The sequence below is a fragment of the Gavia stellata genome, chromosome Z, assembly GCF_030936135.1.
Source record: "Gavia stellata isolate bGavSte3 chromosome Z, bGavSte3.hap2, whole genome shotgun sequence".
Taxonomy (NCBI): Eukaryota; Metazoa; Chordata; class Aves; order Gaviiformes; family Gaviidae; genus Gavia; species Gavia stellata.
In genome coordinates, this window is record NC_082637.1 from 52,337,220 (window position 1) to 52,756,459 (window position 419,240).

Genomic DNA, 419,240 nt, shown 5'->3' on the forward strand with positions numbered 1-419,240 from the left:
TGCTAAGAATTCTCAGCATGTTTACCAGATTTTTTAGCAAGGGGTGAAAAAGCAACAAAACACACTTGACTAAGCCACAGCTATATATTTTAAATGGTCATTTTTTTAGTAGAAGTATTGGAGAAACCAAAAACTTTTGAGTCACCAACAGAGATTGTGATAGTGAGCAGTACATGGGAGCTGCAGAAAAGTGATCTGGATCCAGAATGAGTCATTTCTTCATTCCCCAGTAGCAGAGCAAACCCAGATCCAGACTAAAGCACTGACTGTAGATCCTCAGACCCACGTACTAGACATAAATAAAATAACTCTTGCTTGCAAAGAAGAAAATTTAATGGTGGGGAAAACCTCTGAATACAAATGTGTAGTTGAAAAAACAGTATCTTATCTCCATTCGGTAGGACTCTCTATTTAGTTGTTCCATATTTATTTATAACATCCAGAAATAGGCACTCCCAGTACAAGGGCTGAATACAGCCTCTTTATAGAAGAAAAGATGCTTTTCCTTTTCTAGGGCAACAGCACAAATTCATCACAGAACCTAGAAAATTTTTAGACTAGTTGTTCTGTATAAAATTAGGCGAAAGGAGTAGGGGAAAAGTTTGTACCATTAGGAGCACTAATAAAGCTACCACTTCCATGATAATTTCAGGTAGACTAAAGAATACTTAAATCACATGAAGAATCACTGCTTTGCTTTTTGCTGTACATTCTTTCAGTCATTGATACATTAGCTCCAAGCTTAAGAACTGGAAAAGAAAGAAAATATACTTTTTAGAAATTACAAAACCCATAGGGAGTGGGATGTATTAAGAATAGCATACACAAGACATGGAAGCATATAACATTTTATGGCAACATTATGCAGAATTGTATGCTGTGCTAACAGCCCTTAAATGGTGTGAATTATCTTGTAACTATTCAGGAAAACATCATTTGATTAGCTTACAGTGTATTCACTAATTTGGGCTGATTAGGCTGCTAAGTGCAAAGCAATTAGTAAAAACATTCCATACACTACTTGTTTTCCACAGCCAACAAGTAAATTAGTGCTATTAATCCTTTCAAATATAGCTGTATTTATTATATACAAATTCTAGTTTTTAAAGGCATGTACTACATTATCATATATACTCATATGTCTTGCATACTACAATCTATAAGACATGTTTAGGGATTTATAAGAGCTGATGTCAGTATTTTCCTTGAATTAGAATTCTGTAACTTAATACACCTGTCTTCATAGAGAAAATTTTAAGAGAGCTCAAATACTGGCTTTGTTTCAGAAGCAACCAAAAGTTCAGCTTTTATCCTTGCTTAATTTCCTGTGTTAGAGTGCAAGAAATACCGGGGTAAGGTACAGTGAAAACATCTGTGTATCTTAAGGAGTGGTTCCTTGTGAGGGCTATTCACCCCCAAATTTATTAGTTAAAACAAATCATTACACTGCAGAGGAAGTGCAATGGAAGAATTGTTTTGACTAATGTTTTATCTAAGACTGATGTGTGAAAGCTAGTAACAAAGCAATCCTGCACTATGCTAATTTAAGGTTTCATCAGCTTTAAAACAAGAGGCACATTCTGGTTTTTAAGTTTGATATTTAATATTAATTAATATAAACCAAAAGTGTTCTATGACATGTATTATTCAGGATTTAGCATTAACTAGTTTCGTTAAATACTCTGCTGCTAGAATTTCTTGAGAAATAGAATCTCAATTCACATATGTAGTAAGGGAGAATGTAGATTATTGGTAAACCAATGAGGTAAGCATTGAGGCTCCAAAGTGCTGTAAAATGTGTGTAAATAACTGGATATACAAAGGTAAATAGTTGAGATTAAACTAAATACTCATTGTAAACTTGCTATTTGAACCCCAGATTACAACTTCTTTTAAGCTCTCCTTCCTGGGAAAAGTTGCAATTACAAAAAACATTGTTGACTGCATTTCATCCCAGACTTTCTCTCTGAGAGGTGTGACAAATAAATTTAATTTAATAAGATCAGATTATCAAATTATATAAATTGCTACCATTCCTATCATTAACTTTAAAGACAACAGGGGAATTTACACAAGTCAAGAATCCATTCTTTTCACTGAGCTGTAAGACTATCTCAAGTGCTTTAGTTCACCATATCTCTAAAGCATATCTTCAGGCCTATGCAATATGTAGTCCCACATCCTAAATCTGCTTGTCTTGTAAATTAAACTCCAACACTTGTCTAAAATGTTTATTGAATAATATAAACAAGTAGCAAATTTGGGGATTTTCAGTGAAGCCTTTATTAATATTTCTGAAGAATTTTGCATGTAAGAAGTAGAAAGTTAGTTTGAAGATGTACTCAGAGGTTCAAAATTGTTATTCGTTAGTCAAGAAAAAAGTTAATTATGGACTGCTGCTCCAAGTAGAGATTCTGGATCGGCACTGGAATTGTTACTCAATCATGTTTAGTTTTCATGGTGTTTACCTTCCTCTTAGTGCTGTCTGTTTGCTGAATCACTGCAAAGTACTAAGAAAACATGGGGATTTTATTTACATTCTTTCCCCTTTCTTTCTTATTTTTTAATTCTATCTGTAACAAAGTTAAAGCAAGATTGTCTCCCCCGGTTTCACAGTTGATATCACCAGTCAGTTCCAAACCTTACTGAATCAATATTCTCTCTCCAAGACAACACCATCTGCTCTCCCATAGATGAGTTTTTCCCCAGTCCTGCAAGGTTGCTACAAGATCTGTGAAAACAAAGCACCTTTAAGTGGAAGATGGAAGTTTAAGTCCTATAATGCCAGTAGGATAATTTAGTAATACCTAGTGATCTAACCTTGGGAATGAAAAACAGCTCCTTTGAAAGAGACAACTATATATACACACAATTACTTAGAAGTCTGTCTTTTCTACTAACTTGCATTATGGCACACTACAGAATTGCCCATTCAGAGGGAAATAAGTACTTATAAAAGGTATTGCACATATGTTTTCAAACCTAATTTTTGATGCATGAAATATATCTTCAACATTACACACTATTTTTGTTTTAAGAGGGAACTTAACCTTTTAAATCTTTAATATGAGGAGATTGTTTAATATAAGGAGATTTTTTTAATATTAGACATTCTTAAAAAGACAGATTTGGAATTCTGAACTTGTTTTCTAGAATATTTGAGAAATTACCTCAAATATTTTATATGACAGGCAAACAACACACACTTGTGTCATCCATGTTGTTCATCAATCCTGTTTTTGATCAATATAAGTTGCAGTATCGGGAAATTGTTCATGCGAGTCCATACTTGCTGAAGTGGCTAAGTAGTGTACAACTGTGTTTTCATGTAGTTAGTGAAGTAATACCTAGTCCTGCATGTGAAATAGAACACATTGGCAAATAGCGTAAAAACGTCTAAGGTGATTTGCTGAAGATATTGTGAGGTTTGTAGATGCTTCCATTGCATTCATAATCTTTTTTTTTTTATTAGCTCTCCTTTCAAAAAAGCAATTCCAGCCATAAAAATCTAACAATTGTGTCTAAGCTGGTTATTTTCACTCTGAGAAAAAAAAAGATCTGGATCTAGAGAGCTCTGAAGATATATACTCATTTCTTTAGAGTGATCAAAGGCAAATGAAATAGTAAGAATTAAGAGGAAAAGACCATATAGCAAAACAATTATACTACCATTTACATTTCAGTTACACCTGCATCTTAAATTCTGCATGTGGATCTGGTTATTTAATGTCAAAAAGAAACATTAGAAATTAAAAGGAACAAAGGAGAGCAACCACAATTGTAAGAGCTGTGGAAAAATTTCCATATAAAGTCAAATTAATAGACAAAGACTTCTTATCCTGAAGAAAAGGTAGTTGGGGAAGACTATGACAGAGGCCTACAAATTCCTGAAAGAGAGAAGAAAGAATGATTAATGTTCTTTTTCAGAAAATATATGGTTAACACATGAAACTCAAGATGCTTAGGGTATCAGAATATAAGTAGGCTAATTATCAGTTAGGTAAGCGAATGGTAGAAAAACACAGAGGTATTAAATTGATCGAATGTTGCTACAACTCCCAGCTCAGGGAGTGCTGAAATAGAGAATGCTGGAAGCTAGAATTTTGCTCCAGAAATACTGTGTTAGCTCTCATTTTATCATTTTTCCTCTGTGAGCAGTGAGAAGTAGAGAGTTCAGGTACTGATGCTCCTGAGGTTTGACCTCACATAGTCTTTCTTAATTTGGTGTTGGTAGTGAGCCCACACACAGATTCCTTTGATAAATCTGCTCCTCACTTTGAACAGAAAGTTAGACTGCCTTGGGAAAAATGTGATCTGACAGAGGCATCTAAAGAGGATGATACCTGAAAAAGTACCTCTCACAACAAATTTGGTGACATTTGAATCATTAGAAGTTGGGGCTTTTTAGTAGGATTTCAGGAAAAAATAGCAAACATGCCTTTATTTGAAAAGCCACCTGAATTCAACATGCCTGGCTGTAATTAGAGAAATTATTGTTGTTCATGCTGAGTAACACTGCTGAGTAACACTGTACAAAATCCCTGCTATGCCCTGTATTTATAAAAAAAAATATGGGATCGTCATGGTAGGTTTTGTTCAGCAGTGCTTAAATCACTTAACACTTGCTTTTCTCAATTATTTTTTTTTAGTGAAACCAAGCTAAAAGGAATGAAATTACTAGATTTTGACCACTCAGTGTGAGAACAGAACACAGAAACACTCTTGAGTCCCAAACAAAGAAACATTATGTATATTCCTGGTCACCAATTTAGAAAATTACTTAGAAATTAAATATTGTCAGTTTATGGCTGGTTGCCCAAAACTCAAGAAAAATTAAAAATTAAATTTGCAATGTAGGTACCTAATGTCTTCATAAGCAGTCAAAACCTGTTATGGGGTCCAACTGGAATCTCAAGTGCTACTCACAGCCTTCACAAGGGTGAGAGATCCAGTATCATGCTGGAGTCAGAAGACTGTTTTTCAGAAGTCATTCCTGTCAGTACCAGTCTCATAAGGACAGGAAGTTACAAAATGACAGATACATTTGGCAGCAGTGGGAAGAGATTTTAAAACAAAGCATTAAAATATGATCGGGGAAAAGTTACAAGAAATTAGCTGCCAATTGCATACCTAGAAATGTAGATAGGTTCTTAACTCATTTGAAGAAGCATCATATTGGTTAGGCTGGAGAGCTAACCTACAAAATCATTTAGTTAGGAGACTGAGGGGTTTTATTTTATCTCCTTGTAGAAACTAGCACTTAAAATTAGATTCTTTCATGGAGAATCTTTCTCATCTTATTGTTGTTATCCAAAAGTATAGAGAGAGGAAAATACGAAGACTTTTCTGAGCTTTGTTTCCCTCTGTAGAGGAGTTCTTCAGTGACAAATGACCTGTCAGATGAGATTGGTAGAAAGGTCGTTTTTGCACTGATTGCTTCAACCCTATGAGAGTCTAAACTTCTTATTAACAAACTGACTTCATCCTGTAAAGCAATAAGGGGTTGTAAAGTAGTTAGATAATTATAGCTATTTGAGCTCTCTGACTCACAGGAAGATCAGGTAACAACAAAGTGGCGCTTCTTAAATTATGCCCTTGCGTAAGGGCAGGTAGACTAGGTAATGAGCAATATGCAGGAACTGTTGAGATTTCTCTTATTTTGATGTCATCTGAAAATAAGAATGAAAACCACAGTTTTACGGAAGTTATTTCTGTGAAAACAGTAGGTGCCATTGGAAGTGAAAATAAAATTTTAAAAGACTGGCCAGCAGAAACAAGAAAAACAAATCCAAATTCACAAACAATGGACACAAAGGAAATAAACTGTAAGGCAGGTCTGTCTGCCCTGTCTTTACCTATGGAAATCTCTTGTCTCTAGGTCTGCTGGGTTCTCCACCTCCACCCTCCCCAGCCTTCTTGAGTTCCCTCAGATCCCTCTTGACCATCACTCCTTTGTCTGTCATTACTTGAAACCAAATAGAAGTTTACAGTCCCTAACTCTAAAACCTCTAAGTATCTCTGCAAAGGTCCTACTACACTTTGGGGCCCTATAAAACACTACACTTACTAACAAAAAGAAGATTTAGAAAAAGTTTAAAGAAGGGCAAAACCAATATTTATCGTGATGAACACTGATATCCAGTAACTGCAGAGCTTTCCATCTCTTTTAATTCCTTTTTCAATATGTCTTTCCCTTCAGTATCCTCTTGTTTGAACTCAGAATACCACTGAATCAGCTTCAGCTTCACAGAGGGAGCATGAACAAACTCAAATTGGAAAGAAAGGCAGTTACACAAATAGATAAACCTCATAGACTTGGGCAATGTCTGTGCCCAAGTGACAAAGAACTATTTAATGGTATTTTTTAGAACTAAAGCTCAGAACTATTTTTATAGCAACTAGGAATTGAGTCTATAAATCACATATTCCACTGTTTACTTCTTTTTTTTTTAATTGCTGTTAAAAATATAGCATTAAAAAGTAATTCAAAAGTTGGAGAAGCAAATGACTGAATTCTTTAACAACATGCTGATTATTACTGTGCTGCATTTGAGAGCTGTTAATAAGAGGCTGATTTCTTTGGAACATCATCCTATTTTACTACAGCTGTAGACTTCAAGGATTTTTAAAGATTGTTCTTGTCAGCTGCTTGCCACACGTGAAGCATTGTGCATTGAAAACAGATTATAATTAATTTGGTATCAGAGGTGAGTTTTGCAGGAGCGTTTTAAACAGGTATATTGATCCCCCTTTTTATGTCAAAGAGGAAGAAGTATGATTTCTAGAGGCCTTGACTTTTGAGATTTGAAAAAAATCCTTATCGTAATTCACATGAAGGAGAGGAGTCATGGTGTCACTGGTGCAACAGAACAATGTCTGAAGTCTCCATCTTTATAAATGTTGCTGTTTAAGAGGGGAAGAGAAGGAAAAAGAATTGCTGATGACTTAAGGCTGTTTTTGGATGATATTTTTAAAGCCACATTAATAACTCCCTGAATTCTTCAGCAGTATGATTTCCAAAGGTGCTTGGCCAAGAAAGCTGCCTTGACTGCTATGTCATTCTGAAAATCCTCTCAAGAGCTTAAGGCAAGTTTTGATTAATTATTCTAGTCTTCTGTTTGAAGCCTCTACAGTCCCCCCTACAAAAGCTGTGCAAACTGTAATACCAAACTTCTGACAAAGTGAAAACATGGAACACCTCTAGGAGTAAGTCACTCCTCTCCATGGCTGGTTCTCTTCTTAAAAGGGAATATCAGCCAGCTTGTCCACACTACTCTCAGCAGAAAAAGACTTATTCCTCAGCATATCAAAGACCTTTTAGAGAAAGTGCACGCACAATTCACCACCCACTGCAAAGGTGCTGATATTATGCATGATTGGGTGGCATAACTAATTAATTTCTGTGCTGTGCTTCTCTGCCTGAATTCCTTTTAGTCTGTAAGGCATTTATAATATGGGATTTCATACTTTAAAAAAAAAAAAAGTCCTGTGACAGTTTAGATCTTATCATTTGGGTTAAATGTCTTAATGATGTCATCCATGGAAGTGAGACAGGACTTCATGGGCAAAGCCCAGCAAAGAAATCCATGGACTCCATGGGTACTGGCACCTGGTAGATAAAACATGTATGTATCAGCTCTTCCGCCCTAACTTTCCTAGGTCAGAGGCAGTCCATCACAACCACTTGAACAAAATGATCGTCAGTATCTCATAATATCCTGACTTTCTAAATGTGGCTTGGTTTCCAACATAGCAATCCAAGTTTTTAAGCCTTCTTAGGATGTGAAAAGAAAATTCATATGACAAGAAAGCAGTGGTAAGACTGAAGGGACCTTACTAATGTCAGATTCATTAAGGATTTTGGCTGGGAACCTTAATTCTCAACATTTTCCATTATTTAGACTTTGTGGTAGGTGAGCACTTAAATGATGATAATAAGAAACAGGAAAGAAGTAATTTACTGTGCTGTTTTCAATGTATATTATTAGGTAAAAAGACTTAAGATTTCAAATTTGTTAAAAGTCTGCTGATCATCTTGAGGAAATCTCCTTTTCCTGTGGCTTACCCAAGAAGTGTTAGGACAGATGTTCTTTTGGTTTTGTTTGTTTCATCTGAACATGTGAAATAAGCTGTAATGGATGTAGTTGAATTGCCTTGAAGTGCTTCAGGGCCATACTGGGTTTGTGGTTTATAGATGTGAAGATGTAGAGAATATGAGTTGACCAAGTTTTCTGAACATACTGCCACTTTGGCATCCTCTTAGGACTGTTTTGTTTGAGGCTGAGAATGGACAATAGCTGTTCAAATGGATACCTTGATGGCAAGCTGAAATGAAAACAGAAAGTCCATTAGTGTCATGTGTTTCATTTTTCTTCAAATATGACCAGACAAGGATTTAGAAATCCAGGATGCAGGTCCTTTTTCTTCCCTTGCAAAGACAACAACAAGTAGAGTTTAATGGCCAAGATGACACTTTAAATGGAGCAAATGGAATGCTTTTGCAGGCTTTTTTTGACGTTATTGCAGTTTCTGATCTTTGGACGAGACATTGACATTTCAGAATAAAGAGTAAACATTTTCACAGATCTAGAGGCACAGCTCTCATGCATCTTGACAGATCTTCATGTTCATTTGAATTGGAGAGTAATTTAAACAGGGGTTTTTTTTGTTATTTTGGTGGAAAGAGATCTTTATAGACCTTGGTAGAGCAATCAACACCAGCCAGGTTGCAATCACTTCCTATGGGCTTTGGCTGCTGCAAGGAACTTGAGAAAGATTTATCCTCTCAACCTCTCACTCTGCCTTCTCCGACTGCTCAAATTCCACACAAAAAGGGAAGCTTTAAAATTTTGCTTTTCAACCTAGACTGTTAATTCATCTCTATCTGTGGCACCATAGAAGATTCTGCGTAAGCCTCTACATTCTGTTTCATCACATTAAAATATGGATATTCTGAGAAAGGAGAAGTTCAGAACAACTTTCTTTTTTTCTTTTGTCCAGCACTTCAATTTACTAATGTCATTATATATATGTTCCAGATCAAGAAGTGATAGCCATCTCTGTAACCTGTGCTTTGCACCATTTACTATTTTTTTTCTGTGTTGGTATTTATTTCGTTATTGACAGTTTGCTTACATTAGTCTTGATACTGTTTGAGCATTTGTTTATCATAATTTTTAAACACAACATAAGAAAGAATATTTCATAAATGTGCACAGGAGATGCATAGGAGATGAAAGCATTCTTTTGGGTGTATTGTACTTAGTTTTAAAAAGACATATCCAAAAAGATTTTAATACATGCGTTACATAACCAAATGCTGAAGAAATCTTTATTCTGATCCCAAACAGGTGTAACCTGTTGACAAGCTCAGAGTAAGCATTTGTTTTGTGTATACACTAATGATTAGGCAATAAAAGTAATTTCTGAACTGCTCACTGTTTCAGTATTATTCCATTCTCCATCATGTATGTTGTAGTTGTTTTAAGTTTTTAAGACCACATTCAGATAGATAGATTGCTATTGAAATGTAAAGCTGACATTTAAATAAGCTCATAAAGAGTTTAAAGCCCATCTATTTTAGGAATATATTCAATAGGTGAATCAAGAAACACAGAATTTGATTACTATTTGTAAAATGGTTGGACAAACATAACAGGAATCAAAAGCTAACCAACCATCACTGTTATCATTATCTCAGACTGAATTGCAGTAATTTGGAGACTGGATGTTTCTATGATTAATATAATTTGTACTGCCTGTTTTTCCTAAGTAATTTCTCTGCAAAAACGATCACAGCAATGACATCTCCTAGTAATTTAATGAGCAAGAGGAGGTCCCCATGCAAATTGCTACTACATATATAAAATTATGATGCCTCCTGGCTTGACACATATGGTTGTCTGATGATTTGAAATAATAATAAGGGTCGTCTTCTGCTTCTTACACAGTATGAGTGGCAATCATAATGGTTCCCCGATTACTCTATAAATGCTAATAAAATGCCAGACTCTCTTCAGAGGGAGCACTACTGATTTGCAGTATATTATGGATACTTCCTGGCAGCAAGTCTGCTCAGAAAACTGTGATGACACAAAACAAGCCTATCTTCTGGCATGCACAGAAGAAGAAACCAGGTACATCCTGATTAGGGTACGCCCTTCAGATAGGGTAGATGATGGACTGTTTAGGACTTGATGAACCTCGGAAAAATAGATATAATGTCCCAATAAGGAATGGTTTGTTCTAGTTATTTTGGTGAATATAGGTTATCCCTTCTTATCTACAGACCATGATTATGCAAATGAAGGGTAAAATCTTCCCCATCCTACTCAGAGCACAATAGCTTTGAGAAGAAAAGTGAAAGAAACTGAAAGGACCAGAGTTTCCCAGGTGGAGATCCTACTTGATTGAGGAGAACCTACGAGCATTTTCCTATGCATCAGTCTTTCTTGCTGTTTGAAAGAGGAGAGATTTATATATAGATATTAACATAATGTTAATTGTTGACTTTATGATGTTTGGCGAGGAAACCAGAATGTTTCTTTGACATTGTATTGGGAGAGCACTGCCCCACAGAAGTGCATGTTAATAGCTGGATGGACCTCCCAGCTCAACATCTGAAGGAGAAGAACGTTTTGCATAAATGTGAAAGAGGTAGGTTAAAACAGAAACCTTGACAATACCACCAAAACCAAATTCAGAATTCTGAAAATTATTTCACTCCTTTGTATGCAATAGTAGTGCAGCCATGCAGAATGGAAATGTGTTGGGTTCCATTCCACTCAGAGATAACTGAGTGAGTTGCAGTGATCATGCTTTTATACTGAAATATCTGATTTTTTCAAGGTTTAGTTGAAATACTAATTAATAATCATACAAATTATGAGAGTTTTTGAGTGCATTCATGTAGGTAGTAAAGCTGAAATAAAATTAAACACTATTTCCAACTGAGCCAGTAGGCTGCTTCACCTGAAATTAAACTTTAATAAACTTACTGAAAATTAATTATTTTAATGTGTCATTTACAGCTTTTAACATATATTACAAATTTGAGGCTAAATACTGTTTTTATTCCAATTGGTGTAAATTTTCCATTGCCTGCTGTTGAACACAAGAACTAGTGTAAGAGAAAGAATGAGAACCTTTGTGTGGGGTACAGAGTTTACCACTTTGGAAGCAACGAGCTGTTTATTTGGTTTAGCTGCCTGTGGAACTGTATCTCATGAAAATATGCAATATTCTCTTACCACTGGCACAAAATTTTTTGATGGCTAAGAGTTAAGTATTTTTTTTTTACAATTATTTTTTGATTCAGACTTACTTTGAGCCACTGCTTTCCCTTTTTCTTTTTGTTTTCCTTTTGACAATACTTTTATGAAAATAACTATACATACTAGTACAAATAACAACAAGATCAACATGCACTATTCATTAACTGTTGCAGAGTAATAATTCCATCATTATACATACATTAGGAATTCCATCAAAGACTTAATTTATCACATAAAAGAATGGAGTAAAACTTTTGTCTTGTTTTAAAGTTGGGACTACTAATTCCGAAGCCATCAGTATCTATAAAATATTCAACATTTAGATTCTCCACTGTTTTATGTCATCCTTCAGCAAATTATGTTAGACCAGAACAATTGTTACCTTTGTCCAAAACTTAATTTAAAGAAATGAAATTGCTTAAAAAATAAAGAGAATTCCTGGAAAATACTTTTTTAAAATAATAACTGCAATCTACATGACTCTCCAATGTTTAAGTTTATGAAAGGTAAGTTGATAAATGAGTTGAGAGGAGGCTATGTTCTCGAATTATAGTTAATAGCTGAGCTTCAAACCCCTAAGCTAAAATACTTTGAATGGAAAAGCTGGTAGAGCCATCAGCACGCAGGACAAGATGTTTCCACTGCAACAAAGCATATTTCAAGTACATAGAAAGTAACAAACTGCATTCCTCTGGGAAAAGTACCCCAGAGAGTAAGTCCAAGATTAGTGAGTCAAATAGAACAGTAATGGAACATGAAACTTCAATCTTACAGATTGTCATTAAATCTGTGTTCAGCTACCATATTGCCAGCTCTTTTCTGCAGAGAAAAGAATATGCAGAACTAAGAGGCATGAAAGGGAAGGCTTAAAGAATTAAGCTGAACTTAGCAATTAAAAAAAAATACTAAACAAAGCAGCCTAGAAAAAATGTAGCTCAAGAAGTGCATAAACCCTCCAGGTGACTTTCACTTATGTAACAGGCATTTTCTTAGGATGTAATCTAGGAACTAAGTGTGGCAGAACGCTAATATGTTGCGAAGAAAAGCATATCTAATAAACATGGTAGATACTATATACAAAGAGCTTGCTTCAGGGGCACATGTTTTCTTGATGAAAACGTCTATTCAGTTGAACCTATGCAATGTGACATCTGTTTACAATAAGCCTTTTTTTCCCTCTCTATGCACATATAGTTAAGAACTGAAATTCAGCACTTTGCTACTGGATTGATTGTGCTTTAACAAGACCACCATTTAAGACCAGTTTGAGAGTGAGAATTACAATGTTGAATTAACAGAAAGAAAACAACAACAACAAAAAAGTTTTTCTTTCAAGTATGATATCTTTTTTAGGTCTATAGGGATGAAACACCAATTTGCTTCACAGCTCACATGCAAAGTTCTTCTGGATTCCCTGGTTTAAAAGTTGCAGCTGCGATACGAAATGCTTGGCATGTCACATCTGCAAGATTTTCTGTGTAAAATTCCTGTGGAGTGGTAGTGACTTGCTTGGGGAAATAAAATTGAATTTTAACTTGTCATTTTGAAAGTTCTTGGGAGCACTTATTGTCCTGTCAAGTTAGGAGAGGTGTTAACATCACCAGCCAAAAGGCAGAATGCAGCATTTTAAAGTTATTTAAAAGGGCAGAATTAGCAACAGCAGTACAGAGCTTACTGCTATATCTCTTCCAACCCATTAAAGTAGTAGATGTCACATTATTAGATCTTGCTTCTGATGCTAACTGTTGTTGTCAGCCTGTTGACCAGAGCATTATCAAGACCAGCCAATTCCCTTGCCAGTGCCTGAAACCTGAACTCGGGTACTTATCAGAGAACATGCCCACTAAAGTGATAGGTGAACTAAGTGCAACTGAAACACCATTCAGATCTTTGGGGTGTCACATGTTTGGTTGTAGCATGAGGGGTTTTGTCAATTATTTATATGTCATAATGATTCTCAGAGTGGAAAAGAAAGTGCAGCTGTAAATTGCAACAGTTTTCATCACTTCACAGAATCACAGAATCACTACAGTTGGAAAAGACCTGTAAGATCATCAAGTTCAACCATCAACCAACACCACCATGCCAACTAAACCATGTCCCACAATGCCACGTCCACACGTTCCTTGAACACCTCCAGAGATGGTGACTCCACCACTCCCCTGGGCAGTCTGTTCCAATGCTTCACCACTCTCTCAGTAAAGAATTTTTTCCTCATATCCGACCTGAACGTCCCCTGGCGCAACTTGAGGCCATTTCTTCTTGTCCTGTTGCTAGTCACTTGGGAGAAGAGACCAACACCCACCTCTCTGCAACCCCCTTTCAGGTAGTTGTAGAGAGCGATGAGGTCTCCCCTCAGCCTCCTCTTCTCCAGACTGAACAACCCCAGCTCCCTCAGCCGCTCCTCATAAGACTTGTGCTCCAGGCCCCTCACCAGCTTTGTCGCCCTTCTCTGGACACGCTCCAGCACCTCCATGTCTTTCTTGTAGTGAGGGGCTGAAAACTGAACACAGGATTCGAGGTGCGGCCTCACCAGAGCCGAGTACAGGGGCACGATCACCTCCCTACTCCTGCTGGCCACACTGTTTCTGACACAGGCCAGGATGCCGTTGGCCTTCTTGGCCACCTGGGCACACTGCTGGCTCATATTCAGCCGGCTGTCAATCAACAGGGGATTTCTGCAGGGGAGCTTTCCAGCCACTCTTGTCCAAGTCTGTAGCGTGGCATCGGGATGTTGTGACCAAAGTGCAGGACCCGGCAATCAGCCTTGTTGAACCTCATACAATTGGCCTCAGCCCATGGATTCAGCCTGTCCAGATCCCTCTGTAGAGTCTTCCTACCCTCGAGCAGATCAACACTGCTGCCCAACTTGGTGTCATCTGCAAACTTACTGAGGGTACACTCAATCCCCTCATTTAGATCTCTGAAGCACTTCTAGTGCTTCAAATTAAAATGCCAGTAGCAGACAAGAAAATGACTGAAGGTCCACCTTTGTGGAAGCGGATACCCTAAATGCAAGAAAAGCTACAGTTGTGCCCTTGGTTAAGCACTAGTGTCCATACATGCCTGCACATTTCATGGGATCTTTATCCTGGACATTCTACAGCCAAGAGTTGGTGAGAAGGTGTAAAGAGGAAAAACACCTTCATAGACTAGCAGAAAATATTAAGTTCTAACTGGATATAAAAAATAATAATGATGCCCCTGCAGTTTTCTCAGTCATTTACTGAGTTGTAGCAACAATCAGAATTTACCAGAGTTGAACTGAGTAATTAATTAAATTAGTTACATTAAAGTAATATAGTACTTGCTTCCCACTACTACCCTGACTGCCTCTGTTAAGGCCATAGAAGAAGACATTGCAAGCATGAAATTGTGAGATGAGAGGTCTTGAGTTTTAGTTATGCATTGCATAGGAAAAGGTCACACCTTAAAATGTTCTGAATAAAGTACAAGATTCAGATACAGCCCGTATGAGATGATGAAGAAAGAGATAAACAAATGTGATATTCAGTGTTCAGTGGTGACACAAAATGGTGGTATTTTCAGCATAATGGCAAACATAGACAAGTAGGAGGGAAAATCAAAAGTGATTATCTGCCAGGATGATCTTGAACCAATATTCAAGAGAGATATCAGAGACGCTGTAATTTAGAAAGCAAAGCACGGACTTTTCAGAGTTGCAAATGTGAGTAAGAAAGTTAAATCCCGGGCAACATAACCTGAAGAATGAAAGAAGTTTTTGCCCTACTGCAATTTTTCTATTGAAAGAATCAACCTTGTTGGCAGTTGTTACAAAATAAACCCTTTGATTTCTTTACCTAAATACACAATATAGTATTTCACATTTCTTAATGTGGGGGAGATACCAAACGCCCAGTGTTTCTCTCGGCATATAAACAGTTACTATAGTCTATAATAAAGAAGCAATAGAAGTAACTTCCAGTTAAAGATTTTAAATTTTCTGAGATATTTAATTATCTATCTCTTTTTAAAACTAGTATATGACAGATAGAATTCAGCTTATTTTTACCCAGAAGCTTTAGTCCACCTGTGTAAGCTGTAACATAAGCTAAGACTCAGCAGATGAGCAGATCTGCTATTAAATTAATCTGGAATACAGAGATGTGACCAAAATTTAGTGATGCTGACAAATCACTCAGAAGCCCTAGTGGGTTTTTGTGTTATTGATTTGCTTAAGAATGAGAACATGACACAAACAGTAAGCAATACTATAGGAATTAAGCAATACAGTAAAATAGTGTTTGGACTGCTGTTTTAAGATGCTTGTTAATATTCATTGTCTTACACATTACCTTTTATAGGAATGGGATTTAACAAGAATAGAAAAAATGTAAATTTCCTCAAGACTGTCAGCCCTCTCAGCTCTGAGATCAATGGGCTTGAATTAAGATAACCAATCAAAAAAGTATTACCACTTCCAGGAATGACTCGTTGATTTTATTTTTTAAAATATACTTGAAAAAGTACATGCTTCTACAGCAAAGTGCTTGCTAATAAATATTATACAGCACTACCTTTGTTTGGGAAAATTTAGAAGTAAAAAAAAAAAGGAAAGGAAATAGACCAAATTATAGACCAAATTAGACCAAATTTTTACTTATTTAATATATAGAGATATACGTATAGAGATGTATAGTTATAATTGAACACACAGGTTGCCTTCAGAATACTCTTTCTGGACACAGCACTGTATTTCAGACATTTCACATTATTTGAAGGGCATCAACAGCAAAATGATCATTGCTAGAACAAGTTTTGCATTTCACTCATCTTGATGGGCAGGTAAAAAACTCAACCCAAACTAAAGTGAACAAAAAACCTCAGGCTGCAAAAGCATTGACTCTTCTAGCATATACAGAGTGCAGTGGAGACGGAGGGCAACAAAGAGGACGAAAGGACTAGAGGGCACGACTTATGAAGAGTGGATGAGAATATGAGATTTGTTCAGCTCAGAGGAGACTGACAGGTGACCTCATTGCTGTCTAGAACTTCCTCAAGAGGGGTGGTGGAGAGGTAAGTGCTGATCTCCTGGTGTCCAGTGATAAGACACAAGGGAAAGGCTTAAAGCTGTGTCATAAGAAATTTGGATTGGATATTAGCAAAAAATTCTTTACTGAGAGGGTTCTCAAGCACTGGAACAAGATCCCCGAGGAAGTGGTCACAGCCCCAGGCCTGTCTGTGTTTAAGAAGAGTTTGGATAATGGTCTTAGATATAAGGTTTAGCTTTTAGGTTGCCCTGTGTGGAGTCGGGAGTTGGACTCAATGATCCTCACAAGTCCCTTCCAACTTGGGATATTCTATGATTCTAAGAGGAAGCTTTCTGCTTGTTAGCATAAATCTCAGCTATTTGTAATCAAGTTTTATTTCATGTAAAAACATAAATAATTCTCTTTCTTTCTCTCTGTGACTTTTGCATTTTATTAATTACAAAACGTGATTCTTCCTTGAATGTATGCTTCAAGTTATTTTGTGGACTTATGTTTAACATCTTTAAATAACAAAAATTAAGATGATTATGAATAAAATACCATGATGTTTAAAGGCAAGCTTTATCCTAGAGGATGGACTTACCCAGTATTCCTCTGGCCTTATTTCCCAGAAGTTTTTGATATCAAAGTAAACATGAAATGTCTCCTCTGGTGTCATATAATGTATTTAATATGGAAGTAGATAAGCTTTCATTTTAAAAGTTGTAGTAAAGTGGTGTTTATAGAGACAGAGATGTTATTCCTTGGGTTTATAGTTTCCTTAAATTTCTTCTGACATTGGTAAGAACTAGTTATTCATACACTCATCAGCAAGCATCTGGAAAATGTCAGCAAATCAGACACTGACAACAGAAGAAGTAGCTGTATTAATGGAATTATCTTTTTGTTGGATTATTCATATCTCTGTTAAGCTACCCCTAAAGTAATTAAAGAGGAAGGCATTCATCTAGGGGATAAATTGTCCCTGCAAAATAGCAAGATGAGAGCAGAAGGAGAAAGGAAGGGGTGAATGCTATATCACTAGATAAGTTGTTTGAATTTTTTTTTTTTTTTCTATTATGCATTAGGTATTAAAAAGGATTATGGAAATGAGATGGGATAGAGATGAGTGCTCTGTTCTTGTGTTGAATGACTTTCAGGACAGCAGTTAATTGAACTGTTTAGCACATTGAAAGGTCACATGAAACATGGCTGTTAGAAGAATTCAGAATAAAGTGCATTTCATGCTAAAAATAAAAACAGACCCCCACATTCATGTACGTTTTTTAAAATTCTAATGTTGTTATTTAATCTCAGAGGAGAAGTCCTTACCATGATCATGGCAGTGCTGCTGAAATCAGCAAGTCATCCACTACCTGCAACATTTCTCTGCTAGCAGTTTATAAGTTTAACAGGGTTTTGTATAAAATAGTCTTGGGGTAAAAGTTAGGTCAAGTGATTTTGGGTAGGGAGAAGAAAGTATGGCAAAATAACAGTATACTTAATTTAAATTTCCAAGATTATGTCTACACTGTAACAACTAATACTGATAGAAGGTGTTATTCCAAAGGATTCACCGTAGGACCTTTACACACACAAAGATGGACCATCTGGTAATGTGTGAGATAGATCAAGCTGGAGTTCCTCTGTTGCTGTCATGAGCAGGCTCCACATGCCTGTTGTGGCTTCTCTATATTATGCATCTACAATTCCCCTGCAGAGGCAGAACTACATTTCAGACCTTGCACTCATTCAGATTTCAGCGCTGGAGCTTCCAAGAGGGACAACCATGGAGCTAACAGGATATTACCGATAGGGTCACCTGGCCAGGGGGAACCAGGGCAAAATCCATTTCATGCATCAACAGAAGATGTAACTTTTGACTCCATGAATCATGTTACACTGAATCCAACAGAGCTCCTAGAAACTTATTGAGTACTCAGAAAGATGGTAAGGCCTTGCACCAAATGCACAGAGCTGATTGCCAACTCCTAAGGCAGAAAGCTGTCAATAAAAGAAGGTGTACCCTTTTATTTTCTTAGCCTTTTCTCAATGTGCTACCAATGCCAAGATCACCATGGCAAGTATCCTGCAGGTGGGACACGCTGAATAAGGACAAGAAATAATTAGATTTCAGCTTTGCCTTTCCCTCACCTAAGTGATTTCTAACTACAGTGTCTTCTCAGGTACTTTGTGTCAATGAAGATCTTCTGCAAAGTTTTCTCTGTGATTGACGGTACTAAGAGTTGGATTTGTGGGAAAGGAAATACATTGACAAAGATCCCAGGCTGAAAAGTTTCTCTTGGGAAGAAAAAACTTGCTGGCAAATATCAAACTGTTGGTGCCTGTTCTCCGTCACCAACATGTCCAGTCAATTTTTTGTCAGAAAATGAGAACTTTTTTTACTCATTTTTAAATGCATAGCCAGTTTTGCCTACAAAGAATACACACACACATTTCTAAAATAAGGTCTTTTTGCAGTTAAAGTAGTTTTATTTCCAAAGAAATTAATTCAGTCTTGGCATGCATTTAAACTTAAGATATTTTTTTCCCCTAAGAATATTCCAATTTTTTTTTAACAAAACTGATTGCTTTCATCTGTTCCTAGTGTACTTTCTGCTGAATGTATGTGAAATTCTGCAGGTCTATAGTTGAAGCCCTAAACATATTGAATTAAAGGACGATAACGTTCTGTTGTACCTGACCTAGTCTTTTTCACAGGAAGTTACATTTCATTGAGATTGTCCTCAGAGGTCATCTCCTAGAGATTTATTGTGTTTTAATTAGATTAACCTATGCTTGCAATTATCTTCTTTTTTGTAACATAACAGTCTATCTTCTGCTTTCTGCTTCTGGTTTCCAAATAGCAGATAATACCATGAGCCTGGAAACAGTCAGCACCCTGCTTTATGACTGCTTACAAATTTAGGGACAGTCTTTGCCATGGATCTAAGAAACTAGAAGTCAGAAGGAGTCGCAAAATCCTGCTTATGTCCAGAAGCCTCAGCAAAAAACCTTTTTGCTTGCTACAGACAAGTCCTGTCACTTTTCAAATGCAGTGCCCCATTAAAGACCTAATCAACACAAAAACCTAGTCAGAGAAAGAACCATTAACCCCCTGGGCCTTTACTAACTTCATCACCTTTTTTACCTGAAACACTATCCCTTTCTAAGTTATTTAATGATGGACCTTAATTGTGGTGCCTGTGAAATTGCTCAGTCAGCTCTCTGGGGAAAGGTTAGGGGAATGTTAACTAGGCATTCCATCAGGGTGAGAAAGAGAAATTTCACCCCCCAAACCAGCATACAACCTTTGCCACTTCCTAAATCTTTGTGTTGATTGGTAATAAACTTTGGATCTGGTGTCCAACTTAAAGCTCAAATGTGCTTTCATAAAAAGACTTCACAAAGAAAGATGTTTTAATCTTTCTGCTGTAAACAGTAACCCACCTGCTTCCTGCGTGTATTCATCTGTCTTAGTTATTGCTCAGCAAAAGACAGCCTCCATCAGACACAGTTGGTTGGGGGTTTTTTTGTATTGACGTTTTCTTTATAATCTAGCCAATACTTTTAATCTAGTCAATACAGTGAAAAGTAACTGTCACTTCTCTCAGTTGAAGACATTAGGTTTATGATCACATTTAAAATGGTATAGAACAACCCAGGGAGGAAGTGGCTTTTAGCTACTAAATCAGAAGCATAGCATTTTTAGTGTGCTACTGAGAAGTAAAGATTCAGCTCAACTCGAATTAATCAATTCCTATTTTAATCACATCAGTTTTTCTATGCATCTGTCACATTTTGCAGTAAATCCTTTCTTCTCTAGAAAATTCTGCAAAACTTCTAGGTTAGCTAACAAGTACTGAATGCCTTGCACTTCCACAGAGCTCAAATGTCTTCCTTGAAGACTGTGTTCTTACCTATGAAAACCAGCTGTTGAACACCAGGCTGCTATGTTGGGCCTGTGCCACTGCAGATGTGATACTCAAATTTAAACAGAGGAGACCCTAGGTCCTCCTTTTGAGGTACTGTATCCTCTCGCTCCATTTCCAAAAGGGCCTGTGTCCATGCAAGAAACAGATCTGATACCTGGAATTTCACAATGCAAGGACATAGGATATCCACATTTTCCTGGGATTTGCTGATTTGGGGGGCTGTTTCCAGTGCCTTTGGAAATTCCATACAAAGCTTAACTGAACCCTTTGGTCATGGCAACAATTACTAGCAAGGTACATGCAGAATCATCTAACATTGAATGAATTGAATACTGTCAAGAAAACTTCTCCATCTATTTTATAATAATGGAATTCCTGTTACTTTTCCTCCTATCACTCATATTATACATATCCTCTACCTTATATTAAGTGTGAACTATAATTTTAATTTCTTTTTCATTTATAACTTGTGCTATTGCATGAAAATTTTCATGGGGAAGATTTTTTTCTTTATTACACAAGAATGGGTTTCTATAATGTTATTATAGTATATTGATTAAGCAATTATGTCTTAGTCATAGAAAAATTGGGGGGAAAAAAAGGCACAAGCCCCCGAGGATTAAAGCATGCAAGATACTGTGGGGAAGGTAAATATTTGAAAGTCAATCATTTTAAAGTACTGCCTACTGCCTCTAGACCTCTGGAGGCCTTCCCAGTCCTTGTTAACCTCAGCTTTGATTCCTGCCTTCCTCCTCCAGTTACCGCATCACTGTCTCAGGGTGCAAATCCAAGAGCTTTGTGCCTGACATTGAGCCAGCAGTGCCACAAAAAGCCCTGGAGCCTCTTGGGAACCCGGAGGCTGCCAAAACACCAGCAGCATTTCCTCTCCATAGTGAAAAATCCAGCAGAGCTGCAGTGACCTGATTTTACAATCCCTCATCTAAATGAAAGCATAATATGTTGAACGAGATAGAGAACAGCTGGTACTCGGAGGCTTTGTTATGCCTGTACTGGTGCTGTATTAGGGCCATGATGGAATGGCTTTGCTAGCAGTGTTTCTTAGCTGTCTATATCTAAAATTTAGGAGAAGTATATTACCCCTCAACAGAGCCCAATTCTTGTCAGCATTACAAGTGCCTTACAAAAGCCTAGCACCCTCGTGCTATAATAGCTGGCTGGAAAGGACATGATCTGAAGTGGTGTCAACATTGCTCACAAAGAGGCCAAGCAGGGCCAGTCTTCCATCTGAAACTCCATTATGTGCACAGTTTAATTTAACAAGTCGCAGTATTTCTGCTGCATGCTTTCTGTCCCTCAGTGCTATGTTGTTTGTCTCCAGACTGAATTGCTTTTATTGATTTTGTACTGTTTTGTCTAATGATTTTTCTTATAAACCCCACTTAATAGGATTTATAACCTTCACTCTTCTGCTCCAAATCCAGTTTCAGGATGCTTACTCTACCAGTAAAAACAATTATTTTAAAAATTTCCTCAAAGGGTCTTCTCAGCAACTTTCTCCATCGCAACTTAGAGATGTCCTCTGCCTTTTCTTCCTCCTGTCACTTCCTATTTAACCTCTTTATCTCTTCATGTGCACACACTCCCCTTTGTAACACACTTCTTACAAATATCTTTTGAGGATAAGATATCTGGGGGGACTCCACTAGGCTACTTATTTTAACATTTACCATGTAGCTGACACAGTTTACTTATCCATAGCCCTGATGGTTACAAAAGCAATCTGTGGATGGTTTAAGCCTTTAAGTGTCAGAAGCGAATGTCAATCTGGTTTGACTTACCATCCACATAATTAGAAACAAACAAACAAACCAAACCCTGGCAAGGCTGTGATTTGAACCAGCATCTCCCTCATGAGCCTAGTAAATTCAGTCTACAATATAGATTACCTTATTTCTGTGGTATAAAACTACAGAGATTATAAATTTCCTTGAAATCAGCAAGCAGGTAACTCATCTTCTCATTTCCACTTCCCAAGTTTTAAAGCTAAAATGTCAAAAGAGTAAAAGAGTAACCTGTGTCGAAGGCAAAGGGATTTTTGTGGCTTTAGTCCAGGGAAGCTCCCATTTTTGGCTTACATATTAAAAGCTACAGCAAGGAAAAGAATCCTAGTGTCTCCTGGTCGTGACGTATTATTGCATAAAACAAAAAAACCTTATGACACACTAAACCTTATGGCACACTAAAAATAAGCTTTTTTCTCCCCTTTTCATATTAACGAATGCTAAGAAGAAAATATAACAAAAGGCAGAAATAACTGGTACCTTTTTACTTTACTTAATGACCAGCTGTAAACCCATCTTTGGTCTAAAACCTCTGCTAGAAATAAAATATTGTTATTAAGTCAGATTGCATAAAAGAATTAACAAGTCTTCTCCTCCATTCAGCTTAGAAGAGTGTATATCAAAAACTTAAAATAAGTAAAAGCATTAACCTCAAGATTCAATCAAGACTTACCTTTTTTAACTGCAAAAGTGTTAGTGGAGCTAAAAGAGATATACGGAATATACCAGAACAAGGACAGGTGAACCTTTTTTCCTGTTAGTATGATGAAGCAGAGGTGGTAAGAGATACTAGATAAAATGGATTGTGCCAAAATAGCCTGACTTGACAAGACTTACCTGTAAGATACTGCCATTACAACTGTTTTTCAATTTTCTGTAGTCTTTAACACTGACAATTGACTCAGTTTTTCACAGTTTATACCTGAGGAGCCAAATGTAGACTATGGACTTGGAAGCATGTAGGCAGTAATTTCCTTTTAACTAGATCCAGATGACATAATTTCTGGTTGCAAAATTTATTTTGTCAGTCAACTTTATATGCTGCATGGCATGTGTTAAAGAAACAGATGTGCGTAAAGTCACTGAATTTGTTTTATTCCTTTGGCTTGTACGTGGATGGATTTATTATCCTCTGTTCAGTAACAGTTCAGCAAGTGTCTGGTGCAGACTACAGAGGCTAGTACGAGCCTGTGCATTGCATACTTAGTTATCTTTTACCTGAAAGGGCATAACATAACCCTGCCCTTGGACTGTGCAGGAAGGACAATGTGATAGACAACACCAAGAAACCTACTGAGCCCTAGTCTGATAGGTTATTTAAAATTAAACAAACACTTTGCTTCTACTTGGCTATGGAAGCATGAAGTATTTTACATTTGAGTTTAAGTGATTACATTTGTTCAGATACATATTTTAGCTGTGTTTTCTTTTTGGTGTCAGTTCATCCTGACAAGCTGAAGAACAGACATACCATGCAGTTCATTTTCACAGAACCATTTCTGCTATGCCTCATATTTCCTCAGGTCTTAACCCCAAAACAATTATTTGATTTTGCTTTACACTATATAAACATGCAAAGCTGAGACATAATCTCACATGGTGCCAACAAAACAAAAAACAAAAACAAAAAAAAAGACCACTGGTGCTTAACTCCTGAACATATATTGTAAAGTGAATTGTTCATTCAGAAGAAGTGCCCTACTGTTCACCACCTGGTATGTGCAGTATAACTTCACAGCCATCTTGTTGAAAGTACGTTTGAGCTAATACAAACTGTTTTTATGTAAGACTAGAAAACAAAAAGAGAAGCACACTCAACATCCTCCATCCATAGCATCTAGGCAAAAGATCATGCTGTTTTGTTCAGTACATGTTCTAGTCTTAGTCTCAGCAATGTTATTTCAAGACGTACTATGTAGAGAAAATAATAAGGTTCATAGACCGACGATGTAATGTGTGTCTACTGTGTCCTTAAGGAAAAGAGGGGTTAATGTTAATAAATGCCTTAATTAACCCTAATAGGGGTTAATAAATCTGTAATAGTATAATTTTATAGAATGATTTTTGCTCTCAAATTCAGAATATTGTACAAGTTTGGCATAAGGACTCTGAAGCCACCAAACAGTTTTTATCTCTTATGCAAAATCCTAATACAGAGGGTGAATTTTTCTCACATCAAATTCCTTTTGACTATTATCAACTCAGAATGACAGCAGTTAAAAAATACAATACCATTGGTTGCATTACATGGGTAATATCTCTAGCAGATTAATTATTCTTGAATAATTCATCCATTGATTGTGTCAAACAGAAGTATGTCTTCAGGAGCAGGGAAGCAAAACTCTTTTCCCAACTATACTTTTGCCTTCTTTGCTGTTCTTCTCCTGTCCTGTGTACACAGCAGAAGGAGGCATATGCCTGGTTCTTTTGTAGGACAGATGCACAATCAGGATGGCTTCTCCTAAAAGCTGTCCAGCTGCACCTTACACAGCAGGCCTACTGGTGTCCTCACTGAAGGCAAACTTTGTGGTTCTGGCAGGTTGCAGCCTGAGGATCACAGAAACTCCATGCTGAAATTTGGCATCTAATTTGCACAGAGGTTCAAGCTTTTAGAAGGCTATCCATGAATACTTTTTGATACATCAAGAAGATGTATAAATGTAATAATCTTACATGAGTTGGACCTTCACCATGACAGTTGACCAATTCCTACAAGAATGAACTGCAAAATAGAGACCTGTTGTGAGAGCTGAGTACCTCTGTCCCCAATGGGACAAAGCCAAGAAATCCCCGAATATTAACAATTTCTAACAGGAAACCCTTTTCTTTAGAAACTATGCCTTTCTAACCCACTGTAATACAGAAGTAAATTAATACTAGTAAGTTGATGGTTTTATAATAAAAGTATTATCACCTCTCCTGCAACTATGATTCCCTACAGTATTCACGTACAGTGGTTATTACAGATTTGCTATGGGATACATCAATTTTAAATGTTAATCTGCTAATATCCTTGAAGCATCTCAATCTCTAGTGAGTATAGTATGACCACATCAGGAGAGACAACATGCATCATTGTGAGATTACAAGCACTTCTAATTTAGTTGTGTAGACCTTCCAGCATTGAGCTTAAAAACAGCTGAAAAATGAATCTTTGAGTGATAAGACTGACTGCCATTGAAATTTAATTGTCCCTGGTGTTCATGTGACTAAGGGCCTCACCTTGTCAATGCTTACACTGTTTTTTGTAGCACCAGTAAACAGAATGCTTTATCAGCTTTGACAGTTATGCCTGAGAGCAAGGTTTTAAAATGAACTAGTTAAAAGAACCAAAATATCCCAGCTGCTATTTTAAAAAAAGAAGTATTTGATATTTCTTACCCAGACATGTATTTTCTAGGACGTGCAGCTTATTTGTTCCCAGTACTTTTAGGGTCTTGAAAACACAGTAACTAATTTGTGAACTGAACTTGAATTAAATTTGCACTAAACACCATCCTGCCCTCCCCTCCTCCACCAAAAAAAAAAAAAAAGGAAACAAAACAGGGTGTCAAGAGTTATTATGGATGACAAATAAACATCACAGGTGGAAACTGACCCACCTGTCTTGTTGGTGGGCATCTTTCTGCTAGAAACTATGGAAACATACAGTGATACACTCTGCTTAGCTCTTAAGTCTAAGATATATTTGCGCTTCAAAAATGTTAGCCATGCAGTGAAGTTAACTACGTAATTATGAATTCAATTAATTAAATGAAAAAAGTTGAAGTCAGTGACAGACTAAATTAACTTAATCTCTAACAATAAAGCTGGAAATGCAGGAAATCTTTGCAGAAAACTATTGTGGATAGGTGCACTCTGCATGTTATATGGTTTTTGGTTTTTCATGTTAAAGCAAAAATTCTGTTTTAAATCATGCTAATATTCATGTTAATTTCAGTTAATAACTTGAGGCCAAGATTATAATGGGTAGGAAAAGAGGAGTATGAAGTTTCAGAAAACTAATGCAAATACAGCATTTTTATGATCACTATGTCACACATGAGGTGCATGGAGAGCAAATGGCAAGGTAGACATTGTCAATTTAGTAAGATACAAATCTGGTGAATCTCTCCCATGATTTATAAAGTGTTGGAACAATCTTGAAAATACTGTTGGCAGTAGAAAGGGTTTTTAAGCTAGAAGGAACTTGCTGAGTGATGCTCATGGGAGAACGAAGGTGAACTTCTAGAGTAGATGGAAAGTGGGCTTTGCCTCCTGCTACAGTCACTTTGCCCATCAGTAACATCAGGAGCTCTGTGGAAGGAGGCATGAGAGAGAAAAAAAGAGTTTCCACCACAAATACAGGAAGGATAAAAAAAGGTAGTTTTTCACCACACTTTCTACCCCCACACCCTGCCAGACAGTTTGTGCCCTATTCCATCTAAGGGGGGATCTCACTGTAAAAGAACTTAATACTTTTTTATATGAAACAGTTTCCAAATCTATAGTCATTAATTTAACCCTCTTTTTTGCTAGATACATAGCAACTTTTAAAATAAGAAATTAGCTTAATCTGAACTCAGCCAAATACAACAAGTATTGCTGTCATTCTTTGCAGTGTTGCAGATAATCCCTTTGGGTCGCTACCTGCCAAAGCAATTTTGGGAAGTCTGGAAGGCTGAGTTTCTTTTCCAATATTGCAGGTCAGTTCGGGGATTAGTGGAAATGCAGTCTATAATGGATGCAAGAGGAAAGCTCCTGAATCTAGATGTGCTTAGCAAACAAATAATCCTGAATTATTAGTCGTCTACTGACTCCATCAAATTTCAACTGAAAAGCTTTCAAAAATATGAGCTTATCTATCATTCAAAAAGAAAGAAAAGCTTCTGGATTGATTTGTAACACTACTTCTCCTTAAAGAAATGACAAAAGAAAACAACCCACACCCCATGAAATATTGACAAATGCACATTATCAAAGCAGAACTTTATATTCTTCCAAAAATGTGTTTTTATATCTGAGAAGAAAAAGAGAGACCTGAAAAGGTACACCTGACTTGCCTTTAGAGTTCTACCAGAAGGGGCCAAAACCAGCAGAAAGACATATACAAAATGAAAGACAAAAATAAAAATAATAGAGACCAGATCATGACTATTACTAGGTGAACCAGCTTTCCGGTGAGACATACCTGTCAGTGCCTAAACAATTGGTAAGTATCTTTGAAAGAGAGCTGAATTAATTTATATTTTTTTCTTAAAAAAGAAAGTAAAATTATATCTGATCACAGCCGTCACATGAGGTTTAACTCCCGTACTGATAGCTCCTGACCTTTCTTGTTTTGTGGGCTCCCCAGCAACTCCAACAGGGTGTAAAACGGAGAGTGAAGGCAAGACTACAGGTAGACTGGTTTTCTCCTCTTTCATAAAGATCCCAAAAATAGCCTGTGGAGCCTGTGTTTTCTGTCCCTCGTTGTCTATTATCTGGACCTAAAGCTCTCTGGAATACTAGGCTTTCTAAGTCATCATCTCATTTACCTAACAGAAAGCTATAACCTACATTTTCAGCAGTGCTTGTCTAATGAGAAAAGCACGCAGAGCCATTGCAGTTCTAGGTGGTGTCAGCTGAACAAGGTGAGCTGGAAACCCCCAACTCGAACAGAAACACTGTGTAGGGTAACAGAAAAACATTCTAAATCACTGCCAAAGACACCACCCAGGCGAGCATACCAATTATTTTCCCAATGTAAGATGCCTCTGTACAAAAGATTCTGCCGTAATAGCACTTTCTTATGAGTGTGCCTTCAACCTAAAATAAAAAGTTTTGCCTTTAAAGCGATACTATTTTGATCTTAAGAGCCACTGAGCAACACAAAGCAAAGCAATGTGCAACGCGGATTATGCATTCATGCAAAGATATTTTGATAATTTGATTGAAATGATAAAATGTAACTTCCTTACTATCTAAAATGTATTTATATTTTTTCCAGAGTTATATCAGATCTGACTTTTTAAATTATAAAGTCATAGTCATTTTATGATTTAAAAAACCATGAAATAATAGAATTTCAGATCAAGTCACAAAACTGCTAATGCATTATGTCTTTTCATATTCATTTAATCCAAACCCTCCAATGTGATTAACATAAACCAATCTGCAGAGGGGCATATTTATTTACTAACTCCATGGAAATGAGAAAGGAATTATTAATAAGAGCTCAGGACTGCAGTTTGCCCATCCTTCTACATACAAGAACACTGACTCAAGCTCACATTTTAGAAAGAAAAATTCCACATCTGGGTCCAATTTTATGGTCCTATTTATAAAGCAGTTGCCATCTTTGCAAAGTCAGGCACTAAAACCATATAAAGAAAGAGTCTAAACCCATTCATAGTTATTTTCTAAATTGTAGGTTTGATTCTGTCTCATTTATATGAAATATTTCTCTTTTTATATATATATCCATGTATCTATACCTGTCTATCTATATAAATAATATAGCCCCACCATCTTTAAATGGTAATAGCCAAGAACACAAGAATAAATTTCAATTGTTGATTAAAGAGTATTTAATACTTTAAACTAAGCAATATTTTTACAAAAAAGTTTTTAAGACTCCCTAATAAATGCATGTCCTGAGCAAGCAGGATGTGCTGGATGTGTTTTACCCCGCAACATATTTCCTGCGATGTACTTATGAATCTTCTATAACTGTTCTTTCAGGTTCATAAATATCAGTATATCATCAAGGGACAAAACAAGGATATGCCTTAACTCCTCCACAGTCTTTGATAGTAACTGAACTTGCTGCTGTAAATGTAGTTAATACACTGAGTCTGTGATGTCTGTAGGTGATGTTTTATGACTAACATGCCTAGGAAAACAGTAAGAGACATGACACGCAGGAATAAATATGGAAAACTCACTCCAAAACCATACTGTGAAGAACAATCCATTCTCCATAACATATTGGTTTGACCCATCCCTTCTCTCACCATTAGAAAAAAGTCATGATTTGCTTTATTCAGCTGTTACAAATTTATGATTTGGTATCCCAAGTATTTCTCTTACTTACCCTTCAGACATCAAAAACAAGTTAGATTAATAATTCTTTTCGAAGATGGTGTTCTTCATCTTAATTAGATACCATAACAAATGAAGCCCATTGATTGAAAATAAATAAAAACAAAAAACAAAAAAAACCACTCCACACCAAAACCACATTTTATTTAGAAATGCCATTTGTTAACTGGTATCATAACTGTTACCAGTTGAAGAATTGAGTGCCAGTAGCAATTATAATGTTATTAATACTGTTCAAATGTTATTACTCCTCACCTGAAGAAATGCTAATCACCTGTTTAGATTTTGCTATGGGAGCAGCGTGGCTCCCCTATCTCACCTATGCACTCTTCTAAATGTGTGCCATGCTCTTTGGGAAGAGCATGAGACAATTAAGCCAGTTTTTCTTTTGAAGTTTTTGGCTACAAGAACATTTAACTACTTTTTTATGAGTTGTAGTATTCCTACTGATATTTTATAAAGATCATCCTTTGGCAAAAAGCTCTCCCCACCCCCTTACTCAAGACAATTCTGAATTTATAATCCTGTTCCCTGATCACACAGGAAAATAAATGAGGACAGGGCTCAGCTTAGCCACTGAACTGCCCTGTGGTTTTCAAGTGCACTGTGCTTTGCAAGCGCCCACCTACAGCACACTCCTCTTACCAGAAGGAAGAATAAGGGAGAAGGAAAACCCTCTTACCAAACCTGGGAGAGGCAGGAGAAGTTATATTTTACTTCTATTTGTGTTTTCCTCCAGCATGTCTTCGTCATCTTCAGCCTGTATCCAAAAGCACACATTGCACACTTTATGGCTTTTGCTGCACACTACAGACTTGGTTTACTCAAGCACTAGTTCCTAGAGGAGTGAAAGATACTTTATGCCACTTCTCCTAACCCACATTGCCCAACCCAAATCGCTCCTATCCCACTTCTCCTAATCTCGATGAGCTCTCAGACGAATATGCTGCAACCCACACAACCATACAAAAGCAAAGAGGAGAAGTGGTACCAGACCTACAGCCTCCCACACCCTGCTCCAGCCCTCTTCTCCAACTGCAGCTTGGCAGTTTCCACTCCTGGCTTCCACCCACCCAGCCTAATTAAGTCACCAGCTGCCAGCATGGTCCAGCTGGCCACCCCTGCTCCCAAAAAGGGGTGGTGAGTTGACAAGCATGATGTAGGGGACGCTGATGGGGAAAGGAGGCAAGTGATCTCCCAAGCTGTGTTTGCACCATGTTTGGGCATGCAGTGTCCACCTCCACCAGCAATGTGGCAGCTGCCATGCTGCAAGCACTCCCAGAGGCCGGGTCCCATCACCCAAGCATTTCCATCCACTCCAAATCACCAAAAATGCAAGCTGGGGTATCTCAATTAACTTTGCATCCATTAAAAGCCCCAGGAGTAGTTACTGCTTGCTGCCCATTATCACTTTGGCCATGCCTCCGATGGGCCACCAGTAGTTTTTGCAAGATCACACAGTCACCCAGATTATTTCAAAGAATACCAAGCCTTAAAAAAAAAAAAGAAGAAAATTAAAAAACAGGGGGACTTTTCCGGTCAAACAGTTTGCTGGATTTTAAGTCAACCAGCTTCTCATACACATTTCTGAATAGGAATGGAAGTAAGCCAGGGGCAAAAGTATTTCCTTGTCAAGGCTCCTGAGTCCCAGTTAGATCCTAATTTTCAAAGCACTGCTGTTATACAACTACATAATAAAGCATTTAACATTAATAGGAATTCTAAGCAAGCAAAATACACTTCATGCTATAGCACATAAAATGAGATTGCAGAGATTAAGAATATTTGTCCCTATTTGCCATACACAGATAATGCTTTTATACATGGAGAATCATTAGTCAGCATATCTACTATTTTAAAAATTTAAAGAACTAAAAAATATACTTAAAATTTATAGGAAATTTTTCTTAAATCCAAAGGCAGTGTCTAAAATCAGAAATATACACAAAACAATCAGTAACCATTAAGACACATTTTTACTGCAAATTGTGCCAAGAAAACTATAATATAAAGAGAATCAGAGCAATTATCCTCACACATTTTTCACATATATACATTGACATATGTGTATGTGCAATGTACATTTGTGTACAATGTGTACAAATACAGATATATAAATCAGCTTCTTAAAGGCAGAATGGCATCTAATTTCTCTTGCAGAAATAAGGTACTTCAGTTTAAAGATTGGACCAGGTTAGAAAATCAAAGTTGTGGCCTTGAAAATGCCAGATGCCTCTTGGGATGTGCTCATTTTGGCAGAAGGGAGGACATTGAACACTCAGCTGGAAACTTCTGCAGATGTCATAGGCTTTCATTACGGTATCGTAGATAACACAGTGTAGCTGAGAGTTAATACTGATTTGTTGTTATGCTAATCTTCTGTTACTTAAGATTTTAATCCTCAAAGACAGGTAAAATATAATGTTCTCCACTTCCAATATTGTATATTGGTTTTCAACATTGCAGTTCTGGGCATTCATAATAAAAAACAAAAATCAAAGATCAGTCAGTGCAAAGCTTTGACTGAATTTTGTATGGTTATGCAATGTTGCAGAAGACAGCTGATGCTTGATATTAAATCAAACATTTCTTCCTAGAAGAGTTTCAGAAGTTGAGTGGTGTTCCAGTGGCAGGTTACATGTTGAGTTGTAACATGGCCTGGACTAGTATTTCGTGTTAAATAAATGTCTACCTGAGAAAACAAACTGAAGGGGAAGAAGACAAATTCCTCATTTTACCCTGTTGTTCTGAATGCTGACAGAAATTTTGCTGTCAATGTAGATGGGTCAGGCCTCTGATCTACAGTGGATTTTTTTCTACTTTGTTTTAAGGAAAACATCTCTTTCTTTTCCACTTTCATAAGGAAATGTTAAATCCATATATCTTCCTTTCATTATATTTGGCATAATTGGCCCAAATCTGAATTCTTTTCTCTCTGAGGTTTACATTCTATCAAATTGTATTCATCTTCCAGGTAAACGGCCAAAGGATAATTTTAAAAATGTTACCTAGGGACCCCACATAAAACAAATCAAATGGTAAAAAATTAATGTTTTGCATAAAATTAATCATCTTAAAATGAAAACCAAGCCTTAGCCTACTGCCTTTTAGGATAGTTCAAGGACGCCATTAAAATACCTTTGTATCTATGACTGCAATCATTAACTATCTGTTCTCTTATTTTGCATATCTAATAAATACAAAGACATTAATCAAACTTTTGTTTAGGTGATATTGGTTGGTAAAGAAGTTAAAAAATCTCCCCTGCTTTTCTTTTTTTAATTTCTTTTTTATTATATATGCACATTAGTACCATCTGGTAGAACGATAAAGATCTCTCAGTCTCCACATCACTCCTGGTTTAAATATGATTACTGTTGAAAAGTTAGCAGAGGTTTCAGAGGGAAATGAAAGAAAAGACAAAACCCAAACAACAGACACCAAATCAAAATGCTTGAAAAAGGTGTCGATCATGCCTGCCAATTAAACAGCATTATTTGGTGTCCCATTCACCTCCACATGCAGGTATATATAGCAACCCCTTTTACATAAATAGAAGAAATAGAAGATATTTCATCCTGAATTTTCTTTCTTACTGAAAATGCCAAAGAACTATAATCTCCATACAGTCATCAACTTGATCTAAATTTACATCTTGTTTACATTTGAAATGGCTTAATTTTTTCTTTTCTTCTTTTTTTTTTTCCTGAGAAAGCTGTTACTTTCACTTTCAAGAGGTGTGATCTACTCCTTTTATCTAAACATTTTCTTAGTCTTCTGTAGAAATACATTTGGTAGATTTGCAAAATTCAGATAGACTTTGTTTTAAACTTTAGAGCTTGGTGCACGCTAATGCTACCTAATACGATTTTTTTTTTAATTTAAAATTAAAATTAAAATGTAATTAAAATTAAAATGTAATTAAAATTAATTTTTTAAATTAATTTTATTAGGCTAAAGATAGATGCTTTGTGAAAGGTGGGAAATATTAGAGTGAAGATTGATTAAAACATATTGTCACTGGGTGACACCTCTGACCTGAGAACTGCAGCCTAATGATATCATCTCATCCATGGATTTATTTTTTCATATTTATCAAGGCACCATCATAATACTATTTCTGTGTATTAACTTGAGGGACGTGTTCTTTGCTTGGTGCTATCGCAAGTTAGTAACGATACATAAAAATGTAGATTCTTCAGTTCTTTAACTCCATACAGGGAGTGTGCCATTCCTACCTATGTCAAATGCCACCCTATTGTATGAGAGCTTTATTTGCTTCTTGGGAGCTCCAGAAACAATCAAGGCCAAAATGAAAAAGAAAGGCAGAAGCTCTGCGTGCCAGGCATCTGTTTCATGTCCTATGAACTGTAACATAAAAACAGTTTGTTTTTTCTGTAATAATGATATCTTCTTTCTCTTTTGGCAACTCTATTAAAACAGAGCTCCTCTACATCAATTGCTTGAATATATCTTACATGAAATAATGGACAACTTTCCCTGGAAGTGTCCCCTGCAGTTTATTTAAGTGGGAAGTAGCTCTCAGAAACACAGCTTATAGCAGAACATCGAATGCATACACACACACTCAGGTAAGCACTGTAGCAAGATTAATCTTCAAATAGCTGTTTAAGTATTTGCTTCACCTTCAAATTAAGATGTGTGGAGTTAAATCCTAAGTAGCTGCCTTTAGTGAGAGCTAGCTTTGTCAGAGATAACAACTAAATAGATTTCTTCCCCACATGACTTACTTTACTACAAGGGATGCAAAAAGGAAATATTTGCTAACATTCTTGTCATTTTGAATTTTCTAACAGTCTTTCTAATACAAAATCTGATGCTTAAGATCTTAATAGTTTCTGCCCTTTTTGCATCTGTTAACTGTGTATTACAATGTATAACCCTGTTAGACCAAATAAAATACCAGAAGAGAACAGCAAAAGGTGACTAGAAGGGCAGATGCTCATGCAGAGGGACAGCAGGGTCATAGCATAGCAGAGTGCTACCCGTACATGATCAGTCCCCACTGCTGCTCCAAAATGAGCAGTGTATGGCCTCTGGTTTGTTGTTCACTCACTGTGCAGTAGGAAGGAGGAGCGGAGGCTGTAAGTGAGATTACTGGTCACAAATCCTTCATGATGCAGGATGCTTTGCCCACCTTCCTCATCAGCAGCTACAAGTACAAAATAAGAACATACCATGTTTTGGGTTTGGGCATCTTGTGTGGTGAAAGAGAAAAGGAAACTTGTTCCTTGCTCTGCTCCCAAATCACTGCAATGTAATGGTTGGGTTTTGCCCAAGCTGGGCAAAAAAAACATGGATGTAATTTATTACAATATTTTCTAGCTGTCCTGAGCTAGCCATGTGAAGATTTGACATAATTCTCAGACCTAACACTCTCTTTCAAACAGTAACAAATATACAGGTGTACAAACAAGGATGTCTGAAGCACTGTCATTGATTATTCCTTGTAATAATTTCTTCACCACAAATGGAGCCCTCTGATTTTAATTAAAATACATGATCTCATTTCCCTCTCTGGGACTGGTCAGACTCTTGAGACAAAAGGTCTTTTTTTGGTCACTGTCATTATTTGCTGCAGGTACTCTTGCTCTTCCATTGGAAAATGACTTGTTTGCTCTGCCAGTTTGAAAACGGAAAAAACAAAGGATTGGTAGAATGACCCTAATTCTCCCTAAAATCCAAGGTGTCTTAAACATTCATAATATTGTGTTGCTACTAAGCTGTTAGATTTAGGTCAATGTGCTATTCCTTTTAAGATTATAAAACCATTCTGACCTGGATTTTGATAATACAGGGATTTTTCACAGCAGTTCCTGTAGCCGGCAAGCTATAATGTGCTAATATGAACATGCCTGTTTTTTGGATATTAGATGGAACTTGGGGAAATTATTTGGAAATTATTTGCAATGTGCTTTCAAACAGTATAAATCATCCTCATCACACACATAACAATTTACCCTAACTGCTTTGAGGTATATGATAGGGATGATAAAAAGTCTCTAGCAATTACCTGTTTGACTCTGATTTACTATATGTGTATACAAATAAGGAGAAATCCAATATAGTAGTAAGAAGGAAATCAATATTGTATTACTTTAGACACTTGACTGGTGAACACATCAGTACTGTAATACACTGCAGCTATTGTTTTACTTCATATAGAAACCAAACTGTGATAAAGTTCCTCCTTAAATAGAACAAAATACTCGGTTTCAGGTTTTGAACAGCCCCACTGAGCCAGGAGAGAATTTGCTTTGTTATATTATGGTATGGAAGCTATAATTCACAAAGCTTTATGAGGCAAAAATAACAATAAGAAGGGAAGGGTAGAGTTATAAAGGGTATTTGCTAGATAAGGAAGACTGCATCAGTGGAGTACAAATTTCAGGCCTTTTGATGCTTGCTCTAGCCTTGTTAAACCTTCATGCTCCAGCCACTGCTTTGTTTTCTGTGAAAACTAGGAGTACCTTTTTCACAGCATTAAGCACCACTGAAACGTATGATGATGATTAACTACTATTTGTCATAAACAGGTGACTGTATAAACTATTCTCTATGTTTACCAAATGTGAGCTGAATATTACAGCAAGATCTGTTTCTTATGGAACATTGAACATACAACTTAGGACGAAGCAGAAGAAAAAGTGGCACAACATAGTGCACTAATGAAGACGAGAAATGAAACCCAACTTTTCACATACGTTCACTTTTCTCATTTCACTAGGAGTGGGAACAATTTCACAAAGATTTCACTGAGAACTGATGATTGATATAGCAAAAGATCTGATCCAGCATTAGAAGGCAGGATTGTCAAACTCAGCATTTCATGTATATTTGTGGTTCTTTTTGTTGGCTGCAAACCTAATTTCTCATTAATTTGTTGCCAAGCCTCTCATATTTGCGAATCAATGAATGGCAGCTGAAGGCAGAAAACCCATCAAATGCGGTGAAACTCACAATAAATTGGCCCAGGTTGGCATTACTCTAAGGGTCTCAAAACAGTAACACTTTTTCCCAGGTGTAAGAATTTACAATACTTTAAAGGTCCAAGTTTTTCACTAGGAAGACAGCCAAGTGCTATACACTACATTTGTGTATCTTTTATATTATTTTGTTTGGCAAAATTGTAGACAGGAACTGCTACTGCACTTGAACACTTCAGTCTTTATGAAACTGCACATAACTAATCTGTATAATTTTGTCTTCTAAATCAATGTTAAGACTAGATCTCCAGCATCTGTCCCTTTCTTACAACTGAAGAATTTTTCAGCTGTAGAGTTGGCATCTTCCTAAATTTTTTTTCTCAGTTAAGTTTTATTTATTCACATGTAACACTAACCACAGTGCTTCAGGGAGTTTTGCTTTATTTCCAGCTTGATAAATTTCAGTATCTCTGTTATCAGGCTACTGCTGCAAATACAGCCAAGTGTAACTGCAGGTATAGAAAATGACCTGATTGCATGTGCAGAAACCAATCTCTTTTCTAACTGTGTGAAATAGTGCTGCTTACTCTACATGCTAAGATTCTTAAAAGTGAGCGCACTGTCTGCCCGGGTGGATTAGCATCCTGCTGCAAAGCTCAGGGGGGGCAGAGCCACTTGTTTCAGAGGGTTATTGGCAATTGCGCACAAAGCCATTACATATGGGATGCAGCTCATCACAGGACATAACGTGAGTTATAACCTGGATTTCTAAAGGGTTAGAGCCTCAGAAAATTTGTAGTGAATCTACCCTCAGCACATCTTTTATTTTCACTAGGCTTTGCCTTTAAAATGCTCAGGATGTACTCCCATGAGATTCCCCAGTGCAGATGCCCCAAAAGCATAGATGGTGTGAAGGAGTAATACATATGCTAACTAAGTGGGACTTTCCTTTACAGAGAAGAATGACAGTTTCCTGGGGACAAAATTTTGCTCTAAGAGGCATCCATATGCAGTGCATAACTTTGGGGTAAAAAGAACATGAAACACAAAATGAGTGCTTTGCCAAGAAAATGCATTTTAAAAGAACTTCAGAGTGTTAAGGGTTTTGGTAGCAGTATTTGGGGATTTTTCTGTCCTTTACATATTGCAAAGGCTATGTATTATAGAACTTGTTTTTCATTTCTTAAGACTGTTTAGTGCAAAACAGGAATGAAATATCAAAATGCCAGCAAGGGCACCACAAACATGGGAAACTGCAATTGTTTTACTTATTTTCACTACACTTTTGCTCTAATTTACTAAGCAGTTGTTAATCCTTCTGGTTATTATTCACCCAGAGCTACACTTTAAAGAATTTAAAAAATCGTTCCCTCTGAAAGGCCTGCTGCATTTGAAGAGCCATTTTGCCATTTCCTTTGCACAATAATCACTTAGATGTTGTATTGTATTAAGTAATCTAATGCCCCCACAAAGCGTACTTTTGTTTTTGTTTTTCAGACGAGGAGGTCGGAAAATTACTTCTTTAATTATCACTTTTAAATCTTCATTGAAGCAGATCGAGTCTTCATTTGCTGTATGGCACTCAATCCATACAATTTTAATAGAAATCTGTATTGCAGAACATTGCAAGCATGGTATTATATTCAAAATACCAATAACTTCCATAGACAACATTAGCAGTCAGGTGCACTCACAAAGGTTCTTTTTTTTTTTAATTCATGGTTTTACTCCATGGCTGATTAAATTATGCAGAATCACAGTACATCAAAAGATGTAATGACCTTAAATTAAGAACTCTACCATAATACAGAAAAAACCCAACCAGACAATGTATTACATCAAAGCCACTTCAGAAAGAAATGTGACATTTTAGGGAAGGAATTTGTAAAATAACAACTTGGAAGCCACAGAGGAAATGGCCTTTCCAAATAAAAATGCTTGAAATCTCATCTTTTTGTTGTCACAAGAATCAGCTAAAGTGATAATAGACATTTTCTTCATATGTTCTTCATTATATACAGTTGATGTACTGTTTTATGTTTTGCTGCACTTTCTAAACTTATTCCCCTTCCTCTTTCATCTGCAGAAAAAAGGAGTTATTCAGAGTTCCTGACTTCAGAGTCCCCAGACTTCTAGTCCCTCACCTCATTTTTGACAGAATGAAGAGGGCAAGTGTATCTGTCGCTGCAGGGCAACCTACAGACCTTGTATCTTGGAAGAGGAGAAAAAGTGGATTAATAATGTGGCATCTGGCCTTGTGTTGATTGAGAAGAGAAGATAATACTGAATTTCCCACTTTGGTATGTGAGGTAAAATATTACTGGAAATATTATGAATAGGAACACATGAACTGTTTTATTGTAGTCTGCCTCTGACGACCATGACTTTTGGGAAAAAGCCTAAGAAAATGTGGCGTAAGTGGCATAAGGTATATTTTCCAAGGCTCTAACAGTTGGGAAATTACAGATACATCCAGACACTTAATACTTAACAAAGCTGGCCTCCAGTACTTTGCATAAGTGCTATTCCAAACTCTTCTGTACTCTTCCCCTCCACAGCCTGATGACTGAAGATTTTTGTCCTAGGCTTGTAGGACCCGTAGGCGTATACAGCACCACTTAATAATTCTCTTCTCCTTTCCCAAGAAAGCCCTATGGTCTCTTCAGCCTTTTAACCATCTCTGCAACTGATCCTTAGAAAACCATTCATAATGGACCCATGATTTTTTTCTTAAAGGTAACAAGTAATTAGAGTGCCTTATGAAGTGAAGATAAGGTTAGTTTTTCCTGCATGTACTAGTTTGCACTTACTGATACTGAATGATATTTGCCCACTCATTTGCAGTCATGCAGCATTAAAGGAACTTTCTGTAGCTCTTCCTGGGAGCTTTCAATGCAACTATTTTGGGTAATTTAGTACCACCTTCAAAGAACTAGTGCAGAAGGTATCTAGTTGTTTTCCCGGCATCTCAGGTTTCTCTACCCAAGCACAAACCTGGGGTTTCATGGCATACACTGAACTTGGTTGAGAAATCTTATTATATTATAAGGCCCTGAAAAAGATGTCTCCAAGGAATTTGTAAATCTAGGTCTGTTCTGTTCTTAGCTGTGCTGAAATGATGGTGGTTTTGTCTCTGACTTCAGATTTTTATTTCAAAGACGTATATTGTGCCTTTTGTATCATGAGTTTACACTCATATTTTTCATTTTCCTTACAGCTTGATTTATAATAAATTCCAGATGAAAAAATTTCCTATGTTTCTATCACTCCAGTTAGATACATAAGTTTCATAACCATTTGTTACCAAATCTGTATTTTGTATTTGCTATAGCTCCTGGATCTCCTGGATATGAAGATCTTGAACCCAGCAGATGAAGGATTTTCATGAATCTGAGGGAACTTCTACAGAAGTCACTGGAAAATCATTCTTTGTCTAAGGTATTCATTGTCTATGCTCTTTACTGTCTTTTTTATTCTTCAGGGAATCATGATGTACTTTCTTCCATTCCTGCAATAAGGAAGGACATTACTCAGGAAAAATCAGAGACACAAGTTAAATCCACCAGCAGTCTGGGTGACATTTTGTGTAAACCACTTTATACAAAGATACTATTCCTGTTTCTATCATTATCCTAATGATTTGTTTCCCTAATGTTGCTAGTAGATTTTCTGTAGAACAAGAATTTTAGTCTTAATCTGCTCAAGTGCTTTCATTCCTAACCACTCATTTCTCCAATTTAAATGCAATAGCCAGGTAAGTAGCTTCATCAGAAGCCAGAACAAAGATATATAAATATTTTTATGTGTATATAGCTCTAGGTTCCTATGCTTGAGCAGGAGATTGGAGCAGGTGACCTCCAGAGGTTCCTTCCAACCTCAACGATTCTGGGATTCTGTGACATGTGTGTGTGTGTTATGGATAAAAATATACGTATATACATATATATATAAAATTATCAAAATTGGTTTCCCCTGAAGACTGCAAGAAGGCACAGTTACTTCTGTTACGATTTACTGAATATCGTCTGTCTAGACGAAGAGAAAGCTTAATTAATTTCCATGAAATAACTTGCATGACTTTCAAAGCATCATTTGGAATACATACCAGGAAGTAAAATCCAAGAGTGATCCTCTAGACTAAATTAAAAGCAAAACAGTTTTTAATTTGTTTCACTATTTTCACAGTAATTATGAAGCGTCGTGAAGGAAGCTCTCACACTTAATCTGAGAAATCATCATGACCAGCTCCCACTCTGCAGTGCCTGCACACTAATGCAGCCAGGATGGGGAACAAACGGGAGAAATTGGAGGTCTGTGTGCAACTGCAGGCCTACAGTCTCACTTGGATCACAGAAGCACAGTGGAAAAACTGACATGTCTGTAGTGCTGCAATGGATGGGTACAGGCCCTTTGTAAAGGACAGGCTGCGACTGTGAGAAGGGGGAGTTGCCCTGAATGTGGGAGAGCAGCAGGAACACGTGGAGCTCTGCCTGGGACAGGTGGTCAGCTGGCTGGGAGTTTATGGGTCAGGATCAGAGGGCAAACCAGTGTGGGCAGCATTGTGGTGGGTGTTTGCTACGGAGTGACTGATCAGGAGAAATAGATAAGGCTTATTCAGCCAGCTGGAAGAAGCCTCACACTTCGAGACTCTGGTTCTCATGGGACTTGAACAACTCGGATAATCTGCTGCAGGGACAACACAGCAGGACACAAGCAATCCTGGAGGTATCCGAAGTTAATTGATTAATAACTTCATGAGACAGGTGACTGAGGAGTGGATGAGGGAAGGTGCTCTGTTGGACCTGACACTTGCAAACAAGGAGAACCATTCAGGGATGCAAGGGCAGCATGGACTGCAGCAACCAAGGGAGGTTCAGGAACCTGAGAGAAGGGAACAAGGCAAATATCAGGATCATGACCCTGGACTTTAAGGGAACAATCTTTGGCCTGTTCAGGGACCTGCTTAGAAGAATCCCATGGGAGGTGGTCATGGAGAACAGAGGGTTCAGAAGAACTAGCTGGTTTTCAAGGGTCACTTTATCCAAGTTCAAGAGCCCCATAGGCAAGAAATCAAACAAAGTGTCAGGAGGATGAATGAGGAGTTCCTGACTATACTCAAACGTAACAAGGAGGCATACAGGAGCTAGAAGCAGAGACAGGTGACCCAGGAGAAATAAGTAGACACAGTCTAAAAGTGCAGGGATAGGGATAGGAAAACTAAAGCCACCTGGGCTTTACCCTGACAAGTGATGTGAAAGGCAACAAGGGTTTCTGCAGGTATATCAGCAGCATAAGGAAGATGAAGGAAAATGTGGGCTCATTGCTGAATGGGGCAGGGGATCTGGTGACAGAGGATATGGAAAAGCTCAAGGTACTCAATGCTTTCTTTGACTACACTTTCACATATCAGATTTGCTTTCAGGAATCCCAGGCCTAAGACCAGTGGGGAAGTCTAGAGCAAGGAAGACTTACTTTCAATGTAGGAGGATCAGGTTAGGGAACATACAAACAAATTAGACATTTTTATATATAAGCCCATGAATGGGATGCACCCATGACTGCTTGGGGAGGTGGCTGATGTTATTATGAAGCCAGTCTTGATTCTCTTTGAAAGGTGATAGTGATCGGGGGAACAGAGGAGGGAGATGGTTCTTGAGGACTGGAAGAATGCAAGTATCATTCCCATCTTCAAAAAGAGCAAGAAGGAGGACCCAGGGAACCTTGATCCCTGGGAAGTGCTGGGACTAGTCAGCATGCATTTAAAAAAAGATAAATCATCCCTGACCAACCTAATAGCCTTCTACAATGAGATGACTGGCTTGGTGGACAACAGGAGAGCAGTGGATGCTCTTTATCTGAACTTTAGTAAGGCTTCTGACAGTGTCTCCCATAACACCCTCATAGATCAACTTATGAAGCACAAACTAGACAAGGGGCTGAACTGCTAAGAGTCCAGTGAAGGGCCATGAATATGATTAAGATTCTGGAGCATCTTCCATATGAGGAGAAGCTGAAAGTGCTGGAACTATTCAGCCTAGAGAAGAGAAGGCTCAGGAGGATCTTATACGTGTGTATAAATATCTCACGGAAGGAATGAAAATGAGGGAGCCAGAATCTTCTCAGTGGTACCCACTGTCCAGAAAAGAGGCAATGGACACACAAATTGAAATACAGGAAAAGCTGTTTAAACATGAGAAAACACTTTTTTACTGTGAGTAAAAAGTGGTTGAACACTGGCACAGGTTGACCAGAGAGGTTGTGGAGTTTGTACCTATGGAGATATGAAACAACTGACAGGACACAGCCCTGAGCAACCTGTTGTAGCAGACCCTGCTTTAAGCAGGGAATTGGACTACATGATCTCCAGAGGTTTCTTCCAACCTCAACCACACTATGTTTCTGTAATTACTGTTTTGAAGCAGTCTATGCACTTCTAAATCATCATTTTCACCTCATTTTAATACTTTGAACAAGAACAGTGTCAAGAACTATTCCTCAAGAACAGCACATAACACAAGAAATTTTAATAAAGACAAAGACAATGCACATAGCAGCACTTTGACTGAAGATAATACACTTGTCAGAATGCATTATAATCTTATAACACACTTTGAACCACACAACGTGACTTTATGCAATATTAAATGTAATCTGAAAAGAAAAAAAAACAGCTCATCATATTAAGTTTTCTTCATTTTAAGTTAATCACAGTGTATGTCCTCAGACCTGGGAGGCTGATGCTGTTCCAGTTTCTGTTTACTGCAGGTGAAAACCCCATAGCCACATAGCAATTAAAACCGTAATCACACAGGTCTTCTTCATCTTTTTGATCGCAATACCTCTGATTCCATGACAGTAACAGTTATTGTTCTTTGTTATACAGTGAAATGCATTGACATAAAGTACAATAGCCTGTACAGTAGCTCTCCTTTGAATAAATGAAAAATACATATTTGTTGTTCTTTCATGCACATCATTATACTGCTCTAAAGCTGATCACAGCAAACAAGGCTGAAGTGATACTCTCATTCTAGCTGTCCCTTTTCAGTTTCTCCTCGTTTTCCCAAATGTCTTTGAGATCAACATGTCCCATACTCGGTCTCTATTTAAAACATGAATGTTCTTCTACAGTATGAGCAAATGTAGTTGGTTTTTAGGTATGTGGCAGTGAAAACATTTCTTCCCGTGTATATTCCAAACAGAAATGTCATGCTCAGACAAACCCATAACTCAAAAAATAGAAACTCCAATAAAAAGGAAGGTAATTTATTTCATAGAAACCGCTGTTAAGAAGGATGTAGTATTTTCAGCATAATAATTGTTTAAATTATCTGCTTCGCCATGGACAAAACTTTTCTTCTGTGATTCAAAGCATTTTCAGGCTCAATTCTCACTGGTTGGAGAAGCAGGAGGTGTTCAGTTTCATGAAGCAAACCCAGCCTAACAAAATTCAGCGGAAAGACCATAGTTTTATGGGAGCTGGAAAGGTATAAGTCTGCCAATGACCTGGAGTCTCCAGCTTTTACAAATTCTGACAGTACAGCTATGAGATCAAAGAGACTTTAGCAAGCAGGAGGATTATTAAAAAAACCACAAACCACCAATGGATTTCAAAACAAAACATAGCAAAATAATTTCCTCTCATTTTCTTTTTATCCCCCCCCCCCCCCCCATTAATTTTAAAAACCTCAGAGATGTAGAGCTCAGGGACAATTCATATATTGCTACTCTGCTGCAATGTCAAGCACTCCACGTAGGCTTCCACTAGGGTTTTCAGGAAATTTGTTTTGGACAAAGAGTGATGATGTAGGTAAACCAGATTAATTACTTCCAGGTCAGCTATTTGGCTTCAGAAGTGTTGTAGGGAAAGAAAAACCCCCCAAACCAAAACCCAGTACAACTGAATAGAAGTTAGGGAAGCAGCAGTCAGACCAGTAGGCTGTATGGCTTACTATAGCCTCCAAGTTAAGGTGTGACAGCCACAGGGGAGGGAGATTTGGAGATAATAATTCACTGAGAAGTCTTCATCCTACAGTTTGAGATTGTTTAAAGTCCTTAACTGCAAGAGGGAGAGAGGGATTTTATTCCTCGCTTGTGTTATAAGTGTTCAGCCAAGACTTCCAATGGGGAAGGATTCCCCCCTGTGATAATGTCTGGTGAATGCACACTGGTGTTCTGAGGAAATGTCAAAATGTGATTTATGTTTTTTTAGTGCTCCCACTTCCTTGTTTGGCCTGACTTTTAGTTTATTGTTATCAGCTTAGTTCATACCTCCCAGCTTTATGACATGTTCTCAGATGATACACTTTCTGACACTTATTTGGGAAACCTCTGTAATTATCTGTCAGGCAGAATTAGGAACCACAGTGTGAAAGGTTAGATTTGTTTCTTATGAACTTTGTTTACACCAAAATGCCAATGTGACATCAAGGGAAGGAAATGATTGGTTTTGAAGAAAAATAAGGCAAAACAAAAAAAATTTATTATCCCATCTCACTGAGTCTTAGATGATTCAGTGGAATTTCTGAAAAGATTGTGTTAGTAAAAAAATAGAAATAGAAATGTTTTTTGGACATTTTAGACATGATTTTGCTTAAAAACAGACTGCATAGTCCTTGGCCCTTTGCATTAACAGTGTGCCAGCAGGCCTCTCTTGTTTGATGAAGGACTGCAAAAGCTGCCTGAAAGCAAGTCAAGGGAATAATTATATCACTCTATGAATTAAACCTCACCAATGCTATTCCTGGAAAATCTGACAAGGAACAAGAGCAAGAGGAGCTGCACTGAATTTTCAATGAAAGAGCATGTTCACTTTTGGAACAAGTATTTTCAGCACATTTGGTTTAACCCATTGTCACAGCCCCAAGAAATAAAGGCTGACAACGAAGATAAGAAAGTTGCAATAGAAGTTAACTAAGAAAAATATCAAGATGCTTTAAGACATTGTCCAAACCAAACATGGGTATTCAATTGCTATGTAGGGTTCAGTTTCATGTTTTCAGACCTCTGCTGTAAACTCGTTGAAATGAGGTTGGAAAAATGAAACTCATTGATGTTTTAATTTACATATTCCAAAATACTGCAAGGTGGTAAGACAAAAAGAACCATGCTGAAATTAAATGTTAGTGTGCAGAACCTAAGGCGGTTTTAATAGCTACAGCTGAGTCACTAAGGCAGCTGGGCCACTCTGTGAAATTAAACATAGTAAATTAAAGGCACATGTAATTGGCTCCTCTGTATTTATTGCTCTCCCACTTTTCAGTGCATCTATTTATGGTCAGGATTGATTTCATAAAATCTCTTTTGGCAGAATTCCACTGCTGTCTTTTTTCTACTTTCCTGTAAAAAGGATCTTAATAAACATCAGAAAACAGATTACGACTTGTATTAAATGAGGTCTATATGCAAAATGGTTCTTCAGGGGCTCTCAGGTCCCTATGTTATTTGTTTGCTTTTCTCCACAGGGGTCTCAGAGGATAACAGACTGATCATTATGACCTGAACTGAGTCTCTGTATTCTGTTTCACAGGTTTGAAGCAATAATATTTTTTTTTTAACTCCCTCAGTAGAAGTCGATAATGAAAACAAATACGTACAAATGAAGGCTGTCTTTCCCATACCCAGACATTTCTTTGACTTTAATAACCTGCCAAAATCCGTCATCAGTGCCGTAATTACAATAGCAAGTTAGAAGTGCTCGTCTTCCATTCACTTCCATCTGACACGTCCATTACTGGTATAATCACTGTTCCCTTGCACTGCCCAATTATCTCCTAAGTGGCAAGGTAAATCTTAAAAAGTTAACTGAATGTTGATGCAGCAAGAGCCCAGAAAAAATGAAGGACCAGTTTTCACCATTAGGATCTTCACAATTGTGTATGATCAAGTGCAACTACAGCCAACCTGCCATCCCAGGAAGGGCTATGCCGTTATGGTCCTTTTGTTCCCCCCCTTCTTGGCCAGCACCAATCGTTCAGCAGCAAACTCAGATGCAAATTAAAATCCCCAAAATTATCAGCTCCAGTGATGCCTCCCCTGCACTTGTGCTGTCCCGGCAGCACTCAGTTTGTTTGAAAGAAAGGGCAACCAAGAGACTGGCAATGCAGTATTAGTGCCACCATGACATACTTATCTCAGGGAGGGAAGCTTCGTTTAGGATTTGGGTCTGCAAGGAGCTGTTTTGAACTGCAGTGGACACAGTTTAACAGGCTTGTGTGCAGGGAGGTGGTGTGAACTCCTTCCCAGCAGCTTGGCTAGCTCCTCATTTAGTTATTTGTAATTTATACAGAAAGAGATACTGAAGGGAAAGTACTCAGGCTCTAAGAGCATTTCATGTCACAATAAGCATGTCTCTGAAAGTGGACACAGCTCGAATAGAGTGGCATAAATACTAACTTAAGACAAGCCTCAAAAAAAACCCAGCAAAAATAAATAAATCATCAGACAAAAGAATATAGAATCAGAACAGAATCATAGAATCGTTTAGGTTGGAAAAGACCTGTAAGACCATCAAGTCCAACCATTAACCTAACACTGCCAAGTCCAGCACTAAACCATGTCCCTAAGAGCCTCATCCACACCTCTTTTAAATACCTCCAGGGATAGTGGATAGCCCACATCTCTGCGCAACCTCTTCCAATGTCTGACAACCCTTTTGGTGAAGAAATTTTTCCTAATATCCAGTCCAAACCTCTCCTGGTGCAGCTTGAGGCCATTTCCTCTTGTCCTATCACTTGTCACTTGGGAGAAGAGACCAGCACCCACCTCTCTACAACCTCCTTTCAGGTAGTTGTCGAGAGCGGTAAGGTCTCCCCTCAGCCTCCTCTTCTCCAGGCTAAACAACACCAGTTGCCTCAGCCGCTCCTCATAAGACTTGTGCTCCAGACCCCTTACCAGCTTCATTGCCCTTCTCTGGACATGCTGCAGCACCTCAATGTCCTTCTTGTAGTGAGGGGCCGAACACTGAACACAGTATTCAAGGTGCGGTCACACCAGTGCCGAGTACAAGGGTAAAATCACTTCCCTAGTCCTGATTGCCACACTGTTTCTGATACAAGACAGGATGCCATTGGCCACCTTGGCCACTTGGGCACACTGCTGGCTCATATTCAGCCAGCTGTCAACTGGCACCCCCAGGTCCTTTTCTGCAGGGGAGCTTTCCAGCCACTTGTCCCCAAGCCTGTAGCATTGCATGGGGTTGTTGCATCCCAAGTGTAGGACCCGGCACTTGGCCTTGTTGAACCTCATACAACTGGCCTCAGCCCATGGATCCAACCTGTCCAGATCCCTCTGCAGAGCCTTCCTACCCTCAAGCGGATCAACACTCCTGCCCAACATGTTGTTGTCCACAAACTTACTGAGGGTGCACTTGGTCGCCTCAACCAGATCATTGATAAAGATATTAAACAGCATTGGCCCCAATACTTAGACCTGGGGAACACCAGCTGTGACTGGCCACCAACTGGATTTAACTCCATTCACCACGACTCTCTGGGTTTGGCCATCCAGCCAGTTTTTTACCCATTAAAGAATATGCCCACCCAAGCCATGAGAAGCCAGTTTCTCCAGAAGAATGCCATGGGAAATGGTATCAAAACTTTACTAAAGTCTAGATAGACAACATCCACACTCTTTCCCTCATCCACTAAACAGATCCCCTGCTTTTCTTCTTTTCCCTTCTGTTCCTGCATTTGCCTAGATTTCCACTCCTTCCATGGCCACTCATAAAACAATTAAAACACAAGGATTTAAAAACTGCTTTGTTTTTCCTAGGCTGTACAGCAGTGGTGGTGGATGCTGCAGCTTTTGGTGAGGAAGCATTTGTTAACCTCTAGTAAAAGTAATTCTGTGGCACCTCAGCAAAATGTTGCCAAAATATTGCCAAATGTTACCAAAATATTGCCAGATGTTACCAAAACCCCCAGACTGTCAAATACAGCATGGCCTGAGGGGATTATATCCTGGACTTTATCATTCAGCATTGTAAGGACAAGGCAGAGCACTGAAGCTTTCACTACGTGAAAGTTAAAAGAAGACAGCACCAGAACCTCACCTCTGGACAGCTTTGGTTGCGAACAAGAAGTACAGAGCCTTCTCTCTCTTTCCAATTTTTAACAGGACTGTTAAAATACATCAGTTATTCCATATTACCCTGCCTTACTCCCACAAAGCCATTTCCTTCCCACTGCAAAGCTTAACGCATAAGGTGGCCAGCTTTGAGTACAAAGTCTACACTGATCCTCCTTGTTAATGCTGTTCAGCACCACACTAGTTCTTTGCCTTTCAAGGAGAAAAGAAGGCTTTACATCATTAACACTGGACTAATTACTCCAAACAACCTCACCACACTTCACAAAGGAAGGAAGTTCTTGACATTTATAAAATAAATAGATTGAGCTGATACCAAAGTGAATCAATCAACACGTAAAAAGCATGCAGAAAGTAAAAGGCACACATATATAACAGATTTTAAAGCCCTTTTGTAAACAAGAAGGATCTTCATTATATTTAACTTAATGGAATATCAAACATTACCAAAACCACAGTGTTTCTGACAGATTCGCATTCGTTTCCCCAGTACGTGCTGGCAAGCAATTAGCCATTAAAAGGGTTTCTTTTTCCCTTCCCTTCCCTTCCCTTCCCTTCCCTTCCCTTCCCTTCCCTTCCCTTCCCTTCCCTTCCCTTCCCTTCCCTTCCCTTCCCTTCCCTTCCCTTCCCTTCCCTTCCCTTCCCTTCCCTTCCCTTCCCTTCCCTTCCCTTCCCTTCCCTTCCCTTCCCTTCCCTTCCCTTCCCTTCCCTTCCCTTCCCTTCCCTTCCCTTCATGTAATTTAAAGTAATTAAAAAACTACCAAAAGTGCATGGAGAAATGTAGAAAGGGCTCCAGTGGGAAAAAAAGTAACATGTAACCATGTCAGGAAGACAGCACTTCAAAGCAAGGCAGAGTTGCTGAATCAATTATACTGCCAACTTCAAATCTCATAGTTCATAATTTCCAAGAGATTGACTTAGCAATCTTTCTGATATTTTGAAACACAATGACTCGATGTTACATTTCCAGTGCTGCCCTCAGGTCATTGCAGAGGAGGCAAAATGCTTCCTGGGCATCCCTGGTTGACTCTCAAATTGTGGTCCCGCACAGCTGCGCCCCTCCATGCTTCTCTTCCGAGGGTAACCACAGGCTCCTGAGCCGTCAGAGAGACTGACACCTTGAATTATCAATGAATTCCCTCTCTCTCTTCTTACTCCCCCTCCTCCTTTCTTCAAGAGCTGCTCAGTTGACCTGACAGGATGTTTCTCTTATTCCTAGGGGAAAAGGATCTGGTTTATTTTCATATGAATCTGAGAGCCACAATTCATCTTCTTACTACAGTGCAAGTAATTTGGTGCACTTATTTCAAAGAAAGACATGAAGCCAATTTAACTAACTCAACACATTTCCCCAGAGGAGGACAACAGATATGCAGACGAAAAGCCCTGTCCCCTTCACTGTCCTTCTCTGGCAGACTGGTTTGCTGGAGACAGGGGGAAGACCATGTATAGTTTTGGGGCAGGGGCTAGAGCTGCATGATCACTTTTCCATCTCACTTGATCCTGAGCTGGGCCAAAGCGGTCAAGTCCTCCCTTCACAAACAAGACCATGTCTAGACCTGAAGAGGACAATTCCAGTCTGCTAGCAGATTAAAGTTATTTCAAAGCTACTGGGTACAGCCACCTCTCATAAATCAGCTGTTACAATCTTTTGAAGCTAACACATTAAACAAGAGTGCTTTTTCATGTGGAGAAGTGTGGGAAAGGCTGGAGGAGGATTCTTTTCAGCCGTGCTGCAGCACTAGAAACCTCTGAGGTCTGTGTAGCCAAAAGGCAAGGCAATTCAAGGAGTGACAAGAAAGAATTCCCTTGTCAACCTGGCAGAATAAAGAAAGTACCTGGGTACGTAACCTCAGTGAGAACTGTTGCAGACTTTCTGAACTGTGTTATTCCCAGAGTATGCCCTCAATACAGTGACTGTAATTTATAATTCTGAACACATAAGGAAAAAAAGATCAGATGCGTTTATCATGGAGTTGTCTAGTAGCATTAGAGATGTCTTACTAGTGCTCTTACGTTCTCTCCCCCAACTCAACCACATGCATGGATTTATAACAGTGAAGGCTGATTCAGAACTGAATTAAAATGGGAGTTTCCTTTACTGGGAACTAAGCATACCCTAAACTTAACAATATCAATTCCAGCTCCACCCTTTATTTTGATTCTGGTCATATGTGCTTTTCCCAATTCCTGACCAGGTTAGAGTGGAAATTTTTCCTGGCTGCAAAAATTCTGATGAAATCTTACCCCCCCCCCCCCCCCCCCCCCCCCCCCCCCCCCCAGTTTTCTGCCATCTTGCCTGACTCATCTGGGGGCAACCTGCAATAAATCCTGTCTGTGTGGATTCCAGACTCTTATTTCAGCACATGGTGCTTTATTATATTTACTTTCAAATATTTTGAGAAGGAACAGTAAGAAAATGGAGAAAATGGTGGGGAACGGAGTTTTGGGGAAAGACGGACATAATGGGATTATTTAAGGGAACATCTTATATTATAAAATCTCTATTTCAGTCTATGTATATACTATGCACCATACAGTCAGTAAATTCGATGAAAATTATTCTGGCAAGAAAAGTCACGCCTTTGAAAGCTGAACAGTTTTTAGTAAACATATATCTGGTGGAATAAAAAAGAAGAGAATGGGGTTAGCTGACAGGGACAGAATAGAGTGGGTATTTGGAAGGAGCAAAAAAGAATGATTTGAGGACAGGGATGTCAGAGTGTTGTTGCTGTTGTGACAAGAGAGAGAAGTAAGCAATGTGTGATCTTACAAGGATTTTCTGCCCATTGTACCTTCAATGGCTACTTTATTTTTTTTTTCATACAGACACTCTCAGCATGTGCCTGCTGAATGATTATGCCTTAAATCAGTACATGACTGTTACAGCTATTTCAGGATAAGTTACCAAATGATCATACTAAAAAGTAAAAAAGTCATGGAAGTTGCTTTTTTAAAATATAAAAACCCCAATACATAACTGCATGAAAAATAACATTTTCCCACTCAGTGCTGAGGGCTGGCCTGTGAACTGCAACAATAAGGGATAATTCCAAACATGTCCTTTGTAAGCCAAATTTCGTTTCACAGTCAGTTTCACATAACTTTTCTCATCTGATTTGGTTTTTCATACGGACACAGTTTTTGTTGAGATCCCACTAGCCTTTCAGAAGTTGATATTCAAGAATCACGTCCTCCAAGCTCAAAAATGGTCCATCCCATCAAGTAGGAAATCAAGCAAAAGTGGCAGGAGGCCTGCATGGATGAGCAAGGAGCTCTTGACTGAATTTGGACATAAAAAGGAAGTGTACCAGAAGTGGAAGCAGCAGCAGGTGGCCCAGGAGGAGTACAGAGCTGCTGTCCCATCTTGCAGGGATGGGGTTAGGAAAGTCAAAGCCAACCTGGAGTTGCTGCAGGGAGCAGGGAATGTGAAGGAAAACAAGAAAGGCTTCCACAAATACATAAACAGCAAAAGGAAGACTAGGGAAAACATGGGCTCACTGCTGAATGGGGCAGGGGAGCTGATGACAAAGAACATGAAAAAGGCCAAGGTATTCAATATCTTCTTTATCTCAGTCTTTACCAGTAAAAACCACCTTCATGAATCTCAGGCCCTTGAAACCACAGGGAAAGTCTGGAGCAAGGAAGACTTAGCCTTCATAGAGAAAGACCAGGTTGGGGAGCACTTAAAAAAACCAGACGTACATAAGTCCATGGGGCCTGACGGGATGCACACATGGGTGCTGAGGGAGCTGTCTGATTTCATTGCAAGGCCACTCTTGACAGTCTTTAAATAATCATGTTAACTGGTTTAGGTGCCCGAGAACTGGAAGAAAGCAAATGTCACTCCCATCTTCAAAAAGGGCAAGAAGAAAGAGCTGGGGAACTACAGGCTGGTCAGCCCCACCTTTATCCCTAGATCCCCTTAGAAACAACTAATTCTGGAGACCATTTCCAGGCACATGAAGGGTAAGAATGAAATTGCGATTAGTCAGCAGGGATTTACAAGAAGGAAATTATTCTTAATAAAATAGCCTTTTACAATGAGGTGACCAGCTTGGTGGATGAGAGGAGACCAGTAGATATTGTTTACTTTGACTTTAGTAAGATTTTTTACAGTCTCCCATAACACTGTCATAGACACCATGACAAACTGTGAGTTAGATAAAAGGACAGTGAGGTGGATTGAAAACTGGCTGAACGTCTGGGCCTAGGGGTGGTGATCAGTGCACAAAAGTCCGGTCTCTGGTATACTAGTGGTGTAGCTCAGGGGTTAATACTGGGATCAACACTGTTTAACATCTTCATTAATGACCTGGGCAATGGGTCCGAGTATATTCTCAGCAAGTTTGCAAGTGATACAAAACCAGGAGGAATAGTTAATGTGCCGTTGCTGCCATTCAGAGGGACCTTCACAGGCGGGAGAAATGGACAAACAAGGACCTCATGAAGTTCAAAAAAGGGAAATGCAAAGTTCTGCTCAGGGGCAAGGATAGTCCCAAGCAACAATATACACTGGGAGCTGACCAGGACTGGAAAGCAACTTTGCAGAGGAGGACCTCAGGTCCTGGTAGACAACAAGCTGACCATGAGCCAGCAATGCGCCTAGGCAGCAAGGAAGGCCAACAGCTTTCTGTGCTGCATTAGGAAGACCATTGCCAGTAGGAAGAGGGAGGTGATCCTTCCCCTCTACTCAGCACTGGTGAGAAACCTCCGGAGCTCTGGGTCCGGTTCTGGGTTCCGAAGGGCAGGGAGACATGGACATACTGGAGTGAGTCCAGTGAAGGGCCACAAAGATGATTAAGGGACTGGATATACAAGAGGCTGAGAGAATTGGGAGCGTTCAGCCTGGAGATGAGAAGGCTTATGGGGATCTTATCCATGTGTATAAATACCTCATGGGGGTTAATAAAGAAGACAGAGACAGACTCTTCTGAGTGGTTCCCACTGACAGGACAGGAGGTAATGGGCAAAAACAGAAAAACCAACTAAACAAACCATAAAATTCGACTCAAATACAAGAAAAAACTTTTTTTACTGTTAGGGTGGTGAAACACTGGAACAGGTGCCCATGGAGTTTGTGGACTCTCTGTCTTTGGAGATATTCAAAATCCGACTGGACAGGGCCCTGAGCTACCTGCTCTAGGCAACTCTGCTTTGAGCACATAGCGCGTAGACTAGACAATCTCCAGAGGTTCCTTCCAGCATCAACCACTATGTGATTCTGTGAAACTGCAAGTCTAAGACTGTAATTGTAGGACTGACAGTTTATATGATTCACATCAGATTCATCCATCAACTTAGCCACATTCAATATCATTAACTATCAGCATCACATAACCAACAATTTGGAGATCTCAGATCATTAATAATGCAAGTCTAGGTTTAGTCATTCTCATGCAATAACAAAAATCTGAAATAAACTGTGTTAAAAGATATATGGAATTAAGGCAGAGAATACACTTTTCTCTGTGAAGTGAATAGGAGTTTGGCTTTTCATTTCAGCAACGACAAGATGTGTACACTGATAGTGAATAATGTCAGACCCCCAGAATCTTCATGGAACATACAAAGGTGCAGTTTCAGGATGGAGTAGCAGCCTTTGTGTGAATTTTATTTCTTGGCTTGCTGAAATTGAAATATTAATGCCATCTGGGGATCGTTTTGATTTTTTTTTTTTAATTTATAGGGATAATTGCTTTAGCAGCAGTATCTCTAATTGTAGCAATTAGCAATGCCACTTTTTTCCTCTTTAAAAAAAGTTCCAGCTGAGAGTGTGGAAAGAAATTATAAAAGAAATGAGATTAAAGGTACTGAAGACTTCCCTTGATGGCATATTTCATTTATACTCACACTAAATAAAGAGACAGCAGGATGATTTTCATTTTTAAGCTTAACATGCGGTTCTGAGAAGAAAAAAAACATGACCACATGAACAAATTTTACAGACCACAAAAAATTCTGTCTACCCTCAGAGACCATCTGTGTTTCACCTGAACAAAACCTCAGTTTTCCATTTCATAATTCCCTTTGTCCTGATGTGGTGTTTACCCAGAGACAGATGAGCGACAACGAAAGTTTAGAGACTAGCCAAACAATACATTACTAAACCAACTCCTGATATCCTGATATCTGTGCTACATTTTGTATCCTTTCTCTTCTTGTGCCCTTACTCTGTATTGGTAAAGCTAATCAGCTCACTGACTGCTGCATCTGCTGTTCATTCATCTCAGTGCTTGTGTAACTGGGAGAAGAAAAGACTAAAGGTCGTTTACATTTCCAAAGAGCTTCCTGAAATTTTTCTAGAAATATGTTGTACGCCCAGCCTCTCCCAATTTTGCAAGCTAAACTATCCCATCAACAGTTTCATCCTCTTGGGAGGCAGGTAATGACAGAAGAGCTCGGTAGTTCCTCCTCTTGCCCCATCCTCCATTTTCATAAAGCAAGCACTAGCAGTGCCCGGTAAGGCCAAGCTGCACAGAGATGCTCCACCTCTGCTACCCAAGTGAAATGCCATGGGCAGACAGTAAATTGCTTACAGAAGCACGCTGTTGGTCAGAGATGGAGCCCAATGGCATGGGCATTATCTTTTTACATTGCTTTTTATCATCAGTCTCTACCCAGCAAATGAGTATCTCAGCATCCTCAAAGTCATATCAGCTGCTTTTGACTCTTTCTTGCAAATCCATCTCAAACTGCTCTCAATCAATTACAGGACCATTTTACACAGATTCTGGGCATGCAGCTGAAATTAAGGCACGCCAGCTGTATCAGCCAAACTGAAAGAGGAATACATTTTTAAAGGAAGGATAAAGACACAAGGCATTTGGGTGGCCTTTAGATGAATAGCTATTGTAATCCTAGTGCTGTTCAAGAGCTCTGTTTCAGATGCCATTAATATACTAAACAGCTGCATATTTAAGCTACTTTTAAACCATTCTCCCAGGCATACAGGCTGCACCTCTCTAGCAGCCTAAGTGCAATTTCTTCTTTTCAGCCAGCGCGTAGCATATTTAATAGTCTATTATATATGCTGAGGTAGTCCAACGTGATACACACTAGTTATCTTATGAAACACTGTTTTGCAGCTCTGTTTAATTTCCTGGCACATCACATCACATATTAACATAACACAAGATGGCCACTGACTGCATGCCTTTTGAGAAGAATATTGTTGTAAGGGAAAAAAAGGCAGAAATATGTATCTGCTTGAGTATATATCGTGAATAAAAGGCTTTAGTGCATTAGAATATAGAGACTTTCACGATATTCCCAATTTTTCACTTTATGCTCCATCAAGCAGGACATGCAACATGAATTTAACTCTGGATAGTTGCCTAGGTACTCTTGTGACAGTACTTTGTAGGAGGAAAGAAGGGAAGGGTGAAAGAGCGAGGTCTTGCTGTTACATGTAGAATATATATATCTTCCTTGCAATAAGGCAGAAAGTCAGTGATTGGAGGCCAAATCATTGTCTGAAGAAAAGACAAAAGGAGGAAGGAAAGAAGAAAGGAAATCAAAGCAATGGGAAATAGGAAACTGGCAGATAACTTGACAGAATAACTGATCGGGAAAAAGAACAAATGAAACATGTATCTTCAAAAACAAGCATATATGAAAAGGTTAACAGAAGTTTAAATATGTACCAGTTAAGTTCTTTGGATATTTTGAGTTTTGATAGCCCTGTAGAGAAGGTCTATTATCATCAAGCTTTCAAACTAGAAGTTGTGTATGTAGATTAAATCCAGTGATAAACTACAACCTAGAAAAACTTCTGTAGAAATTGAATTTTGGCTGTGAAATGAATATAGGATCAGGCTGTGTTTCAATTAGCGGAATTTGTTCTTAGCCATCAGTTCCACATCTTGAATTAATATTAGAGCCTTCCCTGGAGTGGTTTCAGAGTCTTAAATAATTCTGCTTCAAGAAAACAGCCAGAACAACGAACAGGTGGGATTGGCGCTGATCAACATGAGTGATGTCCAAAGGCATTGCTCTGGGTAGCAGCAGCAGGAGTATCTGACAATGTCTCTTCTGCAAACACACTGCACATTAGGTTGTATGGATGCCGGGGTTGTAAAGAGAAGAAAAACAGGTTATTATTGCCTTCTGACATCACTGCAAATGTACAAAGGCAGCAGGGGGGAAGGGAGGGGTAGGGAAACATATTAATTTTAATGGCTTTTTCTGGTAAATGATTTATTATTGTTACAGAGAAAATTCAGCTAGCTGACCAAATATCATTTATTCTTTGCAAGTTTTCATTTTAGGATCTTTTCAAAGGGAAACATTTAAAAAATTCCATTGCATACATTTAACTTTTATGATCAGGCATTCATTTCTGTGCATAAGATCCCCGAGAGAGCTCCTCCAGTCCCCCTCTATGACTTTCCAGATACCCTCCAAGTGGTCTCAGTCATTTGTTCAGCCCTGGCCACCGGATCCTCAATGGAAACCATAGAAGCATAGCCTAGAGCATACCTCAGTTATGAATTCAGTGTACTGCCAACTTCAGTAATAATGTAGAGGTCAACATCCAGTCCCCTTGTGGCAGGTTGTCCCCTCATTAGAGGAACGATGCTGTTTAAGTGAGGACTGCATGGTGACACTTCCCTCACTCATGGGGGTTTCAGTCTGTGCTGAACTTTGTAAAGTTTCCTGGAGCTTTGAACAATGATGTGAAGATGGGCAAATACGGGATAGTTATTTTCTGTATTCCTTCCGAAGGCTGTTCATCACGTTGTACCACTTTTTTAAATATTAGGTGAATGAATACTGTGAATAACTAACATCTTGTCCTTTTACACTTAATGATCAGCTGTAGCATCTTTCCTCTGCTCTACTTTACCTTAACTCAGAGTTTGCCTTTGTAAAATCATTGTTTTTATATTCATTTTTTCCGAATTGTTTCCCTGAGTCATCCTTCCCTTTCAGAGAGCATTAAGAACCATCCATGGCTTAATAGTCAGGCCTGTGAATCCCACAGTTCACCTCCTAAATTCAATAGGATCTTAGCTCCTTGGCAGCCTGGGAGTCGTTAAGTTGTTAATGGCCAGGAACTGAGGCTATAGTGGTAATGAGAATGTGCTGGACTTAGGCACTGAATTGGTGTGAATCCACCAATAGCTGGGGCTGATTTGTCTTATTCCTGTTTGTCTATGTTTTACATAGTGGATTTTATTCCAGTGTGTGAATGCAGATGAAACAAGGTGTAAAAGCCAGTGCCTTCCTTGCCCTGCCAAGATACTGCCTTACAATACGAGGCATCACTCATTCCACATCAATCAATCTGCAGGAGAATCACAACTGCCTTTTGCAGAGTGGGGCACACCAAAAGAAGAGTTTCCCTTTCTCTGGTCCAGAATATTGTCCCCAGGACGCCACAGAATTTGACTGGAATTTGCTCATTGCTGAGCAGGTACATGTTGTAGGACTGATGTGGGATTCTGAGCTGTCCCTCCTTTTTTTTTCTCTTTAACTCTGCAGTTGCTTTCAACCTAGCTCTCTTCTCTGCCTCTCTGCTGGAGATGGTTGTATGATTACCTCAAATATTCAAAGCTGCACAAGCTGTTTGCCTGAAAATTATTTCCTTTGGATTATATGGGAAAGGCTTGCAAGCCCAGCTGCTGTTCAAGTGAGGGAACATGAAGGTAAACCAGACAGAAAATCTTTGTATGCACAAAATAATTCCTCTAGATCATGCATATGCCCAGTGTTTCACAGGTGAATCCCAAAATTGTCATTCTCACTGTATAAGGAGAGTAACTAAGGACAGTTAGGAAAGTTTTGGATTCTTTACATATCTTTTAGTAGGTCTAAGCTTTAACATTAGACTGCTTTACCTCACTGTAGCCTCACAGCAGTGAATGATGTCAGCAAAGAGTATTAATTTATACTTCTTAGGCATCTGGGCCAAAATTTTGTTTCAATATGAATCTCTTCCAGTAATTTCACTGCTTTCTCTTCCTTATGATTACATATTATATGAAACCATGACTGTGAAAATAATTAATTTATCTGGAAATCCTGTGTGGGATCTCTGGTCAGAGCAGCTGCAGAACAACTTAAAATTTACTCATATCAGACTGGAATAAATTTTGACAGATTTGGAGAGTTTTTTAATATCATATCTTCATAAGACTATCTTATCATCAGTGATACATACAAACAGCCTCTGATGCATACCCAGAAGAATATGGTAACTTTTTAATGAAGGCTGAATCTGCTAAGATGCTGCATTCAAAAATACAGAATACTTCTCATCCAGTCCTTGCTGCTCTTCCTCATGGGACTGTTCTATTTAAATAATACAAACCCTGCAGAGCATTGGGGGCACAAGGGCTTAAGCTACTTATACTTCCAAGAAACATACCTGAAGAGTACCTGGGAACACCACTTTGCAAAGGTCTGGCAGATATTTGAATCATCACTTTTCTGGCACATTTCTTCTTACACTGAAGAGCTAAAACTAAGGGATATTATAGAACTTTTACCATTTTGCTTCAGTGCTTATTCAGTGAATTTCATAAGGTTGTCTTCAGAAATTATTCAGTTCCTTTGCCATTTGACCGAATCTTTTACACTGAGAAAGAAAAATGCTTTAAAACATAAGAAATTACAGTCTTAGAAAAAAAAAGTCACAGGAACACACATGATCTTTTGCATGATTCAAAGACAATAATACAGCATCTGAACTAAGCCACTTGTCATCTTTTAAGCCTAAATGGAATTCTGAATTAATGTTACTCCTCCTCGCCACATTCACAGTGGTCATTTCAGAGCTATTGAACTACAGAGCACCTCACAATCACCTGTCTGCTTGCTCCAGCAGCGGGTGTTGGCTGTGATGCAGTGCTTCATGGCAGCATAACCTGGAGACTACACCACTTTATCTTATTGAACATTGTTGGTGACTTGGGAATTTAGAGTATTGTCACAGAATAATAAATGTTTCAGATTTCTCTTAACAAATTGGCAGGGCTAACAAATGGTGCATATGATATTTTGGATTAAAAGTTCTTCAGCTATTGCAGAGCAGGACACTATGACTGTCAAAAGCTCTAGAAAGTAATTCTGACATACAGTATAAGGCCTCTGAGTAAACTCTGTTACTATTTTTCTCCTGCTGTGTTTACTTCAAAAGTCACATGTGGTAATGAATTATTTAATGAAAAGTATTGATAAGCTGCATTCAAAGGGGCTGGCATTTGCCAGAATGCTAACAGACTTCCCCACCAAAAAATGCCTTTAAAAAGCAGACTTTTTTATTATTGTTGCAATGTTCAAATAATTGTACTTCTAGCGCAAATCATTAGGATGAATGGGTGACATCTCCCTCCTTCAACAAAAATGACTGGAGCAGATTAGCACTTGTGTAGTAACACCATAAAATTTTTTACTCTCTGTGTAGTTAGAGTAGAAATGTTTTCCCTCCAATGATTTTAAAGACTCAAGCTGGTCTTTCACAAACACAAAGCTTTCAAAGCTGTGTCTGTAGATTCGACAAATATTATTTATAAAGCAACACACAATTTAATCAAAGCAAGATATGCAATCTTTGAGGACTGAAATTAACTACAAATGACTAATTCAATGACAGAAATAAATTTGGTTTTTTGGTAATATTCTTCTTTAGGATTCTGATGATGTTTCCTAATTGCAAAGATACAGCCAGCAGCTGAGGCATAGCTTTTACGTAATTGTGTGTCAGAGGAGTTTTACACTTGACCTTATACTGGTATAAAGAACTTAAACAATGGAAACATGCAGTTTTAAAATCATTGTCATCACAATATTGTCATATTATTTTTACGTGGCACATCTTTTATCTGGGGCTTTTATTTGCTATATTTCATTATTCACTTTTTCCAAAAGATGGCTTTAATATAGTTTATGTGTAATATAATACATCCTAGTATTTTGAATTGAGATTGGCTTATTAATCAACAGCCCATAATGACTACAAAGGAAAAACACAGGAAGCATCACTTCAGGTCCAGCTGTCCTGTAAGCTGAGACCATACATTGGCAAACACTCTTTTCTTTGTTCCCATTTCCATTCCTCTTAATTTTAATTTTGTTTATAGCACAAGAAAATCTGCACGCAAGGAAAACCAATGTGTGTCACATCTTAAAGAGAAATAAATCAGTACTCAGGCAACGCATTTCTAAGCAAATATAACAAGCCTGCAGCAGCACTGAAAGGCAGTGGAGCATAAGCAAAATGGGTCAGAAACATGCTACCTGAAGAGCCTTATGAAAATGACCTTATACATAAAAAGATGTGCAGCAGTCAAACTTGGCTGTGAGCTTAGGAGGTCTTATTGACACACATACAAGATCACCAGCAGCTAATGCAAAAACTTCATGTCTGTCACACACCTCTAACTATTCCACACTTTACTGTACTTCCTTACATAGAAAGTAATTAATGATTAACCAATGTAAATTACTAAAAGTATGTGAGAGAAAGGACAGCAAACCCCATTTCCACAAAAGACTGTTGTAGAGTTTTCTTATGAGGGGAAACACATGCTAGTGCCACCTTGGTTTTGCGTCCCCAGCTAGTTCTGGTGCTGAGGAAGCCAAACCTGGAGTAACCTGTATTTAATCTGTAGCTAGTGAGAGTTTGTGTATGAAAATCTACCATGATAATTTCCTCTTATACTTTAAACATCATAAGCACAGGTCTTCACTGTCTGACCCAGAGCAATTAAAGTTAAACATTTTCCTTTGTAATTTCTACACCTTCAGGAAAATCAGGATCTGTTCTTTGCCAGACAGTAGTTTCGGTGTTGTCCTACTTAAAACGTTATATGGACTGTAGAATATGTTGAGCTTGAGAAATTGAAGAAACCAAATTAATTGACAGTAATTACATTATTGGACTACATTACTTATAGTTTATTTTTCTACCAACCGTAATAGAGCAAGTGGGTTAATGCCTTGGTTTTCAGCTATGTACTATAGAAATAATAAGTCCTATTGGTTTCAGGGTCTGTGGTTTGAAGAAGCTATACATGTGCTGATATATTCTTCTAATCTTTTCTTTTGTAATATTCTTCCATTGAATTTGGAAATTCAGCTTTTCCTGCTCTGGAGAGAGTGGTGCTCTCCATGGCCCAAACATGTGCACCCTCACGATACAGCCTGAGGCAGAAAAAAACTGATGGAGAGCAGGAGTATCCCAGCAATTCTAAGACTTTATGTTGAGCCCCTCTAATATGTACACAGCATCTTAGTACAAAGCCACTTTTACAGTACAATCAATCCAGAGTACACAGTTAGGAAAATAGAAATATGAAAGCAAGATAAATTGTTGTGAAGGCAACACATAAAAAGGAAAGCAACATTAGTCCTTCCACAGGTAGTCTTTATTGCATGGCATGCCATAATTCATTATAATTAAACAATGGAGATTAATTTCAAATTCTTTCATAATGTGTTAGATTTTCTCAAAATTTCCTAATGTGGCAAAATTGAAATTAACATATACAGTCCCTGCCTGCATAATACATGTCATAAGCCTCTGTTTGTTAGTAGTCAGAGTTTAAGCCCACTGTAGCAGGCTCCTGCTGGCTTGATCACAAATTCTTCCTGCAGTTGCTCTTTTTTATGAGCTGACAGAAAGATGATTTATTTACCTTTAACTCTCTCATAGATCCATTCCCTCCAGGAAAAAGGCATAAAGATTGTTGAGCACTCAAAACCAGTGGTGAGTAACCCCCTCACTTTTTTGCCTACATTTTCTTACTTGAACTCAAGTTAGCATCTGTAAGTTTTTTCTTCTTTTTTTGGTCAATGGAATTGCAAATATATATAGCTTGCATTATGTTGATTTATCTAATTTTTAAATCTGTTTACTGTTTTCTCCAGAATTACTTAAGCTGGGGTTTCAAGTGTTAAAAGGATGACTATGAATTCTGAGTCAAATTATCTAGCTCTTTTCGAGTCCTAAAAATGAACCCAGCATTGTTTAGAAGTGTGACCATCACTCAGTTCAGTAAGACTATGCACCGCATGTAGGACAGCCCAAAAGTCTTTTATGTTACATTTTATCTTCAGGAAATCTAGCATTCTGGCAGTTCAATACAGTGAAAAGCACGAAAGCTGAGCCATGAATACAAAGAATTGTGCTGATGAGTACTGGAGGGCTCATCCTCTTCAAGCCATTTTTATTTAAAATGAAGAGGGACTGTGGACTTTAGCAACAAGGGCAACTTTGGAAGCGCATGTTTCTGTCATCCTTTGTCCTTCCAATTTCAAGCTACATGTTTTTATCCTTCCTGTGGAAATACTTCATTTCTCCCAGACCCTCTAGTATGTGCTGACTGCTAAAGGCATTGCTCCATGACAAAACAATTGCATAGGCTTTGTGACAGCATTCCTGTCAAAGTAGAAAAGCAGGGATATATCAATCTAGTTTGCAAATGAATGCTCTTGACACATTTTCATATGTTGTTATTAACTAGAAAATTACATATTCAAAGGCGCTAATATAATTACAGTTAAATTCCTAAAATGGAAAAACGTAACTTTAAATTTGTCAGACCGTAAGGATTGTCAGAACATTCTGAATTTTAAAGAGACAATTATGTCTCTATTTTTTCCCTAGTTCCCATTACAAGGAGCTCTGAACCATCCCCTTAAGGAGATCTGTTGAGGTACTGCACTGGAAATGCTGCGTGCCTGAGTCAGTATGGTAGTTCCTACTCACTTTGTGAGCAAAATATGACACAGCATTATCCCTTAGGACCAGCATATGAACGTACAAGCATAAATAAGTTCAGAATTAGTTACAAGTCATCACAGAAAAAATATGCTGAAGGTGTCCCCTCCACACTTACCCCTCTGAGGGCCTATTTTATAACTAACTCTGTCAAATGCTATCAATCAGACACTGCCAGCCAGCTGACACTGTGTTGCTGCATACAATCATAGAATCATTTAGGTTGGAAAAGACCTGTAAGACCATCAAGTCCAACCATTAACCTAACATTGCCAAGTCCAGCACTAAACCATGTCCCCAGGTGCCTCATCCACACCTCTTTTAAATACCTCCAAGGATAGTGACTTCAGCCACATCTCTGGGCAACCTCTTCCAATGTCTGAACAACCCTTTCGGTGAAGAAATTTTTCCTAATATCCAGTCCAAACCTCCCCTGGTGCAACTTGAGGCCATTTCCTCTTGTCCTATCACTTGTCACTTGGGAGAAGAGACCAGCACCCACCTCTCTACAACCTCCTTTCAGGTAGTTGTCGAGAGCAATAAGGTCTCCCCTCAGCCTCCTCTTCTCCAGGCTAAACAACACCAGTTGCCTCAGCCGCTCCTCATAAGACTTGTGCTCCAGACCCCTCACCAGCTTTATTGCCCTTCTCTGGACACGCTCCAGCACCTCAATGTCCTTCTTGTAGTGAGGGGCCGAACACTGAACACAGTATTCAAGGTGCGGTCACACCAGTGCCGAGTACAAGGGTAAAATCACTTCCCTAGTCCTGATTGCCACACTATTTCTGATAAAGGCCAGGATGCCATTGGCCACCTTGGCCACCTGGGCACACTACTGGCTCATATTCAGCCAGCTGTCAATCAACATCCCCAGGTCCTTTTCTGCCAGGCATCTTTCCAGCCACTCATCCCCAAGCCTGTAGCATTGCATGGGGTTGTTGTGACCCAAGTGTAGGACCCGGCATGTGGCCTTGTTGAACCTCACACAATTGGCCTCAGTCCATCAATCCAGCCTGTCCAGATCCCTCTGCAGAGCCTTCCTACCCTCAAGTGGATCAACACACTCACCCAACTTGGTGTTGTCTGCAAACTTACTGAGGATGCACTCGACCCCCTCGTCCAGATCATTGATAAAGATACTAAACCAGACCGGCCCCCGTACCGAGCCCTGGGGAACACCACTTGTGACCAGACGCCAGCTGGATTTAACTCCATTCACTACAACTCTCTGGGCCTGGCCATACTGCCAGATTATACCCAGCAAAGAGTACACCCATCCAAGCCAGGAGCAGCCACTTTTCTCCAGGAGAATGCTGTGGGAAATTGTGTCAAAGGCTTTACTAAAGTCCAGGTAAACAACATCCATAGCCTTTCCCTCATCCACTAGGCAGGTCACCTTGTCATAGGAGATCAGGTTAGTCAGGCAGGACCTGCCTTTCATAAACCCATGTTAACTGGTCCTGGTTGCCTGGTTGTCCGGTACATGCCATGTGATGGCACTCAAGATGATCTGCTCCATAATCTTCACCAGCACCCAGGTCAGGCTGATAGGCCTGTAGTTCCCCAGATCCTCCTGCAGCCTTTCTTGAAGATGGGCATCACATTTGCTAACCTCCAGCTAACTGGGACCACCCTCTTTAGCTAGGACTGCTGACAAAAGATGGGAAGTTGCTTGGCAAGCACTTCCTCCAGCTCCTTCAGTACACTTGGGTGGATCCCATCCGGTCCCATAGACTTGGGCGTGTCTAAGTGGTGTAGCAGGACACTAACCATTTCCCCTTGGATTGTGGGGGCTTCATTCTGCTCCCCGTCCCTATCTTCCAGCTCAGGGGGCTGGGGACCTGGAGGACAGCTCGTCTTACTATTAAAGACTGAGGCAAAGAAGGCATTAAGTACCTCAGCCTTTTCCTCATCCTTTGTCTCTATGTTTCCCCCCGTGTCCAGTAAAGGATGAAGATGCTCCATATCCCTCCTTTTGTTATTAATGTATTTATGGAAATATTTTTTTTCTGTCCTTTACAGCAGTTGCCAGGTTAAGTTCTAGCTGGGCTTTGGCCCTTCTGATTTTCTCCCTGCAAAACCTCACAGAATCTGTGTAGTCCTCCTGAGTTGCCTGCCCCTTCTTCCAAAGGTCATAAACTCTCTTTTTTTTCCTGAGTTCCATCCAAAGCTCTCTGTTCAGCCAGGCCAGTCTTCTCTCCTGCCAGCTCGTCTTCCAGCACATGGGGACAGCCTGCTCCTGCGCCTTTAAGACTTCCTTCTTGAGGAGTGTCTAGCCTTCCTGGACTCCTTTGCCTTTCAGGACTGAAAATCCTCTGTGCCGTATTGTATTTCCAGCAAACAACTGGTAAGTTGAAGTCCCCCACGAGAACAAGGGCTAGTGATCGTGAGACTTCTCCCAACTGCTTATAGAATATTTTGTCTGTCTCCTCATCCTGGTTGGGTGGTCTATAACAGACTCCCATCATGATATCACAGAATCACAGAATGATAGGGGTTGGAAGGGACCTCTGGAAATCCTCTAGTCCAATCCCCCCGCCTGAGCAGGGTCACCTACAGCAGGTTGCACAGGAATGCGTCCAGGAGAGTTTTGGAATATCTCCAGAGAAGGAGACTCCACAACCTCTCTGGGCAGCCTGTTTCAGTGCTCTGCCACCTTCAAAGTAAAGAAGTTCCTCCTCATGTTTAGATGGAACTTCCTATGACCAAGTTGGTGCTCGTTACCTCTTGTCCTGTCACTGAGCACCACCGAAAAAAGACTGGCCCCATCCTCCTGGCACCCACCCCTTAAGTATTTAGAAGCATTCATAAGATCCCCCCTCAGTCTTCTCTTCTCCAGACTAAAAAGACCCAAGTCCCTCAGCCTTTCCTCATAAGAAAGATGTTCCAGTCCCCTAATCGTCTTTGTAGCCCTTTGCTGTACCCTCTCCAGCAGGTCCCTGACCTTCTTGAACTAGGGAGCCCAGAACTGGGCACAGTACTCCAGATGCGGCCTCACGAGAGTAGAGGGGGCAGAGTAGAGGGGGAGGATAACCTTCCTCGATCTGCTTCCCACACTCGTCTTGATGCACCCCAGGATGCCATTGGCCTTCTTGGCCACAAGGGCACACTGCTGGCTCATGGTCATCCTGTTGTCCACCAGGACTCCCTGGGCCCTTTCCACAGAGCTGCTCTCCAGCAGGTCAGCCCCTAACCTGTGCTGATGCATGGCATTATTCCTCCCCAGGTGCAGTACCCTACACTTGCCTTTGTTGAAGTTCATAAGGTTCCTTTTTGCCCAGCTCTCCAGCCTGTCAAGCTGAATGGCAGCACAGTCTTCGGTGTGTCAGCCACTCCTCCCAGTTTTGTGTCATCAGCCAACTTGCTGAGGGCACACTCTATCCCTTCTTCCAGGTCATTGATGAATATATTGAACAGGACTAGACCCAGTACTGACCCCTGGGCAACACCACTTGGTACAGGCCTCCAACTAGACTCTGTGCCACTAATCACAACCCTCTGAGCTCTATCTATCAGCCAGTTTTCAATCCACGCCACTGTCCATTCATCTAACCCACACTTCCTAAGCTTGCCTATGAGGATGATGTGGGAGACGGTGTCGAAAGCCTTGCTGAAGTCGAGGTAGACAACACCCACTGCCCTCCCCTCATCTATCCATGCAGTCATGCCATTGTAGAAGGCAATCAGATTGGTCACACATGACTTCCCTCCCGTTGGTGAATCCATGTTGACTACTTCTGATAACCTTCTTTTCCTCCAGATGCTTTGAGGTGATGCCCAGAACGAGCTGTTCCATCATCTTTGCAGGGGTGGAGGTGAGGCTGACTGGCCTGTAGTTTCCTGGCTCTTCCTTCTTGCCCTTTTTGAAGACTGGAGTGACATTGGCTTTCCTCCAGTGCTCAGGCACCTCGCCTGTTCTCCAGGACCTTTCAAAGATGATGGAGAGTGGCCCAGCAATGACTTCTGCCAGCTCCCTCAGCACTCGCGGGTGCATCCCATCAGGACCCATGGACTTGTGGATGTCCAGTTTACTTACTTGGTCTCTAACTTGATCCTCCTCAACCAAGGGAAAGCCTTCCTTCCTCCAGACTTTCTCGGTTACCTCCAAAGTCTGTGACTCCTGAGGGCTGGCTGGAGCAGTAAAGACTGAAGCAAAGAAGGCATTCAGTAGCTCCGCCTTCTCTGCATCATCTGTCACCATGGCACCTGTCTCATTCAGCAGCTGGCCCACATTTTCTCTAGTTTTCCTTTTGCCTCTGAGGTACTTGAAGAGACCCTTCCTGTTGACCTTGACATCCCTTGCCAGGTGTAATACCAAGGAGGCCTTGGCTTTCCTTGTTTCAACCCTGCATACTCTGATGACCTTCTTGTAATCTTCCCAAGTGGTCGGTCCCTTCTTCCATGTGCTGTAAACTTCCTTCTCCCACTTGAGCTTTTTCAGAAGGTCCCTGCTCAACCATGCAGGTCTCCTGCTTCCCTTGCCTCATTTCTTGCTCTCAGAGAGCTGAGCTTGAGGAGGAAGTGGGATCCTAAGCTTGGAGGAAGTGGGACTTGAATATCACCCAGCTCTCTTGAGCTCCCCTACCCTCTAGAGCCCTAACCCATGGGATTTCTCCAAGCAGTTTCTTGAGGAGATCAAAGTTAGCCCTCCTGAAGTCCAAGGTTGCAATCCCACTTGTTGTTTTGTGCATACTGCACATGATCCTAAACTCTGTCTTCTTATGATTGCGGCAGCCAAGGCTGCCCCCAACCTTAATGTCCTCCCCCCATCCCTCTTTGTTTGTCGGTACTAGGTCCAGAAGTACACCTCCCCTTGTTGGCGCTTCCACCACCTGAGTCAAAAAGTTATCATCAATACACTGGAGGAACCTCCTGGACTGTACGTGCCTGGCTGTGTAGCCTTCCCAGCAGATATCAGGGTGATTGAAGTCCCCCATGAGAGCCAAGGCCTGTGATTGTGAGGCAACTCTCAGCTGTCTGTAGAAGGCCTCATCAGCTTCCCCATCCTGATCAGGTGGCCTGTAATAAACACCCACAACAGTGTCTCTGATACTAGCCTGCCCCTTAATCCTTACCCACAAGCTCTCAACTTGCTCTTCATCCACCCCCAGGGAGAGCTCGAAACATTCCAGTTGCTCTCTCACATAAAGAGCGACTCCACCACCTCGCCTTGCTGGCCTGTTTTTCCTAAAAAGAACATAGACATCCATGACAGCGTTCCAGTCATGCGAGCTATCCCACCATGTCTCAGTAACTGCAACGAGATCATGGTCCTGCGACCGCACACAGATCTCCCATTCTTCCTGTTTATTCCCCATTTATGCTGTGTGCATTGGAGTATAAGCATTTCAGAGAGGGAGCTGAGCATGTACGTTTTGCCCTTGAGGGGTGGTAGGCCTTCTGGTTCTCAAAAATACTAGCACGCTGCCCCACAAGTGCTGGGCTACTACATCCGGGCGCCTCTCTAGCAAGCTCTCTGTCTGCCTTGTTGGCCTTCCCCCTGATTCTTACCCACAGACACTCAACCCTGTCATCACCATTGTTAACCTCTAGACAATCAAAACAGTCCTTGACATACAGGACTACCCCACCACCTCTCCTTCCTTGCCTGTCCCTGTAACGACATTTCTTTTCAGGAGTCACTTCTTGTAAACACAGAGGCTGTCATATTGAAGCGGAATATGAGAACACTAAAAATGCTAGTATTAATTACTCTGGCAACTCTGAAAATTCTGATGTTAAAATTAGGCACTTTGGTTCACATTTCCCCTTTTCTCTGGAGGAAAAACCCAACTTAGTAACATTTCATATATCTTACTTATAATGAAAGTATTTAAACATATATATATATTCTTTTCATAGAAAATCTTTAAATCCAAACTGGAATCCCAAACGCAAACTGATTCAGATCTGAAATCCATGAAAGATCGTAAATATGAAGTGAAAACACTCTACAGATATGTTTTGTAGGTAGAATTGAGCAATGTGGTTTGGAAAGCAGACAGCAATTATCTTCAACTTATGCTTATCTCTCCAGTTATTAAGGTGCTTTATTTCTAAGTTAGCAAAAAGCAACATGTGGAGAAGTAAAAGTTTGTAAAATGTCATCCATTGAAACAACAGAGGAATGTCAAGGGTGCATTTAAGAGGCACAGAACATGTTCTTTGAATGCCTACAGTTAAAAAATTTATTTTAAGAATGATTTACCTGGGGAATGGGGCAATAAAAATTTAAAATCAAATGGAAGAACATAAACCAAGATACCCACCTTGATATCAAGACTTCAGCTGAAGCTGCCATGGCTTAAACTAAACCCCTGGTTTATTCTAATATATAAGAGGAGATGTAAAAATAATAGAATTATAAAACCTTACAGATTTTCACTGCTACCCACTTTTGGATAGCCTTCCCCACTGCTTTAAATGAATGCTGAAATGAAGACTGATAAAGTTTAAAGGCATGCGGGGTAGCGCAGAGGGCACCAGTGCTGCTGCCAGCTGTAACTGCTGTATTCACAGAGGTGGTAAGGTGACCAGAGGAAAGGGCAGCCCTGAACTCAGTGTTTGCTTTTCCACGCACACATCACAGCCTGAGCTAGTCCCTGGATGGACCCTCTCAGACTGCCCCATGGCTTCCCCCGCGCCCACCCCCCCCGCCCCTGCTAGGGGAAGGGGAATCACTGCATGCATAGATCTTGTTTGCGCTGGGTTCTGAGCGAGGGCTTGACTGTCCTTCCAGAGCTAAGAGATGCTCCAAAGGCCCAGAGTGTAAGGTCTGTCAGAATCAAACCTAAAATAAATATTGAAGACCACTGACTTCAATAGAAATCAGCTCTGCTTCAGCTGGTCTAGGTACCTGATTCAAGTCTCAATACTATATGGTTAGCTTTCAGACATACTCCTCCCATATGTGAATGTCTCTTAGTAAGGCCAAACAATACACATCTCTTGACAAAGACAGAGAATCTCTGACAAAAAAAGATGAACATGAGAGACAAGAAAAGAGCTTCCTCATTTTCATGTAGTCAGATACTGCTCAAAGAACAGTTAACTTCAGTGCTAAAATGGTGAGAGATTTTATGCCTTTGTTCTCTTAAAACTAACCAGAAATCAAATGCAACTACATTTTTACTGGCTTCAAAAACCACTGCAAGAGCAGTAAGAAAGCTGGGGCAAAGTTACTGGTTCATGCAAACAAAGATGAACACAGCAGTCCATCAATTTTTATAAAGAAAATCCATCAGAGTTTCTGGTTGCTTACAGTGGCCCAGAAATACAACACAACGGTGATATGTTTCTCTGCCTTATCTGTGCGGTTTCTTCACTTTACAAAGCATGGAAAATGTGTGGAAGATGAGACAAAGATGGGACTCGTGATAGAGCAGGGAGCTGTGCTCTTTAAAAGGTTTCCCCTTCCCCCTCTCACTTTGTCACTGTTGTCAGCTCGTCTCAGATTATGGAAGTGCTTTCAATCTGCCTTTCTGCATTAGCCTGTCATTAGTTTTACACTTTGTTCTTCTGTCAGTTGCTCTTAATTACTGTAATTTTGTTCTACAGTCTTTGATAAACTCATGCAGTGTCCCTTTTTCACGTTTTCATCCTATTGAATTGAAGGCAATGACTCCAGAAGTTGTGAATGGACTTAATGCAGGACTAAAATACCCCACCACACACAAACAGTTAGGTACCCACATCATGGCTCCTGCTTTCATGCAGTTATTTCAGGCAATAAGGCTTTGATGTGAGTTAAAGAAAGGCCCATGTCTGGCATGTGTGCAATCTGGACCTGGTTGTGGCTTCAGTCCAGTAAACCTGGATGGTTCTCTGCTGCCTGCTTCTGAGTAGGCATCAGATGTCCCTGCCTGCTTGCCAGTGCCAGCGGCTGGCAGGAGTAGACTTTAGCTGTATAACACTTATAGGGATGGACTAGGCGGGATACACTTGCTCACTCCCAGCTGACAAAAGCAAAACGCTGAACAGAGTTACAAACACAAATATTGTTCTGAGGATAACTTCCAGCTGACAGCTTCAGAATGAGTATGTTCAAAGGTAGGGTGACCCTATCTAAAGACAAGCTTTATAAGACAACTGTGTTTTTGGTTTTGAGGGTTTTTTTTTCACTAATCCATAAAGACAAATTCCCTCTTACTGGCACTGTTTCTCTCCCTTCTTTTTCAGCAAGAGACATCAAAGACAGAAGTGCATAAACTTTTTATATGACCAGACTAATTGCACTCTTGAGCCTAATAGAGGAGCACTTGAAGTGGAAGATAAACACAGTGGTAGAGGTAAGCCTCTATAAGCATACACAGAGAACAGTTTTCTGGAACATCCATTTTCTGCCATTGAATGCTCTAGCTATAAACTTCTAAATCCAGAACCATTCAATTGAACTTGGAGTTGCAAAGGGACGTAGCTGCAGAACTCATTGATTTTAATGTGAATTACATGGCTATAAACCATAAGTTTCTTTGCATACATATGTAGAGCGGTTCAGTCATTTTTTGTTATTTAGTATTTCTATGACTGAAGCATTTATACATGAAGTAAAGCTATTGGAAGTTACCATAACAAAAATTTCTGTCATGTTCAAGTTCATATTTCTTCGATCAGTTTTTCCATAACTTGCAAGATATTGTATGCTGTCATGTTACAGATAAAAGCATTATCTCTGCAAAGCTGGCCTCAAGAGATCCTAAATCAGTATATAATTTTATTAAAGGGTGAAGCATAAATACAATATAAGGCAAAAATCACATAAGGCTTTTTTGTTACTGGGGTGCACTGAAGCCCACAAACAGACTTGGTGGCCTATTGTACACTGTACAAACACAGGCCAAGAAGTAGAATGGACCTCAGAGGCCTACTAGCCATGTGTCAAGTAAGAAAGGAAGGGAGCAAAATGAAGATGTATTAGTCAGCAATAGCAAGCAGAATCCACTCCAGATATCTGTATAAGATGCTTGTTTAAAAATGAGTAACAGAATTTGGCAGTGGTATCTGCCAAAAGGTGGTGTGTATGGAGGTGACCTCAGCTCCAGCAGTGCAGAAAAGCAGCATTCATTTTAGGGAATACAGAAGATGGTTGGCAGGCATGGTGCTGAGTTGCTAACCTATGTTTACTCAAAGTACATAACGAAAAAAATGTTATTGCATACTCTGTTTTGGATCTGTCTGGGTTTCTAATGGTTCTCATCCTAACTTCGAGTTCTAGCATGCCTTCCACTGAATTTATTAAGCTTGTCAAGTTAAAAATAGTGACATTACCAAATTCTTCCTTACACAATAAGTATAATTGCACTTGTCAAAAATATACACTTCATGTGAGTTACAATCTCTTTAATAAAACTTCAGGAAACTACATTATGCAAAATGGAGCATGTGTTGTCAATCAGTCAAAGGTTACTCAAGCCAGACAAGGTACCCTCCACAAACCATTATTGTTAATTGAAACTGATAATGCTGAAACTGGGAGGATTTCTAAAGGGTCAGTGGTGATGGTGATGATGATGTTTAATGGCATCCTATCTCTAGGACAGGCATCTTGATCTTATAGGTTTTAGCAGGTTGTCAAATTGCATTGCTTTGATTAAACTTTGAGCTACAAACCGATTGTACCCATGATCAAAAATATACTACTTGACGAAGTTAGTCACATTTGATTCCTTTGGCATTTGTTCAAGAACAACTCCTGTGACTGGAGAAGTTTTCCACCAGCTTCTGCCAGCAAGGTCCTCTGAGCCATTTCAGCTCTGACAGCATGGGCTTTCTCAAACAGTTCCCTAGCTTCAGTGATGTTTCACATCCTCACCTTTTCCTGTGAACAAGTTAACAACTTATTTTCCAGGGTAAGCAGTAAATTTCTTCCTGATTTCTCTTTCTTATGTATATAACCATGGCATGCAGGGGCTCTGCGGATGGACCCCACGAAGATAGGCATTGTGTGCACCCTGCCATTATGTGTCTCCAGCCACTGGAAATTTAATCTCAAAACTCACCTCCAGCATCTTTTCTACTCTCCTTTTTTGCTTACACTCCCTGATGTGCAAGCTTGAAAGCTAGACCATCCTGTCTTCTTGTGACAATTGGCCATATCAAATAATCCTTTTCTTCTCTAGGTAAAGGAAGAGGTGGCACAATACCTCCACAGCACTTATTTCTCTCTGTCATCCTGTGCTTCCTCAAGATGTCCTGTATTTCTCTCCAGGCCTGAAAGCACTAGTTGCCTATTTGCAAATGTAGTGCCATAGTTGCTTGTGGGATATCAACAGCACAAGTAGTGACTGTCAGTTAATCTCACATGACCCATCCAGTCCTGGCATAAATTAGAGCAGGTATAGGCTTGCTCCAGCATGTGCTCACCAGCTGTGTGAGACTAGCACAGCAACCCTTTGTCAATGTCTTCATAGGGTTTTGCTAACTTCATCCTAGAAAAAAATGAAGATAGGCCCTAACAACCTCTCACAGCCCTGTTGTGGACTGTTGTTAGCCATAATTTCTGTTCTGTCGCGCTATAGACACATGCACTGTCAATCTTGCTTTCTCCTTCTCAAAACTTTTAAGGTGTGGATTGTAGGCCCAGCAATGAAGCTTACCTGAATGGATAGTTCACAGACCTTCTCTTCCAACAGCTGCAGGAATCCTGCTGCCTCCAAACCTGTTCAGTTCAAGCAACCTGGCTCTCCCTTTCCTGAAGATAGGTGCAGCCTTTTGTAACCTCAGCAATCACCACCCCCTTACCAGGGCTGAAACTTTATAAAGAGTGATAGAGCTCGTAAGAAAATTGGCTTTAAACTTATTTCAGCTTTCAGTATAATTTTGTCCAGTAAGCCCTATCTTTTGCATTCGTCATTATCTGCTTTCTTCTAGATGATGTTTTTACACTACTTTTCCAAAACCTTCCCCTTACCACAACAGCAAAGATGCTGCAAAGCTTCTGAGACAATTTAAGAGTTTCAAATGATGTCTGATGTTAATCAGCCAAATAATGTCATCCAAATGACATTCATCCTTCACTCTATTCCCCTTCCCTTCAGAATTCCATTTGAATAAAAAACTCCCTGCAGAAAATCTTTAAAATCCTCCATCAAAGCCTTCTGTAAAGATGGCTTCATCTATAAATGGCCCATGAAATAATAGAAATTCCTTGTCTTACTCTCAAAGTGAGGGCAGACGAAGATGCAACTATGATTCACTCATATGGCTGAATGAAAGAGGTACAGATTTCAAAAACACTTTCTAAAAGTTAATTTATCAAAAAAATGGATATATTACATAACAAAAATATGGTTTCTGTAGAATATGGCCTACTGCAATCTGTCTATCATCAGTCTGATTTATGAATCCTATCTGGCTGCAAAAAGCACTTTCTGAATCGTTTCACTTTGATACAGTCCTTCTTTGATACAGAAGTGAACTTCTATATCAAAAGAGGATAAACATACCCTGTTCTGAAGGACTGTTTTTCAGTTTCTCAGGAACTGAAGGAGTCTTTAGAAAAGGCAAGTAGTTCAGCTAGCTTGTGTCTCTCTACCCCCCACCAATCTTATCCACTCAAGGTGGGTGAGAAAGAACAGGAAACTCTGGTTCACATCAAGATTTGTTGGAGGACAAGATGGCAGCAAAATACTAAATAATAATGAGTTATTGTTTAAAAATATTAAAAAAAAAGAAAAGAAAGAAAATATTTTGAAAGAATAAGACAGGCAGAACTTCTAAACATGTTTTGTTGTCAGTGTTGAAAAACTTGCTTCCTAAGCAAAGTTTTATTTCATTAGAAGGTAGATACAGAACCAGATGCTGAGTGTTGTCCAAATGTGATCTTAGTGAGTGGCTGCCTTGACATTGTTTACAAGTGTCAAGCCATTCTCAACCCATCCAATTGGCTTATTTTCTGAGCAAGCTCAAAACTACTGTGATGCCACTTGAGCTCCTATGTCAAGTAGCAGAAACTGTGTGCCACATTCTCTGATGCTGCATGTTGGGCAGGAATCATACTAGCTTTATGCTCCTCTTTTAGTGCTGGCCTGCTCTCAAAGACTGTTTGGAAGTTAGGTTACAGCTTTATGTGGTCTGACTCATGCCAAAATTAGGTAAGTGAACTAGCCAGAAAGATGGTGTGAATATGCCAGAGAGTATATTTATAGGGAAAAGCCCTCTAATTCCAGAGACATGTAAAACACACAATCTGTATTACTGGTATTACTCTGTAAATTCTGAAATTACTACAGTAATCTGGAGTGTACAGCTTGCCATTACAAGATCAGTTGCCTTTTAGTTACAGGAAACCTTAGAGCATTTCTATTACTGAGTTCTAACAGATGCTGCAGGACAAGGTGGATCAGGATAGAAGCTTGTAGTAGCTGTTTTGCACCTATGTATTCACTGCACAGATATTTTCGAATTAACAATCCACTGGAGTTTTTAGCAGTACGAATTACATCTGAAAACACATTCAGGCCACTAACTCAGAGAAATCAATGGTTTCTACTGGAAGGCTGCCTGAATACCATCATCTGAAAAACAAGATTACATGGATGAACAAAACTAAACATAAAACATACAGGAGGTGATAGCACGGACAAGTAACCCGTAAGAAATAGGGAGACACTGTCCCAGGATGCAGAGGTGGATTAGGAAACCCAAAACCACCAGGAGCTGACCCTGGCAAGTGGCATAAGGTAACAAAAAGGGCTGCTAAAGATGCATCATCAGCAAATGGAAGAGAAGGGAAAATGTGGGTCCAGTGTTGAATTGGGCAAGGGACATCATGACAAAAGACATGGAAAAAGTCAAGTTACTCAATGACTTATTTGTCTACATCTCACTATTGAGATTTGCCTTCAGGAATCTTCAGGTTTCTGTTAAGATTTGCCTCCAGGAATTTGCCTTCATAGACAAGCTGTTGATGTGTGGGCTGGATAAGCAGACAGTGAGGTGGGTTGAAAACTGTCTGAATGGCCAGGCCCAGAGGCTGATTATCAGTGGCACAAAGTCTAGTTGGAGGCCAGTAACCAGTGGTCTACCTCAGGTGTCTATACTGGGTCCAGCCCTGTATATCTTAATATGTACATCTTTAATAAAGGTCTCGATGACAGACCAGAGTGTATCCGCAGCAAGTTTGCTGACAACACAAAACTGGGAGGAGTGGCTGATACACCAGAAGGTCATGATGCCATCCAGAGGGACCTGGACAGGCTGGAGAAATGGGCTGACAGGACCCTCATGAAGTTCAACATGGTGAAGTGCAAATTTTGGCCTCTGGAAAGGATGAACTCCTATGCACCAATGTATGTTGGGAGCCACTCAGCTGGAAATCAGCTTTGCAGAAAAGGCCTGCAAAAGGGCCCTAGCGGACACAAAATTGAACACAGGTCAGCACTGTGCCTTTGTGGCAAAGAAAGCTAATGGTATCCTGGTCTGTGTTAAGAGGAGTGTTGCCAGCAGGTCAAGGGAGGCGAACCTTCCCCTCTCCTCAGCATTGGTGAGACCACATCTACAGTACTGTGTCCAATTTCGGACCCTCCAGTACAAGAGAGAGATGGAGCTACTGGAGAGAGTCCAATAAAGGGCCACAAAGATGATGAAGAGAGTGGAGTAATTATCCTGTGAGGAAAAGGTGAAAGAGCTGGGACTGTTTAGCCTAGAGAAAGCTTGGGGGGATCCTATTAATGTACATAAATACCTGAAGGGAGGATGCAAAGAGGATGGAGCCAGGGTCTCTCCAGTTGTGCCTAGTGACAGGGCAAGAGGCAGTGGGCACAAACTGAAACACAGGAGGTTCGATATAGACATCAGGAATCACTTTCTACTGTGAGGGTGACTGCACACTGGTACCAGTTGCCCAGGGAGGTGATGGAGTCTCCATTCTTGGAGATATTCAAAGGTCTTATGGACATAGTTCTGGGCAATCAACTCTAGGTGTCTCTGCTTAAGCTGAGCAGGGGGTTTGGACCAGATGACCTCCAGAGGCCCCTTCCAACTTCAATCAGTTCTGTGATTTTGTGAATCCCAGGCCTCTGACACCAGTGGGACAGTCTGGAGCAAGAAAAACTTACCCTAGGTGGAGGAGGACCAGGTTAAGGAGTATTTGAACAAGCTGGATATACGCAAGTCCATAGGAACAGATAGGATACACTCATGAGAGCTTGGGGAGCTGTCTGATGTCACTGCAAGGCCACTCTTGATCATCTTTGAAAGGTGGTGACACTCAAGGAAGGTTCTTGAGAATTAGAAGAAAGCAAATCCACTCCATCTAGCAAGATGGAGGATCCAGGGAAGTACAGGCTGGTTGGCTTCTGCTTGATCCTGGGGGCGTAGATGGAGCAAATAAAGCTGGAAAACATTTCCAAACATATAAAGGACAAGCAGGTGACTGGGACTAGTCAGCATGGATTGTCGAAGAAGGAAATGCCTGACCAGCCTGATTTCTACAATGAAATGACTGACTTGTTGGCTAAGGGGAGGGCAGTGGATGTTGTTTATTTGGACCTTAGCGAGGCTTTCAACTCTTCCATAACATCCCCATAGGCAAACTGAAGATCTACATACTAGATAAATGGACAGGGAGGTGGACTGAAAACTATCTGAATGGCCAGACCCAAGACCAGATCCAGGCCAGTCACTAGTGGTGTACCTCAGTAGTCAATACCGAGGACAATATTGTTTCACATCTTCGTTAATGACCAGGATGATGGGACTGAGCGCACTCTCAGAAACTTTGCAGGTGATACAAAACTGGGAGGAATCATTAATATAGCAGGTGGGTGCTACCATTCAGAGGGACCTTGACAAGTTGGAGAAATGCACAAACAGGAACCTTATGAAGTTCAGCAAGCATAAATGCAAAGTTCTGCTCATGAGCAAGGATAGTCCCAAACAACAATACACACTAGGAGCTGACCAGGACTGGAAAGCAACTTTGCAGAGGAGGACCTCAGGTCCTGGTGGACAACAAGCTGACCATGAGCCAGCAATGTGCCCATGCAGCAAAGAAGGCCAACAGCTTTCTGTGCTGCATTAGGAAGACCATTCCCCTCTACTCAGCACTGGTGTGACACCTCTGAGTCCAGTTCTGGGTTCCTCAGTACAGGGAGACATGGACACACTGGAGTGAGTCCAGTGAAGGGCCACAAAGATGATTAAGGGACTGGACCATCTGTCATACAAGGAGAGGCTGAGAGTTGGGAGTCTAGAGAAGAGACGGCTCATGGGGATCTGATCCATATGTATAAATACCTGATGGGGGTGAATAAAGAAGACAAGAGCTAGACTCTTCTCAGTAGTGCCCAGAGGGTCTGATTAAACAGGCACAGGTTGTCCTTGGAGGCTGTGGACTCTCTAGCTGTGGAGATATTAAAAACCCAACTGGACACAGTCGTGTGTAACCTGCACTAGGTTATTCTGCTTTGAGCAGGGGTTTGGACTAGGTGATCTCCAGAGGTACCTTCCAATCTCAGCCATTCTGTGATTGTGTGCGATTCTGTAACTTATGTGCACTATACAAGCATAAGAGTTTTTAGTAAGGTGCTTATTCATCTTCAGGGTACCCACCCCACTATGGAAGGGAGGGTGCCCTCCAGAGGCCTTGCTGACCCACCACTCTGGGAGCTCTAACAGAACCAGCCTTGCATTTTCCCTCCTCGAGTCTCTCCCAAACACCTTTTCCGACATGTTAATTTACTTCACAAATACTACTGTCGGACAAGACTTAGCAGTTAAGTCTGTAATAAAACAACATAGCTGTCATGATTGTTAGCAGGAAAAAGAGTATTATAAAAATGTGACCTCACCAAGTCTGATATATGTCTCAGGAGCTAACCACCTCCCTTCTTCTTCAACATTTTCTCTCTCTGTTTTCAAAGGTTTGCTTCTCTGTTACTGAGCCCTCTAACATCTGCTGAATCAGTGAGTCTTGTATACTTCAACCCTAATTTTAGAAATGCATTTTAAAGTCTGGAAAGGTTTTGTGTTCCTGTTCCTGGCAAGAAACTCAAAATGTCAGGAGAAAAGGGTGAGGAACGTGGTAATAAAATTCAGGATAGTTTAAAGAGAAGTGACAGACAAAGGGAACTGGCTTGCAATGCAGCTGGGAACTAATTCAACAAAGCGCTGAGGTTCAGCAATTTTACACAGCAGTGACATCATTACGGAGTCTAACTTAATCATATTTGTATGAATAAACTATCAAGGTGTTGAAAAATAGTTTTACCTGGAATATACAATTTTGGGTTAAATGCGTAAGCTTACAACAAAATTTGTGCCCAAAATTTAATTCCTTGCTATCATGATACAAAAAAAGAGATAGAGTTCCTTAGTCCTCTAACTTTGTGATCAGTACCTAAGTACAGCAGAAGCCAGAAACTGAAGGTGGAATAGGAAGGGAAAGGAATATGGGACAAGATCGCAGAAGCTCCCTCCGAATGCTAGCTTTTTGTAATTAGAGGGCATTATAATCTAAAAAAAAAAAAGAATTTTTTTCAGAAGATGTACCGTAGCATTGGTATTGCCATTTCTCTACCACTAAGCTTCAACTGTTAGTACTAAAGACAGCTCTTCCATCTTGTTTACTCTATTCAGAAAAAGAAAATTCCAGTAACACAGCATTGGAACAGATATTTACCACACAAGGTGGGGGTAAACCAACATGAAAAATAATTAAGGTATTTTAGGCTCTGATAAAAAGCAAACAAAAATAGGAATATTTTAATATTAGCTTGGCATTTGCTTCTTAAGCCACCCCGAGGTAAAGCAGCAGGGTGCAGTACTGCAGAAATGTTTCCCATAATGTGTCCCATGTTTCTCAAACAGCACTGCAAAGCATTCTGTAACCAATGCTTAACTGTTACACCCACGGTAGTCCTTGTTTTTTATGAAACCTTTCTAAGTTGTTCTTCTTTCCTTCCTGCAGTTTCTTTCCTTCTATTTCATGTGCTATTTTTTCCCATCTACTTTAATGCCTACTTTAATTAAATTTTGTATTTACACATGTACTCTGTTTTCTGCATTGTGTCTGCATCTTCTCCTTCCTTTCAAATTTATGTCCTCTTATTTCTCCCTCTCTTTATTACTAGCTCTTGTCTTTACATATCAAGGCTAGTAAAATTGCTTGCTCACAGACTGAATTTCTACTTCACAAGCAAAAAAAAAAAAAATTTCCATTTTCTTGGCTCCATATACGATTTCCCATGCACTTTCCTTACCATCGCCCATGAGTATCTGCTCCTGTCACATATACAGCATTTATGCTTTCTTTCCACAAGGCTTAATGAATGGGATTCCCCACCTGGTGCTGAGCTGAAGCCAGGCACCTCTCTCTGGATTTACGTCATTCCTATCCATGCTGTCACCCATGAAGCACTTTTTACTGCATTCCTCACTTAACTGCATTCCTCATTTTCTTCTTCAACTGGTAGCAGCACTGTGTTTGGATTTTGTGCCTGCTTCGCAATCAACACACTAGAAGCATGAAGGTTTATCCCCAGGTACCGTTATGCTTTATACAAACTCAGGCTTCTACTACTTCTGTCTGTCCAAGACAGCCAGATAGAATTGTCCTCACCTGGGAGCAGATCTGAGTTTTGGTTTTGAGGTTGAACTACGCTCAGCCGTTCTCTCTCTGGACACTCATCATTCAACCACTATCTTCAAAGCATTTAGTCAGCTTATCTTTTCTTTAGTCAGCAGCATATGGATGAATGTGTAAAGTAAGCATAGTTTATTGCTCCATATTACCCTAAGCAAAGGCAAGAGCAAGTCATGAAGGCTTCCCAAATAACCAATAATAAAAATATTCATGATCTCAAGCACAACTAATTTTTTTTCAAATCATTCATTTTACTTTTTCTATCCTTTTTTTGATGAAATCACCTAAATGCAATTTACCTGCTCTAAGTAAAATTATTTGGCACCTATGTTAGCTAACATACATCTCTTTTAGGAATATCTTCACAGAACCCATTGCATTGCTGGGGCCTCTGTTTTAAAGGGATGCCTTCAGTGGGAGTGCCCAGAAGTTATGGCAGCAGGTGTACTGGACCTATGTACCTACCATCTGATTATGCCACACTGTAGTCCCTCTCAATCAGAGGATCAGATTTAGGTTTGTCTAGGTAAGTCCAGTAAGTCTTGCCTCCTGTATGAAGCTGGATGCTATACCCATAGCTTTGCAGACATGGCTGATTTGTGAAGAACACTACCACACTGCAGGCATCCTATGCAGAGCTGAGGACATCTTCCCACCAGCACTACAAAAGAAACAAAACCCAGCAGCCTACAGTATATAGCACATCTTTTGATCTCTGCCTACACGGTTAAGCTTTCCACTAATGCTAAATAAACACCAAATCAGCAAGGATGCTTTTACCTTCAAAGTTCCTATAAATGGCAAACATCTGTTGAATAATTAGGTGCCCAGAAAATAAGGATGTAAAATTATAGTTTATATCATATAGTCCATATACGTGCTGTCTTACATCTTAATAACCATTATTTATTTTATTAAAATTATTGAACTCATAAATATGCTTCTGGAATTCTTGATAAAAGATTTGAAGGCAAAAAAGCCCCAAACAAGCAAACAAAAAAAAGAGATCAAAAAAAATCCCCAGATTCTCTTCATTTTCCTAGACTTAAGGATTGAAAAGTTTTTGCATTTCCTTGCCTTGGTGGGATTCCAGTATGAAGGACACCAGAGGAAGGGATGAAGTAATAATATTCAGAACACTTCTAACTTACAGTGACAGGCAAATGGAAACAATTCGAAGCAGGACTGGAAACTCATTCAGCAAAATACTCTAGTTCAGCAGTTTTATATGGCGGTGACATTGTAAAACCATAACAGAAATATCATGCTAGCTCAAAAAGTTTCAAATACTGCAGTAATATATACTGCAACTGGGAAAACCCAAGGAAAAGAAAAATAGGAAGGAGAGAATGAGTCATGAAATGCCAGCTCATTAATCACTTGAATAAATGCTGACAGAAGAGAACATAAAGAAAATTATTCTAAGAAATGAAAGAATTAAAAATGGACTGATTTAACTTTATATGTTACTTACAGATTATGACAGATTATAACCTTCAGTGATATTCAGTTATTGTAAATAGACTTTTGTGAAACATCTCATTATGCTGCAGTTTAGGACCATAATCATCACTGTTACCCTCACATCATGGTTGATTTTTGTGTGTATCTACTGTAGGCATTTTTTGTTTTCTTCTCATCTGATTCCCTTTTAAAAATAGAGCAGAAGCACAAAACTTTCCTCCAGTCAGTGGCTCACCAATTCTTAGTCCATATTTTTTTCCAAAAATTTTAACCAATTTCAAGTTGCAGGAAAATCAGATGTAGACTGCACATGTGTTTTGTTTGTGTCTTGAAGGTAGAATTGTTCTTTGGAGCAAAATCTTCTGTGTGGCAAATTACTTCTTAACTAATTACTAGAATTACTTCTTAAGAAACCAAAAGAAGTTTAAATTGCTTATTTGCTCTATTTAAAGAAAGTGGTTGTTAACTCACGCTCCTTGGAAGTCTCCACAGTTCCTCAGGATGCACAGTATGCTGATACGAGCCATTTTACCAGCATTATAATTTTTGCAAGAGGCACTGCTAAGCACACAGATACAAAGGCTCCAAAAGGCACTTTTGTGCACATCCTCCTGGTCTTCGGTGAGTGCAGAAGGTGCTTCTCTCTGTACTGCTTTTTGGGAAGACCATTTGGCACCTTTTTCCCCACATCTCCCATGATATGGTAGGACTCCAAGTGTGCGGTCCGAGCCCACTAGCCCCACTGAGTGGAAGGACTGCTGTTTTTGCGCCTTCCTTCACAATGCCCCTTGAGAGGAAACAGCGAAAAGGTGTGGAACTAGAATCCCTTTCCACTTGGGAAAAGGGAGATACAGGATCTGCACAAGATTCCCTGCTGCCCCAACCCAATGAAACCCTAGTTCGGCATCCTCCTTTCACTCCTCGCAAGCCCTGATTAAAATGGCCCTTTTGCTTCCCAAAAGCAGCTGGTGGCAGCAAGCGCAGCTCTTCTTCTGCTGGCTTGTTCTGCCTGTTCGCAACTCCAAGGAGAGGCATCTGGCAGCACTGGTGGCAGCAAGGAGGTGACTTGGGCAGAAGGTGCCAACTCCCACAGCTGAGCCTCACAGCTCCCCCTGGCCTTCTACCTTTCTCCAGCTTGAGAACCAGTACCCTGATGCAGCGTATACTCAGCAAGTCTTAGGAAGCCCAACCTAACATTTTTCCTTCATCCCGAAGATGAGACTGCTCTATTAAATTAAGTACTATGAATGGGAAAACATGTCAGGATGGGGGTGCTGTGCAGATTTCTGAGGTTTCTGTGCAGGGATTGCTGAGATTTTTTTTAAGAAAGGCAGTGTCTGAAAAGCCAAAGCGCGAGCAGTTTGCAACCTACTTCCCAGCAATGAAACCACAGAATCTATTCCCAGGGTAGGGAGGTTTAGAAAAAATTGGTCATTATGTTCTATTGTGAAATCATTAGTTACGCATTTGCAAAGGGCCATCATGCATACAGAAATTTCATTTTACAATCAAGATTATGATTGACTAGACAAAAGCAAACAGTTGATTAACACAGACATCCCCATCTTAATCTATATATCCATAACATTACTCTAACACTTTTGTGCTTTTTTTTTCTTTTAATAGGATCTCCTTAGAAGGCATATTATTCCTTAAACAAACTAACACAAGTTCTCAAGTTATCTCAGGATAGTTATTTCAAAAGACAATGCAATATTTCATAATAAACATTTATAAGCAGGTTTTTAACAAAGTAATTCATCATATAAACAAATGAATCAGTCAGACACTAAATAAATATTTGTACTGGTAAATACTAGCATTTTGCTTATATCATGTAGGACCTGATCCTGCAAGCCCTCTGTATACATCTTTATCCCCACTGAATGATTGGTTTCATTTCTCGTTCTAATCTACTATTTTACTTTGAGCTGAGCAAATACTTTCTGGCCACTAAGTTAAGTAATTGAAATAAGCACTGGAATACATCCCAGCAGACAATGATTTCCTTAGATGTCTTTGGAAATCACTATTTTTTTTCATGTTTATGAAATCATCACAAACATTTATCAACAGGCATTCAGTTTTTTATATTTACAATCTGACTTGCATCAGTTAGTTAAGATTGATCAAATAAATTGTGTGTTCCTTGTTCTTGGCTCTCTAACTGAACACAGCGTGACCTTTGCACTCAATTTAAAGAGCCATTTCCAATAATTGTTTCATAAGTAATACTGAATTTTACTTTCTCCAGACATTTGAGCTAACAATACTGGGCTAGGAAGGCAAAAGCCTTCAGGAGAATAACAAGCCAGGAGCTCTCCTTGGGGAGGGCAGACAAGCATGAATGACTTTTTATCTGTTCTCATCTACCACAATTACTACCTTCTCCAAGGCAACGGGGATGGCCTTTTTTAAAGCATACAAAAAGCTATGTCCAGGCCTTTAAATCTGAGTTTACTCACTCCTTTTCAGGGATGCCTTTTCCCTTGCATGGTAAATTCAGAACAGAGAACCGCAGATAAGAGACATTCACTGACCTGCACACCCTCCTCATGCCTTAGGAAATTTATCAGGATAGCTTCCTACAAATAGATGTGTCAGTGGATTCCAATCTCCTAGTTGTTTTTTGAAAGGGAACACAAGAGTCAGTTACAGCTGAAAAACTTAGAAACTTAAATTCAATAATTGCTTACTTTTTCTTGCCCAGCTCTATTTGAAATAGAGATTGAAATCAAGGGTACTCACATTGTAAGATGTACCCACTGTATTAATTTAAGTTTGGCTGAATTCTGATGGTTTCTTGGATGTCTTTGAGCTCTTACCACAGTATAACATGAAATGTTCCAAGCATGTGGCAAAAATAACAACAACGATTGTAACAAATCACTGCCTGAACTGAAAAGAGGAACATATTTTGAAACGACTCTCTCTCTGTATCTATACATATATAGGGATATACACACATGCGCACACACACACATACACGCATATATATCCCTATATAAACATTTCTCTGAAATATAGAAATTTATTTTATTATTTTTTATGTTAGTATCATTTTAAATACTTTGTGAATCCACAATATGGCAACTTCAGGCTGTCCAGAGAGATAAATCTTAACACAGTCTTATAACCTCCACTAATATAAGGAACTTTGACCAGCAATAGTAAATTTTGAAACTTAAATAATTATTCATCAATTATTTTAACAACAAATTGCTACTGAGTACCAATATTCATGGAAAATGTAAAAATAAAAGATACAGCTTTAACATCTAACACTGTCTATCAAGTGCAGTTTTATGAAAGGAATGTAAAAGAAAATTATGTATTAGAGACTCATTCCAAAAAGACAAACAGCAACTTATGCTATGTGTTTCAAAAAAAGAATACTGTATGCCTGCGCTTTGTCATAAATGACCATGTTAAGTCATAGTTTCTTCTTGCTTGCAAATGAAGGATGTTGGTTCACAAATCTTCTAAAGTGTACGTAAGCATTTGATTAAAATCTGTTCCTTGTGAAAATAAAGTTCATTTACACTTAGAGTGAACAACAGTGAGGAGTTTTTTATTATAATAAGACATTTAAGGACCTTGGTAGCCAGTACCAGTTGTATTTGCAAGTAGCTCCTCAGTTTTTCTTTTTTTTTTTAAAAAATAAAGGTATAATCATAGTTATTAATTTACTTTAAAAATTCTAAAGATGAAGAAAAGTAATGTTTATACATATAAGTCCTCATATAAATTATAAAACTCAAGTTTATCTGATAGAGTTCCATCCCCAGAAGAAGCATAAAGCACTTTTGTGGTACCTTCACCAGTAAATATTTGTATCACATCAAATCTGAGAAATGCAACAAAGATGATACTGCAACCCAAAGTGGAAAGAGAACATTCTTCTGATGCAGTCTCTTGTGATGGATGTGCTCCATGGGATCATATGATTGCCATGACTTGATTGACTTTCAAACAGAGGAAATATGAAGGAATTCACCTCACAAGCTCAGTAGGTACAAGAAACATCAGTGAACAGCAGACTCATCCCATTTGAGGTCAACAGTCTTTGGAAGACAATGAAGAGGGAGTTTAAAACTATGGCAGCAAAATCAAATAATAATAACAATAATGAGGTACACTCCCCTAAAAAGGCCAAATAGGCTGAGATGTCAGGAGAGAGTTCCATTGTACCTGACACCCAAATGTTTCTGTAGCCAGAGTTCAGCAAGCTGCATGGTAGAGGCAAATGTACTTGCTTTGGACCCTAAGCACATTTTGTATTGTTTCGGATCTAAATTGGGGTCACACTGAACTGGATGAAAAATATGTACGACTCCTACTTCTTGACTTCTGAAAGCCTTCAAGCCAGATGTTATCACTTTAGTAAAGAGGTCTACATCCTCAAGTCCCCAGCCTTGAATTGAGGTATCAAATCCACCAGCAGTAAGCAGATCACTTTTGTAAATACAAGTAATCCCAAATCCATACTCCCTCCAAAATCCAGTTCTTTTTGTGAAAACAAAACTACTGCCAGCTGGAGGGTTGCCTCCATATATTACTTTTGGATCATATTGGCTAAAGATAATAGGGTAGTAAACCTGTTCTCCCTGAATAGTATTATCTCTGCATCGCTGGAGGAAGTCTGGTGTGAATACCAGATCAACATCACAGAACAGCAGCAAAGTGCCATTGTCAAATCGAGATGAGGCCATTTCAAGACCTAAACCTCTAGAAAACTTTCCTGACATCGGAATCAGGGTCATATCTGCCTTAGGATACTTCATGCTGTATTTTTTCATTAGCTCTATGTGTTTGCTGGAGTCTTGGCCCAACTCAGAACTGAAGAGAACTATTGCCAACTTTACATTCTGCCTGGGAATCAGACAAGTCTTCTCAAAGTTATCCATAAATCTTGAGAAAATGTCGAATCTTCCTGTCAGAGGGACAAGAATATGTATTTTCTTGTCACTGCGTTCCCCACTACCTTGGGTGCCTTGGAATGATGAGGAAAATATCTTTAAAGAATTTGAAAGAAAAGAGAAAGACTGAGTGTCAGTGTTGGTATCCTCCAGCAAGCTTCTTACATCCAGCTCCTCTGCTTCTTTGAAGAAAGGTTTGCTAAACAATTGCTGAAGGTAAGCATGACGTCTCACTGGAACGGTAACTTTCCTTCCTTTGTGCCTTTTGTACAAAAGCAATAAATCCAGGATGTACTCCACTCCATGCAGAGGGTCCACCCTGCGGTAGCCATACTGTATTTCCTTGAAATCAATAAGCCTTCCTCTAGATTTAGAGTTCTCATTTATAATTTCCATGACTTGCATCACGGTGTCATCCAGTGCAGCCCGCAGGACACTGCTCAGACTCTGCTGGGGTGGCTGGTTCTCCACCATTGAGTAAAGAAATTTTCCTGTCAGGAACTCCCACTCAATGACTTCATCCCTTTCACGTGGCTGGAAATGACTGAAAAATGGCATCACTCCCAGTTGCTGATCTTCCTTATTTATTTCACTGTTGCTGAGTTTGCTCATCAGGGCACTTTCTCTATGGAGCTGGATGGTCCGATAGCGCAGTTCGGAAATTTTGCGACCGAGTATGTAATTGTGCAGCCTGTATTGGTAAGCTGGTCTTTTGTTTGGATGAAGTGTTATGGCTGTGTGAATCTTACTGTTATGAAGATCTTGAATGTAACCCTTGCGGTTATGTTCATAGTTTTCATGGAACAATTGCTGCATCTAGAAAGAAAGAGAGAAAAAAAAAAGACATGAAGTGGAAGCCCTTCTACCCACAAAGGGACCCACATTGATACTGTTGATCATTACCAGTTCTTATAGATAATAATGGCTATTTTTAGACACAGAACTTTAAAGTATTCAGTAGGAATTATATTTACACTGTTTTGGTGTCAGTTTCAGTACTGTCCACAGTAAGCAAATATTGTCCTCTAACTAAACAGAAGGGCAGATATCTTGGGTTTATCTTTACTTCATCTAACTGCAAAACTAAATGAAAGACTTAACTGAAGGCCTGTAGGTAATATTTCCAAGTTCCTAGGTGGAGGCTGAATGCTGCTATGCATGAAAAACTAAATTTTCACCTACATCTAAACCCTTATTAGCACAGATCCTTACTAATAGGTTAGCAACACTGCTGATGTTTTTTAAGAGGACCTTGGATTTATGACTATGGAGCACAAAGCTGCTTGCATTTCCTACAGACATAAGCAAATGGATAGTACTACTTAACATGCAAAAACTGAATGGACTTCATTTCAACAAAACTATTTCTTTTACCATGCGGACAAAGAATTCAATGACTGAAATATGACCCACTGGAACATGTATGTTGGCAGGAAAACATAATGCAGTGTGTCAATTAAGCTATTATGTCGTCATGCTAGTATAACTCACCCTGAGTAATTTCCAATGTATTTCTGTGGCAAGAAAAGACATTCTACTTCTGTCAAATTAATAATTGTAATATCTTTTAAATAATGAAGAGATACATTTTACGGCTGAAGCACAAGTCTAGGATTTAAAGTATCTGGCCTTTATACCTTTCTGTGCTAACAGCTAAACTATGAGCAAATCACAAAACTTACAGTTTCTTCCCTAAAAGAAAACTTAGCTCATTATTAATTTAATGTGATGAAAATTTATTCTTAAATGGGAAGTGATATGGGGGAGTAAAATATTAACATCATAAACACATTTAAGACCCACCACTCCTTGCTAAGCTAACACCTACTAACTCCAGAGAAACAGAATTATTTCCTGTGAGTAGCAGATAAAGGAGAAGAGGCTGCTCCTTTTCGTCTGCAAACAAAGTGGTCTGTAATTAATACATAAGAAAAATGTGCTAATTAGATAGAAAGTGTTGTTCAAAGAAGTGTTGTAAGCTTGAGCTATGATCAGATTTTGAGATGGGTATTCAAGTTTGTATTTTATACACTGAGGAAATCAAGAGAGGTGAGGTCTGATGACATTTAGCTCATTTTACTGCAATTCTTTACAGAACAGAGATTTTGCTACTAGAAGTAGTATTAAGCATTGGGCAATAAATGTAAAATAACTCCTAACAAAGCTAAGAACCATGACTGTTATTTAAAATCTATTAGCATGTACGAGAAGTATACATTGTCATAGTTAGAAAACCAGAATTTTAATATAAAATCTCTAGAACCTCCTTCCCACCCCATTCAGACCCCGAATGACTCTGCTTGAGCAAACATAGCTACTACCATTAGTCAGGTCAGCGTTTTTGAGGCTACAGTCATGTAACATGGAGAAAAACAACAGCCTAATTCTGAGAACTACCTTAAGCTATCTTAAATTTGCCTTTAATAAAACAGATATATCTGTTGCCTTAAAGTGAGAGTGAGAGTGAAAAACCATACATAGTTACAAAATTACTGAAATACTCCTTATTCACAGAACTCCTACCTAAAGCTATCAAAGCACATTTGTTCTGTCTTGGGAGGTGGATATTTTGCTTGTCACATGAGATGGGATGAGATGAAGCAGGGACATGAGGGTTTGAGTGATTTCCTTGCTATCACAGACAACAGGAACCAACAACACTGGTACTGAGTCAGCTTTTAACTAGCAGTGCTGGCAAAATCAAAATATGGCTTCCTTGAGGACAAGCGATGGACACTGGCAGGACAGGCAGATTAGAGATGAGGAACTGAATTAGCGAAAAGTGCCTGGGAAAGGGCTGGATGAAGATATTTGCTCTTTGAAAGAATAATTTTCCCTTCTCCCTCTACAATTTACATTTTGAATAATCAAAAAAGATCAGCTGGTCAGATGAGATTTCCACCTCACCAGATACAGGTCACATTCCCTTCCTGGCCCCTTTTATTTAAAGCTGTCTACTGTGTGCTCTGGAAGGTAACTGTGCCTTTGTATTCTCCACTTTTGCTGGAAAAAGTTGAATCCATTATTTTCACATTTAGAATTTCACATTAAAATCCCCTTATAGGAAAATAAAGACGAAGCAAATGTGTAACATTGAAAACAAAAGAAAGAAGGAGAGACTGTTTGGTTGCTGAATGGTATCAGCATCCCTCCCCACAAACCCCGACACTCCACTCTTTCCTAAATCCTCTAGTCATAAAGAATCACAGAGTTTTTCTTCCTCCACAATGAAGAATGGTATTTGAGTATAACTGAAACAACCATTAACTACGTTTAGACATTTGACTTATAGTACCTGAATTTTCACAGTAACTTTTACTTAAAGTAGTATAATGTATTTTGTTCAAAAGTTTTTTAACAAATGACAAACTATTGCTATAAAACTAAATGCTGTCCTCCTATTGTGCAAATTCTTCTGTAACCCTTGACTTATTACAAGCTCAGCTTCACAGCAGATTCATTAGCAGCACTCATTTAACAGGAATATTATATTAACATAAATACTTCTTTTTTATTACATTCCAATTTCAGATGCCTTGGTTTATTAGATACGCTCCACTGAAATCATAGCGAGAAGATGTACTCCATTATACTAACGATTTTGCTTTTGATAATCAACAACAGACTGACAGCAGCAATGAAAAAAATTTGAATCAACTCAGCAATACAATATTATCACACATATACAAAAGTGTACTAATCCATTTTAAATGATGTTACGGAATGATGTTACTTTCAATAGGTCTCACTACAGAGAAAACAGTTCAGAACCAGTATGACACTGAAATCATAAACTCTTCCTGAAGATACCAGGTTCTTCTAACCTTGGTGCCACACAGAAATTTGTTTTCAATAGTGCAGGACAAAAATGTCTTTTTACAGCTCAAATTATTATCATCTAGATGAAAACAATTCAATGTCATCCTAATTTTGCTTTGAAATTTATAAGCAAGGTGGCCATGCCTAGGACGCAAAGGGAAAGATGGTTAAATTTCCTGGAGAATGGATCTGTGCAAGGGCCTGAATTAGTCAACGCAGTCACAAGTGATGTGGAAAAGGAGGTGATTTGGGAGGTGGTGAGATTTACTGAACATAAATTAAAATTATTCAGCATGGCAAAAGTAAACCTGCCTGCAAAAGTTCTCATTATTTTGAATGGCTAGGTAATAAAATGGCAGATTAAATTCTGTGTAGATAAATGCAAAGCACATGTGAAGAAGGCAGTCCTAATCATACGTGAAGAATATCAGACTGTGTGCAAGCTGTTAGCACTCTGGAAAGAGAACCTAGTTAACCAGTAGGCAATTCTGTGCAAATGTCATGTTGATGTTCAGTAGTGATGAAAGGAAAAGCAAATAGCATGAGGACAAGTCTAGAGGGAATCAGAAACATCATTATATGGTTGTGTCCATAGTGCACCTGGATCTTGAAGGCTGTGGGCAGGTACCTTGACAATATCACAGAATCACTATGGTTGGAAAAGACCTGTAAGATCATCAAGTCCAACCATCAACCAACACCCATTAAACCATGTCCCACAATGCCTTGTCCACATGTTCCCTGAACACCTCCAGTGATGGTGACTCCACCACTCCCCTGGGCAGCTTATTCCAGTGTTTCACTACCCTCTCAGTAAAGAAATTTTTCCTAATATCCAGCCTGAACCTCCCCTGGTGCAACCTGAGGCCATTTCTTCTTGTCCTGTTGCTAGTCACTTGGGAGAAGAGACCAACACCCACCTCTCTGCAGCCCCCTTTCAGGTAATTGTAGAGACTGATGAGGTCTCCCCTCAGCCTCCTCTTCTCCAGACTGAACAACCCCAGTTCCCTCAGCCACTTCTCATAAGACTTGTGCTCCAGACCCCTCACCAGCTTCATCACCCTTCTCTCGACATGATCCAGCACCTCTATGTCCTTCTTGTGGTGAGGGGCTGAAAACTGAACACAGTATTTGAGGTGCGGCCTCACCAGTGCCGAGTACAGGGGCACGATCACCTCCCTACTCCTGCTGGCCACACTATTTCTGATACAAGCCAGGATGCCATTGGCCTTCTCAGCCACCTGGGCACACTGCTGGCTCATATTCAGCCGGCTGTCAATCAACATCCCCAGGTCCTTTTCTGCAGGGGAGCTTTCCAGCCACTCGTCCCCAAGCCTGTAGCGTTGCATGGGGTTGTTGTGGCCAAAGTGCAGGACCCGGCACTTGGCCTTGTTGAACCTCATACAATTGGCCTCAGCCCATCGATCCAGCCTGTCCGGATCCCTCTGTAGAGCTTTCCTACCCTTGAGCAGATCAACACTCCTGCCCAACTTGGTGTCATCTGTAAACATGCTGAGGGAGCACTCAATCCCCTCATCTACATCATTGATAAATATATTAAGACCGGCCCCAAAACTGAGCCCTGGGGGACTCCACTTGTGACCAGCCACCAACTGGATTTCACTCCATTCACCACGACTCTCTGGGTTTGGCCATCCAGCCAGTTTTTTACCCAGCGAAGAGTGCACCTGTCTAAGCCACAAGCCACCATCTTCTCCAGGAGAATACTGTGGGAGACAGTGTCGAAGGCTTTACTGAAGTCCAGGTAGACAACACCAACAGCCTTTCCCTCATCCACTAGGTGGGTGACCTGGTCATAGAAGGAGATCTGATTGGTCAAGTAGGACCTGCCCTCATGAACCAGTGCTGGCTGGGCCTGATGTCCTGTCTGAAATCGATAACATATGACTAGAAAGGTAGTAACCAAGGCCACCAGATGATCACACACATGGATCGTTAGATGAATAGATGACTAGGGTGAAAGGGAGTAATCCAAAGGGGGCCAACCCTGAGATCTACATAGTCAGTAGCACCATAAGGGAAATGGATAAGAATAGTCACCATCTCTTCTCACAGAAAGAACTACGACACACACAGTGATGCTCCCAAAATTCAGAAACATAAAAGGAAATATGTAGCTCAACCACAGAACTTACTGGCACAGCAAGCTGCTAATGGTAAAATCTTGCATGGCTTCAAAGAGTGAACAAACAGCTTAGTGGGAGACTTCCATCATTGCTACGTTAAACACAAAGGTACACTTTCTCCACCACATTGCTGTACTGCAGACTCCTGGAGCCCCTGCTGAGGCTATATCACAATATGTCTTTATTGTCTTACTCCCCTGTCTTCTTCTACTGATTACTGCAGAAAGAGGATGTTTTGTCAAATCAATGTTTAGTCTGACATGATAAAACCACTTAACGTTCACTGAAAGTAGTGAATGGGAGAAGTTGTCTTCAATTCAATATAATACATGGAGGCACAACATTCTATTTTTTCACATTGCTTGACTTTGTGACTTTCCTGAAGAGTTTGCTGTCTTCTGAACAATTCTTACAGCACAACTAACGCGAGAGTTGGCAAGAACTTCTGCTTGCCTCTTTTCATGCCAGCTGAAACTAAAAATTGGCAAGGAATGTGAATAATCTAATCATGCTCTGAGGAACTCTGAACTGCAAGCAGGAATAAAAAAAAAAACCCTAGAAGAAACAAATTAGAATAAAGGCAATGCTTTATTATCGTGGCAGAGAAATACAATAGCTAATACATAAGCACAATGTAATTTACATTGCAAGCTCTGAAATCATTGTAATCTCTGTGATTTACTGATGTAATAAAAAAGGAAAGTTCTTATTACATATACACAAAAGCTCAAACCAACCTACTTTATCATTGCAAGATATCACATATTAAAAGACTGAATGCAAATGGTGCTTTTTAAATTAACAAAATTTTTCTTTGAGTATTGTTTAAGAACAATTTCTCCTATTTAACACAGAAGATCTTAATCCTCCATCCACTCTAGCTCTTCCTAAATCTACAGTAGTACTAAACTGTTGACCATTCTATCTAAACTGGAATTTTAATAAATTTAGAAATAAGATGAACAGGAACTATTCCTGGTCTTTCTTCACCCTGCTCTTTAGAGTTTAGGTCTCCTCAAGACTATTTCCAGTGACTTCAAGGGGCATTTCATTTGTACAAAGAACACATGTAAAATCTACTGTGTTCAAGATGATACTGTTTGGCTGAACAGCAGTAAGCTGAGTACCTTAATTGAAGGAAGAGTTAAAAGAAATTTTAAAATTCATGTAACTACAGGCACATTAAGATGTTGTCAATAAAATGCAACACTAAGCTATGGGTGATCATAAGTTTCTGGACAAGAAAACAGATCTCAGCAAGTCATTTGGTACAGTGCTATGAGAAAAAATGTCAGCCTGGAGAAGACAAGGATTAAGACTGGAATTATGAACTGCATATGAACTGGATAACAGAGAAGCAATACGTTTATATGGGGAACTGTCAGTTTGGAGGGAAGTCATTACAGAAGCTTCTGAGAAACTGTATCATACCTAGTGACACTGGCACAAAATCTGTGACAGTGCTCACAACGCAAAGTCAAGGACATCATGAAGAGACAAGAGGAGAAGACAGCCCACAGGAAGAGCCAGCAAAGTTGGAGAAGCAACATGCAGAAATTCAGTTGTTATAATAATACAACATGCATAATACTACACCCATGGTTTTAAGAGGTAGGTGACTAAATACCTTAGGAAAGTTGACTTTTTAAACCAGAAATAACTGACAAGTAAGGAGAACATAAGAATATTAGCAGACAGTAAGGTGACATGGAGAGATTATGAAATATCAGTGTGAATCCTCCAAAGGAAAGCTAGATTTTGTGTTGCATCAGCCAGAATATTTCTGAAAGACACAGCAGACAATTTCACACAATTCTGAACCTGCATCTTTATCAAATGCGTGGGACCAAATCAATGCAAAAGAGATTTGCCAGGACCAGAAACTATGCTATGAGAGGAGGTTAATGTAATCTGCCTTGTTTAACCTTGCAAAATGAAGTACAAGAATGATATTGTCTCTAAATACATTAAGTAAATAAGGGAGAGATGAAAGCAAAGTAGCCTTAGGTTTACCTGGGCAGAAAATTAAAGAAAAATTTCTGGCTGTCGGAAGAAGAAGGGTTTAGATCAGATTTTCAATACAATTAATGCATACAATTTAATCAGGTTATTAAAAACTAGACTGCTTGTGAGTAAGAGAATCAATAACTTGAGAGGTCCATTCAATTTTTCCTAATGATCCAGTGTTTGGTTTTTAGTAAGAATCAATGACGTATTATTAATTGGCCGCAGCCAACCTTCCTGCAAACAGACATTACATTGAAAATACCCAACATCCTCTTTCTATTCACAGTCCTTAGCCAACAGTAGTTCCTTACAGTTCCACTTAGTGTAAAGCCTAACAAACCAGCTTTATATCTGTAAAAATGATGACTGGTAATGTAATAGCTTTATAACACAACCATTTCTTTGTAGTTTATAATGCACCTGAGTAACCATGTTGTGAAGCATTTTGCCGCAAAACTGGAACAAGGACTCATGTTTCACTACTCAAATTATTGAGGGACATTAACAACCGCTTCTATCTTTATATTACGCCTATCACTTTAGCATATGATGCACCCAGGGAAAACCGGAGTGTAATTATAATCTATGAGTGATAGTAAAATGCCACGTATACAAGAGTTGTATCTTGCTGCATATTGAAAGGCATATGCGCTAATTCTTCCTAGAGAAATAAGTTTGAGCCAACACAGCCACAGAAGAAAGTGCTGAATACTATTCCATTTCACACATCGCAAACAGACACATTGAATAACTTAAGCACCAGAATCAACAGTCTACCTGCTAATATTGTCCCCAGAATGAACAAAACTTGCTATATAGATTCCAGCTCTGGTATGTAGGGGTTAGTAAGCAGAAAAATTACAAGCACACACACCACAAATTCAATTAATAGTTTCTTCAGCATTAGGACTGTTCACTCAGTAGAAAGGGATCTAACTTCTTATTTGCAGATTAGCTAGGTATGATATGTAGTGATCAAAATAAAAAAGAGCTAATTTTTTTAGACTCTTTAAAAGTAGAACTGTGCATTAATTATTTATAACTCTTCTGCTGGCCCTCACCTTAATGAGATTAATAAAGGTTAATGGCAAACCCTTTTGGACCATCTTCCCCCTACCCCCTTTCTTACATTAGTCAAGCCATTGGACTAAAATCAGCTCAGCCTTCTGTAAGCCACGTGGTATCAAGAAAAGCTAAAATAAAGCACTTATGAAACAGTGCTGTTCTGTCAATATTAGTAGACTTTATTGACATCTCATCTCTTTATAGCTTTAAACTAAAAAACCCCACTCCAAATCCCAAAGTTTTCCTGTAATGCAGGACAGACAACACAAGAAGAATGTGTAAAGTCATGCTGTTTTGTATGTTTCTAGTTAACCTCCTGCTATAGGGATACTTCACCAAGCACACAATGTAATAAAATCCAATAAATCTGTACAGGCAAAATAAGCATGTGTTAGAAAAAGAACAGTAAATACTTGAACTTTTGTAATTTAGCCTATAAATAGACAAATTAAACAGCAGTGACATGCAAATACAGCAGCATACATTTAAGAAAAGAGCAAAATGTTTTAAACTACCTTCTGCATTACCTAAGCAGAACAATTGTGGAAAAGACTGCACTGCAGAAGTCAACAGGTTTAAGGAAACTAGGCTGTCACCCTTTCAGCTTGCTCAGGTTTGGTCTGCCTGGTGTCACCAACCCCCTTTTTTGGCACAAACCAGCCTTCAGAGTAGGAGCACCACAGGTAATGGGGAAGGGATGAGGGATTAACAAATTGGTAACAGTGCAACAGTGACAATGAACAACAGCCCCTCACTCACTGCCAATCTTCCTTCCATTGGCATATGAAAGGGAAAAGGCTAGCTTAGGGGTTTTGATGATGCTGAAGATCTGACTCATTCCCTATTCTGAATGAAAAAGGAGAAGTGATCACAGAAAAGGTAGAACTAATTTTCCTATCATAGCTTAAGCTTTGTGTAATTCAGTGATCTTCAGACTTGTGGTTGCTCCTACATCCTCACATCACTGAGAGAGCTCAGGAGAGGAAAGCACATCCACACTCTCAGGGAGTCACACAGTGAGACTCTGACAAGTGCACTGAGACAGGCTACATGTTTACAACATGAGTCTTGGGAGCTGAACATGCCCTTCTCAGCACTAACCGAGTACACTTGCAGTCTAGCAGTTAAATCCATCCGCAGTTTTGCCATTCATTTGCCTCATTACTGAAGGTGATTTATCACAGAAGCATTGCCTGCTATAGCATCCAGGTGACAGCCCTAATAGTGGACGTACTTTATATCCTTTTGAAGATCTTGGCAGGACACATGCACTTCCTTAGGCAACAGGGGCTTAAAACTTTTCCAAATAATAAAACTGTTCTTGGACTCCCCTCAGTCAGATGAAGGGCCAGTCCACCCTCATGCAAGCCAAACCCTTCCATGCCCTCAGGGCTGTACTGCCAAACTGGATCTCGCCCAGGTTCCTGCCATGCCGCAAGGCTGCTGCAGCTCCCAGTACAACCACCCCTCCCCGGGGCTCTGCCCCTCGCTCACTGGTGGTGGCTGTGCCTCAGGTACTTTGTCTGGAAGCTCTCCCAGAAATACGGATTCTGATTTTATTCCTGCAGTAAAGAAAGATGCTCAGCATTTGATAGCCGATACCCCATTGGAAGATTTAAGAGATTGCTGCCTTGGTTTCTGAGTAAACTGTTCCACCTCTGGGAGAAAGGAGAGTTGATAGCTGTTCACCACTTGTCAGTGAAAAAAATTCAGATCTGGAAGAACTGCGTCAAAGGTGCTGATTTGACTAACTGTTTTTTTCTTGTCTGAGCTTGCTGACAGTTAATGTTTATTCCCAATCAATTCTTTTTGGTTGGAGTTTTCCTAAAACCAAGACATCCTTGTAATAATAGCTTTGTATACAGATCAGAGAACTTGAAGCCGTGTAACACCCTACAGTAGTATCTATACAAATAATTCAGAAAATACAATTCTTTACATACTGAAATTCTATCTTCAGAATGTAAATGCTATGACTACTGTTCCAGGACCAACAAGTAGCACAGAAAAGTGTTCTCATGCTGAGCCCTTAAATAATTTGCTGTGATCAAGGTGAAGAAAATACATTTTCATTCCAAATATTAAAACCTAGATTACAATGATTTCTCTTTTAGATATACAGTATGAGACAGGTGCACAGTTGATTAGTAAGAAATATTTCACAAATCTTAACATATATTTCATAACTTTTATGCAGCATTTTAGAAACAATAAAAATGAGCTCTTTCAGCATTTGCATCAAGTCCTTAAAATATTTCATCATTAAAATAGCATGCTTAATTTCATTATGAAGGTCTACTAGTCACTTATAATCTGTATCAACTATACTTTACAAGAAACACTAGCTTTTTTATGTACTTGCACTATTATTTACAGAATTTGTATTATATTTTGAAAAAAAGCATTGCAAAATATGATCACAAAAGTGATCCATAATAACTTACAGGAAAAGAAAAATACATCTTCAGTGTAAGACACTAAAATCACCCGAAGGTTCACAAACAACATATCATCAGAGCATTTAATAATATATCTACCTACAAAACATACATTTTTTTAACATGCAGTTGAGAAAAATCCTTACTCGTTAAATTCAAGGAGCAAAAGAAGAGGAAAGTTACTCTGCCAACATCTTACGCTTAAGTGTAGACCATTTCTGAAGGTATTTTACAACCATCACTGAATCATAAAATTAAAACCAAGTTTTTCTGTTAGCAAAAATAATAATAGTTAAAAGTTTTATTGTGACTATGGACTTGTTTATTAAAATAAATGAAAGTTACAATTAACTCTATTACATAATCCATGTATTTTGAAGTGTGTAAGTATTTTTACTTCTTGATCTTAAACTGTCTCTTTTTCACTGTGTGATGGATTTGGCCATACATAGGCAAAAACATTAAAATATGTTAAATTATTAGCCTCCAACACTTGTATCAGAAAAAAATGGAAAAAGTCTTTAAAGGTCACATATCTAGTCGGAAATATCAAATTCTACCCTTTGGATTATGGAGAAAAGATGAAATGGTGATTTGATGACTGATCTGAATGGTTTCAGTGTGTCTTGTGAAATGAGCTAGTATACTTGTTTAATGATAAACTTTACTAAAACCTGGAGCTGTGCACCTGTGTATCTGAGCAAAGATCTGAACACTCTAATTATTCTTGCAAGTTCATTAATAGCACAAAAGCTAATTCCACATATACAAATTATATAGAAACTGGAAACTACTTTTTTTTTTTTTTTGTGCTGTATGGGTAATATCACATTTGAACTAGCAACATATCCCACTTTACAGGTTTACCCCAAAAGGAATTTTTACTGAACAATTTCCCTTTTGTTACACAGACAAAGGTCATGGGCAAATCCATTATTTTCATGACAAGTTGGGTGTTTCAAGCTTTTGATTTTCTAATCCTGAGTTTTATTACAAAGAATTAGGGAACATTTTGTGGCTTTGACATACGGTGTGGATGTCCTCTGGACCCTTGTGCATCAAGCAACTGGTACATGTTTGCCTCTAATCATTGCCAATAATCTACAATGAATACATATTGTCCTTTACATTCTCACGGTCCAAGCAGTGCTCATATACTTATATTCAGCTCACCCCAACATCCCTCCCTCCCACAAAAAAAAAAACAGATTGCAAAGAAACCATACAAATCTCAACAGTTAGCATGGCCAACATTTTTTAGCATGGATGTACTCAGCACAGTAAGAAGACTGAAGCTCTCCACAGCGTTACACCAGACAGTAGTTTGTTCTATGATTGTACGAATGTGCACGGGACGGTATTACAGAGATACTTGGCTATGGCTATTCCTAAAAAAATAGCCATAATGCATTCTTTCTGTTCTTCACTTGTAGAGACCAATTTTCTCATATGGTATGTATGAGAGCCTTCATCCATCCAGCCCCGTTTCATGCTAACCAACTGTGGCTGGGGCCAGGGAATTAACATCCTGTAATGGGCCCGAGGCCGTGTTGCTGGGCTGTGCTTCTAGCCATGACTTCACTCTTGTCATACAACCTGATACAAGGACAGAGGCTCAGCACGTGATTTGCACTCCTGCCACATAGCCTGACGTGGAAAAGTGACTCTCTCCACTCACAACCCTGCCACGTGTGACGCATGCAATCTCTACTGCTGAAAGAAGAATGGGGAGATTTTCTTCTGTGCCTCAATTTTACGGTGCAATATAAAAATGTAATGTTTCTATAGCCTTTATGTTACAAGTACTCTGAGTGGGTAATCTTAATACAGTGGGAGAGAACAACTTCGTATAGCAAGAGAAAGCAGCCCCCCACATGCCCCCGCCCCAGTAACAACACTGGCTATAAACAGTATGAGGCTCCTTTCTCATGAAAAATCCTTATACAGCAGTGATATTTTTTACAAGGCATAATCTTCCTTACTGGGAGATGAGCATCTCTGCAAACTGCAACAGTCTGACACAAAGAGTTCCCTGGTATTTACGACTTCCCTTGGAAAATAAATCTACCTGAAGGATCTGCATGCCTGTACCTTACTTAACCTGTTATCCACTACAGAAAATGTACATCTTACATTGTTCTGCAGGAGCTCAAAAGGTCTTCCTTAACTGATTCAGTCATAAGTATCCTTACTTTTTAAGTAATTCAGCAATTCAAATGTTGAAGAAAACATTGAGAAAAAGCCATTATCATTTCTGATTCATCTGAAAAAAAAAATATTAAAAAATCAAGCTTCAGGGCTACAAACCCTGAGATCTAAGTGCTGAGGTAAATTGCTTCAAAGTAGAAATGCTTATTGGCCTCGCTAGTTGGTCACATTTCTGGCTAAATGAAAAGTTCTAAGTGAAAGCAATTATTTGCATTTAATATTCACAGTGTATTTATCATTATAGCCTGCAAAAGGGAAATGCTCTGAGGTATTATGTATCAGTGCAGTCAATTATTGGGACACAAAAGTTCCTCATCTTGTTTGATTAGGTTTTAGGAGTCTTTAATAAGTATTACTGTTTGAGGCTAAAATTTGATGCTAAAATGAAAGGAAAAAATATTTTTTCAAGCTGGTTTTATTGCTTTTTACCCTCAGTTTCACCTAATGTTCTGCAGAATCCATTTTGATACAAAAGACAGCAAAAATGAACAGTCCTATGCTCCCCGAAGTCCACAGTTATTTGGAAACAGCACTTCACTTTCCATAAATGCTAAAAAAAATAATAGGAATGTCTTTACTGTAACTAGAGGATTATCTATATAAGCCACATACCAAAAAAGTTCTCCTTTTAAGCTTAGCATCACAATTATTTATTAATAGCCAATTAATATGAACTGTCTTTGCACAGCAATAGGCATTCTACCACATCATTCTGTCACCCCCAAACACTTCTTTTCTGCAAAACCATGAGTTTTGGGTGCTTGTTAAGTAACGTTAATCCAGTGGAACCTGGTGCAACTTTGATCTTCAACCTTGAAGCTGATCCTGCTTGAAGAGCAAAGGACTGGACCAGATGATCTCCAAGGTCTCTTAAATTATTCTACAACCCTACAAGTCTATATTAATAAGTATTCTGATATTACGAAACATAATTTGAAGAGGAACATGTAGCAGAAATTTTTATTGTACTATCAGTATTAGGAAATCTGCACCTGGCGTCCTGCGAAAGTCTTTCACAAACATATAACCTTTGGAAGACTGGAAACACTGACAATTCAGAGTATTTTCAACTTGTTAATACATGACCTATATTATATGGCACATATGCAGAGGCAAACATATAGCATGGTTCAAAATTTTTTGGAGTAACTCAGCCTTAAAGAGATGATACTGTCTCTGTTCATTTATCCTTTTTTCCCTTCATCTTACTCACAGTTGATTTTTTCACCTACCTCTTTTCTTAGGAGTGTCTTTCTCTTCTGCAGAACTTCTGGAAAGTATTGAGATACAGCAAAAACCAACCATTCTCCTGTGTTTAGTTGACACAGTTCCGTTTAATCAGATACCTAAGTCTTTTTTCCTTTTTTTTCCTTTTTTCCCCTTTTTTTTCCCCTCCCCCCCCCCCACCCCCCCCCCCCACCCCCACCCCCCCCCCCCCCCCCCCCGTAGGTCTAAAAGTGAATAGTTTGTATAGGCCTGGAATTACACATCAGGAACCCTATGAGAGGAGTACAGCATTCCTGAAGATGAAATACATATTCTCAACAAAAGGTGTGGTACGCAGCCAGTTAAACAAAATTACACCAATGGCAATTTCATCAGCTTAACTTCCATGCAACTTAAAGAAGCCGGCTTGTATTTTAGTAGCATGCAGTTGATGTCATGAAGAATTCTGTATAACATACTGTGAAGAATATGATATTTCTTTTTTTCTAACAAGATTGTATGCACATCTACCAGATAAATGGCAAATGAGAATCCTCAGCTTAATACTGAATACTCTATACTTATTTCTTGGTCAAAGTAGAGCTGTTAAAGTACTATCTGAGCAGAAAAATCAGTTTGCTAAAGTTCTGTGAAAAGCCCATGAAGGTGAGAATAGAAGTTAGTAAGAAAGAGACATTTTAAAAAGTCAAAACACAAGGTCAAAAGAGAAAGCATCGCAAGAGGACAACGATGGGATGACAACCTACCCTGGGGAGCAGTGAGGACCAATTCACTTACACGACCAAGAAAGAGCTGGGAACATCAGATACACTGGAAGGAATTTCTCAGTCAGAAAATATATCTCGCCCCATATAGAATAATACAGGACACCAGCAGATCTCTTCTCTACTAATAAAGTGCTTCTGAACGGTAAGGACAGCAAGGCAGGGAACTGCACATGGGGCTTGCTTTGTTAGAAACCGTGTATTCTTTATGTCAATAAGTGAATATTAATGGCATGCTTTTAACACCACTGCTACGTAAATCTTGCCCACACCCATTTCCTCCCACTGGGAAGTTAAGCTGTATCAGGAATGCTCACACAGCAGGAATTAGGGGATTTAGCTACAGGGGACGATGGGAAAGAAACATTAGGTTCATGAAAAAGGCAGCTTTTCTAATACCAAAGGGTTGCTAGACAGCCGATCAACCCCAAAGGGGCTTGGGACTGCTAGACAGCAGATCAACCCCAAAGGGGCTTGGGACTGCTAGCCAGAGCAGTGCTGGTCCCTGGCTGAAATGCCAGGAGATTAAAGTTTGCATTCCCCTGTGGACTGGAATCAAACAGAAGGAAGAACTCAACACAGAGTTTGTTCAGATCTGAACAGATTTGCAAATTTGATTTGAACAGATCTGCAAAAGAAGAAATATAACAGAATGCTGTATTTGCTTTCACTGTGACTTCTCTGATTATTTCTAGAGATATTTTCTCCTCAGATATAGGTACATCTGAAAATAAGTGTTTTTATATCTGAATATATTAATAACTCATAATAGCAAATCAGATTAGTAATAAAAAATAACTCAATTCCACAACTTTATCTGTATTTCAACACACTCCATAATTATGCATCTAAAATTTTATTTCTCCTGAGGCACAGGCACACAGCTTGTTTTCTTCTCTACTGTTCACCAACTACAATTTTCTTTCTTTTATCTTAAGAAGTTACCATTCTACTGCAAATATGCTTCAGAAAACTGATGATTTTACCCTTTAAAGCTTCTGAAGCCTTTAATTATTAGAAGAAAATTAAATAAATGCTTGCATAACCAAGTAAATACAGATTTATATTCCAGCACTATCAGATAATGCTGAAATGATGTATGAAGAACAGAATCCATCACTTCCATTAAGTAACACCATGAATTCTATGTTTAAAAACTTCATCAATCAAACAAATCAACTGTCTGAATATATTACACATTTGTTTACATTAATGCCTGAACACCTACAATAAGAACAGTGTAAGAAAACACTTGGCCTCAGATGTCTTTGTTTATTCACAATTAGCAATATTTCACGAAGAATTGGTTTAAGTATTTCAATTCCCTAGTCCATTAGCCTCATTTGGATAGATCTTCCACACAAAGAAAGCTTAAGCATTATAGAGAGACATACGTAACTGAAAAACTTAAAAGCTTAGCATAGGAGTGATACTTGGTTATATCTTTAAAGATGGAGAATAACAGTTTAATCTGCAGCATTCATTTTAAACTATACTCAGCTAGGCAGCATCAGATAAAAACTCATTGCAATCTTTACTGCAGTGCTGGTCTAAGGACAAGGGCAAGAATCTGAGATAGAGGTAATATATGGTTTTTAAATTAACCAGCATAAAAGGACATATAAACATGCTTCTAGGGGAAGAAAACTTTAAGAGACCTAAAAAGCTGCCTGGAAGCCTTTTGGACTTCTTAGGTGACTAGTTTCCTTGCTTCAATCTCAGGCTATCATGTTTGGATTTCTGTTTTCTGGTAATAAATGCAGCATCTTGACAAAATCTGAGGCATCAAAAGGGATAAAGGATGACAGAAACTGGCAAACTAAAAAGAGAAACAGATCAGAGCTAATGTGTACTTAAGACTTACAAGGGAGAACATATTGTTAATATAAAACCAGGCAATCTCATAAAAATCAGCACTTCTAGCAGAGCACCGACTTTCTGTTTAAAACTCTAAGTACAATAAATTTATTTGATTTGCTTTGAAACCTGCGTGTTTATTCAAACTGTCCTCGAAATCTGGCATCTTGCAAAAGCTATTGGGTGAAGTAGGTGTTCAGTTATGGACATGCTGGAGAAGTCCTGAAAGACAGCATCCAGGGGAAAAAAAAACCAAAACAACTCCCCCACCCCCACCCCCACCCCACCCCCCCAAAAAAAATTCTTAAATCTGACAGAAGCTACAACCACTTCTGCACACATTTGTCTGGCTATAATACCACAAATGTCATCCCACTTCATGTGATTTCAGTATATCTAGGCTTGACAGACAAATGACAGGTGACACATGCACTGAAGTGTGTTCAAGCACTCAGCCATTGCTTAATTAATTATATACATTTCTATGGAAGTGGTTTAGGAGACTTAGAGCTATGACAAAGGGCTTCCCGCAGCAGGAAATACTCCTGACTAGTAATCTTGACATTTCTTCCACAATTGAAAAAACAGGCATAAATTGCATCATTACAGCAATCCACTGACTGATCAATGCCCCACTCAGGGTGCCGTATCTTTCTATCTGCATGAGGTAAGAGGGAGGAAATGTTTCTTCTTCCAGTTGTCTTTGGCCGTGCTACGGAGTCTGCCTGCTGTGTCCAGACCTTTTTTTGTACTTTTAGACTCATCTTTGGGGATGCAGATGTGAATACAGTGTTCAGTGAAACATGATGCCTTATTGCCAAGAGAAAGGATAATTACAGAGCCCTTTTCTGCAGATAGAAGTCTAGATTATCCTCTCTGCTCACTCAACTATTTGTATTCCCATTACACAGTGGTCTTGCCTGCCTGTGTGCAGGGTCTATCCTTCCCAGGCAGGGGCAGGTGACTGAGTTTGGCCCAGAGAGCAGAGCCCCAAAGATAACTGGAACTAAAACCTGCCTCCAACCAGATTTTTCTAATGCTAGGAATATTAACTTTACAGAGGAAGCATACAGTCATGCAGCTACAATAACACAGGAATAGTTTACTAATAATAGATACCAGAAATCAGACATGTCTTTTTTACAAGGACAAAGAAATAGAAAATCAGAAGATGTAAAATGGAGAAAAGGAAAAAAGTCTGTGTGTGATAGCTAAGGGAGCCATGGCTTCTTAACATTCCTGAAGCTCAGAACTTAGCATGAAGCTAAAAGGATTAAACATACAGATAATAAGAACATCCAAGATGACATTATAAGGGACAAGAGCAGTGAGAACCCTTGCTGCTCTGGGGCAAAAGTAATTTGGCAGCTCAGTAAAAGCCCATTGCAAGGCCTCAGCATGAGCTCACTGCAAAGATCAAGTCTACAGAATACAATATTAATAACTCTTCCCAGAGAAATGTATTTAGTAAAAAAATGAGAATTTGACCACTTTCACATATATCACATCACATTAACATAATGAAAACAGGATTTTCAGTACCATTGGACAGCAAAACAGTAAACATGGACTGGTGAAAAAAGAACTTCTCTTTTTTTTTTAACTTGCTAAGCACATCTTGGAAACAAATATATTGCAAAGTCCCATTTTCAACTCTCATGTTAAGTAAGAAAACAGAAGCATCAGCAGACCTACCTAGTATGGACCAAGGCTCTCTAGTCTATCTATCTCTGCTGATTAAATATTCTCTTCTTACATCAAAGTTAAACATAAAATTTATAACAACCTCTACATAATTTGGGAATGACTGAAACCTGGTTCTGGTGGTTGGTGGACCTAAAAGTGGTTTCCCAGAAGTTACCACTGAAGATTTAAAGACTGAACTAGAGCACCCAAAAAGTCAGAATTCTCCCGAAGAAACAACAGGCAAAATCAGTATGGTAAGACTTTCTGTTATACTTCTCCATCCCCCTAACATAAAAGCTGCTTAGCAGTCTGCATACTGATAGCCTGCATGATAGGCCACATTTAATCCCTTTTTGATTTAAATTTCCTACACTTGCACTACATTGAGTCATTACCCAGCTAAGGAGCGAACAGCATGATCTCCTTGTCAACCTAGTTTTCCCTTCTTGCTTTGTCAGTAAAAGAAAAAAAAAAAAAAGGATGTTCAAATTAAGATTTTACTTCTTATGGTGTAATCAAGGAGATTAAGTTTAGCTTCCTTCCAGCTGATTTTATTAACATTAAAGTTTATGATAAATTATGAACCGCCCTTGAGCTAAACATCCAATTAAAACAACATAAGCATGGCAGGATGTCTGTTACAATATTTTTCTTAGAAGAAATCCTAATTATATTGCCATTATACTTCTCCACAGGCATAACTGTGTTTTCTGACTGGATGGGATGAAAATATAGCATTAATTAACATGAACGTATTCTTACAACATGACTGAGAATCAGTCCTACAATAAATATAAACAAATTCCAAGCCTACTGAGTTATATGCTTCATAGGGACTGGAGATGTTGCATTGAACAGTCACTCTTCATCCTCCCAGTATTATAAAATATCCTTAACAAGATACTTCATTGCTGGACTTCTGAATTGGGAAGTGCTGCTGATTAGTGAGAAGAAGTTGTCTTCCAGCTACAGAGTATTAATTTAAAACCCATTTTATACTGCCTCATATATCTTTATGGCTGAAAATGTTACTGGTCTTAATACACATTTGAAGATTCAGGTTATGAAAAAGTGGTATTACCCTACTAATAGCAATTTCTAATTCAAGTCATAGAATTCAAACTGATCTTTTTTCAGATAGTAAAAGACCTGTGCATTCATTGGCTCTTCAGTAATAAACTCCAGCAGTTTTCTTACAAATCACAAAAGCATGTCTGGTTTGTCAATCAACTCATTAAGGAATTCATAATCTACATACACTGGGTCTTGTATAACATTATATCACATCATTCTGTTTTATAGGAAATCTGTCATAGAATAATCAAATATACAGAAAGCAGTTCTATAAATGCTTACCATAAAGATTTTGGAAGAAAACAAAACAGAACAGATGACAAATGGGGAAGTGCAATGGGGTACAGCAAATGGCTGGGATTGATATATTTGGAGAAATACTCAAGAGAAGCAAATCCCTGGTGAAAACAATTCAGAAAAAAAATTAAGGACTTCGGACTTTACCAATACAATTGACCTAAACCATTCAGAAATGAGTTGACCCTTTATTAAATTGTTGGTTGGTTTGATTTGTGTTTTGAATGAAGGACATGGGGTAGAAGGGAACAGGTAAAGAAAAGCAAAAATCAAAACAAAGTGCAATAGTTCATTTTAGTTTTCTCCTGTCTCTCACTGTAAAATGTTATAATACCTGGAAAGAATGAGACCAGAAGTATAGAGAGCTGGGGCTATTTCTGTAGGATAACATTACATTTATTTTTAATAGGATGAATATTAAGAAAATCACTTCTCTGTCAAGGTGGCCAATAGTCCTATTTCATAATGATCGTGACACCATATAGTGAGAGGAACTCTTTCTCACACAATTTCCTTTTATGATCAGCTTGAAAAAACATTACAGAGCTGTTTGAAACCCACCTAACAGGGTTATTGTATTTGCTGTCTTGGATGTATGCCTACAGGGAGCTGTTATTTCTGTTACAACTGTGCCTACCAATTCCTATAAAGACTAAAACCAATGTTTGTTTAAAATACTGAACAAAATGGGGAAAACAACAAAGAACTTTAGAGAGATATGATAATAGGAATAAGTTAATTCAAAAACATAACAACAAAATTATTTTTCCTGTACTGTGACTGAAGGCAGATGTGGACTCTCAGGATGCAAGCAGTAAGGCACAAAGGGCATTGACACTCAAGTTGCACTGAGACAGGGTTTAGAAGGATGGGTTGAAATGTCACTGATACCAAAGACTTAATTTAGTTAGCATACAAAGAACAGCCCCCTTTGTGCAAACTTTGTACAGATGAGTTAAGAAGATACTGTGTCACACAAACTGAAATATGCATTAGTTTTCCTGGAAACAGGCTGGCTGTGGTGACTGGCTGTATTGGGTTATGTTGATGTTATTTACCTTGAGATAAACAATGTACTGAGATATAGCACCTGATATAGCCTCTGGGTCTCCTGATAATGGCTGATATGCAAACTTGAGACTTGGCCAAACAGCAAAGTCAGTGAAATGCCCCAAATGGGTGGCCTAAGGCTGACCTACCTCATTATAATGTTAAAAACCACACCTCCCAGCTAGAAAAGCCCCCAACCCAAATAAGCCCCCTACTCTCTGGGCATGCATAGGGAATTAAAAGAGAACTGTATCCCTAAGATGAAGTAAGAAAGATCCTAACCAATAGTTAGTTAAGGGGTGGGACCAGTGGGCGTAACTAACTTTGTTAACTGTTTAAATACTTGTCATGATTTCAACTGGGTGTGCCTGCTAGGAGGAAAGTTCCCCCATGCACCCAGGGCCGCAATAAACCACTGTCGGCTTTCTAAACTATCATTTGGTTTGGAGAGTTTTCTTGGTTATGATTTTCGGTAACATCACTGTATCTGTCTCAAAACCAGGTATACTCTGCCTTCTGAGAAAAGCTATATAGTATAATGTGCAACTGACCTCACTCATATATGGAGTTCACAAATCTTATCAAAAAGGAATAAAGAAATAATGTATTGGAACTTCCTGCTAATAAACTAAAATGCACTAAGACTGGGAATTAAGAGACATAATTGGCTATTGTTCCTACCACTATTGTGAATATGATGAACTGATCAATTGTTTGCTGAAAGATTTCAGCAAGCAAGCACAAGATTCAGCTATCTTCACTTTGGAAATTAGTTTCGGCCTTTTCTCTTTAGTGTCAGCTGGGTTCTTTAACATTTAAAACATCTATCAACATATTTTTCTTACAGATATCACCAAACAGAGTTCCTTTCAAAAAGAGGTCTAAATTTCTCTATTTATCACCTTCCATCTCTCCATAGGCTAGTAACATGACTAGTTTAACTGATACTGACTGACTGCCAGACAGCTTTATTCCTGACTCTGTATAAGTAACTCTCTATAAAGACAGAAGATGAGAAGCAATATACGGAATTGTTAGTGTAATGTCTTCATTAGTCTTTGAAAACATTTCCCACATGCTTATTGCACTGTACGTACAGGCAACACATCTGCTTGCCAGTTCTACTATATCCAGGTGTATACAAAATATAGATGATTATTGTTCTTATTTCAAATAGGCATTACACAGTTCTTTTTATAAAGGCTATGAAAGTTGTCAGTGAAACGTGTAAGTAACTTTCCAACTTAGGATCAGTGAATATGACCCAGAAGTTACCAGTTCAGACACTACAGTAAAGGCCGTTCACCATAATCAAACAAATTGATTTTCAGAACACTTGATTTTAAATCTTATGATACCAACACTATTTTTCCAAAACTGACAGCCACTTGAGAATTACAGTAAGCATGTCAACACCCTCAAAATCCTCTCCATTACCTACATATTTACCTTCCAGAGACAGATTATAAATCCAATAAATTCAATATCCCCAGTGAACAAAGTTGCAAAGAATGAAAACTTGCACAAATGTAGTATTTGGAAATACAGGTAGCTAAAATATGCATTTCCCAGAAACACTACACAAATTACAACCCAAATTTACAATGATTTTAAGTTTGCAAATTAAGATTCAGAAGTTAGGAAACACAGAGACCTTTAGAAAAATATTAAGTGATTGTATTTTAAAAGGATTAAAACATGATTCACTTCCCATATTCTGCAAGCAAAAAGATCACCCATCACATAGCATCCCACTGGAATAAATGACTTCATCACCTTTCCAACCCTGTCAACACCTCCTCCCACTTGCTGCAGTTTTTCCTCAGATGATCTAAGTGATTTCATATAATGGAGGGTCAGATAATTCTTTTCAAGTAATTGGAAATTAATGCTGTATTGCAGACTTGAAGAGGGTCCAAACTCTGTTGTTCCACCCATATCAAGTAGATCTAAGAAACATCATTATATCTCTACACACACTTTTTCTCTTACAAGAACTCAAAAGCATTGATGCAAGGAAAGAATTAAGCCTGACCTTCCACAGTTTCTGAGTGTAGCAGATTTCAATGCTTCTAATCTTTACTAAATTCTGAATGAAATTATCCTTTTCCTTACCAAGAAACAAAAATTAAAACCAAATACCTGCTATCCCATCTATACTACATAAATAATTGCACTTGTCCAATTTTGGACTTCACAAGAAAGTTCAGGATCAAAGGTAGGGGACATGGCACCCCAGGGCTGGAAGATTAGAGAGTTCAAAGCACAAAGGCTCAAGCCTGGGCCAGAAACAGGCAGGTAGGGCCATTTTGACTCCTGGCTGCTACTATTAAATCAGTTTTGCCTCCTAGATCCTCAGCACAGGCTTCACTCTTTGCATTAATGAAGGCCAATTCGAAAAAAAATTCCATTCTGCTTTTAGCTACTGCTGAACAAAAAGGAGCGTAGAAACGAGAACTCCTGCTGTCGGCTCCAAAAGGCCCCTGCTCCAAAACATACAGGTTCTTCTGTCTCTGTCCCCATTGGTACCTGTGATCACTCCTAGTGTATTTTCCCCTTAAAGCCTCGGTCCTGGACAATGCTCCTCTGCCAGTTACAGTCTCCACTCCCCAGTTCCTTTCCTATCCGCATTCCCGTGCGATTTTGTGTCCCTCCCCACTCCCCCCTGCCACACAACGATGTTTCTATTTCACCCCCTCGAGTCACTGCATTGGTGTGCTTTGGTGGGATAATGAATAATTTGTCTTTTTGGCAGGCAGGAACTGTCAGATGGCAAAACATCCTTCCAGTAGATGATATCTTTTGAGAGCTCGATCTTTCCTACAAAACCACAGTCAGTGTGGATGTAAATTTCCACAGTGATGGTAAGTACACATCTCCATCTTGGTTACCAGCCCATTAACTTTCAAGTAGCCACCCCCCAAGTAGGAATGTGAAACAATTTATCAGTAAGAAAGGATTTCCGTTTTCCTTAATACAGATCAGAAATATAGTTTCCCTAATCCTGTTCCTCAAAGGACAGCAGTATTTTTCACAAAATTTAAACAAATCTGTTTGTGGCATAGAAAATTTCAGACCAAATGGTTCAAATCTTGCAAAATTATAAGCAAAGAAAATAAAGCCCTTTTCTAGGAAGATTTATGCAGCCCATAATTAACAGCGGCACAACTAGCCCAGGCTACACTAAATAGTAGCATACACTCTGTAGAAGAACAGGGGCAAACTTGAGCTTCTTCCACAGAATTAAGTTTTCCTTCTGCTCACTAAAGGAAAAGACAAATAAATGTCTTTGATCAAAAGTCCAGGCATGTTTACGTGATGTGTTCTGATTTATCCAAAATTTTCTATCACTTCTGTTACTATAGGATCTGTGTTTGATAAACCAGTTCACCGCTTCAGGGTTTGTGACTAGATTTGCAGCTGTTTGAGTACTAATTTCATAGTGTAAAGTTTTTAAATATTGTGTTTAAGATTTAAAAATTTGCTTAAGATTTAAAATATTGGATTTTTTCATTCTTTTTTCATCATTTTACTTTTCTCTATTTTTCTCTATTTTTATATTATTGTCTATCACCTTTTAACAGCAGTCACAGCAGATTTTTCTCCCCATAAAGAGAAACAATGTGCCCTGGCATTAACCAAAATTGAGATCAAGCTAATGTTCATTTCACATCAGAGAATTTTAAAGTTTTGATAGGAAAACACATAAAATTTATTTCCCTCTATTAGAAAAGTTAATTTTGAAGGAAACTGCTGCTGTATGTTTGGATGAGATTAGCCAATACTTTTTATACTTGTGGCTAGTAAAAAAATCAGATTTCCAGTTGAAGAAAACACTGTATTTTACCCAAGGCTCTTCAGTATTCTTTCTAACACCAAAGAACTATTTTCTCTGGACACAACACTGCAGATAATAGCTAACTATAAAATTTAGGTCTCCTCAGTTTTGGACAGGCATTTTTTGAGAGTAGCCATTTTGGGTTCCTGATGAGTTCCTAACCAGCCAAAGGTGCACTGGGTACTTCAGAACTGTGAATATGGGGTATTGCAGGCACTAACTATATAATTGAAGTTCAGGGATTTTTCTTGTCATGTATTACCACAGATTTGAACTATGCTGAAAATGTAGAAAAAAACCTATAACCTGACAAGTAGAAAAAAATGGAAAGGGACTTCTTTGGATTATGGACCAGATAAGTTTAAGTCCTGAAAGGTCAAAAAATAAAAACAAAAATAAGAAAGTCAATGTTCAATATACTGGTGCTGTGTGAAAATATCCAAAATTTGGAAGGGAAAGTTCTGCAATAATTCTTTGACAGAATGAATTCCTACATACTATTTTCTTCAGAAGGCATGATCATGCAGACCATGACTGTTTCTATGACCGCCCAGCAGGAGGCCACAGGGAGACAGGAGCCTGCACTAATAAAAGCCTCAAAGGAGAACTGCAGCACCCCTGTGACAAACCTTTGATGGAAGCAGTCCAACTTACACTTGCGGGCCTAGCAGTGTATGTATTTTATTTATAGCCTTCCACTTGTATGAATGAAATCTTTGCTGATAAAAGCAAACCCACCATCACTTACACTAGCAATGTGCTTTGCACAGATGTTCAAGAGCTATGAAAAAAATTACAAGTCAAGCTGATTTTATACTTGGTTATATTTTCTTTTAAAACAGATGCGTTTCTTTTTATGGCTTGTAAAGACAATTTTTCTATATGTTTTAATTATCTCTATTCCATCTGTGCATTTTAATTACTTATTTATTTCCCTTTTTAGTAAGATATCCATCTCCATATATTTAATTACTGTCTATGGTGAGGAATGCAAATAACTTCATTTTCCTTATGGAAGTGATGATGTATCTTCTAAAGACAGCACAGCTAGGACATGTCATCACAAATAACTAAACAAACTGTAGAGAGTAAGACCTGTAACTACAGTTCCTTTTACTAGCCCCTAGATTTTATCAGCTAATTGTAAAAAAAAGTTTTGTTGATGAGACAAATATCATATACTAATTCAATCTCCAATGCCATCTCATTTTGCAAAAAGCTTGCCCAGAATTGCATTACAAATGTCTCTGCAAATCCACAAACTCTGTCTCAGGGTCTCTGAAAAAGTCTCTCACTTCTTAATATAAACACTAAGATACAATTAGTATCCTTCCCAGTTCAAACTTGGACAGAGTCATTCTGATTTTCATGTAATTCTACACATACAGAAAACTGGCAGCACTCCCCCTTGAGAATGTGTCTTTTTTTTGTAAAGCCATAAAACATAATGTGGGTCCTGTTAATGAACATTCTCAAGATTTTAACACAACCCTATCTAAACAGCACAGGTGCTTAAACAGTCATAAGGAAACACAGCAACAGTAAAAAAATAGTACGATTGATTCAGTTCACAATTCACAGTTGGGAGGTTATGTATGTGAATACATAAAATTTAGGAAAATGGTGTAATTAACCCCTTAGAACTGATCACCTGGATTAGTAAAACTAGCATGGTTGCTTTAACATATGAAATATTTTGTGGTACTTTTTTTTCATCCTGGCTTTTCTACACATGTGAGATGTTTCCAGCCAAACAGAGTGTAAAACATCAAAAGCATTTATCGCTACGGCTAATAAATCGTTTCCTCTCCAAGAGCAATTGCCGAGAAATAACTACATTTCAATGGCGACATTCTAGTATAAGCAAAATTTTGTACAAAGCCTGCAGAAAAGCAATAATATTGCCATAGGCTAATATGTATATCAATCCAAATTCTGAAAGTCTTTTAAGAATGCACGTAACTTTTCAACAGGCTGATACAAATGGGATCAAATTGTACCCAAAAAAAGGCATCTTTGGACATTTGACCTAGCAATAGTCACACTGATATAATGATGGAAGAACGCAAAAACCATATGCTACCATTCTTTGTAAACAGTAGTTGCACTTAATTTATATCAGAGCTGCTGTGAAACAGAAGAACTTGCTAACCACCTTATGACAGCTGAAGTGTTTTATTAGAAACAACTGAGAAGATCCTTTCCTAGAAACTGACAGATTGCACATGTCAAAGTGCATCACTGACCAAGAAAATAGGGTTTATGTTGACTAAATTAATATCCCTTTTATTGTAATCATCACCAAGGAAAAACTTCAAAACTGTAGTTTGCTATGCTTGTTCTTAATTTTAGATTAAGATCATGCTTTCATACCAGTTATCATCTAGCATTAGGAAGTCTTCCAAAAATAAATCATTTATCAAGCAAATTTACCTCATTTGGTCCTGTTAAGTCAGTGTGAGGACTTTATTGGAGCAGTTAGCTCAAGTTGTTATACTTCAGTTACTCTCCTCACTTTAAACCAAGTGAAAGCAGTCATCCTATGAATCAATACTGAAGCCAGCATGATTGATTGCCACCTCAAGCACTTCTGTAACTCCAGCTTCCACAGCTCCCTTAAATTACTGTTCAGTTGTCAGCATCATGTGGATTTTAAGGCCCACTTTAGGGTTCAGGTCACACTGTGACCTGAGCTGCCTGGCATTAGCTTAAATCACCACTTAACTCAAATCAAGGATTTTTGTACAGAAAATGGGTAAAAGGCAAGACCAATGATAGTCCACCTTTTTATCTTGAGTAATGGGGAGAAAGGAGAAAGAGGATTCCTGAGATGATGGGGTAAAACAGATCACACAGTATTAGACAGCAATGGGAATGGACTGCCAGTGGCATTGTGTAGTTATGCTTCTGTGGGGTCCTATGTGCTGCCTGCTGCGGGTTTATCAGCCCAAGCACCGCATTGCCCTGAAGCAGCTGTACTACTTCTCCAGCTAGGAGCCACAGGGCTGTACCTGTGAAGAAGGCACTGGAGCAAATACACCCTGCCTGCCCTGAGCCAGACCGGCATGGGACCAGCTCCATGTGCCTGTGCATGCCCCACTCAATTTGCAGCTCAAATAACCCAGCCTCGATTAATTCAAGTGAGAACCCCGCAAGAAAGCTGGGAGCACAGAGTAGATGACCTCTAAGGCAGCTGCACCACCTGTCACACAAGACTATGAACTGCAGCAATGGAGTCTCCTGTTGTTTGCAGAAGCACCATTTATTGCATGATTTCTGATTTCCAAAGGACTGTAGACCACTAACCCAAGTCCAAAGGTGTTTTTATGTGTATATTAAAACTTGCAGGTGTGTTCTTTGTTAATTGCTGCCTAAGCAATAGAAGTGACAAAATCCACCAGCTGCAAAGTGCAAGTGATTTCTCTGATCTTTCTGGTGTGACAACTGAAGAGATGATTACTCACGTTCTTACGTGTAGCGGTCAACTGCAGTTTCCATAGAGTTTGCAAATGGCTTTTCAACATTTCTTACTTTACTTACAAAGGACTGTACGTATGTATAGAAAGTGAGAATGGTAAGTACTATAGTCCCACGCTATTTCACACAGGCAAACTTTTCATCCAGTTTCACTATTGCATGTTTTTGCCAAAAGCACATTAATTTTTCGTGACTGCATACTCATAGCATCAACATACTGACGAATTCCTATAATCTAGAAGGGTGTCTCCCAAAAACAAAAAATCAGACTATTGATATGTGTATGAAACCCTTCCTTCTATGTGTACCTCAACTGATGAGGTCAGTGCTTTGTATAGGATGCTTTTATTCAGGAATGAGGATTCCTCTTAGCCTGCACAGAACTATGAATTAGCTAAACCTTTGAGAAAATCAGATAATTAGTTTGGAAGAGTGCATGCTAATCACCCTTGTGCCATCCCCCTGCTCCAAGGAGGACATAAATAGCATTTGATCCCAGAAAACAATGTAAGTTTCAAAAAATGCAAAAGAAAAAGATGGATACTATAACGCTAAACTGTGTTTTCCATCATGCATAACTTTTTTAATGATACTGCTTCCCAAAAAGTTCTCATTCATATTCTATCTATTTTAGTTGTTCAAAGCTATATGTTTTGATTTTTTTTTTTTTTTTAGGTATTTTAGCTGTTTAAAGCTATATGGTTGGATTTCCTGTGTTAGCTAGTATAAAAGCATACTAAAGTTGTTCTTTCTGTAGACAAGAATATCATAGGCCTCCTTATTTAAATAGAGGTAGAACAGATTCCTTTTCTGTAAGTCTTTAGAAACCTCGATACTTAAGTCAAAAAAGAAAAGAAAACAACATAATGACAAGACAAATACATAACAGACAAAGTCTAGCACTTTGCAGAAAACACTATAAAAATGATTCTCTCAGCTTCGAGGTGTCATCGAGGTCTAGTCAGACCACCCCCCACATCAAAACCACCTCAGAAAAAAAAAAAAAAATGGGTCATTGTCATAGGCAACTCACTTCTGAAGGGAGCAGAAGGCCCAATATGTAGACTGGACCTGCTACATAGGGAAGTCTGCTGCCTCCCAGGGGCCCAAGTTAGTGATGTAAAGAAGCAGCTTCCTTCCCTAGTATGGCCCTCAGATTATTACCCCCTTTTGATCTTTCAGGTAGGCAGTGATGAAGTAGTGAGAAGAAGTCCAAGGGCAATGAAGAGAGATTTCAGGGCCTTGGGATGACTGGTCAAGGGATCAGGAGCACAAGTCGTGTTCGCCTTATCCCTCCAGTTGCGGGGAATGATGAGGGGGTAAACAGGAAGAGCCAGCAGATCAATGCCTGGCTCCCAGCCTGGTGCTACCAGCAGGACTTTGCGTTCTTTGACCATGGCTTAATTTACAAGACACCAGGTCTGCTGGTAACAGACAGGAAAAGCCTATCTCAGAGGGGGAAAAGGGTTCTAGGACAAGACTTAGCAGGGCTCATTGAGAGAGCTTTAAACTAGATTCGAAGGGGGATGGGGAGGTAAGTGGTCTCGCTAGAGAGGCGCCCGGATGTAGTAGCCCAGCACTTGTGGGGCAGCGTGCTAGTATTTTTGAGAACCAGAAGGCCTACCACCCCTCAAGGGCAAAACGTACATGCTCAGCTCCCTCTCTGAAATGCTTATACTCCAATGCACACAGCATAAATGGGGAATAAACAGGAAGAATGGGAGATCTGTGTGCGGTCGCAGGACCATGATCTCGTTGCAGTTACTGAGACATGGTGGGATAGCTCGCATGACTGGAACGCTGTCATGGATGTCTATGTTCTTTTTAGGAAAAACAGGCCAGCAAGGCGAGGTGGTGGAGTCGCTCTTTATGTGAGAGAGCAACTGGAATGTTTCGAGCTCTCCCTGGGGGTGGATGAAGAGCAAGTTGAGAGCTTGTGGGTAAGGATTAAGGGGCAGGCTAGTATCAGAGACACTGTTGTGGGTGTTTATTACAGGCCACCTGATCAGGATGGGGAAGCTGATGAGGCCTTCTCGCCTCACAATCACAGGCCTTGGCTCTCATGGGGGACTTCAATCACCCTGATATCTGCTGGGAAGGCTACACAGCCAGGCACGTACAGTCCAGGAGGTTCCTCCAGTGTATTGATGATAACTTTTTGACTCAGGTGGTGGAAGCGCCAACAAGGGGAGGTGTACTTCTGGACCTAGTACCGACAAACAAAGAGGGATGGGGGGAGGACATTAAGGTTGGGGGCAGCCTTGGCTGCCGCAATCATAAGAAGACAGAGTTTAGGATCATGTGCAGTATGCACAAAACGACAAGTGGGATTGCAACCTTGGACTTCAGGAGGGCTAACTTTGATCTCTTCAAGAAACTGCTTGGAGAAATCCCATGGGTTAGGGCTCTAGAGGGTAGGGGAGCTCAAGAGAGCTGGGTGATATTCAAGTCCCACTTCCTCCAAGCTTAGGATCCCACTTCCTCCTCAAGCTTAGCTCTCTAAGAGCAAGAAATGAGGCAAGGGAAGCAGGAGACCTGCATGGTTGAGCAGGGAGCTTCTGAAAAAGCTCAAGTGGGAGAAGGAAGTTTACAGCACGTGGAAGAAGGGACCGACCACTTGGGAAGATTACAAGAAGGTCATCAGAGTATGCAGGGTTGAAACAAGGAAAGCCAAGGCCTCCTTGGTATTACACCTGGCAAGGGATGTCAAGGTCAACAGGAAGGGTCTCTTCAAGTACCTCAGAGGCAAAAGGAAAACTAGAGAAAATGTGGGCCAGCTGCTGAATGAGACAGGTGCCATGGTGACAGATGATGCAGAGAAGGCGGAGCTACTGAATGCCTTCTTTGCTTCAGTCTTTACTGCTCCAGCCAGCCCTCAGGAGTCCCAGACTTTGGAGGTAACCGAGAAAGTCTGGAGGAAGGAAGGCTTTCCCTTGGTTGAGGAGGATCAAGTTAGAGACCAAGTAAGTAAACTGGACATCCACAAGGCCATGGGTCCTGATGGGATGCACCCGCGAGTGCTGAGGGAGCTGGCAGAAGTCATTGCTGGGCCACTCTCCATTATCTTTGAAAGGTCCTGGAGAACAGGCGAGGTGCCTGAGCACTGGAGGAAAGCCAATGTCACTCCAGTCTTCAAAAAGGGCAAGAAGGAAGAGCCAGGAAACTACAGGCCAGTCAGCCTCACCTCCACCCCTGCAAAGATGATGGAACAGCTCGTTCTGGGCATCACCTCAAAGCATCTGGAGGAAAAGAAGGTTATCAGAAGTAGTCAACATGGATTCACCAACGGGAGGGAAGTCATGTGTGACCAATCTGATCGCCTTCTACAATGGCATGACTGGATGGATAGATGAGGGGAGGGCAGTGGGTGTTGTCTACCTCGACTTCAGCAAGGCTTTCGACACCGTCTCCCACATCATCCTCATAGGCAAGCTTAGGAAGTGTGGGTTAGATGAATGGACAGTGGCGTGGATTGAAAACTGGCTGATAGATAGAGCTCAGAGGGTTGTGATTAGTGGCACAGAGTCTAGTTGGAGGCCTGTACCAAGTGGTGTTGCCCAGGGGTCAGTACTGGGTCCAGTCCTGTTCAATATATTCATCAATGACCTGGAAGAAGGGATAGAGTGTGCCCTCAGCAAGTTGGCTGATGACACAAAACTGGGAGGAGTGGCTGACACACCGAAGGCTGTGCTGCCATTCAGCTTGACAGGCTGGAGTGCTGGGCAAAAAGGAACCTTATGAACTTCAACAAAGGCAAGTGTAGGGTACTGCACCTGGGGAGGAATAATGCCATGCATCAGCACAGGTTAGGGGCTGACCTGCTGGAGAGCAGCTCTGTGGAAAGGGCCCAGGGAGTCCTGGTGGACAGCAGGATGACCAGGAGCCAGCAGTGTGCCCTTGTGGCCAAGAAGGCCAATGGCATTCTGGGGTGTGTGGAATAATTGCTGGAGTTAACTTAGGAATTAAATTTTTATTAAAGGTACAGCATTGAAGAGATCTTCAGGGTGGAATGTGACAAATGTGCAAGGAATCCATCCCACAGAAGTTCCCTAGTCAACCTTAGATGTTGTCAACACCAGGGTAGCTTGGTGCGCTCACTCTAAGAGAAACTACACGGAGGGTGGAGCGGTGTGAAGACACCGCGGCCAGGCTCTGTGAGAAGAAGGGAGCTGGAAGGTACTATGGAACAGACAAGCTGCATATTTACCACCCTGAGCCAACAGTCTGTCATTTTTTGACAAAATACTATCCTTTGGGTGAACTTTGCTCATTATAATCTCATTATAATACCAGAAAGCACACCTCCATCCCAAAGCTACCCACCTCCAAGGTGTGACCACCCCTCATTGAGCTTGCACTCTGGATTTTTCTTAGTCTATACCTTTAAAAGTAAACGAGAAGCTTTTACACCAATTATAATAGAGGTATGTATGACTAGAGTCACTCAAGCTCCACCTGTAAGGACAAATAATATAAAAGTGGCTTAAGAGAGGAAGGATGCTAGGGGAGATACCATCGCAGACCACCTCCGACACCTGGGATCAGTCAACGGACTGAGCCGCTCTTGCCCTCCACAGGGACGCCTTTGGGTAAGATTCGAACACTTGGTTATACTGAGTGCTTCCCCAGGAAACTTAGAAATCTCTATAGAGTTGCTTTATAACGCGTTTTTAGGCAGGCTATATTACTCATATTCTTGGTATTTACACATGTTTGCAAGCAGTAATTTTATCACCGGCAATCCAAAAGAACTTGTGTATCTGTTGCTTCAATAAACTGCACTATTCACTAATCTAGCCGTGAGAGTTCTCATTGAATGCCACCAAATCCCTTAAGCATGGCCATGCTAGTTCATGGAACGCGACTAGAATGAAAGTGTATGGTGTTACAAGTGTATCCGTAATCGTGACAGTTCAATACATTGAATGCGACCGGACTTGTAACACAGAGAATTGGGCATCACTCAGAATCTAAGCCTAGCCGCCCCCAGCCCCTCTGATATCTGAGGACAACCTGGAAAACAAGGTGGGTTTTTTCTGCCAAATTGCCTTGCCCTTTAACGCGACAGGGTGCATCAAGAAGAGTGTGGGAAGCAGGTCAAGGAAGGTTATCCTGCCCCTCTACTCTGCCCTGGTGAGGCCGCATCTGGAGTACTGTGCCCAGTTCTGGGCTCCCCGGTTCAAGAAGGTCAGGGACCTGCTGGAGAGGGTACAGCAAAGGGCTACAAAGACGATTAGGGGACTGGAACATCTTTCTTATGAGGAAAGGCTGAGGGACTTGGGTCTTTTTAGTCTGGAGAAGAGAAGACTGAGGGGGGATCTTATGAATGCTTCTAAATACTTAAGGGGTGGGTGCCAGGAGGATGGGGCCAGTCTTTTTTCGGTGGTGCTCAGTGACAGGACAAGAGGTAACGAGCACCAACTTGGTCATAGGAAGTTCCATCTAAACATGAGGAGGAACTTCTTTACTTTGAAGGTGGCAGAGCACTGGAACAGGCTGCCCAGAGAGGTTGTGGAGTCTCCTTCTCTGGAGATATTCCAAAACTCTCCTGGACGCATTGCTGTGCAACCTGCTGTAGGTGACCCTGCTCAGGCGGGGGGATTGGACTAGAGGATTTCCAGAGGTCCCTTCCAACCCCTATCATTCTGTGATTCAGTAAGACAGGATTCACTGAAAACAGACACACAGATATATAGTAAATTCCAGCATGAAAAAAAACAAAGGAAAGAATTTATAACTTGAGGATTTGTAGCTTAAGAATTTCTTAAGTCTCAAAATAATAAATTGAAATAATTTAGCGGATCACCCTGTTCTCAGACCCTAAGATTTAAGAAACATCCAGATGTAAACAACATCACCTATGACCGTTGCTGCTGAGTTCCAATATAAATCCTTGGTATGCGTTACCACAGAGGTGGGACAATGTATAACGGTGAGATGTATCTGAGACGAAGTTCTGAAAACATAGGAGTCTCAGAAGATGCTTGAGCACCATTATCCCAGACTTTGTTGAGACTGTTTCAGTAACTAGTCACAAAGAAACACTGCTTCTATAATGACATCTTGGTAAACCAAATGTTCAACACCTTTTTTTCCCCCAAAAGTGATAAACAAATATGTACTGCATAGCCCACACAGAATAACCTGAGACTTACCTGGACTTACTTTCAGCTAAATGTGGGACTAGATTTCCAAATAATGCAGATGAAGCTAAAATGATATTACCAAGACATGCATTAAGTTTATACCAACCGCTGATTTTTTAAGCTAATGTTCAGTAGCCTGTAGCTAATCTGACAGCTTCACAATTACACAGAACCACACATTTCTCCTTCTTTTTTAACTATGATCCTCAAGACAGAACCTTAACTAATTTCTTGAATATTCTGCAGTTACTGTAGCTTGATCAAAGGCAAAACTTTCAAGAGACAAAATTAGAAACAGGGAGGAGCACGTAAGTACGTGTAAAAAGATGAAACAAAACCCTAAACAAGGAGAGAGGGAATCAATTGCAAATCAGGTTTTGGTTGTGGGGTTTTTTTTCTCCCAGATAAGTATTTTGTGCCAGGAAACAAAATAATTCAAAGAATCTGAATGCATTGCAGTCAGAGTAGAAAATAAATATGATGAGATCTCATTAAGATAAAGCTTTAACATCACATCTGGAAATACTAGCTAGTTATGAATCTCGTCACAGGTCGTCACTTGCCTTGACCACTACTTCCCCATTCGCCTTGACTTGGGATCGCTACTGTAACTGAGCTGCCATTTAGACAGTCTTTTCTTCTTTCATCTGTCAAAAATCTTAAAAAGAAAATTGTAATTTAAGACATCATTAAAACTGAAGAGGGAGCATTGTTGTATGCAACAGAATTATTTTGGTTTATTATATAGACTCTGGTAACATCAAGCCATAACACCAGAGCTGGTAATCTGCTGGAATGGTACGTTCGATAAAATATAAACAACTGACCATGCTGTAACACATGGTTAAGCCCAGGGTCACATGCATCAATGTTTATAAGTCTCTCCATAACCCACTGAATCCTTGAAGGAACATCTCAAAATAAACACTGCATGGAGCCTAAGTTACTGATTACTTGTATTATAAAATTGGATGGATAAACTTAAAAAACTAAGCACTCCTGCACTTTAAAGGGAGTAGACTTATGAGCACAGATCATGTTATTTGCACAAAAGTGCACACACACCCCACACCCCCCCAAAAAAAGCACAAAAATACTTTGACTGAAGAAAAGAGTCAAATTTTAACCAAAACTATGTCAGCTATTTGAGTCAGACATCTTCAGATATATTTAGATATTACGGTTAAAACACTGTGTTGTGTTTCACTTAGTTCCCTTGTTATAAATACGACCACTGCATGTTACTGACAAATACCATAAAACTTTTTTGCAATACTTTTGTGGGAGCTAATGTCCAGTGGTATTTCCCTAATCTGATCAAAACATGATTTTATCATTGTATTTTCCACCTCCTTATGGTTTTTCTCTGTTTGTTTTGCAGGTTTCTCACATGCAAAACATTGTAAGAAAAAAACCAGTTTGCTGCAAACTGAATTTTCTTTTCAGCTAGAAGATGGTTGCGAGTAACTAATAGTGCTATAACAATGTAGCAATCATTATTATTGTATCGCAAATGTAAATTGGAATACAGCAATCTTGTAGATTGTATTCACAACACAATTATTTTTTAATACCCTCATCTGCAAGCACACAGTAACACAACTTATTTTGCAAAACTGTTTTCCTTGTGTTCTGTAGTCTTTTGTTTCACACATGCTATGCTCCACAGAAAATGCTTCTTTTCATGCTAAAGCAAAAAAAGAAACACATTTGCTGTTACATTTATTTTCCAACTATTTCCAGTGTTAATAAAAAAAGGTAATGGTGACACAAGACTGGAATTCATGTGCTATATAGAAAAACTGATATAAGAAGTATGCTAAAAATTAATATCTAGTTACAATATCTTCATTAAGTGTTAGAGTTTGCTACCTTCACTAATGGATAAGGATTATTTAGGCAGAAACTGCCAGTTTCTGTTTTGAAGATCTTATGTGTTCTCAAATTCCTAGACTCATACAGAAGAGTAACTCACCCTTGTTCTAATATTCAGATATACCTAATGGAAGTATTAAATCTAACATATAAATTATTCTTCAAGCCTGGAAAAATAACATGGCATTATAAACATTTGGTTTTAACAATGTAACCATGGACAGGTGGTTATGGATATTCACAAAATCTCGGAAGGAAACATGCTAGGGGCTTGCTTCTCTCAAATAATAAAATCATACAAGACCCACCAAAGCAAAAAAAAAAATATGTAAAAAGCTGGTCTTATGTCTTCAGGGCCAAACACTGTATTTTCCTCTGGCAAATGGACTTTGTCCAGCAGAAGCATTAGGGATAAAATCACAGCCCACTTGAAGCACTGTGCAGCAATGTAGCTAAATGATTCTGCAGAGAGTTCATTGAGCACTTACCCACCTTTTCTGCAGCAAAAGGGTCCCAGTTACATGTGAGCAACCATGGGCTTACAGGAAACTGCATCCCATTACCTCCTATCTCACCATCTGCTTTCATCATGAAACTGTAGTAGTACACTCACTGCACTTTGAGTCACCTCCACATATGTTGTGTAAGGGAAAAAAAGGGTTACTTCTCCTTTTCATTACTTTTCTGGATTACTCCAATACTTCTTATGTTATCTGACTAAAAGAAAGGAATCAAAAGCTTTATAACTTGTCTTGTTTTCCAGACAAAACCAATTTCTGAATGGAACACCATTAGCTAGAAGAGAATCCAGAAAAAAAATTGAATCAGAATCCGGTAAAAAACACTAAGGATTGCTCTTTGTGTCCACCGCCAATTCAAAGTTACATTTATGTTGGAGAGGGAGCTTGTTCAGTTTTTCTGGTTAGTTTGCTGCAGTAACTCTGCTCTCTGACTACACCTACCACCAAGATGTAAACCTAATGTAACCAAAGTAACCCAATGATGGGCAAACGCACTTTTCAATATAATTCAAAATCTATTTCCAGAGTTCAAACTTCAGAAATACTATTTAGAACAGTTCCTATTATCACTATTCCCCACAAATGTGTTAAACAATACTTTGTAAATATTAGCTTTTCCCAGGTGCTAGTATATTTTAATGGACTCCCACCCTTAGGTAAGGTAAGGGAGTGATGACCGTCCATTATGGTTGCTGGACTGAAGATGGCTCTTTTACAATTAAAAATGCAGAATGCATAAAACCAAACCCACGATGAGGATATCTATTTTAGCTGTCACATTCTATTACAGTTCACAAGTGCTTTTTCAACAGAGTAGAATAAAAAGTGTTTGTGCAGAGTTTCTCAAGCATCCTTTAGAAATTACCTGGAAGTTTATTTCCATTACAGATAGCCACATCCTGTTTTACTATTTCAGTACTATAAATAAGTTCCTTTATTCCCAATAACATTTCCAGCAGGAAAAAACATACTAGCAATCCGTAGTGCCCGTGCTTATAATCATCTATCTTCTGCTTTTTCAACCCACAGGACCCTAACACTCAGTGTCACAAATGAAATTCTGAAAAATAACTAGTTGTGTAACACTAACGCCTACTCTGACATGCCAAAAACATATACAGCAAAAGGGCTTCAGTGGTTCTGCAAGGGGAAAAAAACCCGTCACATTGAGCTTAGAAGTAAGTTTTTCACTAGAAAGAGAACACTTCAGCTTTTCTCTGCTGACTTTCTAACGTAAGACAGCTACTTAAGGTTAGCTTTTTCTGCAGCTCCTCTCCAGCACGTCTGACTTGTGTGCCAAACTTGCTAAAGAGTTACTAACTTCAAGTTTTCATTAGTGGACACCTTGCAGCTGCAGAATGCTTGCCAAAATATGAAACTTTGCTGCTATATTAACACATTTTACCAGACTCCCTACTGGTCCCCTGCTTCTTTCATAAAGAGAAAAAATCAGTCACGTCTTTCACTTGCTTTAGGCAGCAGACCTGATTGCAAAACTTTTCTGTGTCCACAGAAATATATTACTGCAAGTTCTATTGCTTAATGGGTGCACAGTGTTGTCTTTTTTTTTTTGACCTGTGTCTTCATAATTTTGAAAATTAGATGTATGCATTCCAGAAATGGACTGACGTAATACTTGTAAAAATAGGGATCTTCCTCTTCATTGTACCTCAAACGTTCACTAAGCAAAGAGACTACAAGTAAATAAATAAAAATGAAAGAAATGGCAGTTCTGTGATTCAGCCACTGCAGTTTGATGAACTCCTATTCAGTTCCTTGTGCCACCACAAATCTACTGGTGACACTTGAGACAAGTCACTTTAGTTTTTTCATCATGACTCAAAGGACATAACCAAGAAGGCACTAAACAGAGACTTAGGCACTTAGAATTCAAAGTCTCATTGAAATTATTTTTAAAGCTTATGCTAACTCTTGCATATGCCCAAGGCAATACTTGCAGGGACTTGTCCCAGCCTTGCTGTACTTGCATGGAGCAGCGCTGACTGCAAAAAGGTATTCAATAAATTGGCTAAATAATATCAGCAGCAACAGGCACTGACTGCAAATATGGATATACCTCTAGATGCACCATGATACTGTTTGGGTGTCACTGGACTGATCCCCAAAAATCTGATGAGCTCAAGCTCATGCAGGAATTTCTGCTGAATCCAAACTACCTCCAGGAATGAGAAACTTCACATTTTGTACCCTTTTCCTGTCTTTCGTTGTTCTTCCCCATTCTGCAGGGCTCTTTTTCTTTCTGGCCTCTTCTCTGGAAGTGAGAGGAAAGGGATATTCACGGATGTAAGATTAAAACACAGCTCAGCTCAACAAAGTTCCACCGTCCTCCACCTCCAAAATTTTCCAAAAGAATGCTAAGAGCAGTCTTTCTCATTAAACACAAAACAAAACAACTCTCTGCAGTAAAAGAAAAAGAAAATAAAGGAGACTAAAAAATCCAAACCTTCCCTAAAACTTGTGTTTCAAATGCTTTAGTGTTTTCCCTACTTTCTGTATTTTAATGAAGTGTTTAAAAGGTTTAAGTAGCAATTATTTGACAGATACAAATCTCTATATCTGAAATCCCAAACCCTGTATGACTGCTTAGTATTTTTCAGTGAGAGGATCACACTAATACGATTGAATTTCTGAGCTCATTTAGTCTACCAGAATTAACATACTTAGAATAAATAATTAGACACTTGCAGTATATTAAGGAAAGACTTGTTTAAAAGCACAGGATATCTGTCAGTTGTCACCAAAAATTAATGAGTCTTTTCTAAAGTGGTAGAAAGCTCTACAAGCCAGTGGTCTGAAGCATACTAAACACTTGGATATGCTTTCACAGTACATTTGCAGCAGTTGGCATAAGCCAAACTCATACATTCTCTCTAGGTCAGTTTGACAATATTTAACAAAACAGTCATTTTTTGGAACAGTGGATTTGACGTTTTCTTTTGCACCCTCCCAGGTAGTTCTCCCTGTGCTTTAATACGCAGTTCCAAGGCCAGCTGTAACGATCACCCTCACCACTATGTAATCACAATTCTTGCTAGTAGTCTTGGGAGTGGAGTGAGAACAAGGCAATGCCACAAGTTTTCAAATCAGATGTTGAAGAACTTTGAGATGTAGCCACAGGGCACCTCAAAGGAAAGTCATGAGAATCTATACCACGATCAGTTGTGGAAATGGATCCAGGAACCACTCTTCTGAAACTCGTTAAGATGGTATCTTGAATAGCCTAATAGGAGAGTCTTCAGCAGCTTCTCCCCATCCCCCCCTCCAATAGGTTCACGGATATTGAGACCAGCAAGCACCCTTATGATAATTTACCTTGACTTTCTATATTACTTATTCTACAACATTTTATGCTGAAATTCCTAAAACAACCCTATAAATTATGATTAAATCACTTCTTTTGAAAAGTCAATCTTAAAAGATCTGGAGAGAAAAACTTGCATACCTACTCATAAATTGTTTCAACAGTTAATTGCCTTAATAACTAAGCACTGTGCCTTGCTTCCTGTCTAAATTTGTCTTGTTTAAACTTTTGTTTGCTTTTGTATGTTGTGATGCCTTTGGGATTGAAAAGTGTTCACCAAATCAAAACATCCTACCAGTGCAAAATTTGCAGTATGGAAAGGGATTAGGAATACCTGGAGAATGTATGATGGAGGTATGTCATGGTTTAAACCTGGCTAGGGTTGTGGGTTCCCACAATCCCAGGGTTGTGGGTTCATGCCCCATGTTCAGTGCACACCTAAGGGAGCTTGTGTTTCCTTTTTGTTAGTTGATGGAGAAATAGCTGTTATTTTATTGATCACATCTATTGGGATATGACGATGCCTATCTTGCCATTTTATTCCTAAAAAATGAATTTGCTGTGCAAGCCCTTTGACCTTACTTTGTTTTATAGCAAAACCAGCTTTCAGGAGAATCTGGATTATTCTTCTCCCCTTCTCAAACACCTCCTCCCCTGTGTTGCCCCACACAATGATGTCATCAATACACTGCAGGTATTCGGGAGCTTCACCTTGTTCCAGTGCAGTCTATATCAATCCATGACAAATGGTAGGACTATGTTTCCACCCCTGGGGCAGTCAATTCCAGGTGTACTGGATACCCCTCCATGTGAAAGCAAATTGTGGCCTGCACTTTGCTGCCAGAGGGATCGAAAAAAACGCGTTGGCAATATCTATTGTTGCATACCATTTGGCAGCCTTTGACTCCAGTTCATATTGAAGTTCTAGCACATCCGGTACGGCAGCACTCAGCGGTGGTGTGACTTCGTTCAGGCCTCGATAGTCCACTGTTAACCACTACACTCCATTGGATTATTGCACGGGCCATATGGGACTATTAAAAGGTGAATGTGTCTTACTGATCACTCCTTGACTTTCCAGTTGATGGATCAACTTATGAATGGGAACCAGGGAGTCTCGATTGGTGAGAGACTGGGCAAGCTAGACAGCTGTTTAATTTCCTCTGTACTCAAAGCAGCTATACCAAAAGCCCATCAGTACCCTTTTGGGTCTCTGAAGTACCCTCTTCTGAGATAGTCTATGTCAAGGATGCATGGAGCCTCTGGACCAGTCACAATAGGGTGCTTTTGCCACTCATTCCCAGTTAGGCTTACTTCAGCCTCCAACACAGACAGTTCTTGGGGTCCCCCTGTCACTCCAGAAATACAGATGGATTCTGCCCCCTTGTAATCTGATGGAATTAGAGTACACTGTGCACCGGTGTCCACTAGAGCTTTATACTCTGCGGGGCTGATGTGCCAGGCCATCGAATCCACACAGTCCAGTAAACCCGATTGTCCCTTTCCTCCGCCTGACCGAAGGCAGGGCCCCTCTACTCCTGGTCTGAGTCTTCATTACTTGGTTTTTGTAAGTGCAAAACAGAAGTCCCTTCATCAGGATCAAAAGTACAGTAAGCCCTTCTACTCTGCCCAACAGACACTGGAGCAGAAATTTTCCTGGCTGGATGCTTTTTGGCTGTTGTTTTCCTTTGCAGTTCCTGCACCTGAGTTTCTAGTCTCCAGGTAGGTTGACCATCCCACTTTCTCATGCCCTACCCCTGGTCATGCAGGAAGAACCACAGGGTTGCACATGGTGTGTGCCACCAGTACCCTTTCGCTTGAATGGGAAAAAGCTGACTCTTAATAGCTGAGGCTTTGGTTGGAGTGCGTGAGGAAAACCTACCCTTCTCAGCTTGCTCGAACATGTTTTGGGTCAGTCTGTGTCTGTCCACAGCCAAGACATAAGCACACATGGAGGGAGCAAGATTATCTTCGTATTCTTGGAGTTGTCTAGACAGTTCATCTATATAGTTGGTGCCTCAGTGTCTGTCCAGCTCATTATCGCCAGGGTGTGGGTGTATGACATCGCTGCATTTCGTACAAACTTTCGCCACATGGACTGTGTGCACTGGATTTCATCCGGGTCTTTGGATGCCTGGTCATTATAGATCACCTCCAACACAGCAGATTCCCTCAGATACTGGATGCCTCCCTCAATGTTGGTCCATTTACTTCAAGAATTTGCAAGTTCTTCCTTGGAGAGATAACTGTCCTTCCCATTTGACAGGAGTTGCCGCCAAAGACTGAGGACTCCTGCCTTTTTCCCCAATCCCTTTGTCAATGGCCTTATCCTTAGCAAGGGATTCCAGCTGCCGGGCTTTCTTACCCTCTAATTCCTGACTACTGGCCCCAATATCCCAGCATCGAAGCAACCAGCTGAGAATTAGCTCACCTGGTTGATGGCTAAAATCTTTTCGCATATCTCGCAGCTCACTTAGGGATAGGGAGCAGGTGGTTTCTGTCTCATTGATTATCTCAGTCTCTTCCTCCTCCTGTTCTTGTGGCTGCTCTGCTGCAGAACAGGCTGCCTCTTCTGAGTCTTTCTCCTGCTCCCTCTTAGGAGAAGCTTCTTCATCCCTTCCTAAACGAGTTGACTTCCACTGTTTCTTTTTAGTTATAGAGGCAACTGATACAGTGCCTCGTTTAGCCACGGTGTCTGTTGGTTTGTTTCCCCTCTCTCGTTCCTGGGGGTGCTGTATGATATCGAGCAGTGTTTGGTAGATACTGGCCAGGGCCCAGCACAGTGCAGTAAGTTGTGCCTCTTTGGAGTAGCCACAGCATTTTTTTTTTTTTTTTCAAACATTCTACCACTTCATCAGGATCCTGTAGTTGTTCAGGAGTGAAGTTCCAAACCATCGGGGGTGAGAAGTTCTCTAGATACTTGCCCGTATTCTCCCACATGCCGTGCCACCCATGACCATACTCTCACGGACCCTGGGTCATATTCCTAAATTGCTTGTTAACCTTAGACAAAACTAAAGCAATATTTCTAAGAAATACCAATAGAAGTATTTTAACTACCCAAGGATGACCAAGATACTGAGAAGTCATTGTAACGAGGGAGACAGCATCACAAAAGAAGGTTGCAAGGGTGCCGTTCTGTATTTCCTCCACAAAAAACCTCTCAGAGGAAAAATATAATTGTTAAATGTCTCCATGAGATGGTACCTGAAGTACAGTAATGGCTTCAGTGCAGAGACCAAATACCAGATTAAGCTCAAGGTCAGTGTTTTAGTAACGAATCTCCCAAGCAAAACATCACTAACCACTACAGAGCACAGCAAACTGAAAAAGCCAGCACCAATCTTTATCAGGTACAGCAAAGTAAAGAGCATGGCGCAGATTAAATAAACGAATGTCAAGAACAGATGAATCAATATTGTGACCTGTAACTTTTAATGGAGAGAAAGCCCTTCTAAAGTTCTGTTGAATCTGTTATTATCTCAAACCCTTCAAGCCCCACGTTGGGCGCCAAAAAGGACTGTCGTGGTTTAGTCCCAGCCGGCAACTAAGCACCACACAGCCACTCACTCACTCCCCCCAGGTGGGATGGGGACGAGAATAGGAAAAGTAAAAATGAGAAAACTCATGGGTTGAGATAAGAACAGTTTAATAAGTGAAATGAAATAAAATACGATAATAATGATACTAATAATAAAAATTGTAATGAAAAGGAAAATAACAACAACAAACAAGAAAGGCAAGTGATGCAAATGAAAACAATTGCTCACCACCCTCCGAGCGATGCCCAGCCCAAGCAGCGGTCCCCTGGCCAGCTTTCCCCCGAGTTTATATGCTGAGCATGACACCATATGGTTAGGAATATCCCTTTGGTCAGTCGGGGTCAGCTGTCCCGGCTGTGTCCCCTCCCAACTTCTTGTGCACCCCCAGCCTGCTCGCCGGTGGGGTGGTGTGAGAAGCAGAAAAGGCCCTGACTCTGTGTGAGCACTGCTCAGCAGTAACTAAAACATCCCTGTGGATCAACACTGTTTTCAGCACAAATCCAAAACATGGCCCCATACCAGCTACTATGAAGAAAATTAACTCTATCCCAGCCAAAACCAGCACAAGGTAGTTTTATGGAATTCCAGCACTTCCACCCAGAATGACTTAAACATTTGTATCTTTTAGCAAATTATTTATACGTACTTAAACCAACTGAATACTGCTGGACATTCTGAGAGTGGAAAAAAGGACAAGTGCATAGGTAAAGGAAGGGAGAAGAAAGAATTTCTTCTGTATACCAGAAGTGTTCAACTTTCTATTTCACTGTTCATACTTGTAAGTTATATATTTCTAATTGTTTCTCTCTCTGAGTATACAATTCACAGTATTTACAGGAGACCTGGGTATACATTATTTTATCATTTAACTGCTCATTTTGTCTGCCTTTTTTGCTATACAGAGCAGTAATTTGAAAGGCAGAAAAATCAGTCTGACTTTAATGTTCCAGGAACTTACTGATACAGCTTTAAAGAGGGCTCAGAACCAATCAAACTTGCAAAAGGATTACTTGCAAGCAATGCAACACATTTTTAATTTTATCAAAGACCAATGTTGACTGCTGATTCAGCCAATATTTTGGTCTTCAGTAGATGGTACAACACCAAAGTAATGTAAGGAAGCAAACCTCCATGCTTTCAAACCAGAAAAAAGGATTAATTTTGATCACTATGAAAAAACCCCGCAACTGTTTCTGGGTCTTATGAAATCTTTAATAAGATCCTATACATTGCTAAACATCAGAGATGAGTACAAAATACTGTCTTAGACCTCAAATCCCCGTTAACCAGTGATGCTCAAATGACAGGAGAATGTAACCAAATTCGTTCACTGGCTTCTCAAATTAGCATTATTTGCCTGAGTTTTGACAGGCAACACGCAAGACCAGGTACCTGGAAGCAATCTGAAGTGAAGAAAGGCCATGTCAACAAGAAGGGTACAGGCAGCTTTCCACAGGCGGGAAGGGAAAGGCGGGAAGGGAAAGGCGGGAAGGGAAAGGCGGGAAGGGAAAGGCGGGAAGGGAAAGGCGGGAAGGGAAAGGCGGGAAGGGAAAGGCGGGAAGGGAAAGGCGGGAAGGGAAAGGCGGGAAGGGAAAGGCGGGAAGGGAAAGGCGGGAAGGGAAAGGCGGGAAGGGAAAGGCGGATAAATATCTGGAACAGAAATTGAAAAAAACAGATAAATATTTGCTATTCTCAGTTGAGCAGTGGAATTAGGCTCAAGAGAAGGGGAAAGAAATGCAGGAGGACAACAGCAATGGGTGAAGCTGGAAACATGCTTCAAGGTATTCAGAAGAATTCATGAACGCACTCCCAGAAAATAGAATAAGCTGTAAAAAAATGCAAAATCTCCTTGGTTTTGCTTGATAAGGTGACAAGGTGTTTGTTTTCAGAATATAGCTGGGCCTGATATCTGTTTCTTTTTAAACTTTGCATTTGTCTTTCAAAAATGAAAACCAAAATGCCCTATGTAGATTTTCTCAGTGTATAGACAGTACAGAAATTCTAAACATAGCAGCAACATAATCTCTGTACATGTAAAAAAATACATTTAAGCTGTTAGAATAACTTCCTTTCAATTAGTTCCTATATATTTCTCTCTAAGATGCTGGTGTAAGAAACATGAACTGACTATTGTTCTATTCTTCTACAGAAAACAATTAGTTTTTCTTCTACCTTCTTAGCATCTTAAGATTCACAGAATAAGAAAATCTGTGAATATTATTACAAAGCAGTACAGGCCAGAATAAAAAAATGCAATTTACAGAGAAATAACTAGATTATGGAAAACTTTAAGATACTGACAGTTTTGGTTATTTTTTCTTGCTAAGCCTATACTGGAAGAAATAAAACCATCTGAAAGTTTTAACTAACTAGTATTTTTTGATCATTAGTCTCTTTAGGAATTTCTAGTTTTTGAAGGACAAAGAAACTCAAGATGAACAAATCTGGAAATCACTTTAATAAGGTTCAGCACTGGTATCTAAAAAGTAAATATCTTTTGATTCTCAACTAGCATAAACTTAGAATTGATATTTCATTTCAGTCATCCATACAATTTAGTCCCTTTTCACATATAGCACCTTCAGCATCAAGTTTTCCATTACAATATATAAATCCAGAAGAAAGATATCAAAATTTGAATTGCCAGGATCTGTGAGCCTGATTATAGTTAGGTATTTCACCACTGAAATGAAAGAATAATTTCACACCTTGTTGCCTCAGTTTCATAAAGAAAAAGTTACAAAGGTTTGTGTTATCGTTCTGAGTGAGTTTTTTCTGGATTCTCAGTCACAAATAACAGGAAAAAAATCAAACACTTCTTGGAATTTTGTCTTTAGAAAGATTGGATTGACACAGCAAGACAATTCTGTGTTTTCTACCTTTAACTGGAGACACTTGGATATTCTGAATCTTTAGTAAATACATAATTTCTTTCATCTTTTTAAACTGTAATTGAGATCAGCAGGTGTTAAAACAAAATACAGCTGTAGACATTGTGAACAAAACCTGCTTCCTTTTGTCCATCACGTGTTTGTTCCTTAATTCAAAAGGTAACAAATTACATGGCCCTGCCTTTAAAGGAAAACCTATGGAAAAGACATAAACTTTTAATGCACAGAATGGGGAAGAGAGGCTTTGTATATTGCAGGATGAAGAAAAGAATAAAGTGAAAGAATTCATACACATGAAGTATTTTGCGTATTTTATAAAGATCCATTGCCTTATTATATAAAATTGTATATATAATATGTAAAATAGTTTATATGCAATATATAATATATAAAAGTTCTTAGCATGGTTAGTGAAAGAATACCTACAGGAATTTGAATTTCCCTACAAACCCAACCATGGTGTCTTAATGCTCCAAAGCATCACTTAAAATAACAGCAAACGTAAGACTGCTTAAGTAAAATGCACATACAACAGTGACCACCAATTTCCTTGCAGATGTGCTATCTGCCCAGACAAGCAAACCCCAGAGATTCTCATTTTCAGTTGTATTTAAACTGATACGTCTCTCTTCATGCGGTATGGAAACCAATGAAGAACTCCTGAGATTAAATGAAATCAGCATGAAAATCTGGCAGTTAGGGAGGGATGACTTCCCTATTTCCTGCACTGGTTTTGAGAAAAGAATGACAGGAGTCTTTATGTGGCTTAATGAATACACGAACTTCTTAGTCTGGCACCATCTATTGCATATTTTCTGAACTGTAGATCATTTGGACCTCAGTCTGGTAAAATGCTTTTCAACCAAAAAAGATGCTGCGATAAATAAAGCAATCTCATTAATTCAAATGGTCATTTCAGTTAGAAATGCACTTAGTCTGATTTGGAATAATGTGCTCTTAAAAAACTAAAGGTTTGGGGTTTTTTTCTTTTTTAATGACTGAAAACATTATTGTTACTCAGGGTCTATTTTTTTCAACTACTGGATGCCTCTCATATTCCTGTGAGTGCACTAGCTTTGAGCAGTTCCTGACTGTACCTAGAATGGAAAGGCTGAAATCTACTGTATCTATTCAATTGTTAGGGGTTTTATTTATTTATTACTACCTTTTAACCTTGTTGCTTACTGCATCCTCACATTGCTTCTTCTAAGCACTTTGCAGCTCAGAATGGGAACAGTGAACAGCATAGCACAGATGTTAGCTGCTGTCCATAAACCCAGGGCAACACTTTTAAAGAACGTATTGGTACAAAACTGGATTTGCTCTTGCAGCTGAAGAACTCTCCACTGTGTTGCTGCTGCCCATGTGAGTGATCACAACCATACACAGGACCCAAAGGACAGATCTTGCTCTAGGTTTTTTCTTACATGTCACCTCATCTGTTTGGGTCTAATTCCCAAAGTTTCAGATCTCTCCATACCGTTTTTGCTTTATTCTAATCAAACAATAGTTACCTTGTGTTTCAAGTGCCAATCTGTTCATTTTTTCCCCTTTGTGCTGACAGTTTTCAACCTTCATTTGATTTTAATTATCTTATGTTATTATTTTAGCCCACCGGGAAGTTACATTAACACAGCTGAGTTGTTTAATACACTCCTTCAGTTATCGTTAAAATTATTACCCTGCTTGTTTCTATTAGCAAAAATATCGGTAGCTATCTCTGCATTCTTTTAATCACCGCTCCTGAGAACTCAGTGTAGTTCTTAAAGTTCCTTCCTTTATAAGGTGACTGGCCTTCCCACCACTGCACCCAACTTCTTTAGCCCCACCCTCCCTCCCAATTCACTCCACCTTAGTGACAGCATTGTACTATCATTTTCTATAGTATCATGCATGCTTTCTTTCTGTCTCCTCTGCCATCATTTTTGGAGGTGTTGTGCCCTTGCCATTTTCTTCATTTCACTGCAGGAAGATATCAGAAATGCAATTTAACTAGGTAATACATCCAAGAGCAACCTGGCAGGAAGTAAAGGGTCATCCATTTTCATGGACTAATAGACAGACTAATAGACCAGGTCATCCATTAGTGTACACAGTCAAGCTTAAAAACCAGACTTTTACATACCTTCTAGTTAAGCCCAGTATTAAATTCTATATATTATCTTTGGCAAAGAAGTAGCTTCCAAAAGGCATGCCCTGATTTGAAGATGTCAAAGGGAAGAGTATTTGCTGTGTGCCTCAATTGTTGACTCAGGAGTTAAACACATTCCCATTAACATTGTAAAATTTTCAGTTTGAGTTTGTCTGTTTGCACCTTTCAGCCCTTTGTTTTTTTTTTCTTTTTATAAGAAAAAGAACCATTTAGGACCGGTAATTTTTTCACTTCTGTGTTCAAGTAATCCAGTCATGTCTCTATCTCTCTCCTACAAGCTGAACCACTGAACTCCTATGTTCACCCCCACTGACATTTTCTCTAACTCCTGGACAGTTTTCTGGTTCTTTTTTGAATTACTCTCATTTTTCAAAATGCAAGTGCTATACACCCTCAGGTGACATTCACAGGTTTTCTTGGTAGAAGTAAAGCCACCTTGTTTCTATTTGCATCTTCCTCATTTTCAAGGATTTCACTAACTCTGGCAGCCACACTGTGAGTTCAGGTTCAGTGTTTTTTGCTCTGACCCCTGAATGCTGTATGGAGGTGTTTTCAGGGACAAAAAGACTCCCATAACAGTTTACAGGAACAGTTTCCTTTCCATGTTCCTGAAGCACTCACTCTTCACTTGCCTAGGTTAAAAGCATACACTGGTCAAATTTACCATCACTCTCCTCCTCTCTTTTAACCTATCTCTCAATTGTGCCTTTCACCATCTGTGTCAGGTCTAGCAGAAAATGTAACTCCTAGAAACAACTGCTGATGACCTCTCCCAGTTGACAAATATTTTAAAGATCTGACACATTGTTAATTGTCTCTTAATGGCTTTAACATGTAGTCTCTTCATAGCATACAATGCTATTAAGAAAAATTATGCCAAGCAGTATTAAACAGTTAACAAAATCATTAGTTCTACGCAATTTACCTTTATTAAGCAAACTTGAATCTCATCAAGGGATGCAGTTGAATCTGGCTGACGGTTTTTATTTTCCATGTAACGGTTATGATGTACATTAACTACATTCTTCACTTTTAACTCTAATTCATTTTTCTTCCAAAAATTACAACTAATAGTGGACTATTGAACTTAAAGAAGTTAATCTGGTTCCAGAATGAATTTACAGAAACAAGTTATGGAAGAATTACAATCCATGACGAAGGAGCAAACAAGGACTCGGAGCTGCTAATATGTGGGCTTGCAGAATCCCTCTGAAACAGAGTACAAAACAAGCTACATTCAAGCCATTTCCTTTACGTTTCCAAATCTTGAAATGAGTTTGATCTGAAAAGGCTGCAGGCCACATGGTTCCCTGGTGTCATCCAACAACACAAGCACAAAGCAAGACAATCTTTCTATGGACGTGCAGAGAGGAAATCACCAGCAACATATAAGAAAGTTATCTGGCAACTGCAAAACAGCTGTCCCAGTCTATGACAAACATGATATGATCTAATACAGTAAAATAGTCCATAAAGTTATTAAATAAAAAAAGTAAGGTCTTACCACTCAGCTATTTCAATGGCATGCCTAATGGCATCATTTAAAAAAAAAAAAATAACAAAAAGAAAAAAAGAGAGACATGAAAGTCCTGATAAAAAAATTCAAATTAAAATCAGTCTTTGTTGTCTCAGCCAAAGCCTCTCCCTTTCTTTATCTCCCTTAAGTACAGAATCCACCTACAAGGTTACAGGAGATACTGAGAACATCGAGCTGGTCTCAAGCATATTAATCTCTTACTTTTTGCTGAAGAACTATCACAAAATATCCAGGTCAGGGAATTATAAAAGGCAAGAGTGAACAGAATGGCCACAACCTGAGAGAAGATAATATGCATTTTGTGGACTGCAACAGTGAAACCTCCAAAGTGAACAAGGTTTCTTCTGTCTGAATATAACCGGCTGAGGCCAGCAGCCAAAATAACCAAATAGTCTAACTGCGCTTTTACAGCAAATCACATAATTTCACAGTTGTAGATCCTATTACCAGATGACATCACATTTTTGAGGTAATGCTTGAAACTCCTGGCTGAAATCTACTATTGTGAGCATACTGTCAGAAAGTCTGTAGCTAAGATATATCCTGAAATTTTATCCTGCGTTTTACAATTCATCATTAAAAGCATGGACTACTGTAAAATAGTAAAATATAATCATATAAAAGCTCATTTTTACTCAGAAAATGAAGTATTAGCGTCAGATATACGCTACCTAGAAAATAAAAAGAAACAAACCACCACAAATGGTTTAAATACAGTCAGTGCTTGCTGCATATGTTAGCTGGGAGAAGACAGAAAAGCCAACTGCTTTTTTTTTTTTAATAAATTGCACTATAATTACAAAAAAACAGGAATATATTCATGAAATACATGGAAAATATGCATCAGATAATACCTTATCAGGAAAGTGTGACTCAAAAGATAACCTTTAGTCATCATACAAGCAGTCTGCCAGGGGTCACTCAAAGTGATCACAAGAACAGACTCTAACAGACTAGCTGCTCCCTCTAAAAAGGTTGTTTAATAAGTGTTTGTGCAACTCATGTTGTATCAGAGGAATAATTTCTGTTGATAAGTACACTACATACAGCATTCACTAGAAGTCACAAATATTCAACGTACCATTAACTGTCACCAGTGGCTATAACACCAGGATCACAACTGACTGAATTCAGGAAACTGAGCCTAATATGGGGCTATTTGTGTCTACATGTTTAAGAGTATATAACTGACTCATCTACAAAGTATATTTTGTAATTTTTTTGCTTTGACTTGAGTTCTAAAAATAGAGGTGGAGAAGACTTAAGATTCTGAGAATTTAAAATGAGAAAAGATTGGAGGAATTTAACAAGTAAGGACATTAAAGAAAAAAGAGTCAAGGACAAAGGAATATAGCATTAAGAAAAAGGCAACAAGAGGGTACAATACTGCTTAGCCAGATTAACATTTACTGCACATTATGTAAACATCTCTGAATAATATAAACGTGTATATGTTACAGTAAAGAAGACACTAAGGTCTTAAGCTTGTATACAACAGTCTTCAAAAAAAACAAGGACAGCAAAATAAACAGACTCACTAAAAATATATTCTGGAAAGGGGTGAAAACACTGTCATGTTATTCAGCTTATTTCCATTTCCAGGAGATTTTTCAAGATTGAAGGCAAATCTATCATTCTTGATTTACCCTATTCATAAACAGAACAAAAGTATCTAGGGCAACATCTGCCTGAATTTACCACCAAATGTTCTCTCTAGCCACAGCTTGTAAATAAATCTCCTTGGGTTTAAAAATTAAGATAACTGATCTCCTCTGGATCTAACTTCCAGTGGTGTCAGTATCCAAGAAGGACAAAGGCATAAATGTACACTAACACACATTTCAAAATATTTTATTTCTTTTTCAGAGACTGTGACAACAAATAAATAAATGCTGGTGCCCGCCCCGCCGCCCCCCCCCCCCCCCCCCCCCGCTTATTTTACTTTTCTGCACTGATTACTTTTCAGTCCCATTAAAAACGGTCATTAGTTTGACTGTTACATCCAGATTTGTTTCAAGGGAACCTAATCTTTATATAATAGGAAGCTTTTCTGCGTTGGTTAGATTTCAGACTCTAAAAGACTAGGTTATACCCTAACCTTTTCACCTTACCACACAGTCCAACTCTACTAAAAGTGTTTGTCTATAACAATATAGCTAACGTGGTAAGAAAGCACAGAGAAAGAGCTGCTGATTTTATGGTAGTATCATTGGCCACAAGCGATTCAAATCTCAAATGGAAAAAAATACACAACCCTCTTTTACATTGCTCCTTCTCCAGAAACAAGAGCTCCCAGAATCCTAAATGTATAAATATACATATAGGAGCTTTTCAATTACAGTACTTTAGCCATAAATTTACACTATGTTATATATAGCAACACTGTAAAAGGTACCAGATCGATTCTATGTGTTCTTTTTTTCTTACTCAGCCTCAAATCCATGGATAATCACATCTGCTTTGCTGTCAAATACACACGATGAGCATGATACTGTCACTTATGCAAAAAATCAATTATTTCACAAGCAGATGATCTAGGAAAACAGAAGTTTCATAAACAGAGAAGCCACACAACGTTTGTGGCATATATAGTTCCCCTAAATAATTCCTTATGCAACAGATAAGTAGCAGCTTATCCCAGATGTTTTTCATGTCTCTGCTCTCATGTACAAAGTAGCTGGTTTCAGAGCAAGGAGCGGAAATTCACATGGATCACTAAAGTGGCTCAAAGACCATGTAACATCCTCCCACCCTACGCACTGTATATCTATGACATTAAATATGTCTGCCAACTGTACGTCACGGGATAGGACCCGCTTAATTAAACTCCCATAATCCTACTGTTACTCTGGTTTTTCAAGCATCTGCCACTCACAGCTCTCCTCCAGCACCATTTCGTTCATCTTGGCAGGCAGCTCTGCCGGAATGACCAGCAGCTACTGCGTCTGCAGATCCTGGCAGTAGATGACAACGTGCTCTGACAATACATGCTGGAGATACAAGCGCTGCCTCTTTCAGTGTGCTCTCCACAGGCTTCTCAGCCAAAAACCAGTCAGGATATGGAAGTTTCAATTATTGAAATAAACTAAAATAACAAACAAGAGACAAAATGAGGTCTTGCTCTGCCTTCCAGAAGGGGCAAAGGTCTCTCAGTGCAAAGTAGAGGTCCAGCTCATTGACAACAGAGAGCTCGATAAATCAGGTTGCACTTACTAACAAAAAATAGCTTAAGCTATTAAAAACACTTTAAAAGAATCTTAAAAAGTAGGCTTACAGAGTGCCTTATAGATAGTAATGAGCCCTAATAGGATTATTAGCAAAGATATTGGTGGAGAAAATCCTAATAATAGCCATCCCACTGCTAGTAGTATGCCCACAACTGCAAATAGATTTACATGAAGAATGCATGAAACCCTCTAGGTCAATTTATAACCTGTACGTTGAGAAAAAACAAGAGTGTCTATTGCTCAGTTTTTAAGCACAGAATCAAGCATACCTTCATAAACAGAAAAGGTTTTCCATTCTCCCACATAAAAGCTGCACAAACTTACATTGTGCTGTAAAAAAACTTAGAAGGAAAACTCACCCAGCATGCAGTCTTCTTTCCACCATAAACTCACAGGATGAAAATACCACCATTTCTACATGCTCAGGCCAGTAGCCAGCCAGTTATTTATTACCTTTGAATCCACTAAGTGAAAAAGTAAAATGTTTTTTGCACTGAGGAGGTAATATTTAAATTTGGAGCGTGGTATCAAGAGGTTGGGTTGCCTCAAGAGGTACCTTCTAGCTCCTGCAAAGCTGGGAATTCACACAACATAGCAGACTCCATGTTCTGGGTGTGTGGGGTGTCCATGTCCCAGCGTTGGTGGGAGGGAGCTTCACGGTGCCATGTGCCCATCACGGCCAGTTACAGCCAGTTCCAAACACCTACCTCCAGCAGACCCACTGCAGGACACAGCCAAGCCCATTGGCCATATTGGTGGTACATTTGTGAAAGCATGTTTAAGAAAAGGCAAAAAACACTGGACAGAGAGAGGAAGAGGGAACAAAAAGAGTGAGAAACAGCAGACAGAACATCAAGGTCAGAGAAGGAGGAGAAGGAGGTGCCATTTTAATTGGCAATAAATTACACTAATTTTCCCCAAGCTGAGTCTGCTTTGGCCGTGATGGCAATTGGGAAGTAATCTCCCTGTCTTGATCTTTTCTCCCCCCACCCACTGAGACAGGGGAGTGAGTGAGCAGCTGGGTGGGAGTTTGGTCCTTAGCCAAGGCTGACCTACCACACTGGTCAAGTGCTTAACAAGCAGCTTCCAGTTCTACAAGGGCAACCACCAGAGTAATAGCGTCCAAACACTTTTCTGGCATGAAGTTTCTGGATTCCAGACACAAAAATATATTTCATCACAAGGCCTGTTCGTGACCTAATTTTCTAATTTTGCCTGGAGAGAGCTGCCAGGATACAAATCACCAAGAACACTGAGTCAGTAAGCTGAAAGCAAGCTTGAATCCAGTATTCCAGACTGCACCAGCACAAAACCCTCTCTGAATACACCCCAGGTTTACTAAGCTACATTACATAAGACCAAGACCAATAGCTCTATCTGAGCAAAGTTTTAAATTTCTCCCAATGTAACTAAAAGAAAGTACAACCGATTGAGTACCTGGCCGATACAATATGCTTAGTGGACAAACGATAATGCAACACTCAATTTAGGATGAAAGAATAAACTGAATCTAAGTTAGTAAAAAATTTAACTTATATATTCATTCTACATCTTTTTCAATACGCCTTTGGAGTTGTCGTGGTTTAAGCCCAGCTGGCAACTAAGCACCACACAGCCGCTCACTCACTCCCCCCAGGTGGGGTGGGGGAGAGAATCAGAAGAGGAAAAGTGAGAAAACTCGTGGGCTGAGATAAAAACAGTTTAATAGGTAGAGCAAAAGAACACTGCGCGGAGAAGCAAAGCGAAAGAAGGAATTCATTCACCACTTCCCGTCGGCAGGCGGGTGTTCAGCTATCTGCAGGGAAGCCGGGCTCCATCACGCGTAGCGGTTGCTCGTGAAGACAAACGCCATTACTCCGAATGTCCCCCCCTTCCTTCTTCCTCCCCCAGCTTTATATCCTGAGCATGATGTCATATGGTCTGGAATATCCCTTTGGTCAGTCGGGGTCAGCTGTCCCGGCTGTGTCCCCTCCCAACTTCCCGTGCACCCCCAGCCCACTCGCTGGTGGGGTGGTGGAGGAGCAGAAGAGGCCTTGGTGCTGTGTGAGCCCCGCTCAGCAGTAACTAGAACATCCCTGCTTTATCAGCATTGTGTCCAGCCCAAATCCAAAACACAGCCCCATACAATCCAAAACACAGCCCCATACTAGCTGCTATGAAGAAAGTTAACCCCATCCCAGCCAAAACCAGCACAGGAGTGATGGCTGACCTTCTCATCTTGAAAATATACAAGCCTATAGAGCATTCTTCAGAGACAGAATTCAGTGACTCAAAGTGACAGATAAAAACCTAGCAGCTGTTCCTTAATTCTTCTAGAAAAGCTTTAGCAAGTATTGGTATTTTAACACCTCCAAAACAGTGGAAAAGAAAAATCCTCTAATGGTTATATGCAGTCAATGCTCTAGACCTAATAAAACAACTGTTGCATAACGGCCATCAAAAGATTTTTTAAAAAAAACCCAAACCAACAACAAACCACGCTAGCAACATGCCCTACTCTCTCCTTTCCAACAAAGCATAGCTGTATATAGCCTGGAGCTAATCTGGTTATAGAGTATGTGAAAACATCAAGAAGAAATGCAGAGTTTGGGAGCAGTGAGAGGCACACAGCCTGTTCATTTTTAACACTTTTTTTTTTTTTTTTTAATATGAGCCTAAGGCAGAGAGCAGCTAGGTCCAAAAATCAGGTTTCACCTTTCTTCTCAAGATGCTATAGTCAATGTAAATCAGAAAGCATTAACAAAGTCACTTAGGCTAGTGGGAACAGAATGATGACAAGGTCCTTTGTGTTTGTCGAAAACTGAAAGTCATACAAAAGATGCAAATGAGAAAAGCAGTAGACATCCACCAGAGGAGAGGATGGAGAAACAGAAAAGGTTACACAGACGTGGCATCAAAAGGAGAAGAAATGCCAATATATAACATAACCCAGTATCTAATCTTTTCATAGACTGAAATGGGAAGAAGAAAGCAACAAGCAATTTGGAGATCCAGGTGCAAGCATCTGCTTCTTCCGGTAATACTGACAATATGGTTTTCCAACAAATCTTTCAAAAGCCTAAATGAGAAAGGGTAGAAAATAACTTCTACAGAAAACCCCATCAGATATCCTAGTTGAGACACAATCCTTAAATTTAAGCCTTTTTCACTACTTTAGAAAAGACAGAGGAGAAACATGCTTTTTGATGCAAAGAGAAGTTCCTTGTCTCCATAGTGGATTGGGCAAATATTAATATTAAACTGCAGCATGAGAGAGAGAGGGAGAAAAAAGATAGTAAAAGGAACCTTGGTTAATACTAAAATACACTTCCTAATGAGGTTATGGGATGTCCCTCACAGGAGGTTTCTAAAAAGAACTTAAGCAAAAATTTATCTGGAATAACACAGGAATTGACCCTGCAAGCATGAACTAAGTGATCTTGTGAGGTCTGCACAAGCCTGATTTTTCCCAGAGTTAATGTTAAGAGCTTCCTCTATCAAGGCCAATAGCAGCAAATATAGGTGATGATCGTCTCTCACGGAAGAAGTGATAATACATAGATAGAATCCTTGTTGCTTATTTAAGAAAAGAACAAAAGAAAAGTCAGTATTTTTTTTTAGTTTAGCCAATTCATAGCCTAAGATGCTGTTGCTTTTACAGATACAGCTTTCAGAAGACCGACCACATGTGGTATGCTGACCATCATGTTTAAACGACGCTAAAGGGATCTAAAAAAAACATTCTGAAACATATTTTGTATGGTGACACCTTACCTTGAATATTATCTTCAGTTTTGGGCATAATTTTTTAATGAAGATATCAACAATCTATGGAAGCTGAAGAAAGCACAAAACCAGCTCGTGCTAGAAACACGATCTAGCTGGAGAAAACACAAAGAACTACAAAGAGAAGAATGAGTGAAAATAAGGTAGCGACCTTGCAGTATTCAAAAAAATCACTATCAATAATGTGGTTATGAGCTTTTCCTCATGTCTATGGGGCCTCCAGGGAAAGGATATGAGGAATGGGATTTAATTTGCAGCAAGGTTATTTTGCTCGCACATGAGAAACAGGCCTTTCAGCTATACATACAGTGGAAAAACTATATGACATCATTAAATAGGATATGTCAGAATGTCCTACCTGAGAGACTTTTAAGAACATATTTCTGTATTCTTAAATTTATATAGAGTTAAGCAGGCCACAGTGAACTGAATCAGTTGAGGTCAGGTGACCTTTACACAGTTATATTTCTGTGTGTCTAAATATCCCTGAAAAAGTTAGACCCACATGTTAAATTCAGCCATTAAAAATTTATGTACCCATATCAGAAGGAACAAATCAGAAGTTAAATGTATTTTAACAGTGAACTAGGTTAAAAAATGATCCTTTGTAAAAATGTCTGAGGATTCATGAAATAATAATTTATATACAGAAATATCTTCTTTTATACAGACACAGTTTTATAAAAACTTCTGAATTTTAAATAGTATCAACAATAATTTTAAAAAACCAAAAAACCAAAAAACAAACAAACAAACAAACCCCAAACCTGTGAATGATTGGTATAAGATCTGACTAAGACCATCAGTATCTGGAAAAACACCATATTCTTTCCAGAGGACTTCCAGTAACCTTGGAGTTTTCTAAACTGCTCAAGCCCAATACTCAGCAATAAAAAATTGGTTCTCACTCAAAGGCTAGACTTTCTTTCACTCTAAAATACAAAGATAGGTCAAAACATTCATGGTTTCCTCAGAGGAATGCCTTTCATGTACTAACTGAGAAGTGCTATATCTACTCTTGCAATTATCAAAGCTTTTGTATGTGTCAGGCAGAACAAAGTCTCTCTTCCTTAAATTTGTCCTGAAGGCTGCTACAAAACTCTTGCTCAGAGGCAGTAAAGTTTATTTTATAACTCTCATTGCTTTTTTGGTCCTGTTTACTGACTGCTTTGTAAAGAGAAGAAATCCAAGGTTTCCTTTTTAAAACGTTCCCAAGGACAGAAAACACGTGGCAACTCATTCATAATCAAATGGCAAAAAGACTGTAACACTACCTTGCCTAGAAGAGCTCAAGCTCTCCAGCATGTGGGCAGCAGCCATATGTTTCAACACATTTCTGCCGGTAAGACGTCAGAAGCCTGAACAGAACCAATATGATATCAAGGACAAGCAGCAACCCTCCAGGGGTTGAGATTACACTCTGTCAGAGCTCTTTGCAGCTCTTGTTCAGAGATGTACTGTTAAGTTCAACTTGGGTGGGGAAAAACATGTCCACTTGAACAGGTGTATCTGGAAATCCCACCTGAGAAGTCAGCACTATAATCTCCCCATTGCATTAATTTTTCCACTCTTCTCCAGTGCCACTGTCACTCTAACTCAGGGTTCACAATGACACACTGTTCTGAGTTTCTTTGACTCAGTTCTTTTATAAACAGATTGTCAATGAATAAAAGTTTCAGCCATTTTATCCACATTTTCAGGGTGATGTGAAAAAGTTATAATGTGACTGTCACCATGGAACATGCAACATTTAAATCATACAGAAAAGAGCCTTCATGTGCTTTGATGTGTTCCAAATCAATGACCAACAACTACAAACAACATCTTGGCATTTTAATAGGTACTCTAATAAAACTTTCAGCTCTGTAGTAGGTTGCGGTCAAACACAACAGACAGAATTTTAGGAACTAAAAGGACAAGGATAGAGAAAGTAGAAACTGTCACTATCCTAATCAGTGAGTGCTCTTCTAGCCTTCCTCTAGTTATGCATTTAGAAAAGGAAATAGCAGAACAGAAAGGAAGTGGGCACACAAATAAGAGGTAGGAAGGGACAAGATGAACACGAAAAATAGTTATAAGGAATGTGAATGAAGAAAACGTGGAAAAAGGAAAAAAAAAACCCATAGGAATTACTAGCAGAGGATTCTGCCATTCATAACTAAAATACATATGCCATAAGGTACCTAGAAGAAGCTGGATCACAAAGTCAAGGGTATTAGTGTCTTTATGAAAACTCAGGTAGGCAAATTCAAATCTTCCATGATCATGCAAAAAGTGAAATGAAAATCCATGACTATAAATATTAATGTAGGTTTTAAATACTAGTTAAAAACAAAACACATGAAAAAAATGCTCAGTGACATTATTCTCACATAATGACTAGAATATTTACTGAAGACTAAGTCTTTTGCAATAGAAAGAGGACAGCTGTTTAAAAATATTTTGAAGACAAATTACTCATTATTCCGTGTATTTGTGTAAGCTTTTTGATCACTTATTCACTCTAATATAATAAAAAATATAGTAAACAATGCTGAAGTCACTGCTTTCACACTGTTCCTTCTTACTAGTCCTGTTCTCTCTTTTTTGGAAGGTTAAGTTTGGTCACTCTCCTGTTTCTTTCCCATTGCTAACTGTTTTTCCCACTCTCATCTTTTCTACCTGTCTTCCAGGTCAGAACTGTATTTGCTGTCTCACTTCTTTTTTCCCAAATCCATACCATCATTTTCTTCTCACAATACATACAGGTGCAGAATGCCATTCAACATATGAAAGGTAACAAAGCAATCAATCAGGAGAGGAAAGAAATACAACGTTGAAGTTGAAATACTGAGTATCATCCACTTGATTATTTGTCAGCTAATAGATTAAGTAATAAGAGCTTCCCCCTTATATAAAAGTTTATTCACAGTTCAGTTAATACTCGTCATCAGTCTGGGCTTGGCCTTTAAGTTTCAAACACATCAGCGACTGCAAGTTTGAAGAAAATTAGTGGTGGTGTTGACTACTCATCTGAAGAACTACTCATCTAAAGCCCCTGCTGCCTGCATCTAAACACAAGGCAGGCACAGAGCTAGCACGTGGGCATGCAGCACGCTAGCCTAGCAGATGGGCTGCAGGGAGAGTCTGACAGAACATTTATCATGTGTGTTCACAGAGTTGGTTTTGAGCACAAATTCTTGACTATGCCTTTTAACTAATATTTCTGTATTGACTGCACAACTTCACATGCATACTGCAAACGCTACAAGCAGGAAAGCTTGTTTCTTGGTGCCTCTGTGGGGTGAAAATACATAGTAGGGAGCAATATCTCTATATTGACATTCTGAAACAGAGGTTTACCATCCAAGTGGCTAACAAAGGCCCTGTCTCAGACATGTCTTTGTCTTGTTAATTTTTAACTATATATATGCACACTTCCATGGCTAATGTGACCTACAGCCCTGTAGGTAGAATCTGAATTTATACCTAACTAATGTACATTTTTCACTGGCATGGGTACTGTCAGAGGGCACATCTCCTTGGCTTATTCATCTGACATGGGAATGGGTTCAGACTGCATTATACACAATCCATTTTTTAAAAAAGCAGATGCTTTCTGTGAAAGTAATTTTTAACAGTTTGACTAAAGGTAGAATTTTAACATGCTAAAAATACTAACAGGAATTCAGACTGCCCAAATAAACTCCTTATTAACAGAAGCTAAATGAAACTGAACTGAACTACAATTGAATTAAACATTTGTAAAGGATCTTCCATGAGCTTAACTTATATTTGTTTACCAGCTTGAATCATTTTAACTATGTACACCAATAGGCCTCAGATTTCTTACCTTCTCATGATTTCAGCACATTCTGAATGTATACAAACACTGAACTTTGACAGCAATTCAGCTGTGCACGATGCAAGTAAGAGTGACAGCTACAGGAAAGGGCCACATTCTACAAAGATGCCTAACCTTGCCTTTCTTTAGGTATAAGGAGAGCTTTGTGAAACAGCATTAATAAATTTTGCCAGTATTGCCGTATTTGTCTAATGCAGTGTGGTTTGGAAACCAGTTAAATGACATTTTGCCATCTTTGCACTGTGAGTTTGTGGATCAAGTTACCTAAATCTGTATAGATCCCATTTATGGTTACGACCCTTTACGTGAGCATTGTCCAAATACTTTCAGAAAACCATGATTCCTTGTAATCAGATGATATTTTTAAAATCTATTATAAGGTTGTCCACATAACAACATAATTCAAGAGCCTCAAGAGACCTCACAGAAGTGGGATGTCAGTACAGCAAAGCCCGTCTGTGCGAAGCCCCTGCTCTGGCAAGCCCCTAGGCTGAAAGAGGGTGTGGTAGACTCAGAAGCAGTTAGAAGGGACTGTATGCATCTGTCACAGTCAGTGACACTCCACCAGCATCTAACTCCTTGTCATCCTTGACTGGACAGATATCAGGACAGATTATAACTTAGACAGTGGGTAGAACAGGAGTGGAAGGAGGGGAAAAAGCATCTGGCTCTGGAAGACAAAACATTTGAATTGTCTAAACGAAGAACCTAATTTAGCCTTCCTTCCTGAAACACCTTCAAAAAGATAGAGGCATCTTTTTCCACTCAGTGTAGAAGGGTCCAAGAAGATGAGCTGATGAAGCTGATATGTAGTAAGCTGATATGTAGACTCACAAGTATGTCCCATCCGTACCTTTCCGCCTTCAAAAGTGTTATCCTTTGCTTGTTAAGCCTATTCTTCTGCACTTTTGAAAGAACAAAAGGAACACAAGCCATTGTTTTAAAGTGCTCACCTGAAAGATCACACTACTTAAAAGTTGCATCACACCATTAATCATCCTTATTTATCTGGCCTCCAGTATCAACTCACTTTTAAACTTCACAGCTAAGTAAGACACAGATAACAATAAGAGAGAAATATTTGGATACTAACAGATAGCGTGCATGTAATATTTAAATATGCTGTATTGAAAATTCGTATCTTGACAGGAAATAAGCTACCATGAAGACCTTGAAATATTGAAAGCAATTAAATATTGATATAAAAATTAGTAGGAATGGAAAGCTGTTAATGAAGATTAGATTTGCAAAATCACACGTGAAGACACTGAAAATTATTCTGGAACTGTTCACAGGCAAATACCACTGTCTGATTGTAGTAAAATTCTAAAGTGTTACCTATAATCCAAGGTCTCTGCCCAGCTATAAAGCATCTGAAGCATTTCACTTACAAGCAAACAAAATTGGAGAATGTATTATACACAGATTTTGAGTTACAGGTATTTAATACTAAATTCAGTAGATTCTTCCTTCTCCTCTAGCATAACATCCACCTGCAATTCCTGTTGCTATTACACTTCTGGCTCAGAAGGGAACTGTTTTTCTTTCATTAAAAAGTAATTAATAAATAAACAATAACAAATAAATAATAGTAATAATAATAAAAAAGGTGCAGGCTTTTCATGATATCAGCATATTTTACTAATTAATCAGTTGCAAGTAGGTGCCCCAGAAAAAGCAAATTTTATGAAAGGGTATAAAAGAAAACAGATGTACTGCTTTGGTGAGACAGATTAGGAAGATGGTAGAGGAGAAAATATTGCAAAGAGCAGTTGAGACACCAGATTTTGCGTGTCCTAGGAACAGTTTTTTGGTTTACAGAAAACAGAAAATTAAACATGCCAATGAGTAAGATAACATCGAGAACCAATGGGATAAAATAAATCTCACTTTAAAAGAGTGATTTTTTGCTGTCTTCCACTTTGTATCACTAATAAAAGAATTTTCACTCTTCTGTGTGGATCTCAACATGTAATCTACAGCATCTAAAATTGAAAACTTTGGGTTTCTTTTAAAAACAGAGTATTTTATTATGCAAGGTGTTTTTCAAGGAAAGGCTGTTGTAAACCAATCTGACTCCAGTACATTCTGTTGAAGAAAAGAAGAAATGGACTATGCACTATATATTGTAAGAATTTATAGTTCCTAATGAATGAAGGGTTAAATCACTGATGGTCCCTGGCTGAGACCCTACTGTGATACATAAAAGCTTTACTTGCATAGTTTTAGTTATTTGCTGAGCAGAGTTGATAATAGAATGTTTCAAGACGTGTAACTCCCTTCCTGACAAGATCAAATGGGCCTTGAGGTAGCTCCTTATGCCTTCTGAATATATCATTGATAACAGGGACTCGAGACGTTTGTGTCAAGATAAGTGCCAAAGAAGTAGTTCAAACTGACCCTTTTGTAACATTTTGAGGCCAAAGGATGGATGAGCCTATTCCATGACCACGTATGGACAAAGGAAACCCGAAGTTCAATTAGCGGACAGTGTGAGGAAGACTATGAACGACCACCAGAGGGTGAAAAGACCCTAACCCTAATTTTACTGCGCATGCTTGGACTATGTAAATGAATTCCAGGAACTCATCCACATAAGACTGCCCTTTTTAGAATTCTGATGAATATGTATGATTTTGCTGTATATGAACTGAGGTGCTTTGCTAACCCGTTGGAGCACTCGTGGTGGACAAATCCCCAGTGCTGCCCAGCGCTGTATTAAAGAATGCCTGCTTAATAACAAACTAGTTGTTATTGAGTTATTCATCTCGGAAAACCGTCCCGATCGCGGGCTCGGTACCGACTTTGTTGTTTCACTAACACCATTTGAAGCTCTTCCCAGCACATATTTTCAGGTTTCCCCCGCATCCCGCCAGCCATTATAGCAAAACAATTAAAGATGCTATCAATAAACCAGCAGTGAATCTTACAGAGTTCTACCCAAACACACTAAGCCTGAAATGTAGCTTTTACCTGGGAAAATTTAGGTAAGGCTGTTACAACGGTGTTGTCTTAGAATCATTTTGCAAGCAATTGCTGCCTGAACTTTTAGAGGAATGAATTCAAAATTATTTTTCCAAGCGGCTGTAAATCCTCTGACCTTCACTTGCTAGCTCTGCCTTCCTTCATAAGTTACCATGAGCCACAGAGAAAGTGGACTTTGCTTAACATGAGTGTAAAAATAGCAGGTCCTGCTTTCAACATTTAGGATCAAACAAAGCTAAAACAAAACCAATGACCATCACTCTGGTGTCAGCACTATCTAACTTCACACAGAGATGAGAATTCATTTTAAGCACGAACAGCTCCCACTAGGGCTAATGGATAAAAGAACTTCTTCAGCAAAAGATTTTAGGAAAGGCGTTCAGCTTAGGTAATGCTGAGAGCTGGCCAAACTCTGGATATGCCATTTGGTTATGGAAACCTGTTCCTAGCTCTTTTATAACCTGCAACAGAACTGCTTGCTCCTCAGAGAACACTGTTGCTCTATGTGCAATAACAGTGAAGACTGAGGAGATTGTTCCATCTTTCTTATTCTGTTCAGCATTGAGATCTCGCTAATCTAGCCAGAAACAGGCATCTGCAACGATACGTCACGCAAGAAGAACTTGCCTAAGGAGACCTATGTGAACAGTGAACATATAAAACATAACACGTTTTCTGCTTTCCGACATGCCGAGGACTGCACTGCAGAGAAGCTTCACTTTAGAGAGAAAACAGGCAGATGGAGGCAAAAAACTTGTGTCCTACCCTCCTGCTGATAACTGCCTTTTTTTTTTTTTCCTGCTGGGTGTCTTGCAGTGAAGCGCTTCCAAGACTTTGGCATTTCATTTCAAAACTTTTTCATGTCTTTCTTCTGGAGGACAAAGAGGTTTTAGGTTTTTTTCTTTTTATGAAAGAATATCTGACTTATTTTTTTGAAACTAACAGTGCACGCTATATCTTCTAGTTGATATATCACCAGAATCCAGCAGTTTGGTATCACAAGATTATAGGGGGGAAAAAAAGAAATAAAAGCAACTAACTAGTTTACGGGGAAAAAAAAAAAAATCAAGTCAAGAATATCAAGAATACAAGGTCCCCAAGCATTCTGTAGATGACGACCTTCTAAATTACATCAGTATTTTTGGAAAAGCAGAAATTTTGTTTGTGGATGAAGATGCACAGGAAAATACAATGTTGTAGTTTAATGTTTAGTGCTGATGTTTTAACCAGACATGTTAGTTACACTCTTTTTCCCCCATGGTAAAAATTAACTCTAAATATTTTGAATATACAGATCTATAAACCTGCACTATTTGTTGCATAGATCAACAGGACTTACTCAGAAGGATGACACCCAGTGCTCTAATAAACCAATTTCCATTTCCAATCTGTGGACAATCCTGTTACTCAAAGAGTAACTTGTGTCTATAGATACTAAGGTAGGCACGGAGAGCAGTCACACTTCTCTGGTCTGCTGCTACTTGGCTTTCACACAGCTGCGAAGTGTCTAAGAGCAGGCTTAGTGCTGTGCTTAAGCCACTGAAGCTACTCTGCTACCAGTTCTCTGGTCCTGCACAATTACACCCCTCTGCCACTGGTCTCAGTGCTTTGCTTCTGGCTTCAGCATTACACCATCTAAAATCCAGACAGGTGTCTTAGCAGGCAAAGTCACACTATGGAACCACTAAGCATAACTTAACTCTCCTTTTTTTCAAGCTTCCAGTCAATGGGAAAGCTTGAAGCAATGGCACAGAGCTATCCAACTAAAAATTACTCAATGTAAAGCTTGGTATTGGCTATGTGCTACAGGACAATATATTACATTAGACTTACAGGCTTGTCAGACCTAAAAATAATATGCCATGATTTGACCTGGTAATTAAAATGCCTTCAGAAAAAGAAGAAGAAAAGTATGTTCATGCTGAGCTAGCTCAAAAGTTGAGGCTGTCACCTCAGGGTGACAGCATTCATGGGCAAGTTTGTACCCACAGCTTTTGTAACGATGACTAATGAGCAAAGGCAGTAATGATCACTAAACTGTGTAGAGGGGCAAAACTATGTTACACGTGTCAGATATTTAGAAGCTAAACATTCATACAAAAACATGTACTTTCTGAAACACAAATCATAAAGAGATTTAGAGGCCAAAGTGAAAATCTATTCAGTCAGGAGAGTGGTGATGCAGTAAGTGGTCATGACTGGAAGATTCAATTTAAAAGCACACCATTTCCACAATTAAAATGCTAACTGGAGGGGAAAGGGGTGGCTGTTTTTAAATACTAACAGTCAGTGTTTTGCTGTTAATCATAGACATGTAATCAAGATTTGTGACCACGGGAAGATTTTTCCCACAGTTTTAGGCTTAATGTAGGACTTCCAGGCTTGTCCCACAGACCAAAACATGCATTTAAATCGCAGTGACTTCTCTAACTATTGCTGATATTAAATAAATCTAGATCTATTTAACTATAACTTTATTGTTCTAGTAGTTCAGTAGTACTAAATAAAAAATATGATAAGAATAACAAAATAAGCTCTGTATGCTTTTTGAAAGTTTGGAGGAATTACTTTTAAATCTCTAAATGCAATAAAGACAAAAATTCCCTCAAGGAGGCAAAAAATACTACTGTATAAGTAAATATTTACAATGTAATCAGTTATTTTTGCTTATTTCCTTGCAGTTCTTTTATAATCATTAAATTATCATCACTGCTCAGGAGCAATGCATCCCAACAAAGAGGAAGTCAGGCAAAAATGCCAGGAGGCCTGCATGGATGAACGAGGAGCTCCTGGGCAAACTCAAACATGAAAAGGAAGCCTACAGAGGGTGGACAGGTAGCCTGGGAAGAATACAGCAAAATTGTCCATGCCCCCAGGGATAAGGTTAGGAAAGCTAGAGCCCTGATAGCATTGAATCTGGCCAGGGACGTCAAGGGCAAGAAGAAAACCTTCTATAGGTACCTCGGTAATAAACGGAAGGCTAGGGAAAATGTGGGCCCTCTCCGGAAGGAAATGGGAGACCTGGTTACCCAGGATATGGAGAAGGCTGAGGTAGTCAGAGACTTTTTTGCCTCAATCTTCACCGGCAAGTGCTCAAGCCACACTGCCCAAGTTGCAGAAGGCAAAGACAGGGACTGGGAGAATGAAGTCCTGCCCACTGTAGGAAAAGATTAGGTTCGAGACCATGTAAGGAACCTGAAGGTGCACAAGTCCATGGGACCTGATAAGATACATCCGCGGGTCCTGAGGGAACTGACAGATGACATTGCTATGCCACTATCCATCATATTTGAAAAGTCCTGACAGTACAGTGAAGTTCCCACAGACTGGAAAAGGGGAAACATAACCCCCATTTTAAAAAGAGAGAAAAGGAAGACCAGGGCAACTACAGGCAGTCAGTCTCACCTCTATGCCTGGCAAGATCATGGAGCAGATCTTCCCGGATACTATGCTAACGCACATGGAAAACAAGGAGGTGACTGGTGATAGCCAACATGGCTTCACTAAGGGCAAATCATGCCTGACAAATCTGGTGTCCTCCTACAAGAAGGTTACAGCGTTGGTGGATATGGGAAGAGAGAATGGTATCATCTACCTGGACTTGTGCAAAGCATTTGACACTGTCCTGCATGACATCATTGTCTCTAAATTGGAGAGACATGGATTTGATGGATGGACCACTCGGTGTATAAGGAATTAGCTGGATGGCGGTACTTAAAGAGTTGTGGTCAGTGGCTTGATGTCCAAGTGGCGACAAGTGATGAGTGGCATTCCTCAGGGGTTAGTATTGGACCTGGCATTGTTTAACACCTTTGTCGGTGACATGGAGTGCGGAATTGAGTGCACCCTCAGCAAGTTCGCCAATGACACCAAGCTGTGTGGTGCGGTCGACATGCTGAAGGGAAGGGATGCCATCCAGAGGGTCCATGACAGGCTTGAGAAGTGGGCCTATGCAAACCTCATGAAATTCAACAAGGCCAAGTGCAAGGTCCTGCACATGGGTTGGGGCAATCCCAAGCACAAGTAGAGGCTGGGCAGAGAATGGATTGAAAGCAGCCCTGAGGAGAAGGACTTGGGGGTGTTGGTTGACGAGAAGCTTAACATGAGCCAGCAGCATGCACTTGCAGCCCAGAAAGACAGCTGTATCCTGGGCTGCATCAAAAGAAGCGTAACCAGCAGATCAAGGGAGGTGATTGTCACCCTCTACTCCACTGTTGTACTGGAGTACTGCATTCAGGTCTGGGGCCTCCAGCATAAGAAGGACATGGACCTGTTGGAGCGAGTCCAGAGGAGGGCCACAAAGATGATCAGAGGGCTGGAGCACCTCTTCTATGAAGACAGGCTGAGAGAGTGGGGATTGTTCAGTCTGAAGAAGCGAAGGCCCCCAGGGAGACCTTCTAGCATCCTTCCAGTACCTGAAGGGGGCCTACAAGAAAGCTGGAGAGGGACTTTTTACAAGGGCATGTAGTGATAGGACAAGGGCTAATGGCTTAAAGGGGAAAGAGAGTAGATTTAGATTCGATATTAGGAATAAATTCTTCACCATGAGGGTGGTGAGGCACTGGAATAGGTCACCCAGAGAAGTTGTGGATGCCCCAACCCTGGAAATGTTCAAGGCCAGGTTGAAAGGGGCTTTGTGCAACCAGGTCTAGCGGAAGGTGTCCCTGCCCATGGCAGGGTGGTTGGAACTAGATGATCTTTAAGGTCCCTTGCAACCCCAACCATTCTATGATTCTATGATTCTGCAGAATTAATAGTTGAAAAGCATTACAGGTTACATATTCCATTTTAAAATCCTGTTGTTTTCAATGGAAACTACGTTAGACTTCCACAGTAACAGCTTAATTTTTTAATTTATTCCTTATATAAGTACCTCACTGCCAATCCCAGAAAACTGTAATCTCTTCATTAGCTTTAACTTGCAGTAAAAGATGTCAATATTGGTACCATATCAACTTTTTCGATTTTGTGAGGTCTCAACTTTTTCATTTTAGTTTCTCCAAATACAGAATAAATGCATCCCAGGCAATTCCTATCATCAGCCTGCTTTTCTTTACGGGAGCAGCAACTGGACAACAAAGGAATTGGATCTGAATCCAATTACTGAATTTTGTCTGTTTATTATTATAACTTACAATATATTGATATAACACATTATTCATAGCTAAATATACAACAGAATCTGTACTATTCTGTTCTTGTAGTTGCCTACCGGAATTTCATCCCACTTTGTCCCTCTAAAATACACAATTATTGAAAGTCATTAATCAGGAATTGCTCTAAAATAAGGCATTAAAAATAGCAAGTTTCTCGTGTGTGTAGCTCACTGAAGAATAAAAGCTGAACAACCCCTTGAGAGAGAAGAGATCCCTCAAGGAAACACCAACCACAGGGATATCCTGAATTGCTGGTTGCAACAAATTGCAGAACATATTGAGAGGAAAACCAGGCCTTAGTTTCCATGCACAGGAAGCTAATTTGATTCCATGGGGGCTCCTATGCTTTTCCAGCGGTAGAAAGCTCAGCTCGAAGTTTTATAGCTGGTATGTGTGTGGGTGCCTGTCCATGTGCACAGGCATACGTTGCAGTTAGCCATTTTCAAGACTTCTCTGTGTTGCATGGTGCCCAGATAAATAAATTTAAAAAACCTACATAACACAATTACTATAGACGACCTTCAATTGTCCTTTCCATAGGCTAGGCCATGTTTTCACAGCAAACAACACTGCACCTGAGAGGTAGTTCTCAGTGAGAACTTTGCCATCCCAAGCTTGCAGAGATGGGCTGTGTCAGCTCAGGCTGAACCCAAAAAGAGCCATGAAGGAGACAGCCACAAGGTGCTTTACAAGGAATTGATTGATTTTTCTGTTCTCAAACACGTAACAGCTATTTCTGTCTTGTTAGTATTATTTTGATGCTAAATAACCTATACTGTTCTTGTTTTGTGTAACAGTGCTCTCTTAAACTTCCACTGCACCATGCAGTCACTGCATGTCACCACTAAAGCAGAACAAAAATGAATGATTTTAGCAAGTTGTGTGAAGTTCTGCTGTGATGGACTGCCCTATACCTCAGGTAAGAGCCTTACACTGTTAACAGTCAAAGTACACTTCCAGTGCCCTGTCAAGCTGCAACAACCATACGCCATGAATCATTTTTGATCAAATTGAATTTAATACCAAAGTAATCACATAAAACCTAAAAAATTTTTAGAACAATCTCCCCACCAATAATCTCCTGCCCAGGTGTCCTCACCTTAAAACCATCCATAGACATGCTCCAGCCCTATGAGGGTCATTTTGGCTGATGGAATTTGAAAGTGCTAGTTTAAAACTGTAATTTGTCAAACAAATTTTCCATGTAAAGTAGCTGAAGACTTTGTAAGAGTACGTTGGGTAATCTGTAAAGAAATCATGCTACACACTATCATAAGGTTCACGTCCATCACTACTAGAATGTCATCACACAGTGCAAACACTTCAGCTATCAAATAGTGACAGCTCTAAATTTAACTAATATAATTTAAAAGAAAAATATTACATTGTCTTCAGAAAATACAGGTTACACTGATTTTTAAAAAAACCCAACCCCCACACCTTATGCTGGAGAGCTTGACTATTGTTTGAGCTAAACCAACAGTAAAATACTGCAGTATTCAGTCTATGACAGCTGTAAAATCCTCTCACAGAAAAGTGAAAGGATAAATGGTACAAATAGGAATCTGTTTACTTGACAATAAAAGTGGACTTACTGGACTGGTATGTTTATGTTGACAGACAACATAATTGTCAGCAGTAGATATATGTATCAGGAAAGGTTTACATATAGGAATGAAACTGTGTATTTCACCATAATGAATTCTATTTAAATCCATCTGAAGATATTTATTTCAGTATTTAATTATGTTTTCATCCTGCACTAGTTCCTGTTATATTCATCAGATATGCTCATTTAACTGGATTCTCTTTATTCTCACCAGTTGCCTTTCCTATCCTGAGGCTACTCTCTATTTCAAATTTCTAGTTTCAGATTACTGCTTGTCCTGTTCACCCTTGATTACTTTCACTGTTCTTTCTACCTGGATGAATTCTATTGCTGACACTTATTTTACCAGATTTTTCTCTACTACGACAAGTACCTGACAAACCATTTTTTGTTCCATTTATTTCTACTCATTCAGCTTTTTGATTCTTTATATGCAGACTCCATATCTTCCTTTCCTGTTAACAGTACAGATATAATTAAAATGGAAATATCAGGGGGAAAAAAGATTAAAAAAAAAAAAAGAGTGCTTCAATTTGAAAGTGTTACTCAAAAGACCAGTCATGTCCCTACTCACCCCTCACCAACCACAGGCCAGAATATTGCATTGAAAGGAATTGCAGCCATGGAAATGTGAGAGAATATGGTTTGGTATCAGTGTTATACTGAAGAAGTTGTATGTTAGACTGACCATATCACATCAGTACCCATCACAAGTCTGAAAATCTGCAAAACCAGCTATTGCATGCAGCACTGTCTTCAGTCTCTCCTAAAACACAGAATTACTTGTTGTTTATGTGATCCCCATTCCTTTCATGGTGTGCTGGGCCAGTGTGCATTTTGTCCAGCACAGTGGCTTCAAGCATCACTACAGCTGTTGTAAATCCCCCAAAATTTAATAACTTCTCTTTTTGCAAAGGAAGAGAAAATAAACCTCCATTGATCAACATAAGTTGTATTAAGCCAATGACATTGTTCACAGTGCCCAAACTAAAATTCTCTATTTCTTTATTCAGATTTGACATTTGGTATTCCTGCCACCTGAAAATATTTTAAAATTCCATACAAGACATATTTGCCATGTATTATTTTTAATCAGCCGTTCCATATTCCTACAGCCTGAAATTGATTTTTGAAAGTTTGCTCAATTTATTTACAGAGAATCTTCTCTCATAAAATGTTTTCAACACAGAAGGCAAACACGTTAGACTTCTTAAGTGGCATTCAGAATTAATAAATAGAAAGCCCCTTACTACTGTTGTGACTTTTATACATAACGTGGAAGTAAAAAAAAGATTCCTTAAGGGTTATTCCAGTTGCCTGTTGTCTACCTTCCTGAGATTGTACAAGGATTTTATACACAGAGAGGAATTATATTTAAACCCCATATGTTTTGGAAGCTTTATTTCACTGTATGTTCTGCTTTACTGGCAGATGACCCCATAAATGAAGCTATCTAAAATCATATAAATTGTTTATTGAAAAATGTTATTTTGAATGCAGCAAAACTCAGAAGTCCTATTTAAAGTTAAACACATACATAAATGCATCACTGCCTAAACGAGACCTAATTGGAATAGAAGCAATAATGACAAAATCTGTGATTTTCAGATACTAATAATAATCTGTTCCACTTTTTACCCATACAAACATCGCAGCAAGGTTTGACTAAAGCAACACATTGTTGACTGTCCTAGACGAGTAGGAAAAGCACAATCAATTCATAAACAATTGAGAAAGTCTAACACTTAGATTTAGGGTTGGCTGGGTTATTTGCTGGTTGGGTTGGGTTTCATCTGAAGCGCTAAAATAACTAAAATACGTAGAGATCAATTTATTCTATTAAGTGTAAAAAATATATACAAGCATTTCTAATTAGCTGTCACATTTTAGTAATCAGGTGAGTCAAAGTTAGTCACATGTAAACCTTCATGTCTGTTCCCACATAATACAGCAACCCTTGACTTGTGCTTCCCAAAGATATGGTTCCATCTATAAATTTATTTAGTATTTTTTCTGCAGTACTTCACCAAACAAAAACCAACCATCAAACAACGGAGAAAAGAGAGAAAAAAAGACAAGTTCTTTCCAACTCTTCTACTATCAAGTGTTAAAGTCAAATTCTCATGTATTTTGTCATCAGAAGGGTACATTACCTCAATCTGGTAGATTTGTAGCTTAAACATTGTCGAGGTTTAGTCCCAGCTGGCAGCTAAGCACCACACAGCCGCTCGCTCACTCCCCCCCAGGTGCGATGGAGAAGAGAATCGGGAGAGTAGAAGTAGAAGTAGAAGAACCCATGAGAAAACTCATGGGTTGAGATAAAGACAGTTTAATATGTAGAGCAAAAGCCGCGCAGGCAAGCAAAGCAAAACAAGGACGTCATTCACCACTTCCCATCGGCAGGCAGGTGTTGAGCAATCTCCAGGAAAGCCAGGCTCCATCACGCGTAACGGTTGCTTGGGAAGACAAACGCCATTACTCCGAATGTCCCCACCTTCCTTCTTCTTCCCGCAGCTTTATATCCTGAGCATGATGTCATATGGCATGGAATATCCCTTTGGTCAGTCGGGGTCAGCTGTCCCGGCTGTGTCCCCTCCCAACTTTTTGTGCACCCCCAGCCCACTCGCTGGTGGGGTGGTGGAGGAGCAGAAAGGGCCTTGACTCGGGGTAAGCACTGCTCAGCAGGAACAAAACCATCCCTGCTTTATCAGCACTGTTTCCAGCACAAATGCGAAACATGGCCCCATACTAGCTGCTATGAAGAAAATTAACTCTACCCCAGCCAAAACCAGCACAAACATGCATATTTTTCTAGCGTAAAATCACTAAACACAGAAACGTTAGTAACTGTCCAAAATGAGGTAAATGTAAGTCAATGATACAGAGCACTGTCATAGGACATAAAATTGGTACAGGTACATACTACTTGTATAGAACTTGTGCAGAAGAAAGTTGTACAGAGAAAATAAGATAAAAACTGAAGAAAAAAATGAGTTTGAAGAGAACTTATTTTTAGACTGCAAATAGGATTTAAGAACTTGAAAGATTTTTTTCTTCTTTAATGGACACACAATTTACAGGTATCTTAGAACTATTACAAGTGAGCAAAGTGTACTAAAGAGTAAAATATCACAATACTACTGGAAATTGGAGAATATATGAGGGAGTCATAGGGATAGATTACAATCCTGAAGTGTAAATATAATTGTTCTTCTAGCATCAGGGTTTTTGTTTACTTAAAAATAGAACAGTGTCCAGATGAATTCCTGTATTAGCAGCCGTAATACACAAGGTTCAATCTCTATTGAATAGTAAAAGCATTTATTAATTACAGACAAAAAAAGACAGCCTTAAGAGCTGCAGTAAGCAAACCTTCCGTGTATTGTCTGTCCATATATACAGATAGTGGGTGTAACTCTAATAATAAATATTGTTCCTCATAATGTTTCAAAAGCTGTGTTTATTAGATAGTAATAGGGCAATCTATTTTGTTCCAGCTGTAATATACACTACATTTTTAGTATGTAAAATACTCTTGAGAATGTATTCTCTAAAAAGGTTTTGGAAACCTTAAAAATTAATATAAAACTGGAGGAGATATTTCAGTCTACTTCAATGACTTTAGTATGCTGTACTATATTAAGGCAAGTTCTCCAAAGACTACTCCAGTAAAATTCAGTAAAATATAACAACTGCAAGACAACATTGCACTACAGTTAAGATGTCAAAAGTGTCTGAAATGGCATAATCATGGCTTTAAACAAAACAAACATTTCGGGCAATCAGCTGGTGAGGCAAAGCATTACTTAGGGAGAATCTAAACATTCAGTTATAATGAAAAGCAAAGCAACTGTGAATTTATAATGAACTATTTTGAACACAATACAAATAAGGCTTTGTATAGAATTCTGACATAATAATATTTCTGCTATCACAACTTACTGTAAATCTCAAATATCTAGGGTCACACAATTTAGTTCATTTCTTGTAGGATAAGTTCCTAGCTGCATTAGACTTCTAAACTTTTAAATCCATGTGGCATCTTTGGACAGATACGCCAAATCTTCAAAAACTTACAGCACTATGTCTCAAATTCACTGACTTCCACCATTTTATTTCAGCTAGCATGAGAGCTTTTCAAATAAAGTTATCAACTGATGAAAGCATTATTCTATACTAAAAAGTAAATTAAAAAATTGAACACCATGGGACTGCAGCAGGAGAAAGTTATATATGCATATAATTGCACAAAGCATATTTGCAGATGCAATTTTGGGTTGCGGAAGCAGTATTCATCACTATCCCTGCAATTGAATTAATGGAATTTGTTTGTAGTAGAACATGCCATGTTTAATTATAATTTGAACTAAAAATAACTTTACTGTATGATTAGATATATTTCACTTTTCAGTTATCCAGATGAGATTAACTGGAAACACCTGTTGATGGAAAGAATGTACCTTTTTTTCTTTTAAAGCCTTATCTCTTTTTTTAAACCAGTGACAGGAAAAAAGAAAGGAAGTCTCATCTTGAAAACTAAAGAATCTTTATTCAGAGATAAAATCTATTTTAATAATTTTTAGAGTTTAAAGCATGTGTTTAGGGACATTTGTTCCCAAATGAACCTTTCAAAATGGATAGATGAAACAAAGTCAAATTCATGTCCAAAAAGTGCTTACAGATTTCTAAAAGTGTTGAAAAATCTGTAAAATGTGTATACGTACTACATTAGAAGACTATGATGTGGTATCACTAGCACCCTTTGGGAAAAGACTTGTTACTGGGCACAATCAGTTTGCATTATAATGGTAGAAGTTTCCTATTGCACTGCATTTCTTCAGGCATATCCACATGTGTAAGTACACCTGACATCAAATGCCTTTCACAAAGTTCTTCAACAAGAGTGAGAACTGCTAGTATCTTTTTTTAATATCGGTGAATTCAGTTAGTATTTTTAAAAGACCAGAAAGTCCTGCGATTAAATTAGCTGTCATGAGAAACATAAGAATCAAATCTTATGAAGCTGAATAACTGCAACAGAATATTTACTCCTTAGATCTGTAACTTGTCCTGTGATACAATTCTGCCAAGATGGTGACTAACTCATCAAAGCAACCCTGGTTATTCATTCTAATAACATAATTAGCATAACAAAAGTTTAAAATCCCATCAGAATAGATGTATTCAAACATAAATCTACACTGCTTTGATAGCAATTGAACCTCCTTTAGGAGAGTCTATGGCAGTCTTGCCAGAAAAAGACAAATTTTCATGCAACACTTTTATCAAATAGCTAGATAGCACTGATACTTAAACTCTGTTCCACCACATTTTGAAAATAATTTAAATTTAGATATATATTGCAATAGGCAAATTGTTCCTTCAGAGAAAGACAGAAAGAAAAAATACCCAAACCTTTCCTTGATTTATTTCCATAAATATTTTGGTAGTGGTAAGTTGCAGCAAATGTAGTATTTGGTTAATACCAAAGTAGTCCAGGTTTGCAGTTTGGTGTTTCTTACAATGCTACTTTGCCTTCTGCAAATTAGCAACTTACTTAAAATGTCATGTATGAACTCCTTCTTTTCCTGTGTGCAAAGACTGTGATTTACTGTGGCAGAAAAACTTGATGAACTCTTTGCTGTGGAAAATGTTATTCCCATAGACTGAGAAAATAATTTTAAAATACAAACCCAGGTGTGTTAGAAGTCCTTATTATTATTAATGTAATCTGTTAAAATCTGACAGTTTAAGCATTAAGTTAAATGCATTGTACAGCCCTTTAATGTATGAAATCTGGTTTTTTTCCACTGTGAATCAAAGGAAAACATTATTTATCCTTTCCCCTTTTGCTAGAGTTGAATTAGTGCTCCTGCACTTTCTAACGTTAGTTGTTGGGTTTTTTCTCTTTCTTCATCAAAGGCACAGATAAGCCAAGCAATTGTAATCCAAAGGTAGCTTTATAAAGCGAAACACAATGCCACTGCAAATTCAGTGCACAGAAGGGCAAAGATAATCGGTTCCAAATCTGTCTTAGAAAAAAATCTGAAGTAACAATAAATTATAGCAGTGAGCATACAGAATCTACAAAAGATGAAAACTGGACCTCCACTGAAGTTATCAGCTAATCCTATTAGTACTTTTAAAACAAAATGTATTAGTTATCTCCTAGAGGAGGTTACCATGTTATTAAAGGCACTCCTACTGTTCAAGTCAGAAAGCCATTCATATTATCTAAGATGTGTAAAGACGCATATGTAAGAATTTCTGAAACAACTTTTCTTCCAACACTTGAGCTCTGGTCCTCCTAAAAAAAGGGTCAGAGTTCTCAACATACAATCATATCATAGAATCATGGAATGATTTGGGTTGGAAGCGACCTTAAAGATAATCTAGTTCCAACCACCCTGCCATGGGCAGGGACACCTTCCGCTAGACCAGGTTGCACAAAGCCCCTTTCAACCTGGCCTTGAACATGTCCAGGGTTGGGGCATCCACAACTTCTCTGGGCAACCTATTCCAGTGCCTCACCACCCTCATGGTGAAGAATTTATTCCTAATATTGAATATAAATCTACGCTTTTTCCCCTTTAAGCCATTAGCCCTTGTCCTATCACTACATGCGCTTGTAAAAAGTCCCTCTCCAGCTTTCTTGTAGGCCCCCTTCAGGTACTGGAAGGATGCTAGAAGGTCTCCCTGGGGGCCTTCGCTTCTTCAGACTGAACAATCCCCACTCTCTCAGCCTGTCTTCATAGAAGAGGTGCTCCAGCCCTCTGATCATCTTTGTGGCCCTCCTCTGGACTCGCTCCAACAGGTCCATGTCCTTCTTATGCTGGAGGCCCCAGACCTGAATGCAGAACTCCAGTTGGGGTCTCACGAGACTGGTGTAGAGGGTGACAATCACCTCCCTTGACCTGCTGGTCATACCATCCTGATATACCTATCACATGTGTGGACGTAGTAAACAGTGCACACTGAAATACAAAGCAAGAACCCTCTTTTTTAAAAAGCCCACAACCCCCTTCCCTCCTCACCCACTTACCCCATAATATTGTAAACCAAGTCTGTAGGAACACAGTCAGACCCCTTAAACCCATTTCCTTCCGTACCCGACCTTACAAGTTTTCCAAAGTTCAGCTCATCTTAACTTTTTGCACCCAACTTTCTCTGTCTTTACATTCCTTTCTCATCCAGCTATTCAGAATTGTTTCCAACAGCACACAGGCAGGTGTGTTTTGGGTTTTTTTTTAAAGTTGCTCCAATAAAGAAGGGCACAAAGATGAGATGTACTGTTCGGCTAAGTTTAACACTGAAGATAATACATAGAAGGCACATACAGGAAAATAACGTTTCCTCACAACATGCAAAAAGCTAGACAATACTAATGGGAGACAGCTAATAAGAATATAAAGCCTATGGATTGTATGAATTCAAATATTTTGGGATATACAACATGAAATGAAATTTATGCACTAAAATTGGAACACAAAAATCTATACATTAAATGAAATCTAGGTTCTTAGGTAGTTGTGTGAAGTCAACATGAAAGCTAATGGATCTGACTAGCCTTGGAGATACATTTCTTCCTTCACATCTGGCAGCAAGGATCTGCACAGTATAGCACTGTCTACCTCCCCTCCCAAGGAAATAGTCTCCTGTCTGAAGACATTTAATATAGCATTTAATTAATATATAATTCAAATAATATATATCAATACTATTATGTGATTAATTATATTGATCTATAGTTTGACATTTATTAATATATAATTTGAAAATATATTGCAAGTTTGAAAGTTTTATGGGAAAATTCTTACCTGTCAAGAAAGTGGAATAAGATATCAGGTACTGGATAAATACTGAATTTTAGCCCCGGCTGTATAATTCCCTGTCTCCAGTAATGTAATGTTCAAGACCACATAACCCATAGAACATAGCAGAATTAATAACATAATCCCTATAATAAAATAAATAGTAAAATGTGAGATTAACTCCAGTATCAGAAGATACGAGAGCAAAGGAAAGAATCCACAGGGAAGTAACTGAAGGGAGGTTATGAATTATGGTAATTAAGAAACACAGAATACCATATAAGACAGGCTCTTTCATTAGTTCCACAATATCATCAGAAAGCAGAAAGAGAACAAGGCTAATCTGAGTTTCTGGAATGCTGGGAAAGTAAGTTTACAGATCAACAATTTGGATAAACGTAAAAAAATATTAGCCAGTCAAAACCAGCATCTGCTCTTATGAAAAGTGTATCCACCAGAGCTTGGGGTGGCAGTAGGAAAAAGCAAATAAAATAACAGAGGAAACAAATGTAGCAGAAACAGAGGTATAAGGAGAGAGAGAAATCAAAACAGAAAGAAGATGGACTGCAAAGTCTATTACTGTAGACTGAAAGTGACATGAAATCCTGAGAAAGATACATAACCCTGAAGAGACAGTTGCAAAGGTCACCTGTTCCTAGAGAACTACCTGGCCAAGTTAGCTAGATATCATAAGATATTTGGTTATTATCTGGCTATAATATGAATTTGCTTTCGCTATAATTGCTAATGCATGTGAATTTTTAATTTCACTTAACATTCTTCTAGTTAATTTCACTCCTTAATTACATAAATATCTTAAAACTATTAAGCAATTTTATGGTCTCATCATACAAGAACTTTCACTATTCTCAGTACATACATAGTCATGATATATATGATAATATACACTCAAATAGTACTCTGCACCTCATAGGATGGTTTCATTTGCAAGGTAACAAAAATAGGATATATCACACCATTTTCATTACATTATATCCCTGCATTTCATAAAATGAAATAAGGAGTCACCCAGAACAAAAGGCTACTTTCTATAGATAATGTACAGGCTTTATTTAACAGGGTTTAAAAATAGTTAGACAACTAACTGAGTATTTTCAAAATGGCAACAAGTTTCTAGATTAAAGTAAAAACACTGTCAATGAAAACCTAAGTATGTTAACAGAACTGCACTACAAGGTTTATTTCCGTAAGGTATCTACAACCCAAGCTAGGCCTTGGCATGAACTAATTCTTTTCAAGTGAAGGTGTTAGCAACTGAGTGTAAAAACAGCAAATACTGCTTTGTCTTGATAAAAGCAGTAAGAGCACATGTCTGTAATTCCTAGACCAATAATGCAACTTTTCTTCAACTAATAAAGCACAGTTCTTTTCTTGCTCTCTATCATCTAGCTCCAAATGTAAAGAGAATATGTACCCAGAATTTCCAAAGGGCAGTTTATTCAGAATATCTGCACTTGAGTAATCTTGTGATATGCTGATGAGAAGTGTCATATCACTTTACCAGGCCACTGACCATTACTGACACCAGAGACAGAACTGACCAACAATCTTACTAGATTAATTACATTAGAACTAAATCAGACAGTGCTTTTAATGTTATTTGCACGTAAGCTGCTAATTCTATTTGAGGATCTCAAACCACTTTCCAAACATCAGCTTTTAGCCTAACAACATACTTGGGAAGAAGCCAGCTATTATTTTCCTCATGTAATCCATATATGCCATAAAAAAAAATTATTTGCCCAAAACCACTTGGCATGTTCCATAACATAAATTCTGATGCCTACTACATGTCACGTTTCTTCTTCCAACTTTGTGCATTTCCCTACTGTACCTCAACTTTTAAAAATCACATCATTAGACTGCAGGTTATGGAAAAGTCAGTAAAGTGTCAGCCTAGCATAAACATATTAGCACAACATTGCAGCCTAGCCATCAAAGAGTGAAACCCAAGAAAACTCTTTCTACATAGAAAAGGATGGAGAAAAAAGGCAGGTTTGAGTTATGAATCAGACAACTATTTGCATTATGCTTACTCTCAAGACTGAAAATATCTTAATAAAGAAGGCTTATAATACTTTGGGGAATAATATGTATAAAAATCACCTTCTTGTTAAAAACCACATATAGTGGCACATAAATGTCAGATCTGTAGGAATGACGTCTGGAATGCAGAACTGAAATACTTTTGTGAAGAAGAAAATTATACAAATGCTCAGGAATATAATTAATATTTTGGTCTTCAAATAGCAGGAGAGGCCTTAGACAATATTGTCATCTAGTACAAAGAGGCAGACCTTAAAGAAAAATTTTCATGATTTCAGCTACTGATACAACTATCTCATAGCTCATGGTGAAGACACCATTACAGGACAGCTAAAGTAAAATTCAGTCACATATTCTTTTTAACATCTCCCTTCGCAATACTATCTGCTAATCTTTCTCTTTTAATAAACTATCACTATTTCTACAAAACAGAGAAAGCTCAAAATATATATATGAAAAGAAGCTAGAATCAGAGAAAATGACATAAGATAAAATAAATAATGCCTGTGTAATTAAACAGAACAAGGAAGTTTTCCATTAAAAAAAAAAAAACAAACAAAAAAACAAACCAAAAAAACAAACAAACAAAAAAACCCAAATAAACAAAAAACCCCACAAACCTTCCCCCACCCCACCAAAAACCCCAAACCAAAACCCCACCACTCTGTTCCTGGCTGTGTTCCAAACTCATTAAAATTTATCTTCTGGTAAAACATCAGTTACAAATATTTCATAGTACGACTGCCAACTGCATTCAAATGTTGATAATCTGGGAAGTGGGGTTGCCATGCTTTAAAATATATCAGTAACATTCATGCATTTTACATGCTGAGGGACCTCTTACAGAAGAACATGCTTACTGCTAGAGTACTCACAGCTACATTCAGGGTCTGCTTACACTACTGTACACACGACAGAAATGAAATTCACATTTTATCGTGTTTCACACGTACCAAAGAATAGCTAGGTTTTGAAGAAAAAGCAAACAATAAAACCAGAGGAAAAAAAAACAATGGAGGTTATTGTCCCAGTGTCGGTTATAAAGGATCTCTAAACACGCTCCCAAGCCATAGTTCACCCTGCAAGCAAATCTGTGACACATATTCTCCTCTCCCCATAGGTGGCTGAGGACATGCAACAACAGTGCTAGCTTCCCAAATCTATTCCCTGTTCTATGTAGCTCCTGCAGCTCCCACGTGGAGAGTCCTTCCCTTCCTTCACCACCTGCTCAAGCCCCCAGATTTCATTTTTTCCCCCTCATCCACTCATTTCAGTTTCCTCTGAGGCTTTGCAGCCCTGTTGCCTGGCTTGAATTACCAAGTAATTTGCTATTAGTAAAATAGAGCGAAGAAAGGAGAGGTTGTGGGGGAAGAAGAGGGGATGAGATGTATGAAGGAGAAATTTGAAGATATAAGGCATCTGGCTCCTTGGCAAGGCAGCCCCACTGTTGGAGGGATTCAGGCTGACTGAGATGTGAGTGATATGAGTCAGGGTAGAAATTCTCATTGTTTATCAACATAGAAAAGGACTCAATATGTCTTATGAGAATAAGTTGATAATTTTCTCTTTTACAAAGGAAAGAAATTAATGATGAGGTTTATATTAATTTTGGATATAAACCTATTTCATGCTTGCAATCACTTATGTCACTCATTATGTGCTATCCTTTGTTCCACCGGCAAGAGCTCCATCTATCTATTTCCTAAGCATTATTTTTCCGCTATCCAGGTAAAAAAGTAAATGGATATAAAACTGGAAATTGCACCATAATGCACATGAATGAGGGGAACAAATTAAGATGGTATGGTCAATCTTCATATTGACACATTTTTAAATTTGACTGCGCAACATACCTTTGAATACAGTATCTACATAGACAAATGAGTAACTTCATCTTTTTTTTAATACTGTATTTGCAGCAGTTAAAAGTCTACAGCACAAATTTCCAACTCAGTTAAAATTCAGTACCAACTTCTCAAGAACATAGTTGTGAATATTTTAAAGGGAAATACTAATCTTATTTTACCAAAGCAACAAGACGTAGTCAGATACACACTTGTGAAATTTTAATTTATCAATTTAGTGGGTTTTATATGTGCTAATACCGGTTGAGAAAAGATTGCTGTCCTGGACTAACCAACTCTAAACTAATATCAAAGCACCACTCAGAGCCAGAAAAGAAGATCAAAAAAACCACATTTGCCATTTGATGAATGTACGCATTAAAAGTTTTCACAGTGTAACAGCTGAAGGAACAAATGCCCTCTCCCCTCTGAATGTTTTCTATTACATGACTGAAAAATATTTAAATATTACATTGCCATTTTCTTTAAACTGGCAGGCAAATTCTAGGTTTTATTATCACTTAGAATAAACCTAGGCCCCATGTAACTAGCTCTATTACAGAGATGATAGAATGATTTTAATTTTATGTTGCTGCTTTGGGCAGTAAATAGAACATGATGGATTTTTAGATAGTTATTTCACAATATCTCTGAAACAATTATGTTGAAAACTTGGCAGTAGAAATAATTAAATTTATGTGACAATTTGTTCGTCAATAACACACCTGAAAAGTTTAATAAATCTTTCACTTAACAGCCACTGGAAAATCTCCCAGTGTGAGAAATAGCAAAGGTAATTTAAAAATAACAGAGCACACCCACTGGAAATGGAAGAGAAAATATGTATAATTTATTCTACGCACGATGTGACTAATATGTATACTTGTTGCAAATGGTAGAGGCTGATAGTGACCAGCACAGTAATAAAACACCTCAAACAAAGCAAGATAGTCTACTTTGAAATCAGACGAGAATTTGGAGCCAACATAATCCCAATAGCCAAAACCCAAACATTTCTGCTATCTACAGGATGCAGAAAAGTAGGGAACAATGGAATGAAGATGAGCCTGGGAAGAAAGGGGACTGGGGGGAAGGTGGTTTTAGTTTTGTCTTTGCTTGTCTTCATCCTACTCTATTTTTAATTGGCAATAAACAAAATTAACTTCCCCCAAGTTGAGTCTGTCTATTTCAACCCATGAGCTTTCCTTATTTTCCCCCCATCCTGTTGAGAAGGGGCAGTGAAAGAGCAGCTGAGTGGGCATCCGGCAGCCAGCCAAGGTGAACCCATCACAGCGTGTGTGTTTGTGTATGTGCACCAAGAGAGCCACAAATTACCTAGAAAATTAACAGCCTCAATTACACAGTAAGTATTCTTTTCTTGTACAACTCAAAGAATATGTTCTCCAGTATCTCAGAAAATTACTTGGCAATGCAATACCATGCTAGCAGGAGTGAAGCTTCCACATACACAAACCACCCCCACACCCTCCACCCCCTGCTCCACTGGAAAAAATAGGTATTGCTGCAGAAGCCCAAAATTAAAAAGCAGTTTTTATTCCTCTAGTCCCATTACCAAATTCATATACTTTATGAATATGAGAATTCATCACCACCCTTTCAGAAGAAGGTGGTCATCACCAATAAGGACAGCCTGCATTTCTCGTGCATCCTTTGCACTCCAGGGTCTGCAGTAATAGCCAGGCCTACTCTCATAAATACAGTACAGCTGCAGCATCCACATGGCAACCCAATCACAAACAAGAAAACTAGAATTAATACAGAATCCAGAATACACCTGTGTACTCAGTAACACAAAAATCATATATTGGATTTAACCAATTTAAAAAATAGCAATATCCTTTAGCTACTGGATAGCCAACTTCTACAAGTCCAATTCCGTTCCAACTGTCCTGTTTCCAATAGGTTTCTCAGATAGCTGAGATTCATAACAATCTACAGTGTTTTTCATTAGCAAAATGTTTCCTGATGGACAAAATAATTTTTTTACTTTGCTGTGTTGGCAACAAATAGTATCAGAAGAAGATTTCAACGTGCCTTTAAAACAATATGCCTTTTCCTTGTTGCAACAACAAGAACACGAATAACAACAACAACCAACAAACAATTAAAAATTTAATATAGATTTCTGATTTGCAGTAGGTGTTAGAGATCATCTTCACCTATTTAACAACCTAAGAACTGGGAGACTACTCTTTCAGTAACTTCTGTTAAATCTCATTTTCTTTACTAACTGGAGCTCACAGTTGCTATCTATCTGCTTCATATTTCCAATATTTCACCTTTATTATTGGTAGATAAGATATATATGTGCACATATATATAAGTGTATTTGCCACTTCAAACCATAGAACATTGAACTTAGTGAAGATTTCGTATTTTCCTGCTCATTTTTCACTCTCTTCATAATAATGAAAAATTCTATTAAGTGGAGATTTAAAGTAAGAAGGAGTCAACTTTTTCCATTACAAAACAGTACTCTTTCTACATCCAAGTCTATCTATATGTACAGTATCTCTATACTACTTGTTAGTATGACCTGAAGTAGGATATGCTTGTAACGTTGGATGAACAACAGTGAGAAGAAAATGTATTATATGATAATTACTGCTGAATGTTTTCTCTTCTTGCTGTTTTATATTTCAAAGAGGAAAAAATAAATAGATCAGGGAACATTTTTTCACTAAAGCAGATTCCACTTGAATCCCAGCAGAACAAGCTTCTACAGATTTACATAGTGGAAATGTTTCTTTGTCTGCTTTCCTACACAGTATGAGGGATTCATGCAAAAGATTATAGGAGTTACGACAATATTAAATGGTAAATGGCATAAGCTAAGGCCAAAGTTTGGAATGACCAACTTCTCCAGCTTTCTTATTTTTTCTGGATATTCTTTAGCTTATAGTAGCAGCATAATAAGATTACTGTCTCCTAAGGTGATGATACTGGCAGGTTGTGAGTAATTAATTTGAAATGGATGGAAGGGGAAAATTTAAAGTGCTATTGTAGCAACTGCAAGGACACTAGAACTGAGACTGCTTTCACATTTGCTAAGGATACATTTGCAACTACAAACATCACTGGGCTGTGCAGTGTCTTACTGAAAGCTAAGGTAGATTTTTTGTTTGTTTTTTGTTTCTTAAGGCTGCCAGAATCCACTCAAAACAGTAGGCCTTCCCAGGCATCCACTTCAGTAAATCTTAAAATTTACTGAAAAGTTTTATTTTCAAGTTGTCAACAATACAAAATTAAGCTAGGTGGAAGTCAATAAATAAAATACGCAAGCATACATTGAGGGAAGATTTACTCAAAGGAATAGAGTATTCTAAAGAACGAAATACTTTCTGAAATTAATCATCAGGTTAACATCACAATTTCAAAACTAAAATTATGGCTTCCTTATCTTCACAACCACATGACTGAATATTCTCTGTGGATGACAAGCTTAACTCTACATTGATAAAAGGCCACCATTACAGTAGGAAAATCAGGAAGTGTTATTCAATCTCATAGACTTCTATTTTGTAAGGTCTCAATGTTTGCTTTATCCAACTTGAAAGTTAAATAAAACATTTCAGAATAAGACCAGCAAATGATAGAACAATTAAATTATGTCTGATGAGTCTTGCATGTATCTTAAAAGCTGATACAAAAAATTTAGTAGGTAGCATTGAAAAAATCCGGTGAATGGTCTCCAGCTGAATTCATGTAAGGTAGATAACTAATCCTAATTATCATAGATTTGTTGTATTTAGTGTTTTGACAAACAAATTTTTTTTTTATCTAGACTTCTATCTTCACTTTTCCACTGATTTTCACATGGTACTGGAAGGATTAGGAAAGACTCTTCCAGTGTATGTAAATACACAGCTGTCTAGCTGTATGGTTTTTCAACTGCAGTGTACTATTTAGTAGTCAAAAATCCCAGGTTTTTAGACAATAGCACCATAAATTATGAATACATTTATATTTATTCTTCATGCTGAAGCAAGCTCTCTAACTGAACTTAAGACACCAGGAGGTTGCACACCTACAAGACTGAATCCACAGAAGTAGGATCCATCATGTAAGTAATGTTATACAGTTGTGGTTCCTTGAACATCAGATGGGATAGAGATACATGTTAGATGAGGATTCAGAAAAGCCAATGGTCCAATGAATGGCATGCCAAGCCCAACACACAAAAAAGAAATTTGCCAAAACCCCTGTCTGCCTTATGGTCTTAAGCATATGTAAAGTTCAGTGTCCCTGTAGAGGTAAGCCTGAAAGCCCCTTCAGCTCAAAATGCTACAAGATTAGTATTTTCTCTGTTCTATTTACATAAAACTGATTTCTGGATCTCAAACAGCTTTAGATGGGGTCTTATGAATACAGGTTAGAGAAGACACAGTAGGACTCCTAACAAGTTTAAAAGCTTTTGAAAATTTCCAGTAACAGTTTGAGGTGTATTACAGCATTTCACAGAATTTTGTTGGTTTCCTCTCCTGAACGCTGTTGTTTTAATTCAACCCAACTCTTACTATCAAAATTCCTACAGTCTTTTAATCTGGCCCAGTTACACTCTACACTGCAGAGGCCTCTGCAGTAATGCTTAAAGCATACAAATGGATGACTTCGAGAACAGATCAGGCTATACTGTCCACACAAATACAGTTTTACATTTAGGAAATCACATTTAATTGCTTAAGAACTGATGTAAGATAGACATTATACTGGAAAAAAAGATGAATTCTATCAAATAGGGACAATCGCATACACTTCTGCTTCAGAAGGAATAACATTAGCTATTATAATTCCTGATAATTAATTGTTATAAAAGTATTAACACAAATTTAGCACCTTTTTAAATGTCAGTTCATGATAGGTGGATTTCGTGCAACACAAACCAGTAACACCATAGTAAGTAATTCTCCTTAGAAAAGGAAAGAGAACTGTTAACAGAACATAAAGCACACAAGCATCTTAAAAACAGAAACTTAATTTCTTCCCATGGGTGCGTCACACAGAGTATTTTTTTTCAGATGGCCATTTTTTAATTTAAAAACTCAAACAAAAATATTCAAAAGAAGATACAACAAGAAACTTACAGATATACAGTACAACAGCTCAGCATTCAGAAAGCGCTTCAGTAAAGTTCTTCATTTCATAAACAAAATAGTGCAAGACGGAAGAAAAGCAATTCTACTTTCTAAAATATTATACTTTTACACAGCTTATAGATGAAACACCCTGCCAAAACAGTTCAACAAGTATCTCTAACAATTATAAACCAATCTCCTCCCGACTGTTTCCTTTACAGATACAGTGGGAAAGAAAAGATATTTGAGATTAGTAACAGTGCTCTGAAATATGCTGAAGGACTTTCTTCTGTTAGGTGTATTTGCATTTTACAATAAAAAGAGAATCATCTGGAATGTAAAAGCATTAAGGATAATTTCATCTAGGCCTTTTCAGAAAAAAACGGTAACAAAAGGTTTTTCAAACCCAGCTGAAGGTACATTGAACATATTACCTAATATTATGGAAATTAAAAGGTACAGTTATACTATTCAAAATACTTCATGTTAGAGTATGCGCAAGCACAATGGCCAATTTTCAAAAGAAGTAAGGTTAAACAGGGCGTCAACAAAATCCCTTTTCAGAAATAGCCTTAACATTTTCTTCCTCCTTATATTGGTGAGTTTTGGAATCTGATTACATTGTATTTTAATACTTCCAGAGTTTCCCTGAAATTATTGGCAAATAAAGATGGGTGTGATATTTCTCATAAGCAAAAACCACAATGAACTCTCCCTATTACATCCTTTCTCTCCACCCATACAAGAAGAAAAATACAGTGTTTTTCAACTAAAATTTCAGGTTTCTTAACCAGTGATAAGACTGAAAAATATAGCAATGTCATCCTTTTTCCATAACGTACATCTAATGTTAACAACTCTAGGCATTAAACATTTCCGTGAACAGCCAGCATGCTGATGAAACTATCTCCTAACAGCCTTCAAGCATATCAATTCAAAAACAGTACAAAATGAGACAAAATAACTGACTTATCCTACAGATATATTTTTCTTTTTATTTGACATACATAACACCAAAAAAAAGGAAGAATCCTGCTTCTCTGCTTTCCTTCTACAAGGTGTTTTAAGACTAAATGTTGACAGACTTGCACAGAAAAGCAGAGTGACAAAATTCTCTCAGCAAGATTGGTAATGGTCAGTATTCCCTGTATTTCCCTGCCACGGAGTCTGAAAGGCTACAGATAAATCCTTAAAGTAACAACTGATGGAGTACAATCTTGCATCGGATTTTATTAAAGGATTTTTCCCAACCGAGCAGATAACGAAGGCTGGCAAGATATGTGGTGTCCGAGCTGACTTGAATGAAGGGATGCTTTTAAGTTAACACAGAGCAGCTGGGTTCACAAATGCACTACTTTAAGGGCTTATGGGTGAGCTCATGGGGCTATCAATAGGCTTTATACATGCATATGTCCATTTTTAAGCAGGACCAGGTAAGCAAAGTCATCCCTTTTCCATTTTCAAAAGCAACGATTTCCCTGGTCAAACTAAGTGTGTTAAATTGCTTAAAAACCTATTTAAGGAAAATACAATCTTTTTTAAAGCTTTAACAGCAATCAAAAGATTTAGTTTCAAGTCATTCTGCTAATTCAATGTCTGTATTCTCTCATTGAACAAACATTGTCAGTAAGAAGGGATAAACTGATATTTATTGATGGAAGAAGCAAGCAACAGGACTTACTGCCATTCTCTAGTCTACAAAAGTTCTTAACAGCCCAACACCCATATCTCCTGAGTGTGGGGCTACTACTTTATCCACTGGATCACCACTGAGATAAAAGTAGAGTATGTGCACGTGTAAACATGTTGTCCCTGTACTTAATCACATTGCTTTTAACAGACAAGCAATTAGGTCTCAACCTTTTTTTCCAAAACCAAGGTGCATCTTATTTCTTGTAGTAGTTAATACTGTACATTATTTTTCGTTACTTCTAAGTAAGGATCTAAGTAACAAGTCTTCTTACTAACAGAATTTACAGCTTACATTTAAGAAAACCACCAGAAAGATGATGTTCTTTAGAGAAACTATACTCTTCTCAAATGTGAATATATTAAGCATAATTTGTAGTGTATTAAATGCTACAGGTTTATACTATTTATCAGTAAACCCCAAAAAACTTCTGTTCAGTAATGTCTGACATATTCTCTGAGTGATATTGTCAACTTCATTACTTTTACCTCTGCCTTTGATGCACGGATCAAACTCTAAAACTCGGAGATTGAGTTATAAAGCAGGTAGGTTTATTTTGGTGCCGGGTGCAAGGGGATTTCTCCTCAAAGCTTGCACACCGTTTCAGCAAGCAGTCGCATATTTATTACACCAAAGCATACATATTCATAGGGTTACACAATACACATGTATAAGTTGGGGGCGGAGTTAATTCAGAAGCTCTTGTAATCTTGCGCAGGCTCAGATCTGTCTCTGGTGGTCATTTACTTCTTCAGGGGTCTTATCTTCTTCTTCTTTTTCTCTCCTCTAGATGAACTTTAGTCATTCACGCATGCTCTCTTCTTACTTGTTGATTTCAGGGGTTGTTAACAAGCCCTAGCCGGTTCTGTGGCAAGACTAACATTGCAATTCCTGCTATCACTTCCTTTGTTTAGCAAGTCAGTTCTTGACAAATACCAGTCCCTGATAAGCTTAACCCTTAACAGACGTCACAAGTGCCAGCCTTGGTAAGTGAGTTTTAGAAAAAATAAACAAGAAACAATATTTAAATGGTTAAACAAGAAACAACATCCAAGTGGTTAAAAGCAGATGTCTCTATATCACCTTAAGAACAAGAAGTTCCCAGTGCCTTCCCACATGAAACAGTCATTCAAAGCTGCAAAGAGAACAGACATGAGGGGCTGTATTTGCTGCCTAAAATGTGACAGCTGCTGGAGTGCTTTGACTATACAAAGAAACTGACTGTCAAGCAGACAATTATCCAAACTCTCTATTTCTGTAGAAATATAGTCTGGAAGGACTGAAAGCCATCTTTCTTGAATATCAATTGCAAAAATGTTTCTTAAGCTTTGTTACCACTTACATCATCTCTGAAAAAAGACTGTCTTGTAAGTTTCCCCTCTGACACCCCAGACACAATGCTTCTCACAGTTCCTACCTACTGAAAACTCTTACAGGGCTATAAGAGTGGCAAACTTGTAACACACCATTATCAATAAAACCGAACTTCTGCAATTTGTCTTACAGGCCTGTCTTTCCTAGCAGTAGATGCATCATACCATTGGAAGCTATATGGCTCTGAAGTTTCTGCTCTAACCTACTGTTGGCTTTAGTAGTACTTTATCCTTACTCTTCCCAGCTGTCTCTTCCTGTCACTGTTTTGACTTTAGAAGTTATTAGCCATACATTGTCTCTCCTTAGCCTACATGATTCTTCATAAAAGATACGGTTGCTTGTAGTGATGCTCACCAATTCAAAGGAAGAAAAGAAGCAATGTAATAGCAACACAATTACTCTGCAGGTCTCAACTGAGAACTGCTGCTATAACATAAATAATATTTTATGGCCTTTAAGATTGGTGAGGAGGGGGGAGGGCAAGAAACCACAAAAAAGTTCCCCACTAATACAAAACATCCTCAAAAAGCAGGCAAAAATATATCAGAAGACACGCTGACATCTTTTATACAACACCAAACTCCTGTCTGGTTTTATGTAGTAAGAAGTTCCGATAACCTAGATGCATACGATAACTGAAGAAGAACTAGCTCAAAATCAATGAACCAAGTTCTTACAAGAATATTCTAGTTGTCCATTAAGTATTATCCTTTGTTTAATTTTAAATTAGCTGTTTCCCTTTCCAAGTTAAAGTATGCTGATGTCTTATTAATGGTACATACTAATTGGACTGCTCTAAATATAGAGTGAAAAGAAAAAGCCCAGCTGAAGGGGTATCACAGACAGCAAATTACCTGTAAAATGTGGCCATTTTATGCTACACTTGCTGGAAGCTTTTCTGTGCAATGATCTGTTTCTGCAGAATGTTAAAAACTGTAGTTCACAGGACCCTAATGTTTAAAGGTACCATCCTATAGAAAGAGGACATTATCCAAGCCAGAATACAATTCCAGGATTATTTCTTTAATTCTGTGTAATGTGCTGTTACTTAGCTTTTGAAACCCCTCCCCTAGGTTCATGTGTTTTCTTTAACACTGTACTTACCTAAATATCATCAAGCTAAAATTTAGTAGAATGCATGTGAAACAAAGGTGATATAATACTACCACAGAAATTTTGGCAAAGATTTTAAATTACTCAATAGCCAAACTTTACAACATTCACTTCCAGAAGTCAAAATTTAGTCAGTCCTTCCATGGAGTAACAACAATGGAAGTTATAGCAACATCAATAATACTAATGTCTCCTATTAAACAGTGATGTAAATGAGATATTCCTTTCTAGTCATTTTATAAACAAGCATGTCTTACAAAAATTAACTCTGCAACAAAAAGGAAAGTAACTAAGCAAGAAAGAACTGTGATGTGAAGGGTAAATGCAAAGACACCTAAATCTGACATCTGAAGCAAAATTATTCCATGGGTGGGGTTGTGGCATGGCTGGGATGTAAAGTTTAGGCAACGTACATCATGTTTTAAGTCTAAGGACAAAATGGTTCAGGAAACAATGACTGGAATGAATGGCTCTGCAACTGGCAAATATAATTAACCTTCCTTATATAAACCAGCACAGAAAACAGGTGGAAGACTTAACCCACTTTGGATTAAAATAAAATATTTTTCCACTAATTTCAACTACATACATACCAAGGTGAGAGAAAAAAAGCAATGCATGCAACATCTTTCATTGCTCAATTTTAAGTCATTGTTTTCAGGTTTTTTTCATTTATTATGGTGCCCTCCCAAACAATTTTTGCATCATTTATTATTAGTAATTTATCTTTGTAAGCAGAATTTCAAGACTGCAAATAGAAGAATTTTACAAAGAACACAGCAGATATAATCTAAACACATTTCTTAGGCTGTTTAGTCAATAACAGAATAGCTTGTCATTCACAAACAAATAATATTAAGTTTAATATACATCATGCAAAAAAAAAAATTATGCAAGGAAGAACATATTTTTTCTGTTGAATGCACATATAAGGCTTTCAGCCAAATACTGAATCTATGCTAACCAAAAAAAGTTACACAAGTCAAGTTATATTTACAACACATAGTAAGAAAAGCAATCATAAAAGAAAAACATTGCATGTCCCATGTTCCCTGGTTTATGAGAAACGGAAAGTATACACATCCCTGTTTACACCACCAGTTAATAAAGTATCTTCTGCTGCCTACAGTTGCTTAGACTGCCAGGTCTGTAAATAAGCAAAACTTAAAAAAGAGCCATTATTGTTGCAAACCCATTTGCCAATCTGCATAGTAAGAGCACAGGCATTTATATTCATTTCATCCCGAGAACACATTTTCAGTGTACTTCCATTATACAGAGTCACCATGAAATTAAAATCAAAACCCTCTGAATGACAATCAAGATTTTTCCTAAGAGTTTAAATGGCACTTTTCAATGTGACTCATAAGAATCTTAAAACAAAGAGGTAAACAATTGCAGCCCTGGTGCTTTTACTGTCCCTTTCACACTAACATTACAGAAGGAAAAATAAATAAAAAAGCTGCGGTGTGTCTGACCATCATCTTTTTTACTCTCTTTTTCTCTATATTATAAAACCAGCTCAGAATTATCCATAATGCTGGAAGAACAAGGAATATTATCTTTGCAATAGCTTATCATTATCATTAAAATTTTCATAAAGGCAGAGGAAAAAACTGACAGGTCTTCATGGAGCAAAGGTGCTATTTTTTAATACTTCCTAATAAAAAAGAAAAAAAAGAAAGAAGAAAAAGTACAGATTTTACCATTAAGATCAGATTTTTATTTTGTTTGTAGTTAACTATTTCATAAGTCTTTGAGAAAAGAGTCCTAGGTAGAAAAAAACTTGCGCATCTATCCTGATGGGAAAGGCATTTGATTCCAGCAACTCTTCTCAAAAAAGTACAAAAATACAACCTTAATTTAATGCTACAAGATTACTGGTGCCACAGTGATGAACTATGTATGAAAAATAAAAATTAATGATGTTAGGAAGTTCTAAGAATATTTTAAGATTATCATCCTCTTCATTCACCCAGAGAGGTTGATCTACTCAGCTTTTGCTCTTTACATTCCACATGTGCAGTTTACACATCAAGAGGATAAACCAGCTGTTACAGTAGAGATGATAACAAACACTGATTTCTGTCAGCATTTTGGTTAATTATGTTACATTCCAATTTAAAAAAACCAGCAAGGATATCATACTTATGAAGACAGTTGTAACTGAGCAGTTCATGAAGACATTGGTTGCAATTTATTTTTCTTATTTCTTTAAATGCTTTATTACTTTTAGATTAAAAATATGTTTCATTATATAACTTCTGTATTGAATCTCTAGAGCCTTTATAATACCACTGTTGAAAATAAACAGCCACTTTCTAATTGCTTTTATTAAAATCAACTCAGCTTCTTTAATTTCTCTTAGAATTGATGGAGACTATGAAAACATTTATGAAAAGAACTCAATTTGTGAAGCCATATCCTAAAAATGAACCATCACCAGAGCACTGTCTGCCAGAATAACTACAGCTCTGTACTGAAGCAACCATGGATTTTTACTCAATTAGGCTGCTGGTAAGACCTAAAATGTAGAAATAAAACATACTCGAGAAGGAGCTGCACATTGTTTGCAAAAGAACAGAGGAAGGCAATAACAGAAAATACTACCTTTTGAGATCTACCTTTTCCATTATTGTAATTTTATAAACCACATTCAAAAACTTGCTCCAGGGCTTTTGCTCTTTGGAGATAAAAGCAATATATGCTATTCCAAACAAAGCAGAAGAGGAATAACATAAAATGCAAAAATATTTTTGCACTTCTTATAAATGCCAAACTATAAAGCCAAATAATGAATAAAAATGGGATATTGCTGATACTGACCAGATCCTCTTCAGTGAAGAAGTAATTCCCAGTGTAGGGCAGTATATCATATATTGAAGCCTGCCTACACAAGTCTATTGAATCAACTAGGATGTAGAAACTAAGAGCTGTTCTAACTTAACTTTTCTATAATTATACACACACACACACATATATATATATGAATAATACCCTCATTCCAACTGAAATACTTTGGAACTAGATTAAACCAGTGCAAAATAAATACAGACATACACAATCAGCAGGAGTTAATTAAGGGATTTCCCCCCCTACAGACAAGCTCTTGAAGCATATTTTATATCCACATATCAGAATCCACAGACACTCATGATCAGAATTACCATTCAAACTATTTGTCAAATACAGAGATTGTGTAATTCCCAACAATATTTTTTATCATAAGTAATGTACTGGACTACATCCAAGCTGACATTTGTTAATGATCAAATTACGTAGAGATTTTAAATAAATCATTTGAGAACTAAGCAAGGAGATGCTTAAGTGCCTTTGTAATATTAACAAATAAATACTAATTTATACCTATGGCAAAAAGAACCATGTGCCTACCTACTACTCACAGAAAACTGGCTTCATTGCAAGTAGGGACTTCACTTATCAAGTGTTCTGCTTGTTTTTTCTCTAACTTACCATATTTATTTTTCAAGGTGTCTTACAGCTCCTGGCTAAGGAAGTGCTTCTACATTTAAAATGTTTATCGAGCTAGCACAAAAGGACAGCTTTCTTAGAGACCTGTTTCTAAATGAGGACCTCAAGTTACTTGTAATGTCTCCTCACAGAAATTATTCAATGCAACAGTCCACAGAAGTGTTTATAGGCTAAATGAGCTTTAAGAGAGTCTCAAAATTTTCTCTTCATCTGCTCTAACCAGAATAAATTAGCTGCTACAACATTACTGGCTCCTAAGAAGCATCAACTTTTAAAGTTTATGCACTGTCTAGCAAAAGGAAAAACAGTGTCTGCTAAGCGGTTTGATCCTGTAAAACAGTATAATTAAATATATCCATTTCTTGTGCCTTTTACGCCAAGTATTTGGTGACTGACAAAGCTAACAGCCAGCTTAGGGTTGGACCACAGATTCCCCTTAGGGGTAGCTATTCCAGCTGACATGACAGCAATACCCCTTTAAAGTGCCCATTACTGCCAGAGACTTCTAGCCCCTTTATCAGTCAGGCTACTTAAGTTAAACTAATGTTTAAATGAATTCAGTTCATTTTCATTAAAACTGGACAGGGTGCAATTCCAGAGACAACAGCTGCAGAAAGAAGTGACCTTCCCTGGGATGGCAGTGGCCATAGGAAGCAATGGCCTTCAGCCTGCATATTTATAAAAATCTCAACTTTCATTTTAAAACCTGTATAATCCAATCTCAAAGAAGCTGCACAAAGAAAACTTACACGTATGAGAACCCCAAAAGCTTCACCACCATGCAGCACAAGGGCTGAAGCTGTGGTATTGTTGCCCCACAAGTGTGGTCATTTACCCGGCGTGCGAGACACCAATTTACACACACACAGAGCAGACGTGTTTTATTGCATGTCTGCACGGAGATGGGTGCTAGGTGGCAACTCCGCAAAGCTAGCACACCTGGTTGAAATCGCGGTATGTATTTAAAGAGTTAACCGTGTTGGTTACGCCTACTGTGCCCATCCCTTAGCTAGCTATTAGTTAGTTTCTTTCTTACTTGACCTTCAAGGTACAGCTCTCTTTTAATTCATTAAGCATGCTCGAAGAGTAGGGGGGCTTATTTGGGCTGGGGGCTCCTTCCAGCTAGGAGGTGTGGTTTTCACATTATAATGAGACAGTTCATCCTCAGGGCACCAATTTGGCTTTGTTACCTGCTTTGTAAATAACACTAGTTCTCCAGGATGCCCATCCACTGTTTCACCCTTCATCCTTCCTAAAATGCTATCTGGGGTGTCTTATCTAGGTACATTTTATCTTAAGGTAAGCAATGTCAGCATAACCTAAACCAATCAGTCATCAGTATCGCAGTGTAAAGTTTCTGCTATATCATCACTTTTATTTATATTTTTAACAATTGGGAGTACTTAATTCATGATTTAAAAAATAAATATTGTAAATAAGGTAAATAGACACTGAGAAGCTGAAATCTAAGTGCAAAGTGGAAGTGCACTCCACAAACCTGTGATTAGTTCAGTTGAAATTATGGGAGAGTATGTTTTTCCACAGAGTATTTACAGTGGTGGAATCACACATTTAGCAGATCATAATTAAGATACAATATAATAATTAGAAAAATATGACTCCAGGTGTCTGAGAAGATGGGGTTTCCAAGAAACGGGAGCTCAGGTTCCTAATACTGATATAGTAAGATTAATTTTCACAAGCAAAAAGACAGCAGATACGCTTTTCTGTGATGATTAATACTATTATTTTGTTGATATGTAGTCATTTAATTAATCTAGTAAGTTATTAAGCACAGATACCTATCAGTCTATGTAGCTTTAAAAGCACTAGTGTTTACTGTCACCAAAACGTTCATATGCATCAAGTAGTTCTTTACATTAAAGAGCACTTGTTTTTATTACGCTAATAGCCTAAGCCAAACACATTAGTAAAAACAGAGGCAAGAAAGAAGCCTTTAACACCGAAAGCAACACAGTGCTATCTTTTATCCTTTATCTTTGCATGAACACCACACTGTCAGGCTTTTCTCTCTCATCTTTGTTGGGGCACAACTTTAATCACTGGAGCTGGACAGTTTGCTTCAAGTGCCCAGTAGCTGCCATCCAAGGCTTTCTGGGTCAGTGAATTGTATTCATCCTAGCGGTGAAGCTAGGATGTGCACAGAAATGAAACAAAAGTGCAGGATTTTCAATATAGCAATACATCTCAGCACAAACATAACAGTCCAGTAAGGTCTTGAAAAGCCTGAAGAAAAGTTTTCAAATGGCAACTTTTGACCTAATGCAAGATAACCGTGAACTGAATTATTGTTTGGCTCTTCTAGACTTTGAGTAGAACTTCATTTCAGATGCAGTGCTGACTTATGCAGTTCACCTCCTTTTTGATGGCTCATAAATAAGGGAACAGCTCCCTACAGCACTTATCTGAACAGCACAGCTTCCTCATCTCAAAATGCTCCTTGGTCCAATCTTAACCTCGAAAAACCAAGTGTGCTTTTAATTGGATAATTCAAGGTGCTAATACTCTGGATTGCAAAATTGCCAAGCCACTTGGATAAAGTTCCTTTCATACATCAATTAACATGTAAAGAAAACACTTAAATAACAGGTAGTATACTGAAGAATACTGAATCTCACGTGCCCTCTATTAATCAGAGATTGATTAATTAGGCTGAAAAGGATCAACTGAGCAAATGAAATGGAACAGTTTTATACAGCATCACTCAAATTCAAGGTGTTGTGTAGGCTACTGATTCCATTTCATTGCCTTGTACACATCCATACTGCTTAAAATTTCTTAGCATAAATCAGATCATATTTTGTTTCTGGCTAAAATAGTAAAGATTAATTATAATGAGAACTTTTAGCTTATTTCACCAATATCTGATGCTTAAACTGGTTCTCACTTAAGAAGAGATGGGAAATGGAGTAATATCACAAGACCAACTTTAGCGTAAGTCTTTTTTTTTTTAGTAAGTCTTGCCAAAGGACTTGTTTCTCTTCTTTATTAGTCTGACCACAGGGATGGTATCTCACCAAAATGTAACTATGTTTAAGTTTTGGTGGAAAGTTATTAAAAATGTGGTGTATTTCAATGAAGAAAATTTTTACATACACTAAAAAAAAATCAGAAAAAGTTGCAAGCTGTATCATTGTACTTAATATCATTGATTATTATTGGACACACAATAGTGATTGGCACCAAAATACATTTAAAACGTTAACCCTCCATAATGTTTCTTTCTGTCCTTCTAAAAAACATCAAAGCCTTCAAACAACTAAATGTCCAACTTCAAGCATGTGAACAGACCTGCCAGCAGTGTTCACACGGTCATTGTAAGAATATTTAAAAACCCTGCTGAGTGTGTGTCTTTGGCATTTACAATTAAATTCTGCCTTGGAGTGAGCTGAAGTTTTGCTCTCAGCTCCACAGCTGGACCAGAATTCCACTCCTACAATTCCAGATAAGGATTTTAGCCATATGCTCTGATTACATTTTAAAAAAACTACACTCTACATTAAAACAATGTAGAGTTTTAAGCATGACATGAAGCTCATTATTCAAACTACTAGTGCCAATGTATGTTTGCCTCTGCGAAATACAAAGTGTTACTTAACTATAATAGAAACGCTTCAAATAGCAAATAATTTTTCGTGAATACTGAATGTGCACATATTTCTTACACAAATTTTCGAAACTCATCTTCCCTTTCTCTTTTTTCCATGTAGTGCATGGAGTTGTGATAAATATTATTTAGGTAATGTGTATATAAAGATGGTGTGACAGATTCTACAAGAAAAAACAGTAAGTGTTACAAACACTCAAAAATTCATTGCAATGTTGCATGTTTTCTTCTTCTATAGGCACTTCTTTTTCATATATAATTTTCTTATGGACAGTATGTAATACAAAAAAACAAGCAAACAAGAAAATACCAGAGGAATCTTTGCAACCACCTAGACACTGTAGGGAGAAACTCTTATAGAAACACCAGCTGTTTAGTTTTTATCTGTCACTGAATGTTGGTAAAGGAAGCTACTGAAAAAGACTAACATTCCCTCAAAAATAAGCAAATGTCACATAATAGGTGAAACAGTACACAAGATTCATCAAATGCATTGTTACATGTTGTGTAGCAAGTATCTTGTTAGCAGCTTCTGTATTTATAGTGTTGCTCCTTGTAATCTCCATCAGAAGGAGCACCATTTAAAACTTAAGTCTGATTATAGACTTAGACTGAGAATAAAAGAATATATTACTCAGCAATATACTGAATGGGTGCAGTTAAACAGATGTCTCAAAAGTCATTTTTGTATTTCATCTAATGTGCTTCAATCAAAATGACCTTTATCTTACACTAATTACTTCTGAATGTTTTTCATTCTACAGATCTAAAAAGAATACTTCTGGGAAACAAAGAATTGGCTTGCAGGTCTTTTAAAGTTTAAAAAAAAAATAAAAAATCACTTGCTTTCACTAAGAAAAAGAAACGGTAATAAATCTAAATGCCATGTAAATAAGTTTGCTAACCATGGAATAAAATGTATATAGTATAAAATGCGTGTACTCTTAATGCTTGCCTAGAATTGTGAAAACATAACTTTGAAAATTAGAATTCTTACAAAAAGCATCTTCTCATATCTGATTCTTAAAAATCAAACTGAACACAATCTGTGAGACTGGTTTTTGTCATTAATAAATTTAGAGAGCAAAAACCTATCCAATTTAAGGAAAAATGCAAAAGCAATCAACCTGAAATCTATTAAATTTATTGCAAGTCTTTGTAATAAAGTCAAAATAAATGTTATTGGGCTTGAGAAAACATACATTCACAATGATTTTTTTAAATCTGTTCTATAATAGCATGCAGAAATGTGCTGAATTAAGACACCTGTTCATGGAGCATTTAAGGAGTTTTACACAGTTCCGCAATTACAGATTTCAAAATACAATTTTAATGTAGCAAGTGCATGAATATGAAGCTCACAAATCATTTTAATAGAGAATGAAACTATGATGCAACATAGTAGACCCCCTGTATTAATTTCAGCCATATTTCAAGAAAAACTCTTCTCAGTTTGCTACCAAAAACCCCCTGTTACTGCTTACGTATCATCGTAGTTCTTTCTAGAGAGCAGCATTTTAACTGAGTGGAGCAGAAATTACTTATCTAACTCAGATGCAGATTGAAAAAGCAGAAATAAAATGGGAAGAAGTGTATAATTTTTATTTATTCTCAGTTCAGAATTGTAGAAACCTGAATAAATTAATAGAATATGAACTAGCTCATTTATAATTTTACAATTACTTGCCATGAATTCATGCAAGGTAGCATTTTCATTTTTCTTTTATGTTAAGAACATTTTTGTAGACAACTAAATAGCAACATTTAGCAAAACCCTGGATACTTTCATTCTTTTACTGTAAATTGACTTCACTTGGAACTTCAGTTGATTTACTTTCATTGTCTTTAAGGTATCCTACAAGATTCTTGATTCATTCCACTTAAAAGCCCAATGCTATATTTTCTGTAAAAGGCCTGTGCAGTAGTTTGAGAGAAATTATATTTTGAGATACTTTTAGAATTCAGTATGCAAATAAGCATCACAGTTCATAAGCGACCTACAGGTTGTCCCTTACAACTGAAAACAGTGAAAAGGATAAAAGTATCCTCGTATCATGAATAAAAAAGTGGATTTAAAGTACTTAAAAATCTGACAGTTCATGAAGACCTGTAAAAGGAAGCTACTAATTCAACTAATCAGTATAGCTTATCCACATTAGGACAACTACATTTCACATGGGAATTTAAATTTGGATTTCAAAGGTCTGAGCATGTCAGACCAACTAAGTCAAAGTTTGGCTGAATCACCAGGACTGCCCTGAATAAATTATTTCTTTATTGAGGTCTAACTTACCAATAAAATTTGTATCTTCTATACCAAAAAAGTGGCAGAGTGGTAAAATTGGTGAAACAGTCAAGGAGCCCATGCAAATGCATTCCCCACTGGCTGCAACACACTGCAGGTTGCAGTGCCATTCCATTTTAGGCTGGCTTGAGTCCAGGCTGGTTTAGCCTACCCACATGTGTCCAATCCTCTTCCATCAGCAGCTGTGCACGTTACTCCTCCTCTGTACACACCAATGTCAGAGGCTTCCTTTACTCGGTGAAGAAGGTATATATTTACTGTTGAACATTTAATTTCCATGGCTACATTAAAAGCTAGTTGCAGTACTTCATTGATTTTAAACTTACAAATTAGGTAAACTGAATTACATGAAAGACAATTTTTAATTTCTTTGATACCAGTCAAGTTGCTAAATAAATACATATCGTTCATTTTTTCTCTGAAAAGATAACTAAAGAGCGTTCAGTTTTTCTGCAGTTATGGAACAAGTGATATTTCAGTTCTCTTTAACAAAACAGTGCAACTTTCTGAAAACCCAAATATGTTTCTTAATGCTATAATAAGCATTGCTGGCATGTGGCCCAGTCTCTGGCCAGCATGTAGCATACATCTGTTTTTTCCACTGTTTTGGGCCAATTATCTTAAGCAATAATCAAGAGGTATATACAATTTTAACTAACAATCTACCCTCAAAATGAAGATGTTGCAGTCTGCAAGGCTACTGTCAACCTCATTTAAAGAATTTTTTTTTTTCCTTATGCCTCTAATAATCCAGACTTAATCCATCATAACTGGAAATTGATAAAGCAGTCAAAAGAAAAATATGGAGATGATGCTTTTCTAATGCAGCCAAAACCTATCCTCTGTGTCCTCTTAACATAATGGTAAGTGGGAAATAGTGAGGAGGAAAAACTTACCCACGCTCAGTTTCCCTTTATATTTTCAACTCTGGAGATGTACCTCTCCGCTACTCACTCACTAGTAACCTCATTGCCCAGACCACTTCCTGCCTTAAGTAGGATTCTGCAGGAGGAGACCAAGTACAGGTGGAAGAGGCATTTTCAGAATTCTCTTGGCATATTTCACAAAATAACATGTCATTATTACACAAATATAAAATAAAACACAAAAAACCATCATGAGATTACCTTAACAGGCGTTACTTACATTTTTGCAAATAAGGTTTAGACCAGGTGCTAAATCTAGTGAAGGGTAGACAGTCTTGTCCTGATTCAAAGCATCACACTAGCTACACAAGGTAGCTAAGTAGAAAGCAACTTATATTAACGATACCATTTGCAAATATTTACCAAAACTCCAACATCTGAGATACTGACAATTTGCTGGTCTACAACCAAATTTCACAGAATGTAGTAACCACAGATATTTAAAACGTAATGGTACTATAACAATACAATTGGACAAATGACTATGTAAAGACCCTAAAGGCAAAATTAACACCACAAACTCATATGGTGCCTAGTTCAAATCAATGGCCACAGTTAACAGGGATCTTATATCCCCTCTCTTCCACGCTGTTGCGTACGTGCCCATGGGTGGGGATGCCCCCATACAGAAGTTTAATCAGGCCTACCCCCACAGACATTTATAGACACTAGTGGAAAAAGATGCCAGGTACTGGGCAGCAAAATAGTCACTACTTACTTGATGTAATACAGATACAGTCAAACCTCCAAACAATTCTATTTTTCTGAAACATTCTTAGGTATTTAGCTCTATTTGCAGAACAAAACCAAATTTCAAAGTCTTGACCGTCACCATGAAATGAATTCTAATCCTCCTGTCATGCCATCAAATACATTCATCTCTATTGAGAATATGCAGGCTACTACGAAGATAAAAATAAATGTAATTCATAAATTATAGCTATGCAATCTCATGAAGTGCATTCATAAAGTGATTCAGAACAACTGAAATGAACTATTCCGTTTAGCTCAAATGACGATCTTAACACAGACTCTTTAACTGATTCTTGACCCACGAATTTTTTATCACTTCCCTCTGAAATTCCTCAGTCACTGTGTTAGGAACATGGACACACAACATTTCAGCATTTCAAGGATGACCTGGAGAATCAGCAATACTCCTGAGGCAGCTATTTCTATATGATGCCTGCGATAGCAGACAGGTTTTTTCAGTCTTCTCCGGGGCAATGCACTCACCCCAAGACAACAAAGCATCAAAGGGGCTTATGCAGCAGGGTTGCTGAAATGGGTCCTATTTAATGAAAAAATGGGATCCAGGTGATACATAGAAGAAATGCTACCACTTCCCTGAAGGAGGTGTTTTCGTGCTTACTTTGGCACCACATCTTGAAGCTAGAGGCAGCAAAGGCTGCTGCCAGGCCTGCAAGCCTCACTTGGTGCAGCAGAGGGTTTCCATAATTCCCTTGTACTGCTGAGGGACCAACAGCACCAACCGAGCACTGCATCGCACAAAGGTGGCAGGGGTGGGAGGGAGGGCGACTCACAGGGCATTAACTACAGTGGAGGGCACAGGCAAGCACTTGTTTTTCTGGAAAAGCAGCAGAGACCAACTGCAGTTCTTCAGAAGGCCAGAAAGGCAGCAAAAGCTTTAGTATTTTACAGCAGACTGCCAGGTATTCTTGTCACAAGCTAATGTATAACCAGTGCTGATCTGACACACTCACAGCCCTGTACACTGGCCCTCAGCAGAAAGATCTGGCAGATTATTCTCTAAGATGCACAGTTAACTCCAGCCTAGATTTTATGCAAACTGCTTTTCCTTACAGAATACTCATATTCAATTTAATATGCAATGTTGCCACACAGTTCTGTAAACAGCCAACAATTTAATAAAGGCATCTATACTTTGCATGAATCTCTACAGCACGGCTCAATAAAAGCTATGGAAAAGAATGCTACTACTGTGTTGCTTGGGCCATTTCAGCTTCACAGAAATTGCTCAGTATCCTGTTCACCTGACTTGTAAGGTCAGTTTCACAGTCAGCTCTGTGGGGCTGGAAGAATCTTCAATCTATCCTTACAATCTAACTGTTGAGTTTTCTGTGCTAATGATCCTTTCTCATTGACATACATTGGGTTTGTGTTTGAAAGAGGAAGAACTACTTGGGGTTCTTCTTTTAAAAACAGTGAAGCCTGAGATTCAGCTTCATTGAACATTGGTTCTTGCCTTGTTAAAAAATTGTTCCCTACACTCCTTCCATACCAGCAAATGCTTGTAATTTCAGTGCTAAATGTTTCATATCTAAGCATCATATCTTCACCTACAAATGATATGAAAAAGCAAAAATCGAATACTTGATTTATTTCTTTTTTTTAAACAATAAGCAAGTATACAACAAGGAATCCAAGAATCATTTTTAAGATGCGTGAGTTGGCTTGGACATGTTATAAAAAATTGTTACATGCTTTAATTAATTCTATGTATATATACACACACAGATGTACAGACAATATTATTAATAGTTCTTTAGAGAACGCTGCTTTGCTGCTTCTCTTATTTCATTACTAACCCTGAATCTCAATCTTGAAAATCTCGCTTTCTCTGAAGGAAGCTTCAAAGCATTTTTAGTAAGAGTATAAGGGCATACATGTATCTACAATGTAAGGATTCCTTCTCACCTCAAAGGTCCTTCAGCTAATGCTCATGTGGCAAAAACCGACTACAACAGATAAATGTTGAAATCACATATCTTCTATAAACAGATGTCAAAGTCAGGAATTAAGGTTCTATAAGGATCTATGCCACCAAAGCCTGACTAAACTGTATCAGCAGTAAGCATCATTTGAGGTTATGTTCAGATCGAATTCTAACATTCAATTTCTACATCATGTATGTCTGTATACCTACAGTGTGTCTAATCCAACTACACAGCAGATTTAATTAAAAGGTAGATTCTCTCCTTTCATGCCCTCCCCCTTTTTAATCTAACAAACTCAGTACCCCAATTCCAACTCCAATTTGAATCAACATGTGCTGTAGCATCAGACAGCCTTTCTCTTTTAATTGAAAAGTTGTTTTTCCATTTCCTGTCCTAAATATCTGTGTGGTACACTAACAACCAACCTCATTCTAGAAGCTGGTAAACTAGTACACTTTTATATATGTATACATATGCATAATATGTATGTGAATACATTCCTCACAATTTGATCACTGAATCAGTCTGGAGCCAAAAATAAAATTAAAACTTTTATCACAAATCAGAAAATAATGATTTTAAAATATTAATTAACATTAGCATTCCTGAAAATAAGAAGGAAAAAATATTAACTTCTGGGAATGAATTTGAGAGAGATTAAAGTGTAATAAAAGACAGATTAAGTCTTGCATACTGATACTATGAATGGTTGAGGTCAATATAATGCACATGTTTGAACAGTCAAGCAGATAAGTTAGGATAGAAAATATTTTATGATTCCATATCCTGGAAAACTGAAATTGGTAGTCTGCTGAATGAACACTAATAATACGACATGGCATGATCAAAATGTTCAGGTTTGATTGTTGTTTTCTGTAACTTATTATCCTGACTTACTGTCATATTTCAGTGTGGATTCTGCCCCTGCCTGACAGACCTCTCTTCTTGAACTTTAGGAAGTCCCTTGGTTTCTTTCACATCTGACTTTAATAATTCTCCTCATATCACAATCTTTACCACCTTACTTTTAGCAATCCCTCAACAAAGAGTGGAATTTAAAGCTGTATTTCCTAGCCTGGCTGTTGACAGTTAAGACAAACAAATTTTGTTCATTTTGCAGCTAACCAGATTTCCAGAATAACGTTATAAAATCAATACTCCTTGGATTTTCTTACCCCTACTGAGGCACCACACTTTTAAAAATGTATGCAGGCTAACCCTTTTCCCTTTTTATTACCACCCACACTCATTGAAACTTGGCTGCAGCCAGCAGTTCTGCAAAGCACCCCTATATACTCTGAAGCTAGACCTGTGACTGAATAATTTTTGGTAACACCTAGAGATTGCCTTCAAGATTGGAACCCCACTGAACTGGGCACTGTCCAAACACGCTGGAAGTCATGATTTTTTTTTCACAGTTATTGTTAAGTCTCTTTGTAAAAATAGACCTTTATTGGCAAATATTCAGCTGGATTCCTCAAAAGCAAGAAAAAAGTAAAAATCACATAGATGCAAAAACAAGACACTATTTAATCTTCCATCTTTTATTGTAAGCAGGTTATCAGATGAAAATTAAGTACACCTTGATAATCTTCACAAGCTTGCTTCTAAATAATTTAGAATATTATAGAATAAAGTAATCTAGGAACTGAACAAACCCTACAAACCGGCATTGTAGAGCATTTCAAATACAATTATTTATACAGTTGGAAATAAAATTTCAATGTTTCTCAGCTGGAAAATAAAAGGAGGGATCTGTCAAAGCTGCAAAATCTAGCTGATCCCCAAAACTAAATTTTGATGAGAGGTAGATTAAAATTTCAAGATATGACTGATCAGAATAGTGTGCATACACTTCTACTGTATTGCTATACTTTTTTGTGTTATGACTCTGTTCCATATTATAACACCTTCCATGAAGGATAGATTGTCATCAGCAATAAGAAAACAGAGAATTTGATTTTTTTATTTCAGCATTAAACCAGAAATATCTGCTAAGTGTCTTTCAAAATCAATGGTTAGAAATACTATTTATAAAAAAACCCTCTTTTGAATATTATAATTGAGGTTTTTAAGATTCTTCCAGTTAAAAACTGCAGAACAAAACATTGCTAATAAAGTGTAAATTTGGAAATAAAATTCCATTTTTCTAGCAGGTCTCAACACAGAGACTGGTAATGACCATCAGTACTTAGAGAGGTAAAACAAGGAAAGCTTTTCTAAATGTGATATCTCTGACTGAAGATGGAAGTCTTGAATCTCTCTTTTTTCACACATTCCCTTACAGTTGAGCCTTTCTACAACGAGACAACGCTAAGACTCAGGAAACTTAAATAATTTTTTTTAAAAAACCAACTTATTCCATTACATTTGTAAAAACTATTTAAAGATCCTATTTATGACATACTCCTACACAGCTATTTTAAAGCCTTTATAGTTCTGTAGAGGTGAGAACTTTGTCTGTGACAGTTACAGTGACAGAAAGAAGCAGAAAAAACCTGCCGTAATGTTTGACTCCACGAATGTTGGACAATAACTTCAGGCAGAAACTGCAAAACACACTTCCTGGAAAAGACAGAAGTTCAAGATCCAAAATAAAAATTTGCTCTCTCTGTAGGCGTAGCATTTGAAGGGTTGCTGTCAAGGTTTTTATTTTTTTCCTGCCAAATGCTGGATCCCAATCTTTTCCCAAAGTAGTCCTGAGCAACATCCTCCAGATTGTTTGACAGAATCAAAGCCTTGCTTCAGCTTCTTGCTGATTCCTAAAGCCTCCTTCACCGATCAAACTTTCTTTCAGATTTTCAGTTATCCTGAGGGTAGCTAAGTTATTGAAGTCAATCAAACTGAAATGAATAATACTTTTTAAAAAGTGCTTTTTAAAAAGCATACGAACAAATCATCTCATGCCAATATCTGTAGCTGACATATGTGTAATTATCAAAAAGTTTTCCTATTCATTTGAATACAACTGCTATGAAGATCCAAATTAATATGCAGCTACCCTTTTAGAATAAAATACTGTAAATTCCTCTTTTTTTCCTTAGCACTATTTTGTGTTTTACCATCAAAACTGATCATAAGAAATAATTTAATTCTCCTCAGTTGAATACTGGGTTTGCGTGTGGCTTTTCTGTGTTTTGGGTTTTTTTAACTTCCAATTTTCCCCTAGTTTCTTAATGGTTTGGTTCCTTTTCTTTTTCTCTTTCTATAAACTTTCTTTCTGATTTTTCAACTCATTTCCACAGACCTATGAATATTTTTTAAGCAGATTCCATTCAGTCTCCACATTCAGCTAGTCTGTGGGAAAGAAAAGCATGACTAGACCAGATTAGTGAAAAAACGCAGCCCATTCTTAAAAATAAAACATGGTTTGAATAAAAATTACTGGCATTAATATTAAAACACCCTTAACTGAAACAAAACTAGAATGGCAATGTTTTGTTTCGTGTCAGGAACAGAAGGACACTTTCACAGGTGAAAACAATGTTTAGAAACCAGCTTATCCCTTAAACAGCACACAATGTAGACGCTGCAAGAACTGTGAATCAATATACCTGTATGCCCCCTATGCACCTAACAAGGGCACCTAGGAAGTATTTAACATAGAGAACATTTTTTTTTCTCTCATTTGGCCTATGGGAGAAATAATTTAACTTTTTAATGTTATTTTGTGTATGGGGCCGATGCTGTGTATGTGTGTGTGTGTGTAAGCCTCAACCATATAAATGAATGTGTACTTCGAAAGGGCTAAGAGTCATAAATTATTTTATTATATAGTATTTTCTGGCTCACCCATTTCTTTCCATTATCTTACTGCAAGAACTAACTTTTTGCTGGGGAATAAGTGTTAACATTAATTACTTAGGCTTTTTCTTTCTCAAAACTGAGTTATATTCCCTTAAGATTTCAAGAGCATCCACGAGAACAATGGTGGACTGCTGGTATCCTGCGTTTTTCTGCAAGGCGGCTGAGGGAGGAAACCAGGGCCCAGTGCAGTCAAGACATCTTCCGATGGTTCATCCATCCTTCTGCTCACTGTGCTCTGGCTTGCCCTTACCACAGCAGGAGGCTGGAGGTTTAAACAATTTCAGATATAACGTGTGGCTTAAAGCCTCAGTAGTCAGAAATTCCATGAACACCATGAAAAAAGGGAAAAAAAAAAAAAGAAGGGTGGTGTATAGCATTTGTCAGGGCAAGAGATGGCAACCACACCTTCAGATAGTGAATTTAGCTACCCCCATCACCGGGTCCTCCTCTCATCAGGGCAACTCTGTACACTTGCCATATACACGGATACTGTTTATCCATATTCTTTTCCCAAAGATAGCTTGATATAATGAGCATTACCTAACTCACTGTTCTTCCACATACAGTTTTGATAAGCAGGATGAAGTCCAGCTCTGAAAATTTTAACAAGGTCAGAAATAGGTAAGAAAACGTGGTGTTTAGTTTCGGAAGTCTGAGTCAAAGAAGAGGAGCTTCGTTTCTTCTGTTAAAAGTGAAGCTGCTGATTTGCATTTATCTGGAATTCTGTCAAATCCAAGACAGATTTATAAAGTTTAAATTTTATTAACTGTTGGCCTGATGGATCACTAAATTCACATCAGCTAATCTTCTAACTTAGTACTGTACCAAGGAAAAAAATAAAATATAAAAAGTAAATTTAAATCAATTGTTCAGAGTTTCCTTTTTGGCTTTTTATTTATAGAAAGTTTAGTAGAAAATATTGCTATCGGTGTGGCCATGCTCAACTCTAAACCAACCAGAGCTAATTTTTTAATGAGATAATATATTTTTCCAGAACGGGAAACAGATGAGAGTATAAATAGCTAGTGAGATTCAAGGTGGGTTAATATACAATATATTTCTATGTACCTACTCTAGTACTAGTATTGTCCTTATAATCTGATTCTGATTATGCTCATTTCTTACTCATTGCTTTTCTAAGATTTCATTAGCAGATGCACTGCCTTCTGTCATGTTTAAGGTTTTTACAAATGCTGTCAATTAGGAGTCATAGCTTTGCTTCTAAATTAAACTGGCAAAATGGTCAAAGAAGAGTATTATGCATAGGAACTGTTTAAACTCATGCTCATATTCTGCAGAATAAAGAGTTCAGGCACAATTCAAATGCAAAATATGCAGTCCAACTCCTAATGGAACTTAATTAAAGAAACTGTTTCAGAGATAATGTTCTGAAATTCCATCCACACTAAAAAAAATCTAACCCAAACTCAACAATCCCCACCTCCCCAAAAAACCCAGAAACATTTGAAAGGTATAATATAATTCAATAAATGCAACTATGCAGCTTATGCAACTCTGTCAGTGTAAAGAGTCTGCCAAGTTGATATGGACTAATCTGCAGAGCAAGAGCTCAGGAGGACAAGTACAATAATCGGGGGGAAAAAAATTCCAGGCAAGTAAATAAACTATAAGATCTTTAAAAAATTCTGGTATACACTTCCTGGCACATCATTTGGAGTCACTCAGGATAATTATCAGGGGGGAAAAAAATTCCAGGCAAGTAAATAAACTACAAGATCTTTAAAAAATTCTGGTATACACTTCCTGACACATCATTTGGAGTCACTCAGGATAAAGTGGCTCTTGAAGTCTGAGGCTACACACCCTGCTCAAGCAGCTAGTAGCTAGCAGCTGCCCCTTCCCCTTTCCACCCAAACAGCATCCAGAGTTCCAACTCTGCTCTACAAAATTCACACATTTTGAGAAAATGAAAATGCAAATTCTTACTTTGCTGTATCTTCCACACAGTTAACATGGAGGACTAAGCTACCACAACCCAAAACAAAATTAACCTACAAGAATCATTGAATAGGAGTTTTGTGTTATAAGAGATATAGTCAAAAGGTTTTTATATATACTGTGTTTTTTATGGATAGTAAGATAATAATTAGAGTGCATCACATGGAGAAGCTTCCTGTTTATTGAGATGCATGACACAAAGTCAGATTTGTCTGAGTCAGAGTTAATTTCTCGTTAACAGTACACCAATAGTGGTAGAGAAGATGTGTACATTTAATAGTTTTTTGCTCCATCCCAGTCTTTTAAACAGAATTGTTCAATAAATTCAATCAGTTCTACCTCTGCAAAACCAAGCACCTATTTTTAAGTTGATTCTGATGATAATAAAGACAGAAAGAACACCTGTTTGCTGAGAACATTTCCTGTGGAAAGAAGCACTATGCAGCTAACATCAAGCTTCTCAGGGTCACTGACTTGCTATTCAATATGGTTTCTTCTGTGTCACAGTGAATCGGGTCACAAGCTTGTAATCACGATTTAAATAATTGTTTGGCTAAACTAGTGGGCTGCATTTGAAAAATAGTTATGGAAATCTTAATACAAATTTTAAAATTAATTTCACATAATGACATGAAAAAAAGGTTTCCGATTTCACCACGTGCCAAAATCAGCAGAAGTGACAGTGGAAACTGGAGGGAAATTGACTGTAACAAAAATAAACTGTCTGATAGGAGAGCGAATGGGAAAATATTTTCTTATCTGGATAGTTATTAACTTGAAAAAAAAAATATAGGAATAACTTTTCTTTATTTTTTTCTAATTTTATTTAAATTGAATTTTCAGAACTTTTTCAAAGCATGAACCAACATTTAACAGACTTCTTCAGTTGATCTGAATCAAATTCATGTACTTGTGCCTACTATTCTTCAAAAGACCAGAACCAAGTAATAACAGAGATTTGAGTGTTTTATAAATTGGTTTTTATTTAATATACCAGACAAACTAACAGATGATATGAAAAAGAACTACTGTGAAGGCATTTCCTTTTTTTCTAATATCGCTAATTAAAATTGGATCTGACTAAAGAGAGGTCAATGTATTTTATCCACTTTATCGGATTTTGGATCTGCCTCTGAATATTTTGTCCTTAAATCGATTTTGTGCATATGAATTCATTTATACTGCCTGTATGGAAATGAGGAATAGCGGAAACCCTAAATATCTGTGCAGCCTGTCATAGTTAACCAATGGCCCAGGCACTAAACGTTGCATCCCAAAAGAGAACACCAAAATAACAATGGTAGCACTAGCTGCTTATTTTATACCTTAAATGAACACAGACACAAAACAAGACAGTTTTTTATAAGCATTCAGTCATCCAACTGTCAGAAAACTTTTGACTTCCTGGAGAGGAGTTGATTTCTCCAAACTAATTCTATATAATGAAATATATGTCATTATGAAACATTAATATAAAGCAGAAATAGTTCTATAGCTAACGATCAACAAATAAAACCATGCTGTAGTATGCAATGAAAGGCTACGAAATGTAAATTGTTGGCGAATCTATGCAGGGTACAGTTCATTGGCAAAAACCAGTGAAATAAATTATTTGGTAAAATGCATCTTCATCTATAATCTCTGTGGAGATAACCTTTATCATATCACATATTTGATTTAAAGATTTTGTCACTGTTTTCATAGATCGAGTATAAAATAGTTTTTGGTTGGTTGGTATTGTTTTTGTAAAACTGACTGCACAGAACAAGGTCCAGTATTAGAAACTGATTGATTGATACTAGTATTGGTATTAGTATTAGAAATAGATTGCTGATTGATGGAGAATTATCCCGAATAATGAAGTCCATATTCAGTTTTTCAGCGTAAAATACAGTAGATGCTTCTATTTAACACTGACTGCTGGCAACAACATAGGCTCTGGCTTCATAGCTCTGTTATCAAAGACTTCAGTTGCACAACCATATTCTTATTCAAAGCTTACCAGTCAACCATATAAGAAGTCTCACTTACCCCAATTGGTATTTTCTATCAATACAACAGTATTGGGCTACGTATGCAAACACCAAATATTAGCAATAAGATATTGAGTTTCAAGTTTCAGTATTTTCTTATTGGCAACATTACTCATATTCCAGGAACTGTGAACCAAAAATACACACTTCCTGCAAAGCTACACTTCCAAGCCCTATTCGTTTTGGAACTAAAATACTGTCTTAAGATGCAAAGGAAATCTGAATTATTAAATGCCATAAAAATTAAATCAAAATTTAAAGATGAAGCAGAATGCCCCAAGGAGATAAAGTTCACAGTTCATAGTACATGTCTCATTTTTGGTTTTGCTACAAGACATTTGAATATTCACTCCTATGAAAAATCACTTTTCAATCTAGGATATTTGAATATTATATAGTAAAATGACAGGTAAAGTGAAGAGTAATAGAAGTTTAATATGTGATAGTTCTGTCTTGCCATAAATGAAGGGCAATAGCACTGGCAATAGCACTCTTTCTAATCAGTAATTCCACTGAAAAGTAATAAAAAATGATGCTTCTGAAATTCTTCAACCACAACACCTGGAAAAACAAATTATAAAGCAAAATACAAAAATATTATTCCATTTCAGCTAATAACTAAGAATATTTTTTTCAGTCTTTCAAGTTTGGGGTTTTTTTCATAAGAGGGGAGAAAAAAATCAACAGAAAATAGAGAGGGATGAAGGCAAACGGGTACCCTAAGGACATACATTTAGAAAAGCTGAAGTTAGATTGAAAAAGCCTCAAAATCAAAACATAAGTTCTTCACTTAGTTGTAAAACTCAATTCAACAGTCAGACAAATGAATCATTCTTCTCCAGCCAGCTCATTTAACTTTGCTGCTTGCATATTCTTTTTATCAGGAGAGTGTTACAGTAATTTTGCCTAGAGCTGCCATAAAATCTCAGGTGTGCCCTCTGTGTGCTAATACAGTCTTAAACAAGATGTAAAAATCTGAAGTGTTTTAGTAATATTTTTAAAGATATTTACCAAATGCCAAACTAAGCCACAGGAAGTCTTCCTTTAAATTTGATGAGGGTTGACATGTATTTAAGAAATTACTTGATCTACAGACTGCCTTTCAGAATAAATAAATAATGAATGAAATCCCACTTGTTTAGGTCCAGGTTCAAAAATAGAAATACTTGAAGAATGCAAAAGAGAGAGCTGCAAAACTGAGCTGTCATATCTTGTAGCAAATCTGATATTGAGGAGAAAAAAGGATAGATAAATCTTCTCTCTGCAAAAAATATAGACAGATCAAGCAAAGAGGGCAGAAAGATTAAATGGTAAAAATAGTCATACTTCAAATGTTTTATAGAAAGAGAAAATTTGAAACCCTTTACAATGAAACATAATTCTCCAGAGAGGAAATACCTTAGTTAGAAGAAATGAGATGATCTGACTAAAGCAATACACTAGACAAAAGGAGATACGGAACTGAGCCCAGATCTCAACCTTGTAATATTGGAACACATGTAAAGAGCCAAGCTGGTTCTCAGAATGTGTCAGGCTAAATGGGAAGATTCAATCCATCTTTAGTAACAAATAACAACTACTTGGAAAAAAAAAACCTTTAAAAAATCCTGCAATAATTTATCAAAAATAGTGTGAGAAACTAAAAATATTCAGAAAATAGAACTATTTCAGAAGTAATACTGGAGTCCACATGAGCAAGACAACTATTAGAGGACATTTCAATACACTTATCGAAAATGTGGATGTGCTTTCAACGAAGTTCCCACTCAAGAAACGTAAACCAAAGAAGAGCCTTTGACTTTCAGTAGCATTGCATGAAATTTCCAACTAAAACTATTTCAGGAATTAAAACTTATGGCAAATCAATTTCAGAGTTCATCAGAATTTTGTCAAATTGTATCAAAATAACAAAACCACCTCTGTTTCAATGTTTCCAATAAACTACTTCAGTGAGAATTTTTTTTTTTTTCTGAAATTCCCCAGTTTTAAGCAGAACATTCTTAACATTCAAAACTATTTCTTCTGGATTCAAACAGATACTTCATTTGTTCTAAAATATTTTCTACTCTTCTGTTTCCTCTTCCTGGCCCATGACTTAAAAGATATCATCAAAGCTAAAAAGAAAAAAAAAAGGGGGAAGAAAAAAAATAAGCAGGAGTAGTACGGTTCTCACCATTTCTTTGTTTGTTCAAGGTATAAGCATCTCTTAAAATTTAAGCCAAAGGACCAGATGTTCGCCATGATCTAACACTAATTGCAGTTTTCCCTCTGCTCTGATAGCTGAAAAAGGAAGCACAGAATCTTCAAGCACCACAAATTTTAGAATAGGTACAAATACAAAGGTTGTCATACATTTTTCAGGAGACTCTTCAGCAGAGACAGTTTCTCAATTTTACCTTAAGCATAACCTTTCTTAAGATTTAGAATGGTATTAGATGACTAACTGCATCTATTCAGCAGGACCTCAACCTAGCTTAGAGGCTCGCTCTTACAACTCCATGAAGTGAATTACACACTGCTTAAGGAAAATTCTGAGCAGGCATCTCCCTTGACAGTGTTGACCTACCTGAACAACGTGGTGCTTGTATTAGTACTGACCCTCATGCCTGCCATGTCACACCTCACAGCTGCCAAATAAGCTACTCTACAATAATCATACTAAATAACCAAACAACCAAATACCGTGGGAAGAAAAAAATAAATCTAGCTGTATCTTAATATCCAGCAATGAAAATTAAGTAAAAATCTGACTTCTACTCGACACAGCATTCAAAGTTACATTTGTGTAAAACACATGTACAAAGTAAGCTTTAAAAAAATTCTTCCCTGAAATACGCTCTATGAGACTTTTTTCCATTCTATAAAAGCTTTAATGTAAAACACTTTGCTGCTAAAACTTGAGGCTAATGGCAATTAGAAAAAACAATAAAAAAAAAAAACCTGCTTAAAAAAGCCTTTAAAAAACTGTTTAAAAAAACTTTTCTAACATAGCTTTCACTAAATCCTATTAAATCAAATTAAAAACATTTCAGTGAAACATGCAAGTTTTTAACACATTTCTAATTAAAGAGGTTTCAAGTATATGTTTATAATTTTTTCTACTTAAACGATACCTGAGCAATACAATACTGTATTGTTCACTGCATTAAGTATCAAAATATTTCAGCAATCCTAACTTGCTGGAAAGAATAGGAGAGGAAACAGTAGGCAACTTTTGCTTTTTGCTCACATCCACAAAGTTTTAAGCAGTTCTGATTTCCTATAGTACTCAATAAACCACATATTATGAGCAATGTATTTAATTTTTATACTTACATATTTATATTTTTCCCTATGACTAGTCACAAAATTTTTGTGCAATTACATTACCTTGCACAGGGTAATAAACTATGATAGAAGATGGTGTTAATAATCTGTAGAATCATTGTCAACAACTTATTTGAATATTTAGAAACTACTCTTAAAAAACCATGACTTTCCTGTTATGCGTTGCTCAGACTGACAAGCTTCTTCAGAGATCCTTTAAAATCCACAGGAATGGCCCTGTTTGATAAGCATCTGGGCAACCAACTTGGAGCCTGATCTTTATTAAATTTCTTGTCTGGTTGCTCTGACATCAGCTAGTAGGGAAGAACATGACCCTGATTAAGCCACTGGAAGAAAAACTGCCAACATTTTTGTGATTCAGTTCCCATAAGTAGCAGTTTGCCAGAGCTGATTAAAGGGGCAACTCAGAAGATGTGGTGGAACGGAATGCTTAATGAGGCAGCCTAAAAAACAAGTCACTCTCTCTGACTCTCACATATGCTATGAATAGTCTCATAGCTGTATTTTCAAAGAAACAGCCAGACAGATGATATTTTTCTCATAAGTCAGAGCTAACATTAAATAAAAATAAACCCCACACCAACCCAAAACACCTAAATAGCTACAGTGTGAACTGTAGGGATTTTTTTTTTTAATTAAAATATATTTTGGGTAAAAATATAATTTCATTTTAATTTACACTTTCGAGCAAACAAACATGTTACATATGGTAAGATAGTGTTTGCAACCAACAGTGATAATCACCACAAGGGACGCAGCAAAAAGAAAAACATTCAACACTTGGAATTACTATTATGTATGAAGGACAGCTAAAAAAAACAAAAACCAAAAACAAAACCCAAAAAGAAGCAGCCCTGCAAGAACCTACCTACTACAGAGCCTTAACTGAAATTCCAGTTCCTGTTGGAACAAGCACGTAAATAAACAACCAGTGACTAGAATTTAGGTTTAAACATGTTATCAAATCTCAGTCAATGTTACACAGTACATAAAGCATTAGAGATTCACAAAACCGGTGTGAAAAATCTACAATCACTACCTGATCCCATTAACTTAATGGAAGGAATTTTAGTAGAGTGGACAAAACACAGAAGCAGACTTAGTTGAAAGGTTATTCTCCCAGAGGAAAGAAAAAAAAGGTCTTCCTAGAGATACTAACTCAAAAAAGCACTTAATTGCACATATTAAAAGACAGTTGTCAAAAAGAAGCACACACTTTGCAGGACATAACAAATGGAAGACAAAATAGCCCAATTCCAGAAAGCACTTTGATGACTTCATCTATGAGAGGAATCAAGGACCTTGACAGAAGGATAAAAAAAAATCACAATTAGAATAGATCTTAACAAATAATATGAAATAAACTGAAAGAAGACTGTTGATTTAGGAATTTAAGAATTAGGATTTAGGAAAATATGGAAGAAAAAACAGCCTAAGAATATAGGTAGTCTCAGTCAGTATACAGAATGAGAAATGTGTTAAAGTTATAGAAAATCTTCTTCCCCTTTTAAGAAACAGGGGGGAAAGGAAAGGAAAAAGTCACAGATGGTAAAGGTCTTTCTTTTGTTTTTGCTCCCCAGCTCAGAATTGGACACCATCAGACAAGACTTACAACTTCTAGAATGTGAACTGAACAAATGTGTACTGATGCAGACCACCAGAAACAGTACCATAACATAAAATGGCAGATTTTTTAACTCAAAAGAAAGAAAATACACCAAAACACAAGATAAAGAAAGATGAGAGGAGAAATCAGAAGACACTGAATATTGACAAGGTTTTAATAAAGACTGACAGAAATATGAAAGAATAAGAAAAACAAAATTACAGAAAAAATTATAGTGAAAGATAAGAATAAGCAGAGAATAATAGGGAAAGTAATGCCTAATATAAATATGAAAGTGACTGGAGAAAAGACATGTGAAAAATACCTTTGAACAGCTCTTCTCAGACATCAATCTCTGATAAAAACAATATAGTGTGACAAATGCAATACCAAATGCACCTGAGATTGCAGTAAAGAATCACCTTCAAAAAAAAAACAGGTCCAGGAAAAGGATTCTTTTCTCCCAATGAAAAAAAAAAAGATTATGTTTTTACGTACAAGAAAGCAATGTTGGATAAAAACAATCCATCACTGTAAAACAATGATGTCAACAATAAGGATAATTTAGAGATGGATAGGAAGTATGACTTGATGAACAACACTGAGAGTGAAAACAGGGCTGGGTGTAAAGTCCCAATGCAACCTACAAAACTAGAATGTAAAGGAGGATACATGGAGGACGAAAAGAGACTTCCAAATACGTTAAAACAGAGAATAAAAGTATCAGATGTCAGCATGGACACAGTTATACTGCAGCTGAACACAGACAAAAAAGGAAAGGGTTAGGAATAAACATAACTCACAAAAAAGAATATCAACATAGCTTCAAAAGATAAAGCATTATCAATTGAATCAGATCACCTACCATTTCAAATAAATAGCAGGCATCTATAATCTCAGAATTACAAAACTTCAAAACCACCACAATTCTGTGTCTAAGAATACGGCTGTTTTTAAATACCATTTGTAAGAACAAAACATAATAGAAATTACTTAGATAAACTAAGAAGTTAGCTTTTTTCTTTCTTGTGGCACGTGACATCCCGTGGTGATGAAATTAAAGGCATAATATATGCTTCTACAGAGGATATGGGAAACAGCATTACCAAGAAACTCAACGCTGAGAACAAACTGCAATATAATTGCCGTAATTATTTCACACACAACTGCATTTTTCTTGAATGGGAATGCATAAATATCTTGTTGTATTCAAAATACAGTGTTGCCTCCAGGAACAGATTCATATTTCTGTTTGTGGTATCATAGAGAACGAGCTCCCTGTGTTAGTGATTAATGTACTGTGAGACTAAAGTGGTTCATGCATTCCTTTCTAAAGCAACAGTTGGAAACACTGGTCAAGAAAGTCACCATAAACTGGTGTTTAAAACTACCTACAGTTTTAGTTTGGAGAAATAGAAAAAACCCCTCACCATTGTTTTTATAATTTTAGTTTGTTCTGTCTCTCTATTTTCTTATCTAGTGCCAGCTCCTTTTGATAGAATACACACAAAAGAATCCCAGTGTGCCTAATACAGTCAAAACATTAAAATCCTTTGTAAATCAAATGCTATTGCATAACACACAACTAAGGAAGTAAGTGTGCTTGCTCAAATAACCTAAAGGACTGGAAAATAAGGTTCACTTAAACTAATGTTACACTGACCTTTACACATATTCACCCAATCCTTACACTTGCTCAGTCACCGTTAAGAACACTGAGTACTGTGTTTACTGCTTGTTTATATAAAATCTCACTACGCGGTAAAGCAATAATACAAATGCTAGATTGTCTTACAGTTGCCAAAATCTCAAGTTTCACAGTAGATTTATCTTGTTACGTAATCTTGTGTTTTACAAAGTCCTCTCCAGCAACACTACAACACAAAAAGCATGAAATCTTTGTGACTGCCAACCAATACAATGATTTTGGATTGTTAGAACTGAGAATCTTCAGTACTATGTATGTGCTCTATGAGCTGCAGAATTTGCCTGAAATATGGTCCGAGGTGACAGTACTCTGATAGAAATAACCACTCCTCTCTTCAAAACAGAGGTCCACAGGTGTGGCGAAATGGAGAAGCCATTTATTAAACATGACCTGCATCTTCAGTATTAACAAAGTTACCATAGAAAGCCTTCTGTATAAACACACTCTATTTTGCAGTGAAACGGACAAAGGAAGACAGACACCCTGCCAGCAGTTAGTGGTAATCATTTTGAAAGCAGGTTTGTTTTTCAGTGTTCAAGTGCTTCTGTTCTTCAGAAGGAAAACTGGAACTCATCAGGGCCTTCTTGGCAGGCAAGAGACTAAACTGCTGAATGAACAAAGCAATGCTCTGTAAAACTGAACTACAACAAAGTGAACCAATACCTCACTACAAAACCAGAATACTTGCAAAAGAGCTGCTACTTCAAATTCTGATGCAAATCCAAGCACAGCCATGAAGATTTGCATATCCAGAATGTGCCAATAATTTAGGTTGCACTGCGTATGTGAACAACAAGCTGCTTTTAAAGCAGTAATCCTGAAAACTGGCTTAATATTAAACAGAAACCCTTATTTAATCTTCATTAAATAGTAAATTATACCATTGTATCACACCTCAGCAATGTTTAAACATTGTCAAAATAAAATTAAATATGGACTTACCAGCAAAACTAACTGAAATGTACCTGAAACCATTACTATGCTCAAATACTCACATACTTGCCTTGTATTTTATTAAGACACAAATCAATTAAAAGATATTCAAAGAACTGCTACTGTAATTAACTTACTGATTTTAAAATTTGTGTTCCTTCACTGAATCATTACATAGTCTTCTTCCTTCCTAAATTTAACTGCTTTGATCCTGTCACTGTTCAGTCTCATTTATTAAAGAACAGTTTTTCCACACTACTGAACTCAATTAACAGTTTTCTGCCACCAAACATAAGGGCTCTTTCTCTCTTTTCCCCTCCATGACTCACTCTCACCTCTTGACTGTGTATATCCACTGCTTACACTGGCCAAATTCTGATGTCCTTCCAAGCAGAAGGTAAGCCAACTGAACTCCACTAAGCCATTTCAAAATGTTAATGTTTCTGGGGTCATTACTTTGCTGCTTCAGTGACCAGATGCAGCTTCTGACTCAGGGGAACATGAGCTGGACCAGGAGGGGATGGGACTTGTGTCCTGTTGCGGTGACAGAGAGTTGACCATTCAAGTCAAGCTGTGCAAATGTGCAACCACATACTTTGTCTGTAATAGTATAAAGCACAAGACTTTTTTTAATGGCTTCAACCTAATTCTAGTTGAAAATAGAAAGGAATACAGTTTTCCTGCATTTTCTAAGGAAAAATAAACTTAATCTCTTTAACTTACAGAAAAAACTTTATCACACCTTTAAGGATGACTCTAAAACAACTCAGGAGTTGCTGATGTCATCGTTGATAATCTTTGAATAATCATGGTAATTAGGAGAAGTGCTTCAGAGCTCGACGAAAGCAAATGTTAACCCTGTCTTCAAGAAGGGCAAGAAGGAGGACCAAGGGAACTACAGACCAGTCAGCCTCACCTTGACCCTTGAGAATGTGATGGAGCAGCTAATCCTGGGAACCATTTCCAGGCACATGAAGGACAAGGTGGTGATCAGGAGTAGTCAGCATGGATTCACCAAGGGGAAGTTGTGCATGACCAACTTTATAACCTTCTAAAATAAAATGACTGGAGACAAGGGGAGAGCAGCAGGTATTGTCTACCTGGACTTAAGTAAGACTTTTGAGACTGTTTCCCTATAGAGATCCCCAGAGAGATTCCCACAGAGAAGCTGATAAAGGATGCGCTGAATGAGCAGCCAGTCAGGGAGACTGAAAACTGGCTGAATGTCTGGGCTCAGAGGGTGGCGATTAGTGACGCAAAGTCTCGTTAGGGGCCAGTAACTAGCAGCGTACAAACAGGGATCACTACTGCATCCAATCCTGTTCAGCATCTTCATCAATGATCTTGATGGTGGGGCAGTGTGTACCCACAGCAAGCTTGCCAAAAATGCAATATTGAGAAGAGTGGCTACTGCAACGGAGTGTTGTGCCATCCAGAGGGACCTCAAGAGGCAGAAGAAATGGGCTGATGGGAACCTCATGAAGTTTATAAAGGAGAAATGCAAAGTCCTCTCCCTGAGTGGGAACAACCCTATACATCAATACATATTGGGGGCCAACACGCAGGAAAGCAACTCTGCAGGAAAGGACTTGGGAGTCCTCATGGACAGCAAGTTGAACATGAGCCAGAACTGTACCCTTGTACCAAAGAAGGCTATTGGTGTCCAAGATTGCATTAGAAACGTGTTGCCAGCAGGTTGAGGGAGGTGACCCTTCCCCTCTACTCGGCACTACAGCTGAGGCCACACCTGGAGTACTTTGTGCAGTTTTGGATACTCCAGTACAAGACAAAAATGGAGCTACTGGAGAGGGTCAAGCCAAAGACTGGACTAAGATGATGAAGGGACAGGAGTATCCCCCATAGGAGGAAAGGTGGAGAGAGCTCACACTGTTTAGCCTAGAGAAGAGGAGGCTCGGGACAGATCTCATCAAGCTGTACAGGTATCTGAAGGGATGGTGTGAAGACGACAGAGCCAGGCTATTTCCAGAGGCGCCCAGGGACAGGACGAATATGCACAAACAGAATCATGGGAGGGAGGTTCCTCCTCAGCATCAGGGAAGACTTGTTTACTGTGAGGGTGACCAAGCACTGGCACAGGTTGCCCAGAGCGCTGGTGGACTCGCCGTTCTTGGAGATCTTCAAAGCCATCTGGACATGGTTCTGGGTGATATGCTCCATGTGAGCCTGCCTGGGCAGGCACGTTGGACCACATGACCTCCAGAGATCCCTTCCAACCTCAACCACCTTGTCATCTCAGCAGCTTTCCCTCTGGCAAAAAAGAGGCACGTCCTTCTTTCCTGATGGTCCACGCAGGAGCCGAGTCGGGGTGCTCTGTTGGCACCAAAGAGCTCACCAGGTCTCCCCACTACACCGCCGGGCTGCCCATTGTCAGGCCTTTGTGCTCAGGGCACCAGCCTCTTGTCATACGACCCAACAGGTCTGAGCTTGAAACCCACCTGCCTGGCCACGAGAAGGTGGCAAGCATCCGGTGGCGCAGCCTTTCCCTCTTCAGGGCGTCTGCCTTCCTGGCCTGGTGGCCGTCAGGGACAGCCCCCGAGACTCCTGTAATGTCATCACGGAACGGCTGTGACAGATCCTAACCTTGCTGCTTTTCAGCAGCTGTAGCCTCTGTGCCCGTGCTTTCTGCCCAGGGGTCCTGTGGGTGCACACACAAGGTGTGCAGGCTCCATCAGGACCTTCAGCTTGCTCAACCAACTTTGGCGTGGGGGAGAAAAGATCTGGGCACTGTGCAAAGACAGCCCCTTCCAGTGATCCTCTGCCCCTTTCAGTGCTCCTCTGCCCTCTGCCCTGCTGCGTGGTGCTGAAGGTCCAATTGGCAGCTGTTCCAGGGCCGAGGGCATGAGAGTGCTGCGAACATCACAGAGGTGAAGACTCCCAGCAGGTTCCTCCAGCTTCCCTTGCAGCTCAGGACTCTGCATTTGTCTAGTTTAGAGAAAAGAAGGCTGAGGGGCAATCTCATTACCCTTTACAGCTTCCCAACGAGGCGAAGTAAAGAGGGAGGTGCTGATTTCTTCTCCCTGGGATCCAGCGACACAACGCGTGGGAATGGTTCAAAGCTGTCAGGGGAGGTTCAGACTTGATATTAGGAAATGTTTCTTTAAAGAGAGAGTGGTCAAACACTATGACAGACATCCTAGGGAGGTGGTTGATGTCCCATGCCTGTCAGTGCTTTAAAAGGAGGCATTTAGACAATGCCCTGCATAAAGGGCTTTAACTTTTGGTCACCCCTGGAACGGTCAGGCAGTTGGACTAGATGATCGTTGTAGGTCCCTGCCAACTAAAACTATTTCTCCTCTCCCCTCCCTTCCCCTCCCCTCCCCTCCCCTCCCCTCCCCTCCCCTCCCCTCCCCTCCCCTCTCCTCTCCTCTCCTCTCCTCTCCTCTCCTCTCCTCTCCTCTCCTCTCCTCTCCTCTCCTCTCCTCTCCTCTCCTCTCCTCTCCTCTCCTCTCCTCTCCTCTCCTCTCCTCTCCTCTCCTCCCCTCTCCTCTCCTCTCCTCTCCAAAATAAATATTTGTGAAAGCTGCTGAACCAAATGAAACCAGAAAGTCAAAACCTCCTGGAAGCTGTTACACTCTTGGAAAACTGTGCTGTATTGCCCAAGTGCAATGCTTGCGCTTAGCAGGATGTCAGCGAGCATCCCTTCACGGGCGTGTGACAGTTGTGCTCTGGATTGTGGCCACTCAGGTCTTGAAGACCTGCAGGCTCAGGGATCCCACAAACTCTCTGGGCAACCCACTCCAGTGCTCCACGATCCTCACAGGGATTTTGGTTTTTCTTCCTTCTCTGCAGCCTGAACCTCTCTCGTTTCAGGAGATGCCACCGTCTCTGACCCTCCCATCAAGCAGTGCTGGGAAAAGCCTGTCCCCATCCCCTTCATGCCTTCCCCATAGGCACTGCGGTGTGCTGTGAGCTGCCCCGGCACCTTCTCTGCTCCATGCTGAACCAGGCCAGACCCACAGACCCTCCTTGCCTCCCCTGAGCCCCTCTGCTTTGTCAACCTGTCTCCGGGACCCCAAATGGCATGTAGTGCCTGGATGAGGCATGATGGGTGCCGAGCAAAGGGGATCAGCCTTGTGCCTTCTGGCTAGGGGAGAGAGGCAGGAGAAGACCCTCCAGAGCGAGCCACATGCTGCCTGTGATGCCCCATGGGAGAGGAAACAGTCCTGGAGGTTCCTGGAGTGTGTGGAAGATAACTTCCTAATGCAGCTGGTAAGGGAGCCTACCAGGGGAGGTGCCCTGCTTGACCTGCTGTTTACGAACAGAGAGGGTCTGGTGGGAGAAGTGAAGGTCGGAGGCTGTCTTGGGCTTAGCGACCATGAAATGATAGACTTCTCAATTCTTGGCCAAGTAAGGAGGGGGGTCAGCAAAGCCACTACGATGGACTTCCGGAGGGCAGACTTCGGCCTGTTTAGGACACTGTTTGAGAGGGTCCCTTGGGAGATGGTCCTGAAGGGCAAAGGGGCCCAGGAAGGCTGGACCTTCTTCAAGAAGGAAATCTTGAAGGCGCAGGAGCAGGCAGTCCCCATGTGCCGTAAGAAGAGCCGGCGGGGAAGACGACCGGCCTGGCTGAACAAGGAGCTTATGCTGAGGCTCGGGGAAAAAAAGAGAACTTACCACCTCTGGAAAAAGGGGCAGGCAAGTGAAGAAGAATACAAGGACCTCGTTAGGTCATGCAGGGAGGGAATTAGGAAGGCGAAAGCCCAGCTAGAGCTCAACCTGGCCACGGTCATGAGGGATAACAAAAAATGCTTCTATAAATACATTAACAACAAAAAGAGAGCCAAGGAGGATCTCCATCCTCTACTGGATGTGGGGGGAACATTGTCACGAAGGATGAGGAAAAGGCTGAGGTACTTAATGCCTTCTTTGCCTCAGTCTTTAACAGCCATACCAGATACCCTCAGGGTATTCAGCTCCCTGAGCTGGAAGACAAGGATGGAGAGCAGAACAAACTCCCAGTGAACCAGGAGGAAGCAGTTAATGACCTGCTATGCCACCTGGACACCCACAAGTCTATGGGGCCTGATGGCATCCACCCAAAGGTGCTGAGGGAGCTGGCGGAAGAGCTTGCCAAGCCGCTCTCCATCATTTATCAACAGTCCTGGTTAACGGGGGAGGTCCCAGACGACTGGAGGATTGCCAATGTGACGCCCACCTACAAGAAGGGCCGGAAGGAGGATCCGGGGAACTACAGGCCTGTCAGCCTGACCTCGGTGCCGGGGAAGGTTATGGAGATGTTCATCTTGAGTGCGCTCACGGGGCACGTGCAGAATAACCAAGGGATCAGGCCCAGCCAGCACGGGTTCATGAAAGGCAGGTCCTGCTTGACCAACCTGATCTCCTTCTATGACCAGGTGACCCACCTAGTGGAGGAGGGGAAGGCTGTTGATGTTGTCTGCCTGGACTTCAGCAAAGCCTTTGACACTGTCCCCAACAGTATTCTCCTGGAGAAGCTGGCAGCTCGTGGTTTAGACAGGTACACTCTCCACTGGGTTAAAAACCGGATGGACGGCCGAGCCCAGAGAGTTGTGGTGAATGGAGTGAAATCCAGTTGGCGGCTGGTCACAAGCGGAGTCCCCCAGGGCTCAGTTTTGGGGCCGGTCTTGTTTAATATATTTATCAATGATCTGGATGTGGGGATAGAATGCACCCTCAGCAAGTTTGCAGACGACACCAAGTTGGGAGGGAGTGTTGATCTCCTCGAGGGTCAGAAGGCTCTGCAGAGAGATCTGGACAGGCTGGATGGATGGGCTGAGGCCAATTGGATGAAGTTCAACAAGGCCAAGCGCCGGGTTCTACACTTTGGCCACAACAACCCCATGCAACACTACAGGACTGGGAACGAGTGGCTGGAAAGCTCCCCCGCAGAAAAGGACCTGGGGGTGTTGGTTTACAGCCGGCTGAAGATGAGCCAGCAGTGTGCCCAGGTGGCCAAGAAGGCCAACGGCATCCTGGACTGTATCAGAAATAGTGTGTCCAGCAGGAGCAGGGAGGTGATCCTGCCTCTGTACTCAGCTCTGATGAGGCCGCACCTCGAATACTGTGTTCAGGTCTGGGCCCCTCACTATAAGAAGGACATAGAGGTGCTGGATCGTGTCGAGAGAAGGGCGACGAAGCTGGGGAGGGGTCTGGAGCACAAGTCTTATGAGGAGCGGCTGAGGGAACTGGGGTTGTTTAGCCTGGAGAAGAGGAGGCTGAGGAGAGACCTCATCGGTCTCTACAACTACCTGAAAGGGGGTTGCAGAGAGGTGGGTGTTGGTCTCTTCTCCCAAGTGATGAGTGACAGGACAAGAGGAAATGGCCTCAAGTTGCGCCAGGGGAGATACAGACTGGATATTAGGAAAAATTTCTTTACTGAGAGAGTGGTATCACAACGGAATAGACTGCCCAGGGAGGTAGTGGAGTCACCCTCCCTGGAGGTATTCAAGGAGCGTGTGGACATGGCATTGTGGGGCATGGCTTGATGGGCACGGTGTTGTGTGGTGTGCGTGGTTGGGTTTTTTTTGTGTGGTGTGTTTTTTGTGGGGTTGGGTTTTTTCTTGTTTGGTTTTTTTTTGTAATGGTTGGACTTGATGATCTTACAGGTCTTTTCCAACCTTAGTGATTCTGTGATTCTGTGAAATGGAGAGAAACCACATTACATTATCCTTATCAAATACGAACATTACAATTCTTATTCAAAGAATATAAACCGTAAATTAGCATCACGCTTCCATGTGCCGCAGCTTGAGAGCTCATGAAGCACAAGCCCAGCATATTAAAAACACAAAAACATATTCTAAAAATACTTGCAATGAATTAGGCAGTTCAAAACATCAAGAAGATATCAAGCATGTAAGTTTTGTCAAGCACTGACCAGAAAGTCACCTTGGATAGAGGCTGGAAAAATAGAAGAAAAAAATTCCTAGAAACTAAGAGTTATCATGACCTGTTTCCATCCTGTTGTTGTATTTCCACACGTGTTTCTAGCCTGAAGTTGAACTTCAACTTCAAAGTGATATGAACAAACAGTAGGTTAATACTGAGAGACGCCCTGTGGGAGGAAGCAGGGGAGCCCCGAGGGCTGGCCAGCAATGCTGGAGAGTGGGGAGAGCCTGTGGGACTTTGTCCTGCAGCCTCCCAGGGAGGCACGAGGTGCTACCGAGCGAACCCTCTTGCCATGTGTGCCTGGAGATGTCTGCCATGGCCAGAGCGACCTGATGGGGCCCTGGGAAGACACGGACGAGGCCTCAGTAACCGGTGTGAAACACCGATGCCGAGCACAAGACAAGAGATGGGGGGAGGGGGTGGGCAGCGGCGTTGCGGTAACCCCAGATGCGTGTGCAGGGGCTTGCAGCACTGCCAGAGCAAGGATGGCCCATTATGACGTCACCAACCAATGGGTTCTGATGTCACCGAGTCCCCGAGCGGTGGGTTCTGTTGTTACCAAGGGATGGACTGAGAGGTCCCTCAGCGAGGGACTGTGATGTCACCTAGCGATGGATTGTGATGTCCCCGAGCAATGCATTGTGACCGGGCATCCCTCGCTCCTTATATTCGGGTGCTGAGTCTCACCCAGCTGACTCGTGCCAGCACTCCAGCTGAGCGAGCCTGCAAGGTTTGGAGTGCTAAGCGAGGCCTTGGTGCTGGTGTCGTGTTTGGGGAGTTGTTCACTGCAGCTCTCACTGCCTGACCCCAGAGCCATCGAAGGATTTTCCCTGCCCCTGCCAGGTGGAGGCAGCCAGGGCACCCAGGAGGCACGCTCACAGCAGCAGAGCTGAGGTCAGCAGGGACACCTCACCCTGGGGAGCTGGGAGGGTTTCCTTCGGGAGGGACCTGGGCATTTCTTCCACCCCTCCCCGGGCCTGCCAAGGACCGTGGCCTCTCTTCCTTCTCTTGCATGACACCCACTGCTGCAGCGCCGGTGAGAGGGAGCGCTTGGCATTGCCAGCTCCCCCCAGCCCACTGCAGCACGTGGAGAGCATGGCCACAGAGCTGGACGACCACTGTCCCATCTGCCCAGGCAGCTGGGAAGAGGCCAGCTTTGTGATGCCACGCCTCCACCAGTTCTGCTACCCGTGCATCCTGCGGTGGGCTGAGAGCAAGCCCGAGTGCCCCCGCTGTCAGACAAGCTCCAGCGCTTTGTACATCTCTCTTGGCAGGACATAGCGTCGGGTGCCAAGAAAGCCATGGGGGAGAGAAGTTCTGCTTCAAAGGACGGCAGCACGAGCCAGCCGCCCCAGACAGGGCTGGCAGACGCAGCAGAAGGCTCCGACTGCCCCGTCTGCCTGAGAGCCGTCAAAAACGCGGCCTACGTGGCCTTCTGCATGCACCGCTTCTGCTTTGCCTGCATCCGGCGGTGGGCCAGGAGGACAGCTACCTGCCCACTCTGCAGGCAGCCTTTTGAGCAGCTGCTGCACTCGGTGCGAGGCGATGATGACTATGAGGAGTACGTCGTCGGCTTGCCCGCCCACCTGTACAGGAGGATGGCCATGGAGAGGGCCCGCAGCCGGTCACCGCAGCGGCGCTACAACCTACGCAGGCGGCCCACCAACAACCAGCCCTCAGCTGGCAGAAGCCGACCTGCGGGGACGGACAGCGCACAGAGGCAGGGCTCAGCTCCGGGGCCCTCCAACGCCACCTCCCAGCAGGCTCCCGCACCCAGCGCTTCTCGGGAGCCAACACCGCCGAGAGAAGGCGAGCACCCAGCTGGCCCTGCTGCTCCTCCGGGCCCAGGCAACGGCACGGTGTACCTGCAGCCCCTCAGCATCCGTCTCTGGCGCCTCCAATAAACACCTTGATGCTTTCCCAGGGCGTGTGTGTTTCATGACCAAAGAGCAACCCACTGCAGGGAATGTTTTCCAACACTGTCTTGGCAGTGCTGTCGAAGTGCTCCATGATTACATTTCACCTAAGTGCTGCAGCAGGCCACACGTCCTTCGTGCTCTCCCAGCCTTGCAGTCCCGAGCACCAGGGCAGGGCTGCCCAAGCCCCTTGACCAGCTGCCAGGTCCTGAAGACCTGCGCATTGTCCAGCTCTCACGGACGCAGGCCCTGCTGACAGGGCACCTCCTGGCGTCCTTTCCAACCTGCAGGTTCCTAGGAGCCCGTCATTTTCCACGCCGCATCCTCCCCCATCCAGCTGGACCCATCCCCTTCCCCTGCCTTTCGATCTCCCCGCAGACGTCCTGGCATGAGCATCGAACATTTCCACGAGACCCTGAACATCATTCCCCTGGAACGCTGGGCACACCCAAGTGCTTCTGCCCTGCATCCTGCAAGGACTCCTGCAGTGCTGGGGATGTTGCCTCCTCTCAGCCTGCAAGGCCCCCACACAGTGTTTCTGGGGGTGACACGTCTCAGCTCTGCAGAAAAGGACATGGGGGGAACGGTAGAGAGCGAGCTGAACATCAGCCAGCACCACGCCCTTGTGGCAAGGGTGGCCAGTGGTGTGCCGGGCTGCAGGAGAAGAAGTCTTGCCAGAGAGCCTTGCAAGCTCACCTGGAACTGAATCTGGCAAGGGACACCAAAGACAACAAGCAGAGCTTCCCTCAATCCATAAGTGGCAAAGAGAACACTAGAGAAAACGTGGGCCCACTGCTGAATGAGGCAGGAGACCTCATGACACAGCACATGGAAAAGGCTGAGCTACTGAATGCTGCCTTTGCCTCGGTCTTTATGAGCAATACCAGCTGTGAGAAAACCGAGGTCCCAGAGACCAAAGGGAAAATCTGGAGCAAGGAAGATGCACCCTTGGTGGAAGAGGATGGGCTCAGAGACTACCTGAGCAAACCAGATATACGTAAGTCCATGGCTCCAGAGGGGATGCACCCACAAGTGCTGAGGGAGATGGCGGATGTCACTGCAAGGCCACTCTCAGTAACTTTTAAACAATCATGGCAACCGGGAGAGGTATCCTAAGTGCACCAGTCAGGGCAATCTGCAATGTCAATACAGACTGGGGGATGAATTGACTGAGAGCAGGTCCAGTGGGTAATTGGACAGGAGCTTGCGATGTGCGCTTGCAGCCCAGAAAGCCAATCATATCCTGGGCAGTGTAAAAAGAAGCGTGGCCATTGTTGAGGGACATGATTGTTGCCCTCTACCCCACTCTTGCGTGACCTCACCTGGAGTTCTGCATCCAGTTCTGGGGTCCCCAGCACAACAAAGACATGGACCTGTTAGAGCAGGTCCAGAGAAGGGCCACAAAAACGGCTGGATGTCTGGAACACCTCCCCTGTGAAGAAAGGCTGAGAGAGCTGAGGTTGTTCAGCCTGGAGAAGAGAAGGCTCTGAGGAGACCTTATGGTGGCCGTTTAAAACATATACAGGGGGCTTGTAAGAAAGATGGAAAGAGACTGTTGACCAGTGCTTGCAGTGATAGAACAAGGGGCAATGGTTTTAAATGGAAAGAGGGTAGTTTTAGATTAATATAAGAAGAAACACTTTACAGTAAGGGTGGTGAGACAATGGAACAGGTTGCGCAGAGAAGTTGTGGATGCCTCATAACTGGAAGTGTTCAGAGTCAGGGTGGATGGGGCACTGAGTAACCTAATCCAGTGAAAGATGTCCCTGCCCAGGCAAGGGGATTGGACTAGATAATATTTAAAGGTCCCTTCCAACTCAAACTATTCTGTGATTCTGAGATTCTGGAGGAAAGCAAATACCCCTCCTATCTTCGAAAAGGGCAAGAAAGAGGATCTAGGGAACTACAGGCTGGTCAGCCACTCCTGGATCCGTGAGAAGGTGCTCGAATAACTAATGCGGAAAACGATTTCCAGGCACATGAAGAACAAGAGAGGGATAGGGAGTAGTCAGCATGGATTCACCAAGGCAAAGTCACATTTGACAAACCCGGTAACTTTCTACCATGAAAGGGGAAAGAAGTGGATATGGTCTACGTTGAATTCAGTAAGGCTTTTGACATTGTCTCCCATAAGGTCCTCATAGAGGAGCTGCTGAATTGATCTGCTGGAGGAGCAGACAGCGAGGCGGACTGAAAACTGGGTGCACGGCAGAGCTCAGAGACTGGTGTTCCACAGCACAAAGCCTAGTTGGAGGCTGCTAACTGCTGGCCACCAGTACATGCTGGGGGCTGTCCATCCAGGAAGCAGCTTTGCAGAAAAGGACTCAGGGGGCCCGGCGGACAGCAGGTTGAACATATGCCAGCACTTTGCCCTTGAGGCAAAGAAGGTCAGAGGTACCCATGGCTGCATTAGGATGAGCGTTGCCAGTAGGTCGAGGGAGGTGATCCTTCCCCTCCTCAGCAATGGCAAGTACTGTGCTGGAATATTGTGCCCAGTTCTGGGCTCCCCAGCACAATAAAGAGGTGGAGCTACTGGCGGGAGCCCTGTGAAGGGCCACAAAGATGATGATGGGACTGGAGCATCTCTCCTATGAGGAAAAACTGAGCGAGATGGGACTGTTCAGCCTGGAGAAGAGAAGGCTCAGGGGGGACCTCATCAATGCGGAGACCTGAAAAGAGGGTGTGAAGGTATACCGCTCCCTGAGGGCTGCTCTGGTATGCGAGGCGGTTAGGCCGCCGCCGCTCTAGTCCCCGCCCACGCTGAGTCAGAGCTGCCGCTCCTCAGGAGCTCGCGCTGCCGGCTCGGGGGGGGGGGTGTGTGGGGAGCGGGTGGGGGCACCCTCTCTCTCCCTGCGCTTTCGCCTTCGCGGTTTGCCGCCCTAGGAAGGGTCCCCCCTCGCGATCCCCCGCTCCGGAGCCCTTCGCCTCGGTGACTTCGCCGAAATGGCGGGCACACTGGGTTTTAAACTGCCGCCGCCACTCTAGTCCCCGCCCATGCTGAGTCAGAGCTGCCGCTCCTCAGGAGCTCGCGCTGCCGGCTCGGGGGGGCGGTGTGGGGAGCGGGCGGGGCCACCCTCTCTCTCCCTGAGCTTTCGCCTTCGCGGTTCACCGCCCTAGGAAGGGTCACCCTCCCCCCGTCGTGATCCTCCGCTCCGGAGCCCTTCGCCTCGGTGGCTTCGAATTGGGAATTCTGCGAATTCTTCAAGTTCTTCTTGAGTACATTGTTTCTTCAAATCTCACTGACTCGTTCCTTTTTACCAGCCTGAGCTTGCACATTACAGTCTTTATTTTCCAGGAAAAAACTTTCTCTGACATTTACAACTTACCAGTCCTCTCAATAGCCCACCATGACAGTCACTGTCATGCTCTATCATTTCTCACTTTCGATTACTTTCCAAATATGCTGAAAGAAACTCTTCTGTTACAAGCTTTAGCATACAAAGTTTTGAGACAACTGCAGGCAAAAAGACACTATAGGTTTTCAAAGGATGTTATGATAGCATTTCCTTCACGCATAACAGCAAATTAACTTCATCTTCAGCTAGGAAGCAGATACCATTGATCTTGGCAGACAACGGGAGAGCAGTGGATATCGTCTACCTTGACATCAGTAAGGCTTTCGACACTGTCTCATGTAAGATCCTCAGAGGAAAGCTGATGAAGTATGGGCTGCATGAGCTGACAGTGAGGTGGACTGAGAACAGGCTGAACAGCCAGGCCTCTTACAAGAGGCTTTGTTACGTATTTTAAATGCTTTTACATTGCTTGCCATCAGTATCATGGCTGTTCTGGTCCCACACATTTAAGCAATCCAACTAAGAACTGAGGTAAGAAAAGAAGCAACTCAAACACACTCAAATCCCAGACAGGAGAGCTGCTAATTATACAATTTTTTTAAAAGGATTCTTAGGAAGTATACTCATTTAAATACAGTATTTTTGGTTGTAAAACTGTCTGTTAAAAATGCTAGGTTCTTACCGTAATTTCTTCAACAAAAACTTTCTCCAAAATGTAAACAAATGTCACATGAATAGCAATGTGCAGGAAACCAAAGCAGAGTGAGAAGCAGAATATTTCAGTTTAGCGACTACTAAATATATCACTTACCTCTATTGATTAGAAGCAAATATAAACCAGCCACTTTATAGATGCAATTAGGTTTTACCACCTGTAATATTATGATATACCATCTTCTTTTGCTTTTTAGGTATTAAAAGAATAAGTACTCCTGACTAAAAAATTACACAAATCAACTTGGTTTCATTCAGTATACTGAACGCTTTCGTATAATATATATACTTCCCTTATCATATAAAAGTATACACATGCATATTTTTTCACACAGTGAATTGGAGAAAGACAGAATTACAAATCAAGCAACTACCTATTTTATTTTGAAGTAAATTAAACCTCCAAAGTCCATTTGAAGTACATTCAACCTCCAAAGTCTGTATGAGCTTGTATGAACAAGAAGAAATATATTAATGAATTTGGTTGAAAAGGTTGAACAATATTGTTCCCAATTTTATGCTTAACTAAAAACCTTTTCTGATCATTCATATTACCTGTTACCTAGCTGCCACCTCTTTTCCCATCAACTTCTCTCTCCTTAAATACACCTTCAAAGCTGCAAATCTTTTTTCTTGCTCTTCACACGTAGAGGTCAATTAATTTCAGCAGTCTGGTTTTGTACTTCTCTTTGTTCACAGGGCTGATAACTGACTCGTGACAGCACAGGATAACTTCTTGCAGAAGTAATGTGTCGTCGTGTGGTAATTAAGGTAGATGGGTGCCTGTAGCAGTAGATCTCCTTCCAGTACCACAGAACTGCTACTGCTGACAGAGATGTATTTGTGGTGAGGTATGACAGAACAGAGCCCAACAATACCGTTGCATGAAAATGCGCATTATTCCCATTCTAAATATATATGTGAACATATTGAGTGGTAACATGGGAAACAGGTAACAATATGGGTGTTTGGATGGAAAAAGAGATGACTACCATACAATAATAATTAAGGTAACAGAAATAAAAAAGTTAGCACGTTCTCAGAAAGTTTGTTTATCCTGAAAAAGACATTCCTTTTTTCCTATGTTTTAGGATTTTGACTCAAAAGAGGGCAAAGTAATGTTACCAAATGTTTTTCCCTTCTGAGTGCAACACATTTGCAATAAATATAGGCAACTGAGATGATCGGCAGAAAAATATACTACAGGAAAATGCATTTTACATTCAATGAAGACCATAAAGGAGAGACTGAAACTTCTACTTAGTCATGTTTAATGGTATATTGTTTACGCAATAGTGAACAAGGATCCAAGAGGTAATGGTTAGAGAGTCTAAGCAGAAAATACTGTTGGGCTGCACTGACAATACATATTTAAAAGGATTAAATTCCAGGCAGTCAGTAAAAAGGCAACGAAGAAGACACTGATAGCCTGCAGTTTTAAACTTCACCTTCTGGAAGCAGTTACAGAACTGATGGATTAGAGCAGTTTCAGATGCAGAAACTCCAATCCATGATACACATTTTTTAGGGGAAGCAGAAATAGATCAGACTGTCAGTCCTTAATACTAAGGCCTTTCTCAAGTCTTCTGTTTCCAGAAACATTACACCGAACTGCAGCTTTAGAAAGTAACAAGTGAGTTCAGCGAGGAAAACAGCTTTAAAACTTGCTCAAGGGAAAAGAAACATACAAAGCACTACTAAAACATGCCTCACTTCGCCCAGTCTTGACGGAACCGAAAATGCTTGCAAGATGTGCTACCCCTTTCCAACATGATCCTACTGAGAACAAACTTAACAAGGTTAGAGGCTACCAGAATCAGCAGCTTCCTGAGGACAGAAGGACTTGAGTGATGATGACTTCCATTCTTAAAGCCGAACTTAAAAAACCTGTCCAAACATTGTGCTTGTATTCTGAGCAGTAACATTACACCTCAAGAACTTGTTACCAAGATTAAAACTTCTCACTACTTGTAATAAGTTAATAAAGTCTAATCCTGTCCTGGATCTAACATACTTTTGGAGACAAATCATCATAATGCATTTCTGTGCAACTGCAACCGCATGCCCTGCAGCAAAACAAAGATATGGGGGGGGGCCCTTGTCAGTGACTCATCCATAAGAATTACCAGGACTGTTTTTAAATCAGATGTCAACACAATGAGTTTCATGCCTTCATTATAGATGGACCAATATCATTACAGGCATAACTGCTTGTAAATTGTAGTTTACTACACCTTTCACTACTGCTGGCAACAAAGGGGAAAGAAGAAGGAATCTCAATTCCTTCTCCTCCCTGTCCTGAAACGGACTGTGAAAGAAGGTGATAGGAGTTAAATACTAAACATCACGGAAATAAAGAATACACAATAGCTATCCTATTTTTTCTCAAGGGCTCAGGTTCTTACCCTATTTTACTATAAGTCTACTTTTATATCGCGCCACCCCCAAATATAACAGGCTTTCTGTGTCTTAGACCTCCACAGTTACAGTACGCTGCATGCTACCCTCCAATAATTTACTGAAACCCAAGCGATGCAGGCTACATTACTGCACACAAACTCCATGCTGCCATGCGTTCTGCACCTATTATCTAAGCTACTTCGTGTAACTCTTTATTATCCTGAAGTCTGCAGTACAGAAAACCCATATACAAATGTGTTTGAATGTCATTACCATAATTTTGCAATATATAGTATATCACTCTGCAAGAAATACAGTTTTGCACTGATCTAATCCTCAGATGCTGAAAAAATAGCAATTGCACAATTGTGTCAGAAGGGAACTCTACCTCATATTTAACCTGCCGTAAGATTAAATAAGAGGATTACTTAGTTACATTTAGCTGTGTTTTCATATATTTTTTTCTTAAATCTTTTCTTCACAAATAGGAATTAAGCCACTAATAGTCAAGAAACAATATTTCAGAATTATGAAACATTGTTAAAATTAAATAATTTTCTGATTGGCTAAAATAACCAGATTCTTTAAACCAACTAGGAAGCATTCAAAGGAAATTAAAAAAGGGAAAAAAATCAAACAGAGAAATAGCATGTAATAGCTACTATACTACTACTAATGAAAATATGCAGTATCTATATCCTTATTAATTTGGAAAAACAATAAAGACACCAGGTTCTATTGATATAATTTAAAGCGGGATAACTCTGAAGATACAAGGACTGGACATAACAATCATAGGGGAATCTGTGAAAGACCGTTAAAGGGAAAGGAAAATACCATTCTTGCAGTGGAAAAAGGTGCTCACATCCCAGATGAATAAGAGCAGCTCAGACGTGTTTAAGATTCCTGAAAATAAAACTGACAGAGTTTGCAAAATCCAAGTGTCCGTACCACATATACACAACGGAGTCACAAAAGAAACTTCATGTATGCATCTAATGGAATAAGTGTGAAGACTATTCAGATAACATCCTCCCACACTCCCAGCCCCAAAAGATGTCTGACCAAATTTTAGAGCCAAGTCAGGCACTCCAGGTGCTGGGCCGATCACTGGGACAAAAGAGGAAGGAAAGCCAGCCAAAAGAGAGATGCTTAAAAAAGACGCATAAAAACAAATATATCTCTTGTTGCTCTTCAAAAAAAGACTACTGTCCTATGGAGTCATTTAATCCATGAGACAACTGAAAGTGGAAACCAGTGACCAACTGGTAACATTAAGATGCTGGAAAGATCAAGTTCCTTTCAAGAACCTGCAGTAGGTACTTAATAGAAATAAATACATAAATATCCAGGGAATATTCACTTGTTCCCCACTCTAAGTACGACACATGGTTAAAATTCAAAGGCTCATGAGGATAAAAACAACTGATTAATTTCTGCACATGGGAAGAGAACAGAAGAAATTAAGATGAAGTTAGTGTCCTGACTGAAAGATATATTGCATTCTCCTGAACACAGTGACCAGCGTTACACCATAAGCTATCCACCATAGCTATACACAGGCCAGAAGAGGGCTGAAGTTCCCTGTTGAAAGAGTCCTGTATTTATGACTAAGGCACAGCAGGCTGGAGAAAGCAATGGACCTTTTTTTAACCCAATTCCTCACGAAAGGCAATGCAAGAAAGAAACGTATGGAGAGTCAGCAGGCTAAAAAAACAAGGAGCACAAGATAACAAGAGAGTTAAGTCTAAGAGGCGTAGAGAATAATCTCTTTACTCAGGTCGCCTTCCAGACAGCAAAGTCAAGAGTAACACAGGAATCCACTTCTTCAGTACCTAATTTCCAGCACTGTCTAGGGACCTTGCAGAACACTAACCTTCTCATTCCAAACATGCAGACTTCTGATGTAGAGTGAGCTGCCACTGCCGGGGATCCTTTGCAGCAAAGTCATTAGAGTCACTCACAATTCTCTTCTAAATAACAGTGAATAGTGCGTAAGAAAGAGAAAATACTTCCCCATAATCCAATCCAACCCCGTCACAAAGGATATAATGTCACAAGAAAAAAACCCCAACCATTCTTTAGTATGACACAACATTGGCAAGGGAAATAAATAAACAAGTAGTGAAGAAAACTGACACGTCTCCAGCCTTCATATACTACACATCTATACAAAAGAGAATGTAATAGAATTAATTCTAGTTAGTCTTCAGTCCTATCTATTACCATTTTTCCTCTCCAAATGCAGAAAAGATCAACTGGCTTATATCAAGTAATAAAAAAAAATTAAATCAGCACTGCAAAGATAGTATTCATATAAATCAATTATGTCAAATAATGGAACCTATTACTAACATGGTTTATGCTTTTGAAAAATGATGTTATTTTTCACATTTATAATAAATGCTGCAGTCATTCACACAACTTTTAGTAATAAAATTTGCTATAAACACTACTGATGCTTGTTAAAATTCAGAGCAATCCCTCGATGAATGTAATGACTAATTACAATAAAAGGGAAATTATTTCAAGCAAGGAAATGCCTAATAACAATTAACCTCTTTATTTCTATATGAGGATTTGTAAGAGTAAAGGAGGGACAATTTGTCTTATGATAGATGACACTGGCACACCGCCCAGAGAAATGCCATAGGCATAGCTGTTTATACAACTACAGCAGCAGGCAAGGTTATAGTTGCAAAATCAAGGGAAAGCAAACAATAACATTTTGGAACAGACCAAACAGCAATTCCTGCGATAGTCATCATTACTCTTTGTACCGAAACAAAACTTTCTATTTACCAAAGTGGGAATTAGAAAACCCGTATTTACTTCAGGGACAGCTAAGGGAAATCACAGAATCACAGAATCATTAAGGTTGGAAAAGACCTGTCAGATCATCAAGACCAACCACCACCCCAACCCCACCATGCCCACTAAACCATGTCCCGCAGTGCCACGTCCACACGTTCCTCGAACCCCTCCAGTGATGGTGACTCCACCACCTCCCTGGGCAGCCTCTGCCAGTGCTTCACCACTCTCTCAGGAAAGACATTTTTCCTAATATCCAGCCTGAACCTCCCCTGGCGCAACTTGAGGCCATTTCCTCTTGTCCTATCACTTGTCACTTGGGAGAAGAGACGAACACCGACCTCCCCACAACCCCCTTTCAGGCAGTTGTAGAGAGCGATGAGGTCTCCCCTCAGCCTCCTCCTCTCCAGACTGAACACCCCCAGCTCCCTCAGCCGCTCCTCATCAGACTTGTGCTCCAGACCCCTCACCAGCTCCATCTCCCTTCTCTGGACACGCTCCAGCATTATTCAAGAAGTATGCCCTGCACGGCATCAAATGTCTTATATGTAAGCTTCATGCAACACATTACCTTGTTAAAAGGAAACTAAACCACAGATATATGTGCTGCGTCAAAGCTCATTAAAGCTTGATGATGCAACGTACAAGTTTTATCTATTGATCAGCTGAAAGTGGAGGATCACAATATGCTGATCTCTGTTGCAAAGCTATCTTAAAGAAGTTTCTTTTCAGCTTTCTTTGTTCCTGCCTCTGAAGTTCAGCAGCAACAATGTTTGCGGCTCATACTATAAATCGGATTGCTAATTGGATTCCTCACAAGGAACTGAAGAAATAGGCAAGAACTGGGAAATAATTGGAGCATTATCCCACTAAATTTACTGCAGACTATCTCACAGAAAGCAGCCCCTGGAAGTGTCGTGTCTCAATGGAATTAGCTAATGTTATTCCTCCCATTCATATCGCTCCTTGAGACCACAGAAGACAAATTGAAACAGCAATACCCCTGCCGAAGCACAGCTCTGCATGCACTGCATTGTTAAAATTATTAGTTTGCAACTTTCACAGCTGCAATTGATAAAAGGCAACGAAAGCCCTTCCTTCCGAAAGGAACAGGCCACATGGCAAGGTCTGATTAAAACTTTAGCTGGGGGGTTAGATGAATCTGTGGCTGCTAATGTAAAGCCACAGGAGAAACAGCAGAGAAGAGCAATCATCCACGAAGGGGATGTGAGGACATCCCTCCTGGGGCTCATAACCCAGGAGGAGCGGTGCCTGCAGAGGCAGGCAGGAGCCCCTGCTGCATATGGGGTGAAGATACCTCCTGGTCAGCAAAGCGGCTGCCTGGTCCCGGTGGGGAGCTACATCCTGACTCGTACTAAATTTGGAGGCTGGGAGTTACCACCCCACACGCAGGCGAGGCACAATCTGTTCCTGCGCAAGAATACCTCCTCCAGCTTCAAGAACAGCTGGTATGGTGAGCTGCTGCCTCCACCTTGCATCCTTAAACAGCTCACTTGGCCACCGCCATACCTTTATTTCCCCACTCTGAGCACTGACTATGCTTCTGTTATTTGTCTGCTCTCTAAATTTGTCTGCTCTACTTAATTCCTCCAAATTATTACTTGATGCAATAGGAAGAAGAGTAAAATTGCCAGGAATGTATGCACGTTCAGGAGCTTGATAACTAAAAGTACAGACTAGGTGTCACCACAATCCTCTTAAAAACTAAATTTGGCATCAGTAAAGACCATAGAGGTGTTTCACTGTTATTATTCAATCCTTCCCATGTATCCATCTGAATGTTAGTATACTTCCACAGTTAAATGAGGGTATTTTTGTTAATTTGTGACTTGGTGGTGATGAATGTCCTAGAAGCTGTGGACAAATTCTGGACAAATGGCTGGACAAATTCTGAGGAAAGCTAGACAGACCTAGTACCAGTCTTTCCTGTGGGGGTTTGCAGCCAGAGATCTTCTATTTATGCTTCTAATCTTTCATCTGGGACAGTTAACTCATATTTCTACGAACACTGCAAGCCAGCACGACAGCTAAAATAAAACCTATTTTGCAAATCAAGTCACATCTATACTCTGATTCTATAAACTGTATTTCTAATACAATATATAGAAATTCCTGCTTTAATGCTTGAACTGGAAGACAAAAACCACATCATTTATTTTATATTTTTCAATATTCTCAATAGCCATACTGCAGTTCTTCTTACATGGAGAAAAGCACTAAATAAAGGATGCAGAAGCTACCATTGAGCTATGCCTTCACCCCAACTACAAAACTGACCTCAGTAAGTTCTACTACTTACACCTGAAGTGCCACCTCTCTTAGCAAATCCTTGAGAAAAGTTGTGTTCTAGGAATTAAATCTTGATTTTAAAGGAAGTCAAGCAGTTCTCTGAAAAATTGACAATTATTGCTAATTAGTTCTTGTACCACAAGATGGAACAACATGTTGAATTACAACATATGATGTGAAAAAGGATATAGGAGGATCACACTTGTGACCCTTTATGTCAACAGCTATGCTGTACCATAGTCCAAGCAGAAAAGTGATCTGTTACTCCTGTTAAAGAAAAAGTCCCACCCCTACACAAAAACTCAAAGAGCTCCTGAAACTCCATTAAATATTTTTATCTTTAAGTAAAACACAAGTTAATTTAATAAGCCTTATTTAAAAAATTAATACTAAGCTCAGAGAAAAATACCCAGAGCACACTTTAAGGTCTGAATTTTCATTTTCTTGACCTGAACAAAAACTTCATTTTTCATCTGCCATTACTGTATACTAATCTAATTTGCCAAAGTCTTCAGCTGGACTTAAAATTTGTGTGCTCTAATACCACACTGTCTAGCATGGACTAAAATTAAAGGTGATAGAAAAATCCACATTTCTAAATCCCCTTCCATGATGAAATTTTTTTAAAGACATCTAATTAAATTGAATGAATAGTAGTAGTTTACGCACTGTGTTGCACTACTGTGATTACAAAATCACACTGGAAACATTTCTATTTTAACATCAAGGCAAATGCTACTTAGTAAAAGACAAAATATTTTATTTTTCCAATTCAATGTGCTTCCTCTAGTTCAAAGTGTCTCCATTTTTCAAGATGGAAATAATTTTGGCCTGTGTGAATTTCCTCTATCTTTTATCCAAGAATGTCATGGACTTCTGGAAAATAGTCTGCTTTGGACCTGTGTTTTCTAGCCAAACTTCATGGTCTTCTCCTGGCAGAAGCCCTGCACTATTTGCGGGTGTCCAATGTCATCTAGAGAGTGAGAGCACAAGAGTGCTGTGCTTTGTATTGGTGGCTTGAAACTTGTTGATAACACACCAGTGTTTTGGCTACTGCTAAGCAGTGCTCACACCGCATCAGGGCTGTCTCTCCCACACTCCCCCCTCACCAGCAGGCTGGGGTTGGGTAAGATCTTGGGAGGGGACATAGCCAGGACAGCTGACCCAAACTGACCAAAGGGGTATTCCATACCATATGACATGTGCTCAGCAATAAAAGCTAAGAGAAGAAGGAGGAAGGGGAGGCATTCAATATTTACGACGTTTGTCTTCCGGAGCAACCGCTGTGCGTACTGAAGCCCTGCTTCCCGGGAAGTGGCTGGACATCGCATGCTGATGGGAAGTAGAGAATAAACCTTTTGTTTTCCTTTGCTTCTGTGTGCGGCCTTTGCTTTTGCTGTATTGAACTGCCTTTATCTTGACCCACGAGGTTTTTTCCATCTTATTTTTTCCCCCCGTGTCCTGCTGAGGAGAGGAGTGATAAAGCAGCTTGGTGGCACCTCGCGTCCAGCCAAGGTCAACCCACCACAACGATACAAGAAATTCGTCCTGTGCAAGCACAAGGTTTCAAGGGGAAAAAAAAATCACACAGCAGTTCAAAACGCAATGAGTAAAAAAATTTTTCTCATGCAACAAAAAAATTTTTAATATTTCAGGGCAAAATCAAGTAATCACATCCAGGGAGTAGCCATCAACATAGCAGAATCTCCTTTCATTTGATCCTCCTTTACCCTGTGTTAGTGTTGCTACTCTTACACTTTAGGAACAACTAAAATCTGACTGACACTTTTCACTCACTGTTACTCAATAGTTGCCTTCAAGCATCATGAACCAACTTTAATGTTCTGTCTTTCCATTTTTTTTTGCCAGTTCTTCCTGCACTTCTGATATACACATACCACTTTTTAACATCACACAAGCTATCAGTAGTTGCACTGGTCACAAGACACAGCTGTAAGACTTCCACTTAAAAAATCATTGCTTTGGAGCCTGCTTATCTAAAAGACTGTATCTGGTTGACACACCCAGGTATTAAGAACGTCATAAAATGCATCAGGGAAGAGGTTCAAATGAGAAATCTAAGTCTTTCCAACAAAACACAAGACTAACTGTCGAAGCACCGACAGGAGTAGCTGTAAAGGTAGAAAACCAAAAGCGTGTCTTTCACAACCTTCACGAAAGTTTCAGATTTAAAAAGTGTTTAACAATAACTACCATCTAGACAGCAGACAACAGACTAAAACACACTGCTAGAAGAGCAACAAAATAAAGTTTTGGAGGAAAACCTAGTATGTTAGAAACAAATGTGACTTCTGCAAGACTTGATAAGCAGCATCAAGGGCCAGGTTTAAAAGCCCATGTCACACTGAACCTGCACAGTCATCTTGCCATTTTGAATAGCTCCTTCATATCTTACCCTGCTGGAAAAACTACCCAAGAGTCTTCTGTCTCATACCTTGCAGAAGGCTGTTACACTGTCTCCTGCCTTTTTTTTTCCTCCTCTTTTCTGGGCTTTAGGACTTGCATTCCAATGCCAGAAGCTGTCACCTTCAATCTCGGTGATCACTTACCCTTGGACAACACAGCTGTACAGAAGTCTGTGCCAACTAATAATGTACACGAGAAGGACAAGGGACATGGAGGAATTGTTTTCACATCAGGCTTTAGTCATCAGGTTTCCAGAAATACACTTTTAGAATCAGATACAAAAAAGAATATTAACACGCGATGATATTGAGCATAGAGATGCCTAACTCTTGGGCTTCTGCCATCGTAAAGTACAAGTTTTCCCAAATTACCCAGTTAAGTTCCCCCTCCCTATTCATCAAAAGGGCATAGAGCTTAAGAAGGAAAATTTTAAAACTGCAACATCTAAAAGATCCCTGCCCTCTCCCTGCCTCAGTATGCTGATTAAATCAGCCAAATGAAGTATCTTAGAGAGGCATATGCCTGAAATCTTACTGTTTCCCAGGACTTTGGGCTGCAAGTGAGGTGTCGTAAAAAAACAAATAGAAAACTGATGCGAAAAGAAAGGGATCACAGCTCCATGGCTATGATGAAGTTACCTACCTGAATAGGTAGAGATGTTAGCTCTAACTGCACTTCTGTGACGGGTTTGGCATTAAAACTAATGTAAAATTTGGAGCGTTAAAACACACTGTTAAACCCAAACAGCCTTAGATACAAACAACATCTGCTAAGGTCTGCCAAAATAAATGCTTCTGGACATGAATAACAATAAAGCCCTGGACACCAGGAGCTTATGATGTTCTGCTGACCTAGGAAGATAGGTAAAAATGCACATCTCAGTCTTCAGTATCTAAGTTCATCCCACATAGAATTCGGACCTTAGTTTTATTTGCTGAAAGTCAGAGTCAATGTTTAGTGTTGAGGTCTCTGAGAAAGAAACCAACAGCTGTGAAATATCTGCTTTCAGACAAGCCTTGAGTAACTGGAGAAGGCCAAGGATTTCAAAATAAAAACATTGTTTTGTTTGTCCTGGGCAGAGATCACCAAAATAAAATCTCTACAACATGTGTAGAGACTCCGTCTGTTCCTGTAAAAAGCTGTATTGTAACAAAGAATATACCACAGTTTTATACTACATACAGGAAAGACAAGCATAACATTTACAACTAAGAAATAAATAAACAAATATGAACATTCTGGAATTAACACTTGAAGACCAATTGCAGTTTGACAAGATACCAAGAATCATATGACTAGTTGATTACATATCTTCTCCCTACTGAAGTTCATACATTTGCTTAACTCAGGACTACATGTTTCAAAGTACTGACCTCTTATTCCACATCATGATATTAAAGCTAAATATTGCAGTTAAAAAATTCAAGTTGGGTTCTGATTACTATACCCCATGTACTTCGTTCAGTAAACTGACCTGTGGCATAGCTTGAACAGGAGGGAACAGCACATGCTAACTGAAAGTTTTGGATTAAGGTACAGTGACTTCCAATTTTTCACACAACTTGACTAACACTGTGTTTTAAGTGCATATTGTCTGGAAGGTACTGCGTAACTTCATAAAAGCCCACAGACAACCAATATATGACGTGGTACCCAAAGGACTGATGGTGAAGCAATAATTCATAAAGCTGTTTTTGATAGGGTAAGTGGCCAACTGTCACAGTACATCTGTACTTAAAAAATAACAAGTGCCATATGGATGACTGACACAATTAATACTGTGTTTTGCTCAGTGATTCGTGAAGGTTGACAGATCTTTCATTGATGCCTTTCCTGAATATACACAAATTATGTAAGGGATTACATAATTCTACTTCCCAGATTACAGTGGATTTACAATTGATTTACAGACCAGTGAGCACAGATCATTCCAGCTAAGAGCAAGACAGGTGGTGGTTCATTGGCTTTTGTGGGGGAAAGCCCCCAAGCTCTTGAGAGCAGTACATAAGCTTGAAATTTAGTTATACTAGAATCAATCTAAAATTTCAACAATGTACCTGCTTCCATCTCTCTCTGTATAATCCTGAGGTTTTACAAATCCTATCTGTGGACAAGCGCTCTTTCTCGTCCTGTCAACTCAAAGAGTCAGTCACCAGAAAGCAGAGTTGCTTCACAGAAGTAATAGTTAAACTAAGTTCAGAAGTGCTTTTCTAAAAGCACAACAGCAAAACATTAACAATCAGTCAGAGTAAAGTTAGGCACTACTTGAAAGAACAGTCAGTTGCTCAGTTTTCCAGTAATTATTTGGGGGTTTAACTATCACTTCAAGGTTGTCAGAACAGAACTCTAGTGTCACAAACCCTTGCAGTATTTTTAAAGTATGTTACAGTAGCCATTGTTTCAGTATCTGAGTATTATTACTTCCATATTGTACATTAAAGACAACGTGCAAGATTTTAGATATAAATGACTACATAAAATGATCTTCATAATAGCTCTTCAGAATCTTACAAGCATAATTGCTTCAATTTGGCTAGCTTATTTTCATGCACAAAAATGGAATCTTTTCTTGCCATCTCAATTAGAGTACCCAGATCCTTTGGCATCCAACACTGCTACACGCTCTTGAAAGATGTCACTGTTGCTCCCTCTGTAGTCAGTCATTAGTTATGGTTAGTAAACCATAACATATGGTTGTACTTTTCACCATTTAAAGCAGAGCACTCTACAGTATTTTGGAATAAATCCCTGTTAGTCAAGATCACTACACATTAACATGCTCCTTCCCCTCCTCTCCAGGAAACTTTCTCTTGTCATCAGTTCCAAAACTTTGCTAGTTGTTACCAGTTTACTTTGATTTTGCTGCAGGTGACTATGTAAGGCAGTGACTATGCCTTACAACTCAGCAATAAATCAATAAAAGCATACCCGTTCCTTTTCCTTTCATTTTTCTTTAGAGATTTTAGTCTTATCTTGATCTTCTTGTTAAAAACCAAACTAGCACCAAACACTGGGCAACAACCACAAATACTCAAAAACCAGATTTGTTGAGACATGTTAGTTCAACTGAAGTGGCAAGCTGCTCTCCTCAGAATGGGAACAAGCTTTGAGATACTTAACAGGGATTAACTTACTTTTCTCTACAGTCAGTTCCAAAAGGTTAATTTCCTGTTAAGCATAATGCAGAGCAGGCATCCCTTTTCAGCTATACAGGATAACCTTTTTGTCCAAAGCCACTGCTTGCAAACAAAATGCCTGCCTTAGTTTCATCTTGTAGTCTGATATAACAAGCATTTAACTGCTCTGAGTGTGGAGTCACCAGGCCTCTGACCAAAACACCAATACTGTGAAATAAATTCTCTGCAAGCTGTTCCAGGAACAAGCTTGCTAACTGGGTTTTTTTTGCAGCCGTTTCTAAAGGGAAGTTTAATCCCATGAAGACCCAAACCTCACCCTCTCCTACAGGCATACAGTTCAACAAAATCCCAGATTTTATATACTTGCCTTTTATGAGCACTGCATACTCGTCACAGTTAGACCTGCTTTTGCCAATGTAAAATGTCATGCTCTACTCAGCCTGATGGTGTTGTCACTGATAGAAAGGTAGTGTCTACCACTTTGTCACTTTTTGGATAGGGAACAATTATTTCCATGGGATCAAACACACAGTATTCTAAACACACAACACTTACTACACTGTTAAGGAAAAGAAGCAAATAAGATGGAGCAAAAGCCTTTAGGAGCTCAGGGAAATGCAAATAAACTGTAAGATCTGAGGAGTCAGTAGATTAATCTAGCTATCAGGAATGAGAAAAGTCAGGCTAGGGAAAGGTACTTCCATCTTAACAAGGCTACATTCTTATATTCCCTAAAATACACCAGTCTCCCAGTTACGGCAGCAAAATAGGACTGGAAAGTTAAAAGCAACTTTGTAGACATTCTCTATGTTCTTACAAATGATAAAAAAAAATTTAACAGCCTCATTAGAATATACTTTAACTGTCAAAATCAGCATCAGAAGAGCTTTAAAAATATTCCTTTGTTTCACTGTGACAACCACAACACCAATAGACTGTCTCGCATTTTGTATGTATTTCGAGCATCTTACCTATGTTTTTTGCTCTGATATTGCTGAAAGAAACCACTAGATTCTCCAAATCATATCAAGGACAAAACATACTCTGCTTTTTGCTGTGGGAATGTCTGGGTTTATTTCAGAAGCCTGAAACATTAATCCACCTCTCTCAGTCAACAAACCCAACCCTGCAACCTTTCTGTGAACACCTGTGCAGGCTACCACAAGTTAGAGTAAAACATGTTATGCACATGCCATGGAAGATGTACCACCATTCACCCTGTAATTCTGTAGGCTACTTAAATTAATACAATCGGATCACAGGCTAACAGTGGTTTTCCCCAAGGGTAATGGAAAAGAGGGAATACGATCATTATTGTAGATAGGGAGTTTTATATGTCAGTGACACATGGGACATCATATACAGCTGAAGCCTGCAAAACACAGACTGTATGGATATCAGCACTTCAAAGTTTCTCTCTAGGACCTGAACTGAGGGTACACTCACTATTCACTTCATGTATTTAGTTGGGATAGAAAACACATACTTCATTGTGGTTGGCTTTTGGGGTTTTTGGGTTGTGCTTTTCTTTTTAATCCTTCACTGCTTTAAATTAACTTGCTTTATAAAACATGGCTTTACAAAGCTTTTTATCAATTTGCAGAAGGTTTGACAGGGGCACACTTTCATATGCTACAAACACTAGCAAGTTAACATGACTATCATTAATATCACATAGCAGATTAAAAGCCTCCAACCATTTATTAGTGTTGGAGTGGGAGACGGACCCGGAGTAACGATGGAATCTCAATATGAGTATAGTCGTTCTCCCCTTTATTCAAGCTTACAGAGTATATATAGACAGATGCCAAGAACACGCATCCGCAACAGTTGTATAATTGGCTTACAGCCTCTGTTCACGCGCCAAGACGGCGAGTGTGATTGGTACAGTGCTCTTGTGCACACACAAGAGCACCTCTCCTCTTCGCAGATGTAGTTTACCATTCCACTGTCTCTTATCGCAACAGGCTTTCAAGGACAGTTAACGGTTTCCTCTGAGCCTTCCCCTTCATCAAAGACTGGGTTGCTCATGGGAATCAGATCGTGTCCCTTGTTACTAAGCCATTCCTCCACATATTAGCACCTAAGCAAAGCACTGAGCATTCACACAGGAACGCTAAGAAAAAAATGACAGGACCGCAAAAGAAAAACAAGCATGTGTTCTCACTTGAGGGAGCAGCTTTTTGGAGCTTCAAACAATATTTGCACTTCTCCTTCCTGAAATATTTTCATTAAAACTTCCTTTTGTACACCTAACTAACTTAAAATGTGAAATGCAAGGAAAGAACAAAATCCAGAACTTGCATTTACAGTTCTAACACTGTTTCACACATCCTCACTGAGGCAGATAATCAGAAGACAGCTCTGTGTCAGTATTTACCCTGCCAAAAAACAGGGCCTTAGGTCGGGTATTTGTTCAGGTCCAGAAAGCCCAAGCACTCCAAGCAGCTCAGCAGGCAAGCTCAGCACAGGCAGCAACAAGGGCAACGACACATCTCCCCATTTATGGCTGTTCCAGGCCTTGCAAACATCATACGCAAGTGACTGTAAGCAGTGCAATCATTTATGTTGAGAGAGACAGCTATTTTACATGCAACTATATTACAAATCATCGTCTATTTCTGTTGCCTGGGATTTTCCTAGCAAATTGGGTTTGTTCCAATGATAATTTTATAACTAACTGAAAGGTCAAACAAAGTCTTTACTTGCTTGTGTTGAAGCCTGTGTAGGCTATCTTCTAAAACCTTTGTCAGTATGTTTAAGTTCACTGTCAAGTGAGAGCTGGATTAGAGCACTGGAGCATAACAGTACCATTCTGGTTTTTATGCTAATGGATTCTCTTAGTCTTGAACAGACCTCCAAAAAAAAAAATCACTCCCTGCAACTGTCCTTCTAAGAAAGATAACTAACTGCTTTGGTCAATTACAAAATTACACTGTACAATTAACTCTCTGGTCAATTACAACATAAACACTACAAAGCCTATGGGTTTATTTAACAACAGCCATGGTTTGAGTACTCATCCACATATAGGCAGTGAAAAAATACAAGATTTTTGATACAGAAAATCAACATGTCTCCTACTTAATTAAAGAAGAACATTTGCTCTGTTACTGCAGTTAAAAGTTTTGGAAAGGACATCTTGAAGACGTTACGTACTGCTCAGCGGAACATAGGGGATAATGCAGATGAAGCATGAAAATACATGGATACATATACACAATTTGGAAAACAAATATATGTGTGTCTGTGTGTACATATGCTTATATTGCATATGCTTGGGCTGAATTGTTCTGTGTGTTTTGTATAGAAATAGCAACATCGGAGACCTGTAGCATGAAAGTAATAATTTCAGTCTCTCTCTCTCTCACACACACAAATAAATCTGAATCTACTTATACTTAGCTATATTACATTTTCAAAGTTAAAAGAATCACAAAAGCAATATACTTTTAAAGGTCAGTTTTAATTCTCATCTAACGCACTCTAACTTCATTCTCAAAATGAGAAAAAAAATACACAGAGCTTGCAGTTTCTCTTGTTACTTTTATCTCAAACTGCCCTAACCATGTGACTGTGATAGCAGATAATTCTTCAAATAGTCCAACTATTATGTTATGTTTTCTCCAAATGAAAATTCGGATCTTGGATTCATAAAAATTGTCATCAACAGACCCATGATTCATGTCATTCAGTATCCTGTCTTTCAGTTAGACATGTTAGACATATCAGACAATTCAGAAGAAGGTCCAGAAGGCCTGAAACATACATGAAACACGTGCAGACAAAGGAAGTATCTTAATTGCCTTAGCAATCAAAGCCAATTTATGCTAAAAATGATAAGGTGTTGGAGTAATATTTTTTTAAATTATCCTTATTGTAACTGTAGATTTTACTCACCCATAAAATTTACCTTTTGTTCCTAAGTTCTTGACAGTGGTCTCTCACAGGCTTGCGTTTCTGAGCTTACACACACACTGCACTGACCAGTCCTTTCATTGTTTTTACATTTGATACTTCTCAATTTCACTGCTGGCCTCTACTTGAAAACATGAAAGAGGTTAAAGTAAAAATTGACATTCCATTCATGCTTTATTATTTTATCTATATACTTCTCTCCAAACTGAGTAGTACTGACTGCTGAGTGGTCAGTGGTAATCTTTTTTTTCCAAGTCTCAGTAAGAAAAAAGCCTCAATAAGAATTTTTTACTATGTGAACTTTTTTTAAGTCTGTCTTGACTTGCAGCTACCATTTCTTTTACAAGTTATAGCCAATAAGCACTTTCAATGAGCCTGTCAAGGGGTGCAGGTACCTAGTTTTGCAGGTGTCAAGGGGTGCAGGTACCTACTCTGGTTTTGGATTTTCCATCCCATTTCTTAGCAACAGTCGTGTTTTTTCCTATTGTAGTCCTAAAGCTGGTGCTGCCTATTAATAGTAATAAGGCAGGTAAGAAGCTTCCCAACCTTGGCCCTTCCAGTGACTGCAGCACATTGAAAACACAAAAATGTAACTTGTGCACTCCAGTAAAAAATACTGTAACATTTTGCATAGGAGCTGTGCCTGCCGAATGACTTTGGGATCAATGGAACCTCTGGGTTGTTTTACAAATGACAAATCAAGGAAAATAAGTTTCAGACTGAATGATAGACCTTGTCTGATTGATAGTTTTGTTTTGGCATGCTACGTATTTTTTACATAAAGCTGAAATTAGTTTCCAAATGCAAAGTCATTTGGGAACTCAAGAAACAAAAATGTCACAACTTTCTGATTTTGGAGCAGCAGAAGGTGTCTCTCCCACTAGCTCAATTAACTTAGTGGAACTGATGTGAGCTCACCCAAAAGAGAAAACAACACACTCTTTGATGCTCCAGATGCTGTATACCTGTGGCTAAGCTATTTGACTGAAAACAATAAACTCCACATGCCCAGTTCTGATTTGCTGAATGTATTTAAATACTTTCCAGTTCTTCAGAGCATGTTGTGCTCTGCTTTTAAATTAGTATGGCAGGAAAGATCTGCTGAAGTTTCTATATTGTAATGATCCAAGTCAATCAGTTCCTACAATTTGATTTTTCTTCATGTGTCCAAAATACAAGTCTCCCAAAGACCCACTGCTGTATGAAAACATGACCTGTGCATTAGACACTTTGCTTTAAGTCACATCACTATGATCTAATACAAAATGTGAAAACATCCCCCACTAACTGCTAATGAAATACGAGTTGATCAATGTTGCTGGATAAAAGCACAGTCTAGTCAGCCAACAATCACTGTGACTCCAACTGCAGGCAGACAAAGCATGATACTCCCAGTTTCCCTTAGGCACTTCCAGTTGACCAAACTAAGACTTGCTTAAAATAGGTGCATATTGAATCAAAACTGTTTTCTTTCCAACTGCAGAATTGCATTTGTTGGAAAAAAGCTCTCCCAACACCATTTATATGCCACTTGGCAGGGAGGCGAATCTTTCTGACCATGTTACAAAACTTCACACATTCAAGAGTCACAACTTCCAAAGCTCAAGTAAGGGAAAACCCTAGGAGTAGTCCAAGGCTGGAAAATGGCAATGTTTTTCTGAGGCTTAACCTCTCCGTGGCTCACAGAGAAAGGCAGTAGCCACTGCTGGCTCACCACACAGAGAAGCTAAGAACATGGAGGACCATGCAGGGGCTCCCCCAGGGAGACTGTGCCCTCACCTGTCATGAAGCAGCACCCCAGCACAGGTACCTACTTCCACTGAGCAACCACAGAACACAGCTCAGAAACCAATGAACACTTACACGATGTTACCTGAAATAATAATAATTTTAAAAAAATTATAAATTCAACAACTTTTATCCCCAGACTGAAGATCCTTTCCTTTGCTCTTCTCCGATTTGCAGTACTTACATAGACTTCCCACTGTCAAACCAGGACTTCAAACTCAGACAAAAAAATGGCAATTTCATTGCTCAGAGCTGCCCATAAAATAGGGCCTGAGAAATTCTTCGTTTTAAGATCAGTACAAATATTCGTGCTATGCTCATGAATAATCTGACATAGAAGCACCCTAGCAACTTCAGGTCATGAAATCCAGATTGCACTGGGACTTCCCTCATGTGACACAAAGCAGCAAGAATAATGCATTTTGACCACAAGTGCAACTATCCTGCAAACAAGCAAGGGCAATAGCCCACCCTCAAGTACCTAATTAAAAATCCAGACAAACCACTAACCACCAGTGAACCACAGGATTGACAACACTTCTATTGCACAGAGAGAGAGAGAGAGAGTGTCTGTATCTGCATCTCTGTGCGTGCGTGCATGTCGGGGGGAAATCCACGGTTAAAAAGATTCATTTGTCTGCATTGCATTATACTACTACTCCCTTTTGCTCTCTCTAAATTTGTAATAATGCACCCTACAAGCCACACAAGCTCCAAAGCAGGAGCACAAACACCCTGGCAGTAGCAGGAATTATAAAATGGCTGTGCTTTGGAAGGACGCAGCTTCATTGAAGGGAAATGCCTTTAATTTTCACAGAAAAAACCTATTATTTGAACTCCCTAACACAGTATGAAGACTGACACTATCACAACTGTAACAGCAGCAGAAAAAGTGTTATCGTAATCTGATCTTTTGCACAATGTCAGATAAGAAAACTTTATTAGAATCTTGATTTCAGTTGCTCTATATAGTCATATAGGTATATAGGCATTATCGAATAGAAAGAGATCTAGTCTTCATTAAAAAACCACACCAGCTGCCTAGGCAAGTGGTTAAAATGCTTTGGTTTTCCTCTTTCTGGGCATGATTTTAGATCTCATTTTGAATCTGAGTTCATACAGCTGTTGTCTTCACATTGTGATTGTGATGCAATGATGCGTTTCATTAAGTTTTCATCAGTTACACTTCCTATGTAGGTATTCATCAATTGTAAAGAAATCACTTGATACTTTCTTTTTTCCTTTCTATTTCTGGATATGAATGAGATATCCGCATGAACTGAAACTACAGAAAATACATCATTCTGCCCTCTGAAACAATTTCTGCAATATCAAAAGCAAATCAGCCTTATTCCAAAAGTAATTTTTAAACGCCATATTGCCTTTGCCAACTGAAGACTATGTGAATCAGGATTATAATGATTATACAAAAGCATGAATTTAGCTTGCAGTCCTCTAAAAGACACATGCCTTGGAAAGAAATTATCTTTAAGTGTGACTCAGTTCCAAATGAAGACTCTATAAAAAGCATTTGGGTGTTCACCATTTATCTAGTCTCACAGATTCCATGCAAAATTTGCTCAGGTGGTAGACAAAAAAGTTCCTAACTGCAAGTACTGCAAATTTAGACTGGCTCAGAGCAAAAATCAACACTTTCTGTCTCAGGAATTACCATAAATAAGAAAATCTGTTACACACTCAGCAACATTTATGAAACCCACTCCAATCTGTTGGGTCAAAAGTTTGTTTCTCGCAGCAAAGACAAGGCCCTTAAAATCAGTGTCCCATTTCTCCATCCTAATATTGCTTCCGGAGTTCGCTAAGTTTTCAGGCCACGTGGCGTTCTTCATCCTTTCAGGCAGACGCAGCTTCCATATTACAGAGAGCGCTGGCGTTAGTGGATCCAACTTCCAACCCCTACACCAACGCCTTTGAGCTTCTGTCCTGATTCAAAGCAGAAAAATGGCAATCCTAGCAGGGGCAGGTGCTGTTACAGGACATCTTGAAAAACAAGGGTTAAAAGCAAGTAAGAAGAATGTAAAGAAGATACTTCATAACAACTGCACCTGGCACTTAGACATATTAGAGATAAAGACTGTCTTCACTAACTCTCTGCTAACTAGCAATAACAATTAGCACAAGGATGAATCATATAAAAATAGAATGGACTGCCAAAATAGTGCCCTAGAGTTAACTTGTCTCATTATAATCTCATTATAACACTAAGGAACACACCTCCTAGCTAGAAAAGCCCCAACCCAATTAAGCCCCCTACTCTCTGAGCATGCGTGGTGAATTAAAAGAGAACTGTAACTTTAAGATGAAGTAAGAAAAGTATTAACCAATAGTTAATTAAGGGGTAGAACCAGTAGTCGTAACTAAATTTGTTAATTGTTTTAAATACCTGTCATGATTTTAACCCTGTGTGCAAGCTTTGAGGAGAAATCCCCTGGCACCCGGTGCCCGCAATAAACATACCCGCTTTATAACTTTTTGTGAGTTGTGAAGTTTGTTTCCGCGTGTCAGTGCAACTAAAAATAGCAGCCAGTCATGACAGTATTCATCAGAAATGACTGAGAGATGGGGTGCAACTCCAAGTTCTGACTGACATTTGCCCTGCCCAACTTTAGGATCACTACCAAATGCAAATAACACATCTGATCACACACAAAGAACCAGGATGCTCCATAGATTAAAATACAAAAGGGTTTTTTAAAAAGAACCTTTATATAAGGGTATTCTCATTATTACTTTTCTTCCAAAACATTAATTCCTCTTCTTTTATACAATATAAATGATTACGTTATTAATAGTGATTTACGATATGGAAATGAAGAAGGAACAAGAGTTCCTCCATCCACCCCTCATTTCATTTTAAAAAATAAAAGTTGGGAGGGAGAGGAAGGGGTGTCCTATCTTCTACTGCTACCTTTTTTGTTCTTTTACTTTTCCCATTTTTCTCCCTAGTACAATAGCAATTTTAATAAAAACATTAGCAAATGTTCTTCCAAGCTTAGAGGTAGCACATCATCCATTATTTAGTGAGTTCCCTAACTTCCTTTGTCAGGACATAACTAATTAGGATTCTACCACTTTTTAGTAGACCACACTGCTGTCTCACTTGTCTTCTCAACGGACCTAGTTTGCCTACAATTTAAACTAATTCATTATCTTTTTAGTTTTGCAGCTTACTTTATATCCCGTCTTCTCCAATCTCTCTTCAAACACATTGAGTGGGACAGCATTAGCATGTCAAGGCCTTAAGTAAGCCTATTTTTTGTTAGTGCTTCCAATCAATAACAAGCTACCTTTGCCCCTGCTTAAATCTTTTACCTATCTCTCCTTATGCCATACCACCTGAAGTTTTGAGTCTTCCACGAGATTTGTAGAGTGCAGTCAGTTCTTCCCCATGCAAAGAACAAACTGCCTTTAACACATGGTTCCTCTAAATTTCGGTCGAATACCATTCAATTTAATTTTTCACCTAATTTATTATTAGGTTCCTGACAATACACCTTGTTTCCTTTTTAAAGCATGCAGTCATAACCAAGTTTAACTATATAACCACAGCAAGTACAAAATAGAAAATTTCTCATATATGATGTGGTTAACAAGGCACAGCATACTCATTGACACATCTTCATAAAACGTGTAATTATATACTGAACTGAATTCCTTTACAACACAGTAACGTGTTACTGTATCACTCACAGTGGCACTTTTTAACAGCCTATGAGCATCATTTACAGCTTGGGTAGGATTTCACATTAAGACAGACCTGTCTTTTTGTCAGATTTTATTCTCCCTGAACTCTTTTTGCTGCTTTCCAGCTTCAGAAGCCTCCAACAAAGATTTTAGGATAAATGACTTGACAACAGACTAAATTAAAAGGATTCCAAACACAAATGACAATTTTGTGTGTGACCCTTTAGGCCTTTATCATAGCAAATTCTAAACATTCAGCATAATTAAGACCTGTCAGCAAAAAGGTGCAATGTCTAAGGACAAAACCAGCTGTCAAGACAGCTTGTCTTTGAATCATGCTTTATATTCACCCAGTGTCTTGTGTATAATTAATAGCCACTCTAGAAAATCATAAGCCAGTTAATGAGACGCAGATAAAGGCTTAAAGGTCTCTGCTGTAATTCTGTCTTAATGACAATTAATATCCTTTTGCTAAGGAACTTGAAATACATTTGCCTTGTCCTAATAAATAGAAGGATTTTATGCGCACTGAAAACTAGCAATGGGTGGCAGAAAGTAAGCATCATGAAATGGCATCAGTTAATAAATTAAAAAATAAATCTTTCAACAGTGAGTTTACCTCTAATTCACTTATTTATTATCAGCAGCATTCAAGAAATGATGGTTACTTTTACAATATGAAGACTTGCTTTGAAGACACACAGGGTTCTGCTAATGCCGACAATACTGATACTCCACTGTGAATCACAAAAATGGCCAACAGACAGTTTAACATTGTTCATTGGGGGGGGGGGGGGGGTGTGTCAAAATTTATTTTTAAAATTCTAATGCATTAAGAACTTCTAGCTCCAATCTGTTATTAGATACCACAACAAAAAGTTGTGTTAAGATTAATATATTGGCAACATTTTTGCAACATACCCAAAACCACATTTTATAACAGAAGATAGTACCACGGCTACAGACAAAGACTGTATAGCAATGAGGTGTTCAGCAGCGTGCAGTCATGCTAGTTAGATCCAAGTTTTACTCATCCCAAATACAGGAACAATAGGAGTTTGTATTCAAGCAGATCTGGAAGAAGTTACAGGATAAGGCTAGTTCATGACATTTAAAGGGAGCAGGAGGGGAGTGGGTTAGAGAGAAACATAAAAAATGAAAAGGATTTGCATCTTGAATCAATTCAGATTACCAGACACTAGCTAGGGAGAGTAGGGAAGAGGAAGAAGGATCCCACAAATATAGAACACAAGCCTCAGTTTCCACTGGCAAGTGCTCTTGCCACATTCTCGAGTCTCTGAATCTTAAGGCAGCGACTGGGGGAATGAACTCTCTCCTATCATATAATATCAGGTTCGAGACCATCTGAGGAACCTGAACATACACAAGTCCATGGGACCTGACAGGATGCATCCCAGGGTCTTGAGGGAAATGGCTGATGTAGCTGTCAAGCCACTCTCAAGCATATTTGAAAAGTCCTGGCAGTCAGATGAAGTCCCCCGTGACTGGAAAAAAGGGAAACATTGCGCCCATTTTTAAAAAGGAGGACCCTGGGAATGTACTATGCCCAGCAAGATCTTGGAACAGATCCTCCTGGAAGCTACGTCAAGGCGTATGGAAGACAGGGAGGTGATCAGAAACAGCTAAATTGGCTTCACCAACGGAAAATCATGCCTGACTAATCTGGTGGCCTTCTACGACGGAGGGACTGTGTTGGTAGGTAAGGTAAGAGCAACTGATGTTATCTACCTGGACTTCTGTAAGGCCTTTGATACAGTCCCACACAACATGCTTGATGATAAACTGGAGAGATATGGATTTGATGGATGGGCTATGGATAAGGATGGGCTATGGATAAGGATTTGATGGATGATCCATGGATAAGGAAGTAGCTGGACAGCAGCATCCAAAAAGCTGCAGTCAATGGCTCACTATCCAAATGGAGATAAGTAACAAGTGGTGTCCCTCAGTGGTCCATAATGGGACCAGTACTGTTCAATATCATTGCTGATGAGGAAGGGACCAGAGCATCCCCCATAGGAGGAAAGGTGGAGAGAGCTCACACTGTTTAGCCTAGAGAAGAGGAGGCTCGGGGCAGATCTCATCAAGCTGTACAGGTATCTGAAGGGATGGTGTGAAGACGACAGAGCCAGGCTATTTCCAGAGGCGCCCAGGGACAGGATGAATATGCACAAACAGAATCATGGGAGGGAGGTTCCTCCTCAGCATCAGGGAAGACTTGTTTACTGTGAGGGTGACCAAGCACTGGCACAGGTTGCCCAGAGCGCTGGTGGACTCGCCGTTCTTGGAGATCTTCAAAGCCATCTGGACATGGTTCTGGGTGATATGCTCCATGTGAGCCTGCCTGGGCAGGCACGTTGGACCACATGACCTCCAGAGATCCCTTCCAACCTCAACCACCTTGTCATCTCAGCAGCTTTCCCTCTGGCAAAAAAGAGGCACGTCCTTCTTTCCTGACGGTCCACGCAGGAGCCGAGTCGGGGTGCTCTGTTGGCACCAAAGAGCTCACCAGGTCTCCCCACTACACCGCCGGGCTGCACATTGTCAGGCCTTTGTGCTCAGGGCACCAGCCTCTTGTCATATGACCCAACAGGTCTGAGCTTGAAACCCACCTGCCTGGCCACGAGAAGGTGGCAAGCATCCGGTGGCGCAGCCTTTCCCTCTTCAGGGCGTCTGCCTTCCTGGCCTGGTGGCCGTCAGGGACAGCCCCCGAGACTCCTGTAATGTCATCACGGAACGGCTGTGACAGATCCTAACCTTGCTGCTTTTCAGCAGCTGTAGCCTCTGTGCCCGTGCTTTCTGCCCAGGGGTCCTGTGGGTGCACACACAAGGTGTGCAGGCTCCATCAGGACCTTCAGCTTGCTCAACCAACTTTGGCGTGGGGGAGAAAAGATCTGGGCACTGCGCAAAGACAGCCCCTTCCAGTGATCCTCTGCCCCTTTCAGTGCTCCTCTGCCCTCTGCCCTGCTGCGTGGTGCTGAAGGTCCAATTGGCACCTGTTCCAGGGCCGAGGGCATGAGAGTGCTGGGGACATTGCAGAGGTGAAGACTCCCAGCAGGTTCCTCCAGCTTCCCTTGCAGCTCAGGACTCTGGGTTTGTCTAGTTTAGAGAAAACAAGGCTGAGGGGCAATCTCATTACCCTTTACAGCTTCCCAACGAGGTGAAGTAAAGAGGGAGGTGCTGATTTCTTCTCCCTGGGATCCAGCGACACAACGCGTGGGAATGATTCAAAGCTGTCAGGGGAGGTTCAGAGTTGATATTAGGAAATGTTTCTTTAAAGAGAGAGTGGTCAAACACTATGACAGACATCCTAGGGAGGTGGTTGATGTCCCATGCCTGTCAGTGCTTTAAAAGGAGGCATTTAGACAATGCCCTGCATAAAGGGCTTTAACTTTTGGTCACCCCTGGAACGGTCAGGCAGTTGGACTAGATGATCGTTGTAGGTCCCTGCCAACTAAAACTATTTCTCCTCTCCCCTCCCCTCCCCTCCCCTCCCCTCCCCTCTCCTCTCCTCTCCTCTCCTCTCCTCTCCTCTCCTCTCCTCTCCTCTCCTCTCCTCTCCTCTCCTCTCCTCTCCTCTCCTCTCCTCTCCTCTCCTCTCCTCTCCTCTCCTCTCCTCTCCAAAATAAATATTTGTGAAAGCTGCTGAACCAAATGAAACCAGAAAGTCAAAACCTCCTGGAAGCTGTTACACTCTTGGAAAACTGTGCTGTATTGCCCAAGTGCAATGCTTGCGCTTAGCAGGATGTCAGCGAGCATCCCTTCACGGGTGTGTGACAGTTGTGCTCTGGATTGTGGCCACTCAGGTCTTGAAGACCTGCAGGCTCAGGGATCCCACAAACTCTCTGGGCAACCCACTCCAGTGCTCCACGATCCTCACAGGGATTTTGGCTTTTCTTCCTTCTCTGCAGCCTGAACCTCTCTCGTTTCAGGAGATGCCACCGTCTCTGACCCTCCCATCAAGCAGTGCTGGGAAAAGCCTGTCCCCATCCCCTTCATGCCTTCCCCATAGGCACTGCGGTGTGCTGTGAGCTGCCCCGGCACCTTCTCTGCTCCATGCTGAACCAGGCCAGACCCACAGACCCTCCTTGCCTCCCCTGAGCCCCTCTGCTTTGTCAACCTGTCTCCGGGACCCCAAATGGCATGTAGTGCCTGGATGAGGCCTGATGGGTGCTGAGCAAAGGGGATCAGCCTTGTGCCTTCTGGCTAGGGGAGAGAGGCAGGAGAAGACCCTCCAGAGCGAGCCACATGCTGCCTGTGATGCCCCATGGGAGAGGAAACGGTCCTGGAGGTTCCTGGAGTATGTGGAAGATAACTTCCTAATGCAGCTGGTAAGGGAGCCTACCAGGGGAGGTGCCCTGCTTGACCTGCTGTTTACGAACAGAGAGGGTCTGGTGGGAGAAGTGAAGGTCGGAGGCTGTCTTGGGCTTAGCGACCATGAAATGATAGACTTCTCAATTCTTGGCCAAGTAAGGAGGGGGGTCAGCAAAGCCACTACGATGGACTTCCGGAGGGCAGACTTCGGCCTGTTTAGGACACTGTTTGAGAGGGTCCCTTGGGAGATGGTCCTGAAGGGCAAAGGGGCCCAGGAAGGCTGGACCTTCTTCAAGAAGGAAATCTTGAAGGCGCAGGAGCAGGCAGTCCCCATGTGCCGTAAGAAGAGCCGGCGGGGAAGACGACCGGCCTGGCTGAACAAGGAGCTTATGCTGAGGCTCGGGGAAAAAAAGAGAACTTACCACCTCTGGAAAAAGGGGCAGGCAAGTGAAGAAGAATACAAGGACCTCGTTAGGTCATGCAGGGAGGGAATTAGGAAGGCGAAAGCCCAGCTAGAGCTCAACCTGGCCACGGTCATGAGGGATAACAAAAAATGCTTCTATAAATACATTAACAACAAAAAGAGAGACAAGGAGAATCTCCATCCTCTACTGGATGCGGTGGGGAACATTGTCACGAAGGATGAGGAAAAGGCTGAGGTACTTAATGCCTTCTTTGCCTCAGTCTTTAACAGCCATACCAGATACCCTCAGGGTATTCAGCTCCCTGAGCTGGAAGACAAGGATGGAGAGCAGAACAAACTCCCAGTGATCCAGGAGGAAGCAGTTAATGACCTGCTATGCCACCTGGACACCCACAAGTCTATGGGGCCTGATGGCATCCACCCAAGGGTGCTGAGGGAGCTGGCGGAGGAGCTTGCCAAGCCGCTCTCCATCATTTATCAACAGTCCTGGTTAACGGGGGAGGTCCCAGACGACTGGAGGATTGCCAATGTGACGCCCACCTACAAGAAGGGCCGGAAGGAGGATCCGGGGAACTACAGGCCTGTCAGCCTGACCTCAGTGCCGGGGAAGGTTATGGAGATGTTCATCTTGAGTGCGCTCACGGGGCACGTGCAGAATAACCAAGGGATCAGGCCCAGCCAGCACGGGTTCATGAAAGGCAGGTCCTGCTTGACCAACCTGATCTCCTTCTATGACCAGGTGACCCACCTAGTGGAGGAGGGGAAGGCTGTTGAAGTTGTCTGCCTGGACTTCAGCAAAGCCTTTGACACTGTCCCCAACAGTATTCTCCTGGAGAAGCTGGCAGCTCGTGGCTTAGACAGGTACACTCTCCACTGGGTTAAAAACCGGATGGACGGCCGAGCCTAGAGAGTTGTGGTGAATGGAGTGAAATCCAGTTGGTGGCTGGTCACAAGCGGAGTCCCCCAGGGCTCAGTTTTGGGGCCGGTCTTGTTTAATATATTTATCAATGATCTGGATGTGGGGATAGAATGCACCCTCAGCAAGTTTGCAGACGACACCAAGTTGGGAGGGAGTGTTGATCTCCTCGAGGGTCAGAAGGCTCTGCAGAGAGATCTGGACAGGCTGGATGGATGGGCTGAGGCCAATTGGATGAAGTTCAACAAGGCCAAGCGCCGGGTTCTACACTTTGGCCACAACAACCCCATGCAACACTACAGGACTGGGAACGAGTGGCTGGAAAGCTCCCCCGCAGAAAAGGACCTGGGGGTGTTGGTTGACAGCCAGCTGAAGATGAGCCAGCAGTGTGCCCAGGTGGCCAAGAAGGCCAACGGCATCCTGGACTGTATCAGAAATAGTGTGTCCAGCAGGAGCAGGGAGGTGATCCTGCCTCTGTACTCAGCTCTGATGAGGCCGCACCTCGAATACTGTGTTCAGTTTTGGGCCCCTCACTATAAGAAGGACATAGAGGTGCTGGATCGTGTCGAGAGAAGGGCAACGAAGCTGGTGAGGGGTCTGGAGCACAAGTCTTATGAGGAGCGGCTGAGGAAACTGGGGTTGTTTAGCCTGGAGAAGAGGAGGCTGAGGAGAGACCTCATCGGTCTCTACAACTTCCTGAAAGGGGGTTGCAGAGAGGTGGGTGTTGGCCTCTTCTCCCAAGTGATGAGTGACAGGACAAGAGGAAATGGCCTCAAGTTGCGCCAGGGGAGATACAGACTGGATATTAGGAAAAATTTCTTTACTGAGAGAGTGGTATCACAACGGAATAGACTGCCCAGGGAGGTAGTGGAGTCACCCTCCCTGGAGGTATTCAAGGAGCGTGTGGACATGGCATTGTGGGGCATGGCTTGATGGGCACGGTGTTGTGTGGTGTGCGTGGTTGGGGGTTTTTTTGTGTGGTGTGTTTTTTGTGGGGTTGGGTTTTTTCTTGTTTGGTTTTTTTTGTAATGGTTGGACTTGATGATCTTACAGGTCTTTTCCAACCTTAGTGATTCTGTGATTCTGTGAAATGGAGAGAAACCACATTACATTATCCTTATCAAATACGAACATTACAATTCTTATTCAAAGAATATAAACCGTAAATTAGCATCACGCTTCCATGTGCCGCAGCTTGAGAGCTCATGAAGCACAAGCCCAGCATATTAAAAACACAAAAACATATTCTAAAAATACTTGCAATGAATTAGGCAGTTCAAAACGTCATGAAGATATCAAGCATGTAAGTTTTGTCAAGCACTGACCAGAAAGTCACCTTGGATAGAGGCTGGAAAAATAGAAGAAAAAAATTCCTAGAAACTAAGAGTTATCATGACCTGTTTCCATCCTGTTGTTGTATTTCCACACGTGTTTCTAGCCTGAAGTTGAACTTCAACTTCAAAGTGATATGAACAAACAGTAGGTTATTACTGAGAGACGCCCTGTGGGAGGAAGCAGGGGAGCCCCGAGGGCTGGCCAGCAATGCTGGAGAGTGGGGAGAGCCTGTGGGACTTTGTCCTGCAGCCTCCCAGGGAGGCACGAGGTGCTACCGAGCGAACCCTCTTGCCATATGTGCCTGGAGATGTCTGCCATGGCCAGAGCGACCTGATGGGGCCCTGGGAAGACACGGACAAGGCCTCAGTAACCGGTGTGAAACACCGATGCCGAGCACAAGACAAGAGATGGGGGGAGGGGGTGGGCAGCGGCGTTGCGGTAACCCCAGATGCGTGTGCAGGGGCTTGCAGCACTGCCAGAGCAAGGATGGCCCATTATGACGTCACCAACCAATGGGTTCTGATGTCACCGAGTCCCCGAGCGGTGGGTTCTGTTGTTACCAAGGGATGGACTGAGACGTCCCTCAGCGAGGGACTGTGATGTCACCTAGCGATGGATTGTGATGTCCCCGAGCAATGCATTGTGACCGGGCATCCCTCGCTCCTTATATTCGGGTGCTGAGTCTCACCCAGCTGACTCGTGCCAGCACTCCAGCTGAGCAAGCCTGCAAGGTTTGGAGTGCTAAGCGAGGCCTTGGTGCTGGTGTCGTGTTTGGGGAGTTGTTCACTGCAGCTCTCACTGCCTGACCCCAGAGCCATCGAAGGATTTTCCCTGGCCCTGCCAGGTTGAGGCAGCCAGGGCACCCAGGAGGCACGCTCAAAGCAGCAGAGCTGAGGTCAGCAGGGACACCTCACCCTGGGGAGCTGGGAGGGTTTCCTTCGGGAGGGACCTGGGCATTTCTTCCACCCCTCCCCGGGCCTGCCAAGGACCGTGGCCTCTCTTCCTTCTCTTGCGTGACACCCGCTGCTGCAGCGCCGGTGAGAGGGAGCGCTTGGCATTGCCAGCTCCCCCCAGCCCACTGCAGCACGTGGAGAGCATGGCCACAGAGCTGGACGACCACTGTCCCATCTGCCCAGGCAGCTGGGAGGAGGCCAGCTTTGTGATGCCACGCCTCCACCAGTTCTGCTACCCGTGCATCCTGCGGTGGGCTGAGAGCAAGCCCGAGTGTCCCCGCTGTCAGACAAGCTCCAGCGCTTTGTACATCTCTCTTGGCAGGACATAGCGTCGGGTGCCAAGAAAGCCATGGGGGAGAGAAGTTCTGCTTCAAAGGACGGCAGCACGAGCCAGCCGCCCCAGACAGGGCTGGCAGACGCAGCAGAAGGCTCCGACTGCCCCGTCTGCCTGAGAGCCATCAAAAACGCGGCCTACGTGGCCTTCTGCATGCACCGCTTCTGCTTTGCCTGCATCCGGCGGTGGGCCAGGAGGACAGCTACCTGCCCACTCTGCAGGCAGCCTTTTGAGCAGCTGCTGCACTCGGTGCGAGGCGATGATGACTATGAGGAGTACGTCGTCGGCTTGCCCGCCCACCTGTACAGGAGGATGGCCATGGAGAGGGCCCGCAGCCGGTCACCGCAGCGGCGCTACAACCTACGCAGGCGGCCCACCAACAACCAGCCCTCGGCTGGCAGAAGCCGACCTGCGGGGACGGACAGCGCACAGAGGCAGGGTGCAGCTCCGGGGCCCTCCAATGCCACCTCCCAGCAGGCTCCCGCACCCAGCGCTTCTCGGGAGCCAACACCGCCAAGAGAAGGCGAGCACCCAGCTGGCCCTGCTGCTCCTCCGGGCCCAGGCAACGGCACGGTGTACCTGCAGCCCCTCAGCATCCGTCTCTGGCGCCTCCAATAAACACCTTGATGCTTTCCCAGGGCGTGTGTGTTTCATGACCAAAGAGCAACCCACTGCAGGGAATGTTTTCCAACACTGTCTTGGCAGTGCTGTCGAAGTGCTCCATGATTACATTTCACCTAAGTGCTGCAGCAGGCCACACGTCCTTCGTGCTCTCCCAGCCTTGCAGTCCCGAGCACCAGGGCAGGGCTGCCCAAGCCCCTTGACCAGCTGCCAGGTCCTGAAGACCTGCGCATTGTCCAGCTCTCACGGACGCAGGCCCTGCTGACAGGGCACCTCCTGGCGTCCTTTCCAACCTGCAGGTTCCTAGGAGCCCGTCATTTTCCACGCCGCATCCTCCCCCATCCAGCTGGACCCATCCCCTTCCCCTGCCTTTCGATCTCCCCGCAGACGTCCTGGCATGAGCATCGAACATTTCCACGAGACCCTGAACATCATTCCCCTGGAACGCTGGGCACACCCAAGTGCTTCTGCCCTGCATCCTGCAAGGACTCCTGCAGTGCTGGGGATGTTGCCTCCTCTCAGCCTGCAAGGCCCCCACGCAGTGTTTCTGGGGGTGACGCGTCTCAGCTCTGCAGAAAAGGACATGGGGGGAACGGTAGAGAGCGAGCTGAACATCAGCCAGCACCACGCCCTTGTGGCAAGGGTGGCCAGTGGTGTGCCGGGCTGCAGGAGAAGAAGTCTTGCCAGAGAGCCTTGCAAGCTCACCTGGAACTGAATCTGGCGAGGGACACCAAAGACAACAAGCAGAGCTTCCCTCAATCCATAAGTGGCAAAGAGAACACTAGAGAAAACGTGGGCCCACTGCTGAATGAGGCAGGAGACCTCGTGACACAGCACATGGAAGAGGCTGAGCTACTGAATGCCTTGTCTCGGTCTTTTCGAGCAAGACCGGCTGTGAGAAATCCCACTTGTCCCTTCCATCGCCAGCGTCAAGCTCTACACAGTCAAAACTCTCCCCGACATATAGGGCTACCCCACCCCCTCTTCTTCCTTGCCGATCCCTTCTGAAGATTTTATAGACATCCATTGCAGCACTCCAGTTGTGTGAGTCTTCCCACCATGTTTCCCTGATTGCATTTAAGGGCAAAGAAATTAACAGATCATAGAGGTGACAATGTTCTGCTGTACAGACTTAACACTACTACTGCCAGTAATGTCTAAAAGAATAGGGAAAACAGGTGTTACTGTCTTTTTATTATCAAAGAATTAAAATTACTAAATAGGATTAGTAGCAAATTGTTCAAATGACAAATTTGAAATATTTAATTTGCCTTCCCTAAAGGTCTGGTCACAGTAAATAAAACAGGGAAACACACATTATTAGGCCAGTAAGTACTGAAGCAGAGCACACGTCTTTCCTTTGTCAAGGAATAAAAAAACCTGGTACCCAGAGACTATGAAAACAAACATCAGTGACCTACAATACTCAGTTCCTACTTTTTACTGGTTAAATAGTAAATACCAAGCCTGCATTTGCAACCCATAGAATCGACCTTTTCCATCTACTTAGTATTTTTTTTAAGAAAAAAAAAAAGTACATATTTTTGCCCGCTTTTTCTGTATATTGCTTAACCCGGAGTACTTCCATTCAAACAGGATTACAATCCAAGCCTCCTCCAGTTTTCTCTTACTATTTTGTTGTTCTCCCCATTCATCTACCTCAGGCACATGGAGCAAGCCTACTTTCCCATACAGGCAAAACCACTTTTTACCAGATTAATTTACTCCCTACAGCCATATCACTGCTCAGGATACAAGCTGATAACCAAAACACATTTTTTTCCATTGTCAACATTTTGCCTCTGTAGAGCAACCAGACCTGCAGAGCCTTCACCAAGCCTCGATCCCTTCACTAACCGGAGCAGTATTTTACTGCGATTTTGGGGTCAAGGAAACTAATGGACAGTGGCATTGGATTAGCTACCCTCTGCATACAGACCTAAATTACCATGTTGAAAAATCCACTGGCCAAATAAATCCATCTTCCTTTAGGTATTTGTCAGAGACTGGAAATTGCCATCACAGTATCAAAACCATTTTTAGCAGAGATTTCTGAAGAAATTTGTTTCCTGGAACAGCGGCAGCTCTGACTCAGCATGGGCAGGGACTAGAGTGGCGGCGGCAGTTTAAAACCCAGTGTGCCCGCCATTTCGGCGAAGTCACCGAGGCGAAGGGCTCCGGAGCGGAGGATCGCGACGGGGGACCCTTCCTAGGGCGGCAAACCGCGAAGGCGAAAGCGCAGGGAGAGAGAGGGTGCCCCCACCCGCTCCCCACACACCCCCCCCCCGAGCCGGCAGCGGCGGCCTAACCCCCTCGTGTACAAAAGCAGCCCCCAGGGAGCACGAGCGACCCGGAGGGAGGCAAACAGGGCGGGCAAACAGGACGTGGCGCGTCAGAAGGACGTGGCGCGGCAGTTGGCGCGGCAGTTCGCGCAGGGAAGGCGTGCGGGCCGGGCACAGTCCTCCCCGCCTGGCTCTAGAGGCTCTCTTGACGAGTGGCCATCGGCCTCCCCGAAGAGGCCCAGCTATGGGCTCCACTCGGCCGAAAGCCATCGCCAGAAGGAATGTGGCGACCCAGACTCAGCTCCCACCCAGGCACGCGGCTGTCCAGGTCTCTGGCTGCCAGGAGTGCCTGAGCCTGTCACTGGTGCCGGAAGCCGGGAGAGACAACACCTGTGTGCGGTGCGACCAGGTGAACGATCTGCTCAGCCTGGTGGCAGAGCTGAAGGAGGAAGTGGAGAGGCTGAGGAGTACCAGGGAGTGCGAGAGGGAGATAGACTGGTGGAGCCATGCCCAACCGTCCCTCAGGGAAAGGCAGAGGACGGAGGCTCCACGAGAAACAGAGGACCCCTTACCCTCTTGCCGCCAGGCAGAAGGAGGGGACCTAGGAGGCGAAGGGGAATGGAAAAAGGTCCCTGCTCGGGGCAGCAGGCGAATCCCCTCCTGGCCTCCCTCACCTTCCCAGCTGCCCCTACACAACAGATATGGGGCTCTGGAACTTGAGGGCCAGGATAACGAGGATATGGACGGAAGTCCATCTGTGGGGTTGCCTAGGGCGAGTCAGTCTGCCCCACGCATCAGAACCACCTCTACTAAGACAACAAGGAGGGTAATTGTTGTAGGCGATTCCCTCCTGAGGGGAACAGAGGGCCCGATATGCCGACCAGACCCAACCCACAGGGAAGTCTGCTGCCTCCCTGGGGCCCAGGTGAGAGAGGTTACTAGGAAACTCCCTGGTCTGGTACGGCCCACCGATTACCACCCGCTGTTGGTTTTGCAGGTTGGCAGTGATGAGATTGAGCGAAGAAGCCTAAAAGGCATCAAGAAGGACTTCAAAGCACTGGGGAGACTGGTTGAGGGATCGGGAGCACAGGTGGTGTTTTCCTCAATCCCGTCAGTGGCGGGGAGGAACGCTGATAGGAATAGGAAAGCGAACCTGGTCAACGTGTGGTCCAGAGACTGGTGCCGTCGGAGGAATTTTGGGTTTTTAACCATGGGGCGGTCTACACGGCACCGGGCCTGCTGGGTGCAGACGGTGTTCAGCTATCCTCAAGGGGGAAAAGGACCCTTGCTCATCGCTCTCTACAACTACCTGAAAGGGGGTTGCAGAGAGGTGGGTGTTGGCCTCTTCTCCCAAGTGATGAGTGACAGGACAAGAGGAAATGGCCTCAAGTTGCGCCAGGGGAGATACAGACTGGATATTAGGAAAAATTTCTTTACTGAGAGAGTGGTATCACAACGGAATAGACTGCCCAGGGAGGTAGTGGAGTCACCCTCCCTGGAGGTATTCAAGGAGCGTGTGGACATGGCATTGTGGGGCATGGCTTGATGGGCACGGTGTTGTGTGGTGTGCGTGGTTGGGGGTTTTTTTGTGTGGTGTGTTTTTTGTGGGGTTGGGTTTTTTCTTGTTTGGTTTTTTTTGTAATGGTTGGACTTGATGATCTTACAGGTCTTTTCCAACCTTAGTGATTCTGTGATTCTGTGAAATGGAGAGAAACCACATTACATTATCCTTATCAAATACGAACATTACAATTCTTATTCAAAGAATATAAACCGTAAATTAGCATCACGCTTCCATGTGCCGCAGCTTGAGAGCTCATGAAGCACAAGCCCAGCATATTAAAAACACAAAAACATATTCTAAAAATACTTGCAATGAATTAGGCAGTTCAAAACGTCAAGAAGATATCAAGCATGTAAGTTTTGTCAAGCACTGACCAGAAAGTCACCTTGGATAGAGGCTGGAAAAATAGAAGAAAAAAATTCCTAGAAACTAAGAGTTATCATGACCTGTTTCCATCCTGTTGTTGTATTTCCACACGTGTTTCTAGCCTGAAGTTGAACTTCAACTTCAAAGTGATATGAACAAACAGTAGGTTATTACTGAGAGACGCCCTGTGGGAGGAAGCAGGGGAGCCCCGAGGGCTGGCCAGCAATGCTGGAGAGTGGGGAGAGCCTGTGGGACTTTGTCCTGCAGCCTCCCAGGGAGGCACGAGGTGCTACCGAGCGAACCCTCTTGCCATATGTGCCTGGAGATGTCTGCCATGGCCAGAGCGACCTGATGGGGCCCTGGGAAGACACGGACAAGGCCTCAGTAACCGGTGTGAAACACCGATGCCGAGCACAAGACAAGAGATGGGGGGAGGGGGTGGGCAGCGGCGTTGCGGTAACCCCAGATGCGTGTGCAGGGGCTTGCAGCACTGCCAGAGCAAGGATGGCCCATTATGACGTCACCAACCAATGGGTTCTGATGTCACCGAGTCCCCGAGCGGTGGGTTCTGTTGTTACCAAGGGATGGACTGAGACGTCCCTCAGCGAGGGACTGTGATGTCACCTAGCGATGGATTGTGATGTCCCCGAGCAATGCATTGTGACCGGGCATCCCTCGCTCCTTATATTCGGGTGCTGAGTCTCACCCAGCTGACTCGTGCCAGCACTCCAGCTGAGCAAGCCTGCAAGGTTTGGAGTGCTAAGCGAGGCCTTGGTGCTGGTGTCGTGTTTGGGGAGTTGTTCACTGCAGCTCTCACTGCCTGACCCCAGAGCCATCGAAGGATTTTCCCTGGCCCTGCCAGGTTGAGGCAGCCAGGGCACCCAGGAGGCACGCTCACAGCAGCAGAGCTGAGGTCAGCAGGGACACCTCACCCTGGGGAGCTGGGAGGGTTTCCTTCGGGAGGGACCTGGGCATTTCTTCCACCCCTCCCCGGGCCTGCCAAGGACCGTGGCCTCTCTTCCTTCTCTTGCGTGACACCCGCTGCTGCAGCGCCGGTGAGAGGGAGCGCTTGGCATTGCCAGCTCCCCCCAGCCCACTGCAGCACGTGGAGAGCATGGCCACAGAGCTGGACGACCACTGTCCCATCTGCCCAGGCAGCTGGGAGGAGGCCAGCTTTGTGATGCCACGCCTCCACCAGTTCTGCTACCCGTGCATCCTGCGGTGGGCTGAGAGCAAGCCCGAGTGTCCCCGCTGTCAGACAAGCTCCAGCGCTTTGTACATCTCTTTTGGCAGGACATAGCGTCGGGTGCCAAGAAAGCCATGGGGGAGAGAAGTTCTGCTTCAAAGGACGGCAGCACGAGCCAGCCGCCCCAGACAGGGCTGGCAGACGCAGCAGAAGGCTCCGACTGCCCCGTCTGCCTGAGAGCCATCAAAAACGCGGCCTACGTGGCCTTCTGCATGCACCGCTTCTGCTTTGCCTGCATCCGGCGGTGGGCCAGGAGGACAGCTACCTGCCCACTCTGCAGGCAGCCTTTTGAGCAGCTGCTGCACTCGGTGCGAGGCGATGATGACTATGAGGAGTACGTCGTCGGCTTGCCCGCCCACCTGTACAGGAGGATGGCCATGGAGAGGGCCCGCAGCCGGTCACCGCAGCGGCGCTACAACCTACGCAGGCGGCCCACCAACAACCAGCCCTCGGCTGGCAGAAGCCGATCTGCGGGGACGGACTGCGCACAGAGGCAGGGTGCAGCTCCGGGGCCCTCCAACGCCACCTCCCAGCAGGCTCCCGCACCCAGCGCTTCTCGGGAGCCAACACCGCCAAGAGAAGGCGAGCACCCAGCTGACCCTGCTGCTCCTCCGGGCCCAGGCAACGGCACGGTGTAGCTGCAGCCCCTCAGCATCCGTCTCTGGCGCCTCCAATAAACACCTTGATGCTTTCCCAGGGCGTGTGTCTTTCATGACCAAAGAGCAACCCACTGCAGGGAATGTTTTCCAACACTGTCTTGGCAGTGCTGTCGAAGTGCTCCATGATTACATTTCACCTAAGTGCTGCAGCAGGCCACACGTCCTTCGTGCTCTCCCAGCCTTGCAGTCCCGAGCACCAGGGCAGGGCTGCCCAAGCCCCTTGACCAGCTGCCAGGTCCTGAAGACCTGCGCATTGTCCAGCTCTCACGGACGCAGGCCCTGCTGACAGGGCACCTCCTGGCGTCCTTTCCAACCTGCAGGTTCCTAGGAGCCCGTCATTTTCCACGCCGCATCCTCCCCCATCCAGCTGGACCCATCCCCTTCCCCTGCCTTTCGATCTCCCCGCAGACGTCCTGGCATGAGCATCGAACATTTCCACGAGACCCTGAACATCATTCCCCTGGAACGCTGGGCACACCCAAGTGCTTCTGCCCTGCATCCTGCAAGGACTCCTGCAGTGCTGGGGATGTTGCCTCCTCTCAGCCTGCAAGGCCCCCACGCAGTGTTTCTGGGGGTGACGCGTCTCAGCTCTGCAGAAAAGGACATGGGGGGAACGGTAGAGAGCGAGCTGAACATCAGCCAGCACCACGCCCTTGTGGCAAGGGTGGCCAGTGGTGTGCCGGGCTGCAGGAGAAGAAGTCTTGCCAGAGAGCCTTGCAAGCTCACCTGGAACTGAATCTGGCAAGGGACACCAAAGACAACAAGCAGAGCTTCCCTCAATCCATAAGTGGCAAAGAGAACACTAGAGAAAACGTGGGCCCACTGCTGAATGAGGCAGGAGACCTCGTGACACAGCACATGGAAGAGGCTGAGCTACTGAATGCCTTGTCTCGGTCTTTTCGAGCAAGACCGGCTGTGAGAAATCCCACTTGTCCCTTCCATCGCCAGCGTCAAGCTCTACACAGTCAAAACTCTCCCCGACATATAGGGCTACCCCACCCCCTCTTCTTCCTTGCCGATCCCTTCTGAAGATTTTATAGACATCCATTGCAGCACTCCAGTTGTGTGAGTCTTCCCACCATGTTTCCCTGATTGCATTTAAGGGCAAAGAAATTAACAGATCATAGAGGTGACAATGTTCTGCTGTACAGACTTAACACTACTACTGCCAGTAATGTCTAAAAGAATAGGGAAAACAGGTGTTACTGTCTTTTTATTATCAAAGAATTAAAATTACTAAATAGGATTAGTAGCAAATTGTTCAAATGACAAATTTGAAATATTTAATTTGCCTTCCCTAAAGGTCTGGTCACAGTAAATAAAACAGGGAAACACACATTATTAGGCCAGTAAGTACTGAAGCAGAGCACACGTCTTTCCTTTGTCAAGGAATAAAAAAACCTGGTACCCAGAGACTATGAAAACAAACATCAGTGACCTACAATACTCAGTTCCTACTTTTTACTGGTTAAATAGTAAATACCAAGCCTGCATTTGCAACCCATAGAATCGACCTTTTCCATCTACTTAGTATTTTTTTTAAGAAAAAAAAAAAGTACATATTTTTGCCCGCTTTTTCTGTATATTGCTTAACCCGGAGTACTTCCATTCAAACAGGATTACAATCCAAGCCTCCTCCAGTTTTCTCTTACTATTTTGTTGTTCTCCCCATTCATCTACCTCAGGCACATGGAGCAAGCCTACTTTCCCATACAGGCAAAACCACTTTTTACCAGATTAATTTACTCCCTACAGCCATATCACTGCTCAGGATACAAGCTGATAACCAAAACACATTTTTTTCCATTGTCAACATTTTGCCTCTGTAGAGCAACCAGACCTGCAGAGCCTTCACCAAGCCTCGATCCCTTCACTAACCGGAGCAGTATTTTACTGCGATTTTGGGGTCAAGGAAACTAATGGACAGTGGCATTGGATTAGCTACCCTCTGCATACAGACCTAAATTACCATGTTGAAAAATCCACTGGCCAAATAAATCCATCTTCCTTTAGGTATTTGTCAGAGACTGGAAATTGCCATCACAGTATCAAAACCATTTTTAGCAGAGATTTCTGAAGAAATTTGTTTCCTGGAACAGCGGCAGCTCTGACTCAGCATGGGCAGGGACTAGAGTGGCGGCGGCAGTTTAAAACCCAGTGTGCCCGCCATTTCGGCGAAGTCACCGAGGCGAAGGGCTCCGGAGCGGAGGATCGCGACGGGGGACCCTTCCTAGGGCGGCAAACCGCGAAGGCGAAAGCGCAGGGAGAGAGAGGGTGCCCCCACCCGCTCCCCACACACCCCCCCCCCGAGCCGGCAGCGGCGGCCTAACCCCCTCGTGTACAAAAGCAGCCCCCAGGGAGCACGAGCGACCCGGAGGGAGGCAAACAGGGCGGGCAAACAGGACGTGGCGCGTCAGAAGGACGTGGCGCGGCAGTTGGCGCGGCAGTTCGCGCAGGGAAGGCGTGCGGGCCGGGCACAGTCCTCCCCGCCTGGCTCTAGAGGCTCTCTTGACGAGTGGCCATCGGCCTCCCCGAAGAGGCCCAGCTATGGGCTCCACTCGGCCGAAAGCCATCGCCAGAAGGAATGTGGCGACCCAGACTCAGCTCCCACCCAGGCACGCGGCTGTCCAGGTCTCTGGCTGCCAGGAGTGCCTGAGCCTGTCACTGGTGCCGGAAGCCGGGAGAGACAACACCTGTGTGCGGTGCGACCAGGTGAACGATCTGCTCAGCCTGGTGGCAGAGCTGAAGGAGGAAGTGGAGAGGCTGAGGAGTACCAGGGAGTGCGAGAGGGAGATAGACTGGTGGAGCCATGCCCAACCGTCCCTCAGGGAAAGGCAGAGGACGGAGGCTCCACGAGAAACAGAGGACCCCTTACCCTCTTGCCGCCAGGCAGAAGGAGGGGACCTAGGAGGCGAAGGGGAATGGAAAAAGGTCCCTGCTCGGGGCAGCAGGCGAATCCCCTCCTGGCCTCCCTCACCTTCCCAGCTGCCCCTACACAACAGATATGGGGCTCTGGAACTTGAGGGCCAGGATAACGAGGATATGGACGGAAGTCCATCTGTGGGGTTGCCTAGGGCGAGTCAGTCTGCCCCACGCATCAGAACCACCTCTACTAAGACAACAAGGAGGGTAATTGTTGTAGGCGATTCCCTCCTGAGGGGAACAGAGGGCCCGATATGCCGACCAGACCCAACCCACAGGGAAGTCTGCTGCCTCCCTGGGGCCCAGGTGAGAGAGGTTACTAGGAAACTCCCTGGTCTGGTACGGCCCACCGATTACCACCCGCTGTTGGTTTTGCAGGTTGGCAGTGATGAGATTGAGCGAAGAAGCCTAAAAGGCATCAAGAAGGACTTCAAAGCACTGGGGAGACTGGTTGAGGGATCGGGAGCACAGGTGGTGTTTTCCTCAATCCCGTCAGTGGCGGGGAGGAACGCTGATAGGAATAGGAAAGCGAACCTGGTCAACGTGTGGTCCAGAGACTGGTGCCGTCGGAGGAATTTTGGGTTTTTAACCATGGGGCGGTCTACACGGCACCGGGCCTGCTGGGTGCAGACGGTGTTCAGCTATCCTCAAGGGGGAAAAGGACCCTTGCTCATCGCTCTCTACAACTACCTGAAAGGGGGTTGCAGAGAGGTGGGTGTTGGCCTCTTCTCCCAAGTGATGAGTGACAGGACAAGAGGAAATGGCCTCAAGTTGCGCCAGGGGAGATACAGACTGGATATTAGGAAAAATTTCTTTACTGAGAGAGTGGTATCACAACGGAATAGACTGCCCAGGGAGGTAGTGGAGTCACCCTCCCTGGAGGTATTCAAGGAGCGTGTGGACATGGCATTGTGGGGCATGGCTTGATGGGCACGGTGTTGTGTGGTGTGCGTGGTTGGGGGTTTTTTTGTGTGGTGTGTTTTTTGTGGGGTTGGGTTTTTTCTTGTTTGGTTTTTTTTGTAATGGTTGGACTTGATGATCTTACAGGTCTTTTCCAACCTTAGTGATTCTGTGATTCTGTGAAATGGAGAGAAACCACATTACATTATCCTTATCAAATACGAACATTACAATTCTTATTCAAAGAATATAAACCGTAAATTAGCATCACGCTTCCATGTGCCGCAGCTTGAGAGCTCATGAAGCACAAGCCCAGCATATTAAAAACACAAAAACATATTCTAAAAATACTTGCAATGAATTAGGCAGTTCAAAACGTCATGAAGATATCAAGCATGTAAGTTTTGTCAAGCACTGACCAGAAAGTCACCTTGGGTAGAGGCTGGAAAAATAGAAGAAAAAAATTCCTAGAAACTAAGAGTTATCATGACCTGTTTCCATCCTGTTGTTGTATTTCCACACGTGTTTCTAGCCTGAAGTTGAACTTCAACTTCAAAGTGATATGAACAAACAGTAGGTTAATACTGAGAGACGCCCTGTGGGAGGAAGCAGGGGAGCCCCGAGGGCTGGCCAGCAATGCTGGAGAGTGGGGAGAGCCTGTGGGACTTTGTCCTGCAGCCTCCCAGGGAGGCACGAGGTGCTACCGAGCGAACCCTCTTGCCATATGTGCCTGGAGATGTCTGCCATGGCCAGAGCGACCTGATGGGGCCCTGGGAAGACACGGACAAGGCCTCAGTAACCGGTGTGAAACACCGATGCCGAGCACAAGACAAGAGATGGGGGGAGGGGGTGGGCAGCGGCGTTGCGGTAACCCCAGATGCGTGTGCAGGGGCTTGCAGCACTGCCAGAGCAAGGATGGCCCATTATGACGTCACCAACCAATGGGTTCTGATGTCACCGAGTCCCCGAGCGGTGGGTTCTGTTGTTACCAAGGGATGGACTGAGACGTCCCTCAGCGAGGGACTGTGATGTCACCTAGCGATGGATTGTGATGTCCCCGAGCAATGCATTGTGACCGGGCATCCCTCGCTCCTTATATTCGGGTGCTGAGTCTCACCCAGCTGACTCGTGCCAGCACTCCAGCTGAGCGAGCCTGCAAGGTTTGGAGTGCTAAGCGAGGCCTTGGTGCTGGTGTCGTGTTTGGGGAGTTGTTCACTGCAGCTCTCACTGCCTGACCCCAGAGCCATCGAAGGATTTTCCCTGGCCCTGCCAGGTGGAGGCAGCCAGGGCACCCAGGAGGCACGCTCACAGCAGCAGAGCTGAGGTCAGCAGGGACACCTCACCCTGGGGAGCTGGGAGGGTTTCCTTCAGGAGGGACCTGGGCATTTCTTCCACCCCTCCCCAGGCCTGCCAAGGACCGTGGCCTCTCTTCCTTCTCTTGCGTGACACCCACTGCTGCAGCGCCGGTGAGAGGGAGCGCTTGGCATTGCCAGCTCCCCCCAGCCCACTGCAGCACGTGGAGAGCATGGCCACAGAGCTGGACGACCACTGTCCCATCTGCCCAGGCAGCTGGGAAGAGGCCAGCTTTGTGATGCCACGCCTCCACCAGTTCTGCTACCCGTGCATCCTGCGGTGGGCTGAGAGCAAGCCCGAGTGCCCCCGCTGTCAGACAAGCTCCAGCGCTTTGTACATCTCTCTTGGCAGGACATAGCGTCGGGTGCCAAGAAAGCCATGGGGGAGAGAAGTTCTGCTTCAAAGGACGGCAGCACGAGCCAGCCGCCCCAGACAGGGCTGGCAGACGCAGCAGAAGGCTCCGACTGCCCCGTCTGCCTGAGAGCCGTCAAAAACGCGGCCTACGTGGCCTTCTGCATGCACCGCTTCTGCTTTGCCTGCATCCGGCGGTGGGCCAGGAGGACAGCTACCTGCCCACTCTGCAGGCAGCCTTTTGAGCAGCTGCTGCACTCGGTGCGAGGCGATGATGACTATGAGGAGTATGTCGTCGGCTTGCCCGCCCACCTGTACAGGAGGATGGCCATGGAGAGGGCCCGCAGCCGGTCACCGCAGCGGCGCTACAACCTACGCAGGCGGCCCACCAACAACCAGCCCTCGGCTGGCAGAAGCCGACCTGCGGGGACGGACTGCGCACAGAGGCAGGGTGCAGCTCCGGGGCCCTCCAACGCCACCTCCCAGCAGGCTCCCGCACCCAGCGCTTCTCGGGAGCCAACACCGCCAAGAGAAGGCGAGCACCCAGCTGACCCTGCTGCTCCTCCGGGCCCAGGCAACGGCACGGTGTAGCTGCAGCCCCTCAGCATCCGTCTCTGGCGCCTCCAATAAACACCTTGATGCTTTCCCAGGGCGTGTGTGTTTCATGACCAAAGAGCAACCCACTGCAGGGAATGTTTTCCAACACTGTCTTGGCAGTGCTGTCGAAGTGCTCCATGATTACATTTCACCTAAGTGCTGCAGCAGGCCACACATCCTTCGTGCTCTCCCAGCCTTGCAGTCCCGAGCACCAGGGCAGGGCTGCCCAAGCCCCTTGACCAGCTGCCAGGTCCTGAAGACCTGCGCATTGTCCAGCTCTCACGGACGCAGGCCCTGCTGACAGGGCACCTCCTGGCGTCCTTTCCAACCTGCAGGTTCCTAGGAGCCCGTCATTTTCCACGCCGCATCCTCCCCCATCCAGCTGGACCCATCCCCTTCCCCTGCCTTTCGATCTCCCCGCAGACGTCCTGGCATGAGCATCGAACATTTCCACGAGACCCTGAACATCATTCCCCTGGAACGCTGGGCACACCCAAGTGCTTCTGCCCTGCATCCTGCAAGGACTCCTGCAGTGCTGGGGATGTTGCCTCCTCTCAGCCTGCAAGGCCCCCACGCAGTGTTTCTGGGGGTGACGCGTCTCAGCTCTGCAGAAAAGGACATGGGGGGAACGGTAGAGAGCGAGCTGAACATCAGCCAGCACCACGCCCTTGTGGCAAGGGTGGCCAGTGGTGTGCCGGGCTGCAGGAGAAGAAGTCTTGCCAGAGAGCCTTGCAAGCTCACCTGGAACTGAATCTGGCAAGGGACACCAAAGACAACAAGCAGAGCTTCCCTCAATCCATAAGTGGCAAAGAGAACACTAGAGAAAACGTGGGCCCACTGCTGAATGAGGCAGGAGACCTCGTGACACAGCACATGGAAGAGGCTGAGCTACTGAATGCCTTGTCTCGGTCTTTTCGAGCAAGACCGGCTGTGAGAAATCCCACTTGTCCCTTCCATCGCCAGCGTCAAGCTCTACACAGTCAAAACTCTCCCCGACATACAGGGCTACCCCACCCCCTCTTCTTCCTTGCCGATCCCTTCTGAAGATTTTATAGACATCCATTGCAGCACTCCAGTTGTGTGAGTCTTCCCACCATGTTTCCCTGATTGCATTTAAGGGCAAAGAAATTAACAGATCATAGAGGTGACAATGTTCTGCTGTACAGACTTAACACTACTACTGCCAGTAATGTCTAAAAGAATAGGGAAAACAGGTGTTACTGTCTTTTTATTATCAAAGAATTAAAATTACTAAATAGGATTAGTAGCAAATTGTTCAAATGACAAATTTGAAATATTTAATTTGCCTTCCCTAAAGGTCTGGTCACAGTAAATAAAACAGGGAAACACACATTATTAGGCCAGTAAGTACTGAAGCAGAGCACACGTCTTTCCTTTGTCAAGGAATAAAAAAACCTGGTACCCAGAGACTATGAAAACAAACATCAGTGACCTACAATACTCAGTTCCTACTTTTTACTGGTTAAATAGTAAATACCAAGCCTGCATTTGCAACCCATAGAATCGACCTTTTCCATCTACTTAGTATTTTTTTTAAGAAAAAAAAAAAGTACATATTTTTGCCCGCTTTTTCTGTATATTGCTTAACCCGGAGTACTTCCATTCAAACAGGATTACAATCCAAGCCTCCTCCAGTTTTCTCTTACTATTTTGTTGTTCTCCCCATTCATCTACCTCAGGCACATGGAGCAAGCCTACTTTCCCATACAGGCAAAACCACTTTTTACCAGATTAATTTACTCCCTACAGCCATATCACTGCTCAGGATACAAGCTGATAACCAAAACACATTTTTTTCCATTGTCAACATTTTGCCTCTGTAGAGCAACCAGACCTGCAGAGCCTTCACCAAGCCTCGATCCCTTCACTAACCGGAGCAGTATTTTACTGCGATTTTGGGGTCAAGGAAACTAATGGACAGTGGCATTGGATTAGCTACCCTCTGCATACAGACCTAAATTACCATGTTGAAAAATCCACTGGCCAAATAAATCCATCTTCCTTTAGGTATTTGTCAGAGACTGGAAATTGCCATCACAGTATCAAAACCATTTTTAGCAGAGATTTCTGAAGAAATTTGTTTCCTGGAACAGCGGCAGCTCTGACTCAGCATGGGCAGGGACTAGAGTGGCGGCGGCAGTTTAAAACCCAGTGTGCCCGCCATTTCGGCGAAGTCACCGAGGCGAAGGGCTCCGGAGCGGAGGATCGCGACGGGGGACCCTTCCTAGGGCGGCAAACCGCGAAGGCGAAAGCGCAGGGAGAGAGAGGGTGCCCCCACCCGCTCCCCACACACCCCCCCCCCGAGCCGGCAGCGGCGGCCTAACCCCCTCGTGTACAAAAGCAGCCCCCAGGGAGCACGAGCGACCCGGAGGGAGGCAAACAGGGCGGGCAAACAGGACGTGGCGCGGCAGAAGGACGTGGCGCGGCAGTTGGCGCGGCAGTTCGCGCAGGGAAGGCGTGCGGGCCGGGCACAGTCCTCCCCGCCTGGCTCTAGAGGCTCTCTTGACGAGTGGCCATCGGCCTCCCCGAAGAGGCCCAGCTATGGGCTCCACTCGGCCGAAAGCCATCGCCAGAAGGAATGTGGCGACCCAGACTCAGCTCCCACCCAGGCACGCGGCTGTCCAGGTCTCTGGCTGCCAGGAGTGCCTGAGCCTGTCACTGGTGCCGGAAGCCGGGAGAGACAACACCTGTGTGCGGTGCGACCAGGTGAACGATCTGCTCAGCCTGGTGGCAGAGCTGAAGGAGGAAGTGGAGAGGCTGAGGAGTACCAGGGAGTGCGAGAGGGAGATAGACTGGTGGAGCCATGCCCAACCGTCCCTCAGGGAAAGGCAGAGGACGGAGGCTCCACGAGAAACAGAGGACCCCTTACCCTCTTGCCGCCAGGCAGAAGGAGGGGACCTAGGAGGCGAAGGGGAATGGAAAAAGGTCCCTGCTCGGGGCAGCAGGCGAATCCCCTCCTGGCCTCCCTCACCTTCCCAGCTGCCCCTACACAACAGATATGGGGCTCTGGAACTTGAGGGCCAGGATAACGAGGATATGGACGGAAGTCCATCTGTGGGGTTGCCTAGGGCGAGTCAGTCTGCCCCACGCATCAGAACCACCTCTACTAAGACAACAAGGAGGGTAATTGTTGTAGGCGATTCCCTCCTGAGGGGAACAGAGGGCCCGATATGCCGACCAGACCCAACCCACAGGGAAGTCTGCTGCCTCCCTGGGGCCCAGGTGAGAGAGGTTACTAGGAAACTCCCTGGTCTGGTACGGCCCACCGATTACCACCCGCTGTTGGTTTTGCAGGTTGGCAGTGATGAGATTGAGCGAAGAAGCCTAAAAGGCATCAAGAAGGACTTCAAAGCACTGGGGAGACTGGTTGAGGGATCGGGAGCACAGGTGGTGTTTTCCTCAATCCCGTCAGTGGCGGGGAGGAACGCTGATAGGAATAGGAAAGCGAACCTGGTCAACGTGTGGTCCAGAGACTGGTGCCGTCGGAGGAATTTTGGGTTTTTAACCATGGGGCGGTCTACACGGCACCGGGCCTGCTGGGTGCAGACGGTGTTCAGCTATCCTCAAGGGGGAAAAGGACCCTTGCTCATCGCTCTCTACAACTACCTGAAAGGGGGTTGCAGAGAGGTGGGTGTTGGCCTCTTCTCCCAAGTGATGAGTGACAGGACAAGAGGAAATGGCCTCAAGTTGCGCCAGGGGAGATACAGACTGGATATTAGGAAAAATTTCTTTACTGAGAGAGTGGTATCACAACGGAATAGACTGCCCAGGGAGGTAGTGGAGTCACCCTCCCTGGAGGTATTCAAGGAGCGTGTGGACATGGCATTGTGGGGCATGGCTTGATGGGCACGGTGTTGTGTGGTGTGCGTGGTTGGGGGTTTTTTTGTGTGGTGTGTTTTTTGTGGGGTTGGGTTTTTTCTTGTTTGGTTTTTTTTGTAATGGTTGGACTTGATGATCTTACAGGTCTTTTCCAACCTTAGTGATTCTGTGATTCTGTGAAATGGAGAGAAACCACATTACATTATCCTTATCAAATACGAACATTACAATTCTTATTCAAAGAATATAAACCGTAAATTAGCATCACGCTTCCATGTGCCGCAGCTTGAGAGCTCATGAAGCACAAGCCCAGCATATTAAAAACACAAAAACATATTCTAAAAATACTTGCAATGAATTAGGCAGTTCAAAACGTCATGAAGATATCAAGCATGTAAGTTTTGTCAAGCACTGACCAGAAAGTCACCTTGGGTAGAGGCTGGAAAAATAGAAGAAAAAAATTCCTAGAAACTAAGAGTTATCATGACCTGTTTCCATCCTGTTGTTGTATTTCCACACGTGTTTCTAGCCTGAAGTTGAACTTCAACTTCAAAGTGATATGAACAAACAGTAGGTTAATACTGAGAGACGCCCTGTGGGAGGAAGCAGGGGAGCCCCGAGGGCTGGCCAGCAATGCTGGAGAGTGGGGAGAGCCTGTGGGACTTTGTCCTGCAGCCTCCCAGGGAGGCACGAGGTGCTACCGAGCGAACCCTCTTGCCATATGTGCCTGGAGATGTCTGCCATGGCCAGAGCGACCTGATGGGGCCCTGGGAAGACACGGACAAGGCCTCAGTAACCGGTGTGAAACACCGATGCCGAGCACAAGACAAGAGATGGGGGGAGGGGGTGGGCAGCGGCGTTGCGGTAACCCCAGATGCGTGTGCAGGGGCTTGCAGCACTGCCAGAGCAAGGATGGCCCATTATGACGTCACCAACCAATGGGTTCTGATGTCACCGAGTCCCCGAGCGGTGGGTTCTGTTGTTACCAAGGGATGGACTGAGACGTCCCTCAGCGAGGGACTGTGATGTCACCTAGCGATGGATTGTGATGTCCCCAAGCAATGCATTGTGACCGGGCATCCCTCGCTCCTTATATTCGGGTGCTGAGTCTCACCCAGCTGACTCGTGCCAGCACTCCAGCTGAGCGAGCCTGCAAGGTTTGGAGTGCTAAGCGAAGCCTTGGTGCTGGTGTCGTGTTTGGGGAGTTGTTCACTGCAGCTCTCACTGCCTGACCCCAGAGCCATCGAAGGATTTTCCCTGGCCCTGCCAGGTTGAGGCAGCCAGGGCACCCAGGAGGCACGCTCACAGCAGCAGAGCTGAGGTCAGCAGGGACACCTCACCCTGGGGAGCTGGGAGGGTTTCCTTCGGGAGGGACCTGGGCATTTCTTCCACCCCTCCCCGGGCCTGCCAAGGACCGTGGCCTCTCTTCCTTCTCTTGCGTGACACCCACTGCTGCAGCGCCGGTGAGAGGGAGCGCTTGGCATTGCCAGCTCCCCCCAGCCCACTGCAGCACGTGGAGAGCATGGCCACAGAGCTGGACGACCACTGTCCCATCTGCCCAGGCAGCTGGGAAGAGGCCAGCTTTGTGATGCCACGCCTCCACCAGTTCTGCTACCCGTGCATCCTGCGGTGGGCTGAGAGCAAGCCCGAGTGCCCCCGCTGTCAGACAAGCTCCAGCGCTTTGTACATCTCTCTTGGCAGGACATAGCGTCGGGTGCCAAGAAAGCCATGGGGGAGAGAAGTTCTGCTTCAAAGGACAGCAGCACGAGCCAGCCGCCCCAGACAGGGCTGGCAGACGCAGCAGAAGGCTCCGACTGCCCCGTCTGCCTGAGAGCCGTCAAAAACGCGGCCTACGTGGCCTTCTGCATGCACCGCTTCTGCTTTGCCTGCATCCGGCGGTGGGCCAGGAGGACAGCTACCTGCCCACTCTGCAGACAGCCTTTTGAGCAGCTGCTGCACTCGGTGCGAGGCGATGATGACTATGAGGAGTACGTCGTCGGCTTGCCCGCCCACCTGTACAGGAGGATGGCCATGGAGAGGGCCCGCAGCCGGTCACCGCAGCGGCGCTACAACCTACGCAGGCGGCCCACCAACAACCAGCCCTCGGCTGGCAGAAGCCGACCTGCGGGGACGGACTGCGCACAGAGGCAGGGTGCAGCTCCGGGGCCCTCCAACGCCACCTCCCAGCAGGCTCCCGCACCCAGCGCTTCTCGGGAGCCAACACCGCCAAGAGAAGGCGAGCACCCAGCTGACCCTGCTGCTCCTCCGGGCCCAGGCAACGGCACGGTGTAGCTGCAGCCCCTCAGCATCCGTCTCTGGCGCCTCCAATAAACACCTTGATGCTTTCCCAGGGCGTGTGTGTTTCATGACCAAAGAGCAACCCACTGCAGGGAATGTTTTCCAACACTGTCTTGGCAGTGCTGTCGAAGTGCTCCATGATTACATTTCACCTAAGTGCTGCAGCAGGCCACACGTCCTTCGTGCTCTCCCAGCCTTGCAGTCCCGAGCACCAGGGCAGGGCTGCCCAAGCCCCTTGACCAGCTGCCAGGTCCTGAAGACCTGCGCATTGTCCAGCTCTCACGGACGCAGGCCCTGCTGACAGGGCACCTCCTGGCGTCCTTTCCAACCTGCAGGTTCCTAGGAGCCCGTCATTTTCCACGCCGCATCCTCCCCCATCCCGCTGGACCCATCCCCTTCCCCTGCCTTTCGATCTCCCCGCAGACGTCCTGGCATGAGCATCGAACATTTCCACGAGACCCTGAACATCATTCCCCTGGAACGCTGGGCACACCCAAGTGCTTCTGCCCTGCATCCTGCAAGGACTCCTGCAGTGCTGGGGATGTTGCCTCCTCTCAGCCTGCAAGGCCCCCACGCAGTGTTTCTGGGGGTGACGCGTCTCAGCTCTGCAGAAAAGGACATGGGGGGAACGGTAGAGAGCGAGCTGAACATCAGCCAGCACCACGCCCTTGTGGCAAGGGTGGCCAGTGGTGTGCCGGGCTGCAGGAGAAGAAGTCTTGCCAGAGAGCCTTGCAAGCTCACCTGGAACTGAATCTGGCGAGGGACACCAAAGACAACAAGCAGAGCTTCCCTCAATCCATAAGTGGCAAAGAGAACACTAGAGAAAACGTGGGCCCACTGCTGAATGAGGCAGGAGACCTCGTGACACAGCACATGGAAGAGGCTGAGCTACTGAATGCCTTGTCTCGGTCTTTTCGAGCAAGACCGGCTGTGAGAAATCCCACTTGTCCCTTCCATCGCCAGCGTCAAGCTCTACACAGTCAAAACTCTCCCCGACATATAGGGCTACCCCACCCCCTCTTCTTCCTTGCCGATCCCTTCTGAAGATTTTATAGACATCCATTGCAGCACTCCAGTTGTGTGAGTCTTCCCACCATGTTTCCCTGATTGCATTTAAGGGCAAAGAAATTAACAGATCATAGAGGTGACAATGTTCTGCTGTACAGACTTAACACTACTACTGCCAGTAATGTCTAAAAGAATAGGGAAAACAGGTGTTACTGTCTTTTTATTATCAAAGAATTAAAATTACTAAATAGGATTAGTAGCAAATTGTTCAAATGACAAATTTGAAATATTTAATTTGCCTTCCCTAAAGGTCTGGTCACAGTAAATAAAACAGGGAAACACACATTATTAGGCCAGTAAGTACTGAAGCAGAGCACACGTCTTTCCTTTGTCAAGGAATAAAAAAAACTGGTACCCAGAGACTATGAAAACAAACATCAGTGACCTACAATACTCAGTTCCTACTTTTTACTGGTTAAATAGTAAATACCAAGCCTGCATTTGCAACCCATAGAATCGACCTTTTCCATCTACTTAGTATTTTTTTTAAGAAAAAAAAAAAGTACATATTTTTGCCCGCTTTTTCTGTATATTGCTTAACCCGGAGTACTTCCATTCAAACAGGATTACAATCCAAGCCTCCTCCAGTTTTCTCTTACTATTTTGTTGTTCTCCCCATTCATCTACCTCAGGCACATGGAGCAAGCCTACTTTCCCATACAGGCAAAACCACTTTTTACCAGATTAATTTACTCCCTACAGCCATATCACTGCTCAGGATACAAGCTGATAACCAAAACACATTTTTTTCCATTGTCAACATTTTGCCTCTGTAGAGCAACCAGACCTGCAGAGCCTTCACCAAGCCTCGATCCCTTCACTAACCGGAGCAGTATTTTACTGCGATTTTGGGGTCAAGGAAACTAATGGACAGTGGCATTGGATTAGCTACCCTCTGCATACAGACCTAAATTACCATGTTGAAAAATCCACTGGCCAAATAAATCCATCTTCCTTTAGGTATTTGTCAGAGACTGGAAATTGCCATCACAGTATCAAAACCATTTTTAGCAGAGATTTCTGAAGAAATTTGTTTCCTGGAACAGCGGCAGCTCTGACTCAGCATGGGCAGGGACTAGAGTGGCGGCGGCAGTTTAAAACCCAGTGTGCCCGCCATTTCGGCGAAGTCACCGAGGCGAAGGGCTCCGGAGCGGAGGATCGCGACGGGGGACCCTTCCTAGGGCGGCAAACCGCGAAGGCGAAAGCGCAGGGAGAGAGAGGGTGCCCCCACCCGCTCCCCACACACCCCCCCCCCGAGCCGGCAGCGGCGGCCTAACCCCCTCGTGTACAAAAGCAGCCCCCAGGGAGCACGAGCGACCCGGAGGGAGGCAAACAGGGCGGGCAAACAGGACGTGGCGCGGCAGAAGGACGTGGCGCGGCAGTTGGCGCGGCAGTTCGCGCAGGGAAGGCGTGCGGGCCGGGCACAGTCCTCCCCGCCTGGCTCTAGAGGCTCTCTTGACGAGTGGCCATCGGCCTCCCCGAAGAGGCCCAGCTATGGGCTCCACTCGGCCGAAAGCCATCGCCAGAAGGAATGTGGCGACCCAGACTCAGCTCCCACCCAGGCACGCGGCTGTCCAGGTCTCTGGCTGCCAGGAGTGCCTGAGCCTGTCACTGGTGCCGGAAGCCGGGAGAGACAACACCTGTGTGCGGTGCGACCAGGTGAACGATCTGCTCAGCCTGGTGGCAGAGCTGAAGGAGGAAGTGGAGAGGCTGAGGAGTACCAGGGAGTGCGAGAGGGAGATAGACTGGTGGAGCCATGCCCAACCGTCCCTCAGGGAAAGGCAGAGGACGGAGGCTCCACGAGAAACAGAGGACCCCTTACCCTCTTGCCGCCAGGCAGAAGGAGGGGACCTAGGAGGCGAAGGGGAATGGAAAAAGGTCCCTGCTCGGGGCAGCAGGCGAATCCCCTCCTGGCCTCCCTCACCTTCCCAGCTGCCCCTACACAACAGATATGGGGCTCTGGAACTTGAGGGCCAGGATAACGAGGATATGGACGGAAGTCCATCTGTGGGGTTGCCTAGGGCGAGTCAGTCTGCCCCACGCATCAGAACCACCTCTACTAAGACAACAAGGAGGGTAATTGTTGTAGGCGATTCCCTCCTGAGGGGAACAGAGGGCCCGATATGCCGACCAGACCCAACCCACAGGGAAGTCTGCTGCCTCCCTGGGGCCCAGGTGAGAGAGGTTACTAGGAAACTCCCTGGTCTGGTACGGCCCACCGATTACCACCCGCTGTTGGTTTTGCAGGTTGGCAGTGATGAGATTGAGCGAAGAAGCCTAAAAGGCATCAAGAAGGACTTCAAAGCACTGGGGAGACTGGTTGAGGGATCGGGAGCACAGGTGGTGTTTTCCTCAATCCCGTCAGTGGCGGGGAGGAACGCTGATAGGAATAGGAAAGCGAACCTGGTCAACGTGTGGTCCAGAGACTGGTGCCGTCGGAGGAATTTTGGGTTTTTAACCATGGGGCGGTCTACACGGCACCGGGCCTGCTGGGTGCAGACGGTGTTCAGCTATCCTCAAGGGGGAAAAGGACCCTTGCTCATCGCTCTCTACAACTACCTGAAAGGGGGTTGCAGAGAGGTGGGTGTTGGCCTCTTCTCCCAAGTGATGAGTGACAGGACAAGAGGAAATGGCCTCAAGTTGCGCCAGGGGAGATACAGACTGGATATTAGGAAAAATTTCTTTACTGAGAGAGTGGTATCACAACGGAATAGACTGCCCAGGGAGGTAGTGGAGTCACCCTCCCTGGAGGTATTCAAGGAGCGTGTGGACATGGCATTGTGGGGCATGGCTTGATGGGCACGGTGTTGTGTGGTGTGCGTGGTTGGGGGTTTTTTTGTGTGGTGTGTTTTTTGTGGGGTTGGGTTTTTTCTTGTTTGGTTTTTTTTGTAATGGTTGGACTTGATGATCTTACAGGTCTTTTCCAACCTTAGTGATTCTGTGATTCTGTGAAATGGAGAGAAACCACATTACATTATCCTTATCAAATACGAACATTACAATTCTTATTCAAAGAATATAAACCGTAAATTAGCATCACGCTTCCATGTGCCGCAGCTTGAGAGCTCATGAAGCACAAGCCCAGCATATTAAAAACACAAAAACATATTCTAAAAATACTTGCAATGAATTAGGCAGTTCAAAACGTCATGAAGATATCAAGCATGTAAGTTTTGTCAAGCACTGACCAGAAAGTCACCTTGGGTAGAGGCTGGAAAAATAGAAGAAAAAAATTCCTAGAAACTAAGAGTTATCATGACCTGTTTCCATCCTGTTGTTGTATTTCCACACGTGTTTCTAGCCTGAAGTTGAACTTCAACTTCAAAGTGATATGAACAAACAGTAGGTTAATACTGAGAGACGCCCTGTGGGAGGAAGCAGGGGAGCCCCGAGGGCTGGCCAGCAATGCTGGAGAGTGGGGAGAGCCTGTGGGACTTTGTCCTGCAGCCTCCCAGGGAGGCACGAGGTGCTACCGAGCGAACCCTCTTGCCATATGTGCCTGGAGATGTCTGCCATGGCCAGAGCGACCTGATGGGGCCCTGGGAAGACACGGACAAGGCCTCAGTAACCGGTGTGAAACACCGATGCCGAGCACAAGACAAGAGATGGGGGGAGGGGGTGGGCAGCGGCGTTGCGGTAACCCCAGATGCGTGTGCAGGGGCTTGCAGCACTGCCAGAGCAAGGATGGCCCATTATGACGTCACCAACCAATGGGTTCTGATGTCACCGAGTCCCCGAGCGGTGGGTTCTGTTGTTACCAAGGGATGGACTGAGACGTCCCTCAGCGAGGGACTGTGATGTCACCTAGCGATGGATTGTGATGTCCCCAAGCAATGCATTGTGACCGGGCATCCCTCGCTCCTTATATTCGGGTGCTGAGTCTCACCCAGCTGACTCGTGCCAGCACTCCAGCTGAGCGAGCCTGCAAGGTTTGGAGTGCTAAGCGAAGCCTTGGTGCTGGTGTCGTGTTTGGGGAGTTGTTCACTGCAGCTCTCACTGCCTGACCCCAGAGCCATCGAAGGATTTTCCCTGGCCCTGCCAGGTTGAGGCAGCCAGGGCACCCAGGAGGCACGCTCACAGCAGCAGAGCTGAGGTCAGCAGGGACACCTCACCCTGGGGAGCTGGGAGGGTTTCCTTCGGGAGGGACCTGGGCATTTCTTCCACCCCTCCCCGGGCCTGCCAAGGACCGTGGCCTCTCTTCCTTCTCTTGCGTGACACCCACTGCTGCAGCGCCGGTGAGAGGGAGCGCTTGGCATTGCCAGCTCCCCCCAGCCCACTGCAGCACGTGGAGAGCATGGCCACAGAGCTGGACGACCACTGTCCCATCTGCCCAGGCAGCTGGGAAGAGGCCAGCTTTGTGATGCCACGCCTCCACCAGTTCTGCTACCCGTGCATCCTGCGGTGGGCTGAGAGCAAGCCCGAGTGCCCCCGCTGTCAGACAAGCTCCAGCGCTTTGTACATCTCTCTTGGCAGGACATAGCGTCGGGTGCCAAGAAAGCCATGGGGGAGAGAAGTTCTGCTTCAAAGGACAGCAGCACGAGCCAGCCGCCCCAGACAGGGCTGGCAGACGCAGCAGAAGGCTCCGACTGCCCCGTCTGCCTGAGAGCCGTCAAAAACGCGGCCTACGTGGCCTTCTGCATGCACCGCTTCTGCTTTGCCTGCATCCGGCGGTGGGCCAGGAGGACAGCTACCTGCCCACTCTGCAGACAGCCTTTTGAGCAGCTGCTGCACTCGGTGCGAGGCGATGATGACTATGAGGAGTACGTCGTCGGCTTGCCCGCCCACCTGTACAGGAGGATGGCCATGGAGAGGGCCCGCAGCCGGTCACCGCAGCGGCGCTACAACCTACGCAGGCGGCCCACCAACAACCAGCCCTCGGCTGGCAGAAGCCGACCTGCGGGGACGGACTGCGCACAGAGGCAGGGTGCAGCTCCGGGGCCCTCCAACGCCACCTCCCAGCAGGCTCCCGCACCCAGCGCTTCTCGGGAGCCAACACCGCCAAGAGAAGGCGAGCACCCAGCTGACCCTGCTGCTCCTCCGGGCCCAGGCAACGGCACGGTGTAGCTGCAGCCCCTCAGCATCCGTCTCTGGCGCCTCCAATAAACACCTTGATGCTTTCCCAGGGCGTGTGTGTTTCATGACCAAAGAGCAACCCACTGCAGGGAATGTTTTCCAACACTGTCTTGGCAGTGCTGTCGAAGTGCTCCATGATTACATTTCACCTAAGTGCTGCAGCAGGCCACACATCCTTCGTGCTCTCCCAGCCTTGCAGTCCCGAGCACCAGGGCAGGGCTGCCCAAGCCCCTTGACCAGCTGCCAGGTCCTGAAGACCTGCGCATTGTCCAGCTCTCACGGACGCAGGCCCTGCTGACAGGGCACCTCCTGGCGTCCTTTCCAACCTGCAGGTTCCTAGGAGCCCGTCATTTTCCACGCCGCATCCTCCCCCATCCAGCTGGACCCATCCCCTTCCCCTGCCTTTCGATCTCCCCGCAGACGTCCTGGCATGAGCATCGAACATTTCCACGAGACCCTGAACATCATTCCCCTGGAACGCTGGGCACACCCAAGTGCTTCTGCCCTGCATCCTGCAAGGACTCCTGCAGTGCTGGGGATGTTGCCTCCTCTCAGCCTGCAAGGCCCCCACGCAGTGTTTCTGGGGGTGACGCGTCTCAGCTCTGCAGAAAAGGACATGGGGGGAACGGTAGAGAGCGAGCTGAACATCAGCCAGCACCACGCCCTTGTGGCAAGGGTGGCCAGTGGTGTGCCGGGCTGCAGGAGAAGAAGTCTTGCCAGAGAGCCTTGCAAGCTCACCTGGAACTGAATCTGGCAAGGGACACCAAAGACAACAAGCAGAGCTTCCCTCAATCCATAAGTGGCAAAGAGAACACTAGAGAAAACGTGGGCCCACTGCTGAATGAGGCAGGAGACCTCGTGACACAGCACATGGAAGAGGCTGAGCTACTGAATGCCTTGTCTCGGTCTTTTCGAGCAAGACCGGCTGTGAGAAATCCCACTTGTCCCTTCCATCGCCAGCGTCAAGCTCTACACAGTCAAAACTCTCCCCGACATACAGGGCTACCCCACCCCCTCTTCTTCCTTGCCGATCCCTTCTGAAGATTTTATAGACATCCATTGCAGCACTCCAGTTGTGTGAGTCTTCCCACCATGTTTCCCTGATTGCATTTAAGGGCAAAGAAATTAACAGATCATAGAGGTGACAATGTTCTGCTGTACAGACTTAACACTACTACTGCCAGTAATGTCTAAAAGAATAGGGAAAACAGGTGTTACTGTCTTTTTATTATCAAAGAATTAAAATTACTAAATAGGATTAGTAGCAAATTGTTCAAATGACAAATTTGAAATATTTAATTTGCCTTCCCTAAAGGTCTGGTCACAGTAAATAAAACAGGGAAACACACATTATTAGGCCAGTAAGTACTGAAGCAGAGCACACGTCTTTCCTTTGTCAAGGAATAAAAAAACCTGGTACCCAGAGACTATGAAAACAAACATCAGTGACCTACAATACTCAGTTCCTACTTTTTACTGGTTAAATAGTAAATACCAAGCCTGCATTTGCAACCCATAGAATCGACCTTTTCCATCTACTTAGTATTTTTTTTAAGAAAAAAAAAAAGTACATATTTTTGCCCGCTTTTTCTGTATATTGCTTAACCCGGAGTACTTCCATTCAAACAGGATTACAATCCAAGCCTCCTCCAGTTTTCTCTTACTATTTTGTTGTTCTCCCCATTCATCTACCTCAGGCACATGGAGCAAGCCTACTTTCCCATACAGGCAAAACCACTTTTTACCAGATTAATTTACTCCCTACAGCCATATCACTGCTCAGGATACAAGCTGATAACCAAAACACATTTTTTTCCATTGTCAACATTTTGCCTCTGTAGAGCAACCAGACCTGCAGAGCCTTCACCAAGCCTCGATCCCTTCACTAACCGGAGCAGTATTTTACTGCGATTTTGGGGTCAAGGAAACTAATGGACAGTGGCATTGGATTAGCTACCCTCTGCATACAGACCTAAATTACCATGTTGAAAAATCCACTGGCCAAATAAATCCATCTTCCTTTAGGTATTTGTCAGAGACTGGAAATTGCCATCACAGTATCAAAACCATTTTTAGCAGAGATTTCTGAAGAAATTTGTTTCCTGGAACAGCGGCAGCTCTGACTCAGCATGGGCAGGGACTAGAGTGGCGGCGGCAGTTTAAAACCCAGTGTGCCCGCCATTTCGGCGAAGTCACCGAGGCGAAGGGCTCCGGAGCGGAGGATCGCGACGGGGGACCCTTCCTAGGGCGGCAAACCGCGAAGGCGAAAGCGCAGGGAGAGAGAGGGTGCCCCCACCCGCTCCCCACACACCCCCCCCCCGAGCCGGCAGCGGCGGCCTAACCCCCTCGTGTACAAAAGCAGCCCCCAGGGAGCACGAGCGACCCGGAGGGAGGCAAACAGGGCGGGCAAACAGGACGTGGCGCGGCAGAAGGACGTGGCGCGGCAGTTGGCGCGGCAGTTCGCGCAGGGAAGGCGTGCGGGCCGGGCACAGTCCTCCCCGCCTGGCTCTAGAGGCTCTCTTGACGAGTGGCCATCGGCCTCCCCGAAGAGGCCCAGCTATGGGCTCCACTCGGCCGAAAGCCATCGCCAGAAGGAATGTGGCGACCCAGACTCAGCTCCCACCCAGGCACGCGGCTGTCCAGGTCTCTGGCTGCCAGGAGTGCCTGAGCCTGTCACTGGTGCCGGAAGCCGGGAGAGACAACACCTGTGTGCGGTGCGACCAGGTGAACGATCTGCTCAGCCTGGTGGCAGAGCTGAAGGAGGAAGTGGAGAGGCTGAGGAGTACCAGGGAGTGCGAGAGGGAGATAGACTGGTGGAGCCATGCCCAACCGTCCCTCAGGGAAAGGCAGAGGACGGAGGCTCCACGAGAAACAGAGGACCCCTTACCCTCTTGCCGCCAGGCAGAAGGAGGGGACCTAGGAGGCGAAGGGGAATGGAAAAAGGTCCCTGCTCGGGGCAGCAGGCGAATCCCCTCCTGGCCTCCCTCACCTTCCCAGCTGCCCCTACACAACAGATATGGGGCTCTGGAACTTGAGGGCCAGGATAACGAGGATATGGACGGAAGTCCATCTGTGGGGTTGCCTAGGGCGAGTCAGTCTGCCCCACGCATCAGAACCACCTCTACTAAGACAACAAGGAGGGTAATTGTTGTAGGCGATTCCCTCCTGAGGGGAACAGAGGGCCCGATATGCCGACCAGACCCAACCCACAGGGAAGTCTGCTGCCTCCCTGGGGCCCAGGTGAGAGAGGTTACTAGGAAACTCCCTGGTCTGGTACGGCCCACCGATTACCACCCGCTGTTGGTTTTGCAGGTTGGCAGTGATGAGATTGAGCGAAGAAGCCTAAAAGGCATCAAGAAGGACTTCAAAGCACTGGGGAGACTGGTTGAGGGATCGGGAGCACAGGTGGTGTTTTCCTCAATCCCGTCAGTGGCGGGGAGGAACGCTGATAGGAATAGGAAAGCGAACCTGGTCAACGTGTGGTCCAGAGACTGGTGCCGTCGGAGGAATTTTGGGTTTTTAACCATGGGGCGGTCTACACGGCACCGGGCCTGCTGGGTGCAGACGGTGTTCAGCTATCCTCAAGGGGGAAAAGGACCCTTGCTCATCGCTCTCTACAACTACCTGAAAGGGGGTTGCAGAGAGGTGGGTGTTGGCCTCTTCTCCCAAGTGATGAGTGACAGGACAAGAGGAAATGGCCTCAAGTTGCGCCAGGGGAGATACAGACTGGATATTAGGAAAAATTTCTTTACTGAGAGAGTGGTATCACAACGGAATAGACTGCCCAGGGAGGTAGTGGAGTCACCCTCCCTGGAGGTATTCAAGGAGCGTGTGGACATGGCATTGTGGGGCATGGCTTGATGGGCACGGTGTTGTGTGGTGTGCGTGGTTGGGGGTTTTTTTGTGTGGTGTGTTTTTTGTGGGGTTGGGTTTTTTCTTGTTTGGTTTTTTTTGTAATGGTTGGACTTGATGATCTTACAGGTCTTTTCCAACCTTAGTGATTCTGTGATTCTGTGAAATGGAGAGAAACCACATTACATTATCCTTATCAAATACGAACATTACAATTCTTATTCAAAGAATATAAACCGTAAATTAGCATCACGCTTCCATGTGCCGCAGCTTGAGAGCTCATGAAGCACAAGCCCAGCATATTAAAAACACAAAAACATATTCTAAAAATACTTGCAATGAATTAGGCAGTTCAAAACGTCATGAAGATATCAAGCATGTAAGTTTTGTCAAGCACTGACCAGAAAGTCACCTTGGGTAGAGGCTGGAAAAATAGAAGAAAAAAATTCCTAGAAACTAAGAGTTATCATGACCTGTTTCCATCCTGTTGTTGTATTTCCACACGTGTTTCTAGCCTGAAGTTGAACTTCAACTTCAAAGTGATATGAACAAACAGTAGGTTAATACTGAGAGACGCCCTGTGGGAGGAAGCAGGGGAGCCCCGAGGGCTGGCCAGCAATGCTGGAGAGTGGGGAGAGCCTGTGGGACTTTGTCCTGCAGCCTCCCAGGGAGGCACGAGGTGCTACCGAGCGAACCCTCTTGCCATATGTGCCTGGAGATGTCTGCCATGGCCAGAGCGACCTGATGGGGCCCTGGGAAGACACGGACAAGGCCTCAGTAACCGGTGTGAAACACCGATGCCGAGCACAAGACAAGAGATGGGGGGAGGGGGTGGGCAGCGGCGTTGCGGTAACCCCAGATGCGTGTGCAGGGGCTTGCAGCACTGCCAGAGCAAGGATGGCCCATTATGACGTCACCAACCAATGGGTTCTGATGTCACCGAGTCCCCGAGCGGTGGGTTCTGTTGTTACCAAGGGATGGACTGAGACGTCCCTCAGCGAGGGACTGTGATGTCACCTAGCGATGGATTGTGATGTCCCCGAGCAATGCATTGTGACCGGGCATCCCTCGCTCCTTATATTCGGGTGCTGAGTCTCACCCAGCTGACTCGTGCCAGCACTCCAGCTGAGCGAGCCTGCAAGGTTTGGAGTGCTAAGCGAGGCCTTGGTGCTGGTGTCGTGTTTGGGGAGTTGTTCACTGCAGCTCTCACTGCCTGACCCCAGAGCCATCGAAGGATTTTCCCTGGCCCTGCCAGGTGGAGGCAGCCAGGGCACCCAGGAGGCACGCTCACAGCAGCAGAGCTGAGGTCAGCAGGGACACCTCACCCTGGGGAGCTGGGAGGGTTTCCTTCGGGAGGGACCTGGGCATTTCTTCCACCCCTCCCCAGGCCTGCCAAGGACCGTGGCCTCTCTTCCTTCTCTTGCGTGACACCCACTGCTGCAGCGCCGGTGAGAGGGAGCGCTTGGCATTGCCAGCTCCCCCCAGCCCACTGCAGCACGTGGAGAGCATGGCCACAGAGCTGGACGACCACTGTCCCATCTGCCCAGGCAGCTGGGAAGAGGCCAGCTTTGTGATGCCACGCCTCCACCAGTTCTGCTACCCGTGCATCCTGCGGTGGGCTGAGAGCAAGCCCGAGTGCCCCCGCTGTCAGACAAGCTCCAGCGCTTTGTACATCTCTCTTGGCAGGACATAGTGTCGGGTGCCAAGAAAGCCATGGGGGAGAGAAGTTCTGCTTCAAAGGACGGCAGCACGAGCCAGCCGCCCCAAACAGGGCTGGCAGACGCAGCAGAAGGCTCCGACTGCCCCGTCTGCCTGAGAGCCGTCAAAAACGCGGCCTACGTGGCCTTCTGCATGCACCGCTTCTGCTTTGCCTGCATCCGGCGGTGGGCCAGGAGGACAGCTACCTGCCCACTCTGCAGGCAGCCTTTTGAGCAGCTGCTGCACTCGGTGCGAGGCGATGATGACTATGAGGAGTACGTCGTCGGCTTGCCCGCCCACCTGTACAGGAGGATGGCCATGGAGAGGGCCCGCAGCCGGTCACCGCAGCGGCGCTACAACCTACGCAGGCGGCCCACCAACAACCAGCCCTCAGCTGGCAGAAGCCGACCTGCAGGGACGGACAGCGCACAGAGGCAGGGCTCAGCTCCGGGGCCCTCCAACGCCACCTCCCAGCAGGCTCCCGCACCCAGCGCTTCTCGGGAGCCAACACCGCCGAGAGAAGGCGAGCACCCAGCTGGCCCTGCTGCTCCTCCGGGCCCAGGCAACGGCACGGTGTACCTGCAGCCCCTCAGCATCCGTCTCTGGCGCCTCCAATAAACACCTTGATGCTTTCCCAGGGCGTGTGTGTTTCATGACCAAAGAGCAACCCACTGCAGGGAATGTTTTCCAACACTGTCTTGGCAGTGCTGTCGAAGTGCTCCATGATTACATTTCACCTAAGTGCTGCAGCAGGCCACACGTCCTTCGTGCTCTCCCAGCCTTGCAGTCCCGAGCACCAGGGCAGGGCTGCCCAAGCCCCTTGACCAGCTGCCAGGTCCTGAAGACCTGCGCATTGTCCAGCTCTCACGGACGCAGGCCCTGCTGACAGGGCACCTCCTGGCGTCCTTTCCAACCTGCAGGTTCCTAGGAGCCCGTCATTTTCCACGCCGCATCCTCCCCCATCCCGCTGGACCCATCCCCTTCCCCTGCCTTTCGATCTCCCCGCAGACGTCCTGGCATGAGCATCGAACATTTCCACGAGACCCTGAACATCATTCCCCTGGAACGCTGGGCACACCCAAGTGCTTCTGCCCTGCATCCTGCAAGGACTCCTGCAGTGCTGGGGATGTTGCCTCCTCTCAGCCTGCAAGGCCCCCACGCAGTGTTTCTGGGGGTGACGCGTCTCAGCTCTGCAGAAAAGGACATGGGGGGAACGGTAGAGAGCGAGCTGAACATCAGCCAGCACCACGCCCTTGTGGCAAGGGTGGCCAGTGGTGTGCCGGGCTGCAGGAGAAGAAGTCTTGCCAGAGAGCCTTGCAAGCTCACCTGGAACTGAATCTGGCGAGGGACACCAAAGACAACAAGCAGAGCTTCCCTCAATCCATAAGTGGCAAAGAGAACACTAGAGAAAACGTGGGCCCACTGCTGAATGAGGCAGGAGACCTCGTGACACAGCACATGGAAGAGGCTGAGCTACTGAATGCCTTGTCTCGGTCTTTTCGAGCAAGACCGGCTGTGAGAAATCCCACTTGTCCCTTCCATCGCCAGCGTCAAGCTCTACACAGTCAAAACTCTCCCCGACATATAGGGCTACCCCACCCCCTCTTCTTCCTTGCCGATCCCTTCTGAAGATTTTATAGACATCCATTGCAGCACTCCAGTTGTGTGAGTCTTCCCACCATGTTTCCCTGATTGCATTTAAGGGCAAAGAAATTAACAGATCATAGAGGTGACAATGTTCTGCTGTACAGACTTAACACTACTACTGCCAGTAATGTCTAAAAGAATAGGGAAAACAGGTGTTACTGTCTTTTTATTATCAAAGAATTAAAATTACTAAATAGGATTAGTAGCAAATTGTTCAAATGACAAATTTGAAATATTTAATTTGCCTTCCCTAAAGGTCTGGTCACAGTAAATAAAACAGGGAAACACACATTATTAGGCCAGTAAGTACTGAAGCAGAGCACACGTCTTTCCTTTGTCAAGGAATAAAAAAACCTGGTACCCAGAGACTATGAAAACAAACATCAGTGACCTACAATACTCAGTTCCTACTTTTTACTGGTTAAATAGTAAATACCAAGCCTGCATTTGCAACCCATAGAATCGACCTTTTCCATCTACTTAGTATTTTTTTTAAGAAAAAAAAAAAGTACATATTTTTGCCCGCTTTTTCTGTATATTGCTTAACCCGGAGTACTTCCATTCAAACAGGATTACAATCCAAGCCTCCTCCAGTTTTCTCTTACTATTTTGTTGTTCTCCCCATTCATCTACCTCAGGCACATGGAGCAAGCCTACTTTCCCATACAGGCAAAACCACTTTTTACCAGATTAATTTACTCCCTACAGCCATATCACTGCTCAGGATACAAGCTGATAACCAAAACACATTTTTTTCCATTGTCAACATTTTGCCTCTGTAGAGCAACCAGACCTGCAGAGCCTTCACCAAGCCTCGATCCCTTCACTAACCGGAGCAGTATTTTACTGCGATTTTGGGGTCAAGGAAACTAATGGACAGTGGCATTGGATTAGCTACCCTCTGCATACAGACCTAAATTACCATGTTGAAAAATCCACTGGCCAAATAAATCCATCTTCCTTTAGGTATTTGTCAGAGACTGGAAATTGCCATCACAGTATCAAAACCATTTTTAGCAGAGATTTCTGAAGAAATTTGTTTCCTGGAACAGCGGCAGCTCTGACTCAGCATGGGCAGGGACTAGAGTGGCGGCGGCAGTTTAAAACCCAGTGTGCCCGCCATTTCGGCGAAGTCACCGAGGCGAAGGGCTCCGGAGCGGAGGATCGCGACGGGGGACCCTTCCTAGGGCGGCAAACCGCGAAGGCGAAAGCGCAGGGAGAGAGAGGGTGCCCCCACCCGCTCCCCACACACCCCCCCCCCGAGCCGGCAGCGGCGGCCTAACCCCCTCGTGTACAAAAGCAGCCCCCAGGGAGCACGAGCGACCCGGAGGGAGGCAAACAGGGCGGGCAAACAGGACGTGGCGCGGCAGAAGGACGTGGCGCGGCAGTTGGCGCGGCAGTTCGCGCAGGGAAGGCGTGCGGGCCGGGCACAGTCCTCCCCGCCTGGCTCTAGAGGCTCTCTTGACGAGTGGCCATCGGCCTCCCCGAAGAGGCCCAGCTATGGGCTCCACTCGGCCGAAAGCCATCGCCAGAAGGAATGTGGCGACCCAGACTCAGCTCCCACCCAGGCACGCGGCTGTCCAGGTCTCTGGCTGCCAGGAGTGCCTGAGCCTGTCACTGGTGCCGGAAGCCGGGAGAGACAACACCTGTGTGCGGTGCGACCAGGTGAACGATCTGCTCAGCCTGGTGGCAGAGCTGAAGGAGGAAGTGGAGAGGCTGAGGAGTACCAGGGAGTGCGAGAGGGAGATAGACTGGTGGAGCCATGCCCAACCGTCCCTCAGGGAAAGGCAGAGGACGGAGGCTCCACGAGAAACAGAGGACCCCTTACCCTCTTGCCGCCAGGCAGAAGGAGGGGACCTAGGAGGCGAAGGGGAATGGAAAAAGGTCCCTGCTCGGGGCAGCAGGCGAATCCCCTCCTGGCCTCCCTCACCTTCCCAGCTGCCCCTACACAACAGATATGGGGCTCTGGAACTTGAGGGCCAGGATAACGAGGATATGGACGGAAGTCCATCTGTGGGGTTGCCTAGGGCGAGTCAGTCTGCCCCACGCATCAGAACCACCTCTACTAAGACAACAAGGAGGGTAATTGTTGTAGGCGATTCCCTCCTGAGGGGAACAGAGGGCCCGATATGCCGACCAGACCCAACCCACAGGGAAGTCTGCTGCCTCCCTGGGGCCCAGGTGAGAGAGGTTACTAGGAAACTCCCTGGTCTGGTACGGCCCACCGATTACCACCCGCTGTTGGTTTTGCAGGTTGGCAGTGATGAGATTGAGCGAAGAAGCCTAAAAGGCATCAAGAAGGACTTCAAAGCACTGGGGAGACTGGTTGAGGGATCGGGAGCACAGGTGGTGTTTTCCTCAATCCCGTCAGTGGCGGGGAGGAACGCTGATAGGAATAGGAAAGCGAACCTGGTCAACGTGTGGTCCAGAGACTGGTGCCGTCGGAGGAATTTTGGGTTTTTAACCATGGGGCGGTCTACACGGCACCGGGCCTGCTGGGTGCAGACGGTGTTCAGCTATCCTCAAGGGGGAAAAGGACCCTTGCTCATCGCTCTCTACAACTACCTGAAAGGGGGTTGCGGAGAGGTGGGTGTTGGCCTCTTCTCCCAAGTGATGAGTGACAGGACAAGAGGAAATGGCCTCAAGTTGCGCCAGGGGAGATACAGACTGAATATTAGGAAAAATTTCTTTACTGAGAGAGTGGTATCACAACGGAATAGACTGCCCAGGGAGGTAGTGGAGTCACCCTCCCTGGAGGTATTCAAGGAGCGTGTGGACATGGCATTGTGGGGCATGGCTTGATGGGCACGGTGTTGTGTGGTGTGCGTGGTTGGGGGTTTTTTTGTGTGGTGTGTTTTTTGTGGGGTTGGGTTTTTTCTTGTTTGGTTTTTTTTGTAATGGTTGGACTTGATGATCTTACAGGTCTTTTCCAACCTTAGTGATTCTGTGATTCTGTGAAATGGAGAGAAACCACATTACATTATCCTTATCAAATACGAACATTACAATTCTTATTCAAAGAATATAAACCGTAAATTAGCATCACGCTTCCATGTGCCGCAGCTTGAGAGCTCATGAAGCACAAGCCCAGCATATTAAAAACACAAAAACATATTCTAAAAATACTTGCAATGAATTAGGCAGTTCAAAACGTCATGAAGATATCAAGCATGTAAGTTTTGTCAAGCACTGACCAGAAAGTCACCTTGGATAGAGGCTGGAAAAATAGAAGAAAAAAATTCCTAGAAACTAAGAGTTATCATGACCTGTTTCCATCCTGTTGTTGTATTTCCACACGTGTTTCTAGCCTGAAGTTGAACTTCAACTTCAAAGTGATATGAACAAACAGTAGGTTAATACTGAGAGACGCCCTGTGGGAGGAAGCAGGGGAGCCCCGAGGGCTGGCCAGCAATGCTGGAGAGTGGGGAGAGCCTGTGGGACTTTGTCCTGCAGCCTCCCAGGGAGGCACGAGGTGCTACCGAGCGAACCCTCTTGCCATATGTGCCTGGAGATGTCTGCCATGGCCAGAGCGACCTGATGGGGCCCTGGGAAGACACGGACAAGGCCTCAGTAACCGGTGTGAAACACCGATGCCGAGCACAAGACAAGAGATGGGGGGAGGGGGTGGGCAGCGGCGTTGCGGTAACCCCAGATGCGTGTGCAGGGGCTTGCAGCACTGCCAGAGCAAGGATGGCCCATTATGACGTCACCAACCAATGGGTTCTGATGTCACCGAGTCCCCGAGCGGTGGGTTCTGTTGTTACCAAGGGATGGACTGAGACGTCCCTCAGCGAGGGACTGTGATGTCACCTAGCGATGGATTGTGATGTCCCCGAGCAATGCATTGTGACCGGGCATCCCTCGCTCCTTATATTCGGGTGCTGAGTCTCACCCAGCTGACTCGTGCCAGCACTCCAGCTGAGCGAGCCTGCAAGGTTTGGAGTGCTAAGCGAGGCCTTGGTGCTGGTGTCGTGTTTGGGGAGTTGTTCACTGCAGCTCTCACTGCCTGACCCCAGAGCCATCGAAGGATTTTCCCTGGCCCTGCCAGGTGGAGGCAGCCAGGGCACCCAGGAGGCACGCTCACAGCAGCAGAGCTGAGGTCAGCAGGGACACCTCACCCTGGGGAGCTGGGAGGGTTTCCTTCGGGAGGGACCTGGGCATTTCTTCCACCCCTCCCCAGGCCTGCCAAGGACCGTGGCCTCTCTTCCTTCTCTTGCGTGACACCCACTGCTGCAGCGCCGGTGAGAGGGAGCGCTTGGCATTGCCAGCTCCCCCCAGCCCACTGCAGCACGTGGAGAGCATGGCCACAGAGCTGGACGACCACTGTCCCATCTGCCCAGGCAGCTGGGAAGAGGCCAGCTTTGTGATGCCACGCCTCCACCAGTTCTGCTACCCGTGCATCCTGCGGTGGGCTGAGAGCAAGCCCGAGTGCCCCCGCTGTCAGACAAGCTCCAGCGCTTTGTACATCTCTCTTGGCAGGACATAGCGTCGGGTGCCAAGAAAGCCATGGGGGAGAGAAGTTCTGCTTCAAAGGACGGCAGCACGAGCCAGCCGCCCCAAACAGGGCTGGCAGACGCAGCAGAAGGCTCCGACTGCCCCGTCTGCCTGAGAGCCATCAAAAACGCGGCCTACGTGGCCTTCTGCATGCACCGCTTCTGCTTTGCCTGCATCCGGCGGTGGGCCAGGAGGACAGCTACCTGCCCACTCTGCAGACAGCCTTTTGAGCAGCTGCTGCACTCGGTGCGAGGCGATGATGACTATGAGGAGTACGTCGTCGGCTTGCCCGCCCACCTGTACAGGAGGATGGCCATGGAGAGGGCCCGCAGCCGGTCACCGCAGCGGCGCTACAACCTACGCAGGCGGCCCACCAACAACCAGCCCTCAGCTGGCAGAAGCCGACCTGCGGGGACGGACAGCGCACAGAGGCAGGGCTCAGCTCCGGGGCCCTCCAATGCCACCTCCCAGCAGGCTCCCGCACCCAGCGCTTCTCGGGAGCCAACACCGCCGAGAGAAGGCGAGCACCCAGCTGGCCCTGCTGCTCCTCCGGGCCCAGGCAACGGCACGGTGTACCTGCAGCCCCTCAGCATCCGTCTCTGGCGCCTCCAATAAACACCTTGATGCTTTCCCAGGGCGTGTGTGTTTCATGACCAAAGAGCAACCCACTGCAGGGAATGTTTTCCAACACTGTCTTGGCAGTGCTGTCGAAGTGCTCCATGATTACATTTCACCTAAGTGCTGCAGCAGGCCACACGTCCTTCGTGCTCTCCCAGCCTTGCAGTCCCGAGCACCAGGGCAGGGCTGCCCAAGCCCCTTGACCAGCTGCCAGGTCCTGAAGACCTGCGCATTGTCCAGCTCTCACGGACGCAGGCCCTGCTGACAGGGCACCTCCTGGCGTCCTTTCCAACCTGCAGGTTCCTAGGAGCCCGTCATTTTCCACGCCGCATCCTCCCCCATCCCGCTGGACCCATCCCCTTCCCCTGCCTTTCGATCTCCCCGCAGACGTCCTGGCATGAGCATCGAACATTTCCACGAGACCCTGAACATCATTCCCCTGGAACGCTGGGCACACCCAAGTGCTTCTGCCCTGCATCCTGCAAGGACTCCTGCAGTGCTGGGGATGTTGCCTCCTCTCAGCCTGCAAGGCCCCCACGCAGTGTTTCTGGGGGTGACGCGTCTCAGCTCTGCAGAAAAGGACATGGGGGGAACGGTAGAGAGCGAGCTGAACATCAGCCAGCACCACGCCCTTGTGGCAAGGGTGGCCAGTGGTGTGCCGGGCTGCAGGAGAAGAAGTCTTGCCAGAGAGCCTTGCAAGCTCACCTGGAACTGAATCTGGCGAGGGACACCAAAGACAACAAGCAGAGCTTCCCTCAATCCATAAGTGGCAAAGAGAACACTAGAGAAAACGTGGGCCCACTGCTGAATGAGGCAGGAGACCTCGTGACACAGCACATGGAAGAGGCTGAGCTACTGAATGCCTTGTCTCGGTCTTTTCGAGCAAGACCGGCTGTGAGAAATCCCACTTGTCCCTTCCATCGCCAGCGTCAAGCTCTACACAGTCAAAACTCTCCCCGACATATAGGGCTACCCCACCCCCTCTTCTTCCTTGCCGATCCCTTCTGAAGATTTTATAGACATCCATTGCAGCACTCCAGTTGTGTGAGTCTTCCCACCATGTTTCCCTGATTGCATTTAAGGGCAAAGAAATTAACAGATCATAGAGGTGACAATGTTCTGCTGTACAGACTTAACACTACTACTGCCAGTAATGTCTAAAAGAATAGGGAAAACAGGTGTTACTGTCTTTTTATTATCAAAGAATTAAAATTACTAAATAGGATTAGTAGCAAATTGTTCAAATGACAAATTTGAAATATTTAATTTGCCTTCCCTAAAGGTCTGGTCACAGTAAATAAAACAGGGAAACACACATTATTAGGCCAGTAAGTACTGAAGCAGAGCACACGTCTTTCCTTTGTCAAGGAATAAAAAAACCTGGTACCCAGAGACTATGAAAACAAACATCAGTGACCTACAATACTCAGTTCCTACTTTTTACTGGTTAAATAGTAAATACCAAGCCTGCATTTGCAACCCATAGAATCGACCTTTTCCATCTACTTAGTATTTTTTTTAAGAAAAAAAAAAAGTACATATTTTTGCCCGCTTTTTCTGTATATTGCTTAACCCGGAGTACTTCCATTCAAACAGGATTACAATCCAAGCCTCCTCCAGTTTTCTCTTACTATTTTGTTGTTCTCCCCATTCATCTACCTCAGGCACATGGAGCAAGCCTACTTTCCCATACAGGCAAAACCACTTTTTACCAGATTAATTTACTCCCTACAGCCATATCACTGCTCAGGATACAAGCTGATAACCAAAACACATTTTTTTCCATTGTCAACATTTTGCCTCTGTAGAGCAACCAGACCTGCAGAGCCTTCACCAAGCCTCGATCCCTTCACTAACCGGAGCAGTATTTTACTGCGATTTTGGGGTCAAGGAAACTAATGGACAGTGGCATTGGATTAGCTACCCTCTGCATACAGACCTAAATTACCATGTTGAAAAATCCACTGGCCAAATAAATCCATCTTCCTTTAGGTATTTGTCAGAGACTGGAAATTGCCATCACAGTATCAAAACCATTTTTAGCAGAGATTTCTGAAGAAATTTGTTTCCTGGAACAGCGGCAGCTCTGACTCAGCATGGGCAGGGACTAGAGTGGCGGCGGCAGTTTAAAACCCAGTGTGCCCGCCATTTCGGCGAAGTCACCGAGGCGAAGGGCTCCGGAGCGGAGGATCGCGACGGGGGACCCTTCCTAGGGCGGCAAACCGCGAAGGCGAAAGCGCAGGGAGAGAGAGGGTGCCCCCACCCGCTCCCCACACACCCCCCCCCCGAGCCGGCAGCGGCGGCCTAACCCCCTCGTGTACAAAAGCAGCCCCCAGGGAGCACGAGCGACCCGGAGGGAGGCAAACAGGGCGGGCAAACAGGACGTGGCGCGGCAGAAGGACGTGGCGCGGCAGTTGGCGCGGCAGTTCGCGCAGGGAAGGCGTGCGGGCCGGGCACAGTCCTCCCCGCCTGGCTCTAGAGGCTCTCTTGACGAGTGGCCATCGGCCTCCCCGAAGAGGCCCAGCTATGGGCTCCACTCGGCCGAAAGCCATCGCCAGAAGGAATGTGGCGACCCAGACTCAGCTCCCACCCAGGCACGCGGCTGTCCAGGTCTCTGGCTGCCAGGAGTGCCTGAGCCTGTCACTGGTGCCGGAAGCCGGGAGAGACAACACCTGTGTGCGGTGCGACCAGGTGAACGATCTGCTCAGCCTGGTGGCAGAGCTGAAGGAGGAAGTGGAGAGGCTGAGGAGTACCAGGGAGTGCGAGAGGGAGATAGACTGGTGGAGCCATGCCCAACCGTCCCTCAGGGAAAGGCAGAGGACGGAGGCTCCACGAGAAACAGAGGACCCCTTACCCTCTTGCCGCCAGGCAGAAGGAGGGGACCTAGGAGGCGAAGGGGAATGGAAAAAGGTCCCTGCTCGGGGCAGCAGGCGAATCCCCTCCTGGCCTCCCTCACCTTCCCAGCTGCCCCTACACAACAGATATGGGGCTCTGGAACTTGAGGGCCAGGATAACGAGGATATGGACGGAAGTCCATCTGTGGGGTTGCCTAGGGCGAGTCAGTCTGCCCCACGCATCAGAACCACCTCTACTAAGACAACAAGGAGGGTAATTGTTGTAGGCGATTCCCTCCTGAGGGGAACAGAGGGCCCGATATGCCGACCAGACCCAACCCACAGGGAAGTCTGCTGCCTCCCTGGGGCCCAGGTGAGAGAGGTTACTAGGAAACTCCCTGGTCTGGTACGGCCCACCGATTACCACCCGCTGTTGGTTTTGCAGGTTGGCAGTGATGAGATTGAGCGAAGAAGCCTAAAAGGCATCAAGAAGGACTTCAAAGCACTGGGGAGACTGGTTGAGGGATCGGGAGCACAGGTGGTGTTTTCCTCAATCCCGTCAGTGGCGGGGAGGAACGCTGATAGGAATAGGAAAGCGAACCTGGTCAACGTGTGGTCCAGAGACTGGTGCCGTCGGAGGAATTTTGGGTTTTTAACCATGGGGCGGTCTACACGGCACCGGGCCTGCTGGGTGCAGACGGTGTTCAGCTATCCTCAAGGGGGAAAAGGACCCTTGCTCATCGCTCTCTACAACTACCTGAAAGGGGGTTGCGGAGAGGTGGGTGTTGGCCTCTTCTCCCAAGTGATGAGTGACAGGACAAGAGGAAATGGCCTCAAGTTGCGCCAGGGGAGATACAGACTGGATATTAGGAAAAATTTCTTTACTGAGAGAGTGGTATCACAACGGAATAGACTGCCCAGGGAGGTAGTGGAGTCACCCTCCCTGGAGGTATTCAAGGAGCGTGTGGACATGGCATTGTGGGGCATGGCTTGATGGGCACGGTGTTGTGTGGTGTGCGTGGTTGGGGGTTTTTTTGTGTGGTGTGTTTTTTGTGGGGTTGGGTTTTTTCTTGTTTGGTTTTTTTTGTAATGGTTGGACTTGATGATCTTACAGGTCTTTTCCAACCTTAGTGATTCTGTGATTCTGTGAAATGGAGAGAAACCACATTACATTATCCTTATCAAATACGAACATTACAATTCTTATTCAAAGAATATAAACCGTAAATTAGCATCACGCTTCCATGTGCCGCAGCTTGAGAGCTCATGAAGCACAAGCCCAGCATATTAAAAACACAAAAACATATTCTAAAAATACTTGCAATGAATTAGGCAGTTCAAAACGTCATGAAGATATCAAGCATGTAAGTTTTGTCAAGCACTGACCAGAAAGTCACCTTGGATAGAGGCTGGAAAAATAGAAGAAAAAAATTCCTAGAAACTAAGAGTTATCATGACCTGTTTCCATCCTGTTGTTGTATTTCCACACGTGTTTCTAGCCTGAAGTTGAACTTCAACTTCAAAGTGATATGAACAAACAGTAGGTTAATACTGAGAGACGCCCTGTGGGAGGAAGCAGGGGAGCCCCGAGGGCTGGCCAGCAATGCTGGAGAGTGGGGAGAGCCTGTGGGACTTTGTCCTGCAGCCTCCCAGGGAGGCACGAGGTGCTACCGAGCGAACCCTCTTGCCATATGTGCCTGGAGATGTCTGCCATGGCCAGAGCGACCTGATGGGGCCCTGGGAAGACACGGACAAGGCCTCAGTAACCGGTGTGAAACACCGATGCCGAGCACAAGACAAGAGATGGGGGGAGGGGGTGGGCAGCGGCGTTGCGGTAACCCCAGATGCGTGTGCAGGGGCTTGCAGCACTGCCAGAGCAAGGATGGCCCATTATGACGTCACCAACCAATGGGTTCTGATGTCACCGAGTCCCCGAGCGGTGGGTTCTGTTGTTACCAAGGGATGGACTGAGACGTCCCTCAGCGAGGGACTGTGATGTCACCTAGCGATGGATTGTGATGTCCCCGAGCAATGCATTGTGACCGGGCATCCCTCGCTCCTTATATTCGGGTGCTGAGTCTCACCCAGCTGACTCGTGCCAGCACTCCAGCTGAGCGAGCCTGCAAGGTTTGGAGTGCTAAGCGAGGCCTTGGTGCTGGTGTCGTGTTTGGGGAGTTGTTCACTGCAGCTCTCACTGCCTGACCCCAGAGCCATCGAAGGATTTTCCCTGGCCCTGCCAGGTGGAGGCAGCCAGGGCACCCAGGAGGCACGCTCACAGCAGCAGAGCTGAGGTCAGCAGGGACACCTCACCCTGGGGAGCTGGGAGGGTTTCCTTCGGGAGGGACCTGGGCATTTCTTCCACCCCTCCCCAGGCCTGCCAAGGACCGTGGCCTCTCTTCCTTCTCTTGCGTGACACCCACTGCTGCAGCGCCGGTGAGAGGGAGCGCTTGGCATTGCCAGCTCCCCCCAGCCCACTGCAGCACGTGGAGAGCATGGCCACAGAGCTGGACGACCACTGTCCCATCTGCCCAGGCAGCTGGGAAGAGGCCAGCTTTGTGATGCCACGCCTCCACCAGTTCTGCTACCCGTGCATCCTGCGGTGGGCTGAGAGCAAGCCCGAGTGCCCCCGCTGTCAGACAAGCTCCAGCGCTTTGTACATCTCTCTTGGCAGGACATAGCGTCGGGTGCCAAGAAAGCCATGGGGGAGAGAAGTTCTGCTTCAAAGGACGGCAGCACGAGCCAGCCGCCCCAAACAGGGCTGGCAGACGCAGCAGAAGGCTCCGACTGCCCCGTCTGCCTGAGAGCCGTCAAAAACGCGGCCTACGTGGCCTTCTGCATGCACCGCTTCTGCTTTGCCTGCATCCGGCGGTGGGCCAGGAGGACAGCTACCTGCCCACTCTGCAGACAGCCTTTTGAGCAGCTGCTGCACTCGGTGCGAGGCGATGATGACTATGAGGAGTACGTCGTCGGCTTGCCCGCCCACCTGTACAGGAGGATGGCCATGGAGAGGGCCCGCAGCCGGTCACCGCAGCGGCGCTACAACCTACGCAGGCGGCCCACCAACAACCAGCCCTCAGCTGGCAGAAGCCGACCTGCGGGGACGGACAGCGCACAGAGGCAGGGCTCAGCTCCGGGGCCCTCCAACGCCACCTCCCAGCAGGCTCCCGCACCCAGCGCTTCTCGGGAGCCAACACCGCCGAGAGAAGGCGAGCACCCAGCTGGCCCTGCTGCTCCTCCGGGCCCAGGCAACGGCACGGTGTACCTGCAGCCCCTCAGCATCCGTCTCTGGCGCCTCCAATAAACACCTTGATGCTTTCCCAGGGCGTGTGTGTTTCATGACCAAAGAGCAACCCACTGCAGGGAATGTTTTCCAACACTGTCTTGGCAGTGCTGTCGAAGTGCTCCATGATTACATTTCACCTAAGTGCTGCAGCAGGCCACACGTCCTTCGTGCTCTCCCAGCCTTGCAGTCCCGAGCACCAGGGCAGGGCTGCCCAAGCCCCTTGACCAGCTGCCAGGTCCTGAAGACCTGCGCATTGTCCAGCTCTCACGGACGCAGGCCCTGCTGACAGGGCACCTCCTGGCGTCCTTTCCAACCTGCAGGTTCCTAGGAGCCCGTCATTTTCCACGCCGCATCCTCCCCCATCCAGCTGGACCCATCCCCTTCCCCTGCCTTTCGATCTCCCCGCAGACGTCCTGGCATGAGCATCGAACATTTCCACGAGACCCTGAACATCATTCCCCTGGAACGCTGGGCACACCCAAGTGCTTCTGCCCTGCATCCTGCAAGGACTCCTGCAGTGCTGGGGATGTTGCCTCCTCTCAGCCTGCAAGGCCCCCACGCAGTGTTTCTGGGGGTGACGCGTCTCAGCTCTGCAGAAAAGGACATGGGGGGAACGGTAGAGAGCGAGCTGAACATCAGCCAGCACCACGCCCTTGTGGCAAGGGTGGCCAGTGGTGTGCCGGGCTGCAGGAGAAGAAGTCTTGCCAGAGAGCCTTGCAAGCTCACCTGGAACTGAATCTGGCAAGGGACACCAAAGACAACAAGCAGAGCTTCCCTCAATCCATAAGTGGCAAAGAGAACACTAGAGAAAACGTGGGCCCACTGCTGAATGAGGCAGGAGACCTCGTGACACAGCACATGGAAGAGGCTGAGCTACTGAATGCCTTGTCTCGGTCTTTTCGAGCAAGACCGGCTGTGAGAAATCCCACTTGTCCCTTCCATCGCCAGCGTCAAGCTCTACACAGTCAAAACTCTCCCCGACATACAGGGCTACCCCACCCCCTCTTCTTCCTTGCCGATCCCTTCTGAAGATTTTATAGACATCCATTGCAGCACTCCAGTTGTGTGAGTCTTCCCACCATGTTTCCCTGATTGCATTTAAGGGCAAAGAAATTAACAGATCATAGAGGTGACAATGTTCTGCTGTACAGACTTAACACTACTACTGCCAGTAATGTCTAAAAGAATAGGGAAAACAGGTGTTACTGTCTTTTTATTATCAAAGAATTAAAATTACTAAATAGGATTAGTAGCAAATTGTTCAAATGACAAATTTGAAATATTTAATTTGCCTTCCCTAAAGGTCTGGTCACAGTAAATAAAACAGGGAAACACACATTATTAGGCCAGTAAGTACTGAAGCAGAGCACACGTCTTTCCTTTGTCAAGGAATAAAAAAACCTGGTACCCAGAGACTATGAAAACAAACATCAGTGACCTACAATACTCAGTTCCTACTTTTTACTGGTTAAATAGTAAATACCAAGCCTGCATTTGCAACCCATAGAATCGACCTTTTCCATCTACTTAGTATTTTTTTTAAGAAAAAAAAAAAGTACATATTTTTGCCCGCTTTTTCTGTATATTGCTTAACCCGGAGTACTTCCATTCAAACAGGATTACAATCCAAGCCTCCTCCAGTTTTCTCTTACTATTTTGTTGTTCTCCCCATTCATCTACCTCAGGCACATGGAGCAAGCCTACTTTCCCATACAGGCAAAACCACTTTTTACCAGATTAATTTACTCCCTACAGCCATATCACTGCTCAGGATACAAGCTGATAACCAAAACACATTTTTTTCCATTGTCAACATTTTGCCTCTGTAGAGCAACCAGACCTGCAGAGCCTTCACCAAGCCTCGATCCCTTCACTAACCGGAGCAGTATTTTACTGCGATTTTGGGGTCAAGGAAACTAATGGACAGTGGCATTGGATTAGCTACCCTCTGCATACAGACCTAAATTACCATGTTGAAAAATCCACTGGCCAAATAAATCCATCTTCCTTTAGGTATTTGTCAGAGACTGGAAATTGCCATCACAGTATCAAAACCATTTTTAGCAGAGATTTCTGAAGAAATTTGTTTCCTGGAACAGCGGCAGCTCTGACTCAGCATGGGCAGGGACTAGAGTGGCGGCGGCAGTTTAAAACCCAGTGTGCCCGCCATTTCGGCGAAGTCACCGAGGCGAAGGGCTCCGGAGCGGAGGATCGCGACGGGGGACCCTTCCTAGGGCGGCAAACCGCGAAGGCGAAAGCGCAGGGAGAGAGAGGGTGCCCCCACCCGCTCCCCACACACCCCCCCCCCGAGCCGGCAGCGGCGGCCTAACCCCCTCGTGTACAAAAGCAGCCCCCAGGGAGCACGAGCGACCCGGAGGGAGGCAAACAGGGCGGGCAAACAGGACGTGGCGCGGCAGAAGGACGTGGCGCGGCAGTTGGCGCGGCAGTTCGCGCAGGGAAGGCGTGCGGGCCGGGCACAGTCCTCCCCGCCTGGCTCTAGAGGCTCTCTTGACGAGTGGCCATCGGCCTCCCCGAAGAGGCCCAGCTATGGGCTCCACTCGGCCGAAAGCCATCGCCAGAAGGAATGTGGCGACCCAGACTCAGCTCCCACCCAGGCACGCGGCTGTCCAGGTCTCTGGCTGCCAGGAGTGCCTGAGCCTGTCACTGGTGCCGGAAGCCGGGAGAGACAACACCTGTGTGCGGTGCGACCAGGTGAACGATCTGCTCAGCCTGGTGGCAGAGCTGAAGGAGGAAGTGGAGAGGCTGAGGAGTACCAGGGAGTGCGAGAGGGAGATAGACTGGTGGAGCCATGCCCAACCGTCCCTCAGGGAAAGGCAGAGGACGGAGGCTCCACGAGAAACAGAGGACCCCTTACCCTCTTGCCGCCAGGCAGAAGGAGGGGACCTAGGAGGCGAAGGGGAATGGAAAAAGGTCCCTGCTCGGGGCAGCAGGCGAATCCCCTCCTGGCCTCCCTCACCTTCCCAGCTGCCCCTACACAACAGATATGGGGCTCTGGAACTTGAGGGCCAGGATAACGAGGATATGGACGGAAGTCCATCTGTGGGGTTGCCTAGGGCGAGTCAGTCTGCCCCACGCATCAGAACCACCTCTACTAAGACAACAAGGAGGGTAATTGTTGTAGGCGATTCCCTCCTGAGGGGAACAGAGGGCCCGATATGCCGACCAGACCCAACCCACAGGGAAGTCTGCTGCCTCCCTGGGGCCCAGGTGAGAGAGGTTACTAGGAAACTCCCTGGTCTGGTACGGCCCACCGATTACCACCCGCTGTTGGTTTTGCAGGTTGGCAGTGATGAGATTGAGCGAAGAAGCCTAAAAGGCATCAAGAAGGACTTCAAAGCACTGGGGAGACTGGTTGAGGGATCGGGAGCACAGGTGGTGTTTTCCTCAATCCCGTCAGTGGCGGGGAGGAACGCTGATAGGAATAGGAAAGCGAACCTGGTCAACGTGTGGTCCAGAGACTGGTGCCGTCGGAGGAATTTTGGGTTTTTAACCATGGGGCGGTCTACACGGCACCGGGCCTGCTGGGTGCAGACGGTGTTCAGCTATCCTCAAGGGGGAAAAGGACCCTTGCTCATCGCTCTCTACAACTACCTGAAAGGGGGTTGCAGAGAGGTGGGTGTTGGCCTCTTCTCCCAAGTGATGAGTGACAGGACAAGAGGAAATGGCCTCAAGTTGCGCCAGGGGAGATACAGACTGGATATTAGGAAAAATTTCTTTACTGAGAGAGTGGTATCACAACGGAATAGACTGCCCAGGGAGGTAGTAGAGTCACCCTCCCTGGAGGTATTCAAGGAGCGTGTGGACATGGCATTGTGGGGCATGGCTTGATGGGCACGGTGTTGTGTGGTGTGCGTGGTTGGGGGTTTTTTTGTGTGGTGTGTTTTTTGTGGGGTTGGGTTTTTTCTTGTTTGGTTTTTTTTGTAATGGTTGGACTTGATGATCTTACAGGTCTTTTCCAACCTTAGTGATTCTGTGATTCTGTGAAATGGAGAGAAACCACATTACATTATCCTTATCAAATACGAACATTACAATTCTTATTCAAAGAATATAAACCGTAAATTAGCATCACGCTTCCATGTGCCGCAGCTTGAGAGCTCATGAAGCACAAGCCCAGCATATTAAAAACACAAAAACATATTCTAAAAATACTTGCAATGAATTAGGCAGTTCAAAACGTCATGAAGATATCAAGCATGTAAGTTTTGTCAAGCACTGACCAGAAAGTCACCTTGGATAGAGGCTGGAAAAATAGAAGAAAAAAATTCCTAGAAACTAAGAGTTATCATGACCTGTTTCCATCCTGTTGTTGTATTTCCACACGTGTTTCTAGCCTGAAGTTGAACTTCAACTTCAAAGTGATATGAACAAACAGTAGGTTAATACTGAGAGACGCCCTGTGGGAGGAAGCAGGGGAGCCCCGAGGGCTGGCCAGCAATGCTGGAGAGTGGGGAGAGCCTGTGGGACTTTGTCCTGCAGCCTCCCAGGGAGGCACGAGGTGCTACCGAGCGAACCCTCTTGCCATATGTGCCTGGAGATGTCTGCCATGGCCAGAGCGACCTGATGGGGCCCTGGGAAGACACGGACAAGGCCTCAGTAACCGGTGTGAAACACCGATGCCGAGCACAAGACAAGAGATGGGGGGAGGGGGTGGGCAGCGGCGTTGCGGTAACCACAGATGCGTGTGCAGGGGCTTGCAGCACTGCCAGAGCAAGGATGGCCCATTATGACGTCACCAACCAATGGGTTCTGATGTCACCGAGTCCCCGAGCGGTGGGTTCTGTTGTTACCAAGGGATGGACTGAGACGTCCCTCAGCGAGGGACTGTGATGTCACCTAGCGATGGATTGTGATGTCCCCAAGCAATGCATTGTGACCGGGCATCCCTCGCTCCTTATATTCGGGTGCTGAGTCTCACCCAGCTGACTCGTGCCAGCACTCCAGCTGAGCGAGCCTGCAAGGTTTGGAGTGCTAAGCGAAGCCTTGGTGCTGGTGTCGTGTTTGGGGAGTTGTTCACTGCAGCTCTCACTGCCTGACCCCAGAGCCATCGAAGGATTTTCCCTGGCCCTGCCAGGTTGAGGCAGCCAGGGCACCCAGGAGGCACGCTCACAGCAGCAGAGCTGAGGTCAGCAGGGACACCTCACCCTGGGGAGCTGGGAGGGTTTCCTTCGGGAGGGACCTGGGCATTTCTTCCACCCCTCCCCGGGCCTGCCAAGGACCGTGGCCTCTCTTCCTTCTCTTGCGTGACACCCACTGCTGCAGCGCCGGTGAGAGGGAGCGCTTGGCATTGCCAGCTCCCCCCAGCCCACTGCAGCACGTGGAGAGCATGGCCACAGAGCTGGACGACCACTGTCCCATCTGCCCAGGCAGCTGGGAAGAGGCCAGCTTTGTGATGCCACACCTCCACCAGTTCTGCTACCCGTGCATCCTGCGGTGGGCTGAGAGCAAGCCCGAGTGCCCCCGCTGTCAGACAAGCTCCAGCGCTTTGTACATCTCTCTTGGCAGGACATAGCGTCGGGTGCCAAGAAAGCCATGGGGGAGAGAAGTTCTGCTTCAAAGGACAGCAGCACGAGCCAGCCGCCCCAGACAGGGCTGGCAGACGCAGCAGAAGGCTCCGACTGCCCCGTCTGCCTGAGAGCCGTCAAAAACGCGGCCTACGTGGCCTTCTGCATGCACCGCTTCTGCTTTGCCTGCATCCGGCGGTGGGCCAGGAGGACAGCTACCTGCCCACTCTGCAGGCAGCCTTTTGAGCAGCTGCTGCACTCGGTGCGAGGCGATGATGACTATGAGGAGTACGTCGTCGGCTTGCCCGCCCACCTGTACAGGAGGATGGCCATGGAGAGGGCCCGCAGCCGGTCACCGCAGCGGCGCTACAACCTACGCAGGCGGCCCACCAACAACCAGCCCTCAGCTGGCAGAAGCCGATCTGCGGGGACGGACTGCGCACAGAGGCAGGGTGCAGCTCCGGGGCCCTCCAACGCCACCTCCCAGCAGGCTCCCGCACCCAGCGCTTCTCGGGAGCCAACACCGCCGAGAGAAGGCGAGCACCCAGCTGACCCTGCTGCTCCTCCGGGCCCAGGCAACGGCACGGTGTAGCTGCAGCCCCTCAGCATCCGTCTCTGGCGCCTCCAATAAACACCTTGATGCTTTCCCAGGGCGTGTGTGTTTCATGACCAAAGAGCAACCCACTGCAGGGAATGTTTTCCAACACTGTCTTGGCAGTGCTGTCGAAGTGCTCCATGATTACATTTCACCTAAGTGCTGCAGCAGGCCACACGTCCTTCGTGCTCTCCCAGCCTTGCAGTCCCGAGCACCAGGGCAGGGCTGCCCAAGCCCCTTGACCAGCTGCCAGGTCCTGAAGACCTGCGCATTGTCCAGCTCTCACGGACGCAGGCCCTGCTGACAGGGCACCTCCTGGCGTCCTTTCCAACCTGCAGGTTCCTAGGAGCCCGTCATTTTCCACGCCGCATCCTCCCCCATCCAGCTGGACCCATCCCCTTCCCCTGCCTTTCGATCTCCCCGCAGACGTCCTGGCATGAGCATCGAACATTTCCACGAGACCCTGAACATCATTCCCCTGGAACGCTGGGCACACCCAAGTGCTTCTGCCCTGCATCCTGCAAGGACTCCTGCAGTGCTGGGGATGTTGCCTCCTCTCAGCCTGCAAGGCCCCCACGCAGTGTTTCTGGGGGTGACGCGTCTCAGCTCTGCAGAAAAGGACATGGGGGGAACGGTAGAGAGCGAGCTGAACATCAGCCAGCACCACGCCCTTGTGGCAAGGGTGGCCAGTGGTGTGCCGGGCTGCAGGAGAAGAAGTCTTGCCAGAGAGCCTTGCAAGCTCACCTGGAACTGAATCTGGCAAGGGACACCAAAGACAACAAGCAGAGCTTCCCTCAATCCATAAGTGGCAAAGAGAACACTAGAGAAAACGTGGGCCCACTGCTGAATGAGGCAGGAGACCTTGTGACACAGCACATGGAAGAGGCTGAGCTACTGAATGCCTTGTCTCGGTCTTTTCGAGCAAGACCGGCTGTGAGAAATCCCACTTGTCCCTTCCATCGCCAGCGTCAAGCTCTACACAGTCAAAACTCTCCCCGACATATAGGGCTACCCCACCCCCTCTTCTTCCTTGCCGATCCCTTCTGAAGATTTTATAGACATCCATTGCAGCACTCCAGTTGTGTGAGTCTTCCCACCATGTTTCCCTGATTGCATTTAAGGGCAAAGAAATTAACAGATCATAGAGGTGACAATGTTCTGCTGTACAGACTTAACACTACTACTGCCAGTAATGTCTAAAAGAATAGGGAAAACAGGTGTTACTGTCTTTTTATTATCAAAGAATTAAAATTACTAAATAGGATTAGTAGCAAATTGTTCAAATGACAAATTTGAAATATTTAATTTGCCTTCCCTAAAGGTCTGGTCACAGTAAATAAAACAGGGAAACACACATTATTAGGCCAGTAAGTACTGAAGCAGAGCACACGTCTTTCCTTTGTCAAGGAATAAAAAAACCTGGTACCCAGAGACTATGAAAACAAACATCAGTGACCTACAATACTCAGTTCCTACTTTTTACTGGTTAAATAGTAAATACCAAGCCTGCATTTGCAACCCATAGAATCGACCTTTTCCATCTACTTAGTATTTTTTTTAAGAAAAAAAAAAAGTACATATTTTTGCCCGCTTTTTCTGTATATTGCTTAACCCGGAGTACTTCCATTCAAACAGGATTACAATCCAAGCCTCCTCCAGTTTTCTCTTACTATTTTGTTGTTCTCCCCATTCATCTACCTCAGGCACATGGAGCAAGCCTACTTTCCCATACAGGCAAAACCACTTTTTACCAGATTAATTTACTCCCTACAGCCATATCACTGCTCAGGATACAAGCTGATAACCAAAACACATTTTTTTCCATTGTCAACATTTTGCCTCTGTAGAGCAACCAGACCTGCAGAGCCTTCACCAAGCCTCGATCCCTTCACTAACCGGAGCAGTATTTTACTGCGATTTTGGGGTCAAGGAAACTAATGGACAGTGGCATTGGATTAGCTACCCTCTGCATACAGACCTAAATTACCATGTTGAAAAATCCACTGGCCAAATAAATCCATCTTCCTTTAGGTATTTGTCAGAGACTGGAAATTGCCATCACAGTATCAAAACCATTTTTAGCAGAGATTTCTGAAGAAATTTGTTTCCTGGAACAGCGGCAGCTCTGACTCAGCATGGGCAGGGACTAGAGTGGCGGCGGCAGTTTAAAACCCAGTGTGCCCGCCATTTCGGCGAAGTCACCGAGGCGAAGGGCTCCGGAGCGGAGGATCGCGACGGGGGACCCTTCCTAGGGCGGCAAACCGCGAAGGCGAAAGCGCAGGGAGAGAGAGGGTGCCCCCACCCGCTCCCCACACACCCCCCCCCCGAGCCGGCAGCGGCGGCCTAACCCCCTCGTGTACAAAAGCAGCCCCCAGGGAGCACGAGCGACCCGGAGGGAGGCAAACAGGGCGGGCAAACAGGACGTGGCGCATCAGAAGGACGTGGCGCGGCAGTTGGCGCGGCAGTTCGCGCAGGGAAGGCGTGCGGGCCGGGCACAGTCCTCCCCGCCTGGCTCTAGAGGCTCTCTTGACGAGTGGCCATCGGCCTCCCCGAAGAGGCCCAGCTATGGGCTCCACTCGGCCGAAAGCCATCGCCAGAAGGAATGTGGCGACCCAGACTCAGCTCCCACCCAGGCACGCGGCTGTCCAGGTCTCTGGCTGCCAGGAGTGCCTGAGCCTGTCACTGGTGCCGGAAGCCGGGAGAGACAACACCTGTGTGCGGTGCGACCAGGTGAACGATCTGCTCAGCCTGGTGGCAGAGCTGAAGGAGGAAGTGGAGAGGCTGAGGAGTACCAGGGAGTGCGAGAGGGAGATAGACTGGTGGAGCCATGCCCAACCGTCCCTCAGGGAAAGGCAGAGGACGGAGGCTCCACGAGAAACAGAGGACCCCTTACCCTCTTGCCGCCAGGCAGAAGGAGGGGACCTAGGAGGCGAAGGGGAATGGAAAAAGGTCCCTGCTCGGGGCAGCAGGCGAATCCCCTCCTGGCCTCCCTCACCTTCCCAGCTGCCCCTACACAACAGATATGGGGCTCTGGAACTTGAGGGCCAGGATAACGAGGATATGGACGGAAGTCCATCTGTGGGGTTGCCTAGGGCGAGTCAGTCTGCCCCACGCATCAGAACCACCTCTACTAAGACAACAAGGAGGGTAATTGTTGTAGGCGATTCCCTCCTGAGGGGAACAGAGGGCCCGATATGCCGACCAGACCCAACCCACAGGGAAGTCTGCTGCCTCCCTGGGGCCCAGGTGAGAGAGGTTACTAGGAAACTCCCTGGTCTGGTACGGCCCACCGATTACCACCCGCTGTTGGTTTTGCAGGTTGGCAGTGATGAGATTGAGCGAAGAAGCCTAAAAGGCATCAAGAAGGACTTCAAAGCACTGGGGAGACTGGTTGAGGGATCGGGAGCACAGGTGGTGTTTTCCTCAATCCCGTCAGTGGCGGGGAGGAACGCTGATAGGAATAGGAAAGCGAACCTGGTCAACGTGTGGTCCAGAGACTGGTGCCGTCGGAGGAATTTTGGGTTTTTAACCATGGGGCGGTCTACACGGCACCGGGCCTGCTGGGTGCAGACGGTGTTCAGCTATCCTCAAGGGGGAAAAGGACCCTTGCTCATCGCTCTCTACAACTACCTGAAAGGGGGTTGCGGAGAGGTGGGTGTTGGCCTCTTCTCCCAAGTGATGAGTGACAGGACAAGAGGAAATGGCCTCAAGTTGCGCCAGGGGAGATACAGACTGGATATTAGGAAAAATTTCTTTACTGAGAGAGTGGTATCACAACGGAATAGACTGCCCAGGGAGGTAGTGGAGTCACCCTCCCTGGAGGTATTCAAGGAGCGTGTGGACATGGCATTGTGGGGCATGGCTTGATGGGCACGGTGTTGTGTGGTGTGCGTGGTTGGGGGTTTTTTTGTGTGGTGTGTTTTTTGTGGGGTTGGGTTTTTTCTTGTTTGGTTTTTTTTGTAATGGTTGGACTTGATGATCTTACAGGTCTTTTCCAACCTTAGTGATTCTGTGATTCTGTGAAATGGAGAGAAACCACATTACATTATCCTTATCAAATACGAACATTACAATTCTTATTCAAAGAATATAAACCGTAAATTAGCATCACGCTTCCATGTGCCGCAGCTTGAGAGCTCATGAAGCACAAGCCCAGCATATTAAAAACACAAAAACATATTCTAAAAATACTTGCAATGAATTAGGCAGTTCAAAACGTCATGAAGATATCAAGCATGTAAGTTTTGTCAAGCACTGACCAGAAAGTCACCTTGGATAGAGGCTGGAAAAATAGAAGAAAAAAATTCCTAGAAACTAAGAGTTATCATGACCTGTTTCCATCCTGTTGTTGTATTTCCACACGTGTTTCTAGCCTGAAGTTGAACTTCAACTTCAAAGTGATATGAACAAACAGTAGGTTAATACTGAGAGACGCCCTGTGGGAGGAAGCAGGGGAGCCCCGAGGGCTGGCCAGCAATGCTGGAGAGTGGGGAGAGCCTGTGGGACTTTGTCCTGCAGCCTCCCAGGGAGGCACGAGGTGCTACCGAGCGAACCCTCTTGCCATATGTGCCTGGAGATGTCTGCCATGGCCAGAGCGACCTGATGGGGCCCTGGGAAGACACGGACAAGGCCTCAGTAACCGGTGTGAAACACCGATGCCGAGCACAAGACAAGAGATGGGGGGAGGGGGTGGGCAGCGGCGTTGCGGTAACCGCAGATGCGTGTGCAGGGGCTTGCAGCACTGCCAGAGCAAGGATGGCCCATTATGACGTCACCAACCAATGGGTTCTGATGTCACCGAGTCCCCGAGCGGTGGGTTCTGTTGTTACCAAGGGATGGACTGAGACGTCCCTCAGCGAGGGACTGTGATGTCACCTAGCGATGGATTGTGATGTCCCCAAGCAATGCATTGTGACCGGGCATCCCTCGCTCCTTATATTCGGGTGCTGAGTCTCACCCAGCTGACTCGTGCCAGCACTCCAGCTGAGCGAGCCTGCAAGGTTTGGAGTGCTAAGCGAAGCCTTGGTGCTGGTGTCGTGTTTGGGGAGTTGTTCACTGCAGCTCTCACTGCCTGACCCCAGAGCCATCGAAGGATTTTCCCTGGCCCTGCCAGGTTGAGGCAGCCAGGGCACCCAGGAGGCACGCTCACAGCAGCAGAGCTGAGGTCAGCAGGGACACCTCACCCTGGGGAGCTGGGAGGGTTTCCTTCGGGAGGGACCTGGGCATTTCTTCCACCCCTCCCCGGGCCTGCCAAGGACCGTGGCCTCTCTTCCTTCTCTTGCGTGACACCCACTGCTGCAGCGCCGGTGAGAGGGAGCGCTTGGCATTGCCAGCTCCCCCCAGCCCACTGCAGCACGTGGAGAGCATGGCCACAGAGCTGGACGACCACTGTCCCATCTGCCCAGGCAGCTGGGAAGAGGCCAGCTTTGTGATGCCACACCTCCACCAGTTCTGCTACCCGTGCATCCTGCGGTGGGCTGAGAGCAAGCCCGAGTGCCCCCGCTGTCAGACAAGCTCCAGCGCTTTGTACATCTCTCTTGGCAGGACATAGCGTCGGGTGCCAAGAAAGCCATGGGGGAGAGAAGTTCTGCTTCAAAGGACAGCAGCACGAGCCAGCCGCCCCAGACAGGGCTGGCAGACGCAGCAGAAGGCTCCGACTGCCCCGTCTGCCTGAGAGCCATCAAAAACGCGGCCTACGTGGCCTTCTGCATGCACCGCTTCTGCTTTGCCTGCATCCGGCGGTGGGCCAGGAGGACAGCTACCTGCCCACTCTGCAGGCAGCCTTTTGAGCAGCTGCTGCACTCGGTGCGAGGCGATGATGACTATGAGGAGTATGTCGTCGGCTTGCCCGCCCACCTGTACAGGAGGATGGCCATGGAGAGGGCCCGCAGCCGGTCACCGCAGCGGCGCTACAACCTACGCAGGCGGCCCACCAACAACCAGCCCTCGGCTGGCAGAAGCCGACCTGCGGGGACGGACTGCGCACAGAGGCAGGGTGCAGCTCCGGGGCCCTCCAACGCCACCTCCCAGCAGGCTCCCGCACCCAGCGCTTCTCGGGAGCCAACACCGCCGAGAGAAGGCGAGCACCCAGCTGACCCTGCTGCTCCTCCGGGCCCAGGCAACGGCACGGTGTAGCTGCAGCCCCTCAGCATCCGTCTCTGGCGCCTCCAATAAACACCTTGATGCTTTCCCAGGGCGTGTGTGTTTCATGACCAAAGAGCAACCCACTGCAGGGAATGTTTTCCAACACTGTCTTGGCAGTGCTGTCGAAGTGCTCCATGATTACATTTCACCTAAGTGCTGCAGCAGGCCACACGTCCTTCGTGCTCTCCCAGCCTTGCAGTCCCGAGCACCAGGGCAGGGCTGCCCAAGCCCCTTGACCAGCTGCCAGGTCCTGAAGACCTGCGCATTGTCCAGATCTCACGGACGCAGGCCCTGCTGACAGGGCACCTCCTGGCGTCCTTTCCAACCTGCAGGTTCCTAGGAGCCCGTCATTTTCCACGCCGCATCCTCCCCCATCCAGCTGGACCCATCCCCTTCCCCTGCCTTTCGATCTCCCCGCAGACGTCCTGGCATGAGCATCGAACATTTCCACGAGACCCTGAACATCATTCCCCTGGAACGCTGGGCACACCCAAGTGCTTCTGCCCTGCATCCTGCAAGGACTCCTGCAGTGCTGGGGATGTTGCCTCCTCTCAGCCTGCAAGGCCCCCACGCAGTGTTTCTGGGGGTGATGCGTCTCAGCTCTGCAGAAAAGGACATGGGGGGAACGGTAGAGAGCGAGCTGAACATCAGCCAGCACCACGCCCTTGTGGCAAGGGTGGCCAGTGGTGTGCCGGGCTGCAGGAGAAGAAGTCTTGCCAGAGAGCCTTGCAAGCTCACCTGGAACTGAATCTGGCAAGGGACACCAAAGACAACAAGCAGAGCTTCCCTCAATCCATAAGTGGCAAAGAGAACACTAGAGAAAACGTGGGCCCACTGCTGAATGAGGCAGGAGACCTCGTGACACAGCACATGGAAGAGGCTGAGCTACTGAATGCCTTGTCTCGGTCTTTTCGAGCAAGACCGGCTGTGAGAAATCCCACTTGTCCCTTCCATCGCCAGCGTCAAGCTCTACACAGTCAAAACTCTCCCCGACATATAGGGCTACCCCACCCCCTCTTCTTCCTTGCCGATCCCTTCTGAAGATTTTATAGACATCCATTGCAGCACTCCAGTTGTGTGAGTCTTCCCACCATGTTTCCCTGATTGCATTTAAGGGCAAAGAAATTAACAGATCATAGAGGTGACAATGTTCTGCTGTACAGACTTAACACTACTACTGCCAGTAATGTCTAAAAGAATAGGGAAAACAGGTGTTACTGTCTTTTTATTATCAAAGAATTAAAATTACTAAATAGGATTAGTAGCAAATTGTTCAAATGACAAATTTGAAATATTTAATTTGCCTTCCCTAAAGGTCTGGTCACAGTAAATAAAACAGGGAAACACACATTATTAGGCCAGTAAGTACTGAAGCAGAGCACACGTCTTTCCTTTGTCAAGGAATAAAAAAACCTGGTACCCAGAGACTATGAAAACAAACATCAGTGACCTACAATACTCAGTTCCTACTTTTTACTGGTTAAATAGTAAATACCAAGCCTGCATTTGCAACCCATAGAATCGACCTTTTCCATCTACTTAGTATTTTTTTTAAGAAAAAAAAAAAGTACATATTTTTGCCCGCTTTTTCTGTATATTGCTTAACCCGGAGTACTTCCATTCAAACAGGATTACAATCCAAGCCTCCTCCAGTTTTCTCTTACTATTTTGTTGTTCTCCCCATTCATCTACCTCAGGCACATGGAGCAAGCCTACTTTCCCATACAGGCAAAACCACTTTTTACCAGATTAATTTACTCCCTACAGCCATATCACTGCTCAGGATACAAGCTGATAACCAAAACACATTTTTTTCCATTGTCAACATTTTGCCTCTGTAGAGCAACCAGACCTGCAGAGCCTTCACCAAGCCTCGATCCCTTCACTAACCGGAGCAGTATTTTACTGCGATTTTGGGGTCAAGGAAACTAATGGACAGTGGCATTGGATTAGCTACCCTCTGCATACAGACCTAAATTACCATGTTGAAAAATCCACTGGCCAAATAAATCCATCTTCCTTTAGGTATTTGTCAGAGACTGGAAATTGCCATCACAGTATCAAAACCATTTTTAGCAGAGATTTCTGAAGAAATTTGTTTCCTGGAACAGCGGCAGCTCTGACTCAGCATGGGCAGGGACTAGAGTGGCGGCGGCAGTTTAAAACCCAGTGTGCCCGCCATTTCGGCGAAGTCACCGAGGCGAAGGGCTCCGGAGCGGAGGATCGCGACGGGGGACCCTTCCTAGGGCGGCAAACCGCGAAGGCGAAAGCGCAGGGAGAGAGAGGGTGCCCCCACCCGCTCCCCACACACCCCCCCCCCGAGCCGGCAGCGGCGGCCTAACCCCCTCGTGTACAAAAGCAGCCCCCAGGGAGCACGAGCGACCCGGAGGGAGGCAAACAGGGCGGGCAAACAGGACGTGGCGCGGCAGAAGGACGTGGCGCGGCAGTTGGCGCGGCAGTTCGCGCAGGGAAGGCGTGCGGGCCGGGCACAGTCCTCCCCGCCTGGCTCTAGAGGCTCTCTTGACGAGTGGCCATCGGCCTCCCCGAAGAGGCCCAGCTATGGGCTCCACTCGGCCGAAAGCCATCGCCAGAAGGAATGTGGCGACCCAGACTCAGCTCCCACCCAGGCACGCGGCTGTCCAGGTCTCTGGCTGCCAGGAGTGCCTGAGCCTGTCACTGGTGCCGGAAGCCGGGAGAGACAACACCTGTGTGCGGTGCGACCAGGTGAACGATCTGCTCAGCCTGGTGGCAGAGCTGAAGGAGGAAGTGGAGAGGCTGAGGAGTACCAGGGAGTGCGAGAGGGAGATAGACTGGTGGAGCCATGCCCAACCGTCCCTCAGGGAAAGGCAGAGGACGGAGGCTCCACGAGAAACAGAGGACCCCTTACCCTCTTGCCGCCAGGCAGAAGGAGGGGACCTAGGAGGCGAAGGGGAATGGAAAAAGGTCCCTGCTCGGGGCAGCAGGCGAATCCCCTCCTGGCCTCCCTCACCTTCCCAGCTGCCCCTACACAACAGATATGGGGCTCTGGAACTTGAGGGCCAGGATAACGAGGATATGGACGGAAGTCCATCTGTGGGGTTGCCTAGGGCGAGTCAGTCTGCCCCACGCATCAGAACCACCTCTACTAAGACAACAAGGAGGGTAATTGTTGTAGGCGATTCCCTCCTGAGGGGAACAGAGGGCCCGATATGCCGACCAGACCCAACCCACAGGGAAGTCTGCTGCCTCCCTGGGGCCCAGGTGAGAGAGGTTACTAGGAAACTCCCTGGTCTGGTACGGCCCACCGATTACCACCCGCTGTTGGTTTTGCAGGTTGGCAGTGATGAGATTGAGCGAAGAAGCCTAAAAGGCATCAAGAAGGACTTCAAAGCACTGGGGAGACTGGTTGAGGGATCGGGAGCACAGGTGGTGTTTTCCTCAATCCCGTCAGTGGCGGGGAGGAACGCTGATAGGAATAGGAAAGCGAACCTGGTCAACGTGTGGTCCAGAGACTGGTGCCGTTGGAGGAATTTTGGGTTTTTAACCATGGGGCGGTCTACACGGCACCGGGCCTGCTGGGTGCAGACGGTGTTCAGCTATCCTCAAGGGGGAAAAGGACCCTTGCTCATCGCTCTCTACAACTACCTGAAAGGGGGTTGCGGAGAGGTGGGTGTTGGCCTCTTCTCCCAAGTGATGAGTGACAGGACAAGAGGAAATGGCCTCAAGTTGCGCCAGGGGAGATACAGACTGGATATTAGGAAAAATTTCTTTACTGAGAGAGTGGTATCACAACGGAATAGACTGCCCAGGGAGGTAGTGGAGTCACCCTCCCTGGAGGTATTCAAGGAGCGTGTGGACATGGCATTGTGGGGCATGGCTTGATGGGCACGGTGTTGTGTGGTGTGCGTGGTTGGGGGTTTTTTTGTGTGGTGTGTTTTTTGTGGGGTTGGGTTTTTTCTTGTTTGGTTTTTTTTGTAATGGTTGGACTTGATGATCTTACAGGTCTTTTCCAACCTTAGTGATTCTGTGATTCTGTGAAATGGAGAGAAACCACATTACATTATCCTTATCAAATACGAACATTACAATTCTTATTCAAAGAATATAAACCGTAAATTAGCATCACGCTTCCATGTGCCGCAGCTTGAGAGCTCATGAAGCACAAGCCCAGCATATTAAAAACACAAAAACATATTCTAAAAATACTTGCAATGAATTAGGCAGTTCAAAACGTCATGAAGATATCAAGCATGTAAGTTTTGTCAAGCACTGACCAGAAAGTCACCTTGGATAGAGGCTGGAAAAATAGAAGAAAAAAATTCCTAGAAACTAAGAGTTATCATGACCTGTTTCCATCCTGTTGTTGTATTTCCACACGTGTTTCTAGCCTGAAGTTGAACTTCAACTTCAAAGTGATATGAACAAACAGTAGGTTAATACTGAGAGACGCCCTGTGGGAGGAAGCAGGGGAGCCCCGAGGGCTGGCCAGCAATGCTGGAGAGTGGGGAGAGCCTGTGGGACTTTGTCCTGCAGCCTCCCAGGGAGGCACGAGGTGCTACCGAGCGAACCCTCTTGCCATATGTGCCTGGAGATGTCTGCCATGGCCAGAGCGACCTGATGGGGCCCTGGGAAGACACGGACAAGGCCTCAGTAACCGGTGTGAAACACCGATGCCGAGCACAAGACAAGAGATGGGGGGAGGGGGTGGGCAGCGGCGTTGCGGTAACCCCAGATGCGTGTGCAGGGGCTTGCAGCACTGCCAGAGCAAGGATGGCCCATTATGACGTCACCAACCAATGGGTTCTGATGTCACCGAGTCCCCGAGCGGTGGGTTCTGTTGTTACCAAGGGATGGACTGAGACGTCCCTCAGCGAGGGACTGTGATGTCACCTAGCGATGGATTGTGATGTCCCCGAGCAATGCATTGTGACCGGGCATCCCTCGCTCCTTATATTCGGGTGCTGAGTCTCACCCAGCTGACTCGTGCCAGCACTCCAGCTGAGCGAGCCTGCAAGGTTTGGAGTGCTAAGCGAGGCCTTGGTGCTGGTGTCGTGTTTGGGGAGTTGTTCACTGCAGCTCTCACTGCCTGACCCCAGAGCCATCGAAGGATTTTCCCTGGCCCTGCCAGGTGGAGGCAGCCAGGGCACCCAGGAGGCACGCTCACAGCAGCAGAGCTGAGGTCAGCAGGGACACCTCACCCTGGGGAGCTGGGAGGGTTTCCTTCGGGAGGGACCTGGGCATTTCTTCCACCCCTCCCCAGGCCTGCCAAGGACCGTGGCCTCTCTTCCTTCTCTTGCGTGACACCCACTGCTGCAGCGCCGGTGAGAGGGAGCGCTTGGCATTGCCAGCTCCCCCCAGCCCACTGCAGCACGTGGAGAGCATGGCCACAGAGCTGGACGACCACTGTCCCATCTGCCCAGGCAGCTGGGAAGAGGCCAGCTTTGTGATGCCACGCCTCCACCAGTTCTGCTACCCGTGCATCCTGCGGTGGGCTGAGAGCAAGCCCGAGTGCCCCCGCTGTCAGACAAGCTCCAGCGCTTTGTACATCTCTCTTGGCAGGACATAGTGTCGGGTGCCAAGAAAGCCATGGGGGAGAGAAGTTCTGCTTCAAAGGACGGCAGCACGAGCCAGCCGCCCCAAACAGGGCTGGCAGACGCAGCAGAAGGCTCCGACTGCCCCGTCTGCCTGAGAGCCGTCAAAAACGCGGCCTACGTGGCCTTCTGCATGCACCGCTTCTGCTTTGCCTGCATCCGGCGGTGGGCCAGGAGGACAGCTACCTGCCCACTCTGCAGGCAGCCTTTTGAGCAGCTGCTGCACTCGGTGCGAGGCGATGATGACTATGAGGAGTACGTCGTCGGCTTGCCCGCCCACCTGTACAGGAGGATGGCCATGGAGAGGGCCCGCAGCCGGTCACCGCAGCGGCGCTACAACCTACGCAGGCGGCCCACCAACAACCAGCCCTCAGCTGGCAGAAGCCGACCTGCGGGGACGGACAGCGCACAGAGGCAGGGCTCAGCTCCGGGGCCCTCCAACGCCACCTCCCAGCAGGCTCCCGCACCCAGCGCTTCTCGGGAGCCAACACCGCCGAGAGAAGGCGAGCACCCAGCTGGCCCTGCTGCTCCTCCGGGCCCAGGCAACGGCACGGTGTACCTGCAGCCCCTCAGCATCCGTCTCTGGCGCCTCCAATAAACACCTTGATGCTTTCCCAGGGCGTGTGTGTTTCATGACCAAAGAGCAACCCACTGCAGGGAATGTTTTCCAACACTGTCTTGGCAGTGCTGTCGAAGTGCTCCATGATTACATTTCACCTAAGTGCTGCAGCAGGCCACACGTCCTTCGTGCTCTCCCAGCCTTGCAGTCCCGAGCACCAGGGCAGGGCTGCCCAAGCCCCTTGACCAGCTGCCAGGTCCTGAAGACCTGCGCATTGTCCAGCTCTCACGGACGCAGGCCCTGCTGACAGGGCACCTCCTGGCGTCCTTTCCAACCTGCAGGTTCCTAGGAGCCCGTCATTTTCCACGCCGCATCCTCCCCCATCCCGCTGGACCCATCCCCTTCCCCTGCCTTTCGATCTCCCCGCAGACGTCCTGGCATGAGCATCGAACATTTCCACGAGACCCTGAACATCATTCCCCTGGAACGCTGGGCACACCCAAGTGCTTCTGCCCTGCATCCTGCAAGGACTCCTGCAGTGCTGGGGATGTTGCCTCCTCTCAGCCTGCAAGGCCCCCACGCAGTGTTTCTGGGGGTGACGTGTCTCAGCTCTGCAGAAAAGGACATGGGGGGAACGGTAGAGAGCGAGCTGAACATCAGCCAGCACCACGCCCTTGTGGCAAGGGTGGCCAGTGGTGTGCCGGGCTGCAGGAGAAGAAGTCTTGCCAGAGAGCCTTGCAAGCTCACCTGGAACTGAATCTGGCGAGGGACACCAAAGACAACAAGCAGAGCTTCCCTCAATCCATAAGTGGCAAAGAGAACACTAGAGAAAACGTGGGCCCACTGCTGAATGAGGCAGGAGACCTCGTGACACAGCACATGGAAGAGGCTGAGCTACTGAATGCCTTGTCTCGGTCTTTTCGAGCAAGACCGGCTGTGAGAAATCCCACTTGTCCCTTCCATCGCCAGCGTCAAGCTCTACACAGTCAAAACTCTCCCCGACATATAGGGCTACCCCACCCCCTCTTCTTCCTTGCCGATCCCTTCTGAAGATTTTATAGACATCCATTGCAGCACTCCAGTTGTGTGAGTCTTCCCACCATGTTTCCCTGATTGCATTTAAGGGCAAAGAAATTAACAGATCATAGAGGTGACAATGTTCTGCTGTACAGACTTAACACTACTACTGCCAGTAATGTCTAAAAGAATAGGGAAAACAGGTGTTACTGTCTTTTTATTATCAAAGAATTAAAATTACTAAATAGGATTAGTAGCAAATTGTTCAAATGACAAATTTGAAATATTTAATTTGCCTTCCCTAAAGGTCTGGTCACAGTAAATAAAACAGGGAAACACACATTATTAGGCCAGTAAGTACTGAAGCAGAGCACACGTCTTTCCTTTGTCAAGGAATAAAAAAACCTGGTACCCAGAGACTATGAAAACAAACATCAGTGACCTACAATACTCAGTTCCTACTTTTTACTGGTTAAATAGTAAATACCAAGCCTGCATTTGCAACCCATAGAATCGACCTTTTCCATCTACTTAGTATTTTTTTTAAGAAAAAAAAAAAGTACATATTTTTGCCCGCTTTTTCTGTATATTGCTTAACCCGGAGTACTTCCATTCAAACAGGATTACAATCCAAGCCTCCTCCAGTTTTCTCTTACTATTTTGTTGTTCTCCCCATTCATCTACCTCAGGCACATGGAGCAAGCCTACTTTCCCATACAGGCAAAACCACTTTTTACCAGATTAATTTACTCCCTACAGCCATATCACTGCTCAGGATACAAGCTGATAACCAAAACACATTTTTTTCCATTGTCAACATTTTGCCTCTGTAGAGCAACCAGACCTGCAGAGCCTTCACCAAGCCTCGATCCCTTCACTAACCGGAGCAGTATTTTACTGCGATTTTGGGGTCAAGGAAACTAATGGACAGTGGCATTGGATTAGCTACCCTCTGCATACAGACCTAAATTACCATGTTGAAAAATCCACTGGCCAAATAAATCCATCTTCCTTTAGGTATTTGTCAGAGACTGGAAATTGCCATCACAGTATCAAAACCATTTTTAGCAGAGATTTCTGAAGAAATTTGTTTCCTGGAACAGCGGCAGCTCTGACTCAGCATGGGCAGGGACTAGAGTGGCGGCGGCAGTTTAAAACCCAGTGTGCCCGCCATTTCGGCGAAGTCACCGAGGCGAAGGGCTCCGGAGCGGAGGATCGCGACGGGGGACCCTTCCTAGGGCGGCAAACCGCGAAGGCGAAAGCGCAGGGAGAGAGAGGGTGCCCCCACCCGCTCCCCACACACCCCCCCCCCCGAGCCGGCAGCGGCGGCCTAACCCCCTCGTGTACAAAAGCAGCCCCCAGGGAGCACGAGCGACCCGGAGGGAGGCAAACAGGGCGGGCAAACAGGACGTGGCGCGTCAGAAGGACGTGGCGCGGCAGTTGGCGCGGCAGTTCGCGCAGGGAAGGCGTGCGGGCCGGGCACAGTCCTCCCCGCCTGGCTCTAGAGGCTCTCTTGACGAGTGGCCATCGGCCTCCCCGAAGAGGCCCAGCTATGGGCTCCACTCGGCCGAAAGCCATCGCCAGAAGGAATGTGGCGACCCAGACTCAGCTCCCACCCAGGCACGCGGCTGTCCAGGTCTCTGGCTGCCAGGAGTGCCTGAGCCTGTCACTGGTGCCGGAAGCCGGGAGAGACAACACCTGTGTGCGGTGCGACCAGGTGAACGATCTGCTCAGCCTGGTGGCAGAGCTGAAGGAGGAAGTGGAGAGGCTGAGGAGTACCAGGGAGTGCGAGAGGGAGATAGACTGGTGGAGCCATGCCCAACCGTCCCTCAGGGAAAGGCAGAGGACGGAGGCTCCACGAGAAACAGAGGACCCCTTACCCTCTTGCCGCCAGGCAGAAGGAGGGGACCTAGGAGGCGAAGGGGAATGGAAAAAGGTCCCTGCTCGGGGCAGCAGGCGAATCCCCTCCTGGCCTCCCTCACCTTCCCAGCTGCCCCTACACAACAGATATGGGGCTCTGGAACTTGAGGGCCAGGATAACGAGGATATGGACGGAAGTCCATCTGTGGGGTTGCCTAGGGCGAGTCAGTCTGCCCCACGCATCAGAACCACCTCTACTAAGACAACAAGGAGGGTAATTGTTGTAGGCGATTCCCTCCTGAGGGGAACAGAGGGCCCGATATGCCGACCAGACCCAACCCACAGGGAAGTCTGCTGCCTCCCTGGGGCCCAGGTGAGAGAGGTTACTAGGAAACTCCCTGGTCTGGTACGGCCCACCGATTACCACCCGCTGTTGGTTTTGCAGGTTGGCAGTGATGAGATTGAGCGAAGAAGCCTAAAAGGCATCAAGAAGGACTTCAAAGCACTGGGGAGACTGGTTGAGGGATCGGGAGCACAGGTGGTGTTTTCCTCAATCCCGTCAGTGGCGGGGAGGAACGCTGATAGGAATAGGAAAGCGAACCTGGTCAACGTGTGGTCCAGAGACTGGTGCCGTCGGAGGAATTTTGGGTTTTTAACCATGGGGCGGTCTACACGGCACCGGGCCTGCTGGGTGCAGACGGTGTTCAGCTATCCTCAAGGGGGAAAAGGACCCTTGCTCATCGCTCTCTACAACTACCTGAAAGGGGGTTGCAGAGAGGTGGGTGTTGGCCTCTTCTCCCAAGTGATGAGTGACAGGACAAGAGGAAATGGCCTCAAGTTGCGCCAGGGGAGATACAGACTGGATATTAGGAAAAATTTCTTTACTGAGAGAGTGGTATCACAACGGAATAGACTGCCCAGGGAGGTAGTGGAGTCACCCTCCCTGGAGGTATTCAAGGAGCGTGTGGACATGGCATTGTGGGGCATGGCTTGATGGGCACGGTGTTGTGTGGTGTGCGTGGTTGGGGGTTTTTTTGTGTGGTGTGTTTTTTGTGGGGTTGGGTTTTTTCTTGTTTGGTTTTTTTTGTAATGGTTGGACTTGATGATCTTACAGGTCTTTTCCAACCTTAGTGATTCTGTGATTCTGTGAAATGGAGAGAAACCACATTACATTATCCTTATCAAATACGAACATTACAATTCTTATTCAAAGAATATAAACCGTAAATTAGCATCACGCTTCCATGTGCCGCAGCTTGAGAGCTCATGAAGCACAAGCCCAGCATATTAAAAACACAAAAACATATTCTAAAAATACTTGCAATGAATTAGGCAGTTCAAAACGTCATGAAGATATCAAGCATGTAAGTTTTGTCAAGCACTGACCAGAAAGTCACCTTGGGTAGAGGCTGGAAAAATAGAAGAAAAAAATTCCTAGAAACTAAGAGTTATCATGACCTGTTTCCATCCTGTTGTTGTATTTCCACACGTGTTTCTAGCCTGAAGTTGAACTTCAACTTCAAAGTGATATGAACAAACAGTAGGTTAATACTGAGAGACGCCCTGTGGGAGGAAGCAGGGGAGCCCCGAGGGCTGGCCAGCAATGCTGGAGAGTGGGGAGAGCCTGTGGGACTTTGTCCTGCAGCCTCCCAGGGAGGCACGAGGTGCTACCGAGCGAACCCTCTTGCCATATGTGCCTGGAGATGTCTGCCATGGCCAGAGCGACCTGATGGGGCCCTGGGAAGACACGGACAAGGCCTCAGTAACCGGTGTGAAACACCGATGCCGAGCACAAGACAAGAGATGGGGGGAGGGGGTGGGCAGCGGCGTTGCGGTAACCCCAGATGCGTGTGCAGGGGCTTGCAGCACTGCCAGAGCAAGGATGGCCCATTATGACGTCACCAACCAATGGGTTCTGATGTCACCGAGTCCCCGAGCGGTGGGTTCTGTTGTTACCAAGGGATGGACTGAGACGTCCCTCAGCGAGGGACTGTGATGTCACCTAGCGATGGATTGTGATGTCCCCGAGCAATGCATTGTGACCGGGCATCCCTCGCTCCTTATATTCGGGTGCTGAGTCTCACCCAGCTGACTCGTGCCAGCACTCCAGCTGAGCGAGCCTGCAAGGTTTGGAGTGCTAAGCGAGGCCTTGGTGCTGGTGTCGTGTTTGGGGAGTTGTTCACTGCAGCTCTCACTGCCTGACCCCAGAGCCATCGAAGGATTTTCCCTGGCCCTGCCAGGTGGAGGCAGCCAGGGCACCCAGGAGGCACGCTCACAGCAGCAGAGCTGAGGTCAGCAGGGACACCTCACCCTGGGGAGCTGGGAGGGTTTCCTTCGGGAGGGACCTGGGCATTTCTTCCACCCCTCCCCAGGCCTGCCAAGGACCGTGGCCTCTCTTCCTTCTCTTGCGTGACACCCACTGCTGCAGCGCCGGTGAGAGGGAGCGCTTGGCATTGCCAGCTCCCCCCAGCCCACTGCAGCACGTGGAGAGCATGGCCACAGAGCTGGACGACCACTGTCCCATCTGCCCAGGCAGCTGGGAAGAGGCCAGCTTTGTGATGCCACGCCTCCACCAGTTCTGCTACCCGTGCATCCTGCGGTGGGCTGAGAGCAAGCCCGAGTGCCCCCGCTGTCAGACAAGCTCCAGCGCTTTGTACATCTCTCTTGGCAGGACATAGTGTCGGGTGCCAAGAAAGCCATGGGGGAGAGAAGTTCTGCTTCAAAGGACGGCAGCACGAGCCAGCCGCCCCAAACAGGGCTGGCAGACGCAGCAGAAGGCTCCGACTGCCCCGTCTGCCTGAGAGCCGTCAAAAACGCGGCCTACGTGGCCTTCTGCATGCACCGCTTCTGCTTTGCCTGCATCCGGCGGTGGGCCAGGAGGACAGCTACCTGCCCACTCTGCAGGCAGCCTTTTGAGCAGCTGCTGCACTCGGTGCGAGGCGATGATGACTATGAGGAGTACGTCGTCGGCTTGCCCGCCCACCTGTACAGGAGGATGGCCATGGAGAGGGCCCGCAGCCGGTCACCGCAGCGGCGCTACAACCTACGCAGGCGGCCCACCAACAACCAGCCCTCAGCTGGCAGAAGCCGACCTGCGGGGACGGACAGCGCACAGAGGCAGGGCTCAGCTCCGGGGCCCTCCAACGCCACCTCCCAGCAGGCTCCCGCACCCAGCGCTTCTCGGGAGCCAACACCGCCGAGAGAAGGCGAGCACCCAGCTGGCCCTGCTGCTCCTCCGGGCCCAGGCAACGGCACGGTGTACCTGCAGCCCCTCAGCATCCGTCTCTGGCGCCTCCAATAAACACCTTGATGCTTTCCCAGGGCGTGTGTGTTTCATGACCAAAGAGCAACCCACTGCAGGGAATGTTTTCCAACACTGTCTTGGCAGTGCTGTCGAAGTGCTCCATGATTACATTTCACCTAAGTGCTGCAGCAGGCCACACGTCCTTCGTGCTCTCCCAGCCTTGCAGTCCCGAGCACCAGGGCAGGGCTGCCCAAGCCCCTTGACCAGCTGCCAGGTCCTGAAGACCTGCGCATTGTCCAGCTCTCACGGACGCAGGCCCTGCTGACAGGGCACCTCCTGGCGTCCTTTCCAACCTGCAGGTTCCTAGGAGCCCGTCATTTTCCACGCCGCATCCTCCCCCATCCCGCTGGACCCATCCCCTTCCCCTGCCTTTCGATCTCCCCGCAGACGTCCTGGCATGAGCATCGAACATTTCCACGAGACCCTGAACATCATTCCCCTGGAACGCTGGGCACACCCAAGTGCTTCTGCCCTGCATCCTGCAAGGACTCCTGCAGTGCTGGGGATGTTGCCTCCTCTCAGCCTGCAAGGCCCCCACGCAGTGTTTCTGGGGGTGACGCGTCTCAGCTCTGCAGAAAAGGACATGGGGGGAACGGTAGAGAGCGAGCTGAACATCAGCCAGCACCACGCCCTTGTGGCAAGGGTGGCCAGTGGTGTGCCGGGCTGCAGGAGAAGAAGTCTTGCCAGAGAGCCTTGCAAGCTCACCTGGAACTGAATCTGGCGAGGGACACCAAAGACAACAAGCAGAGCTTCCCTCAATCCATAAGTGGCAAAGAGAACACTAGAGAAAACGTGGGCCCACTGCTGAATGAGGCAGGAGACCTCGTGACACAGCACATGGAAGAGGCTGAGCTACTGAATGCCTTGTCTCGGTCTTTTCGAGCAAGACCGGCTGTGAGAAATCCCACTTGTCCCTTCCATCGCCAGCGTCAAGCTCTACACAGTCAAAACTCTCCCCGACATATAGGGCTACCCCACCCCCTCTTCTTCCTTGCCGATCCCTTCTGAAGATTTTATAGACATCCATTGCAGCACTCCAGTTGTGTGAGTCTTCCCACCATGTTTCCCTGATTGCATTTAAGGGCAAAGAAATTAACAGATCATAGAGGTGACAATGTTCTGCTGTACAGACTTAACACTACTACTGCCAGTAATGTCTAAAAGAATAGGGAAAACAGGTGTTACTGTCTTTTTATTATCAAAGAATTAAAATTACTAAATAGGATTAGTAGCAAATTGTTCAAATGACAAATTTGAAATATTTAATTTGCCTTCCCTAAAGGTCTGGTCACAGTAAATAAAACAGGGAAACACACATTGTTAGGCCAGTAAGTACTGAAGCAGAGCACACGTCTTTTCTTTGTCAAGGAATAAAAAAACCTGGTACCCAGAGACTATGAAAACAAACATCAGTGACCTACAATACTCAGTTCCTACTTTTTACTGGTTAAATAGTAAATACCAAGCCTGCATTTGCAACCCATAGAATCGACCTTTTCCATCTACTTAGTATTTTTTTTAAGAAAAAAAAGAAGTACATATTTTTGCCCGCTTTTTCTGTATATTGCTTAACCCGGAGTACTTCCATTCAAACAGGATTACAATCCAAGCCTCCTCCAGTTTTCTCTTACTATTTTGTTGTTCTCCCCATTCATCTACCTCAGGCACATGGAGCAAGCCTACTTTCCCATACAGGCAAAACCACTTTTTACCAGATTAATTTACTCCCTACAGCCATATCACTGCTCAGGATACAAGCTGATAACCAAAACACATTTTTTTCCATTGTCAACATTTTGCCTCTGTAGAGCAACCAGACCTGCAGAGCCTTCACCAAGCCTCGATCCCTTCACTAACCGGAGCAGTATTTTACTGTGATTTTGGGGTCAAGGAAACTAATGGACAGTGGCATTGGATTAGCTACCCTCTGCATACAGACCTAAATTACCATGTTGAAAAATCCACTGGCCAAATAAATCCATCTTCCTTTAGGTATTTGTCAGAGACTGGAAATTGCCATCACAGTATCAAAACCATTTTTAGCAGAGATTTCTGAAGAAATTTGTTTCCTGGAACAGCGGCAGCTCTGACTCAGCATGGGCAGGGACTAGAGTGGCGGCGGCAGTTTAAAACCCAGTGTGCCCGCCATTTCGGCGAAGTCACCGAGGCGAAGGGCTCCGGAGCGGAGGATCGCGACGGGGGACCCTTCCTAGGGCGGCAAACCGCGAAGGCGAAAGCGCAGGGAGAGAGAGGGTGCCCCCACCCGCTCCCCACACACCCCCCCCCCCGAGCCGGCAGCGGCGGCCTAACCCCCTCGTGTACAAAAGCAGCCCCCAGGGAGCACGAGCGACCCGGAGGGAGGCAAACAGGGCGGGCAAACAGGACGTGGCGCGGCAGAAGGACGTGGCGCGGCAGTTGGCGCGGCAGTTCGCGCAGGGAAGGCGTGCGGGCCGGGCACAGTCCTCCCCGCCTGGCTCTAGAGGCTCTCTTGACGAGTGGCCATCGGCCTCCCCGAAGAGGCCCAGCTATGGGCTCCACTCGGCCGAAAGCCATCGCCAGAAGGAATGTGGCGACCCAGACTCAGCTCCCACCCAGGCACGCGGCTGTCCAGGTCTCTGGCTGCCAGGAGTGCCTGAGCCTGTCACTGGTGCCGGAAGCCGGGAGAGACAACACCTGTGTGCGGTGCGACCAGGTGAACGATCTGCTCAGCCTGGTGGCAGAGCTGAAGGAGGAAGTGGAGAGGCTGAGGAGTACCAGGGAGTGCGAGAGGGAGATAGACTGGTGGAGCCATGCCCAACCGTCCCTCAGGGAAAGGCAGAGGACGGAGGCTCCACGAGAAACAGAGGACCCCTTACCCTCTTGCCGCCAGGCAGAAGGAGGGGACCTAGGAGGCGAAGGGGAATGGAAAAAGGTCCCTGCTCGGGGCAGCAGGCGAATCCCCTCCTGGCCTCCCTCACCTTCCCAGCTGCCCCTACACAACAGATATGGGGCTCTGGAACTTGAGGGCCAGGATAACGAGGATATGGACGGAAGTCCATCTGTGGGGTTGCCTAGGGCGAGTCAGTCTGCCCCACGCATCAGAACCACCTCTACTAAGACAACAAGGAGGGTAATTGTTGTAGGCGATTCCCTCCTGAGGGGAACAGAGGGCCCGATATGCCGACCAGACCCAACCCACAGGGAAGTCTGCTGCCTCCCTGGGGCCCAGGTGAGAGAGGTTACTAGGAAACTCCCTGGTCTGGTACGGCCCACCGATTACCACCCGCTGTTGGTTTTGCAGGTTGGCAGTGATGAGATTGAGCGAAGAAGCCTAAAAGGCATCAAGAAGGACTTCAAAGCACTGGGGAGACTGGTTGAGGGATCGGGAGCACAGGTGGTGTTTTCCTCAATCCCGTCAGTGGCGGGGAGGAACGCTGATAGGAATAGGAAAGCGAACCTGGTCAACGTGTGGTCCAGAGACTGGTGCCGTCGGAGGAATTTTGGGTTTTTAACCATGGGGCGGTCTACACGGCACCGGGCCTGCTGGGTGCAGACGGTGTTCAGCTATCCTCAAGGGGGAAAAGGACCCTTGCTCATCGCTCTCTACAACTACCTGAAAGGGGGTTGCGGAGAGGTGGGTGTTGGCCTCTTCTCCCAAGTGATGAGTGACAGGACAAGAGGAAATGGCCTCAAGTTGCGCCAGGGGAGATACAGACTGGATATTAGGAAAAATTTCTTTACTGAGAGAGTGGTATCACAACGGAATAGACTGCCCAGGGAGGTAGTGGAGTCACCCTCCCTGGAGGTATTCAAGGAGCGTGTGGACATGGCATTGTGGGGCATGGCTTGATGGGCACGGTGTTGTGTGGTGTGCGTGGTTGGGGGTTTTTTTGTGTGGTGTGTTTTTTGTGGGGTTGGGTTTTTTCTTGTTTGGTTTTTTTTGTAATGGTTGGACTTGATGATCTTACAGGTCTTTTCCAACCTTAGTGATTCTGTGATTCTGTGAAATGGAGAGAAACCACATTACATTATCCTTATCAAATACGAACATTACAATTCTTATTCAAAGAATATAAACCGTAAATTAGCATCACGCTTCCATGTGCCGCAGCTTGAGAGCTCATGAAGCACAAGCCCAGCATATTAAAAACACAAAAACATATTCTAAAAATACTTGCAATGAATTAGGCAGTTCAAAACGTCATGAAGATATCAAGCATGTAAGTTTTGTCAAGCACTGACCAGAAAGTCACCTTGGATAGAGGCTGGAAAAATAGAAGAAAAAAATTCCTAGAAACTAAGAGTTATCATGACCTGTTTCCATCCTGTTGTTGTATTTCCACACGTGTTTCTAGCCTGAAGTTGAACTTCAACTTCAAAGTGATATGAACAAACAGTAGGTTAATACTGAGAGACGCCCTGTGGGAGGAAGCAGGGGAGCCCCGAGGGCTGGCCAGCAATGCTGGAGAGTGGGGAGAGCCTGTGGGACTTTGTCCTGCAGCCTCCCAGGGAGGCACGAGGTGCTACCGAGCGAACCCTCTTGCCATATGTGCCTGGAGATGTCTGCCATGGCCAGAGCGACCTGATGGGGCCCTGGGAAGACACGGACAAGGCCTCAGTAACCGGTGTGAAACACCGATGCCGAGCACAAGACAAGAGATGGGGGGAGGGGGTGGGCAGCGGCGTTGCGGTAACCACAGATGCGTGTGCAGGGGCTTGCAGCACTGCCAGAGCAAGGATGGCCCATTATGACGTCACCAACCAATGGGTTCTGATGTCACCGAGTCCCCGAGCGGTGGGTTCTGTTGTTACCAAGGGATGGACTGAGACGTCCCTCAGCGAGGGACTGTGATGTCACCTAGCGATGGATTGTGATGTCCCCAAGCAATGCATTGTGACCGGGCATCCCTCGCTCCTTATATTCGGGTGCTGAGTCTCACCCAGCTGACTCGTGCCAGCACTCCAGCTGAGCGAGCCTGCAAGGTTTGGAGTGCTAAGCGAAGCCTTGGTGCTGGTGTCGTGTTTGGGGAGTTGTTCACTGCAGCTCTCACTGCCTGACCCCAGAGCCATCGAAGGATTTTCCCTGGCCCTGCCAGGTTGAGGCAGCCAGGGCACCCAGGAGGCACGCTCACAGCAGCAGAGCTGAGGTCAGCAGGGACACCTCACCCTGGGGAGCTGGGAGGGTTTCCTTCGGGAGGGACCTGGGCATTTCTTCCACCCCTCCCCGGGCCTGCCAAGGACCGTGGCCTCTCTTCCTTCTCTTGCGTGACACCCACTGCTGCAGCGCCGGTGAGAGGGAGCGCTTGGCATTGCCAGCTCCCCCCAGCCCACTGCAGCACGTGGAGAGCATGGCCACAGAGCTGGACGACCACTGTCCCATCTGCCCAGGCAGCTGGGAAGAGGCCAGCTTTGTGATGCCACACCTCCACCAGTTCTGCTACCCGTGCATCCTGCGGTGGGCTGAGAGCAAGCCCGAGTGCCCCCGCTGTCAGACAAGCTCCAGCGCTTTGTACATCTCTCTTGGCAGGACATAGCGTCGGGTGCCAAGAAAGCCATGGGGGAGAGAAGTTCTGCTTCAAAGGACAGCAGCACGAGCCAGCCGCCCCAGACAGGGCTGGCAGACGCAGCAGAAGGCTCCGACTGCCCCGTCTGCCTGAGAGCCGTCAAAAACGCGGCCTACGTGGCCTTCTGCATGCACCGCTTCTGCTTTGCCTGCATCCGGCGGTGGGCCAGGAGGACAGCTACCTGCCCACTCTGCAGGCAGCCTTTTGAGCAGCTGCTGCACTCGGTGCGAGGCGATGATGACTATGAGGAGTACGTCGTCGGCTTGCCCGCCCACCTGTACAGGAGGATGGCCATGGAGAGGGCCCGCAGCCGGTCACCGCAGCGGCGCTACAACCTACGCAGGCGGCCCACCAACAACCAGCCCTCAGCTGGCAGAAGCCGATCTGCGGGGACGGACTGCGCACAGAGGCAGGGTGCAGCTCCGGGGCCCTCCAACGCCACCTCCCAGCAGGCTCCCGCACCCAGCGCTTCTCGGGAGCCAACACCGCCGAGAGAAGGCGAGCACCCAGCTGACCCTGCTGCTCCTCCGGGCCCAGGCAACGGCACGGTGTAGCTGCAGCCCCTCAGCATCCGTCTCTGGCGCCTCCAATAAACACCTTGATGCTTTCCCAGGGCGTGTGTGTTTCATGACCAAAGAGCAACCCACTGCAGGGAATGTTTTCCAACACTGTCTTGGCAGTGCTGTCGAAGTGCTCCATGATTACATTTCACCTAAGTGCTGCAGCAGGCCACACGTCCTTCGTGCTCTCCCAGCCTTGCAGTCCCGAGCACCAGGGCAGGGCTGCCCAAGCCCCTTGACCAGCTGCCAGGTCCTGAAGACCTGCGCATTGTCCAGCTCTCACGGACGCAGGCCCTGCTGACAGGGCACCTCCTGGCGTCCTTTCCAACCTGCAGGTTCCTAGGAGCCCGTCATTTTCCACGCCGCATCCTCCCCCATCCAGCTGGACCCATCCCCTTCCCCTGCCTTTCGATCTCCCCGCAGACGTCCTGGCATGAGCATCGAACATTTCCACGAGACCCTGAACATCATTCCCCTGGAACGCTGGGCACACCCAAGTGCTTCTGCCCTGCATCCTGCAAGGACTCCTGCAGTGCTGGGGATGTTGCCTCCTCTCAGCCTGCAAGGCCCCCACGCAGTGTTTCTGGGGGTGACGCGTCTCAGCTCTGCAGAAAAGGACATGGGGGGAACGGTAGAGAGCGAGCTGAACATCAGCCAGCACCACGCCCTTGTGGCAAGGGTGGCCAGTGGTGTGCCGGGCTGCAGGAGAAGAAGTCTTGCCAGAGAGCCTTGCAAGCTCACCTGGAACTGAATCTGGCAAGGGACACCAAAGACAACAAGCAGAGCTTCCCTCAATCCATAAGTGGCAAAGAGAACACTAGAGAAAACGTGGGCCCACTGCTGAATGAGGCAGGAGACCTTGTGACACAGCACATGGAAGAGGCTGAGCTACTGAATGCCTTGTCTCGGTCTTTTCGAGCAAGACCGGCTGTGAGAAATCCCACTTGTCCCTTCCATCGCCAGCGTCAAGCTCTACACAGTCAAAACTCTCCCCGACATATAGGGCTACCCCACCCCCTCTTCTTCCTTGCCGATCCCTTCTGAAGATTTTATAGACATCCATTGCAGCACTCCAGTTGTGTGAGTCTTCCCACCATGTTTCCCTGATTGCATTTAAGGGCAAAGAAATTAACAGATCATAGAGGTGACAATGTTCTGCTGTACAGACTTAACACTACTACTGCCAGTAATGTCTAAAAGAATAGGGAAAACAGGTGTTACTGTCTTTTTATTATCAAAGAATTAAAATTACTAAATAGGATTAGTAGCAAATTGTTCAAATGACAAATTTGAAATATTTAATTTGCCTTCCCTAAAGGTCTGGTCACAGTAAATAAAACAGGGAAACACACATTATTAGGCCAGTAAGTACTGAAGCAGAGCACACGTCTTTCCTTTGTCAAGGAATAAAAAAACCTGGTACCCAGAGACTATGAAAACAAACATCAGTGACCTACAATACTCAGTTCCTACTTTTTACTGGTTAAATAGTAAATACCAAGCCTGCATTTGCAACCCATAGAATCGACCTTTTCCATCTACTTAGTATTTTTTTTAAGAAAAAAAAAAAGTACATATTTTTGCCCGCTTTTTCTGTATATTGCTTAACCCGGAGTACTTCCATTCAAACAGGATTACAATCCAAGCCTCCTCCAGTTTTCTCTTACTATTTTGTTGTTCTCCCCATTCATCTACCTCAGGCACATGGAGCAAGCCTACTTTCCCATACAGGCAAAACCACTTTTTACCAGATTAATTTACTCCCTACAGCCATATCACTGCTCAGGATACAAGCTGATAACCAAAACACATTTTTTTCCATTGTCAACATTTTGCCTCTGTAGAGCAACCAGACCTGCAGAGCCTTCACCAAGCCTCGATCCCTTCACTAACCGGAGCAGTATTTTACTGCGATTTTGGGGTCAAGGAAACTAATGGACAGTGGCATTGGATTAGCTACCCTCTGCATACAGACCTAAATTACCATGTTGAAAAATCCACTGGCCAAATAAATCCATCTTCCTTTAGGTATTTGTCAGAGACTGGAAATTGCCATCACAGTATCAAAACCATTTTTAGCAGAGATTTCTGAAGAAATTTGTTTCCTGGAACAGCGGCAGCTCTGACTCAGCATGGGCAGGGACTAGAGTGGCGGCGGCAGTTTAAAACCCAGTGTGCCCGCCATTTCGGCGAAGTCACCGAGGCGAAGGGCTCCGGAGCGGAGGATCGCGACGGGGGACCCTTCCTAGGGCGGCAAACCGCGAAGGCGAAAGCGCAGGGAGAGAGAGGGTGCCCCCACCCGCTCCCCACACACCCCCCCCCCGAGCCGGCAGCGGCGGCCTAACCCCCTCGTGTACAAAAGCAGCCCCCAGGGAGCACGAGCGACCCGGAGGGAGGCAAACAGGGCGGGCAAACAGGACGTGGCGCATCAGAAGGACGTGGCGCGGCAGTTGGCGCGGCAGTTCGCGCAGGGAAGGCGTGCGGGCCGGGCACAGTCCTCCCCGCCTGGCTCTAGAGGCTCTCTTGACGAGTGGCCATCGGCCTCCCCGAAGAGGCCCAGCTATGGGCTCCACTCGGCCGAAAGCCATCGCCAGAAGGAATGTGGCGACCCAGACTCAGCTCCCACCCAGGCACGCGGCTGTCCAGGTCTCTGGCTGCCAGGAGTGCCTGAGCCTGTCACTGGTGCCGGAAGCCGGGAGAGACAACACCTGTGTGCGGTGCGACCAGGTGAACGATCTGCTCAGCCTGGTGGCAGAGCTGAAGGAGGAAGTGGAGAGGCTGAGGAGTACCAGGGAGTGCGAGAGGGAGATAGACTGGTGGAGCCATGCCCAACCGTCCCTCAGGGAAAGGCAGAGGACGGAGGCTCCACGAGAAACAGAGGACCCCTTACCCTCTTGCCGCCAGGCAGAAGGAGGGGACCTAGGAGGCGAAGGGGAATAGAAAAAGGTCCCTGCTCGGGGCAGCAGGCGAATCCCCTCCTGGCCTCCCTCACCTTCCCAGCTGCCCCTACACAACAGATATGGGGCTCTGGAACTTGAGGGCCAGGATAACGAGGATATGGACGGAAGTCCATCTGTGGGGTTGCCTAGGGCGAGTCAGTCTGCCCCACGCATCAGAACCACCTCTACTAAGACAACAAGGAGGGTAATTGTTGTAGGCGATTCCCTCCTGAGGGGAACAGAGGGCCCGATATGCCGACCAGACCCAACCCACAGGGAAGTCTGCTGCCTCCCTGGGGCCCAGGTGAGAGAGGTTACTAGGAAACTCCCTGGTCTGGTACGGCCCACCGATTACCACCCGCTGTTGGTTTTGCAGGTTGGCAGTGATGAGATTGAGCGAAGAAGCCTAAAAGGCATCAAGAAGGACTTCAAAGCACTGGGGAGACTGGTTGAGGGATCGGGAGCACAGGTGGTGTTTTCCTCAATCCCGTCAGTGGCGGGGAGGAACGCTGATAGGAATAGGAAAGCGAACCTGGTCAACGTGTGGTCCAGAGACTGGTGCCGTCGGAGGAATTTTGGGTTTTTAACCATGGGGCGGTCTACACGGCACCGGGCCTGCTGGGTGCAGACGGTGTTCAGCTATCCTCAAGGGGGAAAAGGACCCTTGCTCATCGCTCTCTACAACTACCTGAAAGGGGGTTGCGGAGAGGTGGGTGTTGGCCTCTTCTCCCAAGTGATGAGTGACAGGACAAGAGGAAATGGCCTCAAGTTGCGCCAGGGGAGATACAGACTGGATATTAGGAAAAATTTCTTTACTGAGAGAGTGGTATCACAACGGAATAGACTGCCCAGGGAGGTAGTGGAGTCACCCTCCCTGGAGGTATTCAAGGAGCGTGTGGACATGGCATTGTGGGGCATGGCTTGATGGGCACGGTGTTGTGTGGTGTGCGTGGTTGGGGGTTTTTTTGTGTGGTGTGTTTTTTGTGGGGTTGGGTTTTTTCTTGTTTGGTTTTTTTTGTAATGGTTGGACTTGATGATCTTACAGGTCTTTTCCAACCTTAGTGATTCTGTGATTCTGTGAAATGGAGAGAAACCACATTACATTATCCTTATCAAATACGAACATTACAATTCTTATTCAAAGAATATAAACCGTAAATTAGCATCACGCTTCCATGTGCCGCAGCTTGAGAGCTCATGAAGCACAAGCCCAGCATATTAAAAACACAAAAACATATTCTAAAAATACTTGCAATGAATTAGGCAGTTCAAAACGTCATGAAGATATCAAGCATGTAAGTTTTGTCAAGCACTGACCAGAAAGTCACCTTGGATAGAGGCTGGAAAAATAGAAGAAAAAAATTCCTAGAAACTAAGAGTTATCATGACCTGTTTCCATCCTGTTGTTGTATTTCCACACGTGTTTCTAGCCTGAAGTTGAACTTCAACTTCAAAGTGATATGAACAAACAGTAGGTTAATACTGAGAGACGCCCTGTGGGAGGAAGCAGGGGAGCCCCGAGGGCTGGCCAGCAATGCTGGAGAGTGGGGAGAGCCTGTGGGACTTTGTCCTGCAGCCTCCCAGGGAGGCACGAGGTGCTACCGAGCGAACCCTCTTGCCATATGTGCCTGGAGATGTCTGCCATGGCCAGAGCGACCTGATGGGGCCCTGGGAAGACACGGACAAGGCCTCAGTAACCGGTGTGAAACACCGATGCCGAGCACAAGACAAGAGATGGGGGGAGGGGGTGGGCAGCGGCGTTGCGGTAACCACAGATGCGTGTGCAGGGGCTTGCAGCACTGCCAGAGCAAGGATGGCCCATTATGACGTCACCAACCAATGGGTTCTGATGTCACCGAGTCCCCGAGCGGTGGGTTCTGTTGTTACCAAGGGATGGACTGAGACGTCCCTCAGCGAGGGACTGTGATGTCACCTAGCGATGGATTGTGATGTCCCCAAGCAATGCATTGTGACCGGGCATCCCTCGCTCCTTATATTCGGGTGCTGAGTCTCACCCAGCTGACTCGTGCCAGCACTCCAGCTGAGCGAGCCTGCAAGGTTTGGAGTGCTAAGCGAAGCCTTGGTGCTGGTGTCGTGTTTGGGGAGTTGTTCACTGCAGCTCTCACTGCCTGACCCCAGAGCCATCGAAGGATTTTCCCTGGCCCTGCCAGGTTGAGGCAGCCAGGGCACCCAGGAGGCACGCTCACAGCAGCAGAGCTGAGGTCAGCAGGGACACCTCACCCTGGGGAGCTGGGAGGGTTTCCTTCGGGAGGGACCTGGGCATTTCTTCCACCCCTCCCCGGGCCTGCCAAGGACCGTGGCCTCTCTTCCTTCTCTTGCGTGACACCCACTGCTGCAGCGCCGGTGAGAGGGAGCGCTTGGCATTGCCAGCTCCCCCCAGCCCACTGCAGCACGTGGAGAGCATGGCCACAGAGCTGGACGACCACTGTCCCATCTGCCCAGGCAGCTGGGAAGAGGCCAGCTTTGTGATGCCACACCTCCACCAGTTCTGCTACCCGTGCATCCTGCGGTGGGCTGAGAGCAAGCCCGAGTGCCCCCGCTGTCAGACAAGCTCCAGCGCTTTGTACATCTCTCTTGGCAGGACATAGCGTCGGGTGCCAAGAAAGCCATGGGGGAGAGAAGTTCTGCTTCAAAGGACAGCAGCACGAGCCAGCCGCCCCAGACAGGGCTGGCAGACGCAGCAGAAGGCTCCGACTGCCCCGTCTGCCTGAGAGCCATCAAAAACGCGGCCTACGTGGCCTTCTGCATGCACCGCTTCTGCTTTGCCTGCATCCGGCGGTGGGCCAGGAGGACAGCTACCTGCCCACTCTGCAGGCAGCCTTTTGAGCAGCTGCTGCACTCGGTGCGAGGCGATGATGACTATGAGGAGTATGTCGTCGGCTTGCCCGCCCACCTGTACAGGAGGATGGCCATGGAGAGGGCCCGCAGCCGGTCACCGCAGCGGCGCTACAACCTACGCAGGCGGCCCACCAACAACCAGCCCTCGGCTGGCAGAAGCCGACCTGCGGGGACGGACTGCGCACAGAGGCAGGGTGCAGCTCCGGGGCCCTCCAACGCCACCTCCCAGCAGGCTCCCGCACCCAGCGCTTCTCGGGAGCCAACACCGCCGAGAGAAGGCGAGCACCCAGCTGACCCTGCTGCTCCTCCGGGCCCAGGCAACGGCACGGTGTAGCTGCAGCCCCTCAGCATCCGTCTCTGGCGCCTCCAATAAACACCTTGATGCTTTCCCAGGGCGTGTGTGTTTCATGACCAAAGAGCAACCCACTGCAGGGAATGTTTTCCAACACTGTCTTGGCAGTGCTGTCGAAGTGCTCCATGATTACATTTCACCTAAGTGCTGCAGCAGGCCACACGTCCTTCGTGCTCTCCCAGCCTTGCAGTCCCGAGCACCAGGGCAGGGCTGCCCAAGCCCCTTGACCAGCTGCCAGGTCCTGAAGACCTGCGCATTGTCCAGCTCTCACGGACGCAGGCCCTGCTGACAGGGCACCTCCTGGCGTCCTTTCCAACCTGCAGGTTCCTAGGAGCCCGTCATTTTCCACGCCGCATCCTCCCCCATCCAGCTGGACCCATCCCCTTCCCCTGCCTTTCGATCTCCCCGCAGACGTCCTGGCATGAGCATCGAACATTTCCACGAGACCCTGAACATCATTCCCCTGGAACGCTGGGCACACCCAAGTGCTTCTGCCCTGCATCCTGCAAGGACTCCTGCAGTGCTGGGGATGTTGCCTCCTCTCAGCCTGCAAGGCCCCCACGCAGTGTTTCTGGGGGTGATGCGTCTCAGCTCTGCAGAAAAGGACATGGGGGGAACGGTAGAGAGCGAGCTGAACATCAGCCAGCACCACGCCCTTGTGGCAAGGGTGGCCAGTGGTGTGCCGGGCTGCAGGAGAAGAAGTCTTGCCAGAGAGCCTTGCAAGCTCACCTGGAACTGAATCTGGCAAGGGACACCAAAGACAACAAGCAGAGCTTCCCTCAATCCATAAGTGGCAAAGAGAACACTAGAGAAAACGTGGGCCCACTGCTGAATGAGGCAGGAGACCTCGTGACACAGCACATGGAAGAGGCTGAGCTACTGAATGCCTTGTCTCGGTCTTTTCGAGCAAGACCGGCTGTGAGAAATCCCACTTGTCCCTTCCATCGCCAGCGTCAAGCTCTACACAGTCAAAACTCTCCCCGACATATAGGGCTACCCCACCCCCTCTTCTTCCTTGCCGATCCCTTCTGAAGATTTTATAGACATCCATTGCAGCACTCCAGTTGTGTGAGTCTTCCCACCATGTTTCCCTGATTGCATTTAAGGGCAAAGAAATTAACAGATCATAGAGGTGACAATGTTCTGCTGTACAGACTTAACACTACTACTGCCAGTAATGTCTAAAAGAATAGGGAAAACAGGTGTTACTGTCTTTTTATTATCAAAGAATTAAAATTACTAAATAGGATTAGTAGCAAATTGTTCAAATGACAAATTTGAAATATTTAATTTGCCTTCCCTAAAGGTCTGGTCACAGTAAATAAAACAGGGAAACACACATTATTAGGCCAGTAAGTACTGAAGCAGAGCACACGTCTTTCCTTTGTCAAGGAATAAAAAAACCTGGTACCCAGAGACTATGAAAACAAACATCAGTGACCTACAATACTCAGTTCCTACTTTTTACTGGTTAAATAGTAAATACCAAGCCTGCATTTGCAACCCATAGAATCGACCTTTTCCATCTACTTAGTATTTTTTTTAAGAAAAAAAAAAAGTACATATTTTTGCCCGCTTTTTCTGTATATTGCTTAACCCGGAGTACTTCCATTCAAACAGGATTACAATCCAAGCCTCCTCCAGTTTTCTCTTACTATTTTGTTGTTCTCCCCATTCATCTACCTCAGGCACATGGAGCAAGCCTACTTTCCCATACAGGCAAAACCACTTTTTACCAGATTAATTTACTCCCTACAGCCATATCACTGCTCAGGATACAAGCTGATAACCAAAACACATTTTTTTCCATTGTCAACATTTTGCCTCTGTAGAGCAACCAGACCTGCAGAGCCTTCACCAAGCCTCGATCCCTTCACTAACCGGAGCAGTATTTTACTGCGATTTTGGGGTCAAGGAAACTAATGGACAGTGGCATTGGATTAGCTACCCTCTGCATACAGACCTAAATTACCATGTTGAAAAATCCACTGGCCAAATAAATCCATCTTCCTTTAGGTATTTGTCAGAGACTGGAAATTGCCATCACAGTATCAAAACCATTTTTAGCAGAGATTTCTGAAGAAATTTGTTTCCTGGAACAGCGGCAGCTCTGACTCAGCATGGGCAGGGACTAGAGTGGCGGCGGCAGTTTAAAACCCAGTGTGCCCGCCATTTCGGCGAAGTCACCGAGGCGAAGGGCTCCGGAGCGGAGGATCGCGACGGGGGACCCTTCCTAGGGCGGCAAACCGCGAAGGCGAAAGCGCAGGGAGAGAGAGGGTGCCCCCACCCGCTCCCCACACACCCCCCCCCCGAGCCGGCAGCGGCGGCCTAACCCCCTCGTGTACAAAAGCAGCCCCCAGGGAGCACGAGCGACCCGGAGGGAGGCAAACAGGGCGGGCAAACAGGACGTGGCGCGGCAGAAGGACGTGGCGCGGCAGTTGGCGCGGCAGTTCGCGCAGGGAAGGCGTGCGGGCCGGGCACAGTCCTCCCCGCCTGGCTCTAGAGGCTCTCTTGACGAGTGGCCATCGGCCTCCCCGAAGAGGCCCAGCTATGGGCTCCACTCGGCCGAAAGCCATCGCCAGAAGGAATGTGGCGACCCAGACTCAGCTCCCACCCAGGCACGCGGCTGTCCAGGTCTCTGGCTGCCAGGAGTGCCTGAGCCTGTCACTGGTGCCGGAAGCCGGGAGAGACAACACCTGTGTGCGGTGCGACCAGGTGAACGATCTGCTCAGCCTGGTGGCAGAGCTGAAGGAGGAAGTGGAGAGGCTGAGGAGTACCAGGGAGTGCGAGAGGGAGATAGACTGGTGGAGCCATGCCCAACCGTCCCTCAGGGAAAGGCAGAGGACGGAGGCTCCACGAGAAACAGAGGACCCCTTACCCTCTTGCCGCCAGGCAGAAGGAGGGGACCTAGGAGGCGAAGGGGAATGGAAAAAGGTCCCTGCTCAGGGCAGCAGGCGAATCCCCTCCTGGCCTCCCTCACCTTCCCAGCTGCCCCTACACAACAGATATGGGGCTCTGGAACTTGAGGGCCAGGATAACGAGGATATGGACGGAAGTCCATCTGTGGGGTTGCCTAGGGCGAGTCAGTCTGCCCCACGCATCAGAACCACCTCTACTAAGACAACAAGGAGGGTAATTGTTGTAGGCGATTCCCTCCTGAGGGGAACAGAGGGCCCGATATGCCGACCAGACCCAACCCACAGGGAAGTCTGCTGCCTCCCTGGGGCCCAGGTGAGAGAGGTTACTAGGAAACTCCCTGGTCTGGTACGGCCCACCGATTACCACCCGCTGTTGGTTTTGCAGGTTGGCAGTGATGAGATTGAGCGAAGAAGCCTAAAAGGCATCAAGAAGGACTTCAAAGCACTGGGGAGACTGGTTGAGGGATCGGGAGCACAGGTGGTGTTTTCCTCAATCCCGTCAGTGGCGGGGAGGAACGCTGATAGGAATAGGAAAGCGAACCTGGTCAACGTGTGGTCCAGAGACTGGTGCCGTCGGAGGAATTTTGGGTTTTTAACCATGGGGCGGTCTACACGGCACCGGGCCTGCTGGGTGCAGACGGTGTTCAGCTATCCTCAAGGGGGAAAAGGACCCTTGCTCATCGCTCTCTACAACTACCTGAAAGGGGGTTGCGGAGAGGTGGGTGTTGGCCTCTTCTCCCAAGTGATGAGTGACAGGACAAGAGGAAATGGCCTCAAGTTGCGCCAGGGGAGATACAGACTGGATATTAGGAAAAATTTCTTTACTGAGAGAGTGGTATCACAACGGAATAGACTGCCCAGGGAGGTAGTGGAGTCACCCTCCCTGGAGGTATTCAAGGAGCGTGTGGACATGGCATTGTGGGGCATGGCTTGATGGGCACGGTGTTGTGTGGTGTGCGTGGTTGGGGGTTTTTTTGTGTGGTGTGTTTTTTGTGGGGTTGGGTTTTTTCTTGTTTGGTTTTTTTTGTAATGGTTGGACTTGATGATCTTACAGGTCTTTTCCAACCTTAGTGATTCTGTGATTCTGTGAAATGGAGAGAAACCACATTACATTATCCTTATCAAATACGAACATTACAATTCTTATTCAAAGAATATAAACCGTAAATTAGCATCACGCTTCCATGTGCCGCAGCTTGAGAGCTCATGAAGCACAAGCCCAGCATATTAAAAACACAAAAACATATTCTAAAAATACTTGCAATGAATTAGGCAGTTCAAAACGTCATGAAGATATCAAGCATGTAAGTTTTGTCAAGCACTGACCAGAAAGTCACCTTGGATAGAGGCTGGAAAAATAGAAGAAAAAAATTCCTAGAAACTAAGAGTTATCATGACCTGTTTCCATCCTGTTGTTGTATTTCCACACGTGTTTCTAGCCTGAAGTTGAACTTCAACTTCAAAGTGATATGAACAAACAGTAGGTTAATACTGAGAGACGCCCTGTGGGAGGAAGCAGGGGAGCCCCGAGGGCTGGCCAGCAATGCTGGAGAGTGGGGAGAGCCTGTGGGACTTTGTCCTGCAGCCTCCCAGGGAGGCACGAGGTGCTACCGAGCGAACCCTCTTGCCATATGTGCCTGGAGATGTCTGCCATGGCCAGAGCGACCTGATGGGGCCCTGGGAAGACACGGACAAGGCCTCAGTAACCGGTGTGAAACACCGATGCCGAGCACAAGACAAGAGATGGGGGGAGGGGGTGGGCAGCGGCGTTGCGGTAACCCCAGATGCGTGTGCAGGGGCTTGCAGCACTGCCAGAGCAAGGATGGCCCATTATGACGTCACCAACCAATGGGTTCTGATGTCACCGAGTCCCCGAGCGGTGGGTTCTGTTGTTACCAAGGGATGGACTGAGACGTCCCTCAGCGAGGGACTGTGATGTCACCTAGCGATGGATTGTGATGTCCCCGAGCAATGCATTGTGACCGGGCATCCCTCGCTCCTTATATTCGGGTGCTGAGTCTCACCCAGCTGACTCGTGCCAGCACTCCAGCTGAGCGAGCCTGCAAGGTTTGGAGTGCTAAGCGAGGCCTTGGTGCTGGTGTCGTGTTTGGGGAGTTGTTCACTGCAGCTCTCACTGCCTGACCCCAGAGCCATCGAAGGATTTTCCCTGGCCCTGCCAGGTGGAGGCAGCCAGGGCACCCAGGAGGCACGCTCACAGCAGCAGAGCTGAGGTCAGCAGGGACACCTCACCCTGGGGAGCTGGGAGGGTTTCCTTCGGGAGGGACCTGGGCATTTCTTCCACCCCTCCCCAGGCCTGCCAAGGACCGTGGCCTCTCTTCCTTCTCTTGCGTGACACCCACTGCTGCAGCGCCGGTGAGAGGGAGCGCTTGGCATTGCCAGCTCCCCCCAGCCCACTGCAGCACGTGGAGAGCATGGCCACAGAGCTGGACGACCACTGTCCCATCTGCCCAGGCAGCTGGGAAGAGGCCAGCTTTGTGATGCCACGCCTCCACCAGTTCTGCTACCCGTGCATCCTGCGGTGGGCTGAGAGCAAGCCCGAGTGCCCCCGCTGTCAGACAAGCTCCAGCGCTTTGTACATCTCTCTTGGCAGGACATAGTGTCGGGTGCCAAGAAAGCCATGGGGGAGAGAAGTTCTGCTTCAAAGGACGGCAGCACGAGCCAGCCGCCCCAAACAGGGCTGGCAGACGCAGCAGAAGGCTCCGACTGCCCCGTCTGCCTGAGAGCCGTCAAAAACGCGGCCTACGTGGCCTTCTGCATGCACCGCTTCTGCTTTGCCTGCATCCGGCGGTGGGCCAGGAGGACAGCTACCTGCCCACTCTGCAGGCAGCCTTTTGAGCAGCTGCTGCACTCGGTGCGAGGCGATGATGACTATGAGGAGTACGTCGTCGGCTTGCCCGCCCACCTGTACAGGAGGATGGCCATGGAGAGGGCCCGCAGCCGGTCACCGCAGCGGCGCTACAACCTACGCAGGCGGCCCACCAACAACCAACCCTCAGCTGGCAGAAGCCGACCTGCGGGGACGGACAGCGCACAGAGGCAGGGCTCAGCTCCGGGGCCCTCCAACGCCACCTCCCAGCAGGCTCCCGCACCCAGCGCTTCTCGGGAGCCAACACCGCCGAGAGAAGGCGAGCACCCAGCTGGCCCTGCTGCTCCTCCGGGCCCAGGCAACGGCACGGTGTACCTGCAGCCCCTCAGCATCCGTCTCTGGCGCCTCCAATAAACACCTTGATGCTTTCCCAGGGCGTGTGTGTTTCATGACCAAAGAGCAACCCACTGCAGGGAATGTTTTCCAACACTGTCTTGGCAGTGCTGTCGAAGTGCTCCATGATTACATTTCACCTAAGTGCTGCAGCAGGCCACACGTCCTTCGTGCTCTCCCAGCCTTGCAGTCCCGAGCACCAGGGCAGGGCTGCCCAAGCCCCTTGACCAGCTGCCAGGTCCTGAAGACCTGCGCATTGTCCAGCTCTCACGGACGCAGGCCCTGCTGACAGGGCACCTCCTGGCGTCCTTTCCAACCTGCAGGTTCCTAGGAGCCCGTCATTTTCCACGCCGCATCCTCCCCCATCCCGCTGGACCCATCCCCTTCCCCTGCCTTTCGATCTCCCCGCAGACGTCCTGGCATGAGCATCGAACATTTCCACGAGACCCTGAACATCATTCCCCTGGAACGCTGGGCACACCCAAGTGCTTCTGCCCTGCATCCTGCAAGGACTCCTGCAGTGCTGGGGATGTTGCCTCCTCTCAGCCTGCAAGGCCCCCACGCAGTGTTTCTGGGGGTGACGCGTCTCAGCTCTGCAGAAAAGGACATGGGGGGAACGGTAGAGAGCGAGCTGAACATCAGCCAGCACCACGCCCTTGTGGCAAGGGTGGCCAGTGGTGTGCCGGGCTGCAGGAGAAGAAGTCTTGCCAGAGAGCCTTGCAAGCTCACCTGGAACTGAATCTGGCGAGGGACACCAAAGACAACAAGCAGAGCTTCCCTCAATCCATAAGTGGCAAAGAGAACACTAGAGAAAACGTGGGCCCACTGCTGAATGAGGCAGGAGACCTCGTGACACAGCACATGGAAGAGGCTGAGCTACTGAATGCCTTGTCTCGGTCTTTTCGAGCAAGACCGGCTGTGAGAAATCCCACTTGTCCCTTCCATCGCCAGCGTCAAGCTCTACACAGTCAAAACTCTCCCCGACATATAGGGCTACCCCACCCCCTCTTCTTCCTTGCCGATCCCTTCTGAAGATTTTATAGACATCCATTGCAGCACTCCAGTTGTGTGAGTCTTCCCACCATGTTTCCCTGATTGCATTTAAGGGCAAAGAAATTAACAGATCATAGAGGTGACAATGTTCTGCTGTACAGACTTAACACTACTACTGCCAGTAATGTCTAAAAGAATAGGGAAAACAGGTGTTACTGTCTTTTTATTATCAAAGAATTAAAATTACTAAATAGGATTAGTAGCAAATTGTTCAAATGACAAATTTGAAATATTTAATTTGCCTTCCCTAAAGGTCTGGTCACAGTAAATAAAACAGGGAAACACACATTATTAGGCCAGTAAGTACTGAAGCAGAGCACACGTCTTTCCTTTGTCAAGGAATAAAAAAACCTGGTACCCAGAGACTATGAAAACAAACATCAGTGACCTACAATACTCAGTTCCTACTTTTTACTGGTTAAATAGTAAATACCAAGCCTGCATTTGCAACCCATAGAATCGACCTTTTCCATCTACTTAGTATTTTTTTTAAGAAAAAAAAAAAGTACATATTTTTGCCCGCTTTTTCTGTATATTGCTTAACCCGGAGTACTTCCATTCAAACAGGATTACAATCCAAGCCTCCTCCAGTTTTCTCTTACTATTTTGTTGTTCTCCCCATTCATCTACCTCAGGCACATGGAGCAAGCCTACTTTCCCATACAGGCAAAACCACTTTTTACCAGATTAATTTACTCCCTACAGCCATATCACTGCTCAGGATACAAGCTGATAACCAAAACACATTTTTTTCCATTGTCAACATTTTGCCTCTGTAGAGCAACCAGACCTGCAGAGCCTTCACCAAGCCTCGATCCCTTCACTAACCGGAGCAGTATTTTACTGCGATTTTGGGGTCAAGGAAACTAATGGACAGTGGCATTGGATTAGCTACCCTCTGCATACAGACCTAAATTACCATGTTGAAAAATCCACTGGCCAAATAAATCCATCTTCCTTTAGGTATTTGTCAGAGACTGGAAATTGCCATCACAGTATCAAAACCATTTTTAGCAGAGATTTCTGAAGAAATTTGTTTCCTGGAACAGCGGCAGCTCTGACTCAGCATGGGCAGGGACTAGAGTGGCGGCGGCAGTTTAAAACCCAGTGTGCCCGCCATTTCGGCGAAGTCACCGAGGCGAAGGGCTCCGGAGCGGAGGATCGCGACGGGGGACCCTTCCTAGGGCGGCAAACCGCGAAGGCGAAAGCGCAGGGAGAGAGAGGGTGCCCCCACCCGCTCCCCACACACCCCCCCCCCCGAGCCGGCAGCGGCGGCCTAACCCCCTCGTGTACAAAAGCAGCCCCCAGGGAGCACGAGCGACCCGGAGGGAGGCAAACAGGGCGGGCAAACAGGACGTGGCGCGGCAGAAGGACGTGGCGCGGCAGTTGGCGCGGCAGTTCGCGCAGGGAAGGCGTGCGGGCCGGGCACAGTCCTCCCCGCCTGGCTCTAGAGGCTCTCTTGACGAGTGGCCATCGGCCTCCCCGAAGAGGCCCAGCTATGGGCTCCACTCGGCCGAAAGCCATCGCCAGAAGGAATGTGGCGACCCAGACTCAGCTCCCACCCAGGCACGCGGCTGTCCAGGTCTCTGGCTGCCAGGAGTGCCTGAGCCTGTCACTGGTGCCGGAAGCCGGGAGAGACAACACCTGTGTGCGGTGCGACCAGGTGAACGATCTGCTCAGCCTGGTGGCAGAGCTGAAGGAGGAAGTGGAGAGGCTGAGGAGTACCAGGGAGTGCGAGAGGGAGATAGACTGGTGGAGCCATGCCCAACCGTCCCTCAGGGAAAGGCAGAGGACGGAGGCTCCACGAGAAACAGAGGACCCCTTACCCTCTTGCCGCCAGGCAGAAGGAGGGGACCTAGGAGGCGAAGGGGAATGGAAAAAGGTCCCTGCTCGGGGCAGCAGGCGAATCCCCTCCTGGCCTCCCTCACCTTCCCAGCTGCCCCTACACAACAGATATGGGGCTCTGGAACTTGAGGGCCAGGATAACGAGGATATGGACGGAAGTCCATCTGTGGGGTTGCCTAGGGCGAGTCAGTCTGCCCCACGCATCAGAACCACCTCTACTAAGACAACAAGGAGGGTAATTGTTGTAGGCGATTCCCTCCTGAGGGGAACAGAGGGCCCGATATGCCGACCAGACCCAACCCACAGGGAAGTCTGCTGCCTCCCTGGGGCCCAGGTGAGAGAGGTTACTAGGAAACTCCCTGGTCTGGTACGGCCCACCGATTACCACCCGCTGTTGGTTTTGCAGGTTGGCAGTGATGAGATTGAGCGAAGAAGCCTAAAAGGCATCAAGAAGGACTTCAAAGCACTGGGGAGACTGGTTGAGGGATCGGGAGCACAGGTGGTGTTTTCCTCAATCCCGTCAGTGGCGGGGAGGAACGCTGATAGGAATAGGAAAGCGAACCTGGTCAACGTGTGGTCCAGAGACTGGTGCCGTCGGAGGAATTTTGGGTTTTTAACCATGGGGCGGTCTACACGGCACCGGGCCTGCTGGGTGCAGACGGTGTTCAGCTATCCTCAAGGGGGAAAAGGATCCTTGCTCATCGCTCTCTACAACTACCTGAAAGGGGGTTGCAGAGAGGTGGGTGTTGGCCTCTTCTCCCAAGTGATGAGTGACAGGACAAGAGGAAATGGCCTCAAGTTGCGCCAGGGGAGATACAGACTGGATATTAGGAAAAATTTCTTTACTGAGAGAGTGGTATCACAACGGAATAGACTGCCCAGGGAGGTAGTGGAGTCACCCTCCCTGGAGGTATTCAAGGAGCGTGTGGACATGGCATTGTGGGGCATGGCTTGATGGGCACGGTGTTGTGTGGTGTGCGTGGTTGGGGGTTTTTTTGTGTGGTGTGTTTTTTGTGGGGTTGGGTTTTTTCTTGTTTGGTTTTTTTTGTAATGGTTGGACTTGATGATCTTACAGGTCTTTTCCAACCTTAGTGATTCTGTGATTCTGTGAAATGGAGAGAAACCACATTACATTATCCTTATCAAATACGAACATTACAATTCTTATTCAAAGAATATAAACCGTAAATTAGCATCACGCTTCCATGTGCCGCAGCTTGAGAGCTCATGAAGCACAAGCCCAGCATATTAAAAACACAAAAACATATTCTAAAAATACTTGCAATGAATTAGGCAGTTCAAAACGTCATGAAGATATCAAGCATGTAAGTTTTGTCAAGCACTGACCAGAAAGTCACCTTGGGTAGAGGCTGGAAAAATAGAAGAAAAAAATTCCTAGAAACTAAGAGTTATCATGACCTGTTTCCATCCTGTTGTTGTATTTCCACACGTGTTTCTAGCCTGAAGTTGAACTTCAACTTCAAAGTGATATGAACAAACAGTAGGTTAATACTGAGAGACGCCCTGTGGGAGGAAGCAGGGGAGCCCCGAGGGCTGGCCAGCAATGCTGGAGAGTGGGGAGAGCCTGTGGGACTTTGTCCTGCAGCCTCCCAGGGAGGCACGAGGTGCTACCGAGCGAACCCTCTTGCCATATGTGCCTGGAGATGTCTGCCATGGCCAGAGCGACCTGATGGGGCCCTGGGAAGACACGGACAAGGCCTCAGTAACCGGTGTGAAACACCGATGCCGAGCACAAGACAAGAGATGGGGGGAGGGGGTGGGCAGCGGCGTTGCGGTAACCCCAGATGCGTGTGCAGGGGCTTGCAGCACTGCCAGAGCAAGGATGGCCCATTATGACGTCACCAACCAATGGGTTCTGATGTCACCGAGTCCCCGAGCGGTGGGTTCTGTTGTTACCAAGGGATGGACTGAGACGTCCCTCAGCGAGGGACTGTGATGTCACCTAGCGATGGATTGTGATGTCCCCGAGCAATGCATTGTGACCGGGCATCCCTCGCTCCTTATATTCGGGTGCTGAGTCTCACCCAGCTGACTCGTGCCAGCACTCCAGCTGAGCGAGCCTGCAAGGTTTGGAGTGCTAAGCGAGGCCTTGGTGCTGGTGTCGTGTTTGGGGAGTTGTTCACTGCAGCTCTCACTGCCTGACCCCAGAGCCATCGAAGGATTTTCCCTGGCCCTGCCAGGTGGAGGCAGCCAGGGCACCCAGGAGGCACGCTCACAGCAGCAGAGCTGAGGTCAGCAGGGACACCTCACCCTGGGGAGCTGGGAGGGTTTCCTTCGGGAGGGACCTGGGCATTTCTTCCACCCCTCCCCAGGCCTGCCAAGGACCGTGGCCTCTCTTCCTTCTCTTGCGTGACACCCACTGCTGCAGCGCCGGTGAGAGGGAGCGCTTGGCATTGCCAGCTCCCCCCAGCCCACTGCAGCACGTGGAGAGCATGGCCACAGAGCTGGACGACCACTGTCCCATCTGCCCAGGCAGCTGGGAAGAGGCCAGCTTTGTGATGCCACGCCTCCACCAGTTCTGCTACCCGTGCATCCTGCGGTGGGCTGAGAGCAAGCCCGAGTGCCCCCGCTGTCAGACAAGCTCCAGCGCTTTGTACATCTCTCTTGGCAGGACATAGTGTCGGGTGCCAAGAAAGCCATGGGGGAGAGAAGTTCTGCTTCAAAGGACGGCAGCACGAGCCAGCCGCCCCAAACAGGGCTGGCAGACGCAGCAGAAGGCTCCGACTGCCCCGTCTGCCTGAGAGCCGTCAAAAACGCGGCCTACGTGGCCTTCTGCATGCACCGCTTCTGCTTTGCCTGCATCCGGCGGTGGGCCAGGAGGACAGCTACCTGCCCACTCTGCAGGCAGCCTTTTGAGCAGCTGCTGCACTCGGTGCGAGGCGATGATGACTATGAGGAGTACGTCGTCGGCTTGCCCGCCCACCTGTACAGGAGGATGGCCATGGAGAGGGCCCGCAGCCGGTCACCGCAGCGGCGCTACAACCTACGCAGGCGGCCCACCAACAACCAGCCCTCAGCTGGCAGAAGCCGACCTGCGGGGACGGACAGCGCACAGAGGCAGGGCTCAGCTCCGGGGCCCTCCAACGCCACCTCCCAGCAGGCTCCCGCACCCAGCGCTTCTCGGGAGCCAACACCGCCGAGAGAAGGCGAGCACCCAGCTGGCCCTGCTGCTCCTCCGGGCCCAGGCAACGGCACGGTGTACCTGCAGCCCCTCAGCATCCGTCTCTGGCGCCTCCAATAAACACCTTGATGCTTTCCCAGGGCGTGTGTGTTTCATGACCAAAGAGCAACCCACTGCAGGGAATGTTTTCCAACACTGTCTTGGCAGTGCTGTCGAAGTGCTCCATGATTACATTTCACCTAAGTGCTGCAGCAGGCCACACGTCCTTCGTGCTCTCCCAGCCTTGCAGTCCCGAGCACCAGGGCAGGGCTGCCCAAGCCCCTTGACCAGCTGCCAGGTCCTGAAGACCTGCGCATTGTCCAGCTCTCACGGACGCAGGCCCTGCTGACAGGGCACCTCCTGGCGTCCTTTCCAACCTGCAGGTTCCTAGGAGCCCGTCATTTTCCACGCCGCATCCTCCCCCATCCCGCTGGACCCATCCCCTTCCCCTGCCTTTCGATCTCCCCGCAGACGTCCTGGCATGAGCATCGAACATTTCCACGAGACCCTGAACATCATTCCCCTGGAACGCTGGGCACACCCAAGTGCTTCTGCCCTGCATCCTGCAAGGACTCCTGCAGTGCTGGGGATGTTGCCTCCTCTCAGCCTGCAAGGCCCCCACGCAGTGTTTCTGGGGGTGACGCGTCTCAGCTCTGCAGAAAAGGACATGGGGGGAACGGTAGAGAGCGAGCTGAACATCAGCCAGCACCACGCCCTTGTGGCAAGGGTGGCCAGTGGTGTGCCGGGCTGCAGGAGAAGAAGTCTTGCCAGAGAGCCTTGCAAGCTCACCTGGAACTGAATCTGGCGAGGGACACCAAAGACAACAAGCAGAGCTTCCCTCAATCCATAAGTGGCAAAGAGAACACTAGAGAAAACGTGGGCCCACTGCTGAATGAGGCAGGAGACCTCGTGACACAGCACATGGAAGAGGCTGAGCTACTGAATGCCTTGTCTCGGTCTTTTCGAGCAAGACCGGCTGTGAGAAATCCCACTTGTCCCTTCCATCGCCAGCGTCAAGCTCTACACAGTCAAAACTCTCCCCGACAATAGGGCTACCCCACCCCCTCTTCTTCCTTGCCGATCCCTTCTGAAGATTTTATAGACATCCATTGCAGCACTCCAGTTGTGTGAGTCTTCCCACCATGTTTCCCTGATTGCATTTAAGGGCAAAGAAATTAACAGATCATAGAGGTGACAATGTTCTGCTGTACAGACTTAACACTACTACTGCCAGTAATGTCTAAAAGAATAGGGAAAACAGGTGTTACTGTCTTTTTATTATCAAAGAATTAAAATTACTAAATAGGATTAGTAGCAAATTGTTCAAATGACAAATTTGAAATATTTAATTTGCCTTCCCTAAAGGTCTGGTCACAGTAAATAAAACAGGGAAACACACATTATTAGGCCAGTAAGTACTGAAGCAGAGCACACGTCTTTCCTTTGTCAAGGAATAAAAAAACCTGGTACCCAGAGACTATGAAAACAAACATCAGTGACCTACAATACTCAGTTCCTACTTTTTACTGGTTAAATAGTAAATACCAAGCCTGCATTTGCAACCCATAGAATCGACCTTTTCCATCTACTTAGTATTTTTTTTAAGAAAAAAAAAAAGTACATATTTTTGCCCGCTTTTTCTGTATATTGCTTAACCCGGAGTACTTCCATTCAAACAGGATTACAATCCAAGCCTCCTCCAGTTTTCTCTTACTATTTTGTTGTTCTCCCCATTCATCTACCTCAGGCACATGGAGCAAGCCTACTTTCCCATACAGGCAAAACCACTTTTTACCAGATTAATTTACTCCCTACAGCCATATCACTGCTCAGGATACAAGCTGATAACCAAAACACATTTTTTTCCATTGTCAACATTTTGCCTCTGTAGAGCAACCAGACCTGCAGAGCCTTCACCAAGCCTCGATCCCTTCACTAACCGGAGCAGTATTTTACTGCGATTTTGGGGTCAAGGAAACTAATGGACAGTGGCATTGGATTAGCTACCCTCTGCATACAGACCTAAATTACCATGTTGAAAAATCCACTGGCCAAATAAATCCATCTTCCTTTAGGTATTTGTCAGAGACTGGAAATTGCCATCACAGTATCAAAACCATTTTTAGCAGAGATTTCTGAAGAAATTTGTTTCCTGGAACAGCGGCAGCTCTGACTCAGCATGGGCAGGGACTAGAGTGGCGGCGGCAGTTTAAAACCCAGTGTGCCCGCCATTTCGGCGAAGTCACCGAGGCGAAGGGCTCCGGAGCGGAGGATCGCGACGGGGGACCCTTCCTAGGGCGGCAAACCGCGAAGGCGAAAGCGCAGGGAGAGAGAGGGTGCCCCCACCCGCTCCCCACACACCCCCCCCCCGAGCCGGCAGCGGCGGCCTAACCCCCTCGTGTACAAAAGCAGCCCCCAGGGAGCACGAGCGACCCGGAGGGAGGCAAACAGGGCGGGCAAACAGGACGTGGCGCGTCAGAAGGACGTGGCGCGGCAGTTGGCGCGGCAGTTCGCGCAGGGAAGGCGTGCGGGCCGGGCACAGTCCTCCCCGCCTGGCTCTAGAGGCTCTCTTGACGAGTGGCCATCGGCCTCCCCGAAGAGGCCCAGCTATGGGCTCCACTCGGCCGAAAGCCATCGCCAGAAGGAATGTGGCGACCCAGACTCAGCTCCCACCCAGGCACGCGGCTGTCCAGGTCTCTGGCTGCCAGGAGTGCCTGAGCCTGTCACTGGTGCCGGAAGCCGGGAGAGACAACACCTGTGTGCGGTGCGACCAGGTGAACGATCTGCTCAGCCTGGTGGCAGAGCTGAAGGAGGAAGTGGAGAGGCTGAGGAGTACCAGGGAGTGCGAGAGGGAGATAGACTGGTGGAGCCATGCCCAACCGTCCCTCAGGGAAAGGCAGAGGACGGAGGCTCCACGAGAAACAGAGGACCCCTTACCCTCTTGCCGCCAGGCAGAAGGAGGGGACCTAGGAGGCGAAGGGGAATGGAAAAAGGTCCCTGCTCGGGGCAGCAGGCGAATCCCCTCCTGGCCTCCCTCACCTTCCCAGCTGCCCCTACACAACAGATATGGGGCTCTGGAACTTGAGGGCCAGGATAACGAGGATATGGACGGAAGTCCATCTGTGGGGTTGCCTAGGGCGAGTCAGTCTGCCCCACGCATCAGAACCACCTCTACTAAGACAACAAGGAGGGTAATTGTTGTAGGCGATTCCCTCCTGAGGGGAACAGAGGGCCCGATATGCCGACCAGACCCAACCCACAGGGAAGTCTGCTGCCTCCCTGGGGCCCAGGTGAGAGAGGTTACTAGGAAACTCCCTGGTCTGGTACGGCCCACCGATTACCACCCGCTGTTGGTTTTGCAGGTTGGCAGTGATGAGATTGAGCGAAGAAGCCTAAAAGGCATCAAGAAGGACTTCAAAGCACTGGGGAGACTGGTTGAGGGATCGGGAGCACAGGTGGTGTTTTCCTCAATCCCGTCAGTGGCGGGGAGGAACGCTGATAGGAATAGGAAAGCGAACCTGGTCAACGTGTGGTCCAGAGACTGGTGCCGTCGGAGGAATTTTGGGTTTTTAACCATGGGGCGGTCTACACGGCACCGGGCCTGCTGGGTGCAGACGGTGTTCAGCTATCCTCAAGGGGGAAAAGGACCCTTGCTCATCGCTCTCTACAACTACCTGAAAGGGGGTTGCGGAGAGGTGGGTGTTGGCCTCTTCTCCCAAGTGATGAGTGACAGGACAAGAGGAAATGGCCTCAAGTTGCGCCAGGGGAGATACAGACTGGATATTAGGAAAAATTTCTTTACTGAGAGAGTGGTATCACAACGGAATAGACTGCCCAGGGAGGTAGTGGAGTCACCCTCCCTGGAGGTATTCAAGGAGCGTGTGGACATGGCATTGTGGGGCATGGCTTGATGGGCACGGTGTTGTGTGGTGTGCGTGGTTGGGGGTTTTTTTGTGTGGTGTGTTTTTTGTGGGGTTGGGTTTTTTCTTGTTTGGTTTTTTTTGTAATGGTTGGACTTGATGATCTTACAGGTCTTTTCCAACCTTAGTGATTCTGTGATTCTGTGAAATGGAGAGAAACCACATTACATTATCCTTATCAAATACGAACATTACAATTCTTATTCAAAGAATATAAACCGTAAATTAGCATCACGCTTCCATGTGCCGCAGCTTGAGAGCTCATGAAGCACAAGCCCAGCATATTAAAAACACAAAAACATATTCTAAAAATACTTGCAATGAATTAGGCAGTTCAAAACGTCATGAAGATATCAAGCATGTAAGTTTTGTCAAGCACTGACCAGAAAGTCACCTTGGATAGAGGCTGGAAAAATAGAAGAAAAAAATTCCTAGAAACTAAGAGTTATCATGACCTGTTTCCATCCTGTTGTTGTATTTCCACACGTGTTTCTAGCCTGAAGTTGAACTTCAACTTCAAAGTGATATGAACAAACAGTAGGTTAATACTGAGAGACGCCCTGTGGGAGGAAGCAGGGGAGCCCCGAGGGCTGGCCAGCAATGCTGGAGAGTGGGGAGAGCCTGTGGGACTTTGTCCTGCAGCCTCCCAGGGAGGCACGAGGTGCTACCGAGCGAACCCTCTTGCCATATGTGCCTGGAGATGTCTGCCATGGCCAGAGCGACCTGATGGGGCCCTGGGAAGACACGGACAAGGCCTCAGTAACCGGTGTGAAACACCGATGCCGAGCACAAGACAAGAGATGGGGGGAGGGGGTGGGCAGCGGCGTTGCGGTAACCCCAGATGCGTGTGCAGGGGCTTGCAGCACTGCCAGAGCAAGGATGGCCCATTATGACGTCACCAACCAATGGGTTCTGATGTCACCGAGTCCCCGAGCGGTGGGTTCTATTGTTACCAAGGGATGGACTGAGACGTCCCTCAGCGAGGGACTGTGATGTCACCTAGCGATGGATTGTGATGTCCCCGAGCAATGCATTGTGACCGGGCATCCCTCGCTCCTTATATTCGGGTGCTGAGTCTCACCCAGCTGACTCGTGCCAGCACTCCAGCTGAGCGAGCCTGCAAGGTTTGGAGTGCTAAGCGAGGCCTTGGTGCTGGTGTCGTGTTTGGGGAGTTGTTCACTGCAGCTCTCACTGCCTGACCCCAGAGCCATCGAAGGATTTTCCCTGGCCCTGCCAGGTGGAGGCAGCCAGGGCACCCAGGAGGCACGCTCAAAGCAGCAGAGCTGAGGTCAGCAGGGACACCTCACCCTGGGGAGCTGGGAGGGTTTCCTTCGGGAGGGACCTGGGCATTTCTTCCACCCCTCCCCGGGCCTGCCAAGGACCGTGGCCTCTCTTCCTTCTCTTGCGTGACACCCGCTGCTGCAGCGCCGGTGAGAGGGAGCGCTTGGCATTGCCAGCTCCCCCCAGCCCACTGCAGCACGTGGAGAGCATGGCCACAGAGCTGGACGACCACTGTCCCATCTGCCCAGGCAGCTGGGAGGAGGCCAGCTTTGTGATGCCACGCCTCCACCAGTTCTGCTACCCGTGCATCCTGCGGTGGGCTGAGAGCAAGCCCGAGTGTCCCCGCTGTCAGACAAGCTCCAGCGCTTTGTACATCTCTCTTGGCAGGACATAGCGTCGGGTGCCAAGAAAGCCATGGGGGAGAGAAGTTCTGCTTCAAAGGACGGCAGCACGAGCCAGCCGCCCCAGACAGGGCTGGCAGACGCAGCAGAAGGCTCCGACTGCCCCGTCTGCCTGAGAGCCATCAAAAACGCGGCCTACGTGGCCTTCTGCATGCACCGCTTCTGCTTTGCCTGCATCCGGCGGTGGGCCAGGAGGACAGCTACCTGCCCACTCTGCAGGCAGCCTTTTGAGCAGCTGCTGCACTCGGTGCGAGGCGATGATGACTATGAGGAGTACGTCGTCGGCTTGCCCGCCCACCTGTACAGGAGGATGGCCATGGAGAGGGCCCGCAGCCGGTCACCGCAGCGGCGCTACAACCTACGCAGGCAGCCCACCAACAACCAGCCCTCGGCTGGCAGAAGCCGACCTGCGGGGACGGACAGCGCACAGAGGCAGGGCTCAGCTCCGGGGCCCTCCAACGCCACCTCCCAGCAGGCTCCTGCACCCAGCGCTTCTCGGGAGCCAACACCGCCGAGAGAAGGCGAGCACCCAGCTGGCCCTGCTGCTCCTCCGGGCCCAGGCAACGGCACAGTGTACCTGCAGCCCCTCAGCATCCGTCTCTGGCGCCTCCAATAAACACCTTGATGCTTTCCCAGGGCGTCTGTGTTTCATGACCAAAGAGCAACCCACTGCAGGGAATGTTTTCCAACACTGTCTTGGCAGTGCTGTCGAAGTGCTCCATGATTACATTTCACCTAAGTGCTGCAGCAGGCCACACGTCCTTCGTGCTCTCCCAGCCTTGCAGTCCCGAGCACCAGGGCAGGGCTGCCCAAGCCCCTTGACCAGCTGCCAGGTCCTGAAGACCTGCGCATTGTCCAGCTCTCACGGACGCAGGCCCTGCTGACAGGGCACCTCCTGGCGTCCTTTCCAACCTGCAGGTTCCTAGGAGCCCGTCATTTTCCACGCCGCATCCTCCCCCATCCCGCTGGACCCATCCCCTTCCCCTGCCTTTCGATCTCCCCGCAGACGTCCTGGCATGAGCATCGAACATTTCCACGAGACCCTGAACATCATTCCCCTGGAACGCTGGGCACACCCAAGTGCTTCTGCCCTGCATCCTGCAAGGACTCCTGCAGTGCTGGGGATGTTGCCTCCTCTCAGCCTGCAAGGCCCCCACGCAGTGTTTCTGGGGGTGACGCGTCTCAGCTCTGCAGAAAAGGACATGGGGGGAACGGTAGAGAGCGAGCTGAACATCAGCCAGCACCACGCCCTTGTGGCAAGGGTGGCCAGTGGTGTGCCGGGCTGCAGGAGAAGAAGTCTTGCCAGAGAGCCTTGCAAGCTCACCTGGAACTGAATCTGGCAAGGGACACCAAAGACAACAAGCAGAGCTTCCCTCAATCCATAAGTGGCAAAGAGAACACTAGAGAAAACGTGGGCCCACTGCTGAATGAGGCAGGAGACCTCGTGACACAGCACATGGAAGAGGCTGAGCTACTGAATGCCTTGTCTCGGTCTTTTCGAGCAAGACCGGCTGTGAGAAATCCCACTTGTCCCTTCCATCGCCAGCGTCAAGCTCTACACAGTCAAAACTCTCCCCGACATATAGGGCTACCCCACCCCCTCTTCTTCCTTGCCGATCCCTTCTGAAGATTTTATAGACATCCATTGCAGCACTCCAGTTGTGTGAGTCTTCCCACCATGTTTCCCTGATTGCATTTAAGGGCAAAGAAATTAACAGATCATAGAGGTGACAATGTTCTGCTGTACAGACTTAACACTACTACTGCCAGTAATGTCTAAAAGAATAGGGAAAACAGGTGTTACTGTCTTTTTATTATCAAAGAATTAAAATTACTAAATAGGATTAGTAGCAAATTGTTCAAATGACAAATTTGAAATATTTAATTTGCCTTCCCTAAAGGTCTGGTCACAGTAAATAAAACAGGGAAACACACATTATTAGGCCAGTAAGTACTGAAGCAGAGCACACGTCTTTCCTTTGTCAAGGAATAAAAAAAACTGGTACCCAGAGACTATGAAAACAAACATCAGTGACCTACAATACTCAGTTCCTACTTTTTACTGGTTAAATAGTAAATACCAAGCCTGCATTTGCAACCCATAGAATCGACCTTTTCCATCTACTTAGTATTTTTTTTAAGAAAAAAAAAAAGTACATATTTTTGCCCGCTTTTTCTGTATATTGCTTAACCCGGAGTACTTCCATTCAAACAGGATTACAATCCAAGCCTCCTCCAGTTTTCTCTTACTATTTTGTTGTTCTCCCCATTCATCTACCTCAGGCACATGGAGCAAGCCTACTTTCCCATACAGGCAAAACCACTTTTTACCAGATTAATTTACTCCCTACAGCCATATCACTGCTCAGGATACAAGCTGATAACCAAAACACATTTTTTTCCATTGTCAACATTTTGCCTCTGTAGAGCAACCAGACCTGCAGAGCCTTCACCAAGCCTCGATCCCTTCACTAACCGGAGCAGTATTTTACTGCGATTTTGGGGTCAAGGAAACTAATGGACAGTGGCATTGGATTAGCTACCCTCTGCATACAGACCTAAATTACCATGTTGAAAAATCCACTGGCCAAATAAATCCATCTTCCTTTAGGTATTTGTCAGAGACTGGAAATTGCCATCACAGTATCAAAACCATTTTTAGCAGAGATTTCTGAAGAAATTTGTTTCCTGGAACAGCGGCAGCTCTGACTCAGCATGGGCAGGGACTAGAGTGGCGGCGGCAGTTTAAAACCCAGTGTGCCCGCCATTTCGGCGAAGTCACCGAGGCGAAGGGCTCCGGAGCGGAGGATCGCGACGGGGGACCCTTCCTAGGGCGGCAAACCGCGAAGGCGAAAGCGCAGGGAGAGAGAGGGTGCCCCCACCCGCTCCCCACACACCCCCCCCCCGAGCCGGCAGCGGCGGCCTAACCCCCTCGTGTACAAAAGCAGCCCCCAGGGAGCACGAGCGACCCGGAGGGAGGCAAACAGGGCGGGCAAACAGGACGTGGCGCGGCAGAAGGACGTGGCGCGGCAGTTGGCGCGGCAGTTCGCGCAGGGAAGGCGTGCGGGCCGGGCACAGTCCTCCCCGCCTGGCTCTAGAGGCTCTCTTGACGAGTGGCCATCGGCCTCCCCGAAGAGGCCCAGCTATGGGCTCCACTCGGCCGAAAGCCATCGCCAGAAGGAATGTGGCGACCCAGACTCAGCTCCCACCCAGGCACGCGGCTGTCCAGGTCTCTGGCTGCCAGGAGTGCCTGAGCCTGTCACTGGTGCCGGAAGCCGGGAGAGACAACACCTGTGTGCGGTGCGACCAGGTGAACGATCTGCTCAGCCTGGTGGCAGAGCTGAAGGAGGAAGTGGAGAGGCTGAGGAGTACCAGGGAGTGCGAGAGGGAGATAGACTGGTGGAGCCATGCCCAACCGTCCCTCAGGGAAAGGCAGAGGACGGAGGCTCCACGAGAAACAGAGGACCCCTTACCCTCTTGCCGCCAGGCAGAAGGAGGGGACCTAGGAGGCGAAGGGGAATGGAAAAAGGTCCCTGCTCGGGGCAGCAGGCGAATCCCCTCCTGGCCTCCCTCACCTTCCCAGCTGCCCCTACACAACAGATATGGGGCTCTGGAACTTGAGGGCCAGGATAACGAGGATATGGACGGAAGTCCATCTGTGGGGTTGCCTAGGGCGAGTCAGTCTGCCCCACGCATCAGAACCACCTCTACTAAGACAACAAGGAGGGTAATTGTTGTAGGCGATTCCCTCCTGAGGGGAACAGAGGGCCCGATATGCCGACCAGACCCAACCCACAGGGAAGTCTGCTGCCTCCCTGGGGCCCAGGTGAGAGAGGTTACTAGGAAACTCCCTGGTCTGGTACGGCCCACCGATTACCACCCGCTGTTGGTTTTGCAGGTTGGCAGTGATGAGATTGAGCGAAGAAGCCTAAAAGGCATCAAGAAGGACTTCAAAGCACTGGGGAGACTGGTTGAGGGATCGGGAGCACAGGTGGTGTTTTCCTCAATCCCGTCAGTGGCGGGGAGGAACGCTGATAGGAATAGGAAAGCGAACCTGGTCAACGTGTGGTCCAGAGACTGGTGCCGTCGGAGGAATTTTGGGTTTTTAACCATGGGGCGGTCTACACGGCACCGGGCCTGCTGGGTGCAGACGGTGTTCAGCTATCCTCAAGGGGGAAAAGGACCCTTGCTCATCGCTCTCTACAACTACCTGAAAGGGGGTTGCAGAGAGGTGGGTGTTGGCCTCTTCTCCCAAGTGATGAGTGACAGGACAAGAGGAAATGGCCTCAAGTTGCGCCAGGGGAGATACAGACTGGATATTAGGAAAAATTTCTTTACTGAGAGAGTGGTATCACAACGGAATAGACTGCCCAGGGAGGTAGTGGAGTCACCCTCCCTGGAGGTATTCAAGGAGCGTGTGGACATGGCATTGTGGGGCATGGCTTGATGGGCACGGTGTTGTGTGGTGTGCGTGGTTGGGGGTTTTTTTGTGTGGTGTGTTTTTTGTGGGGTTGGGTTTTTTCTTGTTTGGTTTTTTTTGTAATGGTTGGACTTGATGATCTTACAGGTCTTTTCCAACCTTAGTGATTCTGTGATTCTGTGAAATGGAGAGAAACCACATTACATTATCCTTATCAAATACGAACATTACAATTCTTATTCAAAGAATATAAACCGTAAATTAGCATCACGCTTCCATGTGCCGCAGCTTGAGAGCTCATGAAGCACAAGCCCAGCATATTAAAAACACAAAAACATATTCTAAAAATACTTGCAATGAATTAGGCAGTTCAAAACGTCATGAAGATATCAAGCATGTAAGTTTTGTCAAGCACTGACCAGAAAGTCACCTTGGATAGAGGCTGGAAAAATAGAAGAAAAAAATTCCTAGAAACTAAGAGTTATCATGACCTGTTTCCATCCTGTTGTTGTATTTCCACACGTGTTTCTAGCCTGAAGTTGAACTTCAACTTCAAAGTGATATGAACAAACAGTAGGTTAATACTGAGAGACGCCCTGTGGGAGGAAGCAGGGGAGCCCCGAGGGCTGGCCAGCAATGCTGGAGAGTGGGGAGAGCCTGTGGGACTTTGTCCTGCAGCCTCCCAGGGAGGCACGAGGTGCTACCGAGCGAACCCTCTTGCCATATGTGCCTGGAGATGTCTGCCATGGCCAGAGCGACCTGATGGGGCCCTGGGAAGACACGGACAAGGCCTCAGTAACCGGTGTGAAACACCGATGCCGAGCACAAGACAAGAGATGGGGGGAGGGGGTGGGCAGCGGCGTTGCGGTAACCCCAGATGCGTGTGCAGGGGCTTGCAGCACTGCCAGAGCAAGGATGGCCCATTATGACGTCACCAACCAATGGGTTCTGATGTCACCGAGTCCCCGAGCGGTGGGTTCTGTTGTTACCAAGGGATGGACTGAGACGTCCCTCAGCGAGGGACTGTGATGTCACCTAGCGATGGATTGTGATGTCCCCGAGCAATGCATTGTGACCGGGCATCCCTCGCTCCTTATATTCGGGTGCTGAGTCTCACCCAGCTGACTCGTGCCAGCACTCCAGCTGAGCGAGCCTGCAAGGTTTGGAGTGCTAAGCGAGGCCTTGGTGCTGGTGTCGTGTTTGGGGAGTTGTTCACTGCAGCTCTCACTGCCTGACCCCAGAGCCATCGAAGGATTTTCCCTGGCCCTGCCAGGTTGAGGCAGCCAGGGCACCCAGGAGGCACGCTCACAGCAGCAGAGCTGAGGTCAGCAGGGACACCTCACCCTGGGGAGCTGGGAGGGTTTCCTTCGGGAGGGACCTGGGCATTTCTTCCACCCCTCCCCGGGCCTGCCAAGGACCGTGGCCTCTCTTCCTTCTCTTGCGTGACACCCGCTGCTGCAGCGCCGGTGAGAGGGAGCGCTTGGCATTGCCAGCTCCCCCCAGCCCACTGCAGCACGTGGAGAGCATGGCCACAGAGCTGGACGACCACTGTCCCATCTGCCCAGGCAGCTGGGAGGAGGCCAGCTTTGTGATGCCACGCCTCCACCAGTTCTGCTACCCGTGCATCCTGCGGTGGGCTGAGAGCAAGCCCGAGTGTCCCCGCTGTCAGACAAGCTCCAGCGCTTTGTACATCTCTCTTGGCAGGACATAGCGTCGGGTGCCAAGAAAGCCATGGGGGAGAGAAGTTCTGCTTCAAAGGACGGCAGCACGAGCCAGCCGCCCCAGACAGGGCTGGCAGACGCAGCAGAAGGCTCCGACTGCCCCGTCTGCCTGAGAGCCATCAAAAACGCGGCCTACGTGGCCTTCTGCATGCACCGCTTCTGCTTTGCCTGCATCCGGCGGTGGGCCAGGAGGACAGCTACCTGCCCACTCTGCAGGCAGCCTTTTGAGCAGCTGCTGCACTCGGTGCGAGGCGATGATGACTATGAGGAGTACGTCGTCGGCTTGCCCGCCCACCTGTACAGGAGGATGGCCATGGAGAGGGCCCGCAGCCGGTCACCGCAGCGGCGCTACAACCTACGCAGGCAGCCCACCAACAACCAGCCCTCGGCTGGCAGAAGCCGACCTGCGGGGACGGACTGCGCACAGAGGCAGGGTGCAGCTCCGGGGCCCTCCAACGCCACCTCCCAGCAGGCTCCCAACACCACCTCCCAGCAGGCTCCCGCACCCAGCGCTTCTCGGGAGCCAACACCGCCGAGAGAAGGCGAGCACCCAGCTGGCCCTGCTGCTCCTCCGGGCCCAGGCAACGGCACGGTGTACCTGCAGCCCCTCAGCATCCGTCTCTGGCGCCTCCAATAAACACCTTGATGCTTTCCCAGGGCGTGTGTGTTTCATGACCAAAGAGCAACCCACTGCAGGGAATGTTTTCCAACACTGTCTTGGCAGTGCTGTCGAAGTGCTCCATGATTACATTTCACCTAAGTGCTGCAGCAGGCCACACGTCCTTCGTGCTCTCCCAGCCTTGCAGTCCCGAGCACCAGGGCAGGGCTGCCCAAGCCCCTTGACCAGCTGCCAGGTCCTGAAGACCTGCGCATTGTCCAGCTCTCACGGACGCAGGCCCTGCTGACAGGGCACCTCCTGGCATCCTTTCCAACCTGCAGGTTCCTAGGAGCCCGTCATTTTCCACGCCGCATCCTCCCCCATCCAGCTGGACCCATCCCCTTCCCCTGCCTTTCGATCTCCCCGCAGACGTCCTGGCATGAGCATCGAACATTTCCACGAGACCCTGAACATCATTCCCCTGGAACGCTGGGCACACCCAAGTGCTTCTGCCCTGCATCCTGCAAGGACTCCTGCAGTGCTGGGGATGTTGCCTCCTCTCAGCCTGCAAGGCCCCCACGCAGTGTTTCTGGGGGTGACGCGTCTCAGCTCTGCAGAAAAGGACATGGGGGGAACGGTAGAGAGCGAGCTGAACATCAGCCAGCACCACGCCCTTGTGGCAAGGGTGGCCAGTGGTGTGCCGGGCTGCAGGAGAAGTCGTCTTGCCAGAGAGCCTTGCAAGCTCACCTGGAACTGAATCTGGCGAGGGACACCAAAGACAACAAGCAGAGCTTCCCTCAATCCGTAAGTCGCAAAGAGAACACTAGAGAAAACGTGGGCCCACTGCTGAATGAGGCAGGAGACCTCGTGACACAGCACATGGAAGAGGCTGAGCTACTGAATGCCTTGTCTCGGTCTTTTCGAGCAAGACCGGCTGTGAGAAATCCCACTTGTCCCTTCCATCGCCAGCGTCAAGCTCTACACAGTCAAAACTCTCCCCGACATATAGGGCTACCCCACCCCCTCTTCTTCCTTGCCGATTCCTTCTGAAGATTTTATAGACATCCATTGCAGCACTCCAGTTGTGTGAGTCTTCCCACCATGTTTCCCTGATTGCAATTCCATCACAGTTTTCCAGCTGCACAATGGCTTCCAACTCCTCCTGTTTGTTGCCCATGGTGTGTGCATTGCTGTGGATGCACTTCAGTTGCTCTACTGAGCCCACCGCTTTTTTGGGGGCAGAAGCCCTAACTCCTATTTGACTGTTCTCAGGTGCTTTCATGGTTTCTAACGCATCAACAGCCCTTGTGTCTTTGCTGCTGCATGGATCTTCATCCCCCACCCCTCCCTAGATGGCTAAGGTGCATTGATTGCTGCTCTGGTTGGCTTGGCTTTTTACGCTGTTGATTCCAGCTTCACAGGTGTCAACACTATGGACTCCATCCCCCATGCTTGTCGGTTTAAAGCTCACTTCACCACATTTGCAAACCTGTTGGCAAAGCTTCCTTTGCTTTTTCCAATCAGGTGGATCTCATCTCTCCCTAGCAGGTTATAGTCATCAAAGATTATGCCATGATCACAAAAGCCAAAACCCTGGCCATAGCACCAGCCTCATAGCCAAGTGTTGATTTGCATGAGGCCTGCACCCTTTCCTCTAACTGGCAAAAAAGAGGAAAAGATAACTTGAGCACCAATCCCTCCCGATCGCACACCCAGAACTTTGTAGTTTTGTTTGATTCTGCCCAAGTTCCGTCTTGCCGTGTCACTTGTGCCCACATGGGAGAACAACTGTGGATAACAGTCTGTGTTTCTAAGAAGTTGTGACATCCTCTCAGTGACATCCTGGGCCTTAACCCCTGGAAGGCAGCACACTTCACATGATTTCCTGCTAGGCCAACAAATGAGTGCCTCGGTGCCCCTCAGCAGACAGTCACCCACTACAAGCACTCCTCATTTCTTTTTGTGGTTTCTAGTGTGTGCTGCAGGTACAGTTTCTCCCTGCAGAGCTTGCTCACAGGTGTCTTCACCTGTTAAGACATCATATCTGTTCCTGGTGGTTATGTAGGAGGCTGGGGAGTGAAGCGGAGTCCTGCTCTTGTGGGTCACCAGGGTCTAGGGTATCAACCAGTCCAGCCTCTGACTTGATATGCAGCTTCCAAACCTTCCTCCATGGAGACTGCACAACCCCCTGGGAAACCTGTCCCTCTATTGCCCTGCCCTCCTCGTGGAAAAGTTCCTGATGTGCAACATGAACCTCCCAAGCCACAGCTTGTGACAACTGTCCTCTTCTTATACTGCCCAGAGCTATTGAGAAGAACTCAGCTCTATCATCTTTGCAACTCTCCTTCTAGTATTTTTAAAAGGCCGCTATTACATTTCCCTTGGAGTTGTGCATAATCCTTCCAGCAGGGAATAGAGGGTAACAAATCTTCCCTCAGTCTACTGACCATGCTCTTCCTAATGCAGACCAACATGTGGCTTGCTTTATTTGCAATGTGAGCATACTTCTGGCTCAGCCTGGCATCCATGGGAAACCTCAAGTCCTGTTCAGCGCATCTGCTCCTCAGCCAGTCCCCTCCCAGACTGTATAGAACATGGGGCTACCTGACCCCATCTGCAGAACTTTGCAGTATTTCTTGTTTAACTCGTGAGGTTTCTTAAGGCCCACTCCTCAGGTGTCTCAAGCTCCCTCCATACTGCACCTCACCTCTTCCGTCTGTGTCACTTCCCCAATTTAATGTTCTCTGCAGACTTGCTGAGGGTACAGTCTTCCTTTCCATCTCAGCGACCAGGCTCTTGATAGAGGTACTGAACAATATTGCACCCAGAACTGGACCCTGAGGGTACACCGCCTTTCACCAGACACTAACTGGACATCGAGCCATCACTTCCACTCATTAGGTCCGGCAGTCCAGGCATTTTTCAGCCTACGTAGCGCTCTGTTCGTCCAGCTTATACTTCTTCAGCTTGCAAATGAGAGTAACACCGACCATCAAAGTCTTCTAAAGTGAAAGTATACTCAGTCCACCACTCTCCCTTCATCCACAAAGTCGGTGTTTCCATCGTAGAGGCAATAAGGCTGGTCAAGCATTGCTTGCCTCAATAACATGTAACTTTTCTTGATAACCTTCTTTCCCTTTCCATGTTTTCCTTGCTGTTTGCCTGTTGTGGGGAATGTACTGCAGTCATCCCTGAGGATTTGAGCTGTCTGAGTAGTGTGCAGCACCTGTTCATCCCAACACAACTGGGGAACTCTTTCCTGCTGTGCACACCTTGGTAAATTCAGTCATCTCCCTTTTTTTGTACCTTTTATATTTAGCAATCTAAACCTAGTACCTAAGTAAAGAGACTATTCAAAGCCACAAAGGACTACTTATGACTAAAGGAAGCAAGAACTACTCCTCCAGGGAAAACATTTCAGGCTCACTTTCAAAAAAGGTATTGATTTGCGCATAAGATACAGAGTATAAAAATTAAAGACTATTACTCGAGTGGTGCTGACATATTTCTGAGTGTGTGCTCATTACAATGGCATTTTCATTAGCAAATACCTGAGCTACTGATGCCATTTAAATGAGGCACGAGCAATTAAAAAATAAAAAAATCAAGAAAACCAAAATATCGACAAAACGAGATTTGCAAAAGGGACAAATTAATAGAATTACGGATGCATTTTTTGTTAAAAATGCCCTTTTTTCAGAACTCAAAATGAAAAAGCAGTTTTTGCAGTCTGTATTAGGATTGCCTGAAACTATTTCACCGCTGGGAGAAAACACACAATACAGATTGTCCTTGCTATTGTTTTTGTCATGTGGTTTTACTGTATTTCCTGCAATAAGTAAGAGCTGTCTCACCTGAAACCAAATATTTAAAGTGGTTTTTTCTGATATATCCTGCTCTTGTGCCACACTAATGGACTGAAATAAAACTCACTTTGTATACGCAAATGAATGCGACAGGGATCTAATATTTATAGCTGCAAGCATAGAAGATGTTATAAATAACATGCTTTCAAACCAATTTAAACATTGACTGCTTTTTGAGAAGAAAGACAGCTTCTCCCCAACTGTGATTTTTTTTTTTTCTGATGTAGATAAAGCAAATTATTTGCACTTGTAATTATTCTCTGAACACAGAGAATACTGTCATAAAGGACACTTTCAGTCTGTATTGGAGATGTTCCCAAAATTTTTTTAACGCTTTTGAAATTGTCATATACTATTTCCATCTTCTCCGGTAATAATGTAAACAAACTAAAAATGTATCAAAAATTCACATATTTAAGTATTCTTTTACTTAAAAAATACTCATTAAAAAGTGGGTTTCTTTGTATAGCTGTAACATAACTAGTAAGAGGAAGCAAAGCTCTTACAACATAAGGGCTTGCAAACCGAAGAACGAGATAAGCATCTACATAGAACAGAATGTTTTGAAACACGTGAGTGTCATGAGGTATCAAGAAGGTGAGAAGCTGAGAACAGATGGAATGATATACAACAAGTTTTTTAAGTAGGCTTTTACTTTTAATCAGTCTTTTTTAGTCAACTGTATTTGGTTGTGTAAGTCAAAACAGTAAGAGAATCATTTTGTTTACCAACCTTTTTAGAGAACACCATCATAACGTTAAGCCTTTCAGAGAAAGCAGAGGAAAAAAGGCACATAGTAATTACTGATTATGAACTGAGTGCACCAGAAACAAGCTAATCTAATTACAATAGCTAAACCACTGCCAGCAAATTAATCTGATCACTTATGGAAGTCTGTTAGAAACCAAGAGATACTATCACTGAAGATGTATCATCACAGAAAAAGTCCGTCCATCTCTGCTAAGTGTGCAGCAGAGTTTGCTAGCAGGTCATCCCCTACATACTAGCCAAAAGACTAGGTTTATTAACTGACAAGATGAATACTTAAGACTATGTGTTCTCTCTCCAGCAAAGCTAAAAAAGTGAATCAATGCATCCTTCCATTATTGTATTAGCTAAGGAGTGCTTTTAGTCAACCAATGTCTATTTTTATTTTAATCATAAATTTTATCCCTCATTTTGACCAAGTTAAGAAAACAACATCTGGCAAAATAAAATCTTGATAAATCCTCAGAATACTTAGTAAGAAGGGAAAACCAATAAAACTTACCTGGTACTCATTCTTGCTTAAATTGTTACAATAAGACATTCTGAATCAAGCATTTAAAAATCATAGGAAGGTGTTGGATAAGTATCAAAACCATGAAGCATTGTGGGAGAACATCTAGAATTTAAGAACCAAAAGGAAGACTCACACCAACAGAGGGGAAAAGTTGCAATACTTTATCCCAAGGATCAATAGAAATAACAAAAAAAAAAGCACAAAGCAGGAGCAATGTTGTCTTTCCACTGTAGTACAACTCATGAACGCTATGGCTATGAGCTACAGCAGTTAACACGCGCTGCTTGTCTTTGAACAAAGTGTATTGGTTTAGGTTTTAATAAAAGATTTAACAATTCCTCTTTCTAAAAGTAGCAGATAATCACATAGTAAAGTTCAGTCTATCAGCAAAGCTGCTGAAATCAAGACACTACTCACGTCGTAAAAAAACTCTTCAATATAGCCCATCATCCATACAGATCTTTTTTAATGTATCTCACTAGCTATGGCACAAAGTGTTGGACTACTACTTTTCATGAAAAACAAACTGAACTCTCATCACACTTGCTTGTTCAAAACAAAATCCGTGGAAAGGAATTCTGGAAGAGGTTGGATGAAGAAATGACAGAATAGGTATTCACACATGCAGTCACAGAAGTACTTTTCCATAAACAGTAAAAACACATGTATGTATATAGACAGATATATATTCCTCCTGCCCCTGCACAAAATAAAATAGCTGCCATTCCTTGCTATAGAAGTCATGCATCTTGTAAATGACATTGACTTACTTGTCAGAGGAACTTGAAGTATGATGCTGACATGGTTACAATTAGTGTGGACTTTAAATAAAAGGTGCAAATAAAACCTTGAATGAAACAGTCTTGATAATGTAATCATGAAGCAAAAAGTGCTCAGAGTATTACACGTGCCATCACAATTTACAATTGACCAAATAATTGTGGGTTTTTTCCTTCAGTGCTTCTTGGGCAGATTCACACAAAAAAGGTCCAGGAAAGGGAAATGGGCATTTTCTGCAATTAAAGAAAAGCCTCATTCTTTTAAACTTTGTGGGACAAAAAGGTGCAGTGAATGTCTGCAGAAATACTCGTTTGAAAGTCAATCAGGGACAGCAAGGCCATGTTGTGTCGTGTACATCTTAGATACTTTAAATGCAAGGCCATGTTGTGTCATGTACATCCTAGATACTTTAAAATAGTCAGAGATTAAAATTTAGAATTTAAAGAAAAAATCCTAATTCTCACAGAGTTGCAAATTCACATGCAAATCACACCACCTCAAACCTGCCTTTTCTTCGTGGGACAAATCTTGGGAGTGACAAATGTCAGAGAAGAAAGAAAAATGCTTTCAGAAAAGCCCCTATTCTACGATCCTCCCCACTCCTTTCACAGAGGGACACGTTACTTTCCTCCTATGTTATGGCAAGTGAAGGACCACCCAGAAGGTGAGGACCCTCCCATGCACACATGGAGGGTCCTGGAGGATGCTGATAAGCAGGCTGCAGCGAAGAAAGACTACCTGAACTGTACCTCCCATACACCAGTTCCTGGCTGGTTGCACCCAGGAAGGCAAAACACGTTCCTCCCCTTCTCTGGCTGCCAAAAGGAAGGCTCATGCTTTTTCTTTTGCATTCCTCAGCCAGCTGACGATGGTAGTATTTCACTGTCCCCTCTCTGTATCTCCCATCACTTCCTCACACTAACAGATGCACTCTTGGAGAATTTTCTCACAGCGCTTCCTCACAAAGAGCTTTTCTGGACAGATGACAACAGTAACGGAAGCGTTGTGGACTATGGCAAAAGAGAAAAATCAGAACGTGCAGAATTCATTCACCTCCCCTTGGCTTACAGGCTTTGTTGGATGAGACGGTCATTTGCTTTCATGTTGCATTCCTACCTTCAGTATAACTCTCTTGAAATGTGTTGGGAGGGAAAACAGACAAAATAACCCCATCCAGCTAGCAAACATTTGAAAGAAATCGTATTTTGCTACCTGTAAGCAAAGAAGAATTGCTAACATTGATTAAGGCAAATCACTAAACTATTTACAGAATCACAGAATCACTAAGGTTGGAAAAGACCTGTAAGATCATCAAGTCCAACCTTAAAAAAAAAACAAAAACCCAAACCACAACACACCAAAAACCAACCCACCCAACACCACACAGCACCATGCCCATCAAGCTACATCCCACAATGCCACATCCACACGCTCCTTGAATACCCCCAGGGAGGGTGACTCCACCACCTCCCTGGGCAGTCTATTCCAATGTTTCACTACTCTCTCAGTAAAGAACTTTTTCCTAATATCTAGCCTGAACCTCCCCTGGCGCAACTTGAGGCCATTTCCTCTAGTCCTGTCACTAGTCACTTGGGAGAAGAGACAAACACCCACCACTCTGCAACCTCCTTTCAGGTTTTACAGACTATTTACAGACTATTTAAAGCTACTGTCTTTAGACAAGCTGCTAAAAGCCCTGCAAGTCTGTAAACTGTGCTGGGACAGGGATCAACTATGTTGTCATTAATCTATTTCTACACAACAGCTGTTCTGAAGTTAGTTTGCTTTTCTACTTCTGTACCGCACAGGACACACAGTCTGCAAAAAGCAACAACTGGCCAAAGATGACAGAATTTTACCTTTAGCTCACACTTGCAGAAGTTGCTCTACACTGCAGCATAGTAAAGTCTGAGCTGCTTTGGAGTAAGCTTACTGAAGATAACTGTTGATAGAAGTAAAAGTATACATTTTCAACTGAAAATCTGTACACAAGGACTGTATGCAGCATAAGATATATACTGGGTTAAAAATAAGACACAGTGTCCCAAAAAAATCACCAAGGAGAATCAAAAATTGCCTGAAGTTTAATAATGAGACTGCCAGTGAGGCAAAACAGTGAGTAAAATTGACAGAATAAACCAGAACACATTTTCCAGTCCTTTTGTTTTTTCTATAGTAATTTTCTATAGGAAGAGAACAAATCGGCTGAAAACAAAAAACTATTTCGGGCAAGATGGGAAGCCTCCAATGAGTAGAGAGCAAAAAAAACCCATGAATTTGAAAACCCTGCATTCAAACCCCATTTTGCTCCCCATAGCCTGGGAAGCCTGTTTGAAATGGCAGGAACCAGAGCCTCTGGACAGAGAGATGCTCTTGACTTGGACTGTGCGTTTGGACTATGGAAAAAGAGCTTTGCTTTTATCCAATGCCTGAAAAGAAGGCAACTGAAGGAAAACATGAGCCTACCAGGTATTAAATGGGGGCTACACAGTAGAACTTCTACCCAAATGGCTGCCATAAGTTCATTAGGAGTCACTAAAGCTGCAGTTTTATACTTGTTTTTTCCCCCTGCTGCCCATTTAGACTGGACCCACACCACAATTTTTTACAGAAGAAAAAATGCGGTTCCTAAGCAGAGGCAGACCTAGTAGGATGGACACCCTCAGTCCTGCCCAACCTAACTAGTGAAGCAACCAGGTGCTACAACCACATGTTTCAATCCAGCACTCGACAAGCAAATGAGATACGTGTGCATTCTGAAAATGAAGGAGATGAACATCATCAGCCTACCGCACAGGCTCTGACGTGAAGTTGTTGTTGTTGTTGTTGTTAATAGTGGAAGGCTGAGGATTTATAGTCCCAAGACATTACAGATCAAGAACGCCTGAGTGACAACAGTAATCCATCCATTAAACTGGAAGGAAAGAAAAAGAACAACAAAAAAGAAAACGGCAACAGTGGCAAACCATTAAACTGGAAGGAAAGAAAAAGAACAACAAAAAAGAAAACGGCAACAGTGGCAAACCACTATGAAACATACCTTCATACACTTAAACTTACTCCCACACTTTCATTCACAGATCATTGCTTTTGTGTACAGCTTTATTCATCTTGTGGTGATTTCACTGCCTAACACCTCTGCTGTAAAAATAAAAATAAAATAAAAAAAAAAAGAAAAAAGAAACTAAACTAATCTGGAGAGCCATGAAGAAATGTCCAATTTGTTAAAGCTACTCAGGGAGAGGATTTTTTGTTATTAAAACTACAGCTGACTAAACCCTGCATTCAAGTTTCATTTATGCTGGGTATAATCCCTTAATAAACTGGCTCTTTTAAAGAATAAGAGACAGCACATTAGCTGCTCCTGCCAAACATATATCACGTCTTAACTAGTGAAACTTTAATTTCGCTCAGAACATCCCATCACCATTACCATCATGTTTTAAACTGACTGCCTTTTGACGTTATTAGCATTTAATAGTCCTTCCAATTTGTCCTTTCTTCACCTACTTCCAAGAGCCCCAAATGGACCTGCTTTGCTGGAAACAAGTCATTCACAGTCACAGAAAGCCTCCCTCTGTTCCCAGCTCTAACAGCACTTGGTTAAAAGCCCTCAACTTCAAGGCCCTGCCCCAAAGCTAGGCATTTCACCCTAGACTAGGCATACGTGTTTTTATCCCTTCCTAGATGGCCACATTTTTTCCTTACTCTCTGCTTTCCTCTTTCAAGCTCTCACTTTGTCACACCCTTCTCCGCCTACACAGGAGAAGATGGCGAGACTGTTGCACAGCGTTCTCCTTTTTGTCTCTCATGAGCTCGTAGAAAACTTTTCAAGTGAGCATCTGCTCAGGTACCTTCATTCTGCCTACTAACAACACCTCACAATGTCGCCTCCCATCTTCTCTCCTTCTGTCTTCAGCACTGATCATGCAGATGCACAAGTTGCACATGTGATGCTCCCACCCCTCCCAGCCCTTCACCACTGCAGGGCTTTGCTAGCACCAAGTCACCCACTGGGTCAGGGCCTTGTCCTGTGAACTCTTTGGAAACAACAGCATTCCTTGCATCTTTACTACAATGCAATTTTTCAGCAGCGTAGAGAATAACCTCCACTTGTGGTAAATACACATGCAAAGACAGTTTCTGGTCTGAAGACTACAATTCCTGTACAGGCTTCTAAATCATCCAAATGACAGTGCCTGTCAGCTTAATGACCATTTCTAGACCTATCAGTTTGGTAAAACAGATCATTATTTAATTACATGGTGCATATGTATTAGCAGACAAATTTACTTTAAACAGTCTTTTTCTCAGTTTGTTTATGTATGTATACGTACATGTATGTGTGTATATAAATATACAATATATTAGCTTATGTGATCTTTATTCAAAGGCAATTAACTGGGTTTGTTCATCCCTTGAGTGTGTGTAACCTCGTAAAGCTTTAAAATAAAGGTTTTAATGTATTTTTTTCTGTTACTACATTTCAGGAACACTTTACAATACTGTTACAGAAATTCTGCAGCCAACCCAATGACATGCACTGGCAGTTCACAATCCAAACAACTGTCGCGTTAAAGGACTGAGCAATTTGGCAGAAAATAAACCCCCTTGCGTTCCAGCTTGTCCTCAGACATCAGAGGGGCTGGGGGTGGCTAGGCTTAGATTCTGAGTGATGCCCAATTTCCTGTATTACAAGTCCGATCATGTTCAAGCTATATACATATACACACACACATATATATATATATATAGAATCCTAACAATTATGGATGCACTTGTAACTCCATATGCTTTCAGTCTAGCCACATTGCATGAACTATCACGGCCACCCTTAAGGAATTTGGTTGCGTTCAATGAGAACTCTTATGACTAGATTAATGAATAGTGTTGTTTATTAAAGCAACAGATGCACAAGTTGTTTGGATTGCCAGTGATAGAACTACTGCCCACAAAGCATGTGCACATACCATGAATATGAGTAATATAGCCTGGCTACAAACACGTTAGATCACAAAACAACTCTATAGAGGTTTCTAATTCTCCCGGGGAATCACTTGGTATAGCCAAGTGTTAATATGAGAAATATAGCTGGCTACAAGTGTATTAAATCCCAAAACAACTCTATAGAGGATGCTAAATTTTCCAGGGGGAACACTTGGTATAGCCAAGTGTCTGAACTTTACCCAAAGGCGTCCCTATTGGGGAAGAAGAGAGGTTCAGCCCGTCATCTGATCCCAGATGTCAGAGCAGGTCTGCAAAGGTATCTTCCCTAACATCACTCCTCTCTTAAGCCTTTTTATACTATTTTTACTTTACAGGTGGAGCTTGAGTGACTCTAGTCATATATTTCTCTGTTGTAATTGGCGTAAAAGTTTCTTGCTTTGCTTTTAAAAGTATGGATCAAGAAAAATTCAGAGAGCAGGGTCAGTGAGGGGTGGTCGCACCTTGGAGGTGGGAAGCTTTGGGATGAAGGTGTGTTTTTTCATATTATACTGAGATTATAATGAGTATTTTGTCAAAAGGTGACAGACTGTGGGCCCATTCCCAGGTACTCCACTACACACCATTACACACACTAAATAGGTTATTGCATCTTTGTACAATAGCATCGTCTTTGACCAGGTACATACCCTCATTATCAGGGTGAGTCTCCATCTCATTGTTCCATAGTACCTTTCAGTTCTCATCTTATCACAGAGCCTGGCTGCAGTGTCTCCAGTCCGCTCCACCCTCCGTGTAGTTTCTTTTAGAATCAGCACACCAAGCTCGCCTGGCACTGCCAACATCTAAGGTTGCCTAGGGAACTTTTGTAGGATGGAACTTTTGCACAACTGCCACACTCCACCCTGAAAGCTTCTTCAATGCTGTATGTTTCCTTAAAATGCTAATATAGATTTAATTTCTAAGTCACCTCCAGCAATAATTCCACAACAGCTTTGAGTGCCATCGATTACTTTAACTGCTCACTGAGCACACACATAGTCAAAGAAAAGTCACCTGCATGAAGGTCATAAACCACGTGAACACCAGAAGATTTTATAATTGCTTATGTTGGATAGGAATCTAAGGAGTTCAGCTCTTCTACAGGGCCAGAATTCATCTAGCTAAAAAATGAACATTAATGAGCTGTCTAATAACATGTGGCAATACCGTAATATTTTGCAAAGAGATTTATGTAGGCTGTCCATAAAAAAGCAAAAGTTAGACAAAATCTGTCGAGTAGATAACAAGAGATCTCTTTGGGTCATTAGTTGCCAGGACCACAACCTGGTATCTTTCATAGAGACAGCATCTCAACAAGCACTACCCCAAGAGCTCCACTCTTCACTACAGTCTGGAGGCATTCGCTGAGTGTGGATTCAGGAAAGCGAGAATTGCATGAGGTATTGCTAACATAATGTCTTTCAAACACCTAAGTTCTTCCATAATTCTCCCATCCAAATAATGTTGAGAACTAACCACATTAACTAAAAGATTTAGAACCCAGAACATGGCTGCAAGCATTCAAGGAGAAATTCTAAGAAAACACACGTTACCATGTTGAAAGCATTTTTATTGCTGGGCGATTTTGTCATCTAGAAAACATTATGGTATTAATGCGTATGAATTAAACATTAAAAATGCTTTCTAAAAGCTATTCCTTCCCTCAGTTTAGACAAAACCTTGAAGATATGTGTCCCATGATGATCACATTATTCAGTTTCTGGAAATTTGTAACAAAAGAATGCTACATATCATGAAGAGTTAATAGCTGAAGGACTTTTGATAACGAGTGAACAGACAGTGTGTGTATAAACAATGTGGCCTCATGAGTTCAGCAACAGTTTGTATGACTGCGCAACAGAACGATTGTGCTGAAGATAAACTAATAATAAAAAAAAATACTCAAGACATAGAGGCGTACAGGAAGCCCCAAGAAAACTGAGGTTCTCTTAAAATATGCCTGGTGTCAAAGCAGCACTTCAGGCAATGGCACTCAGCTGCTCAACACTACAGGGTAACACAGAAGGAAGAAGGAAGAGCACTGTCTTCAATGCCTTCATCGCTGTGTGAGGAACACAAATCTGGTGACTCACACTCTACAATCTCAGGAGGGACTGCACGGCAGATCAACACAGCAGTAACCTATTCCCCACCCAGCCTCAGAGAATTATGCCCCAGTTGTCACCTTCCTGCAATAGCAAAAGTAAAAACCCTTTAAAATAATCATAAGACTTTCTCCGGAAACATAACACTATAGAAGCCATGTTCTTAGGAAAATGTGTATATTGATTAAAAAAAAGCTTTTTCAACCAAAGATTTGATTAAGAGAATGTATCTGAGAAGCATCTATGCACGTATTTCTCAATTTAAGCAAGCAGAGGAAAACAGAGCTACTTTTCTGGGACTTGAGGAAAAAAGAGTTCAAAAATTACTAGAAAAAATATACTTCCTCCACAATAACCTCCAAAAGTTATTAAAGTTTCATGCACTGAAAATGACATCTCCCCTTTCCAGGTATGTTCAAAACACTAAATGATACTTTAACAGCCCACATCATTCCTTTAATATGTTTGCCTTGCACATCTATTTCATTAACAACATTTTTTTCTTTTTATAGACAGATTGTAGCTTTTACCAAAACAGTTTCATTCCCACAGTAACACAGAGCAATTCTTTATGGTCCTATAGGCTTTCATGTCACTTCAAAAGCAGAGACAAGAGGCAGAGCAAAAATTTTACTGCAAACGAGAAAAGGTGGCAAAAGAACATCAAGGGTGAAGCCACAGAAAGACAGAAGGTGGAGCGAATGTGGGCCCCAAGGAAAGAGGCAATTTCATGGCAGAAAATAAGTCACTATATTCAGTAGGTGACATACATTTAATTGAACTTTAAATTGAAGAGATTTCCCACAAAGTAGGTGTCGTGGTTTAAGCCCAGCTGGCAACTAAGCACCACACAGCCGCTCACTCACTCCCCCCAGGTGGGGTGGGGGAGAGAATCAGAAGAGGAAAAGTGAGAAAACTCATGGGCTGAGATAAAAACAGTTTAATAGGTAGAGCAAAAAACACCACACGGAGAAGCAAAGCAAAAGAAGGAATTCATTCACCACTTCCCGTCGGCAGGCAGGTGTTGAGCCATCTCCAGGAAAGCCGGGCTCCATCACGCATAACGGTTACTTGGGAAGACAAATGCCATTACTCCGAATGTCCCCCCCTTCCTTCTTCTTCCCCCAGCTTTATATGCTGAGCATGACGTCATATGGTCTGGAATATCCTTTTGGTCAGTCGGGGTCAGCTGTCCCGGCTGTGTCCCCTCCCAACTTCTTGTGCACCCCCAGCATACTCACTGGTGGTGAGAAGCAGAAAAGGCCTTGACTCTGTGTAAGCACTGCTCAGCAGTAACTAAAACATCCCTGCTTTATCAACACTGTTTCCAGCACAAATCCAAAACACAGCCCCATACAATCCAAAACACCGCCCCATACTAGCTGCTATGAAGAAAGTTAACTCTACCCCAGCCAAAACCAGCACAGTAGGCTAAAAGAGATGAGATGTAGGAATGAACCCTGTTCTCTCCCTGTGTACAGACAGCATGTGGAGTAAGATAGGAGAGGAGACAAACTTTCCCTGGGTGAGGACTGACTGCACTTAACCAAACCCTGTTGTGAAGCTTCCTGCTACCACACGGTTCTGCGTTAGCCAAAAGCAAAACACAAAAAAGACGCTGCAGCCTATGCCAAACTCAAGGGCTGCATCTCTTCTGCAAGCCCAAGGTTTCCCATTACAGCTATGAGAAAAGGGTGTAAACATAGGGATTTTGATCAGGGCAAAGAGAGAAGAAGGTGGACTGATTCCAGCTCAGCTCATGCTACCTGTCATGGACAGTAGCTTTAATGCCTGTGTGCGCTATGGCCCCCCAGAGCTTCCTCAAGAGTTTTACAGCTCTTCTCATCATTCAAATGCCAAAAGGGCACCAAAACCAGACTTTTTCGTATGTAAGGATGTAGCAGCATATAACACAGGTCACTGCAAGGAGAGTCCAGAGGCAGCTTTAGGTCTACAACTTGCATTCATTTATTTACGTAGGAAAAGCTGAGTTCTGCAAAAGCTGGTATCTCTCTTCCAAAAAAGCTCCCAGAGCTGGCAGGAGCAGACTGCTTGTATGCTGTGAAGACTGAGCTGTTTGTTTCGTATTAGCTGCAGGACAGGTGCCAACCTCAAGGCACAGGCATGATCTAAACTCCTTAAGGAATATAGGTACACATGAGATTTAACACACATCTATTTACTACTTATTACTGAAGTGAAAAAGCTCTGAAGAACAATACTTGTATTTGTAGAAATTACATTTTAAAAAACATAAAGAAAGAGGTAAATTTAAATAAATGCTACAATGGACTTTTTCCTGAGATGAAATCCATTATAAGTATCTGAATGTGACTCTCTTTCTTTCCATGAGTATTCTTCCTGTCCTAGATCACACCACCTATAAAATGGTATATGATTTATTTGCACTTCCAAAAAAATCCACACTAGAGACAAAGGCTTATATATTTCACATACCCATACATTAGTATTTTTATTAAATACACATTTAAATTAATTTAATGAAACTAACTTAAAAGTCTGTTGCTAAACTTGAAAGAGGGCATTTATAGTACATTTGCATCATTTTTTAAATGGTAACTCATCCATTGTCAGCTGAAAAATGATCCATGCTATCACATAAACAATTACGTTTGACTTTACTGAAGTTTAAAAAAAGAAAACCATAATTTTGCTTTTGGTGTACAGGCCTCAGCATTGATTCAAAGACCACATGAATGTAATGGAAACCCCGGCCTGCTCTTCTGCTTAGTTTCATTTAGCTGGGAAAAAGATCACTGCTTGTACAACCCAAGCCATTACCACTTACAAAACCAAGTTTTCCTGCACCCAGAAGCTAAGACTGTCCCTCTCAAACCACCAAACATTTAACAGTCAGTAGCTCTGCTCTCTAGGAAGAGCAGAGAAAGGAAAGTGAAAAAAGGCAAGGATTCATTGCAACAAAACAGCAAAACTACTGCATAAACCCAAAGCACTCTTCCTTTCCTGTGCAGACCCACTCCCATGCAGACCACTGCAGTGAGAGTATACCTTCCCTGTTGACCACAGGACAAGTGTACCAGTATCTGGAACCCAGGAGAACAAGCAATCACCTACTGCTTTAAATAAAATATAGGGAAAAGGTTTCCAAGAAAGCCTTGGAATGGCAACGATGAGCTTACATCCTTGAAGTGAGGCTTAATTTGAGGACTAACATTCAAACATGTCAGATCCAACACTAATGACACACCAACAACTTACCTACGTGCCAAGTCTGACTTAATATTAATTAAAAGCTGCTTAAATACCTTCTCAGGCAACAGATACTTGAGGACAACAGATCCTTAGTACTGCAGTGAAAAAGTTAAAAATCCTTAGAAAAACAAGTTCTGTTTATTTTTTCCGATCTGTAATCAAAATGTTTCGTACTAGTAAACAGGTACTTCTCCTGATGTAGCTTTTGATGTATTGCTTGTTTACTATGAGCTACAACCAAAGTCATCTGAGAAGTGTTCTGCACTCACTAGTATGCACCAGTGGGTAAAAACCTTCTCAGAGCAGTGCTCAAGATATTTTTCCCCGCTCCTCCTCCTCCTTTTCTAAATCCTCCAAGCCTGTCACTGCCTCATCATAGCCAAAGTCTGCTCTTCACACTGGGAACATGGGCAAAAGACACACGCATACAGGAACTGCCCACAAGGTTTCCAGCTACCAGCAAGCAAGCCCTAGTCCACACATTTCAGTATTGCGTGCCAGACGACGTCTGCAATTAAGGTCAAATCAGACCCCTAGTGAAACAGGTGTGGAAGGACTTACAAAACCAAGCATACAGTGTCAGCTCAAGGTGTGCGGAGAACAGCCTCAGAGGTTCATGCTAACCAGAGCATGTCAACAGTAGTATGCTCGTTAATTCGTGGGCTTTCGGCTGTGTCTTAGCATTCTCCCCTCTCTTTCTGTTAGAAAGCAAAACCAAAACACAACAAAGAAACAAAATGAAACAAAGAAACAAAACAAAACAGCATAACTTTTACAGCACTTTGCATATGCAGAGATGGAAAACTTTCAGCCTGCTTCTGTCCTTGTCAACTAGCTAGAAATCTCCAGGCACTTCAAGTGGGCAGAAACACAGCCCCCTCCTCTAAAAGATAATGAATGGCAGATATGAGGGTATGTAATTAAATCACCTGCATAGGTGATACTATAGCTACTACAAAAGCCATTTAAGATAATGGCTGGGGGAAAAAAAATCATGGCCTCAGATAAAGGCTCCATCATCTTTGGAAGGCACTGACATCTCATGATAGTTACAGGTCTCTTACAGGGTGACTTGTTGGCAAGTCTTTTCATAAAACCCGTTCAACCTACCTGTGAAAAACAAAACTCTCACTCAGCGCAGCCAGACAGGACTGCTGGCTTTATAAAAGAGAAACCTGAAAGCTTGAAGAACATGTCCACCCAGCACCAGAACTTTTCATTTTGCATTTTAGTTTATCCATCTAGTCTGCATGATGCAGTAACGTCTTTCCTAAATGATGCATTTTCAAGAGGTGATTTCCACCGTACATGTGCCTTTTTCTCTTGAGAGACCTTAATCTCTTGAAACCAATGCATTTATGCAAGCCTCGTTTTTATGCGAACATATTTTCCAACCTATGCAAAAACTTCTTTTAAAAGGCTGTATTTTATTGTAGATATTTCAAGGATATTCCCTCAGACTGTCAGATTAGAAAGTACTGGTATGCTCGCCTACCATTTTTTTTTAATATATGTATACACATACATGTTTATGCATACACATATACATAGACACTTCTTCAAGCTTTAATTCTTCAAACAATTAATTGGAGTCTTCCACTTCAACCCTTCATGAATTAAAGCATTCATAAACAGTACACGCAGGATTCTTATTTTTTCTGAAGTAGGTATGAAGTCATAGCTTGAAAAGATCTGCACTATACGGTCGACATACTCCAACCAGAAACATCAATTCTACCAGCAGACTCCAGTATTCATTCAGTATTTGTCCTGGCTACAATGGCTGTAGAGCAAAACTGGAAACTACTGCATGTTTGTCTTCCACAGATGTTCAGCTTTAGATTCCAGTAATTGACTTGAAAAAAGAAGTCCAGTGTTCAAAGATAGTCCTTTGAGCTCCTTTGGGCATTTCTGATAATTTACATGTTTATTTGCAGTAATTCCACAATGAACAACATCAAAAAAGAAAATGGCAAATCACGGAATGTAAAGTTGAAAGACCAAAAGGCAACTTTCCCCTAAGATGCACTGAATGGCTTCCTTTAGTTGGAATGAAAGCCCTCAACAATTAACATCATGTGTAATTAAGCTCTTTGCGAGATGAAATCTTTTTTAGTCACTAATCATTTGACTGCCAAGAAGAACAAGTAGACTTGGAACAACGGCTAGCATTTTCCACGTGGGATGCGATCATGCAATACAGCATATTCCCTCTCCTACTACCACAGCATCTGCCCTTCCTGTGGATGTCACAGTGCTAACCAGGCACGTTCACTTTACACAACAAAAGGCAATTTTTACCTGATACTGCAACATCATGTTGAGGACAGCATAGTTTTCCAACAGCAACAGGATTAAACATGTGACTACTATACTAGTAAATTCTAACACAAGTGAAATGTCCTGCGAGTCAGAAGCTCCTCAGGTGAAAATGGCCCATACATAGCACCATACCTAACCCTGATCAGACATTTAAAAAAAAAATAAAATAAAAGAGAGAGACTAAGGCACTTGATAGGACAAGAGGAAATGGCCTCAAGTTGCATCAGGGAAGGTTTAGATTGGATATTACGAAAAACTTCTTTACTGAAAGGGTTGTCAGACACTTATACAGGCTGCCCAGGGAGGTGGTGCAGTCACCATCGCTGGAGGTATTTAAAAGACGTGTGAATGAGGCGCTTAGGGACATGGTTTAGTGGTGGACTTCGCAGTGTTACGTTAACGGTTGGACTAGATGATCTTAAGGTTTTTTCCAACCTAAATGATTCTATGATTCTATGAAATGAAAGGCAGGGTGATTAACAGAACAAGAGGAACAGAAAGCATGGATTCTTGTACCTCGCCAAATAAAAGCTCTGTAGCATTTATCAATATGCATGGGTAAGTACACGGGATGAAGCAAGAGCTTTCTAGAGTAAATAACTCGTAGAAGAACACGTGGCTGCATATTTGCCTCAAACAAGTTAAAAGCATAAGTAAAGAAGCTACTTATTACAGCAGTTCGATTTTTGTAACAGTATTCCAGTGGCACAGCACAGGTAAAATGGAAAACCCCATTATTTTAGATGGAGCTCAGTAAGTTTATGAAAAGGAATGATGGGGAGTGTGGAAGGTATCTTAAATACCTTCTTAGAGTTGTGAATGAATGCAAATAGCAACCTGTTAAATACAATAGTGTTGCTGTTTTATTATCTGTACTGATGAACAGATGCCAAAAACTCTACTGGACATCTCTCATTGCTATGTATTCATCCCCAGTGAACAAAGAAGAGCAATTATACTGTAAAACACATACAAATTTTCTTGAAACTGTTTAAAAAAATAGCAGAGCAACACTGTATGATTCTATCCTTGCACTAGTCATTGAAGCTTCTCGTGCCATATAACTGAAATACCTAATCCAGCAACTATTTTTGTTACCTACCTACATGATGATAATGGATGTGACAAGGACGAAAAGTTACTTCATTTGTACATGGTAGTATCTAGGCTGCAGAGAAAGACTTATTTTGACCGAGCTGATTAATATAATTATGGCTAAACAGAAGCAGCTAAATAAAAATCAACAAGACGACCACAAAAGCCTTCCTCCCCCAACCCAGGGCATCACATTTTATTTTCTTTCATCTGAAAGAACACAAAGCGTACACACATTGAAGGCAATGTGGATATTAAAACCGGTAAAACCATCAGCTGGTTTGTTTTCATTGGCCATTCCACAGATTCATGGCAGAACCTCCAAATAAATCTTTTCAAAGGCCATTTCCAAAGAAAATAGTAGGTCTCCAAATGACGTTTAGCAATGGAAAATTAACAGTGAAGTAATTTATTAAAATTATGACTTTAGTACTAAACCAAACATTCCAATTAGCAACAGCAAAGTTCTTTTAAACCTGGACTTACCTGCAGGAATGCTACTACTGAAGCATATATTTTCAGACACTAAAGTAGGTATCACCAGCGTTCAAAAACATGAAAAATTTGAGAGCTCCTATTTAATCAAGTCAATAACTAACCTACGCTCAGGAACATATTTTAACACTGTTGTTCTGAGGGCCTCTGTTAGATTTTTCCCCTTCTGAACTAACGAACTTTTATCAGCCTTTTATCAACAGCATACACAGCTAATGGAAATCCTATTCAGATCAATGCGGGAGCCTAAGTGCTTTCACATCCCTCAATGCACTAGCAGTCAGTAGATGGACTACACAGTCAGTAGATTAATACTGTAGCAGGTAAATGGCATGTTTAATAGAAATAAAACAACATTGTAACACTGAATTCTCCCATGGGGGTGAGGTTCCTACAATCTCAAACAGGTCTAGGCACAAAAATTGTTGTAATCATCAGGCTCCAGAAACAGCTAGTAACAAGTTAAATGACAAAAATGTAATGGTCTTTATGATTATCCAGTGCTCAAAGTGGAGCAAAAAGGCAAATAGCAATACACCGCATTATTCTTAAAACTATACATACACCCCCCACATATATACACTTCTACACACGCATACACACAGAGAACATCAGCACCACATCTTATCTTAAGGCAAAAACTCATCAAAGAAGTCTTACTTGTGAGGGTGCAACTCCCAGTCATGAGAAGCTGATTCACAGTAGCTGTTTTCTAACATGCCAAACTCAACAAAGGCATGTCAGTCTGTTATTCCAACCTACCTTCTTCCAGCATTTCCTTCTCCTGCTTCTAGCATTATGTGCAGCTAAAATAATAAAGCCACTGCTGGTCAAAACATTTTTCCAGTGACGAGTTAGGAAGCTCAGGCTGGGCTGGGATAGTTGGTAAGCATACTGAAGAAAGAAGACCAGCCCTAACTCATTTAATGCTCTCTGCCCCATAAAGACCATACGTCTCTTACATCTCTTCCCCATGACAGAGTTGTCATCTTCAAGCATACATGCCCACAGCACAGCATGGATAGGAATTTAAGAACAGAGTCTGAAGGTAGGTTTATTCTTGGACTTAGTACAGTAAAAACTACGGCTAACAGATTTGGAAGAGGGAAGTGGGCACCAACTTACCATGGCCAGGATGGAGGAATGCCCAATGCATAGTTTCGGTACATAATTCTTTCTTGAAGGTACAAACAATAATCAATTTTTGCAAAGAAGTAACAGACATGCTCTACAACTCTAAGCAAACCTCAAGCATCTAATGCCACAAAAGAAACATATATACACTTACATGACCCTCTTGGATACACTAATAATACTACATTTCCCAAAATCACTGCAGCCAAATATTAAGAAAAAATACTTTTTACTGTTTGACAATATTTTCTATTACAGTCAACTACCCTCAGTTAGGTGCACTTATTTCCCCCTATCACATGAAGAAAAATACCTTCAATCACAAAAATTTAGAGTAAAAGAAAAGAAGAATCCAAAATACTAGCGCCTGCTTTCGTTCATTCTATCAGGATAGATTTATACCTAACAAATTATTTTAAAACAATATAGCACATAAAAAACCTGTTTAATTTGCCGAGTTAAGCACTTTCCTAAAAGCTTTGTCATCAGCTATATATGTTCTAGTTAAATTCCCTGACTTCTGGAATAGAGACTCATGCACTTCAGAAAATTTTGCCCAAAACTCATAAAAAGTAACAGAAAAAGTCACTGTGTTTTATCATGATCAACAACAGGAAGCTATGCAATTCTGGCAGGATAGGAGCTGGTCCATAAGATAGTCCCCGTTGGTGATAAAAGGTTATTATGATAATAGGTGTGCTGCAGTCTGTAGCTGGAAAGAAAAAGCTTTCAAGGAAAAAGGAAAACCGAAAAGCTACGTTAAATTGAAGCTGGAAGCCAAAACACACGTATATACAGAACACAAGAGCACAGGTATAATGATGAAGAGAAACTAAAAACAAGCTGAAAACTAAATTCTTAAGCTTTACAGGAGAGAGACTGCAATAAATACCTAGAAGCACAGGTTAAAAGCTCCAAAGGACCTTCACTTATGGCCCTGTGAGCTTGGTTATCAAACAAGCAATATATGGATATGTATGTATAAATACACATTTCCGTGCACACAGATTTACAGTGTATGCCTCGTGCAATAGCTAAGGCCACATATACTTCCACTGCATTGCCGCCACGAATACAACTAAAGAAATGCTGCATTTCTTTAGCACACCTGCTTCCACACCATGAGGAGCTCGTTCACACATGCTGCACTCAGAAAGGGACACATGGGCAAACACAAACACAAAACAAATGCAGAGTCAAAAGGAGCATCCTCCCTGGTGATCAAATTATCGTCCTTCGGATGTTAATTTGCCCTTGAATTGTTGTAGAAAGCATAATAATAAAGAAACAAAAAGCAAAAAAGTTTAGGGACTCAAATGCACTTTAAAGCAATCTTGAAAACATAAAATCCTTCAAAGTATCAAGTGCACAAAAAAACAAGGCACAAAAATCACAATCCTATTTGAAAACTATTAAAAGGAATACTTCCAAGTTGCTAATCAAATATTTTATCACAAAACAAAAATTTAAAAAACAAAACAAACAAGCAATCTGTCCAGTCAGTACATCAGGTTTTAAATCTTCAGTATTCTAACTGCCTGGTTAATCCAGTGCATTCCAGAAGAGACCCTCTTCAGACTTTTTTTTCATTTTTAGATGTTCACAAAGGTTAGTTTACTAACGGTAAAACTTCAATGTGGAAAATGACTGTGGAAAATGTGTCTCAAAAGCACTAAATAAATTAAAAGGTAACCTTCCTTTTTCTAGGTTCATTTCAAGACTAAATCATACATAAAGCAGCATGCAAGAAGCCTGTATCAGTTACCAGGTTGCTTAGCCTCTTTCAGAATTTCCCAAAATTGTACCTCTAGTTTAAGATGCTCCTAAAGTATATGTATGCTTGAAAAGAATTCCTAGAAGCAGGCCAAAAATCTTTTCTCAGCATGATACCCAGAAAGCCAAAAATACTGCAGCCGGGGAGGAACTACACATTTACTTGCTGCCCAGTTCCAAGTATGTACTAGAGAGTAACCAACCTCTGCACTAATCTTGAGCTTAAATCATTAGCCAGCACTGAGAAACAGCCCCCTTAGCCCTTGCCTCCACAGCTAAGACGCCATCATACAGTGGACCACAGCTGCGGGCTTGTGTGTGCTGGCGCACACCTCCATGGTAGCTGTGGGAATACCATCTGAATCCTTCACAATAAAGACCCCCAAAAAAGGTACCTCCAACTCTTGCAGTCCTGCTGAGCCACACGGCAAAATGCTTAAGACCCTCAATAACATGCAAGTACCAGGGAAGACTCTGTTTTCTCACCGTGAACTTCCTCAACTCCCAGCCAAGCTGATCTTGCAGGATCAAGAAGATGCAAGAAGACAGGGAGTCCCCAGGGTATGTGCACCCAAGGGAGGCAGCACCCTCTGGCAGCCTCCCCAAATTCCCCAGGTAAAAGAGCAAACGAATGACAGGAGGTTACTGTGACGGAGAGAAAGACTTCACTGTCAGGTTCAAATTAACAATTTATTTGAACTTCACTCACAGGTCCAATACGCCACTATTGCAGGTTCTTTTATGGAGGAATGCACTATTGCAATTAAATACACAATTCACAAGCGTGCTAGATATTAATACCTTACAAAAAAGAGTGCACTAATCGCGATCTTAAAGCATGCCAAATACCATACGTATGTTTCTTTATCACTTACCCTCTCTCTCAGGTAAGGCCTCTTAATCCCTGGGAAGTTACCTTGCACAGCGTCCTGGACAAGGGGGAAAGAATCTCCCACAGGCCAGCTGTATCCTTGGAAAAGCAACTCTCCCCATTTTTCTGCCCAAACCTTACTGTTTTTATTCCCTGATTTGATGGGTGGGGGCAGGATTATGCACGAATGTTTATCTCTGGTGCCTTGATGGCTCGGCTCCTTAGTCTGTATGGTAATGTAGTGATGTCTAGCACACAAAGTTACTGAATAGTGGTGGAATGGTACTCAGGGCATTTTGTTTGTTAAGGGATCATTCAGGCTCCATTCGGGTTTCAGGTTTCGGCAGTGTTCAGACAACCCGGGGCTGAGCCGTTTCCACAGCTCCCCCCAGGTCATCTCTGCATAGATAAGGATTTGTCAAGGTGAGACAAAGCTGAGTCGAATCACAACTCCCTGCATCTCGCCTTGGTGCTCCGAAACAGGTTTAGCCGGATGATGCCATACAGTTACTTACAAAGCCAGAGAAAGAGCAGGGAGTCTGCACAGCACAACAGGGGCAGGCGGCTCTGATGAGGACCAAACAGAGCCACGCAGGACAAGAGTAATGACCCAATTTTAGCACCACGGTTACTGCAATAGGATGTGCATTTAATGATTTGCATTTTATTCGGTATCGTGTACACACAGAAACACTACACTGGTATGGAAATATAACTCGCTTTTCTAATGAGGGGAGAATGACATTAAAGTAAAAAAGTTTGATAAATACCTTTAACGTTGCTGTCATCAGATGGCTATTAACAACAAATAGTTAAGAGAGCACATACACAACCCTGTATCAGTAATTGGCCATTTATGCAAACAGTTCTGAGGCCTCTGTGATCATCCCATTCCTCTCCATATACCCTCAGAGACCCCTGCTACAACCTTAATTATCCACTCCTCCATGCATTTCTATTCTAGGGTCACTGGTGGCTCACTCTATGCTTTTTTAAAATGATGGCTGCATTTATGTAACTACCTAATGAAGCTGCCCCAAGCCAACAGCTACAGTGGGGGTGGGTACCACTGCTTCAAGACTGATCATTCCTGTACTCAAATGAGCAAAATACCATCTTATCATCATCAAAGGCAAATACACCTCTTATGCTGCTGTTTGGTGTAGTGTTCAACCCAAAGCTGAGTTGTGATCCACCAACATCTTCACCAAAGAGAGAGACAGAGCCTCTAATGAAAAATTAAAATACATCAGGAAAGAAAACTGGCATTAAAAAGGAAAAGATAAAGTATTTTTAGAGGAGGCCAGAAGATGGATGGCTTACAAAGGTTCCAGCACCTCCGGAGACAGTCACAATACCAGTGCACTGCAAAGGGAACCTTTCGGAGCATGCCGTTTGATCCAAATGGGCACTTTCCCAGGGTATTTACTGTAATATTTATTGTAACTACTGGGAATCAATAATAAATAGGATATTAGAGAGCTGTATTATTAAAAAAAAAGTTGTAGTAATGAGACTGTATTCTATGGTTATCATTAAACTTTGTAAAAGGAAAAAAACAATGACAAGACAGATACACTCATTAATGTGGACTGCTTGTATGTACAAAGTACAATTTTTTTTTTTAATATCAACGTATGTATTACCAAAAGACCAAAAGTATATGGGGTGTTTTGCACGAATGTAGTTTTTTGTATGAATGTAGATTTAAAGTTTAAATTAACGTAGCGGGCACTGGACTTGATGACCCTTATGGGTCCCTTCTAACTTGAGATACTCTATGGTTCTATGATATTTTCTCCCACAGAAAGGGAAAAAAAGGCTACAAAAAGAAAAGCTTTACAAATTTAACATTAGAATAAATGTCCCAAATACACCGACGAATGCTCTTTAAATAATTTTATGCTGCATTTGTAATTTTTCATTCTGTGAAGAAAAATCTTCTCTGATAGTCCATTATTTATACCCTGACAATGTTTGATTTCTACTTTAATTGTTATAGCCACTTAATTCATGCATTGCTTTTTATTTTGTCCTTTTGTGGAACTACACTATTTGATCTGTTATAAACTTAGGTTACAAATTACAAAAAGGTCTTCTGAAACCAGAAACATAATTAAAAAAAAAAAAAAAGGTGAGGAATAAAGCAATCAGCCTTTTTTTCCAAATGACCCTCTACAGTCAAGTCCCTCCTAAACAGCAAAGAGAGGAACAACACAGCATCTCAGTTTTTTAACTATATTTTTGTTTCCAAAGAATAAAACCAGCATGAGTCACTAAAATCAACCTGATCTCTTCATTCATTTAAAGAAAAACATTTCAAGGCTCCAAAATGAGTGGAAGAGAGAGTGCTAGCTTGAAATATGGATTCTGAAAGCACAAAAGCAAAAGGCCCTTTTTAATCTCTGCTGTTATTGATTTGGGGAAGCAGAAGTTGCTACCACCTAACAAAAACTAAAAGGCTTTCTACAGAGGTATTTTAGACAAGTATATCAGGTTTATTACACCTTAATCATTACAGCATCATCAAAACTGAAGGATAAATTAAGATATAGTTGAAAAATATATCAGAACAAGGATGGATTTTCTATAGAAAGAAAATGATCGATACAACACTTCTAGCAGATACTTTCTCACGTAGCAAGGGAACGTCCTAGATTTAGGCTGTGGTTCAACTGTTGCTTCCAGCCGATTCGAATGTAAGTAAGCTGCTGCCAAGAAAAGCAGTTTGAAACTCTCCTGCCCCTTCGTTCCTGGCTAAACGTGACCACCTCTCCTTTCTTCTAATGCTTGTGCTCACCAAAGCTTTGCCGTGGGTACTGATTCAGCTGAAGAAAACACTTTTGGTCCAGTTTAGGTTTCAAGTGGATCCCACCCCTGCTCCAGCTCAGCACAGGGCTGCACAAGTCCTGCAGAACAGGACAGCAACCAAAAGGAGCAACCACCCTTCAGTGAAAGCCCCTATTTATGTCATCTTAGCGTAACTGTCAAATTGAAGCCTGAGGTCTTGTCTCCTCCGTTCCACACAAGTGCCTGAAAAACCATGTTACTAGATTCACTCTCTCAGCAATCTGATGGCTAATTATTTATTTAAAGTGGAGGACCTCCATCAGCAGCAACAGAAAAAGACTCTTCACTTCAGCCGTAAGTCATTTGGTCTGTGGGAGACCCACCCTTTAGCCCTGGCTTCAAATCTGGCAGAACAAGAATTAAACTCTAGAAAGACCCAAGAGTAAGACTGCCTCACTGCAGGCTTGTACACCTCTTCTTTTCTTATTCACTCTGAAAAAAAAAATTGCCAAAAAAACCCCAAAGTCAAAGTTGTAACACTCTCCTTGCCAGCAAGCATATTATTCATATAAGCTAGCACAGCTTACCAGCTAACTCTAAACAGCAGCAGAATAAACCCTGACAGGCAGCCAGGCATACCTACGCCAGTTCAGCCATCCAGCAAAGATCAAGCATTTCAGGTTCTCTCTTGAACTCTTTGATTTCTTTCATCTGCACCAAAAAGAGACTTTTTGTTCCAGTTCTTAGAAAAGAAATGTAGTAAAAAATGATGCAACAGTGATTCAACTCTTTTAGAGCTTTTCTGCTTCTATGAATTTTAATGGATTTTTTTCCAGTTTATATTAGTCTTCAGCAACACGTACTAAATATGAATTGTGCATCTTCACAAAAGCAACGAATTCATAAAAATCTTGCAGCTCAACAGGAGTCCGTTTAATACTTCCATACAACAAGAGGGCTTCAGGACAAAAGTGCAACTGGCTATGCACAAAGTCCTGGCCCCAATCTTAGGTTTTGCACACGTGTATCTGAGGGAATAATTCCCCTTCTAGCACACAAAGAGTGTTGCTGATCTCAGGGCAGGAATGAAAAAAGCACACAGTAAGAGCTTCCATGACCTAGGAAAAAAGTCACCCTTGTCACCCACTAATTTACCAATCCGCAACACACCAGTCTGTTCCAGGTACACAACCCAAACTATGCCAAAGCACGAATGCAGCTTCTCTTTCCCCGCGCACCCTATTTCGCTCCTTGCCTTCCACACAGATTTAACACTGGGATGGATAGCTTCCTAAGCAGATTTGTCTTAATCATCTGCATCTTCTGAGCCATCTCCTGTACCAGCAACAGAGTCAAAGATTCTTCTGACAGATGGAAATACGGGTCAGAAATGAGCAGCTGCTATTGCAATGCCTAACACATTTTTTTCATTTTCCATTCCTCATTGTATAGACCTAGGGCCTTCAAGAGCAACTGACAGTCAAGACTGGTGTCACTCTACTCCAGATCCCATAGAAACACATATTTTTTCCAAAAAGTTTCTGGTTCCAGGCCCCAATCCTACCACGAAAAGCTGAGCTTCTGGGCAGTCATGTAACTCAGTCTCCGAAACTGAAGAAAGTAAACATATTTTTCTGCTTTATCCCACTTATGCTCAGTGCCTGGAGCCAAAATTTCCTGACATTCAGCAGCAAAATAAATTATAACCATAGTGATAATGTTATCTATTATCAGTTTTCTTCCCTTCCCCAGATTTCTTCCCAAGAAGACAAACCAGAAAAACAAAACCAAAATTCCTTCCCAGATACAACTGTCAAGGCAGAATCATAATTCTGCTATCTGATACAGACTAGCAGGCATCACATGCCTGTAAGGATTTGAAAACGACCTTGTACAGACACAGCCCAAACACATCAGAGTGTAAGATTAAGCTGCCAACACAGAGCGCGGTTTGGAAGTCAGATTAAGAACCACTAGTCCTACATCGATATCCATCTGCACAATAAATGCTTTCCCTGCTCTATCAGTGCAGCGGGTGTATTATTTTACATTGGCATTTACAACATTTATTGAAATAGTCTCTAAAAGCACCTCTCTATTGTGAAGCAAAGGATGGGATTTCCACCTCTACGATTTCTACCTAGTTAGTATCAACTATTCAAAATCTACTTTTGTTCCCCTGTTTACAGGCACTGTAGTCTACTAAACCCATTTTTAAATGGCCACCTTTCCCCAGGCCACTCAGAAAAACACTTATCCACAAAATTAATTATTTTTCCTGTCTTTTTTTCATTAGTAGCACATAACCTCTTTCAGTGGCCCATTTAAATGATTTTTCCTGCTTAACGAGGGCATGCCACAAAGGCAAACACATATAATAGCAAAGAACTGATCAAAATAACTAAAATCATATTCATCATATTTGCTATCACCCTTTACCCTTTCTGGCAGTAGCACGCTTGGTCTATTTTTATCTACAAAGATAGTCTTGCCACTAACCACAATATTTCTGGAGAAATAGGCTTGACTTGTAGTTATGGCATTGCAAACAAACTTTCTGGGTACTGCAACACTTCTTCATTGCTTTAGAAAATGCTACTATGGAATGAAGTAATTTGCTCCTAAAACGACTTCAGCATAGGAAGATATGTTACACTGCGTGTGTCCTTATTTAACACTGTTCTACACTAAGAAAAACACTGTTAAAAGTGTATGATAGACACAGGCAGTGTAACAAATTTCATTTCTGGACAAGAAGAAACTCAAAAACCCTATTTCTGCTTTTGCCAGTAAGGAACTCCATGAAAATACATCTGAGTAATTAAGAAAATACAGACAATTCTTCTTCAAATACCACAATGTATTTTAAGAACCCACGCTGCAGAACAAACAGGTATGTCGCGTGCTTATCCAAAAGCAAGTTCTTTAAAAGATCCAACCTGAACAGCATACGTCAAATACAGCAGCATCTGGTCAAGGACTATATGTAGAAACCTTCAAGGTAATGCTTTAGCAACCTCTAGCATAGCAATACTTGCAACATGGCTGCAGTAATTATTACCAGTGAAAACTGAAAGACACAAGTAGAAATAAATACACTTGCAGCAAAATGCCATGAACGTTTCCCTCTCTTTTTTCCTTACAGTCCACAGTTTACCTTCCGATGCATGCATTAAAATATAACTATGGTAGAAAGAGATTGAGGATCCTGCTACTTATGTTGCAAGATGTAAAACTCTCTAAACAAACAGCACATTGCAATTTACACTGTCACCTACCTCATATGACCAAACACACTGCGTTCCTCCAAACCTTCGGACACACCTGCCAACCTCCACATCCTCGTGAGTGGTGTACATTTCTCGAAGGCATTCACCTATATGTGGCACCATCCTCCTGAGAACCTCCCGGCTGAAGATCATTCCTGGCCCTCCCATGCAGAAATTCTCTCCAGGTTCCAGCCCGAGTTTTCCAAGTTCTTCAGTATTGCCCAGACCAGTCTGTCCCAAATACAGAGGTTTACTGCTGTTCAGTGAGCGAAGAAACTCCTCCAATTTTTCACCTGAAAAAAATAAAAGATTACTGTTATTTCTCTGCCTAGTTTGCCAGCCATCTCTTTTCCTGTACCTCAAGCTTTTTTAAAAATGTAACAGGCACCTGAGACTGTCACAGGAGATGACTTCCAAAGCAGTATCTGATACCTAACTGAAAATATCCTTGGACAAGTTTACCTTTCACAGACGACTTTTCTTTTTTTTTTCATTAATTAACATTACAATGACATTTTCATTCAGTCGAAAGCCAGAATATGATCAAAACTTAATTTTACCAGTAAACCTTGTTCTGTTAAAGCGATACTGATGGAAAGCACTCCCTTGCTAGTTTAAAACTCTCTGTAAAGTAAGACAATTTGCCAATAGAGTTCCAGACTGGGGAGGAAGGGGAGGGGAAGGAAAATGTCAGGTATTATTTTAATAGGATTAGTTTTTGAAAAGACCAGAGCAAATCTAAATTAACCAAGATAAGCATGTTTGATTGCAGAGTAATTGTCAGAACAAGGTAAAAGTCAGGTTCCTTCCAAAGTATTTCCAGTGCTACAATATCTACACGCTTTCCCTTCAAACTCCTTACCTATTTCTTTGAAGAAATTGTGGTTTCATATTTACTTTGAATTAAAAGTTTCTGGATAGGTTTAACTCGGAACCTTGGAACCAATTAAAGACAGCTTCACTACAACGCCAAAATGAGCCCAACTTTTACATCTGCAACCGAATATATTAGACATATACATGTGTGTACGTGTTCAAGTAGTTCACAGATGAATGACAGCTGACAAGCCAGCAGCCCATGAAATGGCTCAAACAAAATCAAGTGACAAATAGGTAAGTGTACAGTTACCTCCAGTTAACTTTTAACTGCACTTTCAACAGGGTAAGCAACCACACTCACAACCTAGGCTTACGCTTACAATTTCAGCTTCTCTTTCTCTCCTAAGAGCAGGACACTGAACGAGTAACAGCAGCAACAAGCGCAGACCCAAACGAAGCGGGTTGCAAAACATCATTTTGTAATGCTGCTATCAAACCCGCACGGAAATAGGGCCAGTACTTTTCAGAGACACGCGCTGCAAAGGAGAACAGCAGCCTTACAAGCAGCCTTCATTCAGAGGCTGCGTTTGCTCAGCCGAAGTGCCATCGGAGAACTTTTGCTAGTGCTGAGAACACCATTTCCGGGGAGTACCGAGTCGAAGCCGTCGGGACGAGCCGCAGCCGCGGAGGGGGCTGCCCGGCCGGAGCGGGACGCAGCCGGCAGCCCTCCCCGCCGCTCCCGCCCGCCGCCTGCGCACGGGCGGCGGGAGGAGGCGGGACTGCCAGCCGTAGGCTGCGCAGCCGAGCGTGGCGGGATGCGGCGCCGGCACCACGCCGCCGCTCCCCTGCCCACGCCCAGCCCCGCCGCCCGCCGGGCCGGGCCGCACCGGGCCCTCTCCGCCGGCCCACGGCAGAGCCTCGCCCGGAGGTTCCGCGCCGGCGGCGAGCGCGGGGGCCGCAGCACCGGGATCCCACGCCCACGCGGGGACCGCCCACCGCGCCCGCCGCCGTCCAACCCGCCGCCTCAGCCCTCCAACGCGCCGCGGCCCCGCGGGCGCACCTCGGGGTCCCGCACCCACCGGGACCTCAGCGCCGGGACGGCACCCTACGCCCCTCACACGGGGGCTGGAAGCACACGCCGCCGGGGCGGGGGGTGGGTCGAGGTACCGCTTGCGCTCCCCGCCCCCGGGCGGGAACCGACTCTCCCCACCCGCCGCGGGACCCCGCCGGGCCCCCAGGCCGCCGCTCCCCTTCCTCCCTTCCTCCCTCCCTCCCGCCCGCCGGTGGGGCGCGCCCCGGTCACCTTTAATGTAGACGTCGTCGTCCGCCCGCATGAACCACTCGTACTTGTCCAGGTAGTGGTCGTGCATGTACTTGATCATCATGAAGGACTTCTTCTGCGGCGGGTAGGAGTCGTCCACGCCGGGCAGGGCGACGACGGGCAGCGGGGGCAGCCCGCGGGGCGCGGCGGAGCCCTGGCTGGAGAAGAACTCCACGCGGCCCGGCACCGAGGGTGCCCACGTCCGCTGCGCCGCCACCGCCCGGCTGCCCAGGTATTTCTGTGCCGTCATCACCCCCACGTAGAGGAAGTTGCGGGGCTTGGTGCAGCCCGGGGCGCCCGCCCAGTCTCCGCTGCCGTTGTGGCTGCCGCCGGGCCGCCCGCTCCGCTTCTCGCCGGCTTCCTCCTCCTCCTCCGGCTCCCCTTCCCCACCAGCGGCGGGGCTGGACACCGTGCCCTCCTCCGCCGCCGGCGGCAGTTCCCAGGGGCCGCTCCTGAAACTCGTGCCGCCCAGCACCGCCGCTGCCTCCGGCGGCGCCTGCTGCCCGCCCGGCGCCGCCGCGCCCCCGGCCGCCCCCGGCCCCGCCGGGCGGCCGTAGTAGGAGCAGAGGCTGGCGCCGCGCCTCTTCTTCTCGCTCAGCTCGGCCACTTTGGGGGCGATGAGCCAGGAGGCGGCGGTGAAGCCCAGCACCAGCCCCAGCACCACGCTCAGCCAGGGTCTCCGGGACCGCGCTGCCATGGCGCGGGCGGGGCGGCTGCCGGAGCGCCGCTGCCGCCGCCGGCGTCCCCCCCCTCCCCGCCTCGTCCCGCGACGGCCCCGGCCGCGGCGACTCCCGGCGCGGCTCCCTGCGCTGCCGCGGCGGCCCGGGCGGCTGCGCTGCTCCCGAGTCAAACTTCTCCGGGCGGGAGGGCGGCGGCGAGGACAGCAGAGCACCAGCGGCGGCCCCTCCGCTCCACTGGCACCTTGTCACCGCGGCGGCTGGTCCCTCCCCGCCCCTCCCACCGCTCAGCCTCCTCCACGCGGCGGCGGCGGCAGCGGCCCCCGCTCCGCGCTCGCCGCTCAGCCGGCTTCCTCCGCGGCTTCCGAGCGCCTCACCCCGGAGGGCGGCGCCGGTGCCCGAGCCGCGCCGGGGAAGTGGCGGCCGCCGCCGCCGCTCCGGAAGGAAACGATTTTTTTAGGTGTCGCTCGCGGCTCTCCCACGTCGCGGCCCAGCCACCCGGCCCGGATCCGGCGCCCCCCTCCGCCTGCCGGGGCCGGGGCCGGGGCCGGGGCCGGGGCCGGGGCCGGGGCCGGGGCCGGGGCCGCTCCCGACCGCGCCGCTTGCCCCCGGGCGCGCCCCGCTGCGCCCTGCTGCCGCCGCCGCGTCGGGAGAGGCCGGGGGGTCATCTGCGGCCGCAGCTACACATCGCCCGAGGACGGCCACGGGAGGCCGGGTAGGACCGTCCTGCCCTGGTTTCTCCTCCAAAAGGCGGTCATGGAAAGACAGGTCAGGGCTGTAGTTTCAGGAGGAAGGAAGCCGTCGTCTCTGCCCCTGCTCTACTCTCTGCTCCCCGGCCCTGAACAGTGAAAAACTTCACAGCCAAGAACTGTAGCCCTCCCTGACCGTGTCTTTTCCTATGGCGTGAATTCCCACAGGCGGAGTATATTATTACCATCACGAGCTCCAAGATGCTGGGGCAGAGCCCTCTCCCCCTCCGACCTCAGGGCGACTGCACTGCCCACAGCCCAGGATGACCGACAACAGGAATTAAACGTTCAGGCCACTGTGTCTGTAGAGACAGCTTTAACTCTGAAGTTTAAGTTCTCCCTCATATGCCCCATATTTATATACATCCCTAATTTCATTGTGCAAGCTGCTCATCTCCAGCAAAAGCCATAAATGGTTTCTCACATCCATTTGTCATCTCACTGAAATACATCCAAGAGACTGAAGACCCAGTAGCACACATTTAATCATTTGTCAGCAAAACCACCCATTTTTGTAGCTAAGTCTATGGGATTGTCTGTCACTTCATGTAACTTTATCAATTGTCAGACACCTATGTCAAGGTGAGAGGATGGGCACGGAAGCTGGTATTGTGTGATGCTAGCAAAAGTAATGGAATAGTCGTGAGAGAAAAAATGTTTCCAAAAAGATAGAAATTACTTCACCCATCTAACAGAAGAAAAAAGCCTACTCTGCATAGTCTTTAGCTATAAAGAGGACACTCACCCAAGTAATTTTCTGTTTTCCCCGTGTGCCTCCACCACATGCACTGAGCAGGCTGCGTGCTCTTCATGTTTTTGAGATGCGTGAGCATCAGGCTCAGGAAACATACCCTCTAGCTTCCCCAGGGCTGAGCATCCTTTCCAAAGCAGCTCATCAGTAATTTCCTCTCTATGCACATGCAGGCTGGAGCATTTATAATGCCAAGCAGCAAGGCACTAGGTACCAGGCACACAACGTGTATTCACTCCGCTGTCACCAGTAGAAACAGTCCAAGCAATGTGTCAGGGCACATAAATGCCACCCAAGACGTTCTGCGAGCAACAGAGGCAACAAGCTAAGGGGGAAGGCTGTTCTTCAGAAAGCCTCGACCATGGCATTAGGAATTACCGGTGTTATGGGTGTCTCAGCTTTCCACAGGAGTCTTCCACTTAAAAATACTATCTCCCACTCCTCCACCCCTGCTTCCCGCAAACAGCTGGAGGTTGCTGTGTCCCAGCGAGTCATGCGCAGTACGACCTCCAGTAGTAAGGGCTCCTTTACACCTACACAACCCCATCATCACGGTGTCCTAAATTTTCAGACAGCTTGCTGCTACAGGGTTGCACAGATACAATGTGTGACACTAAGCTACCTCCATCGCTTATGCATACAGTGAAATGACTCTAGTCAGTGTCAGCTGGGCTGAATCCTCAGGTCTGACAGCTGAGGAAACAGTGCTTATTTTTGTCACAAAAAGACGAGGCGAGCCTGTGAGAGGTGACCATAAAACCTTTTACACACTTCCAAGATGGAAAAGGACCTTAAGGTGTTGTGTGTTATCAAGAGAGTCTATAAAGGAATTGAGCATAAGGATATTTGGAGCAGAAATATTACAAGTATGTACCTGCATTTATTTTTTTAGTTCAGTGCTATAGCAGTATTTTGATATGCCATGGGGAAATCTGCTGAAGTTTAGTGCGTTTTTATGGACAGACCTAAATACAGGCTGAACTGCTTCCATAGGAGCAACGGTGGCATCTAGAGGTTAATAGGAACAGTTCTGTATCTGTCTTCAGTAGAGGAGTGAAACCCAGAATGCCTTTCCAGTTAAAATAAATACTTGATGTAACGACTTGTTCAGCTGGGTGCCGTGAGTTCATGTCTACATGGCTTGTTACATTGTTATAATGCATTTGATAACAATGTTACACCAATGTCACACCAAATGTGTTTGGAGGGAATGGGAGAGGTCAGGGCCAGGCCAGACCTTCAAAAACTTGAAAGATAATTTTGTAACAAAAATTGTACTGGAAATTAGAAAATCTGCCTTCTGTCCACTGTACCATTCATTTCTAAGTATAATCTCGGGAGAGTCTCTTGACATTTTTGGGTTTTCTCCCAAAAAGGTGGAAAATGCAATCTCCCATTTCACCCCCTTAGTTTTACAGCCTCTGATCAACCTTTTACACACACAGTCTTTCATGAAGGAACTGCAGAAACACACGGGTACCCTTGTCCCTAGTAATGCTTTTAAACTAAAATAGTATTTTTTCAGCTCTAGAAGGAGCGGCCAATCTTTCTTACGCAATGATACCAGCAGAAGCCAGAGTTCAAATGTGTGGATATCAACTTCTCACTCTCCCTCTACTTTTTTGGAAGTCGTTCTGGCTGCACAGAACCCAGTCATTTTGTCTTCAACAGGCGCAAAACCCCAGACTGAAGGGCTGGTCGACACGTCTGCAGTGTCAGAGAGGAACAGAGCTGGTTTTTCCCCAACTTTTTCTCCTGTTCCTTAGTAGTAGTCTTACTACTTTTCCTTGTCAGGTGCAAGTCCAAAGCCACCAGTGATAGATTGTTAGGAATTACCAGTAGGCTTCACATTCAACACTGGACAGAAAACAAAGGAAGTTAAACCTCGAGTGCATTCTTGGATGTTTTCACTCAACTAGCCTGCTGAGATGTCTGAATATGATGCTGACACCTGAGCTGCAGTTTACAGATTGTACCTGTTGAGTAAAGGGCATCTGAAACAAGATAGCCCTAATATTGTTCACAGTCTCTTTGCAGCAGCCGTAGGTGAAAAGCTCTGACTAAAGCTAGCTGCACTTTAAGTGAGTCTGAGGGTACATTGTGAAACTGCATCTTTGGGCACAGGCTTTTATCCTGCTGGTCCCATGCCCCCATCATCTCAAGAAATGATGCTTCAACAGTATAGGTTGATCAGCTGAAACAGACACAGCCCCAGAACAGATTAGAGCTGAACAGGGAAAAGAAAGCACCCAATTTAATTCCACCTTCAGAAACTGAATTCTCTTCAATCCCAGATATCCTACATAAACAAACAGATCTGTTAGAACAACAGGATTTCTTTTCTGTATTAGGAACCAGTTGCTAAAACTTACAACATGCCAGCTGTAAAAGAAAACTGAAGCACAATTGTGAGGAGAAATTAATTGCTCCAGTTGTATTAGAGCTGTTACTTCGGGTAGAACTCCTGACCCTTAACAGTGCTAAGTTTTGCTCTAAAGAGAGCTTTATAGAATAGTAAGATTAAATAGATATATAAATATAGGCGGACATACCAAAGATAAAGTAGCTGTTATGGTATTGGTTGACGAAGCAGCTCAGTGCCACTCCACCTAAGAGGCCATTTACTTGGGATTGTGGGTATGATGAGTGTCTCCGCTTTCCATATGAGTTTTGTTTGTATGTGTGTTGGTCTGGAAGTCATATGATGTACGGTTCACCCAAGGCAGACCAAAATCAACTTTAGCGTATAATTAGGTTTTTTGTTTAGATTTTGAGGTATTAAGGACAGGTTTAAAGAATCTCAGAGACGGAAAACAATTTCAGATATCTATTTTGTGTTCTTTTTAAGAGGATCTTGGTAACGTATTGTGTGAATTCAAAAAGCAGCCTTAGGGATGGCTTCAATTTATGTTGTAGCAGCCACTACAATCAACTCCAGCTCTGTTAGGAAGAAAGAGTGATGGCGATGAATGCCATTTTCAAAACAAAGCAAAAAAGCCTAAAAAAAAAGGTGACAAATGGAACTGCTTGATGCAAGAAAGGAGGAACTCAAGGCTGACATTCATTATTGAAAGGACTGGAGCTATTCGTATCACTAATCAGACAGGTCTCAAAATTTTGCGGTAGGGTCTCAGTCTTTGAAACCAAACGAAAATTTTTTCACTACTTTTTCACTTTCATTCTTTAAAATATCACCAGAAAGCAGTGAATAGCTCCTTTTTAGGTGTGTGAGGTTACAGAAAATCCATAGCATTTGGCTCTAAGTGATAGACCATAATGTGCCCACCCCACAAAAATGGCTCATGTCAGAGCTAGCATGGCCATCTGCAAAAGACAAAGAAATTTCAGTTGTCTGGTAGAGCACACTTTTGAAAACATCAAGCTTGCAATTCCCCTTGGGCATTCAGTGTTATTGTGGAGGCATATACACATCACTTACAGAGCAGTAGTTGTAACTGCCAACTGTCCTTTAACATTTTTACCAGCACATATTTATCCATTGATACATCTGGGTAATCATATGCATTAATGGTGTATTAATTGAGAAATAGTTTAATTGTCTGTATTTTTATCCATATGTTCTAAAACTCCAGGGTGTTTATGCTGAACTTGGTATTGTTATGTGGTGCTTGCATTATTGCAACATCTGATGCTATAGCCATTTGCATTTCAAAATACAGGTTGATTTTGGAAAGAAATTGTTGGCCCAATCTCTTAACCCTCACAGCCATCTGACTGAATTTGAGTAAAGACTTTTCTGTTGATTTTACTGGGCACTGGACCCAGCCAGATCTGGCATAAATCCAGCCCTTTCTTTCAAGAGAGATCAGCTCCTTCTGTATCCTTCTGTGACTTTCAGTCACATCCACACAACACCATTTCCTTGCAAAGCGATGGCAGCTACCGGAGCAGGAATTCCACCACAGTATCTTGCTCCTTCACTACTGTCCACAGAGCCATTTCTGAAGCTCCATGTACTCAGTCCTGCTCCAGACTGAGATCAGTGAAGCGCAACAGGCATTACTGAAAACAGAAGCTTTATATCTTCTGGAACTATATGCAGTTCTGGAAATTCATCAGTAACTTGAATTTTAGATTCAAGATGAGTTTGCAACATCAGCTGTTACCAAACCCATATTTTACTTGTGAAACGAACATACTTGATCTGCAGTTTAATGAAAGACAAATGTTGAACTCCATGCTCCTGTAATTTATTTTTGGATTAAAGCCACAATTGAAACAATATGCGTGATAGGTGAGGCTGTGAAATCCATACTTATGAAAATCCTTTCAGATTTAACGTTTGCAACATTTATTTATGAAAAATTATTATGACACTTAAGTTTACTTTGGCAATTTATATGTAAATCTTATTTAACATGTTCTATTTGGCTCCTCTTTCAAACTTTTTATTTTTTCTGTATTTTATAGTAGTTTTCCCTCTCACCTTAGCGTACAAATAAATGAGACTACATCACTTTCTCTTATGAATAGGAGACATCTATACACAGCTGTCCTGGTACATTCCCCCCCAGCAGGATGGCTCACCCCAGAGCTGTGCCACCGCTGGCTCCTGTCCTGCACAGGAACCCCTCCGTCCAGGCTGCGAGATGCAAGGTTGATGACAGTAGGCTGATCCTGATGAATTTTCATTTCATTTCCACCGAGGAAGTCCATTGCTCTCCAGGGTAGCATGCCCCGTTGGAGCATTTGGCTTTGCTCTTGCCCCGCGTGGTGACACACCCCTCAGAGCTCCAGCTAAAAGGCATTAAAGAGCACTTAAATCACTCTCTGTGCAGTTCTGACCGGGACTCTAACTTGGCTCAGAGTAAACCAGCCTGTCTGAACTGCTCTGCTTCGCGGCAGAATGTCGGGGCGTTATTTTAGGCGAAACAGACAGCGTTCAGGGTCCACAAAGAAGGCAGTGAGTATACGTTTTAGTGCTTTCCTGTGAGCGCCAATGTTACAGGACAACTTGAAAAATAAATAAAAAAATAAATAAAATGACTTTTCATGTCGGCTAGAAAATTCAAATGGCTCCTCGTCTTTCTGGTTTGTCCCAAGCAAAACCGTAGCCTTTGGCTGAGGTGATGAATGAATTACCATGCTGTACCATTGTTACCGAAAATTTATGTTCTGTAACACCGTTATAAAACACCAAAAACCTCAAAGAACTTTATATGCCATGTGGTATCTTGTGCCTCCGAGCTGCTATGGCATATGTGGCAGCCATAGCAGAAGGGGGCTGGGAGGATCTGCTGAGTGCTCTGCGGACAAAGGCAGGAATGTTCCCCTGGGGGCAAGAAGGATAAATTGAGGATTTCCCTTGATTAACACACCAATGACCTGGAAATCGTTCCTCAGAGAAACAACTGATACTTAAATCAATAGTATAGCTCATAAGTGTTTTTCCTTAGACTAATCCAGCCCACATCAAGACCCCTGCTACTACCTTGGGAGTATCATTCCCCAAACAATGTAAGACTGCACAGTTTATTTGCTGGAGAAGAGCATTTTCTAGAGGTTAACCTCCCTATTCTGATCACAGAATCACAGAATCATTAAGGTTGGAAAAGACCTGTAAGATCATCCAGTCCAACCATCAACCAACACCACCATGCCCATGAAACCATGTCCCACAATGCCTCATCCACACGTTCCTTGAACACCTCCAGTTATGGTGACTCCACCACTTCCCTGGGCAGCTTATTCCAGTGTTTCACCACCCTCTCAGTAAATATTTCACCACCTATATGTGGGATACATTAAACGGTCCTATGTGGTGGACAGCAGTATTTACTCTTTTCCTGTTCAGGTGCCACAATAACTGTGGACTTGTATGTAAGGCATAGTCTCAAGTGGTGTCAACGGGTTTGGGGGACTGTATATAATTTCTCCCCACAGGGGCTGACCTCCACAGGAAATACTCAGATAAGGTAGGAAAGGTTCATCTTTCCTGGCATCGCAGGTCCATTGCACTCTCATGCCATTTAACCTGTAATACAGGTATGTTCTGTAACACACTGCACAGACTTTGATCCTGACACCAGACCAGGCACGTGGCTGGAGAGCACTGTGGCATCCTTCCAGGCCACAGGCGCAGCATCTTCTCCTTTGAATCCACAGGATGAGACGGTACGGTGCACGGGCAACTCTTGTGCTAACAGAGATGCTCTCACCTGGAAGCAGGGAAGCAGTCTCTGCAGCCACGATATGCATGCACTGGTAAAGGCTGTGGGCAAAAAGACTTTTCCAAAATCCTGCAAAACCTAGAAGTTTCCAAATTTGGAGCACGTTTTGTAACTGTCATCCCAAGAAGTGTACTTTGGCCTTACCTGGGTGGCTTGGGATAATGTTCCTGAAAGAATACCAAGCAGGGGAATCTGGAGAACGTTTCAGGGGACTTGAGGACCTGTTCATCCCAGGGGAATTGTTGGCAGAGGGAGTCTGTTTCTTGCAGGTTCTTGCACATTTCTGATAGTAGAGAATGCAGTGCAGTTTCCTGTATTAACACTTTTGTCACAAGTTATTGCCTACTATTCTAGTGGCAGATACAAGGATTAAGCAGAGTAATTTCTGCCCTTTGAAAGAATGTCAGCACTGTGCTGCATCTCCATATGTGCCTAGGATAGACAGAAAGCCATGTACATCAATCCTGGTAAAGAGGGAGCTACAGTCGTAAGGAGCACAGCAGAAACTCTCTCTTTTAAAGACCTCAGCAGAAACGTTTGGTTCTCAATGTACTCTGAGGACTGACTGTACAGAGAAAGATTAAGATTGAAAGTACAAACTTTTCTTGTTTAACATAGCTTCCCTACAATATCTACAGTAGGACAAAAACATGTCTAGTGCTTTCTTCCAAAATTTTAGAATATGTTCATAAGGCAGAAAAAGTTTTTATTGTAATAGCTTTTACTAATTGTTGTAATACCAAAGGTAACACCAGCATTTGATCAACCTGGCCCTTGGAAACAAAACGAACAAAAGAAGGTAAAATACAAGATTAATTTCTAACAGCAATAGCCATATCCTCTGTACACGAATACCTTACCGGTTAATCTGCAGGTTGAAGCAACGCCTGCGAGGAAGCTGCGTGGCATATACTTTGTTGTGCTGCTTTGTGAAGGCGGAGGGCGCTGCTTGAGACCTGGATGCCAAAAACTCTGAAGGTTGTTCAAGCCATTCAAAAAGAAAAATCTGGCAGAGGAAATGAAAATTTAAACTAAATTAAGAAAACCCCAAACACTTAGAAGAACACTCTAGAAAGGAAACAGCAGGATGCCTGCAGAGGTGAGCGGCTATTGCTCCCGGAGGAACTGAAGAGTTATCTTCCACTATAAATCGGCCAAAGCAAAAGTGACAATAAACACATGCCCACACCCTCCTCCAACATTTAGTGTCACCAAACCATGTGACATCTTAAAAGGAAAAATTAAAAGCAGAGAACTGTGAGCCCAGAATTCTTCTAAACACGCTTTCTTCTGATCCTAGGCATGTTTGTTTGGTGAGTTTCCTACAATGTTTTCTTTTATGTAGTCCTTTTTCAAGAACTCTTGGAGAGGATATTAACAAGTTGATAACAAACTGAACTGTTTCCCAAATTTGATAGGAATTTTACCCAAATATCACTCTTCCTCAGACTTGGCATCAAAGTCATCTAATGGAATGTCCTAGTCTGCAACTTAAAATATCTGGATGAAGGACAAAGGATACTTGAAAGACTCACTCTTTGCATTAAATATTGCAATAACATAGTTTTGCAATTGTTATATAAATCTAGAGAAAAAATATCTTTAATTTGTGTATTATGTCACTTTTACCTGCTGCAGAAAGTGGGTTCTAATTAGAATTCTTGATATATTGCTCCCTTAATGTTTCAGTACAATTCTTTATATTCTTAATTCAAACTTTGGGAATTCATCTCTAGGATCAGGAGGGAAGTGTTTTGAATTTACTTAGAAGCAGAATCGCTGAATTTGGTAGGATTATGGATGTGTCAGTTCAGCTTCTAGTTCTTATTACTAGCTGAGTGTATTAGTAATCATACTAAGATTTCTAAAAAGTCAGACGAGAGCTAAGCATTATGAGCTTATTCTTCCTGAGAAGTTTAATATGTTGTCTGCTGTAGCTAATTGCACACAGGATTAGAAAGCCTGGCAGGACAGTTTTTAAAGGGGGTTGGAAAATGGAATAACTGTAACTCTAAATTCCTCTTTTTTTTCCCCCTAAACATTTTCTATACAATGTATAATCTAGACACTCAATATAATGAAGACCCCATTTTCTGCTTTTGCAAGTCAGCACCTGGTGGTGCTTGCTGAGAGATGGCTGCATCCTTTCCATGTGCACTGCTGGCATCAGAAACTCGTGTGACTTAACAATTCTGTGCCAAACAGGGGTAGGTGAATTCCTCACCTGAAAACAGATATTAATTGGATTATTCTGTTCGGTCCCCAGTAGCCTTTTGGCTGAGATAAAGATTTCCACAGAAGTAATGAGTTACAAGCCGTGTTTGTGTCTAGGTGCCTATTTCAGAGTGAATTGTTCAAAAGACCTGAATTGATCTGCTGAGGGAATTTTTCAGAACTGAAGCTAAGTAGACTTGGGCAAATATTTGTTGCTCATGGTATGCCCTTATTTATCACGAAAATTACCTCACTGGTTTACTAGGTGCAGTTATCATTTAAAACTGCAATTGCAATGCTTGAGGAACAGTGTATTTTGCTTTTTCAAGATCACTTTCAGAGTGGTGGCCAAAAGAGCCACTTAGCCTTCGTAGGATCGTTAACTGCAGCGGACAAGACTGCTACACAAGTTAGCCCAAGTGGGTTCAGGTAGTAATGTATCACACCAGAAAGTGTGTCCTATCTGCTGCACAATAGCATGGAAAAATCGTCAAATTCAAAACAAGGGAAGAAAGGTAGGTTAGTGCACCCAGGGTAAGCCGTCCTTAAGAAAATTACCTCTGTAAAAATAATGTTGAAAGTTAAAAGCAGTTATAAAAATGCTGTGGATAAACTGTTAAATTCCCATCAAAGACACTGGAAAGCTTACTGATTTCAACAAGCCTTGGACTGGGCCCAAAGACTATCTATCTTGGTTATGCTTTCTGCGATTGAATACAAGTAGGCTCTTTTACAGCTACACTGGGAGGCTAATTAGATGTTAACCACTTCATTGGTGGCTGAGGAAAAATATACATGGACAATATGAAGAGTAATTGTGCCACCTTGTGAAACAATACTGTGGTTGCAGTCTGATGGTTTCTGGCAGTATTTCATTACAGTTCAAACCATCATGCAATATCTGTGGGACCAAGTTATTATTACACCATTTTATTTTATACCTTTTATTGGAAAAGACTTTAAAAGAAGCTGCTTCTCTACTTGCTTTCTGAATTATTTGCTGAAAATTCCATTGCGGTTTTGAAAACCTTACCTTTTACCTGCTGATTTCCTGCCATATGGAGCTGGAATAAGTTGTGCAAAGAGCAGATAGCTCTTGATAGCAGAAGTTTTTCCAGAAGAATTGTATCTTTGGCAAAAATATCAACCAATTTATAAAAAGTGTCTTGTCCAGAGAATCTAGAGTTTTGAAGGGAAAAACCATGCAAACAAACAAACATTCTGCAGGCATATGGAGTTTTCTAAGGGAAAAGTTAAATTGTATGTTTAATAATTTTATAATTATAAAATTTATCATTTTATAATTAATATAATATAAAGCAATTTGAAAAAACCTTTTTTGATTTAAAATGTCTGATGCTTGTGTGAGTAAAAATATGTGTATGAAATATGAATCATGAAATCAGTTTAGCAAACTTCTACAAGGAAACAGTTGCTCTATTTTAAAAATGCATCCTATAAGATAACTACATCATGATTTTTACCATCATTGTTTACTTACAACAGGAATAGGAGATTGGATTGGTAATGTTTGAAACCTGCATTTGGCTGAAGAGAACCCAACAGTTAAAGGAAGAATCATCCCTTATTTCCTTTCTACCCTTTCCTTTGATTAATGAGTAATTTGGGGAATATTTTCACTACCCCGTTACCCAGCACATCGTGGCCCAAATTCGGCAGACTCCATTCTTTTTAGCATAGAAGCAATCCTAATGGAACTAGGACATTAGATTCTAGAGATCTCAAAAGAAAAATTGTAGAAGGTTCATTTTGTGCATAAAATTAAGAAGTCGTCACAAAAATTTACTTTATAAGGGTTATGTCATTTGAAAATGTCAGAGGTGCTACAAAGTGAAAGTATGGGTTTACATGTAGAAGCACCGCTTCCAAATTACTAATATGGGTATTAAGCTTGTCGTCATTATAGAAAGGTTGTGTTTGAAATTATGTGCATTTTAGCTTTTTTTTAAAATAAGTAAGTTCAGAATTTTCTTACGTCTAAACACATTTAAACATAGCTAAAAATATAGTTTACCATTTGAATGAATATTTACACTTAGGAAGTGGCTGTAGTGAAGAGAGAAATTACAAAATTCACAGTTTGTGACTCATATTCATTTAGCAACTAACATTCTGAGAAGCCTGGCAAATTTGCTTTGCAAAATCCCGCTGCTTACCTAGCCACTTGTATTTTATGTAAAATTTGTGAGGAAAAAGTTTGCTTATTGGGAAGCTGCCATTTACACAGCTGTTAAACATCATCCTGTAACCAACTGTGGAGAATATCCGGGACTCAGAATAGTTCACCAGTTTAGCTTGTGGCCTTGCGAGGAGAGTGAAGAAAATTTACAGATTTACAGACTCATGCCACAAGTTTCAAGGAGGTATCTCCACACGAGCAAGCGTTTAAAATTTCAGGTGATCATAGGAGAAACCTGAATAAATTCCTCTGATTGTTACAGAACATGATTTTTGGTAACCTGATGACAAAAACAATCCTATGTGTCTTATTTTCATTTGTATTATCTTGACTATGTCTGTCTCCAGTAACTGTGGCTATGAAAAACTTGGATGAAAGCAAAAAGGCTTTGGATTTCAAAGGTAGTCTAGTTAATCAGTTTTCTTTACCATTGAAAGTGCCCATAAAAATCCCCCCCAAATGCCAGCAATGCTTTCAGTTCAAATACAAACACAGAATAACATGCGCATGTGTGTTTGTGCATGGAAGTGGATTAATCACAAGAGGAAGCAAAAACATGAAAGAGAGAAAATCTGGCGTTTCAGGTGTTGGCATGTGGCCAAACTGGCCGCCTATTTCAGTGCAGGGAAGGGGCTGTATGAATGTCATCGTTAATACAACAACAACAACAACATTTATTTTTGTCTTGCCAGGGTGAAGTGTTAGCAAGGGTGCACAAAGAGAGTGGATAAAGATCTGCTCGTTATGGGGCAGTGGAAGAACCCAGATCCATTCCTGCTGATCACAGCCACGGGCTGCCTGCCCGCCCGCAGGCGCGACTGCTGTCCTGGTACATTCCCCCCCAGCAGGATGGCTCACCCCAGAGCTGTGCCACCGCTGGCTCCTGTCCTGCACAGGAACCCCTCCGTCCAGGCTGCGAGATGCAAGGTTGATGACAGTAGGCTGATCCTGATGAATTTTCATTTCATTTCCACCGAGGAAGTCCATTGCTCTCCAGGGTAGCATGCCCCGTTGGAGCATTTGGCTTTGCTCTTGCCCCGCGTGGTGACACACTCCTCAGAGCTCCAGCTAAAAGGCATTAAAGAGCACTTAAATCACTCTCTGTGCAGTTCTGACCGGGACTCTAACTTGGCTCAGAGTAAACCAGCCTGTCTGAACTGCTCTGCTTCGCGGCAGAATGTCGGGGCGTTATTTTAGGCGAAACAGACAGCGTTCAGGGTCCACAAAGAAGGCAGTGAGTATACGTTTTAGTGCTTTCCTGTGAGCGCCAATGTTACAGGACAACTTGAAAAATAAATAAAAAAATAAATAAAATGACTTTTCATGTCGGCTAGAAAATTCAAATGGCTCCTCGTCTTTCTGGTTTGTCCCAAGCAAAACCGTAGCCTTTGGCTGAGGTGATGAATGAATTACCATGCTGTACCATTGTTACCGAAAATTTATGTTCTGTAACACCGTTATAAAACACCAAAAACCTCAAAGAACTTTATATGCCATGTGGTATCTTGTGCCTCCGAGCTGCTATGGCATATGTGGCAGCCATAGCAGAAGGGGGCTGGGAGGATCTGCTGAGTGCTCTGCGGACAAAGGCAGGAATGTTCCCCTGGGGGCAAGAAGGATAAATTGAGGATTTCCCTTGATTAACACACCAATGACCTGGAAATCGTTCCTCAGAGAAACAACTGATACTTAAATCAATAGTATAGCTCATAAGTGTTTTTCCTTAGACTAATCCAGCCCACATCAAGACCCCTGCTACTACCTTGGGAGTATCATTCCCCAAACAATGTAAGACTGCACAGTTTATTTGCTGGAGAAGAGCATTTTCTAGAGGTTAACCTCCCTATTCTGATCACAGAATCACAGAATCATTAAGGTTGGAAAAGACCTGTAAGATCATCCAGTCCAACCATCAACCAACACCACCATGCCCATGAAACCATGTCCCACAATGCCTCATCCACACGTTCCTTGAACACCTCCAGTTATGGTGACTCCACCACTTCCCTGGGCAGCTTATTCCAGCGTTTCACCACCCTCTCAGTAAATAAATTTTTCCTAATATCCAGTCTAAACCTGTCCTGGAGCAACTTGAGGCCATTTCCTCTTGTCCTATCGAAAGTCACTTGGAGGAAGAGACCAGCACGACCTGTCTGCAACACCCTTTCAGGTAGTTGTAGAGAGCAATGAGGTCTCCCCTCAGCCTCCTCTTCTCCAGACTGAACAACCCCAGCTCCCTCAGCCGCTCCTCATAAGACTTGTGCTCCAGACCCCTCACCAGCTTCGTCACCCTTCTCTGGACACGCTCCAGCACCTCAATGTCTTTCTTGTAGTGAGGGGCCGAACACTGAACACAGTATTCAAAGCGTGGCCTCACCAGCACAGAGTACAGGGGCAAATCACTTCCCTAGCCCTGATGGCCACACTATTTCTGATACAGGCCAGGATGCCGTTGGCCTTCTTGGCAACCTGGGCACACTGCTGGCTCATATTCAGCCGGCTGTCAATCAACAGCCCCAGGTCCTTTTCTGCAGGGCAGCTTTCCAGCCACTCATCCCCAAGCCTGTAGCGTTGTATGGGGTTGTTATGACCCAAGTGTAGGACCCGGCACTTGGCCTTATTGAACTTCATCCGGTTGGCCTCAGCCCATCGATCCAGCCTGTCCAGATCCCTCTGCAGAGCCTTCCTACCCTCCAGCAGATCAACACTCCCTCCCAACTTGGTGTCATCTGCAAACTTGCTGAGGGAGCACTCAATCCCCTCATCCAGATCATTGATAAATATATTAAACAAGACTGAGCCCTGGGGAACACCACTTGTGACCGGCCGCCAACTGGATTTCACTCCATTCTCCACAACTCTCTGGGCTCGGCCATCCAGCCAGTGTTTTACGCAGCGAAGAATGCACCTGTCTTAGCCACGAGCTGCCAGCTTCTCCAGGAGAATACTATGGGAGACAGTGTCGAAGGCTTTGCTAAAGTCAAAGTAAACAACATGGACAGCCTTCCCCTCATCCACTAGGCGGGTCACCACCTGGTCATAGAAGGAGATCAGGTTGGTCAAGCCGTGCTGGCTGAGCCTGATCCCTTGGTTGTCCTGCACATGCCCTGTGAGTGCCCTCAAGATGAAACCCTCCATAATCTTCCCCAGCACTGAGGTCAGGCTGACAGGCCTGTAGTTCCCCAGGTCTTCCTTCCGGCCCTTCTTGTAGATGGGCGTCATGTTGGCAATCCTCCAGTCGTCTGGGACCTCCCCCGTTGACCAGGACTGTTGATAAATGATGGAGAGTGTCTTGGTGAGCTCCTCTGCCATCTCCCTCAGTACTCTTGGGTGGATGCCATCAGGCCCCATAGACTTGTGAGTGTCCAGGTGGCATAGCAGGTCATTAACTGCTTCCTCCTGGATCACTGGGAGTTTATTTTGCTCTCCATCCTTCTCTTCCAGCTCAGGGAGCTGAATATCCTGAGGATACCTGGTGTGGCTGTTAAAGACTGAGGCAAAGAAGGCATTAAGTACCTTAGCCTTTTCCTCATCCTTCGTGACAATGTTGCCCCCCACATCCAATAAAGGATGGAGATTCTCCTTGGCTCTCTTGTTGCTAATGTATTTATAGAAACATTTTTTGTTACCCCTTACGACTGTGGCCAGATTGAGCTCTAGTTGGGCTTTTGCCTTTCTAATTCCCTCTCTGCATGACCTAACGAGGTCCTTGTACTCTTCTTCAGTTGCCTGCCCTTCTTCCAAAGGTGATAAACTCTGCTTTTTTTGCTGAGTCCCAGCAAAAGCTCCTTGTTCAGCCAGGCTGGTCGTCTCCCCTGCCAGCTCTTCTTATGGCACATGGGGACTGCCTGCTCCTGCGCTTTTAAGATTTCCTTCTTGAAGAACGTCCAGCCTTCCTGGGCCCCTTTGCCTTTCAGGACCGTCTCCCAAGGGACCCTCTCAAACAGTGTCCTAAACAGGCCGAAGTCTGCCCTCCGGAAGTCCATCGTAGTGGTTTTGCTGACCCCCCTCCTTACTTGGCCAAGAATTGAGAAGTCTATCATTTCATGGTCGCTAAGCCCAAGACGGCCTCCGACCTTCACTTCTCCCACCAGACCCTCTCTGTTCGTAAACAGCAGGTCAAGCAGGGCACCTCCCTTGGTAGGCTCCCTTACCAGCTGTGTCAGGAATTTACCTTCCACACACTCCAGGAACCACTGGGACTGTTCCTCTCGGCTCTGTTATACTTCCAGCAGACGTCCAGTAAGTTGAAGTCCCCCACAAGAACAAGGGCTTGTTGTAAAGGGCTTGATGTAAAGGTACTGACCTCAACTCATCTCATACTCCGTTTTTTCCCAAAGTGAGATTTCCTGAGAAGAGGGGAGGCAGAGGATTCGTTGTCTATCTCTTGCAATGTCAGACAGGAAATTATAGATTCTACTGAAGATTTAAGATTTGCCATTCTCTCTCCTTTATTTAGCTTCCCTCTTTTAATCATCACCTTCAATACACTCAGTGATTCATCTCTTCTATTTTTAGAGCTACGTTTGAAAGCCTCTTCACACTGAAGAGTGCTCAGTGTGCTGCTTTATGCCTAAACACTAGCTGACATATCCAACGTAAGGAAAAGGACTTCCCTTTCAATGAAGAAGACATTAGCGTGGGGGGTGTTCCTCTTATTTTTTGCATTAGAAGAGAGCCCACCACTGACACCTGTTTTCAGCAGAGTGATATGTTACAGAATTGGCAGGCTAGAATAAGCTCAGTGCACTGGCAGGCAGAACTCCCTTGGGAGCTAAAGGAAGCGAAGAAGCAGTTCCTCAAAGAAATAATGCTGGGGCTAAGAGAAAGAAATTTCCTCTTATGTTCTTTTCCAGTGCACCCACTGTTATATGCGATAACTGTACATTCTTTAATGCCTTAAAGAAAAGAAGGTGCCTTAAATGCTTAAATGAAAAATAAGCCAAATTACTGAAGACAAGGATGAAAATGTCATCAAGCATCCAGGGACCAAAAAGATGCAAGATAACAACAGGTATCCAAGGTAACAAGAACTTATCCTCTAGGCACACTGAAAGGGTGTGTCGGGAAAGCAATGATGCTGAGCAGGCCAGAGGGTGTGCAAGTGAGCACTCATTATATCTTTCCTTCCTTTAAAATGCCATCATATTTATCTTTTTCATTAATTTTCACTGAAGAGGCTATTTGTGAACTGGTAATAACACAGTATGTATCAGCACCAAAGACATAAGAATTCTGTTTAGAACAGGGAAGGAAGAGAGAGCCCTTACAAAAGTTAGAAGTTGCTAAGGTTGGCTGAAACTGCAAAGCTTCACCTTAGGATGTTTGGAGAACTGGGAAGCAGCTGTAAAGCTGGAAGTTATCTCAGAACAGTGAGTTTGGTGAACTAAGAGAACAGAACAGGACCAATGAAACTTTGGTGTTTAAAAATTGAGCTATTTGCTTAACTATGGCTTCTAGAGAGAATAACCTGAAGCAAACCCACCAATTTCTTATTATGTAAAAACATAACAGCTGGGACTGGAAAGCTCTCCTGAGCAGGGCTTCACAGGAGGCTGTGCTTGGCCCATCGCTGTTTGTTCTTGGCAACAACAAAAGCATGTCCTGAAACATTAAGGTGCTTCATATAATGAAATTAGCATTTCTCAAAGATGACTCAGGTTCAGTCACTCAAAAATCCTATTAGAGCAGGGGAAATTCAAGATACTATTCTTAGTCCCAATTCTTTGAGTCCATTCAGATTTTTCAGGTCCTTTAGTGAGATCAACATTGAAAACTAAGAGTCTGCACTGAAGTTTTTATTTTAAAAGCCCTCCACCTTAGCTCTGTTTAGGAGCTCCCATCTGCTCTCTGTCTAAGCTCAAGGTGTTACCGAAAATCGTAACCAAGAAAACTCTCCAAACCAAATGATAGTTTAGAAAGCCGACAGTGGTTTATGGCAGCACCAGGTGCATGAGGGATTTTTCCTCCTAGCATGCACACCCAGTTGAAATCATGACAAGTATTTAAACAGTTAACAAAGTTAGTTACACCTACTGGTCCCACCCCTTAACTAACTATTGGTTAGGATCTTTCTGACTTCATCTTAGAGATATAGTTCTATGCATGCCCAGAGAGTAGGGGGCTTATTTGGGTTGGGGGCTTTTCTAGCTGGGAGGTGCCATTTTTAACATTATAATGAGGTAGGTCAGCCTTAGGCCACCCATTTGGGGCATTTCACTGACTTTGCTCTTTGTTATGTAAACAATACCAAGTCTCAAGGTTGTATATCAGTCATTATCAGGAGACCCAGAAGCTCCTCCAAGGTACTATATCTCAGTATACTGTTTATCTCCAGGAAAACAACAGCAGCATAACCCAATACAGCCAGTCACCACAGCCAGCCCGTTTCCAGGAAAACTAATGTGTATTTCAGATTATGTGATGCAGTATCTTCTTAACTTATCTGTAGAAAGTTTGCACATAAGGGGTCTGTTCTTTGTATGCTAACTAAATTGTTTAAGTCTTTGGTAACAAAGGGACCTCAGATTCTCCTTCTAGTTCCACTGGGCATTGCCATAGTACTTCTACACTCTCCTGAATTTGGATAAATTTTTCCAAAGATTCCTGCTGAGGTTTCAATATGGAGGCCCTAATGACCTGCCAGAACAAGTGATTTTCTGCCGTGTCAATGCTGTACACGCCACTCTCTGAGCCTGTGCAATAAAACGTGCTTGTGCTTATTTCTGGCAAGCATTTGCTGGTACACTGACAGCAATGAATTCTTTCTAAAAAGCTATCTTCCTTGCGTGCCATTTCCCTATCTAGGTCACAAGCACAGTGCCTGCAATAATATGGTTTAACAGCAGTTTCCAAAAGGAAAGCCACAAATATATTTGGATTTTTTTAAATTTTTATTCAAGGTGTGCAATGTCATGATGTCTTAGGAGAAAAGGATTGGTTTTATATTTGCAGGCTTTGTTAGCAGTAAGTTTTGTCAGGGTGCATTTCATACGAAAAAAAAGTTCAATTCACCATAACAAAGTTAAATTATTTTGTTAAGGTTGGGGTTTTTTTCTTCACATAAAGAATGGAAAGATAAAATCAAAGATCAGCCCTCTACAATTAGAGATTAGCATTCTTCTTCCTGATTCTTCTGTTATTTCTACCTCGCAAAAAAAGCATCAAATTAAGCTTTGAAGGAAAGACGAAGGATTTAAGAAACTTCAAGAAACTTCAAGAAAGTTTAAGAAACTTTAAGAAAATAACAGATCACACATACGCTCCCTGGTTTACTGCCAGTATTTTTGTCAAGAGAGTAGCTGTTAGCTTAAGACTTCATGTTTATTTTAACATGAATTATCATCTGAGAATTCTAGCTGTAGATGGAGGGGTTATACTAAGTAGAAAGCAAATTTATGTTTTGTCATCAGAAAAGTCCTTTTCTAATGTAATAAAGCTTATCACCTTGTTTGGTGTGTTAATATTCTTCTGGAAGAAAAAGGTGGATCTAAATTAGAACCCAACCCTGCAATTATAATGCATAGCAGTGACAGTCAACTGCTTTATAAAACCAACTTGTCTATTCTTCAGGGTTCTTTTCTTTTCTCTTTTCTTTTCTTTTCTTTTCTTTTCTTTTCTTTTCTTTTCTTTTCTTTTCTTTTCTTTTCTTTTCTTTTCTTTTCTTTTCTTTTCTTTTCTTTTCTTTTCTTTTCTTTTCTTTTCTTTTCTTTTCTTTTCTTTTCTTTTCTTTTCTTTTCTTTTCTTTTCTTTTCTTTTCTTTTCTTTTCTTTTCTTTTCTTTTCTTTTCTTTTCTTTTCTTTTCTTTTCTTTTCTTTTCTTTTCTTTTCTTTTCTTTTCTTTTCTTTTCTTTTTCTTCCTCCAAAGCTGGAGGCCTTAGGAAGCAGAACCAGGCTGTAAGGCACAACAGTCTGCTGCTACTTACTGAAAAACACTGGGAGTATCTAGGTTTTTGGCATATTCTGCCAGCATAATTAAAGCAGAGCTCACTCCTTGTTTATGAGCATCATGTTGAATTACCCACAACTCTTTCATTTTCTTTTTCTGGAATGGATAGCAAGTTGATTTGTGCTTTAGCATGCACGAAGTAACACGTGCAAGACCAGTCAAAATTATTCACCTCTTCACTGAGTGTAAGGAGGAAAAAAGAAAAAATACACAAACACCTACTGCTTTCCTGTCAGAAGCAGCACGGTCATAATTAAGGCAATGTCCCTGTGCCAGGCAGCTCTCAGCTCCTGACGCATTCCTACAATTTATTGGAAGCAGGGTCCACTCCCCCAGGATCTGGGTGAGGATTTAGCGACAGCCAGAGCTGCCAACTCCCAAGGAGTCCCAACTCCCTGCTTCTCAAATCTGGCCTGGACAAGACCGCTGCTTAACAGCATCTGGTCACCTGCATCCTGCCTCCAAGAGCATCATGTTTCAGAGCCTATCTGTTTTTGACAGTCTTTACTCATTTATTTTCGAGTCTGTATATTTAAAGGCATAACGGCCGCTTTTTGAGGTCTCTGGCCCTAATGCAAAGCTGTAGATAACTTTCAACTGGCTTTTTGTTGTAGCTGCTGGTGCATCTTACCTGCAGCTGGCGAGACACCAGCTGAGCCAGTTCAATGTAACAAGCCAGTCTCTAGAGAATATTGAGTCGCCTGTGGTGAATACAGTGCACTGAAAAGACATGTCAGAGGGAGCTGCAGAAATACACTGAATGGTTTTGAAGCTTATGTGTGCTTGCCAAACTTGGACACTGCCAACGTGCAGCATGAATGCAAACTGGCTTGCGCTAGAAGCAAGCTGTGGATGTAGCTGGCTCTGTAAGCTTGAACTTTGGCAGGTAACCAAATACACGGTTGGCATATTCAGATATAAACAGGATGGATCAGTAAGGGTGAAGCTAACTTTGTGTCAGAAAGGAAACTTGAGAAGAATTCTGTAACTATACCATAAAAGGATGATTTATCTAACAACAACAGCTCTGCTGAAGTTTTGAACAACAACTTCCTGGGTATCCCGACATCCTCTCTGAACATCATGTATGAAAGGAAAAATAAACAAACTCCGAAACCATTGAACATTTTTGTGAGAAGAACATTATTCTGATTCATTAGGAGAAATCCTCTACACATGTCCCAAGGGGTTATAAAGTTTTAAATGCATAGCTAGAGGCATAACTCCTAACAGACGGGAAAAACAGAGAGAGGGCAGGGAAAGCCTCCTGGACTTTAGTGTTTGTCAATTAAGTTAGTACACCACTGCACTATTAAGGACAGAATTTAGCTCTTTTTAGTTTGTATAACTTTATAATGAATGCCTTCCTCATCATCATCTCTTTGATCAACTTGAGGAAGCTTCTTCAAATGGATTCTGCTGATATGATCAGTAACAGCTTATTCTTCTATACTTCATAGGCATGCATCAGCAGTTTCTTTAATAATTACTTGATATGAAATCAATTTTGAACACTAAGTAACTCCTGATAATTCACAGAAATACATAGAATTTTGGTTTTGGTGAGCTTACACTGTTTCTCACCCTTATGGTCCACATCACTGTGGTGAATAATGAAGGCAAAATGGATTAAGAAAACAACAGCAAAAAGAAGTTTTATTTTCAGCAAGCATTCAGTCTCCACTCATAACAGGTAAAACCATTTGCAGGTGAGAAAGTGAGAGTTTAGTTGTTAACAGTGTTGCGTTAAAGAACCGAGCAATTTGGCAGAAAATAAACCCCCTTGCGTTCCAGCGTGTCCTCAGATATCAGAGGGGCTGGGGCGGCTCGGCTTAGATTCTGAGTGATGCCCAATTCTCTGTATTACAAGTCCGATTGTGTTCTATATATATATATATATAAAATCCCCACAATTACAGATGCACTTGTAACTCCATACACTTTAAGTCTAGCTGAGTTGCATGAACTATCATGGCCACCCTTAAGGAATTTGGTTGCATTCAATGAGAACTCTTATGACTAGATTAATGAATAGTGTCATTTATTAAAGCAACAGGTGCACAAGTTCTTTTGAATTGCCGGTGATAGAACTACTGCCCACAAAGCATGTGCACATACCAAGAATATGAGTAATATAGCCTGGCTACAAAGGTGTTAGATCACAGAGGTTTCTAAATCACCCGGGGAAACACTTGGTATAGCCAAGTGTTACTATGAATAATATAGCCTGGCTACAAGTGCATTAAATCACAAAGCAAATCTATAGAGGTTTCTAAATCTCCCAGGGGGAACACTTGGTATAGCCAAGTGTCCGAATCTTACCCAAAGGCACCCTTGTTGGGGGGGAAGGAAGGTTTAGCCCGTCATCTGATCCCAGATGTCAGAGCAGGTCTGCAAAGGTATCTTCCCTAACATCACTCCTCTCTTAAGCCTTTTTATACTATTTTTACTTTACAGGTGGAGCTTGAGTGACTCTAGTCATATATTTCTCTGTTGTAATTGGTGTAAAAGTTTCTCGCTTTGCTTTTAAAGGTATAGATCAAGAAAAATTCAGAATGCAGGCTCAGTGAGGGGTGGTTGCACTTTGGAGGCAGGAAGCTTTGGGATGGAGGTGTGTTTTTTCATATTATAATGAGATTATAATGAGTATTTTGTCAAAAGGTGACAGACTGTGGGCCCATTCCCAGGTACTCCACTACACACCATTACACACACTAAATAGGTTATTGAATCTTTGTACAGTAGCATCGTCTTTGACCAGGTACATACCCTCATTATCAGGGTGAGTCTCCATCTCATTGTTCCATAGTACCTTTCAGTTCTCATCTTATCACAGAGCCTGGCTGCAGTGTCTCCAGTCCGCTCCACCCTCCGTGTAGTTTCTCTTAGAATCAGCACACCAAGCTCCCCTGGCACTGCCAACATCTAAGGTTGCCTAGGGAACTTTTGTAGGATGGAACTTTTGCATGACTGCCACACTCCACCTGAAAGCTTCTTCAATGCTGTATGTTTCCTTAAAATGCGAATATAGATTTAATTTCTAAGTAAGTTACCTCCAGCAATAATTCCACAAAGATACAGGATGCCATCTCTCTGGAGTGAACTGATCCCACTAGAAGTTTCAGTGGGAGCAGGCAGGCCAATGCTGCCTGCCTGCTTTCCCCCAGGTGCAGCAGCCCCTGGCTGCCAGCTGCAAGGCTGCCCCGCTCCCCAGGCAGCCCGTACAGCCTGCCAAGCTGCTGCAGCATCCAGCTGCCCAACTCCTTGTCTGAACTGCTCGTCCAACAGGCAGGTTGCCTGCACCCCCGTGTGCCCTGAGCAGCCCCAACTTGCTGCTGCGTGGGAAATGCAGCTTCATAGACCTCTGCATAATTCACGGTTTCATTTCCAGCTGCCAATGAGTTACATAGCACAACATCTCAAAAGGCCACTTCCTCACATCTTCTTTCCCAGGTGGACTTAGCAGTGGAAAGGAATGTTCCGCACAGATCCATAACAAGCAAACTGAAGTCATGCGATAGTCTCCAGCTGGCACCCTAGTTTCTTTCCTGTGCTGCTTGATCACCAACCTTCCTCAAAGAAGGAGCAGTAGCAGTTGTTAGCAATGCGTAACAAGGGACTAATGCCATCTGTTTCACAAGTACTATGCTCCAGGTCTTGTCTGTCTTAGTATGCCCAAATTATCGCTCAAGAGCTTCTTAAGCAAAATTGTTCTTGACACGGGAGATTTTCTGCTTTGGATGCTGGAAAAACCACATCACCCATACAGTTTCACAGGGCCAATGTTTTTTTCAAGTATACATACACACACACACAAAAGTGTATATAATACATACATATGCATGTATACATACACATACCTACATGTATAGATACATACGTATGCATGTATTGCCAAACTTCATTGGAAAATGCACTGTAACCTGGGAAGCCCAGACACTTGTTCTGGGTAGCAGTGAAGGCAAAGCTTGCCCCCAAAGCCGTGACTGGGCAAACCAGTTCGGTGACTAAATAGGCCATGGGGTCACTCCTAAAAAGAAAAAAAAAAACAAACAAAAAAGAAGCTGAAAATGCACTGCACAGCATGCATTGAGCCAGCAGTATACATGACTGAGCCTTCAAGAAATGTTACAGGTGTCAAGCAAATGGAGAGTTGGCTGGTACCTCCCCGCTGCCAGGATGCAGGGTGAGGAAGGGCAGACACTTCGCTGCTTCTAACTGGCCCATCATCATGATCGTTATATCTAAACTGAGGGGAGCAGGGAACTACCTACTGTGATGGAAAGAGATCTCACTCAGAATGGAAGTAGGTGTTTTGGTGGGAGAGTTGCCTTGTGAAAAAAAGGTCACTGACTCCTCGCTTGTCACAGTGGTATGGACACAGCCCTGGGGTAAGTATCTGACCAAGGCACATGCAGTGAAAGCGGTAGTCAGTAAGGTAAAATTTAGTGCATGTCACTATATAGATCCTACCATCACATACATTTATTTTTCTTTGCCAAGAAAACCCCAAGGAAGCTGATTCCTCACTTCAAGGGCAGACATGCATTTAGTTCCTTAAGCGAATTCTTCTCTCCCTCAGCAGTTTGTTATGCATTGCAGCATTCATTTCCACACAACATTACTGCTATAAACCCTAGGTTTTACTCACTTCTTTTCTACTGCCTGGGGATTTGACAGCTTGCCAGTTCAATGCACTGGCATCCAGGCTGCAAACAGCATCTTTACTCCATTTGCTAGGAGAGCCTATTCTTCTCCGGCTTTGAGCTTTGCATAGTCTTATATCTCAGACCTAATTACTTCTGATGTTTTATATTTTTACCCATATGCACAAAGCCAGAGCTGCTGTTGTATGAGCTCATTCAATTCTAAATGCCTTGTTCAGGATTTATTCTTGTTCTAAGTATAGATCACTTTCTGTGTCCCTTTTCAGCCAGGGACAAAACCTGGTTTAATATCATGGCTGTCTCTTTATGCTCAGATTAATCTTAACAAATTAGGAGGTTTCCCTTTTCCTTTCTCGTTATTTTATTTTTACATGGCCTGATTAAGAAGCTCTCCCACATTATATTGTACTGAAAACTGTGCTATACAGTAACTGAACATTGCAGGCATCTCGGAAGTTTTTACGGGGTGCAATGAAGATGCAGTAACTTTTCAGACCTTTAGAGCAATACAGACCATTTCAGAGTAAAACAGAGCTTTCCAATTCCTGATTTGAAAATTTCCCCACACACCTAACACAAATAGTTCTGAAATTCAGTGCAGTTAATCTTAAGAAAGAGCCTTAAAAAAAAAAAAAGGTAATTAAAAAAAGAAGCAGCACTTTTGGCTCCTGACTGACTGTGTAATTATCCACATGCTGATTTACTAATACTCGGTTCAGTTCACTTCTCATTGAGATGAGACAGCATTTACGACATTGATCATTAAAAAGAAAGAGAACTAATGCAAATTTAAAGATTGAAGGCCCTGTGCTTATTTTACCCTAACAGCTACTTTTATAAGGCACACAGTCTTTCCCTTAGCAATTTACCACTAATAGTGCTAGACATACACAGAACATTATTCAGCTCCTCTATTATGACAGCTCCTACATCTATAACTCCAGATTGTCTTATAGCTTAAGCACTTTTAACAGGTTACTGTGCTTGCAGCTCAGAAAACAAAAAAGCAGGTGAGGGTGTGGAAAAGAGAAATCGGACTTGGAACAAAAGCAAGCATCTTCTACAACAAAACCATTCTTTGTTGCCTTCACTACGGATCATCTTTATTATGTCCCTTTCTGAGGAAGCACCAAGTTACTTAGAGGAGAGAGACCCAAACATCTGAACAGAAAACACTGCTTCAGTGTGCACATTTATATGTGTGTTTTCAGTATTGAGTTGTGCCTAGAGAGAAGAAGCTTTAAAGACTGAACATTTACTTCATATATTGCACACTGACAGGTATTAAAAAAGAGAAGTTCACCAAATTTGAAGCAAGTAAGCCTGATACTCAGTAGGTTCATGCTGTGTGTGGTACAACAACCGCGTGCTGTCATAAAACTGCCTGCCTTCCACCTGTGCCTTCCACACCGCTTCCTCCAACATGACTAACGTTACCACACGCAACAAGAATCCCCACAGATGAACACTCTTACAGCTACAAGAGTTTCAATTTACTGCAGCAGCTGCAGCAAATTGATTTCTGAGCTGGAAGTGGCCTTTTGGAGAATTTCCAAGAAGAGCACAATTGGCACAGAGGAAACCCCAGAGGGAAGCAAACTCTCTTTGGGAAGGCTGGTTGATATGCTGGGTTGTCTGTGAAGCTGAATTATGTGGGTGGGAAAACTAATGCACACCAGCTCAGGATTCTCCTGAAAATACAGCATGTCATACTGCTATAAATTAACTGTTTCCCTCTCTCAATGTAACACAAAAACTGTCTGCCAGCTTGTTGCAGTAATGCATTGGAAATACATCTGTGTACAGGAATATTGTTGCTGGGTTGCCTTAATAGAATGTAATATATCAGAGGAAAGAGTGTCCAGCATTTATGTTCCACAACGAGGTGACTTCTATTAGGTCTGGGGATGAAAAAAACCCTTAACAATATGTCATTCATAACTGAATATTCTGATTCTTGGATTCAGTGTGTTGTGGTCAGCATTAGAACAGTATCAGAATCATTGTGAAGTGTGTCCAGCTGCAGAGATTCACAACAGCCTCCACAACTAGAAAATCCTGACAAGTCCCTCTGTCAGGAAGAGGGTTGCCTGTCAGAATGTACCACCACCACTGACCAGACTGACTGCTCCCAGGGAGTAGTCCACTGAAAAGCAGCTGCAAAAGGGAGAAGTCAGCGTCACACCCCCTCGGGGATCTGGTCAAAAGCTCTTTATCCTAAACCACATGTGCACTCAGATTCCACCTCGATTTAAACTTGAACTACATCTGTAGTCCAGCAGAAATCTGCCTGGATTGTGTTTGTGTTTGAGAAGTATCCATCTAGGGGCAGTCCTATGATGATTGTATGCGGATAGCTGCAACCATCACCCATTGCTGTTTGCAGTTGGACGTGTCCAGGGAAGCTGAGCACCTGCAAACATCGGCAGCTGGCCATTTTCAAGATTCAGCTAAGTAGGCTATGGTTTGAGCTTAGCTCAATGGCATAGGTCATGTACTTGTCAGAAACACAAATCCTGGCCTTAGGGAACTTAAATGAAAGATTGCAAATAAAAAAGGGAAGGGAAAGGGAGGGGAGGGGAGGGAAGGGAAAGGGAGGGGAGGGGAGGGGAGGGGAGGGAAGGGAAAGGGAGGGGAGGGGAGGGGAGGGGAGGGAAGGGAAAGGGAGGGGAGGGGAGGGGAGGGGAGGGGAGGGGAGGGGAGGGGAGGGGAGGGGAGGGAAGAGGATGCCCCCCAAACCCTGAATCTTGCAAGTTAAATCTTTTCCAGATTTAGATTCATAGACTTACAGACAAGTATTTCATGAAGAGATTTGTTTTTCTCTAAGCCACTGTTCTGTTGTTCTCCTTCCAGCCAACGGACTGGAAATGGGCACAGGCGTGTCAAACTTGACTTACGATTCTGGGTTTGCAGTGCCACCAGGCTGCTGAGAAATGAGTTGAACCATGGCACATGTCATATCCTTACCCATAAATCCAGGTATCCTGAGTCTGCAGGTAGCAGTGGCTTGAGTCTGAACTGATGTCAGACACAAGAGTCTCTCCTGTATTTATTAATGCATTCCTATGCAATACAAATAATCAGGTTACAGCTGCTCAGGTAAGGTCACAGCAGAACTCCGAATCCATAGAAATGCTCTGAATTTGCATCCTTCTTTGTCCACGAGGTAAAGCTTTCTATGAAATAAAAATAAAAAAAAAAAAGTAGTGTAAAAAGCACTTTTTATGAAGGAAACTATATAGGAGGAAAGTGCTGTTGTTAAACCAAAAAAGTGTTTAACCAACCATCCACCTAAAATACTGGGTGCTAAAAACTTTCAAAATTTATCTTATGCAACAAAAAGAGGTGGTACACCTTATGTTACACCTGTCGCTTGTTACGGCAGGTAACTGCTGCTCTAGCTTTTTAAATCTAGAAGCACCTTCTAACCAGTAAAGTCACAGGAGATAATAGTTGACAGAAACATCACATCTGTTGTGCTGGAAGGCTGTCTGATGCTTAGTTCATTTGACTAGTACCCCCGTAAATCAGTATTTCAGTGAATTATTCCATTTACAAGAGCATAACCACGCAGAGCCAGGTCCTTAGAGAGGATTCTGTAGTGTGATCTGCTTCAAAACACCTCTGAACTAACCAGTGGGACACTCCTTGGGTAGGGCAATTAGTGGGGACCTTCCTGATCTTTCAGAAAGAGAGAGCAGAGATGTTCAGCATCCACACAGGTTCTGCTGTTCCAGTTCTTTATTGTTCAAATTAATATTAATTCAGCACTCACACACCAGAACATCATAACTGAAGGAGTAACTTCTGCCCTCCCCAGAGAAATTTACAATATATGACATTGCACAACTCACATGGCATCTTCCTTTTTCAAATCCTGATGTGACCAAGGTAACCTTACCCATTGCAAACTAAAAAATGACTGTTGCCTTCTCCTTTTCTCCTTTTAGACCATGTCTTGTTTAATGAGTGCATTGGCAGAAGAACAATGAAGCTGGGAAGTGTGAAAACATGTGCCCTGCTAAAGCAACAAGCCCTGGAAGATCCTTTCCACGGGCCAGCTCTGTGCTTTACTGAAGTAGAGTGGTAGCTGTAATTTCCCCAAATAGTGCCTGTTGGAGTGCCAGGGCCAAGCATGAGCCAGTGTTCAGCAACTTCACAGGATAAAAGCAAGTAACATGAGAAGTCAGTTGCATATTTATGGACAAAGGAAGAAAAGGAAGAAGAAAAGGAAGTTGGGAATTTCCTCACCAGAACTCTCCAAGATGCTGTAGTGATTTGGGAGAACTGTTGCACTAAAAGTCAATAAAAAATAAAGTTAAATTTCTTAGCTAGTTTTGAAAGCTAATCCTTATTTGCTGGAGAGAAGGAAGTTCATTTTTCTAAAATCACTTGTGAAATACAGCAACTGCCAGCGCAATTATAAGTTGGCAGACTCTGCGTGAACAAGTGCTCTTACTTGATTCCAGGTTGCAGCTGTACAGTTTGTAAGAGCTAATTCCTGCTACAGCTCACTGCAAATGCCAGTTTTCCGAGTGAAAGGTAGTATTCTACCGCAGTTATATCCTTGTTCTACATCTTATGAATAGGTGTTGGTAAGATACCCACATATTAACTTGGTGTTCTATGTTAGAGTTTTTACTGACTACTAAGCAGGAGAGTTTGCTGCCGTTTGAGCTGATTACCATTGGAATAAAAAATTTAAGCCCATGCCAAGATTTGTTTCTGTTCTGATCCAAATTTGACTACTTTCTTAGCTGTAAGCATCTGCTTAAATCCTATTGAAGTCAAACAAAGTGTATGCATAAGCGTTCTCTCAGGCCAGGAAGAGACCAATGAATGTAGATCTGAGATTACTTACCACAGAAAAAATGCCGTATGTCCTGTTTTAATGTCATTACCTAGTACAGTGGTTTTGTTCATCCAGTTTTAAAAGCACTTTTGCAATACACTAAGCATTCTGTTCTCCAAACCCCAATACTGGTCCTAGTTTATAAATGCTACATGATGACTTTTCTTCTTCAGTCCCTGTCACTAATGAATTACAAAAAAAACCCAAACCCAAAACAAACCAAGCAAAAAAACCCTAACCCATGGTAAAAGAGGCAGCACAAAGCAATCTTACCAACGAAAAAATACAATTGTTTTTGTACAACACATGTAACCTAATATTGCATCAAGTGGTTAGCGAAGGGGCGTCTCCTTAATTGTTTTCAGACTAAGCACATTGTACAAAGGACCCCGAGGCTCCACCACTCCCCCTTGAAGACAGAGATCTTTGTCTCTCAGCCTGTGGGGGGTTGTTTTTCCGCGCGGGGCGGGGCGGGGCGGGGCGGGGCGGGGCGGGGCGGGGCAGCGGAGCCGCCGGGTCTCTCCGCCCGCCCGCCCGCCGCGCTCTGCCACGAGGT

General features: G+C 43.9%; 1 protein-coding gene across 1 annotated transcript; it reads right to left on the bottom strand.

Moving 5' to 3' along the window:
• Nucleotides 1-86,034: 86,034 nt before the first annotated feature.
• CHSY3 (chondroitin sulfate synthase 3) lies at nucleotides 86,035-389,133 on the bottom strand. The gene is made up of 3 exons (XM_059834176.1): nucleotides 388,419-389,133; nucleotides 386,306-386,589; nucleotides 86,035-87,608 (listed from the first exon to the last, which is right to left on the bottom strand). The coding sequence occupies exons 1-3, from the start codon at nucleotides 389,131-389,133 to the stop codon at nucleotides 86,043-86,045; spliced, it is 2,565 nt and encodes an 854-aa protein (XP_059690159.1). The 3' UTR covers nucleotides 86,035-86,042.
• Nucleotides 389,134-419,240: the final 30,107 nt, after the last annotated feature.

Coding starts and splice junctions, on each gene's coding strand:
- CHSY3 (XM_059834176.1), bottom strand. CDS start 389,133: ATGGCAGCGCGGTCCCGGAGACCCTGGCTGAGCGTGGTGCTGGGGCTG. Junction 386,590..388,418: donor CGACGACGTCTACATTAAAG/GTGACCGGGGCG, acceptor TATTTTTTTCAG/GTGAAAAATTGGAGGAGTTT. Junction 87,609..386,305: donor AGTGTGTTTGGTCATATGAG/GTAGGTGACAGT, acceptor CTTTCTTTCTAG/ATGCAGCAATTGTTCCATGA.